Raw genomic sequence first — 479999 nt, 5'->3', positions numbered from 1 at the left:
TAGCAACTGGATTTTCCCTGCAGAAGGAGAAACCACCCCGGCAGACAGGCAGCTTTTTCAAGGCGAAGGTCCACTCCAGAAACCTTGCCCGGGGCAAGAGCATGGAGTAAGGTTAGGGAGTTCTACAGCACATGCTTTTGGGGGGATTCACGCAGATTTTGCAATCTGGTTTTCTATAAACGGTAAGGGCTTAGGACGGAAAGGAAAGAGGACAGCCTCGATTATTCTCCGGGAGAGAAGCTAGCCCTTTGAGCTTACCCTCATTACTGTATCAGCATGCTGGTCCTGAGCCTGCCTTCACAGTTCTTTCTTAATTCTGTCGCGAGCCCTGGTATTTCAAGCTTAAATTTGCCAGGAAGGGCCCTGTGGCAGGGTCGAGGTAGACCTCTCTCTTGAGGGAAACCATACCACACTGATTCAAATGCGCTAAAATGATCGCACTGTCCACATTAAATACGACGGAGCGGTAACGACAGGGGAGCTGAGCTACCAGTGACCAGTGGCATAACATTATGGTTGGTAGGTATTTAATTTTACATCGACACATTTTTGACTTTGCAATTTTCTCCCATAATTCAGAGCCAATAATATTTTCACAGGCCTCCAAAATTCGTGTAGGGTCCCTGACAAGCTCTATGCATCTTAATAAGCCACACACCTATTGTACCTTCACCGGCAAACCAGCCCTATTTCATGGCACCAAAAAAACCCCACAGACGAGAAGTAATAGAGGTTATGGAAATGAAGCATCTGGAAACAAAATGCACGGCTCTTGACCAAAACAAACATACTAATTTGTGTCTTAAAGAGGGCCCCTGTGTCCTTCTGTGCACACAGCCAAGAAAAGAAAAAAAAAATGCCCTGGACATTCCTTCCATGCCAGCTGAATGCCTGCGGTCCCACAGTGAGGTCAAGGACAAGAGTTCACTCTCTAAGAGCATTTGGACGGCTTCGGGTGCAAGACCTTGCTAGACCCTGGCCCTGAGAACCTGCAGAAACATTGAAAACAATTCTCAGGATCCACAAATGCTTGCAAGGACACATGTGTAACTTCCAAAACCCCAGAAATGTGGTATCAGAAGCCAGAGGGGAGCAGGGAACACACTGAGAATACTGCAGGTACAGACTCGGGCTCGGGCTCGGTATTCTTAGAACTATTTATGTTGTGTATACTTTGTACCTGGGGAACACAGCTGACGTGAAATATTTTATGTATGTTATTCCAGTTTACAATACGATGTTATTTTCTGAAACATTTATTTAATGTATTTTCTGTTTTCTCATGTTTACATTGCTAACTGGTTAATGAAAGGAGTTTTCACCCCACCTGCATTATCCCATTCATGTTTCCCTGCTCTTCTGCAGCCCATTTGCCACCAGTTGGATGGTTTTGAGAAGTGGGGAACGCTATTCATGCCGTCAGGTCACGGGCAGATAGACAAAAACAAAAACAGAGTCTTCACATTAGTGCTGCACAAAACTGATCATTGGGCGTAATTAAGCAGCAATGTGCGCCGCTGTGGACATTTAAGGACAATCCTTCCAATTGTCTTTTCTTCCCGACAAGCCCTGCTCACTCAAGTGTTCAGGTACTCAGTTACATTCAACATAGACTAATTCACTTAGCCTCAACAAGTGGGCTATTGATTTTTGCCTCTTTTCAGAACAGCCTAGGGCTTTCTGAACGACAATAGCGTCCCCTATTTAAAAAAAAAAAAAAAAAAAAAAAAAAAGGAAAAAAAAATCATGCAATTCTGGAGAAATGCCCTTTCACTCTGCAAGGCCAGACCAGCTGCACACTTCCCCTGGACCGGCTCCCATATTCACCTCAGAGTCACTAATTTCCATGGTCCTCTTTCACCTTGCTCCAGCAGAAGCTGGCACATTTCTTGCCTTTTTAAGCTTGGAGGTCAACAGAATCTGCTTTTGTTCAGTACGGGCTCATACGAAGGGTACGAGAAATTCCCCGACAGGGCAGGGACTAGGCATCGGCATTATTTTCCTTCTGTCTTTCTTTTTTGGTAATCCTCGCGTTCAAGTGTCCCAAAAGGCAAAAAGTAAGTCTCAAGTAACTATCTAATGTGTACGTGTTCATATTTATGGTGAATGCCATCTTTTACATAAAAGCCAAAAAAAAAAAAAACTTGGTAAAAAATTTGACACCAAATTTTAAATGCACCAAACTCTATTAAGTGAAAGTGCTGAATTAAAAGAGACTACAAAAAAAAAAAAAAGCCAATTTAGGTTAAAAAGAATCATCTGATTTTAATGTAACTTATGTTATATTTGAATAATAGCCCAGCAGTAAATTTTGACTACCTTAAAGAACCCATGATGATTGGTCATGGACTATCACTTTGATAGCCATAAATTCTAAATGTAAAATGAACAATATCCTCAATTATTTTGGGGGGTGGATTAGATACTCCTCTTAATAGACTGTGTCTCCTAACTAGGATCTATTTGAACATCAGGCATTTGTGTAGCTGTATTACGAGGAAATAAAGCTGCCCATCCAATTCAAATGCTCAGTCTATTAGAAATGTACCTGTTTTAGCTTCACTCTCCACTGAGAGGCATCTGAACTCGCATGTCAGTTAGGGGATCAAATACGGGTACTGGAAAAAGAGAAACGCACACACACGCGCGCGCACACACACACACACACACACACACACACACACACACACACACTCTCTGTCTCTCTCTCTCTCTCTCTCTCCACCAGGAGAGTTCAATTTAGCCAGTGAGCGCCTCCACCTTGTTTCATCAGGACCTCTGCCTGTTTCTTTGATGAAGACCAAAGATAGCTGCTTATTTGCAAACGCTGTTTACTCGCAAACGCTGCGAAGAACAGAACCATGCCTAGAAGCACAAGCGGCCTGAGTTGTAACACTGGAGAGTGCTGAGTCCCTAAATAATAAAATGTAAAACTGGGGGTTGTTAATGAGGTTGTTCTAAAAAAAAAAAGGACGGGTGTTGGGCAATTCTGAAACTCCGGTCACAGTTCTGAGTCGTCAGTTAGCACAATGGTAATAGAAAACTGGCTATCCCTTTTCACAAGGGCCAAGGGAAAGGGGGTGGGGGTGAAGGCTGTCTGGAGTGGCCTTGCCTCCCCTTGGCTGAGAATGGAAAAGCGAGGAATCCCTTGACAAGAGCTCGGCCTTTGTGTTCTGCACCTGGAGATTTTTTTTTTTCTTCTTAGGGCTAAGAAGTCAAATCACCAAGTATTGATTACTTACAGCCTGCCTGAGCAAGACAGACCTTGAGGGAGACAGAAGAAGCAGAAGGCTGGAGAGACAGGGCGAACGTTTAGAAATCATCAGGGAACAATGGAGTATCAAGTGTCATCAAGAGGCAAGCTTACAGGATACAGATACATCAGACATTCCCAGACTTTTCGAGTTAAGTTCTAGGAAAATTAAAAAGAAAAAAAAAAAAAAAAAGGGCCAGGGCGGGGCGGGGGGTGGGGGGTGGGCAGGGAAACTGCTGACATAAACTTCTCAACTTTTCGTTTTGCCAGTCAAAGACTTTACAAAGAAAAAAAAAAAAAGAAAGAGAAAAAGAAGGAAAAACTACCCTTTTCTGTCATCTTTATTAAAGGAAAAGGCACAACATTAAAAAAAAAGGGTGGGTGAAAGATACAATTCTGAAATAAATGACAGTTTAAAAAATAGATTTGATGTGCTTTATGAGAAAATTCACTACTTTGTCTCTATTTTTCTCTCTTTCAAACAGCCTGGTGAAAACTTTGCCACAGATGGGCTTGGGGGATCTGACAGATGACGACTGTCTTCTGTTCATCCTTGTACCGTATCTCAGCACCATCCTGGCACACGAGAGCACCATGAATATTTACTAAGTGAGGCGCCATATTTATAAACGAACATCTGCTCAGGAAAGCGTTCGTGGAGGCGGGGGCGGCAGGGGTGAAAGGACAGGATGGCAGACCAGGGCTGTGTCGGTGTGGTGGAAAAAATAAGGAAGGGCGTCCCCAGGCGGTGTAACATCTGGAGCACATGCAAAGCCAGTATGGTGGGCCCACCCAAAGGCAGAAGCTGAATGTCGGTTAGTGTCCTCCAAATGCAGGTTCTGATTTTTGAGGCTGTCCACTGAGATTCAGCTAGGGGGACAGTGGTCACTTGGTGTCTCCATCCCAACCCCATCGGGTCCAACCAGTGAAGCAGCAAAGTGGTGTTAAAGACAATATTCACGACACTCTTGAAGAAGGGTAAGGCTTAGACTTAGTTCAGGGGTACTGCCTCTCCTGGTGTGGGGACGGCCGCAGAGGGGTTCTGTAGCAGTAAAGTGTCACTGGACTCAGCTCCACACACAACGAGGCAGAGCAAAGACTTCACAGCTCAGGAGAAGGGTGGAGACGGTCAATGGAAAATTCCTAAGTGGGTAGGGCAATTCTGGCTAACTGATCTCACAGGGATCTCCCTGATCTCACCTCTTGCTGGAGGCAGGCTGGGGTGATGGGAGACTACCCGGGGAGGGTGCGGGATGAGGAAGATAATAACCAGGGGTGGGCAATTCCTGCTCAAATTGGTCCGTGCAAAGAAAGGACGCAGAAGTCGAAAAGCCAAGGCCTAGCTGGGAAGAAGATTCCAAGGAGCCTGACTGAGGTCAAAGAGAGGCTCTTTGCCAGTGATCTCTTTCAAGTTCATCTCAGAAGTTTTGTTTGTTGATTTATTTTTTAAATATTTATTTTGTGAGAGAGTAGGAGCAGGGGAGGGGCAGTGAGAGAGAGGGAGGGAGAGAATCGCAAGCAAGCTCCGTGCTGTCCGTGCAGAACCTGACATGGGGCTCAGTCGCACCAGCCATGAGATTGTGACGTGAGCCAAAACCAAGAGTCAGACGGTTAACCCACAGAGCCACCCAGGCGCCCCTGTGTTTGTTTGTTTTAACGGGTATGATTTCCTGTGTCCGCTCACTAGGCACTATTTCCTGACAACCAGATGGGATCTCCATGATGCGTTGAGGCTCAGAAGAAGGCAGGCCTTTGGGTCAGAGAGGCCTGAGCAGTGACTTAAAACTCTGAGTTTTGGGGACGCCTGGGTGGCTCAGTCGGTTGAGCGCCTGACTAAAGCTCAGGTCATGATCTCACAGCTCATGAGTTGGAGCCTCATGTGGGGCTCTGTGATGACAGCACGGAGCCTGCTTGTATCCTCTGTCCTCCCTCTGTCCCCCCTTCCCCCTACCCCCCTCAAATATAAATAAACATTAAAAAACAAAAACAAAAAAAAACCTCTGAACGTCGCACGCCTCATCCCGTACAGTGCAAATAATACGGCTGAGAGAAGATGACGGATGTAAAACATATGACACAAAGCCTGGTCCTGGAGGGGAACTTGACATACAGCAACCGAAAAAGAAAAAAGGAAACTTTTGACTGCACGTATTGCTTCACCTCGACCCCATTCACCAGCTCCAAAAAGGTGCTGAAGGCTGGAGAGCATTATGTCTTGATGAATTCAAGGACACAGGAAGGTTCTGATCACAGAGATGGGAAGAGAAGTGAAGATGAATCAGCGGCGAAGAGTCTTACAGACCAGACGGCAGAGGTTCGGGCTCCAGGACCAGCACCGACCAAGCTACGTGACTTGGGGGAAAGCACCCAGTCGCTCTGAACCCCGGTCTTCTCATCTGTGAAGCGGAGGAAATGGTGATTTCTGTTCCTCATCGGCTTGGACGGGGATCCCACAAGAGAACCACTGCTTGCAGTGGCCAGCATAAAGTGATCATTAAAAAACCATGCGTTGTTATCACTATTACTGTCACTATCATGATGACTTTCAGGACAGAATTCTGTTTGAGAAACGTGGTAGGAAGGATATGGCGTCTTTAGAGCTCATTCTGTCTTTTGAGTGCAAAAGAGTGCTGCCATTAGCACGACACCTTCCACTGTGGAACCAATGAGATCTATCCAGAAGAGAATTTGAGGGTAAAATATGAATGGAGAAATACGAAGGAAACAGGTAACTCACACAGTCCTCTAGGCTCTGACAAAAGAGTGATTTCTGTTAGCGTGATTAGTTCAAAACAGTGTATTAAGCCCAAAGGAATCATTTTAAAATAAGACTCTAATTTCGGGGACCTAAGGAAGTCTGCATTTTAATAGGGTATTTCATTGTCTCCCAAATACAAAACCATTGTTTGCCTGACTCTATAATTTATTGTTAGACAGACACTGTGCTATTACCATAGCAAAATGAAACACGCAATGATTCCGCTAATAAAACAATAGGATCATAAGGCAAAGCACAGCGCGGCGGTTTGAGCAGAGAGGAATACCCCTGGGTAGAGATCTGCATAGTCTAATATTCCCAGTTGAAATTTCACCTTTCTCTACTCTTCCGCGGAGAAAATCATTGAAATAGCCTGCTAACAATACCATTACTGTCTCCCTAACTTAATCCTTTGTTCCTTCCAAAGAAAAGACCGCCGCTGATTATGAATATTCCACTCCACAATTTCCATCAATTAATATACTATCGTGTTCTTATTATGGGATTAATAGCTCCTTGATTTACATTAGAAAGTATATATTTTACACCCCGGGTAAAGCTATTTCTTCCACTTTAACGGAAAGTGCTTATATAAAAAGAACTTATAATTTGGAAAACGGAGGTGGGGGGAGAGTGTGGATAATTGCTTGGAAAAAATATATTCTATTCTCCTTCCTGGTTTTTCTCCTCTCTGCTGGGGAATTCCTATCCCCTGGTCAAGGAGGGCAGGACAGCCCTCGTTGATCCCTTTTGTCCTTTGACCTTATACTTGAGAAGGGACATGCCTAGCTGAGCTGGTGTTGATCCCAGGTCTGCTTCCAAGTGTCTGTGGAAGGCAGAATTTACAACTCACCTTTTACAAAAACCCAGAGTCAAAGAGGGACCCAGGCCCCTCTGAATAAATAAAATGAAGTAGGCAGCAAGGAAGAAGAAAGGGATCTTGGTGATGGAGAAAGTTCTGTTTGAGTCTAGAGAGAAGCCAACTTGGATTTGCCTCTCCATCCTTGCCCTGTAGGGAGCCGACTGACCTTGGCTGTCCCATCCCTGGAGCCCTAGGTGCCTTAAGTGGAAAAGCAGGGTTTTCATGTCCATTCCCAAATACTCTGTGGACACCCAGTGAGGGTGTGTGGGGGCAATGCTACTCACGGTGACGGATGGATGGTAGAGGCTCTGGAAGGAAGGGTAGTTTTGCCCTCTTCCCAAGTGTGTTCAAAGCCATAGATGTCCCCGCGAAGACGGAGATGGCCATGGGGCTGGCAGGCAGGCTCCTCAGAGACACCTTGGGGAGAGGCTTCTAGACCCAAGTCATCCCTACAGTGATCTCTGAATCTGTTCTAGGTCTCTGGGTCAGAGAAGTGAACGCTATCTAGGGAGCTGTTCGGAGGAATCGAGATAGAGAACTCTCAGGTGGTCTGTGTTCAGGGATCATGTATTTAACGCCCCATGGTCCTGCTGTCATTTTAGGGTGGTTTCCACAGCCATAAGGGTTTACTGACGAATCTGGAAGATCCTAATCTCAGAGCTGCCATTGGCTACTTCGCCTAGAGAGGACTGCAGCAGCACAAAGCCAGGAGGTTGATTCTGAGGGGAAGTCACAACTGGAGTCCTGTATCTGGCTTCCATTCCTCAGGCACAGAGGCTCACCCTGTGCATGGATGGTTTAAAAAAAAAAAAAAAAAGTGAACTGTGGTCAATACTGATAAATGGAGACACCATGTAAAAACGCTGAGCCCCTGTTTCTCTTTAAAAACGACCTCAGCAACAAAGGGCCACAGCACAAGACTGTGACTCTTAGGGGAGCCTGGGTGGTTCAGTTGGTTAAGCCTCAGACTCCTGATTTCGGCTCAGGCCATGATCTCAGGTTTGTGGGATCGAGTCCCATGTCGGGCTCCACACTGACAGAGGAGAGCTTGCTTGGGATTCTCTCTCTCCCTCCCTCCCTCTTTCAAAAATAAACTTAAAAAAAAAAGAAAAAAGACTGTTACTCTTATATTCGAGTCTCCACTTGGCTTGCTTCTCTTATCCACATGAACCCCCAGGGACCCCTACAGCACCTGTGAGTCCTAAAAATGCTACAGTTCAGCCACCGTCAGGTAGAGAGCAGGTGGCCTGTTCTAAAAGCACGTCCCAGAGTACATCTGCCGAGACCCAGAGAGTGGGTCACCTTATAAATACTCTTTTCGGCACCCCCGGTCACCTGGGAGCAACGCTTCTTCTCCCCCCCGTGGCCGGCACACTCCACCTGGCAAACCTAAGGTGTGTGGCGATGGGTCTCTGCACACCTACTTCTGCGGGTGCTGCTCTGAGACTGGGCAGCAAACGGTGATTGACAGGGCTGGGTTTTACTGTGTTTCTCATAAAACTGTGTCAGTAATGATTAAATGGCAAGGACTCAAAAAAAGACGGATGTACTCCCCCTTCCGGAGGCCGTGTCTACACACGACCAGAGCTGTCCACGGGGCCAGCTTGGTCAAAAACACCAGTCACAGGGGCCGTGTGATTGAACTGACAGGCTGATCCCCCAGCCATGGAAGGCAGCCTTGGGCGATGGCTGGGGGCAGGGCGGCCGGCCCTTTGGTTTCTTTCCCATTTAAAGCACTTTGTCTCCTGCTCAAGGTAGAGATTCAGTTCAATGTCTGTGGATTGATTGATTAATTTAAAGCCCCTGAGAGATCCTGTAGGTTCACAGATAAAGCTAGACGAGCTGAGAATTTTCCTGTCTTCCTCAAAAGGCAAATGTTCAAGAAGCAGCCCCCTAATTGGAGATGATTTACATTTCTGTCTTGAGGTCAGAACTGGAGGAGTGGGGGAGAACCTCCATCAGCAACCAATGGAGTCGAGCCCAAGCAGCCACAGGGTCCAGGCTCGTGCCCAACACATTCAAGACATGGGCCTGCTTGTGTAGCCACAAAGTGGGGTGTGGGGGTTTACATTGAGGGGGTCAGACAAGTCTTGGCCTCCATGCTGACTCCGCCTAAGCAAGTCACTGAAATGCCCTGTGCCTCAGTTTCCCCGTGGAGAAATGGGGATTTGAGTGAGCTACGGACATCAAGGGCTAAGCACAACGTCAGGCAGAGAACCGACCCTCGCCTAAAAGTACTTACTATTACGAAGGTAACTGTGACCAGGCCAGTTATGACCTCACCCAACATGGAAGCTAAGACTTCAGGGGCTGCTCAAACTCTGATGAAAGTAACCTAGTGCCCTTTCCGGGTGCTTCACAGTCACTCGCATAGTCAGGCCTTTTGCATTTTAGTGGAGAGGTGCCCCGCACATCATCTAGCACAGCGATTTCAAAATGTTTGCTGCCGACTGCCACGAAACGCACCAAACCAGGAGGCACTCTGGGTTCTTAGACATTATCCGCTCAAGAGCTAGACTGGTTAAGGCAGCCATGGGTCCCCAAAGTCTCTCCCCCAAGGGAGATCTCTCACACAGCAGACAGATCTTTGGCTATTTACTGAATTGCATCAGAGCAAAATGGACCAACATGCACAGGGGTTGGGGAGGGACAGGGGGTGGGGTGTGAAGTTAATAACACCTTATAAATTCAATTTGCATTCCCCTCTCGATTTTAAGCCAATCTACATGAGCTTTCCAAAATAAGCAGTCATTTGAAATCCTCCCACGTGATAGACGGTCTTACACATTTTAAAACACCGTCCCTTTAACAAACCAAATCGCACAATGTGGTTTTAACTGGTTCTAGAATATTCTGATAGTGAAATATTTTCTGTTTCTGGGCCAGAACTGGTCATTTCTTCTTGAGAATATGATGTTTGAAAATCAGTTCCTCCTATTATAGATTTCTCCCTCAGCTTGTAGAAAATCCATGATTCCCTAAACATTGGTCTTTGAAAGCACATTGACTAAAATCTTCATGCTTAATTCATGAAGCGCAGTCTGGAGATTAGTGGAGCTGGACATAGACCAGGAATACTTTATCATATTCTAATAAGCAGAGGCTGAAAATTGCATTTCTAAAGCTACAGTATTAAAGGGCATACCGCAAAACATGACCCAAACATAACTCAGTAGTTTTACAGTGTCTGAAAAGGCTTTGATATGATAAAGTATGCTGACGAGAGGAATAAACACAGCTAGAAATTTCTGAATTTAAAAAGGTAAAAAAAAAGGGGGGGGGCTTGGCAAACATTCACTATATTCATGGAAAAATATACATTATAAACTCATATACTGCAATTCCTATTAAACACGTATTGACTATTGAGTCTGGCTATGGCAGATCACTATAGCACCACAATTTAGGGGTTTGGAAGGCATAAAAGCAAGAGAAATGAAAGAAAATAAATAAAGCGGCCCTAATGAGGTTAATTGAAAGGTTTCCAGAAAAATCTAAGTGCTGGCTTTTTAACCTTTCTTAAAACAGGTCACCAGCACCGTTTCTGAAAGAAGAAAGCAACGTGTGCAATGACAGGGAGGGGGAAATGCTTGATGATAAATCAGGGACACTGCTTTGAAAATGGTGCAGGATTTTAAAAGCCCTCCCTCACGTGGGCAAAAGTTGTCTGCAAAATGACCGCAATGTGTACAAAGCAGCCATAGATTCCAAACTATAAATCAGTAAGTACATAAGGCACCAGGTACAGTGCCTGGCCTGCAGTAGGTGTTAAAAACTATCTGTTTAATTGATCGATAGATTGATTGACATATGAGGGAGAAAGAAAGCAATGGAGACAAGTCCTGTGCACGTCACAAGAGCTCATGGAGACTGTTGAATCTACTCTAACCAATGCTTGCTAAGCTGTTTTCTCTTTATAAAGTCAGGCACCGATTAAAATAAACTTAGCACTAGAGCAGGAGCAGTTTTCACACAGTAGCTTCCAGACTCCAAGCAGCTGCAGGATATGCGAGATGAAGGTGGAGGGCAGCGGTCAGCTTGCAAGAAGAAGGGGTGCTGGGGACCCAAAGGATCTGTCTTCAAATCGCATCTGCACAGCGAGGATGTGCATATTACTTAAACTGCATGCTTACTGGGAAAACTTGGCGGGAGTGCTTTGGAGACTTGGCGGATGTAGGGTGTGTGATCCCCACCCCTCAAAGCCAGCCCTCATCACTGCTGAGATCAGAGCAAAAAGATCAGAGTGACTGAAACCCTGCTGATTTTTATGATTTTCTTTTTATGGGTGGGCATTCACTATGCTCGCTTCACTCGCTTAATGAAGAGGTTTCTCCATGCACTTTCTGCCAGGTTCTGTTTACCTCCCAGCCAGATCTCATTGCTAGCCTCCAATGACAGGGAGCACACTTTCCCCCCAGACGGGCCCTCAGGTCAGTCACCTTGGTGCACACGTGCCAGGAGTTCTGTGGTCTCTTCTTCTTTAGCTGGCTGGCCTTGCTCATCCCCCGTGTCCCCAGTGTCTTCATTCTTAAGCCATCTCACACCTGAAATGGGCCCACCCCTGGCTCAACTAGCTAGTCCTGCTGGGGGTTTCTATGGGGCCCCACGTCTTCCCCACCATAACCCCGATTCACTGTAATTACTGCACACCTCCCCCACCAGACCATCAGCTCTTGAAGGACCAGCATCTCGACAGCCCCCCCCCCCCCACCCCTACTGCCCCGCTGCACCCTTGGGCCTGGCACAGAGCCTGGCAAGGTAGGATCTCAAAATATATTGAGCGCATGACACGAGTGAACAAATGAAGGCAGGGAGTCCTAAATACCCACCTCTGTGGGGAGGCTGCAGATATCATCCTGTGTTTTATGTCACTTTGAAATTAAAAAAATAAAAATAAAGCCTATGCATCATGTCTAGTATGTGTGTATGTCAGATATGATTGCAGAAAATTGAATTAGAGAAATGAGCGGAAAGAAGAATGAAAAACTAACCAAATCCTCCGCCATTTAGTCCTTTTCTCACTTCTAGGATACATTTCACCTCCTTGGAACACGAAGCTTCTTTCCTACTCTACTGAGGTCTGATTTCTGACAGCAGCTACGGGTGAGCCATTCCAATGCCATTTTGAGGACAGTTCGCACATCAAGGCATCCTCATTGGCTGACCAAGAGGCAGGCGGCCCTGCCTGCTCTCTCTTGCCTACATCATTTACCTCTGATAGGTAATGGGGTCAGGGGGCAGAGACCAAGGACCACATGGAGAGGGCCAGCCTTCTATGTAGCCACTGGTGGTCAAGAGGGTGTAAGTTTGTTGCAAAGACATGGAACGGCCTTGAACAATGCACGGTCCCAACCCAAACTGCACATTATGTGGTGGAGGGAGATGGGGGTCACACCGCTGCCATCTGTGGGGATTAAAAGAAAGAAAAGGTTCTCAGATCTGTGCCAGGAGCAAGGAGCCATGGCTCCAGATTCAGGAAAGAGGAAAGGGAGCCTTTCCAGTAGCTCCTGTCTTTGTGGCTTCCTTGTCCCACATGGCTGGACCTTCTGCTGGGAGTGAGACACCTGACCCCCAATCTGTGTCTCCAGCAGCTGTTGGCAATGAAGTATGGCTCTACCCATCCTTTGTGGCTGCTTTCGCAACGTCTGCAATGTCTTCTCCTGCAATTACCAACTGTTGGAACAGTCCTGTGTGCACCACTGCCTCTAGCCAGGGCTCTGCCCCCCGACCCCCACCCCACCAACAAGGTGCTCTTCCCCAAACTCTGGTTCCCTGGGCCAGCTCCCTTTTGCAGGGAGCAAGAATGCAACTTCAACAGTTAGGATGGGCTTACTACAAGAGGAAACTCCACTTCCCTGAGAGACCAGCCCTTCATGTTCCCTTAATTATAGTTCTTTACTTGCAAAATGCATCAGCTACTATTTAAATAAACAATGAGGGATTTCAAACAGAGAAACTATGAAAACGAAATTGCTTTAATTTACATCCCAAGGGATAGAGGCTGTATAGTTTTAGGAATGCCAAATAAATAAAACCTTAAGTTGGAGGTGGTCTATGAGCTATAAAATGGGACCAAGGAGCCTGGTGTGGCCCAGGACGACTTATGGGGTCCTAAGCTCCAGGTGTGATGGCTTGAGGTCCCTTGTTGCATTCTATAGAACAAAGAAGCCACCAGCCCCTTCTAGAAGGGAGGTGGGAGTGCCATGGTTAATATGATCTGAAAATGATGAGTCACGGCAAACCCAGGAGTGAGACTCTTCTTAGGGGTTTTGGACTGTGGCTGGGTGGGCAGGGTGAGCTGTGTTCCAGCAGGTATAAACAAGCCAAAAGACAACAGGACAACATTGGGGTCCGTCCTCGGCCCTCTTTGGCAAGAGTCAGGGAACATGAAGAGAGGTCAGACCTTGTTCTGGCAAATACAAAAGCAGGAGCTGATTTGGGTTCTGCTGCTACAGAAGATTGCTAAAAATAGGAGTCCAGGGAAATCTCAGGGATTGACTGCAATGCTGCATGGGGCGACATGAATTGATGTATGCACATATGCACATGGGCTTGCTTCATGTATGGGGTTAAACAGGCCCTAAAGATTCCAGGAGATGAAGCTGAGGACAGGTTAAAGTATAGGCATTAATAAGACAGGGGAAAGAGTTGTCGGGCAGAGGCTTTACAACGCCTCTTTTCTAAACCTCCCGTTTGCCGTTGTTGCAGGAGGCAGCCTCCTTCCGCGCAACCCAGGGACTTGCTGCTAAGCAGCGGGGCCACTGGGTTAGCTGTGTGGGGTGAAGGCATGCAAAATCCCTCTTCACCAGCTGGAGCAGAAAGGTCCGTGGTAGGACTTGGGAGGGTCCTGGTTTTGTGTATGCTCACTCCTCCATCGGGCAGGGCGGCCAGGAGAGGGCAACTATGATTGGTCAGGTTTGGGTCACGTGCCCATCTTTGTGGCTGGGGGCGGGGGGGTCACAGAGGCTATTTTGAGATCAACAGCCCCATCTCTACCAGGAAGAGTGAGCTGGGAGCTTCCCAAAGGAAAACGGAGCACTGTGAGTAGTTCAAATGTGATGGCAAAGAAATACTGGGCAGACACAACTTCAGTTACAGTACAAACTCAGGATAAAGCCCTGTGATCTTGGAAGGATTCAGGATACGGTACCAGGGAAAAAGGTAGGATGCGACAGGGTTGCCCAGTGCCTGAGTCCGCCTGGGCTGGTGTAACAGAATCCCACAGCCGGGGTGCCTGATCGACAACAGAAACACATTTGATCTCACAAGTCCAGCATCAAGGCATTGGCAGACCCGCCTCTGCTTCATACCCTGAACCAGATTCACACTTGCTGGTTTTCATTGTGTCTTCACATAATGGAAGGAGACAGGGAGCTCTGCGGGGCCTCTTGCCTAAGGGCACTAATCCTATTCATTAGGCTCCACCCCCACGACCTAACCACCTCCCAAAGGCCCCACCTTTTAATGCCATCATATGGATTCCAAATGGGCACAAACATTCGGTCTATATGGCGCCTGCTGCGGCAGAAGCTGCTGGTGTGTCCCAGATATTTGCTTCCCCCTCTTCCTTGGCTCCGGAGCCTCTCCATTTCCCCAGGCACACTGGAGCCTGGACCCAAGGCTGCATTTCCCATGCCCCCTTGCAGCCTCTGTTTAGCCGGGTGATGAAATCATGGCTAATCATGAGAAGCCAGCAGAAGTGTCCGGTGGGGCTCTCTGAGGGCTCTAGAAATGGGGGCAGTCTCCATCCTACCTTTTCTCCTTCATGGTTCCAGGTCATGTTGGACCAGGGGGTCATTGTGAAGATGGAGGCAGCTTGGTAAAGCAGAGGGGAGGCTGGGTACCTGACCACGTTGTGGAGTGGCTACCCCAATACTGGAGTATTTGTTTCCGTTCTTCCTCTGTGCGAAGGATTTTAACACCCTTGTGACCAGCAGCCAAATGCACTTCCTGACTCACACGCCTGGGCTCCAATCCAGGCCCGCCATGATTCTCCAGGCCTGGCTTCCCAGCTGTAGCTGGCAGCCAACGATTGTTCCATGGATGCTTCTTCCTCCTCCTCTTCCTGCTCCTGCTTCAGGAACCAGAGTCTCTGAGGATCCAGGGGTTGGAGAGACAATGCCCTGTCCTAACCATGTAAATAATTCCATTCTTACTGCATTTATAACCTGCCTGTATGCCTACATCCTTATGGCTCTCATATAACTTAGAAACTCTCAAGAAACCATATTTAGGGCGATACCATTAAGTGACTGCTTGAATGTTTATTTGATATCATGCAATCCTTCCCCAAATACCAGCCATCCACACAATGTACATATTTTCTATTTGGTGAATATGAATCTGACCTCTAAACAGTGATACGGTTAAAAAAAAAAAAAACAACAAAAAGAACTCACCTATTCTGCAAGAAGCTTGTCTTCCAGACTTTTTCACATTCCATGGTGTGCTCAATGTTCACATATGTATATCATATATTGTAATACGAAACGGATATTGACTACAGCTGAGGTGAATATCCACATGTATTGACCTCAGAGGTAAATATTGACTGAGACAAAGGTAAAATCGATGTTTACCTTGAGGGATAATAAATCTGGATATCTATTGAAATAAGAAGTCAATAGGCGCATTGTTACAAACACTCGTGGTTATAGTCGCTTGAGCACATCTGTACAGTGAGCGGTCGCTGATTGTTTTCTAGAAAACCAGGGGCAGTGGTGGTGGTTCACAGAGGCTGCAGGGACTGACTGTCCATCACCCAGCACCGCACTAGGTAAATGACCCCACCTGGCCTGTAGGTGGGAGGAAATGGTTCAGCTTCCGTCTTCAGGAAGCAGTGACTGAACGAAGAGTGTAAGTTGGGAATTTCGGTCTGTTTTCCTCATAGCAGAAAAGACTGATATGGTTATCCCCATTTTACACCTCGGTATACTGAGGTTCAGAGAACATGACAAACTCATCTGAGATGACAGAGATGAAAAACAGTGGTGCCCCAAATTCAAAACTCAATACCTGATGTTGACTTTGGTATCTTTCTAGCACCTCACAGTCTCTTGACAAGAACTATGGAATGGGGACTCAAGGTAAAAGAGAGAAGTGTCAGAGAAGGGTGAGAGCAAAGATTGGAGGGGTGAGAAAAGGTCTGTTTGCTGGAGAGGGACCTTCTTAAAGTGACCATAACAACTACTTTGCAACAGTGACCAAGATATCTCTATGAGCCCACTTTCCATTACTGCTGTCAATCATTATCACTATCATAGCTAAATTTTGGTGAGCTGTGACCATGTGCCATGTACTTTGTTAAGTGTCTCACAAGCCTTATTTTGATGAATATCCCTGTATCATTTGATGAATATCTCATATCCCTATAAGGTCATGTAGCAGATACGTGGTTATCCATCCAATATCCATCCTCCAATTTCCCCTTGATGACCGAGCCCCCTCTGCCACATGACTACAAGTGGGCTATGACTCTTCTGTGGCTTAAGCTCCCAATCAGGGCAGGTCCAAAGGCTTCACTAGTGACTAGAGTCTAGATACAGGCATTTTATATGGTTCTGGCCAATGAGGTGTCAGGATAAATATGATGAGGGCTCTGGGGGAAAGTTCCCTTGCTCCTGAGAGACACACACAAGAGAAGGTACCTTTTGTCCTCCAGTGCTATGCTCTCTCGTTATGTCTGGAATTGCTGAAGCCATTATTGAAAATATGAGGGAGACTCTGAGGAAAGAAACTGATAAAGAATCTCAAGGAAGTGAAGCCAGATCATGGCCACCACTGTGACCACCTGTTCTTGGGCTTCAGATTAGGTGGTGTAACACCTTTTAATACCACTGAAATCTGCAAGTTGAATTTCCCCCTACATGCAGCCCAAAGTGTCTCAACTGATATACATAGGTGCTATTTTATCCCCCTTTTACACAAAGAGCAACCCGGGCTTAGGAATGTGAATGCAGCAACCAGACTGTCTAAGCCAGTCTTGAGTTCTTAACTGCTCCCTTGCAACCACCCCAGGTGCTCCTCCCATTAGAGGCTTACACCACGTCTACTGGAAATCAAGTCCGGCAGATAAAACCCACAAGCACTGGCATGCCCCCCCTTTGCCAGCTCCTTTACGTATGCCCTGTATAAGATGAAAGCTCTCGATACCTAACTGAGTTATAAGACATTTCTGCCCAAAGGGGCGCCTGGGTGGCTCAGTCAGTTAGGCGGCTGACTTCGGCTCAGGTCATGATCTTGTGGTCTGTGAGTTCGAGCCCCGCCGGGCTCTGTGCTGACAGCTCAGAGCCTGGAGCCTGGTTCATATTCTATGTCTCCCTCTCTCTGACCCTGCCCTGTTCATGCTCTGTCTCTCCCTGTCTCAAAAATAAATAAACGTTAAAAAAAAAAAAATTAGAAAAAAAAAATAAGACATTTCTGCCCTAACATATAAATTGCAGGAGCACTTGGTCATGTTTCTTTTTTTTTTTTTTTTTAAGTTTATTTATTTTGAGAGAGAGAGACAGAAACAGAGAGAGAACAAGCGGGGGAGGGTCAGAGAGAAGGAGAGATAGAATCCCAAGCAGGCTCTGCAACATCGATGCAGAGTCCGATGAGGGGCTTGAACTCATGAACTGTGAGATCAGGACCTGAGCCAGCAGGATGCTTTACTGACTGAGCCACCCAGGGGCCACAGGTCATGTTTCTCCAACCCCTAGTACTACAATTTATCACATGGCTTCTGTGTGCTTTTAGTGCTCCACGTCCAACATCCCGTTTGCCATCCTCTCTCCCTCCTCCTCAACTGGGACAATCCTATTTATTCTTTATCTCATTTAGGGAGCAGTGAAAATGATAGAATTAGAGTGTTTCTTCCACCCTCTTGACCATAACCACCATACGGGATCTGTCTTCCATACCAGTTAAACACATTGATGTACCCTTTTATAAGAGGATTTAACACACCGGAACCCTTCACTAGCCTTCAACTTTGTGCCTAGTATCTACTGGGCATTGGAAGCTTTTTCTATATGTATTTTTCTTCATTAAAGGCAGGTATCATATTTCATTTTGCTTGTGCAACCCTAGGACCTATCACAGTACGTGACACACAGAAAAACACAGAATTCACCAATAATCATAGACTACAGATAGGTAAAAGACACCCTATACAATGAAATTCTTTTGGAAAATTCCAGCAAATACCAACTTCTAATAGGAAGACCTTTTACCCTAGAGTTTTCCATCTTTTCTCACCTTCCAACCAGCATCATGGTTAATGCCCATATTTCTTATTCTACAGAAAGAAAAAACAAAACAAAAAAGCCAGAAGACAGGTTGTGAAATGGTTAAACTAGGGGAAACCAAAAGAAAGTGAAGAGTTACACACTATACGTTCCATTTTTGCCCTCACAAGTCTGTACTTCTATAGGAAGTCAGGGCACTTTATCATCCAATTATTGGTTACCTGTATGCCATTACCAGAAACCCGAACAAAGCAACGGTCTCTCTGCTTCGGCTTCCTTGCAGGGTCCAGAGGCCCCAGTGAGGAGACAGTGGGGTGAGGCACCGGAGAATCCATGTGTTGAGGGGCCCAGTAGAGCAAAAAGGCAAAGAAAGGAGGGTGTTTGCTGCCTCTTGTTGAGCTGGTACATCCATCTTCTCTTCTCCTCAGACCTCAGAGCTCCTTATTCTCAGGCCTCTAGCTTCGGACTTACCCCACTGCCCCTCTTGGTTCTCGGGCCTTTGGACTCAGACTGAACCACACCACAGTCTTTCCTGTTTCTCCAGCTTGCAGAGGGCAGACTGTGGGACTTGTCAGCCTCCACAACTGTGCGAGCCAATTCCCAGTCTATGTGTTCATCATCTGTCTATCCATCTACCTACATCCTATCGGTTGAGTCTCTGGAATACCATTGGGTCAGAGGAAATAAATGTCTCAATATGGTAGCCATGTTCCCAGAAAGAGGCGCTGCAGAACGGCTACTAAACAGCACAGATGACAGACAAGGGAGGAAGGAGCCATTTCTTGCTGAGAAAACCAAGGTTCTCTTCTTCCTCCTCCTCCTCCACCACCACCACCAGCACCATCACAAGGAAACCTGTGCTTCTCCGCATGGACCATTCTGGATTTACCTCTTTATCCCCAGCATCTCTGGTACCCAGTAGGTGCTCAATCAGTTGATATTAAATGAGTAAGGTGGCAAAGGCGTTAAGTGGCACCCAGGACACTTCAGCAGGAATGAACACTAGACAATGGCCCAGAAGAAAGAATGACCTCAACCCCTCTGTACCTCCATGTCCTCATCTAGAAATAATGAACAAACGGTGCTGCAAGTGGCTTTTGTATAGTCCATGATTCTAGTGATGAGAATGTCCCTCCTGCTCATGACCTGCTTCAAGCAAGTCACAAGGCCACTTCACAAGTAAGTTTCATAGCCGAAGAAAGGGTGGATTTTGCTGCTGGGCAAGAGTTTCCTAAGAGCAAGGCTCATTTGGGAACACAGTAGCCCCATCCCATCCCCCAGGATGTCAACTAAGCATTTCACCAATGGCAGCCTTGGGAAATCAGGCTGCTAATTTAATGCAGTGGCCTGAATCTTCATTATTTCTACCTAAAAACCATGAGTCAGGTCCCCTTCTGTCCAAATGCCGCTACCTGTTTGAGTCTGGAGCTACTGTCACCTGGAGAGTATTTCAAGGGCTTCAGGAGGAGTAATCAAGCCACCAGGGAAAACTCTGCCACTTCCCTTGCCAATACTGGCCCTCCCCACACGCGTGCCACGCTCAGCAGCAGCGCAAACAAGGGTCAGCTCCACAGAGGGGTGCAATCCTGGCCACACAGGAAGCAGACATTAAATGCTGAATGTCACCGCAGGGCTATATTGGTATTTTCCCTAATTATAGCGACAGAAGAAACTGTAGAGTCCCTTGTAAACACTCTGATCCTTTCCAAGATCAAGGTCCACTTGATTTACATCACCACCAGTAAACACACAGAAAAAGGATATCGCTTTAGAGACTTAATGTTTCCTGGCAGCCATGAATTGGCATTCAATGGGCCACACTGCATCTTTACCAGGAAGAAGTCTCGCAGCACAAGGGTATAAGACAGGTCAAGGCTGCGTTGGCTAACCAATGGACATCTGTCTCCAGCTCCTCCAAAACAAGACAATGGCCATGATGAAGCACCTGTAGATCTGAATCATGGTTCCTTTACTCCCCACACCAATGCGTCAGAATGCCCCATGGGTCCAACGCCAAAGAAAATGACGTTTCTTCTGATCAACATCTCTGTTTACGGTAATCAGGGGAGGGCAGTGGCAGGTGATCCCTTGTTCTCAGGATAATCAATAAGACACTTATCTTGAAAGATTCATGCAACTTTGGAATCAATTATGAATGGGATGATGATAAAGGTCTGACAGAGAATTGCTGGATTTCTTTTAATTCTTCATTAGAAAGTGATCTTTCATTCTGTTGGTTTCTTGAAATGTTATACAAATTTTAAAAACAATACTCACTATATCATGCCATTATCAAATAGCTAGATTTCTCCAAGAGTTAATAGAGATTTTCAAATCCGGATGCTGTGGAATCATGGATAATATCTTTTAGGCTTAAAAAAGGGGACAAGGGTTCCCCATCAAGGGTATGAAGGGATGCAATGTCATATATAAGAGAAGTGGCATGAATTTCAGACTCACACAAACCTAAGTCTGTAAGTAAGGCCCCAGCAGTTATAGATAGATGCCCTTGGGCACATTACTTAACCTTTCAAAATTGAAATTTACCTACGTCAAAGAGAAGATATTGGCATCTCTATCCTAGGGTTGTGGTAAAGAGGAAATGAGATTATCTGTATGAAAGGTTTACCACAGTCTCAAACATACAAAAGCCACTCAATAAATGTTAGTTATTCCTAATATCAAACTTCTGCCGCGGTCACCTTGAACGAGTTACTTAATCTTTCTGACTCACTGTTTTCTCATTTCTAAAATGGAAAGAATAAGTTATGTCGCACTGTGGTTGGGGAATTAAATTAGATAATGAGTAAAGAAGCATCTAATGCTGTCAGTGGCACATGGTAGGTACTAAACATGATAAATCGTTGTATGGGGAAGACTCACTGTTTTGCCTTTAATCTCACCCATAATATTTCGGACACCAGACGTGTGGGGTTTCTTCCCCACAAGGACCAATTCTCCGACACCAGCTGGCTGTCCTGCAATTCAATTTACTCCTGATACTGAGTAGAGTTTGCACAGACCCCACGGGCTAGGGCTCAGGATCACAAGACTGCCCCCACTACAGATGGGCACCTCAAGTTTGAGGTCCCAGGTTACCCAGTCTATTCCGTCCAGACTTAGATGCACATTGAAGGACCCGCCACCTGCCCTCAAAGCTCCATAATTTGCTGCAGCGGGCTCACATGACCTACACGAACAGTTTCCTTATGGCTGCCGACCTCCTCCAAAGGCTACTTTAAAGGTTATAAACAAAGAGCCAGATGAAGGGATACACAGAATAGGGTGTGGAAGGGTTCCCAGCACAGAAGTTCCTGTCCCTGTGGAGTAGGATGGGCCACCCTCCCAGCTCCTGGATGTGTTCACCCATCCAGAGGCTCTCAGAACCCTACACCTCAGGGCTTTTTATGGGCGTCTCGCCGTGTAGACATGATCGACTATTAATTCAGTTTCTAGCCACTCTCCCCCTCCAGAGCATGGGAGGTGGGGGTAAAGCTCCCAAGCCTCTACTCACGGCTTGGTCTTTTGGGTGACCAGCCTCCATCCAGGATCCTGCCACCAGTTGCTTCATTAGGACAAAAGAAACGCCTCTCACCCAGGAAATAGCAAGAGTTTGAGGAGCTCTGCATCAGCAACCAGGGCCAAAGACCAAAAATATTAGGAGGAGCCAGAGGTAGAAACCAATATATGTATTTCTTATCACGTCTCAATAGTATTCAACCAGAAAAGCAAAATTAGAAGGAAGAAAGCTAGTCTTGCCTCTCCGTTTTACAAATAAGGAAAGTGGAAGCTCAGAGAGCTTTATCTTGCCTCTGGTTACCTAGAGCAATTATTTCATAGGTGGGCCTGGAATCAAATCTCTGGAGAGCAAGGAAAACCTTTAGCCTGCATGAAAGCATGGGACAGGAGGCCCCAGAGGTGCACCACAGGGCAGGGCCGACGCAATCAGACCAAGCTGTATCATAACCCCAAGTGTGCCTTTGTCTGGGAGGGGGAAGAGAGGGAGAGGAACCAGGCTTCTGGGGAGGAAGCCAAGACTGACCCAGGCCAAAAAAAGCACCTTTTAAGAGGGTACTAGTTAAGTCAAGTCAAGGAGTTGCGGTGGGAAGGCCGTGGCAAAGAAAAGCGGGCAATACAGGAAACAGGGAGCTTTCTGGGAGCCCGGGGCTTATCTGACTTAACGCCAAGTCCCCCTGGCCAGCAAAAGAGCAGCCAGGAGTCCCTCAGTGAGCTCCTTGGTGAGCAGCGTGAATAAGCCCCACCTCTAAAAAGCTGGTCCCCAAAGACAGAATGCTAAGGAATCGCCAGGTTCCTGGCCAGCAGCTGCGGCAACAATCTCCATTCGGCTTAGGATCCTACCCTGGGGAGATCTGCTACCAAGGCTTGGTCTCCTCTTGGCCCTAAATAGACCAACACTTGGCCTGAGCCTGCAGATGACTTTTTATGGGCCACACCATTTAAGCTGCCCCTGTGGTCAGAAATAGCCTGGGGGTGGTCAGAACCACAACATTATAAATCTGATGCTATATTTAGTTCACAGGGACATGGCTCAAGAATTTCTTTTTAGGTTTGGATTTTGACTGATGCATCCATAACTGCCTTCGAATAGGCCTCAGCAAAATCCAGAAGCAGACCTCGTGGTTACCTCGGCCTTCCTCCACCTTCACCACCCAGGCTCCAGGCACCTGCTTTGTGCTTTGACTGAGGATGGAAGAAAACTCAATTAATGGAACATTCTCTCAAATTATTTCTTTTGAGGTATTGCACCCACACTGCTGGGCACGGACACCAAGGGTATGGCTTGATAAGCTCTCACATATGTCCACACCCATGCGAGTATATCGCCAGATCAATGGAGACGACAGTTCCGGCACACCAGAAGGCGCCTTCCGTCCCCTTCAAGAACGATGCCCTTTGCAGATGTAACCCCTAGTCTGACTTCTCTCACATGGAGAACTCCTAACGTTTTGACCTTTACATCAACGGAATCATAGTGCGTACCCTAGCTTCCTTCACAAGACTCTCAGCCTGACTCTCAGACTCCATAACATGTATAAAAATAGCACCACGGGGCGCCTGGGTAGCTCAGTCGGTTAAGCGGCCGACTTCGGCTCAGGTCACAATCTCGCAGTCCGTGAGTTCGAGCCCCGCGTCAGGCTCTGTGCTGACAGCTCAGAGCCTGGAGCCTGTTTCAGATTCTGTGTCTCCCTCTCTCTGACCCTTCCCCATTCATGCTCTGTCTCTCTCTGCCTCAAAAATAAATAAACATTAAAAAAATTTAAAAAAAAAGAGCACCTCAAGGCGCCTGGGTGGTTCAGTCGGTTGAGCATCCGACTTTAGCTCAGGCCACGATCACATAGTTCGTGGGTTCAAGCCCTGCGGTGGGCTCTGTGCTGGCAGCTCAGAGCCTGGAGCCTGCTTTGGATTCTGTGTCTCCGTCTCTCTCTGCCCTTCCCCGCACACATACTGTTTCTCTCTCTCAAAAATAAATAAAAAACATTAAAAAAATAATAAAAAACAGCACCTCTGCTCACTTGTTTTGGGCGTCCATTGTACACAAGGCTCAGAGCACCTTCCGTGCTTAATTCTCACTGCAAACTTGGAAGATGGGGGCTATTCTTCCAGTTTTACTGATGAGGAAATGTAAGCATACAGGGATTAAGTGACCTGGTCCTGAGGCAAAATCCAGAGGTTGGAAATCAACATTTTGGGATCATGGATTCAAGGGTTTGGTATCCAAAATCCATGTTCTTTCCTCTTGGCCAATATGCTTTTAATTTTTGGCTCCAGGGTAGAGAACAATACCCATAAAGCCCTTCTGATGGTGCCTGATGCACTCTATATGGTGACAAATATCAGCTATGGCGGTGACAATGATCAAGGTGATGATGGTAATTATATTGGGCCTTGTGTTACTGTTAGGGAAGCAGAAAGGAACAAGAAGGACATGGTCCCGGACCTCATGGATCTTACAGCCTGGTGTGGAAGACGTACAATAATCACACAACTACCTTTATAATGGGAAACTATGACCATGAAGGGAAGGGTTGCTTTGGACCACAGTGAACGGCGAAGCTTAAGCAACACGTCCGCCATAGCATTTTTCTTCTTGAACTGTTGGGAGGACAGGAAGGCTCAGGACCTTCAGCAATGTCACATGGCAGTTATTGAAGATGCCTAAAATATTCCCTCCAATAGGTATGCAACACTAACCAGCTTTGCTCTAATAAAGCTCTTCACCTGAGAGGCTCAATTACATCTGCAGGTGGACGCTTCAGAGAGAGCATTTAAAAGGCAGCTTCGCCCTTGACTCTTGATTCTGCATGTCAAAAGCACTTAACTCAAAAACCTCAGGATTACCAACACCACATCAGGGCATCTGCTCCTGGGCCAGACCACCCACTGTCGCCGGGTGCTCTGACACTGAAGGGACTCACATTATCATTATGCTATCAGTGACTCAGTTGCAGCTTGGGAAGACAAGCATGGGACGCTGGTATTTCTAGGCCTCGTTTCAAGGAAGGAACTGCAGCCAAGTGCCTTTCCCCACAAAACCTACGATCCATATTCCATTTCATGACCAGGGATTCTGCTTCAGAGAAAATGAAAATGAAACTCCTCTTAATGGATTCATTGTGACTCTGAATCCCTTTGTTGATGGTAGGGGTGACGTCTCGCCTTACACTCACGAGTGGGGGCATAAAGCAAACCTGAATATTGTCAGAATTACTCTTGAAACGCCACAAATTCCTCTGGCTGGCTTAGGAGGACCAACAGAGCCAATTGTTGCTAGAGCGCATGTATGGCCCCCTTCCTTTGGTTGAACTGCCAGGTGAAACAGCTGCCTGGGTGTATAAGCCCAGGTGATTAGAGAACACGCAGCTTTAAACACTTCACATTACAGGACGCCCCAACCAAGAGGCTCACAGGGACAAAGACTTCCAGAACAAAAGATTCCCGTCTTTTTTTTGAGGTCCCCGCTTAGTGCGGGGAATGGAGACCATCACTAGTAAGATGTGAACCCCTGTTCACCTTGCCTAAAGCTGGCCTTAAGTAGGTTAGCCGTGTACTGGACAGCGCGCAAAGCACCTGTACTTGAGCCCGTGCCCTGTCAATGGCAACGTCTTCCCTTTCATCACCTCCATATTCTCAGCACTAGTCGAGCTCTCTGCATGGTAGGTTCCCATTCGGCATCAGTGGAACAGCCACTCATAAATGACCCACCAAATAAGGGGTCGTCAGGACATTCTACGATCAGGGGCAGAAGGTGGAACCAGCGGGGAGCCAGTTTGGCTGATCTCGATGAAGACATTTCCAGTAACTATAACTTTGTATAGTAACAAGTTCACTAGTAAGCAGGGGTCCTTAGTCATCTAGTAGAAGTGACGTAGCAGAGATACATGTATCAGCTGAAGTTGCACTCATCAGCGACCAATGGACTAATGACACTTTTGTGAAATTGTCATTGGTCAATAAATAATGAGAAACAGAAGGATTGCATACACTTTTTCATAAACCCGTCCACATTTTTTTAACTGCCCTTACACACCCAAAACAATTTTGGCAAGCCAGTCGATGTCAGCTTACATAAGTATACAATTTTTGACCAAAAAAATCCCAACATGCAAACACTGACACTCCCTATTTGTAAGGCGTCTGCTGGACACCATGTCTTCATCTACATTAACGTAATTAACATTTTCATCTACATCCAATGGTAACCTCAAATGACAAATGTAACATAACCCAACAGCAGTTACTATCAAAAGTATAGATCTCACTTTCTTTACTTTCTTTTTACCTTCACCTGACATAGTGTGGCCATGTATTGACCACTTAGGAACATTCTTCTGGCCATAAATCCAATCAATAATTCACTCGTGCAGAACATATAACTGCACATTTTCTGCTCATACGACCCGTTGATAATGACTGTCGATTAGAGAGCAGAGAAACCAAAGGTGTTCATGCGCCCAGCGATCCTTCTCAGAGGACTAACCTGAAAATGATCCTCGCCTTGCCTACAAATGAAATATTTAAAACAATGTTTTGATGCCACGAGTTATACCTGACATATTTGTCGATTTTCACAGACGCTGGGAGTGATTAGATTTGGGGGTCAGTTGCTTTAAGGTCACCGGGAGACCACACATTTTAATTTCAAATAGAGGGTGACAAACCTGATAAGCAAAACTTTATAAAATAAAAGGATATGAAATCAACTTACACCACTAGTTGGGATGGGGAAAACTTTTGTATTAAGTCCTGTCATCTGAAGGTAGGGAACCTGGTGTTACAAGAGATAATTTTCCTGACAAATAACCTTGATAAGTTAAGGTTCCTAGAAAATGTACTGTTATAAAGGACTTCAAACCATGGGCAGCATTTATTCTCAGCGAGGAGGGGGCAGAGGCCAAAAAGACGTTGGTTTCATGTCTCAAGGCATTTATTGGTGAAGAACATATCCTTAGGGGTTCACAATAAATATAGAAAGATCATTACCATGACCGTGTTCAGCGGCAAGACTTAGAAGGCAGGCGGTCACAACCACAAAGGGTTAAACTATAAAGACGATGAGAAGGCCTAGAAGTGCTTTAAAACTCAATTAAAATAAAACCAGTTCCTGTTAGTTTTTCCAATCCAGATTTAAGACTCATTCTGTATTATCTATTCATATGAAAAAGGGTACAGCAATTGAATTTTGAATTATGCTAACCCATTTTCTCAGCTATAGAAAACGTTGGCTTCCAGCCCAATGAATACAATAGCCACATGCTCAAGACCCTTAATTATCTAATTAATGTAGTGTCATTTTAGCAATTAGTTCAAATGACCATATGTAACTTTCTTCTTTATAACATCAGAATAGTAAATATTTTTTAAATACTTGTCCTAACCATATCCTGTGCATTAAGGATACACAACAGCAATTAAAAACAGAAAATGGCCAAGAAAGCTTTTAAATAAAAAAAAAGAAAAGAAAATTAAGCATGAAATCAACTCTAATATAGGCAGTACCTCATTTTCATATGATTAAACTCATATAAGAAGTTAACACATATCCTTTCAACATCTACTGCACCAGACTTAAGACCAGGAACTACCACCTGGGTTGGCAGGTATGGCCATTAAGAAATTACAAGGCATCTTTGGGGTGGTGTTAAGAGAAAAACTCATTCTAATGAAGGCCTAATAAATGGCATTATGAAATGAATAATAATTAGAAAAACCCTTCACGGAAGAATGCTCTAACTCCCCATTTCCTCCCCACTGCCGCCACGGAGCTGAACTTTAAATTCTCCAAATACTCTGCAAATCAGATAATGTCACTAGTTGCTTCTGTAATTCACTAATACCAGAGCTTTTGGATTATAAAGTTAATATTGTAGAATTCTTATGCTAAAGAAATTATTTCTGTGCCATTACTTTAAGTCTTCCATTTGGTCATCTGTCTGGGGTAGGACCGCTGGCCACCACCTTGGCCATTAGGACACCTTGTGTCTGACTGGCCAACTGGGCTCTGAGGAGGTGTTGTTTATTTGGGACCACAGAGCCCCTCAATCTGTAATTGGTGATCAGCACCGAATGGAATCCTTTGTGGGCAAAGAAAACAGTAATTGGAGCCCTTTTTTTCATAGAACTTGTGGGCTGCAGGAGAAAGCATGCATGCACACCCAGAAGAGCAAACTTTTGGGAGCCATTATGCCTTAAACACTGGGCATGATTTGGAAGAGTACTTTACAAGCCCTGTGGTTTGAATATTGAGAAATGAAGCCTATGGTTTGCAGTGAAATGATGACACTTTCCTTGGGTCTCAGGGAGTCTTCAAGGTAGTCTAATTTCAAGCCAAAGCGAAACTTCAACAATTTTTGAGCACTATTATGTTCCAGGTATCACTGTAAGGGATTTAAATATATTATTAAATTATTCCATTTCTCACAATGCCTTGTAAGGCAAAAACTGTCTTTTTTATCCCTAGTACTTAATAAAGTAACAGCCATAGAGCAGGAGCTTCATAATTATTGCTAAATCATTAAATGGATTTTTAACAGCTCCAAAAAATAGGAACGGAGAGAAAAACAGGACTGAGAACGGAAGAGTGAGCATGGGGTGGCTAACAAAAGAGAAAAGAAAGGAAGACACTGAAACTGTGAAAAAAGCAAAAAAGAAAATGCAGAAGAGGTATGATGTAACATTATTATTATTACTTCTTTTGTTGCATAGGCTTCTGAAAAGCAAGACATGTCCCAAGGAATGCTACCAATCAACAAAGCCGTAACAGCATTACAAATGCTATTCACTTACGGAGATGTACCCTCATCATTAAACCTGTTCACAAACAAGCATTCTGTAACAGATGATGTGTGTTTCAGGTGTCAGAGATGCAATCCTCGGGGGCCACACAGAAAACCAGGCTTTCAGAAAACCACGGGGTCGTATTCATTTTCATTTATTTATAACGTTGATGTACCATATTGATCTTTTTCCAAATGACCCATCGCTGGAAATGAATTTCTTTTGCACTGTTCATAACAACTACAGATATATCTTTCTACCTATCTATCCATCAGTCTTATCTATATACTTGGATTTGGTGTATATATACACCATATCATCGAATGATAAAAGACAAGTTCAACGGTATGAGATTATTTTTAACTGGCAAAAAGGCACAAAGCATTAACTAGCTCAACTGTCTTAGGCTGAGGTCAGATGGTATCTAAGTACTTTCTGGACCAGGTGGTCAAAATGATGTGGACCCAACTACGTTATAAAGTATTTACGAGAACAAAGGTCATATACTTTTTTCTTTTGAAATTTTCACCCATGTGACAAATGTTCTTGTGAAAATATTAATTAGCAAGTCTTGGTTGTTTGAAAGAACTGGGGCCGTGAGGGTACAATTGATAGACAGCAAAAACCATATTTGAATACGTTCTGTCAAAGTAAAATCCCGAAACTGAATTACCAATGGCACAAGCCCAAACAAGGTCGCTTGTGCATGTGCTAAATTGAAAGTCATACCATTGACATTCCCTAGCAACAGATTCTTCACAAAGTGGCAGCTTCTCCAAGACTGCTCGGATGATACGGTCAAACAGCGTACCGGCACACAGCATTCTAGAGCTATTAGTTGGGGAGGAGCCAAAATGTCACGATGCAGGTGCAAAGGATATAGATGTGGGTACAACCATCACCATTTAAATGATTTAGTAACTGAGACTCAGAAAGGTTAAGTAAATTATCCAAGGTCACAGAGCTGGGAAGTAGGAGTTTGGAGTTGAACTCTAGCTGGTCTGGCTCCAAAGTTGAGAATTGTGGACCCAATGCTTCTTGGTGGAATCCGGGGTTGGATGAAAGGTGAGCCAGCTGAATGATGAACTAGGGGTCAGGGCCGCCTTACTCATGCAACATAAGGGACAAATGCAAATGCTAGAGGTGCTGTTCTGAAGGAGGCTAAAATCTGAACAAGCTATTGATACGTTTTTATTTAATTTTATAAAAATATACTTTATACTTAAAATATACATACATAAACACAGAAATATATATTTATTGGAGATATATATATCTTTATTGGAGATAGATATGTATCTCTATCTCTACCTATATCTCTATATCTATATAGAGATATATACCTATCTCCAATATCTGTATAGATATCTACATGGATATCTATCTATATATATATATATCTCCAATATCTTTGTAGACATAGAGATATATATCTACCTCCAATAAATGCCAAAGACTAGGTAGAAAGTCTACTTAGCGAACACTCACTTGACATCCTCACACCTCCCTGGAAGGTGTAAAATTTCCCAACTGAAGTTGAGCTTGGCCACATAACTGGCTTTGGCCAAAGAAATGTGAATCCAGACCCGAGTCTAGCCCTAACAAGGCAGTGGCACCTACCAACTCCCACCACGGGGAGTACGTACCGTAACCCACCAGGTACAGCCTGAATCCCAGAAGGAGACTGGTGAAGCCAGGCCGCCCTAGGCAATCTGTAGACGAATCACTCCATTTCGGGGTGGCGTGTTATGCAACAACAACACCAAGTAGGAATGGGACGAAAAACACATGATCAAGCCATATAAAAGTGAGTTGATGCAGGGTGGTTCAGAGCGGCTAACCTTAGAGGGATTCTTCAGAAAGCGTTGATGCCCAAACCCGCATTTTTCTGTGTCCCTGATCTCATGGCTGTGTGGCTTCGGCCCATGATTTGAAGGGCCTGTAATGCAAAGACACGTGCCTCATGGAGAATGAAGGCTACAAGTGCCCTTTCAAGCCCAGAGCCTCCAAGCAAGGAAAAGGTGCAAAAGGAAAAACAGAAATCACATCATAGCTCTATTCTGAACTGATGACACTGTCTTTGGGAGGAGAACTTCCATTGCTGGGTGTACCTTTTGTGCATAAGAAAGAAAACCGGACATTCTGTGAGTTCTGGAAAATCGTAGAAGCGTTATTTGTTGCAGCAAAGTTGGGGAAATATAGAAGTGGCATGGAGGCCATTTAAAAGATTCCTCAAGATTATGGCGATTACTTCTTCCCTTTCAAATGCAGAGTATATTGAAGTTTCTTTTAAAAATTCATACAGGAGAATCATTCTATGCAACTGTAAGAGGGAAACTGTCAGACAACATTCCCAATTCAATATTATATTGTGCTTCAAGAAAAGATTTCCATATATTCTAGATTAAAAAAAGCCTCATAAATAAGTGATAATCCAGTACATGCTCTGAAAAATGAAAAAATAATTTTGTGTTTGCATTTGACTCCACAGAGTAAAATTTAATCTCTCTTTTAATATAGCATGTTTTATATAAAGAGGTAAAAAGATGTAACCTTATGAAAATTGATTTTTTTTACATGCTTAAAAATGTCCCTTACGGTATTTATCTAGGCATTTTTCATCTGTGAGTTCAGAAGCATCCCACATTGATAACTTTGCCATGTGGGGTTAAAAGTAAATGGAGTTCCTGTGATTGGATTTAATAAAGTTTTTCCTTATGGTGTTAAAAATAATCGAGACCAGACAGTGGCTTTATCGGCGTGCTGTCCATTATTCAGGTTATGCTTTCAAAATGGCGCCGTGATCTACACTAGTGCCAAGAGCACAGTAGGTGCTTACTAGATATTTGTCCAATTCATGGCTTAGAGGAAGGAATGGAGAAAATCAAATGCCCCACTCCAATCAAAGGTGATGCCACAGGATCTGAGGAGGGGGTAAAAACAGACAGTCTGGGACTTCTTGTTGTCAATGCAGAAATCTCTTGGGCTTTCCGGGAATCCCTCGAGGCCTCTACAGAATGTTGGGATAAAAGATGGGCATCACATCCTCAGGACATCTGACAGTGTGAGGGCAAGCCTATCACAGGCCATTGTCCTCTAAACAAATATTTCCTAAACACCTATTCTGATCAGTATTTGAGAAACCCTAATCTTTAGGGGTCTAACAACTGCTATTTGAAAATGAAAACAAAACAAAACAGTTTTGATGTACTATCACCTTCACGGGTGGAACCAGCCCAGAGGCAATTTCTCATCCCTGCTGAAAGTGACTCAAGACTGCAATTAACACAGGCAAAGTCTTTCTTCAAAATCTTCCTTCTTTACCTTGAAGGCTATAGATGGCAGCTCTTTAAAGGCAGATCTTCTGGCCTTTAGACTCTCAAGGTCGTCTTCCTGCTGTTCCCAGGGAGACAGCAGTCACAGACAGCTTCAAATGGGATTCAGTTTTAGAGGCTTCACAGACATTAACTGACAGCAAAGAGAAGACATAAGTTGGGGTGAACAGACTCTAAGGAGGCCCCAAACAATCCCTGCCTCCTGGTGCTTATTCCTTTGGGTCATTCCCCGGCTCTGAGTGTGGGCAGGTCCTGCGAGGTGCTTCCGGCCAACAGAAGCTGATTGGATGTTATGCTTGTGATCACATTACGTTATATAAGAATATGTCTTGCCAGCCAACTTGTTCTAGATTCTCTTTGCTGGCTCCATGAAGTAAGCTGCCATATTGGGAAAGCCCATGTGATAAGGAACTATGGCTGAGCTCTAGGAGCTGAGGGCCACCACCAGTTGCTGAGGGGGCCTCCAGCCCCAACCAGCTCTCAGCAAGAAGCCTTGGGTCATACAGCTATAAGAAAATGAAGTCTGCCAGGAGCCAGCCTTTGTGACCTTGGAGGTGTGGAGGTGACTCTGGAAGCCAATTGTTCTCTAGTTGGGCTTCTATATGAGAACACTGCCAGGCTGTTGCCTTGACTGTAGCAGACTGTGAGACCCTAAGCAGAAAACCCGGCTAGGATATGCCCAGATGCCTGACCCACAAAAACTATGGAATGATAAACGTGCGTTACATCAAGCTGCAAAACTTACGTTGATTTGTGTACCAAGAATACTAAATGAAGCACAAGTACAGAAACTGGAGTGTGTACAAGTAGATATCAAGAATGAGCACATGATGTTGGAAGGACAGGAAGCAGATGAGCCCCACAAAAGCCATGGGTTAAGGGTTCACTGCTGTGCCCATACCCAGCCTGGTGGCTGACCACACAATTATGCACAAGAAAATGTACTGAAATAATGGGGAAAAAATGGTGAGGCAGAGAAAACACTGGTAAAAGAACTGACAGGCTGGAGAACATGGGCTCAGTCCTGGAGGCCATGAGAGCCACTGAATGTTTTTGAACAGATGAGCAGTATAGTAAATACTCTGTTTTTGAAAAATGTGTCTGGCACACAGGATAGACTGGAGTATGAAGGAAGTAGAGTTGTGCGGGGCAATATCACTCTCCCATGTTTTCATCCGGCAAGAGATCTCACGGTGGGTCAAGACTAAGAAGGACAGAAAACAAAGGAGCCAAGCCCCAAACACCTAATTCAGTTTCAAGGTACCGGAATATCTTTAATCTTTCAATATTATGCAATGTGCCTACATAATAAAAGAGTTCATGTATGTAATTTATGTGTGGCTTAAACAATGGTAAACAGAATGACTTAAATGGAACTTTGTAGTACCTCCCCCATAGTCCCCTCAAGACATTATTCTCTTTTCCTCTCCACCCCACCCACCCCACTCCAACCTGGGGAAGCACTAGGTCATATTTTGTGCTCCCCGTTTGCTTGCTTTTCTTTATGGCATGGAGCACATATTCTTATATCCTCTGTTTAGTTCTACCTATGTTTTGGACTATCTGTAAGTTGAATCATACTGCGTATAGAATCTATGTAACTGTTTTTTGAATTCCACGTTGTGTTTTCAAGATTCTTCTATGTTGATTCAGTTTATGGGAATTCATTCACTCATTTTCACTGCTAACGAGTATTCCTCTCTGTGAATATCCAGGACCACCTTTTATTTCCCCCATTTTATTATGGATGCCTTTTGGAAAACTTTCAGTTTCTTGGTACCATAAATAATGTGCCAGAATCATGCTTGAACTTTTTCTAGTTTTCAAGAGTGTCTCAAAGGCATGTCAGAGGAGTGAAACTATATAGCCTTATGGATGACTTTATTAGGTAATGCCAAAATATTTTCCAAAGTGGCTTTATCAATTTATACTCTGACCAGGGATGTATGAAATTTCCTATTACTCCATATCCTTGCCAATACTTGGTATTGCCAGAGTACTTTTTTTTTTTTTTTCCAATCCGGTGAGTGTGAAATAATTTTTCATTTTTGTGTTCATTGCAATGTGTGCTTACTGTTGAATTCGAGCATGTTTTCAACAGCATGGTACTCCAAGGACACTCAGAATTATAAGATAGTTACTGCCCTTTAAAAGCTATACATAAAGATGACAAAACAAGACATAAGCCAATGAAAAGTTATTAGTGATGTTAAAGCATAATGCACCCAATGAATATATATATTTTACTGGGAAATTTCAGTCTTGTGTGGTTAATGTTGGCCCTCCAGTCTATTGGCAGTATGACCTTGGATGAGTCATTTACCTTTCTAAGTTGTAACTGGCACATAAAAAGCCATATAACCCACGCTTTTTTAAAAAAACTGACACACAGGGGTGTCTGGGTGGCTCAGTTGGTTAGGCATCCAACTCTGGCTCAGGTCATGATCTCACAGTTCATGGGTTTGAGCCCCGTGTCAGGCTGTGCTGATAGTTCAGAGCCTAGAGCCTGTTTCAGATTCTTTGTCTCTCTCTCTCTCTCTCTCTGCCCCTCCTCTGCTCACGCTCTGTCTCTCTCTCAAAAATCAAATAAACATTAAAAAAGTTTTAATAAAAATAAATGAAAAATACAAAATAAAAAACTGACACACAAAGAGAAAGTCACCTGTTTTCCTATAACACTTAGAAGCTGCCACTGCCCCTTTCTCCCCAACTGGGTGTTCAGAAATGTCTGTTTCTCTTTTACTTTGAATATATACAGCTTTCCCAATGCACTTAAGACACAAAGAAACGATCAATATTTCACATCAAGCACAGACCTCAATTCTAAATTTAAAAATCACAGGGCACATGAACAAACCCTCTGGTCAATGCTATTTCTTCAACAATGCATAACGTTTGCCTTGACAGGGCACCTTTTCACTCTCGGTTCCTTCTGCCTAAAACACTTTTCCTCTGGCTCTTTCCATCACTGGCTCCCTCTCATCTTTGAAGCCTTCAATTCAATGCCACCTTGCCATCCCTTCTCGAGGCAGCCCCCGTCCACTCCTGACCTTCCTTTCTTGAAGACACCATGTTTGCTGGCTTCTGGATGGGCATCACTGCTGAATAGATTTCATCCAGCCATTTACTCATTTCTGGACTGGCTCGCCCACTGGAATGTAAACTTTGTTGGGAGGAGGCAGCTGGCTTGCCTGGGGGTTCACCTTTGTGTCCTCAGCACCACAAATAGAACCCGGCATTCAGTAGGGTGATGGAAAATAAATAATTATCACAAGAGTTCAGCTGCCCACATGTTTGAGAAAGAACTTTGTGGCGGAACTGGAGACTCCCATGTGAGTTTGTATATAAATAAGACGCTTGGACCCCAGGCCCCTAACCCCGGCAGACCCTATTTCTACCTCTCTAGTTTCTCCCTGAGCCTTTCTTGTATTCCCTCCTGTTTCCCCTTTATCATACGCACCCAGTAAAGAAGTTATATGAAAATGAATCAACAAAAGCCTGTATTTTCTTTACCTTTATATCCACCTGATACTTTCAGAGTTTTAGTCTGGCCGAAAATCATCCCACGGCATGCTCTTAAGGATGGGAAACTATCTCATCATTGAAATTCAAAAAGAAAGCCCAAAGAGCCCCACGTGATAAAAGGTACCGATGGATATTTATGATCAAGGAAGATGATCGGCTGGAAGCAGCAGCTGGTCGATGGGGTCACAACGTATTACGAAGATGGTTTATTACGAGCTCCCAAAGATATGCCCTCTCTTTGGTCAATAAGAAAAGGATAAAAGGTTCAAGATAAGGAAGAGGCACTTTATAAATGAAAACGTTCACTAATGAAATTAGTATGGTTATTGCAGGAAGTGCTAATTTTCCTGCTCACTGAGAGTTTAATAAAAATGTTATGTCTACTCTATAACTGTGATTAATCAGTGTGGTATTGAGAAGTGTAGCGATTCTTTTTCAACAAGGCAATTTTCAAAATTTGAAAAGGTGTAAATTTCATGCAAATTGCTTCATAATCATATATGTACAAAACGGAGCTGACAAAAATTGCAGTTAGGAAAGAAACCATTAACATTTAACATGTTTTCCTTTTTTTCCCCTTTTTTTTCCAACCGCTCCTTAAAAGGTATATTGTTTTTTTTTTTCCAACCGCTCCTTAAAAGGTATATTGCAAATGAGAAGATGACACCCACTGAAAAGCATATAGATGAATGTCAACAAAGTGGTAATAATTTTAAGCAAACTTAAAGGTAGATGTCGAATTTGAACAGCGATATGAAACAGGAGGCTTAATAAAGGAAAATAATGTTTTAACGCCACGAAAACGCACCCACTTGTTTTGATCACAATACAGAGAGGCAACAAAGCATTTTCCGGACTCTTTTTTGGTGGGCAACAGTCCCTTTCTGCTAAGGAGAGTCACATTTCCGCTTGCATGATTCCTTTAAAAAAAAAAAAAAAAAAAAAAAAAAAGTCCCAAGGCCTCTTGCAACTTTAAACAATGGTGTGCAAAACCTGAGGGCTCCTAGGACAGATTGAGTGGCCTGTGTGGTGACCCCGCCTGGCCCCCAGTGATGGCTTATCTGGGACGTTCTCCCCTTCTGCCTAATGAACAAGCCCGAAAGGCTGACCCAGGATGTCTCCCTTCTCATTGTGCCTGGAGTCTGCAACAAGCCGTATCTGGGTGAATCCCAAGCAGGTTATTCATCTGTTTACATAGCTAAGGGGAGGATAATAAGATCTCAAGTGTAAATACAACAGTGTTAAGATTATTAGACGCTTCGACTGATGGCCCTTAAAACTTGTAAGAGACAAGCAGGAAACAAACCTAAGAATATACTTGCAGACATGAGTATGAATATTGTGACATGTAAGTAACAGCTGGTTGCTTCTGGAGTTTCAGAATTTGGAAGCTTCTTATTTTTTTTAATATATAACTTAGCAAGCAGTGGTTAGCAATTTCTGGGTAATAACTCACAGCGATTCTAAATGGTGTAAGTAGAGCCACGGTTCTCTGCATTGGGTGATTTTTTTTTCCTTTCAGGCAGGCATTTGGAGGGACCCTGTAATGAGAAGCAAGAACCACTTCCCTCCCTCTTCCCCATCCCCTACCTCATACATTTGCTACAATTATGGCCCTGCTCAAGGCAGTTATTATGCACAATGTTCTTCAGAAGAGTTTTTCAGAGGATGATTTTTGGTTAAAGTGGCATATTTTAGAACCATCTGGTCACATGCATTAATGCACACTTTCAAATTCCACATGGATTTTTACGACGGCATTCTCCTGCCCTAAGTGTCCCTCCCACGCACTGCTTGTAAATAAGACAAAGACTCCTGCCGCCTTCAATCCTCTGAGCAGTGAACAGTGGCTCCAGATTTAACATGGCAACACATTTTCCATTATACGCTGAGATTAATAAACCTCGCAGAGCCCCGGACGAGCCACTGGAAAACAAGGGCAGTAAGGTGCTCATTTCTGTTCCATTAGACACGGGATGAGCCGCAGGCGTGCCACAGTCTGTCACTCCAGCCTGGTAATGGGCCCTGGGCGAGACCACCCGCTTGAGGCTTCGCTGAACTTTCTCCTTTTCTTTCCCCTGACTCAGCCACAAACTCAGCCACAAAGGTGGGTGGGCCAAGTGGAAGTTCCCATGGTCGGAGGGGTCCCGGTTGGTTCTCTTTTGCCCTAGTTTTGCAGCAAAGGTCACCCTTTAAAAATATATCAGTCTGGGGCGCCTGGGTGGCTCAGTAGGCTAAGCGTCTGACGTCGGCTCAGATCATGATCTCACACGCTTTGTGGGTTCGAACCCGGCATCAGGCTCTGTGATGACAGCTCAGAGCCTGGAGCCTGCTTCAGACTCTGTGTCTCCCTCCCTCTCTCTGCCCCTCCACCACTCAAGCTCTGTCTCTTTCTCTCAAAAATGAATAAACGTTAATTTTTTTTTTTTTTTAAATATCAGTCTGGGACGGTGGGGAGCAGGGGTGAGCTTAGGGACCTTTGAAAACAAAGCAAACCCCACTTCTTGGCTATGGAAGACACAGGCTCTGGGAGGCAGCACAGCCTTGTGAATGCGGTAGGAGATGGGGACGCGTACTGGACCTCTGCCAATCACGCCCTTCACTGAGGTGGGAGTTGAGAGAATTCTTGGGCCTCTCTGAGCCTCACTCGGCTGCTTTCAACTGAAAGCAGGGATGATGAGCACACCTTCCTCCGGGGCGGGATCAATGAATGATAACCGTGTAACGTTAGCCTAATGACTGGCACTCAGAAGGCACACAACATTTGTGAGTTTCTGCTATGATAACTCTAGTGGTCGTGAATTTAAAAACGAATACGGCCATCATCAATACCGTTGCTACTACCATCCAGAGACGTGTCCCTCTGAGCTTTAATTCCTTCAAATGTAAACTGAAGACAGTCATGACCCCTTGACTGAAAAATAAAACAAAGCACAAAAAGCCATCTGCACATTGCTGGTATGCCATCGGCGCTCCATTAGCTAGCTATTCGTTTCCACCCCTCAGGCAAGAATTCTAGGGGGAAGAAAAACGCACGTGGGTGCCACTCAAACTCCCCAGCTTGTGAACTGCACTACTGGCTGATGAAAACCATACCTTAAGATGCATTTGCCTCCAGGAGCAGAGCAGCGGTGAGGCCGGGGGGGTGGTGGGGACCATGACTTTGGGCAGCTGGCCAGCACTCACATGTACCCACAGGTTCGCGGTGACAGAGAGCCGTGCTGTGGATGGTTTCACGTGGTCCTCGGAACCATCGTGTGATGGGGATAATTTTATGCCCCTCATTTTACAGACGAGGCCACAGAAGGCCCGCAAGGAGAAGCCACAGTCCCAAGATGACGCAGCTGAGTCTCGGCAGACCCGGGAAAGCCACAGGGCTCGCTCTTCTGACTTTCATACCACAGTTGCTCTGCCACACACTGCTGTTTTCTGAGTCGCTGAGGAGAGGTGCGAGATAGCTGTTATGGCCTGAAAGTCTGTGTGCCCCCGAAATTCCTATGTTGAATACTTAACCCCCACTGTGACGGCAAGAGGAAGTATTGTCTTTGTGATGTGATTCGGTTTACATGAGGTCGTGAATGTGGAGCCCTCATGACGGACTTCGTGACCTTTGGAGAAAAAAGGAGTGGCCTGAGCCCTTCCTCTCTCCACGAGGTGAGAAGATGGCCATCTGAAACCTGGAAGTGGTTTCACCAGTCACCGAATCTGTTGCCGGCGTGGTGTTGGCCTTCCCAGCTTCCAGACTATATGAAACAAACGTCTGGTGTTTGAGCCACTGTCTGTGATGTTTTGCTATGGCAGGTGTGGCACACAAAGATGGTAACCGATGTATCAGTCTCCATTCAATGAATGTTGGGCGGCTGAATATGTAATGGCCTCACCCATGCTCTGGCTGAAGAACAGACCTCGAGGTAGTTTAGGAGGAAGACGCCAATCTCTGTGCGATCCTGTTTGATAAAGCTGATGTTTCCACTTCCCCAGAGCCTGTAGAATGCTGCTCTCTCTGTCTTAGGGACAAGGGAAACTGAGGCCCGGAACTAGCAGTGTGGTAGACAGAATAATGCCCCTTCCAAAAGAGATGTTCATGTCCCAATTCCCAGAATCTGTGAATATGTCAACCTACATGGCAAGAGGCAGCTGGTGGATGTGGTTAAGGATTTTGAGATGGCAGGACTATCTTGGCTTATCCACGTGTGTCTTATGTAATCACAAGGGTCCTTGTCAGAAAGAGGCAGGAGGGTCAGACCAGGGGAGGACGAGGTGATGAGGGAAGGGAAGTCAGTGAAGGAGACGGGATGGCACGATGCCATCCTTGAAGATGGGGGAGGGCCATGAGCCCAGGCTGCAGGCAGCCGGTTGAAGCTTAAAAATGGCAGGAAATGGGTTCTCCCCTAGAGGCACAGAAGGAACCAGCCCGGCTGACACCTCGAGCCAATGAGACAGATTTTGGACTTATGACCTCCAGAACTGAAAGAGTATAACCATGTGTTGTTTGAAGCCACTAAGTTTTTGTAATTCGTTACAGCAGCGAAGGGAAACTAATATAGTGATGGATTCAGAATTCAAACCCAGAACCGCTTGCTGACTCCAGAGTCTATGATGGTCCTGCTCCTCATGCCTCCTCTGATAAATGCATGAAGACACAAGGCAGAGGCGCCTGGGTGGCTCAGGCAGTTAAGTGACCAACTCTTGATTTCAGTTCAGGCCATGATGTCGCAGTTTGTGAGTCTGAGCCCCGCACCAGGCTCTGCGCTGACAGTGTGGAGCCTGTTTGGGATTCTCTCTCTCTCCCCCCCCCTCTCTCTCTGCCACTCCCCTGCTCACACACACACACTCACACACACTCTCTCTCTCTCTCTCTCTCAAAATAAACAAACTTTAAAAAAAGTTAAAAACAAAAAAGAAAAGAAAAGACAAAGCAAAGCTCCCCACCAGTTAAAGTTGATGGGAAGGAACAACCCAAGAACCTGTGTATATTCCTTTCCCAGGTCCCAGAGATTGAACAATCTCATGGTGTATGTTTGTTTTTTTCCTTGTTTTGTTTTTACCATTATCTGCCTTGTTAAAAAAGCAGGGAATTTTAAGATATTATATATAAATACCCACTGCATATAAACAGTAAAGAAAAAAGTGAAAGAGTGAGGAGAAAAGGGAACAAAAAGAAAAAGGAGGAGGAAAAATAGATACCGAAATTAGGCAAAAGGAAGAATGACACTAAGTAAGAGGGAAAGTTAGTTCCCAGAGAGGTCCCAAACAGTACTATGACTTTGCTGAAGGTAGGGAAAATATGCCAAAACTTTTTGGCTTTGAGCTCCCTGGTGGCCAGAGCAAAGATGGAAATGCTATGAGATATGATACTGACATTTAAAAAGAAATTGGTTGTTTTGGATAAGTACACCTTTTCTTGTCATGAGAATTCAGAGGAAGATCTCCCTGCAGCATTCCACATCTTAACACCCACTCTCTATTCCCTCCCCTTGGACCCAACGACCTGATCCTTGTGAGAGAGGGACCAGATTTTCAATGGTCCTCAACTTCTTGACCATCTCTGTAGCAGGTAGAACTTCCCCCATGGAAGTCTCATGCTTCCTGAGATACATGACATTGGCTCTGGAGCATCAGCAGGGGTTCATTCACCAACTTTGTCCTCCCACATGTCAGGCCTACACCTCTGAGGAAAAGGGCAAACTACTACTCACCCTGAGGCTTTCCAATGGCTTGTAAAGAGTTCAATTTTTAAGTATTGTCTCTGCTAGTGTTTACTATGGAAAAAAAAAGTCCCCAAAACTAGTGACTAAAAACAACTGTTACTTGAGGCACCTGGGTGACTCAAGTCGGTTAAGTGTCCGACTATTGGTATCAGCCTGGGTCATGGTCTTACAGTTCGTGAGTTCGAGCCCCACGTAGGGTTCTGCATGCTGACAGTGCAGAGCCTGCTGGGGATTCACTCTCTCTCTCTCTCTCTCTCTCTCTCTCTCTCTCTCTCTCTCTCTCTCTCTCTCTTTCTCTGGCCCTCCCTCATTCATGTGTTCTTTCTCTCTAGAAAATAAATCAATTAAAAAATAAAATAAACAAAACAAAACAAAAAGACAACAGTTTGGTCTGGGTGCCACTGGGCAGGCGTCCTCTATCAGCCAGCAGCTCTGCCCCTAGCAGGTAGCTGGCTCTTGGTTGATGCGGTGTGGCCACACGGCCATGTGTTCCTCCTCTCACCCAGCAGGCAAGCCTGGGCTTGTTGGCATCCAGACACGGAAGCTTCTAGAAGCATCCAGTGGGCAAGAGCCCACAGAGAGGCACTTTGCAAGCCTCTGCTTGGGTCATATTCACACATGCCCCGTGGCCCAGGCAAGTTCCATGACATGTGCTGATACGAGGTGTGGACAGACCCTACTTTTGGTGTCTAGGGCATCACAATACAAGGGAGAAGAAGAACTGACGGCCATTTCTATCATCGACCACAGGCATTAACTGTAGGCATTGGTGGGCATAATATCCGTCAACCAGGAGACACTGAGCAACAGTTCCCAACACCAAGGGATATGACTGAATCCCATCACTCATCTGTTCTCTTGGATTATTTACTATAGTTTAACCCAAAGGCAGGTGGGCAGGAGAGAGGTGGCCTCCTAAAAGTCTTTCAGTTCTAAGAGTCTACATTTAAGCTGTTTTTCAATAGAATAATGATCAAAGAACGTATGCACATATGTGTGTGCATGGGCGTGTGCTCACACACGTGTGTGCACGGATCCTAGATACAGTTTCTTTGAACTCTCTCTTCGACATGGGGGTGGTTCCATTTTTTGGCATTAATGCTTGGCGGTTCTGTTCCGGAACCACCCGCATCACCCCGGGACTGTCGTGGCTTCCGTGGTATCTGGCGCCTTAAAAATAAATAAGTAAATAAATAAATAAAATAAAAAGAACGTTTCGGAAGGGCAGCACTTACCCGATTCACGGGAAAAAGAGACTGAAAGGGAAGTACTGTCAGAGTGTTTTTGCAATTGCCATTTTCAGCAATATAAATTATGATTTATTTTCCCACGTAATCACCTTGATTGCAGACATCCTTTTTGGAGAAATCGCACTGCTCTTGGCTAGCTTTTTAAAGCCTCACAAGACAACTTTCAAACCTGATTAGTATGTACGATGGGAAATCAGAATCATTATATTTAGCTTCAAGTGCAGAGCGCCGTGGGTGCAGAGAGGGAAAGCTAGGGGGAGGGATGGGGAAAAAGGGAAAAAAAAAAAAAACCAAAACAGAACATCTGTAATCCTTTTCAGAGGGATCTGCGCGGCATGCGCCACGGTAAGGAACAGAGCTGGGGAGTTCACTAGTGCTGTCCTCACGTCCTTAATCGATTTTGTGTCAGTTCCTCGTCTGCGGCTCCTGAGGTGCATGATGTGACGACTACACACAGCACAGACACGGGCTCTTCTGCGAGGGCAGTGGAGATCCATCACTCCCATCACCAGGGTCCTCCCCGTGTGGAAGACTACCATGCGTCGTGCGCACACGCACACCCCAGAGGGTGGCGTACTCAGTTCATCCTCGTTGGGCGCAGTGGCCCAAAGGAAGGCACCTTTGACTCGGCCTGGATACCTGTCCCCGAGCTGCCGGGCAGTAGGTGGTATGTCCCAGGGGCAAAGATGAGCCACGGGTCCAGCCTACAAGATGGCAGCTGCACAAACCCAGAGGGGTGTGTGACTCCTTACTTGGATGCCTTCGATGTCTGGCTTGCCTAGTCCTGGCCCTGGTGAAATACAGATGGCCCCGGGGTATGAATGGAACCAGGAAGTAAACTAAAAGACTACTTCTTCAATCAAGACAACATGGCTGTCCCCAGGAGCAGAAACACAGGTTTCACATGGGTTGGAGAGAGAAAATGAGATTCCAGAGGAATTGTGCGTGCAGAGCTGGAGATAAGAGACAACACTCCCAGACTCTTCCAGGCCTGTGTTCCCACTCACTATGGAAGAATTTAAGACATCCGTAATTTCCAGAGTGCCTGGATCAAATCTACAGCTTGCCATCTAATTTGATTTGACACTCTATCCAGAGAAAAGGACGATGGGAGGGACACTGGGCGAGAGCCTACTGTATGGCTGAAAGGGGCTGATGATTCAACAGCCCTTTGCTGCTGTCTAATCAGCAATCTGAATGTTAGCCGATTCGAGGTGGGGACATCAAGGCACAAGGAAGATCATGAGTTGAATCAGGGCTTACGAGAGAGCAAACTTTTCTGACTCAGCCCCATCTGCTGGTAACTAAAGATCCTGAGCCATATAACCCCTCTCTCCAAATTCCCATTCTACCTCTTCAGGCAAAATCACTTGTCTTGCTTGGCTCACAAGGGAAGGCATGATGGTCCCTGATCAAATCTCTGCTTCCACACTGGAGGTTCTACCTAAGCTTCCTTTCTTTGTGTTTTATATCCTTCTCAAGTACCCCCCTTTCTCTTATACTATACCTTGTGCCTCTGAAAAAAGTCTCTGGAAAGATCTAGCCTTTGTTTTCTGTTATTAAAAAAATGTGGCTTTGGTCAGTAGAATCCTAAGGTGGTCCACGAGATGCCTGGGCCCTGGTGTAGGCCTGGCCTTTCTTAGTTACTCCATCGATGACTAATCTGGGTACCACTGGGAAGGGATTTTGCAGATGTTAATTGAGGCTCCAAATCAGTTGACTTTAACATAAGGAGACTATCTTAATCACATGAGCCTTTTAAATATGGGTCGAGATGTCAGATTCAAAGAAAGTCAGAATAAAAAAAGAAAAGAGAAAGAAAAAAAAAAAAAAAGAGAGATTCCAAGCATGGAGGAGATTCGATGCACAAGACAGTCTCTGTTGACAGCCTTGGAGATCAAGAGGCCACATAGTAAGTGGATGGCCTGTAGAGCTAGGACTGGCCAGCAGGTGACAGAGCAAAAGTCGATAGAAGGCCCGTTCTTAGAACTGCAAGGAACTGAATTCTGCCTACAACTAGAATGATGTTGGGGGCGGATGGTCTTTAGGACCTCCAGAAAGGAATGCAGCTTCAGCCAACAACGGGTCTTTCCTTTCAAGACCCTGAGCAGAAAATCTGTCACACTGTGTCCAGACTCCTGATCTACAGAACCATGAGCTAATACATAGGTGGTGTTTTGAGCTGCTAAGTATGGGATAATTTGTTCCACAGCAATGGAAAACAAATATGGCAGCGTACCACAACCCAGCTTTAAAATAAAAACATTCTGGGGCATCTGGGTGGCTCAGTCGGTTGAGCGACCCACTTCGGCTCAGGTCATGATCTTGCGGTTCATGGGTTCAGACTCCGCATCAGGCTTTCTGCTGACGGCTCGGAGCCTGGAGCCTGGAGCCTGCTTCGGATTCTGTGTCTCACTCTCTCTCTGCCCCTCCCCTGCTCATACTCTGTCTCTCTTTCTCAAAAGTAAACGTTAAAAAAAATTAAATAAAGGAAATGAAAGAAAAGAAAAAACCTTCTTCCATTTATTTCTTTGGCTTTCAGTCACTATGCATACAGAGTATACATTTTTTTTTAATTTTTTTAACATTTATTTATTTTTGAGAGACAGAGACAGAGCGTGACTGGGGGAGGGGCAGGGAGCAAGGGAGACAGAATCGTAAGCAGGCTCCAGGCTCTGAGCCATCAGCAGAGCCCAACATGGGGCTCGAACCCACAAACCATGAGATCATGACCTGAGCTGCTTAACCGACTGAGCTACACAGGTGCCCCAGAGTATAAAATTCTTAGCACAGGAACTCAAATACCATGGCTGTCTTAATTTTTTGAAATTAATTATTAAAGACTTAGTTCAAGATAATATTTATCACTAGTATGCCTCGTGGTAGTAATATGACACTTCAGCCAGTGAATCGAGATCAGCAACTACTGAAATGATTTTTCTGTGCCACGTCTTACACAAAGTTAAATAAGAAAACGTTCAGACCAAACACAGCTCAGAATTTACCCTACAAAATGGTACCTTGTTTGTCGGGGCACTAATTTATTCTGAGCTACTACATGAAGAAAGGCCTTACCACGGATATTTTTTTGGTATCAAATATCATCTAATATAATCCCCCGGAACTGCATAGATGAGAAACAAGAAAAAGGCTTTGCAAATTTCTTCTTATAACCCAAATTAGACACACACACACACACACACACACACACACACACACACACACACACACGACAGTCCTTCAATGTCACCAATTTCTCTGAAGCACTGTAACGGCAAACTCCTGAGACCCTGGCTATTTGCGACAAACTAGAAAAATGTAGATTCAGGAGGAATCTGGGGAGCTGGGCTTTCTGCAACAGACTGTAAGCCAAGTCATAAATTGAGGTGAGGTATGAAATAAAGGGGGGGAAAAAGGGTGGAAGTTGTGGTTTTGTGCCTGTACACTTGGGGTCTGCAAGATAAATGGGCTGAGGATTTTCCTGTCCATTTCTGCTCTACATTCACACGATTAAAGTCATTAGTTAGAACACTCTACCAAGAAGCCACTGAGAGAACGGGGTTTCCCTTAAGGAAGAAGATTAAAAAGGAAGAAAAAGAAGGGCCAAGAAAATCCACGTGGAATACACAAAAATGTATGCACACTAAAAACCAAGCCACTGGATGTCTGTTAATAGCCCTGGCTTAAAATCACATTTTGTACTCACAGTCTCTGCTTTCTGCATGCTTCAATAAGAGACCGTATTACCAAGGTGATACGGACGATGCTTGGCAGGGGGAGGGTGAACGTGGAGTGAAGTTATTCTCATAAATTCATTGGCTGGAAAATGTCTTACTTGCCCACTCCCCACAGGATGTCAGCTATTTGCACTCCCCTACACTCCCATCAGTAGCCACGTCTTGCTTCCACATCCTTCCCTGGCTTTGACCTCCGCTATGTCTGGCCTGAACTGTAGAAGAGCCCGCCTGCTACCAGTCCTGCCCCTTATAGATCCACCCTTCTCACTGAAGCCAGAGTGCCCTTTCTAAACGCACATTTGGTCCCCTTATTATGTGCAGGATACCCCAGTATCCATAAACCTTCCCAGACCTTTCCATTCCCAGGATGGTAAGATCCAGAGTCTTGCTGGGACTCCCAAGGCATCTGGGATGTTATCCTTGGAAATCCAGTGTGGCCATCGTTCCTCTCCCATGCGAGGCTCTGCAAGCCAGATCCACGTGTCTTCTCCCTCAAGGGCCAGATTTTGAGGATGCCCAGGAAGCGACGATGAGCAACAAAGTCCTCATCTTGGAGGGATGACAGCCCGGGGTGGCCAGCAGAATAGTAAAGAGCCACAATACAATCGTGGTTGTAGAGGATGTTATGAGAACAATGGTGGATGGAGTGGTACCCAACCCATACTCCAGGTTTCCAGGGAGAGGGGCTTTAGGGGTTCAGGCAAGTCTTCTGCAAGAGTCAAAGTTACTGGGAAAAGGGAAAAAGAACACTCTAGGTAGAAAGATCTGTATAAATTAAGGCCGGCCTTTCAGATCTGACACCAGGGAGCCAAGATGGTGGACAGATCAATGAATCAGAGGCCTAGAGTCAGGGAGGCTTGTGAGACAGCAGGGGTGTGAATGGGCAGGCTCATGGATTAGTGCAATTGCCATACAAGGGTTACAGACTCCAAAGCCTGGGAGGCCAGGCAGTTTCTATCATGAGTAAAGCAGGCCTGATGAGCCCTATGGAAAACCAGCGGGCCTGTACCCCAGTGAGCGAGACGCAGCCCTGCTCAAATCCAGCCTGCTGGTCCCACTCGGAAGCACAGGCAAATGATGCCGGCCCTGCTTTCTCAAGGGAAGCAGGAAATCCTGGATGTGATGTAAAGTCTCCAATTTGTGAAATGCTGGCAACTAAATCACTCCACGAAGGAAACAAAAACCCAGCAGTCCCCCAAGAAAGATACCTGCAAGCCATACACTGGCAAGTCTGGGGGTAGGGGCTGGAAAGGAGGATGGAGGGCCCAAGGGCTGAGAGATTTTCTTACTTTTTACTCACGGATGAGAAAGCAAAAGCGAGGGAATAAAAAGCTGATTCCTAGGGAGGCGGCAGCAGCCAGGGCCCAGAGCGGCTCAGGGGGCGAGAATAAGGCTGGCTCCTCAGATTCACTCCACTGCTGGCCATTAGTGCATTGACTCAACAAATACTCATCGAGGACCCACCATGTGCCAGGCACTGTTCCACACTCAGAAAAACCAACAGTGGGCAAAACAGACAGAACTCCTGCCCTGAAGAAACGCACACTTGTGGCCTCTTTTCAGGGAAATGGGGGGAAAAAAGGGTGGGGGACAGTTTTCTGTAGATTCAGCAAAGGCTCCAGTAGAGACAAGTTCACCCTTTCCAGCTTCAGTCCTAATCCCTTTTTTGAAAATCACACAGGATATACGACCGGAAGGCAGAAGAGGCCTTGAGGTTGGGCTCCGGCATCCCGGGACTAAGAAGGGTTTTGTCTCCCTTGTTGTCCGTTGGGTCCCCAGTAACTAGAATAGTGCCTACACATTAGCCAGCTCTCAACAAACATCTGAATACACTGGACAAGCTGGGGCTTGGAAGTTAGCACTGAGATCCCAGGGGGGGGAAAAATTCACTTAAGTTAAAAAAAAATTTTTTTTTTCACATGAAAAGAAGTTCTCATCTGCTTCTGGGTCTCTACTTGATGGTAGATAGCTAGAAGTGGATCTCAAAGGCAAAGAATACATCCCTCATTCTGTTAACAAGATTAGGCATTCAGGATAGGTGGAATCAAAACCTAGGGATCCGCTTCAAAACAGTAGGAAAAAAGGGGGTACACGAGCTTCTGACAATCTTCCTTCCACATGTCCATCACGCAGGACAATTCCCCCCCTCGTCTGACTTGACTGTGAGGTGTTTCAAACTTTGCCAATCCCAGGGAAAACAAATAAAAATCTGTGTCACACAAAACACGACTCAAGGCGGGCTTAGCTGGAACGGCTCCCTAAGGCGTGGTGGGCGATGGTGACCCACCCCGTGTCAGTCTGGATATCTGCTTCCATTGATTTCAGGTACCTTTCGGATACTTTATAATCGTACGCTCACCCCAGCGCACATCCAATCGCACCGAGATAAATGAATCACCTCGGAGATGCGAACAGACCATTCCATCATAGAAATTCCCTGAGCGTTCCTGGTGCTCTGACCCCACAAGAAGTCGGCTCCCCGCAGGTCTTGATGATAAGATCCCCTCTGCCTCACTCGAACCAGAGCCTGACAGTGAGCCATATGTTACCAAGAGCCGATCGCTTCCGTATCTCGCTGTTGGTTCTTTTTTCCTTTTCTTTCTTTTTAAAGGAGGAGGAAGGAAAGTAGCCTGTTTATTTCCAAACTCCCTTGCATCTGATTTGCAATAGGCTGGCATTTGCTGTTAAAGCAGAAAATTATAAGGAGGGCCTAATTGACCCTCCTGTGTCTTTGAAAAAGCCTGTCTGTGGTCTCTAATTGACCCTCTAGATACCTACGGAACAATGAATGAATCTTCAGGAAATAATGGAGGGCGATGATTAATAGCCCGGGTCTGGCTGGACCTCTGCCTCTCGAAGCTCTTCTCTCTGCACTGTGCTTCCTCCCTCCAGGACACTCGAGTCCCCGGATTTCATAAGCAGAGATTTATTATTATCGCTGAATAATAAATACCCTGCAGTCGACGCTTTAAAAAATCGGACACATCGCGATTCTGTAGAGATTGGGATAACATTTATTTAAGCTGGCGTCCTCATTTTTCACCGTGGCAAGGCTCGAAAGAGTGTTTCACTGGTAGTTGTGGGCAAAGTCGAAACAGGAGGCTTCTCTTAAGTTTCTAGGAAAATCACTCTAAACATAAAGTCCTTTGAAATTGTGAGACTTTTTTCTCCCCCCAGAGAGTGAATATGTCCCTATTCCACCTGGTTCAGGTGAAGAATAAGGGTCTCCAGGAGTGAAGGGAATGAGAGTCATGAGGATACTGGTAAGTGATGAGTGACATTCCTTTAGTGTCAAGGGTGTAATGGCCCCTCTTATACACTATCTTGACGACGACTCACAAAAGACCTGAGATGTAGATGATGCTATTGTCCCCTTTACTCAGATGAATGAGCTGGGGGGTAAAGACAAAAAGTAATTTGCCCAAAGTCACCAAACCCAAAGCTCCAGTTCTGTATGCTTCACAAATTTCAACAATAATTGCACCAAATGTACAACATAAAAAAAAAAAAAATGGGACACCTGGGTGGCTCAGTCGGTTAAGCGTCCAACCTTTGGTTTAGGCTCAGGTCACGATCTCACCATTCATGAGTTCGAGCCCTGCGTCAGGCTCTGCACTGACAGCACGGAGCCTGCTTGGGATTCTCTCTCTCTGCCCCTCCCCCGCACTCACTCAAAATAAATAAACTTTGAAGAAAGCAGAAGAAAAATGCTTTTAAATATGGGCAAGAAAATAAAAGGGAATGTCTTCCCTTTTTTTCAGCTTTGCTTAAAAATACTTCCTTTCTCCAGACAGGGTAGGAAGGTATATTTAAATTTAGACATACGTATGTCTCCAGAGGATTGCAGAAAGCCAGAAGATTTTTTTTCTTGCAAATCCACAGCATTCACTATGTTTATGACTAAAAATTATTAAAAAGGAAAGAGGGAAAGAAGGAAACAAGGAAGGAGGGAGGGAGGGAGATAACAAAGGAGGATAGAAGGAAGGAAGACAATGAGCCACTAAAACGCTCCTTCCGAATTCTCCTTCACTCCTGCCGAGGTCTCCACCTTCCTCAGAACCTTCGATGGCAAGGGAGCCACAAGCTGTCAGCCAGGCCCCCCGCTGGGTGTGCTGGGGCCCCTCTGCTTCTTAGTCAGTGCTTTGTGGGGGAAGAGGCTGCCTACGCAGCAAAATTAATGCTTGGGTAAGGACTCCAAGTCCTGTGCAATCGGCGGTGCTCTCCTGCACCAGGGCCCGCTTCTGTCATCTGGAAGCACTGGGCCACCACTCGGCATCATGGGCTTTGGGTGGGCAGCGGGCATCAAGTCTGGGAGTCACTGGGAGAGAAGAAAGGGGCTGAACGATCAAATCCGTGTGCACTGCATGGAGGACTGTCTCAGGTCTCGTGGAAAGTCCCGTTCAATGTCATGATTTTAAAGGCAAACAAGAAGGTCCTGGGGGTCTTTTGTCCAGACGCAAACCCCTCTCAGGGTTAGGAGATCCCTAGAGATGGGTGACAACTCACCTCTGCGCACACTTTTCAAACACAAACCAGCCACTCTAGAGCCCACACCCCCACCACCTCCACCATGGGTCCCACACTCTGGCCACCATCCACCGGCCTGATCACCCCGTGGCCAGGTACCAGACAAGTAGGGCTTTGTGCCAGAGCCCCCGAAATTATGCAAATTAGTGAGTCCTAAGCCTGCTTACCCTCCTTCCTGGGTCCTTTCAGCAGAAATGACAATGAAGGCCCTTGCCCACAATGTCCCTTCCCCTTCTGCCTCCTGGAGCCGACCCCTGTTGCCCCGCGGCACCGTGTGTCCCCCTTCTCTTGGGATCTGCGAGTATAATAAACCATCTATTGGTGACTGCAGTCTCCTGACCGCCACACCTGGCAGTGAGAAAGCCCATCAGAACAGGAAGGAAAGGAGAGAGGGAAGGAAGGACAGGGGACGTAGGGAAGGAGGAAGAAAACAGGAAAATAATTAAAGAAGGAATTAAAGAATGGATGGATGACAGGAACTCAGAACCCGCTTTTCTTTTGGAAGACGAACAACTACAAGAGTTGCGGAAGAAGCCTCCGCTTGGACTGGGGACGTACACGCTGGAGACACAGGTGGCAGCTACTCGTGTGGCCGATCCGCCCACGAGAGACTCGTGTTCACTGCTTCTGGGACCCCAGCCACCTTGCTCAGGGGGCCAGCAGAGAGGCTCACTTCCTTGTGTGGCTGACAGTAAGCATCCGATGTGGACCCAAACTATAAAATACTATCAAACTATAAATAGACCCATACAAGTCCTTTTTACAGAACTCTCAGCGCTTTTATTCATTAAGATTCAGATGCTATGGAGGGTACAGACGCACCCTCCCCTCCTGGATCCCAAATAAAATACCCTGTATGGAAACAGATGGCTTTGTAAAAATCACACGACAGTCTGTGGGGTAAGGCGACTTCATCAGAACGGTATCGTGGTATGATCTTTCTGGGGGGTGGGGAACAGGGAGGCCAAGGATGGCTAGGGCCCCACCCAGCCAGGGGCCCTCTCCCACTCAATCCTGGACGCCTCCCCGTGATCCCCACCGCACGTACAAAGAGGCAGCTTTGCAGACCGGAAACCACAAAAGCGACACACCAGCTTTTGGGCACCTGCCCCTGGACTGGGAGGGGGGAAAGTGGTTTCCACTTATTTTGACGTCGAGCATCCAATAGAGAGCAAGCACGTTGGTCTGGTGGAAGGAGACAGGGCCTGCTTTCTCGGGGCTTCGCGGGAGGATAGGCCACTAACAGCTTCGGGACCTGAGCGGGGGTGGCTGGAAGTGTCTGCTTCCGGCTGAGGGCATCCACCATCCAAGGCAGAGATGCCAGGAGCAAACGGCTACCAAGTGTATTCATCTAGCTTCGGGGTATTCCTCTCCCTTGAAAGAGTGACAGGAACAGATCGCCTTGGCCCTGCCTCCCTGGAACGTTCCAGCACTTGCAACAATATGATGGATGCCCCTGTCTCCAAGAAAGCAGGGAGACACAGCCTCCCATTCCCTGACTACACTGGGTCAATTCTGAGGGTTAATACTTTGAATATATACAAAGAAATATGAGATCAGATGACCACTGGCCCTCTTCTCTTTGAAAAACTCAGACCACGATCCACAAATGTTTAGTACACAAGTCACCTAAATAACAGTCGGGGGGAAAGACTGAGGTTTCTGTTTTCCTCAGGTTTCTTCCAAAACCAATAGCATGATTCCTTACTGCCTGCAGCATGGAATATACTGTCTGTTATTCAGAAGCCTAACTAGGCGGCATCTGTCCTCAAAAGACTTTACAACACACCCTTCTAAGATATTCGACAATTAACCCTGAGGCTTCCAGCCAAGTGAGGAGGCAAACCGTCTCCCCAATTCCTTTCTTTTCTCTTTGTCCAAAAAAAAAAAAAAAAAAAATGAGGTCAGCCTTCAGTCTTTTGGTTCCAGATCCTTATTCCAAACTCTTGATTTTTTTTTTCCCCAAGTCGCATGAGTATCGAGAGTATCATGTCCACACTGGCTCTGGTTGTGGTTGCCGTTCCCAAAGGAGCCAAGGAGTAAGATGTTTGACGAGAAGTGCCATGGTTAACAAGAAATCCCAAAGCAAGGGCTTTGTGTTATGTCAGAAAGAAATGAAAATCCAAAAGACAAGCACTCATCCAAGATGGGAAATAGCATGTTCTTAAACCGCAAAAAATCAAACAAAAGTGATTTTTGAAATTACATCTCCCGAACTCATGCTCCAGGGGCCAGCAAACTATGACCCGCAGCCAAATCCTGTCCACCACCCATTTCTGTAAATAAAGTTTTACTGACCACACATCCATGTTCACCTGTTTACATGCATCTATGGCTGTTTCCACTATGCTTCTCAGTTCAGCAGTTGTGATGGAGACCTGACGGGCCACAAAGCCCAAAATATTTACTAAGTGGCCCTTTGCAGACAAAGTGTGCAGACTTTGTCCTAGACCAAAAATCAGTTTCCATGACACTCTAGTTCGTAGGCTGGCTTTGTCACTTTTTGATTTTAAATAAAATGATCTAATAAGAGCATTTTAATGACAATATCAATGAATTATTACTCTGGAGTTAGGAAAGAAGAGAAAGTCAAAGAGCTTTTACAGACTCACAACTATTCTTTTTGAGATAAAAATCAGATATATACCAGGTAACTGAATTCAACCACAAATATTTCTCGAACACGCATCATGTAACTGGAGTTTTAAATATGGGCATTTCCCTTGACTGTGAGGAAAGAAACATTCCAGATCTTCTTTCCTTTTTTTTTTTTTTTTTTTCTCTTTTTCCTCCAATCCATTATGCCCTTGTTTACTTTGCCTGGTCAAATGAAAAACGCTTTAAAGAGTCCCCGTCTGTGACAGGTGTCCTGCCTGACACGGGTTATGCATATACACTGTAGGTATTTGGAACCCTCAGGTCACCTACAAAGCAGTGCACGTTACCCCTAGGCTTGATATCCAGACTGTAGGATTAAGCCATTTAGAACGTACTAGATTCCTACAACACGTTGGTGATTTTGTTCGTGTTGTTCGGTTTTATTTCCTGGCCCAGAATGATTTCCATTAGCTGGCTCGAAGATGAGCCACCCCATCTCCTGACAAGAGCGCTTCGATCAAATGGTCTGGAGTGGCCCCATGGCTTTGCTGCTACTGCTGCTGTCAAGGGACTGATTTAAGAGATGGACAAAAAGAAGACACAGAGAAGTCCAGATAGTGTGATTAATGGTCGATCCAACTTTCTCTGAACCGCATATCATGACTTAATGGGAAACCCTGAAGAGATTAAAGGGGGGAATTACATTACCATGAATAATATAAAAAAGTGATATTCTGTCTAAAAAGCTTTTGAGTGCAAGTGACTCGAACAAATATATTAACAGAGCTTACAGCAGATTCAATCAGGTTGAACGTTCCCCGGAATTTATTTTGAAATAAGCTTTATATATCTGAGATGTGAAGAATGAATCTATTCGTGACTGGCAGGAAAGCTATTAATATGCAGATTTTAATTCTGCCTTCGATGCTGCAGAAGTTCTATTGTCCCTCCCTTACCACTGGCAACCTCTCCCCACTACGGATGTAGTACACCTCCAAAAATCTCAATGCCCCAATTATGCTCTAGCAAGCTAAGATTTATTTCCCTCACTTTATTCTAACTTCCCCAAGTCAGTTCAAATTTGTATTACCAAGGCACCAATAAAGGTATTACGTTCAAAAGCACGACCTGTGTCACTCATATGCATCCATCTGTTCGAAACCCCGAGTCGGGGGTATGAGTGGGGTGGGGGGTGGGGCAAAACTTAGCAGTTAAGATAGAATTCTGCATTATAAAAACTAGATGCACATTAACTTGCAATTAAGCCATGATGTTCATGAGGTTACGGTATATGACGGGTTAACGGGCTGCAACCAAAGGCAAATATTGAAATGAAGGCGTTTATTTTCGAACCAACAAACCTGAACAGAACCATTACAATAAGTCCTATTAGCATTCCGGTTATTGGGCAAAATAATTTCCTCTCCAAAATTAATTAAATATATTGGAATGACCTGGAATCACTTCTGTGGCAAGCGGACAGAACAGCACTGCATGAAAGGCAAACTCATTTACAGTCAACTGGCCCATCAATTCCTTGACAGATTATGTTTAAGTTGATGGGAAGTGAAAGTTAAAAATATGATTCATCCAATAAGGCGGTGATGTGCTCCAAAGGAGTTTGCAAAGCAATTTTTAAAATAAACCCTGTTTTATTTTATTATTACTTCAAAAAAAATTGGGATAGAATGCCTTTGGGCTGAGATAAAAACTATGTTGGAAAGTTCATAATTTAGAAAATTCTGATTCTGTCCTGAGTTGTCCACATTTTATTTTCCTAACCATTCTGGACTTGTGTGTGGGGGGGTGGGGGGGGGGGAGGAAGATTAATAACACGTACGACAAGTAGAAGGAAGGAATGAGGTCCAAGGGCTTTTGCCAGGTTTTGGAAAGAGAATCAACGGCTGACTCTTGGTTCAAATCAGGTCCGCCATCCAAGCCTCTCTGGATCACCTAACGAATGGGATGTGAAAGTGCCTGAAGCCCTGATCCAGGCTCTGTGATCAGGAGGCACCATTAGTGCTAGTGACTAGAGCACTTGAGAGTACAGGCACTGTAGGGCCATTTGAACCTGGGGTTTGGGTGTCTTCTCTGTCACTTACAAGCTGTGTGACCTGAGAAGAGCATCTAGCCCCTCGGTCCCTCTCTTCGTTCATCTATAAAATGGGGATACTCACGTGCCCTCTTTCGTACGACTGTTGTATTAAATTCCAAAAGCTGACACACACAAAGCACTTCCCGTAGGGTCTCCAGAGTAATGGCTCTGAAAAGGTTAGTTTCACCCCCATCCCCATGGCTTGGATCTGGCAGACAGTCCAAAAGGTCTGGTAGTACTCAACTTTGTGAGGCTTTTCTAAGTAACATGTTAACAGCTTGTCTCTTTATAAAGGTTGAGGTTCTGAGCCACTGAACCAGAAGAACCAGCAGTGTCTGCTGAACATACAGATTCCTGGACCCCATCCAGGATGTATCGAATTGGAATCACTGGAGAGTGGGGCCCAGGAGCTGATGTTTTTTAAATAGATTCCTGGGGCGCCTGGGTGGCGCAGTCGGTTGGGCGTCCGACTTCAGCCAGGTCACGATCTCGCGGTCCGTGAGTTCGAGCCCCACGTCGGGCTCTGGGCTGATGGCTCGGAGCCTGGAGCCTGTTTCCGATTCTGTGTCTCCCTCTCTCTCTGCCCCTCCCCCGTTCATGCTCTGTCTCTCTCTGTCCCAAAAATAAATAAAAAAACGTTGAAAAAAAAAATAAATAGATTCCTAATTGAGTCTTGGGAACAAAGAATTTTTGAGAATTTCTTATTTCGACAAACAAGATCTAAACACAGGATCACAAACCATCCCTTCTTGAGCAAATTAGCTAGCATTCCACAGCATTAGATACGATTACACGAAGGGATGCAACTCTGGATCCCGTGTTCTTTTGGACCATCCCTTACCCTTGTTTTCCAGGAATGTGCCATGCAGGCCGCCTTTCAGTTCCTGGAACCGGCTGGAACAGGACCAGGCCTTAAGGTCCTGGTCACACCTACTGCTGCCTCTCCTAGTCGTCCTAAATCCTTCCCCTCCTGCTGAAACTCGTCTTTCTCCCTTTCATGCCTCAATTCCAAAGTCACCACCTTAGGGAAGCTTTCTCCACCCCCGAGACAAAGTTAGAGTCACCCATTCTAAGCTGCACTAGGACCTTACGCTCCTTGTCACAGAGTTAATCATCTTATGATTATTTAATTTCATGATCTTTTTTTTTAAAGGCTGTCTTTCTCTTCTTCCCTGAAAACTGATGGGAGGTGGGACTGTTTCTTCTTTACTCACTAAAACATTCCTCACGGCCAGCACAGAGCATGGTAGAGACTGAACTGTGTCCCTCTGAAATTTGTACAATGAAGTCCTACCCCACAATGTGATGGTATTTGGAGACAAAATCTTTAAAGAGGTGATTAAGGTCAAATTAAGTCATAAATGTGGATCCCTAATCCACTGTGACTGGTGTCCTTGTAAGAAGAGGAATGGACAGCAGGGATGTGCCCAACAGACGGAAGGATTACAAATGAAGACACAGTGAGAAGGCAGCCATCTGTGAGCTAAGGAGGGGGGCCTCAGGAAAAGCCAACTCTGCCACCACCTTGATCTTGGACTTCCAGTCTCCCTCCAAAACAGCAAGAAAACAAGTTCCTATCGTTTAAACCATCCAGTCTGTGGTGTTGTATGGTGGGAGCCCTAGAAAACTAATACAGAGCCTGTTCCAGAGTGTAGGGAATCAATAGCTATTCCATGGCCAACGGCGACCATGAGGCCTCACGGGGTTCTCTCCACCTCCCTGTATCTGGGGAAATGAGACTGTTGAACTTCCTTATGAATGGATTAAAAGAAACAATGTGGTGACATCCCACGAGCAGAAGGCCATGGTGGTCCTGCAGGTACATGATTCCTGGACGCAGAGCTGGGAACCAACACGGCATCCTGAGCTGGGACCTGGACCGTCACTTAGTGCAAAGAGCTCTCCTACAAAGCTTCTGACTCTGGCAAACTACCCCACCCTGCCAGAATGCTGCCACTGGGAAGGAAGTTACCACCTACTCAAACCACCCTCTGGAGTCCTAGGGACCTAAGACTCGGTTCTCTCAGGAATCAGCACACGCTTGTCATTTGTAGGTATCTGCTTAGAGAATCCTCGGTGTGAGGATGGGAACTTAATTCACATTTACTTTGTTGTCTTATTCAAGAAATCATCTCATTTTTAATAATCTCGTTTGAACCCACCGTGATTGCAGTGAGCTAGAAAATGGCTCAGAAGCCACGCAGTTCTGTCTCAACCACGGCTCTGCCATTTCACAGCTCTGTGACTTTGGCAGCCACATAACTCAGTCAGCCATGGTTTCCTCATCGGCAAATGAGCAACCACGTACTTAGTAAAACAGACATGATGTCTACTCGATAAGGCTGTTCGAAGATTAAATAAGATAAGGGATGCAAAGTGTTCAGCACGGTGCTCTCAATAAATCACAACTATGATTGTATTCTTATTAAGGCGTCAGTTTTAGTATTAATAATTAATACAATAAATGTTAGCAATCACTGAGAGATGTCTACTGTTTAACAAGTATAACCAGAGAGAACACTAATATCAGTTCTCTGTTTCCTTACCAAAATATTTGCTCTCAAAACTCAATTTTTTATTCAGTGAAAAGAGCTTACGCTAGATCTTGGTCAAAATATGCAAGCCAATTAACTCATGGATATTTTGAAAGGAGAAAAGACAGGTTTCTGGTTGGCAACGCTTTTCTTACTGTAGTAACCTCCAAGCCCCACGACTGGAGGCTTTGAAAGTGACGAATGTAAGTCTAGGTAGGGATTATCTTTCATCACAGTGCTCTAATAATAATCTCTGCTTTGACAAGAAATTTATGGCAGGCTGCTAGAACGTTAGTTTATTGATGATTAAAGTATCAACTGTCCTTGATACAAATAAACAGGGTGTTTGAATCATAAGCAGTGAGACAGGGCACCCACGGGGCCCTGAGGCTATGCAATTTATGGGCATTCAATTCTCATCAATGTATTGTCAGTATACCCAAGGCATCTGACAGGTTCCTTTTTCAAGGATGGATGCTCTCTCCACACCCAAGGAGCACAAAAGAAAGCTAAGGTCTCAGCCTTAGAGGTTGGAAGCCCCCATTACCACCAAGGATTTCACACCGGGAACTGCCCTTGGCCCCAGGTTTTTCTATTCCAGGTCTTTCAGAATTTGGCGTTCAATATAGTACTGAGGACAGGATTTGGCAACCGGTGGAAAGTTTCCATGATAGGGCCAGGCCTTCTGGTGAAGGTGCTGGGTAGAAGTTCCAATGACCAAACAATGGCCCTCCGAGTTAAACGCTGGAAAGGAGGGACCGTCCTCACAGGCAGGGAATCGGCTGCCAATATGAAAGCCATGGGGGACCCCGAGCAGATGCTATTGGCTACCAGTTCAACAGCCATTATTCCTCCCTTCATCCTTGATAACAAATTTCCAGGCCCCAACCCCAGCCGAAAAGACTTCCTGACTTATGGGAGACAGTCTTGGTGGTCTCATTCCGGGCAGGTATGTGATGCCATTCTGGCCAAGGCATCGTGGGAGGGGCTTCTACTGGCAGAGGCCTCTGGGAAGGTGCTCTTCACTCTTGAAAGCGGACCTGAGACAGGCACACTCATCTTTTGCTGCCTCTGGTCATTCGTATGTGCAAGCAATTCCTGGGACTTGGCAACCATTTTGTGACTCTGAGCCTGCCTGAGAGGATAAACCAATGTGCTGGGGAAAACAGAGCAGAAAGTCTGAGCTAATCTAGGTGCCTGAGGATATTTTTAAGCCCTTGCATTAACCAAACCTGAAGCTGCTTGAGCCCCAAACTTCTTCTGATGTGAGGTAATAAATTTTGCTATTGTTGTTCAAATTACTTTTAATGGAGCTTTCTTTTACTCAGAGCCAAAGGCTCCCCTTTGTAACATGACACCACCTTTCCTCCAAGGTTGAAAATACTCCTCTCCATTAGCCCCAATATCTGTAACCACACAAAAGACTCGCTTTCTAAGTGAAAAATACTCAGGTAAGTAGTAGCGAGAGTAGACATCCTAATTTAACTCGATTGCATTTGATTATTATTTCCTTCTTATCCAAGATCAGAAGGGCAGGGTGATAAAAAAGGGAGGAATGGCAAGTTGGGAGCAGAGGATACTGTCAGAAGCATGAGCCTGATAGGCACTATGGCACAGGACTTAGAAATCACACAATTAGATTCCTGGGAGGAATCCAAGATGTGGAGGAAAGGTACACAAATTCTGGACAGAGATACCAAAGAGAAACTTCCCCTAGCTTTAGTCTCTCTGTGGATAGATATCTGAGGATATTTTGTGAGGGGGGTGGGAGAGACTCATTTCGAGGCCACTGGGCAGACCTATGGGTGGCAGTTTTCAGTCTGGGGGTCAAGCAGATCCTTGTGAGAGGCATAGCAAGAAAGAATGGAAAAATATTCATTTCTCCCTTTTCCTTAGCATCAAGAGGCTAATAATACAGTGGAGTAATACCCTCAGGTAAACAAAACACAACACCTACATCCCCCAGCCTCCCTTGCAGCTAGATGTAGCCATGTGACTCATTCCTGGCCAATGAGATGTTAGTGGGTATTGGGTGGCACTTCCGGGAAAATCCTTTGAGGGGACTGACTCAGCTGGAAGATTCGTCCTTCCTTCTGCCTCCCCCTTCCTTTTGCTTTCTGTGGCTTGGAAATCAAATAGAACTTAAGGGAAGAGGTTCCAGGAGCCATCTTGGATCAAGAGGTGAACTTTTGCGGACAGAAGCCAAATGGCTGAGAATGGTGGAACAGAAAAATGGAGGAGTCTTCAATGACTTTATAGAAACATCATGTCAGTCCTGGACTAGCTACTTCTTTTAGCTAGTAGCCATGGACTTCTTTCAAGTGGAAAGATAAACCCTTATGTGTTTACTTCAATAATGCTTTGGGTTTTCTGTTGCGTGTAGGTGAGCCACGCACTAACTGAACAGTGGCATTTTTGCTATGCACGATGTCTGAGGCTTTTATTTGACTTCAACATTAGCTATAATACTGGCTCAGAATGTCTATAACATGTCTTTAAGACTCTTTAGGTACTCCTGGGTGGTTCCATTGGTTAAGCGTCCAACTTTGGCTCAGGTCATGATCTCACAGTTTGTGGGTTTGAGCCTCATGTTGGGCTCTGTGCTGACAGCTCAGAGCCTATTCCGATTCTGTGTTTCCCTCTCTCTGCCTCTTCCCTGCTTGTACTGTCTCTCAAAAGTAAGTAAACATTAAAAAAAAAAAAGACTCTTTAACTCTCATTCTTCTGCTAAAAGTCTGTGGATTCCAGATTCAAATGTTTCTTTGACTTTAATGAGAACTTGCAATGCCTAAGACCAAGCATAAGTTACACCGAACCAGACCCCACTGATCAACCAACCCCAGTTCCCATCTGTGTCAACAAGAAATCCTTTGTGGGGGTAACATATTCTTCCTCCTCGAACCCACCTCCGGAGATCAGGAAGGTACAATAATCCCACCATAAACCCCTCACTCATGTATTCATCTTACTTTTATTTGAAAGTGGTTTTTCACACATTCTTTTGAAGTTATGAGTTTCCTAAGCCTACTATTCCCTGCATATGGTGGCACTTCCTCAGATAAGCCTATCTTTTGTTTTGTTTCCAAGTTCAATGGTACCAACCAACAGTATAGTCCCTTAAGTCTTTTCTTTGCAGGCAAAAGGAGCATCGTTTTGGTAAAGACTTAAGAGTGTGTGCACACATCTTTTCTCTTCTCCTCCTAGGCCCATGGGGAGATTATACATCCCCTCCTTCTGCAAGGTCACGTGATTGGTTCTGATCAACAGGCAGGTGAGTAGAAGTGACATGTAGCATTTCAGACCAAAGCATACAATTTCTGTCAAGACCGACTCCAGGGGTGAGCAAAAAGGACCCATCTGCCGGATAGTTTAGCTGTGACACAATGGAAATGTCAACCTGGCCCCCTCAGTGACTGTGTGTGCACTGTGCCTAGATAGCATCCCTTCCCCGTTCACACCCCTAATCTACACACACGCGGCACTCACATACACTTTTATACCAGGGAAGAAAACAAATGTCCTGCTATGTTGCTTCTAATATCTTCCTTTCATTTCACTATTGGTTCTGGCTACAGAATAAGGTTGGGCTAATGTCCTCAGGGATCAGACGGTGATGACTCCCAGGTCCCTCATCTGGGCCCTAACGGAGAGTCCCATCTCGATTTTCCCTGCATTAAGAAGGAAAGACAGAAAATGAAAGCATTTGGAGCTTATTATCTTTGCTTCTTGCAGAAATGCCTTCACTGAATTACGATTCAGGGTTATCCCAGTTTCGGAGGCTGATGGAAGAACTGTCTATTCAAAATGCATTTCTGTGTCTTGTATAAAATCACGGCGGAGTACGACTTCGCCCTCCGGATCACCCAGGCCTCGCGTGTGGACCTGTGAGGGAGGCGCTTGTTCAACGTCAGGGAAAGCGTTCACCTCCGCCTAGTGGCTTGTGCTACACAGTTTGCATTCCCTGACAATCGCAGGCAACACAGTTTGCTTCGGGCCTTACCTGTAAGGCAACCTGGGACCAAAGTCAAGGCCCAAGCTGAGAAACAGTTTTACCGTAAGTTCCAGCAACGACTACTGTGCCTTCTTCATAGTGTCTCTCTTTTTTCTTCTAATTTTCAGACTTGGCATCATATTGTATGTCCTCCAACTTGAGGAACGCAGAGTCCTTCACTTCATACGAAGTCACGAGCCCATCCTTACCAAGGACCCACACGTAGGAAGTTGGTGCCAGAGCATCATTGCATAGGGCCATCTAGCCGGTATCGTTTATGGAGGGCCTGAGATGCCCTGATGGCGATTCGTCCTAGCCCACATTTTGCATCCTGAAATGTTTGGTGCCAGAGGAAATGTGAAAGATTTCCCTGGGAAGCATTCCTTGAGAAAAATCATGAAAATTAAACATAGGTGGATAGTGGCAGGTGGGGGGCCTGGGGGGAGGGGGTCTGCCTGATTCACACTTTTTCTGTCCTCTGTTTAGAGAAACCCTCGGGTAACTGGCTTCAAGCAAGATGTCCGTGCATGAAAACGGTCCCACCAGCCCTTGACTGATTCTTCGAAACAAAACAAAACAAAAACTTTGATTACGTTTTGTTCTTTCCTATTAGAGAAGTAACACATGTTCACAAAAGAAGAGAAATTAGAGGCGAAGGGAAGGAAAAAGCACAAATGGTAAGAAGTAAGAAGCTGAGCGCTTTCTGAGCTCCTAGATCCGGGCCCAATCCACTCACATATCAGCCTGGGAGGCAGGGAAAATCACGAGTGTCACACAGCACATCACCTAAGGACTTAGGCGTGTACCAGCGTGAGCTCACTTATCCAATGTCCCATCTCTCAGCTGGTTAGTGGTGGAGGCAGAATTTGAATCTGTGGCTATTTGACAAATTCCTTACCTTCACCCTGAAGAACTAAACGACACCTATGTAGCCAGCCCCACGGTAGGTATCTCGGTGTGTATTTTTTTTCAGTCATCTTCTGTGCACGTACCTATGCGTGTGTCTGTGTGTCACAAAAGTAGACGAATATGGTACATGCAATTTTGTAAGCTGCTTTGTCACTTAAATTTCTCCAAATACGTTGAGTTCTCTACAGATTTTCAAAGGCCTCTGGAAGTCTAAATTAATGACATCTACTCACCACCCCTCCAACTCAGCTGACCATGACCAACTGTCTGTTCGTGGCGGACATAACTCTCATACAGATTTCTACTGGATAAAATAAATAGGAGCTCATAGGAACTCACTGCTCAGGAAGGGAATCAGAAGCCCAGAGTATGGCTACTCTCCACAGATGTGGACACAGACACGTTCCATGGTCAGAGACATGGACACAGACATGTTCCATGGTCAGAGGCCCATAGTGAATAGCAGCATGAAAGAAGGTTGGCAAACGGCCTCTTGCTTGTATGTCAAAAACAAAGCCAATTCTTTCCTCCTTTTACCCAAAATCAGTGGATCTCACGAACACCAATTATACCCACGACACGGACTGTGATCTATTTACAAGCACTGAGTGTGTGTGACTATCATGCACAACACATATGTGCACAGCGAGGCTACCATCACACTTGGAACCAGAGCTCAGAATCAAGATTGCTCATAAATGAATAAACGACTCCCTTAACGACTGACGTGGATAAAGCACGCGGATCTGTGATTCTTTTTTACTGTGGTTCTTTGCTGTAGGGCATTAATCCTGCGTAACATTCTGTGGTTACTGCTTGTGGTTTTTTTTCTATCATACCTACATGGATGAATACAACCCACCCCCAGACAGACAGTGACCATGGATCGGAAGCCAGAGAACCTGTGTTTTTGGAAAAAGGAACGAGGACTGTTGATTCTGCTTCTGAGACTGGATGTGTGGCTTGTAGCAAGTATGTGCGTGTGTGTGTGTGTGTGTGCCTACACATGTGTGTGCATGTGTGCGTGTGTGTGCACGTGTGCGCGTGTGTGCACATGCGTGCGAGTGCATGTGCACGTGTGTGGTATGTTGTAAGTGAAAGTCACAAATACTGGGAACTGGGAAAGCCCTTGTTTAAATGTAGTGCAGCGTTATAAATTTATATTGGATGTGATCCTATCTATGAAGGGAGAGTCAAATGCTCAATAGAGGTGCATTAATCGCAAGATAAAGAAAACGAACACATTCTAGCGTCAAGTGTAAATGCTCAGGGGGCCATCGCCTGTGTTAGATTATCTATCGCACTTCACCCCGACATTAGCATTAGTAATTAGCAGCTGCCTCTCTTTAGAGGGACGGCATAGTTTGGTGAAGTGTAGAAATTCCATCTCCCGGGGGCCACTGCCAGTACAATCTGCACAGACTTGGCGGGTGTGCATCTGTCCGTACACGGAAGAGAGTTTAGAAATTTGAAATAATGCCTCTGTGTGCACCTTTAAATATAACGTCTTTGGACCCGAAGTCCTACTTCTGTCAACAAGAATTAACGAAATATCTTGCACTTATTCTGTGCCCAATTCTCATCAATGCAGAATGGCTTAATGGAAGAGAAATGCGCTCTTTAAAATTCCACTGTACCTTCTCCCCCTAAATAATGCTCTAAGTTTTCTTTCCAGAACTACAGTAGGTTCTGTGACAAGTGCACCTACTACATGCCAAGCAGAGAGGCAGAGCGCTGGGTATTATCACCAATTATTTCAATTATTAAGCCTCAGAAAACTCCTTTAGGGGGAGAACAGTGCTCACCGAGGCTCAGAAACGCGTTGCCACATCACAGACCTACCGTGATCTTGTCTACGCACCTAATTAGAAATCCAAACGCTGCCATTCATGTCAGCCGTGACGTATGGAGCACCTACTATGTGTGCCTTCCTGAGAAGGTCCAGGAAAATCGATGAAACCGTTGCGGTTAATAGGGGTACTAGCTTCTTAAATATCACACAACGCAAAACGATCATTTCTATCTCGAAATGCTTCTGTGGTCTCCCAGCTGCCTCCTTACCCGGGCCCCTTTCCCCATTCACCCCCCGGCTGGGGAAGGGCAGAGTTTGCTTGCTGTCCAAAGCGACTATTTCAGGTAATGGAAGAAATTGCAGCAGAAGAAACATATAAACAAGGTAAGTTTTCAAATGCATCTCTTAGGTACTATTCAGGACAAAATGAACGGAAATAAACAATCCTCCAATATCAGGTGACATATTTTATACTCTTTCGCCCCGTGTTTTAGGACGGGAGCAGAAAGAAAAACGCTCCTAAATCAGGGTTTCAAAAATCAGCTGCTGGGATGAGAAAGAAGATTAACCCGGTCCCTTAACAATCAAATTTATGACTAGTAAAGGGTTATGAAAGATTCTATCTCCATGTCAGACGTAGGAAACACAGTCTTCGGAGCCATATAATGATACACGGCAGCCTGAGCGATAAGCTCGGGGAAGGGAGTGAGCGGTTCAAGAGTTCAGAGCGTGTTCGCCGGAAAGGTGTTCAGTTAAGGAGAGGGACCGGCTCCAGACAAAGGCACGGAAAGGTCATCTTTAGAGTCCGTTCGTCTTCATTACAGCGGGCGAGCCTGCGGTGGGAGCACACACACCGCGACTGGACCCGCACACCACGACGAGGATGAAGAGGACGCTCAACAAAAGTGAACACACAGCGCGCTGGCGGTGGTGGCCTCGTACCGCCATCTGGCCTTCCCGGTGCGGGCCCGGCCGCCCGAAACACATGCGACAGGAACGGGTCCCCCCAACCTCACCCCTACCTTCTTCTTCTTTTTTTTTTTTTTTTTTTTTTTTTTTGGTGTGAGTGATAGATTAATTAAAGATTACAATCTATCTTCTTCTTCGAAGGCCAGAGAATTCGACTTGCAATCAGCAACTTAATTTCCTTTCAGGTAACTGCCAAACTTAAACTCATTCTCCCAAATAAAATAACATCCCTCATCCGCGCAGCTCAAGATTCCATGTCCCAGGAAGACCGTGTTCCTGATGTGCCCTGCAACTCAACCCTCATCTTTCAGTTTTCAGGAATTGGGGGGAAAGGTGAATTGCATTTACTGATTATCAGCAGGCTGCTGAGAGAGAGCAGTGCTGTTGCAGTGGGAAAGAAAGCCCCGACCTGCACCTGGGACAGCGTTCTGCAGGAGGCCGAGGCCAAGGGCTTGCCATTCTGGGGTGCGCTCACGCGGCCGACGAGTCTCATCGTCCCTCCGAGCTCATGCAAAACCAGCTGTCCTGACCCGGCCTCCTCACCACTCAAAAGGCAACCCAGCTCGGTCTCTGCCTGTCCCTCATCCCCACGTGCACTGTGGCAATGGGGGCCCAGGTACAACCCCAGTTCCCAAAGAACCGTAACAACAGCAAAACTGAAACTCCCCACCCTTGCTTGTGCATGAGTACGGGCTTTAACTTGCAGGTGTATTTCTAGCTGCCAGTGACGTGGTTTAGCCCCGGCATGGCAGCAAGAGAAAAAATGAGTCACAACGGTGATGAGGAGGATGAGGACAACAACCACAGCTGGCTGGGCTGAAAGGCAGCAGGTATGGCAGGTATGGGCTCAGCATCCATAGTCAGGGAGAAAGTCAGCCCTATCTTAGGTCAGGTTATATCTTCCTAACCTTCCAACTACCCTCCTGGAGATGTACACCATGTATCACCAGGGTGTTTTGGGATTAAGGATTAAGTTAGTTTATAGATGGATAGACAGATGGTGAATGCATGGACAGACAGATGGATGGATGGAATGCCAGAAGGGGGGATGTTTGGAGGGAGGGAGGGAGGAAGGAAAGAAGGGAGGAAAGAAGGGAGAAAGGAAGGGAGGAAGGAGGGAAGGAAGGAGGGAAGGAAGGGAGGAAGGAAGGAGGAAGGGAAGGAAGGGAGAAAGGAAGGAGGGAAGGAAGGGAGATAGGAAGGAAGGAGGGAGGGAAGAAAGGAAGACAGGAAGAAAGGAAAAATGGAAGGAGGGAAGGAGGGAGAGAAGGAAGGAAGAAAAGAAGGAAGGGATAAAGGAAGGAAGGAAGGAGGGAGAGAAGGAAGGGAGAAAGGAAGGAAGGAAGGAAGGAGGGAAGAAGGGAGGAAAGGAAGGAAGGAAGGAAGGAAGGAAGGGAGGAAGGAAGGGAGGGAAGGAAGGAAGAAAAGAAGGAAGGAAGGAGGGAAGGAGGGAGGAAAGGAAGGAAGCAAGGAGGGAAGGAAGGAAGGAGGGAAGGAAGGGAGGAAGGAGGGAGGGAAGGAAGGAAGAAAAGAAGGAAGAGATAAAGGAAGGAAGGAACGAAAGAGGGAAGGGAGGAAGGAAGAAAAGGAAGGAGGGAAGGAGGGAGGAAAGGAAGGAGGGAAGGAGGGAGGAAAGGAAGGAAGGAAGGAGGGAAGGAAGGAAGGAGGGAAGGAAGGGAGGAAGGAGGGAGGGAGGGAAGGAAGGAAGGAGGAAAGGAGGGAGAGAAGGAAGAAAGGAAAGAAGGAAGGGAGAAAGGAAGGAGGGAGGGAAGGAAGGAAGGAAGGAAAAGAAGGAAGGAAGGAAGGAGAGAAGGAGGGAGGGAAGGAAGGAAGGAAAAAAAGAAGGAAGGAAGGAAGGAGGGAGGGAAGGAAGGAGGGAAGGAGGGAGGGAAGGAAGGAAGGAGGGAAGAAGAGAGGAAAAGAAGGAAGGGAGAAAGGAAGGAAGGAGGGAAGGAAGGGAGGAAGGAGGGAAGAAAGGAAGGAGGAAGGGAAGGAAGGGAGAAAGGAAGGAAGGAAGGAGGGAAAGAAGGAAGGATGGAAGGAGGGAAGGAGGGAAGGAAGGAGGGAAGGAGGGAGGAAAGGAGGGAAGGAAGGAGGGAGGGAGGGAAGGAGGGAGGGAGGGAGGGAAGGAGGGAAGGAGGGAGGGAGGGAGGGAGGGAGGGAGGGAGGGAGGGAGGGAAGGAGGGAGGGAGGGAGGAAGGAAGGAAGGAAGGAAGGAAGGAAGGGAGGAGGGAGGATATGGACACGGGTATTTAGAAGCCCTGGCCTACAGTTAGTACACAGCACGTGCTCAACAGAAGGCTTCTGTTGTCACACTGAGCGCCCTGACCACACTACGGAGACAGGGAAATTAAGAGAAAAAATAATACACGTAAGCCTCTCCCTCATCATGTCATCAGCCTCCCCTCCTCTCCCTTCCCCATCCCGGTCACAGGCCTGGGAAGCCAGGCCTCAGCAGGCTAGGCAGGTACAAGCCTGGTCTGGGTGAGGTCGCACGAGCGGGGCGGGCTCCAAAGGCACTGTCCTTGGCCGCTGTGCGCGCCGGGATGTGTACTGGCAGCGGGACGTTGCAGGAAGGGAAAAGAATCAGAGCGAGCCTGAAGCAGGGAGTGAACGCACAGCTGCATTCAAGGGTCACGTGGGCGGCCGACTGGTCAAAGGACAAAAGGCTGCAACCTCTCCGACCAGCCGGCCACCTGGGCCCACAGGGGGCAGCTTCCCCACGGGACTTGATCACCCTCCTTCTGGAAAGCCATCGTGAACTCATTCGGCTGAGGACCTCGGACCCTGAAATCCACTGTCGGTGAGAACACAGTCCCACGACGGAGAAGACACTTACAGTAAAAGCTTAATTCAGGTGGGACAGAAGGGAGAACGGTGCCAAATAATACCCAATGAGGTTTCCAGATGCAGGCATGCGCCCTGGGAGAGAACGTCGTCCAAAAGTCACACTCGAGATCACGCGGCGCGTGTTTCAAACTTCATAACGGCAGCGCTAGCCAGCTTTTGACGAAGGCCCACTGGATGCAAGGCAGAGCTTGCAAGGCGCTTCCCAGATGCTAGCTCCGAACACCGAGCGACTTCGTCAGGGCTCCCGCTGCCGCTACCAAGGGTGTGGAGAGCTGCCACCTACCGGACGCTCAGTACTCACCAGGCACTGCGTCAGGCACTCTGCCAGCAGGAATTCACGACCGATTCTCAACCAACCATCCCCACCCTACCAGTGAGGAAACTGAGTCCTAGAAAGCCTAATCCTCGCTCGAGGTCACACCTCCGAACGCAGTAGAGGCGGGCTGCCTCCAGCCCACGTCTGATCTTGTTCTGTGTCTGCCACAGCTGCCAAAGGAAGTCGCGTGTCGGAACCGCTGAAGGCACGCGGGAGCGAAGCCCATATGCGTCATGGTTCCAGGGAAGGGGAGATCACGTCAACCTCCCTTACGGAACAACAACCTGAATGAGGACGCCAGCGAGGTAGGCCTTCGCTTCAAAAGTGATCCAAACATCTGTGGCATGAGACCCAGATGAAGTCTCACTCCCGTGGGGCCGATAAGGTCCCCTCGCCCTCAGTTTCAAGGCGGGGAGAGGGCAGGGCTCTCTCCGCACACCGCATTCCTGTCCTGACTCCTCTTTGGAGAAACGGAGTCCTACCATTAGCTTCCGCTGGGGCTGCTCTAGGACACGGAGACGGAGAAAGTAGGGAGTGATTCCCCATACCATCCACCTCCCGGACTCAGAAAGGGGGCCAGGGGGAACCTGATCCAGCCTCGGTCTCTCTCCATCACCGACCACTCAGACTCTGACGGCAGAGGCAGAAGTGACAGGTGATGTTATCTCCCCGAACAGACCTTGTCTGTCTGCGGCCTCTGCTCGTGGTGTGCAGACAAGCTCCATAGAGGGCTGTCTCAACACAGGGAGAGAGAGAAAGAACGAGACATAAACAAGCTTTGCAACTTCTGTAGTTGACATGAACTCGGGGGTGTCTATCTATAGTCACAACATAAAGCAATACTGTAGGGCATTCTCCCAAATAAGTGCTTTTGAGATAACTACTGTTTAGACCAAAGGGTAGAGACAAGTGGCGCCCGTCTAGGGCCATCAGCCCCCCCACCGGTGCTCCCTTCTAAGATTCCGGGATGCTTTTTTGTGTTTTTGGCCATTGGCTTTGTCCTCTTCCACCCCTGGGTCCAATCATGCCAAAACTCTCATTTTCAAAATTTTCCTTTTTTACTGGTAGAGATTGGATGCTGTGGACATCTCAATCAAAATGGAGTCTCCAGGATGTGGAGAAACGGGAACCCTCTTGCACCGTTGGTGGGAATGCAAACTGGTGCAGCCGCTCTGGAAAACAGTGTGGAGGTTCCTCAGAAAATTAAAAATAGACCTACCCTACGACCCAGCAATAGCACTGCTAGGAATTTACCCAAGGGATACAGGAGTGCTGATGCATAGGGGCACTTGTACCTCAATGTTTACAGCAGCACTCTCAACAATAGCCAAATTGTGGAAAGAGCCTAAATGTCCATCCACTGATGAATGGATAAAGAAGTTGTGGTTTATATACACAATGGAGTACTACGTGGCAATGAGAAAGAATGAAATATGGCCCTTTGTAGCAACGTGGATGGAACTGGAGAGTGTGATGCTAAGTGAAATAAGCCATACAGAGAAAGACAGATACCATATGGTTTCACTCTTATGTGGATCCTGGGAAACTTAACAGAAACCCATGGGGGAGGGGAAGGAAAAAAAAAAAGAGAGGTTAGAGTGGGAGAGAGCCAAAGCATAAGAGACTCTTAAAAACTGAGAACGGGGGCGCCTGGGTGGCTCAGTCGGTTGGGCGTCCGACTTCAGCTCAGGTCATGATCTCGCGGTCCATGAGTTCGAGCCCCGCATCGGGCTCTGGGCTGATGGCTCAGAGCCTGGAGCCTGCTTCCGATTCTGTGTCTCCCTGTCTCTCTGCCCCTCCCCCGTTCATGCTCTGTCTCTGTCTCAAAAATAAATAAAAAACGTTAAAAATAAAAAAAAAATTAAAAAAAAAACCAAAAAACTGAGAACAAACTGAGGGTTGATGGGGGGTGGGAGGGAGGGGAGGGTGGGTGATGGGTACTGAGGAGGGCACCTTTTGGGATGAGCACAGGGTGTTGTATGGAAACCAATTTGACAATAAATTTTATATACTGAAAAAAAAAAATGGAGTCTCCAGGGAAAATACAATCGTCGACTTTCAGCATGAGTCTCTTGAGGGCTTTTCATGGGTTGTGTCAAGGAGGCCTCAGGATTTCAAAACACAAGCAGGATTTATAGTGACAAAGAACAGCTAGTGTTTGTTGAACACCTATACTGCGCCAGGTGCTGTGCAAGCCTATTTGTTCTGACCGGTTGACTTAATCCTGAGGAAGACAGGAGTTTTCATTGTTGATACTGGAGCAGCCTCAGAAAAGGCAAGCCTCCTGCCCCAGGGCACACAGCCAATACCTCTAGGATGTCCACACCGCAGATAAAAACCAGCTGGTTAGTTCTCAACTCCTTCTAACTCAGGGATTCAACAATTCTCATATCCGTTTTCCCAGTATGACTTGAATTAGAATGCTGGCTTGCATCCCTCTTTCTAAGAACTCTCTTAGTGTTCACCTTTTAATTTGGGCAAATATTTGTAGGGCTACTATTTGGTATCTGGCCTTATACCCACACCTGGGGAGTCTAGCTATTAACAACACTGATGCACACTTGCCCCTAGTGGGGCTCCTGGAGAAGACAGACACATAGACAAATGGGATGATCAAGCACGCTAACAGCGATGGGGATCTAGAAAATTCTGAGGGAATGTTCAGGAGCAGCATCGAACTTCGTTCTCCAAGAGCAAAGAAGGCTTTCGGAAGAAGTCACATTGAAGCTGAGACCCAAGGACGAGGGGGAGATAATGTGGACAAAGGGCAACTTCCAAGCGGAAGAACCACAGATCTGCCGTTCAGAAGGACCCATGATCCTACCTCACTAGAAGTCTCCCACTAGAAGCCTTCAAGCTCACCTTAGAAAATCTCTTAGAAAACGCACTCGCTTTGCTACTGATTCATTTGGAATCCCAGATACCAACGTACAGGATGAGGACAGAGCCCTCTGTATGTTCAAAAAGGGGGAAGGGCCAAATGCCGGGTCACAAGGCAATGAGCTCCCTGCCACTGGGGCCACCCGGTCCAGGACTGCCTCACCCACAGTCCACAAACTGGTGCTCACGGACCCCGAGAAACCAACAGCCTGCCAGAGAAAAGGCACGCTTTACCTCAGTCCCTCTCCCTGGCTCATTTTCCACATAGAGTAGATGCATAATGACAACCAGTGTTGAGTCCAAACCATGTGGTTCAAGTATCCTGTGTCCTGGTGATCTTCTCTGTTTCGAAGACAAATTTTAGAATATAAAATGGGATGGATGGATTCTCAGTGAGTACGGCAAACGTTTGATCAATGTGGCAGAGCAGGGACCTGAAGTTATAACCCCTGGCAAGAACTGCCAGTGCGGATATTCTCTGTTGCCAAATATGGGCAGAACCCATGAGCATTTGGCAACCAAATGAACAGAGGGACAATTAATATCCTCTTAAGAAAATTAAACAGGCTAAGCCAGGATATGCACCTGTATCGATTGCCCACCGTTTCTTCATGGAGGTGTCTAAATGGAATGTCCCCCATCTTCCAAAGTTTTATCTCAGCATGGCCACAGAATCACCTGGTGAGATCTGAAAAAGTAGACAGCTAAGTCCCAAGTCCAGGAGAGTTTGCCTCAAAAGATCCAGACCGGAATAGGGAAATCTGCATTTCTAACAAGCACCTCTGCAGGACTGTGATTCTGACTTAAATCCAAGTTTAACAGACATTGCCAGAGTTCAAGGTCATTTTCTTTGAAAGGCGCAGGGTGGGAGGGCAATGAGCATTTTGACTGATACTCTTTGCACTTTGAAGTGTTCTTTTGATTAGCATGTATTAATTTGATTGCATTGCAAGCATATCTTTTTAAAGTATTTAATGTGTACACCCACAATTTACAGTACTGTGCTGGGCATTTCACACTTCACAACACTTTCTCCTCAAACAAAATAACCTCAGGAAGCCTCTCTGGATAGGTGAGTCACAAAAATATTCCAGGACTCCTTGACTGACCACTAAGACAGGTCTGGCCTAGCGTTACCCATGGTAAACGTCTGCAAAACATTCTTTCCGTGGTTGACCTGGGGACTGAGAGGCTGATAGATCAATGTATTACTTCGGCCATGCTTTGTTCATTTGAGGAAAGGACAATGTGTTTTGAAAACATAAATGTGCATCACAGTAAATCCAGACTTAGACCATGTCTCTTGGAAATCAGCTACTGAACACTCACATGTATTCTGCTGGTAATTTTGTCCAAAGGAACACCTACATGTGCAACCTAAACTGAAATCCATTACTTGATTTTGCCCGGAGAGTTCATGAGAGCAAGTAGGTCTGGACAATAAGAGACTGACAGAGTTGCTTTAATTGGCAGGTTTTCTGATTTTCCAACTTCACCCATTTGGGAAAAATTAGAAGAATTGGGAGCAAAACACACATTAGTTTTGGGGAGTGAGATAATGATGTCTTAGATAAGATAGTAATATCCATAATCACATTTTTTATTATTTGCTACAAACAGGCTGCAGAATTTAAACACTGGAACGATCCTGACCGAAGGGAGGTCTGGGAAAGGGCTTCCCTCCAGTGTCATCCTCAGGAAAAACAAAGAGGAAAATACTCGTGAAATGATCCATCCTGGAGAGTGATGATTCTGTCCTTGCTTTTGCTGTCCCTCAAGGCAAATTCCCAGAATTGCTGAATGTCCAAGTTTACATTTAGCCTGGGAAGCCAAACTGAGATCTTTGTTTTAGTTTGCCTAATTTCTGGCTACCAGCATTGTGAGAACCCAGGAAGTATCTCCACCCAACGTACACCAAGACTCATGAGACATGAAACTCCAAAGAATCACGCCAAATGGAAATGCCATCCACAGTAATGAAAGTGAGACGATTAATTGGGAGGGGATTAAGAGCGTGCACAGGTTTGGAACTTGGATGGTGAGTGTCTGAGCCTGTTTTCTTGCCTGTTGACCGGGAGGGGGGTTAAATGAGATAGTGTGCTGCAAAATGCTTAGCATTTTGAGTAGTACAGAATAGTATAAGCAGTCTATGATATTAAAAATTATCATCATCGCTATCTGGATCAGCAGCTAGATGCAGAAATTGTCCGGCTGAATTTCACAGGGGGAAGAATTTCAGATCTCCATGTGGAGACAGCCACAAAACTCTTAACATTAAGAGAGATTTCTGAAGCTGCGACTAGCATCGCGTGTTGGTTTTGCTTCAACACGTGCCTTGGCAGGGCACAGAACTGTGTTTCAGGATAGCTGGTGGCCTTTAGACTCCCAGGTATGTTACAGTATGCACTTAAAACCATTCTGAGAAGTCGTATTCAGACCGCCTGCTTGCCAGGGAACAGAACAACAAAACAAGCAAACCGAACACGAAACAAAACAGAAACAAAACAAACCTAAGAACACCTGTGCCAAATAGTTCAACAGACCCACTCACCTCAAGGAGGCTGTTAAGATGCATTTGATGAAGAGCCACTCAGTATCACTGATTTTCATTGAAAGTTATACGATGGAAAGACCTTGTCTAAGCGGCTGACTCTTCGTCCGCAATTCGTCCGCAATGTGAGGAAGCTGGGAGCCTCAGACACCGCCTGGTCCCCAGGTTGTCTGGCTTCTGCGGATCCCCAACGCTGGACAGGAAGACTCAGCCGTTGAAACACACACAGGCCTTTTCATTCTCCTCAAACCCCTAACTAAAGTTCATTTTCGCAAGCCAAATTTAAAAATCAATTAATAAATTACGACTGCCAAAGAATGCTAAAAAGCCCAAAGGCACCTAAGAAATGCTTAGAAGAAACAACAAAGCATTAAGCCCGAGATAAATGGGTTTGCTGTGTGTTTACTGTAATGTTGACTTAGTATCCCAAAGCAAAAATTCTCTTACCTCCACTTACCACTACTTTGTATGATAATAGCAGCATTAATTTTAAAATGATCATGAATCAATCATGAAATCTGACTCTTGTTTTTACTGGCAACAAAACACTCTAATTAGCACCTTGAATAAGAGGGTTTTCTAGGTAGGCATTGGTGAGAGCAATCTTCTGCTGTTAATTCTTCGCTAATTACACCTAGTAAACGAGATGGAAATGGCAGTGGGCTGTGTTAACATCTCCACCCCTCCCAGTTCCTAGTCCCACAGCGTAACCACCTTGAATCTTTCACAATGGGACACAGCAGAGTTTCTCGACACGGGCACCGCTGGCATTTTGTGGTGGGGGCGTTCCTGTGCGTTTAGGATGTGTAACAGCATCCCTGACCTCCACCCTCTAGACGCCCGGCAGCACCTTCCCTCCAGCGCCCCCCAACCCCAGAGGCGACAACCTCATCTGTCTCTACACAGTGCCGAATGTCCCGCGGCAAGCAAAACCACCCCGACCGAAGACCAGTGCACTGAAGAGTAACCCCCCCGCGTTGGGTTATTACAAAGATTCAACATACTTTGTAAAGGCCCAGCCTGCTGGGAGGTGCACAGCGTGACTGACACACACATGGTTAAATGCAGTAAAAACTGCTCAATCCAAGGGGATACAAACCAGATGGAAAAGACACTCCTGCCACCAACTTGAGTCAATGCTGTCCTCAGTTCCTGCAGTCTTTCATCCCTCCAGAGCAGGGTTTTGGTTTTTTTCGTTGTTTTGTCTTCTTAAATCAACTTTGTTGAAGTATCATTTACATATAATAAGCTGCATCCATTTAAAGCATAGAGTCTCCATGTGTTTTGACAAATGTTTACACATGAACCTCACCAAGAGCAGGAGGGGCTCACGTTTTGATTTGCTTCAAACTCACTTTGAAATAAGAAGAGACCACATACTACAGTTTTCATCAAAAGCTTTTCCATTCAATTCACAAGCTTGTGATTTGGCCTCCCGGAAGCCGTGATCTGGAAACACTCCCCATTAGTACTGCGCGGGAGTGAGCTTTCCTGGGACCCAGGGCCGGTGCGGTGACGCAGGGCCCCGTGCTTGGGGCTCAGAGCTCGTCACTCACTACGCTGTAATTCTTACAACTTTAGGTCTGAGTTTGTGCTTTGGGAGTGAAGTCTGGCGGAACGGAGGAGCGGGTGCTGGGGCCTGAGAGTCTCGGCTCAGGTGTCTATCTGCCCCGCCCCCAACACTGCCCAGCTAGGATGGATTCTCAGCCACCTGCTCTCTGCCCACTGGCACCTTGGGCCAAGCCAGCCTTTCCCTCTCAGCCCGTACACCTTGAGACCACTGTCACCTTCAACCTAGGTTTCCTCAGCAGGGACACCGGCCTCCCCCTGTTGCCCTGCATTCCTGGCGGGGACCTAGGCATGGCTGTGGGAAAGGATGGAGGTCACGAAAGCCTGCAGTCCTCCCCAGCCCTGGGCTGGCAGGACCCTAGCGCACCGGGCTGGTGACTGGAGAAACAGACTTGTGTGCACCCTGAACCAGGTCCCAAGTGTGTCCCACAGTGAAGGTTGCAATCATTTGGGGGATACCTGTCCGCTCAAGATTGGGGTGGTGGGCCCAGGAGAGGAAACATGAACTTCTCTGTCCCTTGCTGGAGCCTCACATTTTCATTTTGCACTCTGTCTGCATATTATACAGTCTTGCTGGGACCTTTCCCATTTCAACGTGTACCTTCGGCGAGCCACTTGCATTAGAGCCCGTGCACTGGCATCCTTGTTCATGACAGTCAGAGGAAAGATGTCTCAGGGCCGCCATGCTTCCTAGTGGAAGGATCCAGAACCACCAGCACCTTCAAGGCCATCAGATCAGCAGGAGCCCGAAGAAATGCCTACTTCTCTCTCCTTCCACCCGCCCCCTTCCAGGACTGATGGAATGTGGCCCCTCCTCTGGGTGCTCTGAGCCCACTCCTCTGTTCCAGGTAGCTCCAGAACAACACATTAATGACCAGGGCCGTGGATGCACCAACATACTGCTGTAGATGCTCTTTCATTAAAATTATAAGAGGCAGAATGGCCTACTAGATGTCAGAGGCAGATCAGATGATACATGTGTTTTACAACCATAAAATATAATGTTCCAATCAAATGATAAATCATGCTTATATGATTTTTATATCTCCGTTTGGAAGGAAAAGAATTACACTTTTTCCCCCCCTCAGACCTTCTTCTTAAAGCAATGCTGATCTTCCTAAAGCTTCGGGTGACTCTCAAACCGTGGACGCCCTGGGTCAGAGACACCACAACTGGGGACGAACTGGCTGGGGACGAACTGGGAGAAGAAGAGGAGGAGTTGTTTGAAGCAGGGTCTGCCCCTGGCTCCAGGCTCCGGACAGCAAAAGTCTCTCTCCAGCACACCGCTGCCCTTGCTCCCTCTTGGGTCCCAGGGGTAGAGAAGATTGTTTAAAAAGAGAGAAAAGGGGTTTTCTTCATCAATGCCCCCTACAAAATGTGCTGGAGGCTCCAAAGCATTTTGCGCCTCAATTCTGATTATAAACTAAGAACCACAAGAACTATTTCTTGCAGGCAAATATTTTCTATTTGGCTTTCTATTAAAAAAATGCGTATTATCAGAAGACATTAAGCAACCCGTGTATTTTAACCTCCGTTAATAGACGTTACATATTATTTCTTAAAATGCTAGTAATTCATTAGCTAAGTGACAAATGTGGAATCAATTAAATTTTACTAATTAAGTTGGATTATAACGAAGAGAGATGGAGAAGGAAGCGTCTGATGGAAAATAGTTTTAAACAACAGCAACAACAAGATCATACACGGCTGCATTGTCCATAATGTCTGGTTCCCACGGCAGGCGTGGTTATGACAGTTTCCCTTAAAAACCAACAATAACAGTACCTTAGCAATAAAAATGGTAACTTTATAAAGAGAAGGAAGCCCAAAGAAGGGAATCAACTCAAGTGCATCAGAGATTTACAAAGTGAGGTTTACAGGCTAAGAACACAGTTCACGTTATTTGATGTTGACTTGATAACCACGCAAATTGGAATTGCCACAATTTAATGAAAGTTCCCGTGTGAAACACAAGAAATACAGACCTAAGTGAATTGTGCTTGAGTATGGTAGCAAATGTGAATAAAATACTCAAGGAAAGAAAAAAAAAACCCACTGGTATTTCTTACAGAGGTGCTGTGTTCTTACCTGCAATTTCTTGCCCACACTCTCCCATTCCTGACTGTATTCTGGGCCTCTCATGACAGCCTGGCCTCCTGCAGGGAATGTGCATGCAGCTGTTTCCTGATGCCCCCGAGGGTCATGTTCCCATAAATCAGACGCCCCCATGCTGGACACCATGTATGAAGGAACACGTAACGTATTTCTATAAAGAAGACGCGCTATGATGTGCTAAAGTCATTTCCACTTACTGAAGGCCATCACGTTACGAAAAACAAAAAAGTCTTTTCACCCATGATGAAGAAAATATATTATGTAAAAATAGCTCTTCCCCACCACCCCCCCATTCAGACTGTCCGGTGGGAATTAAAATACCACCACCCGGATATAGAATACAAGCATTTAAAATGCACAAGGACAGACTAGGGTTGCTACTAAGCCAGTGACCTTCAGCTCCCCAAACATTTATGATTCAGTAATTACCGGATGGTATTATTACTGATGCCTCTGCTGCTTCCTCTCTCTTAGAACCGTCTGAATACAGCGGGGTGAGTGGGATTCTCAGCATCTGCTGGGGGCTACCGTATCCAGTCTGTCGCTGTCTACTCAATCACCTTGAACTTATACATAATGGTATATATTAAACACTACAAAATTAGCAGTTTGGGCCCTTTGGTTTAGATATGCGGCTTTAAATGAAGGTAGTAATTCTTACCATTATTATTACTAGAGTCAATAAATACAGATCGGCAAGCCACTGCTCAAAAAGGGATTTCGCACTTGATTTCTGCTCGTACCAGCGTTATATTTTAACCCTATCAGATATTCGATTCAGACACCTGACTTTATTATCCTGAGCTCTCGACTTGTAACCTTGCCTGTACTTTTTACCAAAGCTAGCAGGAGCATCTCATCTGCTCAATTACTTATTAGTGTTGCTATAGAATACCATTTCCTCTTGTGGCTGATAAAATATTAATCAAAAACAGGAACTGAGCGATTTCCCAGTGTAGATGTCTTCTAATGGTAATACAGGGAGTCAAAGAGAAATCTGGAGGTCATATAATAGCTTCTGAAGAAGGCAAAGAAGAGTGACATCGGAGTAGAAGAAGAGATTACAGGCAGAGCTCAGGGGCTGGGTGAGTTATCGCCATTCTGCACAGAGGGAAAGTTCCAGAAATGCGAATGGAGGGGACTGGTTCGAAGAAGCTAGGTCTCAGAGACACTCAAAGAATAAAGTTTGTGTTTTTCTGTAATACAGAGTGGGCCTTCAGTAAACCAGAATGCTATCTTGAGTTAACCAGAATTTCTGAGTTGTTGCTCCAACCCTCATATTTCAACTCCTTCCAGGTCTCGTGAATCTACTTCCTGCCTTACCCAAGACAGCATGGAAAGGACGAGTGACTCTCAGAACAACTTCTGAATATTGGAAAATGCCCTTTATGTCTTCCCTTCTCCTCTGGTCTCCTCTGTGTGGAAAAAACATGGGCCTCAGACATAGACAGCCGCTGGTTTGTAACCCACACTACCACTCACCACAAGGCGACTTGTTGGCAAAGTACTTAACCTCTCCGAACCTCAGGTCCTTGGAAATTTGCATAATTTGCTGTGGGTTTCAAATGCTCGCTTTCCCCATCTCCAGTACCCAAACTATATACACATCAATAAAACACAGACAAATATCCACATCCCCTACAAACTAACCATCGCCAGCCACACACACACACACACACACACACACACACACACACACACACACACACACCAGTTTTCAGAGATGCAGAATTCAGGGTAAATTGCATTTTCGTGTGGGCTTATTATATTGTAAAAAGTGAGGTTCTTTTATTTTTTTAATGTTTATTTATTTCGAGAGAGAGAATGAGAGGGGAGAGAGAGAGCATGGGACAGACAGAGAGAAAGGGAGAGGGAGAATCCCAAGCAGGCTCTGCACTGTCAGCACAAAGCCTGATGTAGGGCTCGATCTCACAACAGTGAGATCATGACCTGAGTATACACAGTCGGACGCTTAACAGACTAAGTCACCCAGGTGCCCTGAGGTTTTTTCCCTTAAAGCATTGACTCAACACTACCTAATACTTTGAGAAGAACTCTTTAAGGTAGGCCTCTTAACAATACCAACAAAATAATCTGAAAACCAATATGATGACTCCCATTCTTTGGGTAACACTTATTCAGAGTCTGTATTACATATACTAATACATTTAATCTATTAACCTGTATGACAGCCCTGTCACACAAATAGAAGAACTCAGTCCAGTTTTTAAAAAGGAGGCCTACGCGTCAGGCTCTGGGCTGATGGCTCGGAGCCTGGAGCCTGTTTCCGATTCTGTGTCTCCCTCTCTCTCTGCCCCTCCCCCGTTCATGCTCTGTCTCTCTCTGTCCCAAAAATAAATAAAAAACGTTGAAAAAAAAAAATTTAAAAAAAAAAAAAAAAAAGGGGCGCCTGGGTGGCGCAGTCGGTTAAGCGTCCGACTTCAGCCAGGTCACGATCTCGCGGCCCGTGAGTTCGAGCCCCGCGTCAGGCTCTGGGCTGATGGCTCGGAGCCTGGAGCCTGTTTCCGATTCTGTGTCTCCCTCTCTCTCTGCCCCTCCCCCGTTCATGCTCTGTCTCTCTCTGTCCCAAAAATAAATAAAAAACGTTGAAAAAAAAAAATTTTTAAAAAATAAAAAGGAGGCCTGAACAGTAGATGGATGACTCGCCCAATCTTGCTCGGCCCGTAGACAGTAACACCAGAACGTGAACTTGGACCGTGCCTCATAACTAGCTCTGTCTCTCCCATGTTCCCCCAGGCTGGTTTCTCCGGAAGCATCTCCATCACAGGCCATTCTTCTCCATGAAAAAGTTACGTTCTACAAAAAACAGGAGCCAACGGTAAGCTAGCTACTTCCTAATACCGGGTGCAAAATAGGTGTGCATAACTCGTGGCCTTCCCACCTGCTTCTTCATCCCCAAATATTGGAATCCAACGACTTCCAGACATTAAAATCAATTAATACTGTGCTATGCTGGTCAAATGACTCTTTTTAATGTGTGTTCTCTTAATTACCATCCACTTTTACATCTAAAAAATTTGCTCTCAGTTGACTGTTTCTATCAAGATTTTTGGCTCTCTTCAGCACAATCCATTAGATTGATAAAAATCCATTTTACAAATGTAGAGTCTGGCCCAGCAATCCCACACCTGGGAATCCATCCCACAGAAATAAAAGCATCAGTCTGACTATGAACAAAGATGCTCATTGTCTCCCCACTTGAGGCCAGGTGGGAGCGCAGGCAGAAACCTTTAGAATCCAAATGAATGCCCTTTAACACATTCAGTATGCAGAAGAAGTGCATGAATCATGGTATGTCTGCATCATGGAATATCATGCTATAGTCAGACGAGAAAAGAAAGATACAGAACAGCATGCAAAGAAGGAGTCCGTGTGCAATCAAGCAAAACTACCAGAAAGGCGACCTCTCAAAAGCCCCAAATACATATCTGGATGTATATGTGCGTGTACACCCATATGTAGGAGACACATAAAATACGAGGGTAAAAAATCTTTCGGAAGGCACTTATGAAATTGCTAGTATGTTTTACCTTAGTTAGTATAGGGGTTTGGTGCGGGGAGGGGGAGACACAGAGGGTGGCGTAAAGGCAAAAAAATGATAAAAACGAGCATCCTAAGGTTGAACATTCACACAACAAGGCACTTACTGCTAAAAATAAGAAAGAGCAAGAGGAGAGCCACGTGGCCCTCACCGTACCCTACGTTTACAGAAGCACTTTAACGCTTAAAACTTTTCATCCTGGGGCGCCTGGGCGGCTTAGTCGGTTAAGTGTCCGACTGCGGCTCAGGTCGTGATCTTGAGGTTCGTGAGTTCGAGCCCCACGACGGGCTCTGTGCTGACAGCTCAGAGACTGGAACCTACTTCGGGTTCTGCGTCTCCCTCTCTCTGCCTCTCCTCTGCTCGTGCTCTCTCTCTCTCTCTCAAAAATAAATAAGCATTAAAAAAAACCTTTTAATCCTTACAATTTGATGAGGTCAGTTATAATGTGATCCCCATTACATGGGTGAGACAATGGAGGCATAAGAGCCACACAGCTAGTAAGGAGAGCAGAGCAGTCTCACATCAGACACAACAACCCTACGTATGGTCTAACTGATGAGATTTAACTGGAAAGACGACTAAGCAAAACTTGGATTTAACCAGTTTGCTGAGTGGTTTGAAACTCAGCACGGCAGACAGTGACAGCATTGTCAGCTGATGCCTGCTCGGCGCAGCGACCTCTTCCCACACTCGGGAAGGGCCAGGTAGGACTCACAGGCCACAGAGCAGCGCGAACGTGTCCACTGAAAGCAGCCACACCGGGGACGCAGTCCGTCACCGCCGCCCTATTGAGGGAAGTCCTGTCTTGAAGCCAAAGCCTTGCTGGACTCGGGCAAGGGACACATCTCTCTGAAGGTAGGGACACACTCATCTTTCGACCAGAATCCTTCTTCCTGGCCAATGGGGATCCGTATCCACTTCTCTGCAAAGCACTCCTGCCAGGGTGGGGGCTTGCCAGCTGCAGCCGGCCACTGTCCCCCTAGGGTCTGACACAGAGCCTGGTACATAGTGGGCATTCAGTAAATACCTCTTAAATGAATGAAACCTAGGTGCTCAGGAAACATATGCCACTAATACTAAAATGATAAGTCTCTACCGTGTAAAAATGGAAAACTTACTCCTAAGGAACTATGTTTTATATAAAGATAACATGAATCACAATAACTACAGCAGAAACAGCAATGCCAAGTATCACATATTAAGCTCCTATTTAACAGGCACTTCTAGACCCTGTATGTATATTGCATGTGAATCTTACAAGAATATCGGAAAGTACCTATTATTATCTGTTCCCAGGCAACCTGAGGAAAGTCTAATTACCTGGTTCAAGGGCAGACAGCTAGTAAGAAAGGCACTGGGACTCAAACTCCAGACCCTTCCTTCTCTTTTCACTCTGTCTCCACGCTCTGCACACATATGCTCATTCACTAATACAATTAAGACTAAATAATAAGGTATGCTAGTCACTTCATTTAAAGTTAGGCATTCAGAACAAGAAGCGGGGCGGGGGAAGCTACACAACACTGTTCTTAATCCAAAGGAAAGCAAACCCAAAGCAAATTAAGCAGAACCGTAATGTGACTTGTGTTTGCCTTTTGACACCTGTTACAACATGTACTCGGGGCACAGGCTTCTCCAGGCCAACCTTCTCCACTTCCAACAGACAAGAATCACAGAGCGAGCTGAGGACGCTTGACAGATGTGTTAAGGCAGGGGGATATTTCAGTTTCCATCCTCTTTGGACCACAGCATGACAGTTACAGAATTCAAATCCATTTGTATCCCCCGTTGAATCCCACATAATTCAGCAGACATTCATTATGGTGACATAATGATATCACACAGCCATAAATACATATGCTAAGAGTCGAACAAGACATTCATATTTAAACATAGCTGGAAATAATTTCAATTCCGGCGATTTTCTATTGCTCATTCTATTACTTTTCTGTGGCTGCTTAAAATGTTAAAATACAGTAGGAAACCAAGAATACAAGAATAAAGGTGTGTGTGTGTGTGTGTGTGTGTGTGTGTGTGTCATAGCTTCTAGTTTGGCAAGTAAAGGAATTTGGGTATCATGTTACATCTGATAAATATTTTGTTTGAGGAAAAGGTAATTTAATAATAGATGAGAAGCTCCTTGATATGTCAATTTCAGAAGAATCATTCACGTTGCTATAGATGCAGTCCAAGATTTTAATATTCTGAGATCTCTGCTTCAAATCTGAAGGACGGTTGCCCTGATTTCATAAATAAGAAACCACATAACACTTTTCCCATATAACTTCGAATAATACATAAAGCAAACAAATAATGCAGTTAAAATTAAAACCGCTTGAAATTCACCATTCCTAAAGAGGGGTGAAATTATTTCTCAAGAAATCAGACCCATGCCTCCAGAAAGCAGCAAGCGGGGAACTCAGATATCATAACACGAATAATGACAATGTTAATCTCGATCTTTTCCTCATACTTCTCAACTGCAGACAGAAGAACACGTCTTCAGCCTCGATGATATATCCATTAACAGCTCTCTTCCCAGAGTATTCAGACACCTTGCAACGGATTTTTGAATTATTTAAATGGAAGTGGCATTAGAAAACCCTCATGTTTAAATTATGCTAAATAAGTATTCTTTCGGCTGGACTTTTGCCTGTGCAAAAAAATATATATTCTGCAGGCACGGAGGAAGGGGCACAGAGGAATCTGAGGAGATGACGTGACGGAGAACGACGTTTGGGGAACATGAGTGCACATACAAGTCAAGTGTGCAGGACAGTCTCGATATCCAGACGTTCTCGAGGGAACAGGAGTCTGTACGTTTACAGAGATGATGTCAATTTTCTCAAATGCTTCCAAATGTCCAGAAAGCTATGAACATGAGAATGTAAAGTAGATGGAGGTCCAATTGCAGTAAATCATAGAATATCCACACTATGGAATATTATGCAGCTATTAGAAGAAATGAGTTAGCTCTTTATCTGCTGACCTGGAGGGACGTCTGGGATGTATTGGTCAGGGAGATAAGCAAGAGGCAGTGTAGGGTACATAAACGGGGGAGGGTTCTCGTAAAGGCAAACAGAAAACCTTCCCTACATTTGCAGCAGATGTCCCTTTAAGGACAGAAGAGCTCAGAGAAAGGTGGCAGAGAAAGGACAGAAGAGCTCAGAGAAAGAGCTCAGAGAAACTCCTGGTGGACTGTTAGCCATGGTCAGTGGGCTACGGGGACAGCTTGAGGACTGCAGAAAGAAAGGGCGATGGCGTGAACTTTTTTTCTTGCTATTCATTTGCATGGTGTCACAGATTGTGGTAAGCACATGGTATTATTTAATTTGTAAAAAAAAAAAATTTAATGAAAGAGAGGGGGGGTTGGAGGGCAGGGAGGGAGGGAGGGAGAGAGGGAGAGAGAGAGGCCTATCAAAGCAAAAATTTCCTGCTGAGCAAAGACGGTTCACCATCAGGAGTCTTTTTATCTTGCTGGGATGCCAAGACTGGTGTTTTATTCTTTCCTCTCTCTCTTTCTCTCTCTCTCTCTCTCTCTCTGTCTCTGTCTCTCTCTCTCTCTCTGTCTCTGTCTCTCTCTGTCTCTGTCTCTCTCTCTCAAGTGAATGTGCTGACTTACTTGTGGGAGGATACTTTGCCCTCTGCAAAGCCACCTTTATGGAAGAATCTATTACTGAAGAGCTGAACGGGCAGGCATGGGGGAGTCTGGCAGGTACAAAGGCAGGTGGCCGAGGGAGACGGGTGGGGAGATGGGGAGACACCATGATGTGATAGGGTGCATGGACGCCCTTCCGCCTCGCCTAAACACTACCGGGTCTGGCCAGAGATGGAGCCTGAGTGGTGTCCACAGAGGTCTTCGGAGAAAGGCCATATGCCATGTGCAGATCATCGTCCCTCCCCAGGGGAACTTCCAGCGAGATGAATGAGAGGCCAGATAAATCATGAAGATCTACAGGTACACATACAGGTACGGATACAGATATATCAAGAGAGCTGGTGTTTAATGTCAGTGCTGCTTTCAAATGTAAATATAACCGCATTTCAGTACGTGTTTACTGAGCTCCTACTATGTGCCTAGCCTTACGCTTTTTATGGGATTATCTTAAACATCCCACACGATTTGAGGCGGTTTTCTTTCTAATTATGAAAGTGACAAATTCATTACAGGAAGTGGTCAACTACAGAAGGTTGGTTTTTTGTTTTTTTTTTTTGGAAATGACAAAATTGCCTCTGATTCTCAAACACAATGGCCATCTTGTTGTGTGCTATATTTCCGGACCAGCACGGTGAGTGGCACATAATCGATATCTCATCAATATCTGTTGAGAAAAGGGAGGCAGGCAGCAAACTTACAGTAACGTTATTTATGTAAATCCATTTTCTATGCCCATATTTTTATACAACAAGGAAATTATCCTGTGCATGTTGTTTTTTAAATCACTCGTTCCACTTAATAATATATAACAATCCTTGTTACTTTTTAGTTCCCTGCACTGCTCTTTGCCTCCACACATGGAAAAAAAAAAATTAGTGAAAACACGCCAAGAAGAAACATTTCTCAGGTCTGAGAGTGAACTCACAAGCTGTTTCCAAGCAGTTGTACACGCACACACTCAACGGCAGCTGTTGCACGTAATTAATGTGCTAATTATACGTAATTATCTAATTACTGAAGAACAAAGTCAAAGCAAGTGCGGTAGTAAAGATACCATAACCAGTTCCTTTTAGAAGGCTCTACAATATAGACTAGATTGCTATTTGTGAAAAGTACTCTTTTTGTCTGATACCTGTAAATAGAGAAGAGTCTTCCTAAATGCTGTAGTGATGTTATGGAATGGGGGATTGTCAGTCATTCCATTAACAGAATGAAAAAATACACACACACACACACACACACACACACACACACACACACACACACACACATTTTACATATGATTCATCTTGATAATGTGGTGTGAACGGGGACCAGCAACAGACTCCTGTGCTGAAAGCAAGCTTTCCAGTGGATGTTCCAAAGTAGGCTGGTCCCACAGAATGATCATATGGGGGAAAAAAGTGGAAGCTGAGTGGTAAGATGTTTGGAAAACAATATTCATCTATCCCCTGGATGTTCCATTTAAGGCTGTCCCATAAAATATAAAATAAAAAAAGGGTGGGGGTGGGTGACAAACAATGGAGATATAAGTTTGGAAAATACTGTTATTCTTTCCCCTTCTTAGAGAGGTAGAAAACACATTTGCATTTAAAAGGCTCTGATAAGTACTGCATTTGTGAAATAGTTTTGACCACAGAACCCTTCTTTTTTCACTCTCGGTATTATAAATGTCAGTGTAATTAATAGACAACCCAAGTGCAAGGTCAGGCTGTACTATTTTACTGCCTTCACTGGATCATTGATTCACCCTACAGGGAAACTTCACTTTGAATTTGAACCAAGGTCTCCGTCCAAAAGGAACAACCTCACAATAAGATATACTTGAGAATCTAAAACAGACTCTTGGAGGAGCCCCAAGAAGCATTATTTTCTACTGATTGCTTCTCTCAGAAACATACCGATTAGGTCTGAAGATGCTCTATCTTGACATTTAGGTTCTAGGACCAAACAATTAAATCTTTTATCACACGTTACCCACAGTATTTCTTGAGAATGTTAAAAGAGCCACATTGGAAGAGAACGGTCTCCTATACTCACAGAGAAGATATAAATTAGCATCTCTGGAGTGTAAGTTATTTTATTAACTTGTTCATTCACACCCTGTCTCCTTCCAAAAATGAATCGGGGCATCCTTTTGGTTTTTTGTTTTTTTGTCTTTAATGCTACCATCAAAATTCAATGGGCCTTGACAAACGGGTGAAAACACAAACTAGTTGAAGCCTCCAAAGGCACATCTTCATTACTTTTATTATTTAACTTTAACTTTTAATCTTGGGTCATAAAAACTGTCCTAATAAAAGATCCATAAATATCTCCTGAATGTGCAAAGGAGCGACTTTGATGACCTGAGAACATATGCTGGGCTCTTTTTTGCTGATGGGCCTGAGTACTTATGACTGCCTGAGTTGTAACACAGAGAAAGATGTAGGTCTAGACCCCTCCAGCAAGTGATTCCAAACAGACCGCTGCATCAGGAGGTAGATGGAACTGCTTCTGGTTCCATTTTCAAATTGTGCTTCCAAACGAATGACACAAAACCTCCTTTGCTAATTTTGAAGTCAGCTGGGGCAGATTTTCACGTGGCTAATTCGATGTTTCAAAAATTAATCGTCTGCCACGGATGCAGTTGTGGCGTGATGGCCTGAAATGGGGGGGGCGGGGGTTCTCACAGAAGTCCCACCTAAAAATCTCTGGTCACCCAGCCTCGCTTTGCACATCGCAGGGACTCCGCACGCGTTTGCTGTGTGAATGAATGAACGCGCTCCGTCTGAGTGCTGCTTTTTTAAACCCCATTTCTAAGCATGCTTCGGATTCAAACGTTAATACGATTAATTGCCAAATAAATAGTTCCAGATTGTAAAATGGGTTTTCCCGAACAGATTTAATTCGACTGAACAACACATTTTTTTAAATTGAAGACATTCAAAAACTCAACGTTATTCTTCCCTCAACCCTTTTCCAAATTGAATTCTGAAAACGGATATACCTTTAAAATTATATTATCATCACAGTGCATTTCTGCATGAACAATACCTAAGGATAATGGCTTTTCTAATGTGATGCATAAATGCAAGTTTACAGGAACCAGCAATTTATTTTATTAAATGTTGGGATTTTTTTTTTCACGTATATGGCTTCTTCCCCCTTTTCTGTAACATGCTATTCTGAGGAAACACTCTAAGGCCGTGAGAGTTGATTACACTATCTTGATCGCCATTCTTTTTCTAGCTTTCTTAAATTAGATGCAAGGAGCATTTCTAAGTTTAGAATGTTGGATAGAATACCCTGCGTTCGAAGCCAGTGTTCCTAAAACTCTTTTATTTCTTGTGCCGGGCAAATTTTCATGCAACTTCTTTTCATATGCAAAGTGGATCTATGCAATCCCATCTTACACATTCAATGGAGAAGAATGTGTCAGGAGAAGGAGCCCTGTGTTTTAGCACGAAACGAATAATCTGTCATAAACAGCATGCTGTATTTAATATTCAGATCAAGACATTTCTGTCTCATCCTAGCAGACCCTCCTGACAAAAGCCATCCCACGTCTGCCAGGAGTATCGAGTCCAGCTGAGGACAAATTTCAAGATGAACCTGAAATCAATTTGCCATCAAATTTTCATGCCTCTCCCAGACTATCTGTGGCATTTTAATTACAAGCACCCTAGGCGGGGGGTACTACAGATATTGACACTTTGCTCCTACAATAAACTTTATTGGCAACCTCTGTCTGAATGCAGTACTCAACTAGAATAACAAGAAATACATGAGGGTGTGCAAGCGGAGAGGGCTGTGATCACCCTGAGCCCATCCCCTTCACCGGACCAGGGCACTTCTTAGGCCACAGGCCTGGGAGATACAGCGCCTGGCTCTCGCAAGGACAAACGACCTTCAAATTCGACGTGCCTGCGGTGTCCTTTGAGCTCTGCAAGGTCCCTGGGTCCTTCCCCAGAGCACAGCCACAAGTCTTCTCCTTCCCTGTCTGTGCTCAGGTGGCTATTTGTGGCGCGCATCATTTCGGAGCTCTCCGAAGGTTTCAAATCTTTGTTGAAAGGTCAGGGAGTGTGAGCCGAAGCCATCCCTGTAAACTGTGCTGAAAGGCTTCATTTCAGGGAACAGACGAAGCCCCTGATTGTATCTGGAGGCAAGGCTTGTGTTTGGGGGCGGGGGTGGGGTGACCAGCCACCTGCACATTCGTGACACCCATCCCCCGCCTCGGCCCGACTTCTGAACGAGCTGTGGGAAGAGCCATAAATATCAAAATAAAGGGGAGGACCCACAGTTTGCTAGCCGTGGAATATTTTTACACTCTGAAAATTAACATCCTGGGACTACAGACATGCAGCTTTAACCAGGCGCATAGGGCAGCCCACGATGCAGGGGGAGTCCGGTATCAGCATAAACCATCTTGCTCCCCCCGACAGCCGGTGACAGGGACGGAAACGATGACAGCCCATGGCCACGGCCGGCTGGGCGGCTCTGGGCCAGGCACCGGGGCGGGCATGTGTGCGTGTGCCATTTCAACGACTCCTCACACACTTCCAGAAGTGAGCAGCCAACCTGAGTGAGCCAGTATTCTGCTAAATGCTCAACAGCTCCAAAAATGAAAGCACGCATGTGTAAGCACACATGCGTTCGTTTATCATAAAGCCTGCCGATAGGAAGGATGCTGGAGCGGAATTTGCAAGTAAAAATACACAATATTCTTTATTACAAAGGCCACGGACCCAATTGATTCTCACCCAGTGCTTTCATTGATTTTTGCCGAACTCTTGAATCCACAGGCAAGTTGCAGGTGATGAGTAAGTGATGTCTGATATAAATATTGGTTGATATTTTTCAGTTAGCCGGTAAGACGAAAGGGAAACAATCAAGAGAGACATACCTTGGAACTTTATTCATTCTTCAGGGGCATCAGCAACTTCTTTGCTGAATTAGATAACAGGTTTTGCAATATACGGAAGGAATACATCCTCACTTAAAAAATAACATTCATAACGTAATGACTACAGACACGGTACCTAAATGTGAAATGCATTATGAATGTTGCGATTACTTTGTCAAGCCAAGATCATCTAAACAAAACGCCTGAAGCCTTGATTTGTAGTTTTTGCCAATTTCCGTGGTGTAAATGCTCCCGACCACGGCTGCTTTCAGGCTCCCCGGGGGAAGTCACTGAACGCAGGGCTGTGGAGAGTCGAGCGGGTGCCTTCCATTCTAGAGTGTTCCTGCCGTACGGAGACAAACAGATCTCAGTTGACCTCAAGAGCACAGGCAGTTAAAGTCAAAGGTGGTAAAATGACCAGGAAGTATTGAGCTTTGAGTATTTAATAACTTTGTTTGGAATATAATTTCTTCAACGGTACGTTTACACAATTCGAGGTTTAACAGCGTCCACGTTTAACGAGTGGGTCACGCCATCTCTGCCAGTTCCGGGAGTCCGCGGAGTCCTGGGTCGACGTGAGGGGAGGGCTCCAGTGCACGCTGGAAATGGTGCCAGCTTCGTGCAGGCACACAGACGCACGCACACCCTTTTGGGAGAGATCGTGCTGACAAAAGCCGCTTATTGTTCTCTTCGACAGAGAGAAACTTGTGAACACAGTCGGGGGATCCGTGACGGAGAGGTAACGGCAGCCGATAATTAAATAGCTGCGTTCCTGGAGACCGGGTGGGCTTGACAGAGACAAAGGAGACAGTGGGAAGGGCACGGGCCCCTTCTGATGGGAGAACAGCAGCACCGACACCAGCCCTGCCGAGAGAGGTCCACGGCAGCCGCAGCAGCAGCATCCACGCCCTGCTTTCTCCCCACCTCCACCGGGACCGCCGGCTTGTCTTCTGTTCCCATGACACGGAGGCCGTGGCCAGCTTTCCAGGACTTATGGGAGATGAGCCACTTTACTACGATCTGAGTCTTGTTGTTGCTTCCGAGGCAAAAACGGATGGGGGACATAAACACCAGGGTGGGCACAGAGCCTTCCACAACAGACAAGACACCCTGATGTCGGGGCAGAGTTGGCCAACCCTGGTCCTGGGAGCACTTCGCTGTGTCCCAGTTCCAGGGCTGGGTCGTCTTGTTTGGTCTGAACAGGTGAGAGCTCAGAGGGCCCCCCTCGCCTTATTAGGCGAGGTGAGGCTCTGGGACAAGTGGCGGAGGCAGCTCAGCTTCCTGGGCACCTGGGAGTGGCATCAGCAGCCGACAGCACAGCCAGACGGTGTTTCCCCTACAGCATCATCATTCAAACGTGCCCCAAACAGTAGTGCACATAGATCACGAAGGGCAATGCTGATTTGGCTACAAGCGGCACCAGGACGTTTCTCCAAGGGCTCCAGGGGGGTGAGGGTGGCGGACGTGGGGGACACTGATGTCCTGTGCTTCTTCCTCAAGGCAAAGATCCCTAATACGACATGCTCGGGTCTTGTCCGCATGTATTTTCAAAACATAAGAACACAGACGGCTTTTTATGGACAAACCGGACCAGAAGTATTCCAAAGCGTTCCCTAGAAATGCGGGGGCTATAAAATATCTGCGAGATATAAAATAGAATATCCTATCACTTGTCAGTAACACAGTTTGTTTGTTTCCTTTTTTTCCCTTTTTTTATTTCTTCTCCCTGAGTGTCAGTTGCTTAAAATAAACATCAATGTTTCCAAGGCATGGTTTACATTTTGAACGTGGAGTCTATGGTGCTTGGCTTTATATATTTATTTATATTTGTATTTATGTGTGACCATTAATCTTGTCTTTAAAAAGAGAGTTGATACAGAGAAATCACTCGTGTTCTCTCTCGTCCATGTATGCTGGTTCTGACTCTTTTCTTTCTTTTGCTCTCTGTTGGTTGGATATAAAAACACTACCAACGTCGATCACTTTATCCCGAGCCAATGTTGCCCTTGCTAGAAAGATCTTGCTTCTCCAATGTTTACAGAAACAGCACAGAGTGGAAGGACCTAAAAGAAGTGGGGCTTAGCATAAAACAGGCCCTGGGGAGGTAATATTAACCAACACAGAACCTCGAGCAAGGGCAGACATCTAGTGGCCTTTCCACCAGGCCGGTTTCGCCGGGTCCCGGCATGAGGCATGTGCGGGAAAGGCACACAGGCTCTCCCCCTGGCCCCTAAACCTTTTGGTGGGTGGACGCGTGTTGGGAGATTCTCGCTGTATCTTCTGGGGGAGGAGGGGATAAAGGAAGGATGCTCAGACTCTCTTTCCCTTTCCATGGTTTCTTCTCTTTCCTCGGGTTGAAAGAGAAGGATAGAAGCATACACAAGCTACTCTTCATTTCAGGGAGGGGCTAAGTCACCGACCAGATCCGTTTCTGAGGCAAAAGCGATACAGGATGTCGGCATGTGCCAAGAACGCGTTTGGGCACGGGGCCAGGACAACACGGCCCGTCCGTCTACAGGGAGAGTGGGGAGGCCAAGTTATGATTGGAGGGTGGCCTCCTGTCTCCAAAGGAGCTTTTTCACAGAAGCCACGCCTCCAGAACTTGAGGCCTGTTGCCTCCCTCTCTGGGCAGCCACCGCTGGGCCAAGTGACCATCTTTTGGGCACAGAGCTGCTTCCAAGAGCCAGCAGAAGGCCCAGCAGTGTAGCGGGGTCTGACCGGACGCAGTGTGCCCTCCCTCTGGATCATTCCTCTCCTCTGGAGCTCAGCCAAGGAAATGTGGGTTGCTGAGCCAACCCCCCGCTTCTCCCTCCAAATCACATTGCTCACGATTAGGGAGAGAAAGGCCGAATCTTCCTCCGTGGCCCCGGAGCCCTCTCCACCCACTCTCTATACAAAATCAGTTCATCTGGGTAATTTTTAAAGCACAGAGCTTGGGCCAGCTGGAACTAGCTGCCTCTTCCTGGCCAAATGCTTGGGGTTTCTTCCAGCCTCGAGCCTACGTGCTCCGTGTGCTAGCAAGCACCCCGAGATACGGCCAGGACTGGGAGCGAGGGATTTGCTAACCAGACTTTCCAGCAACTTCCCGAGTTTGGAGCAAGCAGAAAGCCTTATTTGTTGGTGAAGCTGCTCGGCCCCAAGAGGCAGGTCACTGAGCTCTGCAGCCAAGCGTTCCAATTCTCCGAAACCCGGGAGGACCTGGGTATCCGGCACTGGACCAGGCTCTCTGGCCGCGTAGGCCAAATCTGTGTCCTGCCCCTTAAAAAAGTAAGATGATTTTCATGGGGAAACGGATTTGCTTTATTTGCTTTGGTCTCTTCCAGCTCAGAAGTGACCTGAGCACTGCTGAGAGGGCCTGGGGGACCCTGGCTTTATTCTAGAAACTAGGCTAGTTAAATAAGGCATTGTCAAGCCAGGAGCTGCCTCGGACTCTTGGCAAGTGTGTTAACTCAGTATGAAATAATATAAACAGAAAAGAACAATATTCCCTGTTTTCTCACTCCAGGCTGGGGCTCAGGATTCATTTGGGATGGGCCAAAAGCTTTCAAAAGTAAGTTCTGTGGATTTCAAAGATCTTTAGCTTTGAAGATCTAAAGGGGGGGGGGGGGGGAGGGCGGGGCTGCCTGGTGGGAGGGTTCCAAACGGTACCTATTGTGCTTTGGGGGCTCAGAAAAATTCAGGAACAACAACAGTCCTGAGTGAGGAGAAGGAATTGTATACGATACACCATTTATCTCCTTTCGGGCACAAAAACATACACACAAGCATATACAAAACCACATACCATTTACACATTCTTCGGGGGGCCCTGCAAATCTTCCCGGCCATTATTCATATTAATGAATGTGTGTTTGGTTTCCAAACTGCTCAGCTTAAGCACTGGAGTTGAGATGTTCTAGGAGGTAAATAAACCAGCTGTGCCCGCCACAGAGGGCCCCGAGTGGGAACGTCCAGCCCCTCTGAGGGGAAGGTTCCATGCACACGGGGCAAGCCTGCATGCTTCAGACCAGCCTCACTTCTGCATTCTGCAAACTGCAATTAATTCTTCTAGCCTCCCCGGTTCACAGAGATGTTCCGAGGAGGAACTGAGTCGTATTGCATAAACTCTGGGCGCGGAAGGGAAAAAGAAAAGACAGTATTGCTAAACCACTGTCACCACTGCCCCCATTTCGGGGAGCAGCCAGTGCTTGGAGTGTTTAGAAAACAACAAGGCCACACCGCATTCCCCATGCCGTATGAGTCCGGGGGGGGGGGGGGGGGGGGACAAAAAAACTGTGAGAAGAAACCGGGAACAGGATTTGAAAATCTGTGCAGAGAGTCTTAAAAATCCAACACAGAGGGATGCATTCTCAGAGAACCACCACCTTGCTGATAACTATTGGTTCATAAAATAATTTAATTTACGTATGTGAATCTTCGAGAGTACTTTTCTCATAGGACTTTCTTTAAGAAAAACAATCTTCTTCAGTTCACTGTTCTTAAACGCACCCCCCCCCCCCCTTCAGGGATACTTTATTCTCTAGACTTGCCAAAGAGCTGTTTCCTAATACATCCTAGAGAATATATGATTTCATTTTTCCACAGATGCATTTCTATACACCTGGTATTTCAGTTATTTATTAACCATGCCTAGTTTTGTGGTTTCTCGCTTTATATCTTTAAAGTCATTAAAACTTAATAGGGGAATTAATCATAAAAGAAATCTATCAAACACAGTTGCCAAGCACTTTTTTTTCCTGACTGACATCTTTAAAATGTATTTGAATGTTATTTATTTCATCACACCCAGGGAATTAAAAAAAAAAAAATAACTTGCAGCCTCCAAGTTCAGAGAAAGCATAAAAATGTGATTTACTATTTATTGTACAGTTAGGCACATGCATATTATATATTGCATGTTAATCTTCAACTGGCTAAGTTTAGCAAATTTGACAACACTACTGTTTGCTAGTGAGGAAAAAGAATCGACATCTGTTCTCTTCCAGATATGATTTCTTCCTGGAAGGAATCAGAAAGACGTCCGGGCCTTCTATTTTCTGGGTAAACTGATAGAATGCAAGCCGTTTAAATGGACAGTCAAGCCACAATGCCCCCTGGTGGTGAAATAATGCACAAACATTTGTAAGTGGTTGTGCCTCCTGAGTATTTTTCAGAGAGACCTCATTTTTAATGATGTGGACGTTTTCTTTTAGTTTGGCAAATGCAAACGCAAAGAATATGGGACGATGATGTTGTTTTAAATAAAAAATAGTCACTTTGCCAAATTAAAGGACTATTTAGTCTGTCTAAACCACCTTGGTCAAAGTTGGTTTTTTTGTGCTTTGTTTTGTTTTCTTTTCACAATAAGGGATTGGATTTCAATTTCACACTGAAGAACTGGAGTATTGGAGGAAAACAAACAGAAGTGCAGCATATGTGCTTTTCAAGCTAAGTTTACAAGAGTGGAACCGTCAGCAGACACTTACAGGTGGACCTACGGGTCTGTTAGCTTCTTGTCGCTTGAGTTAAAATGGAATGAGAGCAGATTCCAGATTTTGCTGGGGGACTCAAGACTCCATCTTCCCATCATGCTCTCAGCATGCACCTCTGATAAGCGGCTTAAAGGGAATTTCTTCGGGTCAGACATAAATAGTGATTCTCGGGTTCCCTTAATCCAGACACACATCGCTTGTGAGTTGGGCCTCATAAATCTCAAAAACGGTCAGCAACACATGAAAGGCGATGTTGTCAGGAGGCTCCAACACATTAAATGGGAAAGTCTGAAATGCGGACTCATTAATCATACAAACAATACTGACGCCTCGCAGTAATCGAGGCAAGCGGCACCTTCCTTTCTCAGCAAGCGGCTCCTTTGACCTCTTGCTATCTCTAGAAGCAGGGAGGCCCAGCACAGGAACTGTCGCTGCATTCCCTTGTCACCTGAGAAGACGAGCCATCAACAGTTCAACGTCATGTGGCAGGTGCTGAGTCACCCAAGAACCCTGGTCCCCCCACCTTCCAGGGCTGCCTGCTTTGCTAGTAAGGATTTGTTTTGAATGCGAAACATTTCAAGCCACTTCCCTGATGTCATCCAGACATACCATGAAAGGATACTGTGGTATCCTCAGGCTTATGGATAACATGCCCAGGGCAGCCTTAATCATGATAGCCAGAAAACGCAAACAACTGAAATGTTCATCAGCTCATGAACAGATACATAAAATGTGGTATATCCCTATGGTGGAATATTATTCAGTCTTGAAAAGAAACAAAGTCGTGATACAGGCTACCGTGAGGATGAACCTCGAAAACACCGCGCTAAGAGCAAGGAGCAAATAGTATAGGATTCCATTTAGACAAAATGCCCAGAAGAGGCAAATTCACAGAGACAGAAAGTAGAGTCGTGGTTGCCTCGGGCGGAAGGAGGCGGCAGATGGGAGGATGGCAACGGGTTGAGAGTATCTTCTGAGGCTAATATGACGTTCTGAAGTTGATGGGTGCACAACTCTGTGAATATACTAAAAAACGGTGAACTGTACACTTTTAAAGGATGGACTGTAGGGTTGCTGCATCATATGTCAATAAAGCTGCTTTCAAGAAAAAAGGATATTGCAGGGCTAAGGGCAGAAAGACCCCACAAGGCTCAAATAGACACAGAAGTGTCCCTATGTGAAGGAAGAAAAGGACAGAAGGGAGAGAAAATGGTGTCAGATTCCAGAGAAGCACACTAGAACCCTGGGTCAAGCTCGAATCCCAGTCTCACTTGGGCAAAGGGCCAAGATTCGAGCCAACGCCACAATCCCAGACACTTTACACATGAACTCCAGAAGGAAGGATCTCTTCCCAGAAGCCAAAATCTGGCGATGGGGCACTTTGGACAGCAGGAGCTTTCAGCCCTCGCTGCCTCCCTCTCCCCCGAAGAAAGCCCAACATGCTCACTCCCCAGAGACCTGGATATAACTACCCTGGGCCATCACATCATGAGGTCTGAAGAATTTCCCAGGTGATTCTCATGCACACCCGAAGCCGAGGACCGCCGTTTGGGAGACAGCCAGGAGAGAAGACAGAGTACGCTGAGACAAGGAGAGCTGGGAAATCTGCTTCCTGTCTCTTCCCATTGTCCCATGGACGCATCTAAAACCCCACAAGTGTCTGTGTGCAGCCCCAGCAGGTGGGGGCATGGTCATCTTGGCTCGCCACCGGACGGTTTTCGCTAATAATGCCAAAATGTTTACACAAAGACATCCTAACCAACTTGTCTGTTTTTTTTTTTTTTTTTTTAAACAGGCAGGCACTTTTCCAAGAAACGTGTCATTATACCAAACAAAAAAACCCACAAAAAACAAAAACCTGAAGTTTGTGTCCAGGGGAGAGCATTTACGTTCCAAGTTCAGAATTGTGTGGGCATGGACAGAGAACCTCTGTCCGAGGACTCAGCTGACCCTGTGTCCCACCCAACATTCTTCACTGGTGAATGCCTCAGGATAAAAGCCTGCAGCCCCCCACCTCCCCCCCACCCAGGTCTCCACCCCAGCAAGGCTACGCCTATTTCGCAGGCTAGGTTTTAATCCAAGCTCAACATCAGTAAACCTGAGTTTGGTACCTGCATCACTTCCTGCCCAGAAAAAGAAACACACTGGCTTTGAATTCTCTCTTTTGGAACTACTTTGAGCCAGAAAATATCGACCCCTAACGGGCCCATCACACGCAATGCTGTACATGCTCTCTCTGGGTCTGTACTGATCAATGGCAATTTTGGAAAACATTGCCTGAATAATTCATCGTAGAAAAAAGCTTTTGGATTAAATGATAATACGGGGCTTCTAGCACAAACATACATGTGTTCCCAAAAAGCTAGTCCAGCTGGAAGGCTGTTCAGAAATCATCAAGATGACACCCAAGCTGAGCTCCTCCCCGCTCCCCCCCCCCATCTTGTAAATTGCAATGAGTCGTCTACCCACCCCCGGTCCTACGAAAATGCTCAGGTGTCTCAGCCAGGTGTTCCAACAGCATGTGCCTGGCACAACTTACTCGATGTGGTGAAGTGTTACCACGGTCGACTCAGTGAGGCAGCATACGGCATGTTAAAAAAAAAAAAAAAAAAAAAAAGATGAAGGGAGAAAGGACTGCAGAAAGGAACTGGGTACGTTTTGTGCAGAGTAAGGCTGAACAGCGATGGAGACGATTTAATTTAATCTTGGCAACTAGAACGCAGACTTAACACCCACAGTAAATGCCAAGCAAGCCATACAGTTTTTTTCAAGACCCATCTTTCCCCCACTGCACATGCAATCCTGCAAACAATTAGCATTGCCCTGCCTCCCAGGAGCATCCCTGGGCTGACAAAACTCTGCACTGAAAAGTCCCACTTGGTTCCACGTGGGCTCCCACCCTGGCATCAGACACCAAAGCCCTCAACGTGTGCTCACCACCGCTCCCGCCTGCTTTTCTGGCTCGTTGTTTTGTTTTGTTTTTCTTTCCCCGGGTGCAGAAGCCAGGTTTCGACCCACTTCCTCCCCATCTGCCTCTCTCCCTCCTCTCTAAATGACTCAAAGCAGCGAGGCCTCCAAATGGTAAAGGAGCATTTGGTACTACTTAATTCTAGTTAGCCAAAAGCAGGAATGTCTATTTATAGCACATAAAGATGGAATGTAAGGGAGGGGCCCCATGGCATGAAATTCAAGTTCTCAACATCCAGCGACAAAGGGACCCACGTTGTCTGGACCTGACTTTTCGTTATTGCTGTTCACTAGTTCATTCCGTAGAAGTACATTAGGTCGGCGGGTGTCAAGCCCCGTGCTGGATGCTGGGGCCACAGATGGAAAAGGAAAACCAGTCCTTACTCTTGAAGAGACTGAGGCTGGTGGGGGAACAAGTCAAACGCATCATTACTATTTGGTAGGAGCCGAGGGCACTGATGGGTTGCTGGCGAAGGAGCTCTCGGCCAGCATGCAGGGGGCCCTTCTGGAAGCCGGCATCGCGGACCCAGAGGCGGCTCTGCGTGACCTGAAGTGTCTCCTGGTTCCCCAACCCAGGAGATCCCCAGGAGCCCCTCCCCGGTCACTGAGAGAGGCGAAGGGGCCAGAAGGAATAAAAATGGAGACCGTTACGAAGGGACTGGCAGGCAGCGAGGGCTTCTCTGTGGACCAAGCCCGGCCAGGAAGACTGCCTTCCGTGCTGCCCTCCCTTTGGGACCGAGACGACATGGAGAGCACTGTCTGGCTCGTGGCGTTCCCCCCGCGCGAAGCGATGATCCCCGTAAGCCTCGCCCCCAGGCTGGACACCTTCAACTGCTACAGGACAAGGGCCCTCACCATTTTTCTCATATGGAAGGAGGAAAGCCCAGATGGTTTTCATACTTAGTAAAATTCAGTTTTAATCAAACTCGGTTAAGTTAATTATTGACTCAACAAGGATGAAACAAGAATAAAATCATTTTTGCCTTAAGCCAAACTATTAAGAAGTCTCATAGAGTTAATAGACTAAAAGTCCTCGGAATCTTCCCTTAGCCTTTGTAATATTCTGTCTTAACTCAATCATTATTGTGCTTATCTCCGGACGCCAACCAAGGGAAAGCCGGCAGGGGAAGCCGCGTGTCCCTTCAAGTCCGTTCAAGGGAAAGGGGACGTGGGAATTGCCATCAACGGAGACCACCGCGCTTTTTTACTGAATCAATAAAGCTACGTGGCATCCTTGTGAATTTTTCTTATCAGGAAGAGTTCCCAGTGTTTTCAGGTCACGAATTTCCCTTTAGGCCAGACACGTTCAGCCGTCCCTGGGCCTCTGCCTCATCCACTGCTCCAGCGAAAGCCGCTCAGCACAAAGGGCCTCTTGATTGTGTCGTGTACCCCTTGGGAGCAGCACGGGAGAAGTTTGGAGAAGTTCAGCAAAGTTGAGCCTCCTCCAGCCCGCACCCCATAAGCCCCCAAAGCAGGAGGGCCGGCCCCATTCATGACGGTGTGACAGTTTTACAGAGTAGTAAGAAAAAAACACTGAGCACAGGATAGGAGGTCTAAGGAGGTGCATTCTTTCCCCTCTATGTTGACAAACTTGATGACTTCCTACAAATATCAAATTCCCTCCAAAAATATGTTTTTTCTAAATCTCAGTACTTTTAGTATATAGTTTGCCTTTAAAATTGTCTTTCTCGGTTGGGGTGCCTGGGTGGCTTAGTCCTTTAAGCGGCCAACTCTCTTTTTTTTTTTAATTTTTTAAAAATGTTCATTTATTTTTGAGAGACAGAGACAGAGAAAGAGTGCGAGTGGGAGAAGGGCAGAGAGGGAAGAAGACAGAATCCAAAGCAGGCTCCAGGCTCTGAGCCGTCAGCACAGAGCCTGACACGGGGCTCAAACCCACAAACCAAGAGATCACGACCTAAGCCTAAGTCGGACGCTTAACCGATTGAGCCACCCAGGCGCCCCCTTCGGTGGCCAACTCTTGATTTGAGCTCAGGTCAGGATCTCATGGGTTCGTGAGTTGGAGCCTGACTTCGGGCTCTGTGCTGACGGCCTGGAGCCTGTTTTGGATCCTCGGCCTCTCTCTCTCTCTCTCTCTCTCTCTCTCTCTCTGCCCTTCCCCCACTTGCATGCATGTGCCCTCCCTCCCTCCCCCCCCGGAAAATAAATAAAGGTTAAAATTTTTTTTTTTAATTTTCTTCTTTTTTGGGGGGGAGGGTGGTGAAAGGTACATAAAACTGCATAGCCTCTGGTAAAAACCAGCTAAAAGTGACATCTCTGGACTCAGCCACTGTCCCTGTAATGTGGTACTGAGCAATCCCCATGATGGGACTCTCTCACGGAAAGTGCTTCAATCCAATCATACAAGTAGTTATTAAAGATACAATAAGGTGTTGGGGGGGCTGTATAAATTTACTATTTCTGCTCACAAATCAATCAGCCTAATGCCCATTTGTTATTTCACTAATCAATGCCACTGGTATAAACCCCAAACAGACCCATAGCCTAAAATTACTTGGATTCGTGAATGCAGAGCTTAGAAACTCAGACCTGAGAACCGGCTGCCTTTGCCCCCACTTTCTCCTGGCGGCCGGCTGGGAGCTACGGTAAAGTATTGCCAGGGGCAGATGCCCGCCTTGGTTACTACCCCAGAACCACTCATCAATCACACCCAGTCTGGCGGGGTTGCTGACAGAGAGGAAGGCTGTGCCTACGTGAGGGCAGGGGCTACACGGGAAACCTCTGAACGTGTCACTCAATTTTGTTAGGAACCTATAACTGCCCTAAAAAGTAGTCTAATACCAAAAATGAAAAAGACATCTCAGCTATTGGAAGACAACCTCTTGTCAGAGCACAAGATGGGCCTTTCTTATGGATCTGTAGTTTCAGGTGGAGGCTCCCCTGGTGCAAATGCCTCTGTGTCTGCCCAGGCACCCACACCAGCGGTGCGAGCGGAAGCAGAATTGGCACAGGGGTGGCAGGCACTTTATGCTAAAAGGTGAAAGGCTGACTCACACAGGGAGCTTTGGGCCTTAGCACTCGATACCCCCACGGCGCCCCCGCACACCCCCTTCTAAAGTTCGCTATTAACGTCATTCGTGGCAAAATTCAGCTCCTTTGACTTCTGAGTATTCCAACATCCTCCTTCTTGGGGGTCTGACAGAGCCAGGGGAGGCGGGGCAGAGCACTGGTGAGTGAGGGCGTCTGTCGTCAGCAGCAACTTGTCTCCTTCCGTGAAGATGGCCCCTAGAAAGGTGTGGGGTGGGGTGGCTGTCCGAGTCTCGGGCCCTGGCCCTCAGAGAGCACCCCGTCCCCAAACTCACAGTGTGAAACGAAAGCTACTGCTCCGGCGTGACACACAGCGTTGTCAGCAAAATGGCCCGGAGAGGCCTCTGTTGGGAGAAAACCGGAAACTTGGGTGTATACAGCACGTCCTCGCCTTTAACATCCACGTGCCCGAGAGGGAGCGGGACGGACAAACCCACTTGCCACAACACGCCCGTGGAGAGGCGATGGCCCCAGACCGGCACAGACGTCTCTCACGTGAGGAGAGTGGCCGGGTTAGTGGAGCCAACGCAAAGAATGCCAACCACCTACGAGCAGACGTGTTTCCTCCCTCTGATGCCACCTTCAGATCATCATAGATACGAACTCTCCGACAGGCCCTGCAAACCACAGGACATCTTCAGTGACCTCTGCATATGCTTTGCCAACACGGCACTTATTTGTACGTGGCTTTCAAAAGGCACGGGGCGCCTGGGTGGCTCCGTCGGTTAAGCGTCCGACATCGGCTCGGGTCATGATCTCACGTCTCGGGAGTTCGAGGCCTGCGTCGGGCTCCGTGCTGACAGCTCAGAGCCTGGAGCCTGCTTCGGATTCCGTGTCACCCTGTCTCTCTGCCTCTCCCTCACTCATGCTCTGTCTCTCTCTCTCGAATATAAATAAACATTTAAAAAAGGCAGAACACCAACAATGACTCTACACAAGCTCAGTGTTTTCTGTTTTACTCTTAAGTAACAGGGAAATGACAAATGAATGGGAGAGAGTATCCGCACCTTCTGAGGAAGAGAGATCAGGTTTCCAGCAGTCAGGAGGGTGAAGGGTGGACAGAACAAGCGTGGGGACTCTGGGAATCTAAAGAACAGGATGGGGAGTGGGGTGGGGGTGCGGGGGGCCAGGGAAGCTGAATAGCACCACGAAGAAAAGACCAAAACCATTGTGAGCTCTAACCAACCAAAAACTTAGGAGAGACAAAATGCACACGGATAAGTCAGCCTCAGGCACCCCGGTGGGGGTTTAGAAGATGCTGTGGCATCCCATTTAACCCTTCCTCTCCTAGGGAAATTCTGATCACCAGAAATATTTGTCGAGGTTGATTCTTTAACGACATAGTAACTTGAAATCATAAACTAATCCATGTTCATTAAAAAAAAACACACACACACAAAATCAAGCACAGACTTGTCTACGGTAAACTATGATCGTTTTTCTATGGCTTCCCACCCGAGCCCACTCCCTGGGGGTAGGGCCTGCTCAGCAGTGTGCAGCACATCTTTCCAGACCTTTTCCTGTGTGCACACAGATGCATATTTAAAAAATGATTTTTAATTAAAAACAATACAAATCAATGCAGCATCCCCACTTTGCAGTACGTCACGGCCGAGGGGCCTGACCTCCCGGGCTCGGCCACGGAATAAGACACCTCCGTCCACGTGATGGTGGTGAGCTGAGCCGAGGCAAAGTACCTAAGGAGGAAATAACAAGCCTCTCTAAGGACAGGCCTAAAACCCTCGGAATCGGCTGTCACCGTGCAATGGACATCAGCCTCTCACTCAATTGACAGGCCTTCCTGCGGCTATAGGATCCTGACTGTAATTACAGGAAAGGCCATACCATAAAGATGAGTGGAGTGGGGGGGGGGGGGGGGGGAGCTAATTGACAAAAAGTTCAATGAGCTGACTCAATGACCTATGGGCAAGCCTTAAGTTTCTTTTCCTCAAAAAGCCACGGATGAACAGCCCATGAAGCTGCGACCAGGCAAACCCAGGAGATAAGGTAGTTCCAAGCAAAGCACATGTGTGAGGCCCAAGCAGAAGACTCCTGGTCTTTACATCAGGAGGGCCTTCGCAGCGTTGCTGTCCAACAAAAGAATTCTCAAGAGGCTCAAATGTGACCCATTGCTGCTTTGCTTCCTTCTGTTTGTTTATCACTTTGTGTTTGTTCCACGTTTATTTATCAACCCACCCAGAATGCAAAACGAAAGAATCAGACCTCCCCTGGGCCCCTGGGTCCCAACTTTGTTGCCTTTCCATCACCATAAAAGCCTGGAATCCCGGCCCTGCTCGGTAAGGAAGTATTGCCATTAATGTACACAAATGGAGAGGAAATTAGGGATGGCCACTTAACGTGTGGTGGCTAAGAACACAGACTTTGCAGGGTTAGACAACTACCTCAGGTGTATGTTCTTGGCCTCATTACTTCCCTTCCACGTGCCTCGGTGTTCTCGTATCAAAATGGGGATGGGATCGTGTCAAGGGGTTAATTTATATAAAGCATGCAGTGCACGCACGCACCATGTATTATACACTTACATACATACAAGTACTGAGCTAGGTGCTATGTAGGTGTTGGCTGTACTTACTATGTGGTTTCCATTGTCACATCATTAACCAGAACTTGTACAACAAATGACGCTCTTTAAACACCCCAAACATATTTCACAAATAGGCCAACTGACTCTGTGGCAAGAACGACCTAACCCAATTGCTCTTCTGTGCTCTCAAAGGAAATACAGGACACGTACACATCGGTTACCCACAGAAGTGGACATAGCTTGATGCAAGAGATACACTCCTGAAACTTCGTGTGTGTAAACCAAATTATACTTCCAATGAATGGGGTAAGCTTGCGGTCCCCATGGATCTTGCAATGAGTCCTTACTGTCTCAGGGAAGCTTGTGGACCAGAGCAATGCTAGCCACCTGTCTCCATATGCAAATTCTTAACACAGGACACTTTCTTATGAATGGAAAATGAGTATCAGGCCAGGGCAGACAATGGAAATGGGAAACACATATTATTCCATTAGGTAATTGGCTCCAAGATTTTCAGACTTCTTCCAGGAGGAAGGCCAAGCTCTGACAGGAAACCGTCACTGGGAACACGATTCCCAGCTGTACAGGGGGCCGTTCTGTGCCCTGCAGGAAGAACCACCAGGCTTTTATCAAAGTATCACTTCACTAGGATGGTGGATAAAGAGTATCTCCCACTGACTCCACGTGATTAGGAACGGTTACTCAGAGCAGCATGCTGAGCTGGATTGATTAGTGATGTCTGTCACGGGCACAGGACTTGGGACGTCAATGTGTGCATGCCAGGTTCTCACCATTCCCATGTTCACAGTGCCCAAGTATTCAGTATATGAGGGATAAAGTTCCTGGCTATTTGTCAAAAGGCTACAGACTGAAGGAAAAACACATTTAGATATGATGATGCATATTCTCTCAGAACCAATTACTTCCTGAATTATAACTCTGTAAGTTATTGCAAATTATTCAGGGCACATAAACACCACAATAAAATTTCCCTAAGCCAATATATACACAAAATTTCAATATAAATCCAGTCTCACTTGGGAAGTAATAAGGGAAACGTGAATTCTGTAAACACCTCCTAATAAGAGATCTTGGGCTGTGACCCTGAGGTCAAAGGTCACAGCGCATCTCTTGCTCACTGTCATGGTTCCAGATGTCAGCAAAGCACTCTTACATTATACTAAATCAACCCAACATGGACTGGGTGTCGAATATATTTGATTCCAACACACTGGAGGTGGGTTTTATATATAATGATTAACATGAGGCTAGGGAGTTATAGGAATGGACAGAATCGCCAAAGAGTCACCGGGGTGGTCCCTCCAGCGGACCATGTCATGGGTCAATTTGCCCAATAGCTAGTGAATAAAAAAGAAACAAGAAATAAGTGACTCAACGTGAAGACACACACATGCACACACACCTTCAGAAGATATGTTTCCTTCCTGACTGCCTGATCACGGGTGTCTCTCCCCATTTCTTCTGGCCTTGGGCTCAAGCCTTCCCACTATGTGCTTTAGGGAAGTACCACCTGCCAGGCTCAGGGCGGTCCAGTCACAGAGAGAAAGCCAGATGAGGGTGTTAAGCAGCAGCACTATGGGCCGCAGCATCTCAGTGAAAGATGGAAAGGAAGCCCAGTGGCTGGGGGGTAGCTCTTACGTGTCCAGAGGCATCTGGTGCTCCGCCCTCCCCCCTTAAATAACTATTCTGGAGTTATTCAAAAGAGCCTCATAGGCTGACATTTTCTCCTGGGGTTTCAAATTCAGCCCTCATCTTCCAGCTTGCAAATAAAGAAACTCCAGGTGTGAGTCAGCGATTCCAAGTTTGATTGGATTTTGTAATCACTCCCACACACAAGCAATGCACCCTTTTATACGTCATTGAAAACAAGGCACCGAGCACCATTACATCTTAAACACCAATCACTGACACGAGGGAAGGGACAGAATTAAAGTCAACTACTGTTAAAAAATAATAAATTAATTAATTAATTAATTAATTAATTAGTTCAGCTACTATTCGCTGATCACCTGGTAGGTGCCAGCCTTGCCAGGGCTAGAAATGGAATAAAGCGCAATCCATTCTGCAAGGGGGAAGTCACGCAACGGGAAGATGACTTTGCGACTGGACAATCATGGCAGGGATGTACACACAGTGTCAGGGCAGCACCAGGAAGGGGACGACCAGCTGTCTAGGTGAGTAAAGATCTGGGAAGGCCTCATGGGAGATATAATGCCAATAACTGGGTTCTGAAGGACGAACAGGAGACTGCCAACAGACAGGGAGGGTGAGGCGGTGGTGAGGGCACAGCTAGCACCAATGAATCAGCCTGGTGAGTTCAGCTCAGTTTGGCCAACGCACCAAGTTGGCCAGTGCACGGCAGGGGAAGGAAAGGAGGCTGCGGCAGGTGCCCGGGGCCAGGTAAAGGGTTTGTGAGCCAATGACTCTTTTGCACGAGCTCACCGTACTTTTCCTTTATGAGCTTCTATAATGAGTGCCGCTTCGCAGTAGGGCAAACTGTAATGGGGGAAGGTTCTGGGCCAATGAACTCATGGCGTAACTGAGCACTTGTAAGTAGAAGGTTACTTGGTAAGGGAATCCCCGTATTTGAGGACTCGTCACGTGGAAAACGGGAACCAACTTAGTTTGCCGCAGGATACGAAACTGAGGGCAAAATGGTTGGACGTTCCGGTGGGTGCTTTCCAATTCAAGGGCATCTGAACGATAAGAGGGACCGGCGTTGCATCTGACCTCTACACAATGTCAAAAGGCCCTGTCTTGTCTCTCTTCTGCCCGCAACAAGAAGTAGCCTGGAATTAGTCCAATGTTGGAAACAACCGAGTGTTTGGGATCTTCTTGTGGAGAGTGCAAATCGATTCACAGGCATGACAGCCACAAGCAGATGACAATTCCACCAATTCCGAGTGCCAAGGGAGCCCAATGCGATGACAAAGGATACCACACAAATACGGGCATGTTAATAACAGGCCAGGTCACTTTAAAATAGACTAATTAGACCTGAGCGTTAGTGTAATGCCAAGTTATTAACGTGTCACACACTATCAAGTACTTTCAGCATGCTTCTATTTGGTCACGGACAATGATCATCGCGACCATATATTATCACCTAGCTATTTACTTTCTGCGTCCTTGATAAGGAAAAGTCAACCCAAAATAAAAGCAAACTCACACCACAACCAAGAAAAAATTTTTTTTTCCAATCTGAACAAATCGTTTAGTGTAAAAATAAACAGAACTAGAAATTGTCTCTAATAAACTAATATTAGTCTCCCCAGAGGGTTAATTATGTCGCTCCGTATTTTAAGAAGAATGTAAATTGCCAGTTTCAACAGATGTTCTTTTAAAAGAATTGGTTATCTGGGAAATGATGGGTCTTTGTTAGAGCTTACCCCAGCGGAATATAAACATTAAAATCATCAGACTATCTGTCAGCCCCCTCCTCCTCCAACAACTGCTACCCACACCAACGATACACCCTTGGTTATCAGCAGCTTTAGTGACAAACAAGTGCTCCAGCCAGAACCATGGTCTCAGATGGCAGACAACCTGTTCGGAGGATTTCCAAACTCCTTTTCAGTCATCGCAAAGACCCCAGAGTGGTACCTTCCCATCATTACCAGCCCCAGTTTGGGTGCTCAGCCCATGGTCATTTCCATCTGACTCTTTTACCCTGGAGAGCAGGGCTACGAGCTCATGAAGAACCAGAGTTAGAACTTTCTAGAAATATTAGTCCTGCCAAAATTCAGTTTAGATATCCAAACATGTAACACCCATGTTACAGACGCATGCATACGCATACTTGAAGATTTCTTCCAAGGGAGGAATGAAACTTTGTCACTGGAGAAGCAGTGAGAAGAAAAGAAGAGCTTAGAAACCTCCCTGCTACCTTCTCTCGGGTGGCATTTTGTAGACCCTGAAATGTGTCTTATGAGGTTCACAGAGTGAGAGCTTCAGCTTGGATACCTGGCCAATTGAAGAGAGAAAACCCCCTCGGCATGTCAGTGCATTACTCCAAGACCCGGGGGTCTGGGGAAAACACGTGCTCTCTCGTCCAGCAGCCAGCCACGGTGTCTGACTGCCAGCCTCACTTGGCTTCGCTTCAAAATCACCCTGGTTAGACTCAATTCGCAGATAGGAAAACTGAGGCTGGGGCAGATTAATGACTCCTAGGAAAACTTAACAGAATGTGCTTTTCACTATTGATCGGCCAGTAACAAGCATGAAATCTCGTCTCAGCCAGAAAGGTAAGCAGATAACTATCGATCTGCTCGACTGTTTCTGAAAGGGCCTGCTCATGGTAGGACTTAGGCACTCTGAAGAGACCAGGTTTCATGTCCTGTTGGCAGGCGGGGCCATGGCAGCCTAGTGCCATTATTTGAGTGAATGCCCAAATGGCAGTAAGACTAAACACCGACAGTGGGGGTAGATGACTCAAGGCCTTCTCTGGATCACACCTGAGACAGGTGTGAATGGTCATTATTTAATCTAATCACCAGCTACTCTGGAACAGAGACATCATTATGTCCATTTAACAGATGATGAAACTAAGACTCTAAAACGTGAAAAAATTGGGATATCTGGGTACTCAGTTAAGTGACTGACTCTTGATTTCTGCTAAAGTCATGATCTCAAGGTTGGTGAGTTTGAGCCCCCCATCGGGTTCTGTGCTGTCAGTGCAGAGCCTGCTTGGGATTCTCTCTCTGCCCTCCCCCCACTTCAAAATAAATAAATAATCTTAAAAAAAAAACGGTGAAATCAATTTCCCGAGGGTCACACAGTGCCTAAGTAACCCACAAAGAACATTCCAGGTTTGCCTGGCTCACAGCTTGCCTCCTTCCACTGCACCCACTGTCTCAGATGAGGCCAGATGAGCACAGAATTCCCACCTCACCCCCAAAAGCAGCTCTAAACGCTCTTGGATCAGCTACCCGAGGACCCAGGTTCAAGGCAGGGCCAGCAAGGAATGGATCCCATCGTGTTCAGAAGTCATACTGGGAGACTCCACTGGAAAACCAGAAAGTCCTATGTCTACAGAGGAAAAACCAGGAACAGGTCAGTGTCAGCCCTCTTGGGGTGGAAAAAATGGCTGGGGTGTACCACTGTGAAGGTTAAACACGGTGCAATTCCAGGGGCGCCTTCATATCCTGGACTAGGATACAAAGGGTGCCACAGAGGTGAGCTGTCACAACTTGATCTGCTCCTGAGAGAGCTTGGAGAATCCACAGAGCCATCCCGAAATTCATTCTGCACTAACTGCTAAGCCTGTGCCAAACTCAGTTCATCGGGATGAGGAGCACCCTCCGAATAGACTCACTTCCCATACCCCTCCCTCCCCAGCGGAGGGCAGTGGGAGGCTCCACACTCCCCAGGCCCCAGGGAGACAGCTGCCTAGTCCAGAGCCCGGACAGCACTCTGTGGCCTCGGAGAGCAGCAGTCTGGAAAAGAAAGGCCCCCCCCACCCCGTTCCACCCACTCTGCAGGGGCAGCTTCTGAGAGTGTCTGCATTTGTGCTGGAGCCCGGGGAGTGTGGGCTAGTCCCCCCTGGGTAGACACACCGCTCTTCTCCCTCCCCAGGGAGGGATCCTAGATCCCTCTGCCTAGATCCCCAGGGCAGAAGTTGATTTGGGCACATAAGGTTACGATATTCCTAGTTCTAGTGTTTGGGGGGCTGGAGGTTCCTGGAAGCCAGAGAGGGAGAGAGGATTAAATACAATGAGACAATCTTTATTTTTCCTTTCCTGTACACTCCAAATGCTTAGGAACCGGGGCTCTAGACAACACGTTTTGTCCCGCCCCCAGAAGGCATTTGGCAACATCTGGGGACATTTATGATTCTTCCCACTTGGAAAGAGGGGTTGCTACTAAGATCTAGTGGATAGAGGCCCGGGCTACTGCTAAACATCCTCCAATGCACAGAAGAGAACCCTACACAATGAACGATCCAGCACTGAACGGTGCCGAGGTTGAGAAAATGCCTAAGCTATCTCGAGCTTCTCCATTTAAATCTCAAAGAGCTAGCAGGTGAGCCATGACTTTGAGCGTCCCAATACCTCGGTGAGTGGCGGTCCTGATGTTATAATGCCATGCAAAGATGTCACATTAATAAGTGACTCCCTTCAAATGTGTGGGCCGGTCCTTAATAGATCTCATTAGTTCATATTAGTAGACGGGATGCGGAGTTGTGGAAACAATTCCCAGAGGCTCAACTCTGCTGACACATCTGTTTTTCACGGGGGAGAAAATAACCACATCCTTGCTGTAGTCATTCAGGGAAAACCTAGCACCTGTCTATATCAACATGTTCGAGATAAAAAAAATAAAAAAAAAAAACCTGAAAAAAGAGATAAATTATTTATCCAGCATAAATATTAAAGAAAATTGCAAAACATAGTCTGGTGTCACCATGCTGTTGTTACGGAATCATCTCGTTATAGCTTCTGGCAAAATACTGTTGTCCTTAATATCAGTACAACAGAATCGTCTGGGATGTACCAGTCAGGGTACATGTGTCTGCTTGCTGTCGAGGACGCTTAGCAGCATACCAACCGGCTCATCGCACCCCGGCGGAAAATGGTGCAGGGATACCCTGCTAGGAATGAGCCTGAATTACGAATAGATCATGAACTTCATCCGAACCCGGGACTGCAATTTAAAACTGGCAGCCAGTCAAACACACGATGGTGTGCGGCAGCCGGGTCTGATCGACTCTGGAGAGCCAAGCGCTAAATCTCCAGGCATTTTATGAACTGGTTGTTGGACCCGCCCATTGTTAAACATTAAATTACATAAACTCACGATTAAATAAACTCTGTAAAAAACAAAAACAAACAAAATCCAAGGTAAGAAATACTCAAAGCTCAACACTTCTGAGTGATTCTAGCGTGCTTAGTTGCTAACCATGGTCTTGAGGCTGTGTCTGTTGTGCCCACAGAGTAGAAATAAGCATATGGAGAATATCTACAAGGACGCGGGAGTGGGCACTTCCATGTTTCGTAACTTCCCGTTGGCCGTGGCGTATTTACACTGCGGTAATCAGCAAACGCTGAAAATCGCAGCCCGCTCCCCTCCCCGAGAGCCGGGTGTGAACCCCCCGCCCGCCATCGCGTACCCCCCACCCCCACGCAGGCGTGAGGTACACGGCAGCGGCGCGTCACAGAGGGATTCCGTTTTCCAATAACGCGTCTATTGTTCAAAGTTTAGCCAGCTCTTTACGGCAGCTCCGTGGGCTCCTAGGTAACCAAGAAGTTTAATAAATCTGTACGATGATAATTAAACGCCGTAAATAATTTATCTGCCGAAGCTTCCCGGCCGGCCCCTCCTGCCTTTGTAGAAAAGTGATCCACGCTGACATCCTGAATCAGGCTGGCAAAATCAGAGTGGCGAGGGGCTGCGGCGCAAAGCGGCTTGGCTCCCGGTGGTGTCCGAGGCCCCGTGCTGGGCAGAGGGGCCCTCGGAAGAGCGGCTCCGTGGCGGCCTCCGCTCCTTCATCTGGAGCCCGCGCCGGGGGAGGCGCTGCCCGGCACCGCCAGCACAAGCGCTCGCTGGTGGGCACGCGTCCTGCACGCGGGGGAGTGGCGCTCTCGCCACACGGCTGAACAAACGCCCGCCACCAGACAGGCCCCCCTCACCACGAGCGAAGGGACGCCGCATATATGAATTGAGCGGGTTGTTGAACGATGCTCGGAAGGGGGGGTTTATGAAGTCAAAAAACCACGCGGGGAGCAAAACGGCTTTCCGGCCAAACGGGAAGAAGCAGGGGGGCTCGGCTTCCGGGGAGGACGAAGCGGCAAGAGCCTACCGGAACCCCACGCCCGGAGAGAGACCCTCAGCCCCGCTGCCCAAGGAGTCGGCAGTGGCCCGGTTGGGCAGGCCCCGGCGCAAAGCCGTAATGTGCCATCCGCCGCCCAAGAGATGGCGTTGAACAGAAACGCAGCCTGACTGCGGAGTGCAGCTGGGGGCTGTGCCCGCGTGGGGACAAGGGGCGTGCGGGAACTCTGCACCCTCCACTCAAGTGTGCGGTGAGCCGACACTGCTCTGAAAGAAGAAAACGTATGTTTTTAAAAAGCGCACGTAGCCCTAAGCCCTGTATTCGGCTGGCTTGTTTCCCGTCGGCTTGGGAGCCCGCATGAAGTCTGCACACAACCGGCCCAGCGTGCGCCGCGGGCCACACGCGGGTCCGAGGCCGCCCAGCTCCGCCGCTACGTGGCGCGCCTGGGCTGGGGTCTGTCAGCCTCCCTGGAGGGCAGCACAGTGCGTGGGTGTCTCGCTGGCACAGGAGCCCTGTGGCGTGGCCGGCTCTGTGGGCCCCCGAAGAGCCAGCGGCAAGACCGCCCCCAGCAGATGGCTGTTGGAGGAGCGGAGACAAAGGCGTTACCCCTTCAAACGCGCCACCCTCGGCCCTCCTCCGTCTTCCAGAACCGTGACACCGGGCCGGCTTCGGCAAACTCGATCATTTCTTCGAGGCGGACGGGATTTGGCCCACTTCCTATATTGGGGGAAGAACTGTGTGTTTACCCTAAGGAAGGTAAAAGTGGCAATCTGCGGAGTGAGCCCAACCTTTGAAGCCCTGCCCCCACTTCGACACACAAATACTATTGTTTTCCACCTTGATAATTATTAAACTGTGGTGTGAAACCCAACTGCTGCTTAAGTATGCGTGATTATTAGAGTACAAGTCAATTGTGGATAACACACAGATATAAATGCAGCTAATAAGTCTTACTGTAATGATTAATCAATTTATGAATACATTATTTAAACTAATAGCTCAGGTAGGGTATCTTAAACAAGTTACAGAGTACATCGACCAATTCAAATACCAGCTGCCAGATCAATAGCAAACTGTAAGTAAACTCTGGGGAATACGTATAGTTGCAAAAAAAAAAAAAAAAAAAATCTGCAAACAAAAGGGTCTTGGCTGAAGGAAAGCTACAACAATTTCAATTTTTAAGACAAATGCAAAGCACTTTATTATATGTCAAAGCTTAAAGGGAAAGGTAAAAAAAACCAAAGTGTATTACTACACATTTGTTCCTTTTTCATCCTGTGTAGTCGTAATTAAGAGCCGCTCATAAAAACATATGTTCACACCAACTTCTGCATACATTTGCAAATAGAATTAAAGGTAATTTTGATTCCTGATAAAAAGTATACCTTGGGTTCATTTCACTGCAAGGTAGCTTGCTTAGTTACCTATCTGCAAATGTACCTTTCATAGAAAAAAAGTATATATATAGTGTACATACATACATTATATATAGGGCCAAAAGAGAAGAGTAGCATATATATTAGACATATATATATATCACGTATAGTCTAAAAGGTAAGAGTAGCAATTTTCCTGAAGGGGGCCAATGTTCCAGGGACACCTGCTATGTTAGAGCCACAGGGGTTCCCCCCCACTGTCAACCACAGGGGGTTTTTGTGAGCCAAGCAAAACCCTCCAGTTTCACCTCTCTCCCTTCCCCATTCTTTTGTTGTTGTTGTTGTTGTTGTTGTTGTTGTTTAATTAAGACTAATTAATGTGGGTTTAATAAATAAACCAAAAGGGCCTTGATTTCCAAAGGTGTGATATTTTATCACAGTTACAAGTGATGCTGCATTTTAAAAAATTAATTAGTTATCTTGTGAGACCGGCCACACATTATTGAGTAAGTAACAGCATCTAAGTGAAACAGATGAAATATTGGTAAGCGATGCAGCCCACAGTATAAGTATGTGAAGGAGGTCAGAGGTTAATCCCTATTGATTTTCTGAGTCTTCGTACAGCACCGCTGGGAAAGGCCGGTTCTGTTGGCAATCAGCTAGCACAAATACATTATAAATCTTACTGTCCACCTTCACTGATCAGTGCCACTTACTTCCTTCACTAAAGACCATTAAGAAACTACTGGAAAAAAAAAAATCTACCCAGATGGGGGTAAAAAGGAAAGCGTTTTAAAAGTCTCCTGTGTCAGAGTCTGCTTTGCAGATACAGGACTCACCCTGAAAGCTGAGACTCCTTCCTGGGGGCTGGCTGGTCTCTCCCACAGAAGGGGACGTGCATAAACACGGAGAGTTTTTCATACGACTCTGACGCCAAATCAGAAACGTACAAGTGGCTTTTGCATGTGGGCGCCTGGAAATGGTAGACTAAGAGGAAAGGAACGAAACATTCACTGACGTTGGCAGAGGCACCCCCATCTTGGCTGTGTGTTAATTTCGTCCTTGGCACGACCTTGACGCTGACCAACAGTAAGCGTCAGCGCCCCTCGTATTTGCGGGCTCCTTCCAAGGTTCTGCGCAGAACGGTTCACCCTCTCCTAAGCGAAGCCCCAACATGTAGAAATGCAGGTCTACAGCCGGGATGCTCACCTCCAACCCACTCCTGGGAACATGTATGAGTGGCCCTTTCTTCATCAGGCCTTTCTCCCAACAGAGTGTGCCATATGTCTCCTGTGGGCCTGGCACTCGAGCTGGGCACAGGCAAAGAGATGAATAAGACAGGCTCCCTCGCCAGAAAAATGACACCCATGTTCTTCGTCATAGCGGGGACTCATACCACGTGGTCCTGGGAACAGTCTTGGTGCTGATAAGCGCTGGTGGTGCTCATACGTGCTCTGTCCCTGACCGGCGGTGCGACACGAACCAATTCCTTAACCTCGCTGAGCCTCAGTTTCTTCACAGTTAGAAGCGAGCCTAATAATAGTAGCCACTTCACAGGATGGTCAGGAGATGAGAAATCACATGTATCAGCACGTAGCACAGGGCCCAGTAAGCATTCAATAAACGTGGGTTATTTAAACAAAAAAATGTGGAGCTATTCGACATTGGAGAAACCAAGTGCCCTCTTTCACCTCCGTCTCACTAACAGGGATTACGGAATTATGGTGTTAAAAAACATGGCGCCCTCTGCTCCAGCATTCCATCCAAATAGCTGTGTCCTATCTACCTGCTGCTCAGAGCAGGCGCTGCAGGAACAAGCCGGTTCTAAGTTACTCTTTAGACACAGATTTGTTTTGAAAGCTCTCAAAAAGCATATGAAGACAAAGCATGTCAGAAACGTACATGTTGGGTAGGTCAGCGTTAACCAGGGATACGGAAAGAGTTAAGCAATCTCGGAGCGAGCAAGGGCTCCCTTTTGGCACGAAATTATACAGTTTAAAGCGCCAGCACCAGAAAGATGAACAGGAACAGCTCGTAGATACATTATTTCTGTACAGTTTTTCACAAATACGGCTCTCCTGTCACCTTCACAACACACATACGCAAGCACGCACACACACACATACATACACACACACACACACACACACACACACACACACACACACTCTTCCCCTGCCCTGAGCAAAAGGTTCAGCGTGCTTGAAAAAGTTCTGGAGAATATTTCCAGAATGCAGGAGAAAACCTCTATCTTTGCAATTTTCCAGGCTTCTGTCAACTGGGCTCAGCGCAGTTATGCACTGGCACGAGAATATATTTGAAAAAGGCTTGAATACCTTCAAATTAAGAGGTGGATGATGGGGAAAGCTCTCCTACAGTTAATGCAAAGTTCCCATCCAAAGTTCAGTCTCTCAGCCATGACTGTTCATTTCAGTCAATGACCTTTTCCCCCCACTTACAAAATACCATTCGTTTCATGATTTTCAACTTTACTGAAAGAATGTTCTTCTAACAGGCAGAGGACAAACAGAGCAGGACCCACATGAACGGTGAAAACCAAGACAGGCAGAGGCAAGAGATTCTGTTTCAAACCTCAAAGGCTCCCGACTGCTTAGATTGTGCACCTTGACCAGTTAGAAAAATTCAAGACAGATTCCTCAATATATGTCTGCGTGGTTTATTTACAAATTATAAACGTGTATCATTCTGTTAGCTATCATCACAAGGCAGGATAGAGGGGAAGAATTACGTTCATCATTAAAAATAGTGCGTGCAATTGCACATCTCTTGGTGCTAATTTAGATTTTGGGGCTTTTCAGTGATTTCTTCTAAGATCTGATCCAATTGTCACTGTGTTTATCTTGTAACAGATGAAGGCTTCACAGGAGGAGGAGGTGAACTGACAATGATGTCAGTTTTTACTGCTTGCACTCACATTCTAAGTATTATCTTCAAACACGGGTCTCTCTGCAGAAATCTTTTTAAGGCTTTTACACATTTTGTGATGGATGCTTTAGTTCAAACCAGATAATCTAGTGTCTGAATCCATGTAACTGAGCACACGTGGGGAAACCACAATTCAGTTTCCAATGCTGAAAGCCCACAAGGAGTAGAGGCTGCGCGCCATGACCAAGGGAAATATCCAGCCTCACTTCAAAACACCTTACATCCGGCTCCCGACTATCCAAGGACTGAGGAGGGCACGCACGTCAACATATCTATGTAATATGTGTAAACATCAATGCTTCTTGAGAGCCAATGTCATGCAGCAGTTAAGAGGAGGGATCAGGAGGGGTACCTGGGTGGCTCAGTCGTTAAGCGTCCAACTTCGACTCACGTCATGATCTCATGGCTCCTGGGTTCGAGCCGCACATTGGGCTCTATGCTGACAGCTCAGATCCTGGTGCCTGCTTTGGATTGTATGTCTCCCTCTCTCTCTGCCCCTCCCCTGCATGCTCGCTCTCTGTCTCTCAAAAATAAGCAAACATTTAAAAAAAAAAAAAAAAAAAGGAGGGATCAGGAGCTAGATCACCTGAGATGGAATCCGAATTCTGCCACCTCCTTTCTCAGTGCACCTGTGTCCTTATCTGTAAAATATGAATGGCAGTACTACTTCATAGGATACTGAAAAGGATGATATGCGTAAATCCATATAAAGCTCTTAAAACAGGAGTACTGGCCACCGGATAAATGCATGGAGATATTCAATAATACATAGAAGAATAAAATAAAACAGAATTGTCATGTTTTCTTTTGGAATCCTAGTGAGTCATTCTTCACACTTTGGAGACTTCTGCTGGAGAGCAGCGCTGTCCAACAGAGCACTCTGCCATGATAGAAATGTTCCCTATCAGCACTACTCAATATGGTGGCCACGGACCACATGTGGCTACATGTGTAGTACAAATGCTACTGAGCATTTGAAATGTGGCTAGTGCAAGTGAGCAACTGAATTTTTTTATTTTAATTAATTAATTTGAACTTAAATAGCCAGATGTGGCTAGGGGCTATCATATTGGACAAAGAAGCTTCAGAAGGTTACTAGTATCGCTTCTCGGCCTTTTGGCTAAGATCAAGTGTAGAAGGTTACTATTCTGATACTCTGTAAGATGTGGCCCAATCACGAAATCCAACCATTGCCTCAGAGAAGATATGGCTGTTGCAAGCCTGCTTCTTGACTCCGAAGTCCTCTCAGCTCTCTTGGTGTCCCCATTTTCTTTGCCATTGACTGTACTGTCTTTGGGAAGTGGCAGTGATGGGCGCCTTACTGGGTCAACATTACTGGAGGCCTCTAATTTGTGCTGGTTGGGCTTTTCCTAGCTCAGCTTGGCTTTCGCTCCTCATGTGGAACTCTGACTCCTGACTGTGGCCACTGGCCAGGTTCACAGGCCAAATACTTACACCACTTCATTTGGTGCCCTGGCCCCTGTCCTCAACTTGCAGATGACTGCCCACATTCCACAGAGGATCCTCTGTGTTGACCCCCCTATAACAATGGCCATGCGATTCTCCAGAGGCAACCAGACCAATACCAATCTATTCTAGGGAAAAGAATACATCATCTTCATTTTTACTAGGTCAAGTACCTTCTTTTATATAGTCCTGCCACAAAGACATATTTCTTTATAGTAATGTTAGCTTTATAAATTATAAAGTCCAGGGGTGCCTGAATGGCTCAGTCAGCTAAGCATCCGACTTCGGCTCAGGTCATGATCTTGCAGTTCGTGAGTTTGAGCCCCACGTGAGGCTCTGTGCTGATAGCTCGGAGTCCGGAACCTGCTTCAGATTCTGTGTCTCCTGCTCGCTCTCTGCCTCTCCCCCACTCACACTCTGCCTCTCTCTCTCAAAAATAAACAAAAATATTAACAAAACAATAAGCAATAAACAAAAACAAAAAAAATTATAAAGTCCAAATAAACAAGAGCTATGAGTTAAAAAAAAAAAAAAAAAAGCTCTCAACATTAAAATGAATGTTATTGCCCAAGGTTGAGTTGGGTCTCTGTTTCTCTTTGTTAAATTTTTTTGCATAGGTCTTTGTCTTCCCCACTAGATAACAAGATTCCAAATTTAAATTCATATCCCTAATGTCTAAAGTAGTGCCTGACACATAGCAGGCACTCAATACATATTGGGTGGATGGTGGGTGGGTGGGTGGATGGATGGGTGGGTGGGTGGGTGGATGGATGGATGGATGGATGGTGGTTGGACGGATGGATAGATGGATGGTGGATGGATGGATGGATGGTGGATGGATGGATGGATGAATGGATAGATGGCAGATGGATAGTTGAATGGATAGATGGCAGATGGATGGTAGATGGATGGATGGTGATAGATGGATAGATGGATGGAACTATCTAGCAATGAACTGTACGTTACTTCAAACAGCAAGAAAGAAAACAATTCAAGTATGTTGCCCTTCTTACCAAGATTTTTCTTTCCTTTTTCTTTTCCAAATACTCCCACCTTACTGGAAACAAATAAAGCATTGTTAAATCCTACTTGTGCTTTAGGAAGGCTGGATATCCCAGTATGTGGCTCCTATAAGCCATGGAACTATGCTCCAACGACCATAACAGGCTAATAACTTTTACAGAATGACAAAAAGGAAAGGAGAAGAAAGAGGCCATGACAGAAACATCAAAATCGAATTAAATACTGAAAATAAACTACTGAAATCACGTTACAGATTCAGCTTACTCAGAAAGGACTTGTCCAAGGGAAAGGGAGAGACAGAGAGAGATGGAGAGACAGAGACAGACATACACCTCACCATCAGAACCAGCTGCCTAGTTTGAACCGGTAGATTGCTGAGCACACACCACATGCATATTCATAGGTACCACAGGAAATTAAGCACCTTTGGAACCAGCATTAAAACTCTCTCCTGCCAGCGAGTGCAGTGAACCAGCAACTCAACAGCCCCCTTGTGGCCCGGAAGAATTAATGCAGCTTCCAAAGGTGTGAAGGTTCTTCTTGGGGTGGGGTGGGACCTGGGGAGTGGGCATGGAGCCCTCTGAGGGGACAGGAATAATAGCGAACCTGTTCATAAAGGTGTTCAACTCAGCCCTGTTTTGTGCAGGGAGGGCAGCGCGTCACTGTCAGCACATTTTTCTTCCAGAGTCTGCAAAGGAACCCTGGTAAATACGCCTGTTCAAACTAACACGTGCAAAGAAGAAACAGATCAAATGAGCTCAGTATTTCCATTTAAAAATATCATTTAAGGGAATTTTAAGCTGTCGGAGAAGATGGATACACTGTGTTTGTTTTCTACATTAATGAGCTATAAAAAGAATGGAATAGGCCATAAATACAGTATTTTGTAACAGCCTTTACTAAAAATGCTACTACTTGTGTTTATCATTTATATCCTTGTATACAACCTCAAAATTGATTACACTTTAAACCGTACATAACTTGCTGTGTTTTTCATTTTGTGCTATACTACAAACATTTTTATAACTCAGTTAATATATTCCATATTTTGTGTTCTTATTGATTATGAATATTTCTTTAGGGGATTTTATTGCTTTTAAAATAACAAATGTTAGGTATTAAAAAATAGAAAAACCTATTGCAGCCTTTATATTTTTCTTTCCCCTGGTAATTCTAATACATACATTTTAGCACAAACATAACCAGAGTATCTTTCTCGGTGTCTTTTATATTTCCCCACACTAAAATTAAAAATCCTCCTAATATAGCGCATAGTAAAAAATCAGATTTTTCAAAGGAAACCCACCATTTAATATGTCAGACTTGAACTCATAATCCTTTCCTTCTACAATTAAAAAATTAAAGTGCCAAAAGATTATCCGCACGTAACATGATGGTTTTACATCAAGTGTATATTATCTTTACTAATTGCCATTTCCATTTATAGGCTGAAATATGATTTATATATATGATACGATTTCACTATTAATTATCAAATTGAAAAAAAAATAAAATCTCACATTATAAATTCTCTCCTGGAAATTAGTTTTATTATTTTTTCCATAATCCTATCACACAAGCTATAAGTGCACCACGGCATGAACACTTTAATTTTTCCAGTTAGTTTTAAGCAAGCCCAGAGGTGAGGTTTAATAAGGATCAATGGCACTTTATCTGGGACAGGGCCTCTACACAGCATGCAAATTACACAGTAACACTTAAAAAAAGAAATAGATTTAATTAAAAAAAAAAAGTAGAACCACGGGCTCTGGAAATTCAATTAAAGGATTTATGCAAAGGTTTGCTAGGTTTTTATATGCAGTTACTGCTTACATAATGAGCTTTTCATATTAAAAATCAATAGGTAATCTAGACTAGAAGATCATCCCCTTAAATACATTTTTGAAATCAATTTGAAAAATAGTCCATCAACTGCTGTGACTACTCTCGCTGCTTCGATTACACTAAAAGCAATATTTAGATTGTAAGGCGTGCTATGGAATATCTATGCTTGGATATTGCTTTCAAGGGCTCTTATACTTTTGAGTGCCTAAGATGATCAGCTAGTAATTCAAGATTGTGTTAAATGTATAAATAATTTATTTAATTACCAGCAAAAGCCTACGGACGCAACCCCGTAGTATTTATAACGGTTAAATGAAAGGAGAGAAAAAGAAGAAAGAAGGATCTGAAGGAGGAAGGGAGGGAAAGAAGGGAAGAAAGGAGGAGGGAGAAAGACAGGGGAGGGTGGGAGGTGGAGAGAAAAAGAGAGAGAAGAAAGAGAAAAGAACAGAACAACCTTTCCTAAATTAGTCTTTGCTATCTCAATTGCCTATTGTGTGTTGGCTACTTAGCACTTGGAGATATGCATTTCACTTTAAAACTCATTTAGGTCTTCAAATAAGGAAGCAATTAGCTAGCTCTCACTTACGAAGACTTTCCATCCTTTGTGATAATGGGGGACAGGTCTTGAAATGAAAATGAAAGCTGATGGTCCAATTCTGTCCAGTGAGTTCACGATCCACACACCCCCCAACCCCACCACCACCCCACCAGTCACGATTTGCCCGGATTTGGTAACAAGTGTAACACTAGACAGGTTTCCCTGGGCTGTTCTTGGCAAACTGCGAAACGATCCTCATGGAGAAATGGATTTTCATTTCATCAAGATGTAAAGCAGGACTCGAGTTATCCCCAACCAAAGTCAGCCTTGTAAAAACAGGCCGAAACTTTAGAAAGGACGAGTTTGTAACCAAACGGCACCTTACTCTCCTCTGCGAAACTCTGGGAGGAAAGAAGCAAAATATTCACAACACCACCTTTCTCCATCTACCGAAAGCTCCCGTCCCAGGAAAGGTGCCGGCAACAAGCTGACACAGCCAAGCGGGGTGACCAAGGAGAGCCCGAAACAGTATGAGGGAGTCCCTGCGCTCAGTACGGGAGTGGAGAAGAATGAAGACATGATTCCCTAGTAGACAGGGCATCAGCTTCGCACGTCTGAGCTTCTGGGCGTTTCCTGAGCGCAGGTCCGCACATATCCTGTTACAAGCCCACCTTTCCCTGTGGTATGCCCGCCGGGGTGCTGAGGGAGGTTGGAAGCATCAGCTTTATCAACCCTGCACTTACGTACTTGGTAAGCACTTGCAGAATGCCTAGCAGGGATGAGGTACTGCCGCTTGGTGTGGTGGCTACAACAAGGAGCCCAACAGATCCTGCGAGCTTCAGCGGGTTCAATACATCTGGGCACGCAAGGATTCTCTTTTTTAATGTTGTGTTTATAAGAAAGAAATCACAAGCAGAGGACTGAAAAATAAGGTGCAGTACCTTGGAAACATTACACTAAGCGAAAGAAGCCAGTCAGCCAGAACCGCGAGTCGCACGACCCCGTTTATATGAAACGTCCAGGACAGGCAAGTCTATAGAGACAGAAAGTAGATGAGTGGTGGCCGAAGGCTGGCAGATGGAGTGGGATATTGTGAGGTGACAGCTCGGACATGCAGGCTTTCTTTTTGGGGGGTAATAAAAATGTCCTAAAATTGATCGTGTTCATGGCTGTGCACCTCGGTGCATATACTACAAGCCATTAGGTTGTACACTTTAAATGAGTAATTGCCTGGTATGTGAGTTATATCTCAGTAAGGACTGTTATAAAAAAAAATAAGGTGCAGTTATGAATTGCAGTCTGAACAGTAGTAGCTTTAAGGAAAACAAACAAGAAAATCAGGAAAGGATGGAACCAGGTTGAAAAAAAAATATATATATATATGTGTGTATACATATATATGTGTGTGTATATATGTGTGTGTATATATATACACACATATATATACACACACATATATATGTATACACACATATATATACACACACATATATATGTATACACATATATGTGTATACACATTGTTGTATACACATATTGTATACACATATATATGTATACACACATATTGTATACACATATACATGTATACACACATATATATACACACACATATATATGTATACACATATATTTGTATATACATACACACACATATATATGTACATATATATACGTATATATATATATGTACATATATATATATTTTTTTTTTTTTCTACCCAGGCCAGTCTGACAAATAAAACATTTGAGTTTTCTCCATCTCTCCAGAATATCCTCTGTGACGATCAGTTTCTAGGTCGCACTGGGGTAAGATGTGCAGACGTAATGTATTGGCTTCCTGTAGAAAGGAGCGGAAATCAAAATAGACAGATCCTTCCTATCCCATGAAATGAAAGCATCGGTGTAAAATGTCCCAGGTTAGTATGATCAAAATGTCAAATAGGAAACCGTTTGTAGCAATGCGAGAGGTGTTAGTAATGGAAGTTTGAACAATGTTAACACTTAAAATTTCAGCAGAACCATTTCCATCCATAAATGTATAAAAGTCATTTTACAGTGTGCTTAACAGTCAAGACCAAGAGCCGTTATAAAAGAAGACGCCCTCAATGTCACTTCATTTTCTTTTATTCTTATTATCACATTTAAATCTCTCTGTAAAAGTGGTCTTGATAGGTAACTTTATTACACATTTCAAGACTATTCATTCTGAACAGAACTTCCTCCAAGGAATTAACAGATAAAGAGAGACCACTTTCCCCTCATCATCCCTAAATTATTCTGCAACTACAGAACAGTGGAATGGCAGCCTGCTACAAGGGCTTGGTCGGCTGTGCCACACGATGGCTCGATAATCTTAGAGGTGACACTTTCTGGCCTGCAGAGAACTGCTATTTGTTGCAACGGCCCTGAGCTAACACCTTGCTGTTTAACTTGCACAGATCTGGGAGTAAAGAGTGGGGTGGAGGCAAAGTCGGGCTTGGGGCCTGCTGAAGAGGAAGAATTCCAAAACCTACCCTAATATCCAGACCAGCACTGCGGGCAAGAACGCAGTCTGACCCTTCCTCACGACCCTGGGAGAGAAGGGGCAAAAATCTCTCCTTAACTGCTTCTGCTCACAGGTAAGTACACCAGCTAAACTAAGTGCTGGCAAATTTGTCTGGAAAGTAAGTATTTTCAGCTTCGTGGAGCACACGTGATCTGCTGCAACCACTCAACGCTGCCGATCCAACTCTGTAGCAACCACGGACAGGACCTAAATGAATAAACAAGCCTGTCTCCCAATAAAAGTTTATTTACGGACAATCAGATTCAAACTCCATACCGTTTTCATCTATCACGAAGTATCATTTTTCTTTTAATATTTTTCCATCCATTTAAAAATGTAAAAGGAACTCTTAGCTTACAGGTTACACTGCCTTACGCGGGCAGTAGGGCAGGTTTGGCCCAAGGCCCCAGTCCGCTGTTTCCTGCGCTAAACCACAGGCTAGCCAGGAAGGAGGTAGACCAGTAATCCGTCTTCACGTGCGCTGTGTTCAGCCGACCCTCCATCTGATAACAAAATGGTGTGACCGTCTTCAGTCTACCAAAACCTGACGGCATACGTTCCAAGCCGCATGTGTGCACTTTACAGAACACACGGATAACGTAGTTTCAACTAACCAACATTCGCATTCCAAACTCCGAGCCTCTTCCTTAAGAAACAATTATCAGGGCCCCAAAGTTTTCCATTATTTAAAAACGGACAAAGCCTCCTGAAAAGGATAGCCTAGGACTGCTCAGTACTGCAGACACGACGGCCTTGGTTCATGAGCTATCAGGCCGACCACATGCCCCCTGGCCCTGCGGACTAATTCCATCGTTCATGCAGCTGGTTATACGAATGTCATAGGCGGCCAATCCTTTGCAGTGGGGTTCCTACATGGTTGGGGTTTTAATCTGAAGTACATACAGAGGCTGATTTTACCGTGCTACTCTTCCCTCTTTTAACTTCGAATTTTCATCAGCCCTTGACCCCTGCAAGCGGAGGCACCTAAGAAAAACAGGTGCAGAGACTGGCATCATAACAACTGGAATAACGAGAGGGATGGCTTTGCTAAATCATGCGGAGCATCTACATTACATTACATTTCTAAAGAAGCATACCCGTAGTATTTCAAGTATGTGTAGAATCCCAAACTGATGACAACCGTTATCTGGAAGAGTTTTGGTGAAAAGGGGAAAAAAAAAAACCCAACATTGCAAATGGACGTAGTACAGAGCTCTTCAAGTTCATTTTCATACATCGGACATCTACTGAGTGATGATGTTTGCACTCTTCCTTGGCATGGAAAATCATGAGTAGTAGTGTGGTGGTAGTCTTCTTACTAATAATACTATTTTTGTTAAGAGTGACAGAAACTGGTGCCCAGGTGGTTCAGTCAGTGAAGGGTCAGACTTTTGATTCTGGCTCAGGTCATGATCTCACGGTTCATGGGTTCGAGCCCCGCATCAGGTTGCACACGGACAGCTTGGAGCCCGCTTGAAAGTCTCTCTCTTTCTGCTCCTCCCCTGTATTCTCTCTCTCTCTCTCTCTCTCTCTCTCTCAAAATAAACATTTTTTAAAAAGTGAGTGACAGAAACCATAGTCTAATTCAGGTCAAATGACGTTCAGGTAACATCACCTATGGATTTTCATCTTCTAACCAAGGTGGCCCAAATACAGATTTTTAAATACCCTGAGGCAATTTCCATAACATAAATGTGTCTCACTACAAAGTCACAGAGGAAAGGGGACAATAACAGTAAGAAAGCCAAGAAGTTCAAATATCACTTCGGGGACTTCACGCAAGATGCAAAGTTCTGAGATCATATCCCACATCACCACACCAGAAATGAGCGGCTGAGAAAAATCTGGACAGGAAAGAAAGTCTTCCTGTGTAAAAACTGGTCACTTCCTAGAAGCACTGCACTGGAGTATTTCCCAAATGAAGCAAAACACAATGATTATTTGGCATATGTTCAAGCAGACAAACGGGGTGAGGGATGACTTAAATTCTCAAAGAATTTTCACCCCTGAGGATTATCCAGAATCTCTCTCACACCCGTATCCCATACTCATATCGCTCGCCATGTTTCATAGTGGTTCATTGACAGGAAGGGGAAAAGGAGACCTTGGACGAAGACACTTGCCTGATGGTTATGCAGTTGCTGACTCCAGGCCATGGTCCTATACGGTGACGGCCATTCTCTCTGCCATTCTCGTGACCTTCCCCTCCTGTCGGTTGCTTTACAACAGAATGAAAAGGCCGTGTCTGTCAGCATCAAAGCTGCACTGTGCGAAGGAAGAAAGGGAGATGGAAAACACCAGCAGCACCCTGCCTTTCCATCCGAGAACGGAAGGTCTCCAAGAAGGCTTGGGTGAGTTTCTGCTTGGACTCGTTGGCCAGAAGTGTCCCGCGGCCACCGTCAATAACTAGGGAGGCCGTGGCGGTGAGCACGTATCGTCCTTTCTAGTGGAAGACAGACCTTGGCACTTGGCACGGTGGACGCTAAGAATAGGGTCTTGCCTCCCCAAGAGGCTAAGACAGTGGACAGCAGGGAGCATGCTCCATTCACGTCTGGCTATCCCCAGAGTCAACCCCATGAAGAGTTTGGGCATAAAAAACAAGTACTGAGGATCCAAAGTGACTTCAAACAACAACCAGGGCAAAGACTTGCTGTCTGTTCGCCCAACCTGTTTCCTCTTCTTCCTGAGCACACAGCTTGACCATATTTCTTAGCCTCTTACGTTCCACACACGGGTGCCACCCCTAGGCCTGGTCCTTCAGATGCCTCCTACGTGACGGCCCACACGTGGCCTCTTCCACCAGTGTGATGCACACGACCGGTGCAGCCTTGGAAGCCAGACCTGGAGGATAACAGAACCACAAGATGGAAAGAGCCTGGGTCCCCGAGCCACCACCGGGGGGGGGAGCCACCTATTATTACAGAACAGCCACTTTGGACCTTATGTAAAACCAATAAAGTTCCCTGTGTGTGTGTGTGTGTTTACTTTTTTAAATGTGTATTTATTTTTGAGAGAGACAGAGACAGAGCACAAGCAGGGGAGGGGCAGAGAGACAGAAGAGACCGCACCCCGCGAAGTTTCCCATGTGTGAGCCACTGTCTACAGGTGGGCAGCTAGTGTTACCTTTCATAACACACCGATCTGAAATGTATGCACCTGTTACGGTCCCTGAGCGTTCCCTTCCCATCTCTTCAGTTCTAATCCCAGGTTGTGCACATAGCCTTGTTTTAGAGCGTCTGTCACCCGGCACCACCTCACCAGGCTCCTGCAGCACCCTCCTCTAGGGGGATGGGCTCCACGGGAAAGCACGCCTCAAGACCCTTCTGCAAGGCAGGCAAGAAAGCTCAACCCCGCAGGTCTGGGCCGACGGTCCACGTGTAAGCTCAGCCACGGACTCTTCCCCACTGTGTGTGAGCTACTCAGAGGTATCCTGGCAGCCTGCTCTGCTTTTTAAAGTTCAGGCTCTCACATCCTTTAACTTGGCCCCTTTTATCAAAAATCCCTTCTACACACTCCGTGATCTGCTTGCAGGGAACGTCTAGCTTGATACCGAAGGGATGATTTATGACGCCATCATCGCACCGCATTGTGGAGCTCTGTCATCTCAATTTCTGAACCCTGGTCCCTCTTCTGCTTACTTTTTGTCTGCCTTCAGCCCTTCTCCAGGTGCTATTGTGGAGGAGATGCATTTAGTGGCTTAAGAGTTTGGCTTTTATAAGTTACTCTGAGCCATTTCCCCTTATTCTCCTGCTTCTAGATGGAAAACAAATTGCATAAGGGAAAAGGCTTTATAGTACCAGTCCTTAAATATTTTACAGGCAGAAATCTTGGTGGGTGGTTTGGAAGCTCAATTACCCTTCTCAGTAGAGGGTATAAATATCCCTGAGGGTTTACATAACAAACCCGCAGCGACTCCATGCCACTTAAAACTCTTAGTATTTACGTCCGCCTCCAAAAACCCAGGACTCGGTGGCATTTGAGCATCTGAAAAAGAGTCAGGCCAGCGGGATGGCACAGGTGTTAAAACAAAATCAATCTACCCACCCGTCCATCTACTGAGTGACACAATCAAGACAGCTAAGCCATCAGGATTATTAGGCATAAGACATCATGATATTGAAAGCTGCCCTCTTAAATATACTTTGGGGGGGAGACAGGTAAAAAGGGAAGTCTTTTCAAGTGTTAGTGACTTAGAAGAAGCCAGAGCGGGTCTGCTGTGAGGCAGAATTAGGTGGCTGGGGGGTTTTGCTAAGATCAATGTGGATTAGAAGTACACCTCGCACTACCTCATTTGATCCATCCACAACCCTTCAAGGTAAGCACTACTATCTCCACTTCGTAGATGTGAACACTGAGGCTCGGATGCCTCAGCAACCTGCCTTGGGTCAGTGAGCTAGTACGTAGAAGACAAAGGATTTGTACCTAGGTCTTATTTCATCCCAAGCCCAGGGCTTCTTCCACTTTAAGATACTGTTTCCTCTGACTGTCAGGCCCTAGGATCGCTGATGTCTACACAGAAAGGGTGGCATCCCTTCTAACAGGAGCCGAGAAGGCACCTGGAGAGGACTCCTCTGTGAACTGCATTCCTTGGGATGTGTGGACACAAAAAGATAGATCCTGAAACTGACTTTGAACTCTGATGGGTGGTGCTCCTATGAGCAATTCTCCCTTTCGCTACTAATATAGGAAAAAAGAATAAGGCAACCAGTGGGATCAGCCAGCATAGGTGGAGCCTTGGACGTCGCAAGAGTCCAGCATTCTGCTCCCCACAGATTAAAAAAAAAAAAAAAAGGCAGCTCAGAGGAGCATTTCTAACCTTAAGGGGCAAATCTGCTCCGCAGAGAGAAGAAGTGAGACAGGGAACAGGTAGAAAGCCACAGAAAAGTAAAGATCCGGTGCAAAAAGGAATCGTTCGGTACGCAGAGGCTGAGGCAATCAGGAAAGACTTTGTGAAGAGATCGAATCCGAACGGTGGCTTAGAAGGCAGGAGGGAGAGAATGGATTTTTCTTCTTCTTTTTTTTTCTCCTCTTTTTTTTTTTTTTTAACGTTTTATTTATTTTTGAGACAGAGAGAGACAGAGCATGAACAGGGGAGGGTCAGAGAGAGAGAGGGAGACACAGAATCTGAAACAGGCTCCAGGCTCTGAGCTGTCAGCACAGAGCCCGACGCAGGGCTCGAACTCACGGACCATGAGATCATGACCCGAGCCGAAGTCGGACGCTTAACCGACTGAGCCACCCAAGCGCCCCTGGATTTTTCTCCTTTAATAGAAAGGAAAACATGCGAATAGCTATCTCCTCTCAAATCAAGTCCTAAACAAGTGTTGGAAACAAACAGAAAAGAAAATGAAGGCAAAAGTGGAAAGAGCCATGGTGACTGGCGTCACTGGGTCTAGAGCCATTGTACATCCACAACACGGGGCACCTGGAATATTCCAATAACGTTCACGGGGTTATATGAAGTGTGCTCTTCTGAACTCTAAGAAGGGAAGAAAAAAGTTGCAGTGCTATGTCTGTTTCAAGCTTTTATCAGCACTAATTCTAGCCCCCTTTTCCCTTAGAATTCTGAACAGAGGGAAAACAGACATTAATTAAGCAAAGCTTTATCTCTTTCTACTCTAATGAAAGGCAAGTTACAGTTATATTTTTCCCCAAGATTTTTCTCCACTTAATGAAGACATTATCCCCGAGTTTTCAAAGTCACTTTACAAAAGAGCATTCGAGAGACATTAAAGTCAGTTTAAACTAAAAAGTCTTTTTGAAGTCAATAAACAATAAAAGAACAATGAAAAGAGAGCTTTTGATGGGGCCTTAGTCTGAAGTCTTTAATTTCTGTTTTAATCTACAAGATGCGTCAGTCTTGTATTCAAATATTCCTCACCTCTAGAATACAGTAAGCTTGAAGCAAATGGTGTACCGTTTTCTCCTCAAAGTATGTGTGTATGTACCTACACGTGTTTGCATGTGTCTGTGTACATGTATATATGCACGTATATACACCACACACGTGCACGTACATACGAACCTCATTAACATGGATGGAGGTCAGCAGGAAGTTCTCCACTAGAAAGGCAAGTTTGAAAAGTTTTAAAATTATTTCCGTTCTACCCTTTGAAAATTAAAAAAAAAAAAAAAGAAAAAAAGAAAATGGAATCTTCGGCTTTGAAATTTCATGACAACATCAAAGACTATAATGCACATAGATTTTTTTAAGGAATACATTATTAATAACACAGGCAAACACATAACTAATCAATAGCACGCTCAAGAAACGGTAAGGTAAGCTCGTGGTTCTGAGGCTCTGCGCGCAACTCCACACGCACCTCTAGAGAGGGGACTGGGCTCCCTCTCTGAGATCTGTTTGCCTGGACATTGCACACAGCCCAAGCCTTTCCGGCCTGCGCTATAGTGATGGAATTGTTTACTACAGGTGGAAAAGATGGGGAGGGGGGAACAGTTTAATATGCCTCGTGTGCCCAGATGCCTTTTGTATGTAGTACCCTATCTGTCCTTTATTCAGGTGAAATTTATATGTAAAAGGAACCATTTTAAAACACACAATTCATCGGCATTTAGTACGTTCACTGTGTTGTGCAACCCCCACCTCTGTCTAGTTCCAGAACACTTTCATCACCCCAAAAGGAAACTCTGACCCGTGAGCAGTCACTCCCTGACCACTACCAACCTGCCTTGCGTCTCTATGGATTTTCCTATTTGGGATATTTTATATAAATGGAATCATTGAATAAGTGACCTTTTGTGTCTAACGTGTCAGCCTCTTTCATTTAAAGAATAAATAAAGCCCATCTGAATGCAACTCTGATCTTAAAGATCAGTTCTTCAAAAAGAAAAAAAAAATCCATGAAACACAGAATACTTGAAAAAAAACATAAAATAATTCCACTACTAGTGCCCTATGATGATGGGTATTATTTACCAAGGAGCATTTATAAGGGGAACTTAGGGGCGCCTGGGCGGCTCAGTCGGTTGAGTGTCCGCCTTCAGCTCAGGTCATGATCTCATGTTCACGGGCTTGAGCCCCGCGTTGGGCTCTGCTCAGAGTCTGGAGCCTGTTTTGGATTCTGTGTCTCCTTCTCTCTCTGCCCCTCCCTTGCTCACACTCTGCCTCTCCCTCTCAAAAAATAAAATAAAACGTTAAAATAATTTTTTTTAAATAAGGGGAGCTTTTACCAAAACAGGCTGTGTAAAGTGGAAAATATTAACACATTCTTGGAAAGCATGCTAAATTAAGAGATTATGGGTCCACCGGTTATTAGTGAAAAGGCCCATTATTCAGGGATATTGCCTCAACCTCTGAGCTTGGGTCATGGGATAAAACAGACAATTCTTCAACAAATCTTCCCTCAGGGCCACTTAGGGAAATGGCGGGGTGGGCTGAGTGGTTTGTAGGTCTAAATCAGTATGTTTCCAGCCCAGATTATTCACCCACTTTAGAAACAGGAATTCTCATAACTCTCTTTCTATTTTCCCTCGTTTTCCTTATGGAAAGCCCAACAACACGTCCCCAAACCAGAACGGAAGGTGCAATGTCCATTTGTCCAACAAGGGGGACTAAATGGGGACCCGTATAGAAATGAAAGGGAGGGAACAGTCATTGCCAGCCCTGTAGAGGAAGGAGGCCTCCCTAGGAAGAATGGGGTATGGGCACACTGAAATGGGCAGCCCTTCCCTACTTATGCACAGAAGTGCAGACAGATCTGGGTTCAAATCATGCCTTTGCTTCTGACGTGGCGTCTAAACCTTTATCGTCTAGGTCACAGGGACTGCCATGAAGATTAAAGAGGTATCGGCACAGAGGAGGTACTCAATAGATTCTAGTCGCCTGGCACTATTGTCCCTCTGCAGTCCCTTGGTCGTGGTGCTTTGTGTGGACTGTAAGACGGGGCACGTGGACATGGGCTATGCTCTCCTCCCTCCCTTTCCAGCGTGCCCCCTTCCTTCCCTCCCTGCCCTGCTTTCCCTCTCTCCTCCCTTCCTTTCAATTCTATTTAGTGTTGGATATGCCAGTGAAGCTAAATCAGGGAGTGTATGAGGACTCCCTAGGCCACCTCCCTCCGAGACGGGTCAGTGACAGCCGTTCCCAGGCCCTGACCAGATTCTCACTGAGGCTGGTGCACTCTGGATCAGTCAGCTTCGTCTACACTCCACGACAGGCAGCTGCCTGTGTGGGTCCCGGGTCCTGATCTCCAGACCGAAAAGCTGAGATTTCAGTCCGTGGGAGGGGGACCCCCGTGATGGCAGGGCACTCCCACCACCGTTACAGACCGAACGTGACCGGGCTGAGGCCCAAAGGTCCGCAGTGGGAAATCAGGAAGTTAGACTCGCTCTTTTGTATCATCCTAATGGTTGTCTACAAACAGGGCCCGGTTACCAAACACTCCTCTAAACTCTTTACTGGAGCAGAAGCCTTAACTAACCTACCACAGTATCCCTGGGGCTCTGAGTACGCGTGAGAACCGGCCTAGTTTCCCGGGTCAGGGTGCGCACCGGATGACAAGGTTCTCCAGATTCCACAAGTGCAGAATCAAACAAGATTTGCTGAGAACCTACTACGTACCGGATGAGTAAAAGGCGTCTGGGCCCTTCGGCTCCTTAGCTCTCCTCATGGTTCGCTCCGAGGCAACCTGCCCAGCCTTACCCCGCTCGAAACAAAACAAACGACCAGTCACCTAGATTTATGAATAAGGACAGCTGCTCAGCGTGTCTGCACAATGTTGGTTACCTTCTTCTTTTTATGAATTTAAAGAGCAATTATGCCGCAGAGCATAGAGGAGCCTCCGGCCACGTACACATTTGCCGTGGAATGCCTTGTCTACCAAGGCTTGCCCTTTAAGCCAGCCTGGCACCTCATGAAGCATCCTAAAAGAATCTCTTCAATTATCCTTCCCCACAGATGGACCCCCCCCCCCATACCTCCAAGGGCACCTCACAGGTCGCACCCTGCACCTGTAATCCGCCCCTGTGTTCTGACGAGGAGGCCAGTCTCAAATGCAAAATTCCTCGGCGCCCCGCAATTCCTCTCTTTCCCCTTTTCCTTCTGGGGTGGCGAGACGCAATCTGTTTCTGTGAACACAGAAGTGTGGTGGGATATGTATTTGACACGAGGCAAACACCGCCCCTTTGCAAAGGCAAATAAAACAAAAGTTCAACGAGCCTCCAAGCCAGTGGGCATAAATGTCACTGTGCCTGGAAAGAGGGGGGGCGGGGGGAATCAGAGGACACCCACGCCATCACGGTTCTCCCGGGGTGGTAGGAAAAGGTTACCATGGCGCGTTCCGAGAGGGGTGAGGGCCGGCGCCCACGGGAACCAGCAGAGACAGGGCAGGGCCCCGGGGGGCGGCGCGGTGTGGACGCTCTAGGCGCGTGCGCGTGCACCTGCCGCTGCCGCCGCCGCCGCCACCGGCCGCCGCGCTTCTCCGAGCTAATCAAGGGAAGCGTAACTAGTCCGGGCGGCAGGGCGAGTTTACAACAACTGACAGTAACTATAACATACGCCAGTTTGTATTAAGATGTTATTGTACCTTTCCAGTTCTAATCACCAATTATGACTCTATTACTCCTACTTGGCAGTTCATCTGCTCCTGCCTCCGCTAAGGGCGACTTGGAGACGGACCTCTGATCTCCTGGTTCCACCTCAGTGGGCGCTCAGCACGGCGGCTGTCATCTGCAGACACTGAAGAGGTAAGGCATTGCTTTTGCTGAGATAACTGTACCTGACCTTACAACAATTTACTAAGGAAATACCTGCTTAATAGCAGTGTGAGTGCAGTCTTCCTTTATGTTCACAACGGCACTGCAAATTAGCGACAACAGGATAAATCTATGGCCGGCTCACTAGACACTTCATTAAATCACTGTTCTCTTGCCTTGTAGCACGCTAATAGAATCACAGCCCTCGTTAGCTACTGAATAAAAGATCAATCACAGACTTTGAAAGCTCTTGCTACCAGCTTCCAGAGGAAACAAGGAAAAAAAAAAAAGGAGAGAGAGAGAAAGAGAGACAGAGAGAGCACAAGCGAGAGATATTTAGGGTCATCGCTGAGATTCTGAATGGCCTCGCTGCAAGTTGCTTAAATTACCTTTTCCACGACTGACTCCAACTGTAATACTCAGAGGAACTTGTTAAGCCTGCTTTCGAGAGCAACACTCTAATATATGACTGCTAGACCCTGGTCAAAAGTTCATAATGTGCATATGTAAAAAGGTACTAAATTGCCTGAGGGCTAAAACCAGAGGAGTTTAATTGTAGCAAAATGCTGAAAATGGTCTGTTGAGGGTCCTTCTATTGGGATACTGCTGGGTCTGGCTGATTGAAGTACAGAACATAAAAGCCTTACAACAATATTTCCTTAAATGCTGGGGAAACTGCCAGCAGTTGGTATTGCATGAATGTTGTGGTTGAAGAAAAACATTTTCCTCCCCTAAAATAAATAGAGTATTAAGAACTGCTCCAGCCCATAATTCTAAAGCATGACGGAAGAAGGGGGGACTCAATGATAATAAATAAGGTATAATTCATAGGGCGTATCCAATCTCCTCGAAGTGTATTTTTACACGGGGCACAGAGAAGGTGTTCAGGCCTGACCTGCAAGGGTTTGGGGGACGGTGAATGGCCCTGATTTTGAAAACAGCTTTGCACTGCCCCGGGCTGCCTCGCCGGTCGATGGTTTGGATGTACCCAAGTAGGGATGCTTGCAAAGGGCCCTGTTTGGCTTGTCATTATTTCTTCTTTCATTAAATAAGATCTCAAGTCCCAGCTACACACACATTTGGCTCGTGTGGATGGTCTTCTCAATCCAGAACTCCCCACCTTCCCCAAATACACTCCCATTTCCCACCCCTCCGTCCCCAACTTGTGGCCTTCCTCATCAGTTCCTCATCTGGGTAAGTTACAATACAAGAGCCGTGGACGGTGACTCAGATGCTAGGAGGACCCGTGTTAAATACAGGACACCCAGGAGAAACTAGAATTTGCTAGGTGGGCTCTCTGATTCACAAGACCTGTGTGTGAAGGGTACAGTTTGCGTGGAGAGTGAAATTCCCATGTGCCGTTTGAATCAGGTCTTAAGAAACACATACCACATGTGGAACTGCACACACAGGCTGCAGCACCCAACTCCCAGGAGGGCAGCATAGTAATGACCGGATGGTTTGATCACCACCAGCACTGTGCTGCATGCCCGCTACTCAGGTGTGAAATTTGAGCCATGGCATGGGTTCTATCTGTGCCTAGAATTTGACAAATGCGATTAGCAATATCCACATCCTTACTGATAAGTGGGATTGACAGTCCTCTCCAAGGAAAACACTTTCCAAGCTTACAGGGAGATGCAAGGGGTACTTCCTAATAGAACAGACTAAAAACTCCAATCAAGCACGCATTTAATACTGAATATCGCATCGCTCAAGGACCGTTCCACCTCACAGGTCCCACCAACTCTTGCTAGGCCACCTGAATGGGTCCAGAATGGCCTGCATTCCATACTCTAAAGGGGCTCAAATCTACTCTCTAGTTCCTCAAAAGCAAACACGTAGCGGGTCACTGGACGTGTCCGCCATAAGCTGTGTCAGTTGCTTCTCTTGCAAAGCGCAGATCTGAGTTATTCAGGCCCATGTTGTAGAGAAGGAGCAGGCAGCTGCAGAACAGCTACTCTGCTCGATCTCTGGTCTGTTCCCGTGAGCGCTGGAGAAATCTGTGCACGTGAAGCACTAGTATCTGAGGAGGGGAGGAAAGGGCATAGAAGGAGTACAGGGCAAAGGGGGTTCTTAAGTAGAAAACAACTAAGAAACCAAGAAAGTGCAAGCAGCCCCCTGGGCCCCCAGGAATGTCAGAAATGGCAGCTTACTCAAACTCTCCATCGCTTCATTCTCTCCAGGCCTCAGGTCACCCATCTCAGAGGGCAGGACCGGAACCACCCTCGCCACATGCCGCTGTCCTGTTCCTAACCACACAGTCCCCAACAATGGAGGGGCAGATCGGCTCCTTGGGCAACAGTACCACGCTCCATCCATGGCGCCCCTCCCAGGAACAACACTCAGCCCTGGGGGGCCCTGGAGTGCATCCCAGGGAAGCAGCGAGATGCAGTGGGGGAGGGCACGCACGTCAGCTCTGTCATGCTCAGCTCTGTCCCTTGCGAGCTGCGCGATGCAGGCAAGGCCTCGATTTCCTCATCTCTAAAATGGGCATAATAATGTACAATTTGCTAGGTTCCTGTGGGAAGTAAGGTAATTGGAATGACATATAAAACATACCTGACCCCTTGCCTAGCACTCAGCAAAACGCTTCTTCTCTCTACCCTCCCGTGTAACCCTGAAAATAATCCAAAGGATGCTCAATGAGAACACTACAGACGGGACTGTCCTAAAATATGGGTGCAGATTTCAATACGACTGCAATGAAAAACCATGTGGACTTTCTGGGAATCACTGTATTCCAAGATGGACTCTATGTAATACCATCACCCACACTTCAAGAATGTGAAGAACGAGACTTCTTATAAGCTCACAGGGTGCATTTAGATGCACGTTTACAAACTGCTTACCCAGAACCTACGGAAAAGCATGAAAATGATAATCGTGACTCACTGCCTCCATCCCAAGCCAGCTTCTAAAAGACCGAAGACTTCGAAGGCTACCTTGAGAATTTATAGGCGGCTTTCACTTTCCCAGGTTAATAACTGACATGGCACCTGTATGATCTGTAATCTCGGTTCCATTCGCTACAAGCGTACCCCATCCCCTCACCCCATCCCCGTCCACCAGGTAAAAAGAATGAATTCATACAAAATGCCACAATGAATGCGCAAAGGGACTGCCGAGAGGCCAAAGTTATGGGGTCAGAGTGACATCCGGGGAAATGATGGCACTCGGTTCAGTTCCCACTGAAGATGCCATAGTTTAATACCACGCATAAAAGCATGCACTAAAATATCCTAAAAATAATAATAATAAACTATCCCTGATTGTAAAACCATCAGCAAAACCCCCGTCACCCACCGACAGAGCTGCTGTGTGGACTGGGTTTCATGGACACTAGAGAAACACAGCAGGGTTACCTTCCTAGGAAACCGTGCGGCCTGGCTTTATGAATATTCTGCGTCGGTTCCATACTCGGGGGTCCCTATGTTTAACTCATTGCGTGAGCCCAGAGTCCTCGGAGCCAGCGGTCTCCAGCTGAGCAAGTTATAGCAGCAACCACACTTGACTAATTCAGAGACAGAGGAGAGAGAACGAAAGTGTGTACTTAGTACTTTTCTAGGAGGAAATTACTTCAGATTTACATAAAGTGCAGCAATTAGGTATTTCTCTATCTCTCAAAATAACTTTTTAAAAATTTCGCTTTCCTGAATATCCCCGACTGTAAATGTCCATAGAAATATATGTATAGCGTGCAGGCCAGTGTCTTGTATGATGCAAGTCTACCTATGAAACTCCAGGCCTCACCACCTGCACCCCCAGCACAGACCCCCATGCAGCTTCAGTACCAACCATAATAGAGGTATAGGAGAGGTGGATTTTTGTCCTAAATAGTCAGACGTTACTGAAACTGAGAGGTAAAGACTTTCAAAATGAAAACGTTTCTAGAACTGAACAGTAAGGATCTATAGGCATCAAGCCACACCCAAGTTTCCATGCAGCTAAATTATGGGTCAAATAATTAACAAGAAAGGCAAAATAAGGGTAAGCTAATCAAAGATGATTCTGCGATGTTCTGAGATGGGTTTAGATAAGCCCTACCATGGACCATTCGGTCTGGGAAAGAGGCATTCACTACTCTGCCACGTACCGTATCTTGGGACTCTTAAGTTTAATCTTGCAATTTTTCATTTGTTACATCAAGAAGGCCTTTTCGGGGGGATTCTGGCTGGCTCAAATGGAAGACCATGGGACTGTTGATCTCAGGGTTATGAGTTTGAGCCCCATGTTGGATATGGAGACTATTAAAATAAAATAATAATAAATTTAAAAAAAAGGAGACCTTTAGGTTGATTGAGAATGCAAACAAGTCACTGACATTATTTGTAAATACTTAACTGTATTTAAACTAGAAGATGATTTCCAAGAACATCCACGGGCAAACAGCAGCAGCAAATAATAATGGCATACAGAAATGCAAAAGTAAATTTTGTCCCATAAAAAGCAAACAGATACTGGGTATTTTACAGTTAAACCATGCACCAGAGACACTCACAAGCACAGATTTTAAAGAAAATAGGAAGAAAAGCACACGTAAGTGGAAGGGTAGATATACCACGTGACCTCATGGTGAAAGAGAAGAGAAAACGAAGAAGAGGAAGAAAAAAAAGAAGTTGCTTCTCGTGACGAAAGATGAAATCTGGGGTCATCATACCCTTTTCACTCAGATGACCAACAAACTGTATTTATAACACAACACGTAACTCCTAGGCCACTTTGAAATACCCAGTTACGCAAGAAATATGCAATCATTGAAAATACTGGAAATGCCACGTCCGTTAAAACGGGAAATAGGTGAGCATCTCATAGCACAGTGAAAACGCTCTCTCGGCCTGAACTCGAAACAGTCTCTTGACATTTCAGGGTCTAGTTTCTTGATCTCTAAACTAACGGGCGTGGCCTACATATCACCAAGGTTGTGGCAGGACTGTGGCCACCTGAGACTACCAAAGAAAGACTTACTTCATCCTACCAAGCCAGGTGCTCGCGGATCAGTTCTTCCAAAGTCATCTGCCGGCCTCCATTAGTTTACTAATATTATCCCTCTAGGTTATAATTAATAGTAGCAACTAGCCTGGGAAAACTTCAAGTAGTCGTGTAAGTGAAATCAATTAAATACCGAGGTGACACAGGGAATGAAAACTGTGGGAAATAAAGGGTTTGTTTTCTTCCCTCCCAGGCCCAAGAAGGATGTACTAATTGTTCCCTCACTTGTCCCCCAAGCCACATACAAGTGAATTATAGCGCCACCTATCAGCAGCCTCCAGTACTCAGATGAGTTTAGACATGTATTCTTGCACGTGCACATATATAAATGTAAACACACGTACACTTTTCAAGGTCAGATTCTTTCTTGTCTTAATGCCAAAAAACTATGTGACTTATATTCTGTTTATTTTTCAAATGCTGCACATAATTTAAGTAGACACATGTTGTATATGTGAGATAAACTAAATAAACGTTTAGCTCAAACAATGCTATATAAATGAAACAAAACAATCAGCTGACAGGGAAGGGGGAAGGGTAGAAAATAAATACTGAAATAGTCTGCAGACCAATTTCAACCAGAGCAAGCTGTGCTACCTTCCTCTCACAGGGGCGGGGGTGGGGGTGCCTCCTTAGTTTCCTCTTCTAGAAAAGGGGCCCTTTCCTGCGACCTCCAGCCTGAAGAGTCAAGAAAGTGGAAGGTGCTAAGTTCACGTTCCTCTTATACGTACCTTCCGTGAGCTTCATGAATGCTGTCAAACCAGAGAGTCTTATAGGAAGGGCTATTAAGAATTCCCAAAAGAAAGCTTAGCATTGGGGGGAAAAGCAATTGTGAATTAAAAAGAAGCAGAAGCAGAAGGAAGCAAGCAAGCAAGAAAGACAGAAAGAGAAAAGAAAAGAAGAAAGAGTTTTTCTATTTCCATCCACTAACTTCGATCGAATTCACCTTCGCCTGCTCAGGACAAGTGTGCAGGACATGAGGTGACATCTGCACGGTACAGCTCTGGACGCTAAGACCTGTAATTAGTCACTACTTTGAAAGAACCACATCTGGACTCAAAGAGAAAACTTTCTGCCATTTTATTCCAAGCGGCAAAATGGCATATTTGCAGGAGAGCCTGGTGTACCCCAGATAATTCTGCAGTGGAAGAGCTGTCATCAGACAACCAAAAAAGGCCAAGGAAAGGCCCTTAACGAGGACAGTGGTAACAAAATGAATAAAAAGAAGGCGTGCGTGCGCGCACACACACACACACACACACACACACACTACCAGAGACCGTTACCAGTCAGTCTGAACATACGCCAACTCCCCTACGTGCGCGGCAGAATAAAACCGGAGGATGGGCACGTGTGGCATGGCATTTTGACACTGAATAAACCATCCTGCTGGTGGCATCGCTTAAGAAAATGCTTGTAGAAATGCTGCCAGCCCACAAGAGGATGCACATCGTCTCTGTTCACAGTGCAGGCGGCCCTTTATAAAGATAGTCGGTCAATGCTGAGTGGGCTAATTTGAGAGCTCCGTCATCAGATGGCATTGCAAATTTCATTACATATTTTTAATCACGTTAACATGGTTTATTAATGCTGGTGTTCACTGAAAGGCCACAGCTACTTAAATAATGAAGAGGCATGATAATTTTTATACATGTTATGGAAGTGACATGTGTGGCTACTCTTAATATTCCTTTCTTGGAACCTGTCTTACATCATTCGTGAAGTGTCATCACCAAAAACATAGATCAAGATGTTTCCGAGACACCACAGACTCACGGTGCTCATAGTTATTTATAGAGATAAACAACACACCTACCTGAAGGAAAAATACTTAAATTATGTTCACGATACTATCCTATCACCAGTACCCAATATCCCGGAGGCAAAAATGTAACGCCACTGTTTTAAAAAAGAAGAGACAGGATAATATTTTGTTAAGCACTAAACAAAACTTAAATGTCAGATATCTTCCCTTACTTGTTTACTAATGCATGCATGTACCTGTGAGCGTGTCAACAAATTCACCCACATAGGTATATATTCACCCATGTATTTCCCGGCCACGTATCTCCCACGTTCGGTTAACACATTGAAAGTTGTTTCTCTTGCTTCTGCAAAATTTTATCTCCTGGCCCCTGATACTGCCTTTGTACAGGCTCAGAAAACCTTCAAAAGGCCAATTCTTTCAACCTATCTATTGGTCTCTAGGCTCAAAAGTCTCTTCTTCCCGACTCACTTTCTCACTGCCATAAAAATGGCCTCTCGAACGCCCAGACACAACCTGGAGCCAGCAGAGGCCATCGGGGGTAGGGATTTGGAGCTTGAGCAATTGAGTCCATGGGAAAGAGCTCGAATCTCCACTCTCCTGCTTTTTGTTATGTGGCCCTGATCAGGGTATTCACCCTTCCCGGCTTCCTCCGCAACAACGACAGGAAACACCATTCTCAAAGACCCACAGTGAGAAATAGATCAGGTATATATACTAGCCCTGGAAGACAGCAACCACTCCATAAGTGTTAGGGTATTTTCGTATCATCCCCCTCATCATCACAGTCTTATCGCCGTCATCGTCAATATTAACGCAAGATCGTAAGATCCCACATCTTCAACCAGGTCCTCGAGGGGCCTTTGATTTGTTTTGTTTTGCTTTTTGGCCTTCACCTCCTGCATGACTCAGCACAAATCCTTCACTATAACACTGACCCTGTTTTGCTTTCAACTTAGAAATTTTATTCACCATGAGCTTCTCGCACTGATTTTGACTTTTCTTAATATTGCATTAAAACACTGTTTATCTTGATCACGGAGGTTTTTTTTTTAGCACATCCTTAATTTTGTCTCCAGAGGTGGCGCTGGCCCTACCACTGCTGCAAAGTCTACCTGAAACGTTCCCCTTTTCTCTATCCACCTGCTTCCCCTCCTACACATCCTTCAAGTCTCGGTAAAGAAAGGGGTCGTCTTCATTCTGCATTACTGGCTACTCTTACATCTGCCCCCAAAGGAGAAGAGCACTGTGTGTCCAGTGGTCCCCATGTCTCCTCACACCAACATTCTTCATATATCGCTGCCCTGTTTAACGGAAGCACCCACAGGCCAAGGATTCTGACTTGCTCACTTTTGCATTTTCTCCCCCCTGCGGCAGCACAGGAGGGCACTCAATGAACATTTGTCAGATGGGAGAAGATCAAATAGTTTTAGAGCGGCAATTTTCAAAGGACAGATTGCGATATAGTGGGTGGTAAAACTGGGTCACAATCAGCACTTTTAAAAATGAAATACAATCAAGAAGAAAACAGCCGACACCACCACCCACAGTTAGAGAGCTGTTCCATAAAATGTTTGGTTCAGACACACACACGCACGCGCACACACACGCATGTAATACACAAAGATACACACACACGTATAAACGTGGGGATACATGCACTGGGTTGTGACATAAAAATCTGTCGTGGTAATCAAAAAAGGTTTGAGGGGCTCTGGGGTGGCGCAGTTGGTTAAGCATCCGATTTCGGCTCAGCTCACGATCTCACAGTCTGTGAGTTTGAGACCCACATCGGGCTCTGTGCTGACAGCTCAGAACCTGAAGCCTGCTTCAGATTGTCTGTCTCCCTCTTTCGCTGCCTCTCTGCCACTCGCCCTCTCTCTGTCTCTATGTCTCTCTGTCTCTGTCTCTCTCTCTCTCTCTCTCAAAAATAAACATTAAAACAAAACAAAACAAAAAAAAAACCAGGTTTGAAAGACAATGTTCTGGAGCACCAACAGGACATGTTGACCCATCCTTTACAACCTGCCTGGCCACCACACAGTAAGGGCAAGCGTTTCAAAATCATCCACATGTTTGGAAGTCCGTAAAAGAAACAGAAAGCAACAGCCTCAGAGACCAATCCCGGATAACTGAGAAACCCTAGAATGTCGGAACAGACTTGCAGAGGAATTTCTTAGGTATTAGCTGCGAAATGAATACCAGTCGTTTATCAAATGAATAACATAGACTTCTGGATGAACTAACCATCACAAAGACTCACTGAAAAAACTGCACGTGGTGAGACTGAGATGTGCCTGATCTAAAAGTGTGGTTTGGTGGGAATACCCGACCCAAAAATCTCATGAGACAAAAGCTGTAAAACTCGGCGTGTGCAAAAAGCAGATGATGACATCTTCGCTGTACAATGTATCTAGGGGTGTGGGGAAAGGTCCTGGTGAAAAGGAGTTTAGTAAAATAAAAAAAAATTTTAAAGCAACACCTTAAGTATCTGTATCAAGTTTTAAAAGCTGATCAAGGTATTTAATTGACTTAATGGAATTTACCCTATATTAGACTCTCATGGGGAAAAAAACTGGTCATTGTTAATATAATTCTGATTAAAATGTTTTATTCATAAATACGGAGTTAAAGAAAAAGTCTAGGGATCAAAAGGGCAGGCTGAAATAGTTGGTTTTATCTCCCCCTGCCCCCAAGCAGATTTTCTAAGTGTACGTGGCTATCTGCATGATATAATGAACCCATTTGTTGAGTACTTACTGTCTACAAGTGTCCACATACACTGTGATTGATAGCTAGCTTTTGTTGTTTTTAGAAACCATCCTGAATGAACTGAATATGAGATAAGTACATTTTTCACAAAGATATTTAAGATAAGAACAGCTGACTGAAAAATGATAATGGGCATAGGAGAAAGAGAATAATCAAGAAATAGAAAGAAAAAGACGAAAGAAGAAGTAAATGTATATCAGGTCCTTGAAGAACTGTGATTGCATGCATATACATGTGTGTACACACACGTGTGACTAGACGCACACATATGTGACTAGAAGTCTTGCCGTCTGGGCAGCTGGTATACTCCTTGACAGAAAACAATATCTAGCATCATATAAATCATATGAGGAAAAAAAAGTGGAAATAAAAGCGAAAGCTCCCCCCAAATTCCAAACGCAGGATGGTTCTGTTAAAAGATACATTTTGTTGGGGCTCCTGGGTGGCACAGTGGGTTAAGTGTCCGACTTCGGCTCGGGTCATGGTCTCACGGTTGATGAGCTCGAGCCCCACTTCAGGCTCTGTGCTGACAGCTCAGAGCCTGGAGCCTGCTTCCGATTCTGTGTCTCCCTCTCCCTCTGCCACTCCCCTGCTCACGTTCTGTCTCTCTCTCTCTCTCTCTCTCTCTCTCTCTCTCTCTCTCAAAAATAAATAAACATTAAAAAAAAATTTTTTTAAGTTCTGTTTGGTCAAAGGGTGTTGCATCATCTTTTCCGTTGAATGTGGACAATTCAGAAATATGCCCCAAAGTGCAGACCAAGATGAAGTGCTTTTGGCCTTGTATTATTAACAGATTTAATGTGATATGCCTGTACTTCAACCTACATCACTTTAGTAATTCATAGTTGATCTGCTTCCAAAGACGGATTTAAGGTGACCCAAAGAAAGAAAAGGCACAGAACAAGAGGAACACAACGTAGAGCCACTGAAAACCAGAGGAAGTTGATACGCTCACCATTAGCATTAATGTGGCTTGAAAAGGCATAGAATTGGATGAGCAGCTCCAGCAATACACTACAATCTCATTACCAAGCAGAAGAGAGAACGGTAGGTGCTCAGGGGCTCTCCTTGGGATTCAGAGTTCAAGGGCATTCCTAACATGCAGTGTGGTCCAGCTTCACGTGTTTTGGGGTCAAATAAGAGACAACATCCCTGACAGTAGCTTCTTGTGTGTCCTCAGAAATCAGTAAACCCCAAGAAAGTTCACATTAACAGGTAGGAGACAAGAAAACCAGTATTTCTTGAGGGTCTCCTCTATGCCCCAGGGTTGAGTGATGACTTAATCCACAAACAACCCAAAGACGTGGGAACAATTTTCTCCATTCCAAAGAGAAAAAGAAAACCTGAGGTCCAGAGAGGTCATGTGATTTGCCCACTACAAGGAAGGGCTGAAGCTCAGAGCCCTGCGTCTTCAACGTCAAAGGCGTGGCCTTTGTGCTTACATTGTGATGCGTTTCTCTTCCACAAAATAGATGAACACGCTCTTCTCAGGTCCTACAGACCTTATACGGCTCGTAGCGAATGGCAGGAAATAAATGCGTGGACACATGGGAGGTGCTTAGAACAGGTGAGTCCTGATAAATCAGAGCAGTGGTTTTGTGGTTATTAGGTTTTTTTCCTCTAGATTCACAGAGCATACACTTATCCAGGGAAAACTCACAGCGAATCTCTCAAATACAAAGAATACATTTCAAATCTTAACGTTAGAGACTTAACAAGGCAGTGTGTCAGTGGTGCACATGGCAAAGGTAAGCTTTTTTTTGCTCTGGATGAGAAAGACCTCCACTCCGGGTTCAAATATGACTCCGACAGAGCCTTGAGTCTGGCAGTGAGACAAAATGACACTGGAAAATGTGGCACGCAAGCTTAAGAGGAAAGCAAACCGCTACAGAGAACAGGCCCCTTCTGGGTCTGGGATATAGGAATTTGGTATGTTCCCCTACATTTCATCCACAAGGAACATGCCAGCTCATTCCTAATGGTTTTAACAGAGTGCACGAAGACAGAAGAAATCTATATTATTTTCATGACTGGATACATTCCAGAATCTAATTCTTTTGAAATACGTTGTAATTTTTTTTTCTTTTAAACATCTTCTTAATGCCTTCTTTATAGGAAATGTACTCAGAGTTAATGCTGAGATGTTAGGCCCACAAATTTCATTACGTGGTCATTTATAGGTATAGAGAGTCAACAAAGACACAAGTGACACATAACACACCCAAAAGCCAACAGGAGATGCTACGCTCTAAGAAGGAAAAACAGACTTATTGTATTCACCTGCTGAGGAATATTAAAATATCAAAAAAAAAAAAATTTAAGTTCCCAGATTTTACAGTTGTTTTTTTTTTTTCTTTCTTCTGAAGAGTGAGAATACTAAGAAAACATTGTGCAGGTCTCAGTAGTTGATATACAGTATTTTTTTTGGATCTGGCAAATATACTTTTTATAACTTTTCTGTGAAAGGAGGGACCTTCTAGCTCAGATTACTTGGACACTCTTACTGTTTATTCTTCCCTTTTTTGAGCAGTCAGAAGAGATTTCTCTCAGTACTTCAAATAAATAACATATCCAGCTGAACAAACACCATACATTCCCGTGGATTACTTTGGCTTCTTAAAGAATATTTCACTTTCTTTTTTTTTTCAAAATGTAAATGATTAAAGAGACCCCATCCTATGAAACTTGGAGATGAAATGTCTCAAGCAGTGTAGAAGGCAGTATGTGGCGAAACAAAAGCCCCATCTCAGTAAAAAAAAAAGAAAAAAAAGCATGATATTTCACAGGGGAATATTAGAATATTACTAAGTAAGATATTTTACTTATTATACTTTCTAAAGGAGAGGTTTTATAACATGAACACATTCAAAATCAATCTCTACAATATTTTCTGAAAACAGCAAAATGAAAGTGTTTCTTCCCCTTATATTGCTGCTGAAAAACAAAAAATAATAAACCCCAAAACTGAAACAACAAATCCTAGAGACTATACATAGACTGCAACGAGAATAATATTCTACGTGGACTTTGAAATGCTTGCTGAATTTTATCTAGCTTTATGGCTTTAAAAAAAAAAAAAGTCCAAGTTCTCTGGCCAATTTTTGAAACTTGAATCAAAACTCGGCAACACACGTTTCTTTAGGAAGAAAATTTGGGCCATCGATTAACATGGCCCCCTCTACTAAAGAAGCAAGAAAATAAATACTTGACTTTCGGAAACATAATCCACACGTTTCTTTATTTTTTCCATAAGCTCTCTTATTAAAAGACTAAATCTTATCTCCCACCGTGAGGCAGAAATGCATAAATATATAAAAAACAAAGTGGGGGCATCTGGTACCTCTTGCAGCCCAGAAAGAGGGAAGAACACAAGAACGTAGAAAGGACCCGAGCAGAACAGCAAGGCAGACAGAAGCGTGTCAGTCAGGACTGCCATGACGCGAGGCCAGGACATATCGAAGCCTGGAAGCAAATTTGTCACCAAAAGGCACTGGAAAAAACCAACGAAACTGGACTTGTAAAGTGTGACAGCCTCACAGTGCTCCCTGCCTCCCGGTCTCCACGCCGCAGTGAAATCCTCTCTCTGTGAATGCGGGTCCCACCCAGGGACTTGCTTCTAACAAACAGAAGGGCCAAAGTAGTGAGGTGTCACTTCTGCGGTAAGGTTGCGAAGGACTGGGACTTCATCACGCTGACAGACTGTTTCCTCCTCGGCTTCTGCACTCTGATGAAACAAGCCGCCACGGTGGGGAGGCCTGGGCAGCAAGGAAGGGAGAAAGAGGCATCCAGCGCATGGCCAGGGAGGAACCAGAGAGACCCAGTCTACTGGGCCACAGGGAGCTGAATCCTGCGAACCAGCACGGGACCCTGGAAGTGGACCCCTCTCCAGCTGAGCCTTGAGATGGTTTCAATCTGGCTCACCCAGTAAGTGCGGTCTGGGAGCCGACCCGGAAGCAGGCAGCCCCGTGAAGCCATGCCCGGGGTTCCAAACCCACAGAAACCGGGACGGAAGTAGATGGGGTGTCATATGTATAAAAGTGCACAGGCTGAAACAGGTGCTTGTGGGGGGAAAAAAATCACCTACACTAGGTCAGCTTATACCCAGATTCAAACCTCGCGTCCCTGCACTGTGCTTTACTCAGCTCTGGGGAGTCTAGGTAGGTCCGCGTTTCTGACGGTCTCACCTTGGGTTCATGACAATGAAGTGAGACACAGTTAGCTTTCCCGCGAGTCTGGACCTGTGGGGTCTTCTGGGCCGGTCATTCCCAAGTGCAGGCCCAGGACTTTCAAGAACAACACAGCAGTGACACCATCAGGAGTTTTCCTGAAGTCAAACGTCGTCCACTGCGAGGTCTGCTTTTGGGTCCACAAGTCGGGTCCTGTTTATACTTTTTGGCGTTAAAATACCCATTCCTTAAAAAACGGTGCTGAAAGTCAATGGTGGTGGGTTTGTTTTTCATGTTTTCGGGATAAAAAGGTACAAACCTACATTAGTATCCCTTTCTTACTTCCTTTCAGATTATACCCATTCTCTAAAATCCGTAAGCCACATAAGCCACGGGACTAATTTGACTAATCTGGTCAAAAGACTCATTTTACAGATGACACAACTGAGGCGCAGAGAGGGCAAATGATGTGCTCAGAGACACACGATTGTTTGATGACAGCAAACTCTAAGATGCCATTAAGTGAGACAAGGCACATAAAGACGTAAGACCCAGAGCCTGGAGCCTGGCCCCGAGTACCTTTGCATGTGACACGACCACCGGAACTGATTTTCTTAGTGTCTCAAGAAGGGGCGGGGGCGGGTGTGGGTTTCAGGTTCTCTACAACTCAGAACACGGGATCTGAGTTCTTTTTACTGCTGCCAAAAACGCACATGAACCGCCCCCCTCCCAAGGAACGATCAGCGCGTCCGGTGAGTGACACAAAAATCAACGTCCACAGAGGACACGTGGCAGAAGTGCTGTCACGGGGCCACGCAAGCTCCTGGCGTCTGTCTCATCGTGCTGGCCTCCGACGTCTACGCTGCACTGCAGCCAAAACCCGCTGGAAAAAAGCATGAAATTGGAGAAAAGGAAACCGAGAGGGGAGGATCAAAGGCGGCACCACGGACTTAAAAGCAATAAAAGGGCTAGCGAGGGAGCGGGGATGAGGCCACGCGTTACCAAAATGCCGGCAGGGGTGCAGAAGAAAGGGAGGCGAGGAAGATAAAGCTAGGGGAATTTCAAATCTTGGCTAAATGTTCATTAAATAATTTGTCACACATATTAAGGCCAGATCGTCACTTCTCCCCCCCCTCTGGAGTCCTCATTCGGGAACAAAGGCCTAACCAGACTTGAAACGCTGAAAAGCCAGGCAGAGAAGATGCCAGGAAGAGAGGCTGTGGCCTCACAGAGCCACGCGTACTTCCCTTGTCTTTGTCTTCACCAAGAAAGGGCTGATCTTCCCTCAAAGCTAAGTGTGCGGTTGGTGGCTTCAAACAGGCAGCCGGGAGGGCTTGAGATACGCACCACGGAAACCCGTCGAGTCCCGGCGGCCATTCTGCGTGTTCCTCGGGCTGGTGGGTGGTGTTTCTGTGCTCAGGGCTCGAGGGGGTATGAGACCTTCAGGAACAGACCCAGAGCCGTCACTGGGAGGACAGGCATCGACTCGAGGGGAAGGGAAGTGACCCGTCACTCGCCCGAAGACATGATGATGACAACAATGATAAATATTTATTGAGCATCTAGCGTGTTCTGTGTGCTGTGTCGTCCTGCTCATCAACTCTCAATGCGTGTCAGTTGTAACAGTGATACCACTTAGTGTTTGTTGAGCATCGAGCACATTCTAGATGCAGCATACTCCTAAGCTCCTTCAATCCTCAACAAGAACCCCTGAGGTAGGTCGAACGTTCCAGTTCATGAATCTCAATCAGCTTAGAAAATGTGCCCAAGAGGTAAGGTGGGAGGGAGAGCCAGGGTCTCACCCAGCTTTACAGCCTGTCTTCCCCACGCCTTCCGGTTCTCTCCTTAGGGTTTCCCTCCACACACACCCCTCTGGCAGACCCCTTATCCGGCACTTGGCCGGGAGAGTGGGGGGCCTGGGTTCTGGTCCCAGCTCTCCTGCGTACTAGCTGTGGGATGCAGGCCGGCCCCCCTAGCCTCATCCGCTTCTCTATCTGCACATGGTGAACTGCGGTGCTCTGCCCTCCTCAGATAGAGTAATGATAAGGAATGCCTTAATGACTGTCATTCATTAAGCACCTAATCGTCTTTCATTTATTCATTTACAAATATTTACTGAGCATTTACTTTATGGACCAGGGATACAGTGGTGTGAATGCAAAAACAGCACTTTCAAGAGAGGGAGAGAAAGGCATTAAACACAGAACAGCACAGATTATTTTTCTAAATTGTGTTTGTTTCCAGTGATCTGTAGGAGAATTTCTGGGCGTCCTTCATTCGTTCATTCGGCACATGTTTATGGAGGACTACTGCGTGTCAGACAGTATTCTGAGAACCAGCCCTTAGGAGGGCACAGAAAGGGAGTCTTGACCACATTCTGATCTAATGCTTCCTTGGGCTGTGATGTTTGGATTGAGCTTTGAAGGACGAGTAGAAAGTAACTACACCTGGAGGAAAGGGAGGGTTTTAGACTAAAGGAAGTATGCTTTAGCATCCTCGAGAAGGAAGGAGAATGAGCTCCAATGAGATTGAGGTAAAGCTCGCTGCATAGAAGGGGACCGGACAAGGCCATGCTCCCTTCATTCAATTCTCACGTGCTTTCACAGTGACCCCCTAAGAAAGACAGGATTCCCACCTGACAGAGGAGAAAAACTATAGGCACACTCATTCACCAGAGCCTGCTCAAAAGCCATCGTGCCATCCATTTTCTCTGCCACCAATCTCACCTCCAACCCTAGAGACACAAAATGCCAGAAATGCACTTTCCCAGCCTCCCTTGCACCACGGCTATGGACAAAGGACTCTGAACCCTGGCCAGTGGGAGCTGAAGCAAAGCGCTCCCGAAGACAGTTCTGAGGTGGAATGCTCGGGGATGGAATGCTCTCTTCCTTGATAAAGAAGGGAGGTATGCAAGGAGGAGTCCCATCCCTCCCATTGTGCCTTCAGACCTCATCACGTAGGATGCAATGGTTGCTGCTACTGGAGCCATCTTATAAGCATGAGGGAAAAGCTAACACAAGCACAAAGAAGCTGCCTAAAAGTAGCCAAACACACCCCTAACAGCCCCTGGATTTCGGGATACATGAGAAAAACAAACCAATATTATTCCAAAGATTTTTAATTGGGCAGTATTAACTCACAGCCCAAAACATGAACAGTGATGTAGACTGTGAACCTCACAAAGGATGCATCATTTCAAAGTTATATAATCACAAGAGGTGGAAACGCTGAGTTTTGAATACAGTCCTGATGGTTCTAAATGCTTTGCTCTTTTTCGCTCTACCATATCCCTTGGGCTGTACCTTGAGCAAACACTGTTAACTTTTGAGCTCTGGACGGAATCAGAGGTGACTAATAAAACCAATGCCAATGATAATCCTGGAAAGCAAGCACAACGTGTGAGATAGCGGCTATGTGACCTCAGCAGGAAGAGCACTGCCAACAGGTCCTCCTGTGGGGTTCTGCAGGAAAGGTCAAGTGCGGCCCAGCCACGGCGGGGTCGTAGGAGTCTAGTTTTCTAACATATCTGGACTGGCAAAGGCAAAGCAGCCAGAGAACTCAACCCTCACTGGGGAGTCCCCCAGCATTTACATTAGTGAGGAATATTCTGAAATTTCTACTTTGAAAACTCTATCTCCTCCTCCCAGCCCAGGAAAAGGCCCTTGCCTTCTCCTCCAATGCACGGGTAAAGATTCCAACGGGGCTTTGTCCTTGATAATATCTGGAGTGTAGTCAGCTGCAGGTATTTAAAAGTGGGGGGAGGGGGGAGGAGAAGTATTTTTCTAAAACACTAATTTAAAGAACAAATCAACATCTATTATCTCCTTCATTATGTTTTAAATTATACAACTATAAATCACCCTGCGGCGGGTCGTTCAAGGGCAGAATTACCCAGCTTGGCTTTCGCGAAGGTTAGAAGAATGGCATCTTGTGCTTTTTCTAGTTATAATTTATAACTTTGCAACAGGACCGGTGGTGCAGATCCATCCATTAGCGGGGTGGCCGCACATCTGTTAAAACTCAGCCCAATGACTGCCTCTACACGGCCACAGGAAACGTAACTCAATCATTCCAGAAGTTCGACAAACTCGAGCCATTTTTTAATGTAAAATGATTTGAAAACGCAGCTCCCTAAAACATCTGCTAAGCTCCTGCTACCCTAACACATGATATTCTTTCTACCGTTACCTGCCAACATAAATATTTGGTCACACAAAACACCCTCAGAGGCACGTGACAGAGCTCAGCTTCAAATTTACATACCGATCCGCAAAGGGCTGGCTTGGACCTAGGAACTCGAGCTAATGCGTTGTTTACCAGAACTGAAAGTTTACGTGGGGCAAAAAAAGCAAAAGCAAAAAAAAAAAAAAAAAAAAAAGGCCGAGGGTTAAGTTCATGAAGGTACTTACTCTCAAGCATTTTAAAAAGGAAACAATAACGGCACGAGGAGATCTACACAGTGGGGACGCTGTGGTGCATCAGACAAGGCAAATGTACTTGGGAGGAGCCGGTGAAGGGTCTCAAGGCAACGTGGGTGAGTTCTCTGTGTTCCTTGACTACCAGGGAGGATAATCATTCTAGCATTGTGTGGAACCGTTGTGAGGAATTAAAGCATCACAGGGTCTGGACTAAGGTGCAAAGTCACATCCTACCTCGGGGCACAGCAGGAGTCTAAAGTCACCAAGTGGCAACGATTGCCAATAGCCAAAATTGGAAATCTCTTCTATCACCCAATAATACAATAGGCCTGGTTTTGTGAATTAAGTTTCTTGGAGAAATACCAAGGTATGAGCACTTTATATATCCTTACAGTATATATTCATGCACACATATGCAAAATACAATTTTAGAGTATTTTAATTGCATAAAAGAAAGCTAGGGAGCACAGCAGGAGTCTAAAGTCACCAAGTGGCAACGACTGCCAATAGCCAAAATTGGAAATCTCTTCTATCACCCAATAATCCAATAGGCCTGGTTTTGTGAATTAAGTTCCTTGGAGAAATACCAAGGTATGAGCACTTTATATATCCTTACAGTATATATTCATGCACACATATGCAAAATACAATTTTAGAGTAGTTAATTGCATAAAAGAAAGCTAGGGAGACAAGAAAATAATGTATAACATAGCCATGGTGGATGTGACTTCATTATCAAAAAGCTCCCACCAAGCTTTAAGATGTTTCAATAGGAACTAGAGTCCTGCATATTTTTTAAACAATATTTTAAAACAATCCTATTCCCCGGACGCCTGGCTTGTTCAATAGGAAGAGCATGTGACTCTTGATTTGGGGGTTGTGAGTTCAAGCCCCACAATGGGTGTAAAGATTACTTTAAAAAAATCCTATTCCCATTGGTATGAGTTATTTTTATTTTTACACAAGTTGGAGGGAAAGGAAACAAACGCTTCCCCCACAGACTCCTCAAACACTTGTCCTACCCTCCAGACCTCAACGGGACGCGGTGCCAAAGACACAGCCTTACCAGTAGGGGTCGCTGTGCTGAGATTAATCCCTATGAGTTTCTCATTAGTGATTATTATACTGCAGGCAGCCAAAATGGAAAAATTAATTAATTTCAAAGTGATAATGCATTTACAGCAACAATTAGAAATGTATAACTGTAAAAGGGCAACATTTAAAAGACAGATTACATTTAATAAAGTTGCACAAGAACATCCAATTGTAAAATTACTGATCTGCAACAATATTCCTTAAAGAGGCACTTAAAATAGCCTGACTCCATGAAGGGTGACCTAATTACTGTAACTAAAATCACCGTAGTCACAGCAAGTCACAGCAAATAAAAAAGGGACGTTGATATTAGAATACTGCTGTTTAATACTTAAGGGAGCCAGCTACGGTGGAGAAGCAAAGGCAGGGCTTCCGAGCACAAGGGTGGGCTGTGCTCCTCCATTCCGTGACCTTGGGCGATGCGATGGGTACCCCAGCAACACTCATGTCAAAAGGAGACACTGCTGGAGTGACACGCAGACACATCGGTGCAGCACAAACGGCCCCCTGGCGATGAGGACGCTGCATTTATGCTAAGCTTCTTCGTGGGCATTGAGGAATCCAGCTTTCACAGGGGGTGACAATGGGGATGCGACTATGTGGCTTATGTCCAAAAATAAATGTGTGTTGAAAAAGGGAGAAGGACACTCCGCATCCACAAAACAAATGTCTTCTCATGACGGAAGTAGCGTCAAGCCACGTACGGGAGGATAAAACACAAGGTGACCTTTCCAGTGAGCCTGGTCTGTCCTGCCAGTGACATAGCCCCATCATGCTGATATCTCTCCCGCATACACACAGTCCACACACACACACACAGTCCACATACACACAGTCCTAAATGTCTATGTTGTGAAGAAGCAACTGTCTGTGACTTTGACAAATTCGTTCCCATTCCACGTCTTTATAAACCTAGCCAGGGAACTCTGATGGCCAAGAATACCACCGGACACCTAAATATATCAAAACACGATTAGAAAAAAGAATGTCCTAAAAATCTAAACCTACATACATATTTCATAGTCTTTATCATCTATATGCTTATCCAAAAAAGTGCATCATGGCATAGAAAAGATGCTGTTTTTCGTTACTGGGGGCCCAGAACATGGAAAGTTCATTCTACTATGGCTCCTGGGAGACCAGATGTACGTGTCGGAGGCCAGACTCTCTTCATCTGGACACCCTTCCCACTTTGCCAATTGCCTTCTCCTTGGGCCTCTAGGGACAGAGACAGAGGTCCACCCAACTACCACCAGCAGACTCCGGTCTACAGACTCCTTTAGTTCTGTAATCTTTATATGCAACACAAACAATGACGCTTCGGAAAATAATCCTCTCCGGAGGTAATGTAAACAATAACAACCATCATACTACATACCTACTATACACAGACACCATGCGAGACACATTATTTAACCGTGCTTTCCAATCTTGCAGCGACATAAATCTAAATCAATTAAGGTAAAGTCCAATGAAAAATTCAGCCTCTCGGTTGTATTTAGCCACTTTCCAAGGGCTCCAGAGCCACATACGGCAGGTGGCTACCACAGTGCACAGTCAGATGAAAGTCACCACAGAAATTCCATACCCAATGTTATAAATGTCATACCCATCAGGGTCAATCCCCACAACAACCCGTATTGCCGTTTTAAGCGTGAGGAATCAGGCTCAGAGTGGTTGGGTATCTGACCCACGGTTAAGTGGGAATGGCTGCTGGAGAAGAAGGCAGACTATTCAGAGGCCACATGCTCATTTTCCCAGGATAATGAATTCACCTTGTGATACTCTCAGAAGCCAAAACGTGTTTGGGCCTTTCTGAGGATTAGAGGTCAAGTCGGTTAACTGGAATAGTATCTGCATGCGCTAATTTCAAGCGTTTTTAAAGGCCCATGGTTTAGAAAAAAAATACCATACCAAATATACTGTGCAAAATGTGCATTGCTCATTTAAAAGACTTCCTGTTGAAATGTGTTCATGGAAGAAGTTTCTAGATACGGCAGTTATACGACCATCGAAAATGTAAAAACTTCCTATTTACCTTTGTGAACGCTTCCGAATCTAACCACAGAAGTGTGATTCATCCAAAAGGACTCACCTTTGGGGAAGTAAAGAATAAAAGGCACTTGGGACCGACAAAAAGTTTTCCAGGTGAGGTTCACATCCATTAAAAGAATTTAGAACATCAATTATAGATTCCCAGCTGAAACAAAGGAATCACTTCGGCTGATAATTCAACAGTCACCAACCCATGTTTTTCACCTACTGACACAAAACACGGTTTTCAAGTAGTATGCCTTCTGAATAACAGCAATTAAAAAAAAAAAAAAAACACATCAAAAGAAAGCAAAGCATCTCCACCAAGACTTCAAGTCATCCTTAACGCAATACTGGAAAAACCACGTTTTCTATCCAGCCCTCCAAGACGCCTTTAGAGAAACAGCTATAATCTAAGTCAACTGAAATGTGTTCGAGAGCCCTCACTGATGGCTTTAACGGGCCGAGGACGTGGCTGTCAAGACCAGACTCGGCACTACCGGAGGAGAGAAGCTGAAGAACACGCGTGTGTCCATTAAGAGCGAAATGAAGGTGTCTGTGGCGGCGACAGAAGCCATTCACTTACCATGGACTTGGTGAAAGGCCTGGCCAACGTAAACAGCAGCGTGTACACCCACCAGTTACGATGAATGGACGAATACAACATGTTTCCAGGGTGCACGGCGTTCGACGTCACCCCACGCGGGGACAGGCGGCGGTGGAGCTCGTTGGAGAAGAGAATGTTGCACAGCTTAGACCGGTTGTAAGCCAGCATGGCCCAGTAGTCATTTTTAGATGGAGAAAGGCGGCTGAAGTCCGGTTTGCCCGAGGAATCGTTAATATCTGTGAATCTAAGCGACACAAAACAAAAAAAGATAGGAAGTATGACATGAAGCAGTCCATCTCTGACTCCTGATAATAATAGCATTTTATTTTTATTAGAAGTCTGAGGACACCACCACAGAGGCAACTGAAAACCCAACTGGGCAAATGTAGAAACAAAGTCTCCCTTAGAAATGGACAATAGTGACTGGACACGATAAAACGGCAGCATCCGAAGACAGACTACATTAAGGGCCCAAACTCAAAAATAGGGCAATCTTAACACACTCAACTCCCCCTGCTTCCAACGTGTATTTTTCAAAACCTTCAACAGGAAGTTCAAGGATAATTAAATTAAATGGAAAAGCATCTTAAATAAAGGGCTACAGCTTTTGGAAGCAGAAAGATATCACATTCCTAACCTTTGACGGGGCTTTCCTGGGTTATTTTAGCCAACGCTTGAGTCCTGTATATTTTCATTTGATCCTCCAAGTAAATATAGATGAGTCTTGCTGCCCCCAAGACTCTTTTCCAGATTAAAAATTAATGATTATAAAGGGGTTATAACCTTGGTGAGGTGCCATCAATAGCCTTATACGTTTAAAAGATAAATGTAAACAAAGCCAGATGAGTTCTGGCAGACTCTACTGTTTTTAAGTATACCCATGGCATAGAAATACACAAATCAAAGTAAGTAGTTGATGTTTTATAATTGGGTCTGACGGAGTCATTAAACACCAGCTGTTTGTTTCTTTTCTTTCTCTCTTTCTTTCTTTCTTTTTCTTTCTTTCTTTCTTTCTTTTGAGTAACAGCAAAGTAGTGACTGCCCTAAAAGAAAAAAAGGATCATAACAAAAGGAATTTTCTGGAGGTTGATCTCATCCTTGTTAAAGACTCCTCATAGTTTCCTTCATTAAATTAACTCTGAGCATTTGCACCAAGTAATAAGGAAATATAAGGAGAGTACTCTGGGTGCTGGCTATGGAAACAAAAGCAAAAGGTAAAATGAAAATCATGGAATAATCTGGTTGTTCCTGGATATGAGTAGTTCAGGGTGAGCTACAAGGAAGGTAAAAGCAACCCAGGGACAGGTGAAATTCATATTTTCATGGAAATGAAATAGCCCTTCTCCAGGACTCAGTCAGTGACATCCAATTTCTAGTGTTAAATGACATCGCCGCTCTAAAGTCATCAACAAGGCTGACGGCCAGAAATGTTATCACGGATGCAACAACAAGACCCTGAAACTAATTGTTGGCTGCCTGTTTCCAAGTCCCCAAACCACAGGAAGTGCCCAGACTTGCGAGCTTAATCATCAAAAGCACTGGAACTTAGCGGGAAATTTGAAAATTTATGGGGGCCTTTTTCTGATTGTGATAATGGCTGCCGGCAGGGGCCGGGGATGGTAGACGTCCTGCAATGCAGACGGAGTCTTGCTCCATGAAGATCGTCCCGCTGGACATTCATGCAGATGAAAAGCCCGTGTATAATTATCTGAGCCTACAGCCTGGCTGTGTTTTTTATATATATGCACAGTTTTGACATCCACTGCGTTTCCAAGACAGTAGTCCTACAGCCACGTATACGAAGAATGAATGCACTTTCAGATTTCATGGGTTTTGGGGGGAGGTGACGCTTGATTCCATGCCAGGAGTATTTCAGTCTGCAGTGCCACACCTGTTAATGGTCCGCATTTGTGAGTATCCCAATGGAGGTGACCGAAGCATGGACACGCACATCTGATTACTTATCCTCCTTGTAGTCCTTCTCAAGTTAAGAAACATGCTATTTTGTTTCACATTTATTTTTTTTTCTTTCCATTACAGTTAAGCGAGCATATTGAATTAAAATGCATTTATGCAGGGAAGTTCTATTATTTCTGAACTTTAATCCAACGTAGTAATAAGGTTTTACAGAAGAAGACTGTTGACAGCTCAGTGACCCAATGTATGGGCCATGTCTTAGAGATTCTACCTACTCTGTGCAGAAATAGTATCAAAGATCCAGACCACATCTGCATGGTATGGGACGAAAACACCATCCTTCTCTTACTCTCCACTCTTTTTCCATCACCTTTGCAGGAAACCAGTCTTGGCATCTGTGTTTAGCCTAACCCAGCCTGAGTGCCATTTCTTCCAGGAGGCTCTACCTAACTAGCTCTTTCACTGCTTGTTGTCACAATGATTTCTTGGGTGGCAATGGGGGACAGACTGAAAGAAGCCATGCAGAGCAGATTGAAACACTTGTTTCCACGGAAATGAGGTGCCCACTCACCAGGACCCAAGCGGTGATATTCCTAGTATTCAATGGCCCTACGCACCTCCCTGCCAACATCGGTAACAAAGCAAGTCATGCCATCTTCGCATTTTATCTGTATGCTGGGGACTGTGCGCTGTGTCCTGTGTGCCTCTGTCCTTACCATGCCAGAGTGCAGGCCATTTGCTCACCTGGCTCCCCCAATGAACTGTGAATTCTTGGAAGGCAGACAGTAAGCGTATTCACGCCTACTGCAGTGCCCAACGCATAGCAGGGACTAAATACAGGATTAGAGAATTAAAGTTCGATCCTGGGTTCAGAATTCCAAACTAAGTGCCAAGCTTCCTTTGAGCCTTGCTCCAAAGGCAAAATTTAGCATTACCGTTGGGTTCTCTATATCCCTCATCAATATTTGCATGTGGCACTTCTACAGTTTAGAATGAATTCCCTGCTTTGGTTTTTAAGGACAACACGGAAGTCCTTCATGTGGGGAGCACCAGGTCAGTTAAACTCCTAAGAGGTGGGAAAGGCATTCATTCCTAGTCCTTAATCTAGAAACAAGGCAAAAAAAAAAAAAAAAACAAAAAAAACAAAAAAAACCCACAAACAAACAAAAACAAACAAACAAACACACCAAAAAAACCCACCATGATGGGAAATTAGGTGGAACCAAGTTGAAGGAGCTTCTCAAGTTGGAGAAGCACAGCTAGGAAATAGGAGGCCCACGCTTTGCAAGCAGCCCCCATCCATGAGCAGATCCCCGATTTCCTGCCCTGCTGATCTCCTGGGCAGCAAACCCATTTTTCAGGTCTGATTAGCTTGTATTGACAGTCCTCTGGAAAGCAGGAAGGGGGGAAAGCCTTGGGACCCCTCTGAGCCAGGGCGGGCTTCCTGAAAAATGACTGTGTTCACCTCTCTGCTCAAGAGGCAGTAAAACAACCCTTCAAATGCTGCCGACTCTATTTTCAACTTGAAGAATTGACAAAGCCACACAATAATGTCTTAATAGAATTATCCTCCTTCCAATACAGCAAAATGTGACCATTTTGCTCTCTGGACATCAACATTTGTTGTTTGAGGGGACCTCTGTCTTGTATTTCTATATATACTGCTCCCTTATTTTTTTTTTAACAGAGGATTTTTAAATTACCAAAAATAATTAGGCTGGATTCTATGTAGACAAAAGCTAGTATGTTCAAAGAATAGGACAGAATTTGCCTCCAAAGCTGTGTACGTGTGTGTGTGTGTGTGTGTGTGTGTGTGTGTGTGTGTGTGAGTGCGCACGCAGCAACTTGGCCCTCAACACAGCTGCAGCCATTCACAGTTGTTCAGCCAGCCCTCCGCTCTTTTCATTCTATTTTAATTGTTATCTGAAAATTTTTCACAGCAAGGAAGTCGAGTTCTCCTTTTCATATGATGTATTTTAGGTATGCAGAAACTGCATTCACTCGCTCAGACTCCAGATAAGTAACTAAAATACAGTGAAGACACGGGGAGGCTAATAAATATTTTGCCTGGGGGCAGTCTGGTATAATATTTTCTGCAAACATAGGACTTTATTTTTCCCCTAACAGGGGGTCTTGACTCCAACGAAGAGATTCCGCCAAGGTTTATGGAGGTAATTAGATATCAACACTTCCATTTTACAACATGGTTTAAGGCTCTGGGTCCTTGAGCAGTGAGTGAGTGCTTTCCCAGGACTATGCACCCAGTATTCACACTACCTCTAGGGCACCACAGGAGGCCATGCAAGTGTAATAAACAAACCAGCTTGGGGGAATTAGCATTTTGTAAAACACACACACACACACACATGCACGTGTGCGCGCAAAACACACAAAACACACAAAAATAGCCCTTAACATGTGCAAAGAATGACCAGAAAGCAGAAAACTAGGGCCAATCACCAGACAGGAGAGGGCCTGATAACACATTTCCGGAAGTCCTCGTCTCTAAACTAAACTGGGTCTAATTCAGGAGACCAAGGCCCTTCCTTCCAATTCCTCTGTTAAATGAAATTAAGATTCAGATCTCCAAGGTAGGCTCGAATTACGCCGAAGTCAAGGAGAGAACAAAGGCAGCACATGAAATACCATTTGAGATACAGATTTACAAAGCGAAGCAAGAAGCTACAATTCAACATAATCTCCCATTAAATACCAGCTCATTTAAACATATCCCGTGGTGCCCTCCACATCTGGCAAATGATTGGGACTGGCAGATTTATTTCCGGAGCTCGCGCTCCCGCGCCGGCCCCCACTCCTGAGCAGGGCCACTCCACTTTTTTTTTTTTTTTTCCATGAACCTGGTGTGATTTGCAAAGATAAGGATGTCCAGATTTTGTTACCACCTAATTACTAGATGTTTCGTGTCTTTTAACACGGGGGAGGATTATTACGGGCATTTTCCTTTCATTTCAGCCCTCATAAATGTAAAATGGTAAAAGTAAATCTATCTGCAGTATGTCACTTCTACTATAAGCCCCTGTGTTTGGGAGTGATAAAGGGTTCAGGCTAACCCTTGGCTGGTCTCTCTCTTCCCAGGGGTTACATTTTATGGAAGCGTGATTAAAAAAATAAGCTTCATTCTGGGTCACTAAAACATTTCAGGACTTAAGACGGAGAAGAAGGGGGAAAAAATAGGCCCCTGCACACTATTTTTTTTTCCAGCTACTTTGCTAAGAGTGAATGCTTCTGACCACACCAGGAAAATCTCCCCCACCCCACACATTAAATCTAGCCTCGCCCGGCGAGTCCTTTGTCTCCTTCGATCACCTCTCTTTAGACAAATAGTTGTTCATCCAACTCTAGAAACAAATACGCTGAAAATAGGATGAAATTTTCAAACGCCTTTCTAGTCAATTGGATATTCTCCTAATGGTAACGGAAGAGAAGTGCCATCTGATGTTTTAATTGAAATTTTAACCAAAAGAGGCATGGCCAGATTTCTAATATGTTCTAACTACAGTACTTCCCTTTCTACAATTACACAGCTAATGTCGGCATTGAATTCCCTAATTTCTCATTATAAAACAATTGGATTTCATCTCGTGGTCTTTAATTGCATTGTTTCTCCTGCTGGAATAACTGCACATTCTTCCTGGTGAGGTGTTGAAGTTGTTGAATGACAAATCAATAAAGGTCAGGCATTCAGATTTAATCAATTATTATCCCATCTCGAAGCAAAATCAATGAGGGGCTTGAAGTAGAGTTGTGAAAACCATCTACATTGCTGGAGACAAAACCCCCATGTCACCCCCCTCCACAATCTCCAAAACAGAAAGACATCAAAAAATTAAGGAAGCCAGGTTGAATACACCTGAGTGGCGTTACTGAAAATTACTTTCAGGAAGAGAGCCTTGGGGGGACACTGGCTGGCACAAGGAAGGGGCCATGGGAACAAAACAGCAGATTCTGGGGCACCTGGGCAGCTCAGTCAGGTGAGCATCGGACTTTGGCTCAGGTCACCATCTCTCGGTTCCTGAGTTCGAGCCCCGTGTCGGGCTTGCTGCTGTCAGTGAGGAGCCTGCTTCAGGTCCTCTGTATCCCTCTCTCTATGCTCCTCCCCTGCTGTTGTGCTCTCTCTCATTCATAAACAAAGAAACAAACAAACCTTTAAAAAAAAAAACCCAAACATATCAGATTCTAACCCACCTATGGGATTCTGAGGAGACCACAACTACTCGGGCAGGAGCTGAGCGGCATAAGACATCCTGAAGGAGTTGGACAAGGTAGAAGTGTCCCAGGTGATTCACCTGGAAGGTGGTCTCCAGGCCATCTTTGGTGAGGCTCCAGGGGAGAGCAAAAGCCCCCGCATTGCACACAAGCACATGAAGGGATCTGCAAAATAAAATATCACCGTTATGCGGACATAAACACTCTAAAACCAAGGATATCCCATTCCCTGACGGGAACAACCAATCTTTCACTGTCTTCAAGATCCAGCAGCTGGAAAAGGGATCTCTTGCAATGTCACATCCTAAGCCACTCTGCAGGGGAAGGGCTTGGACTGGGAGTGGGCTGCGGGGACCCAGGGGGCTTCCTGGGATATAGGACTTCAGAGCTGAAACTGGGACCACACTGGGCAAACTGGTCACCCAGGATGGATCTCAGAGTCTAAAATCTAATTTTATCTGTGCATCTTAGTTTAACCACTTCCTCACTTCTTCACCTGTAACATCAAAATAGCCCTTAAGCAGATGTAAGAAATTAAAGAGAAAATCTGCTATATAAACAACAATACAGGAACCAGCATTTAGTAGGTTCTAAGTAAGCACAGCAAGGGGGAAGTACTCTGTGAAAAACAGGCACACAGGGGTTCCTGGGTGGCTCAATCATATAAGCATCCGACTTTGGCTCAGGTCATGATCTCATGGTTCAGTTCCTGAGTTCAAGCCCCACATTACAGAGCCTGTTTAGGATCCTCTGTCTTCCTCTCTCTCTGACCCTCTCCCATTCATATTCTCTTTCTTTCTCTGTCTCTCCCTCTCTCTCTCTCTCTCTCAAAAATAAGCAGAAAAAAAGAGAGAGGCATACAATGTTTGAATATATTCCTTTCAGAGGTCAAATTACATCTAGACAATAGAAATGAGTGAGCCGTGGGGATGGGTAAGTGGAGGTCTATTATACTGTTTTCTCCCATTGTGTTTATATTTAATTTGTTTCATAATAAAATCTAAAAAAATAAAAGTAAACCTTTCATCATATGAATCAAAATCCTAAATCCTCACAGAGAAGTGGTGCTGGTGGGAAATCATCCTAATATATTAATAAAAATTGTTAAAATGTCATTTATTCAAGGCTACCCACAGCGTCTGCAATTACAATATAAAAGCAAAATATAGAAATAAATGATATATAAAACTGGGAAATAATGTGATGAATTTGCATGGGATGCATATGATACAATACTACACAGCCATTAAAATGATAGATCCTTCAACCCTGTAAAATATGCATGCTACAAAACAAAAGATATAATATTGTATGATCACACAAACACACACACAAAATATTTATGAAGCACAGCCAAAAGTGTGAATAGTAGTTATCTCTAGGGGTGGGTGGAACCCAAAATGTCTTAAATTATCTTCTTTCTGAGTTTTAAGTTTGATGAAATAGGAGCTATATGTATTTTTCTTTCGCCTCTTGTGCTTGAGGGGTCATATCTAAGAAAGCATTCCCTAACCCAACATCACAAAGATACAGTTCTATCTTCACTCCTGAGAGTTCTAGCTTTGGCTCCTACATTTAGATCTATGATCCACTGGAAGCTTAACGTGGATATACAGTGAATGCAAGCAATAACTTCATTCTCTGGCAAGTGGGCGTTCCAAGTGTAGCTTCATATGTTAAAAAGACTAATCTTGCCTGCATTGAATTGTCTCAGCACCCTTGAGGAAAATCAGTTGACCACCTGTAAGAGTTTATTATGGGACTCTCTGTTATATTCTTTTATTATGTTAGTATTACAGTCTTTATTACTAATGCTTTGTAGTAACAACAACATACATATATATGTAACATTTTATATATGTTGTAAACATTTTACATATATATAGTTATATGTATTTATATATATAAATATAGTTATTGTTGAGAGAGAAGGATATTGCACCACAAAGGACCAGCTATGGAATCATGGGGGGCTAGGGAGGGAGAGTGAGAATATTAAGCAAGTTCCTCAGTCTGCCCAGAGCCAGAGCCACCTCAGGTCTTGATCTCAAGACCCTGAAGTCTAGACCTGAGCCAAAATCAAGAGTCAGATGCTTAACCAACTGAGCCACCAAGGTGCCCCTATGGAGTAAATTTTGAAAACTGGGAAATGAGGGTCCTTCAACTTTGTTATTTTTCAAGCTTGGGTTGGCTAGTCTGGGGCCTTTGCGTGCACATAAAAAGTTTAGAATCAGCTTTCAATTTCTGGCAAAACAGCCAACTGCAATTTTGGTAATGTTTACATCAAAATTACAGATCAATTTTGAGAATACTGTCCTCTTTACAATATTAAACGTCTTGATCTATGAACATGGGATGTCTTTATATGCATTTAAGTCTTTAATTTCCTTCTACAATATTTTATAGCTCTCAAAATAGAAATTTATCACATCTTTTGTTAAATGTATTCATAAGTATTTTATTCTTTCTGATGATATGGCAATTTGCATTGATTTCTTAATTTAATTTGGAAATTGTTAGTTACTAGTATATACAAATATAATTGATTTTTGCATATTGATTTTTTATCCTCTAATCTTGCTGAAATTATCGATTAGTTTTTTGAGTCCTTTTTAAATTATCTATTAGTTTTAATACTTTAATGTGGGTTTCTTAGTATTTTCTACACATAAGGTCATTTCACCCACAAATAAAGATAGTTTTACTCTTTCCTTTCCAATCAGAATGTCTCCCCCTACCCCAATTACTTTGGCTGGAATTTCCAGCACAATATGGAATGTAACTGGTAAAATTTAATATCCGTGTTTTCTTTTCTGATCTTAAAGGTAAAGTATTCTTGGGAATGCAAGCTGGTACAGCCACTCTGGAAAACAGTATGGAGGTTCTTCAAAAAACTAAAAATAGAACTACACTACGACCCAGCAATTGCACTGTTAGACATTTACCCATGGGATACAGGTGAGCTGTTTCCAAGGGATACATGCACCCCTATGTTTATAGCAGTACTATCAACAATAGCCAAAGTATGGAAAGAGCCCAAATGTCCACCGATGGGTGAATGGATAAAAAAAATGTGGTATATATATACAATGGAGTATTACTCGGCAATCAAAAACAATGAAATCTTGCTGTTTGCAACTACGTGAATGGAACTGGAGGGTATTATGCTGAGTGAAATTAGTCAATCAGAGAAAGACAAAAATCACAGGACTTCACTCATATGAGGACTTTAAGAGACAAAACAGATGAACATAAGGGAAGGGAAACAAAAATAGTATAAAAATAGGGAGGGGAACAAAACAGAAGAGACTCATAAATATGGAGAAGAAACTGAGGGTTACTGGAGGGATTATGGGAGCAGTGATGGGCTAAATGGATAAGGGACACTAAGGAATCTACTCCTGAAATCATTGTTGCACTATATGCTAACTAATTTGGATGTAAATTTTAAAAAATAAAAAATAAAATTAAAAAAAATTTAAAAAAAATTTTTTTTAATAAAAAATAAAATTAAAGAAAGGTCAATGTAAAGATTCTGAATTTCACTAGAGATTTTAATTTTGAAAAATAATAAAAAGAACTGTCTGGAATTGGAAAAGATGCAATATCTGAGATTAATATATTAATATATGTGTTTAAATATACTGGACACAGAACACTAAACAATTAAAATTAAACACAGACTTACAGAAAATACAAAAATGAAACATAGATACATGGAGAGAGAGAGAGACAGAGAAATAACAATGCAATAAAAAGAAAATTATAGACCAGAGCTTAAGAAGCATGTGGTAGATGTTTGTAGAAGAAAAGAGAAAATAACAATCCACAGATGCAATGAACACAGCAAAGCACAAATAGGATAAATACAAAGGCAACATCTTTTAAGCACATTACAGAATAAACAGCTAAAATCAAAAACAAGGGGAAAGAAATTGAAAAGGCCCTAGAGAAAACAAGACACATTGGTTTCAATAAAGCAAAGAATAAGATTGGCAGATGACATTTCAATGGAAATAAGGAAAGACAAAAATAAATGTAATGATATTTTTAAATTGCTCAAAGACTGTAACTACCAACCTAGAATTGTATACCTACAGAATGTTCCCACCAAAAAGTAAGGATAAATAAAGACATTTTCAGATAAACCAATAAGAAGACGATTTGCTGCCAACACTTCTGAGTAAAAGATAGAAACTAATTTCAAATAGTAATGGGTATGTAGAAGGTAATAAAGAACAATATAAACATTAAATTGATGTACACATGTAACTTGTCTGTACAACACAATTGTAATATCTTTCAAAAATTAAACAATGCAACACTAAACCATCCTACACACCTAGAAAACTGATTGGAGGATTAACACAACAATCTGCACAACCTGAACCACAGAATTCAGCAGGTTCCCAGCACAGAGAACTGAACTTGGGGAGCTAGAAGCCGCGAAAGGAAAGGAACCGTTTTTGCGGGCAGAGAGAGGATGGAGACTTGTGGGGGGGAGAATACGGGAAAAGCACCCCACCCCAAAAGCAGCTGGAGAGAAAGTGGCAAATTGGAAACAGCCGCAGGGACTAAACTAAAAAGGGAGAAAGGAGAAAGGAGAAAGGAGAAAGGAGAAAGGAGAAAGGAGAAAGGAGAAAGGAGAAAGGAGAAAGGAGAAAGGAGAAAGGAGAAAGGAGAAAGGAGAAAGGAGAAAGGAGAAAGGAGAAAGGAGAAAGGAGAAAGGAGAAAGGAGAAAGGAGAAAGGAGAAAGGAGAGGGTTTAAATTCCATTAAGACTGTAAACAAGGGGAGCGCAAAGGCTATAACTCCGCAGCTCGATAGCTGGCGGTGCTCTGGTGGCAAGGGCGAATCCCCAGGAACAGAGTGGGGTCTGGGAGGTTGTCGGGCCACACAGGGAAAAGCGGTTCCACTGCTGGAAAGACATCCGGTAGAGACTGTTGAAGCCACCTGGTCCCAGCAGACCCTGGAAGGCGGCCACATTCACTGGTGCTGGGGCAAGATTGTTAAGAGTCAAGCCTGGTGCCAGATGTGTGTTGTGATTTTCCACAATCCCTGAGACGCTGCTGCTACACTGTCTCGCGAACTTTTTCTGGGGCGGGCTGGTACCTGGCCATGGTCTCGGGGCACTGACAACAACAGGGTCCAGCAGGCGTTCCTGGGTGCAGCCGATATTCGGCAAATGCTCATTTGGCCATTGCTCGGTGAGACCCTCCCGCAGAGGGGTGAAAGGGGCCAAAGCCGCAGTCCTTCCGAAGTAAGGGACTGGGGAAAACAGCCACATCTGAGACAAAACGTGGGAGAGAGGTACTGCCTGGGGCCTGGTCACAGAGAGTGAAGAAGCAGGAAGTGGACGAGAGCTGAAGACAGAGGACAGGGGCGCGATTGCTTATCCGGGAGAAGAGACTGGGTAGCTGGGTGGCGCCATTTACACCTCTCCTGCCCATGCACACCAACGAGCACTGCAACAATCCACCCCAGTAGGCTAGCAGCACCCTCTAGTGGAGAGCAGAGCTGTTACACTGAGCCCCGTCCAACTGGGCCAACTTAGCTCTTCAAGAACACAAGTCTCACCGCTGGCTTAATTTATGGACAATACAGAACTACATAGAATGACTTCTAGGGGAAAACAAACCAATTTGAGTCCTACTTCAATCTGTTAGCAGGTTCATCTATTCAATTTTCTTTATTTTTTGTTTTTTCTTTTTCTCTTCCACAAGTCTTTTCTTTTACTTGAATACAGAAAGAGAAAAAATTCATTTTTATTTTCCATTTTTATTAAAAATATCTTTAATTTTTATTACTATATTTTTACTTTTGTGTAAATTTTTTCAAATTCTACTTTACTTCCATCATTTTATTTTAGTCTACTTCAGTGTATTCACCTTTTCAAATTTTCTAACAATTTCCATTTATTCTTTTTTTCATTTTTTTCTTTTGTTTGTTTTCTTTTTCTTGAAAGCAGAAATAGAAAAACTTCATTTTTACTTTCAATTTCTATTAAAAATATTCTTATTTCATTTTCGTTACTATGTGTTTTCCTTTAATGTAATTTTTTTCAAATTCTATCTTATTTCCATCATTTTATTTTAGTCTACTACAGTGTATTGACTTTTTCAAATTTTCAAATATCTTTTATCTTTTTTCTCTTTTTCGTTTCTTTTCTTTTTTCTTAAATACAGAAAAAGAAAAAATTCATATTTATTTTTAATTTTGATTAAAAACATTTTTAATTTTTGTCCTACTATATTCTTTACTTTTGTGTATATTTCTTCAAATTCTGTTTTACCCCCATCATCTCATTTTAGTCTACTTCAGTGTATTCATTTTTTTCAAATTCTCAATTTCCTTTTTTTTTTCTCCCACCCTTTTTTTTTTCTCTAATCTGCCAAACGACTTTCAACACCCAGACCAAAACACACCTAGCATGTAGCATCATCTATTCGATTTTTGGGGTGTGTGTGTGTGTGTGTGTGTGTGTTTAATTTTTGATTTTAATAGTTTTTTTAATTTTAATACTTTAATTGCATTTTTCTACCTCATTAATAACTTTTCTCCATTCAAAATGACAAAACGAAGGAATTTATCCCAAAAGAAAGAGCACAAAGAAATGACAGACGGGGATTTAACCAACACAGATACAAGCAAGATGTCTGAACCAGAATTTAGAATCACGATAATAAGAATACTAGCTGGAGTCGAAAATATATTAGAATCCCTTTCTGCAGAGATAAAAGAAATAAAAAATACCCGGAATGAAATTACAAATGCCATAACTGAGCTGCAATCATGGATGGATGCAGCGGCGGCAAAGACGGAAGAGGCAGAACAGAGAATCGGCGATACAGAGGACAAACTTATAGAGAATAAAAAAGCAGAAAAAAAGAGGGAGATTAAGGCAAAAGAGAACGATTTAAGAAACAGAGAAATCAGTGACTCATTAAAAAGGAACAACATGAGAATCACAGGGGTCCCAGAAGAGGAAGAGAGGGAAATAGGGGTAGAAGGGTTATGTGAGCAAATCATAGCGGAAAACTTTCCTAACCTGGGGAAAGACACAGACATCAAAATCCAGGAAGCACAGAGGACTCCCATTAGATTCAACAAAAACCAACCATCAACAAGGCATATCATAGTCAAATTCACAAAATACTCAGGCAAGGAGAGAATCATGAAAGCAGCAAGGGAAAAAAAGTCCCTAACATACAAGGGAAGACAGATCAGGTTTGCAGCAGACCTATCCACAGAAACTTGGCAGGCCAGAAAGGAGTGGCTGGATATATTCAGTGTGCTGAATCAGAAAAATATGCAGCTAAGAATTCTTTATCCAGCAAGGCTGTCATTCGAAATAGGAGAGATAAAAAGCTTCCTAGACAAACAAAAATTAAAGGAGTTTGTGACCACTAAACCAGCCCTGCAAGAAATTTTAAGGGGGACTTTCTGAGGGGAGAAAAGATGAAAATATATATATAAATAAATAAATACCAAAAGCAACAACAGATTAGAAAGGACCAGAGAACACCACCAGAAAGTCCAATTCTACAAGCATCATAATGGCAATAAATTCAGATCTTTCAGTACTCACTCTAAACATCAATGGACTCAATGCTCCAATCAAAAGACACAGGGTAACAGAATGGATAAGAAAACAAGATCCATCTATATGCTGTTTACAAGAGACCCACTTTAGACCAAAAGACACCTTCATATTGAAAATAAGGGGACGGAGAACCATCTATCATGCTAATGCTCAACAAAAGAAAGCCGAAATAGCCATACTTATATCAGACAATCTAGACTTTAAAATAAAGACTGTATCAAGAGATGCAGAAGGGCATTATATCATAATCAATGGGTCTCTCCACCAAGAAGACCTAACAATTGTAAACATTTATGCACCAAATTTGATGGCACCCAAATGTATGAATCAATTAATCACAAACATCAAGAAACTCATCGACAGTAATACCCTAATAGTAGGAGACTTCAACACCCCACTCGCAGCAATGGACAGATCATCTAATCAAAAAATCAACAAGGAAATAATAGCTTTGAATGACACACTGGACCAGATGGACCTAACAGATATATTCAGAACATTTCACCATAAAGTAGCAGAATACACATTCTTCTCCAGTGCACATGGAACGTTCCCCAGAATAGACCATATACTGAGACACAAATCAGCCCTATGTAAGTACAAAAAGATCGAGATCATACCTTGCATATTTTCAGACCACAATACTATGAAACTGGAAATGAACCACAAGTAAAAAAATTTGGAAAAGTAATAAATACTTGGAGACTGAAGAACATCCTACTATAGAATGAATGGGCTAACCAAGCAGTTAAAGAGGAAATTAAAAAGTATATGGAAGTCAATGAAAATGATAACACCACAACCCAAAACCTCTGGGACACAGCAAAGGCAGTCATTAGAGGAAAGTATACAGCAATCCAGGCCTTCCTAAAGAAAGAAGAAGGATCTCAGATACACAACCTAACCTTACGCCTTAAGGAGCTGGAAAAAGAACAGCAAATAAAACCCAAAACCAGCAGAAGATAGGAAATAATAAAGACTAAAGCAGAAATTAATGCTATCAAACAACAACAACAACAACAAAACAAACAGTAGAATAGATCAATGAAACCAGAAGCTGGTTGTTTGAAAGAATTAACAAAATTGATAAACCACTAGACAGTTTGATCAAGAAGAAAAAGGAAAGGACCCAAATAAATAAAATCAAGAATGAAAGAGGAGAGATCACAACCAACACAACAGAAATAAAAATAATAAGAAAATATTATGAGCAATTATATGCCAATAAAATGGGTAACCTGGAAGAAACGGACAAATTCCTAGAAATATATACACTACCAAAACTGAAACAGGAAGAAATAGAAAATTTTAACAGACCCATAACCAGTCAGGAAATCAAATTAGTAATAAAAAATCTGCCAAAAAACAAGAGTCCAGGGCCAGATGGGTTTCCAGGGGAATTCTACCAAACATTTAAGGAAGAGTTAACACCTATTCTCTTGAAACTGTTCCAAAAAATAGAAATGTAAGGAAAACTTCCAAACTCTTTCTATGAAGCCAGCATTACCATGATTCCAAAACCAGACAGAGACCCCACTAAAAAGGAGAACTAGAGACCAATTTCCCTGATGAACATGGATGCAAAAATCCTCAACAAGATATTAGCCAACCGGATCCAACAATTTGTTGAAAAAATTATTCACCACAAGCAGGTGGGATTTATACCTGGGATGCAGGGCTGGTTCAATATCCGCAAAATAATTACCGTGATTCATCACATCAATAAAAGGAAGGACAAGAACCATATGATCCTCTCAATAGATGAAAAGAAAGCATTTGACAAAATACAGCATCCTTTCTTGATAAAAACCCTCAAGAAAGTAGGGATAGAAAGAGCATACCTTGAGATCATAAAAGCCATACATGAAACACCCAAAGCTAATATCCTCCTCAATGGAGAAAACCTGAGAGCTTTCCCCTAAGGTCAGGAACAAGACAGGCATGTCCACTCTCGCCACTGTTACTCAACATAGTATTGGAAGTCTTAGCCTCTGCAATCAGACAACACAAAGAAATAAAAGGCATCCAAATCGGCCAACAGAAGATCAAACATTCACTCTTCTCAGATGACATGATACTCTACATGGAAAACCCAAAAGATTCCACCAAAAACTTCTAGAATTGATTCATGAATTCAGCAAAGTTGCAGCATATAAAATCAATGCACACAAATTGGTTGCATTCCTATACACCAACAATGAAGCAACAGAAAGAGAAATCAAGGAATCGATCCCATTTACAGTTGCACGAAAAAACCATAAAATACCTAGGAATAAATGTAACCAAAGAAGTGAAAAATCTATACATTGAAAACTATAGAAAGCTTATGGAAAAAATTGAAGAAGACACACAAAAAAAAAAAAAAAATGGAAAAAGATTCCATGCTCCTGGATAGGAAGAACAAATATTGTTAAAATGTCAATACTACCCAAAGCAATCTAAATACTCAATGCAATCCCTATCAAAGTAACAGGAGCATTCTTTACAGAGCTAGAACAAATAATCCTAAAACTTGTATGTAACCAGAAAAGACCCCAAATAGCCAAAGTGATCTTGAAAAAGAAAACCAAAGCAGGAAGCATCACAATCCCAGACTTCAGCCTCTACTACAAAGCAGTAATTATCAAGACAGAATGGTACTGGCACAAGAACAGACACTCAGATCAATGGAACACAATAGAGAACCCAGAAAGAGATCCACAAACACATGGCCAACTAATCTTTAACAAAGTAGGAAAGAATATCCAATGGAATAAAGACAGTCTCTTCAGCAAGTGGTGCTGGCAAAACTGTACAGCGACATGCAGAAGAATGAACCTGGACCACTTTCTTACATCATACACAAAGATAAACTCAAAATGGATGAAAGACCTCAATGTAAGACAGGAAGCCATCAAAATCCTTGAGGAGAAAGCAGCCAAAAAACCTCTTTGATCTTGCCCGCAGCAACTTTTTACTCAAGACATCTCTGGAGGCAAGGGAAACGAAAGCAAAAATGAACTATTGGGACCTCATCAAAATAAAAAGATTCTGTACAGCGAAGGAAACAATCAGCAAAACTAAAAGGCAACCGACAGAATGGGAGGAGATACTTGCAAATGACGTAACAGATAAAGGGTTAGTATCCAAAATCTACAAACAACGTATCAAACTCAACACCCAAAGAACAAATAATCCAGGGAAGAAATGGGCAAAAGACATGAATAGACACTTCTCCAAGGAAGACATCCAGATGGCCAACCAACACATGACAAAATGTTCAACATTACTCATCATCAGGGAAATACAAATCAAAACCACAATGAGATACCACCTTACACCTGTCAGAATGGCTAACATTTACAACTCAGGCAACAAAAGATGTTGGCAAGGATGGGGAGAAAGAGGATCCCTTTTGCATTGTTGGTGGCAATGCAAGCTGGTGCAGCCACTCTGGAAAACAGTATGGAGGTTCCTCAAAAAACTAAAAACAGAACTACCCTCCGACCCAACAACTGCACTACGAGGCATTTATCCACGGGATGCAGGTGTGCTGTTTCAAAGGGACACATGCACCCCCATGTTTATAGCAGTACTATCAACAATAGCCAAAGTATGGAAAGAGCCCAAATGTCCATCAATGGATGAATGGATAAAGAAAATGTGGTGTATATATACCCAATGGAGTATTACTCAGCAATCAAAAACAATGAAATCTTGCCATTTACAACTACGTGGATGGAACTGGAGGGTATTATGCTAAGTGAAATTAGTCAGAGAAAGACAAAAATCGTATGACTTCACTCATATGAGGACTTTAAGAGACAAAACAGATGAACATAAGGGAAGGGAAACAAAAATATTATAAAAACAAGAGAGGGACAAAACAGAAGAGACTCATAAATATGGAGAACAAACTGAGGGTTCCTGGAGGGGTGGTGGGAGGGGAATGTGCTAAATGGATAAGGGGCACTAAGGAATCTACTCCTGAAATCACTGTTGCATTATATGCTAATTTGGATGTAAATTTAAAACAAATTAAAAATTAAATTAAAAAATAAATTAAAGACAATTAAACGATGCAAATAAAATTAAAATGGATGATAAAAAAAAAGATAAAGTATCCAATCTTATAGCATTAAGTAGAAGGTTAGGTGTGGATATTTTTTGTAGATGCCTGTATCAGGTTGAGGTAATGCCCTTGTAATCCAAGCCTGTTGAGTGTTTTGATCCAGAAACGGTGTTCGAATTTTCCAAACGCTCCTTTTGTGTCTATTGGCATATCTTTTATTTCACTGATATGATGTACTACACTGACTTTCAGATGTTAAACAAACCTAGAACTCCTTGGATAAATCACACCTCACCATGGTATATAATCCGTCTTATATATTGCTGCATTTGGTTTGTTAATATTTTGTTGAATATTTTTACAACCATATTCCTACGTGATTACTGGCCTATAATCTTCTTGTGATACCTTTATCTGGTTTTCAAATCAGAGTAATAATGGCCTTATACAGTGAGTTGAGAAGTTTTTCTTCTTATCCTATTTTTTGGAAGAGTTTGCAAAGAATTGCTATTAGTTCATTACTTATTCATAATATTAATGATATTGTTAATGATGTCAATGGTAATAATTTCATTAAGAATTGATACTAAATGCTTGGAAGAAAGAATGAATTTATCACTAAAGAAAAAAACAATTAACTAACTGTTTCTTAAAAGGTATTTACACACTGGTGCCCGGGTAACTCAGCCAGTTGAGCATCCAGCTCTTGGTTTCAGATCAGGTCATGATCTCATGGTTCGGTTCATGAGTTTGAGCCCCCGCTGGGCTCCACACTGACAATGCAGAGCCTGCTTAGGATTCTCTCTCTGTCCCTCTCTCCCTGCCCCTTCCCCACTCACATGCACAAACACTCTCTCTCTCTCTCTCAAAATAAATAAATCTTAAAAACAAAGTATTTATGTAAATCTCACTGCCACTAGGCAATCTAAGTCTGGTTGAGAAACTGTCATATACGTTCTGTTACCTGATATATTTCCAACCCACATCACCTACCTAAGACCTAAAAGTGGTGATGTGGTTGGGGTCAGCTGTATTTGGGTGGGATCACATGTTTTCCACATATGGTACCCACCACAGTTATCAATGTACAACTCCCCCAACAGTCCCATTAGTCTCTTAAGAGGTGGACAGAAAATGCTTTGAGGCATCTGGTCTACCTACAACATTCATCAGAGCCTATTTCAAATCAAAACAGAATCTACTCATTTGTAACCAGAAGAACCCATATGTTGTAATAAGGCAAGACTGTAGGAAAAAACTTCATGAGAGAGAAAAGGAAAATGGGCCAAGTGAACATATGACTTATATGTGAATGCCTTTCCATTTTCATCTCAAATATTTGGTTCACTTTTTCAGAGTTGCTGATACTTTATTTTTCTTTTTTCTCTTTGAGTGCTGAGTGTGGGTTGAGCACTTATTGATAGTTTGTGTACATAAGAACTTAGATGACAGGAATTATTATCACTGATAGTAATTAAAATGATTGTCGTCATTTCGCAAATAGGAAAACAGGGATCAGAAACAACTATCCTATGGTCAAAATAAGAGTCAGAAACAGCTAAAACAATAAAGAAACAAATATATGAATAAGAACAAAACAAAACAAAATCAAAAGATCGTCTGACTTCAGAGTTAATGCACAATACCTTCTTTCTTAGATAAGCTTCCTTAAATGGACAGACAGAAATTCTAGCCCAGCCATGTTATTATACTTTCCTGACTTGTGGTCGGTTAATTAATTAACCTCTGTAAACCCGTTTCCTCCCCCTGCAAACTTAGAACAGCAGCATACATTCCTCCCAAGGTTCTGATGAGCAAAATCCCAGTATCGTGTAAGGTACACGCCAGGTTAAATCATTATTACACCCCTTGCCTCTATACCCTTCCCTTCTATCCACCAGAGAAAATATAATTCTTCAAAGGTGATTTTTGCAGCGTTTCCATGTCTTTAAGATAGGCCTGGGCATTCGGAATTTTGACACCATACATCTTGATAACTACAAGGCCCCCTCTAGGTAACTTTACCCTCGCCTGCACATTTTCTCAAGGAAATTCAAAACACATCAAGAAACCTGCTACCAAAGACCTCCGCCTGGAGGCGTGAATACACAGAGGACATGGGAAATCCTCTCCTCTTTTACCAAATTTTAATGCTCTTCATTAATGTTAATTGCACAACACCAGAGGCGAAATATGTACCCTGTACCTAAAACTTGTCACCTCCATTAATTAAAAACCGGCTTATGGAATATGGAACTATAAAGTGTTAGACTTTTCTTAATTGTAAAGACACTTAATTGGCTTGTACAAAAGGAAAAGAATTTCTTTTGCCTCACTTTAATGAGGTTTTTATTATTCAAATGGCACATTTTGCTCAGTTTTGACTAAAAGCCATTGCAATTCAAAAGGCTCTGAGATGATGAATATTTACAGAATATCAAAAGGAAAGTTCAAACTATAAAGATAGAATGGAAACAAAAATAGGACCATTCCAATTCCAAAGCTGATGCTGTTAGTCAGCACTCTGGGACTGATTCTTTTTTCTTCTTTGGTGGATTCTGGTCTGTGAGGGGTGAGTGAGGACAGGAGAGGTCTTCAGGGTACTGAATGGAAGATTCCAATGAAAGGGGTGTGCTTCCTCTCTGTGGCTCTAATCTACCCACAGAGAAGAGCCCCACCCTCTCTGTGGAGGGGACCCTGGCATTCTCTGTGCCTGCTGGGAATGCTGACAAAACAGCACTCCCATCCATTAGGACTAACGTCTTCATTTGGGCCAGAAAATGACTGCTCAATGGTAAGGAGAGTGGCATTCCAATGATTTACGGGTGGGTATGCTGTGTGTCATCAGTGGAAGCAATGACAGGCCAAGGTTTCTAGCCAGAGTAGCCTTAAGTGATACTTCATACTGGAAAGAGGGGGTCCCAGGGCAAAGGCTCTCACTAACTGGCTTTCAGACAGCTGATCTCTAAGTTTTCCTCTCATACCCCTCCTTATTTTTTTTTCTAATTTTGGTATTACTGACCTATCACATTGGTTTCAGGTGTACAACCTTTCAAGCGTCCCATCCATTGAGTATACCCTCTGTTCCTGGCCTTTTCAATCATTCCGTCTCCACTGGCTCATTCTTGCTGCCTTTCAGGCTAATCAGACATTTCTGACCATCAGTAAAGGGAAAATGGGGAAAAGAGGAAAGAAAGTGGAGAGAAGAAAAAGGAAGAAAGGAGGAAAGACAGGAGGGAGAAGGCTGGAATGAGGAAATTGTCTACTTGACACGGGGGCTCTTTCAAGTCGCTCTAGCTTCTCTCTTCCCATTTATGGGCGCTAGTTTTAAAATATTTACCTCCACTCATCATCTCTTTTCCTTGCCCCAAACCCACTTCTTATCACCAAACCGACTGAATGCTTTCCCATCACCGTCCAGAACCTCTCAAGGCTGCCTGAAGAGTAATGGCTTTGCAAACAAGAAACCCAACAACTTCCCCTCTGTTGAAATGGACTTCCTCCCGATGCCACCACTGCCCCATCTTCTGCGTCTTCCAGCCAGGGACTCCTAACGACGTGTCTATACAGATGAACTTCACACCCACAGCTCCAGCACCCATATTCCTCCCAGGTTCCAGAATCCCATTCTACCCACCCCAAATCTAAACTCTTCATCATCTCTCCTCAGTTCTTCCCCCCTTCCGATGTCCTTGTTTCTACAGTGGGTGATACCCTCTAACTGGTCACCCGATGAGTAACACTTAGAAAACCCTTAGTCTCTAAGACTAGTCAACACCAACATCTCTAGACTCTTCGGACTATTAATATTTTGCCAATTCCCTACATTTCCAATGGAGGAAGCATCAAGATGTTGTCTAGATCTCAGTTATGGGTCCAGTGTATCCATTTTCCACTGCTGAGAGCAGGGACTTCTCTAGAGAATTGTCCTTGACCAATGGGCATCATCACATCTGTAAACTCACATCCCAGACCCAGATGCTCTGCTAACAAGAGAAACTAATTCTAGTGTGAGTCCTTCTCCAGGAACCTGTGGGAACAGGCTGAAGCTAGACTCCAGTTGAACATAATCTGTTTCCCTCCCTGTCTTCTTCTGAAAACACTCCCCCAGTAAGTCATCTGAACAAGCACGCCCAACCCAGGCTTGATTTCTAGGGAAGTCGAGCTAAGACGATCACTGTCTTCAGCTCTGGCCACTGCAATAGCCCATATGAGGTCTCCCCACCTCTACCTTCTCCCTTATTTGACCTATCGTGAATAGTGGGGTCAAGTTAAACACATTCTCAGAGTCGAATAGAAATATTGATGGAGACATTAAAAACTTTATAAAACTAGATTACAAATAACCAGTACAAGATTTAACATGCTAAAATCCTCTCGTAGGGGCGCCTGGGTGGCTCAGTCGGTTCAGCAGCCGACTTCGGCTCAGGTCATGATCTCACAGTTTGTGGGTTCGAGCCCCGCATCAGGGTGTGTGCTGACTGCTTGCTCAGAGCCTGGAGCCTGCTTCGGATTCTGTGTCTCCTTCTCTCTCTGCCCCTCCCCCGCTCATGCTTTGTCTCACTCTGTTTCTCAAAAATAAATAAATGTAAAAAAAATTTTTTTTAAATCCTCTCATAGCAATCATTAAAATAAGATATTTCCAACCAATGAAATCAGCAGATTTATAATATTATTTTACTGTTAATAATGTTATAAAAGCTGATAGGAATATATATTCCTGCACCTTGGATACATGTTGTTTGAAGGCAATACATTTGTGGTAATTTATTACATTAGCAACAGAAAACTAATAGCGTAAGGTGATAAATGTTTGCTGTTTTAAGTCACTAAGTTTTGGGAGTAATTTAACAGCAACAGATAACCAATAGATGCGTCATGCTATGTGAAAGAAACCAAACTCAAAAAGCTGCATACGGAATACTTGCATTTATATAACATTCTGGAAAAGGCAAAACTCCAGGGACAGAAAAAAAATCAATGGTTGCCAGGGGCTCGGGGTAGAGGTGGGAATTATTCCAAAGAGGCACAGGGGAAATTTGAGGGGAAAGGAAACTGCTCTCTGTCTTGACAGTGGTGACTCCATGACTGTGTGTTTGTCAGAACTCATGGAACCATATTATTAAAAGGGTAAATTTTACTGTATGGAAAATACAACTTACAAACATATATACAACTTAAAAATACATAGAAACTTAAAAACATATGTAAAATACAACTTAAAAAGATATATAAAACTTAAAAAAAATTTTTTTTCATGTTTATTTATTTTTGAGACAGAGACAGAGCATGAACAGGGGAGGGGCAGAGAGAGAGAGGGAGACACAGAATCTGAAACAGGCTCCAGGCTCTGAGCTGTCAGCACAGAGCCCGACGCGGGGCTCGAACTCACGGACCGTGAGATCATGACCTGAGCCGAAGTCGGCCGCTTAAATGACCAAGCCACCCAGGCACACCTATAGAACTTTAAAAAATAGAGAAACAAAATAGGGCCTTGTGTGCTTCCAATGGCCCCAGTCACACCCTGGGGATGAGTGACTTGTGTATTTGTGTGCTAACTGCACCTGGTGGGGGGCCACACCAGTCAGGCCTCATTCACCTCCGAGTCTCTGGACCAACCTGAAGAGCACCTTGTACCTGACAGGTGATTAAAACAAAACTGTTAAATCTGACTGAGGTCAAGTAAAATATGCATGGACTATTTACGATGTGCTTTGCCCTGGGTTCCAGGAGACAAATGAGGAGAAAAAATGTTAAAATCTACTTGCAGAGAGAACAGGTCAATGTAACAGTGTAGAGTACAGAATACTTGGCCCATATCTACAACACCCATGCTGAGGGTCCCATGTTCTTTCAAGAGCCAACTCAAACCCCAAATCCCCCGTGGAATCTTCCTGAACTGCCCTACCCATAAGAATAGCTCCTCTACGTGGCCCCTAGTGGTGGGTCAGTCGAGCATCCAACTCTTGATTTTCGCTGAGGTCACAATCTCACAGTTCATGGGATCGAGCCCCGTATCAGGCTCTGCGTTGACAGTGTGAAGCGTGCTTAGTATTCATTCTCTCTCTCTCTCTCTCTCTCTCTCTCTCTCTCTCTCCCTCCCTCCGCCCCTCCCCCACTCATGTTCGTTCTCTCTCTCAAAAATAAATAAACATAAAAACAAAACAAAACAAAACAAAAAGAATGGCTCCTCCTCTGAATTTGTAAAGCATTTAGTATCTGTGGAATTCCATAGGCAACTGTTGAACCTCCTCTTGGTGAAAGCTTCCCAGAGGTTCTGACCAATCACAAAAATCCTTTCTTATGAAATTTTACATTCTACTTATAAATGTTGTAACAGCAGGGCTGCAATTCCATGGTTTTGTTCATCCTATAATACTGGGCATAAGATGGTGGTCAGAGACAAAGTTCAAGAAGTGCCTGTTTATTTGAACACAGAGACCTAGTAAAAATGAACTGAGAGAGAGACCTACACATGTTCCTTGACAAGGACATTCACACGATGTCAGTCTAAAGAAACACTGTTGGTGGTTCTTGGAATGTCAATATCCTTTTTTAATAATCATAGCAACCCACAAGGTAGACAGCATCATTACCATTTAACAGAGTGAAAAACTAAGAATCCAAAGGTCTCCTGTCAAGTAGTTGAAGAAGCCATAGTTGAAATCTGGGACTGTCACCAAAACCTTTTCTTAGCCATGAAAACACATGGGCTTTACAACAAGGGAGTAGGAAGGCTTGCTGTATGGGGCCAGCAGGTTGAACATAGATAGTGGGCTATGTGAATGGCGCCCCCAGACTTGTTCAGTGCACACCCTGCACAACTACAAACAACAATGCTCTGATGTGACCTTAAGAAATTGAACTTGAGGGGCGCTTGGGTGGCTCAGTTGGTTGAGCGTCTGACTTCGCTCGGGTCATGATCTCCGGGTTCGTGAGTTTGGGCCCCACATCGGGTGCTGTGCTGACAGCTCAGAGCCTGAAGCCTGCTTTGGATCCTGTGTCTCCCTCTCTCTCTGCCCTTGCCCTGTTCACACTCTGTCTCTGTCTCTCGAAAGGTGCATACACATTAAAAAATAAATAAATAAATATATATATATGTGTGTGTGTGTGTGTGTATGCGTGTGTGTGTGTGTGTGTGTGTGTATATATATATATATATATATATATATATATATATAAATTAAACTCGAATAAAATGCCAGTATTTCAGCATATCTCCAAACTGACTCTCACCCATGGCGATGGTAGGTGTGGACATTTCTGGACAATAGAGAAACTAGTGACGTTTTTATCACATGACTTTCCAATCCTTGCTCACACAGTGACACAGAGTGCTTTCCCGCTTCACTTTACTGGTCCACTTAGATGGAACTAATGGGGTCCCTCACTCGGTCCCAAATGCCCATTGTACACATCACAACCCACCCTGTCTCCCAAGTGCTACTCAGAAGACACTTCCTTGCTTGGAGAATTCCTTGCTCCTCATCTGGATGATAGCACTGTCTCCCTCTTCTGAATTTCCTAAACACTTTCCCTCAATCTTTTCCAAGGTTGCCAACAGTGTGATTGACGGAAAGACAGATATAACCAATGGACACAAGTTCCTTCGACCTACGACCACTAGATAAATGCATGGGACAGGAGACCCATCTGTTTCCCAAGATCCCTGACCTACAAGTCCCCTCCTACTGACACCGACCCCTCGAGGCCCAACATCCTGTCTGTGTCCTCCACAAACATCCATTGCCATTCTCAACCCTGCCAACCATTCTGAATGCTCTTCAGTAACTAACAACAACCCAACCCAAGCACATCTTGAGTGTTCATTGGAAACAGAAGATCAGCTTCTGAGGTATAGCGTCTCCCAGGAGGCTTGGCCTTCAATTCTGCCTGGGTTGTATCCATTCCTCCACGACTTCACCTTTGTGCCACGATCTGTTATCTTTGCCAGCAGACTACAATCTGTGTCCATAGGAAAGAAGTCTTTGCTTGCCCAGCCTTTGTTTGCATGCAGTAAGAAGTAAGCCTTTGGTACAGAATGAATGAAAGAATGAATGAGTCAATGAATACACTGAATCAATGCTATTTTCCCAAATCCTAAAACATTTGGTTTATAAACCATACTCCATAGCCATGTTTTACACTATACTGTTACCTAGAATATGGCAAGAGAAGGAGGGGAAAAGTGCACTTGGTCCTAGCTGATCCATGAAGACAGAGTTATTTATGCTTTGAGGATAAGACCAGCCCATCATGAGTCAAACAACCAAAGAACCAGACACACAATGTCAAACGTGAAGACTGAGAAGGTGCTTTGAAAGAGTCTATGATCAGCAGTAGCAACCATCACAGGGTTGAGTTACAGTGAAGATTTGTAAACTGAATCATAACATGCTCCAAAAAACGAGACAGACCTTTACAGCCTAAATAAACACCCTGCGGAATATTAACACAATTGTGGCTTTTGGGGATTCCATCTCAGACACGGCAAAAGAATGAGCTCAGTGTAATGTTATGTAAAGGGAAATACTTTTCAATTCCTCCTTGAAACAGAATGCCACGCCATCTGGGGCGTTTCTCAAGCGAGCTGTGGGGAATTCATACTATTTGGAAATAGTCTGAAATTCAATAGAAAAAAGGGCCTAAGGACCCAAAGTCCCAAATGCAACTGTTTCTCAGACTTACTAAGTGTTAGGTTTTCTTTTTCTTCCAGAAGAGGAAGAGGAAAAAAATACTGTAGAATTCCAAGGTAGATCTCTGCTCAAAGAGCTAGGGCTGCTAGATTTTGAATTCACGGATGGCAGCCTACAACAGAACATGGCAGTTCTCTTGAGCAGCTACCTCAAGCCCAGGGAAGGTTCTCAACACTCCGGCAATCCACCAAGACCATAACTGTCCGAGAGGCTCTCGCACAGCGTGCGTGCCAACGGCAAAAGTCAAGAGGATTTTAGGTGCCATACCAACAAACTTTTACAAAAATGCTTACTTACGGTAACATACTGGAAAAAATATATAATCAGCTGCTCAAACTCACAATGATAATAATGATAAAAGAGAGAGGAGAGGGGTGCCTGGGCGGCTCAGTTGGTTAAGCGTCCGACTGCAGCTCAGGTCATGATTTTGTGGTCCACAGGTTCAAGCCCCGCATCAGGCTCTGTGCTGACGGCTCAGAGCCTGGAGCCTGTTTCGGATTCTGTGTCTCCCTCTCTCTCTGCCCCTCCCCGACTCACGCTCGGCCTCTCTCCATCTCTCAAAAACGAATAAACGATAAAAGACACTTTTTTAAAAAAAGGGAATGATAATACCCACCTTGTTTGCTAGTTATGAAAATTAGAGAGAAATGTAAAATACCTCACATCAGCCGTTAAAGGGATGATGGTATCTAAAACATGCTATTTTTTTCTCGGCTGCCTATTTCCTAGACCTTGACTACACTTTGGGGACATGCTAGCTATCAATAATTCAGAGATATAAAATATGTATATAATGGTCTCCCATATTTACAAAATACCTATACGTGGTTTCCCACATTCTTACCCGGTATCTCTGGCAGGGAAGATCCTCAATAAATATGCAAGGAAATCAGGCAAGTGGAACAAGAGAAATATGAACACATAAAATCAACATCAGTTTAGATGGTCAGTGACGGCCTGGCTGCGCTTCTCAATTTTAAAGGACCCGCAGGTTTTAAGAATTTAAGGACACCATCAAGCATTAAAGTAATAATTAACCCAGAGTGGATTCTGCTGTTAAGATAACCCAGCTACACTTTTTTTTTTCCTAAGTTAGAATAAAGAAAATAATCCAAACCAATCAGCAGGAATAGAGCCGAGCACTGGCTGCGTCTCTGGAGACCACCAGGAATTTTTCATTTCATGCACCATTTACAACTTCTTAGAGTGAATTCCAGAACATCAGTATATACACTTAACGGAAAATAGAAACACGCTTGTTTTTGTGATTTCCTTAAATTTTTGCCTCGTGTTGATTACCTTGATTATATTTTCCCATCCTATCATGTACAGACCCAGCAGCAAAATCTCAACCTCGCTAAATGGCGCAAGGTGTACCACAGGAAAATACCTATGCCTTCTTCCAAGAGGGCTTTCCAGAAAATATGTGTCAATTTGGTAATTATGCCACGAAGAGCACTTAATCCAGCTGACACGATATCTCAAATGCGGGTGTGATGCTTTTTGTTACAGTTCAATGTTGTTTCGTTTCGTTCTTCCCCTTTGCGTTCAGCTCTTTATCGCCCTGTGTTCTGGCTCCCTGAGAATATTTAATACTTTGGACAAACAATGATGAGCACAATAAGGATGGAAGGGTGGGAACAGTAAGGATAAGTAAATTCAACCACGCTCATAACCCAGTAACTTCACTTGAACGTAGCTCCCACAGATGGAGCAAATGCAAATGAACCAAAGTCTCTCTTGGCAAACTCCCATTTGTTCATCTGACGAATGATGGTCACGTCCTACAGAAATTCACTGGTGATGTGAAAGTAGTCTTGGGAGGCTAATGTAGAGTTGAAAAAACTCCACAAGGGAACCCAGAGAGTGTGAGTGTTACTCATATAAATGCAGGAAGGGAAGAAGCTGGCGGACACGGAGGGCCGGGGCTGGCATTATTGAGAGAAGAGGGAGCTGGTTACTTTCTTTGTGGTGCTCAGTTTTCGGGGACACAAAACGGAGGAGTCACTACGGGTGGCCAGAAACCCCTGAAGGGCTGAGTCTGTCGCTGAAGTCACCCCTGTGCTCCCACACGCAGCACCACGTCTGAGACGCAAAAGAAGTTTGTTGAATCACTGAATCCCTGAAAACTAAGTAAGAGATCGCAGGTGACAGCTCTCTGCATCCTTGCTCATGTGATTCAGTCACCGCATACGCACAGAAATTTGGCTTTAACCCGTACAGCCTCTCTCCGTGTTGGCTTCGTCCACAGTGCAGTCATCTCTGTGCCACTTGCCTAATTTGCATCAAATTTAAGGACCACCTGTAATCACTTTTGTAAAAAAAGACGCAGTGAGGGGCACCTGGGGGGGCTCAGTCGGTTACGAGTCCGATTTCAGTTCAGGTCATGATCTCACAGTTTGTGAGTTCAAGCCCCACACCGGGCTCTCTGCTCTCAGTGCAGAGCCTGCTTTAGATCTTCTGGCCCCCCCCTCTCTGCCCCTCACCCGCTTGTGTTTTGTCTCTTCCTCAAAAATACACAAACATTACAAACTTAAAAACAAACAAACAAAAACGATGCACTGGAAACCAACATCTGTATTTCTCAGTTTTGCCCTCTGCAAAAACAGCTGCTAAGGAGGGCTGCTGTTCTGGCTTTAGTTTTAAAAAAATTAGTATGTGTTAAGATAGAGTACTTGCCTGTGTCCAGCTTATACATAAAAAGTGATATGAGGACTCTGGGAAAGTGCTCTATGGTTCACAGAGCTCGTGCGATTTGGCTGTCTGGCACAGGGAGTAATTAAATGAATAGGGCACGTGGCCTTAGAAAACACATCCATTACGAAAAAAAATCAGAATTATCCGCGACACTTGAGTGAAGGAACGAGAGCTGGCAGGAAATTATTTGGCCATGCCTACTAAGAATCCACTTGCCCTCACAACTGAAAACACTGGCTGGCTCCTCTCTTTCACTGTGATTTCCTTGTGGGAGGGTCCTTATATGCACACCGAGCAGTGACTGTAAGACAGGACCTTGCTCACAGGGGATTCCTGGCATTTGCTGACAAGGCGAAAATAATACCTGGGCATCCTTCTCTAAGTATAATGTATCCCTCCAAACGTTCTACTCTGTGGACAAGCGGAAAATATAAAGTCAATGAAGAAATAACTCGCCTCTCTGAAAACAAATTAGCATTCTTTTGAATTAAAATTGTATTTTGTAGCCATAAAGCAATATTAAGCATTACAAGCTATTATTTATAAACTTCTGCAATACCAATCTGCTAAATAAATTCTGCTAAAAAATCTTGGGAACGTTCATTTTTTAATATGCTTATACAATAGCTGTCTAAGTACCAGATGATGATTTCATTACCATGACGCAAAAGAGCTTCGTTAAAATATACCTTAGGTGGTCACCGGGAAGGGAGGGGGTTTAAAGTGGGGTGGCAGAGGGGAATTTACGTGGACAACAGGAAAAAAAAATTAGCTGGGGAATATGCTTAAGTGCATGGTCAAGTTACTCGAACAATAAAACGTCTCATGCATTTTGTACATTCCCCTGCCAATGAGGACTCCTGCCTCTGTTTTGCCTAGAGATATATGGAGCTGTAATCGAGTTCAGAAAGCCCCTGACAGCTGTGTGCTGCCATTCAGACCTGAAAGATTCCATGTTATGATAAAAATTAATGTACTCTGACATCCTCTGGGACTCCCTGGGCCCTGGGAATAGCTAATGAAGAAATACAACCTTGCTGGAAAACAGCACACAGCTCAGGAGTTAAGGATTAGTTCACATACGGTAGCAGTGTGGCCCCTCTGTCATCAGCTGTAAAGCAACCAGACCCCAGTGCCAAAGGGAGTCAACCATCATTGGTTGGAATTATTTCCTGGGTCAGGAGAGGTCAAATAAACAAAAAGCTTTACAAAATAATTGAGCCCAAGTTGGAGGCAGCCTGTCACTTTGTGTTGGTGGCTCAAACAGAAAAAGGTAACTACAACATTTTGGTCTCTCGTGGGCTGTGATTGTGGACTTGAAAACTTCTCCCCAGGAGACATGCTTTCTAGAAGATCAGAAGACCGCTGGGCACGTCCCAGTGGGCCGTTCTTCAAGAGGGGCTTGGCAAGGGCCTTGTTGAGCATGGGAGGAATACTGGTCCCCAGAGAGTCATTTCACTGTCTGAATCACCCTACCTTCTAACACCTTTCACCCCCAAGTACCAGGATTTCTTCCAAGAAGGCAAGACCCTGGGAATAAGGTTCACAGCGGCATTGCTTCGAATCGCCAGGAAGTGGAAATATGCCCCATGTCTACCAAATGATGCATGGATATGCAAAATGTGGTCTACCTGTGTAATGGAATATTATTCGGCCATAAAAAGCAATGAAATACTGATCGTGCCATGGCTCAGAAACATTATGGTAAGTGAAAGAAGCCAGTGGCAAAAGATGAAGTGTTGTATGATTCCACTAATATGGAAGTCCGGAAGAGGCAAATCAGTAAAGAGAGAAAAATGAGCTGTTGCCAAGGGCGGAAGCAGTGGCGGGAGGTGGGAAATCACTGCTAATGGGCACAGGCATGAGTTTCTTTTTGGAGTGACACAAATGTTCTGGAAATACTGTAATGGTTGCACAAGCCAGTGGCTAGAATAAGAACTACTGAACGGTACACGTGATTTTTTTTTTAGTCTTTATTTGAGAGAGAGAGAGAGAGAGAGAGAGAGAGAGAGAGACCGCAAGTAGGGGAGGGACAGAGAGAGGAAGACACCCAAGAAGACCCCGTGCCACAAAATATAAGATCATGACCTGAGCCAAAAGCAAGAGTCTGACGCTTAACCCACTGAGCCACCCAGGCACCCCCCCGAATTGTACACTTTAAAATGGTAAATTTTAGGGGCGCCTGGGTAGCTCAGTCGGCTGAGCGTCCGACTCCAGCTCAGGTCATGATCTCGCAGCTCGTGAGTTCGAGCCCCGCGTTGGGCTCTGTACTGACATCTCAGAGTCTGGAGCCTGCTTCGGATTCTGTGTCTCCCTCTCTCTGCCCCTCTGCCACCCGTGCCACATCTCTCTCTGTCTCTCAAAAGTAAATAAACATAAAAAAAATTTTAATGGTCAATTTTATGGTCTACAAATTCTATCTCAATTACAAAAAAACCCTTGGCTTCTGAGAAACCTACCATGACACTCTAGGAATGAGCTAGGTGGCCTCCTGTTGGGCTCCATCCACCAGGAACTGGGGCAGCTGTGGCTAACAGCTCTCCAGGCCCCATCCACCCTTGCCTCACACTTCCACCAAGAACAGAAAAGGAGACTCAACGGGCACCTGGGTGGCTCAGTCGGTTAAGGATCCAACTTCGGCTCAGGTCACGATCTCACAGTACAGGAATTGGAGCCCCGTGGCGGGCTCCGTGCTGAGAGCTCAGAGCCTGCAGCCTGCTTCGGAATCTGTGTGTCCCTCTCTCTCTGCCGCTCCCCCACTCGCACTCTGTCTCTCTCTCAAAAATTAATAAACATTGGGGCGCCTGGGTGGCTCAGTTGGTTAAGCATCCAACTTCGGCTCAGGTCATGATCTCACAGTTTGTGAGTTCGAGCCCCGCGTCGGGCTCTGTGCTGACAGCTCAGAGCCTGGAGCCTGCTTCAGATTCTGTGTCTCCCTTTCTCTCTGCCCCTCCCCTGCTCATGCTCTGTCTCTCTGTCTTAAAAATAAATAAATAAATAAAACATTTAAAAAAAATTTAAAAAAATTAATAAACGTTAAAAACATGTGAATTTCACATAAATAATGGATAAACATTAAAAAAAAAAAAAAGACTCAAGCAAGACAAAGTGAGTTCAATGAAAACAAGGTTGTGTGGTTTGGGTGTTCTGGGTTTTTTTGTTCGTTTGTTTGTTTTTTTGACAGTTGATTGATTACACAAAGCTAAATGGTTTTAGCTTGTGACACTATTTTAGCCTATTATTAGGATCTTAACAGGTAATATTAGGACCTAAGGTAACATTTTGCAGATTTACTATCTCAACTAAATAATTACAGAAAACTTAGGGAAAAACTTATGAGAAACAAATTTTTAAAAAGTATTTGAAATACATATTTAAACACATAGATGTTTAATGTCTTTCCTATAGAATGCGTATTGTGCCACTGAAAGTAAAAAACAGAATGGAAGGCGATTTCTGAAATATGAACAGCAGTATTAACTATGGATTAGTAACACTGTGTTCATGGATGGAAATTTATAAAGTCTTAGATTTGCTTTAAAGTAATCTCGCAAGAAAGGGGCTTCAGATTGAGTAAAACTGACCATATGTTGATAATTGTAAGAGCTAAATAAAGGCTATGGTAAAGCCCATTATACCTTTTTTCTCTCTTGTGTGTATTTGAAAGTCTCCATAGTAATGAATTTTAAGAAATAAAGAGAGATTAATGGAGGACCAGGAAAATGGGCAATTTTCATATGTACGCTTTTCCACATTTTTTCAAATGTTCTGCAATGGGTGTGGACCACTTTTGCTGTCACAAAACTTGTGTATACATGATGGTAAAATAAATAGGTCTGACATCTGCCTGAGAGATCATAAAGGCGGTTGAGCCTTTTATTAAAACGAAACAGAACTAGACCAATGTGATCACTCAGAAACCATCCCAAGAAGACAAAAACAAACCGAAAAGCAGGACGGGAAGCCCCAGCTGGCAGCCTGCCCCGGCAGGTACTGGCAAACCCACTCTTATTCCAGTGGTGCAGTTGAGTGCAGTGGCAAATAAAACAAAACGAACCTCATCCACAGCTCCACTAAGCCTGGGACTCTCCCACAGGATGAGAAAGAGGGAAGAAAGGTCTGCTTGGGCCAAGACACCTGAGGGTCAAACAGGGCAGGGAAGCCTGGGATTGAAATCTATTTTGGTGTCAGGGTCTTTAAAGGTCATAGCGAATTCTCGTGGAAAATCAATGGGAAGGCCTCCCTCTAATAGGGTGGCAAGTTCTGCTTGTAGGTGTCACATCAGAGCTGAGCCTGAGAAAGTTTCTGAAAAATTAACAGAGTCACATGCCAGAGCTGTGCTTCTACAATCCAGAAAACCCAAGAAGGAGCCTAGAACACCGCCATCTAAGACAAGGAATGAGCTAGGAATTGGTCATAGTGATAGTGAGAGAGCTGGGAGACGGCCAGTCCTTCCTGACTCCCGGTGCAGTGCTCTGTCCACTTTCCCAGACTGCTCAGCCCCAGTGAGCTCCCCCAGGCATCTTCACCAATAAAGGAAAACATAGGATGTCTCTTCTGCCCCTACCAGGAAGTGGTTTCTCTTCCCCCTGGGTACGATGGGCACAGATGACATGAATCAGCCACTGAAAAGAGAATTTCAGTGACTAACGAACAGAAACCTTGCACTTGATAATACATAGTTGATGGCCATTAAATAAATATTTCAGATTTTAATAGCAATTGCCCAGTGTTTCAGGAAGAAATGAGAAAAAGTCACATGTAACATTTCTGGAGGGTAATTTGGCTGTATTCACCAGCAGTATTAAAGATATTCATATACTTTGATCCAGAAACTCCCCTTGCAAGAACGGATCCTAAGGAAGCAAGAGATCCAAAAGGAGGTATGTGCAGGATCTTACCATAGTGCTTACAATAGCAACAAAAAAAATGAGAGTCAACCTAGCATCTGACAATTCAAGCTTGGTTAAATAACTTTACTTATATGCAATGGATTACTGTAAAGCTCCTAAAATTCAAGCTATAGAAATGTGTTTGGCCAGGCACCTAGGTGGTTCAGTCAGTTAAGAGTCCGACTCTCGGTTTCGGCTCAGGTCAGGATCTCATAGTTTGTGAGTTCAAGGCCCAGGTAGGACTCCATGCTGACAGCATGTGGAGCATACTTGGGATTCTCTCTCTCTCCCTCTCTCTCTCTCTCTTTCTGTCTTCTCTCTGCCCTTCCCCTGCTTACATGCATCTCTCTCTCTCTCTCTCAAAAAAAAAAAAAAAAAAAAAAAAAACTTAAAAAAAAATCTGTTTAATGACATAAAAAAATTCCCATGGTGTTCTTAGAATGAAGAAAAACAGGGGCACCCGGGTGGCTCAGCAGGTTAAGCATCTGACCTTGGCTCAGTTCATGATCTCAACCGCCTGTGAGTTCGAGCCCCGTGTTGGGCTCTATGCTGACAGCTCAGAGCCTGGAGCCCGCTTCAGATTCTGTGTCTCCTTCTCTCTCTGATCCTCCCCAACTCGCATTCTGTGTGTGTCTCTCTCTCAAAAATAAATAAACATTAAAAAAATTTTCTTTAAAGAATGAAGAAAAACAGATTATAAGAGAATATATGTAACATAACCACTTCCCAACCACTAAGGTGGCTACGATGAGAAAGGATGGCTGTAATTGAAGAACATGAAGAAGACTAACAAATGTTGGTGAGTTTGTGGAGAAACCGGAAACTCACGCTCTGCTGGTAGGAATGTAAAATGGTGCAGCAGCTATAGAAAAGGCTGACAGTTCCTCAAAAAGTTAATCGTAGAGTCACCACATGACCTCGCGACTCCACTCCTAGACATACACCCAAGACAAATGACAGTATACATCCACACAAAACTCTGTACACGAATGTTCATAGAAGCATTATTCTTAATAGCCCCAAGGTATAAACTGCCCAAATGTTTATCAACTGATGAATGCATAAAGCAAGTATTATATCAATACAATGGAATCCTATTTGGCAATTAAAAAAAAAAAAAAAAGGAGAATGGAGGGCCGATGCGTGCGGAACATGGATGAATCTTAAAACCATTATGCTAAGTGAAAGAAGCCAGACACAAAAGGCCACAAATCCAGACACCGTAAGCAGATTGGGGGTTGCCAGGGAGGTGCTGGGATGGAGAGGAACTGCACGGTGACAGCTGATGGGTTAGGGTTTGTTTTGAGGATGACGAAAATGTTCTGGAATTCAACAGTGGTAACGGTTGAACAACTCTGTGAATATACTAAAAACCAATGAACTGAACACTTTAAATGGTGAATTTTATTACATGTGAGTTAGATCTCAATTAAAAATGCATAAAGAATACATGTCAACAGACTTTCTCTTTTCAAGAAACTATGAACACAGAATAAAAACGGGTACATCAAGCTGTCAACATGGAGTGTCCAGGATGGTGGAATTATGGTTAATTTGTGCTTTATTCTGTATGTTTCCCTAGAATCCCAAAACTTTTCCTGAAGACTTATGGAAATATTATGGAAAGACTCTGAGAAAGTCTTCCAGAGAGGTGGTATGGACATTCAGGACAGACGGGTTGACTGTCCAGGGGTCGGGTCTCAGAACTGCCTTTTCTGAGTAGCTACATAAAACACAGCAAGCACATGACAAGACGTGAGAGGAACAAATATGTGTCATAGGGAGAAGGGCACTTTGACCAACAGAAAACTTCAAACCCTGGCAGTATCTATCCAAGCCCTGTCATAAAGGGGCACATCACACGGGGCAGACAGCCACCCCGGCTTCCTCACTCTGAGCTCCCAGAGCCCCCCTGCAGGTACCCCACCTCTATGAGCTTTCTGCACTGGGCATCGTGGAAGGCAACAGTGGGCACAGCCACCTTTTACCACAGATGGGCTCTTCTCCAGACACAGATACACCCTTGAACATATAAACACTTCTCGCTTTTAATCCTCAGAATGCAGCTCGGACCCTCCATTGCACTCCATCTCACAGATGAGGAAACGGAGGGTCAGAGAAACAAAGTTAACTTGCTCAGGGTCCTACGCTGTCAAGACAGGCTTTGAACCTGAGCTGGTCTGACACCACACTAATGGTGGTCTGTGAGAGACCTCTGTCAATGCTCTGAGCTGCTTTAGGGGAGGGGATGACAGCAGAAGATGTGAGGCAATTATCCCTGCTGAACTCCAGGTGGGCAAATGATAACCACGACTCCAGCCCCAGTGAGCCCCAGTGAGCACCCAAGAACCGCCTGGGAAGATTCTAACAGCCCAAGTCCCAGCGCACATCCCAGAAACTGGAAGTCAGAATGGGAGCAGCAGCCAGGCGTCAGCGTTTTTTAACGGTGCCCAGCTGACTCCACGCACAGCCGAGCTGAGACCCACGGGTGATGGTCCCTTGGGGGCTCGGAGATCTGATGTGGCAAACTGAAACACCTCTGTCCTTTCAGGCGGAGACATCGTGCCCAGATCCGTTTCCCAAAGCCACATCGTTTGTCAACCTTCCCATTACTTGTGCTTCTCAGACAACCACGAACCTTTTCTTCTTTCTGTTTTTGGTTATCAGTTACTGCATAATGTCAGCTAAAACATCTTTTTGATTACGAGTCGGTGTCTGAACTGTAACAGAAGTAGAAGCTTTTGAAAGGCAAAATAAGAACTTTTGCCGCTAATTGAGAGGATCTGTTTCAATTTTTCTGAATGACAAGGTGTTGGGTAGATTTTTACAAAATGAAGAAAACAAAGGACTCACAATATCAAAAACACAGTGTGGTGACAGGTAGTTCCACTAAAAATATCATCTTCCTTGGGGATTTTCAGCAGGCTGCCGCGGCACAGCACCGTTGATTTATTTCAGATGTATATTCGAGTTTGGGGGCTGACAAGAGTTAGCTTCTCAACAGTTTACTGGGGAAAAGATACGGTTCCCACGTTATTAAAACGTGAGCGCCGTGGGGCTGAAGCACAAGTCCCCCATATGTCAATTCTATAAAAGCAGAATTCGGACGTGACAATGGGGGTGCCTAGGCAGTACCCGGAGAAAACCCAAGCTGGGTTCACAAGCCAAGATGGGACGTAACATTCTCGACCACAGGCAGTGAAACGTTTTTCCTGAGTCTTACAGAAACCAGAGGTCTCTGAGAGTAATCACGGGCTTGCTGCGTAGATGACTAGGAGGGTGGTCTCAGCACAGGTCAAAGAACAGGCCTGGCAGGGCCCAGAAAGTGCTGGTCCCTGTGCACACCCTGTGATGCTAGGCCGCCAGGGCCACGTGGTCTGCCCTGCACCAGGGGAGCCCATGGTTTCCCAGAAAGGAACTTTTATGGTATGGTTTTGTTTAGTCTCGTTTTTTTTGTTTTTGTTTTTGTTTTTTGCCTGCAGGAGCTACTGTATATATGATTACTTTAAAATTTGCTTCCCAAGATCTGTAAATATATAACCTCAATACCACCCATGGAAGTATCAGTTCAAGAACTGGGAATGGCTGAGAATCGGCACATTGAAAACAGAGTTCGGGTCACCAAAGAGAACTGTGGTTTTCCATTTTTATCCTTCCTTTCTCCCTCCCAGCCACCCAACCCACCCTATCCATCAACTTCTGTGAGCTTATTATAAGGCAGTATATGTATGTAATCATCACAAAGGGTGATGATAGTGATAGCAACGACACAGCTAAAATTTATTAAGTGTTTATCAGGCATCAGGTACTAGGTTTTACAGACATTATGCTGTTTAATCCTCTCAGCCACCCACGATGGGAATGCCATCATCTCCTACTTGTACTGATGAAGAAACTGAGGATCGGAGAGATTAAGGAACGTGCTGTGGTCTCCACGCTAGTCAGGTGTAGGACAGAAATCCAGAGACGAATTAGCCAAGGTTGCTGCCTCTGTGGGGATGAGCCTCACAAAGAAAAATCAATGGAGAAAAAAGCATCCCCAAAGGATTCAAGTGTGATGATGGCGTGTGTTGTTGATACTGTGAGAAGTGACTTATCAATTCAACCATGCTGTGGAGGTGAGAGTAGGGAACATGGAGATTCTACACAGGACGCGACAAAGTCATCCAGTGAGCAGGTGGTGGACAGGTAGGAGAGGAGGGGCTCAAGTCAGGAGCACAGGCCCAGAATCAGGAGGCAGAACCTCTCAGCATCTCCCTACGCAGAGTACAGAGACACGGGATTGGGAAGACACAACGGTAAATGAAGGTGGAGGAGGGGCCAGACCCCAGAGGCCTTGGGAGGCCACACCAGCAAGTAAGTACAGCCTTGGCAGTTCAGGTGGCAAGACATCACCGAAAGTTCCCTCCGCAGGACAGTGTCAGGGCTGGGTTTGTGTTTGAGAGTGATCACGGTGGCAGTTCAGGTGCATAAATAGCAAAATGACCCCTTGGTCTACTTCTGTCTACCTGATCAGCATCATGATGAAGGCAAGTGGGAAGTAAGGGGAAATGAACACTGACATTTGGAATAAATGTACAAAGACAAGTGCAAACGAGAGTAAATAGTTGCCATTTCTGCTTACCCTGACTCTGCAGACAAGACCCCTTCTATGTCTGGTGGAAAACAGCCCAAGTTCCTTAACTGAAGGGAGGAGCTTCTCTTCCATTGGGCTTAACCTCCTTTTACATATTTCAGCAAAATGACTTCCTCTTGGTGATAGCAAATTGGCTGGAAGGAGCGTCTCCTTCAACCTTGAAGTGACCTTAATAATTGTCCCAGTAGGCAGAGGTTGTCATCCATCCTATTAATGGGACAAATTGCCTTTGGAGGCAATGCGTCCTGCATGATGCATTTCCCAAATGAGACAGATCTTCCTGATTCTCCAAACTACTGTCTAAGCTGAGCTCAGAGGCAGCACAGATTGTGGACCAACTTGTAGCCTCACTCCCTATTGGCGAGCATGACCTTGGTCAAGGTCCTTAATCTCGTTAAGCCTTGATAGCTTGATCTATGAAATGTGGCTGCTCATTGAATTAGGCTGAACCCTAAGACACTGCCGTTCTTCCACCATTTGTGACCTACCCTGGGTCCTAGTGAGGATCAAATGAGACGACACAGAAGTACTTAACAGTGCTTGACACATAATAAATAGGTGACAGATATGAGGAATTAGTATCATCATCATCATTACACGGTTCCAAGCCTCAGTTAGGACTTCAGTGTCTTAGTATTTAAACAACACTTAGTTGTCTTAGGTGACCTGCTTTCCCATATGGCAGTATTTCCAAACCTCCGCACAGCACACTGTTCTATTCAAATTCTTACCTTTTCTCCAAGCCTCTAAGTATCAGAGTACTTTCTGCAGGGCTGAAATTAACCAAGCACACAAATGCTGGCTATATATACTTATTTATCTTGATCGGGCTAACATAATCCATTTTCTAAGAAAAACGGCATGTATTTCTCACAGTAAGACAAGATGCTATCAAAAGAAGTCCCATTTCAAGAGACAGTGGGTTCTGGCCCAAGAATTAGCAAGCCACAACTCCCAGACCAAATCCCAACCTCAACCCACTTCCTGTTTTTATGAATAAAGTTTTATTGGAACACAGAAAAACACCCAGTCATTTCTAACTTCTCAGTGGCTACTTTTGAATTACAAAGGTCTCACTCAACAATCAAGATGCACTCAACACTAGTTGCAACAGGGACCATCTGGCTGACAAAGGCAAAAATATTAGAATATTTTTATGTTTCTGCCTGATTCTCTATGGAAAAGCTTTGCTGACTTTTACTCTAGTCCAGTGACTTAAGCGTTCATTGTTGAAAACCAGCAATAAAATTATTATTATTTACTAGAGCTAAAGACATAACATGAGCTATGTATACATTGGTGGGATGGTGAGTGTAGGAGAAGGCAACCACAGAGTAATTGTACCTGTCCTCCAAAGCTGGTTTTTTATTCTTCCTGGAAGGGAAGTTTTTTTGTGTGTGTCTTCAATTAACATATATCACTTTGATGTCATGAAACATGATAGTGATGGCTGAACTGAGAAATCTGTTGGGAAATCAAAACTGTTTATTTTGCAAACATCGTTGTGGTTAATTCGAACACAGTTTCATGTATTCCTTACCTGTGATGGCTTTTAATGACGGTCAAAGCCTCACTGAATTTTTTTTTTCTGACAAATTTAATTGCAATGTGGCCCCTAATTAACTTAATAAATATTCTCCTCCACTAAGGATTTGTTTTTGAAGAGAGTCATCATGGAAAGCTATCAAAAAAAAAAAAAAAATCCTCAAGCTTCACAAATATTCTAAGAGAGAAATAAGGCTGGGTAGAAGTGAGGCAGCAAATGGTGTAATGCTAGTGCCTAGCCCAGTTCCTGGACCATTATAAACACCGAATAAATAACGATGTGAAGGGACAAAGTTAAAACACACACACACACACACACACATACACACACACATACAGAAAAGGAGGGGAGCAGAAGGCAGATGGGTACTTTGGTACCAAAGAAGACACAGGCTGATTATTTTCAGTAGGTCCCACTATACCTTCCCAATGTACCTGTACATTCAAAGCAGGATGCTCTTATGGCAACACTAGTCATCTGGAAAAGCTACCGAAAGCCAAGGGAAACAGATGTAGCAATAGCAAAGAAAACAGATCTAGCCATTTACTCTGAGATCCTCAGCAGAACGCTGCGATGACGACAATCATTTCTGTTTGGATCTTGTAATGCTTCCAGCTTGCAGGCAACATGAAGGTCATTTTCCCCCTTCTCTTGGTTGCCAGTAATCTCAAAGCTCATTCTGAGGTCCAGTTTTTAAGGATTTCGAAAGATTATTAAGATCCACTGCTTGGCTAGGGCCACATCTTACTAGTCTGCTTTTATCCCCTTTCTCTGTGTAAGTACATTTCTTATTTCTTTTTTTAATTGTTTTTAATGTTTATTTATTTTTGAGAGAGAGGGAGAGGCACAGCGTGAGTGGGGGAGGGGCAGAGAGAGAGAGAGAGGGAGACACAGAATCCAAAGCAGGCTCCAGGCTCCGAGCTGTCAGCACAGAGCCCAACACAGGGCTTGAACTCACGAACCGGGAGATCATGACCTGAGCCGAAGTTGGATGCTTAACCGACTGAGCCACCCAGGCGCCCCAGCAGATTTCTTCTTTCTCTTTTATCATACTGCATGTATTCTTACAAACCTCTCAGATCATTTTAAGATCAAGAGAAGCAACAAATACAAATTAATAATAGTCACAGACAGTGCACTGAGATGTGCCTTGTTGTTTCATGCATCATGGCTTTCCTCCTCAACAACCATGAAAAAGGTATGTAACAATCTACATAGATTTGGAAAGTAAGGCCCAGAGACGCCAAGAGTTTGCCCAAGACCACACAGCTAGTATATAGTAGAGCTGGGATTTAAATCTAAGTTCAGCTGAGCCACGAAATTCTATTCTTTCCACACCAGGGGTTAGCACACTATGGCCCCTATGCAAATCTGGCCCATCGCCTGTTCCTCTAAATAAAGTTTTATTGGAACACAGTCATGCTCACCCACTGAAATATTGTCCATGGCTGCTTTCACACTACAGAGGCAGAGCTGGGTAACTGCAACAGAGATCTTACAGCCTGAAAAGTCTAAAATGCTTACTCTCTGGCCGTTTATGTAAGAGATTGCTGACCCCTGCACTACACTATACTACTTGGAGTTAGTGTTTTCATTTAAATTTTTTTTAATGTTTGAGAGAGAGAGAGAGGGAGTGAGCATGAGCAGGGGAGAGGCAGAGACAGAGAGAGGGCGACACAGAACCTGAAGCAGGCTCCAGGCTCTGAGCTGTCAGCACAAAACTCAAAGCAGGGCTCAAACCCACAAACTGTGAGATCATGACCTGAGTTGAAGTCGGACGCTCAACTGACTGAGCCACCCAGGTGCCCTGTTTGATAAGAAATGACAGTATATAAAATGCTTTTGAAATTTTTGAAGAATTATATAAAAAGATGCTTAGAGAATTAAATTTGAGAAGGCAAAGAATTTCCTTACGAGGGACTCATTCTTCCCTGATATCCCGAGATATAGTAAATGCTTCAAAATATAAATTTTCAACATCCTAAGATGGAAAATGTATGGGATGGGAAAAAATTAACTTGTAGCCTTTTTAAATTTTTTCCTTAAAAAAGTCATAATTAAGATCTAGATTTAGAGAGTTCATTATAGCAAAATCTGCCTCTCCTTTTTTCTTTTCTTTTAGATTTCGTACTGGGAAGAAAAGCAATACAATCCTCGGTTGGGCAAACCAGAAATGGATTTCTCATGTTGAGCAAAGACTAAAAAGAGTAATGCAGATATGTCGGCTAAAACATTATTCTTAAAACTGAGCTGAGGGGAAAAAGAAAGATTAAGCTGTAATTTACACATCGGTCCTCGGGGTAATTTATCCCTCAAAATGTAGAATTTATTTATAATTTATGGCCCACCCATTTCCATAGAAAGATTTGAGATGGCAAAATTTGGAATAAGAATCCAAGAATATTATATCTGGGATTAGTAGATTCAAATTCTGAAAGCAATTTAGTAAAAAGTAAAAATAAGTAACTTTGTTCAAGACCGTCCCCCTCAAATGTTTAAAAAATAAAGAACAGAAAACTGTTCTCTTAGCACTTTTTTTTTTAAAACGTCACTATTCTGTATTATTTTCTAAATGAAACAAAGTCTACTTGCCTTAAACTATACTGGAGACAGAAAGCTGAGAAGGAAGAGTAGAAATCCATGATCGAAAATATAGTTCTAGAAACCTTCAGAATTGTGTATATTATTTTAATATGAACTATCGATTTCAATTAATTTCCAGAACAAATCAAAACCCTTGGTCAATAGCGTAAGAGCTGATTGGTACCTGGGATCCCAGCCAAGAATTTCCTAGATTAGGTGCCATTACTAACTCTTAAAATTTCAGGATTGGAATCGAGGTGTCCATTATTTCAGGAGTATCTGGAACTCAAACGTTATAATATCTGGTGAAAAACAAAAAACAAAAAAAACCTACGGAGCTCCAAGGTCCAACAGCTGGTGAAAATACACACTTTTCAGTAAGCCAAGCAGCTAGAAACTAGGAATGAAAATGCGTCACAGCAGCACAAACAACCAACTATCGTGGCAGAGCTCATTCCAGAAAATGCCAATATTGGGTCTGAATGATTAGTAAAGGTCCCAGCTCTTCGTACTCTGACGGATGTCTCTGCCTGCCAGGCAGCATGGAGCCTGGCTGCTTTCCAGGATTGCAGCTTAAACAAAATTTCCTTCAAAATTCAGTTTGGTTGGGACTTACCACAGGCTTTGGCTTGGAACTTTCCAGTAATGCCCAACATAATTCGACCTGAGACACACTGGCCGACCACCACGACCACTAACTCTGGGGAGAACTGTCTGGAAGCAGGAGGAGGATTCTGGGCCTGACCACCCAGAAGAGTGAGTAAAGAATAACAGAAGGAATGAATGCAAATGGAGGTGAGCAGAGGAACGGAGCGGTCAGGGCGTGCTGAGCCCAGGAAAGCTGGCGTTGGCAAGTAGCCACGTCTGTCCTCTCCATGGTAGACTATGCTGTCCCTATGCAGCACTCTTGCCCCAGAATTAAAGAGGCACCGGACCAAGCTGCTAGAGTTACCTACACTTCACAAGAAACTCGGGAGACAAAAGAACAAAAGAACATGATAAATGGCACCACAGGGATGTAGTCACTGACGTAAAGAACACAGAAAACTCTAGAGGACAACCCTGTCCCTTAACCAAGTAAGTTGCATTAATTAAAAGAAGGTTTTTTTGAGGGGAAACCTATAAAGTGCATTCACTTAGTTTGAACAAACAACTGATCTAAACAAACCGAAAGAGAGAGAACAGGGTCGCCTGGGTGGCTCATTCGGTTGAGTGTTCGACTTCAGCTCAGGTCATGATCTCTCGGTTCACCCACCAGCCCTGTGTCAGGCTCTGTGCTGACAGCTCAGAGCCTGGAGCCCCCTTTGCATTCTGTGTCTCCCTCTCTTTCTGCCCCACCCCGGCTCATGCTCTATCTCTTTCTCTCAAAAACAAGTAAGACATTTTAAAAACACTTTTTTAAAAAAAAAGAAAGAGAGAAAATAAAAATGTTTCTTGGTTTTAATGTTTTTAAGCTGCTAGCTTTTGGAGCAACTTCTTACTCAGATACATCCCAGTACAGGAATCCGTACTAAAAGGTGGGACTGAGTGAGGCATGAGACATAGCAAGAAGGAGAGCTGTGGATTCAGACACACTTGGGCTCACACTGCAGATCCACCACTGGCTGCAGCTGGAAACCTGATCTAACCTCTCTCTGAAAGGCTGGAGCCTTTCCATTCGTAAACTACAGACAAAGGTGACTAATGCCTAGGGTTGTAGTAAAGAGAGAATACACGTGTAGGTGCTTAGCACCTTGCCTTGTGCAGAATAATCAACAAGCCGACTAGCAGCTATGATTGTATATAATCATCAGCAGCGCTCATTCTAAGAGTGCCTCCCACCACCATCTCCACCCCTCACCCACCCCTCACCCCTGCAAAGAAGCAGATCTCCGCAGAGATCCCGGAGGAGGCTGAATCCACATCTCCTGGTCGAAGGCAGAGGGAGGGCGGACCCGCAGGACGACGGACCGCATCTTTCACCAGCGTTTCGGCTGAGCATTTGTTTCTAGCTTTCTCTGCGTTGGGTTGCACAATACACTACCTCTCCCGGGGCAGGGAAACTCGCGTGAGCTGGAGCAGGATCCGGGGGGAATTCGCACGGGAGCAAGGAGCCTGACCGTGCTGCTGGTGTGCCCAAGCGCCTGAAAACGTTACGGTAGATGGGGGTGTCCAACGGAATTGCGACGGGAGGGTTTTTTTCTCTCCTCGGTCCAACGGCGCCAAGAGGAGGCTGGTTCTGAACCGGCAGCCTTTCTTTCACTTGTCATTATGTTTTACACACAAGGAGATTTTAATGTCTGAAGATGGGCGGTGATGAGAAGGAGGAGGCTACACGTGTTTTTTGGCAGCCTAGTCACCAGTACTTAAATTCACTTCTGACAGCGCTCGGAATCTAAAGCCCTGTAAGTACCAAGCTGTCATCTGCCTTTCCAGGAGAGACTTCGCCCTGGCGGTGTTTCAAAAGTAAAATCACTCACTTTTTTATGCATATTTTCGCCACCACAATATTGCTCTAAGCCGTGTGAAAGACTGCATCTCGAGAGACGTATAAAAAGAGGTTTGCGGTACCGGGTTTTGCTAAAAAGGAAAATCTCCTTCGTTTCTGAACCCAGAAGGACAAAAATTCAGCCATTTGCCAAAATCTGGGATTAGCACAAAAGAGGTGCATCTGAGGGCGGGGGGACTACAAAAGGCAGCTGAACGTGAGGATGTCTGAACTACTTTAACTGACGGTCCTGTTAGGACTTGGACGGCGGTCCCATTATGTAACAGCTGGCGTGCCTCAGCACCGCTCGCATCCAACGAGGAAGCCGAGGGAGGCAGCCTGTGCGAGCTCTGCCAGAGCCTCTCCGTGTCAGGGACAGCGTGACAGTCAGAAGCGGACGGAAGTCCCACGGCTGCACCTGACCCGCCAAGTGACCCTGCGAGAGCCACTCCCCGCCTCTGATCTCAGTTTCCACCGCAAGTCAAGCAGAAGACAGGACCTCGCGGTGGGTGAGGGGAGGCCCGGAGTGACCTCCGCAGGGGCCCTCCGCCCCTCCTGCTTCCCAGCCGCAGGCCCCCCGTAACCAGCCTTTCCCGTCCAGTCGTGCTCCCCTCATCCGTGTAACAGACTAGGAGCCAGCGGTCAGGGAGAAAATGCGCAGGAAGGGTTCTTGGCACGTGGCCCACAACGCACGCTGGACAAATGAGTGACTACTGCTCGCTGTTGCTGCTATGACTACTGCTATCCTTGCAAACAACCACAGAAGTAACAGGTTGAGGAGTTAGCCATTCAGCAACGAAACTGCTTGCTGGCACCTGAGGTTTACAGCTCATCTGAGGTGAAGTGGGCTTCTTGCAGCCCCCGCTGCCTTCCCAGAGCCCAGAAGAGGGGCCGGGGCCCTGGAGGCACTCACTCAATGTGTGTTAAGTGAACAAGCAAGTGGAGACATGAGTGGAGGAGGTAGACACGAGCAATCGTCTTAAAAGGGACTGGGGCACACCGGACCTGACGTCCTCCGGAAAACGCCAGCGAGGGCCAGCAGCCAGCAACTGCCAAACAGGGCACAGAACAGGCACGGCAGACTCAACTGGCAGACTCAGCCAGGTCCGCGGGCTCGGTGGGGACGTTACCCAGCCGTTCTGTGAGCGCGGGGCCTGCATTTACGGGGATGGAGCCACTCCGCCACCAACTCCGACTCTGTGTGTCAACCTCAAGGACTCAGGCCACTTGCCAGCTCCTGAAAGGGCTTGGGAGAACAGACTTCCTGGCAGTGTGAAAGAGCAGAGGGAGAAACTGAGGCAGACTCAACAGGGGCTGGCCACGGGCCAGCACCTTTGGAATATCTGCTTTTAAATGCCTCTGCCTACATCCGTCATCTGCTTGGAGAACTAGAAAACCACTGACTGCTTCCCACCAGAGCCTAACCCAGAGACAACGGGTCATTTGTCAGCCTTCTCCAAATTTGGCCATTCTGGGGCCACTTCTGGAACTATCTTATCCTTGGCACTATGTAAACTGTCATTAACTTAATCCTCGGGTCCAAATCCATGCACTAAAAAAAATAAATAAATAAATGCAGTTATTTTTTTTAATGAAATTTAAACCACTGTGTCAAACGACGAACCACTACTGGTGGCCCTTCATGTGAGGGAACCATAAAAATAAACCCTTGGGGACAAAATAGCGTAATTAAAACTGAGCTAGCCTCCATTGCTTTCCCCGGCTCCGGGTCTGAGGGCCGCTGTCTCTCTGATAGAAAGGGAGGCTGGCATGTGGCGGCATGAATGCTCGCCAGCCCTGAGCCAAGGCTTCCTCCTTCGGGCGTGTGGAAAGACTATAAACAAGAAGGAGAGGAGGAGCAAGCTTCTCACGACATGAGTCCGTGTGTCTGAGCCACGTTCGCACGCCACGTAAGCTCACTGCGCACGTGGATACGGTGGAACCTTCTCACGCTCTCGATTCTCGGCCCCCTTGCGGTACTGGGTAACTGAGGCTACTCGTTCCCGGATGCAATTAAAACACACTTTTCCTCGATTCTGAGACGCACTGCCAAAATGTCTGTAATCGGGATGCATCCTACAATCGGCTGGCTTTTATTAGCCACTTTAACTAGCGCTTCAACAGTGTCTTTCCATTTTTATTGGGGGGAGCTGTTATTAAACTGAAGGCACATCTCATAATGAGGGTGACTCAAGAAGTCAAGAAAATATGGGACACCCTAACGGGGCCAATATAAATGAGCCTGCCGTCTGGATGCCAAGACAACACAACAGCCTTGTGCTTGCGTTCTCCCAGTTGTGTTCATCTGATAAAGACATTACAATAGCAAGATATTATGATCTATAACCCTCCACTGAAACACTCACACATTCTTGGCCTTGAACGCTTGAGCAAAATGTTGCACGCTACGGAGCAGAGCGAGGTCCAGGGTCATTGCTTCTACCTTGGCTTTGTGCTGGAATGAGAGAAAATAAAAAGAAATGATAAATAACAGCAAGTTTAGTTCATGGTATCAAGTTACAGTAAATGTGTTATGGAACATGTCGGAATTCCCCTGTTTAATATTAGACGCCCAGAGAGAATATAAATCATCGGAATGAATGGAAGAACAGGGCTTTTACTGCCAAGTTTGGGAGGATGTGAGGCTGGGAATCCGCTAAAACCACAGGCTGGGGATTGTGCTGTTTCACTCAGCGCACAGAAGACGCTCCAAAGGGTCTTCAGGCTCACACATCTCCTCTCCATCTGTGTCCTAAAAAAAAAAAAACTATGAAAATAGGGGAACGCCAGGACAAAGCCTGGCTCGTGCAAGAATTCAGTAGATGACATTTTAATCTCAAAAGCTGCCATTGGGGCTCTGGAATGATTCCATCGAGCCTGCATCAGAAACTAAAGACGATTCATTTCTAGAAAATACAAAAGCAGGCAAAACTCATTTATTCCAGTGGACCCTGAGTGACCCAGGTCCCGAAGAGCCCTCTGGTTTAGCAACCCAGAAAACTACAGCTGGGTGGGCGCACGCAGATAGTAAGTGGCTGCTGTCTCTCCAGGGCGGACTCTGCACGGGGCGTTTACTTGCATCATCTCGTTTCTTCCCTGGAACAACCGAGTGGGTTACACTCTCCCTGTTTTACATGTGGCCCCTTGTAAGAGATCACAGAGCTCACAAAGGTGGGAGGCGAGGGTTCACCACAGTCTGACGCCGAAGCCCTCGTTCCCTCTTTGCCGGAGACTAGAAGGCCTGGAGCCTCAGGATTTGAAGCAATCGTGCTCCACTGGACAGCATCCTAACACATTTCTGGAAAGCTCAGGGTTGCCTCTCAGCCTTCCCCAGTGTTTATGGGGCACTCCCTACTTGTGAGTCTGGCTGGGCTGCAGCGTATGAGATTAAATATAATCACCTCTTTTTTCATAGTTTATTTATTTTTGAGAGAGAGAGACGGGGGGGGGGAAAGAGAGAGAATCCCAAGCAGGCTCCACACCGTCACATGGATCCCGACGTGGGGCTCGAACTTGCGAACCGTGAGATAATGACCTGAGTCACAACCAAGAGTCAGATGTTTAACTGGCTGTGCCACCCAGGCGCCCCTAAATACTATCACTTGTTAGGCCTATCTCCTCCAAAGGATGCACAGCCAAGAATGTAGGGGCCACCTGCTCGTTCAGGTAAGGAAAGTCCCAGGAAACAAACGGTGAGCCTGGGAGTTCTGGTCTAGACTACGCTGCTAGCGACAGTGAGGCGAGTAGCGTAACAAGCTACTTCCGATGCTATGAATGGGGACGCGATGGCACAGTGGAGAACGTCCTCCACCTCAGCCGTCTTATCAGGGAGAGACACAATCTGTGCTGAGGTGCTTAGCGTATCTGTGCCCATTGATCTTGGCCGCCTAAGTCCTGGGCTGTAACCCAGCCTCGAACAATAAGCATCAGGCACGGGAAGCCGGGAGGCCAACTGACTTGGGGCCATTTAATACTCCTGAGGGTCAGTTTCCTCGTTTGTAAAAGGTGAACATTAACTACCTTCTCACCGACTTGTGAGAAGAAGTATAAAGCACCTAACATCCAGCTTGGAAGACAGAAGGGATTTAATCAACTTTATGAGAAGGAGAGAAGACGTCTGCCGTGCCAAATTCCTTCCCTGACGCGAGTCCGCGACAAACGGTGGTGCGGGTGCACTCCAGAGCAGCGTGGTGGATGAAATGACGCTCACGAAGACTGCCTGGGACCAGCCGGCTGTGACATCCTGGAGGATCCGGGTCATTTGTACTCACAGAGCCCAGTTTTAGGGAGAGGGGTGTACGGTGATTAAATGACGTCCCCAAACCCAAAAGCACATAGGCAGCGAAAGCAAGCTGGCCAACGTAGATGAACGTTCCTGGGACAACAGTGGCAGAGGCGCAAACATGCCGATTTGGGAAGGAGGAGGACAAGCATTTGACCTGAGCCAGGAAGAGGGAAGGTGCCAACGCGTGGGTGTTGTTAAGAGTCTCCTAAGATCACTGAGGCGCCAGAGGGGCTCAGTCGGTTGGGTGTTCGACTTGATTCAGCTCAGGTCATGGTCTCGCGTTTTGTGAGTTCGAGCCCCACATCCACCGCCCCCTCAAAAATAAATAAACATTACACAAAAAGTTTCCTAAGATTAGAGAATAGTGGGGCTGGGGGATCCACAGTGATTGAGGCCACACCCCTCGTTCTGTAGACAAGGAAAGCGCCAGTGGCACAAATGAGCGCCTATGAGTGAGGCTGTACCCTGTGGACAGCTTGGGCCTCCTGGCCAGGAGAAAAACCCAGCTCGCTTTCTGCCTGCACAGCTGGTGTGTCTGATGACTGAAGTCTCTTGGGAGAACCAAGCCTGTCAATGGCTGACTTTTATTCCCCATAGGTTCTTAGGCTTCATAGATGCTGGACCACCCAATTTGACATTAACAGTTAGCAGATACAGTGGCCTTTCACCTCATCCGAACCCCTCTGGCTCCAGCCTCACTTCACTTAGAACTTTCACTCAGAATCTTAGACGACTCCGAATGTATCACAAGAGGAAAGTCAGATATTCATTTTGTTGGGGAAGGGGTGGTGAGGAAGGACACCGTTCCTCTCAGCCAAGCCCCTTAGGGACACCCCAAGGGATGTGCAGGTGACGTATCATAAAAATGCATATAAATGTTTCCTTCATACAACAGGGGAAACATTCCCAGGTGGTGACCCCAAAGCAATATCCCAACAAAAATGATGGCTCAGCCGAGTGGGCCAGTATACCCTTCTGTGTGTGTAACTTACAACTGGTGAGTTATCTTTTGCCCCCCCCCCACCTCCACTCTAAAATAAAGTACAGAGCTGCCACTACCAATAAGAACAAAATCAGAACATACACACCCAGAGGGAACAAGGGGTCACAAGCCATCGAGTAGTTCAACAGACTAATCCACAGGCTGTGGGTTACTAGGCTCCTGGGGACAGTGATTCAAGTCCACACACTATTACTCAGGTAATTCTCCTGCCCCCGGCATCAGGTTTCCGGTTTCTGCCACTGACCCTGAGAAATGCAGACAAACTGCGGGCGATCCTGTAAGTTCAGGGAAGAGAAAACACATCTTGTAGAATTAGCGAGGGTGGATGTGTTTGTGTGGGGGGTGGGGGGGGTTGCTCTTCTGATTGTCCAACAAACCCAGCAACGTTATAGAAATGTTTTTCCGGGGACGTGCTCTAACGGGGAAGGCAGGGGCTGAGACACAGCAAACAGAACCCAATTCTGAGGCATCAACTGCTGATTGTCAGGTGAGGCAAGAGGCTCCATCTGCCAAGGCGAGCTTTCTGCCAAGTCTGGACGTGAACCTGGGACTGGCCACAATTCACGTTCTTGGTTTAACTCGTGAACTTTCTGTTGTTGTTGTTGTTGTTAACTTTGACTTGGAACTAGCTACGGACTCACAAGAAGCGGCAAAAATAGCACCAAGAGCGCCCACATAGCCATCTCCCAGCACCCCCAATGGGGCCGTCTTAGCCACGTCTATAGTACACGGGTACAACCAGAAAACCGACCGTGGCACGACACAGTTCATTATAGCACAGACATCACCAGGATTTCACCAGTTTGGGGATGCACTCGCTTTCTTTTATTGGGAATATCTTGGTGAATAATTCTATGACACTTGCTTCTCTGTATAGATTCATATAACAATCACCACATTCAAGACACAGAACTGTTCCACCACCACTAAGGAACTGGTGGGTTTTGTTTTTTGTTTTTTTTTTTTTTATTAAGAGGTGTTAAATTAGCATACGCCATCTAGAACATAAAAACCCGAGGCCTTGTTTGGCCTCAGTCTGCTCTTTGGATTGGCAAAACATGCACATATACAAAGCCCCAGCTTAAAACCCCTTTGTAGCTTAGAATGGCCAATGAAATACGGCCCAAATCCCTTAGGATGGTTCACACAAGTGGCTTTGGATCAATCAGGATGCACTTCGCTATCCTTACAGAACAGCTCCCAAGCCTCAATGTCTTTAAACAGCCGAGGATTCCCACTCGCCCATGCTTCACGCCCATCCCAGGCAGATGGGGCCTCCACCTTCGGCAACATCACTCGCTTCTACAGCGTGGGGAAGAGAATGGGACAAACTGCACACGGAATGGGTTTTAGAGACCTCTACCCAGCAGTACAGATGTCACTTCTGCTCATATTTTATTGGCAGAGCAAGTCATGTGGCTACACTTAGCTTTAGAAGGTGCAACCTTCCATGTGCCCAAGAGCACACAGAGAAATATACATATGGAAGAAATGGAAATATGGAACGAAAACCGGTAATGACTAACACACATTTAATGACTTTGCCCTCTCCAGGGTTATTTCACTTCCCACTTCCCACGTCCTACTTTCATTAATTACAGAAAAAATTCAGAAAAGACAGATGAATATGGACAAACAAAAAACAACCTCTCTAATTCCACCAACTCTAAAATGAACTGCTAGCCTTCCATAGGTCCCTCCCTTTTTCCCAGCCATCTAGATAGATAGATCCATCCATCTATCCATCCACCCAACCACCCATTCACCCGCCCAGCACTGCTTAACAGGAAGAACTTCATATTGAGAGCTTTGAGTCTTAAAATGGTATAAAATGCCTCTCTCAACCCTTCCCCAAATCCTTACTCTTCTCTCTAATCGCACCAGTACACAATCTTCTCATCTCAGGCAGAATGAGAATGTAAATTTATTTTAAATTATGTATACAGATGCTGGTACCCATCATTTTAAAAACAGAACCGCACAGGTGGCATCCACACATGAAGCATCAGGCAACTTCTAAGTAGCTCAGAAGCCCACCTGCTCCTGACCCCCCAGGCGCAGCCAGAAAGACGCAGTAATTAAGCAACCCACATGCTCTTCCTCCATTTCCCTGGGACCCAAGGACATTTGCTGGTGGCACAGTTCACTGACACCCTCAATAGGCCAAGTGCCCTTGGTCTATCCTTTTTGAGTTGCACAGTGGGTCTGAGTGATTCCAGAGTCTGTGAGTGCCGAGCCAAAGGGATTGTGTGCTGTTGTTATGCAAGAGTGATCTCTCGTATCATTTTATGACTATAAATTAGCCAAGTGTGACTCAGATGTGATACCGCCTGAAACCAAAGGAACCATACGGAGATCATGCGGTATTTAAACGGACAAGTGGGGAAACGTCATCCACAGCAGAGACAGCAGAGACAGCAGAGCCAGGCTGACCTGGAGCCCCAGCCCGGCGTGACCACAGCACTGGCAGTGTGACTTTGGAGCTGCTCCTTGAAATGCTCTCAGGCTCCAGTGCCTTGTTTGAAAATAGGCATTGGCCTTGTGTGATTAGAGTAAAGATGAGATACGCTGTATATATAAGGCCTGGGGCACATACATAATAACTATTACAATCATTACTTGGAGGGCCAATGCTCAAACGTGGTACCCACTGGTTTTCAATAGTAAAGTATATTAGGGGTGCCTGGGTGGCTCAGTCAGTTGAGCGTCCAACTCTTGATTCTGGCTCAGGTCATGGTCTCACGGTTCATGAGTTCAAGCCCCGCACTGGGCTCTGTGCTGACAGTGTGGAGCCTGTGTGGGAGTCTCTCTCTCCTCCTCTCTTTTGCCCTTTCTCTGCTCATGCTTGCTCGTTCTCTCTCTCTCTCTCTCTCTCTCTCAAAATAAATAAATAAACTTAAAAAAATAATAAAGTACATGAGTAATTGTGGTCTCCCTTCTGTATTTCATAAAATTAATATAAGCAGCTCCGAGAGAGTTTGAATAGCAATTCTGCAATGGAGGATCATACAGGACCCCAAAACAGGAGGAAAGGGACTCACTGAATCCCCCTGAGGCCATGATAACCCAGTTTCCAAATTCAATGATTGGTGTGAACCTAAAAGGTGCTGGTGAAGGCCAGGGACTCCAGCTTTACTGCCTGGGTCTGAATTCCGGGTCTAGCGCTGACCAGATACGTGAGTTACATCTCCCATTTATGCCTCTATAAAATGGAAATCATGATAGCATCTACCTTACCAGGAAATGAGGTAATGTATGTAAAGCACTTGGAATGGTGCCCGATTACTGGACATGTATTCTATAACTGTTAGCAATGAACGCCCTTATTGTGACTGTTTTTGTTGTCATTTTCACCATTATCATCATTGCGGTCACCATGATCACTACCATCATCACCATCATTATAACCATCATCACTCCCACCACCATTGGCACCAAATCGCTTCATTCTTCACTGAAAGGACTGAATGGGACATAACAGGCCAACAAGAGGGATCTCAGAATGTTGGTCATATGAGTCCTTGACCCACAGCACCCCCATCCCTACCTATCCCCAACCCAGTGTGGGCAGTTTTCACCCACCACCATTTCATAGATGTAGAAACTGAAGTTCAGAAAGCTCTTGAGCAACTTGACCCAGATAACAGTGCCAGAAACAAGTTCACACCAAGCCATGATTTTAATCACTGTTCTATACTCCAAAATGCCCATACGACCCACCTGTCCTCTCCCCCTCAACCCTGTTACTCCCCAGAGGCCCTCAAATCAAGGCCAACACCAGGAAACCACCAAATCCGTTGGTCAACATTAACAGCAACAACATTCACAAGCATGAATCCATTCATTCATTCACTAACTCTGCCTCTAAAATAAACGTATATTTCACGGATTCCACTTCCTTTACTTCTTTTCTTCTTCCCCCCATCATTGCAACATGTAAGAGGAAAGATAACACCCATAATTTACTTACCACCAATGGAAGAACAAAAAAGGTAATAATAGCTCATGGCAATAAGCCTTTTAAAAATGTATATACATGATTCAAGTGGCCAAGCATACTTACAAAAAGAAACTTTTACTTAAAAGTCATCATTGGGGCACCTAAGTGGATCAGTCGGTTAATCGTCTGACTCTTGATCTCGGCTCAGGTCACGATCTCACGGTGTGTGAGTTCGAGCCCCGCACCAGGCTCTGCACCATGAGTGCAGAGCCTGCTTGGGATTCTGTCTCTCCTTCTCTCTGCCCTTACCTGACCTATGCTCACTCTCTCTCTTTCTCTCAAAATAAATAAACATAAAAAAATGTTTAAAACATCATTAGTCATAAAGGCCTAAGAATTAGCTGGGAGTATATCAACGTGTTTGCCCCACTATCTGACTTCTCCTTGCAGTGAACCCAGAGTACTTGGCATGGGAACCAAGACCCACTGGGCATTATGGAGCGTGCGCAGTGAAATCAACTAGGTATACTTCAGAATGCTCTCATCTAGTATGTGACCCTTGCTTCTTCCACTCAGCTTGACACACACACCTTTGACACAATCATAGGGAAGCAGCAGGTGAGACAGCTCTTCATTGTGTATTTAAGGACACTACTTGTGCGTTGGCCAAGAGGAGGAGTGCCCAGGACAGTTGTTGGAGGTGGAAGGATGAAGAAACCCAGATGAGCTAAGCGGGCACAGGGAGCCCAGCCTCTGGTACGCCCAGAGGGAATTCTCCCTCATCAGTGGAAACTCATCACATGCAATGGCAGATACGAGATTTACTGTTTAAGGGCAATTAACTACTGTGTATCCTAACTTGAAGATGCCGATCTGTGTGGATCTGATGGGCATGTGCCTACTACCCATTTCTTACACTCATAGAAGAGTTAATTTCTGTGTTTTCCTTAAAAAAAAAAAATCTAATTTACATATATTCATTAATTATAAAAGCCAAAAAAATAAGGAGCATCTATGGTATGCCTGGCATTTATTCCTCATTTAATAGTAACGTGAAGAATCTTTTAGAGTGTATATCATTCCCCCATTTTACAGACCAGAAAACAGAGGCTGATAAAGGTTGAAAGCGGCACAGCTAGTGAGACACAGACCCAGATTTCCAGCTGAGATATGGCCAGTTCCAAAGCTCACGCCCTTGCTGGAAACCACACTGCACTGCACCCCTGTCGCCAAAGTCGTCACCATGGAACACCGAGAAGCTATAAAGAAATTAACATCATCGATATATTCTTATTTGTGTCTATTTTATATCCCATTTATTTTATGCATTTAGAATTTATAAGAGAAGCCTATTGCTGGAGGAGAAAATGTAACCAAGGCAATAATCTACATTCAGAGCTTATTGCTAATGGCATCCTGCAAATTCTAATCCAATGGGCCTTAATTGCATTATGCTGATGTCTCTCACCCTTCCACTTTACATACCCTCAGTCCTGATTTTATGTTCTGAAGCCTTAAATAGGAGTTGTCACATTTACAACAGCAAGAGACACTGGTGCTGAGCATATTATTGACATGGCATTATTCACTCAACTACAATACAGACCTAACTAAACTGGTTTAATAATTCATCAATATCCTATGTGGGACTTCAGAGCACTAATCTCTCCAGTATTATTTAAGTGATGTTAATGGTGCCAAGGAACGGCAGCATCTTCCCCGGAAAAGGCGCCAGGGCACAGATACTTGTGTCTCCTTTCAGATCTGGTACCTTTCACTCAAACAACCATCATGAATACATCTGATGGGGCGTCTGCCCAATCTTGGCCAAGCCTAAACATGAAGAGGATGCACTGATAAATGCTCTATCTGATAGGGCCCCCAAGGGGAAATGAGAGTTTGAGAGTCTCCTTTATGGCTCTAAACACTGCACCGGTCTATATGCCACTGTGCATTTAACAAGAAAAATACTCTTAGACCACATTCTGCATCTCAAAATAGGAAACTGAACCAAAAACCATCCTAGGCACAGCCCGGGATTTTTTGTGAAGCCTTGAGGGACAGGGGCTGAGTTTGTCATTCCTAACCTTCAGATCAACCATCAGCATCACCCCCCCCCCACACACTCCAAGGCCCTCATGAGCACCTCCTAACCCCGCCCTCCCACCTGCAAAAATACACAAACATCCCTAATAAGAAAATCATGACAACTCTTTCTTCATTATATACAGGTCAAAAACGTTGTCTGGTGTGGCTGGAACTCAATTTATAAAATAACTGTATCAATATCTATAGGTAATTGTGAGGCTGATTCAAGAAGAAATTGCACTGGGTAACAGCTTATTTAATTTGGTGTAGGAGTTACGTGCCGCGTAAAGCAAAACTATTAAAAATGCTTAGACAGTAATTGGCAATATTTTGCGCTCGGGATAAAAAATGCTTATCTTGCCAGAAACTAACAAGAGAGTGAAAATATTCGAAAACCTTCCAATTTCCCTCCGTGCGATGCGTTCACTTTGCAGCTTAAAAACAGTTTAAGGAAGGACAGCAATGGCACAGGAGTTTGGCAGTCAACATGATTGTGCATTTATGCCTTGCTGTTGAAGAAAGAGCCTTTTTTCATAGTGAATTTTTCATTCTAATGTAAGTGATGATTTACGTTAACTATAGGTAAAGCATGGTTACATTTTCCTGAAGGATTGCAGGCGAGTAAAGAGTAGTACAATAAGTTGAAGCATAAAAGCTTTCTCTGTCATAATATTTATTATAATGGCATATAAAATAGCTGAAATAAATAATAGATGACTGAAGGTAAATTCACATGATAAAGAATCCTTCAGCAGACACCATTACTTTTGACTGCTCTAGATTTCAACTGTGTAGTTGAAGACTCTTAATAAACAGACCCTATATCTTATGTAAGTACTGGAAACATCAAAGATGTGCTTAAAAGGCAACATACTGGACACGAGCTAATTTACTGTATAATTATATTCTCAACAGGAACAGTCTATATATTTTGCATATTTAGCAGCTGTGTTCTTAATGAAACTTGTTAAGCACCGGAACCCCCTATTTGGGGGAAGCTGCCGATGAAAGAAGTATCCGTGCCCCCCACCCCGACGACTCCCAGATTCAGAAAGAGGTGCGGAGCAGAAAACAGAGATCTGGGGCCCGCTGAGTATCTGGTGGCAAGTCAAGAGTGGGGAGGTAAAGTGAACGGAAAGAGGAAAGGAAGATGCGTATGCTCTGCTTTAGAGGCTTCTGGATTCCACATGACGGTCGCATGGAGCTGGGAGGACCTCAGATGCAGAGACGTGATCTTCCTGAGAACCACCGGCATGGGGAGATCCACACACGGCTCGGCCGGCGTCCAGCTCAAAGGGTCCCAACTAGGGGCATCCCCCCCACCCCCCACCAAGGGACATCTGCCAAGGTCTGGAGAATTTCTGGTTGCCTCAGCTCGTTGGAGGGGCGTACCCGCATCTAACGGGGAGAGGCTGGGGATACCACTACACATCCTACGATGCACAGGTCGCCCCTGACAAGTGGCCCCAGATGTCACCAGTGCCAGCTTGCAGGTGTGAGCTTGGTGCGAGAAGCTCTGATTAACTCTAAGTGTTCTTCGGCTATTTAAATGTATCACGGGTTTTGTAAAAATAAAACGGGCTCCCTGATGAAAGTATAAATAACGCACAAGTGGATAACGTATACAGTGAAAACGTCTCCCAAATCCCGTCGCCGCAAGATAAACACAGAGACAGCCTGATGCACATCCTTCCCGAATAGAATTTCTACACGTGAATACTAGGTGCAGAGAAGTTTCCCTACAAACATAGCATTGAGGCTCATGCATTATCTTACAATCTTGTTTTTCCCAACTAACACAAAAATGGATAGATCTTTTATTTTTTTATTATTTTTTTATATTTATTTATTTTTGAGAGAGACAGAGACAGAGTGCTATCAGCAGAGGGGCAGAGAGAGAGGGAGACACAGAATCTGAAACAGGCTCCAGGCTCTGAGCTGTCAGCACAGAGCCTGACATGGGGCTTGAACTCCACAACAACAAGATCATGACCTGAGCAGAAGTCAGATGCTCAACCGACAGAACCACCTAGGCGCCCCATTTTTTTTAATGTTTATTTATTTTTGAGACAGAGAGAGAGAGAGAGAGAGAACGTGAGTGGGGGAGGAGCAAAGAAAGAGGAAGATGCAGAATCCAAAGCAGGCTCCAGGCTCTGAGCTATCAGCACAGAGTCCAACGCAGGGCTCTTAACCTCACTTAACCAACTGAGCCACCCAGGCTCCCCTGGATATATCTTAATAGAGCTCTGGTCCCAACTTATGCCAACCAGTACGTTTAGGCCATTGTAGGGGGTGCTCAATCATTTATTAAAAGCCAATCCCCTTAGGAGGACTCAGCCCTCCACATCCTTCACTGGCTTTATGAACTTATTAAATTCTCAGTGTCTAATGTTCCCTGTCGGTAAAAATGGAAATTATAGAAGACCCTCCTCATTCAGGATTGCTGTATGGATACAGTGAGACCATACCGATGGAAAGCATCTTAAGCGGATGCTCTGGAAATGTTACCCATTGTTCTTGTTGTAATGAGTATTATTTTAGGTCCTTTCTGGGGTTTTTTGTCACTAAAAGCAATGCTGTAATACCTATACTTTGCAACATGTGAATGGTTTCTGTAGGATAAATTCCTCAAAGTAGACTTGTGAGGGGCGCCTGGGTGGCTCATTCAGTTAAGCATCCGACTTTGGCTCAGGTCACGATCTCACGGTTCGTGAGTTCGAGCCCCGCGTCGGGCTCTGTGCTGATGACTCCGAGCCTGGAGCCTGTTTCAGATTCTGTGTCTCCCTCTCTCTCTGACCCTTCCCCGTTCATGCTCTGTCTCTCTTTGTCTCAAAAATAAATAAACGTTAAAAAAAATTTAAAAAAAAAGTAGACTTGTGAGATCCAGAGATGCCCACATTTTATTTTAATTTGGGTAGACGTGGCTGGGTGTCCTCCAGAAAGGTTACAGCAATTTCCATTCCCAAGAACATTGCAGGAGACTATGAAAGAAAATCCAAACAACCAATAATTCACACTGACATTTATAGTAAATTAAAATGCAAAGTTTTATATCTCTATTTCAAATACCTGGTACGCAGCAAATGACAAAGAGTAGGTTTTTGAGACAGGCTTTAACTGAGGAAATGAATGAACGAATAATGCACCACTAGACTTGGGACAAATTCAGAGGCAGAGAGAAAAGTCGGCCAGGGATATTAGCAGCAACAGCTTTCCCTAAGCCAGTTGGGAAGCCAGCAATTTCTCCTGGTGCTCCATGCTGGCAGACCAAGGGCTTGCCTCTCAGAAGTTGGCCACACTCCTGGATGATGGATATGAACTCGGTATGCAAAGCAGGCAGTAAACATGTAACAGTATCATCGTGCCTGAGAAGTGACCACGACAGTTATTTTTAATTTATAGATGAATCCAAAGGGAGAAATCTTTCAGAGGTTCTACAGAAGCATGGCAAGATATTCAACAGATAATATGGAAAAGATAACACATACAGACACACACACACACGCCTCAGAGAAAAACGAGGTATCCCGCTTAAACCGGCATGTGCCTAAGCAGACTTTTCTAGGTCCAACCAAAATACCCATAAAGGCAGAAACAGATGAGAACACACACAAAAGACAAGTCGCAGTCAAATTATCCCCAAATGCTGTGCATCTTTTAACTTAACTGTAGGACCAAATAAATTACACTTAAAAAAGACTTGGACAAAGAACTGAAAGAACGATAACAAGGAAGATAGTTTTTTAAAGGAGGAAGATTTCACTGAGTCATTGTATCATGTGTAGTCTGGTTAACATAAGAGAGACATGAAATAGCTTTACCCTTTGTAAGAAAAAAAATGTAGGTATGTATGTGAAAATTTCAAGAGAAAGAAAGAAGAAAAGAAAGGGAAAGAAAGAAAAAGAAAGAAGGAGGGAGGGAAGGAGGAAGGAAGGAAATCCCAGTTCTGCCAGCTACTAATTATATGATTCTTTTTAACGTTTACTTATTTTTGAGAGAGACAGAGACAGACTGGGGGGGGGGGGGGGAGGGGAGAGGCAGAGAGACAGGGTGACACAGAATCCGAAGCAGGCTCCAGGCTCTGAGCTGTCAGCACAGAGCCTGATGCAGGGCTCAAACCCATGGAATGGTGAGATTATGACCTGAGCTGAAGTCAGATGCCCAAGTGACTGAGCCACCCAGGCGCCCTGATATGATTTTTTTTTTTATCAGATTTAGCTCCCAAACCAGCAGCACGGGGGGAAATGATGCATGGGGATCAATCCAAAAAAGTGTTGAAAAAGAATTAAATATAATAACAAAAGAAAACACTTGGTAGAGAGAAAACATGAAATGCAATTCAGAAATGAGTACCAATGTAGCCATAATTACAAGCTATATAAATATACTTAAGTTCACACAGTAAGGTAGAAACCAACAGACTAGAATTTAAAAATCACCTCCAGGTTTTATAATGAAGATACACTGCAGATAGAACTGGGATCCCTCAAACTAGCTTTCCCCTTTCCCCAGCCTGGGGTGTGCTGGGCAGGGAAAGCCACTGTCCCCCAGCCTGCGTGAAGGTGGCTGAGGAATCCAGGCTTCTATCAAAGGCCTGAAAAATGGAAGAGTGTGTAAGTCCTGAGCTGTTCCTTTTAGGAATTAGGTTGCCAGTCTTCGCTTTCTCCTTCCCTAAGACAAATGTAGATCATGATGATTTCCCAGGGGCAAGGGGAGCGTAGGGGAAAGAAGCTGGGATATTTATTCACTAAACAGACAACAGCCACCTGTCGATCAGGGACACCATGTGGATCTGTGTCATATATCAGAAACCATTTGGTAAAACTGTTCTGTTACACCTTAAAAGACTGATCAAGTACCTGACAAGCCAGGAGCTCAAAAGAAGAGCCAGAATGTCCGTGTGGACTGCTCTGTGCTCCTTCTACCAAGACATTACAAGAAACACATGTGCACAGGGAAGAATCTTCTGGCTGGCAAGCAGCAATGAAGTCAGGCACATCAGGGAGTTGGAAAAAAAAAAAAATGGATTCTGGAGCCCAAATAGCATAAAATGAGCCTGAAAAAGTCTTTGAGACACAAAAGCCATTACAACTTCTGAATTAATTCAAAAAAATTCAGCCCAAGAGGATGTATCAGGTTAATGATACTGCTTGTCCACTGAAGCCTGTTACTTGGGATGGTTTCAGGGTAGTTGCTATCGAGGAGAAAGAGGGAGAAAGAAAAGAGAAAGGGGGGGGGAGGGAGGGAGGGAGGGAGGGAGGGAGGGAGAGAGAGAGAGAGAGAGAGAGAGAGTGTGTGTGTGTGTGTGTGTGTGTGTGTGTGTGTGTGGCGGGCCTGGGAGGGCTTATCTGACAGTGGAACCAGGCTTGCTTCAGGAAACAGAAGCTGAGGAAAGGGGAACCCATGCAGAGTGCCCAAGTGAGGCCAACACTGCCTGCAGAAGCCGAGCGCTCGACGGCTGTACCGCCTTCTCAGCACACAACGCATGCTGGTTGGGGCATCGGCACACGGGGCCACAGTCACATCTGACTGCTCTGTGGTCGCCTCCCCCGTAGCCAAATGGGACACGCTGAATCACACTGGGTAACTGTGTTAAAAGCCAGCTAAGTTACAGACTGCATGTTTTCAGAAGAGCCTCTCCGAGGGCATTAGAGTGGGGAGGGGGAGCACAGGGGACACCACCTTGCAAATGTCCATTAGAAGCCGCTGTGGAACAGCAGGCGTGTTAAAGCAGCCTGGCCCTAGTGCATGCTCTCCCTGCCTCTTCAATATTTATAAACAGCTTCTTCCCTTTTCCCTTTGGCTGGACGATACACATGTTACCCACAGGCTGGACCTCTGCTGTTGCAGTGTGATGGGGTGCCCAGAGTTTTACCTCCTTAAAGGGAGGCTCTCGTACATTTGCTCCTTCTTCCTTAAGGAAATCACAGGCTTTAGGACACTGTACTCCTTTCTGAGATACTAGGTCGCAATGCAACACCCAGAAGGACGTGGGGATGTTAAAGTTTCAGTGAGGATCACACTTCCTAGTTAAGCCACATGCCAACTGCCATCACACATCTAGAACTTTAAGACATTCTTCCCCTGTAGAGATTTACAAAATGCATTCCATAAGACAAACACTCACTGTGAATTAACTATATTTGAGGACCTACTCTCTGGCAGATACTATTCAGGGAAGGGACAATTAGAGATTTTGCCACATCTTACCCTGTGGAGCCCTTCCAAGGTAGACCTAACTACCGGTATTTTATAAATAAAACAAAGGCTGAGAATGTATGGAAAAACCTGATCAAAAATCATACAATTAGAAGCTGGCGAGACTGGGATTTCAGTTTTCCCTCCACCCTGATAAGTCAATTCTCCTTGCAAGACAGTAGTACTGCGTTGGCACCAGAATGTTCTTCCCAACCCTGAAATTATCCCTGAATCCAGAGAGTATGGTGTGGCCAAACATACTTCACTCCCAAGAATGTTATTCCTTCTATGAACCTGAAACCTTTTATAATTTTTTATTTGACTTTGACCATTAACATTTTAACTTTATGATGAAAAAAAAAATGCTAACTTCAATCTCTCCCCTATCCCCACCCCCCAGGCTTTGGATTAACCAAATTTGATAAGTAAATCGTGTGTAATTTGAATTGTTTCCATATGTGTGGAAATAGATACTAATCAAACCAACCTGCTCATTCTGATTTAGTGGAACAGATTTTTCTCTCCAAATGGACGTAAGTCCTCTAGAACATGGGTCAGTAAACTTTTTCTTGAAAGGACCAGAGAGTAAGTATTTCAGGTTTTGTGGGCCATATAAACTACTCAACTTTTATACCATGACAGCAAAAGCCACCAGAGATAAGGTAAACAAATGGGCAATGGTCACGTTCCAATAAAACTTTATTTACAAAAACAGTAGTTGGGCTGGATTTGTTCCCAGCAGAGCATAGTTTGCTGATCTCCATTTTAAAACCAGAATCAGCAACACTGAGTGTGCTTTCTGAGGTCTTGTAATTAGTAGGATTTACAGATTCCAATGAATGTAAGAGAAAAAGGCGAACGAGAGTGTGTTGTTTTATCACACAGGACGTTTGATAAAGATACAGATAACACACAGCATCAAACCCCAAACTGTGCAGACTTAAGGATGTACAATGGACTCAGCAGTGAGCATCTCTTAATTGCTCCTTGCAATGTGTTTACTATTAAATAAATTTCGGGAGCGTTACACTTTCTAAGTATCAGCGCTAAATGGTTCTCACAATTCCATGTCTCTATGTGAACAGAGAACCTTTTTGAAATACATTTTGGCATCTCTGTAAGTTAATAAAAAAAACAGTTAAAAAATTGAAATTGGGGTTACTGGACATTTTCCAAGCATGCAAAGTCTTAGGCATTTGGGGTTGGAGTAATTGACATTTTTCCCCTCACTGGGCTCAGAGGTATGTTCCCAGATCTGCTGAAAATTCTCTCCAGAATCCTACCAACAAGCATCAGATTACAAGCCCCATCTTGGACACTGGGTATTTCGGTCCCATTCATACGCATTTATATTTCAGAAAAACAAAACAAAACAGCAACAACAACAACAAAACAATGCTTTTCTTAACGAAAAGAAAGCTACGCACACCTTTTCCTTTACTGGAGAGGAGAGAGTCGCCAAGGGAGACACAGGGCCAAGGTAGGGGGGAAAACTGGAGTGGGATGGACCGAAGCACGCGCGCCCACACTAACAATGAACACACGAAATAAAGAGATTGTTCACAAAAGAGTTACCGATGAGGCCATTTCTTCCATGTCCTAGAATTTTACTAAATCCAAATGACAGTGGTAGATTAAGGGTGATCGACAGACTATAGCCATTCCATAAAGTCATAAGAATTAAGGCCACATTAGCATATTCAGGAGAATTCATGCCTTCTGCGGAGGAAGGCAAAGATGTGCCCTCCAGCAGGTTATTATCTGAATCATTTGGCCACTGGGGAGGGTGTAGGTCCCTCAGCCTTGCCAGAATCCAGTACCAAGCCATGCTGAGAACCAGGTTCTTAAAATACTTCAAAATAAATACAAGGTCCTCTAACTAACAGGAAAATATGAAAAGGAAATGGTATCGTAACCACCAGCTGGTTCATGGCACGGGGATCCTCTGACTGACGCTCAGTTTCACGGGCTGTGACAAACCACGCAATCACGTGGACAGTGACACAAGGGGGGGACAGTTGCACCGGCCACTCAGGGCCAGGTTTCCAGCCAGGTGCTTTGCAGCCACACGGATTTCCTTCTTCACCCTTAGCACCTTTAGGAAGTAGGTATTAGCATCTTTATGCCACGGGAAAATGAAAATCAGGTAACCTGTAGTCATAAAATCAGATGTAGGGAGGATATGAACCAGGTCTAACTGGTCCCAAATCATCTGCCACCTGCTCGTCCACGACACACACAGGCTATTACGATGGCTGTGACCGTAAACTGGAGAGGAAAGGTTGAAGGCTGTCAGAATCCTTGCAAATGATGAGATTCTAGGTACCTAAGCAGAATGGGAAAAGGGTAAGAACACTCGGGAAAAGTCCAGAAAGACCACACGTGTAGAAAAAAAGCAGAGAAAATACCCCATTCCCCTTTCTCCCAAGATCCATAATCATATGCTGCACTGTTCCCTGCAAGTGCAGACATACACAGGGTAGCACATTAATCCTTCAAACACTAACAGATGCTGGCAGGGATTTAGACTGGAATGTATTTACAAAGTGACAAATTATGTTCTGTATTATAGAGAGAGAGAAAGAGCACCCACAAACGGGCTGATAAATGTCAGTTGCACTCATGACAAACGGTTTATTTTTATTATACTGTAACCACAAATGTTTTTTTTCCCCCTTTTTTTTTTTCAGGGAGTCCCAAAGATTTATTTGTTGCAGGGAAAAAACAAGATTATATATGACACAAAGTAATAACTGTAAGATCACTGATATTCCGGGCACTCTGCCCTCCTGGAAAGCTACATCCAAGCTGAACAGTGCGACTAAAAATGCTACCTTCTCCGAAGCACAGTAAATGGTTAATAAATCAGAACTGATACAATGCCTTGTAATTAGATATAGTCTTAGTTCACAGACTAGCCAATTGATAGACAATATCCAATTCCCCCTTTACTGGCTATCAGGAGGGTAGAGTAACTATTAAAATAAATTTAATGGCTGTGACAGGTAAGAAAATATACCAGAAGCTAAAATGTAATCAGTATATCCAAACCCAAAATAAAATTATAGTCTTTGCTACAAACACGGTCGCTGGAAAGGAGGCTTATGGACACAGAGCGACATCCACAGGCCTATGAGGGCAAGGTCACTGACTTTAAAGGAATGTTCAACCTTGAGAACAAGATTGAGAAGAGGGATTTGGCCTGGGGCCAAGAGAAAATGTAAGCATTTATTATTAAGAGACCATTCTGAAGAATTCCTTCCAGACACTTGGTCAGTCAGATAGTGGCGGCAGTGACAGGCATTCTTGAGCAGCCACCACAGCAAGATGGTGGGAAGGTGGTCAGGAGTGCACACCCCTGGCTTCTCAGTTGGGCTCTCCCCTGACTCCTTCTGTGACCTTGGGCGAGTTCCTGCCCGCCCCAGAACCTCGACCACCTCAGCTGTGAGCCAGACGGTTTGTGTACCATGCTGTTGGTGGTATCTCTTCCAGAGCCCATGCCTTTGCCTCTAACTGGTTGAGGGGTGGTGAAGACGGGAGGGCTAGTAGAAGGCAGGACCAGCGGTGGTCAAGGAGATTCACTAGAAAGAGGAACAGTTTCTCTTCTGGGGCTCTCAGATGCAGATTTCTTGTGAAATCACTGCAAATTAAAACTCCCACACTTGGCATGCTCTAAAAGCAAGATTTGAGACAGAATGACAGGAATATACAAATACATTTAAATCCACAGATTACATACAAGGGTAAAGAAACACACACACACACACACACACACACACACACACACACACACACACAGCAGGGATTACCACACAGGAAGGTATTTTTGTTTTCCCATGATACAATGAATAGAAAGATTTTTGTGGTGGGGATTGAACGGGGGTGGCACTATCATCAGAAAACAGGCAGGAAATTTTCTCCCCTGCCCCTGTCCCGCTGCTAAGCCACGAGTTTGTAAAAAGTGCACAGAGATAGTCCCTGGGGACAGGGGACTAAGATACAATCCTAATTCCACCAATTCCTTTATGTGTTTTGACCTCTTGGAACCCTGGACCCTCACTCCTCCCATCTGTGAAGCCATAATATTTATGTCTCCTCCACTGTAAGATCATGACAGGATTAGATAAGACTATGCTTATAGCCTATATGGCCCAGCACCTGCTTGGCACATAGTAAGTTTTTGTTTTTTTGTTTTTTTTTTTGGTTTTTTTTGGCACATAGTAAGTTCTTGATGAGCTACACTGCTCCCTGGGAACCCCACCACCACCACCAAATCCCTTCTAATCCTGAAAGAAATAAGTGCCCTTCTCGAAGGTACCATGTCAATGTATTCTTTCTTGATCCTGCTTCACATTCCCATCACCACTTTCCTACGTCTTCTCTCTTGTTATGTCTAAAGATGAGGGAACGAGACACAAATTGGGCACTAAGCATGTTCCCGTGACTCCCCTTCCACTCCCTAGGCCAGTGTGTCCCAAATACTAGACCTCCGACTGTTTTCACTAGCCCATGGCGATATGAAATACAAAATGGGGAGCTTGGAGGAATTTAGTGAGAAGGTAAGTCCACTCAATTAAAATGGCAATCCGTCACAGAACCCAACCAGGAGACACTCTTAATGTCTAAAGCTGGGGCCATTTGAGCAACAAAATAAATAATGATAATACTGGATTATACACCACAGAATAAAATATAGACCCATGAGTCTACGCTATTATAAGTAAAATAACGGACTCGATCAGTAAGTGGAGGAAAAGGGATAGCTCTTACTTCAGGAGAATTCCAATTTAATACGTGGAAAAAACATGATGGAAATACAAATCCATCATTAGGCAAACATCACAGTTATTCACTGCTGCTGACGAGATCTACTCTCGAATGTCAAAGGTAGGTCAGCGTGTCCATACTTACGGAGAAAGAACATTCGCACAATCTCAAAGCATCTCCCCCCAAATATTTATGAATTAAGGAAAAAAAACCTAGTAACATTACACTGGAGAAACTCAGCATATACCACCTTAACCAAATGATCAACGTTACTTCACTATGAACATTGCTGGTGATAAGGCTATCAACATCAGGTACGCCCTGATGTGATGTACTGAGGATAAAACGTTACTTCTATGAAATTCTGGCTGAAATATTAAACTCAATCTAATCGGGACCAAAAAAAAAAAAAATGAGACACACAAGATTCTCAACATTAGGAAGGACTTGGAAGGAACAGGGAACTGTCGAAGACTGGAGGAAACAAGGGTACACTACAACTAAAGATAATGTGGGATCCTGGACCAGATACTAAAATTTTTTAAAAGATAGTAGGGGAAATAGGTGCAATTTGAGTAAAGCAGTGCAGCCAAGAGCATGTTCCAGTGTTGATTTCCTGGTTTCGACAGTTATGGTATGGTTAGATAAACTGTCAAAACCAGGGGAAGGAAGTGAACTCTCTATACTATTTTTATAACTTCTATGTGAGTCTAAAATTAGTTTCAAATAAAAAGTTCATTAAATATGCCTTTAGAGTAGGCATATGTCCTCACAATGTTTGGTGTTAAAATCCCCTTTGTTTTATAAAGTAATGTTGATTGGGGTGCCTGGGTGGCTCAGTCGGTAGAGCATCCGACTTCAGCTCAGGTCATGATCTCATGGTTCGTCAGTTCAAGCCCTGCATCAGGCTCTGTGCTGACACAGGAGGCTTGGAGCCTGATGCCTGTTTCAGATTCTGTGTCTCCCTCTCTCTCTGCCCTTCCCCTGCTCATGCTCTGTCTCTGTCTCTCAAAAATAAACATTAAAAAAAATATATATATATATATATATGTATATATAACGTAATGCTGATTGTTGATAGAGGCATATTGTTACATTTTGTTGTTAATTGTTGCTGTTGTTGCTGCTGTTTTTACTGTCCTTTCTTGGGGGAAAAAAAGTAATACCTGTTTGGCAAGCCCAAGTTTGTACCCTCATTTTTATCTTCTTCTGAAAAAGTTTATCCTCTTGAAATGCAGAATTCTGGGAACTACTAACCAAGCCCATTTAAAACTACTTACTAATGATTGAATACTGAAACAATGAAAGTTTACAAAATGGGCACTGTCTCCCTCACAGAATCCCATCAATACCCGAGACAAAATTAAGCCCTTACAACAGTGGAGCGTCAAACCAAAATCAAGCTCATGGTCACCTCTTCCAAGAAGTCTCCTCTGACTGCTCCAGGTTGAGTATGGCATCATGCTAGACTCTCCCACAGTTCCCTGCGGGAAGCAGGGATGAAAGAACCCGGCACAGAACGTTGGCTTCCTCACGTGTCTCTCAGGCCATCCTAGAAGCTTCTTAAAATGAGGGCGTCTCACGCATACCTTTATGTCTACTGGGAGGTAGGGTCCCCACCACCACCACCATCTCCAATGAAAACTCAAATTAGTGACACATTTTTTTAGGGGCCCCTGGTTGGCTTGGTCCGTTAAGCGGCTGACTCTTGATTTCGGATCAGGTCGTGATCTCACTATCCTGAGTTCAAGCTCTGAATTGGGCTTTGCGCTTACAACGTGGAGCTCGCTTCAGAAACTCTGTCCCCCTCTCTCTGCCCCTCCCCTGCTGGCTCGCTCACTCTCTCTCTCTCTCAAAAATAAATAAACGTTAAAAAAATTTTTAAATATTTTTATATGCATCTCTCTAGGTTTTATGACACTTCATGCATGCTAAATATATTTTTAAAATCCTCTTTCAATATAGAACCTATGAAATGCTGAGAAACGCACAATCTAAATCATTTCACATCTTTCTATCTTTCGGCTCCAAGGTGGATTTAAAACAAACAAGCAAAAAGTTGTTTCATTTATTTCCTAAGTACCAACTATCGATCTCTGAAGTTCCCTAAGCACTCTCCTTATACCAATTTGGGGGCCCTAATGATTGGTGCTTTAATAAGGATTAAGTGCAGGAAAAAAACTTAATTTGCACACCCTAGGTTACAGATTACCCTGAGAGCTTTAAAGGATTTTATGTAAAACGTGAAAACTTTTTGTTCAACTTTCTGTTCCTTGACGTTGAGGAAGACTGGGACAAAGGCCCCCTCACCAATGAAACGGAGAGAAATGCTCATCTGGCAAGTAACACAAATCGTAAAACGATAACCCCACAGTGATGCTGAAGGTGTGGGGAACGGACCCTCCCGGAAGACCGCAAACAGAGTGTAAACGGGAGCCACCTTTCTGAAGAAGAATGACCAATTTGCATTTAAAAGCTTCACTTCATCCAGGTAAAGCGGTGGCATTGTTCAGGACTCCGAAAAATTGAAACCAGCATCTGTACCCAGCAAGAAGGGATTCATTTAAGAAGTTAGGAAGGCAGAATGTGGAGTCACTGGGACCGCACTTGCAGAGGATTTTTATCGGTATGGAAAGATGGCCAAAAAAGGTTGGGTTAAAAAAAAAAAAAAAAAAAAAAAAAAAAAAAAAAAAAAAAAAAAAAAAAAAAAAAGCAGACTGGAGTCTGATTACCATTTTAAGAAAAATAGATAAACATTTGAATGTTTAGAAGACAAAAGAGGTAACACATGAAGTTAATAATGATTGCTTCTGAGACTCAGAAGAACTTTTTCCTCCTTATTTATGCACATGTAACTAAGTATAATTGTGAAATTTATAAAAATACACTAGTTTTCAATCAGGAAACAATTTACCAGCAGTGTTCCAATTTGACTAAATAGATACATATTATATGTGAATATATAATATACATGAATCAATTGACTGCGGGTGTAGGCATCTTTTTTTCCTGGAACGACACTCAACAGGTTACCTTTTAGCAGAAGGCTGATGTTTAACAGATACTGGGAAGAGCCTAGTCATTTTGATTTTTCTATACTAGTTAAAATTCTATCCTGGGCACATTTTTTTTTTAAATAAAGAAGTCATTTCTAAGAGTATCCAGAAGGTTATCCTGTGTGTGGCCCACGCATGAATACGATGTCCAGCCCTAAGGCATAACTCAGACCCTCCAGGAAACAAACCCTGGGTTTGGTATACAAGGGACCCAAAGGAAGCAGTACTTACTGACCTCAGGATCAGTAGGGCTTCCTGTCCTCAGGGGAGAAACCACAGCCAGAGAAGTCAGTCCTAACCAAGTCGAATCTGAATTCTGCCCTTGGTGAGCTGTGCCATGCTGGGTGATTCACCAAGCTTCCTGAGCCCCAGGTGAGTGGGGTAATTATATATACCCAGCACTGAGTTAGATAATGAGCATAAATCATCCACAAAGCAATGTTGAATATGAAGGATAATGTGCAAGGGAAAGCTTGGCATGGAATAAACAGTCCACAAATGTGTTCCAGGCCTGTTTTTTCTTATGCGCATCCCTAACCCTAATATCAAGGTTACGATCACATCACAAAGACAAGGTTTCAGAAAGGTTACATGTTGAAGGCATCGAGACCTGCTCTTAGCCTAACTAAGTGAAAACACAAGCACTAATGGGAAGAAAGGTGGCCATGAGAGGCGGGGCAAGACGGATCAGGCAGGCCTCTCATAGTCATGGATGCGAGTGCGTGTGCCTGTGTGTATGTCTGTGCGTGTGCGTGCCTGTACCTGTGTCCGTGTGTGTGTCTATACGTGTGTGCATGTGTGTACGTGTGCGTGTCCATACCTATGTCCGTGTGTGTGCATATGTGCATGTGTGCGCTGGGAAAGTGGGACAGCTGTGCCCCTCCCTAGGTCAGGTCTCAGCAGAATCTAGCAGTGGCATCCATATTATCATCACAGCACCATCCAGGGAGCCAATTACCAACCCAAGTGCCCCCCGTCACAGGCAGGACTGTCAGACATCAGGGACTTTTACCGTGATAACCACTGGGGCCCTATCTGCATCCCAGGAGAGAAAGCAAAGTCTCTGCCCCATGTCCCCTGACCAGTACCCCTCTCTTGGCCTTCAAACAGCCACTCCCATATCTCCACAATCAGGTCTCAGAAAATGCAAATGGAATGGAGAGAAAATGGGTGTGGACACCAACAGGCTGGCTTCCTTTAGAAATCAGCCGTGTAACCTCATATTAGAAGTGCCCCACCCAGGCCACACACCCACAGGGGAACTTTAGTTTCCTTGTGAGAGTCTTTCAAAGAGCACCTCTCTGCCCTACTGCTCTGCTCTGCTTATGCTTCAGGCAGAGCACTGGAGATTAAGTTTAGGGTGACAAGACCACGATGGCTCTTCCCGCCCTGAAGGGGGACTGAGATTCTCCCACATGCCCACAAATCCACGAGAAAAATCAAGCTTTGCGTAACAGAGCTTTTGGTTTTCACTACTTACATGGGCTTTACTCTTATTTTAAGCAAAATTTTATTTAAACTCATGGAACAATATATTCATATATGTGCATATATACGTGTGCACACACATGTGTATACTAACGCACACACACTTATGCACACAAGCACACAAACACGGAAGAACAATGGCTGAACAAAGAAAAACAGTTTCCTAATCGTTGAAGCAGGCTGACTGGCATATGTGGACTATTATACTACCCTCTTTACTTGTGAATATATTTGAAATTCCCAACCAAAAATTGTTTTTTTTTTTAAAAGCAGGCCGTATAGTAAAGCACAAAAACATGAAAAATAAGAAACATAAATGAACAGAACTAGAAGGGAACAGATCAATAATTACAAAACTGTGTAAATAGTTTACATGACTTACCTAAGAACATTCTTATACCGGTCAAAAAACTGAAATCCACATATTTATTGGTAAAGATATACCAAAAAATAATTCAGAAAGATTAAGAATAAAATGCAATAAGAAGCACAAACAGTGGCTGGCTATTTTTAAGCCTATGAAAAATAATGGTCTCTTCAAAAAAAAAAAAAAGGGAATGTTTTCCAGTCGTAATTGCGGGTTTATGTGGTTTTTCAATACATCATCAAAGTCGGCATCAAAATTAAACTACAATAATGAGCAGATTACCGGGCTTCACGGCCATTAATGAAATAAAGTGCCCGATTCCCTCTCCAAAGTCATTTGGCAATATGTGCCAGGTCTGTGGATTTCAGTTAAATAGTTGCATACCTATGCACCTGACCAAAAAAGAAAAAAAAAAGAATCAGCTGACACTCGGTCTAATCCCCATGCCAAGCAAAAAGAGACGAGACCCTTTATTTCTGGTGGGGGTGGGGCAGGCAACCGCAGACGTTTGCAAACAGATGTTTACAAACAGAAGGTAACTGATAAAACACCAAACACAATGCTGCATTGTCTTCCGTGATTCACAGATGAACCCATTGGAACCACTGCAAAGAGCCTTCCTGGAAAACGTCCAGAAATTAAAAGGTGCAAACAAGCTGCCTAATCCCCTTGCGTAGACTGAATTCTTATGAAGAAAATAAAGTTTATTGTCTGGAAAGAGAGAAAGCATGAGGAAAGCACTAAAGCAATGGCGGTGAACAATTAGACAGATGTTCACTTGAGGAAATAAAGAGAACAGAAGAAGCCATCGCCGAGCAATGTTACGAGGACCCTGACAGGTCGGCACCGCATCAAGGGCACGGGTAAAGTGAAAGCCATCGGAGCCCAGGCTGTGCAACTTCCCCGCTAAGTGCTGACCTTGCGGAACTGGCCTGCAGGTGAGGTGGCTCCTAGCAAAGGCAAATTGCCCTGCTCCTTTTAGTAAGTCTTTAAGATCTTCTCAAACCTGAGCTGCAGACTGTAGTTCATGAAGGCAGAGAGCTGTGTTTCTTATTCTTAATAATATCCCCCCGACTCAAATAAAAGCAAAAAAAAAAAAAAAATTACATGCCCACGTCTCTGAACATTGGTAAATGCCCCTCCACCCCCCCTTTCTTAAAGACCTGTAGGGAAAAAAGCACAGACTCCTTCAGAAAGGCACTGGGCTGCCATTCTGGTCCCGACCGGCTCCAGCAGGAGGAGGAAGGACAGCCAGGTGATTACTGACTGAACATCGGGTGTCAGGGCTGGTGGACAATTCATCCTCACTGATGGATGCAATGGACTGTGTTCTCCCTCTTCCCTTGGACCCTAGGAGGCTCTCCGGAAGCTCTTCAGCCCACAGGCAAGATCTACTCATAAACGGCCCGATATCTTAGGCCCAGATATTTGGATGGGGCTCTAACTCCTGATGCACCTGATTTTCTGGGTTCCTTTTCCTCCTGTGATTTTGTACACGGATCCTGCATCAGCAGTCTCAAATCCTCTCTGCAAAGAAGCAGTGAAGTTTGCCTCCACAGATGGTATGAAGCAAGTTTGGGGAAAGGACCAAGTAGCTCATGGGCTGGGAGGCTGGGAGGCTGGGAGGCTGGATGGCTGGAGAGGTTGACCACAGGTACAAAGAAGAAGGGAAAACGGGTCTTATGTTACTTACCCCTCACACGAAAATCTCAGTGTTATTAGTTTACGAGAAAAGAAACAGAAATAAATTACCCATTCCATGCAGCTTCCAAGACTGCTTTTCAATTAAGTGATGGGAGTTTAAAAAAAAAAAATCTTTTTAATCTTTAAAGGCTAAAACTAAAAGCTACTGCTATAATTGATCTCTCTTGTCCACTCCTGTCCAATCCTTTATGGGGTGGACATTCAACCATCAACCAATCCCCAAAAATCCACTCTGGTAGGCACTAGGGGGTACCAAAGAAATTTAGGACCCAGGCATTCTTGAAGGGGCATATACATGGGCAGGATGATCCCCCCAGCCAAAGACGCCCGTGTCCTAATCCTTGGAACCCATGAATGTTTTAGATTATGTGGCAAAGTAACTGAGGCTCCAGATGGAAGTAAAATCGCTAATTAGCCAACTTTACGATAGAGAGATTTCCCTGGATTATCAGGGAGAGCCCAATGCAATCACGGGGGTCCTCAAAACTAAGAGGCAGAAGAGAGAGAACGAGGGAGGTGTCAGTTTGAGAAGGACCTGACCACCCAACTGCTGACTTTGAAGACATAGGAAGGGCCCACAAGCCAAGGAATGGGGGCAGCTGGAACAAGCAAAGACATGGATTCTCCCCTTGAGCCTCCAGAAAGGAATGCAGGCCTGCTGACATGTTGGTTTTTGCCCTCTGACACCCATTCTAACTTCCGACCTCCAGATGTGTAAGATGATAACTTTGTGTTGCTTTAAGCCACTGAGTTGATGAAAATTTGGGATAGCAAAAATAAGAAAGGAACACAGGTATACATTTTTAAAAAAAATTTTTTTAAGATTTTTGAGAGAGAGACAGGGCACGAGTGGAGGACAGGCAGTGAGAAAGGGGGACACAAAATCCAAAGCAGGCTCCAAGCTTGGAGCTGTCAGCACAGAGCCCAACGCAGGGCTGGAACCCATGAGATCATGACCTGAGCCGAAGTCGGAGGCTTTGGCTCACCAACTGAACCACCCAGGTGCCTCCAGTCATACATTTTTAATGGGAGATTCCACATTACCAGTCTAAATTCTTGGCTCTTCTTGAAAAATGAAGAAAGAGATGGGCCTCCTGGGTAGCTCAATCGGTTGAGCATCCAACTTCAGTTTAGGTCATAATTTCGCAGTCTGTGGGTTTGAGCCCCATGTCGGGCTCTGTGCTGACAGCTCAGAGCCTGGAGCCTGCTTCGAATTCTGTGTGTCCCTCTCACTTTGCCCCTCCCCTGCTTGCACTCTGTCTCTCTCTCTCTGTCTCTCAAAAATGAATAAACATTAAAAATATATATTTATATAAAAAGAAAAATGGAGAGAGAGAGAAATGTCTGTGAAATATTTTGAGCAGAAGCAAGGTGCTTCTTGAAACATTCCTGCTTCTTCGAACATTCTTGAAATAGACACGCCTCTCCACCTCACCTAATAGCTTACATGATACCCCCTACCCGTGAGCCAGGCACACTGCTATGGCCACAGTTTTGGCTAAGCTGATGCAGCCAGGCGTCCTGCAGCTTTCTAAGTTTGCACAGCAGCTTGACAATGTGTCCTCGCTTCCTCAGAATTATTCTCGCCCTTCCAGAACTCTGGTGGCGCAAAAATGCAAAAGGGGTTTCAAGAAAAGGCTCCCAGGGACTGTCATTTAACCTCTCTGTGTTAGGCATGTGGATCACTCCTCCACCCCCTCCCTTGCTGCAGGGACCCTATCCATGGCAGCCCTGTAATGACGGAGGCACGTCTCTGATACTTAGATGGCGCATACACAGCCCTGAAGGTCCACTTGACTCCATTTGAGAACACGAATGCTTCCAAGTGGCGACCATCAGCTCAGCTACCACCTCGGCCACTGGGGTTTTGGGAGAGAAGTGTCTTCTTCTCCCCACGTGGAACTGATTACGTGGGATAGGAATCGCTCTGAAGTCCCCGGACAGTCTTCAGAATGGCAAAGAAGAAGAAGGAAGAAAAAATCTTAGGGACTCACTGGCCTCGGTCCACACTCCTATCTAGAAGACAAAATGGGGCCGAGCTCATAACTTGCAATGGAGACGCGAGTCATTGAGAATGAGGTTAGAGCGACCAGAAGGTGGGATCAGAGGCAGTCTCGAACATCAGCAAGCTCTCACTCACTCGCGTTGTTCACCAAGTGTGGTATCGTCTTAAAACTACAGACAACGAGTTCGCCATCACACCACATCCTCCGGCCCAGCGGTTTCTTTCTTTTTTTGAGAGTGAGAGAGCACGAGTCGGGGAGAGGGACAGAGGGAGAGACACAGAGACAGAGAGTCTTAATCAGACTCCACACTGCGTGGAGCCTGACACGGGGCTCAATCCCACGACCCTGGGTCATGATCTGAGCTGAAATCAAGAGTTGGGCACTCAACTCACTGAGCCACCCAGGTGCCCCATCCCAGCAATTTCTTTTTTTTTTTAATATTTTATGTTATGTTATATTATATTATGTTATTTTTTGAGAGAGAGAAAGAGAGAGACAGAGAGACAGAGCACAAGCAAGGAAGCGAGACAGAGAAAGAGACACAGAATCCAAAGCAGGCTCCAGGCTGAGCTGTCAGCACAGAACCCAACGCAGGGCTCAAGCCCATGAACTGCAAGATTATGACCTGAGCCGAAGTCAGATATTTAAACTACTGAGACTTTCAGGCACCGCCCCCCCCCTCACCCGCCGGCAATTTCTAATCCACACACCATTGAACACTGTCCAGAAGACTTTAGCAGGTGTCTTCCCGCCAAATTTGAAAAAAAAAAAAAAAAAAAGAAAATGTGCCCTAAAAAATTGCAAGTAACACAGCTTCTTTAGAGAGGCGAGCAGGTATTCTGGCAAATTAGAGTTTCCAAGAAGTCGTGCAGTAAAGCAATGGCTTTAACTCTATGTAGTTTTACCTAAACTCATCCAATTTCAGAACTTGTTTTTCAAATAGAAGCATCATTCTGTAAAATGCAACCTTCCCCCCACTTTTTTTGTTATGTCTTATTGATTTTTGAGAGCAAGAGAGAGCACGAGCAGGAGAGGGGCGGGGGGTGGGGGGGAGACATCGGATCCAAAACAGGCTCCAGACTCTGAGCTGTCAGCACAGAGCCCAACGCGGGGCCCGAACTCACAGACCTCCTAGATCATGTCCTGAGCCAAAGTGGGATGCTCAACCGACTGAGCCACCCAGGCGCCCCTCACACTTTCTATGTTAAAAGTTTAAACGGTCATTTGTGTTTATGCAAACTCTCCACCCTACGATTTCATGGGTTTCTCTCTTGAACATTCTCAACATTTTCCCTGAAGCAGGAATACATGTATTAATAAAGAGGACACTATAGTAACAACAATAATAATAATAATAATAATAATAATAGTGTCACCATACCACCAACATAGCAAACTAGAATTAATCATTTTATCATCATCCCTTGGTGAGAAAACTCAGATGCAGGAATGTTAAAGGAAGCTGACCACACTCTAAGTGGCTGAGTTTGGATTGGATGTAAGGTGGTGCCTCTACCAGAACCAGCCTGCGATGCTGTCCATGAAAGGGTGCCAGGCCAGGCACATTCTCAAAGTTTCTGAACTATGGTTCCCCAACAACACTATGCATCCCAACAGATTTCTGGACTCCAGTCACAAAGATTCTAAATCAGAAACCAAGGGCTGACAAGAACCCTCAAAAGCTTCTTTTATGGAATTTTGCAGGTAATAATTTTGAAGCAGGAGGGTCTGTGAAAGCTCCTGGCATTTACCTAAAAGGGCACAGTGTACCGCATGGGAATGAAGCAGGCATTAGGATAGGGCTGACCTTATAAGTACTTCCAAAAAAATTACTTTTAAATCACTCATCCAATAAACCACATGAAAAGGTGCTACATGTGATCGGCCATCAACGAAATCCAGCCAAAACCACAATGATACACCACTTCACACCCACTAAAATGACCACAGTCAAAAAGATAGACACTGACAACCGTTGGCGAGGAGGTGGAGACACTGGAATGCTCACGCACGGCTGGTGGAAAGGGAAAATGGTGCAGCTGCTGTGGAAAGCAGCCTGGCAGTTTCCCAGACGGCAGAACACAGTTACATGTGATCCAGCAACGGCATTCCCAGGTTTATACCCAAAGGAAAGAAAAGCATACGTCCACACAAAAACACAACTGGCCGTAACAGCATTATTCATACTGGCCAAAAAGTGAAAACATGCTAAAAACCGCATGAACTGAATGAACAAATGCAGTGTGAGATGTCTCTGTAATGGAATCACATTTGACAACAACAATAAAACATGCTAAAACATGGATGAATCTTGAAAACACTATTCTCTGTGAAAGAAGCCAGACGCAAAAGGCCATAGACTGCGTGACTCCATTTATATGAAAAGCCCAGAATGAGCAAACCTACAGAGAGTGTTGCCCAGGACTGAGGTGAGGGAACACTGGGAGCCAGGGAGAGGTCCCAGATGGATTGTATGGGGTTATTTTGGGGGATAATGAAAATGTTCTAAAATTGATCGTGGGTATGGTTGTACAACTCTGAATATACTAAAAGCACTGAATACTACACTCTAAATGGATGAAGTATATGGTATGTAGATTGTATTTCAAAAGGATCTTTTGAAAAATAATTCACAAATGTCTGCGTTTCAAGAATTCTCAGTAACACATTATTTGGGACAAACCTCACAAGTGATGGAAATGTATCAGGTGATTTCTAGGACTCTGATGAGATTGTAGGTGGGAAAATTACGGTATATGCATATGAAAGAATATTGCCCAGCCACTGAAGAGCATGCTAAGAAAGAAGATTTATTGATATTGAAAAATGTTTGCAACTGATCACTAAATTCAATAAAAAAGCAGGCTATACAAAATACACAGTGCAATCTTGTTTCATTTAAAAGTATGCATAAGTAGACATATATATTATGTGGGCATTCATATAATAATACATAGAAGAGAAAAAACCCACGTCTGTGACACAGACAAAAATGATAACAGGGGTTATTTTCTGGGCATAAGACTGAGCCCAGAAATAAAAAAAAAAAGTCAATATGGCTCAAACTTGGGATTCGTTGTTTTCCAATCACTGGACTTACTAGAATTATTTCTATACCGTATTTGTTACCCCAAGGCATTACTATTTCATCCATGACACCTGCATACCAGGCATATTTTCAGTCACTAGAAACAACTGCAAATTTGGGTTGGCTGACAGAAAATCTGTGAAGGGTGAAGAAATGTCAGAAGTGCATGCCATTGGGGCCCATGCCACTCCAGGGCTAAGCGGGGGGCAAAATCCAGCAAGGCTGTGAAGGCAGCCTAGAGATCCCCGAGGGCTATCTCACGACAATTAATGCAGTGTGATCAGCTGATCGGCTGACCGTGACCTGTCAGGGTAGGGAATGAGTGAGAAAGAAATATAGATACCTCTTGAAAACTATCGTATCCCCATATAAATGTTGGGTGACAATATCTGTTAAAAAGCCTCATCCCCAGCTGTTACAGGCTCAGTTGTGTCCCCCAAAATTCACATGATGAAGTCCTAACCCTACTACCTCAGAGTGTGACTGTACTTGGAGGTAGGGCCTTTAAAGAGGCGATTAAGTTCAAATGAGTCCATTAGGGCGGCCGCTAATCCAAACTGACTGTTGTCGTTCTAAGAAGAGGAAGTTTGGACACAGACACCAGGGATGTGCACACAGAGAAAGACCATGTGGGGACACAGCAGGAAGGTGGCTCTCGACAAGGCAAGCAGACAGGCCTCAGAAGAAACCAAACCTGCTGACACCTTGCTCTTGGACTTCTAGCTTCCAAAACCATGAGACAAGAAATCTCTGTTGCTTAAGCCACCCACTCTGTCGTACTTTGTTATGGCAGCCCTAGAAATGCAATACACCAACCTCAACCCACACCACGGCCCAGTCTTCCTCTTTCCTCATCTGCTGGGATGTTTTCTCACTCTCTACTAGCTCCTGAATTAGCCCCATTAACCCATTACTCCCCCAACACATACACACACATACACACACACACACATACACACACACCAGATACAAACCTTTCTTTCGCTCTTACATTTGGGTCATAGACACCTGACCCTCTTCCCTGATTCTCCAATCTAGACATCAACATACCTCTGGGTTAATTTACCTCCGTGACCCCTCTCGTATTGCTTTCCTCTTGCCAACAACCTTTGCTCCGACCCCACCACCCGCGCCTTCTGTTAGGATGGCTCTTTGCCACCATCCTTTTCGGGATGGAGTGACATTACATGGGCTGCTCCAGTAGCAGGTGACCTTTTAGAGTCGAGCTTCTCTACTTAGTACCCTCTTCGGCATGGGCATAGTACATGAGGTCTCTTGGGCTTGTGCCTTGCTAAGATGAAACACAGCTACAGCACAGAAGCAAAGACATTTTCAAGCTGTCTCTAGACCTTAGGGGTTTTGGCTTTGTTCCCATTGCAGAGCCATAATAAAAGAACAATTTTCAAGTCTGAGTGAAACTAGACTTGAGCTTTGTGGGTTAGGAGATGAAAGCAGAATGGTGTATTTTTTAAATGGAAAGTTTTATATTCCTTTAAAATTTGGACATGATTTTAAGAGAGTCTCGTTCTTGTCCTTTCGGGTAAGCTTTCACACTGCTCGGTGGAACAAGGCCATAATCCATATTGTTTTATGGGGAATTCGTTTTTAAGATATGTACAACATTTAAGGAACATTAAGGAAAGGTGGAAACTGAATTCCTTCCAGAAAAGCTTTAACTGGAGATAAGACAAAAGGCCACAAGTTAGCGATCTTTCCAAAATTATAATCAGAAATTGCCAGGGCAACTGTTTAGTAGCCTCATGAATTGCAGCATGGAATTATTTTCATAGACGTTTAATGAGAGAGTAACGCAATTAATTTCCAAGGAAGATAAAAGTGAAGGACATTTTTGGCAATCTGGAGAATACAAGTACATTTATTCATTAGATGAGTATTTACCCAGTGTCTACTAGGCTAGCCTTGGTGCTGGAAGGGTACAAAGAGACACAACCCCAGGTGGCTTGTCAATAGGAGGGGGTAGGATGTGTAAGCGAGGATAATATGATGACACTGCGGGAAGGGGGTTGATGGGGGAGGGAGTGAAAAGACAGCTCTGGGACCTTGCAGAAGATACATGCAGGTATGAATAATCAAACTAGACACAGATATCCAGAAGTGAGCGTATTGATATGGGAGTCGGAACGATGGTTGAAATTTTGGGAGCCACTATGATCTCCAGACAAAGAGAAAGGGTCAAAAGCAGAATTACAAAGCATGCTGAATTTACATGGTGGGAGAAGAGAATGGAGGCAGCAGTGAAGTGGGTGGGAATGATCAAAAAGGCAAGTGTTAGCAGATACAGCTTGATTGTGGAAATGGGGTCACAACTGTGCAAATACACTAAAGACCATTCAAGGGTGAATCATCTGGTATGTGAATTATACCTCAGTAAACCTAGTGCCCACACCAAAAAAAAAAAAAAAAAAAGGAAAAAGAAGATATACCAATAAGCATATTTTTGGTGTTCAACATCATTAGTCATCATTAGTAAACTTATTAAATAAAACCACAATGTACCACTGCAGGCTCAAATAGAAAACTAAAAAGACTGACAATATCAAGCATTATTGAGAAGGCAGAGGAACTGGAATTTGCCAAGAATGTGAACTGGCCCAATGCATCAGGGGAAGGCTTGTCAGCCTTGGAAACATTAAACATATTCCCACTGTTGACCCCCTTGTTCTACTCCAGGCAATTATCCCCAAAGAACTGAAGATGTATGTCTGCACAAAAGTGTGTGTGTGTGTGTGTGTGTGTGTGTGTGTGTATTCAGAGCAGCTTTATTCAAATTCATACCCCACTTAAAATAGCTAAATGTTGGAACCAACCCAAATGTGTATCAATAGGTAATTCGATAAACAAAATGTAAGGCATTCAAACAACAGAGTACTACTTAGCACTGAAAAAAATGAGCTACCAATGAAGGCAACAGCATGGGTGAATCACAGACTCATAATGTTGAGTGAAAGAAGCCACATGCAGCAAATGTACTGTAGGATTTCATTTATATAAAATTCTGGGAAATGCAAATTTATCAGTAGGATGGAAAAGAGGTGATTTCCTGGAGCCAGCACTATCTGGACTGCAAAGCAGCATGGATAACAGAGTGAGCACCAGAAATTTTTGTGGGGTGATGATGATGCTCTATCCCTTGATTGTACTGGTAACTTCATGGGTATGTGTATCTGTCAAAACTCATTAAGTTGTATGTCTTGAGGGATGCAATTTATTAGACATAAATTATACCTCAACAAAGTTGGTAAAACCAAAGCAAGCTAGCAAAAGGCATGTGGCAAATGCCTCAACTTCTTCCTTTAAAAATTATCGAAGTGACGTCCAAATAGCCCATCCTGCTTTCAGAATTAATGAAAACAGTATCAATGGCCACCTTTACTGAGTGTCTGCCTGTATGTATCACAAGCTAACTAAGGCACATCCACAAATTATCTCATTTAATTCGAGCAATCCCATAAGGTTAAAATCCCCCAATTACAGTTGAGGACTATAATGTCCAGCAGACTGGCTTCCACAGAAGTTCTGTGGCTCTGAAGTCAACACTCTGTATGCTCCAACGCACTGCTTTTCAACTACTTGACCGATACGATTGTAGTATGCGTAGTAACAGTGACAGTAAACCCTTATGGGGTTAACTACACGCCAGACAATCTCCTAAGTACTCCAGGTACATTACACCATGCATTTTCCACAACCACCTTATGAGGTGAAACTATTATTAATCCCCTTTTCCACCTGGGGAATCAGGATCTCAAGGAAGATAAGTGACTTTCCAGGGATCCCATGGCGAGGAAGCCACAAGGTCAAGACAGGAACACAGGCAGTCTGACTCCAGAGCCTGTGTTCATCCAATCCACTTCACGGAGGTCTTAAGAAGTTTTCTTTTGGGGCCTGACATTAGTTAGAATTTGATGTGCTTTTATCCATTATAAATAAGAAAAAAGTAACGGGAAGTAAAGCTCGAGCAAATCCAAACACCAAGTGGGTAAAGAAGCTGGGATGAGAATCCTTTTCACTCAATTACTGCTTTTCAAATGAGCACAAAGAGCAGGTAAGTGCTAAGAATACAGGTACTCATTAAAACGTAGGGTCCCCTCTCCTTGTAGCCTACATCTATGGAAATAGGGTGGGAGCAGCCCATCCTCTGCAGATTCTCAGGACAGACTCACAGATTCCTAATAATAGGAAAGCCAAGAGAGGGTTCTGGTGGCGGCATGTTCTGTGTTCATTTGAAGAGAGCCCACTAAACATTCAATCACCTGTGGAGAAACACTGGCAAACAGGTTCATTTTGGTAACCCAATCATCCTCGTTGCAGGAAATTACTTGAAAACGGACATTAAGAGCTGGGTTTTTATGGCATATTTCTTTAAGCAAGTACCTTCAGACAAAAAAAAATACAAAATTAATAAATGCAGATTTTAGAGAAATTAAGCAGGGAGTCCTATCGCTTACCAGACCACAAAGAAACGCTCATCACCAGAAGTCCTCTGAGCCCAGCATGTTTATTCATCATCCTGTCAAAATACCGCCACTCATTCATAAATACAAGCCGGTATCGCCTGCACCTGGCTGAGGGTTCTGTTCACTCTGGTGAAATGCACTAATTGCACACCTTCTCCCTCTGCCCTTAGGACGATACACTTGACAGTGGTGAGGAAGAGTAATGATGGAATTCCAGAAAATTTCTTGGTAGTGGAGAAAAAAAGAGGGGGTGGGGTGCCATGCGAGGAAGAGGTGGGCATGAGGGGGAAGAGAAGAGTAAGTGAAGAAGGCAAAAAGGGAGAAAACACTGATGGAACTGGACTCAGACTTCTCTGTTTAAACCCGCAGGGTGGGTGTCAACATGGTCATTATCATTCTTAGCAAAAGGGAAACTTTCCAAAGCCAAAATCAGTGTCATACCAATACTAAAGCAGCTTAAGGACAGACAGGTTACAAGAAGTCACTCCTTTCTCCATGAGTATGCTGACCAAAGAGACAGAGCTCTTTGGTCTTTAGCCTGAGGAGCCAAAGGTTGCATCCTGACTAAAAGGCCATTAAATAGACCCTTAGCTGGGTGCACAGCCATATACAGATATACTAAAACGCTGCCCATGAAGCCATGCGCCCATGTCCTGCCCCTTTAAAGATCTGCTTCCCTTCTGTACCTGTACTGGATTTGCCATTACAAAAGCTCAAAGGGGCTGCACCCAAAAGCATTAAGACCCTGCTCAGGGCACTACTTTACACGATGAAATGCGGGGAATCTGAAAACAAGGGATATACATCATCAGGTCCCACCAAAAGTGGTGCCTGTTGACAGCTGGCCGTCAGTGATTGATTGAGAATTAATATGGAGATGGAAGGTTGAGAAAAATGAGGATCTGTGCGCCGACCATTTAATGTGCCTAGAAGCAAGTATCCAAGGGAAGTGGCTGTGGATTATGAATTAGTTTACTCAATCAGCATAGCATCATGGGTGACAGGCAAGTTGATGAAAGCTAAGGGCGCGCGCACACACACACACACACACACACACACACACACACACACACAAGATCCTCTCCACTGACTGTGCTCTGAGGGCACATGGAGGACACCCAGACAACACACAGAGCCGTGGTGCTGTCCTATGACCCTGACATCCCTCTGTTGTCACAGAAGCCTCAAGTTGAAAAGGAAACAGCAAAAGCAAGACGAGGACAGTGAGAGCATTGCTAGGCCTACTGGATGGCCATAGTGTATGTCAAAGGAAAATGAATACACTGGGCGTTCTGACTGGTTTCTCGAATGTGCCAAAGCACCTTTCTTGCTATCTGCAAAGCCCCTTCTCCAAGGTGAATCTATAGCTCCAAGAAGATGCTTGAGTTTCATAAAGTGAACGGAGATCCTGGAGCATGAAGGGCTCCCCTGGACCAACACTAGAAGGAGCAGGGTGTTCCACAGCTGTTCTGACACCACCGTGCTGATGGCAGAATGGTAGTGCATCGGGGGCAACCTGGTGACGCGGGTTTTCAGATACTGTTCAAATCTCCAAGAACAGGAAGCCACGGGGCTAGATCCTCAGTACACATGCATTTAGTTAACAGAGTACAAACAAAAACCCAAAACCCGGATGCTTACAAAGCAGGTGGAAAACAAGTAAGTGATTTAACAGACAAGAAAGCTGAGCCTTAACTATGGGGACAGCCAAGAAGTCACGCAATTCACAGCACAGCACACCAAAGGCTCCGAAGCTGGTGGAGGCTGGTACTTCTGGAAGTGGAGGAGTTCTGCCCTCCATCCAGCCAGGACTTTGTCATTTGTAAACCCCAGAGGAAATACAAGTTTATTCCCTGAAAATAATTTCAACTATTGAGAACAGTGGTGTGACACTGCAAACAGAAATAACGTAAATGCTTATGCACTGAATGCTGAAGACTCACCCTCTTCCCTCACTTGGCTCCCAGAAACCCTGGCAGCCAAATCTGTAGCCTCCTCCAACACAGTCCTGAGGATTCTTCTCTGCACACCTGTCGGCCAACAGGAAGAACCTAAAGATTCAAACACAGTGATTTCCCCAACAAAGAGTCTAGCTAGACCACCTGTCAGTACAGTCCATAGTTAATTAGCTCTTCCCAAGTTGGCAACAACTTTCTGGGTCCCTACTCTTAAGTACAAATAGATAACCACAGACAGATCACCCGGGGAAAGACTTCATCATCAAAGACAGGGACCAGAAGAAACAATTAAAAGCAATTTATAGGAGACAGAAGCTATATGAAGAGAAGAAAACCTAAAGCAATTATCATTAATATCAGATGTAAGAGAGTAAATTTCATCTGCAAAGCAAGAATAGAATGCTATTAAGCAAAAGGGAACTGTGGGAAAACCAACCAAGCACACAAAACACAAAAATGTTTAGAAATTTAAATATGCCAACAGAAAGGAAAAACTCATGGGAAAGCTAGAAGAAGTCTCTTAAAAAGTAGCACCAAAGGCAGAGATGAAATATAACAGAGAAAAATAAATATGAAAGAGTCTGGGAGGTCAAAGACCTGAATAAAAAAGTTATTTAAAAAGAAAAAAGAGGAGGTGAGGTATGGAGAAGAAAATCATCAATGAAATATTTAAAGAAAAGTCCAGTTTTTAAAGAAAAACTAAAGGACATGTGTTTTGAGACAAAGGGTCCCACTGAATGCCCAGCACAAGGGACAAAAATAGACTCATATCACAACATATTATGTAAAAGTTAAAAACAGTGAGGGCAGGGGCACCTGGGTGGCTCAGTCGGTTGAGCAACCGACTTCAGCCCAGGTCATGATCTCATGGTTCTTGGATTCGAGCCCTGAGTCGGGCTCTGTGCTGGCAGCTCAGAGCCTGGAGCCTGCTTCAGATTCTGTGTCTCCCTCTTTCTCTGCCCTTCCCCTGCCCCCTGTGCTCTGTATCTCTCTCTCTCTCTCTCTCTCTCTCTCTCTCTCTCTCTCTCTCAAAAATGAATAAACATTAAAAAATAATAATAATAATAAACAAAAAACAGTGAGGTCATTGTAAGCATTCTTTTCAGGGCTTTTATTTCCTACTTGGAGAACAGCAAAGAGTAGAAGATATGCCTCCCTTAGTACTTTCAAAAGAGAAACGGAGAGAAATAAAAAAGACAGAAGATCAAATGGCTTTGTATTTCCCAAGAGCAACACTGAAAGCTACAAACCATTAATGTCTTAAAACCCCAAAGAAAAATTCATTCCAAATCTATAATTCGATATCTAGCTAAACAATCAATTAGGTGAGGGTGGCAATAAGAACATTCTGAAACACAAAAGGTTCCAAAAACATATCTGCATATATGCTCCTTTTTCAGAAAGCTACTGGAGGATGTGCTCCTACAAAACAATACACAAACCAAAACAGGAAAAGACATGAACAGGACCTCAAACTCAGGACAAAGGTGAATGAATATTCCAGATTATGTAACATAAAGTTAGCTCTAGGTAGAACCACAGTAAAGCATTCTTGTGCACCAGGTGTAGAGGACAACCAGCCCAAATTGTCAGCTGGAAGACTCTAGGAGAGACTTTTCTTTCAACAGGAAAATAGTGGAATACTTGCTATCTTCTAAATCTTTTGAAAAGAGATTTATACAATCAGATGAGAACCTGAGACACAATTACTGACAAATAAGTAAAAAAAAAAAAAAAAACAAAAACAAAAAAACAAAAAAACTAAGCAAATGAGAATAGAAGACATGTATTAACACCAGGGAAAAGACACTATTGTGCGGGAGAGAAAAAGTAACCTTGGCATGCTATTTGGCTTATCTGTGAACATGCCTACATATTCACAACAATATAAATACTAAATTGTCTGCTTAAAAATTTCATGATAGAACTCTAGTGAGAGGTTGGAGAAGACAACAGAAAGATGTACCTACAGGCAGACGTGTAAGGATGAAGGAAAGCTAAATTTTCTTTACTGTTCCAGGAAAGCCCACAGACGGCGTCTAAAACTGGAAAATCAAGAAGTAGCCATCTCAGTGTGGTTAAAGCTATACCTATAGAAACCAAACAAATCCACAAAAGAGAAAGGAAGAGACGAAGAGACAGAACTGGTGTTAAGGAATATTTTAATTTATCACATAAAACCGAAATTAATTTACCTGATTATAAACTCTGTGCAAGTATAATTTTTACAAAAAGAACAAGAAAATAATGAAGGAGAAGAAAGACTAACAGAGCAAAATGGGGAAAAAAAGTGAAAAAACAAAAAGGGGAAGGGATGAGGGAAGAAAAAAGTCCATAAAATATTCCTTTATGTCCAGAGACAATCACACATTAGGCTTAACGTATGACAGAACATAACCCGAACTCCCAGCTCTTTCTGCTTTCCAGAATGCATTCATGATAGATTATTAGGGCTTTACTGCCCTATGTCCAAATATATATATATATTGAGTATATATATAAAATATACTCAAAATATTTTCTGGGGGAAAGGGGCATCTTAAAAACCAATTCTCTTTAATGAAAGACTCTCCAGTTCTTTTTAGAAACTGCAAAAGGTCTAAGAATATTCTATGTGTCCTTAACTCCTTTAAGATAAAAATAATAAAACAATTTAAAATAAAGACATTTTATCCCCCACAGGGCAGAAAACACAACACAATCTCTCGAGGATAAAACTGCTCACTATTTTCATGACTTTGGAAGACAACACATTTGTCTCCATGGCTGAAGCAAACAGTCCAAATTCTCAGGAGCCAGAAATCCATAAGAGCACTGGGGTATATACCACTACCTGCTCACCAGGCAGGAGGAAAAGTCTGGTTATTCTGTGAGATTGTAAATTTTTGTGCTTTTTCTCATTCACAAAAGTAAATCGTTTAACATCTTATTTACATAGGAGAATTCAACAGTAATAAGTATACTCTATGGATACAAAACTCGGGACCTAAATTATTAGCCATCCCTCACTTCTAGAAAGCTTTGATCTCTGTCATTTTGGGTAAAATTAAATTTACATATATTTAAAACAAAAAACATTGAAAAAAAATACTGTCACCCTCATAGACTTGGTTGCTACATCTGCTCCATTTGGGCAAGATCTCTCTCTAAAGGAGACCCTGGCAAGACACAGAAGGCGAGAGAAGGGGCAGGTGTCCCAAGAACAGAAGAAGTACTTCTATACCAATTCCACCTTAAGGACCTCAGACTTGTGACAAGGTCCTCAGCCCTTTCTCTACAGAATGAAGGGGAAAGATGGGAGCCAAGAAACTCTACCTCCAGGATTCAACTACAATTGCTTGAGTCATCTTGAAGTATGGGGATGTCTTGTTCTGAGCATTATTGAGACCCCTCCAAACTGCAGAATCTTAATTCTAAGAATGACTTTGCTAGGGGAAATGGTGACGTGAACAGATGGCGCTTTTAAAAACACTTTCTGGGGGCACCTAGGTGGCTCAGTTGGTTGGGCCTCCAACTCTTGATCTCGGCTCAGGTCATGATCTCACAGTTTATGGGTTTGAGCCCCGTGTCAGGCTCTGCACTGACAGCCAGGAACCTGCTCGGGCTTCTCTCTCCTTCCCTCTCAAATTAAATAAGTAAACTTAAAAAAAAAAAAAAACTTTCTGGGGGATTTTTAAGACAGTAAAACTATGCTGTATGAACCTGTAGTGGTGGATACACGTCATCGTGTCTTTGCCCAATCCCATGAAATACACAACGCTAACAGTGAACCTGAATGTAAACTGTGAACTCAGTTAATCCTACGTCAGCATTGCTTTATTAGTTGTAACAAATATGCCACACTCATGAGAGCTGTTAATGACAGAGGAAACAGTGTGTGTGTGTGTGTGTGTGAGAGAGGGGATGTCAGGTGGGCATATGGAACTCAATGTACCATCTGCTCACTTATTCTGTAAATCTAAAAATGTACTAAAAAAATCCTTCAACATAGTCTCTCCAGGATTTCTACAGGCCCCCAACCTTATTAACATACTTAATAGACTTGATAAAAGATAAAGTCTTAGGGCACCTGGGTGGCTCAGTCAGTTGAAAACCAACTCTTGATTTTAGCTCAGGTCAGATCCCAGGGTCGTGGGATCGAGCCCCACATCAAGCTCTGACAATGAGCATGGAGTGTGCTTAAGGTTTTCTCTCTCTCTCTCTCTCTCTCTCTCTCTCTCTCTCTCTCTGTGTGTGTGTGTGTGTGTGTGTGTGTGTGCCTCTCCCACTCGTGCTCTTTCTCTCTCTCTCCCAAAAACAAAAAAGATAAAGTCTTACAGATATTATGAACTGGCTGCCTACCACAAACATGTTTTCTTTGAACGGCAGGTATTTTAAAAAAGGAATTCATTGTTAATAACTTAAAGTCAGAAAAGATTGAAAAGAGACAGACTTTTTTAGCCTCTAGCAAAAACAAAAAATCAGAAATCACATCCCCATATGAACATGCGCCTGGAGCTGAGCAGCCCTTCTCTCCCAAATAGGTCAGATTGTGTCTCCTAGTTTAACACGGGTCCTCACCACTCCCTATTGCCTACCCTAAGTTCCCTTTGATCACTGTATTATCTGCCTGGCAACCTCAAACTATGCATTTCATTGGCCAGGCCAAATAGCATCCCTATCATGTGAATTCCTTTTAGAAATGTTAATTCTTGGGCCTCATCTCAGTCCTACAGAAGGTGAAATGTAGGTTCTCAACTGTAAGTGTGTATCAGAATCCCCTAGAGGGCTTGTTACAACTCAGATCACATGGATCTACCCCCATTTCACCCCTCTCCCTACCCTCCATCAAACCCCAGCTTCTGATTCGGTAGGTCTGAGATGAGGCCTGAACATTTCTATTTCTAACAAGCTCCGGGGTGATGCTGATGTCATTCCTCCAATGACTTCATGAAGAACTTCTGATTTCTGTCTTTAGGTATCTCATAATACATGCCCATCTCAACTTGTGCTTCCTTTTCTTAAAAAAAAAAAAAAAAAAAAGAAAAGAAAGAAAGTTTGGCTACTCCTCAAGGGAATTTTCCTCATCTTGTTTGATATGATTATGACTTGATTTGTTTGGGGGGGGGGAGATTTTCCACTTTCCTTGGTGGGTGGTTTTAGTTCTTTGGAAACTTCTCCCATATGGGTGAGCATTTTGTTTAGTTAGCTATTTAAAAACAATGTGGCTTTTTCTCTGTGGAAACTGGGTCATTTAAATTAATTCTTGGATTTATAATACATATAATTAGTTCTAAACAATATACAACTCTATGCTCTGTTTGGGAATATCTTGATTACACAAATGTGAAAATAATTGAACGGAATGATGGCGAGAAAAACAGCCTTAAAAAAATCCCCCATTTCTGATTTTTTTTTTTTTTTTTTTGCCATTAGGCTATGAATTGTGTGACACCCTCACCAAAAACGCTTGCTGTATTTTTAATGGTTCGCCCATAGCTCAGAGTAAAGTCTGAACTATTTGTTGTTCGCTGTTGTTATATTCTGTTCCAAGGTTCATAATTTGAAAATCGACTTTGGGGACTTTTTGCTCGGTCTATTAAAATGATTCATGTTGCATTCAACATAAATTGTGCATTCACAGAGGAGGGTGAGAGCCCGTATTCACAGCATAATAACTAAAGTGAATTTTGTACGAGCTGCAGCTTACAGCAGCGATGTGGTATCATTTGTCTTAATTTTTCTTTGGCATTACATTAGGCGAGTGCATTTACATTTCCAGGTATGGCTAACCACTTTAAAAACTTTGTTTTTACAGCGTGAGTAAAGGGGGAATCAAATCTGCATGTTTATGTGATGTAACATCAAATAATGCCATTTTACTGTCTGGAGTACGTGGGGATTTACATTCCATTTACCTGACTTCACAAAGGGAACTCAGGCTGATATGCAAAGTACATGAAATATTTACCACCAATGGATCACGGGAGGCTTCTAAAAGAAAAAGAGGGGGAGGAGATAATACCTTTCTGCTATGGCTGTGTTTTTCCTTCAATACTATAGTAACTAATTTCTTAAGTGGATTAGCCATTTAAAATTCAATTGCATCTTATGTAAAAAACCAAACTCCAAATAACTTGAACCAGAACTTTAGGTCACATTTACAGGACAGAGCGAATATCTGAAACCTGAATGAGCGTATATATATCTGATATCTATACATACATATAAACATATGTACACACAAACACACAAACATATGTGCCTCCTGCTCATGAAACATTTATTCTGGAGAACTGAGATGGAGTATTCCTACATTTCCATTAGCGTCACTTAAGATGCATATATGTTTGTGTGTATATTTATATATTTTTATCAGAAGAATTCTGTAAATATGATACACTGACTATATTATTTCACTTTAATGGAAAAGGTAAAAATAATACATCTTAAATTCTGCCAAGTTTATTTTTCACAAAGTAAGTGTACGATAAGAGATTAAGATCGCTAATCTGCATGATTATAATGCTTTATAAGAAGTCATTATTTTTTTAAACATGAAAATGAAATCTTGAAAGGGTAACACCTATATAAAACATGATATTTTTTCCAAGTTTCTCAGAACGTCCAAATGGAAAATCTTAGTTGAAGTGACCTTCTGTGCTTCTGCACAAAGGTTATGAACAAAACAACATGGTTTATGAGGATACAGGTAAAAGCATGAGCGATGGAGACAGGTATGGGTTCACATTCAGACTTCACTCTTTGCTAGCCATGGGGCATCAGCAAACTGACATTCTCTGAGCCTCAGTCACTATGTCTATAAAATGGGGATAATAACACTTCCTACATAACCCACGAGAATAATGTTCCTTAAGTCTTGAATGCACAGAGCAAAAGGAGCCCTCAACAAATTAATGCCAGCGAGCCTCATCAATCACCATGATCGCCATTATTAAAACTATAACGCACGGGATAATTTGGGCAACTGTGGAATCATCACATCCGATCATAATGACATAGAGGAAAAGCAACAGCTCATTAGCCACCAGAAAAATTCGTTTATCAGCCCATTTAATTGAACTACGTAAATACTTGGGATAGATGAATAGATGTGCTTTTGCCCGAATGAACAGATTGGAGCCAAACCTGATGAGCTCTCAGCTTTGCTCTAATACCCGTCTTTCAGGCTGTTAGCTCACTAACTCCTTAAGCCCCCACATAGTGCAGGCTACTCACCTGCCCTTGGCTTTAAGGAGCATGTGGCCTACTGGGAGGTTTCTTCCACTTGAACTCTCCAAAGAACTACCTGGGGAGGATTTTAGAAATGCAGAATCAGACATTCTAAAACAGTAGGTCCACCTGGAGCCTGGGAGTCTCTCTCTCTCTAATGAAGCGCCCAGGCTCTCTGGAAAAAGAGGTGGCAAAGTTCACGGTGGGGGAAAACACAAGCCAGGATGGAGGCAGGCACAAAGCAGGGTAGGGACCCAGGAGACCCAAACCTAAGTTGGCCTAGGGCACTCAAGGATGGCTTCTCAGGGGAGAGGGTTTTTAGTCGAGCCTGGACAGACAGCTGAAAGTCCAACTCCCTTGCAGTTCTGAACAGCATTCCAAACCATCGTCCTCCACTCCAACATAGTGCTCAAGGGCAGAGCTGTGGAGTCGGAACACCTGCTCCAGATTCTAGCTGCACTGTCGAGCCACACTTAGCAAATCACGTAACCTGTCTTTAAGTCTTAGTTTCTGTGTCTATAAAAAGGAAACGATTATAGTAGATATCTCAAAGATACTCCATGATAAAGCAATGTATGCCCAGGGCTAGCACACAATAGGCATCTTGTAAAAGAACAGCACTATGGACAAGCCAAAGTCCATGTAACGAGGGACATTTATAGATGAGCACTTCATAATAACAAAATTCCACTTTGTTTCCATAGGCCCCTGTCATAGTCATTTTGTGCCCACTGCTCACGAATCTGGTACAATAAGCAGGGATAAGCATATTATTTCCTTCTTACACAAGGCTGTCTCTTCATGTATCCAGCCCACTCCTATCTATTTTGGTACATGGAAGTTAAATCAAAAAGAATGAGCAGGACACCAGGGTGGCTCAGTTGGTTAAGCGTCTGACTCTTGATTTTGGCCCAGGTCATGATCATCAGTCACGAGATTGAGCCCTGAGTCAGACTCCATGCTGAGCACGGAGCCTGCTTAGGATTCTCCCCGCCTCCTCTCTCTCTTTCTCTCTCCCCCTCTCCCTTTTGCATGCTCTCTCTCTCTCTCTAAATTAAAAAATGATGGAGACAGTCTCCAAGGAATCTCACCTACATGTAAACTAGAAAAAAGGACACTGTCATGATATTTTGTACGTTAGTATTGCTTTATTACCTGGTTATATTTTATTTGTAGGGAGAGCATGGAACTCTTACAAGTTTGTAAAAAGCCCACAAACAACAAAAAAATTATGTTGATATTACCTTCACCCTTAACTACAGTTTTGAGAACTGATAAGACTTCCAGCTAAACATTTTATTTAATAACAAATGCAAGAAACTCAAACATAAATAAGAAAACACTTTTCATGATGATTTCTGCAACTGAAAAATATGTTAGTTACACAATAAAAAGGCCTTCCAAATTTTGGACACAAATCCGAATCAAACATATTCAGGGACTGTAGGTGTTAACAATAATAGAGAGTATGAAAAAAAAATCTATATTTTAATCTTTTTGGGGGCAGAAACAAATTATCTTATTTACTACATGAATGGTTTCCTCAATTTAACGCCAATCTTTCGCGTCAACTTCCACCTGTCTGAATAAACAGGCTGCACAAGAACAGACTAGATTATTTATATTATGAGGTAGTGTTTAAAAATAAAGTGAAGAGATCACTTTACCTATATTGAAAATAAGAATAACATGCGTATCATCCTGGCTTACAAAAACCTCATTTTATTTTCTTCTGTTTCCACGAGGAAGTTTGAGAAGCAGACATGAAGGAGTAAATTAAATTCCTCTCTGAAGGGGAGTAAAAGGAGGAAGGAGAATCTTTACATTTTACTGACACGTTCAGAAAAACGGACCTGTGTATAGTGTATACAGAGGCAGCTTCCCGTCTGTTTCACAGTTGGTAACTGGAATGGAACATTTTATCAATAGTGAAATTGTCTTCCAAAACACATTAATCTATCATATGTTATCTGGGGCTTGTGTGGAATCAGTGACTTTTTCTTTTGTTTTGTTTCTAATTGGTGGGAAAATACGCATAACCTAAATGTTACCATTTTAAGTGTATTGCTCAGGGGTATTAAGGGCATTCATATAGTTATTGGGTTTTTATTAAGTTAAAACAGCAATGATAAATACAAACGTGTCATTAAGCAGCAGTTTCAATTCTTAAGGAATTTTTTTTTTAATGTTTATTTTTGAGAGAGAGACAGAGCACAAGTGGCGAAGGGGCAGAAAGGGAGACACAGAATCCGAGCTGTCAGCCCAGAGCCCAAAGCGGGGCTCGAACCCACGAACTGCGAGATCATGACCTGAGCTGAAGTCGGAGGCTCAACCCACTGAACCACACCGGCGGCCCAAGGAGTGTTTTCAAATGCCATTTAGGTGTCAGCGATAAATATCTATAGGGACTGTCATTATGGGGGAAGAAAAGACGCATCCCTTTTTTCTTTCTGGCTATGTTGACAAGTCTTCTCCACGACCATCTCCTCTTCCTGCGCATGAGTTCAGAAAACGGCTTCTACTCTAGAGAAGCTACGCTTGAGGACATAGCCAAGTGCCACCAAATTCACCCGAGGACCCTGCACCTTGGCCTCACGGGCCATAGTCACACGCTTGCGTGAGAGCAGCAAAGATAGGTCACACTTGCCACAAAGCCCAGAGAACTAATTTGGCTGCTGGCCTTCCGGGGAGAGCACTGGCAAATGCTGAACCGGCACTCTTTCCAGAACCCGCGAGGTCGGAGGCCGCTCTAAGTAAACACCCTCATCTCTTTGTCGCGTCCTATTTCCTTCAGAGAGCCATTCTCCAAACACCCACAGGGGAGACCTGGCTGGACTCTGGGAGTCAGAGAAGCACATCCCACCATCCCTGGGAAACCAGGACCGGTGGGTCCACCACTGCCCCAGGGTTGCAATTTCACCCCAACTATTTCTTACGATAATTACGAACGCACCAGGGAAGGTCAGCTGCCCTGACAGTGGGAGGAGGAAGTGGCGACGCCTACAGTGTGAGAAGGGTCTTGCGCGCCTTCGAGAGGTTTTTCCACAGAAGGCCCGGGCTGGCTGGCCGTGCTCAGGTGTCTGTACTGCATGCCTGTTCTTAGGACTAACCCCACCTCACTCTCCTTCCTCATCTAATTGGATTTCCGCATCTGCCTCTCCTCTGGGCCTCCACACTGGGCACAGCAGGCCTCCAGCAAATGTCGCCTAAGGGAAGGCCTCAACCTTTCAGGGCTCCCCTGCAGGATAATTTCTCTTACCATCACCATAATCTCTTCATTCACCACCAATCTGTAGAAAAAGGCAAAGAAAGCGACTTGCCCATGTACTTCTCCACCCAGAAGTGTTGAAGGACTATGAATTTCCTTTTTAAGCAGCCTAAACGAGTTCATTGACCGCTCACCAGGACCACCAAGAAGACCCCACACCCAGACATCAAATACACTAATATTTCTGCAGGGTGACCTATCAATAGTCACATGAGATGTAAAACGGGGACAAATGAAGATTATTAACAGGGACCCGATGGTGACACTCAAGTTATGCTGCCACTTAAGTCTGCCATCAACTTGAGGAACATTTTTTTTTTCTGCTTATTTTTAAGGGTTTTGGATGTTTTGAATCACAGATAAGGGAGTGAAGGCCTCCAGAAATCAGGACTCATTCAGATTGGCTGATTCCTGACCTCTTGCTCTCTTAACGCTACAAAGAGCTTTGCTGAAACCCAACCAACCTGGCAAAGAACCACTTCAGGTTAAATAATGGAGGCACAGCAGAGGAGCAGAAAGAGACTTTAGCTACTTGCTTGTGGAATAAAGCATCCCCACTGGACAGACCAGAGCGGACTCCTTCAGTCAAGAAAATACAACTCTGTGGCAGCTCCGAGTCATGTGGAAAAGACAGGTCCCCCAGTGGAAGCCTTGGGGGAGGGTGCAGCGAGCCTCCAAGTGATGGGAAGAGATGGGCCATGATTTATACTCGCTAAGCACTCCAGGTTGAGCCAGGGCACCTCGGCTTCGTTTTCGCGGAAGCCTCCTGCCCTGTGGATCGGGTCCTCTCCGTCGCCCCTGGGGAGGTGGTGGTCAGAGAGCCCGAGGAACCTGCTCCAGACCCATCGCTGGGGAGGTGCAGAACAACACGGGAAGTGAGCAGGCCTTGAAAGCCTACACACTTTGCACCCCCATCCGGACTTTTAGGGAAACCGGCACAAACAAATCAAGCCAGCCTGTCATATGATGACAGAGTGATTTCTTTCCCAGTGTGACATATTCATTTATCATCTTTCATAAGACAGACCTGGACTGTAATTTAGTCCCATTGCTCCTGGTTAAATGAACTCCGGGTCTGGATGGGTTTTCAAAGATTCTCCAAAATGGGTTCACTGAGGGGCTTGAGTGTGAAGAGGTCAGGATTTGAGTCCCGAGGGGAGGCTTCGAGGAGGGGGCAGTCCCTGGCACTGTGCCAAGGATCCAGGACACCAAGGATAACTTAATTGATAGTGTTGATGATAAGGAGCCCCCAGGCCATAAGAAAAAACAGCAAGAGAAATTTGGTTGGAAAAGTAGGATTTTTAGATGTATTTGTTGTTTCCATTTGTTGTTAGATGTATTTGATAGTGGGAAAGTTACATTCAAAAAAGCTTCAGAAACTGTCCTTATGGGAAAAACACATTTTGAAAATAAAATAAATACACTTCGGCAATGAAAGTTATGTCTACGTTTTAAGTAAATTGCACCCTTAAATATCTAAATGAAATAGTTAAGCCTATGTCAGTAGCAATCAAGAATCCAAAAATCCATTGGTATTAATGATAAAACATAAATCATCAATTAAACACGTGCTCTGGTGCCAGACACGGGGCATTATGTTCTTTTTCAACAATCCTGCCAGAGGTTTCTACGTTAGAAGGGAAATACAACAAAACAAATGAACTCAGAGGAGTTAAGTAACTTGTCCAAAGACACACAGCAAGCAGCAGCAAGGCTGGGATTTAATATTTAAATTCCCTCACTAAGCCAAGCTTCCTGTAGGTGAGAAGGACACCCGATGGGCCTGTATCTCCTGTCTTGAGTTAGGACCCCGTTGTTCGGGTTCCCCCCAGCGTGGCGGAGGTGTGCTTTCAGCCAATGTGCCCCCGAGCACTTCCTTCCATTAAGGTCTGCCTAGAGCCACGGACTTCCGGACGGGCCGCCAAGTTCAGAGGCAGATGGGGATTGGAATTCTGTCCCGTCCCCCCCCCTCCCCCCCCCCCCCCCCCCCCGCTCCGGGCATCCGTGGAACCCTGGCGTCCTCACCTATAAACGGAAGTGCAGCACCTCATGGGGGGGAGGGGAGGGGCTCAGGGTGCGAGATGACAGCGTGCGCGCCAAGCTGCGCGAAGCAATCAACGCGGCGCGCTTCATTTCATTAATTACGATTATTTTTTTTAGTCCTCCTCATCATCCGAAGCTGGCGATGACTGTTGGAGTTAAGGCACAAAATCAAACAAACTTCTAACTTCTAAGCCTTCTATTCCAGGGAAACGGACTTGCGTCTTTGCCTGAAAGGCTAATATATCAACAGTCACTCGGGTTACAGTCCCATGAAAAACACAGGGTGACAAAAGCCCCTTGCAGCAATCTCCAAGAAGGAGAAATAAATTAATCAAGCTGCCAAACGGAGAAGGCCGGGTTGACCTCCTTCTGATCTCATTACTTCTCTATTACCCTCTTGAAAAACATCCTCTTACAGAGATCACTAATTGAAGATTATGTTGAGGGAAACCGCACCTCTCCATCGCGGTGGTAACTTTGCCTCATTTGTCATTCTAATAATTCACTTCTTTTCTTTTCTGAAGAGACAGAGACACTAATGGACTATCATCAGTTAAAAAGGCAATTTTTCCATTTAATTGCACTCATTAAATACTGCAATAGAACAATTGGAAAAGCAATATTCTCAATATTTAATCATAGTATAGGAATAATGAAACATTGCTTCAAAATAAATCCCGGAATATTTATAAAGTTGTAGAAGGAGCTGTTTTAACAACACCTGCGATCAGAGGCAACATATTTAAAATGAGACACGTGATTCTTCATTTCTCCCGATGAGAGCTGGCGCACACACGAACCGCGAAAGGCGCAGCTGCAGACGGGCCGCTACCAGGAACACTCGGCTCCGGCTGGCCAAGGTCCTGGGGCCAGGAAACCACGCTGGGTTGGTGAAGGAGACCTGTAGGCCTTCACTCAAACCAACCTCTCAGGCAAGCTTGACCAAAAACAAACAAAAAAATCTGAGAAATGGGCTTCCGGGCCCCTGGAACAGGTGTTGCTCTGTGGGTTTTCTCAGAGCAAAGACCGATCACCACTGTCACATCGCTAACTGCTATACTGCGATGTAATTCACACACCATACAATTCACCCATCGAAAGCGTATGATTCAATGGTTTCTAGTGCATTCACAGAGTTCCGCGTCCTCTGCCACAGTCAATTTTAAAATATTCTCATCACCTTTAGCTGTTATCGTCCTAATCCCCCCACCACCCCCTCCCAGCCTGGGGCAATACTAATGCACTTTCTGTCTCTACTAATTTCCCTGTTCTGGACACTTCACATAAATGGAACCATACAATACGAGCATGAGGTTTTCAAGGTTTGGCGATGTTGCAGCAGATCAGTACGCCGTTCCCCTCGACGAGTGTGCAAAACTCGTCATCGTGTGCATAGACCTCAGTTTATTTTTTCAGTGATGGATTTGGGGGCTGTTTCCACCTTTGGACTGTTACGAATAATGCAGTTACAAACACACGTATACAAGTTTTGTCTCTGTTTTCTTTTCTGTTTTTGGCTACAGATCCAGGAGTATAGTTGCTGGGTCATTTGAGGAACGCCAGACTGACTTCCAAAGTGGCTGCATCATTTTACATCCCCATAGGCAGTGGGTGGGGGTTCCTCACTTTCTCTGCACCCCCGCCAACACTTGTTATCGTCTGACTATTCATTTACACATTTCAGCAGCGAGGCGGGCAGCGTCTAGGACCAGGGAGACAGAGAGGCAGCCCAGCTCACTGCAAACAGAAAAGCCCAGTTCCCTGACATGTCAGAGGCTTCAGGACCTGGGCGGGAATGGCGTGGGTTTCGGAGTCAGGCAGACAAAACTCAGTCCGAGCCCTGACACTTCCCAACTGATGATAGTCTGGGCAAGTCCCCACAACTGGCTGACCTTTCATTTCTGTGGTCTGCAGTATACAGGACAAAAGCTCATAGGGTGAAGGGGACACTGAAGGAGCAACATGCAGGGGAGGGTTCCCAACGATATGCCTGGCATCTAGCCACTTCTCCCTAAAGGGGTACCGACGATTATGAAAATTACAGGATGTGGCCTCAACACCCATCCCTGCCGTCCCATCAGCCACGACTCAAGCCTCAACGCTTCTTGTGTATTCACACCATACCGTATCACAACTCTGGGCAAGCGTCCGGTCCTTAGTACTGAACACACCGGATGCTTATCCTGCCGTGGGCCCAACAACCTCAATGACCAATAAAGTATGTGAGGCAGAAGTAAAAATACACACATGCGCGCGCGCGCAGCGCGCACACACACACACACACACACACACACACACACAAAGTGACCAGGAAAGTGCAACCTTACTTATCAAAGCATACTTGAAAGAGAAACATGTCTTCCTGATTCCAAAGACATAAAGTAGGGAAGCCACTCTCCCTCATTCTTTCATCCTGTACATGAGAAGGAAGGTCTGCAGGCTCACAGCCAAGCACTGGGCATGACCCACTTTGAGGGCAGACCATCCTTTCATAGGCAGCCCCCTCTTCCTCTCACTGCCCGGTGTGTTCAAACTCAGTGTCCAATCAGCTTCAACCAAACTTAAGAAGACAGAAAAAGCCAAAGGTATTGGGTCTTCGAATAATACTGGACATCATTAACTGAGCCTCAGGCGCATACTGACAGTCTCCCTGCTATTAACAGAAGATTACAAGAGGCGCGGGGCACTGTGGACAAGAACTGTTTTATTATCTGATGTGTAAAGAGCACACAGCACAGCGTCTGGCACATAGTAGCCGTTCAATAATTATGTGCTGAATGAGTAAATGCATGAGTGAGTGAATGAATGTGTACCATGAGTAATGCCATGGAACCGTGTGGATGCCCCCCTCAACTCATGCTATAATTTCCATTAGTGCATAGAAAGCAACTGAAAATAAACAAATCCAAGGTGGGGGGGGAGATCATGCTCTAAGCTTCAAGACAAACCCCTCAGCCTCTTCTCAGCCTCAGTCCATCAGATGGCCATCCCAAGACTCTCCTGAGCACCCCCTTAATTCTATATTCAGATTATTAATGTATTTTCTACCATTTCTCTATAGCAGACATCAGCAACCATCAGCCCACCACCCAAATCCAACCCACTGCCAGTTTTTATATCTCCTGTGAGCTAAGAATGGCTTTAATATTTTTAAATAGTTGGAAACAGGGGCGCCTGGGTGGCTCAGTCGGGTAAGCGTCTGACTTCGGTTCAGGTCATGATCTCATGGTTTGTGAGTTTGAGCCCCACATCAGGCTCTGTGCTGACAGCTCAGAGCCTGGAGCCTGCTTCGGATTCTGTGTCTCCCTCTCTCTCTGACCCTCCACTGCTCCTGCTCGCTCATGCTCTCTCACTCAAAAATCAGTAACAAACATTAAAAATTTTTTGAAAAATAAATGGTTGGAAATCGATCCAAAGAAGAACATTTAGTGACATGCCAACATTCTATGAAATTCAAATTCAAATTTCAGGATCCATATATAAAGGTGTTTTTTTTTTTTTAATTGGAGCACTGTCCCACCCACTCATTTACATGCTGCCTGGGGCTGCTTTTGTGCTAAAAGGCAGAGTTGGATGGTTGTAATAGAAACTGTACTGCAAAGCCTAAAATACTGTCTGTCCCATTATGGGAGAGGTTGGCTGATACACATTCCATCTGCCAACTTTACCTACGTTGATAAAAACACGGTAATCGTCAGACGCAGTGTCATCCAGTGTCAAAGGGTTAATTCAGGAGATGTATTTGGACCTACCTGGCTTTGAACCCTGGCTCCAACACTCATTCACTGTCTGATGCTATAGGCAAGCCACTTAACCTCTCTGAATCTCCATTCTCCCTGCCAAAAATGGGACTAATAATACCTCTGTCACCGGGTTGCCATCAAGTTTCAAAAGTGAAAACATATGGCACAGATCTTGGCCATAGTAAGCACTCAATAAATGCTAGCTACCATGCTTACATACTATTACTTTAAAGGAGAAACTCAACAAAAGTAGAGAGATGCATGATGTTACAAAGGGAGTCAAAGACAAAATGTCACGGCCCCACCCCTTCCCGCAGGGCTGGCTAATACACAGACGGTTTGGAAGACGTTAAAAACAACAGAACAACAAACTATATAATCAGCGTATAACCAAATCCAGATGGATTTGGCCCATTTGCTCTTTTACGTTGTTTGTCCTCGTCTCCCCCACAAACCCCATCCCACTGGCAGGGCGAGTGAGAAGCAAATATACAATCATCCCATGTATATACAACAAAATTGAAACCATTTGGCTCTTTGTAAAGCTTGCAGCTAAATGTTTAGGCAAGACATGTGGGTTTGTCCATTCAAGCTGCTGTTTCGATGCACTGACATGAATGTGTGTTCTATCCACAACCTGTCTTTGTGGGTCTGTCACTTGCAATATGTTTACCAGACGCTCAAAAGTGAAATCCACTCGCACCTATTTGGTATGAAGAACTAATGTTGTCACCGAACGCCTCCGGAATCAGACACCCTTCCCCTCTCCCAATGGCCGCTCCCCCACCTCCAAATGTTTAGGACTAAGCTTCGGAGCTGGAAACACATCAGACCACAGACCTTGGCTGAGGCTCCACTCGACGGGAACGTGGATGCTAAGACCATCTGGGCATGCGCCTTAAGTCCTCCACCACGCGACTCCCTCTCGTTTACCTTTCCATGTGCTCTGGTGTATCCCTCGGGGAAAACGACAGAGGAGTAAGATAATACACACACACTCAAGCCTCATGTGTTTCTTCACTGTTGGGACATCCTCGTAAGGTCCCGCAGACCCACAGACATCAGACGAGGATTCTTACGGCAGATTGCAGCTAGGCTTCAAGTTCCATGAGCCTTCCAATTATGTAATTCTACTCCAGCCTTCACCGAATTCTTTAAAACATATTTAACTGTGAGGCCTCTGTTCAGGCTTACACAACAGAAAATTGTGGGGGCGGAGGGGGGTAAGAAGGGGTGGGTGGGTGCCTACTCCGTCTTCAAGATTTCAGCTCCAGACAAGATGCATCTCTAATCAAAGTTTATAAATCCCGATTTCCTCTAGGAATTTCAGGTACCAAACCTTTTTCTCTACTTTGGAAAACACGAAAACGGTTAGGAAATAATGCAGCTTTTGGCAGTGCTGAATGTCAGCATTCTCACATTCCATTTGGAAAGCTATTGGTTAAGAGGTGAATCCATTATAAACAGAATAAAGCTGCAAACAACTCCGACTCTGATGGTACGTGAGACAATTAACCTAAAATCTCTGCATTCTGGCACTCACAGCAAGATGACAGCTTCAGAAAACAGGACGCTATTTTCGTTTTTGCATTCGAATCATGGCTTCAATTAAAGGCATATACCGTGTGTTAGTACATATGGGATGACATGAGAATTTCCCAAGAATACAATCTCTCTCTTCCGTTAGACGAGGTATACCATCTTCTGCAAAACATCTGGATCATTTGTCAATAACCACGAGAACCAGATGGTCAGAAACATCCAGATACTTAAAAACATCTGGATATTTCATTCTTCACCCAGATGTCTGGCTTCCCCCAGGTGCAGCCTATCTTTGGTTGAATAACTCGAAAAAACGTTTGGCCAGGAGGTAAGTTCCCTTCATCAGTTCGTCCTCGGGATAATTATGTTTGGCAAAAGAAGCCCGCATTCTTTGGGAAACAAAGCTGTTATTGGGATTTATCTCATCCATGTGAATTAACGAAACTATTTCAGGAAGAAGCTGGGAAATGAAAACCCAAGTGCAAAGCTGGCCCACTGTGTGATGCAGGCTCCACCACGTTAGACTGTCTACTGGGAGTTCACGGAAACATAACTGCCCCCTACACACCAAATCAGAACCAGAGTTTAGCATGACAGCTGACACAGAAGGTGATGGAAAGGAAAGGAAAGGAAAGGAAAGGAAAGGAAAGGAAAGGAAAGGAAAGGAAAGGAAAGGAAAGGAAAGGAAAAAGGGAAAAGGGAAAAGGGAAAAGGGAAAAGGGAAAAGGGAAAAGGGAAAAGGGAAAGGGGAAAGGGAAAAGGGAAAAGGGAAAAGGGAAAAGGGAAAAGGGAAAAGGAAAGGGAAAGGAAAAAGGAAAGGGAAAAGGAAAGGAAAAAGGAAAGGAAAAAGGAAAGGAAAAAGGAAAAGAAAAAAAGAAAGAAGAGAAGGAAAGGAAAGGAAAGAAAAGAAAAGAAAAGAGAAAAGAAAAGAGAAAAGAGAAAAGAAGAGAAAAGAAAAGAAAAGAGAAAAGAGAAAAGAAAAGAAAAGAAAAGAAAAGAAAAGAAAAGAAAAGAAAAAAGAACAGAGAAGGTTTCTTGAGTGAATGCAGGTGGACTATCTTACAGTGCTAGTACACTCTTCCACTCAAACATCTCGGTGAGATCTTGGCTGTACATCTCCAACACTGTCATTTGTTCCTTCAGTCAACAAAGATTTACTTGGCCCCTACTGTCTGCACAGTCACACACACGAGGGTGAGGAATCACTGATAAGACAGACACAGTGCCTGCCCTCAGTTCCCAGGTGAGTTGGAGAGACAAAGATTAGACAAATAGTCTCACCCACATAAATATGCCATTATTTATATAGGTGGTGAGTGCTATAAAATAAAGAATTTAGGGGTGCCTGGGTGACTCAGTTAAGCATCCGACTCTTGATTTTGGCTGAGGCCATGATCTCACGGTTCATAAGGTAGAGCCCTGCGTCAGGCTCCCGTGCTGGGCTTAGAACCTGCTTAAGATTCTCTCTCCTTCTCCCTCTGCCCCTCCCCTACTTGCACACACTCTCTTTCTGGAGGAAAAAAAAAAAAGAATATAGCTAGAGATTATACTGGGAAGTGGTCTAAGATCCACAGATCGGAGCAGGAATTCTCTTAAGTCTGGAAAGATGAGGAGTCAGCAGAGCACATTCTAGACGCCTGACAAGATGCTGGCAGAGGAAAAGGGCTCTGCCTCCTGGTGGAACGGAAGAAAGGCTGGGGGCGGAGGGTGGAGGATGGGACTCCAAAGGCAGGTCTCCGCAGTGCTGGGGCAGAGTCCCGTGTTCTCACTGCGGTGGTGCCTACATGAACCTACACGTGGTAGAATGGCATAGAACACAGGTTAGTTTTCCACCGCTGGGCGATAAGTCACCGAAAACATCATGCCTTAAAAGAACACAACTTCCACGAGCGTAGAGTTCTGTGCATCCAAGGCCTACCACAGACGTCAGCGGGCTAGTGAGATCACGATGAGGGCAGTGTGCGTGCCTTTCCAGGCTAAGGGGAGAATGCATTCCACCTGCGTTTCCAACTTCAGCAGGGCTGCGCACTTTCCAGGACTCGTGTCGCCCTCTCTCCATCGCCACGGCCAGCAGCGTCCGGCTTACTCCTCAGGCTGGCGTCTCCCCGGTGCTCATCTGATTCCCTCTCCCACTTATAACGCCCTTGTAGTGACCCCGTGCCCACCCAGATGACCCTGGATGACCTCTCTCTTTTCCATTCGGCTGATTAGTAACCTAAATTTGACCCGTGACCCTAATTCCTCTTTGCCAGGTAACACAGCATACTCTTAGGTCCCAGGCACACAAAGTGAGCGGCTCTGGATGGCCACGACTGTGTCTGTCACAGAAGTGCACGCTCACGCTGTACCAATGTCGGATTCCTGCTTTTGATACTTCACTCTACTTTCACGAGATGTAACCACTATAGAAAATCAGTAGGGAATATATGGATCCTTTCTATACTATTTTCGGTAGCTTCCCTGTGACTCCGTGATTACATCAAAATAAAAGTTTTAAACAAAATGTTTCTACAGCCAATACTTACAAGACATATTACATGGGTGTGACACAGTTCAAAGCATATGACATTTATGATCCCATTTAATCCCCACTACAAATCTATAAAGGTGGGTACTAGTCTCTTTTTACAGATAAGGAAAGGAAAGGAAAGGGAAAGGGAAAGGGAAAGGGAAAGGGAAAGGGAAAGGGAAAGGGAAAGGGAAAGGGAAAGGGAAAGGGAAAGGGAAAGGGAAAGGGAAAGGGAAAGGGAAAGGGAAAGGGAAAGGGAAAGGGAAAGGGAAAGGGAAAGGGAAAGGGAAAGGGAAAGGGAAAGGGAAAGGGAAAGGGAAAGGAAAGGAAAGGAAAGGAAAGGGAAAGGAAAGGAAAGGAAAGGAAAGGAAAGGAAAGGAAAGGATTATTAATTTACCCAAGGCCATTCGAATCCACATAGGATGTCTCTAAATGTTGTATCTTGACATTGTTTATGTTTTTTGGACTCAAATGTTATTAAGGGACCAAAGAGATGGACCATATATCAAAAAAGTAGAAGAACGCAAATTCATGAGAATTATTATCATTAAAAAAAAATGCCTTGGAAACAATGATCCTAGATGGATCATAAGAGGTCATGGGGGAGGGGAGCTAAATGCTGAGTTTGAAGAAGAACCTCTGAAATAGCTCTCTTCACTTCCAAAAAAATCAACTGAGTGGTAGAAGGGGTAACAATGGGAGCAGAATGATCAATCACTGTGCTTTGGGATCCATGGCTTACAAATTAATTAGAGGCCAGGAACCTACTAAATGCCAGCTTCCTTCCTTTTCCTTCCTTTTTCCCAACCCCAAGGATCCAAGAAACAAGTAGGACTGTCTTGGTTGGAGGAGTGGGGGGGGGGGGGGGGGGGGGGCGCCCTTCATTGACGTGTGGCGCGAGGGACCTGTGGCTCATTCCCACCCTTTTGTGGTTTTCTGCTCAGGGGAATGGACAGTTGACCGTGACTATGTCCACAAGGCAGCAGCCTGGATCCTCTCCTGAGAATCTAAACCTGTAGCTGAGTCGCACGAGGAAGGGGATGAGAGCCGAGTCGTCCCGAGTGCAGTAGCACGCACAGACTGTTCCACGAGTTCCTGGTCCCCTGACCGTGGGGCCCCAGATCCAAGGACGAAAGCCACACACCTACAACGGGCGGCCCAGAGTATAGCAAAGTGCTGACGCACCAACCCCGGACTGCCTCCTCCCCCGCGGAAAATAAGCCATATGGTGCGGCTTTCTGTTACATGCGGCCAAGTCTGTCCAGACGCAAGTGTGTTTTTCCTTCTCCCAAAACTGCTCAGTCTTCTCTGCTGTTTGCAACCAAAGAACCTTAAGGTACGCAACACCTCCCTCCATGAGAGAAAGCTGGAAATTCCCTTGTACTTTACGCCCTCCCCTCGTACCCCTCTGCTCCCTCTCCATCAAAACCAACATTTGCATAGAAATTTAAACACAGTTAAAAAAAAAAAAATTTTTTTTTTCCTCCCAAGCCCAGGGCTTCTAAAGGTTTCTATAGCTGCTTCTGGACTGCAGCAGGCACTCAATTATTAGCCCCTCTAGAAGTAGGGATCAAGTACATGTCAACCTCTAACTTTGAATGTGAGGGACAGAACGCCTTGAACACAGAAGGGAAAGTGACTCACATCCCCTCGGTGTTTTCTGCAGGAATATTGTTAGAACCAATTTCTACTCCCGGATCTTTTTGTGCTCGCGTAGAAGCAGGCAGCGTCCAAACACCGCGTAACCTTTTCGGCAGCCATAAGGAAAACGTCACTACCACTTTGCTTTTTGTGCCGAGGCTGAAGAAAGAACACGCAGAGCCAATGCACGAGGGGATTAGCAATGTCTCCCAAAGAAGAAACAGAAAATGTTTATGGGGAGTGAAAATGAATGATAATAGTCCCACTGTCCACTCTCATTTCCTAGTGGTTCGACCAAGTCCCTGGATGTCATAAACACTGAAGCAGGGGATAAAGGGCTCTAATAAATCATGGTGAGGATGTCGTGAAGGGAGCCAATGGTGAGGCACACCTGCTGAGTAGCTAACTCTCTGGACAATGAGTCGACCGGCAGAGAGCAGGCTTCCAGAACCCACACACGGGCAGCCAACAAGTAAAGGGGAAGTGGATTCCTCCCATTTCACACAATTACGTGGGCGTGCATACACACATGCACACGCACACGGTCACACACCTTCTGGTTCTGAGAAGGGAGGCAAGGCACTCCATCATCCTACCTTCCACCTCAATACTTCCCTAGGCTGCAGCCTAGGGTTTCTCCACTGGGTACCGCTAACATTTGGGGTACTGCTAACAATTGGGGCACAGCTAACATTTGGGGTCAGGTAGTTATTTGCGTGGGGGCTGTCCTGCACATTGTACCTCTCCATCACGCAGGAATAAAAACTTTCCAGGCATTGTCAAATGTCCCCCTGAAAGGTAACATCATGCGCAAGGAAGAAAAAAACTGGTTTACCCGCACTCTGTGTGTGCGTTTACCCGAAACACCATCAGCGCTCAGGTTTTTTACAGCTGGTTACCCCAACCTTCACTTGACAAATTCCTATTCATCCTTCCAGATTCTGCCTCAAAAGGGCTTCCTTCCAAAAGCCTTCCTCGACTCCCCCACTCCTTGGAGCAGTTACATGCTCCTTTCTCCATGTAGCCCCAGTTTTCTGGGCCACGGGAGGCTTCCCTTCACCCCTGGTCTACCCGCCTACCAGGCTTCACCTCTAGACTCTAACTTCCTTACAAGCAGGAAACAAGTTTATTTCATCTTTGTACCCGCCGTGCTCAGCCGTGTACCTGTATCATAGCAGATACTCGGTAAAGCTTGTTGGAAAAACGAGTAAGGAGTGAACAAAGAGAACGAGGGAGGCTTGGGCAGGAGTACGTCACAGAACACAGAGCTGGATTTCGGTAGCACGGCCCCACAACTTTCAAAGCAGCGTGGGCGAACACCAGGCCAAGAGCCTGCAGCCTGTGACGGGATATAGCAGAGGACTTCATCATCATCAGCATCTGACAGGCACAGACTTTCACAGGTCATACGCCTGGAGAGAGCAGCGGAGAGGCAGCACAGGAATCTTAAAGGCCCTGTTTTCCAGATGAGCAAACTGAGGACTAGGAAAGCTTAAATACCTCGCCTAAGGCCACACGGCGGAGAAGGGCTGGGAGAGCAGGTCGGCTGTCAGGTTCAAGTCCAAAGTTGCCTGCCTTGCACCACCCGACAGGGAAACGGAGCCCTCAGGTGAGAGCCGGCCCATGCTGACAACAAAGCTGAGGGAAATATTTTATTTTAAGCAGAAGGCTAGGAGTGGGCACAGTCCTCTTGGGAAGGAATCTGACAGCACGTCCAAAGACCTTGTGACGGCCCAATCTCCGAACTAGCGATTCCACGTCCAGGGAAATTAACCTAACAGAACCGTCTTGAGATACCGGGGCGGGGACGGGGACACAGAAAAGCTCTGTGCGTAGACACAGCCAGTGCTCACACGCGGGGCCACTTTTAACAGGGACAAAGCAAAACAAAAACTTGAGCAGAAACTTCCTAAAAATTCAATAATAGGAAAAATGGTTAAGTAAATACAAACCCACTCCATTAAACACAATGTTTCTATTAAATGCCATGTTACAGTGTGTACTACCAGGATGCTAAAACAGGGGGAAGTGGGGGTGCCTTGGGGGCTCAGCCGGGAAAGTGTCCGACTTTGGCTCGGGTCATGGTCTCACAGTTTACGGGTCCGAGCCCCGCGTCAGGCTCTGGGCTGACAGCTCAGAGCCTGGAACCTCCTTCAGATTCTGTGTCTCCCTCTCTCTGCCCCTCCTGTCCTCACTCATCTCTCTCAAAAAATAAACATTAAAATTAAAAAAAAAAAAAGGGGGGGGGGTGAACTGCCTGGCTAGAATGTGACATGAAAGCATGGGATTTGAACTTTCATAAAGCAACCATCGATAATTGGTAAATTGCATGAATTATGTAAATTATAACATATTCACCCAACACAACGCTCTACAGCCACGACAGTGAATGATCTACAACTGTATGCAATATTAAGCAAAAATCTCAGAAGTGTCACGTTGAGAGAAGGAAGCCAGACACAGAAGGAGCACCTCCTGTCTGATCCCATTTGCATAAGGGATTCCCATTTCTGCCAGATCAAAGACCGACAAAACTAGACTTTGCTATCGAAGTCACGAAGTCAGGAGCGTGGGTATCCTTCCTCGTTGGGGGTCCCTGGGGTAATGAGGGAATGAGGGCAGGAGGAGACCTCTGTGCTTTCTCTCTGGATCCAGGTACTGATCAGCTGTGCGTGGCAGCTTTGGTTAACTTCATCCAGCAGCAAGAATGTACCACACACTTTTATGCACGTGGGTTGTGTTTCCACACAGTTTTCAAACCACAGTCACAAGTCCATGAAAACAGGAAGCTGCTGCTGGGAGTTAGGAAAAAGGAAATCACCACATGAACGGGGTGGGACCACACCATTGTCTTGTCATCCTTCTACTTCTGCATCTTTTCCAAATAATTCGATCCTAAGCATTTCTATGGGGGGAGGAGGAGTAAGCAGTAAACAAAACATTGTGCAAAACTACAGGAGCATGCCGACACGGCTGGAAGACACATGCGCGCGCCTGTGTGTCTGTTTTGCTCTTACCAAAAGAAGCATTACCAGTCAGGAGGAAGGGGTCCTTCTGAACCCCTCAAAAGCAAAGCCAGCATTCTCTCTCATTAGCAAGGCTGTACCAATTAACTACAGAGAGACGGTTTTAAAATCGTGTGGGAATCAGGGCGCCCGGGTGACTCAGCCAGGTCAGTATCGGATGCTCGATTTTGGCACAGGTCAGGTCACGATCCCAGGGTTGTGGGATCGAGCCCTGTGTGGTGTTCCATGCCGAGCGTGGAGCTTGCTTAAAAACATTCTCTCTCTCTCTCTCTCTCTCTCTCTCACTCTCTCACTCTCTCTCTCCTCCACCCCCCTGCCCCTTTCCTGCTCACGATCTCTTTCCTCCCCTCTCTCTAAAATAATGGAATTATCTTGTGGGAATCAATAAAGAAACACTGAAAGATGCATTCACAGTAAAACATCTGAAAACATATACACTACAATACTGTGGGTAGTTTGAGTGATTTTTATTTTCTTCTTCTGTATTTCTCTCTTTCTTTCTTTTTTAAGTAAGGGAAAGGGATGCCTTATTTATACCTGAGTTACTCATCTGAAAATGAGGATAAGAGAAAACAGTAACTGCAAGGTTTAACAAGCCCTAAGTAGTATAAGCATACACTGGGTGATAAAAGCATACTTAACAAGTGATTTTTGTCTCCTTTGTCTTCTTCCTCTTCCTCCTCCTCCTCCTCCTTCTTTCCCTTCCTCTTCCCCCTCCCCCTTCTCTTCCTCATATAATTATTTTAGTATTAAATAAAATTTAGTATTGTATAAAATCTTGAAGAATGTAAGGTGAAAGCTTTTTCTTCCTAAAAACAATGGTTCTACTTCTCATGTCAACATTTCTATTCATGATTTTGGACACTAATTTTCAAAGAGAGGTAGTAGCTATTTTAGGGAAAGTTCTACTTTTGCTTCATGCTTAATGTTCTCTTACATAAGAGACAGAGAAAAAGGGCAAGTGACAGTGAGGGAGAAAGATGGAGAGAGGGGCGATGGAGGGATGGACAGATGGAGGGATGTAGAGATGGATGGATGGATGGAAGGAAGGAAGGAAGGAACGAACGAACGAAGGAACGAAGGAACGAAGGAAGGAAATGTCCAGGAATGGTCAAGCCCTTCAAATGAAGGAGAAGCTCTCTGTGAAAGATGCCAACAAGAACTCCCATCCCATGCCTGGAATGACTTCCCCATGGGGTTCCAACTGACCGTGAAAATGGGAAGAGGCTGCCGGAAGAAACAAGGTGACTCCCTAAGTAGGAATGCTGGCACTCACAGTAGAGGTAGTGTTGGTGGTTGGACTCAGGCACCGGCAGCAGCAGGAGAAAAACTGCAGGAGTCGCACCTACATCCAACACCTTTTTCACAGCGCTTTCCAGTCCTTATCTGGTAAGGAGGAAGTGCAGGTGCAGTTGGGGCTGCTATCAGCTGACCTTGAGACAGAGACCGTCTGTCACATCGGGGTGACCCAATATAATCACAAGGTCCTTAAAATGCGAGAAGGGGGCAGAGGAGAGAGAACCAAGGGGGCGGCCCTTTGAGAAGGATTCAGCCCAAGGCTGCCGGCTTAGAGATGGAGGAAAGGGGCCCCAAGCCAAGGAATGTGCACAGTGTCTGTCGCTTAGAAAAGCAAGGAACTGGATTTTCCCCCGGGAGCTTCCAGAAAGAACAGAGCCTGCCAATCAGAGCCTGATTCTAGCCTAGGGAGCCCTGCACTGGACTTCTGACCTCCAGAACTATAAGGTGATGAATGTGTGTTATTTTAAGTCACTGAGTTTGAGGTAATTGGTTATGGCGGCCATAGAAAACTAATTCCCCCAGGCTACTTTTGAAAACAATTTTTATTATATAAGCAATACATGAAGACATTTCCCCCTTTGAAAAAACCTGAAGCGTCTGAACAAGGCTGAAGCCCCCCCTGCCCTCAGCGCCGACCCCACTCCCCACCCCTCCTCCGGAGAACCACTTTAAGTGGGGCGTGCACTCGGCCGGCCTCCTGGTCCGCACCGCTTCCCACGCCCAAGTGCACGGCTCACGCTGCACACATTCTTTCAGCACTCCCCGTCAGGAAACGGTTAACACAATGGCCCCAGGAAGGAAAGCAGCTCAGGAGCCCAGAGACTGCACAGGGATCAGCGTCTGCCTGTGCTCCGGGGGGCGAGGAAGTGACACTTTGAGGACCTTCCACATACCTTCTGCCTCCCATCCAGTTGGAAATTCCGGAGCTGATGTGAGGAAACGAGCTCCCCAAGACTGAATCTGCTAAATACTCATGGCTTAGAAGATTGAGAAAGGAATGTCTTTAGACACGTTGGGCCTTGAATTTACCAAAAATCCAGCCTAACACATACAGGGAACCTGAACAAGAGCAAAACAACCAGCCCAACCATGCTCTCCTACCACAAGATAATGAACGGCTACGAAGCTGCCAGAAATTGCTGGGACCTTACCCTCCCCTTCTTATTTTCCCACCCTCAGGGCACCTGGGATGCCTCACAAGTCTCGTGTCTGCTCCCCAAGTCTTCCGGGAGACTGCTCGCAAATCACAAATTAAGTCAGACTTTCGGAGCCCCTGTGTCTTTGAAATTCCTGAAACCACATGTGGGCACACACTCGACGGCCCTTCTCAGGGGCTTCCTGAGCGTCCCCACTGACGCCACGCCTGGCTCTTGCCCACAGGGCCAAAAAGGGGGGCCCTGCCCGTGGAGGTAGCTGCAGGTCTCCACGACTCTCTGAAATTTTCCTGGCTTCTCTCAGGGGCTAATACAACAGAAAGGGGGTGGACATGGGCCGAGGCAGATGTCAAGAGCGTGCAAGGTGGGAACGAGGCCCCTCTCACGAAGCCCTGCCGTGGCTGATGGAAGCCAACTCCCGGAAGCCAGGTGGAGGCACGTCAATCCCCATCCCACAGAGGTGCCGATGCACTGGGAGGGCTACGAAGGGACCCGCACACAGGGTGACATGCTGACCGTGTCTACTTATCAGCTGGGATGGAAAGTCCGAATGACGTACAACCGAAGCCATCAATCTGTGACTTGGCCGCGCGCTCAGACAGGAGCATGTAGCAGCCCCACAAGGAGTATAATCAGCATGGGTTTGTCATTCGGCAAAAAATGAACGCATCTGATCCACAAACACTCTGTGTGCTGGTGTGCACTCACACCCAGTATGTGCCAGGTGGTGTGACAGAGAACCGGGGAGGACCCTTTTCTAGAAAAGCCACCATTTCAGTGGGTTCTATGTGTAGCTGAAGGAAATTCATACGCAGAACATAACATATCAAATGAATGTTCCTATGGAAAATGCTGTATGACCCTTGTATCTGATGGCATTAAGAAAAAAAATGCGGGTTCAGTAAGGTGGAATGAGGGAGTGGCTATGGGTGATGCTGGTGATGATGATGAAGGAAGAGAAGGGAAAGGAGAAAGGAAAGGGAGATGATGACGATGACCATGGGGGCCCCAGCTGGGACGGTCACTGAAGGCTTACCCCTGCCAGTCACAGTCCCAAGCACTGCACCCGTCTGACCTAATTTAATCCTTCTCATAATCCTACCACAGGTCCCATTACCATCCCCATGTTCTGGAGGGTGCCGCTCGGTCTGAGAAGAGTTAAGCGTATGTCATGGTCCGACCAGGGGAACAAGGTTCAAACCCACAGCCAGCATCCGTGGGCACCAAGGCAGACGCTGCCTCATTCTCTCCCTCCACCCTACTAACAGCCCTGGGGAGTCACACACCCGGTGAAACACCATCACCTCTCCCGACTCCCTGCCAGCCCAGCTACAGGTGGCCACGTGACCTGCCTCCGGCCACTGACCTGCAGGGGGAATTCATGGAGTGAGCTGGCAGGTGCCCGTTGCCCTCCACTCTCCCCTTCTTCTTGCCTGGAAGACAGATGCGACGCCTCAAGACTGAGCAGCCACACGCTAAGAAGGGTTCAGCGGAAAGACCAACACAGGTGGAGCCCCTGGTGGCATCGTGGACCCGGGCTCCTCAACCGGACTGCCTGCTTCCAAGTCTCTTGTAATGAGAGAAACATTAAGGTCTTGTTGGGGAAGCTGGGGTCAAGTCCTTGTTGATGCGGGCACTGTGGGAAGATGAATCCCAGGCAGCACAGATGAGCTCCCGTCCTTCCATCAGCCTCCACAGCCCGAGACCTGAGAGGAGGTTGGACGTGGGTCATGAAACAGACGATATCTGGAAACCTAAATCGAAGACGGGAGGGCTACTCAAAGATGCACCGTGCAAGCGAGGTTTGTGGATTGTGGGAAGAAGTGGGTGGGGTTCAAGTTTCTCAACTTTTTGAGCTAGAGTAAGAAATGTGCCCTTTCTTGGCCACACATGGAAGCAAGGCCAGGACACTGAAATAACAGTGAATGGTTGAGGCCACACAGGGGGCCTGACTTGGGGAAGAGTGCCCAGATGAACTCCAAGGTAACCCTGCGCATTTCTGTGGGTGCCCTATAGCGGGATTCTGAACGAGCTATTGCCACAGGGGAAAGAAAATGTGCAGAGAAACCCTAATAGCCTGAGCCGCCAACGCATACCAACCGACGAAGCCACATAGTGAGAGAGCTGGACTCACCCTTCCAGAATCCTCTACCATAAAATGCCCAGAGATATTCCATAGTGCATTTCCCCAAAGCTTCTCTACCTCACGTTTTCTTTTTGTCACCTGCTCCATTTTCAGATGAAGGAAGAAGAAAGAAATCATTGATTCGTTCATTACAAATGCACTTAAGCTACAAAAACGTGAGTTACTAAAAGGCAATTCCTTTGGAAGACTTCGGCAGTGGCACACAGATGCTTCTCCACACAGTCTCTGTGGGCGGGTGTCTATATATAAACGCAGCATGAACCAGCTGTGGGGTGTACCACCGGCAAAAGTGGATTGGCCGTGTGAAGGACATCTGTATTAGGACCCGTTCCCAGTCAAAGGAAAGCAATTCTCCTTGGTGGTCCAACCACTTTACTTAAACAAAAAGAACTGAGCCAACTTCCATCAATGAGCCTTTCTTCTAACCAGAAAAAGAAGAAGAAGAAGAAGAAAATAAAAAAAGAGAGCTGGCTGCTGGTTACGGCGATGATGTGCCACAAGGTTAATAATGATGGGTTTCAGGTCACTGGCAACTTCTCATTTCAAACTAACTTGAACCATCAACCCTCAGGGGCTGATTGTTTACTGTAGGATATATGGCATCCACCGTCCTTGACGGACACCCAAGCAGTGGATGAGTGACACTCTGCCATTATACCGTGACCAAGCACAAGACAGGCGCCCTCGATCCCTACAAAAACAAACAAAACAAAACAAACAAACAAACATACAAAAAAAGTGCCCCTAAGTTCAATCTCCACAGGGGGCCCATAGACTTGGGCAGATTCACAAGGACTGGAACTTGAATGGGCTGGTGACTCATAGTTATTTCATGGGAACCAGACTCTTTCTTCCAGAGGGAACTGGGGAGGAGAAAAAAAACTCTAAATATTCCTGCAGTGATTCAGAGGACGCCTCGGCTTGTTCTTCCATGCTGTCCGTCACTTCTCACGTGTCCCCACTTCGCTTCTAAATGGCCCGAGGACGCATCCAGAGGCTACGTGGCTTTCTCCTCCTGCTATGATGAGAGCAACATGGACCGACACAAAAATGCAGGAGGAAAGCTGCTTTGGCCCGGAAAGAGGACAATCGACAATCGGCAGAGGTAGAGCCTAGAGAAAACTAGAAACCGCAGGACCTGATGCCTTAACTCGGCTCCAGCTGTTATTTCTACTTTCAATCTTCAAATCCAGTGAGAAAACCAGACTTTTACACGTAATCTCTCAATTTGTATACCCGTCTTGGCTATTTCTTTTTTTTAACGTTTTTTTTTTGGTTTTTTTTTGTTTTTTTTTTTTGAGACAGAGAGAGACAGAGCATGAACGGGGGAGGGGCAGAGAGAGAGAGGGAGACACAGAATCGGAAGCAGGCTCCAGGCTCTGAGCCATCAGCCCAGAGCCCGACGCGGGGCTCGAACCCACGGACCGCGAGATCGTGACCTGAGCCGAAGTCGGACGCTTAACCGACTGAGCCACCCAGGCGCCCCCTGTCTTGGCTGTTTCTTAAAAGTCTTTGTGTGGTACGGGGCGCCTGGGTGGCTCAGTCACTTACACATCCAACTCTGGTTTCAGCTCAGGTCCTGATCTCGTGGTTTGTGACTTTGAGCCCCACATCAGGCTCTGTGCTGACAGTGCAGAGCCTGCTTGGGATTCTCTCCCTTTGCCCTTCCCCCGATCATGCGCTCGTGCTCTCTCTCAAAATAAATAAATAAGGGGCACCTGGGTGGCTCAGTGGGTTAAACGTCCAACTTCAACTTCGGCTCAGGCCATGATCTCACGGCTCGTGAGGTGAAGCCCCACCTCGGGCTCTGCGCCGACAGCTCGGGGCCTGAAGCCTGCTTTGGATTCTGTGTCTCCCTCTCTATCTGCTTCTCCCCTGCTCGTGTGCTCTCTCTCTTTCAAGAATTATTAAAAAAAAAAAGTTAAATAAATACATAAACTTAAAAAAAAATTGTTTTTAAAGTCACCGTATGGGGAAAACAAACCATGTCTGCTAGTGAGCAATGGGTATTGTTGCAAGCGAACACCTCACTGGGTTTTCTTCTCTGGAGTTCACACCCAAAGCTGTGCTGGGCCAAGGAAAGGGGTGGGAGGAAAGTCCTAAGACTTAAGAGTTTTGTGATATATTCGCCTGTCAAACTCATGAGCCTAGAAGGATGATAAACACACTCAAAAACCTCATCTAATTTTAGAGTTAAGTTACTTTGACGCAGGCACCAAATTTATGGGAATATAATCCCCTCTCTGTGACGCGGGTCATCCTGACCTCCCCCGCCCCCGCCAAAGGGGTTCTACCAAACGGCCCAGGGTCCATGGGCCCTGGCGGTGTATTTGCCATCGGGTGCCCTTCGTTCCCCAGAGGAGCCGACAGTGACAAGAGGCAGTCCTGACCTAAGCTTCTATCTCTCTTGCACTCTATTTATGGGCAAGTAGCCCTGAGGTCTTGGGGCTTTCATTTCTTGAGACTTGAATCTTTCTTTCCGCACTTTTTTTTTTTTTTTTTTTTTTTGGTCTTGCTAGCCACAGCACAGAGCCCTGGGAGCCCTATCCTGCCTGAGATAAATACAGCGCTCTCCCATAATTCTAATTAACAGATTTTTTTTTTCCTCTCCTCGAAAGTTTCCCCAAAGGAAATCCTTCTCAAAGCCAATCTAAGCTGTCCTGGAAGTCAAATCCAGATTTACAAAAGTACAACAAAACGCACAACAAATTAAGTTTCCTTGACAACACAAAAGTACCAAAAAATAAAGAAAAGCCTTACTGGCTTTAAAAGGAAGTTGGCGGGATCCACAGTATCCAGACGGGAGGAACCTTCCCCATGACCCGGATCCCCCTAAAAAAAAAACTCTATTTAAAACACAAGAAAAAGATCCAGTACCAAAAGTCATGTGTGAACCTTGACTGACTGCACCCTGAATGAGGACAATGATCTGTGAAAGACATTTTGAGAAGAACCGGGTAGATCTGGGTATGGACTATGTCAGAAATTATTATCAAGTTGATAAGCATGATAGCAGTGATACATAGAAAAAATGCCTTAAGTTTTCAAAGACACCTGGCAAAGTACTTTCGGGTACAATGTGTCAATATCTGCAACTCATGTATATGGGTAGGTGGGCGGGGAGATGGATGAATGGATACAAAGACGGATGGATGGATGGGTAGGGTAGGAAGACGGATGGACTGACAAAACATGGTGAAACATTAGTAACTGCTGAATCTAGGTGGTGGTCATATTACATAGGTTGTTCATTTGCACTGTTATGGTATTGATTACATTTTCTGTGTGGTTGATCATTTTCACCACCAAAAAGTTTTAAAACCTGTTATTTTCACAAGTTCAGTGTTTCAATTAACTTTTTTAAAAAAAATATGTTTTAAGGTTTGTCATACAAAGAAAAGTCCCCATGCGGAAAGGAGGGATAATGTGGGAGTTGCTCCAGTTAATATTGTAGAGAAGGGGGTCTGATTGCTGAGATCTCCAGACTGAGAGCTTTTTTCAGAACATTCCTTGGGGCGCCTGGGTGGCTCAGTTGGTTGAGCGTCCAACTTCAGCTCAGGCCATGATCTCACAGTTTGTGGGTTCGAGCCCCGCGTCAGGTTCTGTGCTGACAGCTCGGAGCCTGGAGCCTGCTTCTGATTCTGTCTGTCTGTCTGTCTCTCTCTCTCTCTCTGCCCCTCTACTGCTCATGCTCTCCCTCTCTGAAAAATAAATAAACATTAAACAAACATTAAAAAGAAAAAAAAAAAAAAGAACATTCCTAAAACTCTAGACCTTCATCTCCTTCAGCTAAGTGGTACGGAAACAGGCTCAGAGAGGTTCAATGATTCCCACATGATCACACAGCAAGTTAGTGGCAGGTGAAGAGGCCTGGTGGATGTTAGGGCTCCCCTCTTCAATATGCTGCACCACTGAGCTGACTGACCTTGCCCAATTCACAGTCGATTTTCACAAGGGTAAAGGATGCCTTAACAATTGACTTTATCATTCATGCTTTGTTCTTTGGAAATGATGGTCCTCAGAGCCACATGCTTTAAATAAGCATTCTCCTCTTTCCCATTCACCCAATAAACTCTTTATCACGCTTACTGTAAAGGGCATTATTCTGGGCACTTGGAAAAAATATATTTCTGCAGCCTGGGGCCCCTGTCCTAGAAACACTAACACCCTACAAGTTATGTGCTAGCATAAAGGACAAATCCCTAAGAGCCATCCCAAAAAGGGTCAACTTCTAAAAATGGTTTCCAATCATTATATCTCAGTGACAGGAGAAAAAATGTTATCTTGATAGTAAAGGATTTAAATTTATTGCATGGCTGAAAATGGTTAGTGAAGTGAAATTATAAAGTAATGAATCATTTCCTAAAAAAGTTGAACTGTTAGTAATGCCACTGCACAAAGATCTGTTTAGAGATGTCAGAAGGAGAAGAAAGAAAGAAAGAAAGAAAGAAAGAAAGAAAGAAAGAAAGAAAGAAAGAAAGTTAGTTAGTTTTGAAGCCTGCCCAGGAAATTACTCCTAAATGTACACACTTTCTAGATTAAATTACTTTTTCAAAAGGAAAGAAAACTAAACAGACTCCATGATTACTGCTGGAAAAAAATGAAGCTGTCTCTTCATTTCTATCCAGCTCCCTCTAGTTCAAGCTCGGTCCTTCGTCAGCAATTTAATGATCTGTACTTCTCAAAGTTGCTCTCATAGGCAGACCCCCCAGATAAGCCAGAGGACTGGCCAGGCCTTTCAGATTTCTCTATCTCCTGGGTTCTGGGAGACGGTTCCTGCCTCATCTCACCACACACCAGCTGGGACCACTTGACCCAAAACTTTAGGCCAAGTCCTCAGAGCGCAACACCGATGACCACCTGGTTGATAAAGAAATGGGATTGGGGCGCCTGGGTGGCTCAGTCGGTTAAGCGTCCGACTTCAGCTCAGGTCATGATCTCACGGTCCATGAGTTCAAGCCCTGCATCAGGTTCTGTGCTGACAGCTCAGGGCCTGGAGCCTGCTTTGGATTCCGTGTCTCCCTCTCTCTCTGACCCTCCCCCATTCATGCTCTGTCTCTGTCTCAAAAATAAATAAATGTTAAAAAAAAATTAAAAAAAAAAAAAAAAAAAAGAAATGGGATTTCCACTCAACCAACACAGAAGAAACCAGGGCGCCATAAACTGAGTCTGTGTGTCAGTTTGGACTCCCAGGCCCAATCGTTCACTCTTCTTCGTTGTCCGTACTACTAAACGTGGGCAACGGGGTTCACTCCATTCAAGCAATCGAGACCAGATGTATACTTAACACTCTCAGGGTCCACAGAGGTGAGGCACCAACAGAGGAAGAGTTCACATGAAGAAGGTGGCTTTCACTTTTAAACAACTGTGTCACATAACAGGGCCTCTGTCTGCCACCGCCGAGCTTCGCTCTGGCATTCAAAATCCTCCAGAAAAGAGGCTTTCTTTCTAGGAGTCACTCTTCAGGGATCTGAGGACGCTGATAAAGATGTGGCTCCATCCACCCCAGATCTTAAGAGACTCACTGTTTAACCTAATCTCAGAACATTCTCCCAAATGTCTCCTGGGCTCCTAGCAAAGTGGAATGCTGGCTGCAACAGCAACAACAAATTATCTTTTCTTTTATGAACCTTTACCAAAAGGAGGAGGGGGAAGAATGGGAGGAAGAGAAAGGATAAGAAAAGTAAGAACAGTGGCTGTAAGTGTAGCAGTAAGAGAAGCTGATGTTTATTGACTATTTACTATGACCCACAATGTGTCAAATAATTTGCATACATTATCTTGTTCCACTCTCACAATCTAGAAGGCAGAGACTATTAATCCCATTTTATAGGTGAGAAAACTGAGGCTCACGAAGATTAAACAAATCCCCCCAGATCACACAGACAGTAAGGGACAGAGCAAGGATTCAGACACAAGTCTATCTGAATCCAGAAACCCTGTAGTCTCATCTGCTCTGCTGCTGGCGGCCTTCCAGGATGTTCTTTTGAGGAAAGACCTCTTCTCATGTCTTAGCTCGGCACCCTGCCTGGGCATTATGGCCCAGCTCTGTAGACCATTAGGGTCCCCCAAGACGGGAGATGTGGCTCCTTCTCCAGAACCCCCACATAAAAGCAAAGACTTTAGAGCAAAGATCTTATGCCTCCTACTGGATTGTAAGAACAGTTTCCAGGACTTTTGTATTCTCCTAGGCATAGACGGGCACCCAGATTATCGACTGGAAATTAATGCCACACCGTGTCAGCCGGATAGCCCATCACTGATGGAGGTATCCAGCCATGGTTTGTGGAAGGACTGAACTTCCTCAGTAGCCAGAAAGCAAAAACAAACTGCATTTGTTCTGTAAACATTTATTCAGTCCATAATACATTCAAGTTCCTTAGACTCCGGCAGCCTGCTTGAAATTGTCAGATCGCCTCTTAGGAGGAAACTAAATGGCATATCTCTTTGGCATCAAATGAAAATCACTTCTTAATAAGGTTCTACAAACGACAGCCTTAAGGTGCTTCTTCCAAACTCTGCACCCGAAGTCGTGGGGGATGCTGTTGCAAGGCTCCCTACGCAATGCCATAATTACCAGAAAATGGAAAAATCCAAGGAACACCGGGGCCGTGGAGCAGGGTTCAGGGACTGAGGGCAACTGTTGATCCATGCAAAGATCAAAGCTGTGCAGAAACCATTCTCGGGTTTACACAGCTGCATGCTCCGTGCGAGAGCCATAAAACAAACACAATCTGGACGGGAGGGAAAGGTCTGTGATTGGGAGCGTGTGGGTGTCAATGACTCCCCAGGACATCACATGAACCAGGCCAGAAAGCCACCTCACTCCGGGGCTAGAAAAAGAACCTGGTACTCTTTTCCAATCCAGGACATATTTTTTATTGGGCTGAAAAAAAAAATTCAGCATTCTAAAACATAATGAGAAAGAGGGAAGAGAATCATTAGCAAATATGCAAAAAAGTTCTTGAGTTTAATAAACATGGCCCAAAAAAAAAAAAAAAAAAGTGAATTGGTCAAATCTTAATAACCTGGAGATGAGAAACTCCCTGTTCCAGCTTATCTTGTTTAGTTGCTGTGTACAACATCTGAATGGGACCCAGAGCTCTCGAAACTCCTTTAGGTGCATAAATTTCTAAACTAAATAATAACAAAGCCATATGTTACTGCGTTTTTAGATATGAATTGCTGTTCGATGCACAAACACAACAGCAGCTCCCGCTATCGTTTGGATTCATTAAAAATAAAATCATCTCATAAGCCAGCAAAGTTGATTTTTATTTTATTTTTTTTTTTGCACTACAAAACTTTCATATTTCCCCTGTGTGCAAAAGTATAATTTTTTTATGTGGTTGTTCTCAATGTCCTGAACTTGATATACATGTAATATTGGGAAATGAAAATAATATCTATATGTATGTGAATTCCTCATTTTGTGTATTAGAAAACAATATGTTTTGCTCATTAAAGCCGCCAATATAAATGCTATAAACCATGAAATTACCTTTGAGCCCTTCCTGAAATAACCAGTTCACAAACAAATGATCCATGCAAAAAAGGAAAGGGGAGATTACAATAATAAGACTAAGTTACATTTTCATCTCAGGATTTTTTTTTTAATGTAGAAAAGTATTATTACCACAAAACCAACATCTGCGGCAGGGACATCCAATTTTACAGGAAACACCAAACAATACAGGTAGCTTGAACAAAATAAGTTCAAGGAAGGGCTTTTTGTATTCTCCAAATGGGATGCCGAACTCATATTTACAACACGTTATCTCAATAAAAGAAACTTACTCGTGGTTTTCCCACTTGGTAGGGCCGATTTAAAAGCAATGATGGCAAAAGCATTTTGCTAAAATGACTCTGATGTTCCTCCTGCTTAGAAATTAAGATTCTACCCTGCTGACGACTGACAGAAGGTGTCGATGGCGGGAATCTTCTCCCAGGAGTCAATACTCCGAAGCTGCGATTAGCAGGGTGCTCGCTCCAGTGTGATCCCCAAACCAGGAACAGCAGCAGCATGTGGGAAACCACTGGGCATGCAGACCCGGGCCCCACCCCAGACGTTCTCAATCAGCACCGCTGTAGGTGAGGCCCCGCGAGCCTGGGGTGTGCTCACGACTAAGAACCGGCCTCGGTCTGAGAACGTCAGTGACCAAAGCCTCAGATAACAACGTCATCCTGCGTGCGGTCTCCAGCGCTTCTTTCTTCTGCAATGGCCTGTCCCTCCCTATCCAGAAAACAACATCTGAGCCAAGTGATTTGCACATTTCGGTCTGGATTAATCCCTGCCACTCTCTCCCATTCTAGCACACATAATCTATGAAGCTGTAACGATGACTACAAGACGACATGGGACTCCTGAATCTCCTCCAGGTGCTGACCACTATCCTGGGGTAGCCCCAAAGAAACCAAGAACCAGGCCAGGGTGATGGCATCTTGGGCAGGGAATGGCCCCCCGCTTCTGAGCAGGACCTATCAAAGGATCTTCTGGAGCGTGAGCCCCCCAAGTCAAGGTACCTGTTTCCCATGGGCCAGATCTAGTTCTTGGCTCATTCATTCATTTGTTCATTTAATGACTGAGTCATTCACACAATCATGAAACAAACTTTGATGGAGCTCTCACTTCTTTTTTTTTTTTTTCCTTTGTTGCTTCATGGGAACACAAAGCTGTGTTAGATCTTTCCAACATTCTCAGAGTGCACAGTCTAGTGGGGAAAATACAGGTAACACAAACAGATGATCTTCACAGAGCGGGGTGAGTATACAATAGAAACCTACACAGGACAGAAAGAATGGAAGGCTGAAGAACTGGTGGTTTTGGCAGGAGGGAGTCAGTCACTCACACACTCACTCACGCACGCACGCACGCACGCACCAGAACTGAACCTTGAAGAACGATTAGAAACCAGGCGGGCTGGAGAAGGGAGATGGGCGAGTTCCAGGCAGTGGCAGACCGTGAGTAACAGCACTGATGCGCGGCCGGGACTCCCTGATTGAGAGCCCGTGAGGCAAGAAGTCTGCCTCAATGTCTGCATCCCCAACCTGCTGGGCTTGGCACACAGGTGCTGAGTGAGGTCCACACGAGAAGAAACTGAACAAGCGGTAGGGAAGTCATCAGAGGAAGTCAACCCCTGAGGCAGGAAGAAGGTGTGTGGCCCCATTTAAGTGACCTAGACAAGGACAAAGGGAGGCGGACCAGCCCAGGGCTCAGCAGCAGAGGAATGGAAGTGTGGAAGGTAGGACACCAGTCAGGACTATGTAGGGAGCCTGGTTGCTAAATGTGAGTGAAGCCCAAGGAAGGTTCTGAATCACCTTGTAGGAGGGTATGAATGTGCTTGGATAAGATCCTGCCAGAATTGGCCAGACCAGGCTGGGGCCAAGAGTACCCAGTCAAAGGCTCCCACCCACTCTATGACCTATTTAAAAATCCTGCCACCAGCGTGGGATGGGGAGCAATGTCCAACTGCCCTAGACCTTGAGGAGTAGACAACTAACCCAGAGATCCCAAAACCACTGTAAAGAAGAGGAAGAGAGAAAGGAAGGAAGGGAGGACACACAACCCAACAAAATGGTGCTGGGCTGTCACAGGAGATACACAAGAGAGGAGAGGACCATCTGTCTAGATTTCATTTCTAAAGAAGCCTGGGCTCAGTTATAGGAATGGCAAGAGAGGGGGCAAGAGGACAAATCTTCCCTGCCTCCTAAGTACACACTAGAGAGTTCCTCAGGTGACCTGCCAATGTCCTCCTTCTGAATCCTTGCAGCAACACCAAGAAGGGGATGTGAGATGCCCATCTTGCTGCTGAGTTAACCAGTGGCTCAAAGAGGTGAGGTCACTTGCCTAGAGCCACACAGCTGGTAAGCAGACCAAGCAAGGATTAGGTTCTGGTCAGACTCCAAAGTCCAGGGCTGGGCCCACCTGAGTCAGACAGAAGAAAGGCTAAGATACATCAGAGGCTGAAGTGGCTGCCAGGCCACGAACAGGAGACTAGCAAGGAAGGGTGACGATCGAATGCGCCCACAGGATTGGAGTGGGGTGGGGGGGTGCTCATGAGGCTCTAGAATTTTCTCCCTTCTTGGCAGAAAAATCTCTGGCCTAAGAATTCTGCACTGGGAACCCTCACCATTCTAACCCATCCCTGAAAACCTTACAAAGTCTTCTGACAAAACGCACGCTCAGCTCGGCAACCGGGGTCTGTCTGAATGCACTTGGCTCTTCTATGAATCCCTCCAAATACTTGAGGGTAAGGGCCGCACATTTCAACCTAATGGAATTTCCTGCCGTATTCTGCAATGCCAGAATTCCTCCATCACAGAAATAAATTTGAGAAGAACTTTTTCCTTCCTTTCTTTTTTTTATGAAATAGAACATAATCTTTTCAGTAAATCCTAATTTAAAGCATTCAAAGTCCAAAAGATAATTATTTGGACCATATAAATACTGCATGTGGGTGTAATATGGATTGCATGCAGAGACATAAAAAAAAAAAATCACTTGGCTCTGTTATTTTCTTAAAATTGCTGTGTTGTTGCCATTTTTATTGGGTTAATTAAAAGACCATAAAAATCAATCCCAACATGTTTGGAAACAGATTTTCAAATTTTATAAACTGTGTTTGGTGGGCGAGGCCAAAGATAAGAAAATAACAGACTTCTGTGCACTCAGAGCTTTGGTGTGACAGGTCATTCATTCATTCATTCATTCATCCGACCCAAATCCCCTTCTCTGGCCCGGTACTAAAACCCTCGCTGCTCTGGTGGGACACAGAAAATGAAGGACATCTTGTTTAGATGAGGGGTGGCAAACTTTCTACAAAAAAGCCAGAAAGTAAATATTTTCAGCTGTGAGGGCCACAGTGTCTCTGTAAGCAGGACACGACCCCGACAGCAGGAAAACAGCCCAAGACGATCCCTATGCAAATGGATGTGGCATATTTCAATCAAATTTTATTTGGGGCGCCTGGGGGGCTCAGTCGGTTGAGCGTCCGACTTTGGCTCAGGTCACCATCACGCAGTTTGTGAGTTTGAGCCCCGTGTCGGGCTCTGTGCTGACAGCTCGAAGCCTGGAGCCTGCTTCAGATTCTGTGTCTCCTTCTCTCTCTGTTCCTCCCCCACTGGTGCTCTCTCTCACTCTCTCTCAAAAATAAATAAACATTAAAAGAAATGTATTTACAGACATTATAATTCGAATTTCATATATTTTCATGTGTCAGGAAATACTGTTCTTCTTTTCACTCTTTCTTTCAACCAGTTAAAAATGTAAACGTCATCCTCAGTTCGTGCAAAACCCGAGGGTGTCACAGACACTGGTTTATACTGTTACCAGCGTAAGATACCATGGTATGATTGACTCAGTATCTGCAACGAAGATTCTCAGCTGACAAGTCCCAGGGGGCTACCAGTCCAGCATGTCAATCCAAAAGGCATGGCTGAAGCGCAGAAAAAAAGAGGCTCCCTTCCTCAGCTGGTGGCCATCAGACCTCTCTGCTCATTTCAAAGATGGCTCCTTGCCCAGTTCCAAGCAGTGGTCTTTGGTGACTCTCCCGGCTCCCTGGTGGCCTTGGCAATTTGCTCCAAACTTGATAAAGTGCTAATTTTGCTTTTTACAGCCGTTGTGTAACTTTGATAAAAAGCCAAGCCAACAACCCCTTTTGAAAATCTGAAGAAACGTTAGCCCGCAGATTGAAACCTGGGGATCCGAGTAACAACCAGACGGCAATTTTCATGGTCAACTTCCAAAACTGTCCAAACAGCGGTCTCTGACGGAAATAATGAGAAGCCTCTGTGTTATTCCCAGGTCCCCTGTCCTGCCTCAATTGCTGAATGTCAGCCCCAGACAGCTCAGTTATAATGACAGAAACATAACGTAGTTCGTGCAAGTGGCCTTCAGTGGGCAAATGTTCAAGCACATTAAGGTTTTAATATAATTATAATTATAGAACATGTTCAACCAATTAACCACAAATATGCTGTTTATCTGAAAGGCTGCCAACACTGTGAACTGCAGTCAAAATAACATTAGGCTGTGGTCCTTAAGCAAAGAATACACACTGAATCAAAAGAGAGATCAGAAGGAAGAGGCCAAAATAAATATTTTATCTGATATTTTATGAATATTTCCTCAAATGCCAGATTAAAATATGTCATTTCAACTTCCCATATATTTACTTGATGAAATCAGATTAAGTGAGTTCATGACACTGTTGAAAAACATCATAAACCAGAAAGACAAAGAGAGAGAGAGAGAGAGACAGAGAGAGAAGTGTATTTTGTAAATCTTGGCAGTCAAGTTCCCCTAAAGTGAGCGTAAGTATAACGTAAATAAGAAATGGCGATTAGAACAAATCATATTTTTAAGGTATTTAGAAACTTCTCCTTGCTCCTTGTACCTTTCTTAGTTACAGCCACCAAGAGTTTAAGCAAAATTAAACTCTGCCTTAGCAACTAAATACGATAAGCCTTCTCATGACTTTCCTCTAAGAAAGAATTAAAAAAAAAAAAAAAGAATCCAGTTGTACGATTTGTATATACACAATTTGTACTGCTGTAAAAGCATATTTTGAAAAGTGCTCCGTAAATAATTAAGCTATTCCTTTTACCATACTTCCTATATTACAGAAGTCATTTTCCCACCAAGAATCAATAAGTCATTGCTCACACCAGTCATTTTTCTCCATTTAACGGAATGGACGAAAGTCCGACACTGCAAGTTACATTACCTCTGAATTATGTGTGTAATTTAAAATTCAAAGTACTACACTAAGGAGCTTTTTAGACTGACCACTCTACACTCTCGTCATAAATATGGTCCCTTGCAGACCCTTCTGACAGATTTACAGAACAACAGGAGTTTGAAACAGTTAAGCCGTGAGCCCTACAGGAAGAGCCACGCTCGGTAACAATGCCACAGGAACAGTCTCCTTTTCAGAGGAAGCGCAGGGCAAACTGTCATATATCATTCACCAGGAAACGACTCTATGTTTTTAGATTAATGGTAAAGCCATTCTAGAGCATCTTAACTTTAATTACAAATAAACACGTGGGCAGATATTGACATGTCAGTCTGAAGAGTGCTCCCTAAGTAAATGCCCGTATGATGTTTGTTTGACCAACCCCAAGTCCTCCAAAGAGAGAGAAAGAGAAAGAGAGAGAGAGAGAGAGAGAGAGAAATGGAAATGTGTGTGTGTGTGTGTGTGTGTGCGCGCGTGCGCAGCAACCTCATTTTAAAGAATTAATAGAAGTGACTTTAAATACCTGTAACTGAATTCATGGGCTGATAAGCTTCTGATTATCAATGAGATACAATTACTTCACTCTTCACGAAAATAAAAATAAAGTGACTCCTAAAACTCTCAATGAATATTCTCAAATCTGTGATAGGCTGACTCATGCTGTAGACTCGGAAAACTTGAAGAAAACACCTGTCAAGTAAAGGGCATTTCTCTCCATAGTACACATTATTTTACTCAGTGCCTCCTAAAAAGAACCAGACCCACTCACACCCCCAAGCTAGTACGAAAGAAAATGAGACTCCCCAACACTGTGTTTTTCAAATATTGTTTACGTAGAAAATGCAACAATAGGTTTGATTTGAGAACCGGGATGTATGTATACACTTGTATCTCTTGTGCTTTCTTGGGTTCATGAAACGACCCCTCTACCTTTACGGGAATCTGGGGGTTTCCCTGTCCCCTTCGTTCCGGGACAAGGGAAACCGTTCTTCAGGAAGGCACTATCTTGGATCCCCATGGCAGAAGGTTTCTCAGAACACTTCATCTTAAGAGCTGCTGCTCATTCCCAATGCCCAGCAGCCTAACAACCTTTCCCCCCCACCTCTTTTTTTCATTAGTAAGTAATTCTGAGAACTGTATACTTTCCCTGATGTGGAACAATCTTAGACCACTGGAGCCTTACTAAATCACTCTAGGACATGCCTTCTCTGGGTCATCAAAAATCAACTTTCCTGCCTAGGTTTTATTCTTGCCAATTTAGCATTCCCAAGACAAATCACTTAAAAAACGCCTTAAAAATCATTAGCGCTCATTTATTCAAGCCTGAAGCGGGGGAAGAAACAGACTGGCAAAGTTTCGCTGCCAGCACCAGGTAAAGTTCTCCCCTCCAGCGCTGTGTGCTCCCAGCAAGGCTTCTTCGAGAGCCGCCTTGCACCGCATTTCAGCCAGGACCCTCACTCTCTCTGGCTCCCAGCTGCCACGGCGCCTTGTGTTAACTGAGAATTTGTGAGAAGAGCAGAACCTCCCTGCTGGGTGTTAGTTTTGCATGGCAACACGCGACGATCTCAACTTGTGAGACCCCAAGGATAATTTTTTTCTTCCCATCTCCAGGATGGTATTTTTTTCCTCCCTTCTTATATTTGTTTGGACTTCTTCCCGCTTGAAAAATGTGCCAACGTCCACGCGACTGATGGACGCTTGCGGGTGAAATACCAGATCTCAACACCTATACACCGACAGAGCCTGTAAATTACAATCCAACGCGGTTAGTTCAAATAAAAGGAAATTTCATCTAAGGGAACTGATGCTCTGGGAATTGTCGCTCTCCAAAGAATTACTTCTAGGGAAGTAAGACTTATAAAGGGAGATGTTGCAAATGCATCGGGCTCCTCTAGGATATAAAGGGTCACTATGATTGTTTGGGCAATGCTATCGTGTAGAAGGATGTATTACTCATGAAAGATGGACAGGACATATATTCTTCTCCTTTGATAAAACAAAATATTGCTCTGTGAACAGGCTTGTTGCTTCCAAACGCATTTTATTAAAACGACCACCAGGACCATAGCTTCACAACAAAAATCAGACCAACCTAGATCCACCTGCTGCGAATAAAACTAACACGACTTTCACTGCCATAAGGCACTGGCCCTCATCAGACCCTCTCAAACATTTCCCTCAGCCATTCATGCTATGACTCAGTAATAAATTGCACATACATATATATACAAACATACGTATATATGTATGTATGTGTGTGTGTATGTATGTGCATATATATATATATATATATATATATATATATATATATATATATATATATATATATAAAATAGGTGCTGGTAAAAAAAAAAAGATAAACTCATAAATAATTCGATGCACTGTCTCCTGCCAACTGACCATATATCATTCATGTTGCAACTGTCATACTAAATAAAAACTTTAAACTATTTCTTTTTTTTTTTTTTTTTTTTCATTAAAAAGCCCAGGCTGTAATTGGAAGCGACCATATGAACTGTCTTGAATGTAGCAGGCTTTCAGAGACGGATTGCTTAAACTTCCTGGTTAAAAAATATTCACCAGGAATGGCTGACTGACAAAGGAAAAAAGTTAGGTAAGTCTTAGACAATTGTTTTCCTAAAGGGTGTTTCCAAAGCTGTGTCACTATCATAATCTCTAACTAGATAACACCAACCGTGAACAAAAGAGCTTCAGCCCAAACTTAGGGAAGACAGGCTGGGCTGGTTTCTTCAGACTTTTTAAAAATATGCTGTCACTGTAACACTTCTTCTTTTCATGCCTCTTACAGATAATTACTACCCACACGGTCATTAAGATAAAAATAATACAGAAAAAAAGATTATAAACCTAGTTTAGCGAAACGATCAAACACATCTAATATTATCAAAAAGTATCTAATCTTTTCTTCAAAGATTTGACTTACTGACTCAAAATCAGAGGAGATGGCCCTCCTGGCCTGGTCTCTGCCTTGGCCCCTGTACCTTGACTGAGCTGGTTCCTTGTGAAGCCAATGGAAACAGGGCACTTCGAGCCCTTAAAATGTCTTAGATGCAGAGGAAGAAAGCAGCAACTGTGTGACATCTTATAGAGGACAGCAAATACTGTTGGCTTTGTTTTCAATGGTAACTCGGTTCCTGCTGAACTGAGTCTCTCTCCAGACCAGTGGCGGGTCAAAGTTATGGCTCTTGGTCATGACTCCATGACAAAGGATTCAAAATGAGCTTGGTACCCAGTTACTGATCAGGCTTTAACCACCTGAGCTAACAGTCCTTCCAGCAGACATCGAGGTTTAAGGAGAGTCATATATTGCTCAGGCAATTAGAAATCATTAAGTTTCAAAAGCAAAGAAAAATAGAAAAGCTAAGCTATCTGAAGCATCAGGCCTCATTTGCCAAAGGGGAGAAGTGCGTCTTATTTCATTTTTCCTTGCGAAACGCATCACCAGTTCCCACGTTTCCAAAATCTCTTGTTGTTGTTTTGAGCCGCCAAGGTCAAGCCTACCATATTTTGTCCCATTATGTCACCCAGTGGCTGATTCCCACCCAGTGATCAGAAAAATAAGCTGGAGCATGACCCCACTGGGGCAGTGACACAAAAGGATGGGTGTCCAGCATGACAAGAAGCCGTAAGATAAAACAGACTTTCTAACTTGGAAGAAAGAAAATCGGGAGGTTTTTATTTTTTTTTCTCTAAATAAAGGAGAAATTAACTATGAAGGTCTTGAATGGTTATGAAACTAATATACCTTTGGGATAACAGTAGAAACAGCTTAAATTTTTTTCTATGACACTCACATGGTCATATTTAGGGTGGCTTCATTGGTATGAGCAGCAATTAATAAGAAGCCATTCACTGACTCATTTCTGTGTTTTATTTTACTGTTCCCTTACACTTCTAAAAGTCTGCCCATATATATTGCTTATAAATCACACCAAAAATACATCAATTAAAACCACAGTTATATTTTCTTTTCAGGAAAGGGGGGGGGGGTGGGGAAATCAAGTCCTAGAATCTGACTTTCACGTTTTACTTAATTACAAACAAAGACATAACGCATTATTTTTCTGTATCCACGAGAGGCAGGCAGACTGCAATTTTTATTGCATGTTAAGTTTTCGCTAGATCACAATATTATTAAGCTTTAAATCAGAGGATTGGTTTCTTCAGCTAAGCCTAACAATACGAGAAAGTAAAAGAAAGGAAAAAAAAAAAAAAAAAAAACACCTCATCTGGGGCTGTAATATTTGCTGAAAAAAATCTACTTCAAAACATTAATCAAATTTTTCGCCTACTGGGCAACCATATGGAAGAGCAGCATGTGAATCTCACAAACTTGCTGATCTCCTGTAACTGGGTGCAATTAATTACGCCGGCTGCATCCATCTCTTGGATTTTCGCCTTGTGAAAAAAAAAAAACGTATTTATTGCAACAGCTTTTACAAAACAAGGGAATGAAAATCACAATTGATTAATGAGCTGAATGGAAATATTTCCGTTAGCAGATTTTTTAAAATGAATAAGGATTAATACCGTGGGTAGAAACGAACACACGTTGTGATCTCCTTGTACTTTCCGGGCCCCCCAAAAAGGTGGCGGGAGCGTGGGCAATGAAGACGCTGAGGAGTGTACCATGCATAATTCACTAGCAGGCTTTGGATCGCAAGTAATAAAGCCTTAAACCAGTGAAGTAATAAAGAGGTTGGCTTTACAAGATACTATCCTGGGAGACAAAAAGCTTGTTCTTTGATTTGAAAACACAGATATTAAATACTCAGTGGGTGAGGAACATCGCAGGCCTGACAAAGAAGGGAAAGGAAAGTGGCCCTTAGAAAAAAAGCAATCTACTTTGTCCTTAGCTATTTAGGCCCAAAGATTGCTACACATATGGTCCAGTTATTGTTTTAAGACCCCTTCATAAAAGCGAGCATCTGAAGGGAAGGAAGGATGGCAACACTGTCCTTACCTGCTGGCTAAAGGGACAAACAGTACATAACGGCTGCATTGTGCCCCACCAGCGCGCAGCTCTCATGCGTTTGCCTTTTCCTAACCATCAGAACCCGTGACTCCAGCCTTCCGGGAGCCGGCTGCTTGACAGGCACGGGGGTCACCATCCTGCCCTCAGTGGGGGGCCCTGGCCCCAGGCCGGAGGGCCCCAGACCAGTAGCTGCTGCACTCGGTCCCTCTCTAGAACAGCTCTTGGGGTGTAAACCAGCCGTGCATTAATGACATCTTCTTCAAAGCACCCTTACTTCAGGACCATCAGGTCCAATTTCTCTAAACAGCAAACGGCAGAGGAGACCAGTCTCCGTATTTGCCACTTGTTAAATACTTATCTGGAGAAAACAGAGCACATGATAAAGGTAGGTGGAAGGAACATGGAAGCTGAGAGAGATCAAACACTGTAGAGCTTTCACAACCTGTGAAGCAAAGAGCCGCAAAGAAGGACCTTTGCAATTCAACTCTTAGGCCAACCTTTTACTTCACTGCACCTAGTGTATTGAAACTTCCACCAGGAAATTCTACAAGGGGCTTGTTAAAGAGGATTTTTAATAATTTCACTAAGGCCCACATGACACGTGGGGCCAATATATTTGTTCCTTCGGGACAATCACCTGAAAAATGAAAGCACCCGAGAAAAGAGGAATGAAGTCATATAAAACGAAGGATAAGTCATGTTTTTAAGTGACCTTATTTCATCTCCAACAACTCATTCCAAATATGGTCTATATTTATGTTAACACAGAAGTTCGGAAATTTTGATGCAGCAGAGGGGGAAAAAAAAAAAAACATGTGCACCTTAAAGTAACAAGCAGATCTAGGTGGACAAGAGATTCCGAAGGCCAGCAACTGGGGAACTGAATAGATAACTTAAAAAACTCTTTCATTAAAATCATTCCAGTCGAGAATCAGAAACGCTTTATAATCAAAGAAGCCGCTGTTTTGAAGAAACCATCATCCAGGGAAAAGTAGGAGGAGGTTACCAAGAAAATGTGCTTGGCTTCTTGAAGAGGGGGGGAAAAAATCTAATGGGAACTGAGTGGTCCAACTCCTTAAACCAGTGACCCTGCCAATGTATGCCACTCCCCACCACCACCTAGTAGACGACTCGAACACCTCCTACGTGCAATGGTTGTTGGCTTAAAAGTTTAAAGAGCTAACAAAATGTTTTAACGAGATACAAATCTCAGAGATCATTAATCAATATGTTCAATGTTATTTGTGATAATTCATCATGACATGATATTAATGGGTTACTGTACCCTTCAGAGGTGAGATTAATGCAAATGAGCTGCCACAATTAACTTTACTGCTCCCAACTCACAAGAATGGACAGATGATTATAAATGACAACTATATGTCAATTACAATATCCAATAAAGTGAAGCTTAGAGAACAATCCGTCTCCTTTTACTGCTCTTCCTTGACGTAGCTGATTTTAGCTCAACCCACTGTTGTCACAATGTAGCCATTGTTTGGAGGAGGGGTAAGAGGTTTGGCTTGGCTTTCCACCCCCCCCCCTTTTTATTTTAATTTTTCAGTTTCTTAAGAAGTGCTTCAAAAATACCCATGTAAATACATTTTCTGAAGGAGGAGAGCCACAGGAAACCAGGAATAAATGCCTCATTCATTCTATGTGAGTTAAAGAAAATTGTATCCATTTTCAAATTGTAGCAGCAAGGCCAGCAAGGAAATCACCTACCCAGCTGTGTATAATATATTTACTCAATTAAGGAAGGAAGACATTAGCACAGCATCCTGAAAAGGCTTGAGTTTCACTAAACAAAAGTTATTAGAGGATCACTCTGTTGAAGTAAACAGGTCGGAAGGTGGAAAAGCGGATATGAGGCCACTGGCAGAAAGAGAGGTTTAAACTTCTTAAAAGCATAGACCCACACTTGGGGTGTCCATTAATACCCAGGTACGGACACTGCCTGCAGAGTATTTTGATGCCAAAATCCTTCTTCCTTCCATGGGTAGAGGGCTGAGAGAAGCGTCTCTGGTGCAGACCAGCCTATTACAATGCTGCCTCCTAACCGCAGATGCCCTCACTGGCAGGTGCACCCAGTGGCTCTTGAGTGTTGGCTGCTAAGCCACAACTACCCCCTTCTGCCTCACCTGGGGCTGTGCCCACTAAGCCTCCTTCTCTGGCAGGGGCTGGCTCATCACTGCCTGCCAGCCAGCCAGACCCTTGTCTCAAGCAGCATCCACGCTCCAGCTTCATAGTCCAGAGCTCCGCATGGGCGCGGGTGGAAGCCGGGCCACTCCCCCTGCCCTATGCCATTTTCCTCACCCCCCTTCTTGCGAAGGCGCAACGTCCCAGATCAACCGAACGAGAAGCCTGCCTTGAGCTCTGCTTCCAGGGAAGGAGCTGCAGTGTGACTTACAGAGGCCCATACTTTGCCAGTCATCGATAAGAAACCACCCTATGCACTCCTTTTCTGAAGCCATACTCAGAAAGGACTTCTTCCTGAGGTCTCCAGAGACATCTAAAAATAAAATTATAACGCAAGACTGTAAAAGGTTCACAGTCGAGTCTGGAAGCGACTCCTGGGACTGTCCAGGATATAAGCCCATGTTCTGTCTGCGGCCAAAATGGCACTCACTTCTTCATTAGGGAGCTGGGCCTCCCAGACTCCACGTAGGGCCAGGCCATGGGACCAAAGAACCGCATCCTGTGGGTCATAAATGATTCAGGGGTAGCACTTGCCTCAAGCCAGGCCAAACTTATTCTCGCTGCGGCTTTTGTGTGGGGACAGTGAGGGAAATGGCTTCTTGCTGCCGTTGCGGAAGGGCTAGTCCGTATCAGTGGCAAGCTTGATCCCCACTCAGAAAATTCTCTTGGAAGAACACAATTTTTAAAAAAATCAAAATCAAGAGGTTAAAGACGGGGCCCTCATGACATAGTTAAGCTCTGGGACAAGTAGACTCTACACCAGGGGCTGGCGAACAGACCACTGAGCCGAATCTGGACCTCAGCCCCATGTTTTCAAACAGCCCAGTGTCTAAAAATACATGTTTAAATGGCTGAAGAAAGAAAGAATAGATTTTAACACGTGAAATATTACATGAAATCCAAAGCCTGGTTTCCATAAGTAAAGTTTTATTGGAGCATGGCCACACCTGCTGGTTTACCCATCGTCGTTGTGGCTTTTCTTGCTACAGAGGAAGAGGTGAGTATTGTGACAAGAGACCACATGGCCCACAGTGCCAAAAATATTTATTATCTGTCCTATTACAGAGAAAACTTGCTGACTTTTGCAGAAAACTTTACATTCATGAGCCGATAATGACCCTTTCCAGGTAAGCTAGTTTGAACTCAGACTCTTTCAAGCACAAGGAGAGCATCCTGATTAACTATTCGTAGCCCCTCCCTCGAACCCAGACCCCTCTGCCCCCCCAGTCTGTTGGGGATCCCCAATATAAAGAATCAATATACAGACCAACTGACTGGTTGTTTCTCTCACCTCATCCTTAGAGGTTATTGCATTTTTTTTTTCACTGAATGTCACAAAGTATTGAAATGTTCACCTTAACACATGCAAAATACAGAAAATCAACCATTCCAACTCATGGGAAATTCTAAGCCAAACACTGAAATATAAAGTAGATTAAAGGTGGGGAAATAAACTTTTTTTTTTAAGGAAAGCATTTTATTTTTAAAGTTTATTTATTTATATATTGTTTGAGAGAGAGAGCGTGTGCGCACGAGCGAGCAGGGAAGAGGCAGAGAGAGAGGGAGACAGAGAATTCCAAGCAGGCTCCCCACTGTCCGTGCAGAGTCCAACATGGGGCTCGAACTCACAAACTGGGAAATCATGACCTGAGCCAAAGTGGGAGGCTTAACTGACTGAGCCACCCAGGTGCACCCAAACTTTTTTTTTTTTTCCATGTACTTGAAGAACATACTGAATCAGAGAGGAAATCCCACCACTGCCAAAGTGTGGCCCCCGATGGGGAGAGCCTACCATGGTTAGCCGTAATGGACCGGAACATTCTAGTCTCGGCTCAAGAAACTCAGGTGCCTGGTGAAAACACAGTGTGACTTTGATGACTTTTACAGAAGATCGCCACGAGGCGAGATGGGAGTCATCCCCTTCACTTCCGGTTTCCTGTGTTCCATCAGGAGATAGTTGCAGGTTGGAGTGTCTCTTCCCTCTTCCTGGCTGTGCTCACCTCTGTCTCAGGACAGGAGCAGTGATCACCATGCAAAGCGATGCAGGCTGCCTCCCCAGACCCCCTGCTCAGTCAGCTCAGGCTTGTCAGGAAGGTTAAGGGCCAAGTTATTTTCTTTTGTGAAGACTCAAGGGTATCTCACTTTTATTTTAACAATATGAAGACCACTTTTGTTTCCTCCTGTAACCAATCTGCTACACTAGATCCTAATAGCTCTATTACATTTTCCATACATTCTCCTGGCACGGGGCATAAACAGGCAAGACAGCACCGGATAAATCACGGCCAGCAGCAAAGACATTCTCTCTAGGGAATGAAGGCTCCCATTTAGCATCTTAACTCACTCCCTTTTTTGGAAACACCGAGTCACAAACGAGTCTCTCAAACCGAAGAAATTGAAATTGATTTCTTAGGGTAATAATTAACCTTGGAAAATAACTACGAAAGGTTGCTTATTAATTATTTTTTGTAATATACTTTGGGAATATTTCCTTTTTTTTCATAAAAGATGGAGACAAAAGTAGACACATTTTATGATCATATAAAATGTTATTGGATTCCTATTTTATGGGAGAATGAAACTCACTTAATTTGCAAAATGCTCGATATGAGAGGGCAGGGCTCTCCCCCCCCCCAACCTCCCCCCACACACACATAGCTTCTTCAAGACCCTTAAATACATCTTTTTTAAAACAACACAATCCTTCTGTTACTTATTTTTCAACACCTAACTGCAGTAGAGTTTTTAATACATTTGTCCCTATTTAAGTCTCCCACTGTTTTTTCTACTTATTCAAAAAAGAAAGTCTTTTTCATCAGAATTGCTTACAGGGCACTCTGGTGACGCCCTCATTCTCTCCTCAGGATGGAAACAGGAACGGTCACTAAGAAACTTGTTACTATCCCAAGTAACGAAAACATGGGAGCTAGCATGATACTATAGATACAGAGATGGATACTATATATACAGAGGTGGATACTATATACACAGGGTTGGATACGATATACACAGAGGTGGATAGTATAAATACAGAGGTGGATACTATATATACAGGGGTGGATATAATATATAGAGGGGTGGATACTATACATACAGAGGTGGATACCATGGATACAGAGATGGACTTACGTCCTGCAAGCAATTTAATCCACACACATACATACATACACACACACACACACACACACACACACACACACACACACACACAGAAACTGCCAAGACGATTCTTTTTTTCCTTTAGTCACCTGCAAAGTCCTCTAATGTAATCACAAACTCATCAAGGTACAAGTTAAATCATGTAATAGACATTGCCCCAGATACTACACGTCTGTTGGATCACCAGGGGAGAACTCCAAACATTAACAGGCTAAGAAATGTCCCCCAAAGATGTAAGAGGTAAGATTATTCAAGGTGTCTTACTTTTCCCTTCCTTTGGTAGTTGAAAACATTTTATTCTGCACTGTTTGCGGGGAGGGGGTGTTTTGTTTTCTCCAAAGAGACAGACAAACACAAAAACAATTGCGTGGAATCAAGTTTTGCAAACATCACGGAACCGCTTCTTGAAGCATTCCAAATATACGTTTTTGCTAATTAATTAACAAATTCAAGCTGGTTAAATAAAACCTTCTTCCAACACCTCCTATTTAATTGCAGTTTGGCACCAACAAATATATATCAAAATTATAGTATTTCCCCTGACAGGAAGCTCCTTCCTTCCACACACTATTATGACTCTCTGCAGAGTAAGCCAGAATTGCTGACAACCTTGAACACTGCGACAACAATATTACTATACTTGGCAAAGAAGTGCCCTTGCGGCGAGAGAAAAGCTGTAATTTTGACTGTCACTTCACATTACACTAGATATTATTTCACTGTATACACATGCACACACTCACAAACTCTTAATAGACTACAGTTTTCGCGCTGTCTGCCTTTCCAATATAAATGGCAATATAACACCAGCGCACCGCCAATGGGATCCCGGCGAGAAACAAATGGTTTGCATTATGGAAACATCGTCGGAGGATGCCTTTTAAGGCATATTTCATTCCTTTGTCCCCTACTCACGCCGGGTACACCCCAGCATCAACTTCGTAAGCTAATTGCTTTGATTATCAAAAGAATTTCAATTTTTTTTTTAACCTCTGTAGAGGACAAGGTTATCAGTAACAAATCCTAGGCTTGAAAATCCCCATGACATGTGGCCAAGGAGGCACCACATGATTCTTAACGTTTTGGACACTCTTCAAGTCTGATGCCTGATTTGGAGAATTTCCAGATTTCAAAACGCATCCTTCCCGTGCATTCATTCTGCTTTTCTCTCGGCGAGGAGGAGTCTGTTAAGGGGCAGCGACCACTGGCCACGTCGCTGCTGAACCAAACTGGCACATGCACAGCGGCCCCCACAAATCCCGCAAACTCTACACACCGTCCCTAGCAGAGAGCAGAGCGTGTCTCTGCAGAGAACTGAGTGCAACATATGCTTCCTCCCCTCTAAGCTCACGCTGAAGCAGATTGGGCCGGGCTCCCTACTGGGCCCTGCCTCCAACCCCAGCTTTGATTTACAAGATGGTAAGGTGACATTCCCTCGATCGATCTGTCCGGGGCAAGGAATTCTGTGATGTCAGTGGGAGCTACAAGTGGGGACCTCCCCAGAACCCAGAGCAGAGGTCAGGAGGACTGAAGAGGTGGAGGCACGTGCAACGTGCCCCAAGGGGAGATGCTAGACACGGTGGGGAGTTGGGGAAGGGCATGGCTCTGGACCTCGCCTTTAGGAAGGGGTCCGCCCCTCCTATGCCCCTGGGAGGAGAGCCATGGAAAGCCCGGGCAGCCAGGCTGTCCGACAAGGAGACAGGAGCTTCTTTCTGTACTTAATCGCTGCCGGCCGCCCCCACCTCACTCCGGTGTTCTTTTCTACCTTCAGATCAGGATTTCCAAATATTTAAATAAGATATAAACTCAACTGCACTGAATCGAGGGGAAGCAACAGCCAACTCTGCCCTCCATCGAGGGAACGCACCCGAAACTTCACCGTGTCTGCTGACCACACCAAATTTAACAAGGTTCGCAAATGAACTGGAGTAAGTTTCCCACAGTGACACATTAATAATAAGTTCCTTATCCCATCTATCCCAAGCCATGAATATGTAATGTTATAAAATGAGTCCTTTTCACACAACAGAACCTCAGACGTGAATAAATAAAAACTATCCATCACAAGCCTGTGAAAAATTAATGAGAGTTCGGAGACGCGAGGAAAAATGGGGACTGAGGAGAGATGGCCCAGTTCATAAAAGCCTCCCTAACTTTCGGGTGGTAAATATCCTCGCCCCCGCCCCTCGTGCACTGCCAGGTGAGGGCACAGGACAGTGACGGTCCACCCCACCCGCTGGGGTCTACTCAGCATCTGAGGACTTGGCTGCAGCACGTCACCGCTGGGGTCACAGCCACACACGCTTGACTCCCATATTCTGACGGTGACCCCACCCACAGGGGCAGGGCCCGGGCCTCTTGATCGAATTATTTATAGTTCACGACCAACCTGCTTCCAGAAGGATCTGAGGTTGCTCACGGCCGTTAGGAGAACGGAAAAGCAGTAGGTTGCTGTAGGCACAGCTAAATGCTAGGAGACGGGAAAAGCCCTGATTTGTCCGTCTTTCCTACGAGTTGCTAGGGACACGTGGCACATGTCATTTCCATTGTCATTAGCAGCACCATCAATGCCACTCACTGGCGATGTGCCCTCAGCCACGGCTGTGCTGGTGCCATGCATAGATGAGCCCTCAATCTCTCAGTCTTACTCCATTTGACGGACTGGGAGACTGAGTCTGAGATTAAGGAACTGAACTTCCCCACAATCGGAGAGCTGGTGGGGATCACACTCAAAGAAAGGGGGTTCTCACCCGGGGCTACTCGTTACCACTCATGCGATGGGGTGTCCTGATACCGCTTCCGTAACCTCTCATACCCACTAAAGGGCCTTTGATGGACAAACCACTGGGGGTGAATGTCTTTTTCACTGGATTTTTCTGGGGCTGGAAGTGTTGTATCGAGGGACAATCGCCATAAGCAAGATTCCACAATGAACCGATCGGGGCAATCCTGTCGACCCATGGAGCCCCATTCTTCCACCTTCCACTCCAAAGAAGAGACAGCGAAGTACGTGGTTAATGCCACCATTACTCAGAGCACCCCATGCTGTTTTGTTTTTAACTCTCTGCTTCTGCCTGGGGCGACTGCCTCACCACACTCTCCACCTGCCTAAATCACTCATCCCTAGAGATGCACTTTTGTGTCTGTGACTCCCAGTGTGGCTGAAGAGGCCCTCCTCCGCTCCACCAAAACCCTCGGCACACTGCAGCAGGGAAGCCGGAGGCTGCAGGTGATGGCTGTGGACCAGCCAGGCAATGTCAATGAGGAAGGGAGGGCAGGTGTGACACCCCAGGGATGGGCGAGAGTGAGCTGACCTGGAGTGGATGCCCCCTGTCCCTCCAACTATGACAGCCACTGAGCCCAGCTCAGCTCTGCGAAACGTGGGGCCAGGGTTCCCGGAACACTGGCAAGTTGTGGGGGGAGAAACCAAGAATCAACGTTTTGAGTAAACGTTCTCCATTTCAAAAAAGAGGGGTGCCTGGGTGGCTCATGCAGTTAAACACTGACTTTGGCTCAGGTCATGATCTCACGGTTTGTGGGTTCGAGCCCCACATCTGGCTCTGTGCTAACAGCTCAGAGCCTGGAGCCTGCTTCGGATTCGGTGTCTCTCTCTCCCTCTGCCCCTCCCCCGCTTGACTCTCAAAAATAAGTAATTGTTAAAAAAAAAAAAAAAAATGAAACATGAGGGCCAAAGAAACACACTTGCAGGCTGGATTCAGCCATGGTTTAGATCTATAGTCAAATCTTCTCTCCGCAGGGAACGGTGTGTCAGCCACGTGTAGGCAGGGGCCTACCACATGGGCAGCACTCACTGCTTCCCGAACTGGACTGATTCACATGGTAACCCGAAACTAATGGACCAGAAGCACAGGAAATTAATACAACCAAAAACAGACCAAAAAAGGGGAAAAACTGTCGGGCTACTTTTGAGAATGTTACTTTTCATCTCTGCAGCCAGTAGGGACTCGGTATACTTCTGCGGAGGGCTGCTTGGGAATCCACCAGGCACTCAAGGAAAAAGGATTTCTGTTACTTTGCCTTCCCCAAAGAGAATCCCCGATCCAGGGGAGGAAAGCAGTGAGGGACAGGTGAAACAAGAAGTCATCGGGCTGAGAGTTGGCTTAGTAGTTAAAGTCCAGAGTCTAATATGCCAGGAAGGACACAGAGCCTGAAGCCAAAACACAGGACTATGCTAGAAAGTAATCAACCCCTTGTCTCTGAGGCACAGAGACTCAACATCCTTACTCTGATCAGCAACACGGAATACCTGATGCAAAAAGATCTAATTCTGCCAAAATCCTACAGGGCTCAGGGGCGCAGGAAAAGTACAGCTCAAGGAAGACAGGAACTATGTACTGTCTGAGCTATTAAATGATAGAAAACTATGTAAGGTATGAAATCTGCAAAAAGAGGGGAAGCCGACCTAACTCTGACCTCAAGGGAGTTTACAAACCAGTAGGGAAATCATGAAGAGTTCAGAAACTAATATAATACAATTTGTTATATGCTAAATGCACCAAAGACCAAAAAAAAAAAAAAAAAAGGCATTTGGAGGGTAGGAAAAGGTGGTGCTAACTCTGAGCAGCTACAACCTTGAAACAAAAGGGTTTCAAAGCATGGGCAGGAGTCAGACATCAGGAGACAGGAGGATGGTAGGGGAGGGGGCAGGGAGGGTAAAAATGGGGAGTGCCATCCCAGCAGAAGGAACAGCAGGAAAGGAACAGAAGCAAGAAAAGATTCCAGTTCAGCTGAAGTGCAGGGTACAATGGGAGAGTCTGTTAGGATGTTAGGAATGTATTTGCTTGTAATTTGAAAATCAGCCATTTGCAAGGCAAGCAGGACACCTCAGTTAAATGCGGGGTTCTCCAGTCCAAATCGGCCAATACAATCATGCCAGGACAAATTCCTTCCCGTCCGCATCCCTGAGTGCCAGATCTAAATCTAGATGCCGACAGATCACTTCCACTTGGAGGCCTCACGGGAGCCTTGAACCCCACACGCTACTGTGGACTCCTGTGTTCCCATCCACTCCTTGTCTTACATCCCACATCATGGATGGCTCTGCCATGCACTCCACGGTCCACGGATCACTAGCCTTCACCCTTCCTTCTCCACTGGCCTCGCGTATCACCCCCTACAGGTGGTGACCACATTGTGCTGATTTCACCTCCTTCCTACCTCTCAAACCATCTCCTCCACTCTGTACCCAGTGCAACCACGTTTGTCCAGACACCTCTCGCCTGGGCGATCTGAAGCATCTGACAGCAGGCCCCTCCACCCTCGTTTCTCACCCAGCTGCCAGAATGGACACCTGCAAGGCAGGTCCCATAATTTCACACTTCAGCTCCAAATTCCTTCTGTGCCTTCTATGGATGTAGTAAACGTCTACTGAATGAATGAGTTGTCTGAATACATGCTGCTCTCTGTCTGGTCCAGTGGAGGCCAGGCTCAGGGCGGAAAAACACTTCTGTGCAGGGCTGGACAAGGAACCAAGTGAGTTAATCTGATTTCCACACCACCCTTCAACACTGGTCCTTGGGAGAAACTTAGCAGGTGCAGCTGAATGGGGAATACGGTGGGAGAAGCTGACTGGGACCAACTCAGGGAAGAGTTAGATGCCAGCAAGTTTGGACTTGACTGCTACCCAAGGGGAAGCTCATGAATGGTTTTCGTTGTGTGGATGCACCCCGATCTCTACTACGGTAAGGCAAAGGACAGCATGAGAGGAATCGATTTCCGAAGGGATCCTGAGAGGTGCAGAGACAGTTCAAACATTCTGCCACTGACAAAAGTGAGACACAATGCTCAGAATTAGAGTGGAGATGGGCGGGGTGGGCCGGGCTGCAAGAGATTGCCAAGGAGAAAACACCTGCAGTCAATGACCATTTACTGGGGTGCCTCTGAATTTGAGATGGAGCCCTGATGACAAACACTCAACTCTTCACTGTACCTGCTGCTGAGGACATCGCCTTGTGGAGGTGGAAGGCAAAAGGAAACCATGCTGCCCCATTTCTCACTGGCTCGACCTTTCTAATTGCAAACAACAGGCATAGAGTGTCATGGAGGAAAACAGCATTATTCTTATTGTGATGTAGCGTTATTACTCTAATTGCCCTTAGGAACAGCTACAATGTCAGTGGATATTTCCCATCACCCACGTAAGGTGCTTGGTGCTTTACAGGAACATCTCATTCAGTCTTCAGAAAGCTTGGACTTACTCTGCAGGTGATAAGGAAGACACTATTATACCCACAGCGGCAGATTCAAGATGGCCACAAATACTTCGACACTTCTATCTCGGAAAGTGGGTGTATGTCTGTTCCCCTTGAATCAGAGTGGGCTCTGTGGCTGCTTTGGTAATACCATGCCGGTCTCTAGGCCCAGACCTTAAGAAACTGCCAGCTTCTACACATCCTGTCCTTTAGAACATGTTCTCTGGAAGCCCTGAGTCACCACATACGAAATCTGCCTCCGCTAAGACTGCCATGTCAGAAAGCCACGCACAGGCGTGGGAGGCGAGGGGCCCAGGTGACCCCAGTATCCTAATCACCCCCAGGAAGGTGCTATGCATATGAGTGACCACCCTAGACCAGCTGAATGCCAGGAACTCATCCACCAACAGAGCACCACTGAGTGACCTCGGTCAATGCCACAAGGAGTAGAAAGATTCATCCAGTTGGGCCATGGCTGAATTCCTAACTCAGAAAAATCACCAGACAAAATGAATTGGTTGTTGGTCTAAGCTTCAAAGTTTAGGTGTAAGGTGTCATACAGAAATAAATAAATCCATTTTCTTTTTACAAATAAGCTAGCTGTGGCTCCAAAAGTTTGACGAGCTTATCAACGGTCTCCCGGCTGGGATGGGAACCTTGCTCTGCCTGACACGGAAGCACACAATGTGTATTAGGTAACCCTGAAAAAAAAATAAAATAAAATAAAATAAAATAAAATAAAATAAAATAAAATAAAATAAAATAAAATAAAATAAAATAAAATAAAGCCAGACAGGAAAGGCAGACTAACAAAATTTCCCAAGCTCTTTGGACTGCTTGCTCACAAAATGCCTCACCAGGCCCCTCACCGCCCCCCACCCCCACCCCCCCCGCCATTAACTTGGTAGAAAAGGTTTTCACTGCTGGAAAGACTGAGCTCCGTAATGACCAAGAAGTACAGGCAAATCTGAGGACAAGAGACAATCACTCATCCCAAAGCCTCCTCCTCAATGGGGCAAACAAACACTGAGCTCCCATCAGGAAAACAAGAAAAGGGGACATTTAACTGAATTACTACATGCGCTCTCTGCCTACACCTAGATTTTGAAGAACTAAGAGCTGTATAATTCTCATGACTGGCTCCCAGGATCTTTCGAGATTTCCAATAATATTCAAATGCTAAAGCAGCCCAGGGGTGATAAATATGGCATGCTTCTAGGTTACAACAATATGAAACTTCAGCAGATTGTAGTTTCTATGAACGAGATGCTGGAAGCAAGAGTGAGTTTACATGGGCTTGTGATTTGCTCTGACAAGATACACACGCTCATTCCTTCAACCTAAGCAAAATTCCCAAGACTAAAGCAGATTTGAAAGTCAGGTGGACGAGAAGACCATCTGTAGATGGGATGATACATAAAATCATCAAAAGTATTTTTTTTTTTTAAATATGACTCAAAATGACATAGAACAGCATCCACAGATCTATTCTCAGTTACCTGGAAAATGGGATTTAAAGTAATGGGCTTAATATGGGTGGACTTCCAGAGTTCTATGAGATAACATAAAAATCTTCATTTAATATCAGATTATCCCAGATTAAACAAACAAAAAAGTCAAAACCACTAAAGACTGGTAGGACTATAAGACGATGGGGCCTTTCAGAGCAACTGTTTTACCCAAACAAAAACAAGGAATTTGACAGTGAATCCGTTTAAGTTTCCAAGGAAAAAGTATTCTACCTTTTGTGTTTTTTTTTTTTATAATGTTTGTTTATTTTTGAGGAGAGAGAGAGAGAGATGGGGTGGGAGTTGGGGGGGTGGTGCAGAGAGAGAGGAAGACACAGAATCGGAAACAGGCTCCAGGCTCTGAGCTGTCAGCACAGAGCCGACGCAGGGCTCAAAGTCATGAACCGTGAGATCATGACCTGAGCCAAAGTCAGGTACTTAACAGATGGAGCCACCCAGGAGCCCCATCTACCTTTTCACTTCCAGCTCTTTCACGATGGATCGAGGGATATGGAGCACCTTAAGATTCCTCTTCGGTTCCCTTTTATGTCCCATTTTAGAAGATACATCATCCTTAAAGGGGCCAAAGTATCTAAAGACCAGACAAATGTCCAAAAAATACACAGGCCCATCAACGTAGAGGAAGCGATTTATAACCAACATGAAGTATTAATTTAAGAAAGCTGTAAAATATTCCAGCTCGTCACTTTGAAAATGGGCCAAAATAATGGCTGCCTTTGCCGTAAAATAAGCTGTGAAAAGCATATCAGCGTTGGGGCCAGACGGACTTGGGATCTGAGTCTTGGGACCAACGCTGATGGTGACACAACTTTGGGTAAGGCTTCACGCTCGCAAGAGCTTCCATGTCTAGATCTGCAAAAGGGAAGCCCACCGCAGAGGGCTACAAAGAGCACGGAAAGGCACCTAACAGGTGCAGAGTAAGAACTCAAGGATTTGAGTACCCATCATAGTGAGGCAACAAAGTGTTAAGAACGTGGGCCTCAGAGTCTGGCAGCCTGGGTTCTAAAGGGTTACTGCCACCATTCATTTACCAGCTGTGTGACCTTGGGTAAGTTAACCAGTCTCCCCATTATAATTCAGGAAAAGACAGTAATAAAAGCACTCTTGTGCTCACCTGTATGAAGAGAATGGAAGTACGCACCTCACAGGACAGCTGTGAGGGTGAAGGGCACTAGTGAATGGACAGTATACATAATTAACAGTATTTCAGTGTTTGCTGTTATAACTGTTGTACCTTTGATGTATCAGACGCTGTACTTACAGCTTTCTCCATATCAGCGCTTAGCACATTTTTCCTGTAAGGGGCCAGTAAATGCTTTAGTAAATACTTTCGTCTATGGGAACATATGTGGTCTCTGTCAATAGTCTTTGTTTTTATATTTTTGTTTGTTATATTTTCATGGGTCTGGAAAAGCAGGCTTGTGGGCTGGATTTAGCAAGCAGGCCACAGTTTGCTAATGCCTACGTAGCTCTTTATAACCTCTGTTATTGATTTGGTAATCTTCAAACTGTGAAGAATCTAAGATTTCACCCTATTTGTAATCTAAGCAGCCAGCTGCCACGTGTTGTGAGAGCTAGTAGAAGACACGAGACTCCAGGGTCAGATACAAAGTACTTGTTGCTCACAACAGTGCAAAGTCCATTTCGGCATCAGCTCCAGTCACCTCTGTCCCCCGGTCCCACAAGGCTGATGCAGAACACGTGGATGCTGTGCCCTTACTGGGTGTGAGTCATGGAAGAGAAACAGTGAGACGAGGAATCCAAATCTTTTATCAAGCAAATCAACCTCAACTTAGTGCTGGAGGAAGACATTATCTTCCATACACTAGACAGCAAACAACCCTCCCCTCTGCTCCCATAGGAAACACTATCTCTATCTTGCTGTGTTCTTTACTCCACAGAATTCCTTGAAAAGATAGTCCAAAACGAAAGCTGTCACTACCGTTCCCAAGATGTGCAAAGCCAGGAGAGACCAGAGGAACTCTGTTTCCCCACAATGATCAACGGAAGAAAAAAACCAAAGCTAACTAACACTAGCTTAATCTGAAGATCCTTCCTCTGAACTAATCAAGCAGATTTATATTTTCTAAACAGTGCTCTCATGAAAAGGAAGTTGGCCATGTCAAGGCTCATGCCACTGAGATTAAAAGTTAGATCATACACATCTTTTCTGCTGAAAAAGTGCCTTTAGTTAAAAACAGAAACCAATTTGTAAATGTGAATTAAATGCATACTCTGCAAAAAAAAAAAATCTGGTGAAAGGGGAAAAAAAATTCTTACGTGTAGATATAAATGTTTCCTGACAGACGTAAATGAAAACTAATATGGTGACATTTTTCAAATTAGCCATTGGAAAACACTGTGTCCGTGTGTGTGTGTGTGTGTGTGTATGTGTGCTTTAAACAGCCTAAGCATTTTTTCAGTTAGGTTGGTCTAGGAAAGTATTTATGAAAAGGATAATAAATAATTAATTCTACTGGCTAGGAGCTTCAACTCCTTTCTGCTCCGACAATATACATTGAAATGCTGTTTAAATTATAGGAGCAAATTGATTCAAAAGGCTTCCATTAGTGAGCTGGCAAACAGGTTTGAAGCTGGCTAATAAATTTTAGATAAAGATATAGCCTTTGATGAGGACGGCAACGCCAGAGTGCTGAACTCCGAGTCACCAGTTTGTTAAACGGTGGCTGAAGTCTAGATTTCTCCCTGTCTCATAACTCACTGTGTTAAGCATCGGCAGAATCAAACCGGAGTGAGTGCCTGCTGTGTGCGCAGAGGCTGCTTACGGGGCTCGGAATAACATATGATCCAGACCTTCTTCAGTGTCCCTTCCCGAGTTTCTGTTCTATCGGGTTTTCCAGTACATTAATCAAGGATAATTAGGCCCACCTGTGACATAAAAAAAGTTCCACCTATGATATGCCTTGCAGCCTAAAGTCATGTCTGAGATATCTATTAAGAAAACTCCTTCATCAAAATCAAGAAATTATGTATGAAGCTCTTAATTCCATTCGGACACATGTCCTTTTAGCAGGATGCAACCTGCTGGCCTAGGTTACAGAATATCATGCAACTATTGAAAAGAATATGTTGAAACTGTACTTACTGGCTGGAAGGCAGATCTTGTATACTATCTAGGGATGGGAACGTATGTGTCCACTTACTTTGGAGAAAAAGAACACACTCTTCAGCGTGTGTGTTACACATGTGAACGTGAACAAAGAACATGCAAGAATACACCAGCTATTAACTCTGATTACCAGGGAAGGAGGCAGGGTTGAGGGGAGGAATACAGAGTAAAATGAGGGAGTTTAAGTCCCCCTTTATACAGATCTATACTTAAAAAAAAAAACACCTGCTCAAATAAGCATGCATTTCTTTTGTAATTGAAAAAAAAGAAATCTAAAACCAAAGAAACAAAATTATAAGATGGGCAAGCCACTTATTCTCTTCACTTATTTCTACCTGGCTCCTTTGGGGAACCTGCTCAATGGCTGGACTAGCTTTCTTTCCATCCTCCCTTCCCCCCATGTAACCCACTGACCATCCTAGGAGATGGTGGGCTAGGAGGACGCAGTTTGGGAATCACCTAAACCTGGAAGGAAATTCTGGCTCTGCGTGGTATTGGGTCATGCGCTTCCTCTCCTGCAAGGGCAAACCTATTGCTGGAGCGACCGTGAAGGCAGGCAGCAGGATCCTAGGACAGCCAGCTCTGGGCAGAATAGGCCATGCTCAGCTGTAACGGTGAATCGGGCTGATAACACTGAAGCCTGTGACAGGGAAGTGATGACAGAGGACTTCAAATGTTATACAGTCTCAAGTTTGCTCCACTTACCGATGGTGGGGAGCGGAAGCGTTTTTCTGTTTCATTTTTTTGTTTTAAGGAATACCATATTCTCCTTTGCTCCATTCCATGAAGTCATTTATGCAATCCCAGCCTGCCACAGGAAAGGCGGAATTTACAGATGAAAATCCCAGAGAACTTTTCCTAACTGCACAGGGACCTGAAGGAGCCCGGGTGAGTAGGAAGAAGGCCCGCCAAGGCCAGTCTCTGAAAGAGACCACGGCCAGTGGGCCCCCATGGGCCTGATGCACATGCCTGGGTTTCCCAGCCGGTGACTGCATTCCTCGGGGGCTCAGCACTCACAAGACCCTGCAAACGCCACCCCCAGCAAGGCACACAAAATGCGTTCCCGTCGGACCGCCTCCGGGAAGACTCATCAAAGTTACTGACACTTAACACTCACCTTCAAATTTTAATGGGCTACAAAATAAAATACCCAGATTGTGCAAACGGAGAAAATGAAGTGAAAAGTTAGAGTTATCCATTTTTAATTAAGTTCTTAATTATATCACAACAAAACAAGCAATTAATTTCCGCGCGGCTACATTAACCACTCCACACTTAAGCAAGGCCAAACGACTAAAAAGTATGTTCTCTTCTGGCTCAGATAAACAGAAGATAGAAAATTACATGTGTGTGCATGAGGGAGAGAGGGGGTGAGGGGAGGGGCAGAGAGAGAGGGATGGATGACGGGAAACAGTAACTGGCATGTACCCAGCATTTATCAGGTACCAAGTGATGTTTCAAGTAATGAGTCTAACGACATGTGGTCATTCCTACAACTAATCCTCACGCAACCCACAACCCGATGCAGTGGGTACAATGTTACTTCCACGTGACTGATGAGGAATCTGGAAAAGAGGAAAATCAAGGCGCTCGCAGTGTTGTTCCTGCCACGAGCCAGTGCAGAGACAAGACGGACTCGTGGTCTAACTCCAAAGCCTTTTGGTGACTGGTACGCTATCCTGCCTTCCCAGGAAAGCAACAGAGAAGAAGAACAAAGGCAGATGTGGGAAGCTACAGGAGGGGCCACCAACCCTCTGCCAAGAACCAGACAGTAAATATTTTGTGGGATTGGGGGGCCATGAGGTCTCTGCCCCGACCGCTGAACTCTGCCATCATGGTACAAAGGCAGCTACAGACAACGTATAAACAAAGGAGTGTGGGGCTGTGTTCTAATAAAACTTTATTTACGAACACTGAGGTTTGATTTGCATTTAATTTTCACGTGTCACAAAACACTATTCTTCTTTTGATTTTTTCCTCAAACATGTAAAAATGCGAAGCCACTCTCAGCTCTCGGGCTGTACAAAAACCCACAGCAGGCCAGCCTGGGCCCACGAGCCGCTATTTGTAGGCCCCTTTCTGTTAAGGCCAATACAACATAAGGAGATGCGCTTGTTTAGGCTTTAACACCAGACAGGCCTGGGGCTGAGTTCTGTAACCTTGGGCAAGCTCCTTCACAGCTCTATGCCTCAATTTCCTCGCCTGTAAAATGGGGTAACAACACCTACCACATCATTTTGTTTTAGAAATAAAATTACACATGAGGCGAGCCCAGGATTGTAGGACACAGGACAGACAACTTCCTTAGGTATCCCATTCCCTCGACAAAGCACTTACGGAGTCCCTATTTTCCGCCAGGAACTATTTGAGGAAGTGGGGAGGCAGCTGCGGAAAAAAAGCAGACAAAACTTTTTGCCTCATGGAGCCGTCCTTCTGGGGCCAAGTCCTCCCCCGTGGGTGGACCCGGCCCCCTGAAGAATGAGCCAAGACGCTGGGGTGCTGTTCTGTTGTTAATCATTCCTTCCAATGTCGCCCCACCTGCAGTGCAGGAGGAGTCTCAGGTAGGGGAGAACACAAGATGGACACTGCATGGATGTCAAAGAACTCCCACTGTTTTGAGGAATCGGGCAACAATTATGCTCCCTTGGGATCTGGGATGTACGAGTAACAGAAGCAGTGAAGGGGCGCCCGGGTGGCTCAGTCGGTTAGGTGTCCGACTCCTGATTTCAGCTCCGGTCACCACCTCGAGGTCACTAGATTGAGCCCCGTGTTGGGATCCATGCTGAGCACGGAGCCTGCTTGGGATTCTCTCCCCGCCCCTCCCCTGCTTGCACTCACTCTCTCGTGTGGTGTGCGTTCTCTCTCTCTCAAGATAAATAAATAAACATTTGAGATAAAAAGAAGCAATTAATGACGAGAGGGGAAGAGCAGGAGCCAGAGGTAACCCCACAGGCTTTCAAGGCAGAGCGCCATGAGCATGATCTGTGCCCCGGGCTGAGGGCGTCCCCGCGTGTGTTCTCCAGCCCCAGTTAGGCTCACTCCTAACGACTCACGGGAATTCCTGGTCCTACCCTACGAAGAGGGGCATAATTTGGGAGAAAACAGAGAACACTATCATCTCCTAAGTAGGGTGCAGGGAGGCATAATTTCCCCAAACACATAAGAATAAAACCTCTTAACTCCTCTCTCAACACCCTGATGTGATGGCCTGAAAAAGCCTTTCAGACGGGTCACTGGGAGGAAAGTTGCCTTGTGGCCTATAACTCACCTTATCCCAAGTGGGTCCCCGGGGCTGTCCGTGGTGACGAGTAAATTAACACCAAATGTCACTTCAGAATGATCAAGACCCAAGAAGTGACCTCCGTTACGGCAGTCACAGATACACTTAGGGCGGATGGCCGGGAGCGAGCCACCCAGAGAAAAAAGGCACACTTCACCGCTCTACAGCGACAAGGTATCACAGCCCAACATGCACTTGTCGGCTGCATTAAGGGAAAACTCTGGAGGCGGCAAGCAGGCTGCAGTTTCAAACGATGAATTACAGCAAGGCTGTTTCCACACGGCCGGGCCAGAGAGCATGCCGGTCAGTCCGTCCCAGGGAGAGGTTTCTAGAGCCTGGGACTGGGCCTTCTTGGAGGCAGGTGGGCAGGGGGAGGCGGACACCCTTTCCACTTACTGCAGGTAAGTAGATCATCCCAGCAGGGTGTCGGCTCAGGCTTTCTCGTCGGAAATTATAAAACTGAAAACCATTTGCGAGGAACAAAACGGGCCAGTGGCCCCTTCTCTTTTTCTGTTTAAAGCCCCTAGCACCACGTCTCTGCACAGCCATGAAAGTCTCACCTTAAGTAACAAATTGGCTGGGGCCAACAGGATTGATTAGGGTGCATTTAGTTACTGCACGACTCTAACGGACATCTGTTTTGACCTGTCCTGAGTCCATAGCTCCTTCTTCTGATGACAGCCTCTCGATCACCTCCGGGCCACCACCGCCAACCCCAAAAACTTCTCAGGGGGCCCGAGCCCACCTGCTGAATCAAGGGGTGAACACGTAGCCAAGCTGGACGAATCAGAAGTGGCCACCAGGACTGGTGTTCAGAGATGCCACATGAGTCGGGTTGGTCCAATGTGAGCAAAGACCTGGGCACAGCCTAGATCGACAGGGTAGAGAGAATCGCTCTTGTCTGAGGGGGCTGAGAGAACAGGGTTCAAGCCCCTAAGGGCTGGCTTGCTACAGTGTAGGAATGGAGAGAGACACAAGCTTGAATAGCCAAGCCTCCGCGTCCAGCCAAGATGAATACTACTTTTTGTGGTGGCCATCTGATAGTTTTCCAAAAGCCCTCAGAGAAGGATGCAAATACCTTCCCAGGCTACTACCACAATGGTATCAAGTCCCACATTTCTGACGGTCAGAGTGAGGCCATCTACAAACGACTTTTCTCTTAGCCTGTCACCTCCCTGCAGCCCAGACCAGTCTGTCATTGATGGCCGAAGACTCAGTCATCCCAGGACCTATTAATCACACACCATCTAAGACAGGGGATATCTTTGATTCCCCCTGATTCCCCGTCCCTTCCCCTCCGGCGCTCTCTTAACATTTTCATCGCGTGAACCTTTCGTGAAGCGGGATTTAGGCCTTATCTGCCAGAGAGTTAGCCCCTTCAGAACATGGCGGACATCCAGAGACAGCCAATTCAATGACAGAATCTGCCTCCATTACCATCGGTGAGTCCCCAGCACACAGGCTCGTGGCTGCTGTATAGCTGATCCTGTGTAAAATTGACTGAATAAATAAATAAGCAAAGAGTTCTCCTCAAATACACTGAAGACACCTTGAGAGTAAAAGTGGCATTCTAGGGGTGCCTGGGTGGCTCAGTCTGTTGAGTGACTCTTGATTTCAGCTCAGGTCATGATCCCAGGGTCCTGGGATAAAGCCCCACATCAGGCTCTACCTGCTTAAGATTCATATTCATTCTCTCTCTCTTTCTCTCTTCCTCTGCACCTCTCCCCTCCTTATGCACTCTTTCTCTCTCTCTAAAATAAAAAATAAAAAGTGGTTTTCTAGAGCCCTCAATCCACAAAGAGGGCCAGGCAGGACACTCTGTACCTAAGAGATGCTCAAAATATATTTGGTGGATGAAGATAGATGTCCCACCACCAATTAAAAGCACTCCCAAGTTCACTTATAAACAACTGGTACTGTTTACAATTTATGGGGAAAACAGGAAGGAGAGGGTGTGTATATTCCGTATTTCTCAAATTCGTAGAGGCCTAGTCAGACACGATGAGGCCTTGGGCCCTACCGGGTCTTCCAATTTGCATTATTGATCTAAAATATAACTTACACAGGCAAATTCTAAATGCAAATTGCCAGCAGGGGTGGAGAAAAACGTGAGGTGTTACAACCGTGGGCCTACGAGACCTTGCATCACATCACTAGAAAGGCGAAAATGTGACCGCATGCACGTGATTCAGAACCTGTGGTATGGCATCCAGGGCCTTGGACTGAGATCTCAGTACCGGGGCCTCCATAGTGGCCCTTACTCCCCAGCACGTAGTTTCCATCACAGATTCTTCTACAGTCAGAAGGCCCCATAACTTCAAGTATATCTGCAAAAATACAGACCCAGTTCAACTCAAATAAAAGACAAAACTAGGGGGGAAAATCACTCCAAAAGAGGACTATGGGTGACGTTCTTGTCCTTCTTTTTCCTTCATGTAGTTAGGAGGACACCTTTTAAATAAAAAGCACTCTTGGGGAGCCTGGGCAGCTCAGTCGGTTAAGTGTCCGACTTCGGCTGGGGTCATGTACTCACAGTGCGTGGGTTTGAGCCCCACGTTGGGCTCTGTGCTGACAGCTCGGAGCCTAGAGCCTTCTTTGGATTCTATGTGTCCCACTGTCTGCCCCTCCCCTGCTCATGCTCGGTCTCTCAAGGAAAAATACACACACACACACACACACACACACACACACAAATTTTAAAAATAAATAAATAAATAAATATAAAGCACTCTCTCTCCGACCCCAACCACCAATCACCGGGTGTTGAGTCTCTTGGGAGACTTTATGAATGGGGCAGCAAGTAGAGGGAGTAATTTTACACTAGCTACACTTGAAAAGGGAAATCTGAGGTCCAGGCGCAAAGGTCACAACACGCACAACAGGCACTTCAGCAAGTCTGACCACGTGGACGGCCTACAAGCACAGATGAGAACATCAGAAAAGAGCTCACTTTGAGTTTACCAGGTGTATCAGCCCCAGGATCAGGACCCCGAGAACAGAGAAGGCAGCCGGGACCTTCCTAAGTAAGCCATCCTCATGCATGAACAGTGAGGGCTGCCTTGGGTACCGGAAGGGGTTAACCGACCATGCTCCTGAAGACCAGAAAGGAATGGCTCGGAGAGCTACGGACCAAGAGCATTACAAAGGGGCAAAGATTATGCCACTTCTGTTAACACCCTAGGGGTGCAGTGGAAATGTGGTGGTACTGGGGAAGAGTGGCCACCCCCCTCCTAGTTCGTTCTGACTCCCAAGAAATGATCCAGAGTACAAACCTCACTTCAAATTCCAGGCAGCCGTAACTTTTCTGATCCATAATTTCTCCTGTCCCGGAACATTGAGACAATCCTATCCATCTCATAGGAATGCCGGAATGAATACATGAGAACCTGCATCGACCAACTAGCCTAACACTAGCATCCAGCATACATAAAGTAAGTGGTAGATATTATCACTACCATCATCCATCAGCATCATTAAGTCATTCAGCTCAGGGTCAAGGGGGACTTCCGGTCCACCAGGGGAAGGTTGACTATCACCCCCTCAACATGTCGTGAATATGTAATGAAGTACAGCTATGTTATCTCAGCAATCAAGAACTATAACTCCACAATCCACTGATTCCTCAAAAGCCCCAGCAATTTGTATTAAAGATTTCCCATCTTCAGGCAATACTTTTTTAGATTCTGCATTTTTCACAACCAAACGCTATTTCCAAAATACGTCCTTGGGAGCTTTCTGCATTAAAAAGGGAAAAAGGAAAAGACACTCAGCTGAGTCATATGATCCATCCTGAAGTTTCAATTGAGTTTCGTTTTTAATTATGTCTCCTTGGAAACAAATGACCCACTGTCATCAAGGCAAGACCTCCTGACTAATCTCCAAGACTCGGTGGTACAGGAGGGCTGGTAAGAAAGACCCGCCCTAGCCTAAAGCAGCCCCTAGGCTGCAGACATGAAAAAGTGAAAACAGGGGTGACCTTGAGGTATTCCTCTGGATGGACAACTGTACATTTAGAGAGCAGGCAGGCAGTTTTCAGGCGTGACCCCAAACAGAACATGACTCTTCTAGACAAGAGCAGTTTAAACACTGCCTCAGCATGGACCACGACTGGTCAGAGCAGGCCGTGCAAAGAACTCAGGGAACTTGGGTCTCACTCTGCACGTACATAAAGCAGGGGCCAGCGTTATATATGAGGGGGATGTAACTGAATAAGAAGAGGCTGCGGGGGGCCTGGGTGGCTCAGTCAGTTGAGCGTCCGACTCCGGCTGAGGTCATGATCTCGCAGTTTGTGAGTTCGAGCCCCGCGTCGGGCTCTGTGCTGACAGCTCAGAGCCTGGAGCCTACTTCAGATTCTGTGTCTCCCTCTCTCTCTGCCCCTTCCCCGCTCATGCTCTGACTCTCTCTGTCTCTCAAAAATGAGTAATAAACATTAAAAAAATTTTTTTAAATAAAACAAAAGAAGAGGCTGCAAATCATCCATAAATTCATGGGGCTCTTGAAAAAGGTTCAAGAGAATGAGCCAGACAGGGAACCCGAGACAAGGCTCTAGTGAGGAGCTGTATTCTTAGTCACAAAAAGGCACTCATCTGCTCTCTTCGAAGAGGAGCTAAAAGAACTTACCGGAAGCCACTGCACATCATTTATGGTAGCTACCAACATTTACGATTAACTGCAGCGGAATTCCATTCCAAAGGGGGGCTCCCAGCTAGTCCTTCTGTCTCCATGAAGGTGGAGGACTCTGGCAGGCACCGTAGGCAAGCAATTCGCACCCAGGCTGGCCACCCATCCTTAAAAACTGTGGGGCTCTGCATTACTGAGACCCATGCCTCTCTGAGCTACACATTACACAGTCCTAAAGCAAATGAAAGATGTCCCCACAGAATGAATCCTAGGTGATCAGCCAAGGCTGAGCCATCGAAAAGACAAAACGTGCGGGAGGCCACAGTTCAGTCAAGACAACGTGGTATATATATTACCACGTGTATTCAGACGATTGACAGCCAGCTCCTGCTTCCTAACGCTCATTGATTATGTATTAACAACATCACCAGCTTATTTTAGCAAGCATTATCTGCCAGGTAGACTCCTAAGAGCTATTTAAAGCAAACATGCACATTGCGGTCATTTTAATCATCATGGAAATTTAATCATCATGGAAATAAGACACGATTTAGATAGAAGTTCTATGTCCCCCAATAAGTCCCACTGAGGGATGGGGTATTTCTGATCCAGAACACAGGAGATGGTAGCACCTCTCTTTCCATGACTGTAGCATCAAGTCAACCCAGTTATGAAACCCAAACTAATCACTTAGGGTAATTCAGATGAATCGCACATGATACATGCCCTATAATACCTAAACCGAATACGGATAAGGCACTGGATAGCAATCACAATGAACAATGTCTTTATCACTTTCCTTTTAAAATAGTTTTAATCTAAAAGAAATAAAGCAGTGGTAAGTACAACCACAGCGGGATACAAAAGAGAGTATTAAATTCTCCTAGGAAACCTCCCGATTTTAATTAGGGTGCCAGTAAAATTAAATTTTCCCAATTTCTTATCCTTGTCAACTCACCAAAAATGCTAGACTTGCTATCTTTAATGTAATACACTGAGTCATGAAGCTAAATACTCATTTGTTTATGTGCACATTACCTACCAGGACCAGCCCTATCTGAGTCAAAAAAGAGGTCAACTGTCTCCACGAAATCTAAGGTTGTCACAATCTCAAATTGGGAACATTGGCTCATTCTGCAAACATTACCATTATCTCTGAAATAACTGAGCACAGGGGCGCCTGGGTGGCTCAGTCGGTTGAGCGTCCGACTTCAGCTCAGGTCATGATCTCGCAATTTGTGAGTTCAAGCCCTGCGCCAGGCTCTGTGCTGACAGCTTGTTCAGAGCCTGGACCCTGCTCCAGATTCTGTCTCCCTTTTCTCTTCCCCTGCCCCACTCACACTCTGTCTCTGTCTCTCTCAAAAATAAACATTAAAAAAAAAAAAAAAAAAAGAACTGAGCACAACATCAGTTGGCTCATTTAGAAGTGGATAAACAGAAACTGAAATAAAATCGGTGAGCTCACAAAGCTTTTGTGTGAAATCTAAACTTTTCTTTTATTGCCACTTACCAAGACACAAATCACAGGACAAAAAGGATAGGTCCAGTATTATTAAAAAATAAAAATAAAAATAAAAAAGTCCTCCAACTGGTCTAAAACTGATATAGTTCTACTATAAGCTTTCATTGTATTTAATCAGTATTTTATCCTCAATTGAGTAACAACTCTACATAATACTTACTAGAGAAATCTTATTAAAATCCTGTTTCCTCAAATGGACAATTCCCTACTCAAAAATAAATAAATAAGTAAATAAAAATCCCTATTCAAAAATAAAAACAAAAAAAATAAATAAATAAAATAAGGAAAACAATTCACTAAACCCTGCCCCCACCCTTATAGAAGTTCACATTCCTAAAACAGAAATATAGAATTTTCCTCGAGCTGATCTCAACTCGCTTTCCAGTTTTCTTGCACATCCCTGGGGAACACAAGCTCCATGACGGGGCTGGGGGGTGTCTTCGTTTCATTTACTGCTACATCCCCAATGCCTACAACCATGTCTAAAAACATCAAGTGCCATTTTGGGCTGAATGGGTGTCTGAATACAGTATTGGCCTGGGACCCACAGAAGATGAACACCTGCCCTAGGCCCCAACCTTTAGAAAGCACCATACACCACACCCCCCCCAAAAAAAAATACATTCACTGGGAAACGCACTCATGCCCCCATTACCTGAGATCTGCTGCTGAGCACCTGTATAGCATGGCACGTACCCTAAACATCCACTCTGGTGACTGCCACCAGTCAGGCCCCAGAAAACCACTGCTCCACGTCTCTCTTACCCTACATCTTTGAAACAAAAGACCACTGTATCTGAATGCCCTTGTGGTTTCTGGTGCACTGTTTCCAAGTTCAAAAATAGAAAACGCTTCTGGGTATCAGGAGTATTTGAGTCTTACAAGCTTTTAGATAACAGAAAAGACAAATTAATTAACTTGTCAAATCCCTTCTCTCAGATAGCCTGAATCCGAAAGATTCTTGTATAATAAAGTATTGTGTCCCACAAGCACAGAGTATCCGTTTTCTTGTGTCCCAGTTCATGATGTGAGAGGTACTTAAAGACTGGCAGATACTCACAGCAGATGCGGGTAGTGGCCAATATGAAGGCCTTGCTATCACTCTTAATTGTGTGTATTTGCAGGACTAGATGTAACATGCATCAAGCTAGATACCGATTCCCTTCACCAGAGGGACAGTCCATGCGACAATTTCAAATTATTTTTATAATGATATGTGATGTGACTTAATTAATTTTCTTTAAAAAATTAAACTTCAAGGGTGCCTGAGTGGCTCAGTCAGTTAAGCATCCAACTTCGGCTCGGGTCATGATCTTATGGTCCATGGATTCGAGCCCCGCGTCGGGCTCTGGGCCGATGGCTCAGACCTGGAGCCCGTTTCAGATTCTGTGTCTCCCTCTCTCTCTGCACCTCCCCGCTCGCATTTTGTCTCTCTCTCTTCTTCTCTCAAAAATAAACACTATAAAAATTTTTTTAATTAAACTTCATGTTTAAATAATTTTATGTAGTTTTATAGTCGTTTGAAAAAAGTATTTTATGAATCAACGAAAATGTTGATAATCTTTCATTTTTCATAGATATTTTAATAGATATTTTTAAAGAGAAACAACGTGAAAGCATACAACCACAATCTGAGATTTTCAACTTCCTACATTTGCTTTAGTTTATATTTTTGTGAACTGCATAGTATTTTATGCTTGGGGTCATTGTAATTTAACTCAACAGTTATTTTTAGTGCTTCCTTTTTTATAGTATAAATAATACAGGCATAAACATCCCTATACATAAATTTGTGGATGTGTCTTTAAGTATTCCTTTAACCTATTTTTTCTACTTATGAAAATCTTAGGTGAAAAACATTTTTAAAACTTTTGCTAGTGACCTCCACATTAAACCTGAGAAATGAAAGGAGGAGTTCTATTTCTTGCGCACAACGTTTCAGAAAACCCACTTCTGCCGTGCTCCAATATAATATACTAACAGTTTTAACCTTTGTTAATTAAAGGTTAATTAACTTCGTGTATAAAGGGTGAATACAGTTTCTATTCTAAGCTGTTTCTTCCTTGCTAACTGAATATTTTCCAAATACTTATTGGTCATTTGAATGATGTTTTAGAATTTCGCCAATTGTCCTACAACTATTGTTTTTTTTAATTTTAGCTTGTTGATTCGTAGGAGCTATTTATTTATGAAGCAGATGAAATATATGAACAGACAGCTAAAAAAAAAATCCTATTACTAACTCAAACATGTACTTACAAAAATTATTCAAAATTGTGCTCCTTTTATTAATGTGGTGTTAAATTACTTTATGAGTTCTTGAAGATTCTTATTTTTGGCACAGTTGAGGTAAGGAATGAGCAGTTCCCTGTGTTTCCATCTGTGAACACCAGTAACAGTATTTGGAGGCCAAACACAAGTTTAAAGGAGACAGGGAAGTGAACTCTGTAAAGTGGAGATTTGTAGAGTGTGATAATGAGGCAAGTCGTTATGTTCTAACTGGTCTTAACTGTTCCATAAATGTTTCCTTTACCCTGTAAACTTTAAGGTCAAGATAATATGAGGAGCACTTAAAGCAAAGAAAAGCCATGTGGGCCTTGGCTAGGGAACATGCCTTTTGGGGGTGTGGGGGTGGGGAGGTCGGGAGGAATCTGGAATACTCTTTAACTGCCGTTCGAACACATAAAAATATATTTTCTTCTCTAGCACTACTGCCAAACTGAAACAAAGAACAACTAGGCCCTATCACTCACCTTGGAGGAAGTTCCTAGGAGAGACAAGCCCCAAAGAGGTCATGTCCTGCTCTGCAAAGCAGAGCCCTGCCTGACACGCGAAAATACACACGGCAAGCTGGGAATCTGAGGGATGATCCAGCTTTCCAAACAGCGAGATCACCTCCGCAGGCCTTTGGTTTCACACCATTTGTGGTATGTTAATACCCAAAAAGCGCCCGTCATTAGTAAATCGCCCAGCAAAACTATATTTAGCTTCATCGAGCCTATTTTGTAATCCCTTTGTTTTTTTTTTTAATCCCAGGGAACAAAGAACTAGCAATATAGGGTAGAACTTACTGGTACTTTAAATTAACAGTAGAATTTTCTCCTCACCATTGTTAATGCTGAGATAGGCCTGGTTTCCTTTTTTGTAAAAGTGGCTAATATAAGCTTTTTTGAATGTCCTTCTAACCTCATTAGCAAAGGTGAGGTCAATGGATTATTGGTTAGTGCCTGAAACATCTTAAATGCCACAAGCCATGCCTTTGAAATAAAATATTTTTGATTACATGGAGGGTCTGTTCATCCATGGGCAAGTCAGGATTCATAACTCCCACAATGAAGTCTTCCCTGTATCAGAATTATATACAATAGGGCTTGGACTTCTAGATATTTCTTTCACTAGGAAACAAAGTTTGGGCCATTTTGTCCATATTGTCTCTGATTTTTTTAGGCCAATAAAGAACAGTGGAGATATATTCAGTTCCTGTTTCGAGGGAGAAAAACAAATCCTGTGGCTCAGAATAGTTATGTGTCCCAGGTCACACAGCTGGTGAGGGGTTGAAAACCCAGAATCGCCGTCTTAGATCAACACGAGTTCCAAAAGTTGTCCAATCACGTTTCCACTCAGAGCAGCAGAGCGTGTGTGATAATTGTTCTAAATCTTTCCAAAAGAACGAAGAAGCTGTGATCTAATTACAGGGCCTCCCAACGAACAAGGAATGGGGGGGCTAGCGGAAACCTCTGTGGCCCGACTTTGTTCTGTTCCTTGGTTTTAATTGTGTGGTTGCAGGGGGCTGGGAGGGTAAACAGCACTGCCTCCCACCGGGCTCCCAGCACGTTTTCCCCGCAGGAGTGAGGTTCTGCCCATGATTGATATGGCTCGAGACATACAGGAAGAATCTTGTCACTCAGCCCCCCGCTTCCATCTCTGGCTCCGAGGAGCCTGCAATGCCTCACAGGAGCCTGTAACTGTCAAACGGCATTCCCCAAATCCGTCAATACTGCCTGCTGCTCTACGGGCTGCAAATATTTCAATCACTCCACAGACCCGCAGCAGCAGCAGCATCTGAGCGGACATGGAAGAAAACGCACGAAATCTGATGGCTTTATTTACTCTTCAAAGTAAGGGAAACACACACACACACACACACACACACACACACACACACACGCCGAAACCTTCACTTTCCAAATGTTTACTGGGAGATTAGAAAAACAACAGACGACAGCCAGTGTGTCAGCCTATAAGAATCACAAAAATCCTTCTTTAAACATTCTAGCAACCAGATGAAGACTCCAGACCAGGAGCCCCTGTGTATGTTTAAGAAGTTCATGGGGCCGGCATTCCTTTGGATCGTCAAGAAACAGACAGGGACTCAAGTCCAAAGCCACAAGTGCCAGAAAGTGAGGATTTCCTTGGCCTCACCTGAAGCAAATGTATGTAGATGTGATTCTTAGAATCAAAACACAGGACACCAGGGCTGCAGGTATGGTGCTCAGTTGGTATACTGAAAAATTGAATGGTTCACTATTTACAGAGACTACAATGTGAATAGAGCCTTCTATCAGGTATACAATTACACATAACAGCTAACAAGACTACAGAGAGAGAGGCATCTGGGCCACTTTACCACTCACTAGTGCCCGGCTCTGTTTTCTATTCATATTTATGAATGCACTCATCAATCATTCATTCATTCAACAAATACTCACTGAACGCAGATGGAACGTGAGTTTCATTGATTCCTGCAAACACGTTATGGGGTAGACACTGTTCTTCCCATTTAGCCAATGATAAAACTGAGGCTGAGGCAGGTTACATATTTGGGGGTAGGGAAGTGGGAAGCCCATCACAAAGCTTTGTCTTCTGAGTCTGAACCCAGCATACTTCTCTCCTGGACTGAGCTGCTAGGTTCAGTGAGGCAAAAAGTTCCTTCTTGTTGTTAATTGTTTTTGATGTTCCTTTATCATTTTTAAGAGAGAAACAGAGTATGAGTGGGGCGGGGGGGGAGCAGAGAGAGAGGGAGACACAGAATCTGAAGCAGGCTCCAGGCTCTGAGCTGTGGGCACAGAGCCCGATGCGCGGCTCAAGATCACGACCTGAACCGAAGTTGGACGCTTAACTGACGGAGCCACCCAGGCACCCCCAACAACTTCCTTTCTTAGCAATGACGTTGAGAGTTGAGTTCTTGGACAGGAGAGGCAGGAACGCAGGATATGTGAGGATGCAGTCAAGTGACAAGGACAATAGGCTTGGAAGCCGGTGCTGGGGGCCGACTGGAAGATCAGTTTTGACCTGCCGCTCACCCCGCTTAGGGCAGGCGTGGAGCCTCGCGGCGCAGTGGACGGGCCCCGGGACTGGTGGTCAGATGCACGGGGCTCACGTCCTGACACTGCATGGCCTTGAATAAGCTGTCACTCATTCCTGAGCTTTCAGTTCTTCATCTATAAAATGGGAACAGTAAAACCTCAGGGACATTTTGAGGGATGAACGTGATTATGGATCTGGAGGAAGCAGGAAAATGTCTGGCTGTCACGGGCGCTCAATAAACTGTGGAGACTACTCTTGCTTAGTGTTCTGGGATGTGTGATTCTCAGCTAGGTCTCCCGCATCTCAAGGGCATGCGTTTTCCTAACCGGCGTGCGTGGGTACAGGAAGAATTTGCTCTTCTCTTGTGCCGCTCTGCCCCAAAAAGACATTAGGAGAGTAAGTGTGTCCCAGCTAACCATAGGACTTCTGGCTCTCTCCCCTCTACCTAAGTAGTAAAGAGAGCGGTAACTGCAAAAGCCAATTTACCGAAAAGAATGTATATTCTTCTCTTTCCACAGTGTAGTTTCTTCTTCTTTCCTTTACGTTTAGTCACGGTGAAGTCCCTTTTCCCTGCTTCTCAAAGGTAGCTGCCCCTACCCACTGTTTTGGAAGTAAGGAAACCCAGGAACAGCTCTCTTGGCTCATAAAGTCAGCGTGCCAGACACAAGAAGGTATGGCAGGGGGCAGGGGCGGGTGGGAGAGGGTAGTGAATGTGCCAAGACAGTTACACTCTTATTGCTTATGGCAATGTTAAACAGGCTAGAAAATCAGAGGCCCTGGAAAAGACTTGTAAAAATCACAACGTGAGAGCTTACTGTAAAGGTGAAGAACATGACAAGGGAGGCTGTGGGTGGCATTTGAAACATGTCGGAGACCGTGCTGGAAACCCGCCCTGAGCTGTCCTTGCAAAGTGAGGCCTCTTTGGAGGGTGCCCCAGTGGCCCCCTAAGGAGCAGGCCAAGGTGTGGCCCTGCCCGTGGACATACGGACAGCTTCCAATCCCCTGACTGGAACTGAGAAACGAGGGGCACAAGTCACAGACTGTTCCCGATGCTCTGTAAGAGGGCTCTGAGAGCAGGGAGTCGGACAGGTGCCTGAAACAAATGACTGAGCGATGGAGGAGAAGAGGCAAGGCTCTGTGCGAGAAGACAAAATTGATTTTTTTGGTGTATTCAAGATAATTCTTTATGGAATGTTAAAGAAATAAAAAAAAAAAAAAAAGACCATCATGCAGAGATCTCAAGCAACCCTAGCTAAGTAAGGAGAGTAGACCAGACGTCCTGAGCGTGTGGCTCAATAGATTTCATTCTTGCCTGGGACCTGTATTGTAAAATGAAATACCAGTGGATTCGTCCTGGGAGACAGTGAGGGCAGAGCTGGAGAGTCAGCTTCTAGCCCTGCCTGGCACTCTGCGTACAATGAAAGCACACTCCTAATTCTACCACCGTAGCCTTCTCATGCCCGAGTCACTATTACATAACTCCTACCATTAGTCTCTTGGGTTTTGTTTCTTGAATTCCATTTTAGTGAAAGTAATGGTGTTCATTCCACTCTAGGACTATTTAACACCAAAATGAAGCTTTATGTTTATGAAGTGAAATACCGTGTTTCCCTGGCTCTTGGGAAATCTCCATTAGACGGACTCAACTCAACCACTGACCCAACCACTGCTCAGACGTGGTCATGACGTCGCAATGCCCACGAGGCAGGAAGAGATGCTCTATGGAAAGCACCAAAATATGAAGCTAGGACGTGATGGTATCTTTCAGGTTCCCAGCTCCCTCACTTACTGACCCTGTGATCTTACGCAGGGTACTTAACCCCTTAGCGCCCTAGGCTCTTCAACTATAACCACATTTATTCATAGAGTTCGTGCAAAGACTGAAAGACAAAACACATGCAAAACAGTTAGGACAGGGTCCGGCAAAATAAGAGTTAATCTATAATATACATGATTATTATGATTATCATTGCTTTCATTAATGAATCACTGGTCTCTGACACAGTAACAGTGTTATGTGTTGGAAAGACTATGTACGACCTTGGGAATGTGACCTCAAGCAAATTACTTAATCCATCTGAACCTCAATTCTCCCTCTTCTGTGAAATATGGACTCTATCAGGGATCTCATGGGGATTCAAGGACTTGAGGAAGTAGATGCCAAATCTGTCTTTGCTCTCTTGCAAAAGAGAGCTGGAAAATTTGAACAATTATTCTGATCTACACAGAGAGTAGGGTCCGACATTTATAAAGGGCCTACGTGAGTAGATGATATTACTGCCACTAGTTGTGCTCCTATCAGCCTCTATGCTGAATAATCAATAATAAATGTTGTTTAAACAAATGGTGTAATTTTCCAATCTGTGTTGTTCTAAACTGACCTTTGCTCCTCGTTGCCATTTGTAATGCATGCATAATTCATTGATGAAGCAGAAGGAGAAACAAGGATGTTGGTCTAAGTGGCCCTTTTTGGGTTGTTTTTGATGATTTGTTATAACCCTATAAATAAAACAAAACTTGTCATTGTAAATATGTATTGTGTTATCTAGAGGTATATTTAGTGGGTAAAATAATAAAAAGTAGCCTGCCTCTCCTGGAAATCTCAAGGTATAATTAACTGCTGGTAAGATTTATTCCAGAACTTGGGAGCCCTAAAGTAGAAGGGAAAATAAAGGCCACTGACAACATGAACGCTATAAGAAACGCCTAAAAGGCAGAGCCATTTGCCATTTGCAGGAAGTGTTTGCTACTACACTTGTCCGAGAGGCAAAAAGGGAGATTGAGATAGTACTTTGGCTCGGGTGGAGATACGTGTGTACGTATATATACACATATACTTTTTAATAAATCATCAATCAAGGGGTTGGCAGGGCTAACTTGTCAACTTCAACCCTGTCTGTTATTGGTACACACACACACACACACACACACCTCTCTGGCTGGACAGAAATATGTACATGAAAATATGTGTATGCATATGCATACATAAACACACACGTGTATATTTTTGAAATAAAGCAGAGATCAAAAGGCTTTCAGAGCTAGCTCCAGTCAACTCTAACCCCAGCCTGCTGTTTGTTCACCCACACACACTCACTGTGCAATAAACCCTTTCAACATGGGAGACAAGAGCAAGACGCCCCTCTTCTGTCCCCAAAGGGCACCTCTGTGTGCTCCCTCAGATCATAGCTGATGGCATGTCAATGAAACGGTGCTTGCTCTGGTCCCAGAGATCAAAATGAGGGCTTAACCTGCAATTTACTCTACAAGTCCCATGACACTTGCCAGATCTGAAGACTTCATTCTAATCTTCCCTGCTGAAAAAATAATCAAATACTCCGGCAAAGATGTATTGACAACTCTTAATTAACCATGCTAATGGGGGTAAGAGAGAGCGTGGATAAATGAAATCCACACATAACCTAAAACCTTCATTTGGCCATTAATTTCCAACTTCTCCTTCACTAAACCTTGCAGGGGGGCAGGTATTAGCACGTGCTTTAGCAACAGAAGTACTTGATGGCTCTGTCTGCACCGTGCCAGCCATTTGTTGGACAAGCTAACAAGTAAGGAAGTGGCCTGGGCACCATGTAGTCCAAAGGTACTGGGGCTTAGGGATAATGGTTTTGTATCCTTTTGGATACAAGTAAATATATTTTAGGTGGCTTTTAGACTGAGATTAGTTGGAACAGTTTTGTAGCAACACAGGTTGACCGGAGAGAGACTTTCTGGTTCCTTACCTACCACTGCTGCTCCTCAAACAGAAGGAAAGGAGAGGAGGCATAGGGAGAGGGGCCGGCACATGTGCAAAGTCAATGGTGGTTGCTTTGGAATGAGCACCTGATTGCAATGGAACAAGCTGCAGAAAAGGCAAAAGCTGATGCTTATGAACTGACCCTAAGGGAGCACATGAACTTGCACTTACAGAGCACCTGCTATGTACCAGGCCCTGTGCACACATACTGTGATGAAACAGCATGAAATGAGACCTTGGATGCAATCTGGGCAAGGAACAAAAGCGGGCTTCCTCCTCCTTCTTCAAACCTGGCACAGCCACACCAGAAGGCAGGAACCAGGGCTGATGGACCTTGGGCAAAGTTACTCCAGACGTCCGTGCTCAGCTGCCCCGACCGGTCATTTCGGCTTAGCCACCCTGCCTGGCACGGCACAGATACCCAGTAAGCAATCCTTCCAACGTGAATAACTTGCCAACGAAATGTCTGTTGTTATCCGTGTATTACACAGGGAGGGGAAAATGCACAAAGGAAATGAACTCACGTGCCCAGAGGAAGACAGGTAGAAAAGAGCAGTGTTGAGAATCAAACCCAAGCCATCAAGCCCCAGAACCAAGCTCTTAGCCGTGACACTGGCAGTTTTGGAGCTCTCCCTAACACGCCAGAAAGACAATGTGTTCAACACTCAGAGTGTGATTTCTCATTTAATCCCCTCATGGTCCTGTGAGTTAGAGATTACTGCTGTTTCACAAATGAGGAAACTGATCTCGGAGAGAGAGGGGAAGTAAATTGCCAAGGTCACAGAGCCAGGGAGTGGGGGTGGTTCGCCCAAGGCCGGGTCTGCTTCTCCAGGTGAAGGTAATGATTTGGAACACAGGTCTGGAGTGGGTTTGAATCACTCTGTGTACAGCTGCTCCCCAGGGACCTGGCCTCAGCCCTCTGATTACTGCAGGACTTTATTACTTTCTGAATTCCCTTTGCTTATCTCACTCGCCCCTTCCTCCCATTTTCCCCTTCTGGTGCCCTCCCCCCCCCATTCCAGGCTCCCAGCCCCCACACACAGCCATCCCATCTCTGCTGTAAAATGTGAAATGTTCACCTTTCAAAAGCTGCAGGCTGGTTTGCAGCGTGCAATCCTTGGGAAGACAAGGGCCCTACAAATACAAACAAGTCCCAAACGTTGTTAAAATGATCACTTCGGTTCACCTGAGTTTATACAAAAACATTTTCTGTGGTCTGATGTGGCCTGAGTGTGCAGGAGGTGAGGGAACATTAAGAACCCAGGTGGGTACCATGAGGACCAAACAGCATCTCTGAATCAGTGAGGTGATCCAGGAACCCATTCATGGCCCAGAGGCAGGAGTGAAGACCTGTGAAGAGGGGACCCATACGCATGAATTTTAACCAGGGGGTTCACAGGACTCCCCCCCCCACCCCCGCAGAGGGCAACGCACAATGAGGGATTGAGCAGACCTAACGGAAGGGATTGCAGTGCGAACCTGGGCCAACTGGCAACTGGCATCACCCTCTGCATTCACGCATCACCTCCCCTGTTCAACCCGAACCGCCAATCCCAGGGTCTCTAGTGGCACTTCTTGCATCCATGGCAGAAACAGAGGGCAGTGGCCAGTGGGGAGATGGGTCCACTCAGGGTGCAAACAATAAACAGGTGCACTGTCCGTAGAGAATTTCAAAGCAGTAATACAAGTGGCCAAAGTCCAAATGCTTTTTATCATCATACGGTCAGCGTTTCTCAACAGTGTCAGAGAAAACTTACTCCTCCCCTCTGGGGCGGGGTGGGGGGAGCCCTCATCCATTGCCCCCTCCCTCTGGAGTTGGCACACACAGCTGTGAACACTGCACTCACTCAAGGAATACTCTCCAGAGGACCGAACCTAATTAAAGGGGTCTGGGGTAGGGCAGCAATCCTGTTGATTTCTGGGCAGAAAACATGTAAACTGACACTGAGATACACAAAATACATCTTTCGAGAAACACCATGCCACGCTGTCTTGTGTGAAATAACTACACATCCCCATGCAAGACTCCAACGGCACAGATGGACGTCGCTACGGGCTGACTGGGGGCATGACATTTCGCTGTCCTGTGGCTACAAGGATCACTCCCAGGGCCCCGGGATTTATTTCCCTTTCTCGGGAGCCCAGGACAGATCATGAATCCCCCTCATCAGTGGACCCATCGCTGGCACTTCCAGACTGGCACCCAGCACTCCCCCCACCTCCACCGCCCCCTGAGCAAGGTTAAAAGAACAGACTTCTGAGCGATGGTCAGAGTGGAACTGGCTTAGGAAGAGGAAGCTGAAAATATTAAGAAATCAACATCGGCATTTAAAAGCAAAGCCCTTTCCACACCACAGAAGACGCTTCCCCTATTCATCTTGTTCCCTGACTCTGCTCCACCAACTTGATGGAAGATGGTTTAACTGACATAAAAACCAGCTATACATGAATAGCAGTGATTGATGGAGCCATTCCAAGCATCAGCCAAAAAAACCGACACTAAAAGATGCCTCAGGCTTCCCGTTAACTGTTTTATGAGGGGACCCAAAACTGGTTCCTCCTCTTGTTTAAGAATAAATTAGCAGAACAAGTACTTTCAAAAACAGGGTATTGTTGTACAGAGGGGAAAAAAAGTAGAAGGTCTTTGGAATGTGAGTATACGTGTAGGGCAGTTAGGATGGTGACCCCTGGGTCACAGAAGGCTTTTTCCATATGCAGCTGCTTGGTTTCAGGGTCCATGATTTAACTGGGTTTTCGTTAATTCCATGTAATACCAAATGGTTCTATGAACTTACTGAACAAACACAACATCTCAGCAGCCACAGAGCGAAAATCCAGTCTTCAATGGGAGTCTTCCAAAGAATGTATGGATGAGCTGTGACAGGGAGGGGAACTGCGGGAGGTCACTTGCCAAAAAAAAAAAAAATTAGGAAGGGCAGATTTTTAGGACTTGTGTGAAAAGCGTAGACTCGTTCAATCCAGGGAGAACGGTTCTTAGTAAGGAATGGACAAGAGCAGGGGTTTCAAGACTGTTAGCATTTTGCATTTTTGTTCTCCTTCCTGGAGCGCAGAAAGCCTTTCAGCAGCCTTTCTCCCTTCTTATTTTGAAGAAGGTTAATTATGACCTGGGAGCGTCTTCCGCATCCTGGCACTTGAGGCTCAGCCATCGTCGAAGGAGAGTATTGTCCGCACTGCACCGCAAGAAGTGACTTCAGGGGAATCCAAATTTAGAACTCCTTTTCAGAAGCCTCAGGACCAGTTCCATGTCCTGGCATTCTATGGTGTGACAAATACCCATCCAGTTCCCAATTGTCTTGGAAGCCGTGCACATAAAGGAAGCATAAAATGCACTCCACTTTTACAATAAAATAAGCTGGTCATTTAGCCCATCTGGATAAGTCCTTAATCGGAAGATCCACTTACTCCCATCCTTGCCCCTGGCTCTCCAGGCAAGCCCAAGGTACATTCTCCATTATGTGGTGGGTCTCTGGCCCAAGTTCATATGTAGTAGGGGGTTCCCAGTGTCTGCACCTTTGACCTGGAAATTCCACTTCTGGCAAATCGATCCCACAGAAATCATCTTAACAGGGAAGTACTTGACAACCAAAGATGGTCATGGCCTTGTGACTGGCAAGAGTCAGTAACAACCTAAAACCCCACTTAGCAGGAGAACGATGAAGTGAAAATCACAGTTCATCTACATGGTTTACTGTCACGATGCCTTTCAAAGGGCTGCTTAGAACAGTCTAGAAAACCAGGAAGGATTGAAATCTTAAGTGAAAGAAGAAACTGGTACCTACGTACCACTATGTATATAAGGTGTGTAGGGACTATGCAAAAAAAAAACAAAAACAAAACACATGATCTCTGGATTTGTATTTGGAATGAGGTAGCAAGATTAACTCAGAATTAATTTGTAGGGGAACCCACCACAAGTGTGTATGTGGCAATTACAACAACACAGGACAACAGAGAACAACCTGTGCATCTAACAGTACCAGACAGTATGTACCAAAATGCTAACAGGGACTGTATTGGGTCATTTCTCTTCCTCTCTCTCTCTCTCTCTCTCTCTCTCTCTTCCACGTTTCTGTGGCATCCACGTTTTTACTGAGCATGTTCTTATTTCATATGGGAAATCCTTAATTTTAAGAAAAATGAAACTCTGAAAGGAAGAACATGCTTTGTTTTTTTTTTTTAATTAATTAGTTTATTTAGAAAGAGTGAGAAAGGGGCAGAGAGAATCCCAAGCAGGCTCCTCAGCACCAGCGCAGAGCCCGACTTGAGGCTCGAACTCACAAACCGCAAGATCATGACCTGAGCCAAAATCGGACACTTACCGCACTGAGCCAGCCACCCATGCACCCCGGAAGCAAACGCTTCTTTCCGCTCCAGTGAGAGCAGATGACGCAATGCCCGGGTGTTTGGGTAGCACCTGCCTCACTGCTCGTTCGCCCCCGGGGGTGTCTCCCCTGCTCTGAAGCCGCACACCAGGGTCAAGCCCCTCACAGATGAGCAGGTTTCTTCCCGGCTGACTTGGATCATCGCCCTTAGCTCTGCCCAGACACAGTGGGCCTACTGATGGACCTGAACAGTGGACCGACTGATGGACACGGGTGAATGCCTGGAAAGGGGACCAGGAAGACCACAGGAGAGTGCAGTGTGGCCCCCAACTCGAGGCAAGGCTGACGTGGCTGTGCAGCTGTGTGCATTCAGACAGAATGCCAAGCCCCCCTGAGTCCCAATTTCCTCACCTTCAACAGGAGTATTAATAGAGTATAAGGAGGTTTAAACAAGGCCATACATGAATTGTGCCATAAATGGCAATTTCTCACCATCTGTGACCCTAATACTAATAAGTGGCCCCTTCTCACGGGTGACAGGGAGATCACAGGAGCGTCTTCCCTGTGGGGACTCGCCCACCAGCACACGGGCGGAAACCAGGAGAGCTGGGAACTAACAGCCAGAGCAGGACGCGTCCCAACCCCCCTGGAGATCTTCCACCCCGCTCGGCCCAAATGTCCTACACGGGACATCAGGCACTGCAGGCGGGGTCAAGAACAAGGGCTCCCCAAATTCCTAAGGCAGGAGAGCATCACGCAGTCGCACTTTCGAGAGGAGGGATGGGGGAGACGTGCAGGTTGGGGAGAGGGCATGTAGGAGTTCGACTGCACTTACTTCTCCTGAGAATGTGTTTCTGTTTCCACTGCCTCCTGTCTGTCCTCTCCCCAGGGGCCCACAGACCAGAAAAGAGCCAAGGAAGATGGGGTGGGGGGGGGGGGAATGTCACCCTGGCCACCCCCACTCTTTAATGAACCCCCTCGAACCCTGGGTCTACGTCTCCCTCACCCAAGGATTTATGCCTCGTTTTCAATGGAATGTTACATTCGGTCAGACCATGAAGAAAACTCCTCATTATAAACTAGGAAATGTGTGGAAAGAGAATTATTTACCCAAGGCAGCGCTCAATCAGTGTTGCCCGAATATTTATTTAGCCCACACACGGAGAAGTTGTGTTAATGTTTGCCAAAGAATGTAGCTTTATAAAGTAACTGGGTCAAAAAAGACAGCATATCATTTTACAAATAACTTTAAAATTGCTCAAGTTAAATGGCCGGCTCGCTCAGGTTTGTCTTTTCAAAACGCTGCAGAAACAATATCCAGAATTATGTCTCATAAAATACAGGTATTACAAAGTGGCTGTTTAGCCCATTAAGGAAAATGGAGAGTGAAATCTGAATTATTTCTACCCGAGGCAGAAGCAGGCAGAGTTACCAAAATTATGTTAGGCCAGCGCTACAATCCTTCAAGTCTGTGGGCAGCGAGGCTAAAGCTCTCGCACCAAAACTCTATTAGAAAGGCTGTGTTTCTCAGTCAACAATGACAGGAACTCCATTTCTCAGCCCCAACTCCAGTGTGGCTATGGCGAATTCACCCAAAACATTTGCTTTTGGTTTATCAGTGGCATTTGTCTGCCTCAAAGGGCCCTGGGAGGGAGAGGGCTCTCGGTGGCATTGCTGGAGAAGATGGCTTGAGGCAACTTATTTAACGGATCCAAAGGCAAGCATGACAGCCCGCGCCTTCAAAGACGTGAGCAGGGGCGCTGGGTGGCTCAGTCGGTTAAGCGTCCGACTCTTAATTTAGGCTCAGGTCATGATCTCATGGTTCGTGGGTTCGGGCCCCGCATGGGCTCTGCACTGACAGTGAGGAGTCTGTCTGCTCCAGAGTCTCTCTCTCCTCTCTCTCTGTCTGCCCCTCAACCCCCTCTCTTTCAAAATAAATAAACTTAAAAAAAAAAAAAAAAGTGGGCGAATCTGAGCAACCATGTTGTAATAATCATTAACAGTAAGGGCAACAAGAATAGTGACAATGATCATGACTGGAGCAACCAAGAGGCACATGGGCCCTGGTGATAATGGAGGAGGATACCAGGTAAGGAAGAAGAGACGGCAGAGAAGGAGAAAGAAAAAAAAAACAACCACACAGTATCAGCAACTGACATTCACTAAACACCCCCTAGATGCCGGAAACAGGGCCGAGCGCTTAGCTCGTAAAGCTCACCTAGTCTTCCTCAAACAGGCAGGTAGACAGCACTGTTCTCCTCACTGTAATGTCTGTAGGTCACAGTGTCTTCACCAGTGCACTGGAGACACTGCTGGCCCCCCAAAAGGCTGGTGTTGGGGGAATGGAGGCCTGTACGACGGTGGCAGTACACAGGGGCAGCTAACCTGATCAAGAACACACCCATCAAGACAGGTGTCACTTGGGCCAACGGATCCCTAAATCCCAAGTTTCCAGCTTGAGACTAAGGGGCGCATGGCCTGACCCTAATCCATTCTGAGCGTGTCTCCCTGACTCACGGCTGTTTGTGCCACTGCTGGAGAGCAGCCACATGGGCTCATTAGAACTCTACTGTCCTCCTAATGGAATCAGGAGCTTCTTGAGGGCACCATCTTATAGATCCTATCCCCACAATGCCCAGGCCAGCCTGGCCCTCATAGGGGCTCAGTAAATATTTACTCATGAATAAACAAGGGAAGGTCATGAGATCTCTGCTCTGGGATGATGGCAGGGAGGCCAAGGAGCTGCTCAGACTTCTGGAGGCTGCAGATCCAGAACTAAGACCTCGTGAACTTCCTCAGGGAAACTGAGGGATCTTAGTTCCCTGGGGCTGCTGTAACAGACCATGACAAATGGGGTAGCTTAAAACTACAGAAATCTACTTGCTCCCAGTTCAGGAGGCCAGCAGTCCAAAATCACCATGTTGTCAGGGCTGGTTCCTCCTGGAGGCTCCGGGGGGGGGGGGGGGGGGGGGAACCACCATGCCTCTCTCCCACCCAAGGGTGGTTGCTGGCGATCCTTGGTGTCCCATGACTTGTAGACACATCCCTCTGGCCTCTGCCTCCATCGTCACATGGACTCTCCTCTATGCCTGTGTCCCCTTTTCTTACAAGGACAACTGTCCTTACATCCAGGATTTCATCCTGAGATCCCTAACTAATTACATCTGCAAAGACCCTGTTTGCCAATAAGGCCACATTCTGAGGTTCCGGGCTCACTAGTCACCCCCCTTCACTTGGGCCCTGCCCACAGTAGGCTTCCCTTCCTCCTTTCTCCCCCATGGCTTAGAACCAGAGGGCAGCCTTGTCGACATGGACTTTGAGAACGTGCACAAGTAAATGTCTTGACCCATTCTGTGGTGAGTCTTGAGGGGAAAAGAGAAGGGCACTCCAAAAACAAGAAGGGCCAAATCCCTAAAGTTGTAAGCAGGATAAAGAAAAAGCAGAGGAACACGGGTGGGTCTCAGGGCCTGGGAAGTGAGGCCTTCGGGACCCTCAACTGTCCCACTGGCCCCAGGAGCAGAAAACCTAATTGTTACCCGTGGGCTCAGTTCCGCAGCAGTCTTGGCCTGAACGAGGCTCTTCACTCCTCGGGGGGACGGGAACCCCACTGCCCTGCCGCCACCCCACCCCCCCACGCCCGCCTCCTCCAGCATCCACAGAGGCTCACACAACCGCTCGGACCACTAGATGGCACAGCACACAGTACAATCGTGTTGGGCTGGGGCTGCAAGTGGCTGCGGGGACACACAGGGGGACAAAACGGCATCTGTCAGAGGTGAGCACCATACACCCTCACCCTAGGCCTCCGAGACAAACTCGCGTGGAAGACCATGGGGAAGGGAAGGGGGAAACAGTTTCAAACAGAGAGGGAGGCAAATCATAAGAGACTCTTAAATATAGAGAACAAACTGAGGGTTGATGGTGGGGCGGGGGGGAGGGGGAAAGGGCACTGAGGAGGGCACCTGTTGGGATGAGCACTGGGTGTGAGATGTAAGTGAGGAATCATGGGAATCTATCCCCAAAACCAAGAGCACAGTGTATACACTGTATACAAGTTAGCTAACTTGACAGTATATTACATATATATATATATATATATACACACACACACACACATATATATACATATATATATATTTATATATGTATATATATATATATATGTATATATATATACAATATATATATTAAAAAAAAAACAGAAAAACACGCATGGACACTGCGAATCCACATGATGGGTGTGGCCAGCTCAGAGAGGCCATCCTGGCATCCAGTGGGCAGAGCACAGCAGAAGGCCACCCCCCGTGACCTGCTTCCGTAATTCAGAATCCATCCATGGGATAAAGGTCAATGGATGCACAGACTGTGTGTCATGAAATACCCCCAGAGGGGTTTAGGGTAACGTCCTGTAACAAACACTTTTCTATTGCTGCAGTGAAAACAGGATTATCCACAGTAGAGTGGAAAAATAGGGACACGAAATCAGCTCAAGTCAGGTTTTACCACCAAGAGTTTTCTGGAAATATAAAAAATAAATATATGTATATAAATACACATATATAAATAAATATGTATATAAATATAAATACACAGTATATATATAGTTTGTTTTTCAGAGCTTTTTTGGATTTTACAATAGCATAAAGGAGACTGCAGATGGGTATTTACAAGTCTGAATCCAAGCACTTTTTTTTTTTTTAATGTTTATTTTTCAGAGAAACAGAGAGAGGAGGGCAGAAGCACGGGGACAAAGGATCTGAAGCGGGCTCCGTGCTGACAGCAGAGAGCCTGATATGGGACTCGAACCCACAAACCATGATATCATGGCCTGAGCCAAAGTTGGACACTTAAGGGACTAAGCCATCCAGGCACCACAAGGCACTTTCTTAGTGAAGACAGCCTAATCCCCAAGCGGGAAGGTGTGGCCCGAGTCTGACACCCAGCAAGGCTCAGACCACCGCCTTGGTCCAAACAATTCCATCTTGTACCTACTTTGTAAAGCAGGCTTCCCCCAAAAGGTTTCATTTGATAAAAGATTTTGAAAACTACAAAAGAGACTCAAAAATCACTGCTGTACAACAGAAGGTAGCAATTTTCTTTCTTTTTTTTTGTAAAGGGTGAGACAGTAAATATTTTAGGCTTTGTGGGCCAAGCAGCAAAACCAAGGATAGTATGGAGGTATTTGTAGAATAAGAGAGAAGAAAAATCTCCATATAACTTTACTGATAAAATTTAAAATTTTATCAATGGACACTGAAATAGAAATTCCATATAATATTCATGTGTCATGAAATAATATTCTCCTGTTGATTGTTTTTCAGCATTTAAAAATAAATGACAAGAGTAAAAACTATTCTTAGCTTGCAGGCCATACCCAAACAGGTGCGGGCTGTATTCGGCACAAGGGCAGGCAGCTGTTTGTGACCCCTGCTCAAGGTCATTCCTGGTCAAGCAAGGTCCAGAGTGAGACCCACTGTGACCCTCCCCCACAAAGGGACCAAGGGAAAGCCCTTGGCCAGATCAGAGCAATACAAACCTCATAGCTCCCAGAAGTAGACATCCCTCACCTGTGACTCACAAGTCATTCTGGAAAAAACAAACTGCTTTCTCCTTAACTTTTAAAATATAAACACCAAATACGATATGAGCCATAACTGGGCAAAATTATTTTCCTTAAACAAACACTCCCTTTAAAAAAAAAATATATATATATATATATGTAGGCCAAATGCAATGTTTTTTCTCACTTGGGATCATGGTACAGAAGACAGGCTATGAACGTCACATCATGTTCAGTAGGTACCATCGTTAATCTGAATATTTACAAAATGCCCAGTGAACATAAATCAGCAAGACTTCGAACCATCATAGAAGCCTTTCAAGGCTTATCACGAGCTTAATAAGCCAGGCAGGGATGCAGATATCACCATTAGAGAACAGTGCATCCATTCCCAGACTCCAGGACCCCCTTTGAGGCCCACTGTGACAATGAGCACACGCTAATTATCTTAAAAATTTTTTTTAAGTTTATTTATTTTTGAGAGAGAGGCAGAGTGCAAGTGGTGGAGGGGGAAGAGAGAGGGAGACACAGAATGTGAAGAGGCTCCGGGCTCTGAGCTGTCAGCACAGAGCCCGACGTGGGGCTCAAACCCACGAACCATGAGATCATGACCTGAGCCAAAGTTGGACACTTAACGGACTTAACCATGCAGGTACCCCAAGTGCATGCTAATTATTAAATATGAACATAACTTCTTGATTTATCAGTTTCAGGGTACATTACTATCCTAGCATGCTTGGGCCAAGAATATGCAGTAATAGATTGGACAAACCCTGAATTAAAACATACAGTCCAGGGGCACCTAAAGGGCTCAGTTGAGCATCTGACCCTTGCTTTCAGCTCAGGACATGACCCCAAGGGTCATGGGATCAAGCCCCGCATCAGACTCCATACTGATCATGGAGCCTGCTTAACGTTCTCTGTCCCTCTGCCCCTGTACCCTGCTGGTATGCTCGTTCTCTCTCTCTCTCTCTAAAATAAAATTTAACAAGATAAATGAATAAAACGTGTAGTCCAGCCTCAGAAAGAGTTGGAAACAATTACGGAAAAAACACATGCGAGTAAACCACTTAAAGGCAAATCTAATGTTTAAAATGGCAATGCAGATGATGTTCCCAACATGGAAAGGAAAAAAACACAAAATGACCTTTAAAGCTCTGAATGTATCTGCCAAAAAATCAAGGTCAGCTGACAACCTGAAGAATCAAAAGCTTCACAATAACATCTATTTATTTTCCAACAGCCTCAGATCCAGAACCATCTCCCACCTTCTGCTGGAAGTGTGCATAAGGAGATCATTGATGAAAACAGTATTCGTTGAGATCTTATACTCTGAGCTCACTGTGCACATCATTTCATCAAACATTTTTAATAACTATGCTAAAAAGCTATTTTGTCCCCATTTGACTGAAGAGAAAACTGGGCCATAGGATTTCAATTAACTTCCCAAGTCGCAAGGTTAGCAAGAGGCAGATCTGAGGCTCAGAAACTGTACTCTACACACTAGAGTCTAGCAAATAACTATGGTCCCTGGGCCAGGTCTGGCCCACTGCCTGTTCCCATAAATAAAGTTTTATCAGAACACAGCCATTCATTTATGCATTGCCTGTGGCTACTTTCATGTTCCAACAGCAAAATGAGTACGGTTGACCCTTGAACAATACAGAGGTTAGAGGTGCCATCGCTCACACAGTTGAATATCCATCTACAACTTTTGACTCCCCCAAAACTTAACTACTAATAGACTACTGTTGACCACAAGCCTCACCAATGACACAAACATTCAATTAACATATATTTTGTACATTATACAAATTATATATATATGTTTTATATAATATATATATATATATATATACACACACACACACACACACACACACACACACACACACACTGTATTCTTACAATAAAGTGACCTAAAAAAAAAAGAAAATGTTATTAGGAAAACCATAATGGGGAACCTGGGTGTCTCAATGGGTTAAGCGTCCGACTTCGGCTCAAGTCATGATCTCATGGCTCGTGAGTTCAAGCCCCACATCAGGCTCTGTGCTGACGGCTCAGAGCCTGGAGCCTGCTTCGGATTCTGTGTCTCCCTCTCTCTCTCTCTGCCCCTCCCCTGCTTGTACTCTGTCTCTCTTTCGAAAATAAATAAAATATTGAAAACAAAACAAAACCAATAAGGAAGGGAAAATACACTTGCAGTACTGTACTGTAAAAAATCAACATACAGCCAAAGTAATATTGAAGAATAAGACCAAAGCGGGAGGCGTCACAATCCCAGACTTTAGCCTCCACTACAAAGCTGTAATCATCAAGACAGCCTGGTATTGGCACAAAAACAGACACACAGACCAATGGAAAAGAATCGAGACTCCAGAATTGGACCCACAAAAGTATAGCCAACTAATCTTTGACAAACCAGGAAAGAATATCCAATGGAAAAAAGACAGTCTCTTTAACAAATGGTGCTGGGAGAACTGGACAGCAACATGCAGAAGGTTGAAACTAGACCACTTTCTCACACCATTCACAAAAATAAACTCAAAATGGATAAAGGACCTGAATTTGAGACAGGAAACCATCAAAACCCTAGAGGAGAAAGCAAGAAAAAACCTCTCTGACCTCAGCCACAGCAATTTCTTACTTGACACATCTCCAAAGGCAAGGGAATTAAAACCAAAAATCAACTACTGGGACCTCATGAAGATAAAAAGATTCTGCACTGCAAAGGAAACAATCAACAAAACTAAAAGGCAACCCACGGAATGGGAAAAGATATTTGCAAATGACCTATCAGATAAAGGGCTAGATCCAAAATCTATAAAGAACTCACCAAACTCCACACCCAAAAACCAAATAATCCAGTGAAGAAACGGGCCGAAGACATGAATAGACACTTCTCTGAAGAAGACTTCCAGATGGCCAACAGGCACATGAAAACATGCTCAACGTCACTTATCAGGGAAATACAAATCAAAACCAAACTGAGATATCACCTCACGCCGGTCAGAGTGGCTAAAATGAACAAATCAGGAGACCATAGATGCTGGCGAGGATGAGGAGAAACGGGAACCCTCTTGCACTGTTGGTGGGAATGCAAACTGGTGCAGCCGCTCTGGAAAACAGTGTGGAGGTTCCTCAGAAAATTAAAAATAGACCTACCCTATGACCCAGCTATAGCACTGCTAGGAATTTACCCAAGGGATACAGGAGTGCTGATGCATAGGGGCACTTGGACCCCAATGTTTATAGCAGCACTCTCAACAATAGCCAAATTGTGGAAAGAGCCTAAATGTCCATCAACTGATGAATGGATAAAGAAGTTGTGGTTTATATACACAATGGAGTACTACGTGGCAATGAGAAAGAATGAAATATGGCCTTTTGTAGCAACGTGGATGGAAGTGGAGAGTGTGATGCTAAGTGAAATAAGTCATACAGAGAAAGACAGATACCATATGTTTTCACTCTTACGTGGATCCTGAGAAACTTAACAGAAGACCGTGGGGGGAGGGAAAGAAAAAAAAAAAAAAGAGAGGGAGAGAGCCAAACCATAAGAGACTCTTAAAACCTGAGAACAAACTGAGGATTGATGGGGGTTGGGGAAGAGGGGAAAGTGGGTGATGGGCATTGAGGAGGGCACCTGTTGGGATGAGCGCTGGGTGTTATATGGAATCCAATTTGACAATAAATTTCATATTAAGAAAAAAAAAATCAACATATAAGTAGACCCACGAAGTTCAAACCCATGCAGCTCAAGGGTCAACTGTAATTACAACAAAGACTGTACAGCCTGCAAAACTGAAAATATTTGCTCTCTGGCCCTTCAGAGACAAAGGCCTCGTTCTGGTTTCTGGCAGGAACCAAGCTCACAGCCCTCTGCAGGGGGCAACACCTCCACTCACAGGCTCCCAGTGAGGCTGCGTGTCCTCGGAAATGGGTGGCTCCGGGATCTCCTTGCCTCAATTACCTTGGGCTTGCTGTCTGTGCAATGGGAGGGAGCACCCATGATGTGAGAACAGCCAGACCCCGAGGTGGCCTGGCTTGAGTGCTTTGTCCAAAAGGCACAATGTGACTACACATGACCAGTCAGATCCCCTCCCTTTGAAGAGTCTGAAGGAGGGGGCCCAGAGTAGGAGTCAGGAGCAAAAAGGCACAAGGTGGGAAGCAGAGACTGCAAAATGAGCTGGGAGGCCCTGATAGTCGCGACAGACCAGTGGAGTCAAGGTCAAGGGCCCCTGTGGCACCACAGCTGTGGTCTGGAGGCTTCTCTAGTCTAGAGGAAGGCAGTGCTCTCTCGCTTCATCCTTAACCACGAGCATCTGGCATGCGCTTCCGGCTCTCCAGGCCACCAGGGGATCAGAAGAGCAGGCCAAGGAAGGCTTGTCTCACCATGCCAGAAGTTCAACGTTACTGATGCGTCCTCTCCAAAAACAAAATGTAGAACCAAATCGAAGAACACACACCATGACTGAGAAACACGGACACATTCTAAAGTGCTGAGCTCAATGAAGAAATAAGGTGTGATATGGTCCTTTCCCCATCAATAACAATGATAAATATTTCATGATAATTTAAAATAAATTCCTAATTATTTGTGGCGTTTTCCTCCTTTATCATCATCAACATTATTATATGTGTGTGTGTGTGTGTATTTTTTCTCATTTTAAAGCCAGCTGGTAAGGGGTGGGGTTTTCCTCTCCCCCTTCTCTTGATGGAAGGACCCACAGTTATTTGTGAGTTTTCAAAACCACCGAGCAGGAAGTTGGAAGTTTGGTTTCTGTCTCTATCCCCTAGTTTAAAAAAAAAAAAAAAAAAAAAAAACAACAACAAAGGAAAATCTATATCCAAGATCCTGCTATATCAACTTGATCAAAAATTTTTTAAGTTAAATTTTACTTTCAAATCCCTTAGATGATGACATTCATGGGTCTTTCTCATTTTACTTCTATTTTTAAAATACAGACTTGTAGGTGCCCCCCACCCCGCCCAAATCAATCCAAGTGAATTACCATCAATGTGTAATAAAAATCAGAGTGACTTCTGGGTTGGGAAAATTAAGTTGGGAAAATTTCGAGGTGATGGCTTCCTAGTTCTTCAAGTTCAAAAATACCTGATCAAGTCCTGGACTGCCCGAAATCCTGAATTAAACAAACTGCTCTTTCTCAAGGCTTTCAAAACTGAAAGGGCGTGAGGCCATAGGAGTCCGGCTATTGGAGAACGTGTACATCCTGCAGAGATGTACAAAAACACAGCTACTTGAGCCAACACTTTGGTGAAAGGCATGGGGCCCTACACTGCACATGTGAACTTCTCATGACCCTCAAGTATATTCATGTGATATATGGTAAATACCAGAAGGCAGATTTGTAATTACAGGGAGCAACTGATTTTAAAAGGCCTCTATCAAAATTGATGCTCATAAAAATATAATAACCTGAACCAGAGAATTCGGGGGTTAGGGCATTTTGAACATTACACTTTAAATTTATAAAGGCTGTGTATCAGTTAGCATTCACAAAGGTTTTATGTTTGTTGTTTTTTGGGTTTTTGTTTTTTTCTAAAAAAAAAAAAAAAGCAAAGGAATAGCTACATGTATGGTGAATTCATTATAAAATCCAGATATAAAAAAAAACAAGTATGAAACAACCCCATGTTCGGGACTAAAATCAGTTAAGTTCCTCTAACATAATTAACAAGCTGGTCCTGTATCTGTAGGATTAGAATGTTAGGCCACACGGCTCGGCGGGAAGGCCAGGAGGAGCAGCCAATACTTAGATGCCTCCAGGGCCAAGAACTGGGGATGGCTTTTCCCAGTGAAAGGAATCAGCACAGAGCCCAAGGAGAGGAAAACATCGGCATATTTTGGCGAGACTGAGGTATATCCTGGAACGCAAAAGGAATCGTCCAAGGACAATGTGTCAGATTTTTGGTTGAGCTCAAACGGGGTGCTTGTCATGGAATCCATTCACGCAGAAGCCACACATTGTCTGACACAGGCCACCACAACATATTGAAACTATCCTCCACCTGGCCATTACGATAGGGGAAGATGTATCTTGAACAGAGGTGAATAAATCTGTACAACAATGAAAGGTCAGCTAAGCACGGTGGCCATGAGCAATGTCTCGAGAACATTCCAGATATGTGGAACTACAAGAAAACCTAACTCCAGTCTCTGACTTTGAACTGGTTTCGGCTGATGTGACCACTTTTCAGACAAAATTAATGAATATTTTCTTTCCTGGCCTTCCTTCCACAAACCTCTAAAAGATAGTAGCATTAAATGAGGGCAGGTCCTTCAGAAACAAATAAACAGACCCAGATATTCATTCCTTTTGGATCTCTAGATAAATGATAGTGAGAATCCTGAGAAGCAGTTGACATTTTTTGAAGGATTTTTATAGATCTCGCTGAATCTTCAAAAGAGCCTACCTTAGGAAAAAGTAAATTCAAATTTTAAAAAAATGTTATTTCTCCTACTAAAAAAAAAAAAAAAAAATCTGGGGTGCCTGGGTGGCTTAGTCGGTTGAGCATGCAACTTTGTCTCAGGTCATGATCTCACAGCTCGTGAGTTCAAGCTCCACATCAGGCTCTGTGCTGACAGCTCGGAGACTGGAGCCTGCTTCCGATTCTGTGCCTCCCTCTCTCTCTGCCCCAACCCACTCGCATTCCGTCTCTGTCTCTCTCAAAAATAAATAAACATTAAAACAAAAATTTTCTTTAAAAAAAAAAAAGTTTAAAAAAAAAATCAGTAGGGGCACCTGGATGGCTCAGTCGGTTAAAGAGCCAACTTGGGTTCAAGGTCAAGATCTTGTGCTTCGCGAGTTTGAGCCCTGCATCGGGCTCTGTGCTGAGCTCAGAGCCTGGACCCTGCCTCAGATTCTGTGTTTCTGTCTCTCTCTGCCCGTCCCCTGCTCATTCTCTCTCTCTCTCAAAAGTAAATTAAAAAATAAATACATAAATACATAAATATAATTTAATTAAAAAAAAAAATAAGCCCCTTGAGAGAACCTCCAAGTTTCTCAGACTTCAAAAGATAGTTTTCTTTATCACGGCCCCAAATTTGTAGGGACAAGAATTTCTGTCCAACAGTGAGCGTTGCTTTCATGAAATCCTTATCTATTCAGATTCACTTCTACAAACCTGTGCAAATCCCTCGTTGTGAACCCGAGACTGGCCCAAATAAGTTCAAGGCTGTTGGAAAGGCAGTGCCTGACCAGGTGCAACCAGGCATGGGATGAGAGTCAAGTCACAGTGCCATGTGTATTTATCAGTTTCCAATGAATGAGACCCACAGACACTTCCTGTACAGTGCCACATCCTTATTGCTGTAAATGAATGAAGAGACAAACACGTTCGATTCAGACTGCAGTCACCCTGGCACTATGTCTCCCTAGTGAAAAACTGAAATTCTTCAATGGGTAAGTTTCCCTACTCGTAACTTTGAGGAGAGTGATTTTTGAAGCTGTCGGTGAACGACTTCATTCCTCTAAAAAAAAAAAAAAAAAAAGGAATGCACTTTCTATCGCTTTCTATCATCTGACGTATTACATACTGTATAAATTGTATTCCTCTGATAGTAACAAAGACTTCACCTTATTCACAGGTGTGTCCTAACCCACATCTGTAAATTCACAGCTAAGTCCTAACCCACTTACCTTCAGTAAGTGAAGACTTACTGAATGATTGAATAAATACATTGGATTCCATATTGTGTAGGAAAAAAAAAAAAAATCAAAGTTTAGGCCTCTTAAAATATTGACACGCCTTGCAGAATTTACCGTACGGGCAAACTTGAAGAGAAGTCCAATGGGAAGGACTTCTAAACAATGGCAATGCAATCAAGACAAGGCCCAATTCCAACCCCGTATTTCTCTGAATCAGCTACTCCTTTGGTTCGTATATTGCTCCATTCAGCCAATGGCAATTCCGGGAGAGAGGCAATTGATAATAATTATGTTTTCTGCCTTCTCTTGGGTTATGAATTTATCATGATGCGAAAGTTGAGCTACTCTGATGCCACGTTAACAATGATAAACACCATAAAGACAAAAAGAAACTAAATTTAAGCATTTAGATTCTGCAGGGGAGTTTATTAAACGGATTAACTAAGGAAAGGCAAAGCCACGCAATTATGGAAAACAGGTAGCAGCACTCTGGCTGGCTATTTCTGACGGCCACCTGAGAACGGATTTCAAATGCCCTCATTTCTGCAGGTACATTATCTTGTGTTTTATTGTTATTCACAGCTGCAAGTTGATTAATTTGTATTCAGAAATTCTAAGTGGCAAATGTGCAACGCATAGTAATATACATTTTCTTTATGGACACAGTGAAAATGCCTAAGCCACTTCTCGTGCGTAACTCTTGCTCAACCAGTGAGCAAAATGCATAAAAGAGTTTTGCAAAAGGCTTTGAAACAGTTTGATTTGGGAGGAAAGCTGCAGGAGGAACCGCCTCGCCCCTATCCATTCTCTTAAAGAAACAACTAAAAAAGACAACCAAAAACCCAGAAAAAAAACAAAACACAACAGAACAACAACAACAAAATCTAAGTCTGAAGGAAAACCAAACAAAGAGAATGCTTGGGTAATGTCAAGCTGCCAGAATCATCAATGTCGTCAGTTCGTGTTCTTGTCTCCCTGCTCTCGAAGCGTTTCTAATAAAACCCAGACATACCAGTGATGAATCACACCAACAGGCCTGCGTGCACACCACAGTCTGAGCTTAAATAAGAGATAATGATACCTGTTAAATCCATTGCCTAAATGCAATCATGGGAGGTTCTTAAGAATACTGAACTAACTCTCCGTTTTCTGCACTAAGGAGATAAGGAGCGGCACGGATAACCAAAATGGGTGGAAAATATAGAATCACCGCTTTGGGGCCACATATCAGGATCCATCCCTCATCAGCCCCCGAGCCTAGGCCCCAGGCTGATTTATTTTCCCCATCATGTTTCCCCTGCTTAAAGTGAGTTTACATTCCCTTTCACACTGAACCTTAGAAGTAGATCTGAGACCAAGCTTCCTAGCTGGAGAAAACAAATTTCCCATTTGAAACCTTTGTGAATTATCCACGGCTTTGACAACAGGTACTCAGCACCTGACAATATTCTCAGTGAAAAGTTTCATCAACCACTTAAGGTAACTTAGGATGCCGTAAAAGTGGTATATTACCAGGCAAGCATATTCATCAATATCATTCAAATGCAATTTGGGATTACTTTTTCATAATTTCCTGTGCTTAAATTCCTAACTGCCATGAACACGGCCCGGTCAAAGAATATATCTGTATGTGTGCGCCCATACATTATGCCTGTGCTCATTTCCACCCAAGACACCACGGACACAGCTGAACTGCCGGACCTAGTCTTCTGTAAATTCATTACAGCGTGTCAGATGTGACTGCAGACGCTCATGCTATTTGTCACTCTGTAATTCAAGTATTTCCCCAAACCTTCCTTGGCAGCATATACTGGATAAATTGGGGTGTATTAGACTGTCAACAAGGAAAGAAGCATCTGAGAAGGTGCTCTCAGGAGAAAGAACAAAGGATCAGCCACTACTGCTCAGGAGGAAGACTGGTACTGATGGGGGCACTCTGCTAAGGTTTCACTAATGGGATTCCACATGGCCCACAGGTTTATGGCTTAAATGAACTACAGACACTGAAACGGTCCACTTAATTAACCCAAAAACAAAAAGTATGGCTGGGAATCTAAGACCTACAGGAACTCCAGAAACAGAAATTACTTCTTCCTCAGGCTAATTACTCCAGGTCCTATAAATACACACAAGGTCACAAACAGTCCACACCATTATTTTTAAAAAAACTTTTACAGAAGAAACTAAACTTCTAAAGGGCCAGATATAGGTTAAATCATACAATGGTGACAATTAAAAGTCAAAGTCTCTTCCTGAGTTTAAAAGAACAGGAAGGGGCAGGGGTGGTGGGGGGAGGCGCCTGGGTGGTTCAATCAGTTAAGTGTCCAACTTCAGCTCAGGTCATGATCTCAAGGTCCGTGGGTTTGAGCCCCATGTCAGGCTCTGTGCTGACAGCTCAGGGCCGGGAGCTTGCTCCGGATTCTGTGTCTCCCTCTCTCTCTGTCCCTCCCCTGCTCTCTCTCTCAAAAATAAACATTAAAAACAAAAATTTTAAAGAACAAGAAAAAAGGGGAGATTATAAATAAAAACTAAACAAACAGGAAAAAATTAACTTGAGTTGAAAAGTAACTTGATTAAGAACCAAGAATTCAAGGTTCCAGTCCTGGCTCTTCCAAAAATATTTATGGGGTTTTTGCTAAGTATTCACACTATGAACCCTGGTTTTATTTCCAAAACAGAGAATTAATATTTGCCCTTATTGGTGTGTTCAATTCAACCAACAGGAACAGTTAAGCAGCCAGATGAGCACATGTTAAAAGGATCCTACAGACAGCACTATACAAATGGGACACGCTGTTATTATTTTATTGAGTTAAATGACAAGCTCCTTAGCACAAACCAGCCCTGGCATAATTCAGGATGACAAATAATCTAAGGTAGAAGAATAAAAACGAGAAGATACCAGGTGACCAAGGAAAGTGCTATTAGATTTGACTTTCTACATAAACACCGCCAAGAACTCAAAACAGTTAAGTTGGGATTAAGGGACCCCTGGAACACACAGTCCCCAGAACCCCCAGGTCTGGTGGAACATTTCCACAACTCCACAGGGAAACAGAGTACTCAGTGAATGATCTGCCAGCTGACAATGACACGTACAAGGTGAAACCTCAATGGTACGTTTCTCAAATAACGCCATTCACCAAAAAGCTCAAATTTTACAAGGCCCGCAAAGCTGAAATCCTGTTTCATCTACGAGAATGGGATTCCTATTCACGCAACAAATGTCGACTGAAAGGGGGGACATGGCTATGCATACGGAGTCTCCTCACAGATGCCTCTTCCCCATGCAAGGAATACAAAGTTGCAGTGCCAAGAGAACACCTTGGACTTCACGATGACCCTCTTGTGTCGTGTCACCAGCCCTCACTCTCCACCCAAAGGCTGGAAGTGACAGGCCCCTGGAGCGGGAAGAAGCATCAAGGCATCTGTGATGTCCTCCAGCTCCCTAGAATGGGGTCCCCTCCCAGCCCACCCTCCCCAAGGCCCTAGGCTGACGCTAGGGGATTACCATAACTCTACTGGCCAGAGAGGTGTTCCAGAGGCCATGCTGGTATGGTGTCCTGGTGACATCTTGTGGTGAAATAGAATATAAATCAGCCTAAAATTCTACCCATGGCTGCATTTGGGTTAACTAGAACCTGATTTCACCTTTGTTTGTTGGTTTGTTTTTCCTACCTGAGTAACTTCTGACTTTATCCCTCCTTCTCTGAAGAGAAGCATCTTCTAAGCCCATAGACAAGAGGCATAGACTGGGGTCTAGGAGATACACAATTTTAATCACAAATCAAAGAAAACACTTCCCAGGAGTGATTATATATACACGAGATAGCAGCAACTTTCATGAGAGGGATGATAGGTATTTTCAAAAGGATAAAGATTCTATCTTCCATTGGTCACCAACTATCCCAATGGATGAATAAATGAAAAGGTGACAGGACGGAACTATAGCATATTGGTTAAAGTGGCCAGGTAACATGGGTCTAGCTCCCCTGACTTCAAGAAAGCCTGAGTTATGATGATACAACTCCCTCAAATGTGTATGAAAAGTATGTTAATGTTAAAATATATAATCCACAAAAAGTAAACTTGGGGTGTTTACCTATGTGGGGTTAAAAATGAATAATGGGGAAGAAGAAGATTCCACAAAAAAAAAATGATATTGTAGTAATGTTAAGAGCCCACATGGTTCTGACTGCAAACATAGATGAAAGATTACACAGCCCTGAGGACACTAACAAGAAGGCAGGCCATTTGCATCGTGAACTAAAGAAGTACAAAGGAAGGGTGTGTAAATGCTAATATAAATACCTCCTGGTGTCCAAAGCAATTTCTTTTTAAACATTTAAGAAGGCAAGAGGTGCATATAATGGAAGTGATATGAATCTGTCTGTATGAAATCCTTATGTCCGGGAACAGCTCTTAACTGATTGGCCTGGTCACTGGAAATGCATTTCCTGCATATGACACACAGAACGTGTACCTTTGATAAGTGTGCCCATCAGCAAGAACCACAACAGTCATGTCTGGCCTTTATTACCTATTCGGTGTGACAATAAATGAGACACATCTGTTACCTCGTGTCATCTCTAAGAGGGGCAGCAGCACAGCAGTGAGCAGTGTAGCTCAGGCTACACAAGAAAATGGCACGGGACACCAAATAACATTTTAAAGCATTTCCTTTCTAGTATTTTCTAGGCAATGTCAAGGAAAATCATTATTAAGGTTTCTCTGGCATAATATGCATCCCTGAGAAAGCAGAGGTCTTAAACGTAGGATCTGGAGACTCGAAATATTAGGGACCTTTCTCTTGGATGCCTGGGAAGTGGCAGGCTTGGTGCCTTTTGCAAACCAAATTAAACCTAAACTCAATCCCAGGGGAGGGCGGAATTAGAGCATTTCACCCATGGAGGTCTTGTCTGAGCTGCCAAGAATATCCATCGCCCACCATTCATTGCACTAATGCTGAGGATACCCGGAAGAAGAAGACATAACTGAGCACTACATGCCTTGCTTCTCAAAGGGAGCCAAAATGCCAAGGTTATGGTTTTTTGGTTTTGTTTTTTAGATGCAGAAATAACAGTAAAAGGAGCGGCAGCTCCAGAACTCTTTTTTTTTTAAAGTCTTGGGTGGGAAAAAGACAATTATATATTTCAATGTAATATGAAAGGGAGTCAAATTATAAAAATGGAAAATAGCATAGAACTCAAAGGGATGGGCTGGTTGGAAGCTAAAAAGCAAAATATACCCAAAAGGTAGGATTCCAGGATTTTTATATATTACTCTAATATTTCATGAATTAACATGAAATAATATTGAAGTATATTCACTGAAAATACTAAGTATATCCATTGAAGTATAGTTTTCATAATCAGCCCAGGTGTACTTACTGGGGAAGGAATAAATTATTCCAATAACTGGTGTTGGAACAACTGACTAATCATCTGGGGAAAAGAAAATAGACACCCCATTTCTCTTGGCAAATTAAAAAAAAAAAGATTCCCAATGAATTCAATGATTTCAAGGTTAAACATAGGAGCTAGTAAGGGCTAGTAAGGCATAGCGAATAGAATGTTACAGTGGAGAAGGATTTTTAAAACATAACAATGAAAAGCAGAGACAAGAGACACTAGGCTGACGAATTTGGCTACACTAAAATGAAGCACAGGGGTGCATGGGTGGCTCAGTCTGTTAAGCATCCTGGTTTTGGCTCAGGTCATGATCTCACGGCTCTCAGTTGGAGTCAGGATCCATATGTCAGGGCAGACATTCTCTCTCTCTCTCTCTCCCCTCCCCCATTCATGCTCTGTCTGAAAACAAAAATACAACCTTAAAAATTAAATTAAGCATAAAATTATAAGACAAAAAAAGGAGAGATCGTGAGGAAATACTTATGATAAACATAACAAAGGGCTACTATCCCAACCTGAACACATAAAAAGTTATTTCATAAACATAAAGGCACAGTGATAGAAATCAATGGACATGAAGAGACTCTTTCCAAAGAGACAGTGTTGATAAGTACATATAAAACAAAACAAAACAAAACAAAAAAAGGCTTAGCTTCACTAATTCAAAGAACTACATAGTGAAAGTAGCCAAGATTCAACTTGGCTTCGGAAAACTATACGAAATGAAAATACAAGCAAGTAACCTCTCCATCTTTCAAGAAGACAATTTAGCAATTTACCTCAAAGCCCACCCCCTCTCTCAGAACCAGCTCTTGGTTGCACACTTGGCAATCAGTGATTGGTGTGTGCTACGAAGACATTCGTCACGACTGCATTTTCAATTGAGAAATTGTGCATAACCTGTATGTCCAACAACAGGGGATTGGTTAAGTAAATTACAGTCCACCTATACATTAAGGCACTGGGCAGCTATTACAAATGCTGCTGCTGCCGATTTAATAGCATGGAAACCGTGTTAATTGGAAAGGAGCAGTTTCCAGGACAATTCTCTTTTCTTTCTTTGACCTGACTGCATCTTTAAAATTTCACAAGCAATATATGTTTGTGATATCAGAAACTACACATGTGAAATAATCACCAAAAAAATAATAACAATTTGTTCCACTTAATAGAGAACAACAACAATAACAAAAACAGATGCAGCCTCTGGTCCCTTCCTTTTCACTGACAGACTCTGGGAGCTTCAGCAGTCACTTAATCTGTTTGGGCCTCAGTCTCCACATCTGTAAAACAGGAATAAGGGAGCCTTCCATATCTTAGACATACGGAGAAGGCTGACAACACAACTGTGTGAATATACTCTCCCTGCATACCCACAAGTCTATTTTGTTGTGGTGCTATTTTGGAAACCGTTGTCATACTAAGCATGGGAAAAAATGTTGCTGAGTTCTATTTGACAAATGTGTCCACTTGGTTGGGCTGAAATGCCTTTCGCCCTATCTTTGCAAGTGAACTCAAACACCCTCTCCTTCTGGAAGCCCAGTCCAACTGCAGGGATGGCTCCCTCCTTCTGTTGCCCAAGACACCTGGTCTAACCACTCCCATGTTTTCTGTGGCATCGTTTTGTGGTCTGCCCCCTCACCATCTGCCAGAAGGCTTCCTTCATACCTCCCTCACTCTGCCCGCCCTACCTCCCATAGGTGTCAGCACCCCTCACCTTGGTCACATGGGTCTCCTGGGGCCCAGCCAAGCTTGAGAAGTAGAAAAAGGCATGTTCCACACAACTGCAGGGTTTCTCAGCTTTGGCCCCACTGGCTTTTGGGGGCTGAACAATACTTCACGGGGGCCTGTCCCATGCCTTGTAGGCGTTAAGCAGCATTCCTGGCCTGAACTCACCAGATGCCAATAGCAACTCATTCCCCCCTGAGATGTGACAACCAGAACATGTCCAGACGCTGCCAGATGCCCCGGAGAGGGAAGAGGGCAGATTGCACACAGTGAGCATGGCACTATTTTCCTTTTGCTAATGGGCACGGCCTCTGAGCAGCAGACACGCAGATCAAGTAAATGCCCAGTGCCCTGGCAAGAGAGTCCGTGGCCGCGCCTCAACCCAAGTCGCATGAGCCTGAACGACGTGTGACAGGGAGGGCACCGCTCTCCTCTCTCCTCAGGCTCCTTCTCAGCCTGGAGCAAAAGGAAGGGGGCGGCCCCCTGAACCCACAGCCGATTTGCGTCTCCTCTGAGAGCGTGTTCTGGAACCGCTTCGGAGAGAGCGTGAAGATCTTTTGTGAGATTACTTATCTCAAGCGTGTGTCACTTTTTCAGCACCATAAAACTGAAATACTTGAAATAGATGTCACTACATTTGTCATGAACTGACATGGCCAATTAATATTACAAATTCACCATGGAGAAACGCTTCCAGCTCCCAAGGTATAAACTGCTGAATATCACAATTTCATCTTGTAACAATGGGCCAACCTCGCCAGGGCTATAAATACGACCAAGTTGATTAAATGTTTTGTAAAAAGTGCTGCTCCCTGGGAGTCGCCTCCCAGGGCTGACACTTGCACCGTGTGCCTAAAGTTAACAGGTGTCACCCATGTCTTGGCTGAGAAAAAAAATTTTTTCCCTTTCTTTCTTCAGGAAAAAGTTGACTGCTGCATACCGTGTCGTTTTTCTCCCCAGAGCTAGCAAATGGCACACTCAGTATGGGACACGAAAGGTTCCGGGCACAGGTCGTCCCACGTTACGTTGCCATTTAGCTGGGTGGCCTTCTTTTCTCTTCTTTCTCTTCTCTTTTTTCTTTTCTTTCCTTTTCTTCTCTTTACTAGTCTTCCTTCCTCCGGTCTTTCTTTCCTTTCTTTCTTTCCTCCTTCCATCCTTCTTTTCTTTCATTCTTATTTAGTTAAGTGGTACCACAGCCAGGCTCTTGGTTCTAATGAGGCACAGCTGGGCCTTTGGCCCTGAGACACACATGCTGGAAATGAACTTGGAAAACAGCAAGTGGCCTCCTTTTAACTTCTCGTGAGCCAGCGTCACCCCACTTTGCCCCCTGGGAGTCGGCCAGCTTCTTTTCTGGTGGCCATCTTGGCGATCAAGCAGAAAAACGCCACTGCTCACAGTTCACATGGTGATTTCTGGTGCTTTTCAAACAGGCTCCATCCACCACCTCCAAGGGAAGGCATTTGACATGAATTCCACAGGGTGTTTTAGGGGCTGAGAGGCCTTGACTTTCCTTTCTCAGAGCAAGTTTTAAGTTCATGCACTGTGACTTAGTTCTCCATATTGTTGGTTTGCAAGACAGGGAGAGCATTAGGGGAAGAGATTATGCATTAAGGAAAATGAGTAGTGGCCAATAAATTACCCAGACTGAATACACAAAGTCGACTCTGGAAATAAGGTTTTGGAGGAAGGTGAGACCTATTTGCATGAGTGTATGAAATCAGAGAGAAATGTGTCAAAAATAAATGACAAATCTTCCAGATACAGGATTGCACATGAATGGATGGTAATAATCACGCATCAGTCAAACTCAGCGTGTGTGTTACGTCTTGCATTTCATCAAACAGAGCTAGCTCTTGGGTCATTAATTAGCAACCTCGGTTCTAGATACCAGAATCGGAGAAAGGTTATACGGCACACTGGTCCTGCCTCCCCACAGTGATTCATTTCCTTATCTACTTCTCTTTTGCTTCCCTCGTTTTGCTAAAAAGGCCTTCTTGAAGAAAACGAAAACCTTTCTTTTCAAAGGAAAACTCATGAGTCCTTGCTCACAAAGCTCACCATTAATGGAAACAGGGATCGCTTCTTCAAAGTGCACTTAATTAAAGTAATTTACTAACTCCTTTACATCTAATACACACACACACGTGTGCACAGACAAAGTCTTACAAGTTTTATGTATTTATACTGTACTTTTTTCCTTATTCTTCTTCTCTCAGTAATGGACTCTGTTTTAGAAAGCTGAACCACTCCCTACAAAGAACAGTTTACTCCAATACAAATAGAAATTATAGAAAATATAAAAACCCCAGTAAACCCTTTAATCTCTAACTTTCCAAGCAGGTGAATTAATACAGAGGACACTCGAGATTTATTTTCTTTAAGCTCTGACAGTAAAGAGTGTTTCAAAGTCATTCTCAAAGCTCTGGAGATTTTTAAAATCCAAATGAACCAAGCTTAACTTTGTGGTGTGATATATAATAAAACCTACTCCAGGATTCACCTACTTAAAGATACACAGTACACTCGGAAGACAGAAAAAGAAATAGGTGCTAAACATGTACGGATCTAATGGTTGAAATTTTTGATTAAAGGTTTCTTGCTTCAAGTACTAAATGCAAGCTTCTTGCTGGTTAGTTTGCACCCTGATTTTTCCAAAAAGAAATTATTGGAGGGCCGTCTGGGGTGGCTCACTCAGCTAAGCATCCAACCCTTGATTTCAGCTCGGGTCATGAGCTGACAGTTGGTGGGTTCGAGCACAGAGCCTGCATGGAATCTCTCTTGCCCTCCCTCTCTCTCCCTCTCTATCTGCTCTCCCTCTGTCTCTCAAAACTTTAAAAAGAAAAAAAAAAAAAGAAATTATTGGAGCAAAGGCCACGTGAAGGGAAGAAATTGCGAGCACGTCTCCCTCCAAGAACAAAGTCCTTATCCTATGACCATGAGTACCTCATCGTCACATCCTAGCGCAAAATTGCTCACAGGGTCCTTTTACTCTTCTTGGTCTGAGTCACACCATCTGCAAATTGCTTTTCGTGTCAAACAAAGTGTAAATGGTTTTCTTATCCTTAACTTCCTTGTCTTACATAAGAAAACATTAAGCATATTTCAAATAAAAATCTACAATTACCAATAGCTGTGTTAAAAATCAAGTACCCAAGGTGAGACAGCTGAGTGGAAGGAAGGAAGGAAGGAAGGAAGGAAAAGAAAGAAAAAGAAACATGATAAAATGGAGGAGAGAGCTTTGATTTTCTCTTTAAAATCTCAAAATACCACTGGAGACTGTGGAGGAAACAAAAGAACGGTCAGAGGCTTTGGGGGATTACTTAGAAAAAATCATTTCAGTCCTACAGTGAGGACCGAAAGGAACACTTGTTGGATAATTGTTCTTCACTTTAGTAATTACCCAAGCTGAATAAACAACGCCACCTTAGGAACTAAAGGTGCGGAGGAAGGTGAGAACACTATGCCTTCGCGTATGCAATCAGGACGATTCGAGTTGATGCTGTTATTTTGCCCACATGGAAGCATCAGTGATAAAACCACAGCCTTTGAATCACAGAAAATTCACCCGTATCACATGAGGCCCAAGAAACGGAACCCCAAACTCAAGAAAACATCAAACAGAATCCCAACACATTCTAGACACCAGTGGATAAAGAATTTGACTGAGCAACCTGGATAACAAGCATTAGCAATCACTGGGCATTACCTTAGAATGATAACCCATTGCAAATTAATGCTGAATGTATCAAAACGCAATTTATGAAGTAATTATGCTGACGATGACTCCTGAGACGTTTTAAAAAATATATTACTGTGTGAATGGGGTGCCTGGGTGGCTCAGTCGGTGAAGTGTCCAACTTGGGCCCAGGTCGTGATCTCCGGGTTCCTGAGTTCAAGCCCCGCGTCGGGCTCTGGGCTAACAGCTCAGGGCCTGGAACCTGCTCCGGATTCTGTGTCTCCCTGTCTCTCTGTCCCTCCCCTGCTCGCTCACTCGCGCTCTCTCTCAGTCTGTCTCTCTCTCTGTGTCTCTAAGATTAAAATTAAACATTAAAAAATTTTTTCAATATTTATTACCACTTTATTGAGATATAGTTCATATGCAATATAATTCATCCATTTAAAAGGTACAGCTCTGTGGGTTTTAGCGTATTCATAGTGCTGTGCAGCCACTGCCACAGTTGAGAGAAGAGAAGAGAAAGGAAGGGGAGGGCAGGGGAGGGGAGAGAAAGAAGGAAAAGAGGAGCCAGAGATGTGGAGGCGCATCATCTACGGTGCATTCCTGCGCCTTGGACATCGTAGGATTTCCCACCGACTCCCAAGGTGACAGAGCTCCGTCTGCCTGGTTGCCATATACAGTCTCTTGCCAAATAAAGAAAGCAAGAGAGAAAGCAAAAGAAAACTGTTCGCTCGCGAAACTGAGGCTCACCGAGTTAAGAAATTAAGTTGTACAGATCAGAAATGTAATCATAGGAGACAAGCTCTGAGAATTTTTCAATCACTGTGGGGATGCGTCAATTTAAAGTCATGTTACATTAAAGAGAAAACCGTCTCGGAGAGTCCCCCCGTGTCACTTTAGATTAGATTTGTTGTTGTTATCGGGCTGTGCATTTGGTCGGCTTTATTTTACATTTTAAAGATATTGCTTAATGCCCGTAAATAAGAAAACATATAACCTATGACTTGCTCTCGGTTGCCCGGAGACTAGCAGGCACCACAAAATTAACATCATGAGTGAAACACGCAGCGCTCATCTGGATTCGTATTAACATATTAACTAACTTCCGTGCAGCAAACACAGGGCAACTTCAAATCCAGCTTTTTTTTTTTTTTTTTTTTTAACTCTGCTCCACTTAATTTAAAAGTTACACAAAAATCAATTTGTGGTCTGTCTCCCTTCACCTATTCGACCATGGAGGAGGGAGGCGGAAAATTCCATCCAGTTTGTCTCAATGTCTCCTCAAGTGAGACTTCCTTCATCTCACCGAGATCTTGTTAAATTGCATGCGAGCTTCATCCTGGGCTCCGAGGATTTCTAAACATCAAGTTGCATAAAAGTGACACTTCACCAATTTAAGTGATAAGTTTTCAAATTGTGAAGCGTCTAATTGTAACAATAAATTCACCTGGCTTTCCTCTCTGGCCAGACATCTGTATCTTTAACAAACAAAAGTGGCAGTTTAAAAACAATTAGACTCAAAAACTCTAATGAATAAAAATCACTGTCTCTATCGATAGCACATCAACTCGGATGCACTTATACACGGCATGGCACATAGGCTAAGGAAGTTCTGAGCCAGGAAGGGCCCTCCCCGTGAAGTCACGCCTCTAGACATCAAAAATCTAGAGAAAACATTAAAACCTCACTGTGACAGTCATAAATGTAGCAACTTGATCATTACATTTTGTTTTCCTTGGAGGAAGGAGAGTAGGTCTTCATATTGTTTGACCACAGAATTCGATACAAGATTGCTTCCTACCCCATACAGTCCAATCACACACCCACCGACAAGCCGCCTCTGAACGGCAAGGGCTCTGAGGAAAGTGAAGATAACGGGGGGCAGAGCCCGCCCAAAATCGAGACGGTAGGATGGGAGTGGGCCTCTGCTTTCCAGGGAAGAGTAGGCTGCTGCTGAAATCCAAGAAACTGGCCTACGAGTTTCCAAACTGGCTCTGCGTTGCCAAGGACATGCAATCTGGAAGGATCTTTGGGGGTCATTTGACTGCACTCTCTCTCCAGCTTAAATGCTGACTTCAGAACCTGACCTCTGCAGAAGGTGAGTCTCCACGGCCTCCACAGTGTACAGAATTATTTATCCCTGTACCCCTATATATTAAACGCCCTTCCCCGGTAGGTGAAATAACTTTGCCGAGTGAATGGATGAATCTTCTGTTGAACGTTACAAACAGGTGACACCTGGCACATAGTAACTTTCAATAAGACATTTCTCTTCTGAGCCTTTAGTAAGCTTTTTGGTGTCTATTGAGGTCAGAAGCTCAGAGCCCGAAGGAATAGTCTGGTTCGGGCTCTGATCTCATCAGGGGGCTCGCGCTGGTCACAGTGGGGATTTACAAACAGCAGTGTTCTATCTTTGCTAGTACATTAGCCCATGCAATTATTTGGGACCCTTGGTTTTCCACTGCTCACACGAAGGCTACTTCCTCCTTGCCTGTATGGTCTTCTTATATGGTCAGCCTTTTTGTTCCCACCAACGTTGTGTCTATAGTTCTACCAACCAGAAAGCAGGATCAACCAATTACCCTCACTTTGGGTTCTATCTAAACCACTCCATACATCCTGAAAGGCAGGGCAGGAAGTTAGAAAGAAACAGGAAGGGAGTGCTGGATTCTCTTACTGTGTATGTAGGGCCACGCGCTAACACTGTGTAGGAGACAGAACGACGCCCCTCCCTTTCTCAAAGCTGTCCAGGTCCCAGTCCCCGGAACCTGTGAACACATTGGGTTACGTGGCAAAGAGGAAATCGGGCTGTAGGTGAAAGAAGATTGCCAAGCAGTCCCAAGGTAATGACAAGTGTCCTCAAAGGTACAAGACAAGTGTCCTCAAAGGAGGCGGGAGAAGACAATCAGAGGAAGATCTGCTGCAAAAGAAAAGCTCAGAGAGATGCAGAGTCGCTGGCTGTGAGGACGGGGCCGTAGCCAAGGAGTGTGGCGGCCACAAAGACAGGGAGGCAGGGAACAAGACGCCCCTTGGAGCCTCCAGGAAGGAACACTGACACCTGCAACAGCCTTCTTTCCTACAGAACTGAGCCATAACAAGCTCATGTTGTTTGGCCACTACAACATGGGAGCCACTACATTTGGGACAGTGGCAACAGGTACCTAACACACCTGGATACTGCAGGCATCCATTCACTCTCTTCAGTCCGCCCCCTGGCTGGCTGATCTGCAAATGTCCAAGCAAAGTGTTGATCTGCTTTAAAATAATTAAGCCAGACTTTAGGGGGCCACAAAGACAAAACATAAATTTTATATTTATTACAAACATTACCTTTATCATTGTTTCCTGATGATTTCTGCCTTTCAGCTGTTCGTATTTAACTGACCAGAAGCGGAAATTTACTGGGATGGAAGGGCCCATATGGGTCACCTGCCAAAACAGGCAGTGTGCCTCCTGGATGAGGGCAATGGCCAGCGACATGCTCCTGTCTCTGTGGTGCCTCTTACTAGCTGTCTTGTCTGGAGCCAGTTAACCTGAGTCCCAGTTTGCTCTGTTGTAAAATGAAAATAGTAACAGTCCCAACATCTAAAGGACCATCATTAGGGTTTTAAATAGGACACTATGCATACCTTGCTCAACGCAGCACCTGACACAGTGTTTGAAACGAGGAAGAAACCGATCCGTGGGACTTAAGTGATTTGCCAAAGAGCAGGGTTATGTGGCAAAGACAGAAATACAATGCGGTCTCCCTTCCCCGGCTAATGATCTTCCCCTACAATACCCTGCATCTAATACCGAACCTTTCATTGACTCAAGCTGGTGGATTTTACTCCCACATTGGTTTAAATAGCAAGGACAATCCACTTAAGTGAACCCTGCTCTCATCCAGGTCTAACGCAGTTTGCATATAATTAAGTACCAAACACCGTCACACCAAGGGAACTAAAATACACGAAGCCAAGGCCCGGGGTTCCAGTCTAGCTCCGAACGTTTAAACTGAACAGAAAAGAGTATTTACCACGGACTGTTGACATTCAACCTGTTTTCACAGAGACAAGGCAACTCATTAACAAAGACATGAAATGAAATTATGAAAGCAACTAGGGGTCAACCTGCAGAGAGAGCAGCAAGGTATCAGGGTTACACGGGAATCAAGACGTAGCCTCACACCCCAGCAGGGACTTGAGACACTAACATTAGGGAAGGAAAGATCTGGCAGTATGGTCACCTGGCACGATTGGCAGACACACCATTACTCAGAGGAAGGTGCCCTCCCAGGGGGCGGAGGACCAGAAAGGCTGGGGGGCGGGTCAGCCTTGGACAGAGGGGATACGCTCAAGGCAGCAATGCTGAGGGCCAGGCGCTGTGCTTCGTGACGTATACAGCTGGTCATCCAACCCTCACACAAACCCTTACTGGAGAGAACAGTTGGAAACCACGTTTCACAGGGGAGAAAAGGGGAGTTCAGAGGGGTTCGGCACTTGCTCAGAGGTCACGCAGACAGGAACCGGAGGGACTCACGCTTGGACCCTTCGGTCTGACCTGGAAAGTACCGATACTTCTGGGAAGACGGACAGCAGTGACCGTGCGGGATGGGCCTGTGGCGGGGACACGGATCCTGAGGCCTGAGGGCCCGGGAGGTCATTCTGAGATGTTGGACCAACATGGCACCGGCCATGAGCCCAGCGGTACAGTCAGAGCACAGGCGACCGGGAGACAAGGTGCTGGTGCCCCAGAACTTAGGCTGGACCTCCTTCCGGTGGAAGGAGAGCCGAGGCAGCCCTACCGGGAGGCGCACAGCAGAGCGTGACATGTTGATCAGCTCCTGCTGTGTGGCGGGGCCGTCCCCTCACACCCCGGACAGGTCTCAGACAGCCTCCTGAAACCGCCCTGGGGGCCCCAGAGGCCCTGAGGTCTCCGGAGCTTGTCACTCAGGCACCGAATACACTTAGTCTAATTGGATATTATTCCTTCTTTATGAAGCCAAGCAGGTTGTTACCCAGTTCCCTGGGTAAGACACTTGCAGCTTCATTTTGCAATTACATCTCCCTGGTATTTGTCATGGCACAGAAGTGAAATCTCTGTGTCGCTGGTCCCCGATGTCAGCTTTTCCTTCTGTTTAAAACATAGGTGCTCTGCCAGGTCTTTTAAATCCGTAAGCGCTTTTCTACCCTCTACAAAAAAAAAAAAAAAAAAAAAAAAAATCCTGCAATATCTGACCAATTATTTTCCAACCCACATTAAAAATAGATGCCATTTCCACTGCCACTGTGGCAGTTAATAAAACTGCTCACAGCTGCCCTGGTTCTTCACTTCTTTGGGGTACACAGTAGGCTTGCACTTCCCTGTCCATCCAAAGTTGGACATGGCTATGGACTTGTTTTTGGCTAATGATCTGTGCAGGGGGCTGGGGGGTGGGGGGGGGGCGGGGAGAGGCAAGTAATACTCCTGGGCAGAAGCTTTCAAGGGCAGGCACTGATCTGCTGTGTCCCCTTTTCTGTACTGCAAATGACAGAGTCTTGGGTAGGAGATGGGGCTGAGGTCAGCGACTTTAATGAGCAGAACTCCACCCACCCTTCCCTCTTCTTATGAGTGGGAAATAAACTCACTGCGTTTACAGAGTCACAGAGATCTGGGGATGTTTGTTACTGCATCACAACCTAATGCATCCTTATTGGTACAAGCCATTAACAACCAGTTCAAGTCCGGTCTTTATGTTCTACCTCCTTGTCACAAAGTTTTGGCTTCCCTTTCGCCTCCCAGCAGTATGGCACGACTCATGAGCTATCAAGGGTGGGCTGGGCAGGCCGCTCAGGTTGTGATGTTCATCCCAAGCCCCGCATCCTTTTCGGCTCCTCCCTCTCTAGGCAGCACACCCTTCCCCTTGGACCTAACCTGGATTCACAGAGCAAGATGACAGACCTTGCTTTTCTCCCACCTTGTCTTGAAAAGGTTACAGGTGGAGTCACCACATTTCAGTTCCAAAACACAAATCCTGGCACAACCAGGCTATTAGTCCTTCCAAGGTTTTCTAGAACCCAACATGAGCCACATGTGGTCAAAGAAAGGGTCGTTCATCCCGGATCCCCTGGCAAATCACCATGACACCCGGGGCCCGAGTCCTCTCGGAACGCCTCAGCAATCGTTTCCCCTGAGGGTGTCCCGCCAACCTAGAATGATCAACCTCCACCCTCAGAGAAGCATCTTCTGTTCCTGCTCCATCTAGGGAGGCTTCTTCATTCTGCAGCAACAGCTGGTGGCCTAAGAAGCAGACAGCCGAATGTCCTCAGCCACACTGTTGCTGAGGCCAGGCGCTTTGCTCTCTGGAACGAGGTGGGTTTCTCTGCTGAGTGCCTGACTGGGAAGGGCAGTTCACAGCCCTGGATCCCAAGCAGGATGCTTACCTGCTAGCTGCTCTCACACACCCTTTCCAAATCCCCAAAAATAAGGGAATATGATCAAATAAAATAGAGTGACCACGATCACAGGCTAGACACCTAATATGCATTATCTCTAACGTCCACAGCAAACTACAGCTCAGGGGGGTTACACGGCAGAGCCTGGATTTGAAACAGGTTCCTCCACCAAACTTCCATCCCTCATGCCTTTTATTTATTTATTGGGGGGGGGGTCATTTTGGGGGTATTCTTCTTCATGCCAGGAAGATCCTCGCCAATCACACTCATACTGAAACGCCTTGCTCCAGTTTCCCAATCAGCTGTTCCGTGTTACCCACACTCACCTTGAACCCCTCCTTCTGGAACCTCTTTTCCACACACGTGGCTCAAATAACACACACGTGTTTCTCACGGTTCTGGAGGCTGGAGTCCAAGGTCAAGGTGATTCATTCCTGGGGAGAACTCTCTTCTAAGCTTGCACACAACTACTGCACCGTGTGCTCGCATGCCTTTCTTCGGTGCACGCCCGCAGACAGAGACCTCTCTCTTCCTCTGCCTCCAAGGGCACTATTCACATCACGAGGGACTCCCTCTCATGACCTCGTCTAACCGTCATCACCTCCCAAAGCCCCCGCCCCTCCACCTCCCAGTATCATCACTCTGGACATCAGGCTTCAGCATATGTATGAATCCAGAGGGGACACAAACACTCGGCCCATCATAGTCGGGAACAGAACTGATGCGTTAACTGTAGGCGCACAGTGTAGCTGCCTATTTTTGTCTAATTTTCCAAGGTGCCACCCTTTGTGCTTCCTAACAGAGCCCCTGACAACGCACCAGCAGCGGCAGCAGTGACTGCCAACCTCCACGGGAGCTTCCAGATGCAGGTACTTTATTAAGCAGTTCACGCATGCGATCTCCTGTCGGCAGGGCTCTCTCCTGCACTCCATGCATGTCCCTCTCTGCCCAAATGTCACCTCACCGATGAAGCCTTCCCCAAAAACCCTAACAAAATAATGCTCGGTACACAGGAGGCCCACAGTACAGGTTTGATGAGCGAATGAAAGACTGAAGGAGTGAATGCATCGAAAACGCCCTTCAAAGCCATGTCTCTGGACTCTTTCTGATGAGTGAGCCCTATGCAATGGCCACGAGAAGACCCAGCTGGTTCCATCATCACCTTCCTGGGAAGTAATGCCCACCCCAGACTCACAGGAGCTGAGCAGCACTAGGACTGAGCCCGGGGTGACCCATCCTGTGCCACAGAGCTGGGCCAGGGCCAGAATCAGAACCAAGAATAAATGGCCTGTAGCTCTCTAGCCTCTCAGTAGGAATATCCGAAGTATCTTTAATCAAACTTTAGAGGCTCAAATTGCCCACAATTCTAGAAATGCCTCCAGTTACTATGGATTTATCAGTGAAGAGAATGAAATAAAGAAAATTTGTTCCATAGTTAAAGCCAAGGCCACTTTATCCCAGATGTACTTAAATCACTTAGCTCTTAACAGAATCTTTAACTATAAATATACTAAATTTGGTAGTAGGATAGATTAACTACAAAAGGAAATTAACACTGCCTCAGAGAATGGAGATAACATATTAAGCCACTGAGAGGCCACTTTTGAGAATTATAACTGGGTAGACCTAACATTTTTAAATGGATATTAGAGATGATGAAATACTATGCGGCCACCCTCCGAAATGCAATTGAATTTACATTGATTAAGAAAGAGGGAGAAAATCCAGTCTCATAGAAGGCCTTTAAACAAGCCCCCGAACGATTCCTTTGGGAAATAGGTTTTGGTGACTCAGTGGCGTGTCACGAGTCGTCGGGCAAGAAGCTGCAGCACTGAGGGCCGTTATGAACGCGCGCGAGCGGGATTTCCTCCGTGGAAACGTTGACACTTGCCTTCCGAAGAGACCGGGGCCAAAAGCCGAAGTTGGCGGGGCTTTGTCCTTAGCCCTGTTTGCATTCTCCAAAGCCAACGGCCGGTCTCATGACGCGGCACATCACAAATCCTCAGCGGTATCGACGGCTTGAAGCGGATGCTTCCCCGTTAAATACAGCGCAGCTCAATTAACGGCTCTTTCAATATACAATTTAATTTTTCTTTCATCTTGATCCACAGCCTGGCTCAAAATGAGGAATGCTAGAATAGATGGACTTTGAATATTGAAGCAAGTCTTTATAAATAAACCTATCACACGTGTAATGATTTCTGTCATAACATGACAGAAGAGATGAAGCTCCCACCTAGTGCTTCTGCTCACACGTCATTTTTCCAACATCACCAGAAGCTACCTTTCTTTTTTTTTTTTTTCCGGCTTTTCCCGGATACTTTTTTCCAGTTATCCCTGAATGGCATTCTGCTGTTTGAGAAAAGTTTATCCTTCTTTTTTTTTTTTTTTTTCCTTCCCTGTGTGACAATTCTTCAGAAAGAACAAAGAAAATTTACTATTCTGTTACTTACATGTAAGATAAGGAATGTAACTTATAAATGAATTATGAAGGTCTTACCCTTGGAAAGACATACATATTTCATCATAAGTGTGATCCATAACACTTATTCCACATACAGTATTTATATTTACACACGATTATTCAAGGTGTCTTTTAATCTCACCGAGCCCATACTTTCAGAAGCAAATCAAACATTCTCCTTTCACCTGTAAGGCACGAAACGGAATGTACAAAAGGGGCTCCCAATTGACCCTGCAACACATACTGTCTCCCTGGGTGGAAGGTATTCTGTTTACAAAGAATGCCGTGATGCCGGTGACTTCTCAAAGGTACACGACGCACTGTTCAAACGGCTCCACGGGCTTTGCTGCTGGTCAAAGAGGTAGCTGTTTCACTGTGGACCAGAGACAGTTTCTTCTGTTTAAACATGTTCACAAAAACAGACGGGACAACATTTAATGCCTTGGATTGGAGCCAAGCAGCGCCGACTTGGATTTCTCAGCCTTTTGGGGCTGGTTGAGGAAAGAACAGGGCCTTCCCTCGGTAAGTGAAGGAAGTATCAGGGGAGGCCGGCTGAAACCCCTGATCAAACCATTCTGGTTGGTCTCTTTGAGGCTACGGGAGGAGGTTCATTGCCAAGCCGGGTAACATCATAGTCACGTCACAGTAACAAATGACTTATTTTAAATTTACTGGTTTTATCCTGGTGTATCTGATTTTCATGGTATAATTTACAACCTACTTAAAAAATTCAAAATACATTTCAGATTTTTCAACTCATTCACTGCTTGTGTAGCAAGAAATAGATATTACACACTAATATGGACGTGTGTGTGTGTCTGTGTCTGGGTGTGTGCCTGCGTGTGTACAGACACAAAAGAACAAGCATTCAAAACAGGAACTGACAAAACGACCCACGTTTTAAACACCCACCTTCCATTCTTACTCTGCTCTCCTCGATACTGGACTGCTGATATAATTCAGAGCGAACAATACAAAAGCTGTAAGAGACTTTTTAATTGTCAGAGATAGAGCACTTAGAATTTATAGTAATTAACTAGTCATTAGTTCAAATAAGAACATTAATTGGTATGTTCAGAAAATCTGCAGCATTGCAAAATTTAAAATAAACATTACAAAGATATCATTTACAACTAATCTATATTTACCACTGAAGTGAGCTTCAAACTATATTTCTTTCTATTACGCCTTTATTGGCTACGGCACGCAGCAAATGGGGTGTGTTACACACAGCTTCCTAGCCACCTAAATTTATAAAACCCAATTACATAAATTAATTAGGAATGAACCATACATTTATGCCTTTGTTTGCAACTGCAACATATTAAACATGACAAAGTTAATAAGTAGACCCTAAAAGAAAAAATAGTGCCGTGTATTCATTTTCCATAACAAATTTTTATGAGATTTAATTTGACTTGTCTAGTCCTAAGGGTCATGATTCTTAATAAATATGCAGTTTCTTGCCATTTCATATATATGTAAGGGTATGTTTTTATGGTTCCTAAAGGACCAAGAATGTATAAATTCAAGAGCATTTATTTCCAGATCCAGAGACAGAAGGGCACAGAATCACTCAAATGTTATTTCTATCTTGCTTATCTCCTCCGTTGTTATCAAAGACAGCGTTTCAGTAATCAGAGCAGTACACACACAAAATTAAGTGATTTGCCATCACTTCGCTTACCATGGGATACAACCATTAAAATAAGCTTAGTCTTAGCTCCAAGGAGGAATAAAACATTGATACAAGTTGAAGCTAATCAGAAGAACATGGCTGGAAACATAGAATATAATTTTATTAATGAAAAATCACAACGCTAAAAATGTGTACCATATTTTTTTTTTAAAAAATCAAATAATCTTACATCATTGTTGTTCAGAATGGTATTTTCCTGCATGAAAAATGCTGGAAGAAAATCATCTATTTTTTTTTTTTTAAAGGTAAAAGGGGAAAAAAAAAGTCTGGAATGAAGATAATCTCTCCCTTTACCCTTAGTCAAGGCATATTCCTAATAGAATCATTCATGTGTCTCGACAAGATTCCCAGGTTCAGAAGGGCAACCTGGCAGACGTGTGCATTTAAGTGCATTTTTACCTGCCGTAAGTGTGGGTTAGAGGAAAAGCCGAGACGTCGTGACAAGCCTCCAGCCTCTGTTCTGTCACAGCCCATGGCAAACACATGAAAATCCTCAGGTCACAGACCACCCGAACAAATCAGACAACGCCCCCCGGTCCCCAGCCTGACTTGCCCTTGCTGGCTGGGGCAGAAGGGACCCCTCACCAGAGTAAGTAAGAGGGCAGAGCTCCTCACATCACCAGAGGAGGGGATGCACAGTCCATCTTAAAAGGGCCTGACTTCCCCTTCCGAAGACAAAATCCTCTCCCGGGACCCTGGGGACGGGACATGGGGAACAGGGGACACAGCTTGCAGCCTCCTCCACACCCTTTCATCAAGCCTCAGACCCCACTGCTCCATGTGGTTTCTCCACATGTGCCTCCAGCTCAGCAGGACCCACACTCGCTGGCTCCTCTCCTCCCTTCCTCCTCCTCCTCCTGCACTCCTCCCTTCAGTGAATGGCACCGAAACCCAAGCATCACCGGCAGGGATGTGCTTTTCCTCCTTCGGTCTGAGGCCTTTGCCCACAGGATGCTGTAAGACTGCAAGGCCCTTTCTGCTTCTCTTCTCTCTCCTGGTAATGCTTCCCAATTCAAGTCAAAACCCACCTCTTCCACCATGTTTTTTCGGACTCCTCATCCCACTGACCACCTGGATCACCTATGATGGTGGTGTTCAAATGGGCCAACAAAGTCTTTGACAATCCTCCCTTCAAGAGGTAGAGCCCAATTCCCCTCTCTTCAGTGTAGACTGGATGAAGTGCTCCACTCCTTTTTTTTTTAAGTTTATTTATTTTGAGAGAGTTTTGAGAGTTTATTTTATTTGCGAGAGCAAGCCTGGCAAAGGGGCAGAGAGAGAGAATCCCAAGCAGGATCCACCCTGCCAGCTCAGATCCCGACGCGGGGCTCGATCTCACAAACTGTAAGATCATGACCTGAGCCGAAATCAAGAGTCGGACACTCAACCGAGGGAGCCACCCAGCTGCCCCAAGGTGATCTACTTCTAACGAAGTGAATGTGGCAGAAGTGAAAATGAGCGACTTTTGAGACGGGGCATAAACAGTACCGTGGCTTCTACCTGGCTCTCTCACCCTTGGATCACATGCTCTGGAAGAATCCAGCTGCCATGTTGTAAGGACTCTCTAACAGAGGTCCCTGTGGCCTCCAGCCAAAAGCCACGTGGGTGCACCATCTGGGAGGTGGTCCTCCAGTCCCAGTCAAATCTTCAGATGCCAACTTGATGGCAACCTCACGAGAGAACCCGTGCCACAACCACTTAGAAAAGCCACATCCCAATTCCTGACCCAGAGAAACTCTGGGAGACAGTAAATGGTGACTTTGAGGGTAACTTTTGGGGTCATCTGTCATGTAGCCGAGAGAACTAATACAGGTACCCTTCCCGTGTGCTTCCACGACTCCATATCTCCAGCACCCAGCATGGCACCGGCATACTGCTGACAGGGAAGACGTCTGAGGAAGACGTGGTCGACAGCTGAATGCACAGATCAACGAACAAATGAACCAACACCGTGAGAACTGCTGGTAACATATGTAAGATACTCTCACTCCAGTTATATGAACGCGACACTATGATGTTCTGGTAAGACGATCATTTACAATCGACACTGATTCACTTTGGAAAGAAGAATAGAGACTCTGCCATGTATCCATAATAACATTTCAGAAGGCTACACCATACATCCTTTTGGAAACCACTGCTTTGAGGGTTCCCCCCCGCAATAAAATTACCTCTTTATTGAGAGAGAATTCATATACCATGCAATGTTCCCACACAAAGTATACAATACATTGGTTTTTTAGTACATTCACAGAGTTTTGCAAATGTTATCACACTCAGTTTTTGGACATTTTCCTCACCCCCCCATTAATTAATTAATTAATATTGGACAAATATTTTTAAATGTATACCCTGTAAGCAAATAATTTCTAAGATCCCATCCCATGGAAGTAATCAAATATGTAATAACTTACATAGAAGAATGGCCATCAAAGCATGATGATTAAAAATGGAAAAATAAGGTAAATATGTAACCCGAAGAAATAAATAAATCATGGTTTTTCTGTGGGATAGAACATGCTCATGTGGGTATTTAAGAGCATCATGGTTTAAGAACATTTAATGACACGGAAAAATGCTCGCAAAATAGTTAAGTGATAGGGGTGCCTGGGTGTCTCAGTCTGTTAAGTGTCTGACTTTGGCTCAGGTCATGACCTCTTCTCTTGTGAGTTCAATCCCCACACCAGGCTCTATGCTAAGAGCACAGAGCCTAGAGCCTGGGGCCCGCTTCGGATTCTGTGTCTCCCTCTCTCTCTCTGCTCCTCCCCCACTCACGCTCTGTCTCGGTCTCTCAAAAATGAACAAACGTTTCAAAAAAATTAAAAATAAAAATAAAGTAAAATAAAAATAAAATAGAAGGAGAAGGATTCAGAGTCTACCACCACACTCAGAAGAAGAGTGCTGTGACCAAAAGTGGTACCTGTCACAGACACAGGAGACGTGAACTATGGTATTGTCGTACCTCACAACAGTTACAAGAGCTGCTGTTTAATGAAATTTTGCAATAAACCACCTGTATTAAAAAGCAAAATTGTTGTTCCCATTAGTAAGAATCCATCTATTTTATTTTCAAATTTTATTTTAATTCTATTTTTTTTAACATTTATTTATTTTTGAGAGAGACAGAGACAAGGACAGAGACTGATAGCTGATAGCACAGAGCCTGACCAGGGGCTCAAACTCATGGACCACGAGATCATGACCTGAGCCGAAGTCACTTAACTGACTGAGCCATCAGGCGCCCCTAATTTTATTTTAAATCCATCCATTTTTAAATTCAAAACTCTACACATCATTTTCTCAACATAGACACACACCTAGACCAGTAACACAGACTCAAAACTTCAGAGTCGCCTTCTCCAGCCCCCTCTACTTTGGCCTCACCATCCAATCAGTTGTCTGTTTCCATAGATCCCATTTTATCCAGACATAACGGTCTCTTACTGCAGCCTCCTCCCTAGATCCATGTTTACAGCATTTACCAACTACGGTCCTAGAGGAATCCCTCAGGCATACCACTTAGAAGTCCTATAATGGTTCTGCATTTCCTAGCATAAAAATTCCAAACTCCTTAGCCTGATATTCTAAACCCTACAAAGATTCTACCTAATTTCTTTTCTGTTTCTACTAAAATTGTCTGTTGCCACATTCAATGCAATGGTGAAACTTAAAATAACCAGCCATTTAATGGATGGATGGATGGAAGGATGGAAGGATGGAAGGATGGAAGGATGGATGGAAGGAAGGAAGGATGGATGGAAGGAAGGATGGATGGAAGGAAGGAAGGAAGGAAGGAAGGAAGGACGATTGTTGCGATGGATGGATAGACAGATGGATTAATCCTAGTCTGTTGTTCCATGCAATTTTTTGTTTGATTGTCTGCCTACCTACCTCCCATCTCTTTTCAATGAAATCCTTCCAGGCCCAACTCTTCCACAAAGCCTTTCATCACCTCATCTTCTAACCCCTTCACTGAAAAAGCCCCATCTGTGTCCCAAACTTCCACAGTTTTTAAGTCATTTATCCTGTCCTCCTCATCATAGAGTTCTTTCGCAAGTAAGTTCCCCGCCTCCTAGAATTCAACTCCTGGCATGCAGGACTGGTTTAAGCTCCAGCTTCACGGACTCTACACAATGTCCTTAACAAAACTGTTCATTAATTAATAATTATTCATGAACTGGTCGGATATACATAGTAACTTTCAATTTTTATTTTTAATTCCTAAAAGATAATGACCTAGAATTAAAAATCCTCTGTTCTGTGATTTTAGAAAATTGGTGGTCTAAACTCACTTAAATAATGGCAAGAAGGTATGACATTAAGCACCAACAGGGAGGGTCTAGCTTTGCTTTTATCCCGGACTTGCTGCACAATCTGAAGCAAGTTTCTTCTCTTGTCCCTGAATATTCCTCATCCACACAGTAACCAGGTACGTAAGGGCCTTTCCACCTTCCCAATTCACAGCGCCAAGGTTCAGATGAGAACAGAAGAGGGATGAAAATTGATAACCCTGACCTAAGCAGTCACTATATGAGTCTAATATATTGCATTGATAGAGACTACAGTTTCAAAGAACAAAAAGGCTGGAGGGTCTGTCCATGGGCATTAATAATGGCTTTTCACATCTGTGCCCCCTCCAGACAGGAAGCCAAATGCTGCAGCTGTAAAAGATACGTTCTTCCCCTACGAAGCCCAACTAGGCCTCTTCCCAGCTGGCAGTACCTTCCCCAGTTGCCCAGCATCGCTTTCACCATTGCTGTCCAGGAGTTAAGGCGATGGCAGACAAATGTGTCCATGGCAACACCATCATGACCAAGGAAAGCACACACATGAACGTGCTACCTTCTAACTCCCCACAACTGGAGAGAATTCAAGGCAGCAGGCTTTCACGATCACCGTGAACTCACACCCACTCTGAAAAGCTACGCTTAGGATTTATTCCAGACATGGTTTCTTTCGTGTGATGATGGTAACAGGCAAGGTAAGAGCAAAATGTGAACAATCTGTCACTACCACACCAATGGAGAAAATGACAAGACTATGTCATGACCAAGACCTTCTTGAATACTGAGCCCGGTCTCTTACCTATCCCCTCTCCCTCTCCCTTCCCCATGTAGTTTTATTCACTCACCTGTCCACAAATTCCCCCCTAGTGTCACTCCTGACTTGTGGTGGCAAGAACAAATGTTAAAACCGAAATCTCCTGGTCACGCCTTCATCTCACAGACTTGAGACATGGTCTTCTTGTCAACGAAGAGAAGTTTTTGCACAATTCAATTAGTGAATACACTACATCTCTGCCAAGAAAATAAGTATAGAATATCCCCCCAAACATACACAGAATTTTGCCATTTCCTTTATAAACTTCCACCCAAATACATTCAAAACATGTACTATACAACCTAAAAAATTTTCCTTCTCCATTAAAATACATCTCCCTTCTCAACGAATCTACCCATCAACAGTCTTCCTGAATTCTCATTCACCCCCCCACAACACGAACCTGTGATTCAGAGTTCGCCAAATGCACCTGTCTCAGCTCTCTGCACCCAGGCCAGAAAGGAAGACGGGGCACCAAGGCGCCCAAAACATGCCCAGTCTGGTCAGCCAACTAGACTTGGGGGGAATCCAGGAGCCAAGTCAAAAGTGGTCCCTTACCAAATTTTCAGCCAGAATGCCAGACTAGGATGGCTAGCAAAAGTTTAGGAAATGAAAGACAAGGTCAAGCGAGAACAGCTTAAAAAGTGGAAATAATTTGAAAAAACTGAAGAATAGATGGAAAAGAATGCCCAGTGAAGGGGGTAAAGAGGAGGTACAGATGAACTTAATGATGACTCAGAAATAATTCCACGTGGACAACCTGTCACACATGGCTGGACTAGGACCCCATTCCCAAAGGACCCCAAAATTGTGTTCGAAAAGTATTAATGTCTACTTTTCTCTTGTATTTTTTCCCCACCTGTGATTCACAGACCTAGCCAAACATTTCTCATCATATCTCATAGCTATTAACGCTTTGGACTTTGAATAGAGTCTTAAAATAATGAAGCTCAGATCACTAGAATGTTCTCATCATGCCTTCTCATTCTTTCCATCTTCTGTTAAGCTTAGAACATTTTCATTGCGTCCTCAACCTTGTCCACATTCCCCACAGAATGATGCTATCTTAATCTTCCTTCTCGAAAAATAATTGCCTCAAGAGACAAGCATTTTGGTTCTCAGGTGAAACTCAGAAGAATTTCAGGTTGCAGAAGAAAGGAAACATACTGCCCGACTCGTGGGTATCATTGTAATTGTAATGAGAAGAAGATTTTATCCGGGTGTTTCCCAGCAGTACAGACCCCTCTGTGTGGGGTGGATTAGCAGGGGCAGAATTAAGAACCAGAAACGATTGTACTGTTTTCAGACCCACGTCTCCTCTAACTGCTTCAGTGAGAGCCAAGAATGGGGGTCTCCATTTGGAAGGCAGAGGTACACATCTGCCTTTTCATCGTGGGCTTTTCTTCCGTTTGGTGTCTGCTGTACACCCAGACCTGCTCATAAATACAAAAGGAATGTATGTTTTTAATGCTATTTTTTAGAGAGAGAGACAGAGCATGAGCGGGGGCGGGGGGGTGCAGAGAGACAGAGAGGGAGACACAGAATCCGAAGCAGGCTCCTGGCTCTGAGGTGTCAGCACACACCCCGACACGGGGCTCGAACTCACGAACCAGGAGATCACAACCTGAGCTGAAGTCGGACGCTCAACCAACTGAGCCACCCAGGCGCCCCTGGAATGAATTTTTTACTAGCCTAAACTGAACTTGGGAGTGATGCCTGTTTTCCCCTCGAGTGCTGAGGATCATGAGCACACGCGTGCAAAGCACTCCATCCAGAGAAGGTGGGCAAGAGCAGCGAGGGCAGGTCCAAGACAGAGAATGGGGATGCTTTATGCAAACAGACAAGCTCACCTCAGGCAAAGACCACCATACTCTAAAATTAATCCAGCCCTTAGACATAACAAAGCTTCCCTCGGGCTTTGATCACGGCAGCTGGATCTCCCAGGACGTGGATTCACGATGAATAAACATCATTCGAGGGCAAACCTCACGCAGTCACCTAAGAAGCCAACCGCCCCTGATGTGTGAATGCAGTAATAAGAATGACAATAATAAAAATGTTGTGGCGATCTAAGATATAATAAACACTCTGCTAAGACTTCAGCAATACCACCTGAAGCCCTCACAACAGCCCTACAAAGCAGCTATTAATATCACATTTTACACATGGGGAAACTGAGGCTCAGAGAGGCCAAGTGCCTGGACCAAACCTTTGTTTTTATTCCTTTCATTTTCTTTCTTTCCTTCCTTCCTTCCATTCTTTGTTACTGTAGCAAGCGCAAATGCTACAACCATATAGAAAATCAATTGAAGACACGTAAGCCAGGTGACAGAATGAGGACAAACCCAGCTAATTTCGCAGTGGGTCAAGGGAAACAAAACAGGAGGAAATCAGAAGGCTGGAGAGTAACTGTGAATTGCCTACTATGTGTAGAGGGAACAGAGTCTGAGAATGAACAACAAATACTGCCCTTCTATCTTTGACGTTCTGCCACTGCCTCAAAGTCTAGCCATGGAAACCTGTTGGCGACACCCGAAGGAGGAGATACTAAGCAACGCCTGATTTCCTTGCTGGCTGTCTCAACAAGACAGGTTGCACACTGGCCACTGGGTCACTGGTGACTTCTCAACCCACTACTTTCATAGGTCCATAAGTAATTATTTTTCCTACTTGGAAGGGCTCTCCTTGCATATGTTAGTGTCCTTCTTCCCACCAGTGATCATTCCACCCAACAGGCTGCTTAGTCTGTCAACGACTCACTGATGAGGAAGCCTACATACATAAATGCCATCCACCGCTTGATTCGAACAAGAAAGAAGAAAGATCTCTGAGTCGGGAAATGAGCCTGAGCAAGACACTCCCAGATGTAATTGGTGGCGGAGGGGGAGACCGAGGGGTGGATGACATGTGTACCTGAGTCACACATTTGGATAAAAGATCACCTCATCAGGCTCAAAAATATCAGGTAAGGGGCACCAAGGCGATTCAGAATCTGCACCCCTAATCCCTCTAATGAACTAAGAGCATGCCATTATGATAGCAATTGAGAGAGGATAAGAAAGGAGAACCCCTGTGAACATTAAGGTCATTGTCCAAGGGTCATAACACAGAACCCTAGAAAAGGAGATATAATAGAGCCGCATTAATTGGCCTTGGGTAAGAAATAATTATAGGACCATAAGGATGTAAATGTATATTGTTTCTCATCTTTTAGAATCAATCCACAGAAAATACAAATCAAAACCACAATGAGATACCACCTCACACCTGTCAGAATGGCTCACATTAACAACTCAGGCAACAACAGATATTGATGAGGATGCGGCCACTGGTGGCGGCACTGCTGGTGGGAATGCAAACGGGTGCAGCCACTCTGGAAAACAGTATGGAGGTTCCTCAAAAAATCAAAAATAGAATTACCCTATGACCCAGAAATTGCACTACTAGGCATTTACCCAAGGGATACAGGTAAGCGATTTCTAAGGGGCACATGCACCCCAATGTCTATAGCTACACTATCAACAATAGCCAAAGTATGGAAAGAGCCCAAATGTCCATCAATGGATGAATGGATAAAGGAGACATAGTGTGTGTGTGTGTGTGTGTGTGTATACACGCACATATATACATATATATGTGTATATATAAATACACACACATATACATATGTACATACATATGTATGTATATGTACATATGTATATATATGTATATGTGTGTGTATTCATATATACACACATAATAATGTATAATGGAATATTACTTGGTGATCAGAATGAATGAAATCTGTCATTTGCAACAACATGGATGGAATTAGAGTCTATTATGCTAAACGCAATAAGTCAATCAGAGAAAGACAAACATCATATGATTTCACTCATATGTGGAGTTTAAGAAACAAAACAGATGAACATAAGGAAAGGGAAGCAAAAATAAGATAAAAACAGAGTGGGAGACAAACCATAAGAGACCCTTAAATACAGAGAACAAATGGAGGGTTGCTGGAGGGGTGTTGGGTGGGGGGATGGGCTAAAGGGGTGATGGGCATGAAGGAGGACACTTGCTGGGATGAGCACTGTGATATGTAAGTGATGAATCACTAAATTCTATTCCTGAAATTATTGTAACACTGTATGTTAACCCACTTGGATTTAAATAAAAAGAAAATTTTGTGTCAAAAACTTTTAAATGGCATTTGCTCAGTCATACTAAAAGTTAAAGAGTAAACCTTGAAAAAAAATAACCCATAGATAATGCAGGAAATTTAATTACGGCTATAGGATGGATTACAAATGTTATTATTCATGACAAAATAGAAGTGCATGAGGCAGAAATTAGGGGGCAAAGGGAAAAAAAGAAAAAGTGGAAATATTGCTAGCAGATACCAAAAGGCTCACCTAACAAGGTACAAAGTCAAGGGCACTTCCAGAGTAGAAAACACACACATCCGTACCATATAAATACATGTACACACATATATACACACACATCATAAGTGCATACATACATGCATATAATTCACAGAATGTACAATATAAATATATAATACAGAAATCTGACATTGCAAACACAATGGGAGCGAGGAGATAGAACCAATGAAGTTGGTATCAGTGAGCTGAATCCACATCCGTAACAGCAAACGTCATTAGCAAGTCCCTGAAACTGACAGATCAAGACATGGCAGTTTAAGCACACTGTTGAGACACAGGAGGCAGCCACCAGAAGCATCAAAAACACCAATTGTTCAAAGTGGCTGCCTTTGTTCATCCTATAAAGCAGTACCCAGAAAAGCACCAGGCACAGAATCCATTCTCTACGGTATTTGTTGAATGAATGAATGAATGAATGAATGAGTGGACAAAAGCAGAGGGTGGGAAGGTAAGGTAAGAGGCTACTGCTTACTATTATTAGCCCTTCAGAACTACTTGATTTTTCCCCTAATAATTGCAAATATTAACTTTCTTGTGTGTGCCTGGGGGCAGGGGATGTGGTGTATTATTGTTGTTTTGGGTTTTGGTTTCATCTTAATTCTTCCAGTAAGAATTGGGTTCAGGGCACCTGAGGGGCTCAGACTGTTGAGCCTCCACCTTCTACAACTCAGGTCACAATCTTGAGGTTCGTGAGTTCAAGCCCCGCATCGGGCTCTGTGCTGACAGCTCGGAGCCTAGAGCCTGCTTTGGATTCTGTGTCTCCCTCTCTCTCTCTGCTCCTCCCCGGCTTGCACTCTTTGTCTGCCTGTCTCTCCCTCTCTCTCTCTCTCTCTCTCTCAAAAACAAATAAACATTTTTTTTTAATTTTAAAATAAACAAAAATAATAATAAAATTGCAAAAAAGCAGCATTCAGTCTGGAAGTAGCCGTACTACCAGGTTAGTGTGTGCTGAGACCCCCAAATGCACCTGCCCCAGGAAAGGGGAGGCAGCCTGGGAATGGAGGGCTGGAGGGCAAGCACCTGCGGAGATGAGAACGGCTCACCAACTGCTGCAAGTGGACAGTGGTGCGTTTTTGGTTGATAAACTACAGTTTTAGGCAAAGGAGTGAAAACTGCCATCTGTTCCACAATTACCACACACTTGCTGTTTTTAAAAAAAAAAAAAAGGGAAAGGGAGGAAATTAAAGGAAAGTGTGGGGGAAGGAAGGAGGAGTCTATGACCTTGTCAGTTTGCTATGTTTAGTTAAAACATGTGGGTTCTGTTTTCAAATTCTACTTCTACTAAGGAGTCAACGGTGCAGCCTCAGGCAAGCTGTTTACCTATCACTGACTTTCCCCTCATTTTTCAGATGGGGACACTGATGTCCATTTCACGGTGTTGCGAGAGGATTAGATTAGCTCATGTCGGTAAACATGTGGCACGTGATAAAGACTTGGTTTCCCTTCTCTCCCTCTCTCCTTGGGTGAACACTGGAAGAATACATAGCTCTCCACCACAGAACGAGTTTATTCATAGACACTTTCTAAAAGGATGGGACAAATGTTGCATGGCAGTGTTTATTAAACTGAAATTAACTTCAAAGCACATGGAAAGCATTCATTAAATCCAAAAGATATTTTGATGTAAATTTTTTTTAAAAAATCACAGAATATAAAGCTCAGTCACTAATTAGCTAAATTAAAAACAAAACAAAAAAAGCCTGCATCATTTATATTATACCTGATGTGAAAGGGGGATAATTTGGGGCGCCTGGGTGGATAAGTCGGTTAAGCGTCCGACTTCAGCTCAGGTCAAGATCTCGCGGTCCGTGAGTTCGAGCCCCGCGTCAGGCTCGGGGCTGATGGCTCAGAGCATGGAGCCTGCTTCCGATTATGTGTCTCCCTCTCTCTCTGCCCCTCCCCCATTCATGCTCTGTCTCTCTCTGTCCCAAAAATAAATAAACATTAAAAAAAAAAAAAAAAGAAAGGGGGATAATTTAATCACTGTTTAGAGTGTCATCCACATGGTGTGTTTATATTGAAGCGGGTCCTCAGTTTCCTTTCTATAAAAAAGGAGATGAGATCACCATCACAGAGGCACTCAGGAGTGAGGACTAATGGAGGTCAAGTGCCTGGTACCTCGCCTGGCACAGGGCTGGCCCTCAACTCAAGCTTACATACCACGTGAGTAATTTTCTCTTATGTGTGGGAAGGATTTCGCAAGGATAACAAGGAGATCGGAATCATGTTTTGCCCTCACTTAAAATGCTCAACCCAGGCAGCAGTCAGTGGGGGTGATAAAATTGCCTCATGGATCTTACCATGACTTTTGTCCAAAATGATCAGAGAGTACATTAAATCATTAGCAGAAACTTTGCTGCCTGCTGATTTTACAATGCAGGCAATGAAATTCATTGCAGAAGCAAAATAGGGCCAATAATATAATTACAGCGCTCTGCCTATGCAGTCAGAGCTAATGCTATTATTTGACATTGCAAGGCTGTGTTTTTTTCCCCAGAGTCGCGGTGCAGACAAGGTTCGCCCTAATTGGTTCCAAAGCACAACCTCCCCACTACAATCTTTCCTCAGGACCAGTAATGTTAATTTCCACACGACTGTAAATAGTATTTGCAAACAATACAAACATGGTAATAAGAGGCTAGGTGGGTAATTAATGTGGTTACAAAGTAGCTTATTTGCATTTTTATTTAAAAACGGCCTTCTTTAAAAAGCAGCTTAGATTTCTCTTTGCAAAAGGAGCCCTGGTTAAAGAGTACAACAGTAATTACTCTCTTTAGGGGTTCCTTTATATGTCCTTCAGGGAATTACAATGAAAAGATAAGCAGAATTATAAAGGATATCATGTAAAATATGAAATGTTCTATAAACACTTAGTAGTGTATTTACCATAAGCTAGGCCTACCTTTTTCATTAATGGAATATTTTAACCAGTTTATAATACATTCAAATTAATTGTAGATATGGCTGAAAGTTACAATCATCTAAACTTTTTTTTTAAGGTATAGTATTATAAGATTTTCTATGCCCTCACAATCAATTCCACATGATCTTCTCCTGCCAAAAAGTACACTAAACAAGGCAAAGGTGACCATCTGAGATAAAACACAGATCTGTGTTCTTCTCCAATAAGAGGAAACTAGAATGTTAGAGCGCAAATTACTTCTGTCTTTTCTCAGTTTACGTCTAACATTCCTGGGTACCAGATGTAGGGAAGTGAGGAAACGTCAAACGCTAATCTGAATGGAATTCAGTCTTTCTCACTTCTTTCCCAATTGTAACATGCAGAAATTTCTGGACGGTGGACGGTGGACGCCGCTCAGGACCATTCAGCAGCTGATATACGCGAATTCCTTTGGAGGCCATTTCATCATCCCCTACAAACCAGGGGGAGGGGAGCCAGGAGCTGGGTCACAGAGAGGATCAGTCACACCCCTACTGCTCAAGGGGTTCAGGCATTCTTGGGTAAAGCTGACGCGGAGGAACGTGCCAGGCTTCATGAAGGGGCCGGTCCCAGTCAACCTGCGGGTCCCGGGGAAAGTCTCACACACGGCACAATGCTTGCAGAGCACAAAGAAGCCAAGGGTCTGAACAAGGAAGTAACGGTGGGCCCTAAACATGGAACTGTCAGCACATACCAAGGTACTGGGGCATAGAATAGCTTGCCGGGTCTGGGGAAACCGGGTGGGGGATGTCCAACAGGATCTCAGCAGAAGGCAGAAGAAGCTGTTAAGTGCAAATGTCAGCCAGGTAACAACTCCATTCACTAATTCCGTCAAGGAACATTTATTAAACAGGGTCTGCTATTTGCAAAACTATGTTTTACATGAGAACGCACATTCCATGGGGGGTGGGGGAGGCAGTCAAGAAACAATAAATACAACACATGAGAAGATTAAATAAAATGTGAGCACATTACAAATGCTAAAAATAAAAGAGAAGGTGATTTAAAAGGCCCAGGACTGAGGGTGAAGCCAGGCAGGAACAGTATGCACAGAGTAGAGGGGTGGGGGTCCTGTGAGGCCCTCCCCCGCCTATAAAAAAACAGCTGCTACTCAGTCCCAGTTAATGATTGCCGAGTCTTCCAGTATTTTTAAGAGAAGCCAGAAATTTGGATACTTAAGCACTATCTTTTTTTGCTTGTGTTTAATTAAAAAGCAAACATGTCACCCACAAAGCAGCTTTAGGGGCAAAGCTCAGGGACAGGGACTTGAAAGGCACAGCCTATTGGTGTCAAAAAAATAAATCTTTGGGGTGCCTGGGTGGCTCAGTCGGTTGAGCATCCGACTCTTGATCTCAGCTCACGTCATGATTTCACAGTTCATGAATTCAAGCCCCACGTCGGGCTCTGCACTGACAGCACAGGGCCTGCTTGGGATTCTCTCTCTCCCTCCCTCCCTCTCTCTGCCCCTCCCCTGCTTGCGCACGCACTCGCTCTCTCGCTCTCTCTCTCTCAAAATAAATAAATAAACTTTAAAAAAATAAAAAAATTAGTAAATCTTAAAAAGGTATATCTTCACTCTCAGGCCTCCAAAATTTCAACAAGAACAAGTTATTTTTGGCTGAGTCTACCTCTCTTCATTTTAGCAACTGTATTCATGCAAATTCCCTACCTTATCGATACTGGGTCACTCCCAAGTCTTACCAGCCTCTAAACACTCAAAACGTATCATTGTACTGCAGGGAGAGAAGACCGGACCTAAATACAACCAGCTACTTGGTATTGTTTTGAAAATAGTCAGCCGGTGAAATGTATTTATACTTTAGACAGAAGAACTCAGAGGCTGTAATGATGTTTTAAATACGATTTCAAAATACTTGAGAAAAGCAGAAAAGCAATGAAGTGGAAGAGAGGGATAATAAGTTTATGACACTCAAGTAAATATATCCAGAAAACTGGGTCATTTATACCAGAACTGCAATCTTTTCTGCTAAAATATGCAAACGACAGTATGAAAAATGGTTTGTGATTTTAAAGAAATATAGCACTACAAACGTCAGTGTGAGGAGACTCAATAACACTTAATGAAACTTTGGATTTCAAATTAATTACTGATTGACTAAGGCATCTACAGGGAAAACAGCCTCGATTAGAGAAGTCTGGGAGAGGCCGTAAATCTGGATGCCTCTTTCGACGACTCTGGTATTTCCTACTTGTGTCATTAATGCTGGGTTAATGCTGGTCACTCAAAGACCACTGGTTTCATTCTCGGAAATAAGATGGGTCAATATTTTCCTGACTGTGTCAGATGCTCCTTTCTTTCTTTCTATCTGTCTCTCTCTTCTTCCTTTTTTTTTTGTTTTTTTGTTTTTTTTTTTGCTATGATTGTACTTTTGGTTTTAAATGCTTAAAAGAGTTTAAAAGAAAAGGTTAAACAAATTTGTGAAGCAGTATTTTAGGAAAGATAAATGGTACCAGTATTAAGAAAGCCATCTTTGTATACTGTATTATTGATTCATAATTAATGTTCCCTCCTTGCCTTTGCTATGCTTTCCAGTAGGTGGGATACACATTCCTGTCCCACGGATGTTGGTTTCAGCCATGACACTTGATATGGCTAATGGAATATGAAGCAGACATGACGTATCACAGTGTCTGAACAAAAGTCCCTTGGGCTTTGCCATCTGTCAAGAGAACAACAAGGCCCTAGTGACTTCTCCTGTAGCCTGGGTCCTGGAAAGAGGCAGCATGAGACACAGCACAGGGAAGCCCAGCTAAGACAGTAGAGCTGCAGCCAACCACGGCCCTCATGTGTCATGAGCAAAGAAATACACATGTGTTTTTGTCAGCCCTTGAAAATCTGGAAATGCTTGTTATAGCAGCAAAAGCTGACTCATACACTATCCCTGCCAGTCAACTAAGAAGATGTCTACCACAAGATTCAAGTCATACTGGTGTTTTGGTTTTTTTTTTACATAAGTCACAGAATTCATAATATTCAACTATAGCAGCACCAGGCCCATAAAAAAAATTCTCACCTAATGGATAAAAGCCTTTTTTAAAAAAATAATTATTGTCAAAACACGGACAAGGAAGAGAAATATCAACCATCATCTCTATCAAGAGCTTTAGAGTAACGAATAGTCATTGGGTGGAAAACAGTGAAAAGAAACCAATAACATTACAAAGTGTTTAGCATGTACCAGGCACTGTTCTAAGCTATTATGAATACCCACTATTTCCTCACAAAAACCCAGGGACATGGGGATGATTTTCATCCTCCTCTTATACATTAAAATGCAGAAACAGGTTAACTAATTTCCCCTAAAAGATAAAATGGTCTCATCTTTGTTATTCTCCATATAATTGTGGGTTATTCCTTATGAAACTGGCATTCTCTGTGTCCTACCTTCAATATAGCCAAAGCAGATTCATTAAGAATATCCCAAGCACCAACATCCTCAGGGAAGTTTGCTCCGATGGTCAAATATCCCATAAATTCTGAGAACCACCCTGGTCATTATTGCAATTCATTTCTCCACGTGGCTGCATTTCCCAGTCTTCCTCATACTACTCTGAAATGTCATTCTCAAAAATCCTGCCTCAGATGACAATCCCTTCCAAGGATCAAGAACATGCCTTGCTGTAATCCTCACCCAAAACGTGCCTCATGTAGGAAATCTGTCTTAATTCCACCAAACTGTAGCTATAAAACAGCAATCATGTACAGGAGAAAAAGAGAGAGATCAAAAATAATAAAATGGAATTAACATATTTAGGTAGGATGTTATATATAATGTGTACAAAACACATTTCCAAAGTTTTTAAAATGAAGACTTCTGAAATGCTGAGATCACAGGACATGTTTTTGGAGCATTTTGTTGAAAGCTCAAACACATGTATTAGAAACTCATTATTCTGCTATTTTCAATCAGCAGGAGTATATTTTTCTACTTTTCCTACCTGTAACCAGAGGAAGATCACCCAAGCTAGTCAGTTCAACTCGACAGCGTGGTCCAAATGGTAAGGGGCCTGTCTTCCAACATGAACTGTGTTCACGAGGCTATGAGCCCAGGCGGTGAGGGGCTGTGGGCTACAAAGCAAGAGGGGCACCTTTCCTAATTCTTACCAAAGGGATCACGTGGCTGATGGCACTAGACTGGATGGGAAACGATCCTGTGGTCCAGCAGTGCTATCTTGCCTGATCTAGTCCTCATCACAGGGGTTAAGAAGGGAGGATGTAAAATATATTTTATTCCAATTTTGTTTTTTAAAAAGGAGTGAAGGGCGCCTGCGTGGCTCAGTCGGTTAAGCATCCAGCTTCAGCTCAGGTCACCATCTTGTGGTTCGTGAGTTTAAGCCCCGTGTCGGGCTCTGTGCTGACAGCCCAGAGCCTGCAGCCTGCTTGGGATTCTGTGTCTCCCTCTCTCTCTCTGTCCCTCCCCTGCTCGCACTGTATCTTGCTCTCTCTCAAAAATAAGTAAAAACACTAAAGAAAAATTTTTTAATAAAAGGGAGTGGGAAATCAAACAAGTGAGCTTGAAGCTGGTATTCATCTTTAGTGTTTAGACCAGGGCTCCAGACTCAAGGAAAGGCCCTTGAGAAAATCAGGTGATTATGAGATTCCTGGTGGCCTGGGTTCCAAGGGAACACCAAGTGGGGTCTGGAGGGACAGCACAAAGGGACTCTAGTACATGAACCCGTGACATGGAAGGTGCTCTGTCCAGAACCCTCCATCATTAGCACAGTCACTTTGCAATCCATGAAGCATGCAGGGCAGGGGAGGGGGGAGGTCAGCTCAGAAATTAACGACCCGGCTCACTGAGAAGCTGAGCTGGGATTCAAACCATGTAGTACCAGTGTGACTAGAGGCAGCCACCGAATAGATGCCGGACCTGAGCCGAACCGCTCTAAAGGGGCCCAGCTCCTCCTCTTATCGTATCTGTAGACCAAAACTGACCGGACTGGACATGAGCTGCGGCCATTGGGGGCTGGGAGTGGGAGAAACTCAGAGTTCAAGACCTACTAGGTCCTCTCTTACCCCGTCTCCTCGTGGCAGGACACATGGCTGCTAGCCGCCCACATGAACATCCCTCTGGCTCCCAGCCCCTCAGACGAGAGAGCCTTCTCCGCCGACTACCGACTGGGCTGGCTCAAGCCAAGGGCCCCTCTTGCCACTAACTACTCTGGTGTGATGGACCCTAACTGGCCAAGCTAGTGTGTGCAAACTATGACCAACACCTTCATTTCCACAGTCCCCAGGATGGAGCTCTTAATAACGAGGCTGGGGTCAGGTGCCGGACCAGACAGCAGCTGCCGCAACAGGGAAGCCCCGGGCGGGAAGCGCGCTGCTGAAGAAACGTAAGAGGGTGTAGTGGCTATTGCTGTGTCAGCCACTGGCTGTCCACTAACTCCCCGATCCCTTCGCTTTCTCAAAAACTAGCCTCAAGGGCTGGCGTCCCCATTTTCCATGTTCTGTGTGTGGCTCTACTTATGTCCCTCTTCACATGGCTGTGGACCCGAACAAGCGAGCAGCACCACTGCAGACACACACAGGCCGTCATGATGAACCTGCACCAGCAAAGAAGGGGATGGACACAGGGGCCCCCTCTGTGCGATGTCATCAGAACACCGAAGGCATCGGTGACTAGCGATAAGCAGCAGTGAAGAGCAAAGCCACGAGGTCAAAGGGCAAAAACAGAGGCAGAGGGTCCAGGGGTGGGGGGTGCGGGGGCTCCACTGCTCAGCTGAGCTGAAGCCCTGAAGGCCTCCCCCACAAGCCCATCACAATTTGCCTCTGGAATCTACCTATTCCTGGCCTAAGGACCCAAGCTTCCTCCTGCTTCTGCCACAACTCAGCCCCGAACTTGCCTCCTGGGACTCCATCCTACAGAGGAGCTGCGCGCTCGCAGCCACGGCTCGAACCAAACACAAGCTTCAACAGGAATATCAGGAACTCTGCTAAGGAACACACCTCTGCCTGCCCCTCCAAGTTCCTCCCACCCCCCCTCACCTCCTCTGACACTCCCCACCTCCTTCTCAGCCCTCCAAAGTAGTTTTATAGCAGGATCTAATCTAATCTTCATGGTTAGCCAAGCACAGAATCAAAACAGAAGATGTGCCACACTTCATCACATGTAGGTTCCATTTTCCCCACTGGCCCCAAGAAAAATAATTTATATGATTTCAAAAGGCATGTCTTCCCCCCCCCCACCCCCCACCCACACACACACCCAACATCTATTAGGGGTCTTAAAATCCATAAATTTTTCCATATCCTTAAGTAAGCCAATGATTTTCCATCCTGGACCATAACATAACGGACCACAGTTTAGTGCCCTCCCTATACGGTATTACTGTTCATTTTTTTCTCATTTTAGCTCCTCAAAACTTCCAAATAATACTTCTACTATTCCTGGATTTTTCAAATATGACCCTAGAACTCCAATCTGTAGTCTTAAACCTCTATTTTTCCCAACTAAGGCAAGCGAACGGGTCTTCTATGTTTGTTTGGGTTTTTTTTAACTTTTCGTTTGAATTTATTAATTTTTGAGAGATGAGAGAGACAGGGTACAAGCAAGAAGGGCAGAGAAATGGAGACACAAAAACTGAGGCAGGCTCCAGGTTCTGAGCTGTCAGCACAGAGCCCGACGTGGGGCTCAAACCCACAAACCGCTAGATCGTGACCTGAGCCGAAGTCAGACACTTAACGGACTGACCCACCCAGGCTCACCAAGTGGTCCTCTAAGTTTGGATGAAAGCTCTTACCATCTCTTGGATCACCTTAGCTTTACTGATTTAACATTCATGGACAAGTAGTAAATTCCACGGAAAATAGCTAGTTGGAAAACCACAGAAAGTACCTTTTAATCAACCGAATAAGAAACTAAACACTCCCAAGTTCTCATAACCCTGGTGAGGCATTACAGTGAATGAAGAGATGTTATATTAATTAAATTCTTGGAATGCATCCATAATGCTTAATGGAAAATGGAAGCCTTAGGAGGTCTTAAATGCCTGGGAAACACCCATCACCTCATTTAAATCCCTGAAACCTGCTCACATCTACCAAAGAACCTGTTCAAATGCAATCATTTACATTACACGAAAATTGACTTAGAGGAAAAAAAAAAATAAGGAAGGAAATAGCAAAAATTCATCTAGCTTCCATATATTGTTTGATTTATTTTCTGATTTGGTTCTAAGTTACTCGTTACAGTCATTTAGAGTTTCCCTCAACCTCCAAGAAGAAAGTAATTGAGACTGGAGAATTCAAGTGCATTCATTCACCCATCCAACCATCCATTCATTCACTCACTCACTCATTCAATAAACAGGAGAAAGGCACTGAAATATAATCATACGGGCCAAGTCCTATGCTTACAGACTCTACCTATTTTTATTACAATTACATGATAATCATGTGGACAAAAATCCAGGTTACTGAATGCCACCAGTGTGCCTCACACTACACCAAATAGTGGATGTTCAAAGAGAAACATCACAAATCATATGACACGCATCATTATTAGTGCCTTCAATTCACCCATGTGGAAACTGAGGATCAGAGAAATTGGATTTCGTGTCTATCACCACGTGGGACTCTCACTGGCACCAAATGTACGTTCAAAAGTGCTTTTTGTTAGTGTGAGATTTCCAAAGTCATAACAGGTCCTGAAGTGGAAAACAGGCACTACAAGGAAGATTCCATCCTTCAGCAGGGTGGGAAGACATATTCCTTATAACAAAATAGAAGACATCCCATACTGATGTATAACCCACAGAACTGGTAACATCATCCTCCTGTCTTGTCCAGGCAAAGCAAAAGCAAGGAATACCGTGTCTGCTGCTACACGGTATGTTTGAAAACGACGTGGGGAGACAGGAAGGGACCATAGAGGAGATTTACTCGGCAGGGCTCTGGTCCCTGGGTTGTTTCACCGGGACAAAATGCAGACAGGTGCTTCTCTGTGGCCTCCCAGCATGCTAAAAATTATGAGGAATGCCTTCTCCCTTAAGAGGAAATGGACACAAGTCCTAGGACATATCAAGAAAGACTACTTTAAATAGCCATGGAAACAAAAACCTAGTTAACCTCGTCATTAAAAAAAAAAACAAGACAAACAAAAAAAAAAAAACCTATTTCCAAAGTTTCCAAGTGTAATTTTTGAGGCTCTTCCTTGGGGAGGAAAAGAAATCTGAAAACGTAGGAGTTAGATCCAGCACAGATTTCACAGAACATCTAGCTTGTGTAGATCACCCAAAATGGCTTTTGGGGGAAACGGCATTCCTTTCTCCCTGAAAACCTTGTGAGAAAGGAACTGGCTTCTGATCTGACAGGAGCCACCCTCACCTGCTTAGGGTGAGGTACACAAAGGGCAAGAGGCTTAGGTCCTGAGGCCTGGAAAAGAGGTTCAGTGCTATCCTCCTGTCTTTGGCAGGTCAAGGCACCAACTTCTACTCTACCATGCCCCGCCTCCTAATGAAACTAGTCTTCCCAACACCATGGGTTCCCTGAGTGTAGGCTTTTCTTCTTTGGGTCTGCCCAAGACCGCCTGCAAAAGCTTGGCATAACTCCGCCACGTGCTAAGGGCGGGATAAGCAGGCAAATGAACAGGAGCCAAGAGCATCTTTTGCTACCGAAGTGCCTGGAAGTTTTACCTTCAGTAACAGCCCTGGTTAAAAAGTAACTCAAAGAATAAAAATGAAAAGTGTTTTGGAGTGAAAGAATAGTTCGGTATCCTGGTTGTGGGTGGTGGTTACACAAATATGGGTGCCTGACAATATGGTGGGATAACATTTCACGGACCTACACACACACACACACACACACACACACACACGGAAATGAGTACACGCAGAAATGAAATCTGCAATTCATAGTAGTATACCAATGCCAGTTTCCCAGATGCGATCACTGAACTACGGCTGTATCAAATGTGGTCATTTGGGGAAGCTGGCAAAGGATCGCCAGAAACGCTCTGTACTAGTGTTTGCAACTATAGCCAAGTCCAAAATTATTTTGAATTTAAGTTTTTTAGGAGCGCCTGAGTGGCTCACTCAGTTAAACATCCGACTTCAGGTCAGGTCATGATCTCACAGTCTGTGGGTTTGAGCCCCATTTCGGGCTCTGTGCTGACAGCTCGGAGCCTGGAGCCTGCTTCGGATTCTGTGTGTGTGTGTGTGTGTGTGTGTGTGTGTGTGTGTGTCTCTGCCCCTCCCCTGCTCGTGCTCTGTCTCTCAAAAATAAACGTTACAAATTAAAAATTAAAAAAAAGAGCTTTTTACAAAGACTAATGCTAGTAGAAAATTACAGCAGGTCAAAGGATATAAAACGCCAGGTTAAATTGTGAGTTCTAGCAATTAGCCATTTGTGAGAAAGACAGCAGATCATACTTTTTTTTTTCCTCCCCAGGTCTTGCCCTTTGCATCAGCGCCGTTCAGTAAAAATAATGCAGCTCGTATGTATAATTTAAATTTTGTAGCAAAAAGGTAAAAAGAAACGGATAAATAAACTCTAATAACATCTTATTTAACCTAGGATATCTAAAATTTCACTTTAGCATGGAAGCAACATAAAAAAATGGTAATCAAGTATTTTCCTTTTTTTTTTGTAGAGTACGCCTTCAAAATCTGATAGGTATTTTGTTTGACACTTACCCATCATTTCAACCTGGGCCAGGCACATTTCAAGGACTCAACTGCCACATGTGGACAGGAGCTACCATACAGGACAGCTCAGCTCTAGGTACCACCTTTAAGTTACCATTAAAAGTCACTTGGGCTGTTTTCATAATTTAAGCTTTTTACTTCCTACGAATGTATGGTTCTCTCCAGCATTTTAGGCCTACTCTGGGGGTAGCGCAAACCACTTGGGGTAATATATCTTGAAGAAGTACAGTCTGTTGATGAACTTCCAGACATAAATTTATTAAGGAAGGAAGGAAAAAAGAGAGAAAAAGAAAAGAAAGAGAGAAAGCAAGCAAGCAAGAAAGAGAGAGAAGAAAGAAGGATGGAAGGGAACAGGGGAGGAAGGGAGAAAACCAAAACCACAGCTCAACTTGAAAAAGTTTTGAGGCCTTGAACTTTGTTTCTGGAGACAGTCGTGGATCCTTTCTATCCAGATCATCATAAAATGAAGATAGCATCATCAGTTTTAAGGAGTTTGGGTACAGCTGGCAGGAGTGTCTTTGAAAATGCCTTTCTGGCTCCCTTCCCGTTCAAAGTTGTATCAGAAGCAGAGTATGGGTCAAGTAACTACAGAACACCTTGAAGGAACCACGGAAGGGAGCCCTTAGGGCTGCCCTCTGATGTCCCAGCTCTCCACCTCCTTCTGCTCTCATGGCAGGTGTGCACCCTCCTGCCCCTGGAAGCTGCACGCGGCAGCGAGCCTTGCTCTGGCCAACAGAACGTGAGCAGATGAGACAGTGCCACCTTCCGAGCATAAACATGACGAGCAGTCCACGGGGTCAGCATGCCTTTCTCTTCCTCTCTCACACCATCCGGCAACACAGGCTACTCTGCTGGTCCTCGTGGCCGAGTGAGCTCCCCATCTAACAGCCGCCCAAGCGACTCATGATGGAAAGGGTGTTGGAGCAAGAAATAAACCTTTGTTCTTGGGAGCCCCGGCGACTGTGAGGTTGTTTGTTGTTACGGCACAGCTTGGCCTGTCCTGACACATAATTCAATTGTTGACTCCGTGCACGTGACATCAACTGTTCCATCCAGGGTGTCTCCCTGAATATTAGGGCTTTATCGCATCTGCTATATAACCCGGGCTCGGTTTTACGGTGGTTTCATTACCAACCATAAAAACTGTAACAGTGGAACTGTATAAACAAACCGAACAGTGTTTTTACTGTAAAACATGAATGTAATATAAATATTTGTCTTTGCCTTCTCTCGGCATCTGTAATGAGAGCAGAAAATTCATGCCATATGTTTATAGCATGAAGAAGGGAAAAAAGAGATCTCAACGATTCATCATGCGGGGACCAGCTGAGCTGTTTAATATTTGTAATCCATCCATTTTCTTTCAGATATAAATCCTCCACAAATCACAAAACCCTCATGACCGTAAGTTACCAAATCCACGACTATTTCTGCAGAAGGGTCCTCGCTGGGGAGAAGGTGGACAGGGTGCTCTGAGGTCAGTTTCTGTGACAAGCTGAGAAACCACGCGGTGAGTCAGTGCATTAGACTGTGGCCTCTCCCAGCCAGGCTCGACGAAATCCGAATGTGAAACCGCTTCTCTCAAGACTTCACAGACCCACCCTACCTCTGGCCGGAAGTGCATCTGAACGTCTGGGGTCCTGGCAGCTCCTCTTTCTTCAGTCCTCACAGGGAGAAACACTGAGCATGTTAAGTGGTTTCTGCCTTCTGTAGGGCCTTACGACCTTGTGGGAGGAGATGTTACTGCACCCCCGAGGTCTGTGCTGGGCACGGGATCCAGCTTCTCACGCAGGGAGCAACGGGGGGATGTTTTTATTTCAGAGCCGTGATGGAATCCTTGATGTGAAGTTGCTGAAGCCTGCCCAAAGTGTTTGTGCAGCCTTTTAGGATATGAGCCGAGAGGCACAGAGAATGATTCCATTTTCTCCAAACCGGCTCACGGACCAGAGGTTTCTGGAAACTGTCACTGTCCTACAAAATCCAATACCACAGGGAGGAACCTTTCTTGAGCACAAAGCAAATCTACCCAGTTGAGGCTCTGGCTGGCACTCAGGAGGCCAGCCCCTCGTGGGCACCAGGGCTGCTGGCAGGAAGAGGGGAAGGCAGGACACCTTCAGGGCTTAGAACCCAAAGCATGCAAGGCATGGAGAGGTAATATTCAGAAGCCCTCCACCCGGTGCGTGGCACCTGGCCGGTGTTACCAAGCCTGGGCCACAAGCTGGGCACCGTTATCTGATCCGATCCTGACAAGCATCCTAGCAGCCATCATTAGATTTTTCCATCATTAGATCAAGAGGTACACGGAGAAGCGCCCTGACTGAGATCACACGCTTCCAGGGGCTGAGAGAGCCAGGATTCCTACCCATGTTGGGCGGATTCCAAAATCTGTGTAGCCATTAACTAGATGGCTAGAGTCAAAGAAAAACCTTCCTACTTGCAACCAACCAGCCCTGTGCCTCCAAAACGTGACGAGAAACACAGGCCTTGTGTCTGCTCCCGCCCAAGTGTTACTGAGTTCACCATAAACCAAGTCTTGCTCTCCTCCTCCCCATCTACCCACAGACACATCTACTAGAGTGTTTATATTATTATTATTATTAATTTACACGTCTGTCAACACACTCATACTCCTTGAGAGCAAGGATGACGTCTTATGTATCTACATATGCCCAGAGTCGAGCGGGATGCCTGGCATATGATAAGGTGTCAAAACATGTTTGTGGCTTCGTAAGGACACGTCTGGTCACCAGTGCGTAACCAAAGCATGGACTGTAAGCTCCTTGGAGGCAGGAAACTTTGCTTTTTAGTCACTGCCGTATCACCGTTGCTGAATGCAGTACTTGACTCAGAGAAAGGCGCTAAGTATTTGTCGAAGGGAGGGAGGGAAGGCAGGCGAGCAGCGGAGAGAGAAGAGGGGCCCAGGAAAGCTTTGTGGGAAGGACACCCACGGGAGGGAACTCGCGGGCTGTGCAGGTGCTGGTTGGACGGACAAGCTCGGCTGAGGTCCTTCCAGGCACGGGAAACATTCTGGGCTGAGACGCGGGCGGACTGGGGAGTTGAGGAGGAGCAGTGAGTCTGATGCAGTGAGGCAAGGAAGAGACAATGGTGAGGGATGAACTGAGACAGGCGGGCAGGGGCTCCAGACGATCTTTTTTCCTATCTTTGCCAGCACTTGTTGGGCACACGCCAGACACCCACATGCCATTCTAAGCCCTTTATGTGCAGGACTTCACTTGATTCTCACAACCTTTTTTGGGGGGTACGATACCACCCCCACGTTACAGATGAAGAAACTGAGGCAACAGGAAGTGAGGGTCACCTGGCTCATGAATGGCAAAAAGAGAATCACACTCCGGCAGAATGAATCCCAAGTCAGCTGCATATCCCCACGTGGCATATCTTACAGATCGGTCCCTTCAGACTGATGAAGTGAGTTGTAGCATCCCCTCCCAAGAAGGTGCCTAGCACGGAAGAGGGACACACGGATGCCAAAGGAAACCTTTCCAGCAGCCGTCACATTGGTCAGGTGAGCTATTTCCTCCTCTTAAATAAAGTCTTTAGGTACTTCCACTTTGTCTGCTTATAAATTTAAAATATATACTATCTTTTTTAAAAAAAAATCTATATTTAATTATACGGCATCAGTGAAATTTCACCTGGGGAACGATAATCTAACATAAATGAATAGATCCAATAGAAAAACCTGTAATTTAAAATAAACTCCTGTGTTAGTCAGAAAAAAAAATTTACTCTCTTCAAAGAAAAAAAAATTACTATCTGGTATGAGGTAGCCCCACTCAATTAGAAAATTGCATCAAGAGCAAAGAACCAAATAACCCCCCTAAATTCCTCCTCTCCTGGCGTAGATTTCACTGTCAAGCCCAACCACGAAGTGTGTGCAGCCGCGCTGGCCTGAGCTTCATTAAGGCTTAAAGTCAATTAAGCCACGAATTGGAACAATCATTCCTCCTTTGCAAAGTATTGATATTTTTTTTCCTGGCCGCTTTAGGGCTTTTCCAGCACTCACGAGGAGATTTATGTTAGACAATTTCTTTCTGATTAAAACAAATCATAGCTCAACAATTCTAATTTCCTCCTTTCTAAGCAAGAAATGATCAGAGAACACTGAAAACCGTGATCAAACCCATCGCGCAGAGGCCGTCACTAGGAAGCTCCACAAACACAGTCCTGAGAGGCATTCTCTGTCTCTCCCTCTCTCCATCTCTCTGTCTCTCTCTCTGTCTTTGTGCCTTGATCTCTGTTCTCCCCTAGGAGTTCATCTTGTGTGTGCGTGTGTGTGTCAATGTCTGTCTTTCTCCATATGTCTGCTCCCCCTACCTCCAGATGTCTGTCTATCTCTCTCTCTCTCTAATTCTCTTTCAGTACACATTTACCTTGACAGCCTTCTGGACAATCACCTGATTCAGTATTATCTGTATTATCTGAAAGGGAAAGGGATGTTAGAAGCAAAGTCAACCCAAGCTGGTTTTCTGACCTAAGTAATAGGAAACAAGAAGGTTCCCATGTTTACTTCCAAAAGCCCAGCATCATCCAACTCCTTTTCATTGATGAGCAGTTACTGCTCTCTCAAGAAAAGACCAGAAGTCTTCTGGATCCACGCAACAGCCTTTCACACGGGGCCCTCTACCCTCAGAGCTGCCCTCTCCACGTAAACAATTCATCTTCCTGTCCTTCAAAATCGAGTTGACTGAGGAGTCCAGTCCTCGCTGCAGCCAACGCCCAGCCTCCAGAATGGCCAGAGAGGCTGGTCAGCTGAGATTTCCCAAATCGGGATTTGTAATTTTCAAAGAACTTGGAATCGCAATATGCTTCACGCAGTGTCCCCTAAATAACAAGCCCTTCTTTAATGGGCGACAAGGCAGCTGAAGAACTGGGGGAACCACAGCAGCACTGACACGAAAATCAATTTGCAGAGCTCAATACTTCAGGAAAATCATCTGGTTACTGTACCCTCTGCTGGTCTGATTTCCAAAAAAAAAACCAACCAAACCATCCCCTCCCACAGTGACAGGATGCTGCTGACTGGGTCATAACCACCAAGGCCCAACTGTCAACCTGACTGCACCCGCAGTCATTCATTCCACAAATGTGTCTAAGTCCCTCCTACCGACCAGCCACTGTGCTACACACAGGGGCAAAACAGAAGAATAAAACAGGCAAGGCTTCTGGCTTCCTACAGCATTTCACCTCCGCTACTTACAGGCTGTGTGAGTTTGGACAAGGTCCTAAACTTCTCTGAGCCCCATAGCCTCATCTGAAAACAGGATTCAGAACAATGGCCAGCTAACAGGGTTGTCATAAAGATGAGCGGAATCAAAGATTTAAAATGTTTTGGACACTGACTGGCACGCATTATCATTACTGTTCTCATAAAAATAAAAAGGGTTAAACCACCCAACTGACATTGTCAGGTCCTTAGATTCCTGTCTTACAGGCAATTCTATGCTCTTTTTAAAAACATGTATACACATGTATTTTTTCTCACAACAGGTAAGTGGACAGCATGATAATGTCTCAAAAGAAGGCACGATTGGGGGACACCTGGGTGGCTCAGTCGGTGGGGGATCCGACTCTTGATTTCAGCTGAGGTCGTGATGCCAGGATGGTGGGATTGAGCCCCACATCAGGCTCTGTGCTGACCATGAAGCCTGCCTGGGATTCTCTCTCTCTCCTTCTGCCCCTCTTCTCCTGCTCATGTTCTCTCTCTCTCTCTCTCTCTCTCTCTAATAAATAAAATGAAGGGGGAAAAAAAGATGAAAGAAGGCATAACTGCCTAAGTAACATTGAACAAACAGGTCCTTACCTTCTCTGGGCCTCAGTTTTCCCACCTGTCAAGGGGGCAAGTTAAATTGGCTGACCTCAGAAAGTCCATTCCAATCTTAAAACTCTAACATTTTATAACGAAACTACACCCAAATATGACCTGTGAATTCATTACTGTCTCTAAAAAGACCTTCACTAATTCACAACTGAGTTTCTCATCATGCTATTCTTGCATAAACTGGCTCACATCTTTGCTGTATCCCCTAAAAGTAATGGCTGAGAGAATCGTGCAAAACCCAGGGGGTCATACATGACTAAGAACTTTATTTTTAACCTACACTTCAAAGGAATGTAGAATTATCTCTGCTCTTCTTTGAGATCTCCCCAAAGCTGTCTGTGTGGGCAGGTCTTCAAGGACGCCACAGACAGTGGCTCAAGCCTGCAATACAACTCCAGTCACCGACGTCACTGCCGAGTACCCCAGCACTGCCACCAACATTGCAGATTTTCCCAGCGCTGAAAAGAAGCTTTGAACCAGCTTTCAGACATCCATGTTTATGGTCTAGGCAAGCTGCGAACCAGCACAAACCAATACACTACTCATTTCTCAATGGCTTCCTGTGTAGATTTGTCTTGTGAAAGGGTCTGGCTCTGTCTAACACTGGGACGCACGCCTACTCCTCAAGGATCCATCACTGTCCATAAGAGGGAGATCGGAAGGTTCCAGACAGTGGGACACACAGTATGAAAGGAAGGGTCTCTGGAATAAAAACTCCACATCCTGCTCGACAACAACAGATCTGGAGTTACGGTCACATCTGCAACTGTCCAGGAATCAGGGACGCTCTTGGGCAGGAAGCTGGCCGAGCTTTTGTGAGAGTAGACGCAGGAGCGTCTTTAAAAGTGCTAACAGGAGACAACCCAGTACTACGGGGACTAAGGCCAGCGTGAGGCTCAAATGTGCCCCATCAGAAGCCAGACCTGTCCCTTGTGTATTGAGTCCAGCCAGGCCAGCCACTCAGGGGCAGCTCCACTCAGGGGTGCATTTCTGGAATACAGCGTTGCTCAGGCTTTACAGTTTCTTTCCTTGCTTATTTATGCCTGCTCTCCCAGCACAATTAGCACGAGCCCCTCCTTTGGCTCTCAAGATTTCCTGATTTGAACAATAAGTGTCTGATCACCCTACCCCTGACAGAGCGATGCAGATAAGTAAACACATTTCTCTCCCCATTTTCTCAGAGCTTCTGAAGAGTAAGGGCCATTTTCCCCCATAAACGGAAAGGTTAAAGGTTCTCAGAGCAGGAGACATTGGAAGGGACACTTATTTTTATCCTTCGGGACTTGGTGTATGGATTTAATTTTTTTTTAATGTTTATGTTTGAGAGAGAGAGAGAGAGAGAGAGAATGGGGGGGGGGGGCAGGGGGAGGGTTAGAGAGAGAGGGAGACACAGAATCCGAAGCAGGCTCCAGGCTCTGAGATGTCAACAGTGAGCCCAACACAGGGCTTGAACTCATGAACCATGAGATCATAACCTGAGTCGAAGTCGAACGCTCAAGCGACTCAGGCGCCCCGGATGACAGACTTGAAAACATTCTTGAGTGTCAGGAAATAGGCAAGCATATTCTGTGAGCTAGAAAGGATCACAGCTGCCACTTGGACCCCAGTGCCCAGGAGTAAAGCCAACGGTGCCTCTATTTCGGCCTGAGTGCTTATCTTTCTGCATCACTGTGGACGGATGGCACATGCCCACATGGATTCTTGAGTGGCTGCTAGGACCTAAAGAATAAAGCTCATTCCCCTAGGAGAACAGAACCCCAAGTCTTGAACGTCCCGGCTTCAAATGGAAGCTTCTGGACTCCTCCGCAACACTGCATCCAAACTTGGCTATTCCCCATAAGCCCCTCTGCGCATCACCTCCCTTGCACTGGACCGTGCCCCCACCATTCGGTTGACTACAGCCTGCCCACAGCTCCTTCCTCGAGGACGCTGCTTAGAAGCACCTGAGAAAGCATTTGTCATGAGTCCTAGAAGAACTTCATTCTTACCACGCTCACTGGGTTCTGGCATGGGTTACACCTCAGAAGTCATCCCTCCCTTGTGAAACCCTTGATGGTAATGACAATATTCCAAACTGTTTTCAATCACCCACTATACGAAACTCATTGTAGACAATTTCATAAATATTTCTACCATTAAAAACACAGTCTGAAAATCTTCGTCTGGTGGGGGAACTGTGTGTGAGAACATCTGATTTCTGTAAACAAAGTTAAAACTCTGCCCCTGACCTTTCATTAACAACAACAACAAAGAAAAATCAACCAATCACTCAAATAGCCTCAGAACTGTAGAGTGTTGCTTAACTTTTTTGTGACTCAGAATCCCCTGGAGGGACTGCAAAACACTGATTGCTGGGCCCCATCTCCAGAAACTCAGATCCCTCCAGGTCTCAGGTCTCAGGGTGAGGCCCAAGAATTTGCATTTCAAACAGGTTCTCCGGTGATGCTGTAAGCTTCCGGTCAGGGAAGGGGCTTTGAGCAGGCACTGGATAGCTTCTACAGCATGGGAACCACAAGGACTAATCAATGAATCACTACTGAGACCATTAGAGATGTGTCCTATCCTCCTCTGCCTTAAAAGCAGCACCCTCCCAGCCCCCTTTTCATTTTTGTCTTCAGATGGCTCACAATTTGATGTAGATTTTAAGCATCCTGTAATTCATCAACTAATTCTCTCCTGGCTACACATTCCAAGTAATTAAAGTTCAGTAATAACTTATTCTTTCTGCTCCAGCACCTGCATTTCATTTGTTTATTTTCCCAGAGTCATAAATCTGAAAGGCTGTCAAAGTGCCACAATATTAGTGCAATAATCAAAGTTAATTAGTCCTTCTCAATAAACAACAACAAAGCCATTACAAAGATGCATTGAAGCTTCTCCCAGCTACCCAGTTTACAGATCACATTGTGGCTGGAACAATTAGACTCTGAGAACTGCCGGGTAAATGAGCGCAGTGTTCGGCAGTCATTTAAAAGGAGACTGTGCGCTTCATTCACACTGATTCATTAACTCCAGGGAAGGCAAAGCGGGTCTGGGCTCCGCATCTGCCGCCTGCAGAAGGATGCGGCGACAGACGGAGATCCCCCCAGCTGCCAAGCCCTGCCATGCGCATCCCAGACCCCAATAATAAAAGGAGACAGAGGTTGCAGAGCGAGGAGAGGGGCCAGCCTGACCGCCAACTTTTAGTAACAATAACTTTTGGTTTATTATTTAGGGAATTTGAGAGATGCAGGTGTTAGGCGGATTCTGATGAGAAGGCAGCCCAGGGAAACTCGGAGGGCAGGACCAGGGCCGGTGGGTAGGAGACGCTCGGAGAAAGACGCTGCCTTCAATTTAAGAGAGACCTTTGTCATTCGGAGGTGCTGCCTGGCAGGGAGGAGCTTCCCCGTCAAGCAGGAGAGCAGGAGCCAAGGCCTGGAGATCTCTGCTCAGGGATGTTGTGTGAGTGGTGTGCACATGGGAAAGAGGTCAAACAAGGTGACCTGGACAGCTGACGAAACCCTAAGAACTTAAGGTTCCTTGCATTTGGAAGCAATCGCTGGGCGAGTGCTCATGTCTTGCACTGAACTCACTGTCCTGTTCCTCTCCAGAGATCCTTCTCCCCTTGAGGCATGACCCCCATGCGCGTTACCCACCGCTATGTAACACGTATCCCCAAAGCGTGGTGGCTTCAACAGGTAAGAATTCATTACCGCACCAAGTTTCTATGGGGTCAGGAATCTTGAGTGGTTCTGAGTCAAGGTGTTTCGGGAGGTTGCCGTCAATCTGTCGGCCAAAGTCACCTGCAGGCTTGAGGAGGCTGGAGGGGTCCAAGGGGGCTCACTCTCGAGGCTCCTGGCCAAAGGCCTCAGTTCCTTGTCACGTGGGGCTCTCCACAGGGATACCTGAGCATCTTCACAACACAGCAGCTGGCTTCCCCCAGAGGGAGTGATCCAAGACAGCAGGCAAGGAGGAAGCCGCACACCTTTTACGACCCTTCCTGGGAGTCCTACTCCATCATTTCTGCCACATGCTATTCATTAAGGGTATCACTAAGTATAGCCTGCGTTCAAGGGGAGGACAATTGGGTTCCACCTCCTAAGAAGAGTATCAAAGAACCTGTGGGCAGATTTTAAAAACACCACGAATACCTCTGAGGCCTCCTTCTAGTCATGTCTGCATCCCCTAGTTGATTCAGTGGAGGGACTAGTTCCACAGGAGTCCCCTAGGAGCACCAAGTGGATTTTTCTCCACTCTTCTCCCTCAGCAACCCCAGCCTCTGAAAAAGGCCGGCCAACTCCACACCATCAGCACCGGGGACAAGGACGGTCACCTCTCTGCTCCCTGGGAGGGAAGGAAGCGCCTGCTCCTTACCTTAGCTATTAAAGGACACACTGATGGGAAGATGAAGGCAGGTTTGGCTGTGTCCTCGTACTCTGATCATTTATTAAAAAAAAAAAAAAAAAAAAAAGGGGGGGGGTAGAAAGGAAATACATTTTCCAACAAGATTTCTGGGACTATTTGTCTAATTTAGGGAAATGCTGAGCAAATCAGCCTGTCCAGCAGGTACCGTTTCCTGAGTTTTTACTAGGAGCCACATTCTGTACAAGAGAGGATATGTCTTCTGACACCCAATTTCCAACACGGAGCAGGGGAAGGGGTCCCCACACCAACCAACAATTCCCCTATAGCAGCAGGGTGTCCAAGAATTCGCCTCAGTTCTGACACCATCTACCTGGAGATCTCATCAGATCCTACAGGTTATGGGTTCAGTGGGACAAGACTGGCTCCGGCCCAGGCGGTCACCTATGCTTCTGACCAACAGGCTACAGACTGGCAGTTCCCACAACCCTCTCCTTGGACTTGAGACTCCAGTCACCAAGTCTAGCTGTTACCTGTACTTCAGACAGACCAGCTATAATCAGAGGTTCCCAAACCCCCACTCTGGGCTTGACTGATTTGCTACAGTGAGTGGCTCATGGAACTCAGAACATTTTACTCACTAGACCACCGGTTTCTTATTAAATGATATAACTCAGGGCAGTCCGATGGAAAAGACAGACAGGGCAAGATATGTGAGAAAGGGCACAAGCTTCCTTGCCCTCTCCAGGGGCACCACTCTCCAGGATCTCTGTGTGTTAACCAACCCAGAAGCTTTCTGAACCCTCTCCTTTTTGGGTTTTTACGGAGGCCTCATTACAATCAGGCATGACTGATTAAGTCACTGCTCACTGAGGACTGAACTTGGTCTCCAGCCCCTCTCCCCATCCCAGGGGTCCAGGGGTGGGACTCGAAGTTCCAACCTCTCATCACACAGCTGGCTTCACTGGAAACAGGCCCCCATCTTTGGGTGGGGCCCAAAACTCACCTCCTTAACAAAAGACATCTCTATATAGGGCTCTCCTCACTTGGGAAGGTCCAAGGCTCTTAGGAGCTCCTCCAGAAACAGGCAGGAAGACCAAATACATGTTTCTTGTCATACATCACAAGATCACAATATGTGTTACTTCACTTCATCCTTACCATGACCAAGAGCTATCAAGGACGTAACCAAATTTGCCCAGGGATACCCAGTGAGCATGGGCTCGAAACTGGATCCACTCCCTAGCCTGTGTAGACTCCAAAGGTGGGGTTCCCTCTACTCCACTGGGCTGCCTCCCTATAAATTAAATATTAGTCTATTTTAAATACACAGTTAAAGTAAACCCTGATTTATTACAGTGTGTCCTGCTCCATTCAGAGACTGGCTGCCTTGTCTATACTGTATCTCCATATTTGTCCTTGTGTAGGAGGTTTTATTCTTTCTCGTCTCTGTTTAATCTAACACCTGCAATGTCTGAGACTCTCTGTAAATGGCCCATAATAAATATGAAAAACAGTCTCAAGCATATTTTTTTCCTCTTAAGTAATGAACAGAGTCTAAATGCCTAGTGGCCAGAAGGAGGCCTTTGAACCAGTGGCTGAACACCATCTCAAGATGAAATCTGTCTCTTCAAACTATGTCAAAATTGCTTAATAAGAACTCAGGGGACCCCATATTAATGAAAGGATACATCTGCTTTGGGTTTCACATGATTGGGAGTGATGGTTTGGATCTAGCCATTTATGCTCGACTTTCACTCTTTAAAACTCCACGGTTAATCACAGCCCTCGTTATACAAAGGTTACAATGGATATAAAGTTTGAAAGATTCAGTTCAAGACTGAGAGCAGTGACCAGGGGAAAAAAAGAACGCAAAACAAAGACACACAGACAGCAATCAAAGAACAATGAATGACACCCAAGACGATGTCAGTGCAAAATTTTCGGAATGAGAAATGAAACAAAAAACTTGGAGGATAGGACCAAGCCCAAGTTTGGAGCATTGTGGAGATACAGACAACTCGGAATATTTTAGCAAACAATTATGTCGATGAGGGAGAGGCATAATTTATTGCCTGACACAGAATCTTTCCTGAGCCCGTGACAAGAAAAGTCAAAGACGCAACTCAAATAGAAGAGTAAATCCCCTGTATGCCACTTGAAGTTAAGTCTGGAAAGGAGACAGAAGGAATGAGCTTCCTTTGGGGACGTGAGGTACACCAGCTCCGTCAGATTACCACAAGGCACCCAGAAGTTCTCTTTCCTGGGGTATCAGTACCCTTATTATCATGAACAGAAAAATGCTCACATAGAAACGCCCAAACCTCTATGAATACAATCTTTGGCTAAGTCTTTACACAGGCCAGTCTTTTGATATAACACACACCAGGAACTTGGGATTAGGTGGCAAGATGGCTTTGGAGTCAGGCAAATATGGTTTCATACCCAGGTTCCACCCTGTAGCTCCCAGCTGGGTGAGCTCAGGCAGGCCTTTTCACTCCCTCTAGCCTCCAATGCCAAATCTGCAAAGTGGGTTTAACACATAACATGGATATTTCATTGCTAAATGTTAAGCATCATGCCTTGTAGAGAAATACATATGAATACCTAACCCCATCTGCAGGGGATGATCACACCATGACATTTGGAAAATGGAAGTGTCCTAAGGGAGAACTCTAGAACTTTATCTTCACCTGTGTGTGCGCACGCGCTTATTGATTTAAGCAAGTGGTTTATATGGTTCTTGCTGGTTCGCAGACTTGTTTATACCATACTTTATTTATTGAAAATCCAATACTAACACATAAAAACAATTTTTTAAAGCTAAGAAATGAGGAACCAATCCAGCAGCTGATTTAAGATGAATTTTTCCCAATAATCCACAACTGTTAATAATATTAATAGTTTTTATATTTTTGGTTTAGCTAAAGATCATTCAAAACGACGGGGATGAGCCCTACTGTGATGTGTTGAATGACAACCATCTTTCCCGAGCCAAGTCACCAGCTCAGACGGGCATGGAGCTTGTAAATTACCCACCCCAAAGGCTGCTCGCTCCCCCGCCACATAAAAGAAGGCATCCCACCACACCTAAGGCCTTTGATCTGGAAAGTCAAGTTAAAGGATGTCAGCTTTTATTACCAAAGGGCAAATTCCAACAAATGCCACAGCTCCACCAGATCATAAAGGACATTTGAGGGAGCCTAACAGTAGCTCAATTCCTCCAGGGCTCTTAAGAGGGCATGCAATTCAGCATTAGGCATCCCACCCCATCGCTCTCGGTATCATGTCATGAAAACATAGGGGGCTGGTGTCTCCGAAAAGCACAGCAAAGTCAAGTGTCGAACCCATGTGCCTAATACATTGGTTGGCATCAAGTCCTCTGTATCTGAAAACACAACTAAAATCATGATTTCTGATGCTTATCAATGAGGCTGCACCATGACATAATACCGGCAGCTTTCCACATGCCTGCCCTCCAACGAGATAAATAGCCCCCGTATCAAATCTATTGAAAACTGGAATAATGATGACACTTCAGTCTCGCCAGCATCAGACTGTGTGGTTACAACCAACCAGGCATGCGCTCTCCCTGACACATGCATATCCCATTACCTCTGACTAATAAATCTTTTCTTTTTACCCCTCATCTCCCTGCTTTCTCAATAACCATTTTGGTATAAGCCATCGCTCGCTGTTCCTGATGACTGATCCCTTAATCATCTTTCCTAAATATATGCAAAGTGTATTTCTTTGTAAATACAAAAGAAAAAGCAATCTCATAAATAATTAAGATGGCTTTTCAAATGACAGTTGAGTGCTAATATGAGCTTCACTGGAAAATACTAATCAACAAACTAAATACACATCTAATAAAATGTAGGAGTCCAGACACAGGAAGACCGAGAAAGAATTCATTGCAACCCCATTTGAATCATGCTGATAAACATCCTCCCTAAAGCAACTCTTAAAGCCACTTGGAGAGGTTAAGAAGAGTAAGCATCACTCGTACCTTCATGTATAAATAAGAAATTATTATTATAGTTATTAATAGCAGCAGATAAAATTTAATTGAATACTCAATCTACCCTCAGCAATGCGTTAAAGACTATACATGCATACGGTCAATGCATTTAATAGAGCCGCTTATGTCTCCTGGCATAAATATTGTTGTCTGAATTATTGTATTGTTATAGATGAAGAAACCGTAGTTGAAGAACTTAAGGAATTCACTCAAGGTCATAGGGTGTATTTGCTTCTATGCTTCGCCATTAGAACACAGCATATTTTACAGCAGTGGTCATCAGCTGGAGATGACGTTCCCCACCAAGGGACATCTGCCCAGGAGGCACCCTGAGACCCACCCAGCCTGCCTTCTCTAGACCTCTCGGGAATCTTGGCTAACACACCCAGGAGAAAATGAGAGCAGCTGAGCTGGATCCCAGCTGCCTTCTCCTGGCCGAGAGCACACCGTCCTAACCATTCCCAGGAAGACCTGAGGTTTAAGCCAAATGAAAACACAAGTCAGAAAAGCATGGACTTGAAGTCTTCCTTGGGGACCAGAGCTTCTCACCAAACTAAACATGGCTGAGTCACTCCTCCCTTAGGACAGGGGAACAGGTCCAAGCCACAGTCTGAGGATTCGCAAGTGGGTCGCATAAGGATGCCAGCGGAGGACCGTCAGCCCCTCTTCCCGGACCAGGCTACTTCTGGCCAACTCCTCGGTTATCTCAGTCTCCAGTAGACGTTAGAACTTCAGCACATTCACTGGGCCCCACATTTCGCCAATGGGCAGCCCCCATATGTGAACTCTCGTACATAATAAGCAGATAAGCTAAGGGCCTGGCATTCACGAGGCGGGCTTGCTTCCCCCACCCTTTCAATCCCCCTAGCAGCCCCAGCCACGGCCCCACCGCTCTTCCTCCTGCACACAACTGATGTGTGTGTAGACAGGAGGGGGACCTCAGTCCCAGCTGCTTCGGTGCTATTCAATCTCCTTCTTCCCCAGAACCAAAAGCCTCAGTTCCCAAGTTATAAGAATCTAAAAATTCAGGAATGGTAATAAGGTGAGAGAGGAGGAAGGAAGTAGGAGCCCCCCTGTAGGCCTTTCAAGAGCTCTACCCTGGGTTGCCGGAGTCTGGTTGCGGTTGTTTCTAAAGTACATTTTGATACCTCATCAACTATTGCTCATTGCATACAATCCCCCTTGGAGGTCCTCGGATCTCAGGGTGGAGAATGGGACAGGCCACATCTCCACACACAGAGCAACAAACCATCCTTGGAGAAGTACTTACTGAGTAAAGGAAATCCTAAACCACACAGAAGAGCGGGGATTCAGACACACCTATCATGTCCCAAATGTAGAGAACTTGCATGGAATCCTACCATAGAGACAGTGCTGCTAACTAAAAGAGAATCCACGCCATCCTGAAAACAGGAGAGTAAACTACCTAATCAGCCAGCCCATTCCGTGGGCTCCTTGGAATACCCAGGAAAAAAAAAAAAAAAACAGGTGCTTGTCTTAGAGGGGACACTAGTCTGTAATCCACTTAAGGATGTGAATGGGGTAGATCACATCCTCATACGGAGGGCAACTTAACAACATAGGCATGAACCCCAGATCCAGAGATAATTCACTGAAATATGACTGGGGACTCATGGGCCTCCCTACCCTCCCTCCTTTTTAAATTATGCTGAATGGATTGGCTTTTTAAGAGGGTAGTTTACTTCTATATTGTCCATGTTATCCGATTTTAATTGTTTTCAATTCGTATTACTAACTTTCGAGCATCCCAAACATCTCAGCAGGAGGGCGTTTTCCCGTGAATTAATTATTAGCAGTCTTAATTGCGTATAGGCTCTTAATAGAATTCCATATGGAATGTGTTTTCATTTAAGTTATGTTTTACTAAATAGCTAGATCCCCCCCGCCCAAAAGTGTTTTTGAGAACTCTATAAAGGATGTCTTGAATGAAAAGGGATTGCTGAGGACAGTAAGATACCTAAGTATTGCTTCCTCTGAGACACAGGGTTAATCCTGAAATTAATCCCTCAACCAGCATCTAGCAATTCTGAAAGCAAAGCCTGAAAGGTAATGAACATGCATGACGCCAATATTGGGAGAAAAGCCACGCCGTGAGGTGGACGGACTTTGGGACTGGAGGCCGAGTGTGCCAACAGTGCCAGGAGCCTGCCTCTGTGCTCGTCAGCCACGTGACTCTGGGAGGACCCCTTCACCCCTGAGCCCTCCACCGCCTCTTCTAGAAAATGGAGAAGACCAGGCTTTTGTATCTCCTGAACAGGGATATGAAGTGCCTTGCCCAGGACCCAGCACATGACAGGGACTCAATAAAGAGCGGCTGTCAGGTGCCCCACGGTGAGCAGGAGAATAATGTTCCGCTGGCTTGGAGGCAGACACGCGTGTTCTGGAACACAGCAGTTCTAGAATGTGCCGTGAAGGGAGGAATAGAAAGACCAGGCAGGGAAGAACAAGTTGGGGAAGGAGGCGTGAACTCCATCTTCAGAGCCAAGCTGAGAAGGCCCGCGGAGCCCTGGCACATGCGAGCCAGCGCTGAGCCAAACGGCCCACAGACTTCTGAGCGAGCTTTTGCTGCAACAAAAAACTTTGGATCGTTTCGAGAACCTCCCGTGAGGCACCAATATGCTACAGTACCTTCCTGGCTCTGCTACTGATAGGATTCATCGCAGATAAAGTATGAACACGCTCAAGCTGGCTAGCAGCTGGAAAAACTGGAGTCAATCAAATTGACCTTGAGAAACGCAAGGAGGTGGCATTTAAGGATGTGCCAGGTTAAATCCCAGCACAGAGATGAGGTAAGGCAGGGCCTGAAGGAAACCAAACCAGCATGTACGGAGGGTGGGGTAGTGAGGGGAGCTCCAGGTGGATCTCGAAGGCAGGCACCATGGTAATAACGCAATGACAGAAAATGGCCTTTGGTGCTAAATCTGAGCTCCCATAATCATCATCTAAGGGGAAATGAGGAAAGAGTGTAACGATATTCGCAGGGAATAAGCCAACAGATGAGACAGGACACAGAGATCAGTGTACAACCTACAAAATCTGATTTAAATGTTTGGACCGCCATGTGAGTAAGATTTGTTTTGTTCCCATTTCCTTTACTCACATGCCTGACAGTGAATACTTTTGGGTAACTCTTCCTCTGGGAGCACTGTTTGCCCGTGGACATCAAGTTACTAACATCGTAGCATGAAAGTGTACAAGGATACGTTCTGTCCTCTGAAACCTACGCCCAAAACCCAATTTTGGCTTAAAATGCAAGAAAGAGAAACAAAATGGTGGGTCTTTAAGCTCATACCATTCAACCTTCTTTGTCAGAAGGAGAGAGGAGGAAACCGAGGCACTAAATGGATTAAGAGGCTTGCGAAGGCCCCACTTAACTAAGGCTAAATAGGGCAGATCCAGGGTTTTCTGCCTCTCTCCATAAAACAATGGTTATAATGAGTTAAATACAAAATGTATCTGTTCTCACATATGAGGAATAAAGATAATCTTTGAAATGCATAAACATTTGTGTTTTAGCATTACCTTCTAAGACAAGTTTACGTATTAGTAACATCGTACAATATGGTTCTTGCAGTATTACGAGGGCCACTGAATTTAGTTTTTTGCTAGTTTAGGAATAACATCAAATGGGCAAAACTGTGCAAGTTTGACACTGCCTGTTGCTAAATACTCTTCCAGCAGCGAGACAAACTGGTATCATACCACCCAATGCCAGCTGAGAAGCTGCTACCAAAATTTTAAGTACAAATGCCCTTTGAATCAATGAGTCCGCCGCTAAGATTCTGCCCTATGTAACGTTCTGGATGGAACACTGGATGAAAACGCAAGCGACTGAACTTTAAGACAGTGTCACTTAGCACAGCGAAACAAGGCAAACAACACAAGGTCCAAGAAAAGGGAAAGTGCTCAGTTAAATTACAGTATAAGCACACGAAGGAGATTACACAACAGTTCAAAACATGAGGTGGATCTATACGCACTGACAAGGAAAGATCTTACGGGATTCACTGAAATACTCCAAGTACACAACAGTACGTGTATGTTTACTAGTATATACAAACTTTTGTAAAAGAATATACAAGAAATGGTTCATAGTATTTACCTTCCAAGAGAAGGCCTGGGAGGGACTTTGACTTTTTATTTCATACCTTGCCGGTCCTGTACGAACATTCAGACCATATGCACATGTTACCATTTTTTGCCTTCTACATCTCTAAAAGTGATTACTACATCACCTAATATAGGTTATTACTTAACTTTAGACTCACAGAGATGGTAAGACCCTCAGAAAAAAAAAAATGGGCCCTGTTATTTCTGTCTTAATTTAACTCAAATGAATCCACAGAACTCAAGACAAGGGTTCATTTGAAATATACTGAATTTCAGGGGCGCCTGGGTGGCTCAGTCGGTTAAGCATCCAACTTCAGCTCAAGTCATCATCTTGCGGTTTGAGGGTTCAAGCCCCACGTCGGGCTCTGTGCAGACAGCTCGGAGCCTAGAGCCTGGAGCCTGTTTCGGATTCTGTGTCTCCCCCTCTCTCTGCCCCTCTCCTGCTCGTGCTCTCAAAAATAAACATTAAAAAAATTTTTAAATACATAAAAAGAGATTTACTGAATTGGAAATATTTCATTTGAAGTATACTGAAAAGGCAGAAATTAATCTTCCTTTTCTTTTTTTTTTAAAGTTTATTTATTTACTTTCGAGAGAGCATGAACCGGGGAGAGGCAGAGATAGAGAGAGACAGAGAATCCCAAGCAGACTCCACAAACCCAAAACATCAGACGTTCTCCTACAGGCACCATGGTGTGTTTCTTCGGACGGCAAGAAGTCTTCCACAGCGCCCAGGAAAGGAAGACGGCCTCGGCAAGGGCTGTCCGACCGCCCTCCCGCTCTGCTCCCGGCCACTCGAGGGTCTCCTCTTCCCAGGGCCCCCACACAGTCCATGCCCTCTGCCCAGTCTGACCTTCTCTGTCCCCCCCCCCCCCCGCCCCCCCGGGTCTTTCCTGAGATGTCCGCTCAGTCACTTCCTTCTCGGGGTCTCTGAATGTCCCCGCGTCCAGGCGTTAGTCACCATTTCCAAGAACGACGTACGCTTCCTAGTACTGCCGTGTCAAGTTTTCACTGATGTTTACGTGTCTTTGGTTAAATCACACTTCCACCCTGGGCTGAAAGTTCTACAAAGACAGGGTTTCCTTAACAGAAGACCGCAGTACCTATGACAAGGTGCACGTCATAAATACACGAATACGAGACGAGCGAACGAACGAACGCGGTCTACACTTCACACTGAAGCCCAGCGATCCTGTTACACAAGTGACCAACCTGGGCCACTCTCTGGCTCAGACCCGCTCGTGTCTTCTTCCTCGCTGACTCTGAGGTCCCAGTGACGCCCCGCAGCACCTCTGTCCCCCTCCTCCCCTGCCATTTGGCTCCAGCCGCACCAGCCTCCCTGCTGACCCTGAATCCTCCAGGCACGCTCCCATGCCTGGGCCTTTGCACATGCCGCTCCCGCTGCTTAGAAAACACACCCCCCGGCGCTGACGCAGCCTGCTGCCTTACTTCATCCGAGGGTCAGACGTCACAGCCTCAGAGGGTTCTCTGCGAACTGCCCAACCTCACATAGTCCACACTACACCTGTTCGTCCCTCGCCCTGCTTTACCGGGCTTCACAGTGTTTATGACAACTCGGCAGTGTGTTCGGTATTAAACGTAATGACCCCTAACAGTCTGTTTCTCCTACAGAAGGCAAGCCCAGGGGAGGACAGGGACTCTGTTCTGTTTGATATGCTGATTCCTTAGCCTCAAGAGTACTGCAGGCCTTCGGTCAATGTTTGTGCGCAACACCCACATCCACACAGAGAGAGAAGAGCAAAAAGTGAAAAACAGAGATAAGGTTAAAGCCCACTGCCCCTGCCCCCACCGCCTTCTAATCTTACAAACCGTAAGCATAACAAACTCTTAGCTGCATACACGGCGTTAACCACATTTTATTTTTCTTAATAAATGAGCTGAATGAGTAAACACTCTCAAACCTCTGACTAATAAAGAAGATGACATTGACAATGAACCATAAACAAACGTGTGGATAATAACAGGCTCGCTTGCCCTTTCATTCATAAAATAAAGAGAATATGACTTTAAAAATAAAGAAAAACGTTATTCCAAGAGCAATAAACTTTATGCACTGTACTAAAATCTCCATGTGTTTATCCGGCGTGTCTATCTGACAATTAAAAAAAAAAAAAAAAAAAAAAGTCAAGTGCTTGCTTACCCATTCTCCTAAAATGCGTGACACAGCTTCATTGGCCCTTGTCATATTCCTACAGGCGAGGATCACGTGTGCACCATGGAGGGCAAAAGACTTGGCAGTTTCAAACCCTATGGTTTAAAGGAAAGTCAACATTAGAAAACACAAATGCAAAACATTGACTCAGCTGAACGGCCTTTACTGAGCACCACACACATTACCCAAGTGGCTCTCAGCCAGAGGCCATCTGTCCCCTGGAAGACAGTTGCAAACACTGAGAGACATTTTCAGTGGTCACGACTGGGGATAAGGTGCTCTTGGCAACTCGTGGGTAAAGGCCAGAAGTGCTACAAAATACCCTACAAAGCACAGGACGGTCCCCATGACGGGAAATCATCTGGCCCAAAGCGTCAGCATGGTTGAGGTTGAGCCCCATCCCCAAGATGAAGGCCAAGCCATAGGAAGAGATCACAGCACAGTCTGCCATTTAATGACCATCTGAGAATGAGCAGATCCTGTGCTCAACACAAAGAATAAGGAATAAAGACTCAGACATGGTCACTGTCTTTGAAGAGTTCATGGTTTCTCTGCCGCTCCCCAAGGTTCGCTCCCTCTCTCTCAAAAATAAATTAATATTCAAAAAAATTTTTTCAAGTGACCACACCAAATGTTGGCAAAGACGTAGAACAACCAGGAGCCTGCACAGCACACACTGCTCTAAGGGCGAAATGGAGTGTCTTGTGAGCTGTGAGAAACACCACACGGCAAACCCCGCAACAGCGAATGAACCAATCCTACTGGAGGGGGCAGGAACTTAATTCAGCCAACGCCATGTCAAATGGCCACCGACTGCTGTTTCCAAGATACTGTGAAGATGTGTGAGAGATCCGCGTACCAGTGCCTCGCTGAGATGGCCGTGTGAAAGAGTCTAGCAAAATCCATCCATTCGTATCTCCCATAGATAGAATCTTCACGGAGGCCAGGCTATTTATATAAACTAGCTCTCAAGGGAAGCCAGCACAGCATAGTGGAAAACTCAAACTCAGGAGTTCGACACACTTACGTTGACCGCAGCTCTAGCTATTTATAAGCTGTGGGCTATGCCTTTAACCTATCAGAAACCCAGCTATCTCTCCTTAAAATGAGGAGTAAGTAGTCAACTTACACTAAGAGCCTAACATAAAAATAGTAGGTAGAAAATAAATGTGAATTCCCAGTTCTTTCCAAAATCCTCAGGTCCTGTGTCTCCTCTCTGACTTGCAGGACCTATCAAATATAACACAGTCATTACGACTGAAAACTTAACACTCTCTCCCAGATCTGCTCCCAACAGCAAACCCAGGAGCTCACTGGCTTTAACATCAACCAGAATTTAAAGAAATTCGCTCTAAGACCCACCATTCCATTTGTCTGAATACTGGCTCCAGAGCACACGTGAACTTGACTGTAGAAACAACCTGAGCTATTTTTCAGGTTATGCCAAGTTCTGTATCCCAAGATATTCACTTAACGTTATCTAAGGAGAACCTCCTGTGTTTGAACCTGATGTTAACATACTGCCCAAAGGATTTCAAATCTGAAACATTTAACATCTAAATCTGCTTTCACCCTCTCTGGCGTATGTGGTGAAAGCTGCTTGAAACCTTATCTTCAAGCCATGAGGCCAGAAGACAACAATCTGGAATTTACCAATTTTGATCCGTGATGCCAACTTCACCACTTACCACCAGTGGCAAAGGATACCTAACGTCATGGGCGAAAGAGAAAGAAGTAAAGGACCAGGTTTTATAGCCCAGCTGTTCCGAGACGGGACGGGGGCGGGCCTAGGACAAAATCTTGCTAACCGATGTGCTACATCAATAGCACTAATGAAACACTGACAGCCGTATGGAGGGAACATGAAGTGGCCAAAAATGACTTCACTTGCACTCCTAGGACTTTACACACCCAGAAGAGCTTGTTGAAAATGGCAGACTCTGTGTCCCCGTGAAACGTCCAGGTCAGAGCAATTACCAGAAGTATTTTTTGTCACATTTTCAGCAGAGGGCATAGGAAGAAAAAAATGATGCGGAGGAAGAATGGGGGACGCGACACTCAGCCATTGGTTAGCAACCGTAGTTTTAAAGGACTGAGAGAGCACTGATACGATGCAGGGCCAGGCCCACCCCGGGGCTTTATTCATCCATTCACCAGGTTAACTGTACACTCTGTAGAATCTGTGCCTTTCTGATCTCTGTATCCTATAGGACTAACACCCAGTAGGATTCAATAAATATCTACCGGAGGAACGAATGGTTCTTACAGGTGACTAATAGGCTACAACTCTGGACTATTTCAAAGCAATCCAAGTTGTTTCAAACAACACTGACGGCTAACTTCCTTTTTAACAATGAATAAAATATTAAGATCCTGCAAAACAGGGCTCACCGAGGTTTTGAATGACACTACCTGGCAATCTGTAGGGGAAACGGCATGTGCGTGTTCTATCCGAATTTATTTTTCCAAACAAGTCTCTTAAACCATGCTGCTAGCTCACTTGACAAAATGACCTACAGCAAAGGAGTTTTTAGTACCAAGAGGAACAGGGACCACAGATCTGCACCCTCTCTGCTTTATGGAATCCCTGGCTGTGGTTACCATGCAGCCATATACTCCTGTGTCGTGGAGAATTACCCTCTGGCTCTTACATCTTCCTTTATCTGAGCAACGCGTTACATGTTGCCGGTCACCTTTTAAAAGCTGCAAGACACAGCTCCATTTTCTTATCCTTTACAATTGCCTTTGGAGCCCCAACCAAAGCATGGAGATTTCAAAAGATGAAGGTTTAACAGGAAGAACAATAACACTAACACTCCTACAGTAAACCAGCTCTCTAGAGTGTGGAGTTCTATAAAAAAAAAAAAAAAAAAAAAAAAAAAGAGGAGGAGGAGGGAAGAGAAAGGAGGGAAGAGGAAGGAGGAGGGAGGAGGGAGGAGGGAGGAGGGAGGAGGGAGGAGGGAGGAGGGAGGAGGGAGGAGGGAGGAGGGAGGAGGGAGGAGGAGGGAGGAGGAGGGAGGAGGGAGGGAGGGAGGGAGGGAGGAGGAGGGAGGGAGGGAGGAGGAGGGAGGGAGGAGGAGGGAGGGAGGAGGAGGGAGGAGGAGGGAGGGAGGAGGAGGGAGGGAGGAGGAGGGAGGAAGGAGGAGGGAGGAAGGAGGAGGGAGGAAGGAGGAGGGAGGAGGGAGGAGGGAGGAGGGAAGAAGGAGGAGGGAGGAGGGAGGAGGGAGGAGGGAAGAAGGAGGAGGGAAGAAGGAGGAGGGAAGAAGGAGGAGGGAGGAAGGAGGAAGAAGAAAGAGGAGGAGGAGTGAAGAGGAAGGAGGGAAGAGGAGGGAGGAGGGAGGAGGGAGGAGGGAGGAGGGAGGAGGGAGGAGGGAGGAAGGAGGAGGGAGGAAGGAGGAGGGAGGAAGGAGGAGGGAGGAAGGAGGAAGAAGAAAGAGGAGGAGGAGGGGGAGGAGGGGGAGGAGGGAGGAGGAGGGGGAGGAGGGGGAGGAGGCGGAGGAGGAGGAGGGAGGAGGAGGAGGGCGGAGGAGGAGGAGGGCGGAGGGGGAGGAGGGAGGAGGGGGAGGAGGGAGGAGGGAGGAGGGGGAGGAGGGTGGAGGGGGGTGGAGGGGGAGGAGGGTGGAAGGGGGTGGAGGGGGGTGGAGGGGGGTGGAGGGAGGTGGAGGGGGGGTGGAGGGAGGTGGAGGGAGGTGGAGGGAGGTGGAGGGGGGTGGAGGGAGGTGGAGGGAGGTGGAGGGAGGTGGAGGGAGGTGGAGGGAGGTGGAGGGAGGTGGAGGGAGGTGGAGGGAGGTGGAGGGAGGTGGAGGGAGGTGGAGGGGGAGGAGGGAGGAGGGGGAGGAGGGAGGAGGGGGAGGAGGGGGAGGGGGGTGGAGGGGGGTGGAGGGGGGTGGAGGGGGGTGGAGGGAGGTGGAGGGAGGTGGAGGGAGGTGGAGGGAGGTGGAGGGAGGTGGAGGGAGGTGGAGGGAGGTGGAGGGAGGTGGAGGGAGGTGGAGGGAGGTGGAGGGAGGTGGAGGGAGGAGGAGAAAAACAAGAGGGAAAGGAAGAAAAAGGAAAGAAAAAAAAAAGTTTAATAATGCTACCTACTGCTAGAGTCCCGGCAAAGCTCATGAGAATAGCATCCCTCATGCTCCTAACACCGCGGCTGATGACCGGTTTAATTAGCTAAATGTAGTTGTGCTGAGCCAATCGTGCTCAGTGCCAAAGTTTATGCAAAATAATGAAGGCAATGGTTTACTAAATTTAATAACCTGATTCATCTTATAAAAAATTAACTTGATGACAATGTTTAAATTGAACCGGCTTAACTGCACGGAGGTGGCAAGTGCGTTCAGAAGAATATTTAAAGCTAATAATATTAAAAAAAAAAAAAAAAAAAAAAAAAACCAGAGAAGACATTTTAAAACACTGGGCACCATCCGCTTTCTAGCACTTGTTACGTCTGATCCAATCGGGAAGAATAAGTGGCCATGAAGGTTAATATCTTGCTGTCGGGTTTAAAGATTTGCATATAAACATTAAAATACCATAAAAAGGAAGACACTCCCCCCAAAATGTTACATACCTGCTTTCTCACACTAGATTTCATTCTCTAGAGTGGAGGCTACAAACTGCTCATCAAAGTATCAATCAAACCCACCGCCTGTTCTATCTGGGCTCAAACACTGTTTCCCCCGCTCCCCCTCCTCCTCTCCTCTCCTTTCTTTTTTCCCCTGTTCTACTTCCCACTTTCTCTTCCTCCCTTCCTTCCTAATATGAATTAGTCACCAGGCTCAAAAAAAAAAACAAAAAAAAACACCGAAGAGATTATGTATCTGAGGGAAGATGTCCACCTTCTCTGAAAAAGATTAGGACAGAACCACACGGGGCCCCTAATCCCACTGCTGCCACAGGCTAGAGACGGGGTCTGTGCCCTCCTGTTGGCCATGGTCACCACCCACGCTGCTGACTTTACCTGCCAGACCCTTGCAGGCATTCGATGCTCGTGCGCACACAATACAGGTAAGATTCATACTAGACACAGTGCTCAAGCGTGGCCACAAAACTGCCTCAATCAGAATTTTCACATCCGAATTGTCGCATCTCAAAGAATCCTTCACACTGACCGGCTCAAGACTTTATTGGAACCCCGTCAGGTCCCACTCTGTCAAGCATGAGAAGATCAGGATGCCAGCGACACCCCTCAAGACCAGGAGGCAGCACTCGCTTTGCACTGGGAAACGCAGGGGAATGACTCGGGGACCTCCAAGAATCAGGATCCGGGCTGTGCATTTCGTGACCTGCCTTCTTTGCGTTTCCCAAATGTCACTGAGTGGGAGCAGAAACTCTGGGCGAGAACCATGCTGGGACCAGAGGATGTAAAAATGAACCAGTCGAGCCAAGAAAGGCCAAGACAAGATCATGGACTGGAGATGGGGCCCGCATGAATGAGGAAGAGGGAACACGACAGAGGAAACCCTGTCTGGCAAGCAGAAACTGTGGGGTCCTGGCAGCTGGCAGGGAGCTGTGGAAGAATTTGGGCAGAGAGCAGCACTAGGAAGAATAATAATTAGTATCAGTATTATAACTAGATAATTACATGTTATATAGTGATACATATTATATAGCTAAAATACTAATTATCATTATTATTATTTTATTCACTTAAGATCCCTCCGGTGGTCATACAGAAGGTGGGTAAGCTGAAGACACTGAAGCCTTGTGAACAGCCAGGAAGGGATAAGGTATCCTCGTAGGCTGAACAGCTAAGGGAAAAATGAGAAAATAATCTGGGAGGTAAACATCGCACCAAAGTCTGATGACTGCCTGAGTCTAGGTCTGAGGGAGAACCCCATGTCTCCACAGATGCCAGCCCGGCCCCAGAAGAGGTTGTCCACTGGTTTACGCAGGCAGTGAATATGGAGGAGGAGGGGTGGGTTTGTGTGTGGCGGTGGAGGGGGCGGGTGGAGCAGGTGACCATCCCCGGTCCAACTCACTGGGAGGACAGATAAGTGGGGACAGAGTCATGGATTCCTCAGGCACAATGGACATCAAGGTGGGAACCCAGTCCTCACAAATATGGACAAAGACCCTAGTTGCTAAGAACAAGGTCAGTTATTTCCCTAGCACTCAAAGTCTCCTTCTGGTTTGGGTTTTTTTAATTTTCTCCATACTGTGGATTTACTTGGGCAGTGTCCCCATTTACTGTAAATTATGGTTTTAATTATCATTTTTATTAAGATGCCCAAAGGAGTTGGGGCTTACAGCACCCGTAATTTCTAATGGGTTGTTATTATTAATTTATAATTGAGAAACACTGGAGACAAATGATACTTGCAAATGCACACAATTAAAAGGCCACGAAGAAGGTGATCCCCGCCCCCCAACATACCACTACAGCAATCTTTAGGAACGAACGGATCAACAAGTTGCAGAACCTTCCAGCACCCGCCAACTCCCCCACCCTGGAGCTCTACCAACACGTACAGAACAAGGTGAACCTGAGGTCTTTCATCCTGAGTTAGCTTTGCGGAAAATTCAAACCTGGGGACAACTTTTGTGTTAATTCACCACTGCGTTCAGCTTCGCCAATATCCTCCCTGTAAGTACAAGGACCGAACTTCCTAAAGTGATCCGATTCATGTAAATGAAATTACGGTGACTCCACGTTGACCACGACGCTGAAATCAGACGCTCTGAGGGCACTTCAAATGAAGGTCCAGGAGACATATTCACCGACGCCCTAAGGTCAGTGCCACAAGTGCAGTGACCAGATAACCCACCCTGCTGCTTGTGTCACCACTTCACCTACCTGAACGTTTACACTTCCCTGCCACGCCATACGCAGTTCTCAGTTCCGAAGAGTCACAAATCACACTCGCTCAACACTAACTGTGACGGCCAACTCTTAATAAATTACAAAACTATACGGGCCTCTCCAGAGGAAAATAAGGCATAATCAGCCCTGCTTTTAAATGCCTGTGTTATGGACAGCTGGCAACAAGTCCCAGCAATAGCCCTTGTAACATACGCAGGCCTCAAATATAATCGTTTCCCAAAGAAAGATACCAACTGGAGAGGGAGGGATACAGCAGCAGGAAATGGCCACGTCACACAGAGCATCTTTTGGAACTATCGCTAGGCTGCACTTACCTGTTTTGGGCAGTGTAACACTAAGGCCGTAAGTTTTCTAAAACCACAGGGTAAATTCCAAGTGACTGTCTGGGATCCCTCAAGAGGCAACACTGACCCCAGGCTGCCTACTTGTGCTGCCTGAGTAAGATCTCATCCCACCGGGCGGGGACCGTGTGTACCCGGCGTGTTCGGCATTACAGAGAAAATAGTGCCCAAAGATATTACAATTAACATGGTCCTAGGCAGCCCCAGTGAAGACAGACTTTGTAAGGACAACTAAATTGAGCATGGTCCATGCAGATCAGGGTCTGGGGGAACCAGGCAGCCACATATATCAATGGTGGGGGGAACAGGGGAGTGGGAAACAAAAGGACTCAACGTGGCTCAAGTCAGGTGAGCATCCAAATCAGGTCATGATCAGCTCAGGTCACTTCAGCTCAGGTCATGATCCCAGGCTCTCAGGATTGAGCCCCGTGTCAGGCTCCACATGGAGTGTGGGGCCTGCTTAATATTGTCTCTCTCCCTCTGTCCCTCTCCCTGTCTCCCTCCGCCTCTCTCTCCCTCAAAAAAATTTTTTAAATAATAACAAAATGATTCAACATCTTTGGGGGCAATTGGGTTCTATCTATCAAATTGTACATGGCCACACCCTTTCACCCAGCTATTCCACGTCCAGAAACTTGTCCTACAAATACACTTGCCCATATGAGCAAATATGGGAGAAGAACGTTGCATAAACCAGCATTGCATAAACAACCAAAAAACCGGAATGAATCTAAATGTCCATTTCCCTGTTATACCTAAAATTTTTTTTAACGTTTTTATTCATTTTTGAGAGACCGAGACAGGGCGTAAGCAGGTGAGGAACAGAGAGAGAGGGAGGGAGACACAGAATCTGAAGGAGGCTCCAGACTCTGAGCTGTCAGCACAGAGCCCGACATGGGGCTCGAACGCAGGAACCATGAGATCACGACCTGACCGACTGAGCCACCCAGGTGCCCCTCCCTGTTACATGATTAAGAAAAAACATTGAAATTACAGAGTAACACGTGTGATCCCCCTCGGTGACACACAAAGGTAGGGGAGGGACATGTTTAAATTTACACACTGACTACATGGGCACGTGAGCTATTGGTAGGGGCCTGGGAAGACTCATTTGCATGTGTCGCATGGATGCCGTTTCCACTTTTAACACACGCGTGTACACCTGAAAGAGTAAGAGGCTAAATGTGAATGGCAGAATGTATCTAACTGATCACAGTGGGCCTTTGCAAATTTTAACACAGAGGAATCAAGGCAAGTGAGAAAGCAAAGAGAATACACCAGACGTGTTTTGAGCATCGTGGTTTTAGAGAAGCCCAGAGAAAGAAGGTGAAGAGGAGGACACGGGAGCGAGCATCACTTCGTGCTGGGCCGCCGCCAGGAGCTTCAGGAAACACATTATCTAACTCTCGGATGCTCTTCACGGCCACCCTACGAAGGACCATTGTCATCACTGCATCTCTGAGAAAACCAACGGGCCCCAGAGGTCTTGGGACTCCCAAGATCAAAGGGCAAAACTGAGTCTAGGGTAGGAGGAGCCCCCTGAGGGCAGGAAAAACCAAGCGGGAACACCACTCACCAGCCCCACCGTCCGCTAATTGCCTCGGCTCCACTCGACTGATAGAAACTGGTACGTATTCTTTGTGGCCCTGACGACACATGTTTAGGTTTTTGGCATTTATGTGATTTAAGCTAAATCTTACTGAGCATGGTTGTCCTTCTGAAAGAGAGAAATGGTCCCCACGCCACGGGCTTCGGTGCCAACGGCCGACCAACGACGCCCGTTCCTTTTCTGTGTCATCTTGTCAAGGCAAAGGATTCAGGCCTCTTCAGCTACTTGATTACATAAACGTACTTACTTAATGGAATCTGTCCCCAAACTGTGATGCATTATCAAATTACCTTCTCTCTTATTTAATATTTCATCACAGGGCTCAGAATTAACACCATCCTTTGCTTTCACAAACATTTCTCTGTGCAAGGCCTATGAAACAGGATAACTAATCCGCAGAAATAATGTTTCTCTCCACATTCTCCAAGGTCAACAACGTACAAGCACGGACCTCAATGAACTCTGCCTCTACACTTTCAACCAGTAAGTCCTTTTACAAGGGACGTTCTTAACACCCTAGGCTTACCAAGCCATGCTCGAACTTTTTCCTTCATTTCTGAAAGGTTTCAGTGCCAAACTTTGGAGATCTTTATTGAGGCCAAAGACAAAGACTTCCCCCCGCAACCACCCCCTCCCCCCCCTCCCAGTCTCAAGAAGAAAGTGGCGTCACGCTGGATTTTTTAGCAAACTGTACATATGGCACTTTTATAAATGCAGGCCAGATCCTTAGGGAGGTAAATAAAACAGGACGAAATAGAAGAAACCAAAAGCAAAGGCTTCCCATTAAAACACACACACACACACACACACACACACACTCTTAAATCCAGCTTACTGGATGTAGAAACTAGTATGTATTTTCAAGGCTCTCAAGAAGGTACAGCTTCTTTTACTCTTTGGCAGTAATACAGGAAAGAACATGACAGCTCTGTATAACCTCTCAAATTCAGGACATGCTACTTTGGCCCAAGTCTATGCTCTTCGGAAGGCAACGCTTTTTTATAAGTAAAAAACCGCACGCATGCACGCACGCACACACACGCACACTCCCTCCCCTGGTGTTACCTCCTCACAGAACTCCCCACCCACAGCAGCATTACCAAGAGATCCACAGGATCTCTGGTGCTTGCAAGTGGAAACGGTTTACCCTGAAGTTTGGCCTTTTTCACTTTGATGGATTAATTTATAGCCACTTCAAGAGGAGAGAACCCAACTCTGAATCTGCAAGCACGCTGTATTATGTTACTGAGCAAGTTCATTGTTTTCACAGCTGGGCCAGGATTTCCTTTCACGACGGAGGCCTCCGTCACTTTGCCAGCCCGCTTGAGACGGGGTTCTTTATGCTGCAGAGCAAGCAGGGAGGCCGCGGAGGTCCCGCACCACACTTGTCCAGAAAAAGACCCCTTTCTTTTACTTTCTCAACAACCCATGGGGCCATGACCAGCCTATCTCCCAAAGCATTTTCCAATCTTGTCAATTAAGAAGCAGGGTTAGGAAGGGACTGTTCAAAAAAGAAAAAAACAACTTCTCCATTCCATTGAGAGCTTCCAGAAATGAAAAGCCTTCCCCAAGCCCGCATCTTCAGTGGGAGCAAGGCAGCCCGCTTTCTAATTCAAGCCCCTGCCCCCCCCTTTTTTATTTCAGATCGACCTTGACTCTCACCTTCTAAAAAGTGCTATATTACTTCGCCTCTTGAAAAGATTAAATTCTTTATGCTCCCAAAGTCATGTGGAGGTGCTCAGAACGCCACCCTGGGAAAATTCACTTTTTTGAGGCTCACTTTAGAAGCATCCAAATTGACTTTCATTCTCCACCGCTTATAACTTTGTAAGATGTAACTTCTCGGAAGTCTGACTGAGATTCTGCCGTTGAAACTAGATGTGTCGGGAGACAGGCCCACTAACTCTGCTCTCTGGATCCACCAGGGCCTGTGCTATAGTCAGACCTCCTCCACCTTCTCCTTATGCAGAACAAAACCAGGAATTGGACGTTCACTGGGATGGGTTAGGGAGCAATCATTAAAATGAGAGATTTGCTCAAAACGTGCAATAAGGAGACAAAATGTACAGCACTTGAGAGCAGACTGAATTTAATGCAAAAACACCCAAGAATAATTCTTTACCTTGTAGTCATTAAAGAAAAAGTATCCCTTGTAATCTATATAACCCAGATCATCCTAGAATCTTTAATATAATCACTTTTTTTTTAAGTTTTACAAAATCTAACAGTGGCTTGGCTCTGTGTGTATTTGCATTGTTTGTATGTTTTTAATGTTTTTATTTATTTTGAGAGAGAGAAAGACAGAGGGCAAGCAGGGGAGGGGCAGAGAGAGGGAAACACAGAATCTGAGGCAGGCTCCAGGCTGTGAGCCTTAGGCACAGAGCCCGACATGGGGCTCAAACCCACACACCGCAAGATCACGACCTGAGCCAAAGTCACTTAACCAACTGAGCCAGCGACTATCTCATTTTGACTTGAAAAAAAATTTTTCTTTTCTTAAACTAAATTGCTACTTCTGATGAGTCCTCTTGCAATAGTCACACAGTCCACAGCCATCCTGCATGGAAGGTACCAGCAACGCTGGCTTTCAGAAGGGGAAGTACACAAAAGTCTTCACTTCCTTCCACAAGCCAGGCTGCGCAAAACAAAACAAAGCACAAAGAATCGTTACCAGTTTGACGCTTACCTTTTGGTAAGGCACTCTGTAATTACAGTGCCTGGGTCCCCAAGAGACATATAATTCGTAAGAGAAATTCTCCATTTCTCCACCACTTTTTAAGCTGAGATCTCCTTCAACCAAATCAGACCCACCGGCGAGGGGGAAAGGGGAAGGAGTTTTTAGTTTGATAACATTCTGTTTTGGAACACCATGATGAGGGATTAGTGAAACACACCAATTTTAAAATCTACCTCTCAGTAAACGTGTAATCTAACCATCAGCTGTGATCTGGCACCTGCTTGGCATGAATGTCAGAGATGAGCAGGGCGCCTTCCAGCTGAGGCTGATTTTTGCCTGACTCCTGAGGATGCGGCCAGATGTAAATTTGTGTTTGGCTCCCCTCTTACCACTGCCGCCTCTGGGCCAAGAAGGTCCCAGTAGGAGTCCCCACGCAGGTAATATACACGATTAGGGATTAGGTTTAACTTCATTTCAAAAAAGGAGAGCGAGTGCTCTGAGCTGGTTAAGACACACGGGCCCTGATAGAGGACTCCAGCTTGCACGCAGCTTCAGTGCAAACTCGGAGCCTGGAGGGGTCTCAGTTCCCAGCAGTGGGAGCCTGTGCAATTGGGGAGCAGCCACAAAAGATTCCAATGGAGATTTGCCCTCCTAGGATAGATAGCTGGAGGAAGCGTGCGCAACTAGATGTTTTATTTGGCTCCAACGTGCAGCCGGCCCCGCGAGCACATAACGTTTTAGAGGCTCTATTAAGACGAGGTGTACTAGCTTTTCTTCAGTGCTTTAAGACAGAGAAAAGGAAACAAGAAATCAAAGAATTTCTTGGAGGCAAGACAGAGTGGGAGGCTTACTGGTTGTTATGGACTGAACTGTGTCCACCTAGAATTCCCACTTTGAGCCCTAACCCCTGACGTGACTGTGTTGGAGACGGGGCCTCTGAGGGGGTGGTGAGGGTGGGAGGTCAGGAGGGTGGGGCTCTGACCCAAATACCCCTGGTGCTCTTCTGAGAAGAGAGGCAGCAGAGATATGTGTGCACACACAGAAAAGACCCGGTGAGGACAGGGCAAGGAGGAGGCAAGCAGAGAGGCCTCAGGAGAAACCAAGCCTGCCCGCACCTTGACCTTGGCCATCTAGCCCCCAGAACAATGAGAGGTACGTTTCTGCCATTGAATCACCCAGTGTGTGATATTTTGTTACGGCAACCTGAGCAAACTGATACAGTGCTGCTTTTGACCAGATAAGCTGTCTCCGAAGCTTCCTGGCCTCAACTACCGGGAAGCAAAATCAGAATTTAAGTCATTCCTAAACGAGGCAAGTGAGTAAGGTGGAGGAGATGAGACTTCTATTGGTCAGAAATCTGACTTGTCTTTGGGGTTTCTCTTGGGAAACTGAAGAACATTATCCACAAACAAGAGAGAGTTAAGTCCTTGCCACTCAACGAGTGGCAGCAGTAGCAGCTGGGAACTCAGAAATGCATATTCTCAGGCCCACCCACACCTGCTGCAGCAGAGAGCTGGGTAGGTGCTGGGCCCGGTGATCTGGGTTCTAATGAGCCCTTCGGGGCCTTCAGATGCTTGTTCAAGGTTGAGAACTTCTGGTCTCGTTAACGCCCAGAACTCCCCTTCCCTAACAACACACGCACGCACTATTACATCACGGTCCCATTTAACTCCCAACGCCGTGGCTGCGCAAGGCTACTACCCCTATTGTACAGACAAGAAAACTGAGGCTCAGAAAAGCCAAGGTCCAACAGCTAGTAAAGTGGAAGGGTGAAGACTGGACCCTGGGACCTGATTGCCTCTCAAGTCCCTTGCAGATTCCTCCTAGGCAAAGCCCGTCCACTTTCTCTCTGAGCCTTGGTCCCCACCCCTGGGAATCTCATGTATCTCACAGCAGGAAATTATTTACATGCCTCCTCTTCTGACCACTGTCCCATCAGGGTTACTCTTTGGAGTCAGACCCACCGGAGTTAGGCTCCTGCCTCTGTCACATTCTGGAAGCCTTTGAGCCTTGAAAAGGCTGCTGAATATTCTGGGTTGAACTGTTCCCCCCCCCCCCCCATCCCCACCTCAGAATTCGTATGCTAAAGTCCTAACCCTCAGTATCTCTGAACGTGAGCTTATTTGGAGATAGACTCTTTGCAGAGGTAATCAGTTCAAGTGGGGTCATCAGGGTGGGCCCTAATCCACTGTGACTGGTAAAAATGCGGACCCAGCGTGCGCACAGGGAGGACACCGGTGGAGCACATGGAAGCCCGGGAGAGAGGCCTGGACCACACCCTTCCCTCACAGCCCTCAAAAGAAGCCATCCCTGTGGACACCTTGATTTTGGACTCCTGGCCTCCAGAACTGTGAGGCAATCCATTTCTGTTTAAGCCACCCACTCTCTGGTACGTTGTTACAGCTGCCCCAGGAAATTACTATATTTAACTTCTAGGAGCCTCAGTTTCTTCATCTGTACAAGGGGATTATTAAGAAGAGGTTACTCCTTCAGAGTTGTAGGAATATCAAATGACTTATGCAGAGTTCTCGGCCGGCAGCAAGCTCTCAACACATCAGGCTTATTATTAATACAACATTAGCTAAAACGCCCTCCATGTGATTTATATCTCAAATTTTCCTATAGAAATCTAAACATCTGTCCAGGAGACTAAATAGAATAAATGATTCTTAGCCTCCCTAGTACCTATTCAACAATTAATCACTAGTACCAATTCCTTCCAAAAAAGCATTTAGAGCAGTATATTATAAACACCCACATACAACACAGGAATTTCAACTAACTTGAAAATCAGAGGTTGCTAGGGACAAGGGGTAGAATAACAAACTGGTGGGGCAAAGAAGCAGGAAGAAAATTTCTGTGGAGATGTAAATGTTCTGTATCTTAATTATGGCAGTGGATGGCTGGAATGTACACATTTGTCAAAGGTCATGTGCACAATTAAAACGTGTGACTTTTGTTACGTGAAACTTCTACTTCAAAAAGCTGTTTTTTAAGTGAATGCACATGCCCCTATTAAGAAAGAAAAAAAAAGAAAAAGGTGATCTCCCAGAGAACTAGAGTAAGCTGACTACTTATGTGAGCATTCAAAAATGTTAGCTCGAGCTTCCTGGCAACCAAGGTAATGAGAGGAAATAGAATACTTTATAATGCCCTCCCTTATTAAATGAGAAAAAGCATATCAAATTTTTAGAAGAGATGAGCTTTACTTTCTTAACTCTTAAATTTTGCCAGAGAAATCCTTATACGAGAAACGCGTTAATAAGATAAACCTGTGGTTTGCAAACTTTGTCAATTCTGCTCTATTAAAATAACATGAAAGAAGCCATAGACAAAGTGTAAGTGACGGGCATCACTGTGTTCCAATAAAACGTTATTAACAAAAGTAGGCAGGGGAGGGCTGGTTTTGATCCACGCGCCATAGTTTAGTTGTTGACCCCCCAGAGGAGACAATGCACTTTTAACATTCAATTCTAAGCTGCGTGAAGCCAAACGAGAACAAAGTATGGAAGGACATGTGGCTGACCTTGACCTTTCTAGAACCCATGTGGATAACAATGACAGAAAACTGAACTTTAGATAGTTTTCAAGATTCTATGAAAGTATCTGTGAAAGAGAATCTCATTAAGACATATATAAAACAAATTTTTAAAGTATTCAATTTGCATCAAAATCTTATTATACTGCCTCACTCTGAATTTCATTCAACTCACTCTAACTGCACTGGCTTTTCATTGCAGTGCTGGATGGTTAACTATAAACTACATCCTGCCTCTCCCTTTGTGTGTAAAATTGACAAATGTGTTGTTTTTGGACTCCAGAATTCTGGAGAAAGCCAACTGAAATGAATTAAGATGACTAATGAGTTGATTCTGTTTCCAATCCAACAAAATGTTAATGTAAGAACCATGTCATATGATGCTATGTGTTTTAGTTCAAATTTAACATCCAATATTGAATAAGGCAGTTTCTAAGTAAATTACTAAGCTAAAAATATTCTTTCTGCATAGCAAGAACTCCATCTTGTTTAAAATAAATGGAAATTTGAACATCTTTGCTCACATCAGCCTAAATAAGAAATTAGAAAAAATGCAAACCCCCATTATCGTCAACAGTATTGATTCCATCTTTCTGGAAAAAGTAGCACAATACTGTATATCAAAGAAAACAGTTCATTTACATCGTGACTTCGAGCAAAGTTCTACAGGGAACAAACACTTAGTCAAAACCGTGCTTTTCCAGCGTGCCAGGTAGGTGATCACGTCCAAGGTGAGTGATCAACAAGACACCATAAAAACAGTCGTGACACTGACAAGCCAGGTGTCTTTGAACATCCAGCTACTACGGGGTACCTGGCATTCCTAGCTCTTTTGCAGCGTGAGACTGTTTTTACAAATGTTTTCATTGCATTTACTTAGCACTTGGCAGAGGGGCCGCTGTGGCTCTAACACATTGCTACACAGTTTTGTTTTAAAGTAAATGAACATTAGTTTTCCGTCACATAATATTGGACTAATTTCTATATCCACAGAAGCAGTAACTATGACACTTTCAAAAGCTGTTGGAAGTACTACAATGCCAACGTAATTCCATAAACATTTACCACATGCCTTCCGTCACTAAGACCCTATATGGCAGATCTTAGATGTTCAGCTCTCATACCAAATCTTTCTAGTTTTCTTAAATTAGGGACATCTACCAACCACCAAAAGAGGAAATTTATAATCACCTTCACTGTGAAAATAGAATCTATTAAGAGATTATTTAAAAAGAGAAATCAACAATTGGGGGGAGGGTAACTTTCAAACAAATAAAAAAAGAAATTTAAAATTTTATAAGGAAGAATTTATAAATCCAGGGTCTAGAAATGGAAACTACATAAAATATATGTATTTTGCCCCTAGGTTTTAGATTCAACTATGACAGCCTGTCAGTAACTGATTTTTTTTTTCATTACCTGACAGTTGCTTAGGAAATTTCCATTGTTCAGCACAGGATAATTCTGAAATCAATAATTCTATACTAATTACATGTTGATAAATTTCCATCAGAAAAGTAATCATTACAATAAAAAGTTAACAGAAACATCTCTAGGCATATTTTATTTCTAGTTCTATTCAATTCAATGACTTTTTTTTACAAATAAAAGCACTCTCCAAAGCAGGTCTCCATTTACCTGCTACTAATGATTATAGCTCCTTAAAAGTATCCGGATTTCATAATTCAGTGTCTATTTCTTCCCCCCAAAATTGCACACAAGCGCCCAGGTACGAATGTATTTGTCTTCCCCCTGTGGAAAGGGGCCAGAGGTTCCAGGACATTCTCAAAGGAGGACAGAGGCCTGGAATTCTTTTTTTTTTTCTTTTTTTTTTTTTTTTTTTTTTAAGCAGAAAGCTGTGAAAACATTTTGTTTGTTCCCCTGAAAGGTAAACAGAAAGAAGTCGAGTACTGTGTACTTGACAAAATAGACCGAGCCTCAGAACAAGTCCACTGTGCAATCATCCCATCTCCAGCATCAGGGGCCTTAACCGTTAAGAGTCCAAATCCCTACATGACGCTCAAACTGTCTCCGCAGCGTCCTCAGGAAGAAGCCGCCCAGCCTGGGCTGACGCAAACTTCTGTGCCCAGGAACTCGTTTGCTCCCGGCAGCCTGTTCTGTTATTGGAAAGCAAGCAATTCCCCACTTGCTTCCTAACGGGTGATAAAAACAAGACAAAAGAACAACTACTTTTGAAAATCACTCGCCATAAGAAAGTAAGCTCCACGGAGGCGGCGGCAGCAGAGATGGGGGGGAGGGGGGGCGGATATATTTTGTTCACTGATGTAACCCCAGATCCTAGAACAGAGCTAGGCACTCAGTAAGTATCTGTCAAAAGAATTAGTTGTCGAAAGTCCCCAACGCCTGGGCAGCGCCAATACCAGAAGCAATGCCTCTTCTACAGCCCGATTTTTAATGGGTCGAACCATGTCACTCCAAAAAACGTACACTGAAGCCCTAAACCCCACCCCAGGAGCTCAGAATGTGACCTTATTTGGAAATAGGGCCTTTACAGAAGTCAATCGAGTCAAAATCAGAACATTAGTGTGGGCTCTAATCTGGTATGACTGGTGTCCCTGTAAGAAGGGGTAACTTGGACCGGGAGACAGACACAGACGGGAAGGGACGCAGGGAGCAAGCACATCGAGGGAAGATGAGAAAGAGACGAGTTCCACTGCCAGAGCCAGGAACCGCCTGCGGCAGCCGGAAGCTGGAAGCGGCGAGGAAGGATCGGCCCACTTCAGGTTTCGGAGGGAGCAGGGCCCTGCCCACACCTGCACAGCACACTTCCAGCCTCCGGAACCTGGAAATAACTTCCTGCTGCTGCCAAAGCCCAAGCCAACGAAGACGACAGTGGAGGATTCTTCCCAAACTGGGACTGATCAATATTCCTGACAGACAGCCTTTTTAACCTTGGGCCGGGGGGTTGGCTGGCGGTGGTTTTTGGAGCACAAGAGACTCGGAAATGGTGCAGGGCTCACCGTACTGGGTCCCTCCCTGACACTTGCACGTATCCGAGTCCGACTCTGCTCCGGCCGCTGCTGCGACCACCAGCCCACGCCAGGCAGCTGGACAGACTCACCCGGGGCTGCAGGGTGGCGTTTCCCTGACCCGGCAGCACAGCGCACCTGCACAGAACAGCTTGGGATTCAGCCACGTGCAACCCCAAAACGCTGGGGCATAGTACCTACAGGGCTACCCTCGTGTGGTGGGGGTGGAGGCCGGCGGACAAACGCCTTCCCTTTCGTTCTGCGGGCGGACAGCTCTGAGAGGCACCTCAGAAGGTTCCTCCGCAAGTCCACGAGCTGAATGGTAGTGGCCCACGGCTTCGCCCAACTCGGTGACACATCCCTACCCCACCTCTCCCTCCCTCCTTGTCTAGTCCTCTCCTCCCTCACTTGAGTTCTCTGAAATCACATCCCAAATTATCCACAGATAAACCTTTGTCTCAGGTTCTGCTTCAGGGGGGAGCCCAAGCTAAGATTTAAAAACCTCTTAAAACATTTGCAGTATAGTAAACCTCCTTAGTTTTTATAAAACCAGAGTTCACGGAAAAGCCCCCTACCCCCAATTCTAACCAGTTGAATGCTGCTTCCTTGTAGAATACTGTCCATCGGTCCCCAATCCTGTCCCCTGAAGGACGCCGGGTTGTTTCTCCCGCTCCCGGAGAGCTGTTGCAAGAACTAATTTACGTAGACCTTCGCCTCCACCGATGAACAGGTGCTCCTGGGACTTGATCTGATGACTTTGCGAGCCCTCAGCAGGTCCGCGGCTCCAATCAGAAATAAACACAATATTCCACAGGTGGTCTGATCACCGGGGCTGTTTACTTTTCTTTGCAACAAACCATGAAAGTTTCAGCCACCCGAAGGTATGAACAAACGGGTTGTCTACCCCAGAGCCTTTCCTCCTGCAAAGGTTAAGGGGTTGCAAGGAACGTCGCACGGCAGAAACTTCTCTGAGCAGCTGTAGGTGATAGAGATGCCAAACGATGATTGCAATTCAGAAGCCCCGTTTTCAACATGTGTTCCCCTTTCACATCAGTGGAGTGGTACATTAAGCACTTTACTCTCACTCTCCCGCAGCGTGGAGCACATGGTTTTCGCAAGCTTGATTACGGTCTATGGCAGTTGGGTGATTGCTACTGAAGTCAAGCAGACGCCTGCTGACATCTCAGAGTGGGCTCCCCCTAATGTGTTTTATTATCATACAGGGAAAAAAAAATAAACTATTCTGAAAAATACTCAATCAAAGAGATATGGATTCTTACCATATCTTTACTTCGGGGGGGGGGGGGGCGCGGCGGAGATTCAATTACATCCGGAGACATTTACCCGTGTCCCTCCATATTCCAAGCTAGGGAGGACCAAAACCCACAAGGCATGTGCACTTGGAGCCTGCTGAAAAGTCAGGGCAGGATTCAGTCTCTGATCCTCCTTTCCCCTTTTGTTTTCACAGCCCTATCTTGGGCTAACCACACCACGCACGTCTTTACTGCTCAACTGAGTTCTAATTAAGCATTATAAAAAAATAAAACAAATTAGTTGCATGTTGTAAACGTCCGTTGGCAAGTGTAATAGCACGGCTCTTAATATGAGAAGTGAATTTAATAAAATTTAAAAGAAATATTTCACCGAAGACAGAGTAATTAAAAGGCACACTGTGCTGTCAGCAAAGCCGGGCTGGCTCCTGCAGTATTAGCAGAGGGAGTGGTGCTGCCGTGGGCGGCTCTGAATGTTTCTGCAGCGCGACCATCGGCTCTCCGAAAGATGGTGGAGCCAGCCACTCAGACCGCCGCCCAGGAAACGGTCTTCCAGACCACTTCCATCCCTTCGGCCATTTGGAAAAAGCTGATTCGTTCAGGGGCGCCTGGGTGGCTCGGTCGGTTAAGCGTCCGACTTCAACCCGGGTCGTCTCACGGTTCGTGGGTTCGACCCCACGTCAGGCTCTGTGCTGACAGCTTGGAGCCTGGAGCCTGCTGCGGATTCTGTGTCTCCCTCTCCCTCTGCCCCTCCCCTGCTGCCACTCTGTCTCTCTCTCTCTCTCAAAAATAAACAAACATTGAAAAACAATTTAAAAAAAAAAACTGATTTGTTCAAAAGAATTCTTGCTTCCCTGGAGTGGGACATGCTCCCCGCCTCTAGCAGTGGCTCGCTGACCTGCTCGGTGCTTTTCACTTCCTCCCCTGATATTTGTGATGCTCACGTGCTCTGGAAAAGGTCTCGGTCCAAACGGATGTGGGAACGCACAGGCCTGCTTTACTCTGTTCTGCCACAAGTCTGAATACTGTCCACATGGAGCACACACAAGCACGGCTTTGCACAAGCCCTTTCACTACCCTCCATTAGCAATTTTGTACGCTACCGAGGGGCAGTTGAACAACACAGGCAAATATTTATCGAAGTCCCCAGGTGGACCAGAGATGGTGGGGCGGCCAGCTGTGGAACTGCGCCCCGGTAGGCTGGTTCATGAATTTGAAACTCAAGTGAGTTTTCTTCCCTATTTCATTCAAGTGTGCATCTTAAACCAGTTTTTTACCTCTTAAGAAACACTGTGACCCTCTGTGCGTGGGCATCCATGTGAAATTATCCGTGGTAAATTTTTTTTTAAAGATAAACGTGAAACTTAGTCCTGGAGACGAAACAATAGATGAGGTGACTCATGGTGAGCGATACAAGGTGACAGCCACCACATCACGCTGGGTACTTTTCATCTCATCTCACTGGATTCTCCAGCTCTGTGAAGCTGGTGTCATGGTACCCACTCGTACATGACGACACTGAGACTCAGGGGTTAAGAAGATAGGAAGAAAGTCTGATACCCCAGAGTTAGCAAGTTGGAAAGTAACAGAAGTTCCAAAATAGAAAAAAAAAAAGGGAAACAAAGAAAGAACAGTGTGTCTAGTTATGTAAGAAAAGAGCAAGGCTCATAATCTGAAAGAAAACCAGGGAGTGGACTGTGTATACTCATGTGTGTTAAGAGTCTGATTTTCCTGGGGCGCCTGGGTGGCTCAGATGGTTAAGCATCCGACTTCGGCTCAGGTCATGATCTCACGGTCTGTGGGTTCGAGCCCCACATCGGGCTCTGTGCTGACAGCTCAGAGCCTGGAGCCTGTTGCAGATTCTGTGTCTCCCTCTTGCTCTGACCCTCCCCTGTTCATGCTCTCTCTCTCTGTCTCAAAAATAAATAAACGTTAAAAAAAAAAATTTTTTTTTTTAAAGAGTCTGATTTTCCTAAAGTTTAATTACTTAAACCATATTAAGGCGCCTGGGTGGCTCAGTCACTCGACCATCAGACTCTTGATTTCGGCTCAGGTCACGATCCCAGGGTCACGGGAATGAGCCCCACATCGGGCTCCAGATTGAGCATGGAGCCTGCTTAAGATTCTCCCTCCCCCCTCTGCCCCTCTCCCCCACTCGCATGCACACGCTCTCTCTCTAAAATAAAAAATTTTTAGTATATGTGCGGCCAAAGCAAGCACATAAAATGAAAAATTTTTAATTAAGGAAAGCAATAATTTTAACCGTATTAGTGTTTTATTGCTGGAGGGCAGGGGACAGGGGCGGGGGGGGGATAGCATTCCCATTTCAGATGTGTCTTTCTGGAGGAAGGGGCCTCCGTCTGTGTTAACACCGCGGGCCCCTCCGTGTTGCCCTCACTTACCCCTGCCCGGGGAGGCGGTACAACCCCCGTGGTTGGGAAATCGGAAAGGACTGCACCCACACGGCACCGCCTCTCCCGTCCTCTTACAGAAACCACACACCCTGTTCTGCTGTGCGGCAGCTGCACGCTGCAGGGGTGGACCCTGCCCTCGCTGGAGGTCCAGCGGTGTCCAGCACTGACCCATCACCCCGTCCGATTCTGGGGTTCAGGATGAGAAAGCCCACCAGCCCACACATATAAACCGTGCTCTCCAGTATCCACTGGACCAGTTGCTGAGGTGACACTTTAGTCTTCCGTGCGCCTCGTTTGTCCGATGTCTCAATTCCCTCAAAACTCGGGAAGGGGACAGTGTGTGACTTGCTCCAGACCTCAATACCTCTTTAAGGGGTCAGCAGACCAATCTGTGCTCCGATTTCTCTCTTTAGCATAAAGAGGTCTATGTTCCTCAAGTCTCTGGAATTGAAAGAGATTGTGGCTACACATTTCAAAACAGTTTAGAACTTATAAACAGATGTGACACAACAGCACATTAATAGGTCTTTGCCCCTAGACCCAGAAGTGTTCACACGTCACATGATGGAGACTAGCTCTAGTAAGGTCTAGAAGGAGGGACGTGTGAGGGGTGACCACCAACGTACACACTCGGGGAACAAGAGCCTTTCTCACCATGTCCTGGGAGCCCAAAAAGCCCATCATAAATCTTAATCTATAAGAGAACACTTTTTTCCCTCGGCTGTATGTTATTCTTTGTTTCGTTGTATCGCTATAATTTTTAAAAAGCACAGGCGTATCATGAAATCCCATGCTTTGTAAAAGATTCCATTATAAGAGTAATCATTATTGAAGCTTTTAGCCTAGATGTAATTTCTTACATGTTACAACAAGTTTGGCACGCATTGTGAATTTTAGCCAAGGTTGATAAAGTTCAATAACTTGGCTAACCAACCATGTGTACTACTCATTATAGAAGTAATAAATAGATTCATCAAAATGGACATGAAAAAGCCATAAGAAAATCGGATGCCATTTCCAGCCTGCCTCATAAAAGCACCTCTTGGACTTTAATATAATTTTATATACAGTTATCACAGCTACCCATCATTCAATACCAGGCATATATAAAACAATCATCCACCCACATTTGCATGCTGAATAAATTCCAGTTGCACAGGTGAATTCTCTACTGTAGAGATCTCAACAGTCACATAAATGCACACATTGCTTATATGTTCAACTTCTAAAAGAATTCACATCAAGTAGAAAGGAATCAGACAGACGTTGCCTACAAATCTCATTTTCCTTAGTGTTATCTTTTGGAGACAGTTTGAGAGGATGTGGGGTTTTTGGTTTGTTTTGTTTTTTCTTTTTTGGTAACACTTTGGTCCAATTATTCTTTTAGCTTATTGATAACTGAAACATTTAGCAGCAAGAAAAGAAAGCCTGATTCAGACAAATGCCGTGGCTGCAAGAAAGAAATCTCAGGACACAGAGCAGAAGAATCTCCTGCGATCAAATCAACAGAAGTCCACAGAGCCGAACTCTAATGTCTGAGCAAAGCGTCCTCGGTTGGGATAAACCTTCAGCGACGGCACAGCAGAAATATCCAGATTCTCCCTACCACGTGTCTCTCAGTTATGCATCTCTAAGAAACTCACACGCGGATTCCGATGTTCTTTGTGAAGGAAGCTAAAGCCCACCCTTCTTGGAAAGAGACCTTCCCCTACATCTGGTCAACCTCAGTGGAGCTGGCTAGCGTCACGCTGCAAACCAAACATTCAAAGTCAGGGTGCGCTTTTGGCACGCTGTATTGTACCCGCCCACACCCTGCGAGGTAAAGAACTATTCCCGAGCTGTGGCGCACGGATGCCTTTTCTTCCACTCCAGGGGGGGAAGCCTGGGCATACAGTCTGGACCCTCCATTTCCCAGCAAGGCCAGAGTACCGCGGGAGCCAGGTTTGTCTACGCTGTAGGGTCTGTGCTGCTACAGCGTTCGGATTCTTCACGGTGCGGACAACACCTCTTCCACGTGTGCCTCATTTCTGCCCTCTGCCATTGTCGCTGTGCCATTAGCGCTGTAGGTCACCGGCAGCTTCCTCCTGCTTCGCTTTCATGCTCTCTTCTGGATTTTTTCTCTTGCATAAGTCTTCACAGTAGAATCACCACATGACAACATTATAAATATCCTCATACCCTCTGGTTCTTTTCATATCTACCATGGGAAAAAAAATACAACCAAGCTTTCTAAAACCAAAGTTGTACTCTTAACAGCAAGGAAAACCTTCCTTGTATTAATTACAAGCGGCACCTAAATGATCACAATCTTAGCCAAATAATACGAATTTTTAACTCAGCGTAAGCAGAACAGTGTAACAGTCGAGTGCTTTATTTTCCCCAAAAGTCAGCAACTGCCAAATTCTTCCAAGAGCTTAAATGCCATAATGACAGATACTGGTGTACAGAAAGATTAAAGTACGAAACTAAACAGAGAAGGAGGAGATGAGCCAGAGATGTGCTTTGAATAACAGAAGCAAAGAAAGAGAAAAGTCTCATACCAATTGCCACGATGAAGAAAAAAGGTTAGAAGAAACTAAGGAGAGAAGTGCTTAACGTTTCCCAAAAGACATAGGGAATACGTCAAATTCAACAGGCGTTGCATCCACTGTGTGCACAGAGAATAATCTTTGTAACGTCCATACTAATAGTCGCTGCACTGCCCAGCACTAAAAATCTGGCTAAATTTCTCAAGACAGAATTCAGATAGCTACCCAGAAACCCTAGCAATAAGCAGATACTTGTCAAAGGCTCTAAACAAAGCCATCCTGCCAGCATATGGACTCTGAGATCCAATACTAACATTTAGGCAAATAATAAAGTCAACATTGAACAACATTTGCTTTTTTATTTGTCGTTAAGACTTAATTCTCCCCGATATTTTTTTATTTGTCATAAGACTCACTTCTCCCCAACATGAAAACACACACACACACACACACACACACACACACACACAGAGCCATACAACACAAAGCCACTCTTAAAGGAAACATTTGAGGAATGTTTTAGAAAGTACATCTGGCTTCCTAATAACCTGCACAAGATCCACAAAGTCTGTTAGGGAGATGGAAGTATTTTATTGATCATAAACTTGAAATCACTTTTTTCTTTTTTTTTTTTTTAATTTTTTTTTTCAACTTTTTTTTTTTTTTAATTTATTTTTGGGACAGAGAGAGACAGAGCATGAACGGGGCAGGGGCAGAGAGAGAGGGAGACACAGAATCGGAAACAGGCTCCAGGCTCCGAGCCATCAGCCCAGAGCCTGACGCGGGGCTCGAACTCACGGACCGTGAGATCGTGACCTGGCTGAAGTCGGACGCTTAACCGAGTGCGCCACCCAGGCGCCCCGAAATCACTTTTGTCTAAAGGGGACAACTCTGTAATATTCCATTCCCTTCCCAGCTCAGCTTAGCCTTGAAGTATATTCACTGCTTTCGTAAGCTAGCGTCCCGATGGTACGCCTCCTACGTGGCATAGTCTGGAATCTTCAGCTGTTCCATCGGTACATTCATCTCAAGCCATGAGGTTTGCTCTTCAGGGGTGAGTTTGAAATTCTTTCACATTCACGTGCCTCTCTATGAACAGTTTAAACAAGAACCCATGATAGTTAGAGTTTAAAGAAAGTATCCTCTGAACATTACACACTATTAAATTCTTCATCCCAAACAACACCAGCTTTCTAAATAACTAAAACACACAATCTTGAAGTCACTCCTTAAAGACTGAGTATGCCATTCTAAAATTTAAAAACCCTGAAGTTTAGCTAACTTTTAAGTGTGACGTAATGGGGTGGTGGCGGTGGTGGGCGGGGGGGGGGGGGGAGGGGGCAGGGGGCGGTGCCGGGGTAGCTCAATTGCTTAAGCGTCTGACTTCAGCTCAGGTCGTGATCTCACAGTTCATGGGTTTGAGCCCCACATCAGGCTCTGTGCTGACAGCTCGGAGCCTGGAGCCTGCTTCGGATTCTGTGTCTCCCCCTCTCTCTGCCCCTCCCCCTGCTCGCACTCTGTCTCTCAAATATAAATTTTAAAAATGTTTAAAAATAATATTTACATTTTACGTAATAGGTAATAAAAAAAATTCAAAGCTTGCTTGGAATTTGTAGATCCATATATTACGCAAAAAACGTGACCCCTTTCTCTGCAGCCTTGACAAAATATCGAATGCTAAGTTCAAGCTACCACTCTCTATGTGAAGTTCAGACAGTGTTCACCGCAGCCTCTACCATTTGAGGAGCTACGAGACGGATCGGAGTAAAGAAGAATTATGGCAATTATAAAACCTTGCTCGTCTACACTGTCAGGTTAATAACCGGCATTAGCAGAGCTCAGCCGTACCATCAGCAACTTGGGAAACAGAGAGCCCGGGGCTCCAACGCTAAGTCAAAACACTGAGCAAAGCACAGAAGCTAGCAAACGGAGAGCCAGCCAGCAGCGGGAAAGCCATCCATCCGCAAAACAAAACGAGTAAGTACGCCACTCAAACGAACCACCGGTTTTTAGCACACGATCCGACTGGCATGCAACGGCTTAGACCGTTAGCATTAAGCACGAACGTCAAAAAACGCAGGATGAGCTTTAAAAAACAATCCTAACAGAGCCACACGCTTCTTACCGCAAGGCGAGCAATGGAGCTGTGATTCATGTAAATACAGGGTAGGCAACTCCACCTGACCGCAGATCCACACGCTCTGCGAGTGTAAAGCGACTTTTCCCTCACCGCATACCTACTACGGGTTTTGCTTTCTTTTATGGTTGCTCAGAAGATGCACACGTGGAAATGAAGCTGAAGAAAAATCAGAGACTGATAGGAAGAGTTTTCTTTTTCTTTTTTTTTTTTTTTTTTTGGTTGAGATAGCAAAAGTTCTCTTTACAAGAGATTTGGTAATCATCTGCGATGTCTTCCCAAGAATTAAAAAAAGGGGGCTTTAGTTATCTTTACTTTTGAAATACAGATAGAGAAAGAGAGAAACATTTAGAAGCTACCTAGAGCCATATGTGTATACAAGGAAATGTGTGGTTAAAAAACAACAACAATTATTCCATAAAGATAAGTTAAATGCTCTCTAGAGCACGAGGATAAAGGTGCTAATACCTGGGTTAGTCTGTAGCTCCTGTAAGGGTCGGCACCTTCTCTGGTTCTACGCTGAAGATTTGGCACCTAGCAATGGAGAGCCAGTATTTTCTGACTGCACAAAGGACTGACCGAAGGGTGTTCCTGTGGCCGTGAGTGGCCAGTCTACTCTCCTCACAGCCCTCATCACAGGCCCGAAACCAGTTCTAAGCTCAAGAATCCACAAGGACGCACATCGTGTAAAACAGCCCGGCCTAACTGCAGGCAAATGGCCCGCTGGAGGCAACGAAGTCTCAGTCTCTGAGTAATTCTGCTCGGTGGTGGGCACAGGACCCCAGTGTGGCCTGCCCTTCTGATTTGTTGCGAGTCAGGAATCAAGACGACTTTCAAGTAAAATATCCTGATTTCAGCATGTTGGCAGGTAAACAACAACAAAACCAAACAAAAAATATGGCAGGCCACTGTTCTCTCTGTCCTGGCCGGGGGGCTCTCCTCGTAACTACCTGGCCCCCACGCAGAGAAACGAGCCGGCATAAAAATGTTCCCCTCCCTTAACTACGATCAGGATAGTGACTTCCTCAGCAGCAATGCAGGGAAAGCTACAGACGTTTCTACACCATCCTGCTTCAGACAGACTCAAACCGGAAGAAATGGGGCATCACAGGGCTGCACCTTAGCTCGGAACACTGAGGCACAACAGACCTGATTTTTTTTTTTTTCTAGAAAGTATCACCCAGCCTGAAGAACTGTTGAGGTAGGGAAGAGGTGGAGTGAGGACAGAAGTGTGTGTTTGATGCTGAAGCTCCAGGCGTTCTTGGGGATATCCCACCCCCTTCTGCGGTGATGCTGAATTACAGCCTCCCCAAAGATGCCCAAGTCCCAATCCCTGGAACCTTTTAGACAAAAAGACTGCCTTCTACGGCCACAAAGACTGCGGATGTGATGAAGATAAGAGCCTTGAGATGGGAGATTATCCTGGAGTACCCAGGCGGGCCCCAAGGAACCAAAAGTGTCATTGGAAGAGGGAGACTGGACTCCACAAGAGAAGGTGAGGGGACGTGGAAGCAGAAAGTGGGGTGGCACAGTCTGAAGGTGGGAGAAGTGACTGCACACCAACGAACACGGACAGCCAGAGGATGGAGTCTCCCCCAGAGCCTCGCAAGGAGCTGGTGCTGCTGATGGCCTCACTGTGGCCAGTGAAAGGGACTTCAGACCTCCAGGAACTGCAAGGGAATGGATCTGTGTCGTTTCAATCAAGCAAACACACGTGGAACGTGTGAATGACCAGTGCACACACGTGCACTCAGGAAAGTGTAACAGTCCCACAACGGTGACACGGAAACACGGCCGGTGTCCCTCCCGTCTCTCCCTGATCAGGCCAACGGGTGCTAAAAGAAACGCCAGGCCTGCAGCAATTACGAGACTTGGTAGAATAAAGGGCCCTCGTGCACAGAGACCGACAGCTCCCCAGTCAGCTTTTCGGGCAGAAAGGACGGTATCCCGTGCCAAAAACCTGACTCCGCTCCCTGACTGAGATGTTTCCCCGTATGGATCTGTTACAGCACTCTCTACCTTGTCAAACACTCAATCCGGTAACTGTACGTGAACCAGGAATTGAAACTTCCTTCACTAATAAAGTTGTAATGGTGTTTTTTTTTTCCTTTTTGAATGCATTTGGAATGCAATGCCGATGTCTCCTCTGATAGAAGCTTCTCCAATTCAGCTGCTGTATTAGAAGCCACGCGGCTGCCTTGGCCATACAACACAGCCATGCAGAAAAACTGAAGGCAGTCGGAAGACACATCGAAAGATGCGAAAAGTTTTGAGATTTCCTCCTTGCAGGCATTGGGGGCTGACAGAGCAGAGGCTGTCCATTTGAAAGGGATTGATTATTTTCATTTGTTCAGTTCACGTGATCACCAGGAAAATGGTTTCCAGAATCAAGACGTTGCTGGCAATTTCATTGATGTCATGTGAGCAACCAGCACCCAGCTCACTCTTGCCTCTACAGAGTGGCCGTGAGCAGGGTGGGGAGCGGCCTGAGCAGCTGGAGCTTAAGGAACCAGGAAGGAAAGCTTACTGTCCAATGACAGACATCTCCACCGAAGAAAGAAACCTCAACACAACTGGAGCCCGCGGCCGTTCTGCCTCTGCAGAGAGTTCCTTCTTGTCATCCCAGATTTCTGAGTATCTGCCGCCTCTGGAGGGACAGGCTCCGTTAAGACTTTCGGGTCCTTACCACCAAATCGACTGCCAAATGCACAATAAAGTCACTTGAAATCAGGTTACCTTTCTGAACCGGGAGGGGATACCTGCAGAAACCTCTCAGCACATCCCAACAAAACGTCAAGAGATGCTCTATTAGCCCACCCATTACAGAATTAAATTACTCTCTTCCTCCTCCTCCGCCTCCCTCCAAACCTACAGCCTCCTTCTCCTGCAGGCGCCTCTTCTCTGACCACTATTGGGATTATTTTTCCACACCCGCAATCGTACGGTACTGTTCCTTTGCCCATTGCCTTCTAGCCGATCCTTACAAAGTAGGTGACAGCAGCAACAATTATTGTCTCGATTTGACAAATGAGGAAAAGTAAGGCTCAAAATAGTTAAGTGGCTCGCCTTACGCTAATGACAACCTGTGTCATGGGCCAGTTCTCATCCTGACATGTCCCCAGGAGTCTCCAATTCCTGCTTAAGTGCCGATAAAACTCTATTCAAACACCGATACGGTGTTTGGTCTGATCACGTAAACGGGATGGCAAGGTTGGACACTTGCGCAGAATACACTGGGCCGTCCTGGAAACCCTCCCAAACGCAAGTGAGCAAGTGCTCTCGCTCCATGCCCTCCATACGAAACGTGCACTCGATCCACGTTGTAGGCTGTTCCTTGCTTTTCACCCCCAAGCTGAATAGATCATTTTCCTTCACTGCAACAAAAATACCTTGTCTTTTTTTTTTTTCCTTTTCACTTGATACATTTTTTTTCTGGATGAAGCTATCTGACCTCCAACCAAAAAATCCCTAAAAGATTTCCGTTCACACTAAAGACAAGTCAATGCCTAAAACGGTTATTTAGAAAGGTCATTTCAGGACAAACTCACAGATACTAAGGCAGCCTTTTGAGGATCCAAGAACCAGGAAGCTAGGAAAATACCAAACTAATTTCAGTAACCCGATCGCCTTGCCTCCCATTCCCAAAATGCCTGCAGTCTACTAAGCGCCTGCAATGTTGAGCAGACAAATCCCTGGGCACTCTGATGTTCCCATCTTTAAAAACTTTGCAAAATAGGAATGCCGGCTGTGTTTCATAGATGTGGAACAAGAGTTCAGAGAAGGGAAGTAACTTGCCCCAAGACACTCAGATGGGACGTGGTGAGGCCCGGTTTTGAAACTAGGTCACGTCTGCTTCCTGAGCCAGTATTTCTTCTCATGCACCCTGCTGCCTCTCCAGATAGAAACTCGCTACCTATCAAGCTTCCCCTGCCTGTCAGCAGAGCTATTTTCAGCAGTGGTACAATTTCACCACGAGGGAGCCAGGCTCATCAAATGAGATAATGCACAGAAAAGCTCTGAAGAGTTGTAGCCATCATTAATAGAAGATCTGGGGGGACATTCACAACACCAAAATAACCAAATGTCGCCCATGGTGTCACCTTGGGACTCAACCACTGCCGTTAAGTGGCCAAGTCGGAATCTTCTGGGGGGGGGGGGGGGGTCCCTCCTTAAAAGCAGGCATTAAGCGGCAGTGCCCATGATTTGAGTTGTAGCTGGTACAACAGACAAGACAGACACTCAAAAGTTTTTACCGAAGCAAACGGGAGTTAGGCCAACTTCTTCCTCATGATTTTTCTCTTGATTGCAAGATTGAACATGTGCTTAAAGTAATAGACACTTTCAGATAAATTAGCTTCTCATGGAAAGGGACATTTTGAATATTAAATTATACCACATGAATGAAGCAATCAATTAGCAATCGATACATACCCAATGGTCACGAACATCAGATGAAAAGGCAATTCATAAAAGAAGAAACATAAATGGCCAAAGGCAGAGCTGATCGATCTAAATAATAATCAGAGATATGCAAATTTAACTGAGACTTTAAAAAAGAAAAGCTAATCTCCAAGGTTGGCAAGGACACAGGGCAAACACACATTTCAAACTAGCACAGTTTTATAAGGGTTGTGGTTTGATCAAAAACCAATGGAGACAGTAAGGTTAGGGAACGAATCCCTTGATTGGACAATTCCACTTCCAGAAAATAAAACTGCAGAGTAGTCCCGGACGGGTACAAAGGTTTCATTACAAGACGTTCGTCTCCTTTCAGTGGCATCACCAAAAGCTTTTGAAATCCACCCAAATGTGCCACGGTGGGAGAATGAGAAGAACCATATAAGAAAACACGACACAGTGACTTAAAATGTTGTCAGATATTTAACAGCAGGGAAAGATGATCAGGTTCCATGGTTCAACAGAAAAATCACAAAACAAGGGGAGGGAAAAATGCTCAGAATCCCACGTGCTGAATATGAACAACTATTTCTGGCTGGGAAGAACTTGGGGTGATCCTTTGATCCTTTTTCCTTATCTGCATCTTTTTATGTTTACTCATCCGCACTTTCTAAGTTTTGCATAAGGAATTTAAACCGATAACAAAGGATTGTAAAGGACTTAAACGTGAAGGCATACGAAGCTACTCTAGCCTGACACCTGGCATATGGACAAGCTTGCCTGACGCCAGCTCTCGCCCCCCCGTAAGTCTCCCCCGATCCCCAGTTTAAACAGCACCCGGGCTGGCGCAGAGCGGGCTTTCACAGACTTGTTAAAATAAATGTGTCAGGGGCGCCTGGGTGGCTCAGTCGGTTAAGCGTCCGACTTCGGCTCAGGTCATGATCTCGCGGCTTGCGGGCTCGAGCCCCGCATCGGGCTCTGTGCTGACAGCTCAGAGCCTGGAGTCTCTTCAGATGCTGTGTCTTTCTCTCTCTCTCTGCCCCTCCCCCACTCACACTCTGTCTCTCTCTGTCCCTCAAAAATAAATAAACATTAAAATAAATGTGTTGACTTCGGACTGGGTGAGCTGCCTGAGAAGAGCTTGGTCGGGACTGTGCTCCCGTCCTTGGGATACGGAGGCAGCAAGCAGCATGAAGAGGGCCCGGGGCACGAGGTCAGGAGCTCTCCACTCCAGCCCCCCCAGCCCCATTAACTCAGGGGCTGTGTGACCTGGGGCAAGTCACCTCACCTGCTTTTGTTCAGACTCCTTTCAAGAAGGCTGTGCGCCCTGGGGTGAGAATTAAGTAAGACATGTGTGGAAGCCTTGTGAATTCTAAAGGGCTATGGATAGGAGATGATATGACAGTAATCAATAAATGCTAATCTGGAATAATTAAGTACCTTTTACAGGTAAGGGTGAAAACGAAACATATTGCACTACTGTTCACCTCCATTTCCATGCGACTACACAAGAAACTGCTTTGATCGTGATTTTGTTCCGCTTTGTAGGACAGAGCATGCTCACAGGAAAGGCCTCGCTCCATCTACCTTGCCAGTGTGTCCCCAACCCTAGAGAAATTATAAAAAGCACTGAAATATGAGCTTCCTCGCCCCGCCCCACGTCACGCACACAAACTCTCTCTCCCGTTCTCTCCTGCTCTTGACCGCATGAGCGCACAGCCTCACACCTCGCCTCGGGGTCCAGTGAAGAAACCTTGACTTGCTTTCGGAGACAGCACGATGGGAATCGGGCTTCGAACAAGGCTCCGGAACACCACGCAGCACAGCCTGCTGAACGAGTCACTCACCGGTTTGAAACAATTAGATCCCAACTGTGTCACACGACTACTTAACATAGGAGGACACTTCCTCTTCACCTCCTTTAGTTGGGCTGATACAGACCGGCATCCCATGCGATGTACTGCTGTCTACGAAGCCCGAGGAAGAGGACACATTTAGGCCAGAAACTCCTGCCTTTGCAATTTCGATCAACCTGCCAAAGGCTTCACTTAAAACAGCTTTGCAAGAAGGCCTACCGGCCACCCCAAACGTTATTCTGGAAAAGGCCGAGGACGTAGGTCTGAAGAGCACAGCATAGGTGCTGTACCAAGCACAGGAAAGGATGTGGGCCACGTCAGACTAAACAAGCCAGGACCCAGGGGGTTTCAACGGCCAGCACACCGTTGATCACAATATCTGTAATAATTCCCAGAATAACCATCTAGTTGTGACAATTTTTATTTCATAAAAAAACAGACGCATCTGTTTACGAAGGACCAAAATAGCTTTCCTCCAGTGAAAACGTTCTGGGGTGTTACAAGTGTATTCACAATGCTTTCCCGTCTCCATCATCTTTAGGAAAGAAAAAGTAAGCTGCTGAGAAAAAGAATGGTACAAATAAAAAGTAATGTAACGTAGTGTACTCGTTCTGTCCCCATTTAAAATTTGAAAATAAGCAGTTTCATAAAGCCAAAAGTGTTTCCTTTCCTGGGCCAAATTTCTGTTTGAGAACCGAAGCATGCAATTAATGGGTTGCCTCAAACTCTAGTTAGAGAGCCAAAATAAAAATCACACTCCTTAAGATCTTGTACGCACACGGCCCTGGCTACTTGCTTCACCTTAAGTATTTGGTTTCCTATGGCCTCTCTTATTTAAGAAACATATACTGGATCCAAAAGGACATAGTTTCTACTAGTACAAAAACATATCATTAATAAACAGTTTGATTACAAATAATTATATAATACTGCATAAGGCTGAGGTGGCAGGGGCAAGGAAACTCTATGTTCTTAGAAAAAATTCTAAGATCACCAAGGCATTCTAAATGAACCTTAAACAGAGGCATTAATATTTAAATATTACAATTTCTACTTAGAAAAAAAAAAATCACATTATTGATAGGCCAGCACACTCAAAACCAATAATGTCACAAAAACACATGCCCTTGTGTAATCTGGCAGAACAGGGCTGCTCCTTGAACACAATGGACCTTTTTATTAAATGGACCTCTTCATCCTTGGCATTTTATACAAAAAAACAAAACCCAGAAAAAAAAAAAAAAAGGAGAAAAGGAAAAAGAAACAAACATGACACCAGGAACAGTCTTCAGTTTGAACTCTTTCACCGAGAAGTACAGGGACTAAAAGATATGTTAGGAAACTAAAAGGCATTATTTAACAAAAATGAAAGCAAGACCAGCTGAGGAGGAAAACTATATTCGGCAGCCACTGACCGCTTTTGTTTAACGGTATCAAAGAGCAACAGAGCCCTCTAGTGGAGGAAAGACAGAACTGTATGAAGACCTTTCTCTTCCAGGCTAATTTATTCCAGAAAATATGCACAACACTTTCTCCAGAACAATCACTATGTCACTGTAGTATGGAAAACCAAAAGATCTAAATACTTTAACTGGGTATTATGTGAAATAATTTCCAAAGTTTCAAACTTTGTAAAACACCTGCAACCTCAAGTCAGGGTAGAAATCCTATTTTTTAAATATTTGCTTTAAGTTATGACTTTGAACCATTTTGTCATTGAACAATAACTTATATGACCCTCTCTTGTTATAATGGCACTGAAACAAATGATTGAAAATCTAAACCTACATGCAAGTATGAAATTCCACTCAGATGACAAAAGAGTTTGGGATCTACAGAAAAAAATATGTACCAACTTACACATAATTTATATGTTATTATATGTTTATATATACTTAAATATCCTTTGTATATTACCAATTATGAGATGAGGCTCATTAGAATATCTCAGTTGGTCTCTTCCTTTGGATATATAGCTTTCTTAAGATTTCCACATACTGTGAGCTAGATCATGTGATCTCTGTGGACATTCAGTGTCTAAGAATATTTCAGCGTAAAATGGTCATTTAATCCATAAGGTACTAATTCTCAATTTTATGTGATATCATTCAAGCACTCTTTTTAATATTGCCAAAAATCTCAAAATGGCTTTGGAACAAAATAATTTTAAAGCCTTTTTACTTAATATACAGGTATATTTTAGCATAAAAGAAAAGTGGTCACAAAAGTTTTTCATTTAAAATGAGAGTTTAAATTTCTAAAAGTTATTTAGATCATTTCAGAAATTATCTCTCTCCAAATGAGCACCAGTTTCTTAAAAAGAAGATAAATGCCAAGATCCCACTATTCTGAGTCGTACTGACAGTCGGGAAAGGAAAGGAGGCATTTCAGCCTCCCAAGTGCAATGACAATGACCCTGTACGAGTACATTCTGACAAAGAAAATGACTCCCAAGTTAGTCTCTGGCCTTGGATTTATGGGAGCTTTGGGAATAACTGGGGGGCAAAAAAAGTAAACGTATGGTTTAGGACAGAAGGCAAAATGTAGTAACACTAGGTGTGGAAAAGAGAGCAAAGAACTGAAGGCATAAAAGAAGTTAGTCCAGTTCCTAAAGGTGAAGTGTAGGTGTAAAATCCTCAGAATACACTTCTGTACGTGAAGAAGATACTTTGCCTGTATTACTGTCGAACTGGTAGAATTTATACTAGATACGAATTCATCATGGAGGCGACCAGAGGGATAAAAGAACACGGCAACTATGCTTTGCACCATGATTTCAACACATGATTTAGGAACAGGACCCCAAGCTTTAAAATACGGGCTCTCAAAAGCCAAAACGAGCAATTTCAATGTCATACTCTAATGTCATTTTGGGATTCCTACATGAAAATATGATACCTTCACTTTGTTTTAGGAGAACAAATTTAGGGGGGATTTTCACAGCTTGAACATACTCATTATCTCAAAATGGATCAATTTCGTTATTTAAATAAATACACATCATCAGAATCCCTGTAATAAAACACAGGGAGGTGATTATATAACATAAATACCAACAGAAAGTGAAGCGTAAGTCCTAAAACACACTTCACTGTATATAACAAGGTGGCCAGCTAGTATTTCTTCAGGGAACAGAAGTTTTATTCCTGGTGATGAGTTCTGCGGCTCACAAATCGAAAGCAGACCAGGCTATCCTAGATCTAAAGTCACGACATCTGATGCAGCCCAATGTTATGAAGGTTCAAAAGGCCACAGGAACTTTTCAACTTGAATCAACTCCGGAAGGGATTGAAACATCAAATTTAAACTAGTGGCAGTTTAAGGCCGCAAGGAGAAACTTTCAGCATCATTGCCAATGAACATCACACTGAAAGTATCTCGTTTGCTCATAGCTGTGACTAGTTTTTAAGTGGACATTTGACAAAATCTGGTCTCACTCCTTAAGTGTGATCGTGCTGCCTGCTCGTGGCAACAGAGTGCGTGAGTCCCAACAAAAGCCCCTGCTAACGTGAGACCGTCAACAGGGAGGGCGCTGTCCCACACTGGGCGCTCAGCGAACCCCTCACTGGAAGAACCCTGCCTCTGACGGGCACATGTCAGCCCGCAGATCCAAGAAGGTGGCACTTCAGACGGAACCATTTACACGCAGAGCCAAATCAGGGCGAATGACAGGTTGAGTCTAGAAAAGCAGCGATGGGGTCCTCCAGGGTGGGAAATCCTAGCCTAACACATCCCCTCTCCCGAGACTTCCCGGTGAGGTGTGTATTTAACGATCACCGTTAAATGGCGGCAGCCATGTCCACTCAGCTTTACCAAATCGAAGCCAGCAAACAAGCCACTAGATCCAGAGTCGCCACTCAGCCGACCCTCCCTGCTCAGCGCCACGCCGAGCACAAACGGAAAGCAGTTCCTCCCCCGTGTCTACTGGTTAGCGGTCGCGACTGTGGGGTTCCAGGCCTCTTGGTTTGCTAGAAGAAGCTCTGGGTGAAGAGATGGCTTCCCCCGGGGCACTGAGAGGCTGATCTCCACAGAGAGGGGTCCAAGCTACAGCTCTCAATCTACAAAGGTCTTCAGGTTCAGAACGCTGGTTGGACAAAGGTCAAGGAGAGAAGAGCGTTAGTTTCCGAGGAGACAACTTCCGAATGCTGCCAACGCTCGCAGCTCCCTAAAAAAGGGGACAGAGCTGAAGCCGGGGGTGCAAGCCACGGGCGGGATGTCCCCAGCAGTTACACACAGTGAGCGGGCATCAATTTATCTAAATTTTATCTAAACTGTGGCTAATTTAGAGAATGTTGGGGTGACATCAGGTTAAAGGGATTACCATCATTTAATGCAGGTGGCAAACTCTCTCTGTAAAGGACCAGAGAGTAAATATTTCAGGCTTTGCAAAGCCATATGGTCTCTACCGTGATTACTCAGTTTTGCTGATAACACGAAAACAGCCACAGACAAAATGGAAACAAACAGGAGTGGCCGTGTTCCAACAAAACTTAACTTACAAAATCAGACACCAATGAGACTTAGCCCACCAGCCAGGGTCTGCCGACCCCGAGTCTAGATAGCTGAACTGCATCAGCAGCAATGCCTGGTTACAGACGTGAAGTGTGAAAGCAAAGATTTCAAGAACGCATAATGCTTTGTGCCGACATCTCTTCAGAATCCTTCTATCTCCCAGAATCATTCTGATCTTTTTGAGCTGAATTAAGTGGGAATCCCTCCAAATGCCTTCCTTAGTACTACAAACTATTGAAAATTCGAAAAACTCTAAATATAGCTCTGTATCACTCACAGCCAGAGGAGGAAGACAATCACACAAAATCTGCTAAGAGGCCGCTTCAAGGTGGGCAGGCTCCCAGTGCCTCACTGAAGTTCATCAAGGAGAGGTGTCCCCTCTTACCTCCTGACCATCCCCGCCCATCAGAGAGAGCGAAGCTCACCGAGAGCAAATTCCAACAAGGCAATGCCTTGTGGAGAATTTTAAAAATATAAAAAATAAACAGTCACTGGAAATACCAGGTTTGGAAATCAGCATTTACAAAGCAAATTGGGTTACCTATGTTTTTAGTCAAGGAGTCACCGCTCCCAAAATAAACACTGCTCTGCTTTGTTCCAGCCCACACTACTCCTAAGAGAACAGACATCCACAAGTGTAAAGGCTGGACAGTTAACGTACAGAAGGCAGGCTCCAAATTTTGCCAAGAGGAAAGTGAACGCCAACACCATTAAAGCTCTGATGGAAGATGGTTCCGGAATGCCCACAAGTCTTGGAAATGAAGATGCTCAATTCATCCCGCATTCAGTTATTTCATTTGAAAAGTGGTGATAGCAATTTATAAATTGACATGTTTCACAGTTCAGGAGAAGGAAGGACTTTATCTAGAAGCCACAGCCTACTTGGGCAAGGACGCTGTCTAAGGCAGCCACGCGGGATACAAAAGTGAACTTAGGGATGATGAAAAGCCACGAGCCTCTCTTCAGCCTCTTTTCTTTAAGCCTGAAACCACTGCTGCCGAGGGAAGGTTATTTGCAAGGATTTGATTGCTCGGAATTTTCAGTGCGATATTATTTCAAAAACTAAGCATAAAAACCTTTAGCGCCACCTGGACCTACGCTTCCCAAGAGTGGAGAAGAGAGGGGCTGAGGTGTCGGCACTAAAGGCAATTTCCAAGGGGAGGCTGGAGCTAGAGAAGAAGCCGGGGGGGAGGAGGGTGTTTGAATAGGAAGAGCTGGTCGCCCCAAGGCCCTCCCAGCACTCCTTCCACTCTGAGCTTTAGGATTCGCCACCACTGCTAACTGGACCACAGGCACCTGCCTGCACTGTCCACCAAGTGGATTATGGACATCAGAAAGGAAGAGTCTTCAAGAGGTTCAAGGTCCATTCCAACGAACACCACATTCACTCTCACTGCTGCAGAATCCCCTCCTTTACGATGGTTACAGATCCATCAAAACACAGCTCTCGGTGTACTGTGAACCAGCTCAACTAGTCCTGGATCACAATCTTTGATGCTTTCGATGCTGCAAATCCTTGCTGGAGCATTAACCATACCCAACGGTCTGCTATCTGAAGTCAGACAGAACAAAGTTTGAACTCTCGAGCGGGAAATAGCCAGTAGTCACGTACCTTACTGATTAAAGGAAAAAACTGTCTAGCCAGAAGAGTAAAGGAATGAGATATTTTAGTTTCCTGGTTAACTGAGTGTTAAATAAAAAAAAAGAGGTTTTACTTAATTCCTTAAGCACTGATTTTTTTCTTAATTATTCCACACCATGTTGGTCCACACCTTCACATAAGAACAGTCAAGGCAATCAACACAACATATTGCTTCTTGGGTGACTGAGGATCCAGCCATTATTTTTAGCACAGCATCATCATCAGTTTCCACATCAATGATGATTATATAGAACTCACCCCAATACAGAAGTTCGGAAGATATTCTGAGCCTACGATGAGGTCTGAGAGTTGATTTTAAATAAATTCCCTTTCAATTTTTAAAAATTCCATTTGCCTCTTTGCCTTCATAGACAAGCATAGTCAAGACTTCGGCTCTGGGACTATCGCCTGCTCGACTGTACAGAACGTATCTTCACCTCCCGCGCTCCCCCTGATGCTGCCGGGGGGTGTCTGTGGAGGTTCAAGAAGGAGTAACTGAAAATCAAGAAGGACAGAGCAAGGAGACAATGGAGGAGGTGCACAAAGGGTGAGAAGACAAAGCTTAAGAAACAGGTGGCCAACGAGGCGGGGGTGGAGGGACCGTGAGGGGCCAAAGGCCAGAGAGAACTTGCCAGAAGACATCCAAAGGTAATTCTATGTTTTATCTGCATCCATCAACCTGAGGATGCAAATCAAAGCGGTTTCGTTCTTACAGGCACGTGAACTGATGTTAGTGGATCAAAACAAAGTAAGGATAAAATCACATGGAAAGTTCCTGTACAAGCCTCTGCTCTGCCACGGTTCCTTCCAGCAGCCCCTGATCCTAAGGAAGGACACCCTCTGGAGCCATCTACCTATGACGTCACTGCAGTTGAGACGGTTAATCCAGAGGTTAAGACAAGGACTAATTCTCCAGCTTCACAGAGGAACGAGACCCTGTTTCCAAAGGAACAGTTCAGTGACCAGCTGAACCCTGCAGCAACCTTTCTCCCCCTATTTCATTACCAGGCAATTCTGGTTTCAAAAACCCAGGTAGCTGAAATGTGTCCTCATACCACACAGACCGGGTCGGGAGCCCTCGCACGGAACGGGCTGTCTCCAGTCCTTCGAAACCAAAATGGCCACCACCTTGTGCTGAGTGCCCAGCCCTCGGAGAATTCACGGCCGACCCCCCCCTCCGCCCCGCCCCCGGCAGCCCCCAGCAGCCTTGCATGAGAACAGTGCGGTTTAAAAAGAGGCCAGCGTCTTCACAGAACGATAGCAGAAAAGGCTATCAACACATTTTTAAATTAGATAACCACTACAAAAGATTTCGTTACGGTTAAAATTTAAGGGACAAAAAAATAACAACAACGACCGTAAGGTATGGCCTACCTATGCCTGAATTGGCTCCGGTAACCACAACCACTTGGCCAGTGAAATCCCGGCCCTGGAGTATCTCCATGGCGGTGGTGCTGCTGTCGTATCTCTGTCTGCTGGTCGGCTTTGTAGGATTATCGTCCACAGTGAACGCCAGTCTTGGGTCCAAATAGGTGGTTCTTTTATTTATATGGCTGCAAAGGAGAAAGCAGTGAACCCAGGCATTTATAAACATGAGATAATCTTATAGTTTGGACTAGGCAAACCCCATTTTTCATGTACTAAAAAGGCTTATTCTTAACCCTGGAAAGAACTGGCATCCATTTAAGTCTGTCTTCTGGCCTCCAGAAGGATTACATTCCTGCCTGGAAAGATAATCATCAAATCCTTTTCTTCAGAACTGCCTGTAAAATACGCTGCAGCATACAGACAGCACTGCCTTGTATCCTAAGATCTCAAAAAAGGAGGCAGCTTTGGGATTTTTTTCTTTTTTTAATTCATGTAAATGTGGCTGTAAGATCTGTCAGCCACTCTTTTCCATAGATTTCAGTGAAATCTCTGAACCCTGTGCAAGGGCAGAGAGGGAGAAATCTCAAAATGATATTTAAAAAAAAAAAAGTGTGAACATTCTGAAGTTGTAATGATTTTCATTTTAAGACCATATTCATACCTCCTTCAAGCACTATAGTTGTGATCTGGCTTTGAGCTAAGTCTTACAGGCACAAAATTAAAATACATTGGTACACATGGATTACTAGGTTACTCCTATGTAACAGATTTATTTCTTTACATTTTAAATGTACTCTCTCTGATCGGAGACAAAAGACCTCAAAATATCTTAAAAACCATTAAGAACTAACTCTCCTGAATAGATGAGATTTTGTGACTTAAAGTTTACTTGTACTGTATGTGTGCGCTTAAAACGATATAGTTTAAAAATCTATGGGGCGCCTGGGTGGCTCAGTCAGTTATGCGTCTGACGTTGGCTCAGGTCATGATCTCACAGTTCGTGAGTTCGAGCCCCACGACAGGCTCTGTGCTGACAGCTCAGAGCCTGGAGCCTGCTTCAGATTCTGTCTTCCTCTCTCTCTGCCTCTCCTCCACTCACTCTCCTTCTCTCTCTCAAAAATAAATAAACATTAAAAAAAATGTTTTTTAATCTATACTTACCACCCTATAAGTAGAGAGAGCCAAGAAGAAGCCAACTTTCATTTTACTTATAACCAGGGCTGCCACAGAGGCATTTGGACGGGCATAGTGTGAGAGGCCACAACGTGCTGCGGGGCCACCAGCCGGGGCCACATGTATACACCTCTCCTGGCTCCTCCCAGACTTCCCTTTGGGAGCCTGAGAGAAGCCAGGGTGAAAGCATGTGCACCATGGGAAGGGACCTGGGCTTTCCGCCCCATGCCCAACCCCAGCACAGGTTGTGGACATCATACCAGCACATCACGGTAACAGGCTCAGAGGAAAGGGGCCAAGGAACTACCCAGGAATTCAACAACATCAATGCTCAGTAGATAATATAAGTCACAGTATCTCTGTAAAAAAATATAATAATAATAAGACTCCATGGCCATTAAGCACCACTGTCTTGAAAAATATATATATGAGAAAATGCTCACAAGATATTACATGGGAATAAAACAGGTTACTGAATAATTCACACAGTACACTCCCTACTTTTTTCTAGTTTAAGGAAAGCATGTGTATAGAAACCAGACTTGGAGAATAAATCAAAAAATTGTTAAAAGTAGTTATTCCTACTGATAAGATTAGTTATATACACTACATGTTTTTCTATATTCAAGGTGTATTACTTTCACAACTAAAAATTCCTACTGTGAAGCAAAACAAGGGGCGCCTGGGTGGCTCAGTCGGCTGAACATCTGCCTCTTGATCTCGGCTCAGGCCATGATCTCACAGTAACATCAAGCCCCACAAGCCCCACGTCAGGCTCGGGGCATCAGCGTGCATCCTGCTTGGCATTCCCTCCCCCTCTCTCTCTGACACACGCACACGCGTGTGTGGACGCTCTCTAAATAAACAAGTACGCTTTAAAAGAAAAGAAAAATGACTGAGAATAGCTTCTATACAGCCACTTACTCGACAAAAAAAACTTGTCCGTTCTCATCGGTCTCTTGCTCCCATCCATACGGCAAGTCTGAAACACAGGAAGGCTGGCAGGTCTATGCGCGGCAGGGGTGGGGTGAATGGACACGCGGGCCAGGGTCCAGAGGCGCCACGCCCTCCCACCCCCCACCCCGAAGCCTGGCCCACCGATGAGCAGCCACGCTGGGCCACACTCAGGCCGCGTGGCCGGTCCAGAAAGCCCAAGAGAGATCACCCTCGCCAGCCCACCCCACTCTCATCGCCTCCTCCACCCCGTCCCGCGAGCTCCTCTGAGCAAGGAAAGAACCTTCGAGGAATGAGAGCGGCCTGTCACCCCTCTGACCATGACAGTTTTCCTAGGTCATTTATGCTTTGAATACAAGGTTCTTCGCTCTATGAGAACAACATACGGACCTCCCGCTATTCGTTTTCTTTTTCCAGTTTTCGGGTGTTCCCACTGGGTCTTCTCTTCAGTGTGACTATGAAGAAAAAAAAAAAGTTAAAAATCCCCAAAAAACAGTAAGTAAAGGGTTACACTTCTAAAACTTAATAAGCTGCATTAACTTTTTTTTTCCCCTCCCAAATAATACTGTCTCTCAAGAGTAGTAAAGCCAGAGTTCAGAAAAGAAATACTCAGAGCATAAATGTTACTGTTTGCACCAGATCCAATTCCCTGGGTGGGGAAGAGCAGCAGCCGGAGGAAACCTCCGGAAAGAACAGCGCTGTGAGCTGCTCCAGAGGAGGAGGGGAAGGGCACTGGGAGCAGGTGTGGGTCAACCCCAGGAAGCTCACTCAGTGAAGCCCTCAGAGCATCACAAGGGGTCTGCATTTGTTTTCGTTTTATTCTGGGACAGGTGGCCAGACTTCAGCCTAGCATATAATGCCGATATTTAGAGATCATTAGATAGAATATGAATCTTAAGTATTTATTCTTCCCACAGATGCACCTTCAAAGTGTTTTAACACTGACTCCTAATTGCTCCCAAGAGGTATTTAAGAATGTGGCAGGAGGGTCCCAAAGGTCACCTAACTGCCCACCCAGCCAAGTTACTCAACTTCAGAACCTCGATTTTCCTACCTGCAAAATGGAAAGAACCCTAGAACTGATCTCAAGGAAATGCTATGAGGAAAGGTACCTAAAGGGTTGAACACAGTACCTGCGTGTAAAAAGCCTCAAAAGTGCTACCTATTATTTTAGACAAATCAGATATACAAACTAGTCTCATTTTTGTGGTAAATTTGGCATTTTATCTAACAGCATACAAAGTTATAATTAAAATCGTGAGCCAACAACAGACTAGAGACACCTGTTAACAGGTGATGAAGTGTCGGGAAAAACAGAAAATTACTGCATCAGAGAAGCAGCTGGATGTTGTCAGAGGCATTCAAAGGAGAGGCTGGATTTCCTAAAAGTTCACACACTCATGCCAAAGTAGAAAATAATGATTAATCACTGACATCTAGATGATAAAATCTCAATATTCCTTCCCCACCAATTGCTTTCAACAGAACAAACAGACAGAGCAGGAATCCACTGGAAGATGTGACACCCAGCAAGCAAGGTTTTGTGGGAAATGCCGGCTTCTGGTCTGTTTTTGCAAACGCTCAGTGGCAGATGCAGGGTCACGGGGGACACTGGACTCGGGGCCAAAGACTCGGGGGCCTGCATGCCTACAGTCAGCCAGTCTCCCTGCCCCACGGCCACCTCACAGAGCCACTGGAAAGGTAAGGGACGCTCTACCTGTGACAGCGACTGAACAGTGAAGTCACTGTACAAATGTAGGGTTATCAGCAGCAATGACCCACTTCTGCTTGTACCTTGGCCACCACGAAATCCTGCTTGCAGAAAGGGAGACCCTGAGTCCCCGGTAAGGACGAGCCCCTCCTCGCTGACACAGCCCCTGCGTCTCCTCGCACACTGGAGGGAGCGGCCAGCAGACAAAACGGACACCTCCAAGGACACACGCCGCTCCCACTCTTTGCCCTGCCCTACCCCCTGCTTCTCAAGAAAGTTTACGGGGGTGCCTGGGTGGCTCAGCCAGTTGGACATCCGACTGCAGCTCAGGTCATGATCTCGAGGTTCATGAGTTCGAGCCCCACGTTCGGCTCTGTGCTGACAGCTCAGAGCCTGGAACCTTCTCTAGATCGTGTGTTTCCCTCTCTCTCTGCCCCTCCCCAACTCATATCCTCTCTCTCTCTCTCTCTCTCTCTCTCTCCCAAAAATAAATAAAACATTAAAAAAATTAAACAACAAAAGTTTACAGATGTGATCATTTTCCTCTGCCTGGTGTTACGAGTAGTTTCCATCCCACAGGCAGGCATCAAATGAGCTTTGAGCCGAGCTGCTGAAAGTCCTGCCCTCGAGAATCCACAAAGTGCCCCTGTGAGAGGGACACGGACCCTCTCGGGCAGGCGTGCGTCCAGCTGAACCCTCACACACCCAGCCCTGCACCTGCCCTCGTAGCCGCCCCGATGTAAACAGGGGGAGTGAATAAACGCTTTCCAAAGGAGCTGGAAAATCCTCTCAGAACATGTTCTTTCTATCCTGAAAGACAGGTAAAAAAAAAAAAAAAAAAAACAAAACAAAACAAGATAAACACTGTCACCCTCGTGTTTTTGACTTTGACAAAAAACGCCCAAGCCAGCGTTTCCTGACATTTCAGCCAGATCGCTCTCTGCTGGGACCGTCCTGTGCTCTGCAGGATGATTAGCTGTATCCCTGGTCTCTACCTACCAGATGCCAATATCCCACCGTTGTGGGATCAGAAAGCATCTCCAGATATCACCAACTGTCCCCTGAAGGACACAGTGTCCCTGGGGGAGAATCCCGGGCCTCACAGAAAAGAGCATAATTTGGTAGTAAGAATCTCAGAACCAAGGCTCATGATTTCTGGCTCTCCCACTTACCAGCCGTGTGCTCTTACACAGGTGTTTAACCGCCCTGTGCCTCAATTTCCCCATTTGTAAAATGGGGACAGTAACACCAACTGCTTGGGGTTAGAGAGGGCTGAATGAGTTAATGTGTGTGAAGAACTAAGAACTGTGCCTTTCACACAGAAGTATTAATTTGAATAAATACTTACATGCAAAACTTAATTAAAAAGTGTTCTTAATTGTAACCTAAAATGACTTTTTAATGAACAGAAAAGCACGACACACGTCCCCAAAGTGTTATCTTCTTCTCCTTTAAACAGAAGCCCTCTTCTGTGTTTTCTTTTTCAATAAGCTTTTTTGTCACTTAAAGAGATAATTAACAGTGATCTTAATTTAAACCAAAAGGATCAAAATTAAATTCATACCACATTACATGGATATCATCTCAAGAATGCTATTCTAGAATTTTTTTTTTTTAAAGTATAGTTAACTTGGAGGCTGACAGCTGACTGTGAGGAGGGCTTCCCAAGAAAAGGGGCTGGGGGGGCGCCTGGGTGGCTCAGTCGGTTGGGCGTCCGACTTCGGCTCAGGTCACGATCTCGCGGTACGTGGGTTCGAGCCCCGCGTCGGGCTCTGTGCTGACTGCTCAGAGCCTGGAGCCTGTTTCGGATTCTGTGTCTCCCTCTCTCTCTGACCCTCCCCCTTTCATGCTCTGTCTCTCTCTGTCTCAAAAATAAAATAAATGTTAAAAAAAAATTTTTTTTTTTTTAATTTAAAAAAAAAAAAAAGAAAAAAAGAAAAGGGGGCTGGGGGTGGAGAGCCTGCAGCGACAGCCCGGCACTGAGACCTCGTCCTTCCATGCCCACCTCCCGGCTTGGGCATAGGGGCTGCTCTGGACCATGTGAGGGACGGGAGAAAGGCCCACCAGCTCTCTCTGGTGCCAGGTCTGCCCTCAGGGGCAGGGTCATCCTCTCCCTGAAAGCCCAGCCTGGTGGGCCGGGAGCCATGTGACATGTGTGCTTCTGACTGTACCATGGGAAAGCACGAGGCGCCCACAGAAGCCACACGATGGGAGAGGGGCAAAGCTATGAGTCCGCGAGGGGGTCTCATTAGGATCCCAGAGTCGCACTGGGAGCTGCAGCCTCTGTCCTTGGGGGTGGCCTTGCTGCCATTGAGAAGAAGACCACATGAAAACAGTAAGGACACAAAAGGCAGTCTTCTTTCAGCCCATTAGCAGTTTCCCAACCCCCAAGAGAGAACAAGTAACCCTTTCAGAGTTAGAAGAAACGGGCCAGGATGCTTGCAGGTCAAGAGAGATCAAGGGGAATCCAGGATTAGGCTTGGTCAGAGGCATGCTTCTGCCTGGAGAGCTAAAGAACAGAGAGCCAGGGAAACTGGAGAGAGGGACCCCCAGTTAGGACCCAGCCAAGCCCTGTCCCTACATTCAGTGTAAACAATGGGACCAGACAGGCCAGTTTGAGACCCAAAACACTGGGGAGGGCTGGGAGACTGCCTTTTTGGAGTCCGTACATGCACCACTGAAAGCCCTGGCCGTGGGCCCCCAGAAGCTCTCAGAGAAGCTGGCTGGGACATGCAGACCTTATTTAGTGAAAGCAGCACCCAGACACTGGATGCCATCGAGGAAGGAAGCAGATGAGAAAGGCCACCCAACATAAGGGGAAAGGCAGCGTGACCCCAGGCTCCAGGCAAACTTGACAGGAAGCCAGGGGGCCTAGGGTAGGTGGCCAGAACGAACGCAGGCCCCACACAAAGCAGCAGGCAGAGAAGGGCTCTGACAGCCAGGGCCCCCGTGATGGGCACCTTTGCATTCCAAAGCCCAGTATGCCCCCCGCTCAGCAAGGCCGGAGGAAACCTTCACTGCGTGAATTACTCCCCCCACTACACAGGGACTTACTTTGTCTCCCGGGTGCTAAGCACAGGAGATACAGAGGGTAACAAGAAAAGGTTCCCCCCCCCTCACGAAACTTACAATCTGGGGAGAAGACAGTGCAAACGAGGACAGTATGGCTAAAATGACTACAGGCAAGGCCAGGTACCATGACTCAGATAACAAGGTGCCAGGAGGAGGGTGCAGGGGTCAGGGACAAGGGGAAACCAGTAGCAGTTAAGCTAAGCATGGAGGGGATGACAAAACCCTTCGTGCAGCAATCCAGGCAGAGGGAACGGCGAGTGGGCGCTCAGAAGCTGCCTGGAGCCTGGCTACAGCCTAAGGGCTCCCTGTGGCTACGCTCATCCCTTCCGTTCTCCAGACCCAGAGACCACCTTCCGAAATATGAAAGACATAAACCCCTTGGCACCCCCCTGGATCCAAGCCTTCAGGGGATCCCCGGGTCCTGCCGATGGGGCCCCAGCTCCCCGACAAAACGCGGACTTTCTGTGCCGCCTCAATCTTCCCACGCCGCCAGCGGCACTCACGCCACACGGAGGCCTCCGCTCAGTTTCCTCCACCTGGGCCGGTCCCGAACACGCCCAGGAGTTGGGAGGCCAACTCTCGGGCTCACCTGCGGTGTCCCCCACCTCCCCACACATGCCTCCTGCCAACAGGCTGCCGCTCACTATATACAGGCTGCACGGGAACCACCCACGCGCCACTCTGCCATGTAACAACGGGTGACAACTGGGCCTTATTTATCTCAGTATAACCAGCGCCCAACAAAAAGCCTGGCATGTGATAAAACCCCAATGTGTCGTGAATAAATCAACTCTCCAAGGTCTTCCTTTTTTTTTTTTTTTTTTTCTTTTCTGGTTTTCTTTCTACCAAGCAACCAAAGACAGCAGTGGCTCACAACCTGGGGTAGATAAGAATCGCCTGGTCGGATTTGACAACATACCAATGGAGGCGGGGAGGGCCCAAACCAGTTAAATGAGAAGCGCAGGAGGAGGAACTAAAGAAAAGATATTTTCGACATTTTCCAGGTGTTGAAAATCACTGACTTACACCCACGTTTCTCAAAGCCAATTGATAACCTGCCTTACGTGGAAAGCCTAGAAAACACAGATTCCGAACCACGGTGGGTGTCTGCGGCATGAGGGTCTCTGAAATCTGTATTTGGGGCCATTGGCAGGTGATTCTAATATCAGGCTTAAGTGCTGTCACAGCTGCACGGTGGTTGGGGGTAAGTGAAATCATTGAGCATGGAGTACTTATGAGATCTGTGCTAAGTGCTTTAGGTACGCGGCCTCAATTAAAACTCTATCAACCCATTTTACAGATGAAAAAGACTGAGAGTTCTTTCAATGGCCCAAAGTCACACACTTAATAACGGCAGAAAGGGTCTGCTAGTGTTTCCAAAACTTTGCGGGGAAACTGCTGGAGCTCTATTATATATGCATACAGATGTATGTGTGCGTATATAGATATATGTACATACACACACACACATACATAACTACATTAGGAGATTTATTTAAAATACATACTTCCAGCTCCCTGCCCAGACCCCCGAGGCATCGGCTTTTTTTTTTTTTTTCCTGATTTTTTTTTTTTTTTTTTTTTTTTTTTTTCCGAGGGAATAAGGCCTGTTAGCCACCAGGGCACCGTGCAGCGCCGCTTCGTGAGCAGCAGAGGGCGCGCCTGAGCGCTGCCAGGTGACCCCACTGGACCCAGGGCCCAGAAAGGCTGCCGACCCCTCCTCAGGACCTCGGGGGCCTCCCCGTGGAAGCTCTTTAAGTATCACTGCCGCTCCGCGCGGCCAAGCCAGGCTGCAGCGCCGGCCCGCGCCGGCCCCGCGCAGGTGGCGTTCGGGGCAGCGCAGGGTCCGGGGCACGTGAGGCCGTCAGGGTTCCAGGTGCGGCCCCTTCCAGGTGTGTCCCAGGCCCGGCGGCCCCCCTGCGGCCCCTTACTTGGCATAGTAAACCCAGCCGTCCTTGGTGGTTCTCTGCTCCCAGCCCGGGGGCAGCTCGTCCTCGCTGTCCGTGTCGTCCAGGCCCGCGTAGCGCAGGGCTGCCATGGCGGTAGGGGAGGCGGTCGGTCACCCCCTCGCTCCGTCACCCGCTGCCGGGTCTCCGCGCCCAGGAACTCACTCCCGCTACAACCGAGCGCCGCGCGCGGCGAGACCCAAACGCTCGCGCCTGCGCAGTGCGCCGCCCAGAGCCGCTCTGCAGACTCGGGAACTGAAATCCAGTCTCCGGAGTTTCGGGGCTGCCGGGATGAAAGGGGCGTGGTCCAGGAAGAGCCCTGGTTGAGAGCACCGGAGAGGGCGCACTGCCGCTCGGCTGGAAGTAAAAGCCGGTGAACGCTCTGTGACTCAGGAGATGGAGCTGAGCTTCGTCCACCTCCCGGGCCGCAGAGAAGGGGCGTGGGTATCCAGTCACGGTCCAGAACTCCGCCCGTTGCTGAGCGACCTGCAATGACTTCCGCGTTGTTCTGGCCAATCCTGCAGGAGCTCCAGCAAATGAGCATCCTGGGAAATGTAGGCCAGGCCCAGCAGGACGAGACAGCGGAGCAGAAAGGAGGGATGCGGCTGCTGGCTTTCTGGCGTCTGGCCTCTCCTTCTTCTAGAACGTTATAAAGAGTGGACGTTCCTGCTTAGAAACCTTCCAGAGCTTACCGTCACCCAGGCTGATTCACAAACTTCATTGTGCATGGAATCGTAACGCTGTAACGCTGGGAGCGTTAAAAAATGCCAACTCCCGCAACCTTCTAATGACCCAGACTTGGAAAAGTTTTTTCCAGCCACAGCAAGATACTACTTATAAATAAAGGGCTAACGTTTATAAAGGGCTTAATTATGGGCCAAAAATTAATTGACTTATCTTTTTCATGTACCGGACACGTGGGCAGAGTTAGAAGAAAGAACAGAGGAATGACCGGCAGTGGAGACTGTATTGCTTATATTACAATTATTTATTTTATCCGCGTACTCCTGACGGAACTCACAGAGCACCACCACGTCTTACGCTTCTTTCTATCGCCAGCGCTTAGTAAAATGCCTAGACCTACAAGTTTATTGAAAGAAAGAAATGAATGAATCAGTGTGATTTCTTAGGTTTGGCCCTCGACAAATCGACCTAGTTTAAAATGAAATTCCCAATTTACAAAATGGCTCTCTCGATTCCTCTTGGAGCACCTACAGGTATTCCGTAAATGTCCTGTGTCAAAAACTGGAAGTGTATCTTTAACTTGACCTTGCCTAAGGAGTTTTCCAGAACATTCCCCAGTAGAAACTTGCTCCCCAACTCAGCGTTCCAGGGAAGTCTACTGACCAGGATTTCTGTGGCCTAGGTCTTGGAAGTATGTAAGCCTCCATCAGAGAAATTACGTATTTAAGGGGGTGGGAGGATGGGGAGGCAGGGGCCTGTGTTGTTTTTGGTCTTGTTCAAGTCCTAAAATTGATACGGCTTTGGGATTCCTGTTCTGCATGCTCTCTAGGGAAGAGACTTGCTTTCCTTTGAAGGTGCCCAACCAAGAACTAACCTAGTGAAAGTGTATGTTACTTTTCACAGGTCTATCACATCTCAGATTTATCAAAACATCGCTCTCCAATCCATGTGCATTTAAATAAGTTAATTAATGAGCTGCTCTTCTGCTCACCCCAATTTAAACCCTCGTCTCTGTCACCCAACTCTATTCATTCCTTCCATATAAGTAGAGATTAGGTCACAATGCCTCCTAATGATGGGGAGGAGAATAAATGGAATCAGTTGATGAGTCTTAGTCCCCCCGATCATAATCTGTATCTCTGTTCAAGGAATGACTGCTTAGGTTTCTCTCAGGTTGCCCTCACCACAACCTCTGCTGGCACCTGTTACCTACGACTCAGCCTCAGGCCACCGGTAGTGATAGAGTATGGTGTCTTCCCTAAACTTGGTGGTGGTCCCCTTGGTAAAATTCTCCACCTCTAGGCCAATGATCTGTTCTTCCTACTACTTAAATTATGCCCTCAGGGCGTCTCGTGCCATGAACATCAGGGTTTCTCAACCTCAGCGCTACTGACATTTGAGGCCAGATAATTCTTTGTTGAGAGGTAGGGGGAGGTCTGTCCTGTTGTAGGATATTTAGCAGTATCTCTGGCCTCTACCTGCTAGATGCCAATGGCATCCCTCTCCCCCAAGCTGTAACAACTAACAAGTCTCCAGGCTGTTGCCAACCGTGTGCCCGCTTGCGAACACTGATCTACGCTGACAGGAAGCCAGAAAATTACTAACTCACAAATTAAATGCTGAGATTTACGTAAGACATGGAACAGCCCCTTCCTGGGCAGAGATTCGCAAGGTGGGCAGACGCTGCTGGCTCAGATTGTCCATTCTCTAGCATTCCCCAAGGGCACTGGTTTCTTCGATTCCTAGTCCCTCAAAACAGGTGAGAGACAGGAGCTGACAGAAGTCTGGCTGAGTGGTCCAGACAATACTAATGATCCCAAATGGTTATGGTGACCTCATTTTATCCCTCTCTGTGGCCTCTGTCAGAATGCTAAAGAAGTAAGACAAGCGGGCATTTGGGGACTTGGGAGGGTAGGCCTGCCACACGTTAGAGTTTACAGCCTTTTAGCTTCACTCTGATGATACTGTTTTGGTCTGATACTGTTTTGGTCATACTTATTTGATTGCGAGCAACAATTCAAAAGTTTATATCCAGGGTGCACGTGAGCTCCATTAAATGTTATCAGGGCCTTTGAGAGCCCAAGGACAGGTCCGTCTTTTTCCTCTCTTGGATTTCACAGTTTCTTGCTTCCCCTCTGTCTGCTCTGCTCTCTCTTTGCAGGCTTTCTCTATTTACTGACAGTTCTGTGCCCCCTTGAACTCCAGCTTACACATGGCTTTGTCTTTGGTCTCACAAGGATCTATAAGAGGGCAAGCTTAGTTAGTGTATACGATTATTATGGGTTTGGAGAGCCTTAGGTTTGGGAATGAGCCACGGTCCTCAAGATGTACCCCTAAGAAAGCCTAAAGAGCGGTTTGTTCTGGTAAAGCCAACTAAATCACATTGATTGGTAGTGAGGAGATTAAAGGAAAATTCAACGTGTGGTTCTATAACCGCACACCAGATGGCCCTATCTGCCCACGATCTGAAAGGCCAAAGACCACCCCCCACCCTTTTTGACAAGGATTTCTACATTTGAATTGTCTTTTCTCTTTGAGTGACCATTTATGCAGGGAGTGACAATTTATGACCATAGATCGATGCATTGTTGCTAAGAGCCGTTTTGTCATTACTCGCAGGGGACACAAGTTTTAGTGTAATATCCCCAGGGCCACATGTCATTAGGTCATGTCATTACTGTGATGCTGGCCATCCCTGCCCCCACAAACGCACACACAGACACCCCAACAATTCTGCAAACTGGGTACACCTGAAATTGCCATTCTTTGAGAAATTAAGCTTCATGTTTTTGTGCCAAACTCCATAGGCTAATGAGACTTGGGAAGCTTCCTGGCTCTTCTGACAAACTTCTCGTGGGAGGTAACCAATAAGGAAGAATACTAGGCAGGATTCTCAGGCGAAACTGTCCTGAGCATTGTGGCCTTACATAGGAAGGCGTGTTTGTATTTCACTTACTCATTCAAACACACAGTGAGTGAGAAAAAACTATGCCATGTGTCTGAGGAAAAAAAAAACAACAACAAGAAAAACAAAACATCCCCTGCATCTAGAAACCAGTCGGTTAGGATAAGACCTACAGATGTACAGGGCACCTGGGTGGCTCAGTCGGTTAAGCTTCCAACTTCAGTTCAGATCATGATCTCATGGTTTGTGGGTTCAAGCCCTGTGTTGAGCTCTGTGTTGACAGCTCAGGGCCTGAAGCCTGCTTTGGATTCTGTGTCTTTCATGCTGTGTCTCTCTCTGTCTCAAAAATAAAGAAACATTATACAAAAAAAAAAAAAAAAAAACCACCTACAGGCAAAGAACTATGGTTTGAGGGTTTTAAGAGAAGTTTGAACCAAAATGTACAGGTGTACTGAGACAAGGGGGAATTTCAGGGATAGGATTTCCTATAATTCTCTTTGGGACCAAACTTAGGTAACGTCACTTATAGTGGCCAAGTCACTTAACTTCCCTTATTGTCTTATCAAGCTCTGTTTTTACAGATGAGGAAACTGGGTCACAAGGAATTTAAGTAACTTGCCCACGGTCACTCAGAGAGCGAGAGCCAGCAGGTGCTGGAATTAGAATCCAGACAAGAGGACTAGCCCCCAAACTCACCCTCTCAACCACCGTCCCCCTGTGCTTTCTTTCCAACACAAGGGGTCCCCCATGCTGGTCCACAGATGGGTGCCCAGGGATTGCCCCTCTTCCAGGGGAAAGTGAGAAAAATAAAGTAAAAGAAATGAATTTTTCATGAAACTGAACATATTTCACTTAAAGTACTATTTTTTGTAATATCATATCTGTTCTACTTTTATTTATTTTCTGGTGGTCTGTTTTGTTCCTTTTGCTCAGCATGTCTTTATTGATTTTGAGAGGGAGAGAGAATCCCAAGCAGCCTCCACGCTCACCTCAGAGCCCAATGCAGGACTTGATCTCACCACCATGAGATCATGACCTCAGCTGAAATCAAGAGTGGGGCCCTCAACCGGCTGAGCCACCTAGGTGCCCCTCCCAACATGTCTTCTCATGAAATTTTTCAAACATGGAGAAAACTTGAGACAAGTACAATGAATGTCTATATTACCATCCACCCCCAACACGCACACCTCCATATAGTCATTGTTAACCTCCTGCTACGTGTGCTTTAAAGAGAGAACTTGATTCCCTGAGGCATTAGGAGACAGTAATTGCTTTGCATTATCAAAGTCCTTGGGACTAAGTGATCAGGCTCAGGGACTAAGTGATCAGGCTCATTGTCATGGAGCCCACAGCTAGGCACTCTCCCCTGGTGAGTGCATTTCCACTGAGGTGACCTCTCGAAATCAGATCCTCACGTTTGGAAATTTTATTTGTTGTATTTACTTGCAAAGGTCTCACGTTTCAATGTCGCCTTAGTATATAACTGCTAACCTCTGACCATTCTCAGAATTCTACTTCAGCCTAACTTCATGCCTGGCTACCTTCTGCCCCACAGGGAGAAGAATTACCCTCCAGGGAGGCGGTCCCGATGTCCCAGTCACTCGAAAACTGTGGTGAGGAAGTCTGTTCTGCTTAAAGTCCTCCGCCCCCTGCTTCAAGTGTCAGGCACAAGGCAAGATTATTCCGTTAGCTGTTGTCATTGTTGTCATGAGTGATTTGAAGTGGACTTTTAGAATTTTTTTTTTTTCAGGTTTTTATTTTTAAGGAAGCTCTACACCCAACATGGGGCTTGAACTTGCAGCCCTGAGATCAAGAGTAGCGTGCTCTTCCCACTGAGCTGGCTAGATGCCCAAAGGACTTTAAGAACTTTAAAACTCAACCAGGAAGCACGACTTTGCTTTTATATCTGACTTTGAAGCATATGCATAATTACACGAAGGTTTTCACAAGCATTATCACATACGCCATTGTGACGAACATGTAGATATGAGTATCGTTGGCCTCACTGTATAAGAGATAAACTAAGGTTCAAGGGCACCTCGGTGGCTTAGTCGGTTAAGCGTCCAGCTTCAGCTCAGGTCATGATCTCGCAGTTTGTGAGTTCGAGCCCCGCATTGGGCTCCGTGCTGACTGCTCGGAGCCTGGAGCCTGCTGCGGATTCTGTGTCTCATTCTCTCTCTGCCCCTCCCTTGCTTGTGCTATCTCTGTCTCTCTCTGTCTCTCAAAAAATATATAAATGTAAAAAAAATATCTTTTTTAATAAAAAAAAAAAGAGATAAACTAAGGTTCAGATTAGCAAATACATCACAGATTTGGCCACAGATAGAGCAGAGACTATACCCAGTTCTCTGAGTTCTGAAATCTGTTTTTTTAATTTTTTTAAAACGTTTATTCATTTTTGAGAGACAGAGACAGAGCACAAGCAGGGGTGGGGCAGAGAGAGAGGGAGACACAGAATTGGAAGCAGGCTTCAGGCTCTGAGCTGTCAGCACAGAGCCCGACATGGGGCTCAAACTCATGAACTGTTAGATCTTGACCCAAGCCGAAGTTGGACGCTTAACCAACTGAGCCCCCCAGCCACCCCAGAAGTCTCTTTTGTTTTTAAGTTTATTTATTTATTTTGAGAGAGACAGTGGGGGAGGGGCAGAGAGAGAGAGAGAGACAGAGAGGGAGAGAGAGAGAATCCCAAACAGGCTCTACGCTGTCACTGGAGCCCCCAATGTGGGGCTCAAACTCACAGACTGAGATCATGACCTGAGCCAAAATCAGGAGTCGGATGTTTACCCCACTGAGCCACCCAGACAACCCATGAAGTCTGTATTCTATTAATTACCTTTCTCTACTGCCTCCCATGATTAACATAGGAAATCTGAACTCAACCAGATGAACTATGTTTATTTGCACTCGTGGGATGTTCCAGCACGTTGGTGGTAAATTCTTTTGGAAAGGAAAGAGTAACATACCCTCCCAGACATTCCTAGCCCTGCCTCTCACCCTCCCCACAGCTTCTCCATAAAGCCTGTCTTCAGTGGGCACGTAGATCACAGCCAGCTGTTTAAATTGCAACTCTAAACAGCCCCTTCTTTACATTCCCTTTCTTGAGGATATAAAATAAGCTAGGGGTGGCTTCCAGATTAGAGAGCATTCCAAAGTCCTAGCCCAGAGTGATGAGAGGAAGGCTTTCACTGTTTCCACTTCCAATTTTGCAATTTGTGCACGGATTATGTATTCTCAAAAGCTCATTTTTAACTAAATGCATGAGTAAATACATACATAAAACTAACATTTCCGGGGCCCCCGTATCTCAGGCCTTTACTACCACAGTGGTATCACGTGCACGTTCTGCAACCTGAATTTTTGTGAACCTGGTCCATGTTTGCGTTCACAGCCTCATCTGCCTCCTTCCCCTTCTTGAGGCTGTTAGCAATACACATACACAGAAGCCTGCACGTTGTCTCGTGGTGTTCTCTGCCTCTGATGCCCTTCCCCAACCACATGATTCCTAGTCTCCTGCTTCACGCCCCTTTGTGTGTGTCTTACGGACCTGCTCGGCAGTCAGTGACCTCTATGGTTCTTTCTCAGAATGACATCTGTAAGTGGATAAAATAAAATACATAGAGGGGCGCCTGGGTGGCTCAGTCGGTTGAGCGTCCGACTTCGGCTCAGGTCACGATCTCATAGTCTGTGGGTTTGAGCCCCGCATTGGGCTCTGTGCTGACAGCTCAGAGCCTGGAGCCTGCTGAAGATTCTGTGTGTGTGTCTGTCTCTCTCTGTCTCTGCCCCTTCCATGCCTGCACTCTGTCTCTCAATCATAAATACACATTAAAAATTAAAAAAAAAAAAATACATAGAGCGACACCTGGCTGGCTCATTCAGAAGACCATGTGACTCTTGATCTCAGGGTTGTGAGTTCGAGCCCCCTGTTGGGGTAAATCAAAACGTAAAAACTAAATAAATAAAATAAAATACATAGAATTGTAAAGGCAAATATATTGAAAGACAATTATTAAAATAGTAACAAAATTGTTAGATAATAATACCTGTGCTTCATTAACATGCATGAAATATCAAAATCTGCTGGTAGGTCTGTCAGTCACCATGATTTTAAAGTACTGATTAGTGTTAACAATATTTGAAGGTATCTTCAACAGTAGTCATGGGAGAAAATATCTGGGATTTCTACTGATGACGAAAATCACAGGTACTGTGTTAGTTTCCTGCATTTATAATGGAAGGAAATGCTCAATTTCAGGCATAGGTTTGTGAAAGTCAAGAAGCAATTTTCCTCCATCCAAGGTCACAGACTCCTTGAGTTCTGTGCATCCCGGGGTATGAACCCTGGTTCCCGACTTCACTGTTCCAGGCATGACCTCCTCCAGAAAGTCTTCCTTGAATTCCCAACAGAGCTAACCGACCACTGTGGTAGCCAGCCTCCAAGGCGGCCCACTGACCCCCCCAGGGCCACCCCGGTGTTCCCGCTCTCATGCAGTCCCCTCCCACACTAAATAGGACCGCCTGTGTGTTGTGTCGAGTGTCACGGCAAGGACATGGGACTTGCCAGCCTTCATCATAAAAGACGTTGTGGCTGCCTCCTTGCTCTCCTTTGGGTCACTTGCTGTGGGGAAACCGGCCGGATGACGTGGAACAGGCAAGCGGAGGGGCCTGCAGGAGGAGGAGCTGAGGTCTCCAGCCAGTAGCCAGCATCCCCTTGCTGGCCGTGAGCGAACCACCATAAAAGCAGCTCCCAGCCCTGATCAAAACCTTCGGGTGCCCGCAGTCTTGACTGACACCTTAAAGTCACTTCATGAGAGACCCTGAGCCAGAACCATCCTGCTAAGCCATTCCTGAAAGCCTGACCCTCAGAAACTGCGTGAGGAAAGACAGACTCACTGTTGGTGTATGTTGGGGGTAATTGGGTAAGCAGCCACAGCTTCTGTCATTGATACACCCTCCTTTGGCCTTCACACAGATGGAATCACGTGTCTCCTTCCACGTAGCTTTTAGCATGTAATATTGAAACCGTCTGATTATGTCCATCTCCTCTGTGTCTGTAAGAACCATCCGCTTACATGCTGTGCCCACAACTCCACTCATCCCGCAGTCCCTAGCTGCCAAGCATGAAGTCCAGCACAGACCTTCGCCCACGTAGATTTTAGTCAAAGCTTGTTAAACATCAAAGGGTTGGCAGCCACTATCATATCTCAACGTGAGGGTAACTACATTAAGCCTCAGTTTCCCCATCTGGAAAATGGGGGTTGTCAATGTCTGCCTCTTGGGGCGGAGATAAAGATTATATGAGTTCATACACATAATAAGTTTTCCCTAAATGATTATTGCTGATACTAGTTATTAATAAGTCATTGTGGATTCCCCAAACTTCAGTTTTTCCCATAATGGGACTAACAGCCCCCACTGAGGAATTACAGCTGGCTCCGTTCCAAGCACTGCGCTAAGCACTCACGACGAATTATGTCATTCTACCAGCCACCTGATGAGGCAGGGATAGCTATAATCCCCGCTTTACAGATGGGAGAATTGAGGCTTAGAGAGGTAAAAAGCTGGCCTCCAAATCAGAGACGTGCAACGCCCCACTAGAACCTGGTTTTCTCTGACTCTTCACCACAGGCTCCAAACGAAATCACGGTAGTGAACTTGCAGACTGTAAAAATCCCATTTTTAGACAAAGGATCCTTACTGCTGTTTGTCAGTGTGCCCTCCTGGGGCCCCCAGAAGGGTGAAAGGAAGAAAGGAGACTGGAATCTGCAATGATACTTAGGCTGCTCAGGTTTAATTTTTTTTTTTAACGTTTATTTATTTTTGAGACAGAGAGAGACAGAGCATGAATGGGGAGGGTCAGAGAGAGGGAGACACAGAATCTGAAACAGGCTCCGGGCTCTGAGCTGTCAGCACAGGGGCCCGATGCGGGGCTCGAACTCACAGACCGCGAGATCGTGACCTGAGCCGAAGTCGGCGCTCAACCGACTGAGCCACCCAGGCGCCCCTAGGCTGCTCAGGTTTATACACAGCATCTCATTTCATGCTTCCAGTCTCACCTCCCCCTTAACGCAGACAAGCACGCCCAGACTAAGGGCATAAAATTACATGACTATGGTCTCTGTGTGTGTGTGTGTGTGCGTGTGTGTGTGTGTGTGTGTGTGTGTGTGTGTGTGTGTGTGTATGTATCTGTATGTGTGTGTGTATGTGTCTCCAAAGCTATTCCTGGAGCCAGCATTCCTAAGAAGTATTTAGCACAAGGCTAGGTGCTTTAGACTCCAAAGCTGAGTAAATTTCAGGTACAACATCTGTTTAATAAATGTCAGTTCACTAGGCTCTGGTTTAACCATAAAGATAGATACTAAAATAGCTTACTCAAGCTGGATAACATCTATCTTTAATAGAGATTGGTATCTTGGGTGAAAGACATAGGATAAAAACCTATAACAAAAGAGTCTTTAAAGGAAGGTGCACGCCAACTGTACCCCCCTGTCCTCCTCACTGCCAGCTGGAAAATGGATGTGATGCCTGGAGCTTAAGCAGCCTCCTTGGGCCATGAGGTAACACTTGCATCCAGGGAAGTGAAGAAAGCCACAAAAAAAGGCTGACTGACAACTTTATAGAACTCTCATGTCAACTCTTTACTCCCAATTTCATATTTATTTGAGAGAAATAAACTGCACATGTTTCAACCACTCTTAAAGTGGGTGTTCCTGCTGCTTGACCCAAGCCTAATCAAAGAAGTTCACCAACACCTACTTACTTTGCTTTCCAGATTCCGAAATGTTCTTTTTATAATTTCCTCTCCTTCTTCCTTTCTCCTTATTTATTTACCAAAGCAAGATAAAAGTATTGCTTTTTGTCATTTTAATGAGTTTTTGGGAGAAAGTGGCTATAAATGTATATGTCCAATCTACTGTCTTGAAGTTTACCCTCATAATTTTTTTGAGAAAATTAGACGGTGTAATGAGTAGGAAGTTCCTAGTATAATGCCTAACCCAGGGCAGGCACTCATTAAATGCCCACAATTATTGTGTCTCTCTTGTTATCATTGTTACCATGTTATTATTTCAAATGCTTTCTCTGGTGCTCTTATCTAAAGGCCACAGTAGATGTAAATTAAAAAACAAAAGGCCCCATGCCATGCATATATTTTGGAGTTGTGCTAATCTAAATCAGCACACGTTTATTGATTATTTTTTCATAAATCAAGAGAATATTTGTAGTGACAGGGAAATTTAAACAGCCTGGTTTAGCTCCCCTAGGCAATCCAGCATGTTTTGTTGACTTAGCAGAAATAAAATGGATCACATGCAAAAAAGTCATTCCCCTGCCATCTCCCTTCCTCATGGGCTAGGTCCTTGGAACTGTGATCAAATTCTTACAAGAAAGTTCAGAGAGAGATGTACCAGGTCTGTTCCTCAACACTGTGCGTCTGTGTGTGTCTGTGTCTTTGTGTTTATGTCTGTTCTGTGTGTGTGTGTATATCTGTATGTACATGTCTATGTGTGTCTCTGTGTGTGTGTGTGTGTGCCTGTGTGAATCTGTGTGTGTGTGTGTGTGTGCGCGTGAGATGCAGGAGGTGATGGGGGCGGTGAGGGGGCTCTGGGTCCCAGGGTCTGACAGAACTGTTCCTGAATGCTCATTTCACCCCCTATTTCCAGCGGGCGTTTGGGTAAAAATCTGAACTTCAACCTCTATTTCTTCAGCTGAAAACACAAGGGTAATTTCTTTCTTTCCTCTTTCAAACTCCAAATCTCCTTTTAAAAACACCAAAAACCCAAAACAGTTCTAATCTTTTCATCTTTGCCTTTCTCTTTGTCCCGGTGCTTTCTCCATCTCTAGGGACTGCTAAAAATAGCCCTACAACCCAGCTGGAGGCGGCATAATGGACGCTTATGCAAGTCAGGAGCCTATCCAAGTAAGTCAGGCTCTGCCGCTAAGGGGGTAATTGCATTAGATCTCAGTTTCCCCAACCAGAAAGTGCCGGTAATGTTAATGCCTGCCTCTTGGAAGGGTGAGGGAAAGATTGCATGAGATAATGCCTGCAAACGCTTAGAACAGAGGCTGCCGCATGTTCCCTAGTAACTGGGAGCAAATGATACTATGTTGCAGGCGCCGTGCTAAAAACTTTCTGTGGGTTACTTGCTTATTACAAAAACCCTAAGAGACCGATTGTATTATTTTCTCCATTTTGCCAGCAAGGTAGGCAAAGGGTAGGAACTTTCCTAATTTATCTGTAGAGCCTAAAAAATGGTGCAACCTGGGTTTGAACTAAGTAAATCTGCCCCATCAGTCACTGTCTTCTCCACTACTCTGCGGCACCAATCTGTATCAGCCTTTGTGCTGAAGGTAATTAACTCACTGTTGCACTTTCTTCAATTTTTTGCATCAATTTAAACACATTAAGGGGCGCCTGGGTGGCTCAGTCGGTTAAGCGTCGGACTTCAGCTCAGGTCACGATCTCGCGGTCTGTGAGTTCGAGCCCCGCGTCGGGCTCTGGGCTGATGGCTCAGAGCCTGGAGCCTGCTTCCGATTCTGTGTCTCCCTCTGTCTCTGCCCCTCCCCCGTTCATGCTGTGTCTCTCTCTGTCTCAAAAATAAATAAAACCTTAAAAAAAACATTAAGAAATTATTATGTTTGTCTTCTGGGCCAAGACATTGGAAAATAATGTCCAATATCATTCATTCAGCTCTTACTAAACACTCTAGACAATTAACTCATTGAATCTCACAACGACCCCTAGAGGAGGAGACTCTTCATATCCCCATTATACACATGTGAAAACAGAGGCCGAGAGAGAGGTTGAGTATGAAGTAGCAGCAAGTGGCAGAGATCTGGTGCCCCAACTCATACCTTGATATCATGCTGCCTCTGAAGACATGGTCCCTGCCCTTAAGAAACTTGTAATCTGCCCGAGAAGGTAACCCCTTGCACCTGCAATGTCCCTACTTGTGTCCCCGCTCCCCCATTTCCCCCCACCTCTTCCACACTCAGAAACTGCCCCGCACAGCAGCTTACCCGTGTCAAAGTTGAGCGCTTGAGCTGCACCCCCTCCATGGTGACCACCCTGGCTTCACCCTGGATGTAGGCAGCGGTGGCCCGCCTCTGGGGCCATGTGATCTCAAACAGCCTTCTGCTACACTGCCCCAGACACATTGCAGCATCCCGTACGTGGGGCTCAATATCCATCTTGAAGGTGTTGAGTGCTTGATGGAAGATGGGCTTCATTATCCATAAGGAAAAGGCAAGAGACTTAAGAGCCTGGGTCTCTGCTCCAGGAAACCCATCAGCCAGGCTGACAAAACTAGGTTCCTCCACATGATTTTTAACAACAAGCCGGGAGATGAATGGAATTTCTCATAACTGATGCTGGTGGAGGATGGGTATGATAATTAAAGTTATCTCAAAAAAATTTTTAAGTAGGCTTTGCACCCAGGACACAGTCTAGTGTGGGGCTTGAACTCACAACCCTGCGATCAAGACCCAAGATGAGATCGAGTCGGGTGCTGGGGGCTCCTGGGTGGCTCAATTGGTTAAGCTTCCAACTCTTGATTTCAGCTCAGGTCATGATCTCATGGTCTGTGAGATCGAGCCCTGTGTGGGGCTCTGGGCTGATAGCGTGGAGCCTGCTTGGGAGTCTCTCTCCCTCTCTCTGCTGCTCCTGGACACATGCTCGCTCTCTTTCTCTCTCTCTGTCTCTCTCTCTCTCTCTCTTTTAAAAACAAATAAATAAACATAAAAAAAAAGAGTTGGATGCTTATCCCACTGAACAACCCAGGTGCCCCACTTATCTAAAATGTTGCTTATGATAGGTTAATAATAAAGAGGGGCGCCTGGGTGGCACAGTCGGTTAAGCGTCCGACTTCAGCCAGGTCACGGTCTCGCGGTCCGTGAGTTCGAGCCCCGCGTCGGGCTCTGGGCTGATGGCTCGGAGCCTGGAGCCTGTTTCCGATTCTGTGTCTCCCTCTTTCTCTGCCCCTCCCCCGTTCATGCTCTGTCTCTCTCTGTCCCAAAAATAAATAAAAAACGTTGAAAAAAAAAAATTAAAAAAAAATAATAATAATAATAATAAAGAAAATGCCAGTCTGTATTTGGTTCTTAATGTGACACCAGAAAAAAAAAATTACAACTCTTTTGATACAGCCTCTAAATGAAATGTAGCTTTTCCTTCCATTGTGAATGTAGTCACTGTGATACCCACAACTTCATGTCCAATAAAAATGCTGGGTGTTTTCAGATGACATCATGGTTGGTGCAGAAATCCCAAGCATTGTGTATGCTTATCACATCTTTGAAATTAACCAAGTTATTAGAACTTATATCTTATGTCACTAGGTCTTATATCATGCATTGTGAAAGAAGCACATATATTCTTTTAAAATTTTTTTTAACGTTTTTATTTATTTTTGAGACAGAGACAGAGCATGAACGGGGGAGGGGCAGAGAGAGAGGGAGACACAGAATCGGAAGCAGGCTCCAGGCTCCGAGCCATCAGCCCAGAGCCTGATGCGTGGCTCGAACTCACAGACCATGAGATCGTGACCTGAGCCGAAGTCGGACGCCCAACCGACTGAGCCACCCAGGCACCCGAAGCACATATATTCTACTCGTGCATTTTTTTAAATTGATAACCGTATTTTAATTCTGTCATTCTTTGTTAGCCCATGTATCTTATGTTATGCATTTAAAAACACAATCTTGAGAAGGTTCCTGGAGGTTTCTCAGACTGTCAAAGTCCTCCCTACAAAACAGGTTCAGATTTGATGTCTATTTCGTATAGTTTGTTTCTGACGTTACTTCCTACAAAAGAATCCCCCTATGAAGTTCGTGCTTTTTTCTGTCCTGATCATTGAGATGAGCTGAGATACAGAGAGGGGAGGCCAGTTTCCAAAGATCACACTGTAAGTGGCAAAACTTGCCTTTGAAATCAGGCCCCCACGTTCAGTGGCCTCTTAGACGTAGTCCCTGCCTTTAAGGAATTTATCATCTGCTGGGACAGATAGATGTATCTGTTCCACCCGCTTTATTGCGTCCTGCGTGCAACTCCATTTCCTTCCCTACCTCCATCTGAGGAAAGTTTCTCTGTCTCTTAGCGCATCACACAAAAAATAAAGGTAGACGCATTTTCATTAACTGCAGATTGTATGTTGAGAATGGTTTCACGTGTCTGAAACTGTCTTCGGCAGACCCTAGGTGGAAAGGGCACCTAAACCAACTTATCCTACGCGTGGATTACTTTGGCCCAGAATTAAAGATTTAATGGATGAGCTGGGAGACAGCATGCACAGGCCCATTACATTTTGAGGTGACTCATTTGAGAAATTTTCTCCTGTAGACACCAGTACACATCATCCCAGGAGGGAAAAATCTTCATCCGCGCTCAGCAGAGAACCCATCTCTGTGTTATAGTACCAAGAGCTAAAGCAAGAAGGGGAGAAAAAGGAGATGGGGATAACCTAAAAATGCATCTTCAAGGGACATTGGCCTCCGAGACGGTGTCTTCTGTTAGCAGGTAAGAGGAGCTTCCAAGGTGAAGAATTTTTGCAGGTGCATTGCGATTCACCTTAGTGCAGACCCTAGTGGGACACACACTAACAGCTATTCCCCTCCTCCTTGCTCAGGGAACCCTGCATTTATCTGGAAGCAAAGTGCACCACCCCAGCAAGTAAACCTCCGTCATCCAAGTTAATCAAGGCCACTCCTTCTCTCTGCTAGTGATTGGTCAGTGGATCAGCACGTAACCCAGTTCTGGCCAATGAGATATGAGGGAAAGTCTCTTGAGAATTTCTGAAGAGGTTTTTCCTCCCGGAAAGAGAGGGGCTTTGGAAAAGAGAGTTTGCATTCTACTTGGAACTCTGTGATGTGAAGGCCTGGTGTGTGAACTTGAGGCAGCATGACCGAGACACTATGGGGACACTGGACCTAGCTGGACAGACGAACAGAAGAGCCTGGATCTTGGGGGCACCTGGGTGGCTCAGTTGGTTAGGCGGCAGACTCTTGATCTCAGGTCAGGTCGTGATCCCACCGTTCCTGAGTTCAAGCCCCGTGTCAGGCTGTGCACTGATGGTGTGGAGCCTGCTTGGGATTCTCGCTCTCCCTGCCCCTCCTCCTGCTCTCTCTCTCTCTCTCTCTCTGCTCCTCCCCCGCTCGTGCTGTCTTTCTCTCAAAATAAATAAACTTAAAAAAAAAAAGAAAGAAAGAAGCTGCTTATACAGTTAGGACAAAAATATCTCTGGTAACCAGAATGCCTGATTTGGAGTGGTTTCAGGGCTGGTAATTTAAGGACCCACATTCTTTTTATCTTTTCAGTCTGCTGTCCTCTTCGGAACATTGGCTTCTCTTCTTGCACTGCCTCCATTCACGGGTCCGAGGTTGCTGCCACTGCCCTAAAGCAAGAATATGCAGAGGCAGGAAAAGAGAACATCCCTTTTCTTGTGTACCCACTCAAGAATGAGGGAAATCGTCCAGGACACCCCTCCCTGGCCAGAATCACACCACATATTCATCCTTGAATTGACCATTGACTAGCAAGGGGGACAGCATTCTGATTTTTGAGTTAGACTGAAGGAGATTCACCCTCACCCTAGGGCCAGGGGGAAGCCAGTTCCAAAAATCCCATGAACACAGTCATGACTGTGGAGGAAGCTGAGTGTGTGTGTGCTTGTGTGGTGCAGATGCTCAGAGTGAGGAAAAGAGAAGCTTCATAGGCATCAAAGAACGCCTGGCCACCCACCCTCATGGTGCATCCACAGGAGGAAATACATTAGAAGAAATACTGGCACCAAAAATACAGTGTGCGGCCAAGGGAGACAAGTGTGATTCCAAGAGAAAAAACATCATGCTATGAAAATGTTCAGTAATGAATTCAGCACTTATAAAATACCATTTAAGCGTTGCCTCCTCATGAACAGTGACTTCTAACTTATCCCTGCCTACCCTCAACATCTTTTTGGTTGATCTGACGGATAGTCAGCCGTAGTGAATCTCTCACAGCATGAGGCAAACACAATCAATGGAAATTTTTTACAAAGCAGAATTGCAAGTCTTCCCAAAAGTGTGAGCTTTCATGAAATCTATGCAGGTTATTTCAGAGATCTGCTTCAAGTGTGGGCAAAGGAACCCACAGAAGCACACTAGTTAACAGTTGAGTTAACAAATAAATATATTGGATTATGGGGCTAAAAAAATAAAAGACTACTGATCAAAATTCATGAGGTTCTTGAATATCATTTTTGCCAGTGAGACCTTCTTTGTGTTCCTCATGCGGAAGACAGCTGTGAAGGACAAGGTTGATAATGCTGTTGTATAATTTTGCAGGAAAATTAACCATCCCTCCCCCCTCCAAATTAACATTTGACTCATTTTTCTTTCTAAAATTCTGCAGAGTTGCTATCATGGCCTATATTTGGGCAAATATCACATACAATGAACTTACTGTCATAATGTATAGCCACAGCTTCCCCTCCATTGATAACACAATTTTGGTTACTTATCAATGGGACCGAAGTCCTCATTTTAAGACACCAAATGATCTTGGGGTAATAAGGACTTCCAGCCTGCTAAAATCATGATTACGAAGAGTCTCTAGAAACATTCTTTATGATGCTATGGGTATATGATGCTATATGATGCTATGTGTAAAAACACAGGGCACCAAGAGAATTGTAAGCATGTAAAAATATTTATATATTTGGATAAGAACCGAGGCAAAAATACAAGTGGGTACATATAGAGGAATTAAAACTAATTCCTTTTTTCCCTTTTCCTTTTCTTCCCCCCAAATATATTTTATTCTTAATAATTTTTTTTATTAACAATAAGCCCAGGAAAATAATCCAATATGCTTTTGAGCTATTTAGTCTAACATTGTAGTAGTTTTGTGTATTGATTAGGGACAGCCCTGATGTGTGCTCCCAGGGCATGAAAGGCAGGCTCTAAGATGCCTCCAAGGACCCCCATCTGGTATTCACATCCTTGAGTTATACCCGCCCTTTAATGTGGACTCCATTGATCAACTCTCTTCTAAAGAATACAATATGGCGGAAGATGTGGAATGTCTCTTCTGGGATTAGGTCATAGACTGTGACTTCCATCCTGGGTGTCCGGCCTCTCTCCCCCTTTGCTCAGTCACCCTGACTGAGGGAAGTCATGTTATGAGCTATCTTATGAGAAGGCCTGTGGGCTCCTGACAAGAGCCTTACAAGGGAGCTTGATTCACACTCCACAACCATACATCCACCCACGGGCCCCAGTTAAGCCTTGAGATGAGGGCAGGCCCAGCCTCCACCTTCACTACAGCCTTGAGAGCCATGCTGAGCCAATGGGAATCAGCTAAGCCACACCTAGATCCCTGACCCACAGACACTGAGACATCATCGAGGTTGTATTTACCAATATTGTGCCTGGAAACACTTTTTTTTCATCTCTGGGGGCAGAGTTACAGAACTGCTTTTTAGAAATCAATAAATGCCACTGACATATTTTTATATAACAGAAGTGTTGATGACAATGTTTATTTGAAAATGAAAAACACACGAAGGGAAGTTTAAAGTACTCTAGAGCTTCTTAGACAATGAAGAGCAAAGACTTCTCTACCCTGTTCTCCTTGTACTTACTGAGGGGCTGAGAGAGAGTATGGCAGAGAAATCTCACAACTTTGGAATCAGAAGCTGGACACGCCAAAGCCATATATCAGTGGCAGAAGGTTCCATAGGTTTTCGGGTGGAAAGCCAGCTGTTTGCCTGCCTGATGTGAGCTCGGGGATTCCTTCCTTACAGAGGTGACCTTGACCCCATAGGCAGAGAGAGATCCAGGTAGAGGCGGTGGGCTCAGATTTCTGGTTGGGCATCTGGAGGCAGAAGCAGGTTAGGGAGATGGTGGAGAAAAACGGTTATGACAACAGAGCTTTCTGGTTGATTCTGACCACAGGGCTGGCACGGACTGACTCACATGGTTATTGCTTGTTACTTCAACTAGCATAGGCTGAGAGCCCAGCATGTGCTAGATGTGGCATTAGGCTCTGTGGATAGATACCAAGATAGAAAGGGTGCAGTCTAGAACCCTGAGTCTAGGCCCCAAACCGTAGTTACCAGTATGGCTCAGTAAAGTGGATAAAGAGTCAAGATGTGTTTGAGTTTGGGGCACCTGGGTGGTTCAGTTGGTTAGGCGTCCGACTTCGGCTCAAGTCATGATCTCACAGTGTGTGAGTTCGAGCCCCGTGTCGGGCTCTGTGCTGACAGCTCAGAGCCTGGAGCCTGGTTCAGATTCAGTGTCTCCCTCTTTCTCTGTCCTTCCCCTGCTCTCTGTCTCTCACTCTCTCTCTCTCAAAAATAAATAAACATTAAAAAAAATTTTTTTTAAATTATTTTCTCACAATTCTAGAAGCTAGAATTCTAAGATCAAAGTCCTGGCAGGTTGGTTTCTACTGATGCCCCTCTCCTTGGCTTACAGATGGCCACCTTCTCACTGTGTCCGCACAAGATTGCCTCTCGGTCAGTGTGTCTTGTGTCTTAATCTCTTCTTCTTATTTTTTTTTAATATTTATTTATTTTTGAGAGAGAGACACAGAGCATAAGCGGGGGAGGGGCAGAGAGAGAGGGAGACACAGAATCCGAAGCAGGCTCCAAGCTTTGAGCTGTCAGCACAGAGCTCGACACGCGGCTGGAACCCGTGGACCGGGAGATCATGACCTGAGCCGGAGTCGGATGCTCAACCGACTGCGCCACCCAGGCGCCCCGTTAATCTCTTCTTATGAGGACACCAGTCCTATCGGACTCAGGCCACATATAGGACCTCGTTTTATCTTAATTACCTCTCTAAAGATTCCAAATACAGCCACATTTGGAGGAAGTGGAGGTTTAGACTTCAACACATGAATTTGGGAGTAGGGGGACACACAGTTCAACCTCTGTGTGCTGAAAAAGTTGAAGCCTGTCTAAGATGGACAATGTGAAAATTAGCTCCTACTGAAAAAGAAAGAGCAGTCCTGCCATTAATCCAGCAGGGAGAGAAGATACAAAACCACAAAATTCACAGGAAACCTTTTCTTTTTTTCTTTTATTTAATTTAATTTATTTTTTAATTTACATCCAAGTTAGTTAGCATATAGTGCAACAGTGATTTCAGGAGTAGCTTCCTTAGTACTCCTTACCCATTTAGCCCATCCCCCCTCCCACAACCCCTCTAGCAACACTCTGTTTGTTCTCCATATTTAAGAGTCTCTTCTGTTTTGTCCCTCTCCCTGTTTTTATATTATTTTCGCTTCCCTTCCCTTATGTTCATCTGTTTTGTATCTTAAAGTCCTCCTATGAGTGAAGTCATATGATATTTGTTTTCTCTAACTCATTTCGCTTAGCATAATACCCTCCAGTTCCATCCACGTAGTTGCAAATGGCAAGATTTCATTCTTTTTGATTGCCAAGTAATACTCCATTGGAGATATATACACCACATTTTCTTTATCCATTCATCCATCGATGGACATTTGGGCTTTTTCCATACTTTGGCTATTGTCAGTAGCGCTGCTATAAACATTGGAGTGCATGTGTCTCTTTGAAACTGCATACCTGTATCCTTTGGATAAATGCCTAGTAGTGCAATTGCTGGGTCATAGGGTAGTTCTATTTTTAGTTTTTTGAGGAACCTCCATACTGTTTTCCACAGTGGCTGCACCAGTTTGCATTCCCACCAATAATGCAAAAGAGATCCTCTTTCTCCACATCCTCGCCAACATCTGTTGTTGCCTGAGTTGTTAATGTTAGCCATTCTGACAGGTGTCAGGTGGTATCTCATTGTGGTTTTGATTTGTATTTCCCTGATGATGAGTGAGTGTTGTTGAGCATTTTTTCATGTGTCGGTTGGCCATCTGGATGTCTTCTTTGGAAAAGTGTCTATTCATGTCTTTTGCCCATTTCTTCACTGGATTATTTGTTTTTTGGGTGTTGACTTGGATAAGTTCTTTCTAGTCTTTGGGTACTAACCCTTTATCTGATATGTCATTTGCAAATATCTTCTCCTATTACGCTGGTTGCCTTTTAGTTTTGCTGATTGTCTCATTCGCTGTGCAGAAGCTTTTTATTTTGATGAGGTCCCAATAGTTCATTTTTGCTTTTTCTTCCCTTGCCTCCAGAGACATGTTGAGTAAGAAGTTGCTGCGGACAAGATCAAAGAGGTTTTTGGCTGTTTTCTCCTCAAGGATTTTGATGGCTTCCTGTCTTACATTGAGGTCTTTCATCCATTTTGTGTTTATTTTTGTGTATGGTGTAAGAAAGTGGTCCAGGTTCATTCTTCTGCATGTCGCTGTCCTGTTTTCCCAGCACCACTTTCTGAAGAGACTGTATTTATTCCATTGGATATTCCTTCCTACTTTGTCAAAGATTAGTTGGCCATGTGTTTGTGGGTCCCCTTCTGGGTTCTCTATTCTGTTGCATTGATCTGAGTGTCTGTTTTTGTGCCAGAAACATTTTCCCTCAAGATCACACAGTAGCTACAGAATGCCATATGATTGTGAACCATTGCTTTGGGGCTTGGAAGATATAGTATCTTCCCACACCCACTTCTTAGAGTAGTACCTAGAAAATAGTAGGCACTCAATAAAGGCTCAATGAGTGGATGAGTGCATAGTTATTAATATATGTAAGATATAGTACGGGTAGTTAGGTAATAATCAACAATTCCTACGTTCCTTAAATGAAACCTAGTTATTTAAATGCTTATTTTCACAATGTTAAAATTGAACAGATTTCTTGCTCAAATTGTATCAAGTACTGTGTCTCTTCCAATTTTTTTTAATCTGTAGGTGTACATTTAACCCACCAGTTGGAAGATACTTGTTCTGCCTAAGCATTAATAAAGTCAGGCGTTTTCTTCTCTGAATTATTCTATACTATCTTTGGAGGGGGAGGGAAATGAGCCTTTGGCAATAGTAGCAGATTGAGTCTGGGATGTGAACAACATAGTCCTCCATAAACAGATGAAGCAGTTGGCAGAAGTTTGGTGACTCATGCCATCTCATGTGTTACTCCAGTGTTTCTCAGCCTCTAACAAGTACCAGAATCACCCAAGGGTCTCATCGAAGCACAGACTGTTGGGACCCATTCTTGACAGTATCTGATTCTGGGGCTCTGGAGTGGGCCCTGAGAATTGGCATCTCAACTAATTCCTGATCATGCCAATGCCACTTGTTGAGGGAGTGTACTTTGAGAACCACGGAACTGCCCGTGGGTTTCTCAGCTTAGGTGCTATTGACAGGGGACCCAGATAATCCTTAGGGATAGGGTTGGTGGTCTTTTGTGTGTCACAGGATATTTAGTAAAAATCCTGGCTTCTATCCCCTAGATGCCATAGCACATTCTCCTCCTTGTGTGACACCCAACAATGTCTCCAGACATTATCAAATGTCCCCAGAGTACAATCATCCCCAATTAAGAACCACTGCTCTATAGCATTTTCTTCTACTTTTTGACTTTCAGATTCAATTGCTAATATATATTTCCACCCAGGGCTGCAGAGAGGAAGTTCTAAACCATGAAAGCTAATATTCATTCAGTATATAATAGATACCATGCATTGGCCAAGACTTTTGCATACATTTTCCGACCAAATTCTTATAATAAAAACTGAAGTAGGTACTAAGGTGAGTGACATTCTACATTTGAAGGAACTGACACACAGCGGAGAAAGGTAAACCATGGTGAGTAACCACATGAATTAAGAGCTGATTGCACAAAATGTGCAAAGGCCTCTGGGGAAGGCATTATTATCCCTATTTTAAGATGGCGGAACTAAGCCTGGTTTCTGGTTTCAGGACTAAGGCTTAAAGAAGCTGAGGAAATTGTCTGGGTTGAACACCCAGTAAAGGGCGGAGCCAGTCTGGTTCTAGAACCTGTTCTTCACCTTCGCATACTTTTTTTTGTTCCACCTTATCCACTTTGGGGGAAAAACAGGTGAGAACAAAAGATGAATATAACTTTTAATAAGGATTTGGATTTGCTCTAGATTTCAGCCCCCCATGGTAACCTTCCATTCCTTTAAACTTGATAAAAGCAAAATTATTTGTTAGAACACAAGTCTGCAGGGACGTCTGGGTGGCTCAGTCGGTTGAATGTCTGGCTCTTGGTTTCAGCTCAGGGCATGATCTCATGGTTCATGGTTTCGAGCCCCACGTTGGGTTCTGTGCTGACAATGTGGAACCTGCTTGGGATCCTCTCTTTCTCCCTTTCTCTGCCCCTCCCCTTCTTGCACTCTCTCTCTCTCAAAATACATAAGTAAGCTTAAACACACACACACACACACACACACACACACACACACAAACAAGTCCGCTGAAAGACATTCGTTAGTAGGAAAGAGTTCTTACAGTCAGATTTCTAGAAACTCCTCTTTTTTTTTTTTTTTTGAGACAAATCAACATCCATACACTATGACTAACTAAAGTCCAAAGTTTATTTCTATTTACTGAGATGTCCTCCAGTGTCCTTTCTCTGTCTTGTGAGCTCACCGAGGACACCACTGTCTCTTTAGTAGTCATGTCTCCTTAGGTCCTCAAGACTGTGCCTTTCCTTGCTTTTAATGACCATGACCATTTTGAGGAGTGCTAATCAGTTATGTTGTAGAATGTCCCTCAACTGGGATTTCTCTGATATCTTTATCATGGTTAGTTTGGGGTAATGGTGTTTGGGAAGAGGCCACAGATACAAAGTGCCATTCTCATCACGTCATCTCAAGGGTACCTCCTACTACCATGACTTACTGCTGTTGATGTTAACCTTGATCTCCTGCCTGAGGTCATGTCTGTCAGGTTTCTCCACTGTGGCTATGCTCCCCTCCCTGCTTGGCCCTTTTCCATACAGTCCTCCCTGGAAGGCAGTCACTGTGCGCAGCCCACACCTAAGCAGTGAGAGAGATGCTTCGCCTCCTTGAGGACAGAGTACATACAGACATTATCTGGAACATTCTAGACATTTTCAAACCTTTTTTTTTTGTTTCCTTTCTAGTTCCTTGCAAATAATAAAGGTTTATGAAATGTTTCTGAATGAAAGAATAAGGAAACATTATTAGACCTAGCATTTGGTTCCCCTCATTCATTTCTCCTGAACCAACAGTATATAAGAGACGTTTTGTCTCTGAACTATGGATGCCTTGTGAGTGTTTAAGCCTTCAAGGGCAGAAACCAGGCCTAGCTGTCTTTGTGGGGTAGGGTCTGGCAAACTAAAAGTGGGGAGTCTGACAACATTTTAAAATTGGTATGTTTTTTCTTGCATCTCAACCCAAATTTGATCAGTAACCATTTTTCTGGTTTTGAAATTGTGCTATATTATGTAAGATACTACCATAGTGGAAATTGAGTGAAGGTTATGTGGCAGGGGAGGAGGGTTATAATCAAGGGGGGAAATGTCTAAAAATACTCCTGGGGCAGAGGATGATAATGGAAAAAAAGTTGAGGAACATTGCTTCTAGACAATGTTCAGTAGATAAGCCTTCTGATGTTCAGAAGAAAGCCACTCTGAGAGCTTGGGTAGAATACATTGCTAAAACAGGTGTCCAAGGAAAATCAGATACCTGGTCCTATTTGCCCGTTTAAGAGATGAGGAGATTGAAACCAAAAAAGATGTGACTTGCCCTTGAGCCCTTCAGTGAACATGTGGCAGACTGAATACAAGAGAAAGCTTCTGAGGCCAAGATTATCTCTCCTTCCACTTCTGCAAGGAGAGCACTTATCAGACGGCTTCTGAGCACCTGTTTCCCGGTCATGCTGTCAACCTGCATGAGAAGCACACATGCACCAGCCCAAGTTGGCAAAAAGAAGCAACAGAATCCTACACGGCTTGGAGCTTGTGGCCAATTTCCAAGGGACTTCAAGCCCCATGATTCAGCTGAGACTTAAATGTTAAATGTTTAACAGGTTCTTGAACAGAAAGAAGGTCCTGAAAAGTTTGAGGTATGCACTGACTTGCTTTAAGAGACATTTTTATAGAAGTTCTCATAAAAGACCAATCTTCCTTATAGTCTGAAATTAAACAGAACAGAATTTTAAAACGCAGTAACCCCGATGGAAACCTATTACATTGATGTGATTACCAGTGATCTTTGGAAGTTCTAAATATACAGCACAGGATTTGCTTATTGGAATGAAGACAGTCTTTAAGAATAACCAATTACCTCTTTTATTTGTCATATTTTAAATGCTTTGCTAATACACTCAAAGAGTGAGCCATTAAAAAAATTTCTTCTTTTTTTTTCTTTTTTTTTTTTCTTGCCAACGTACAAATCTTGCAATAGAGCAAACGGACATATAAGGACAGGGAGAGAATAACAGAATTCTTTAAATACATAGAATTGTAACTGAGGGAGTCGTACATTATGACTAGCCTGTAGCATGTTTAATTAAATTAAATCCAAGTGGAGGAAGCCCAGACGTCCTTTGGTGACAATCAGAACGGCCCAAAGGCAGCCATCAGGGCTTCAGTGTAGCTCTCAGGCTGGAAATCCAGAGTCTACGGGTCAAATTTGCAGATGCCTATTTTGTAAAAAATGTTTTGCTGGAACACAGCCACGCCCATTGTTTGCGTATTGCCTATGGTGGCTTTAGTATTACTACTCTCTTCTGGAAGGAGATAGTAGCCTCTACCGCTTAAGAAAGAGAATGTAATCAGACCCTTTGTGATTTGAGGGTTTAAAAGAAAAGGCTGGGTGGCTCAGTCGATTAAACGTCCCACTTCAGCTCAGGTCATGATCTCGCAGTTCATGGGTTCGAGCCCCGTGTTAGGCTCTGTGCTGAGCACTCAGAGCCTGGAGCCTGCTTTGGAGTCTGTGTCTCCCTCTCTCTCTGCCCCTCCCCTGATCATGCTCTGTCTCTCTCTGTCTCAAAAATAAATAAAAACACTTAAAAAAAAAACTTAAAAAAAAGAAAAAAGTCAATGAGCTATTAAAAAACAAAAACAGGGGCGCCTGGGTGGCGCAGTCGGTTGAGCGTCCGACTTCAGCTCAGGCCATGATCTCGCAGTTTGTGGGTTCGAGCCCTGTGTCAGGCTCTGTGCTGACAGCTCAGAGCCTGGAGCCTACTTCGGATTCTGTGTCTCCATCTCTCTCTGCCCCTCCTCTAATAATGCTCTGTCTCTCTCAAAAATAAATAAACATTAAATAAAGAGAAAGAAAGAGAAAAAGAGAGAAAGAAAGAAAGAGAAAGCTGCCCCAGTTCCAAAGAAGGTGGACCCTAGAACCAGTCTGGCTGGAGGGTGGGGTGGATGGCAGGCCCATTGTTGGGGATACTGAGTGAACTAAGCACTGAGAACAGACACGGAGGGTGTGCTCCGAGGTGCTCAGTGCTGGAGGAGAGGGACTGCCCTCCCTGGAGGGGCCCTTGCTGGTCTGCTCAGTCTCTCTCTCTCTTTAGCAGCTGAGGAGTCCCCTCCATCTGCCTGGCTCTGCACAGGACTTGAGCCACCACAACCTCAAGGACCAGCAAGAAATGGGGAAAGAAACTGGCCACTGCCAGTCCGATTCCCCTCTGGGGTTGTGCAGGTTAACGAATCCTTTTCTGTTCCAGAGATGAAGCCGGAAACGGTCTTTTTCCTGTAAACTGAGTGAAGCCCAGAGAACTCAGCTTTGTGTGATCAGACACCTGAAATCTGGAATGCCGTCTGCTGTCTTCCACAGACCCAGCAGGGAAGAGAAGGAAACTCCTCGACCAAAGAGAGGTAGGGCTTCTGTGGTTCCAGACACCGTGTGCACGGGGAGACGGGCAAAGGGCTGAGCTGCTGATGGCGTGTGGGCTTCTCTCTGAGGCGTTTTCCTAACACCAGACAACTCCCCAACACCCACTGGGCATCCAACAATTCGACTCCATTCTGATGCTAACCCAATGAGGTTCTGGAGTGATGGGAAGTTCAGAGTGGGCGGCCAAGAAAGAATTCTTGAAGACGTCTTTGGTGCAAAGAGGTGACTCTTGATTTCCTTTGTTCATATAATACACACACACACACACACACACACACACACACATTTAATGTTTATTTTTGAGAGAGACAAACCCGTGGGCAGAAAGAGCTGCCCTGGGGTTGTGAAGACTGGTTATATACTACAGAGCTGGGGGAGGTTAAAGTCAAGAGGAACTTTCTTTTTTTGTTGTTGTTGATATTTGTTTCAATGTTTGCTTTGTTTTTGAGAGACAGAGAGTAAACACCAGCAGGGGAGGGGCAGA

The 479999-nt window shown here is 45.0% G+C and overlaps 1 protein-coding gene and 2 long non-coding RNA genes across 4 annotated transcripts; 2 read left to right on the top strand and 1 right to left on the bottom strand.

Moving 5' to 3' along the window:
* The first annotated feature begins 81978 nt into the window (after positions 1-81978).
* On the top strand, positions 81979-91453 carry LOC109245735 (uncharacterized). Of its 2 annotated transcripts, XR_008423568.1 has the most exons (5): positions 81979-82068; positions 83894-84029; positions 84819-84928; positions 85041-85183; positions 90454-91453. It is a non-coding gene; the product is annotated as an uncharacterized LOC109245735 (long non-coding RNA). The 2 variants fall into 2 exon arrangements; XR_002071046.2 differs by lacking the exons at positions 84819-84928; positions 85041-85183; positions 90454-91453 and adding an exon at positions 84318-84400.
* A 61011-nt stretch (positions 91454-152464) lies between these two features.
* WWOX (WW domain containing oxidoreductase) lies at positions 152465-453464 on the bottom strand. The gene is made up of 9 exons (XM_019413216.2): positions 453199-453464; positions 446875-446939; positions 446455-446512; positions 444364-444542; positions 404251-404357; positions 202557-202645; positions 161000-161185; positions 154856-155120; positions 152465-152696 (listed from the first exon to the last, which is right to left on the bottom strand). Exons 1-9 carry the CDS (start codon positions 453303-453305, stop codon positions 152679-152681), a joined length of 1074 nt encoding a protein of 357 aa, XP_019268761.2. The 5' UTR covers positions 453306-453464; the 3' UTR covers positions 152465-152678.
* On the top strand, positions 289484-293524 carry LOC109245737 (uncharacterized). Its single transcript, XR_002071048.2, has 3 exons — positions 289484-289591; positions 291197-291258; positions 293376-293524. It is a non-coding gene; the product is annotated as an uncharacterized LOC109245737 (long non-coding RNA).
* Positions 453465-479999: the final 26535 nt, after the last annotated feature.

The sequence above is a fragment of the Panthera pardus genome, unplaced genomic scaffold (genome assembly GCF_024362965.1).
Source record: "Panthera pardus isolate Hobbes unplaced genomic scaffold, ASM2436296v1 HiC_scaffold_19, whole genome shotgun sequence".
Classification (NCBI taxonomy): domain Eukaryota; kingdom Metazoa; phylum Chordata; class Mammalia; order Carnivora; family Felidae; genus Panthera; species Panthera pardus.
The sequence above is the reverse complement of the archived record's forward strand: the minus strand, read 5'-3'. Positions and strand labels throughout refer to the sequence as shown.

Excerpts from the sequence above, each read along its gene's own strand:
- WWOX (XM_019413216.2), bottom strand. The coding sequence starts at position 453,305 with ATGGCAGCCCTGCGCTACGCGGGCCTGGACGACACGGACAGCGAGGAC. Across the intron at positions 444,543-446,454 it reads GGACAAGTTTTTTTTGTCGA|CCATATAAATAAAAGAACCA; the intron begins GTAAGTGGCTGT and ends TCTCCTTTGCAG. Across the intron at positions 202,646-404,250 it reads CACGCATTTTAGGAGAATGG|CACAAAGCCAAGGTAGAAGC; the intron begins GTAAGCAAGCAC and ends CTCTCATTCCAG.